Source organism: Megalops cyprinoides, chromosome 3 (genome assembly GCF_013368585.1).
Source record: "Megalops cyprinoides isolate fMegCyp1 chromosome 3, fMegCyp1.pri, whole genome shotgun sequence".
Taxonomy (NCBI): domain Eukaryota; kingdom Metazoa; phylum Chordata; class Actinopteri; order Elopiformes; family Megalopidae; genus Megalops; species Megalops cyprinoides.
This window is the reverse complement of record NC_050585.1, coordinates 23,133,778-23,710,493: the sequence shown is the minus strand read 5'-3', so window position 1 is coordinate 23,710,493 and position 576,716 is coordinate 23,133,778. Positions and strand designations below refer to the sequence as shown.

Here is a 576,716-nt window from a genome sequence, read left to right as displayed (position 1 = left end):
ACAATGAACAGATATTACACATTTATTAGTGCTCTTGTTTGATAATTACTGTATATTTGTATACTTTCTGCACTTTTGATCTACCATTTATTTTTGTATATCCTGGCATCAGTCCTGTCTTGGAAGTGAAAAATTTTAGTTCCTGCCATCTGTCAATAAAAGAATGCCTATAAACCATTAAAAAACAGAACATATTTTTTAAGAGTGCATCTGTCCACCTTTATTTTTGTTGTGTAATGTCAACCAAAGCTTTCCCTTAGGTTATTTTTTTCATAGAACATTCCTAGGTGCCTTCATCCTCACCCACAGCCTTAAAAACACATCAGTCTAACAGCCTTAAAAATGCATCAGTCTAACTTGGAGCCTCAGAAGTACATCAGTACAATTTTCAACCTTCATCAGTCTAATTTACAGCCTCAGATGGGCCTCATTCTAATATACAGCTTCAGAACACGTGTCTAATTCACAGCCTCAAAAGATCATCATTTTAATGTACAGCCTCAAAAATGCATCAGTGTAATTCACAGCCTCAAATGGGCCTCATTTTAAAATAGCCTCTGATGATGAACACTAGGAGTGAATGATGTATCTAAGGTCTGTGTCAATGTATTCTATTCAGGGTAGTCATTGTGCTGTATAAAGGGGTATGTCATGATGCCAGATCCAGGGGTGTGTCTTGGTGGTGTATCTGCTGCATCCATGGTGCATATTTTGACGCTTTATCCAGGGGGTCATGCTCTCTCGAGGTGGAAGAGGTTAGAGATAGGATAGGCTCCAGAGGAAATGATAGAGAACAGCTATAGCACACTGTAACTGTTTATTATTTATACTGGACACTCTATTGCACATTGATTTCCCTGTACTATGAGTGTGTCACAGAAGGGCTGCACTGCACAGATCTCCTAGATGCTGTGTGGTGATTAATGATCCACCAGGGGCCATTGCTGGAGCACTGGAGTGTTTCAAATGCATTTTGTCATAGACCCCTTTCCCTGCAGTCAGGGACAGGGAGAGATTGAGAGCGACAGAGATAGACAGAGGGATGGAGAGAAAGAGGAAGAGAGAGGGAGGAAGAGAATTGGAGAGAGAAGGAAAGAAAGAGTCAGAGAGTAGGAGACAGAGGAGAAACAAGGGAATAGAGGAAGTGAATAAAGAGTCTGGTCATGCTGTAAATCAATACTTCACTCAGTCAAGCTCAGCCTTAGCTCCATGGAAAGAGAGGGTGATAATGATAATGGTTATGTTTACAGTTGGTGGTCCTTGTTTTCAATCTTCATTTTCTTCAGAAGCTAGAATAAAAATTTAACATGACAACAGCACTAAACATGGCTTTAATCCTGCATATTTTTCTTGTATAACATCCAACCAAAAAAAATCCAACATCCAACCTTTCTTCACCACCTTTTCAACTCAGCATCTGGCCCTGCCTAGGTGGTCTCCCACCCAGAATATTGCAACTCTCTTCTCACTGGTCTCCCTAACCCTAATCCTAATTCTAATCCAAGATCTAGCTCTAATCCTAAAACTAACCTGGTGCTAATCAAACTCTAAAACCCACCCAGAACACCATTGCTCAGTTATTCCACAACCTCATAAAATATTCCCACTTTTACCTCTACTCATTTCCGTCGACTGACTACCAGTTATGGTTCACATCCAGTTCAATGGTGGTGCTGATCTGCCAAATGAAAGAAATGACTCCACTGTATCTGCAAGCAATCATCCAAACGCCAACCAGATCAGCCCACTCTGAAAACTTGGGATGTTAGGCACCCCTTCTCTGTGGGTAACATATCCTGTCTGATCTGGCCCCAAGGTGGTGGAATGAGCTTCCCACAGCACTCAGAAGAGTAGAGTCACTTGCATTCTTCCACTGCAAACTGAAGATCGACCAATCTAGGCTTCGATTTGTCTTCCATAGTTAAGAATGTTGTAGCACTTTCTTTTTTTCTGTGTTGTACATTCTGGGTATTATATGGTAGCTACTAATACCTTAACATCACTGCTGCACTTTTACCAGTTACGATAAAACAAATAACACATGTAATAATATATAATGCTCGTTTACAATAAAAAAAAAAATGTTAATAACAGTGTTGAGGTATGAAACATTTATGTGCGGTGTGTTTGTTGCTCATGTATCCTTACAAAATGCACTAATATCCTATGCTTTGTAATTTGTTTTGAATAAGAGCATCTGTCAAATGAATGCATGTAAAATGTAAATGTAAAAAATAAATATAATAAATTGCCTGAGCACATCTCAGCAATACCTCCTCCTATTGGGTAAATGTCAGCGTCATTTCTTTACTGTGTAAATGCCAGCATGACCTCTCTATGTTGTTCATTTGTGGATCCACAAAGTGAAGAGAGTACTTGGCATTTTGTACAGCATGGCTGGAAGAAGAAGTAATGCAGACCTGATGGCAGAATTGATCAGAAATTTCATCATGTGTTAAACATTTATTATCTAGCACACACTATTAGTAACATTTTGAAAGCCAGTGGTCTAACAATTGATGCGCTATAAATCATTTACTGTTATGATATTAATGAAGACTCAAAAGGGGAAAACCCTTTCAATGCTGAACTTTATGAACATTAATTCCAGAATGCCCAAATACTAACATAATACACTTGGGCGAAATATTAATATTTTGCCCCCTAAGACACTAGAACAAAGGGATTTTGTTAATTCAAGTTTTACTCTGCTGAATCTTTATAACCTTAATTTCATCAATAAAAAAACTGATATAATTGATTTTGCTAATGATGCATTTATGTGCCATATTTTGCTAATTATTTTTCATAAATCTATTTATGTGACAGATTCATTGTGGACCATTTTGCAATCAAAGTCAATATTTTTCTACAGTGTGCAGAGATATGATTGTTATTGTCTACATAGAAACAGCAATGGCAGCACCTGCAATGAAAAACAGTATAGGTCTTCCTTGTGAAGGTACCAGTAAACGGGGCACCAACAGTCTAGTGTAGCAGAGCAGCCTGAGGAGCATGGTGAGCAGTCCAGTCCTTCAGGCAGAGGGATAGGTATGGATATCATTCCTTGAGGTTACTGGCCACAGTCGTCCAGGCTACAGCCCCCAGTCCTGCAGGCCATAGGCTGAAGTTCTCCAAGGTAGGTAGCTATAGGGCTCATTTATCCACACTACAGGCCCCATTCTTCAAGGTTACAGGCCCTGGTCCTACTGGCAGAGGGATAGCTGCAGGCCCCATTTTCCCAGGCTACAGGCCCCAGTCCTCCAGGCCAGATGACTCAGTCTTCCACCTAGAGGGATGGCTACAGGCCCCATTCATCCAGGCAACCGACCCCAGTCTTCCAGGCAGACGGAGAGCTATATGCTCTGTTCATCCAGGCCAGAGGCCCAGTTCTCCAGGCAGAAGAATGGGTATTGGTTCCATTCCTGCAGGGATGCAGCCTCCATCTGCCCTCTGACTGACCTGTTGGTTAATTTACTGCTGTAGAATGTCACTAACGTTCACGCAGACACATGAGAGAGAGGGAAAGAGAGGATGGAAAAAGAAATATGGAGGAGAAAGAAACCTGATTAGGAGAGAGGGAGAGAGGAGAAGGAAAGAGAAAGGAGGGAGAGAGAATGAGGGGGGGTGGGGGCAGAATGGCAGATCTAACTTCAATTATTCATCTCAGTTCTACAAATAGGCTGCTTTGCTGACATCTAGAACCAAGGTTTATATCCCCAATTTACAAAAGTGGAGACAAATTTAATCCAAAACTACTGGGGAATCTATGTGAGCTGAAATCTGCAGAAGATTTTCTGCAGCATTCGAGCATGTAGGTCTTCCTGCCAAAATTCTGCCTTCAGTAAGAGTCAGACTGGCTTTCTTCCAAACCACTGGAATTCTTCTCCATGCCCAACACACCTATATCTAGTACTGATCTAAACACTACACATCTGTACTGATCTAAACACTACACACAAGTACTGATCTGCATACTAAACACCTTCAACCAGCACAGTTTTGCCTAAAATCTCCCTAAATGTCAAGTTACTCCCCTCCTCACCTCATTTCATTGGCTTCCTTTTATCACTTGCATCAAGTTCAAAACCTTGGTGCTAGCATACAGGACAGTGAATGGGACAGCCCCCTCATACCTATGATCAGTCTTCAAATCCTATGTGACTGATGTATGGTAGCATATTTGTCTTCCGTTGCCTAGCCAGATTGCAGAAGTTAACTTGTGGTAGGGCTTGAATTGTGTTATGCTCACACTCACTGGTCTGGGAGTGTTGTTAGCCTGGTCTGACACTGCTGCTCATTTAACTTGAATAGACACACTTATTGTTCTATTGTGCTGGATGTCGCTGTGGATAAGAGCATCTGCTAAATGAGTGTAATGTAATGTAATGTTTTGATCTACATGCTACATACCTCCCACAGCTACTGATCTACATAATACACACTTTCAACCAGCATTGATCTACATATTCCACGTCTTCTGCCAGTGCTGATCTATATAATATACACCTCCTGCTCCTACAAGCTTTCAGAACCGCTGTGGAATTATGGACAGGCACCTGCACAGATAGGGCTGATTGTCAGCGTGGAGTTGCTTGTTCCCTTCTCTGATCACCTTTAAATGCCTGGCCTTATGTGTAATATGGAAGACCTACGTGGGTGAATGTTCCTGCATAGGCTAGCACTGCAAAACTTGAAGGTTTAGTTGTAAGCAGCATTCTGATTTTATTGTTGCCTTGTGCTGTTTAGGCTTTACCATTCTGAACATGGGACTAAAACAGCCATTGGCCAGTGTTTCTTTCGATGTGTTATCTTCTCCAAGCACAGTCTGGCATGCTGGCCACATTGGGCATTATGCAACATGGTGTTACTGGAGCAATCTCTACTTCTGGGCCACACTCAAAATAATGTGGAAGTTAAATTTGTGCTTTATGAAGATGAGCTTGAATCTTTATCCTGGTATTCAGTGCATTAAAATAAAAAAAGCACACAATCAAAATACCATTACCAAAAATAAAAATTCCCATTATAATGTGTTCTAAAAAAATCGTAATATCTTTAATATAACCACCCAGCTTAAATCCTGCATTCAGAGTTTAGTGAAGTCACTGCAAGTAGAGGGCCATCAAGAAGCCTTTTTTATCCAAAAAAACATAAGCAAAGACCATTTCTCTTATTGTGCTGACAGATGTATGCATGCATTTATTTCAGGTAAATAAGGCAATGTTTTTTTCTGTGGTGTAGCACAACAGCAACAATATTAACATGAGCCTTCTTAGGGGTGAGTAAATTTAACAATTGAAACTCAAGAGTTATAAAGTGAAAGAGACAGAGAGAGAGAGAGAGAGAGAGAGAGAGAAAGAGACCCCAGTGAAAAGCCAGTGTGCTCCTAATTAATTTAATCTAGCTGTGAGAAAGCACTCACTACATGAAAAAGTAATAGACATGCACACCTAAAACCAGTAAGGTATAATACACACACATGCATGCATACTGTCTCACACACACACAAACCCATTGGCTTCATACACACATGCAACAATGCACACATGCACCTAAAAATCAGCAATATATAATACACACACACACACACACAAACGCAAGGGTAGACAGTGGAGGTAGAGAAAGGATGGGGGCAGGCTCAAACACAATCAGACAGAAAAAGTGTGTGGGGCAGCAGGAGCTTTCCCTGGATTCTGTAATGTCTTTTAACTGGCAGGCAGTGGCTATCGTCCATTCATCTCCCAAAGAAATGCTTTGACAGGGCAGGCAAAGGCCTTATGAATTAATGTCCTTCCCTCCCATTTTCAGAAGGCCCATGCTATGGCAACCCACAGACCTCTATTTCATCTGCCATCTCACTTTTAGGCTGATTTAATTTATTGAGAAGAAAAAAAAAATCAGTAGATTAATGCAGGAAGGCAGGGTGGGTTTTTGTCATTACCAGACCAAGGCTGTGAACAGCTTAAAAGCAGTCTGAATAAAAAGATATTTTAGAGAATGAAGAAAAGGCATGTGATCTTTGCTCCTCTATTATTAAAGCTGAATTAAGCTTTAATGAGCTCAGGCATTTCACCTGGGAGCACAGTGCAAAAATGGCTTCAGAGAGAGGAGGAACAGAAAAAAAGTGAAACAAGAGGCTGCTAATGGGAGGAGTTAAGGTGACATGGCATGCTGTAGGTGGGAGGAGTTAGAGTTAGAGTGACAGGGCATGCTGTAGGTGGGAGGGGTTAGAGTTAGAGTGACAGGGAATGCTGTAGGTGGGAGGGGTTAGGATTTTACATTTACATTTATTCATTTAGCAGACGCTTTTATCCAAAGCGATTTACATAGGTTACAGTTCTTTACAATGTTATCCATTTATACAGCTGGATATTTACTGAGGCAATTGTGGGTTAAGTACCTTGCCCAAGGGTACAGCAGCAGTGTCCCAGCGGGGATCAAACCGGCAACCTTTCGTTTATAAGTCCTGCTCCTTAACTGCCCATTGATGACAGGATGACAGGGAATGCTGTTGGAGTGAGAGAATGAAAGGGAAGGCAGAGGTGGGAGTGGTCAGAGTTACACTGACAGGGAATGCTATAGGTAGGATGGGCTAGAGTTAAATTGTGAGGGAATGTTATTGGTGGGAGAGGTTAATAGGTTAAGACTAGGGTTAGGGTTATGGTTAGTAGACTGAGATAATTTGGCTTAGTGCACTCCAGAGCACAGGGCCATCTCTACCTGTCATGCTTGTCCCATGGCTCAGATTTCCCACCTCTTGGGAGTAATGTATTTGTGTGAACATCCCTCTTACTAATTGGAATTTACAGCTAGACTAGACGTAACAGTTCTCATGCATTCATTTATTCATTTGTTTATTCTCTCAAAACTAAGAAAACAAGTATAACATTGTCTGCACTGTTAACCCTATAAAATTATGCCATCTGCTGTGTCTTCATTTGACATGCTCTGTGTTGTGTATTATATAATTTATTGTCTAGATCAATCTAGAGCTTTGCCCCTTTCACTCCCTTGAACAAAGTGGCAAATTGCGTAAAAATACACAATGCAAAACCAATGAATTTATGAAGTGTCAGCATACAGACATATTATGGTTAATTCATCAAGCTAATGTGCAATTCAAGAATCTAATACCAGTAAAATATAAGCATGGTTATGAGTACAGGCCATTTATCTTGACGGAGGTTGTCATTTTCCTGTGATTTAGACTACATTTATGTTATTATGATGTTTTTAAATTTGGTCTGAGAGGCTCCCAGAATGTCCATTTCCACAGTAAATCCCAACGTTAAACACAATTGATTTAGACTCATTCTCTTCTGTGTCCTCTGGGTCTGGCCACAGAACGAAACATTAAATACCCACATCACTCATCTCATTTATGCCATTTGAAAATTTTAATTCTTCGATTTCTCCCTTGGCCTCCTAGTGTTGATGATATGTATGTGCTGAGACTGAAAGAGGGGTGGCTAAAACCTCTCCAATTAAGGAAAGATGGATATGATGTTCATGGCTGATGCTTCTTGGAATTGGACCATTTGGTAGAAATATAAAACAATGGAAAAAAAAAACCTGTGACAAGCGGCAGTTTAAAGGTAACATTTTTATCCTGCACAGTTTAAAACTCACCAGGTCTTGATTATTAGTAATTATTATCAATACTTTGTATAGTACATTATGCAGATCTATTGTTGTCTGTTAGGATTACACACAGTTATGCCTCTACTTTCCTACCAAAAAAATAGACTTGATGGATATTGACCTGCTCAACCCTGTGTCAAGCATTGACAGACATGTCGCAGACACTAACAAAATATAAAGTATAAAGTCCTTGTCTGAAATATCCATATCTTAAAACAATGGCTCACATTCAGTTAATATTTTTTTCTTGATCTGTTGTCATGAATTATTGCCTTGACTGATTCTGATGGTGATGTTCTAGTGATATATGGTTAATTAATTTGACAACAATGGATGTGGAGATGTGGAAATACAGAGGTTTATGATTTCGGCATCCTCCCTTAGTGGAGAGGTGCCGTATGTTTCGTTAAGAGATGCAGTTTTCTCTGACATTTGGTATTTCCATGTCACACAAGTGATACAACAGGTTACACACCAGAAATGCAGTCATAGCTACCTAGAAGCCTGTTTCCATGGTGATGGTGGATTTCCTCTCATCTGCAGCAGGTCCTCAGACCCAGTACATTAATTCCACATTAGATTGTAAACATACTAGAAATTCAGTGGGAATTCTAAGGAGAATATTCATGTACTTATGGAGGTGGGGCAGAGGAGAAAGAAAGCAGTGTGTCAGGTAAAATACATTTTGCATAATGCCTGTAGAGTTATCGAAGCATGATAATCACACCCTGAATAATATGGGTTCACTTGAATGCTACATATATTGTTCATTTTCCAATGCTCAAATCAAAGTGGCAGGCAGATCAAAGCACAACAAACCAAATGATGTTATGTTAACAATATTTACTGTGCGTTTCTGCATGTGACAGTTTTCACCGGTTTTTCTCTTTTTATGTTTTTCTCCCTTTATCCAACAGCCAACAGTATACAAGACATATCACACCCCGACAACCTCTGAATATAATCCTCCCATACACTTGCACACAGCCAATGGTTATTTTTCATGCTGCAAGTCACACTGCAGCAGAATGGGCGCTCTTTGGAAGAGGTATTCTACAAACGTATTCTACCAACGTCACCGGAGCAACTTACAGGTGGCTGATGAGTTGCAGGGTTCCTCAGAGTGCTCAGACGAGATGGACAAAATCTGACAGAGCTCTGCATCTAAATAGAGAGAAGAGTGTGTGGGCATGTCTGAGGCTCCTTACTTGCGTCTTCCTCCGTTGGACGTAAATAGACAGATGTGCTTCTTACCACAGGGACAAAACAAATACCATGTCTGAAGCATATAGATATACTGAATCCTATATTTGGCAAGAATAAGAAGCATTCCCGCTATTTTCAAGGAGTCTCATGATCACCTCCTCCAGGGTCAAAGAATAATTTTTCACTTTTTTTTCCAAATTGGACCTGTGTTTTAAGTTTTTACATGTACAGTGATTTGTAAAAATCACGGATTAAATTAAAGTGGTTTATTGATTTGATTGATTGGCGTCTGTTTGAAGTTAATTATCCGGGAACATCTGAATAACATACTCAACTCCCATTGATCATTGGCTGATAGCACTGTTAGGATCAAACCCAAGCTCTGCTTGCACTCAAGGCAAGGCCAACAGTTAATTAACTGGTCGGCAATGATTTCACAATTTATTGATTACCGTTCTGTAAAATTCAAAGAAAAAAAAACTGCATAAACATTCTTTTTTGATTTATTTATTTTGATTTAAGTTTTTCTCCCAATTTGGAATACCAAATTAAATCATAGATATTCTGCCTGTGGTTGCAACCCCCACAGACAATCCCAGAGGATGCAGTTAAATATGCGATCTCCTCCCAAGCATGTGATATCACCACTGCTTCTTTACACACCACAGCCCCAAGCCAAGCTTGTGCAGACATGAGTTGGAGGAAGGAAGGTACTTAAAAGTGCAGCTTGATTCAGGCAGGCTGTGGGCTTCTGATTGACCAGCAGGGGTTGCTAGTGAGAAACAGGGCAGACAAACCCCTGGCTGATGCACCCTCCCCTACACTCCTGTTGGAACAAACCCACCTGTTCCACTGCTGTGAGCTCCCAGTGACTGTTGGCTGAGACATGACTGGACTGGGGCACAAGCTGTAGAGCTCAGTTTACACTTGAAACACAGGTTTCTACCATCTGAGCCACTTGGGAGCCCCGATAAAACATTCTAAATAGGAATCATCCATTTAGTCAATAACAATAATAATAATAATAATAATAATAATTCCTCAATAAGTTTCAGGTTTAGGGTTAGGTTTAGGGTTGTGGAACAATTTAAAGCATATTGTCAATGTAGTAAAGTGGCACTAAAGCATTCACACATAATAACATTATTTCGTATTTTTTGTCCACCACTGTGTATTCAAAATGAAGAAGTTGAAAGGAAACAAGGCATGTCTGTCCAATCAAGACAAGACTAAGCAGGGCTGAAAGAGTTCAAAATACAATGAAGCAAACAGTTGTGACTTTGTCAGGACATTCAAGTTAAGAAAGCAAAAAAGAAAATTATCAGACTGCTGTAGAGTAGCATAATTACAGCCTAAAAGTACAGAGCAGCCTAATTTAGTCTAAGTCATTTGTGCATTGTTGCCAACTGCAGTTTGCCTACAAATAGCCATGGGTAATACGTTAAGTGCCTGAATAGGCTACACCTGCATTTTGTGTCTTTATTTAAAATAAGATAGGCTTGCTGTTGGTAAGAAAGCTAGACATTTTGTTTTGTTTTTGTTGTTAAACACATTTGACAGGTTCATTTAATTTTTCTGCAACAAAAGACAGCAAGTTACACATAATTTCCATTTCATGCAGTTATTTTTCATTACATATTATTTTATTTATTATTCAGTTTGCATGCTATTTAATTTAATATTGTGATCAATGTGTCATAAAAATTTTTCAGCCTTAAATCATACAAATTTTTATTTATTATTTATTTATTTTCAAAATGTTAAGAGATTTCACTAGCTCACAGATTTCTGATGTACTCCAACAACTGTGTTGGAGTAAGATGGTAAGTGAGGTAAATTCAGCAAAGTGTCATATTGCCACACACATTTACATTACATTTACATTTATTCATTTGGCGGATGCTTTTATCCAAAGTGACTTACAAGTAAGGCACACACACGCACACAAACACACACTCATGCCTCTCATGCTCTTTTAAGAAAGCATCATTGCGACTATACCAAAGTGGAATGAAGTACTTACATCATGAAGCAGAAACAGGATGTAACAGATGTAACAGGATAAAAAGATCATCACAACACAAGTAGATCAACACAAGTAGAAAACAGAAACTGCAGATCAGTCTTCCTGTCCTCCACTCATTCTGTTAAATGCAACAACATTCCCTGTAGAAATAAACTTAACAATCCCTTCACCGGTAGAATGAACAAATATTGTACAGCTAACTGAACATTCCCTGTACAAGTAAACTTAACAAATCTGCATACAGGTAAACAGTATAATCACTGCACAGGTAAATAGTGCAATCCATGCACAGCTAAAGATGAAAATCATTGCACAGGTTAATAAACCAATCCTTCCAGTTCAACAGAATGATCCCCTCACACTTAAACACTGCAATAAATGCACTTTGAAAAGAACAGGAATCGATCAGTTCTAAAAACATAAACAAAATCTGAATAGAAGCAATGGCCAAATTTATTGCATTTTCTAGAGCAGTGAAGAAGGTGTGACTGTGAAAGATATCAACACATACAAAACATTGCAGTTACCATTGGACAGATAACAGGATGTCCATGTCTGTCTGTTGGACTGATTCAAACTAACAGGCAAAGTGCCTGTGAGGAAAAACCAAACATAAAATGAGCTATTGGCTTTTAAATGAGCGGTTTTGGCTGAACTGCAAATTAGCACAGCCATAGCTATGTATATTTACTTTATTACAGCAATGTAGCTGCGCTTTATAATAGAGCAACTAAACAGATTAAAGTTTATTGATGCAACAAAATCAACTCAATCACCTCACACACATCACACCACTCAAACCTATAACTGGGCTGAGAAAATGTGTCAGAGGGATTTTAAGGGTCCAACAGTAAACCTAAGCATGAGCTCAGTGGAGGGAAGATGACTGTTGAACAAAAATCACAGAGATGCATCCGCTTTCTCTTATGCTGGTTCACACAGGGTAGATATTGCTTTGAACTGCACAAATTCCTGGGTATAAGTTCCTCATAACTGAGGAAGGAAATCATAGCTTACATTTCATGGATAAGAACAAATTAAAACCACACTCAGCCTAGGCCTGGCAGCTGTTGAAGATGTTGTTAGATTCCTCTGCAACGGGTTAGTATTTTTTTTACAGCATTGTGATTCCATATACATTAATTCATGTTGATAAAAGTGACACGACTTCATGTAAAATTTAAATGTAACTGCAGCCTCGATTTAATCATATATTCAGTTTTTCTCTCTCACCCGAAATCTGCCATTTGCCACGTGTGGAAATTGGAGCGCCTGCTGGAATGGAGTTAAGATCAGCCCCAGGCTGCTGTCACACGTCTCCTCAGTCCGATCTGATCCGCTTTGGAGATGTGGTGGAGCCACACCAGCAGGAAAGCCTCTGTTCTCCATTTGTAGTGTGTCTATTTCCACTGAGCTCCACAGAACCAAGCACACAGCAGAGCAGACCCTACAAGGCAAAGCGGGTGGACAGGCAGGGAAGTGTTAATATTGTTTAAATATGCATGTGCTGGAGGTATACATATCATTTATTTTACAACAGTACATGCAGTAATAGCCATAGGGTTGTACTCACTTTTGCTGGTCAGAGACTGTACATACTGAATACATTTTAGTTGAGAAGGTTAGGTTACACAGGGTGAATACGGTATATTCTCTGTCATGTTGTTGGGTGGATATTGGATATTGTAATTTGGTACTGCTGTTTAAGAGGAGATGAGTATCAGACATGTAATGGGCAGTTGGTGAATCGTGCATGAGCTATGTGTGTTGCTGGAAGCTGTCCAAGGTGCTAAATCCTGCTGCACAATCTTTATTGCTGCTTGGGGTGCTGAATGGACAGCTCCCCTTGATGTACAGCTTACCTGCCTGCTCTATACACATAATGCACAGGGTGAGTATGGCACTGCTGTTAAAGCTGGGTCACGTCACACCTGCACATGCTGTCTGTTTGGTTTCTTTCATTTGGTACATGCTGCTAGAGGCAGCCTCCCTTCCAGGGAAGCATTAAAGATGAACCACTGACTGAAGAAGGAGAAAGACCACTTAGCAGTAACTTTGAACTGACTGTAGTTTTGGTGCGGTTTAGACAAGGAGACCAGTAGGCAGCATTCTTTGGGGCTCACAATGATTTCAGTCATATCCAAGTGCTGTTTTTTTTTTTTTTTTTTCGCTGGGACAACAGTAGGCAGCGTTTGTTTGGGGCCTGTTTGGGTCTGTTTGTTTTTGTAAGAGAGGTTTTTCTGAGTTATCTGTTCACTATTGCTTCCCTGAGGCTGGGGGTTGGACTGTCAGCTTTATATATATATATATATATATATATATATATATATATATATATATATATATATATATACTCTGTGTGTGTGTGTGTGTGTGTAGGCATGTGGGTGTATGTCTTTTTTATTTAGACCCTTGACCAGTTCTCACATTTTACTGAATTACAGTACATTACATTGTTACATTGAAATTTCATTTTTCAGAAAGCTCTTTAGTCTTCATTTTCACACATTTCCTTCAGATTCGCAGCCTGACCAATGATCCTTAAGCAGAGTGGGGTTTTTTATCCAGAAAATGTGCCAGTTACTGTAATGGTTCAGAGGTAGAAGCTGATGGTAAGGCAATTGTGTCTTCATTAGGGCAATGTTCTGCATCTGAGTAAATTTGGAACTTCCAAAGCACAGTAGACAGCGTATATCATTTTTTTATATTTCTTTAGAAAAGTGAGTTCAGTGTTTTAAAATAAAATATCACACAGAAAGAAATTACAATGTATCATTTGTAATTCAGTCAAATTTGAAAATAAATGTATATACAGATCATAATACAGAACATAATAACAATCATGATAACAATATAGAAAAATGTATCTTATTCTGAGCTGAGGCTAAATTAACAGTAAGTCTAATAAAATGGCCTCCTCTTAGAATCAAAACATTTGTCTGTGTCTGAGGTTTTTGATTCACACATGAAATCCACAATTGTCTTCAAATCATGAAATTAACCCTGAGGTATGAATTTGGCACATTGTTATGAGCACAGTAATTGTGTTAGTGCTATTTGATTTGAATAGAATGGGAGAGATTCCTTACACATAATCAGATTGAGTTTGGAAAGGTCACTTGAATGATGTGTAACAGTAAACACAATGTCCCGCCTCCTATTACGTAATCCTCCCAGTCCTTCCTATCCATTTCTGCAAAACTACTGTTTACACAGGCTGCATCAGTTCAAAGCGGGTGTTATACGTATGAGCTGATCAATATATCATCTGGACTTGTGATAATAGACATAGATGATCAGATAATTGCATCCATGTGAGTAAAAGATTACTGTATCTATACAGCACCTGCTGTTGACTGATGTCTTACAAGAACCATAGTGACCCTTATTATTTAATGCTATTGGTCTCACTCACACAGTTAGGGCGGGGGTGGGGGCAAATCCCAGCTCACTATGTGAGGCTCAAATCTGATTCGAAATCCACATTTTGAAGTACAGACGCTTTTTCCATTTCCTGCAACAGTTTATATCTGCCACAGAATCCAAAGATGGCTGGATGCTGTTCCATCCAACCTAGGTAAATATGGGAACACACATTTAATTACAAAAAACAACACTAAATGGTTTTTAAATGATTTCAGGGAACACAAGGGACAAAAAAACTGCCTTACACACACACACATAGACACACACACACACGCACATACCACAAAACCATTTGAAACCCTATATAAATGCATATTTTAACTGTGAATGTCCATTTGCGGTATAACGGGAGAAGAGTGTAAAAAGACAGATTTCCTGGCTTGCACAGACTGGCTGGATCACCTTTCATCCTGCTGCTGTGTGCTTCAGCTGCTCCCTCCATTGTCAGATAAACCATTCTCCTGTCTGATGCATGGCTCGGGTTACCATGGCAACACATAAAACCTTGCTGGTGTCTGACTGGCAGGCCGTGTAAGAGGGGTAACTGTGTGAAAGCCTGGCCACACACACAACAGACTCAGACACACACACACCACAGACACAAACACAGACACACACACACACACACACACACACACCGCAGACTCGCACACATACTGCAGACTAACACACGCATGCACACACACAACATGACAACCACACACACACACAGCAGAAATACACATATATACACAACAGCCACGTTATGCCCACAGGCACAGTCAAATCCATTACATTGCATTCATTTATCAGATGCTGTTATCCAGAGCTGCTTCCAGCACAATGAAACTGACATGTGTCAATCCAAGTTATATGAGCAACAGCAACCAGACCTGGTCTGCAAAACTCCCATACCAGCAAGTGCATGCACAGCACCATTTAAGCATCACCGCAAGTTAACTTGTGCTAATCTGAAACTAAGACAACTTAGAAACTATGCAAAATCGTCAAATACATCCAATGCCATGAAATTACATAAAATGTCAATAAATCACGTCCCGAACTCATGCAAGAATTAGGGGTTGCACAAGTAGCAGGTGCTAGGGAGTGAGGGTTGAAATGGAACTGAGATCCAGTCTGAAGAGGTGGGTCTTTAGTTTATTTTGGAAGATGGCCAGTGATTCTGCCATCCTGACCACTGTGGGATGTGTATTCCACAACTGGGTTGCCAGTACAAACAGGCACTGTGGCTAGGAGGAGCAACCCCATCAGGAAGGGACAGTCACATACAGTCTGAAGACTGACTGTAGGTATGACAGGGAGGTCCCATTCACTGTCCTGTATGCCAGCACTAATGTTTTGAACTTGATGCGAGTGGTAACAGGAAGCCGATGAAATTAGGTGAGGAGGGGTAGAACTTCACTATGTTTATGGAGCTTGTAGACAAGCTGTACAGCTGCATTCTGGTTTAACTGCAGGGGTTTGATGGCACAAGCAGGAAGACAAACAAAGAGGGAGTTATAGTAGTCCAGGCATGAGAAGACCAGGGCCTGAACTAGGACAACTTAGAACTATGATAGCATAAAGAAAAGCAACATTAGTTTAACACTGGTTCCTATCCCGTTGTCTTAAATATCTGTTTAATGTCACACATGAGTGTTGCACCTTGTCTTCATGTCAGCAATGTTCGTCTTCAGCTGTGTCTGTTTATGTTTCGTCATTATTTTCCTTCCTTTCTACGCACCCTACCCCATATCACTGCAACAGCCTTTGCACTAGCACAGGAGCACAAAACGGGAGACAGGCAGCCCTCCAATGCACTCACGCACAGCCAACAGCTATTTTTCACACTTCAAGTCACAGAGCACACTACAGGGAGTGGGCACTCAACAGGGTAGAGGAAAAAACCCACTGACTTCAGCTGAGCAAGTTCAAGTCACAGAGCGCCTGAGAGTAGTGAGAGGAAGAAACCCTAACCGGCCTACTCACCTCTTACCCAGGTGGAATGAGGGCACTGTGGAATCCCATTCATAGCTAACAAATGGCACAGCCAGTTTCAAACTCAAGCCATTGGGCTAAGCCTGCACTCAACTGAACTCCTTGCTAAATGAACCCGTTTAAACCCTTGCTTATGTTTTTGGAGGGCACCTTATGAAGCTAAACTACAAAGAGACTAAAATGGAACACGTGCAAGTAAACCAATGTATTATGAGTTAGGTTAAAGTAACAGTCACATGCTTCCACAAAGCAGTGATGCTTTCTGTCAGAAAGCTTGAACAATTCTGAAAAAGATAAGGCCATGTTCAGCTCACGCCTACTCTCCCCAAACCAATCCAAACCAGCAAATTATGTATACCACCTACTAACCTCTCCTGTTGCATCAGCTGTCTGTGAATCCCTCTTCCCCTCTCTCTGCCTTTTGCTCCTCTCCTCCTACCTGTGGGTCTCCATCACTGGCAGTATTCATAGACCCTCACTGTGGATGGATTCAGGGTTCTGCTGTCCTTGCCCTTTTGCCAGGACTGGCCCCTTTGTGCTCAAGAAGGACTGAAGAGGGGTCTTCTCAACGCTGTCCTATGGCCATGTTTTTGTGCTTGCCTCCCTGGAGGATTACACCTCAAGTCAAGCCAAAAGTCCGAGCAGATCTGATTCCCGGTCATGTAATACTGTAACTTTTCACTTATAAGTGCTCTCAAAATTTCAGTTGTCTTGGAATTTCTTTTCCTAGTGAAATATTCATTTATTAGTCAAACAGTAGTCTTGTAAGCATCATTTCGTGAGTGGTTATCCCAGAGAGAGTAATCAACTTAATGCATGCATGTATGCACATTGCAGATACTTCTAGATATGCAAGTTACTTAGCTATCTTGTGTGAATGAGTTAATGACAAATAAAGATGATGTGTTATAACTAATCTAAACTAGACTTTTTAAAAATAAAAAAAAATCACATGAATGGAAGAGGCAACATTGGATGTATTAGTTTGGTGGTGTATGTCATGCTAGTGATACATGCCCCAGATTTCAAGCTTCACTGAACACAAGGGTCAAAACAACATTTCAGATCAACACATCATGCATAAAAAACTGTCTGACTGAAATTACAATAAAAAATTAATGCACTTCTCCTTTGCTGGTACTGTATGTCTGAGACCATGTGCTGTCTATATGCATTTTTCCTGCCTCCTTTGTTGCAGATCAGAGTATTATCTTGTGCAAACATGGTGTAAAGCAGGTATTCCGTCTGGGTCATGTTGGCAGAGCCATTTTGTAAATGTGAAGTAAAGCAGATGACCTCTCTGACCCTGACAAGGAATAACTTTCTACAGCAACTACAATAATCAATATATCAATGAATCATATCAATATTGTCAATTAAATCAATCATAAACCACGCACAGATAAATGTTTTTAGTATCATCTTAAAATTCAGTATTTTAAATTTTATATAATGCATACAACTATTGCATTGTTATATTTTGGTGGGTTTCAAGTAAAAATCAAATCAAACAGAGTCAGGGAAGATCATATAATAAAAATAGCATAGAAATGTGATGAGTTTAAAGCATAAGCCCTACATCCAAAACTAAAACTATGAGGCATTTCAAACAATTAACTTCACAATCAACTCTCACATTGGAGCGTTGGAAATAGTTCATTTTAAATATTGTGTGGGTATATAAACGGAGAGGTAATCATAAATAAATAATGAAATAAAGCCAATTAATATGGCACCAGCCAGGCATGTCCAGCGCCCAGACTCTGCCACGCAGCAGCTCTCAGGCCCTGCACCACAGGGGAGATTAACGTGATCTTCTCTCGTTAAATTAATGGCCCCTTGTGTCAGCTCATTTTCATATAATCCAGCACAGAAGACCTGCTATTCAACAATAAAGCTCATTTCACATTTTAATGCATTTTTCATAAGCACCAGTAATTGCATTCATCATCAGCCTTATTAAATAATTATCAAATTATATTAATTACCAATGTATACCAATGTCTGTTCTACAACAGTGTAAAAAAAATGCTGTTGACAAGTTCATTGCATACAACAGCAGGACTCTCTACCTGCTGGTTGTGTAAAACAGCACTTTCTACCAATGATAATGGAGCCAGTTCAAGCGTAGGAGTGCTGAGCACTTTCTTTTTGTACCTTACTATGCAAGTTTAAGTCTTTGGCATTCACATTTACCTCCAAAAGTGCATATTCATTTAAACAGGAAGCTCAGAAAAAAATCACTTTTCACAACGGAAAAAACCAAGTCTCCTTTCTAAAAGCATGGTAGCTGGTAAATATTCTCAAGTTTCTTTAGAGACATTTGTTCTCATCTCAGCACCAAGGTGCAAGACACTCATAACTTTAATCATGAAAAATAAGTTGATATTTTCAGGTAAACGGTAAAAGTGTCAAAAATAAATACCAAATATTTACGTTTAAAGTGTTAAAAGTACCAGGTTCAATGTGTTCTCTCATATTTGTTACTGGATAGACAATTAGCACAGCCTGAACATCAGACAATGTGGAAGTCTGTACATGTGTAACAACCATATGAATTACAATTTTCATCATGGTTTAAGGTTTGATTTTTTATATGAAATGACAAAGGAATTGGATGAAGCACCTTGACACTGACAGAGAGGAGGTTGTACTTTTCCCTGTCTGTTTCACAGTACTTTTCCCTGTCTAGCTACATGTTGCTGTTTGCAGCATTTATACAGTAATCTTGTTTGGGATCTTCAGCATGTCTTGGCCTATAAAATGTATTCAGTGTCACCTAAGTGGCTAGCTAATGATCAGTTCAATTATAGCAAGAGTTAATATTAAATGCTGCTTCTGCCTTTTAAATATAACATCATTAAATATAATGTATTGTAATGTATTGCATGTACTAACCAGCTATTTACTGCATTTTCATAAAAAATTCACTGGCTGTATTTACAGAAGGGGTGAATTTTTCTAATCATGCGTGAAGCCAAGCACACATAGCATAGCCAGGGAGCTGGCACATCAATAGGAAAATGAAGCAGACCACTTAGTTCATGGTCTGAACCTCTGGACAACAGTCTCAGATCACTACCTAACTAGCCACGGAGGTAGTCAGGAGAACTGACTGAGTGGTCTGGATCACAGACCGCTAAACGTGACCACTGCTCCAGCATTGATGATTGGGAAATGCTGATGGCACTCATGTAAAATGGCTGGAATGATCCAGTGACCAAGACTGAGAGGCACAGTTTAACTCAAATTGTAGTGGAAAGATGTATGCATAAATCTAAAAGCTGGCATAAATCATAAATTACCACTGCATCCAGCTGAAAGCACTGAGCACCCCCTGTCTGTCAACCATATACCATCTAGATGAGGTCTGGGATCATGTAGAACTAATCTGTGGTTCTGTATTGTTTGTTCTTGTAGAGCACCATATGCCAGGAGACATTATCTGAAGTTTATATGTTTAGATATGGATATATGTCTGTCACTGAAATGTAACTAATGAGAACTATGGAAGCCAATCACACTGGTTCTGTCCTGTCTGTTTATGTGGGTCCTACATGGTTCATACCTCAAAGAGAATATGGGAATGTGATGTTTAAGGAAGTAACCATTCAGATTTTCATTAATAAGTGTGTGATAAAATGCAACATACAGTATGTCAAATAGTAATGTCAAAACTGTCTAAGGGTTACTGGGTAAAAACAGGCTTAAATGTCAGGCAAGAATGCACATGTTGTGGTAATAAATGAGAGACATGCGTATTCAGGGCAAACACCACTCCAAAAACACATCTTCCTCATGCACCATTTAAGTTCAATTTGCATAGTGGCAGTAGAACTGCACAATTCTTCTGGGAAGAATTTAAGACGGGGTTTACATGTGCAAATCCACTCAAATGTCACCAGTCTCACCGGTAAAACTCTTAATTGCTGCTTTCAGCAAATGCTGATACCTCTAAAAAACCTGTATGAAAAAATGGTCACAGATTTTTTTTTTTGTAGCTTTTTCAAGATGAGACAGGTCAGCTGCATTAAAATCTTTTAATGCCTTTCACAGAGGGAGTGGAAAATGAATGTGGCATTTTGGGGTTTGGCCTGGATGAAAACGCCTATGAGAATAAATGGATTCATGAGAGCTTAATTTGCAGTATAGGACAGGCTGCATATTGAAATGCATCGCAGCTCACCATCTGATTATGGAAATACAGGGTACCATTTGCCGCCACAGTCAATGAAAAGGAATGGAATCTTTACCTTTGTCTTTAAGTGCTTTCATTTGAACCACTTCAGCTGTTATTGCCCTGTGCAAGAAAACCACCTCTGTGTCTTTCCAGCAGCCCTTTCAATCCACTAGTGTGTTATTGACCTGTCTGTTACTGACAGCAGCAGTAGCAATGGCCTTCATGGTTGACACTAAACCCGTTTCACCACTTCAGGTTGGGGAATGAAACCAATAGACTTGGTTTGTACATATCTGTCTAACACATAATAGATGAATAAACAACTTCTCATGCATGGAAATTGAATTGTTGATTGCTGAATGCAATCTCTCTCCTTGCCTTCCACCAAGCAGTAGAAAGTAGTCCCAGAGGTTAGGAAGATCCTCCCCTTTGCCAGGGTCATTCCTTGAATGAAAAACGGCATATTCAAATGTTCTTATCTTTAGATATTTGAAACCAGGGCCTGTACCTTTTATGTATTCTTCTTTTTTCATTTTAGTAGACTATTTTTCTATTGGCCAATTTGCGTTCCAGCTGTGACAATATTCCCTGATATACAACGGGCACACATCATTGACACTGCATAAAAATACTCACTTGTGTCAGGGTGAAATTTTGTTGTGTCACCATACTGTATATAGGAAATACAAATTGTATGTGGTTTCTGAGGTTCACACGAGCAAAGATGGATATGCCACGATGCCATAACGATCTGCTCTGCCTAGTTTGTTAGGCTGCAGTGATAAACCTACAGATACCGTTCCCGTGTGGCATTACGGTGATTCTTTGATTGGACATTGAGGGATTGGGAACTGGTTATGTGATATCACATGAAACATTTCAGGATTTCAATTTGTTTGTTTCATTGTTCGTGTGCTCTGTTTGAAACTGTATTGTTATCGAGACACTTTTGTCCACACTTGCAGCATGTAAGATATGTATATATATTAATTTTGCTATACTGTATTAGTATAAAATATTGTTATTATTGCAGTGTCTGTGTATGGAAACCTCACATACATGTTAGATAAGGCCTCACTTTTCTCATTTTATTTTTCTTAATCTTAAATTGAAAAAGTAGCATTCTGACAAGGTAATAAGACTGGTTTCCTTTACAAGGCAGATTTTGCTTACAGTGGCAAGTTCTGATGAATCTGCAAAAAGGACATTACGCCAACTCATTCGCTTAGTCACAATGCTGGGATTGGTCAGGAAAGCTCCAGGGTATAATATCACGAAGTAAGAGCAAAGTAAGCAGAGGTTTCTGGGCAAACACAAAACTCCTTAATGTCTTCTGTTGTTTTTTCTTTTTGCTTTTATTACTTTCTAGGATTTTTTTTTTTCCCCATTACTGAACATGAACATAATTTTTAAAAGTTCTTTCATGTACATTTACAGAGATGGTTGCATTTCACTTTTGGCTTTATGTATTTTAATTTTGCAATTGTATAATTTATAAATGAAAGTATAAAGTATTTCACACATCTGTGCAACAATAGATATAAGGGGGTTAGTGAAAATAATAATGTACCCCGGGACTGGGGCAAATGCTCTTCTAAAAGTATCATGGCAGGTGCCCTTATTGGCCAGTATAGGGACATATCTTTGTCACACCATTTGCTCATTAAATGGTAATGCCTGCCCACAGTTTCAACATAGAAGTGGCTGGGCCTCATTCTTTCGATGACAGCATTAGTCATCAATGCCTAGATTTGAAAGCTGCGTTTCTATCACTTGAAAAGAACTAATGGTGTCTCCCAGCTCGTCTGAGTTTTACAAACATAACATATACTTTTTGTATATAGTACAGCTACTGCATATATTTTTGTACGTATAATGATTAATCCATACATTTTCACAAAAATGCATTCAGTTTTGAGAGTGAATAAATGCTGGGAATTCATTCCATTCCCACTTCTCTCAGACAAAATATCACAAGACTGAACACTGTGGATCTCTGGATCACGTGACTGAGCACAATAGTGTCCTACTTCCACTGCATGAGAAATGCAGGTCACATAGTCTGATAATTAACAGTTTTTAGGGGGGAAGTTTAAAAAGAACAGTGGCATTTGTTAGGAGTAAGGAAATAACCCAACCGTTGTAAACAACAGGAATCCCTAAAGCATGCATGCAGTATAACAGAAAAATTCATTAAAAGAGGATTCAACTGGAAATAGGAGTACATATCTATACAAAATGCATCTGATGCGTGTGGAGGAAGTTCAATAGAGCCTGATTACAGCCCAACACTTTTTATTCCTATGCAGTTTCTAAATGTGCCACAAATCAACCAGTAAATCTGTTCATCTATCCAGTGAAAACAGAGACACAACTGGCCACCCTGACAACCTCATCTGAACTACATATATAGCTATCAGCTACTGTACAGCCATGCATTATACAGACTCCTGCAGTCTCCAACCATAGCCTTAGTGTAAAATTAAAAACAATTCTCTCCATCAGTCTAAATGAAAGAGTTTTGCACACTGTGTGCATGTTCTGTAAAAAAGCATCTCTGCAACTCCCTGCATTGTGCAAATGCAGAAAAAGCCAGGAACAAACAGGAAGTAAGACGTTAAGCCCATCATGCAAAAGTCATGCAACCTGCATGCCATCATTTACTTCTGAGAAATGTGCTTAGTGCATAGTGCTTTCACCCTAGTATGAAGCGGCTGTTAAAATCCTGGGGCAGGTCCATGGGTTGCCCTGTGAGGAAACTGAATGGCCTCTATCAGAATGAAATTGTTTGGGGCAGCCTGGGAAATCATACATTGGAACATGTCATGAAGATACCATTGTCTAGATGGAAAACTATTGTATTTTCTAACCCAGCATAAATAGGATGTTGCTGTGGAAAGCAAGTGAGCTGGGGAACATCTCTGATTGAAAATGGATGGCATGGGAGTTCAGTCTAAAACCACAAAGAGATTATTAGTCCACACTTTACCTGCTATCTCAAAATACCTTACTTAAGTGACTTAATACTGACTTAAGTATGGACAGTCAGATAATATTACTTTGCACATTCCGCTATCAGAGAAGGCATCTGAAAGTGATCATTATGGAAATTGTAAAAAATGAGTGAAAAATAAGTTTCTTTGAATCAACTGCACACATAATAATGAACAGCAACAATATGAGTCTGTGGTCTTTGTAATGACATTTCAGACAAGGATCTTACAACCAGAACTGAGCCTCTTTTAAACTATTTTAAACTATTTCATTTATCTTCTATGAGTCATTACATTATATTACATTATTGCCACTTATCCAGAGCAACTTGAACAGTGTATCTAATAATGTGCCATGAAAAGTTGCACAAACAGTATACTAAAAACCACACATGAGCGAATGTTCCTGCCAATTGCTGAGATCAAAAATGCGTGCCTAGATTGACATATAAGCACGACAGAATTTGCACGACATACAGACTATACCATTCCAAATATAATGCTAACACATACCACTCGCATGCAAGTAAGCCTCCACATACCCAATTACATAAAGCTCTGAAATACACTTTACGTTTCTAATTGCACATAAGCTGTATAAACTGCAGGGGTTTGATTGCACATGCAGGGAGGGCAGCAAGGAGGGTGTTGCAGTAATCTAAGAGAGAGAAGCGGGGTTTGAATCAGAAGTTGGGTTGAATGGGAGATGAGGAGGGGGCGAAGCCTTCAGATGTTGTGTGGAAAGAATCTGCAGGTCCTGCTGACAGTTGCTGTGCGGTCTGTGTATGTCAGATCACTATCATGTGTCACTCCAAGGGTCTTGACAGTCTTTGAGGCTAACACTGTGGTGTTTTTCAAGGTGACGGAAGAGTCAACCCCTCTTTTAATGCAGAAAAAGCCAGTTTCAATAAGGAGTCTTCAGGCTGCATGAAAAAGATTATAATTATTGTGTCTCTTCCTTTATCACTTCCTCTTTACTCTGACGTTTCTGTGCTCATCAGCCTAACAACTTCAGCACTGAGATGGAGAGTGTGGGTTTGTTTTATGATCTCTGCTGCACAGCCCTGTCACCCTGTCTGAATTATCTTTCCAATTGAGCGCTGTTTACCAAGCAGTAGAAAACACTCTGTTTGGCTCAGTAGAGCTTGTCTTCATGAAGCTCCCTGGTAGGCAGCGGTGACAGTCTGATCAATTGTATTATAATGTTAACAGATATAATAACTATAGATATTACAGGGTAATAACAGATATAAAAATTGTAGATATTACAGAGTAGTGTATTGGATTAAATTTCATCATGTTGGAAAGACAGCAGCAGAGGAAAACCCCCCCATCCCAGTGTGTGGTGATGAGTAGTGCTGAGTGCTAAGTGGCCAAGCTTTTTATTGATGCTGGAGTGGCAATGGCATTTGTTATGTCGATAGATTGGGAAGATAATCTTGGAGACAGCAGAGAGCACAGATAGTGATCTTTCTCTGGGACACTAATGCACTGAGCATGTGCAAAACCCAGAAGTAAGCTGCCATTCTCCCAGCAATCACCACATGCTTGGCCTTTGCTTTAAACAGGAATTTTAGGTGCAGAACAGATGATACTCTTCTTTTCTTACACTCCATCACTTTTGTTGCTTAATGGATATCCTTATCCAAGGAGACATGCATACCTTTATTATCCATGCTTACAGTGGGCTCTTTACTGGAGCCTTTCAAGTTAGCAAATTTGCCTATTTTTACAACGTCAATGCCCGTCTCTGGATCTGAATCTGCCAAGGTCTGTCCACAGATCTGGAACTGAGCCACCAATATTTAAGGGGATGCCTAAGTTTGGTAGTGTACGACAAAGGAATTGAATCCATGTTTGAAACAATCTTAATGATTTTAAAATTAAATATGTTAGGTTTATTGACAGAAGTGCTGTTCTCTTGTGAATATGATGAACTGATCAAAAACTGCTTGATAATGAACCAGCATGTCAGTGATGCTGTCCTATTGTCTGAAGACAGTGACCCTGGCCATCCTGTTTTAGAGAAAGAAAAGTTGAGAGGTGGATCAAGATCTGGGTTAAGATGGTAGTTCAGGGTCGGGATTATAGGTAGGGTTAAGATGAGGCTTTTTCACAGAAGGTTGAAGACTTATGATGTCTTTTAAACAGAATAATTTACCTGCTTAAGGAAAAAAATGCAGAATAGAGGGGTGTGATGTAGCAAAGCAGACAAATGATAAACACACAGAAAACACAAAATAATAGAAATCCAGTCTGAGTAACTATGGCAACCCTTGCTTAGGTTATGCAGATGAAATCTTGTAAACAGTGCACAGCCTGTCAAAGGATCTCCGCCCTCTGTGCCATGAAACAATACAAACAGGATCTGCTGTTGTGTGGGTAGAATAGACGGCTCATGGCCTGGGGACGTTCCTGCAGAGGCCTGAAGAGTAGTGAGGCATCCCTGTTGTACTGAATCTGTGTACAAAGTACCTTCACATCCGGCATTCAAATTCTAGCCTTCCACTTTCTGATTTATGAATTAAGTGCAAAATAAAAATAATTATTTTTATTTAAAAATGTTTGATTATTTTTTGAAAAATGAGGCCACCAAAACCACAAATATAGAGTAATTACAGTTGCATTCCTGCTCTCATATAAAAGTGAAATGGGGTGATCAGTGGAGAAAAGGGAACCGTGGCACTGTGTTGCTGAAATAGCTATGTCTCCCTTTTTGTTGAATTTAATAGTGAATCTCCACATGGATTTTACCTCTGCAATGAGCCCAAAATTCTTCTCTGGAGAGGTCTAATTCAGTGTCTCAGATACGCTTGTGTTGCTGGGTGTGATGCTCTTTCTGTGTAATGCTGTTTCCCTTTTGGAAATGCATCTTATTTTGGAGTTGCCAATTGGATATGTTAGTAGGCTTGTCTCACCGTGACGACCACTGTACTCACGCAGGAGTACAGGGGTGTAGCGAATGTAATCCTCCAGAACGCTCACATACCAGCCGCAACTATTTTCCAAGTCACCCAATTGACTACAGTGCCCCAAGCACTGACTGCAGGATGGACTTGGCTTTATTGACATCATCCAAGCAAACTACAGGTACCAGCTGAGTCACAGGGTGCCTGAGAGCAGCGAGACAAGTGATCTCTCCCAACACACCCACCCTCATTCCCGCTGGAGTGAAGCCAATTTTTTTCCTCCGCTGTGAGCCCCCAGACACCTTCACCATATGACTCGGCTGTGATCGAACCTGGGTCATAGAGCTCAGCATGAACTCAAATCATTTAACTGCTTGGGAGCTCCCACATTCCACATTATTTGTATCTTTCAAAGACAACAGCATTCCTCTGCTGTATTCAGCACATATGGATCTCCTGCTCCACATTCAGGCTGTCTGTATTATTAGGACCCAGTTTGTCAAGCTATTTTTCAAGACCTCATCAGGCTTTCCTTTATGCTTTTTCTCCCATATAAAACCCCATTTTAGAATGGTCAATCATATACCATAGCAGGCTCATCTCACAACTTTTCCATCCATCCAGGAGCACAGACGCAAATGAATGCAGTCTTTCAATACACTTGCATGTAGCAAATGGCAATTTTTCACACTAGATACAGTACCTAGTGCAATACAGTGGGCACTCCCTGGAGGATAGGAGCTGCTCCACTGATGTCATCTGAGTAACTCTCATACCCCTTTTCCACCAACGCAAACTAGGTGCTAGTTCTGGGCTGGTGCTAGTGCCGGTTTGGAGTTGGTTCAACTTGCGAACCTTCTCTGAACCGGCTTGTTTTTCCAAGGGCTAGAGAGCCACCATAGAGCCACATCATTATGTCACTGTATACATCTGTAAACAGTCTGTATACACACTCTGTATACGTCTCTGCTTTCCCACTAGTGGTAACAAACATTAAAAACAAGAGAACAGTGCTTTGAAAAACAAACTTGTCCACTACACTTTATACAATGTTAGCCTTTTGTGAAGCCAAATGTTAAGTGAGGTTGGTAGGTGAGTCAATGGCAATGTTAGAAAGTAGCATGCTAACGTTAGCTACAGTTACCAAGGTTACGGTAGCTGGCTAGCTAGCTGTTGGTCAGCTAACATTATCCAAGCAAGCATAGCTACTAATTTCTCACATCAATGTTACGAACATCGAACGTAACCAGCTAGCTAGCCATCAATGTTACGTTCACAACATTGATGTGAGAAATCAGTAGCTCACTAAACAGCTAAGAAATACATATCTGGCTGGCAACAAGGTGTAATGTTTGAAAAATAAAACTCTGGTTTTTCTTCTAACTTCTTTTTAGGCAGACTAGACGCTACACTAGCTCTGTTTTTTTTTTTTTTTTTAAATGGTGGTCACAGTTTTAGTTGGTCTTGTTGGTCACGAAAATCCTGCACCCAGCCCCTGACGTAATCAGTTCTTGGTTGTAGACCAGCAAAGTGTTGGTGTCGCTCTCAAACCAGCTTCCCTGGCCGAGGGCCAGTTCTTTGGCTGTTGAAACGCGAAGAACTGGTTCAAGATTAGGCACCGGCTCCAAACCAGCCCTCAAACTGCCTTGAAGGAAAAGAGGCCTCAGATGCCTGACGAATTGCAAGGTGTTAGGCAGTGAACCCAACCACGCCTGCTGACACACCCACTCCTATACCCAGAAGAATGAAGCAAGTTTGTTCCACCCCTCTGGGCTCCCAGTCATTGCCAACTGATGACATAGCTGGATTCTAGCCTGGGTGATAGAACTCAGGTTACACTCAAGGTGTTTGCCTTGAGGACTGATCTGTTCAGGAATCCAAGAATTTTTAAAATATTCTGTGCCTTGGTAATGTATGATTCTTCCTGTTAGTAACCTAATTCATATGAGCACCTTCCAACTCCTCTGACCCTAGTTTTCAGTGGATAAATGTAATGCTTCTTCCCCAGCTTTGAATTAATTTTTAATTATGATTTTATAAATGTTTGCCTAACATCTCTGGTCTGTGAAACACTGTCAAGCTCAAAACCGACAGGTCCTGGATCAGGGTGGAACACCATCTGTATAGACACAGGCTTACATACAGTGACATGGTGCCTGCATGGTGCCTTCCTGGCAAAAGGAAGGATTTCTATTTAGGTGTTTAAGCATGCCAACAAGAAGCATCAATGACCAAATTTTGTAATGTAGCAGAACCATAAATTTAAAGACTTCTTGTCAAAGGAGCAATCATAGATCATTGTTTAATCATTGCACAATAACCTTAATTGGCTTGCATTCATCAGACAGAGGGAGTGAAATCAATTATTCGATCCCTGCACAGTAAAGTTATTAACAAAGCAATGCATACTTGTACAGACAGGGTTGTATCCTATGCAAGATGCTGAGCTGAAGGTGGATGTTGATGATTGTCATACTGGGAAACAGTAATTACTTTATGCTCCACTAATATAAATATGCACATTAACCCTTTGAACTGGCCTGCCCCTTTGTGTATATAAAGGACTTCATTCTGTCATCTCTCAGCCAACCACATGCTCCCCTATGGGCAAATAATATTATGCTCAGTTATCACAAAGCTAATTGCCTCCATTAAAAAAAAAAAAAATCAACCTGCAGATGTCAACCTGCAGATGTGCAGAATCCAGGCCACATTTAATGAATATTTACTAGGACTCAAGGCACAAGACTTACTAAGATATCTGCAGCAGAAACCCCAGAGTTAAAATATAATGCAAAATATTTCTCTAAAGAAGTTTGCAGTGCAGCACAGTGGAGGTCTTCTTTTCTTCAAGATTAAACCACAGCGGTGCTCAGGAAGGGGTCTGCCATTCTCAGATGTCTCCCTCTCCTTGTGGAACGTTGTGCTTAATATGAATCTCTTTATTTTCATCATCCTTGCTTGTCCATTTTAATATTAGCCAATCTGAGACAATTTGCTAAACCGCAGCTGGGAAGAGGAGTAGCGCTCAGTGTTGGCGGGGTAGAACAGAGAGGATATTGGTGATGTAATACCATCAAACTGAAATGGTCTGCCAGCATCGCATTGGCTTTTCAGTGCACTAATGCTCAGGTATCAATTGTCATTTTAGTCCAAATGAGGCCATTATCTGAAAAAAAATTTAGAAATGACATGAAAACCATGTGGGGTGAATAAACAGCAGACGTGCAGAGCATACAGAGGATTGTTTTCCATTTCATTTACAGTTTACAGGGCTGTAGTCACCACAGTCTGCACCCACAGCTCCAATCAGAACCATGGACAGCACCTACAGCTCCAATCAGAACCATGGACAGCATCTACAGCTCCAATCAGAACCATGGACAGCATCTACAGCTCCAATTATAGCCATGGACAGCACCCACAGCTGTAGTCACTTGACCACATTATAACATTTTAGCCAATGAATTAGGGCTGTCTAACTGGGGTAAATCCATTACTACTGATTCCACTGAAACTTGTGTGGGGTGCTAACCTGACTTTATGACAGCTGGACAGATTATCTGTATAATGTAACACACCAGATACACCAGGCAGATTATAAAACTGTCAAACTGAAATTTATAAATGTAATTCAAAAACAAACAAAGCAATGACAAAATAGCATATTTAGACTGTTGTATAACTGGGTACTTCAATCTGAAGCAAGCATTATTTCAATCATTGCAATCACTTCTAAACTTAAGGAGAAAAGAAAGAAAGACCAATGGACAGACATTTGTTGCTCCCTGATTAGTTATTGTAAATGAATGGGCATTTTGTTCTGAGCTAAATGAACAAGCACATTGTTCTGATGAATCACTTCTTTAGAACAAGCAAGTTTGTCTGTAACCCCAAGGGCTGGCAGTGGAAAAGGCATGGACACCAAAGCATGGCTTGGCAGAGAAAGGGATCCCTGGGACCCCTGAAGGCTCACTTCAGCTGCTGCAATGCTGGCCTTTCCTCCTCCCACATTTGCACCCTGAGCTCTTTATCAAAGAGACATAACTGCTCATGCAGATATTTACCTGGAGTGTCTCATTAACTCTACCCTCTGTGTAGACAGACTAAGATAAAAAAAACGTTCTAGTTCCAGTTTTACAGGTACAGTCACGGGTGCAAGACTGCAGTGTCATTAGATTTTTACTACTGTTTTCAATGTTGTAAAAACCAATATGCAATGCCTAAACACTCTTCACCTGCATAATAATCTCCCTTATTTAGATTATATTTGCTTAGTAGACACTCTTACCCAGAACAACCTAGCTTACAACTTTTAGATGTCATCCATTTATGCAGCTGAATATTTACTGATCCCCCATACAAATTAATTAAATACATTGTAATATATTTAAAGAAGTATGTACAATATATTATAGGATGATGACAACATGTAAGTAAAATATATTCCTGAGAAGCATAAATATACTGCAATGGACAAAAATGGCAATAATTTACATGCTTTTAATATATTGACTGTTCTAAAAATATATACTCAGTATGTTATTTTTTCTTTAGGGAAATTTGACACTATACTTTGCCTAAGGCCAAAACAGCAATGACCTACCAGATATTCAAACTGGACACCCTTGGGTTACATGCCATGGTCCTTACCACCACACCACACTGCTGCTCCTTACCACTACACCACATTGCTGCTCCTTACTGCTACACCACATTGCTGCTCCTTACTGCTACACCACATTGCTGCTCCTTACTGCTACACCACACCGCTACTCCTCACCACTATGCCACACTTCTGCCTTTAATTCATAGCAAACATGACTTAATTAATTCAACTGGAATACTGTGTGTGACCAAGGTATTTTGATTGTAATTTATGTCTAAAATTTGTCTTTTTAAATCAGATGTGTTTATTTGGTCTTCCAGGTCATCAGTGACAGTTGTTCTTAGGCAGAAATTATTGGCCAGCAGGTCTCTTAAGCACATTTCCTTCGGAGCTGTTTATTGATTTTCACACATGAACAGATTCTCTACTTTTAGACCCCAATCTTCATGTCTCTGAGAGCATTTGGATATACAAGCATTCACTTTCCTAACAGATTAAACTCCCACTGTCCAAATAATGAATTATTCTGGTTAATATCAAAGTTAGCTCTTTTTCTAAGTTGGAATTTAATCATGAAAAAAGTTACATGATTCAATGCTCGAGAAAGAATTATGCATTCTATATGCTAGGAGCACATCTCTAAGATGAATAATTTGTGGCTGTTGGTTTAGGTGTAGATAAATATTGGCTCTGAATTATCAGCTGCTCACACTGAATCCACCTGATGATTCATAAGTTTCAATTAGAGGCCGTCGGATATTTCACATGACAATCCCCCCCCCCCCCCCCCCGCAGCTTCCACTGGCTGGCTGGAAGCTTCATACTCTAGCATGAGTTGTCATGGAAACCCATAAGCCTGTTACAGCTCATTCCTCTTCAAGCTAAATAATAAAGAGCTTTTTTGTGGTAGACTAATGTGTCAGAGGTTCTAATGGCCAGGTCTTCAATTTTAATGTATTTATCCTGACATGCAAGTGACACAATGCTCTAACAGACTGTGCACTGGTCATCTAGTCCCTGGCCGTACTGACCGCATCACATTACCGATCATACTGACCACGTCACGACGCCAATTATACTGACTGCGTCACTGTAAGGACCATACTGACCACATCATCATACTGACCATGCTGACAGCATCACTGTACTGACCAAATCACTCTACTGATAGTACTGATCCATTTGCCTGTCAATACTAGATGGCCATGATGGAGTTTACAGAAACTCTGCCTCAGTTCCGCTCATTCGTCCAGTGAGCCTAATCTTCTTGCCTGAGACAGATATTCTTGTATTAGCCTAATGCTTTCAACTGAGACTAACCTTCTTGTCTTAGCCTAACCTTTTTTTCTGTGCCTAATCGTCCTGCCTTAGCATAATCTTTTTGTCTGAGCCTAAACTGTTTGTCTTAGCCTAACCTTTTTTGTCTGTGCCTAACCTTCTTGTATGCAATTTTATAAGTTGCTTTGGATAAGAGCATCTGCTAAATAAAGGAATGTAAATACAGTAATTCAATTAATGGTGAGAGTCTTTTGCTATAGGTTACCACCATAATTACAAGTTTACACACTACAAAACAGGAAGTTTCACAGCAGAAATATGAATGACAGCTAGTTATGTTGGCCAGCTAGCTAACTAAACAGCAAGCCCGTCAGCTAAGCAACACATACTATTACAGAGTTGGGGAGTTGAGCCTGAGACTTGGATTTGAGTTTCACTTAAGTCTCCAAAAAAATGACTCTCAGCTTGATTTGGCAGAAGTCGGATTTGGCTGAATTGACTTGAGACTTGCGTTTGCCTTGCAAGGCACAATGTTAATAAAAAGTAAAAAAAAAAAATATTTCAATATTTATGTAATATTCCTTAGCTAGCCTAATTATAATGCTGTCCTTGATTAAGCAACTTGAGAATCTCCATGTCTAGGCTAGTTTCTTGGTCAATTGAGTTAGGGAACTGCGGAGGTCTCGAAAGATGAGATTCAGGAGAATATTTGTGAATGTGAAAATGGAAGAATGCAAGGCAGAAGAAGTCCTACCTTCTTTGTGTACATGGAAGCTACAGCCTTGCATCCAACATTCTGCCTACTGTGGCTGAATCACAATCTCTTGTCACCAGATGAGACCAAAGCAGTATTCAAGGAGAATATACCGAATATGCTGGTTGCAAACACATTCCAAAGCAAAGTTGGTCTTGTGTACTTAAAATCAGTGTAACCCCTACCTAAATATATTCTTTCATTGAGTTGAAATAAATAACATGAATTTGGTTGCATTTTTGTAATATTAACAAGGCATTATCACACTAAAGAATTTCTAAACTGAATAGCCTTCAGAAATGTTGCGATGCAGAGTTGCATTTAGATGTATTTATGCCATTAACTTAGAGTAGTTTTGTAATGGTTATCTGTATGCAAGCCTGTCTTCTCTTGATTTGGCTTAATACACATAATTAGAGTAAACCATTTACATCTGTCAGAATGTCATGCATAGAATGTGCACTATGATGATGGAAAACATATGTTATGGTTTTTTTTTTTACTTCAGATATCCTTATGGCAGAAGTGAAGAGAGGTGAGAGTGAGTCAGACATAACCAATGAGGAGGATGGTGAATTACCACCAACTAAAATAATTTGTTTATTCTCAGGATGTCACAACAAGCAGAACAAAAGTGATGGCAAGGTCACCATCAAGGCAGTGCTTGTGTGCTGCCTCAAGACCTGCTTAGTGATGGAGGGTGTTAATTTCGAAGAAGGCCTGACTTTCTGGAAAAGACAGGGGAAAGTGTTCACAATGTTGTACTTTGTGGCAATTGCAAGGTGGGAATGGGAGATGCCTGACAACATGTGGACTGTGGCACACCAAATAAGGGACTGCTCAAATAAACCTTCTCAGATCATAAACGACAGCCACCTGGCTGAGGAATGTGTCCCCGCTCCTCCACACCAAGGAACTTTATGACAGGGTGGGCCACCAGGGGGTAGGGAGACTCAGAGGGCACAGGATCTTGATGACCCCAAATTCTTTAGGGACCCTTCCTCCTGACCAGTGGTGAAATCCCAATCCTCAGCTATAAACTATTATTTCTGTATATTCTGTTCAGGTCTAGTTATACATGCCTTGTTTGGTCTGAGTTTGTTCCATACAATGCGAGTAGCAAAGGGGTGATAGGTCTATAACGGTAGGGGGTCTCGTAACCATCATTCTGAAAATTGGCTCAGAAAGCTAAAAGGATGAACACTAATGCGGGACAAGAATAAACACCGGCACTAATCAATCACCAGATAAGAACAAAACCTATTGGGGCCCTTTCCATGACCCCATGCTGATCAACTCTGGACTTATGTGTACTTATCATCATTTGCACAATACCATACTGCCTGCTGTAATCTTGGAATTTCTGGCTGATTGGGATCATTTTGATTAATAAAAGCATTAGTCTTAACCTCTGTTTGTGATTTCTCATTTGACCATTTTTAACGATGTACGAAGCAGGATTTGAGGTTTTTCCATAGTTCTTTCCTACCGCTCGAAAACCATTGATACTTACGCTCGGTCAGTCTTAAGTATTGTACTGTTCTGATGGGTCTGCAGTTCCTAGATGGTCTGCCTAATATGTATTCTATGATTTAGAATATATAAAAGGCAGCGAGTTATATTAAATATGCTGGTACGGTATCCTATGTAGTGGACTATGTAGCCTGATCAGCTACAAGCCAAAGCAAACTGAGAATTCCTGGGTTGCTAATTAGAACTGGGAATTGGGGAACTAATACATAGATTAATATAAAATGGACTCAGATTTAGGTATTAGATAGGCATATTTTAACATCATTACTTCCAAAGACGCAATGGACACATTTGCCTTCAACAAGCACCGCTTCCCTCATTGGTTGTGACTGCCTGTCATACACAGTGAAGACTCTGTCAGTCCCAGCCTCCAGTGCACCAGTGGAGAGAGTATTTAGTCACAGTGGCTTAATCGTATGCCAGTACCATACTGGACTGAGTGCAAAGATGTTGAAATCTCATGTTCTTTAAATGCAATAGTTGTCTTTAGAGAAGTATGCTTTGAACTGGAGTAGCATAGCCATTACACATTTTACACATTATTTATTATTTTAAATTTTCATTTATATTATTTATTTTCCTTTAAATTTAAAAAAGCAATGTAACCTGAAAAAGAAAGCAAAAACTCTGTGCTTGACTCCCTCATCGTGCCAATTACCCTACTGACCAAAATGCTTTTGTTTAGTTGCTATAATGTTATTCCTCTCAGGAAATGTGAAGTCACTTTAAAGAGAACATCCAGGTCATCTTTCTCATGTCTTCATGAACTTTATTTTTGATGTCTTGGTCAATGTTTTGAGATGAAGGTACTCCCAATAAATTTCATTTTACACAGTGTATTGAGTAATGCAGCATGCAATTCATTCATAAAAAGTTAAAATACTTCTTATTAAATGTTATCTCATTAAATAAGTTATCTAATTTTCACAATAATGCAATAACTTTCTTTAAATCTAACATGATTACCATGGTGACAAAGGCTTGACACGGACTTGCGCAAAGTGACTTAGGCACATGTATGTACAACTAACGTAGTCTGGATATGAAGTGTAATATTAGTTAACATTAGCTAACTTAATTAGCTAGGTTAGTTACCTTAGACACCTTAGATAAAATAATAAAATAACACTGCTTATCTTTTGCTTCAATTTTTTTTTTAAATAAAAATTTCCTTTCTTCCTCATCTTTCTTCATATTCACCATAAACTCAGGGGATTTGTAATTGGATCTGGAGGAACTGTAATCTGCTGTGCAGCATTTCCTTGGTACACTTCAACTGGAGAAGCCTGTTAACCCTTGAACATTTCTGAATTCTTGAACAAATCTGCCAAATATTTTATTTATGTCAATATTCTGTCATGACAAATGCTCCAATTGGTGAAAGGACTCGCAAAACTGTTACGTTCTTGTGATGTGCACATCATATTTAGGTTTCTATCCTGGTGGACTTTGCAAATTTCTGCTGCTTTAGGTTGTATCAGTGTTGTCCCATGGGCATTGCTTCAATTTTAATGAAAATGCAAAATGCAGATTCTGCATTATTTAGAGTAAGCAGAATATTTAAAACAGACATTGATGATCATTAAAATAATGAGGCTATCAAAGAAGGCACTAAAAATATCCCACTTTCATCAGCCTTCACAGAGGGCACTCAGGAATGTGACTGCTCAGTGATTGGACCTGCCCTGCCTATTGCCAAACAGAGTGATGCTGTCTGACCCATGGGAATAAGGAAGTTAATACCAGCAAATAATACACCCTGACAGAAACCATATCGGCCAATACCACACCCAGAGTGAAAAAGCACCAGCCACTGATTCACCCTGACTGAATCAACACCAGCCTATAACATCCACTGACTGAATCAACACCAGCCATAAGCACAAAATGACTGAAAAGATATGAGCCAATAACACAGGCTGACCAAATCAATAGGTGCCAATATCACATGCAGATCAAACATTGTGTCCTAATAACACATATTGATTGATCAGTGTGTCCTAATTACACACATTGATCAATGAGTATGTCCTATTAACACACATTAATAAATTTAACAATCAGGAAAGTACACTACTGAGACAACAGGTCATGGATTACTAAAAAACCAAATCAAACCCAAACTAATCAACGGTCCCAGCCTAAATATCTTTTAAATGTTTTTACCTGTATAATGAATCCCATAAGCCAAAGTTAACCATTGGCACAACCCAAAAAAAAAGGAAATCCACACAAGCTCTTATCTTGACCTATACACACTGACATGGTACACTCCTTTTATACCTGCCCCAGTACTGTCACTGTGTTGGTCTACTGTATTACAAACTACATGCAATCACCACTGGGAAGGTTGCTGAGGATTCAAACATTCTCTCAAACAGCCTAAGAGTCTGTTTCCTGGCATCAGTACCACTTTGTTTCAATCAGCCTAATCAGAACACAGGTCAAGTTAAAACAGTGGCACAAATGTGAATTTGCCGTCTTTTTGGCCATTGCCAACTCTGAAAACATATTCAGGAGGATACACTAGTAAAAATGTTTCCAAAGATTTGTAACTAAACTAAATATAAATTGCATATTTAAATTGTCATGATTGAATGCAGCATATTTTTGTGTTTAGGGCAGTCCCAGATATTCAGGATAGTTTGTTTTCTTGTTAGTATCTATTCAAAATACAAAAGATAAAAGAAACCAACTATTTTCCAGAGAAAAGTTCCAGCTATCAACACACCAATCCAATGAATAAAATATATTAAAGTATGCAGTGTCAGTCTAAGTATGTAATATCTAAGAATTTTCCAAATAAAACTTTTTCACCAACAAAACTAATCTATAATGTGTAAAAAATAGTCTGGATAAATATGATGAACAGTTGTTCATACCTGTAAACACACATAATCATTGCAACAAAATACACGTTAATTTGTAAAGGTTTCTGAAATCGTTTTCATGTTTTATGTTTAATATATTCACCAAATTATAATTCATGTTGGTGGCAGCAAAGGAAGGAGTTTTTCTGGCAGCACGAAAGCTGATCGCCAGGAGATGGCTAATTCACCTGCTTCCCAACACCCAACTCATTTACTTAGGCATCACACAGCGCAGAGTCGGGCTGCGCACTGTGAAGATAGGCTGTCTGGGGCCAGTCGTTCAGTCCACGTTCTTGGCACCTCATTTCTTTCTGATAGAGGCTTGTGCAACATCTGTCACTGTAATATAAAGCAAAAGTCCTCTTGACCCCATTGGTGGGACAGCATGCCTTTAAATTTAGGAGCAATAGTTTTTTTCCGAAATGGAATATGAACAAGGAACTTCTTTCCTGAGTGCGATCAAAACATGAAACTGATCAGCTAAATAAATCAGCACATTTACTGTATACTTGTATACTGTACTGCTTGTTACAATATGGCTGGTATTCATGTGTCTCTGTGGGTAGCAATATTTAAGTTGCTTGAATGCATCAGGAAATGAAAAAGGGAACATGTCAGACACATATGTAATCAGCAGTAAGAAGGCCATGTATTTTCTGTCATTATTATAAATTAAATGTATAACATATGATATACACTAATACATCACCCAAGCATAGCAGTCTGCATGAATATGTCCTTATGCTGAATAAAGTAATGCTGGAACTGAAAAGCTCCATGCCTCGCCGTATTTTAGCCACCATATTAGAAAGAAAATTGCTATTATATGCAGTTATTGCTGGCTGTTTTTCTAGCTGCCCAGTGAAGTATAAGCTTTGTGATTAAAATAACTTGCTAGTCAGCCGTAACACACAGCTAGCTCTCATAGGGGGAGACTGGGAGGGAGCAGGCAAATAAGTATCTGCAGATAGAGAACATCCACCACTATCTTGAGAGCTACAAAAGACAAGGAGGGACAGAGGCAGTGATGTTGACATGAATCTCTGCCATAGCTATAGTATAAAGCTATCATGTGCAATCATGTGGGCGCACTGAAACCAGCCAATCATAGCAGAGTAATTAATCATTTAGTTTATTCTGAAGTGTGTTTAGGTAACAGGTATGGAGTGAACTCGTATATTAGTATGGGTTATTCAGTTTGTAAGCTGGCAGATCAGCTGACTGAAGCTATTCATTTTATGGTTTAGCTCTTGGGCTTTCAATGCTTTGAAATTTTGCATTCCCTGGGAATTTCATTTTTGATGTACCCAGAATTTTGGGGGTGTTTATATGAATATTTGCTTGCATGTATTTTGAAGCTATTCTTAGCAAATGTAAAGATCTTTCTGTAAACTTTCCCATTCTGGATTTTGGATGTCCCATACAATTACTGAGTGGACTCCAAACCTCACTTCCATAAAGTGAAATAGGCTGTTAAAGAATTTGATCAAAATTGTAATCTCTATGTTTATTTTGTAGAGTCTTCTTTTTATTGCATTCTATGCCATGCAAGCTTTTTTTATTTAATGTATTAACTGCCATGGCAAAGGTACATGATACACTGATTGTCAGAGTAAGGTCTTTCTCTCTGACAGTTCAGTAAACTTCTTGTGGTAAAGAAAGCTTTTTCTTGCTAAAGCACAAATCAGGTTTACAGTAAACATCCTGTTTCTCTTTTCCTCTCGGACTGGGAGCTGGGAAACGATTGAGGAATGCTTTTCTTTCATGTCAAGGTCACAGAGCCTTATTGTACAAACCTGCCTGTCAGATCACCATTACTGTCTGTCAAGAAAAACATGAGATCCTGCATGTTTTTTTTCTGTCTCTCTCTCTGCTGGGGTTTATCTCCTGTGGTCAGACGTGGTTAGAGGCTACTCTGTTAGATCTCAGATAATACGGACGCTCTCTGTGTCCATCCACCAGTACTCAGTTGCTTTTCATGCATTCGGGGGCTCTTTGATTGGAGATTTGTAGACAATTAAAGGCAGAGAAACTGTAATGGAGAGAATTATCTTCCCTGCCCCTAAAGACATTTCAATAATGAAATACGTTGTGTTTTTTACTGTTCATTTGGGCATATTTCATTTCAGCAGTATGCAGAATATCATCCATTGGTTTTGTGTCAGTATCGCTCCCCAATATTGGTTGCAGTTTAACGGGGCAGCTGAGAGGTTTATCGGCAGCACATCCATCGGTATCAGTGTAAATGTAATGAGCGTCATTCATGGTCGCTGGTTTGCCACTCCCGATTAACATCTGTCATTCTACAACTCAATGTCACAACTGTTAGCTATCTCTGTTAGTCTCTGTTAGATTGATGATTTTCTGAAAATTTCATGTCAGCGTGATGTCAGTGTAACATTTCTGTCGTACACTGCGGCTGAGGAATTGTGGATGCAAGATTGTCTGGTGAAGCTTGATAATAACATCTAAATAGGGAGAGAATAAAATCATGGCAGAATTTATATTTTTTAAAAAATAAATAATATTGTCTGAGAAAAACAGAGTTAAGGACCCATGGTACTTTTGCATGTGTCCCAAACATGGGAACAATGTTTATGCCTGAGAAAAGCACATGCTTGAAGAAACATTGCATGCCAGTGCAAAGCTGGAGGCAGCTTCTTAGTTTTCAGCAAATCAAAATCAGATAACATGTGGGTGGGTTCAACAGTGGGGTAGATGGGGTTAGAGACAATGTGGGTGGTTTCAGAGCCACCGTGGGTGGGATCAGAAGCGATGTGTTCCCCTTCTTCCTTACACATCTCTCATAAATGTCCTTGACATTGTACTGCTGTCCCCACAATCTGTCCTCTGACCTTTACAGTCTCAAACCAGGGGTTCAGGTTGACAGTTGTAGCAAGCACCAAACCATAATATTATGCTCAGATTGAGCACCGACTTCATGAAACACTTATAAAACACTTGCAGAACTTACTGGTGTGTAATGTTCTTTAATAATTTTAAGCAAGAGTTTCATTGTATTGCTCTTTATATCATCAATTCGATTGTTGCTGAAAAATGTCCAACTTAATTCTTAACTCAGACAATAGGACAAAGGTTATTATGTTTTATCAGGTCAGTGAGACTTGTAGCAGACTTGTATGCATAGAAATGTCATATGGGCTTGAATACAAGGATGAGATTCTTCCCTAAATATATGTTTTAGAAATGCAAACCCCCACCACCACCCTCAACACTCTCAACATTACCCTCTTACACAATCACTAAACCTAAGCAATGAAAGGTGGAGAATTACTCCAGAGGAGTATGCATTCAGCATTAACAGTGTATAGCTATAGCATAGCAGGAGGCAGGGGATGGAGTGTGTTTTCAGCAGCTGTGATGTACATTTCCAGTGCTATTTGTAGCTATTCACTATTACCACATGACACAAAAATACGGGTTCAGGGTTACAACAGCATTTTTGCATATTCTGGTCTTCACTACCACTCCACACTGCCCCCCAAAGAAGAGATATATTCCATAATATCTATATGTAACCTGTAATTGTGGAAGATTAATTCAGAAGTAGATGGCCAAGATTTTGTTACTGTGTCAGTTTTGAATACTGGAATTCTAAAGGACTGGTAAATCCCCTCTGTATGTGTTGTATGTGCTGGGTCCCAGCTGAAAGGCAGACATTCAGTGATTGGCACGCTAAGTGACCCTTCAAGCATCTGTAGCCTGGTTACTGCACTGCTCTCAGTGTCTGTGTCATCCACCTCCACAGTGAGGCTGTCTCCAGAGGGACCATAGTAAGGATGAGAAGACACTTTGAATTCCTTTGAAATCTGCCCTGGTGCTGACCTCTCAACCCCAGGATTTGGAGATACATAATTATCGTCCTCCCTGAGGAATGGCAAAGGCCAGGCTCTGCTTTTCTAACATTGTTACACATTGGAATACTGCACTGTAATAGACTGTAACACATTTTATAATGAGAACATTGTAACACTATATGTTTGTTAAGCACTGTATGTTTGTTATGCATTGGATCATTGGATTGTTATCACATTGCAATATTGAATTACATTGGAAATTGTAAGTTTGTTTAATATTGTAATGTTGCATAATATGCATTTTATATGTCATTAAAAACCAATAGGGCAGTTACTTTGAAACATAATAATATAAAGATTGGACTAGTTCTATATTTATTTTCTAAATATATTGAGAATAGGAATTAAATTGAGTATATGTTCTGCTTTCTGTTTCATGATTCATAGGTTCATTACCTATTTTCACTAAGAAAAGACAGCCAAGCTAAATGAGACAGTCCTTCACTTTCTTGTTCACTCATATTTTTCAATGTATAAAATATCATTGTAAAAAAATTAGCCTTTGGTTCTCTCTGCTGAGAATGTTGGCTATCACACATTCATTTGGAGAAGGAGAGAGCCCAGCTCTGGAGCTGCCTGCGGTCCCTGGAGCTTTCTGAATATATAAACAACCTTCTCTTTCCCTCCGTCTCACAGCCTGGTTTCCAAGGCAACTGTGTCAGATTAGTTGAGAGGGGAAAATTTTGCTCTCAAGACTGTACTGGACATGTGAATGGCCTACTCTGACTTAAAGCTCCTCTAAAGCTGAGCTTTTGCGCTGTGAATGCTGAGTGAATGAGCTTTTTGTAGATTTTTGGTCATGGGATTTAACCCCGATTGAATCTCATCAATATGGTCAGACTGCCAAAACACATTGCAGCTTTACGTCATGGATGTTCAGTACTCAACCTGTTACCATGACGACCAGGTGGGTGGCAGCGTGTCTGCTTTCTTTGATTAGTGGAAATACCACATATGGGGGTTAAAGGCTGAGGGCACAATTTCAGAATTTGCAGCTGTTGTTTCCAATCTGATTTCGCTGTCATATTTGCCATGGTTGCCAATGGAACCCTGAATGCAACAGGTATAATATAGAGACACAGTAAATCAGTTACAGACAAGATATGACAAGGTATGTTCACCTCAAAGCATCTAAGTTAATGTACCAAATTACCATGGTCCATATGTGACAGAAATGTGCCAATAAAGCTGCTAAAGCCATTAACAGACAAAAGATACATGAATAAAGAGAGAGTGAAAAGAGTGCCCTCTGTTGGGTTTGAGGGGAACTGTGGGGCCACGTCTGCAATCCAGGGATACAGAACTACAGAACGGCACTACTCTCTGTTGCTCTGTTCCTGCCCCTGCTGTATTACTCTCTGTTCCTGCCCCTGCTGTATTACTCTGTTCCTGCCCCTGCTGTATTACTCTCTGTTACTGCCCCTGCTGTATTTCTCTGTTCCTGCCCCTGCTGTATTACTCTCTGTTTCTGCCCCTGCTGTATTACTCTGTTACTGCCCCTGCTGTATTACTCTGTTCCTGCCCCTGCTGTATTACCCTCTGTTCCCGCCCCTGCTGTATTACTCTGTTTCTGCCCCTGCTGTATTACTCTGTTTCTGCCCCTGCTGTATTACTCTGTTCCTGCCCCTGCTGTATTACTCTCTGTTTCTGCCCCTGCTGTGTTACTCTCTGTTCCTGCCCCTGATGTATTACTCTCTGTTTCTGCCCCTGCTGTGTTACTCTCTGTTCCCGCCCCTGCTGTATTACTCTGTTTCTGCCCCTGCTGTATTACTCTCTGTTCCTGCCCCTGCTGTATTACTCTGTTCCTGCCCTGCTGTATTACTCTGTTCCCGCCCCTGCTGTATTACTCTGTTCCTGCCCCTGCTGTATTACTCTGTTCCTGCCCTGCTGTATTACTCTGTTCCCACCCCTGCTGTATTACTCTGTTCCTGCCCCTGCTGTATTACTCTCTGTTACTGCCCCTGCTGTATTACTCTTTGTTCCTGCCCCTGATGTATTACTCTCTGTTACTGCCCCTGCTGTATTACTCTGTTCCCGCCCCTGCTGTATTACTCTGTTCCTGCCCCTGCTGTATTACTCTCTGTTTCTGCCCCTGCTGTATTACTCTCTGTTCCTGCCCCTGCTGTATTACTCTGTTCCTGCCCCTGCTGTATTACTCTCTGTTACTGCCCCTGCTGTATTACTCTGTTCCTGCCCCTGCTGTATTACTCTCTGTTCCTGCCCCTGATGTATTACTCTCTGTTCCTGCCCCTGCTGTATTACTCTGTTCCCGCCCCTGCTGTATTACTCTGTTCCTGCCCCTGCTGTATTACCCTCTGTTCCTGCCCCTGCTGTATTACTCTGTTCCTGCCCCTGCTGTATTACTCTCTGTTGCTGCCCCTGCTGTATTACTCTGTTCCTGCCCCTGCTGTATTTCTCTGTTCCTGCCCCTGCTGTATTACTCTGTTCCTGCCCCTGCTGTATTACTCTCTGTTCCTGCCCCTGCTGTATTACTCTGTTCCTGCCCCTGCTGTATTACTCTGTTCCCGCCCCTGCTGTATTACTCTCTGTTCCTGCCCCTGCTGTATTACTCTCTGTTCCTGCCCCTGCTGTATTACTCTGTTCCCGCCCCTGCTGTATTACTCTGTTCCTGCCCCTGCTGTATTACCCTCTGTTCCTGCCCCTGCTGTATTACTCTCTGTTGCTGCCCCTGCTGTATTACTCTGTTTCTGCCCCTGCTGTATTACTCTGTTCCTGGCCCTGCTGTATTACTCTGTTCCTGCCCCTGCTGTATTACTCTCTGTTCCTGCCCCTGCTGTATTACTCTGTTCCTGCCCCTGCTGTATTACTCTCTGTTCCTGCCCCTGCTGTATTACCCTCTGTTCCTGCCCCTGCTGTATTACTCTGTTCCTGCCCCTGCTGTATTACTCTGTTCCTGCCCCTGCTGTATTACTCTGTTCCTGCCCCTGCTGTATTACTCTCTGTTCCTGCCCCTGCTGTATTACCCTCTGTTCCTGCCCCTGCTGTATTACTCTGTTCCTGCCCCTGCTGTATTACTCTGTTGCTGCCCCTGCTGTATTACTCTCTGTTGCTGCCCCTGCTGTATTACTCTGTTCCTGCCCCTGCTGTATTACTCTGTTCCTGCCCCTGCTGTATTACTCTCTGTTCCTGCCCCTGCTGTATTACTCTGTTCCTGCCCCTGCTGTATTACTCTGTTCCTGGCCCTGCTGTATTACTCTGTTCCCGCCCCTGCTGTATTACTCTGTTCCTGCCCCTGCTGTATTACTCTGTTCCTGGCCCTGCTGTATTACTCTGTTCCCGCCCCTGCTGTATTACTCTGTTACTGCCCCTGCTGTATTACTCTCTGTTACTGCCCCTGCTGTATTACTCTGTTCCTGGCCCTGCTGTATTACTCTGTTCCTGCCCTTGCTATACTATTCTCTCTTACTGCTCCCTGTTGTTACTGTGTTACATCCCTGTAGGGATGAGATGTCTATTGCATAATCCTCTGAATTGCAAATGCAGCAGACAGATGTAGACATAACCTTCTGTAATTCACCAGTGACCAGCTGGTGAAGAGCTGAGTTTTACTCTACTTGTATATTCATCATAGAGATACTGGGTGGGGAGCACGCTGTCAGAGAGGTGCGTTTGGGGAACAGAAGATGGTTGAATTATGATAGACATCCTGTAGTACAATCTACAAATTGAAGGTGAGAATATCCACTATTCTGATGAATTAGTGCTTGCCACATGATGGATTTGGGATTGTGGGTGTGGCTGCAACATCATAAATACATCTGACAGGACTGCTCTAATAGGGGTCGCACTGGGAGCTCCACACACACATATACGCACACACTTGCACTTCCTGGGACATTTCAACAGCAGCCATCACACAAGCAAAGACTATGGTGCCATTGGTGTTGTCACATTGCGAACATGAGCATTCCCATGACACGCGAGGCCTTGTCAATGTTCCAGAGCCTCGCGGACAAAGAGAAAGACTCAGCATGGAGCTCACGTCACTTCAAATGACAGACAAAAGGAAAACCGAATCCAAAAGCCCCGAAACCAAAATCTGCGACTCTGTCTGAGCTCTCAGATGAGAGTCTGTGCGGACTCCTTCCCACCCCTGCAGCGGTGTGCTGTAGACTCAAAGACTCTGCAGCACTGCTCATGAGCCACTTCCTCTCCAGGTAAAATAGGCGTGAGGAGGGGTCATCAGCAGAAAGTGGGGGAGGCACTGGAAGTGCACCATCATGAAAGATTATTCAGCCTCCATTACTGGCAAAGGGTCATTTTTCAAACCAGAAATAATTAGATATTTGCATATTTCTGCCATTTAAAAGAAAGATGCAAAATATAGAATAATGAGGAACATTATTTGCATTGTTGTCATGGCACCCTTCATAAGCTTATATTGCATTACATTCATTTATCAGATGCAGAGAAACCTCCAGTTCAATATAATACATCCAAGTTAAATAAGCAAAAGTGCCGCACCTGGTTAACAACACTCCCGGACCAGCGATTGGATGCATAACACCATTCTAGCATCATTACAAGTTAACTTGTGCTAATCTAGAAAGTCGTTAAGTGCAGGCACTACCTTGTATGTCAATGTCACTAAATCACAATATCTATAGAGCATAATAATATACATAGTAAAGAAGTAGCAAGCAACTAGTACAAGTAGCAGGTGTTGTGGGGGGGGGGGTGACGATTAAAGTGGAACCAAAAGTCTGAAGAGGTGGGTCTCCAGACCCCCATGGGGAGTTCATTTCCACCACTGTGGAAGCAGTACAGACAGGCCTTGTTGCTGAAAGGAGTGACCCCACCAGGCAGGCACAGTCAGTTACCCCAGGACTGCAAAAGTTTAATAATATATAGGTTGTAACAATAGACCTTTGCTGAGTTAGCCTGTTATCTTTCATGTGGGTAGCCCTATTCTTGTGCAATGACTTCCCATATGAATACATAATTAGAGGAAAATTAGGAGCCATTTGTTTTCAGCTGTGAAATCTATAAATTATAATTACAAATGATCGGGATTATAATTATATTATATGTTATAATATATTATAAAATGTAACTTCCCCATATGTTTGTCCACTTCTCCTTTCTATAGACAGTGTGAATCAGACCCCCTGTAGGCAGCACAAGGAAGTCCCTGCCATACATTTTGGTTTTCTCATCTTGTCAGTCTGTACTTAGAGCTACAGAGCCCTCTTGAATAGTGGTCAGTCAGGGTATTACTCCGTAGAAGGTTCCCATTATTATAACTTCATTGAGGAATCGATACCCTCACATTTGAAATGACAATTTAACACTCCATTGATTTGATGTCTAACATTTCAGCTCTCCTATATGAAATTCATTTCATAGAGGAGGGAGTGCTTTATGGGGTGCAGTGAACACAGAAACCATTCAATCGAACGTGTCTCGAAATCTGCTGAGGTAAGTCTGCGCCTTATCCCCGTTTGTACCCTGGGAGCTTTCACTGGGGTGGAAACAATGGTGTGTTTATCAGATTAATCATATCTCTGCCCTGATAATAAGGTGGCGGCACACGTTTTCTGCAGCGGCCTTATCCTACAGGAGGTAGAGCTGGCTTTCTCTTTCACTCACAAAGCCCAGTTAGACTTTCACGGCGAATTCATTACCAATCTGTCTCCCTCTGTGTGCATATCTGAGCTGGAAACGGCTGAGGGAGTTCTCCGGGAAATAATCAAATTCCGAATGATTTTTTACCGAAAAAGATATGACTGCTACTCTTAATGGCTCCTATAATTCATGCTTCAGCTAAATAAACAAATTTACTAAACAGACGAGGGTCAGGGGTGCACTTAATCAAAGTGGTTTCTGAAAAGCTGTTGTGCTTTTTACATTCCATAAATCTCCTCTTACCTGTGAGTTGGCACATTTTAGACACATTTTTCTAATTACGCTTCCATCCACCCCGCTGAGCCTGGAGCATCGCGGACCCCTGGCACCACACAATAAATCATCCAGACTGCAGGTTAGATTAGCCAGTGGAACCAGGAGAGGTGCAACACAGCGGTATCGACACACACCAGCTGCACGTCTCTCTGCTGCTCAGATAATCTCTGTGTCATGCACAGTTTATTCTCCTACCCCAATGAGTTGAGTCCTCAGAGCGCTGATTCTGTGTTTGCTCTTGCATTGTTGCCCACAACGATCAGGCCTAGGTGATAACCCCAATTCTGTGCTGCAGGAGTCCACTGATGATTGGTTGATAAACCCTGTACTGTGCTGTCAAGGTCTGCCTTTGATTGGTCAATCACATGAACAGAACACTCAGCGCTTGGGTTAAGTGACTGGAATGTTCAGTGTGCAGTTCACGCTACACCTGCGAAAAAAGACTGTGAATCTCCCTGCAGCAAACTGAAGAACTGTGAATATGGATACAGTATACTGTGGGCACAGGTATATGTGGATACAGGTAATCAGTGATTGAAGGTATTTATGAAAGAATACACAGTGGATACAGATAATGGTGTTATATGTGAATTGAAGTGAATATGGATACTATCATATTTAGGCACAGGTACATGATGGAAACAGGAACACGTAGATACAGATATCTATACATTGATCCAGTCGCTAAGCTGCCACTAAGCTTTTCCTCCCCTCCCCCTCCAGTCAACAGTTTACCTTTATCACCTTACCTGGAGGGGAGGCTGCACAGGTCAAATTGATGCATGTGTGATGTATTGTGACCAAATCCTAACAATATGGATACAGATGTATACATCCACACACACACACACACACACACACACACACACACACACACACACACACACACATACACACACACGTGCACACACACACACACGCACACACACACACACACAGAGACACACGTGCGCACGCACACACACACACACACACACACACACACAGATGCACACACACACATACACACACGCACACACACACAGTATATACTGTATGTGTGTGTTCGTGTATGTAAGAATACAGGCGCATATATATTGATACAGGTATATCGTGATATGGGACCTAGAAACAAGAGTTATCTGACGAACCTTTACAATCTGGATTATTGAATCAAAGGCTTTACTTCTGGTTAAGAGAAAACACATTTAAAGAAAGTTCTGATTGCACAAGCGCACAAGTGAAGTCAATTCCTTAGACATAAATATGAACGTATAAGCATAACATCTGGAGAGCAAGGGGTTAAAATATTACGGCATGTTGTATTTTGAATGCTATTCGGTATGTTATGTTTTACTTGAGATGCACATTAGATAAACATGGGCCCTTACCCTCCCCTCCCCCACCCCACCAGAAAAAAAAAAAAACCTTTTCATCTAAATGATGCAAGAGACAGAAACATTCACTGGTCCCTGCAATTCAACAGCTGAAGAAGAAAGACTCATTTATATACAGGCACATTTCTCTCTCTCCCTTTCCACCCAAAAATCCGACATGAAGTGGCAGCATAGATTCCACTGTATTTTTTGACGTTGATATTAAATGCATGCAAATACAACACAGCAGAAGATGCTTGGAAGTGGTGCTTCGGTTTCCCTGCAGCACGATCGTGTGCTGCAGACTGACTGTCACATTCATTACCGGTTCATTAAAAAGGTGTCAAACACTTTGCTTCCAGACACTGCCAGATGGCAGCGATATGAATTCAATTTTACCATCACCTGTACAAGGCTGCAAACATGCACCATTGCTTCATAACCCAGATGATGAGGGTAACAGTTATGAAAACAACCATTATCATCATTAAATAATCCCCTTGTGCATTCAGCAGTGCTGACATTAAGTGTCTGCATTAATTTCACATCTAAAGGCTTTGAATATGAGTTTTCTACCACTGCCCAGTCAAGTGTCAGCTATATACTTATCCATACTCCTAACCCCTAGCCCAAAACCTCTAAACCAGAACCCCAGCCCCTAACCCTATACCCTTCAATCTCTCAACGTTAACCAAATCTCTTAACCCTAAACCAGAACCCATAACCCCAACCCCTGAAATCTAAGCAAACCTAAACAAACCCCTTAATCTCTAAAAGACAACTCCTTACCCAGAAGCCTTAGATCTCTAAACTCCAACCAAAACCCTTAACTGCTATACCAAAACCACTAAATTCCTAACCCTGAACCATTACATTTCTAAACCCTTACCAAAACTCTTAACCCCTAAATCATAACCCCTAACCCCAAACGTGAAAGCCATGTTGTTAACACTTATCATTGCATGCCCACACACACTCTCTCTCTCTCTCAAACACACACACACACACACACACAAACACACACTCTCTGTCACACAAACACACACACACACGCTCTGTTACACACTCTCTCTCTCTCTCTCTCTCTCTCTCTCTCTTTCTCTCTCTCTCTCTCCTTCTTTCCTTCTCTCTCTCACAAATGCACACACTCTGATATGCACGCACACACACACACACACACACACACACAAACACACACTCACACGCTCTCTGTCACACAAACACACACACATACACACACACACACACATACACACACACACGCGCACACACACAAACACAAACGCACAAACACACTCACAAAACACACACACACACACACACACACACACACACACTGCTTGTTTTGCAGGCTTGCGTTATCTAGGAGTTCAGTTATCTCGCCTGGCAGGCCTCCCTGTGGGAAAGCACATCTTGACTATGTTGGTTGATTATGACATGAGTCACCATGGAAACCACACAGTATTGAAGAGGGAGAACAATGCTATTGAATAACAATATGAGACCCTTTGAAGCAGGGTCTCACATTATTTTCATTTCAGCATTCCAAAAGAGAAGACTGAAAAACTGTTATCTTACATCTGTACTTTAGATTGGCAGTTTAACAAAAATGACTTTGAGGACAGAACGAAGATAATTAGTTTCCCTTTGTTTACCTCCTACTTTCAATTAAGGAGTTTAAAGAGCCAACAGAAGTAATGGGCATATTTAATAGCATCATTTCTGCAAATAGAATTGTGAGGACATGGCATATCTACAGGGGCAGACGAGACAGAGAGGGGAGATGTAGGAAGTTTAGAATCAGATGGTTATTTTCGTGATGGTGGGCTTCAGATCAGATTCTAGTGACATATGTACATACAAGGGGATGAATAAATAAAAACAAAAAACAACACACAGACACCAACACAAACACACAACAGCAACAGCATCACCAACAACAAGGAGGGTGTACTGGTGAGTGTAACCTGGTTACTGGATGGATTTGTGCATTGAAACTGAACGTAGCAGAACCAGAAATGAATTTACTGGGCATTTAGTTCAGACAAGGATTGGAATTAAAGCTGGTGGTGTAGTTGGTTTGCCTGGCAACAGTAATCTGCTTAGCAGCCCAGGTATACAGAGTATCCTCCCCACACAAGTAATGTTAGCCACCAATGTAAAGGTGTTTATTTATTATCTTTCCTTTTCACTTACACTATTTTGTTTTAATTATTAAATATTATATTAAATATTGTACATATATAGATTTTCACATGAAATAGAGTTTAAACATTGATTATTTTGGCATACACTACATGGACTTTATGTGCAATTGTAGGCCTTTAAGCTGAGAAGATAAAAGTGTCCTTGATACACTTAATATGTGACGTGCTGAAACACCAGCGTTTTCCAGCCACAGTCATTTTGCAAAAACTCAGGCAAAACATTTCACACACAGCTCTAACTTTCAGCACAGTTTTCATGATTAAAGCTAGCTGTGTTTATATGGGAAAAATGACTGTAGATAATATACTATAATTACCAACTATTCATACTTCCTTATTCCCTCCTAAGATTTTATTAACACTTTACCTGTACAGACTCAAATTGACTCATTGTTCATTCTCTGTCAGAAGTTAGCATAAATAAAAGGTAAACTTTGTTGTTGAAGAACAATGTTAACAATTCAAGTAGAGAAGAGGAGAGGAAGAGGAAGAGGAAGAGGAAGAGTTCATCCAAGCTTCAAAACATTTCTAGTGATATCCGTGCAAAGCTGGTTGGTCATTTCATCAACCACAGGTTGAAGATGAGTGATGCTGGGCAGCAGGTGCAGCCCAGTTTGAGCTGTTTCCCTGTGGTCTCTACCATTCGGACGTTTAGAAATGAGGACAGGTAAAGCAAAGGTACTCAGCACTCTGCTCTGCTATCTGCTATGCTCTTATGTGCAGTATCATACAATATGCAATACAGCATGTATATCAATACAGAAAAGTGAACCACTGAAATGGTTCACTTTGTAAATATAGTTTTGATGGATGCAAAACTGGAATTTGATGGCCCATATGTCCACATATGGAGCTGTATATTTGCTGAGTTTAAAGAAGACGCTTTGCTGGCGGCAGCCAGAATCTTGTCACTGTACAACGAGAGACTGCAATAGTGGACGTGGAGTTGGCAAACAGTGGCATCAGGCAGAGAGACATTCAAAACAAATGATAGAGGACAATGCAAATGTTCGTCAATATACATTCTGTTAGAAGTTCTACTATTGATCGTATCCTACAGCAATGGAGTGGAGATTAAAGATTTTGTTGCCTTTTTTGTTTTTGGGTTAAGTCTTGTTCTGTGTCTGAAAAAAAAGAAGAAAAAACATATTTTTAATGCAGTGTTCACTTCACAATTGAGAATGTATTTAGATTATCCGTAACAGATATGAGAAGGTAAAAAACACATATGAATCCCGGTGGTATTGTTTCATATTTATCATAACAGTCTGACATTGGTGTTCAGTGAGAGCTACTCATATGAATATGATGTGTATATCATTTGATGTAAATATTTGATAACATTCGGTAACATACTTTTGAAATGAATGTTTTATTTTGCACAGAATTCGTTGGGAGGTTTTGCATAGTCAACTATTTTGAGCATTGTGTTAAGAGTTTTAAGAACATGAGATATTGTTTCAAGAAAAGTGGGTAAACAATTAAGAAAAAACTCTAAATGATTTTCTGTAATTTGTATACAATTGTCTACTCTGTTGCAAAAAATGTGCATTTTGTGTGTAACCATTGAGAAATGTTTTGCAAAAAGGTTACAGCTGCACTCATTTCAGTTTTGGTGGTTATGGTAATAAGCTAATAACTTTAAACAGAGCTTCCCCAGACTGCAGTTTTTTTCCCACTTTGACTCAGTAATTGAGAAAAACTGTAACATGGGGAAGTTCTATTTAAAGTTAAAGATATTTGTGGAGTATTTATTATTTCCTTCCTACAAATGAGATGTTAAGATGAGGTCCTGACTCTCTCTGGTCATTAAAGATCCCCTGGCACTTATTGCAAACACTGTGGTAGAGGGTTCCCTGGTGTCCTGGCTAAATTGCCAATCAGACTTTTTCAATCTGGTCATCTAATAATCCCCAATTTAACTCACTGAATAATCCTCTCCCCCAGGGCGCCATTGTAAAAGAGATCTGGTTTTCAATCAACCCTATCTGGTAAAATGAAGGTTAGAAATTGCATTCTTTTACAATGAGTCTGATTTAACAAATTAATGTTTTAAATCTGGAGCTCATGCTGGTCTGTCCTCTATCTCTCTCTCTCTTTCTTTCTCTCGATCTCATTCTTGCTCATGTGCTCATGCTCACACACACAACCACATGCATTGAAATTCAAATTAGAGCACTGTCAAAGCTCTCAAGTTCATTACAACTCTAATAAATATGTAATACGACAAAAGTAAAAAAAAAGGCATAATTAATTGCTCATGTCCTATATTGTATGGGGATGCTACAAAGCTATTACATCTTTGTAATGCAGCAATCCCCTTTCTCCCATTCTTTGATTCTTTGTTTCTCACTCTGTCTCTATCTCGCTGTTGCTCAATATCTATTTTGTATACTGATAACAACAATACTGAAACAGATTGCAGAGAAAACCACACTTGTCATTTCCAGATATTTATAAAGTGGTGGGAACTTAAGAAGGTAGAGGAGATTTTTCCCAGATCAGTAATCTTACCGAAGTGTTATCTCTCTTCTGTCCAGATCTTGAATCGCAGGAAAACCCAGGATGTTGATTTCATACTCCAGGCTGATTTGTGTTTCTTTAGATAGGAAGCGGATATTGTTAATGCAAGCCAAATACAGCTCTTGTATGTATTTATGTATTGAATGCACAACTAAGCCTGCTAAAGCGCAGGTAGTTGTGCTCTGGTTTTCTGTTGAAAGGAGCCATCTGTTCATTTTGTGTGCCTTTCACAGCTTCAGATCAATGTCAGACTGATACACTTTACTCTGACACTTCAAAGTGCTTGCTAAAATCAAATTTATTGTTGACAAGTTGTGTCTGCCTGTGACATTATCAAACCTGACATGGAAGATTCAATGCGTGCTGCTGTTTTTTGATTCTCTACTACCCACATCAGTACAGAGGCCATCCTGCATCAGCCTGCCTTTCCTGCCTCCACTCTTAAGAATTGTCCACTTTAAACTCCAGCAGGAGCTTAGAGGATCGGCCCCAGCCCTCAGGCCTCTGGGGCCTTCAGCTTGCAGAGAGTGTACATTTGTGTTTTATCCCCTCTGGCCCTGATGTATTGCAGAGCCACACTGGCAAAGCAAACCTCACTTTGAAGTTAATCTCCTGAAAGCTGTTTTTTTTATCTGAAGATTATCACGTGCAGAACAAGGACTGTTGCAACTGATAACGCAATAATTCATCACAGTGTCACAACGTTTCACCAATAACACAATAAAACCAGATAATGTGATAAATTGGCCAAGAATTTAAATACAATTTGATATAACTTATTACAATTATCAGGGGGTTGTTACATTATCTGATACATATTCTATTAGGTTCTTGTTACCTTATCTGTTGGGTATTACGTTATGATGAGTTATTATATTATTCAGTGGTTATTACATTATCTGGTGGTTATTACATTATAATGATTTATCACATTATTTTGTAGGTATTAAATTATACTCACATTGTTAGCCCCTCTCTGTTATGCAGGTCACACTCCTAGCTTCTCTCTGACTTGCAGGCCACACCCCAGCCTCTCTGTGATATGCAGGCCACACCCCTTGTCTCAGTGCAATGCACTTTAATAGGCCTGAATCTGTGATTGGCAAGATCACAGTATGGCATCATGTGATGGGAATTGCATGGTTGCACCTGCAGACAGTTAGATGAGACAGCCAGGTCTGACAACCTTGCTTTCCCATTTTATTTGTGTTGGGGGGGGGATGCTGGGACTTGCGCAGGGCAACTCTTCATGTTGGTTTGTGCCAGTAGAGGGTTTCACTAGATGAGCTACTGATTAAAAAAGACGCTCGTAGTCATATCTCAACTGAATATAAACCTGTACTGCTAGTGCAGCTAAGTTGCTGCAAATGGAGAAGTATTTCAAATACTCCCATGCTTTCAAAAGTAATCTCCCTGAACTCAGAATGGATTAAGTCTCTATGATAAATACCACCTCAGCCTGTTGCACAGATAAATCTCCACGAACCTGTATCTAAATGCTGCAAAAGTACACACACCACACGCTCGCTATGCATCTGGACATTGATCCATTGAAATCACTCCCTGATTGCATGTCAGTCTCATCATTATTCACCACAATGTTTCCCAGCTCCTTGGACTCACAGTAATGAAGTGCCTCTTTTACAAACAGGATGACTCTATCCTGTCCACATTAACTCCAGGGGAGTACCTAATGATTCAAGCCTTCTTACATAAAGAACTTACACCACAATTGCAGGTCTAAATGATTGATGGGTAATGGATTCAGTTCATTGAATGCTTAAAATAATTTCCTTCCATTTATAATTTCTACTGTACAAGCAATGTGAGAAGTGAATCAATCAATCATGTGCCACTCACAATTGCTGCATACATGTGCTTACGCCCACCTCAGTCACACAAGAGCAGCTTTAGAGAGCAGCTGTTTAACTGTGACTGATGCAGAGCATATGAAGGCACAACGATGGCTGCCACCCACTAGCTGATGGGTTGTTTGTTGTTGACCACACCCAGTCCAGCAGCCCAGACTGATGAGAGGCAAAATAGAGGAATTATTCTGCACACACATCACCCATGGGTAGATCACTAATAGAGACAAGAATACATCTTGTGAGGAATTGTTTCAGTGGGAAAAAAATCTGTTTCCTAAAACACAGGAGTGAGATACATGCTAAACTTCATTAAAGACTACCACTTTAGTCTAATTATCTATGTGTCAGGGCTCCCGCCCCCTAGCTGTTGTGTTTTTGTTTTTCCCTGTCCATGTGCCTTTGTTTTCCTTGTGTTCTAGCCCTGCCCCGCTCTCCGCCCTGTCTCCGCCCACCTGATTGTCTCCACCCGCCTGCCTGCACACCTGCTTCCCATCACCTAATCAGCCCAGCCCTATATCTACCCTGCTTGTCTCTGTGTTGTTTGCCAGATCGTTTCAGTGTTTTCTGCCTGTCTCGTTTCCCGCCTGTTTTCCTGTTTGGATTTTGCTGGTTTTTGCCTTGCCTGTTCCTTGACTACGTTTTTGCCTGCCCTCCTGTCCTGATTGCCTGATCTGCCTGCCTTCAAGGTTTGACCCTGCCTGTTTCTGGTTTTGATCCTTGTTTTTCCCCTTGGACTGTCTACCTGGTATTTTTGACCCTGCCTGTTTTTGGACTGCCGGCTTGTTTGACGATTCTGCTTATAAACGCCTGTAATTGGAGCTCTTGTGGTCCGCGTCTGAGTCCGTGCCTGAGTCCTGACACTATGTTTTGGAGTTCCTAATGACAAAAAATGAGGCTGTCTAAAAATTAAAATTCTACAGTCATATTTTTGTCATTTCATTCTTGTACCAATGCACGAATCAAAAAAGAGAGTAAAATTCAATCAGAGGTGATAGATCGGGACCTCTACAATCTGTGTTTGCTCCTGAGAAGCCCATTGGTTGAGGCACTTGCCTTGAGTGGCCTCCATGGTCCTGAGTGACCTCCATGGCCCAGGTTCAATCCCAGCTGTGTCACAGGCTGATGACGAGTGGGAGCCAGGAGAGGGGTGGGTATGTTGGCAGGAGAGGGACGGGAATAATGGTAGGGGTTGATCGTCTCTCCACTCTTGAACACTATGGCTGCAGGTTACTCGGATGATGTCAGGAGCTGGAGCCGGAGATTCAAAATTTTACAGATGTGTGAAGAAAATATATATAAACATCATCAATATTTGCCTGTGGATATGCTCACATAGTATACTTCAGACAGTCTCACACATTGTGCATACAACCTATATTGTGCATACAACCACCCTTGTCAAACAAAGACCAAATAAGGTAAGAACCATTTCTTTAACATGAACACAAATGGAAATTAATTAAAGCAAAAAGACAAAGACAAATGGTTTAACAACGCGCGGTCAGTATCTGGCCAGAGAACTCATACAGCCTTTCCAGCTGAGAGGCTGAGCAGTAGGCGCTAGCCACAATGCACCCTGATCAATAACACATTCTGATCAATCCATCTGGAGATGGAACTTAAAGTGCCCAACAAGCTGTCTCTAATTCTGTTATTACTGCACGCTTATTTGATAATCAGTGGAGAGTTTTGTATTTCACATCAGCCAAGCGTTACTGTCAGAGATGGATTATAATGTCAATATTATGGATAAGATTCTGTTTAAAAACTTGGCTGGGGAAATAAAGAGGAGAGTCATTTTGAATGCATTGCTAATCTCTGCACTGTCAGTCTTTGCAGAATGTTCCTCTCAACAGAGTGAATGTCACTTGTTAAAAAAATGTACTGACGAGGTAAGTGAGGGAGGACACACACATGGAAATGCCACTCTAGATTGTTTATCATTTTCAGTAAAAAAAGATGAAATAAAAAAGATGAAGTGAAATGGGTCTGTTGGACACTATAACATCATGACTGTACAAGTTGCATTACAATGGTTCCTGATTAAGTGAAAGCTCCTCATGAAGGAACAATGCCTTCGTCTGCACTTTAACCCTCACGCAACAAATGCATTATATACTAATGACTGACTCAAACCCAGGATATAATTATATCCTACTTTCTGCAAATGGTTTTTTGCATGAAAGAATTATGACATTGTAACACAAAAAGCAGCAAATAAATCATTGTAATATGATTCTGAAATATAATACATCCATATTCAGAAATTATGTGTATTGATAAATGTCCATCCACTCATTAAACAATTTAGTAAATGATTTAGTATTATGACAAAAAAATCTGTATATTATCTGCAGTCACCAGTTTCATTATTTGTATCTCAAAATGCTCACCAGTATGAGTGGCAGGGCTGACGAGCAATAAATTTACAAACAAGATCACCAAGTAAGCTTCATCTCTATCTCCCCACTTTTATCCCTGTTAAACTGCAGGATCTTCCTGACACAAAAAGATCAGTTAATGCAATAAATCATAAGAAGCGAAAACAACCGTCAGATATGAATCAATGTTTAACAAGGTCTCCATGACCTTCATGCAAAAGTGTCCACACATTGGCTGTGTACCAGACTATCTTGTACAGACAGCCATTGCAAACAACCAGAAACAGATTCAGGTTGCACAGATTGAAACTGTTGCTCAAGAAACTGTTCAATAATCAGTCAGAGCATGAAGAGAAGAAGTCACAGGGGAAATCTTCATTTGGACAACACTGTAACCACATGGAGTAGAGAGGAGAAGAAGAAGAGGCAGAAGAGGTGCAATCAAGAAGATGGTAAAACCTATCCAATGACATTTTGTACAATGCCGGTGGAGCATTGTATTATGGGAGGAGCATAAGTGGGTGCAGCCCAGTTTTCACTGTTGCCTTTATAATTTGGACATTTAGGAATGAGAATAGGTAAGAGAACATTACACAGTGCTCTGCTGTGCTATTGGGCATATTCTTATGTTCTGTATCATACAATATGCAATAAAGCCTGTAATATAAAAACGTGAACTGCTGAAATGAAGCACTGATAATAACTAATTTACATGTATGTAAAACTGGAAAGTGTAGCCCCATATGTCAAAATATTTGTATTTGTATAAAGAAAACTCTCAACTAATCCCTCACTCTTCACTGTACAGCAAGAGACTCTGTTCTGTTTTTTATTTATTTATTTAAATTTTTATTTTGGGTCAAGTCTTTCCCGTGTCTTAAAATGGTTTGGAAAAAAAATAATGTTTCCACAGTAGTTACGTTCATTTTGGAATTGAAAACGTGAGAGGATCATCCATAATAGGGTGTGATCAGGCTGTAACGTAATCATTGGAGCGTAAAACTGGTGTTCAGTGAGACCTATTCATATGATGATATGTGTGTATTATTTGATGAAAGGGTGTTAACATGGTTTTCAAGCCAATGTTTCATTTTGCATGAAATGTGTGAGTTTTTGCCGCTGTAACAAACTGTTGTGAGCATTGTGATTAGAGTTTTGAGAATTCTGAGAATTTGAGATTCTGAGATGTTGTTTCAAGAAACGTGGGTAAGCAATTGCGAAAAATGGTACAGTTCATGTGCATATATATAGGTGAATATATGATCTCTTCAATGTCTGACATTTTTTATAGTTATGGTGCAGTTTTGTTATGATGTTTCATAAAGGTATTATTAAATGTGTGAATGTAAACATTTTGCAGGAGAATCTGACTGTTTTGCGAAGTGTACGTTCAGTTTTGATGGCTGTGATAATTGTTTTGAGAACATGCACCTTAGTTGGCAGGTGTTTGCCATATCAGTTGAGAAAAGACTGTAATTCCTTGGTGCCCAAGGAATTAAGAGGCAAACCAGAATCACCCCTGTAAGAACTTGTAACATAAATATTTGTACATATGTAGGTAACCAAGGTCTTTTCATTTAAAACCCACAGTTAAGGAATTCTGGAGATTGTCTTTTTGTATCAAACCATGACCTACCACTGTTCACCTTTAAGCAGAGGATGCATAAGATTTCATTGCAAAGGGGTTCTGGGAGTTGAATGTGTCTGTAGTGTTTCATTTTAAATTAGTCTTTCGCCTTCTTTCCAACAACTAGAAATATGCTGATAAAAAAGAAATCCTTTTTCACCCAAAGGAAATAACTTGTTATCCTTTTTCCACTGACGTGACATTTTCATAGGATCAAACACCTTATCATTCCACTCCCGAGAACCATCATCAGAGCCACTGTGATTCAGCCCCTTCTATATTTCCCAGCAGATTCACATCCCAGATATATATCCAGGCTGTTAGATCCTGATGCATCTATGCATGTGTGATTGTGTTCACTGTACATACGACAGAGGTACAAATACAGTAATGGTGTATAATAAGCATGACATTTATTGCAAATAACAACAACAGTATGATAATGAGATAAGATCACCTCCAGGTGTGTACCAGATGAACCTGTGCCCAGTTACCACTTTGCTGCTCATGTAATGTGCTGTGTGCATACGATACATATACAATACATGTGAACTTGCAGGTCAGTTATGGGTCAAAAAGTTGCTTATTTGCTACTCACTGCTTACACTTTAACCATGTAGGGAATGCTAAGGTCAACAGGCAGTTGGTCTTAAATAACAAGGGCTTAGTAAAGGAGAAGGAGTATCTGTTTATTCATTATTATTCATTAAAATGCTCTTTGTAATAACTAATTCAATTACATAATTTTACTGTTAAGAGTAATTAAAAGTAATTCATAAGTTAAGTGCAATTAAAAAGCAAGTTAATTACTATAATATAGGACTCTGAGTCAGGTTCACCTGAAATCACTGCCATTTTCATTAGCACTAAACTAAAGAATGTAACTACAAAATGTTTACTCTTGTGTAAGAATGATTATGTGCTCAGGGGAAATAGACAATTGCAAACTTCCTCGTTAGAGCATGGGATCTAGCCATAGTCCCAGAGAGACCTACCAGAGAGAGAAACAACCTACTGTGCAGAGGAGGTACCACCTGCCACACACAAGAGGTGCTGTCCACCATGCAGAAGAGATTGGGTCTTTGGCCATGTAGGAAAGATCTGGTCTTTGGTCAAGCAGGGGAGATCTGGTGTTTGGACAAGCAGGGGAGATCTGGTGTTTAGTTAAGCAGGAGAGATCTGGTCTTTGACCACACAAGAGAAATCTGGTGTTTGGTCAAGCAGAGGAGAGCTGATCTGGTATGGAAAACACATCAGATATAAATAGCAGAGAATAGGCCCATGGCAGCAGTGGAGGATATGCTGAACTGAAATTATGTAGAAGAAATACATTGGCCAAGCAGTGAGCTTCTGGACTGTAAGGCCTGAACAGGACATGGATCTGATTTAACAAACAGGTTTCCCTAACACTGAGGTACAGTGTAATAGCTCCCGTTTCTGTGTTCCAGTGAAACCAGTGAATTTAATTTTCTTTCACTACCCCTCTTCCTAATATTCAGGAAAACAGAATAAAATGCCAAATTCTTCTCTTCTTTCTCTCTGTCTCTCTCTGTCTCTCTCTCTCTCTCTCTCTCTCTCTCTCTCTCTCTCTCTCAATTCAGTTCAGTTAAACTCAATTTCAATTCAATGTGCTTTATTGGCATGGCAAATGCACACATTCTTATTGCCAAAGTAGTTGAGAGAAATGTAAACAGTGACAATAATACAATAATGAAGAACATCAAACAAATGTAATTTACATTTCTAATTCTGATAATAATAATAGCAAGACAAAATTAAGATATAACTATATAAATGTGTCGGTATGTATGCAAAAAACAAACATACATATAATTATAATAGCAAGAAAAAGGAATGTTTTACATTAAAACGTTTAGTCACTGTTGGTTCACTCACTGTTCCTCAGATTGTAGCAGACAGCGCTGCATTGCGCTGCCAGTATCCAACTCTCCTTTCCTAAGAGGAGGGAACGTTTTGGATTATCTGGTGGAGTATTGAAAGTGCAACATATATTGATTATTTTAACGAAATAATTCTGTGGGATTTTTGTATATTTTTCACATTTTAAAATGAAATACAGCACTGTCTGGCTTGTTTGGAATGACACTGTGGACTTCGTCTTTAGATTTAACTATGTTTTTCTGTGGTGGCACCTTTCTCTATGGCTAGACTGTGCCCACTGAGTCTGTATTTTGTCAAGGTATTTGTCAGTCATAATATGCCGATAATATGCCATTTTACTTGAGCTTAGATGTTGCAAAAAATTGTACTTTTTATCGGTAATAGACAATGGCCTAATTCTGTCCTGAATGCATTGTTTGTAGTTTTCCTTTGCACCTGTAAGATGTTTTTACAGAACTCTCTTTCTCTCTCTCCCTCGCTCTGCCTGTCTCTCCAAGCCCCCCACCGCCCCCCCCCCCTCCTCCCTCCCCCCGTGCCACCCAGATCACAGCCCTCTTGCTTTCATACTTAATCAAAACAAAAACAAAAGCACATTTCTCATTTTGCCCTCTCCAATGATTTCTGAAGCCTGTTCAGGCAGTTTGAATAATTTCCTGCTCAATCCTTCTGTATGCTTTAATCAATATTCAAAAGCACCCCTGACTTGTCAAGGGCTCCAGCATCAGAGTGTCCCTCTTGGCGATTTATTCTCCTGCTCTCCTCTGTGGTAATGGAGCCTCAGATTGTTTCAGACGCATGGAGCTCTCTGGATTTAATTAAAGACGTGCTCCATCATCAGGCCCGTTATTGGGAACTGTTAAATGTGCTTTTCGGAAAACTTATTTAAATCCTGCACATAATATTATGGGCAGTAATGCATTTGCATTTACTTCGAAGTGCAGTTGGGACCTGTCCTCGGTCCATCTTCCTCAATATACAGACAAGAATGTTACCATGCATTAGATTCAAATTTTTAAGTTTACTTTCAAAATGTAAGTGCTGGCATGTTTATGCATGTTTTGATATTCTCTCATTTATGAAATACATGTGAATCAATGATATTTTTCTTATTTGAAGATACTATGTGTTCCCATCATACAGATCATACACAAACACCTAAAGCTGTCGTCCCCCCCCCCCCCCCATCATGAAATTAATGAGTGAAAGGCCACAGTGCCCCCTAGTGGCTGAGGTGGGTGGTGGCATATGCTGAGTTTGGAGTTGTTAATTTATAGTTTCTGTACTATGCATTATCTCCTTTCTCTATCTCCGTTCTCACCCCACCCACATGTGTCTGCCTGTCCAAGGCAGAGTCTATCTGTTCTGCATTGGCCAACAGCAGCTCATGCATGGTAGGGGCTGGGTAGGTCTGGAATCAGCGCAGCATTAAGCTGCTTAAAAGGTTGGATTTACTCCAATTAATATGCAAAATCCAACCCAAACCATGATGCAATTTTATTCATTGGTTTAGTAACCGATGACAAAAAATGTTGTAGTTGCTGACACGATTAATAACCTGAAGCTTTCTTTCAGAAGGAATCATTTCCATTTAACAATTTTAAAACAACACAAAAAGTTTAAAAATGCTAAAAATTGTCAAAATTATGGCATTGGTCCAGACAAGATAAAACTGCATTGCTGTGAATGTACGCGTTCCCTTCAATGTAAACAGTGTCCCCCGTCTTTCCCCTACAAACCCTGTTCAACTATTCCACACATTAAAGACTTCCTAGTAACAGCATGAAACTTGAGCACTGTAGTCCACTTTATTAATCCCCTTTAAAACAAAAAAAATCACAAATGCTCTCAGAATCTACTCATCTACTCTTGGTGGGACTAAAGACATAGGGTGTCTTAAGTCTCTTTTCATAAAATGTACTTGTAGTGGTGTAATGGTAAGGAGCAGTAGTATGGTTCAGTGGTAAGGTGTCAGTTCAGTCCCCCTGCTGTTGTATCCTTGGGCAAGCTACCTACCCTGACCTGCCTCAGTAAACATACAGCTGTTTGAATGGACGACATGTAAGAACAAATGTAAATGATGTAAGCTGCACTGGTAAACTGCACGTCAATGTTAAATGTCTCTGCTCAATTCTACTGACATCTTCTTGAATTAGTCTCCTCAATTCAATAACTTCCAAATAATTTTCTTCACCCCCAATTTTGGTCAGCTAAAGTATTTTGCTCCGAATGTTCTTATTAATACCATATATCCAAATAGGGAACACCAGACAACAGTCTGCAGGACTCCACTCAGATGTGATCCATCTTGTTGTTGCTCTTATAATTTTTTATCCATTCTTTCTGACAATAATGATAATGCTGATAACAATAATAATGATGATGATCTCAGAGAACCCAGAGGAGAGTTTAACTGAGACCAGAGATTAACTCAGAGCAGAGTTTAAGGCGGAGCAGAGATTAACCCAAAAAAGAGATTATCCCAGAGCAGTTTAACTCAGAGCAGAATAGGCTCGGTCACAAGTTTTTCTTGGTGATGGGTGCTTCCCGATTCTGACTGGTTCAGCCTCTCCTGCCTGTATCTGTCCTGCTGGCCTTATTGGGTGGACTGCTCCCAGCTTTCCCTCTCTGTGCAGAGGGTAAGAACCAAGATTTCAATGAGGGGGGTGGGGGTGGGCACAGATGTTCAGAAATGGTTCAGAAAGAAGGCTTTTAAGCTTTTAAAGCAGGGCAGCAGTTTGATGTAGTAATAAAAAAACAGGGTTTTGTAACTCAAATGTCGCTGGCTCAATTCTCCACTGGAGCACCGCTGTTGCACCCCTGGGCAAAGCACTTTACCCACAATGGCCTCAGTAATTATCCAGCTGTATGAATGGATAACATACAGGAATTGTAGCTTACATAAGTCACTCTGGATTAGACCATCTGCTGAGTAAATAAATGCAGGTGTCACTAATGTAAGTGTCAACAGCCTAGCCCCATCACTTTGTCATATGTTACCATTTTGCATCATAATCAAAATAAACTATGTGACTCAAATTGATCGTCTTCATTTGGGAAATGACACCATATGCAAGGACAGTTGAATCTTTTTATTTTCATTTAAGGAAATATCTGTAAAAATAAATAAATAAATACAACATCAAAAAATGAATGAAAAGTCTTTAATGTTCACATAACCGGACAAAACTGTATGATTGTTGTCCAATTTCTCCATGTGTGGCCACTGTGTCAGACAGTGATTGAATGGAACAGACAGTAAAGGTACAATGCCTATTTCTGCCTATCTTTTCCTATATCTTTCAAACTGTGGACATGTCTGTAATTTTCACTCTGGTGAAGCTCTCAGAAAAGCGCTGTGCCTGCAATTCATTTATTGTTATGGAATAGTACCAATGCCATTAAATACAAGGTTTGTTCCACAAGTAGAACACTTTACACAGGGAGCAAAAACAATTTGATACAACCTCTTCCCAAAGTTCTTTTTCTTCCAGAAAAAAATATTTTAAATATTTTAGGATTGTGTAGTATATATATGGTATATAAGAATGTGCTGAAGATTATTTTCTGCATCCTGGGTACTTTACTTTTAGTGACTTCAGTTTTATCCAGAAAATTTATTTTACAGCAACCTGCAGCTCACTGCAGCCAGAGTTAGCTATTAATCATAGTCATAGGTCATCATCCACCATGGAAACAGCTCACTCCCATAATTTCTGTTACCCCAGGGAATTTGTGTAGTGCGTGCTGCTTATTTTAACTTTGCACTGTATGTTCTCGGATATGACTGCCCAGAGCAGTGTGCTCTGCTCCATCTCTCTCTGTTTTAAGATGGTGCAAAAGAGGCATCTTGGGTTTGTGAAAACCTTGGAAGAGACCGTGTGGGTTCCAATCGTCATCAATATGCAATTCTGTGAAATCTGTCAGGATTATTAAAAATGCAAGATATGGATATCACCTCGAGAAGGAAGTAACAAGTTGTATCAAAACATTTGCAATTTGCAACAACTGGTTTGTCTTTTCCTGAAACCTGTTCCTAGTTTATGATAGGATACATCCACCATTAGTGACTTCCCTCCCATGCAGGGCTTTTGATGTTGCCATAGAGATTAAACTCAAAGCCTGAAAATGTTTAATGTTTAAAAAAGGAAAATAAGAAAAAAAAATAAAATTGCTTCTGCATTTTTCTCCTGCTTTCTAGTGTTCACGTTCAACCGCAAAGTCTTTGACATTCATTCTTTGTTATTTTCACTTAATGTGCGACTTCAGTGGGTGACCCTGCCATCTCCCAGCACAACGGCAGGATAATGCTCTCTTAATGACTCCATTACAGCCAGAACTCTGCTCTGTAATTGTAGCCCTTAATATTCTGCTCCTGTCACTAGGTGATAAATAACAGACACTGTGACATTTAGGATTTAATAGTGATTTATGTGGTGTCTTCCACTGTCACTAATATTTGATATTTAAGCCATTGGATTTTACACATCCAATATAACAAACATAGCAAGTGTATTCCACTTGTTGTGACCAGCACAGAATGCTAAAATAAGAGTTTGCTGTATGAACACAAAATGTAAATCCCGTGTAAATTGAAAGTTCATATCTCTAGATGTCCCAAAAACTGCATCAGATATAGTTTCAATACTCAGCAACTCCACAGTATAATGCTGTAGTTTCATCACATTTTTCCACCAAAAGGCATTTAATATGGCCTGTGGGGGGAGGGCAGATGTAACTCATCTACTCCCGCCTAGGAGAGCAGCATGGTGTAGCAGTAAGGGTTTGGAGTTAATTACAGATGAGGGCCTAGTCCCATTAAGCGCTATATGATAACGTTGACGTCTGACCTGAATTGCCTCTGTAAATCTCCTGCTGAATGAATACCAGGTGTAGAGTAATAAACACTACGTTTTCCATAAGGGTATGGGTTATGTCAGTGCTTTCTAACCCTGGCTCTTGGGTTCATTTAACAGCTTGATCAAATCACATAGAATGCTCTGCTGGAAATGCCCACAGAGTCTGCTCCCAGGATCAGGGGTCGAGAACACGGTGCTGTGGCAAGCCAAAAGCAGCACAACCTTGCTGATGAAATTGGTAGACAGTGCCCTCTGGTGGTGGGCATTGGATATGGCCAGGCGTTGTGGAGCAGGAAGGGGTAAACAGCAGTGCCATCCCCAAGCCATCAATTCCTTGCATGTCATAAAGCAGACACACCCTTAATGCAACTGGCAAGGACCCACGTGCTGACAGGAGAAAACACTAAACATTCTGAAGCTCATAGCTTACATAAACTCTCCCCACAGACATGCATTTGAGACATGCATTAGTCTGAATTAAAGAAAAGCCCAGCGTCCAGTCCAGTCCAGCCAACAGCTTTCCAAAGGTGGACGTTCCCATCAAACCAAATCCTTCCAATGCAATCCAGGAATCGAAATGAAAGATTAAGAAATCCACTCATTAGATTGGTCACTAGCAACAGCAAAATATATCATTGGTGTATTGTAAATGCTTCATTTACAATTGAAAGAAAAACATTTTTACATACAAATAGACATGATGTAAAATGACAGGTTGAAAAATACAGTTCTTAAATAAATAGTAATCCATAAAGAGGAGAAGAAATGTCCTCTTATACTATTGGCAGCGTTATAAGCACACTCCAAAGTGTAATTTTATGCAGGATGTTCTTGCATGGCGTTCTTAAGAATACCCTTAGACTGCCTGTAAATACGGGTCCTGACTTCATCAGCACCTGCTTCACTTGGATGTGTGCAGTGCCTTGCAGGCACAGTGCACCTGCAGTGTATGAAAAGAGGGAGGACAGTGATGACAGGTGTGATTTTCCTCTCCACTCTGTCTGACATTCATTTCAGAGCTGCTGCTCCATTATGCCTTTCAGGGTTCATAACCTCACCAAACATTCGTTCCAGAGCTTCTGCTCCACTATGCATTTCAGGGTTCACAACCTCTCCAAACATTTATTTCAGAGCTCCTTGAAGGTGGGAAAATGTCTACAGGTCCAACCAAACTTTGCACAGGTGCCTAAAAGAAAAGATATTCTCCAAAAAATAAATATATGCAGGCATACTAAGGAAAGAAATTCCAGTCCAAAATTCATGTACCACTCTAAACAGGTTTATACACTTGATTTTGCGCTATTTGATGATATTGTCATCATACCTACACTTTGCACATTGATATAGTGTTGTGTGAACTTGTATACTTGGATACCTTGACAGAGCTCCACTTGCCACTTCCCTACACTTGCTTCTCTACTGGTGGTGCACAGGTGAGGTTTACCTCTTCTTCTAGGTAACGTATATGTACACATCACCTGCATGATGCTCTGACGAAGGTCACCTGACCTAATCCTCAGCCAATTAAAAGAGATTTGCAATGACCACAGTGTGCAGATGTGGTGGTTTCATTCCACTAGAGCTCCTTAAAGCTGCAGCCATACTAGGGAAGCACAGCGGCATGGCTGTTAGGGAGGGGTGAGTTTTGCAGGCTCGAGTTCGAGGTAGAACGCTGCAGTTGTACCCTTGAGCAAAGCACTGAATGCAAATCCCTTCTGTCAATATCAAGACGTGTAAATGGATACTATGTCAATTGTAAATATTCCCAATGGGTAAAAGGTAGAGGAGATAGAACTGACAATCTCTCCAACCGCATACGGTAACAAATGTTGCTGTCTGGGCTATGCAGGAGGAATGTCTGGAATGCAAAAAGCTCCTTACTGAATGAGCCTGAGCGCATTTGGTGCAGCTGTTAAAAGGGGACATTCTGAGGCTGAATATGCATGTAGGCAATGTGCACCCACACTACACAGAGACATGCCCACACTGTGTCCATATCACTGATATTAGTCATTGTAGAGATCTGTGACTGCAACAAGGACTGATCTCATTACACTGATGGTGGAAATCACATGTAAGAGAAGTTACCTGTGGAAGGCTCGCTTTCTACAAAAGCAGGAGAGCAGACTGACAAACCACCGTTCCACAGAAATTATGTTTTTAAATATGTATTTCTCAAGACAGACATTATTCTCCTTAATTTCATTCTGTACTTGGCAGCAGCTAGTATGTATATTTTAAGATGGTACTACTAAAAAAAAAAAAAAAAAAAAAAAAAAAAAAAAAAAAAAAACTTTAGGCAAACTTTAACAGCTCTACGGATAAGCCAGTAAGGGCTTTAGTGTAATATATTTAGACTCTTTCCCAGTGATTATGACACTTATTAACCAATGTGGATACTGACCTCACACTCCACAACAGTAGTGACTATGTCCACTGTGCCTGTGGTGCTCTGTGTGTTCAATACTTGGAACAGACATGCATTCCCAACATAGAGATATTTACACAACATAGCCACTGGGTTGCATGCTGTATATACAACCCAGTGGCTATGTTGTGATCTGACGCAGACCGTTCTGAGGAAGAATTATTTCGTATATGCACAGTGTAGAGGTTTAGGAACTGGATGGAAGATGGTTGATTTCTAAATGCACAAGTGAGAATCTGGCATGTGATTGCTTGCTGGTCCTGTCAATCAATAGAAAGGACCGCTGTCGTGACGTAGTATGATGCAAGAAGTGAGAAACTGTAAAAACTTGTTCCAAGATGGCGGTATTAATGACAGTCAGCATAGGCAATGTAGAGCAGTGAGTAACACTCAGGGTGTTTAAAACGAGCATTGTTCGTTCTACTCCGCACCGTTGTACTACATATCAAATACTTTTTAAAACTGTCCTGGCTCGAGGTCGGTGGGTATGTTTACGGGCAGCTTGCTACACTGAACTACAAAAAGGTTAAGCGTTGTTGTGGTAGCTAGACACCTCTCTGTGTAAGGAAGAAATACAACGATTAACCCTTGTTGTGAAAAGTTACTTTGTGTGTAAATTAAAGCGGTCGGTTTGGGAAACAAACGGATAAATGCTCTTACCTCGAAATCATCAAGTAAATCGATGGCTCTTACTTAGAGAGTGAGTCCAATAATATGTTACAATTACCTGAAGTTTATTTTTAGGTAGGTTTTAGTAGCTGTAGCCATACTATACGAGATTGAAACTGTCATTTGCGTTCCACGTGTAGCTTTGTTACTGTTTGTGAAGAAATGAGAATCAGATACATAATTATTCAACACAACTCGTGCCTAATATTTAACCTGGCTTGGCAGCTAACTTTCAACCATGTTTTGTGTTTCTTGTTTTCAGGACAGGTTAGACAGAGCTAGTTAGATAATCAGCCAGCATGTTGTAGAGTCACGCTGCGAGTTGGAATTAAATGAAATTATGTCAGCGCAAAAGATGACTGCTAAGCGATATGAAATACTAAGCTCGTGTAGCGTAATGGTATGAGGAAGTCTTTACAATGCTCCAGTACTGAACACATCTGATTGACCATGGACTGGCAAAGTGGCCTGAAAGAAAATCCCGTGACATCACAGTTTTTGGCTAGTTGTGCTCGTCAGAATTTTATAAGTGTTATTTGTATATGTCTGAATATGTCGAAAGCATGAGATGGTATCACAGTTTGGTTCCCCCAACCTTGTCCTGGTATGCTCAAAGAAGGCACGGATTTTGATTGTGAGTATGCCTTCTCCAGTGCCACAGGTTTATGTAAAATGAGCACGAAAAGACGGATATTGCATATTGGTGTGTTTCAGAAGGAAATGATATAGAACGCCCACGGTGAGAGGCCACATCTTCGAATGACTTTCACATACATTTAACAATCACGTGGTGACTTCACTGATTCTTTAGCCTGTCCGTTTGCGATGGCGGATTTTGTTGTGCCGCGACACAGCGCGGTAATGGAGCGGCTGCGTCGGCGGCTCGAACTCATCAGGCGGCACCACAGCAGCTGCGAGAGCCGCTTCAACAGTACGGCGACGGAGCGGCTGGAAGTCGAGCGGCAGCAAACTCTCGCTTTACACCAGCGCTGCTTGCAAACCAAGGCCAAACGGACAAGCAAGCACAGGCAGCCGCTGCCGGGGTCCGTCCAGGTAGTGCAGAGAGGAGGCGGATCCGTGGGCAGTAACTCCGACCTCCCGGACAGCGGAGCTGGAGAGAGCAGAAACAGCACTCTGATAGCGGTAAGTGCTCCTTTAAACATTGTTCGGTGGTCATTAACTTATTTTACTATGCGGTCATTGTGAAGTAAGGTGGTGTGAAAAACTGAGGAGATTTGCAGGAGATCCCTCAGTGCCATGTCAGCACTTGCAGTTTGTTGCTGTTTTAAACATTGCTCCCATCTTAATTTAGTTTTGTAGTAGCTTTATATGAGATATGAGATTTATATGAGCTTTATATGAGATTAGTGTTCATGCTGTTTGTTGTTGACATATAAATCCGGTGTTGATATTGTCCTTTGTCATCACCAACAGTGATGACAGAGAGACCAGCGCTGAGGCATTCCTGTTCTTTTGCCCCCTGCGGTGTCTTATTGTCTTTGATCAGTGTGTTAAAACAATGTAACATTTCATGCTGTTCTGTGTAATGCACTTTTTATTTGCACATTGGAAGTTGTTCTAGCTAAGAACATCTGCTAAATGACAAAATGGAAATGTAAATCCAAACATTTGTAGGAGAAAATTTCATCCTGTCCCCCCTCTTCTAATTCATCATTAAAATCAATGCCAGTTTAATAAATCACAGCGGGTTCAAAAATCAGGCAGACGGAACACAACACTACACAATAATGACAGAGGCCAAAAACTTTTATCGCAGATCTGCAGGAGACAGTATCATAGATGCACACTCGGCAGCATCAGGGAGAGTATCTGAAAAAACATAAGGCACTAAGCAGACACTCTTACAGATACCTTCTGGGCAGTGTCCGGACAGTGTTTAACTCCCATTTTTCTCCCCAACCACAGGCCTTACTTTGTAACTTATGGCACACATGTAGAATTGTTCTCTTCTCTACTCTCTCTCGGTTCTACTTCGAGATACTGTATCTCACAGCTGCATACCTTCCCACAGTCTCCTGTACACTTCTGACCCTTCTTTTTAGTTTCTGCTCACATGCACACAAAGTATAATAGGATATATATATACATACATACATGCATACATTGTTTGTTTAAGGCTAACAGATTGGATTGTCTGGTTCTCTTATACACTTCCAGACATCCACATGCATAGTAGAGATAGAGTAAATGGCTGATATCAATAACTTGAGTTAATATGTCAATAACTGTGGTTAATATAACATTAATCATGATTAATATGATAATAACTGTGATTAGTGTATAAAAACATTAAAAGGGAGCAAATTACCTCAACACTTTCCCAGAAAACATGTATATGGAGTTGCACACATTGTACAGGTTGTGCTTTGAACAGCTGCTGTAATTATTACAGTTTATCAGTGCCAGGTTATCCCTGTGCTGACTGTAATCACTGTGATCCACAGCTACAGGAGACTGTGAAGAGAAAACTAGAGAGCACAGTATCTCTTCTGAATGGAGACCAGCCCAATGCTGTCAGGAATGGATTCTCTCTCTCCCAGAAGCCATGTGTGGAGGATGACATGGATGCAGAAGTGAAGGGGGGCTCCAGTGCTCTCCAGTCCCCTCTGGATAGCAAGCACATGTGGCCCCGGGGCACACCTGCACCCCATGGGGACTCCTCCCTGGTCCCAGATGAGAATGGCAACAAGGAACACTGGGAAACTGGTCTTAATATGACCCAGGATCTGAAGCAGGAGCCAGTAGAAGATATCCTACCCTGCATGCTGCCCTCTGGTGGCTGTATGATGAACAACAACCTGCTCCCTGACCTCAACTTGAACGAGCAGGAGTGGAAGGAGTTGATGGAGGAGCTGGATGACATGGACATCTTCATTGAGGGGTTTGAGGACCGCAAGGACCCCGAGCTCTCTGCCCACAACCCTCAGGCTCCCCTGCCCACAGACCCCCTCAGCGTCAAGGGGGACATCCATTCAAGCTGGGCCACTGTGGACCAGGATCCCTCACCCAGCTGTGCTCAGGGAAAAGCCACCTCCTGCAGACCCCCTTTGAACATCAGTGCCGGTCCTACTGACCCCCCAAAACATGGCCCTAAGCCCTATCCTCCACCCCACCCCCAGCCCCTGCCCCAGCAGCGCCTCCTCCCTCTGCCCTCCTCCACAGACCCCTGTCCTGCACAGCAGCTGGCTCCGGAAGAACAGCAGAATCCACAGTTGATGCAGCGTCACGAGCAGCCTGTGAAACCCCATGCGCATGCCCTACAGCCTTCATGGCCGCAGACGACCTCCTCCCAAAACACACTGGGTGGGACCTACAGCCCGAATCAGCCCGCTGAACCCTCCTCCTACCTGCAGGACTTCCCCAGTACGAATCAGCCGCCTGCATCTGTCCAGCCAAGCAGCGGCTCTTCAAAAAGGGGTGCCAGCGAGGTCCTCCCCAACAGCGGCCACTCCAGCCTGCCAAGCCATCCCGCGGGGGGCAGTGTGGGCCCTGCACTAGACTACAGGAATACCAAACCCCTGTGCCACTATGAGCAGGCCCCAGCGCCACAGAGACCTCCCCCTGAACAGAGGGAGGCCCTCCTGTACCTGCTCCAACAGCAGTCAAGGAGGCAGGGAGAGAGGCAGCCATTCCCTCCGCACCTGCCCCACCCCCAGGTGAGTTTCCACCCCCCCCCCCCCTACACAGGCATCCAACTCTGCTGTCTGTCCCCCACCCCACATTACAGTCTGATCTGATTGGCTAAGACAGTGTGATTGGAAGAGACTGTCTTATTGGTGAATCAGGCAGGTTATTGGTTGAAATATTGTTTGAAAATTATTGCTTATATCATTGCTTTGTAATGAATTGGGCTAATTTGATATTTCTGAGGATTATTCTAGCTCCAGTATTAACTACAATTTTACATCAGTTTGAAAGTGATATGTGTGATTTGCATATTTTATTTTGCTGAAGTGAACGGTATATTTGTATAGTGTGGCTCTCCAGTGTGGCAGAACAGTGCTGTTATGTAACACCCAATCACTTCAGCAGGAGCAGAGTTCGACCCTGCCCACACCTCCCGTCTCAGGTCAGCCCTCCACTTCCACCACGGCTGGTAACCATACCAACAGGGTCCACCTAAAGCCACCACAGAATCAGGTAATGGAGCGATTCCTCATCAGCCAAAGGCAAAAGCTCCTCATGCAACAGGTAAGCTTTGTGTGGGACTCTACTGTAGATGGAACTGTTTTTATCCATGAGTGTGGGTGATGAAATTGGAGAGTTTATTTTGACTTGTTTCTTGAAGGAGAAGCAGCAGGAGCAGCAGCTGCAGAGACACCTGACTCGCCAACCCCCTCCATACCAGAGCCAACAGACCCCTCAGAACCCTCTTAACCATTTTACAGGTTACCATGTGACCCTTTTATGCTTTTCAACCTTTACACTTATACAACTTTACACCTATCCCTACCTCACTCTTGTCAACCTTAACACTGATCCCTGCTGCACACTGATCATTCTTTTACACTTATTCCCACTGTACAGTAATCACTCCTTTACATGAATCCCTGCTGCATACTAATCACTCCTTTACACAAACTCCTGCTACATGCTCTTCACTATTTTACAATAATCATTGCTACACTGTCATAATGTTGTTAAACTCATCACCGCTGTACACTCATCTCCTCTTGTTCCCTGTCCGTTCTGTAGGTTCCTGCCAGGGCATGGCACCTATGGGCAGGCCTGAAGGTTTGGCCACAGGGGGGCAGCGCATGTTCTCTCAGGCACAAAGCATGATGGAAATGAGGGTGGGGCAGACTGTAGGGCGTGTGCCAAGCCATGCAGATATGGTACTTCAGTCCTGCAACAGCCTGGGCCCGGGCCTTCACACAGTGCGATCTCAGTCCTCACAGCCACACCCAATCAGATCCACCCCCTTGCAGTGTCCCCCGGTCAGCTCTGCCCCTTTGCAAAGGCCCCTTGTTGGCTCGGCTCCCCTGCAGAGGCCCCCTGCTGGCCCTGCCCCCCTGCAGCAGCACTTCAATGGCAGCATGGCGGCTGCCTTTGGACAGAATCAGTTGGTTCCGCCACAGCACCCGTGCCAGCCATGGAAGCAGAGCATGCAGGTGTTGCCTGGAGAAGGAGGCCTTCCAGGACTCAGCAATAATAACCCTGTCTTCCACAAGCAGGCTCACCTGTTTAAAATGCCCAACAGCACCCCCTGCACCCAGCCTGCCATCAACAGCAGCCAGCACCTGGCCACCAAGAGCTCTGCCCATATTATGGTCTCACCCACTCAGCACAGAGCGAGGCCGTTCTCACCTCTCCAACCTCCCCTGTCCCAGCAGCCGTCCCAGAGGCAGCCAGGGGACTTCAGCCATTTCACTCATGGCCAGAGCAAAGAGGTAGACAGCTGTCCCATCCTGCAGTGTAACCAGGGCTATCAGGTAAGCAGGACAGCCAATCGGGACCTTTCGTTTGAATACAGCGGCCAATCCGGGGGCAGGTTACCCAGCTTTCCTGAGGAGAGTGATTTCATGGACTCACTGCTGAAGAGCCAGATGTCACAGGAGTGGATGGACAATCTGGACAAGTTGCTGGCTAACCACCAATGAGTGCCTCAAGATTCAATCACCTCAGACTGCAAGGAAATGTAAGTCAATTGTAACTGAGTGTTAGCAGGCACTGGCTAATGATTGCTGAGTGAGTCACATAACTGGCCTGTCAGCAGTCAGATGAAAGATTTGTTACTGCAAATGAATACAGAGTACATGAATGTAGGACCAAGCCCCATCATTTCATGAGATTCCATGGGATGGGACAATGGTATGGTTCTGTTCACGTATCACTGTCACCTTTGAAGGAGGACTTTCCCACCTTGTGTCCACACCATTCAAACACATGTACAAAGACATACACATACACATATCCACACCATACACATGGCCTGTGACTTGTGCTGAAAAGATATCTCTGCAGAATGGTGATTGGCAGAATCTGCCCAGTCTTTCTGTGGCTGATTGGATTGTTCTTCTGTCCTTCACCTGTGTGACTGTGACTGGCTCATGTTCCTGGTTATTACACTGTGATTTGCTTTTTTTTCCAGGACTACTAGGCTCATCAACTGGCCCTTTCTCCTGGCCTATGTACTGTGACTGGTTCTTTTTCTTGGACTGATAGGCTGTAATTGGCTGCAATATCCTGTGCATATGCATCAGTTTTGCCATTTTCTTCTTCAGAAGGGCAGTGCGGCATCACCTCTTCAGACCCTCGCTGTTCTTGTGAGCCAACAGTGTGTGATTCGCCTGCCTGGGGTGCAGCAGTGGCACTGTGGGCAGAGGGAGGTTTGGGGGGTCTGGCTGCGATTAATGCTCTCTCTCTCTCAATAGGGATCCAATCTAAAGCCTCATATAAACCACATGGATGTGAGGTGCTGCTACCAGCAATGCCTCTGAAACCTGCCTCTGCACATCTTGGCACTGTGCTATGCAAATGCGAGTGTGCATTACACTATTAAAGAAGACTGGCCTTATAGAGGTGAGGAAAGAGGTGAACAAAATGGGGCCTGGGATTAGAATAGTATTCCGTGCACAGATGACTGGCAGCCTTAGTTTTTCCCAGGGCCTGTAGCTCTGCCAGGATTATTGCCTGGAATATTACTGAAGTATTACATTGGTTTAATCTGCACATCCAGATTGCACTTTAAACTGGATTTGATGTGTTCTCCCCCTGCTGGTCATGTGTTGCCTTAGATTAAGAATGTGTACCTGATCTACCACAGGAAACTTTAAGGGCTCCTGAGCTAAAGGTGATTTGCACCCGAGAAAGAGTGTGTTTATTCCCACCAGTTTATGCAGCATTCGGTTCTACCAAATAGCACAGCACAGGTGTCTTTAAAGGATGCACATCTGCTTCCAACAGAGGATAACTGTTTGGAATAACTGCCTGTTTACGAGCACAGTACATTTAATGCAATAATACTGAGATTTATTTACATCTGAATGTGTGCAGTTGTTCACGGTTGGTCGTTGATTCTTTCCTGTGGTTTACTCTTCATTAAGTATGCAGTAAACACCATATGAATGCAAGTTGTTTCACGCTGATATTCTCAGTGAGTGGGTGAGGTTTGTTTTTTTCAGAGATTCTCAGATATTTATGTATAATTTATAATATGATTGTATTCCTGCTGTCCAGGAATGATAAGGATTTGTTTTGTTATGTATATTGTTGCACACTGTAAATATTTTGTACTTTTGATAGAGGCGTCTGAAGGACACTAGTAGTATTTTTTTAAAAATACAGTGCTGTGGAAATAACCTATGTGTGGTGGTGTTTTATAGGTGTGTGTGTGTGTGTGTGTGTGTGTGTGTGTACACATGTGCATGTGTGTATGAGTTTGGGTGCATGCAGGTGCACATTTTGCCGTGTACATGCATTTGTTTATATGGAGGTTTGAGGAAGTGTGTTGGCTAGTTTCATTTTGAGAGTGAGTGAGAAAGAGAACATATTTTGACATTTATCCAGAAAATTGCACTTTAAAGAAGAGAAACCTGGCTCCACTCATCACACTGAACTATACTAAATGGAGCACCCGTCCAATACAAATCTTATATGCAGAATTCTACAGAAATATCTTACAGAAATAATGCAGGGTAGAATTAGGCCAGCTTCCCTTGGCATTTAACATCAAAAAAGAATGCCAAATATTTGGATGTGTTTAAGATAAAGTCCTCCTGAAAGGACTTCTTTCAGTCAATTTGTTTTGGAGCCCATTAGCCTGGTAATGCCTGCTAACATACACCAAGCTGTTAGGAATAGGTCATAGCCTTGGTGTCATCCTTTTTAATAGAAAAATGAATTGCATAAAGCACACCTGTGGCTGTGGAGCCCAGGGAACAGAAGCAGCTTTCCCAAGAGGATATCTGTGTGGCAGCGAGTTTGTCTTTGCTGCCTTGGAGTAGGATGTCTGCCTCAGGCCACTTTCTGAGATTGTGTTTTCCACACATTCATACAACACACAATCAGGTTACACTATAGCTGTTCCTTTACAGCCATTTTCAGTGTTCAAGCTCAGGGGCAGCTAGTCGTAACAAAGCTCTACTCCTAATCAAGAAATCGGAATCACAAAATTATGAAAGAAACCAAAAACCACAGTTTGGAACATTGGGACACTGAGACAAAATTAGAAAGCAACCCTAACCGCTTTCAGAGCCTTAGACAAAGCTACACACTGACAGAGTATTCACCATCTGAGATACAAGGCAGGGACAGATCCTGACAAGAGCCTGGCCATAGGGAAAGGCAGACATAAGAAAACATGGCTCCCAACAGAAGGCTATGTGGTCACTGTGAAAAAGGTGAGGTAGAAACATAAGAAAGACATACTTTCTCCTACACTATAATGAATTGCAAGCAATTAGGACAAAATACCCGCATTTAAAAAAGTAAATAATGAAGAGAGAGGGAGGGAGAAGCACTGCACTTTTGGCAACAGGGTGGGTGTCCAAGTAGCACAAGTACAGGAAGCATCTGTTAAGTCAGTTTAAAAATGTAAATTTTAAATATATGTGTATGTAAAAAATAGTGATAAATAAGATATATAAAATGATACAAAGCAAGCCGTGAAGTATGGCTAAACAAGATTACTTGTTTATTGCACCCTCTGCTGTTCAGGTAATGTAAGTACTGAGAGTTCATTTGGATGTTTTTGGTAGAGATTAGTAGTATAATTAGATTGTAGGTCCATGCAGACCATTGTATTAAGGTAAATCCTTTCAAGTATTTTGTTACACCCCTTTTTTTTACACTGATTGACTGACTCCTGTGTGCAGCACGCCTATGTGACTGACCGACTCCCCTGTGTACAGCATGTCTCAGTGACTGACTGACTCTGCTGTATGCAGCATGTATCTGGCTGACTAACTGTCATGTGTAGCATATTTCAGTTTATATCTGGGCACTATGGATCAGCTAGATTCCTTTTCAAATAATGAAAGATGAGCGAGGAAAACGTCACTAACAATGGAGGTGAGGAGTCACCTGAGGAAAGAGAGATGAGGAGGAGAGCAAGAAGAGGAGAGTTGGCATCCTCTGTCCTGGAGAATCTGAGTGATGTGGTGTGGAGTCCTGTAGCCTTAACACATCGTGCACACATCGCAACATGTCCTTTAGGATAATCACGTCCTTTAAGATGCCATGATGTCACCAGTGTGGTGTCCATTTTATGTCCTCATGAGGCAAAAGTAGTAAGAATTAGCATAACTTTTACAATGCATTCTGGGTAGTAACATACAGGTCTAGCTCAGGCACTCCATCTGAAGATAACACTCTGCATGGTTAAGACCTCTACACTAAATGTTACAGTCACTAAAACAGGCCAGCTGGCCTGCTGTCCTGTATAATAGTAATCAACATTAAAAAATCATCATTGATGGTGCCTTTTCATTTTGGTTGATATTAATGCAAAGTATGTTATGTTGTAAATATCTGTTTTTATTTCAGTTTATTCATTTCTAAAGGTGGTGATGGCTTTGTGTTTAGATGTATTAATATTTAATTATGAGTATAGATCTTTTCACATTATTTTTCTAGTGTATATGGTGAGCTGATTGTGCCTCGGCAGTCCTCAGCCGGCCAGCCAATCTGTCTGTGCACTAAGGGAGCACTTATGCTGTGCTATCTAGAGAGAGACGTTCACTCCAGCTCCACAGACCAGGTGGCAGAGCTTTATTACCTGCTTTTATGGCACCTGTGGGATTGCGCAATGAGTTAAGATTGGTTCTTCCCACAAACAGATAACTTCCTGTCAATGTTGAACAAATTAAAGTAATGCTGTACCCTTTTATGACATTGTTGTTCAACGGCCCTTTTTTATTTCCTTTTAATGTGATTTTATATGCAGCTTTAGAGTGTCAGTACACCTGGTCTTGCTTAATGTTGGTGTACACCTTTCGGAGGGAGAATCGAAGTCATTCATACGTACCAACAGCACAGTAGCAGTAACAGTTGTTCCTCTCTGTTTCTCTCTCACTGCAGGTGAGACATTCGAGACAAACAGTTGCCCCTGGCAGATTTTTGTGAGAGTCTCATTAACTGCTTTTCCCTTCACCCATGCGTATCCACTGCACCACTAAATGCATTCACTCTTTCTCTGAGTGGATACCGGGTGCCATTTAAAGCGCTCCTGATTAATGTGACCAGCATCACAATTTAATGCATACTTTGCAAATAAATGGGCAAAGAGGTGTATTTAATGAGTTAAATATGTAGCAGTGCTGAGGTAACTTTCACCATTTTTTATATAAGCTGACGTATATAAAAAGGAAAAAGGTAGAAAAAAGTAAAAAGTGATGTGTTATTCAATACAAAATATCTATGTGAACACTGAAGACATGCATCTCTCTCAGACAGCGGGGAGCAATGTTTTCAGGGGAGCCATGTCCTAATACAATGACAATTGTAAGTAGAAATGTTTCTTCTATTAGAATATATTAAAAATACATCATGCAATTCATCCTTGTTTGTGGACCGCAACGATCAATGTAGAGAGATGTACATTTGGTCATGTCTTGTAGGTGTATTTCTTTTCATACGTAACCCATAAAAAGTATTAAGTACAGGCGTAAGGCATGTATTGATGAAAATCTTTTTGATTTGTTGATCTTTGTTTGAGGAATTTGACTTTTCCTCTCAGTGTGGCAGCTCCGGTGCAGAAGGCTGGGGTGGCTGCTGTCCCACTGCAGCTCTGCTGTGTCCAGTGATCAGAGTGCCTGTATGCACAGCCACACGCCAGACTTCATATTGTCACACGCACCTTTGATGTCAGTGAGAAGAAAAAAAAATACATCAAAGCCCTCGGACAGATGATCTGCTTTGACATGCACAGCACCATCCATTACGTGAGCATAAGTTATTTGATGGGGTGTGTAAATTAATGTAAGGTGATTAGTTAATGTGATTTATTGTGGCTCTGCAGAAAACACATGCCCCTGTGATCCAGATGCACTTTTCTCTACTTCCTCCCAGTGTCGCCTGGGCTCCCAAACTGCTCCATGCATTGCAAATAGTGTCCAATTTTCAGAGAAAACTGACTGTTTGGTGTCTCTATGTACATATTTCTTGATGTTTTATGTCATAAAATGTATAAAATCATAATACAGTGGGTTGTCAAGAGATAAAGTGTACTTTACATGATTTAGTGCATCATGGAAGTGTGAGACCTCATGTGACACTTTTTTATACACTTTTTTTTTTCCTTTTAACAGACGAGCATCACATCAGCGTCAATCACACAGGCTACAGTTTCCACGGTTACTAAAGCAGCTACTGTCACTGCAGCTGTTGCATTTATTACAGTAGCTACAAACACTACAGCAGGTACAGTATGGTAACTTATCTACAGAGTAATGAATTTTCATCAGAAAGATCAATGCACTAGAATTTCACTTGAAACTGTTATTGGAATGAAAATGGTGCTTCTTTGGCATCCACTGAAAGGCTCTGACTTTCAGCAAAAAAAAAAAAAAATGAATTGTATAATGGGACCCTTAGCAGAGGGTTTATCTGGGTCGGGACTTGATAAACGCCAGGTGCTCTGGAGTTTGCCTTATTCACAGAGCTCCGCTACGCAACCTGCTGGCTGATAGAGTGAGATGGTGGTGATGGTTGTGGAAAAAGGCAATAATAATCTTGGTTTTGCTGGTTTATTGTCCAATATTGTTATGGGTAGTATTATTAGAATGAAATGTATGTATAACATGAAAAAGAAAAAAAAAGCTAAAGGAATATTAATTGTTTAATGGTGTGGGTCTGGTCTATCGAAGTTAAATGCATACTAAGATAGAAGGGATACATAACAGTGGGGGTGGGGGGTACATCTACATAAGCAGGGAGCAGCAGGGAGATGGAGAGTCATTTGCAAAGGAGGCCCATGAGAACATGAACATGTTCATGAGCTCATCCTCAACATGAGCTCATCCTCAACAGCTACAGCTCAACACCATCTTTATTCTTCACCATCATCCAAGCTGAGGTTTGGCCTTTTTTACCACTTTAAGAGCATTCTTATTTACTCAAAATGTCTCAGATTTATTTTTGGTGATCACAGATCTCTTTACTCCAAACTTTCATCTCAAAGCAATAAAGAAATGAACAGTCATGGTTGTTGTTCTTGTGATTTAAGATTTTATGACATTATAACCAGTTTTTATTAATCTTTATTTAATCAGATTGCCTTCTTCAAGAGATACCTAGTTTAAAAAAGCATACAAAGCCAGTAACTTACAGTCCAAGCAAGATAGGCATACAGTATCCTAATCTTATGTATTGTGAAAAAGTCTTCAAATTCATTTGGATTAATGTTAAAGCCAGTCCCCACCATAAATGGAATAGGCGGTGGATGTGGGCATTCAACAATTGTGTTTTTCGTGGACAAAAGGCGTTATGGTGTTATATGGTTTCGTAATGAATTTATGCGTTTCGTAGCACAGAAGGCATTCTGTATACGAAAAAAGGTCTGTTACATTTAAAATAATACATTTTAAACCCTATAGTGGTCGACTGTCCGTCAAGCCCAATGTGGACCGCAGAAATCTCTCTCTCTCTCTCTCTCTCTCTCTCTCTCTCTCTCTCTCTCTCTGTGTGTGTGTGTGTGTGTGTGTGTGTGTGTGTGTGTATGTGTGTGTTTGATTATCACTCTGCACCTGTGTGTATGTACGTACAATATTCCGTCTCTCCAAGAGCCGCCGGATACCAGAGGAGAGCGACACTTCCTGTCACGACCACCCGCTCATTCGCGTTCATGTAAGCCCGGTCACTCTTCTCCTCTCTCCGCGACGGTACACCTCCGTAGCTCGTCGCCGTGTGTCCTCTTAAACAGCGAGTTCCTCGGCTCCCTCCCCCCGTAACAGATCATTGTGCTCACACCTGCATTCTCATCGAAGCGCCTTTGGCAGGTATGGACACTTCTCTGGAGTGCACGACAAGCAGCCACAAAGACAATTTCTGCTCTGCCAGTGCTATACTTACCTTTTACTAATGTACGTTAGAATTTTGAAGAGAACAATGGCGCATTTCAAAATCACAGGCTGCGATTTCCACTGAAGTATACCCTTGTGGATTATATTTAAAAAAAAAAAAAAAAAAAACGTACCAGTTCGGTCTCATTTACATTTCGGACAAAACTGTGCTTCGCTGCAAACGTAAGTAGGATGATTAAAAAGTGTAGTCGGTGCGCACCGGTCTAATCTAATAGAAATGTGTTTAATATTTCTTTATAATTACAATGAAGACTAAAGCAGTTCCCGATGAGCATGGGATGAAACTAGTCAAATTTACAGGTGCCGCGTTTCATAATCTTTGTGTTCTGGTTTCTGGTAATCGACTATTTGTTAATTTGTAAACTTAACGAAAAACGTGGGTCGAAACTTGTTTAAACGTCACATACCATTCACTTGTAAATGCGTAAATGTTATCTGATTTCGGCCAGTATGGAAAAATTAATAAATAAACTGTTTATTTACTAATTCATGTTTAGTAAATAAACTTTCAACTAACGTCACATTCAGATCAGTACTCAGTTAAAATATCTCAATCAATGAAATAATAACAGCTTTTCTCCTGCACCAGTGTCGGAGGAATCTGGACAATTTTTATATTCAGTCCAGTGCAGAAAAATTAGAGATGTTCTACATCCTACATCCACATACTGTTGACATTGTGTGCAATAGGAAGTGAACATGATATGAGGATGGTCAGTTATCCTTCAGTCATTGTAAAGTTGAGTCAGGTCATGGCATCCAGTATCCTTCAGGCTGAGGGTGCTGTAGGAGTACTCCGGGAGACAGCATGGTGCTCAGGAAGAGATCGGGGACATCACTGAGTGTTCAGAGAGTTGATGAGAGAGAAGAGTCATGAACGCATCTGTATTTTATGACTTTCCAGATTGTCATAAGTAATGTAAAAGGAAATATCGCTTTGTCTGCTGGTTTCTTTCAATCTGCTTTCATGGTTATTGTTACTGTAAGCATGTGAGCGCAACAGCAGGGGTACAAGGCAGGGTGCCCCTGTTGCTCAATAAGAAAGACAAAGTTTTTCATCAGACTTCACAGCAGTGTAGCCTTGGTACAGAGACACTGCAGAGAGCGTGCAGAGATTAAAATGTTTTATAGAAAGAGCATAGAGATGAATGTGAGATGTGAAGGTGGGATACAGATATATAGAAACCGTATAAAGGCAGTGCAGAAATGAAACAGAGATGGTGCAAAGATGGTGTAGACAGTGCAGATGGTGTAGAGATGATCTGACATTTGTGTATATGAGATGAATAAAGAGGATACGGGAGTCGGTCATTCATAGAACTGAGGGTTCAGCGGCTTTACATTTTTTAGGATTACAGTGGAAAGATCTGCAGTTCATAAATATCCCTAATTACAAAGTGAATGATGCACCACTCATTTCAATATTCAGAGGGGAGCAGAAATGTGCTCTGTGCAGTTGACTGTGATAAGCACCTTTGCAGGATTCATTCATGTACTCCCCCTCAGTCTTTTTTTTACTGCAGGCTAAGTTGCTGGATCCCTGTCATTTTCCAGTTGTGAAATCTCATGTTGATCATCTCCATAAAGTCTCTTGTTGTCCAATCACAACATGGGCTAACTATAACAGGGTGTTGCTTCTACTGTGGGAAGATTTCAATTTGATAACTCGCTAGATTTAGTCTGAGATGTAGTAAGATACCCTTTACAGTGTCTGCCACATCACATATTTTGATTTCTTTACTATTGATTTTACAGTGTGGAGACACATTCCAGGTGTCAGGGCCTCTAAAGAGAGTAAATGCTGACGAGCAGCAATATCAGCGGCAACCGAGGAGGCCAGCATTGGTTTTTTTGAGAAGTATACTTAGTGTATAAGAAGTACTGAGATGTCTGATTGGCTACTAATTCATAAGTGATTATTCAGATGCCTGTTGTCCTTCTAGCCAACAGAGGGCACTGGAGCCTTACGAGGTGGAAGTGGTGAAGGGACAAGATCTTGTTCTGTATTATGGCCAATGGAAAGCATTGCTCATTGAGGAAGTAGTCATGTCAGTAGTTTGAGAATATCATAGAGTTAATCCACAATGATACCCAAACTAGTTTATACATCTGTGGTTTTCTTTAATTTACTGTTTAATGACAAATTGTCTGATGAAGTTCAATTAGAAGTTCCCATTTTACATTTGCATTTATTCATTTGGCAGACACTTTCATCCAAAGCGACTTACAAGTGTGGTAATACAACACAAGCAGAAAAACCATAAGGAGTCGACAATATTAGAAGCACTGCATGACCAGGTTTCAATGGTTGGCCAGAAAATTTGAATTCAATTTGTCATTACCTGACCTGTGAATATGAATTTAAGATAAATGGAAAGCAGTAACACTTCTGTAGTTGCTATAGTATTTTTTAAAAATGCAATAAATTAGTCTGGCTTCTCACAAATTCAACTGGCTGGTAAATTTTTTCATCTGCCAGCCACCCTGGCTGGTGGACCAAGATGTTAATTTCAGCATTTAAGCAGCTAGGTCCTGCTGGTTCAGTCTTCAGATGCTATAACAGAAACTCAGGAAGACAATAGATGAAAGGGGATTCCATATCCTGTGAAACATGTGAGAGATTGCAGGGGTTCTGCACGGTCTAATCATATTAACAGTCTCTGTTACTGACTCTGATCTTCACCGATAATAATCACACTAACAGCCTCTGGCACTGACTCTGAGTTGTACCGACAAAAATCATGCTAACACTCTCTGGCACTGACTCTGATTTGTACTGACAATAATCACGTTAACAGCCTCTGGCACTGACTCTGATCTTCCTTGATAATAATCACACTAATAGCCGTGGGCACTGACTCTGATCTTCACTGGCAATGATCATGCTAACACCCGCTGGCACTGACTCTATGATTATACCCATGGTTTCTACCATTCCAATCTCCCCTGTTGCTACTCATCTTATTATATCTTCTTTGCTCTTCTTTTGTCTTTCCCTCTCTTACTCTCCAGCTCTCCTTCCCTCTTTCTCTCTCATTGTTTCCTGTCTTTCTCAGGCCAGAAAAGAGTCATTCTCTTCCTCCTTCCTCTTCCTATCTCCTCTCTCTCCCTATCCCTCTCTCCCTTTCTCCCTCCTCTCTCCCTCCTTCTTCCTCCATGTCTCACAGTGAGATGATGCACCGTCGGCACACGACGCTGCGCGAGAAGGGCCGCCGGCAGGCCATCCGCGGCCCGGCGTACATGTTCAACGAGCGAGGCACCAGCCTGACGGCGGAGGAGGAGCGCTTCCTGGACGCCGCCGAGTACGGCAACATCCCCGTGGTGCGCAAGATGCTGGACGAGTCCAAGACCCTCAACTTCAACTGCGTGGACTACATGGGCCAGAATGCACTGCAGCTGGCGGTGGGCAACGAGCACCTGGAGGTGACGGAGCTGCTGCTGAAGAAGGAGAGCCTGGCGCGGGTGGGCGACGCCCTGCTGCTGGCCATCAGCAAGGGCTACGTGCGCATCGTGGAGGCCATCCTGGGCCACGCCGCCTTCGCCGGCGGCCTGCGCCTCGCCCTCAGCCCGCTGGAGCAGGAGCTGCGCGACGACGACTTCTACGCCTACGACGAGGACGGCACGCGCTTCTCGCAGGACGTGACGCCCATCATCCTGGCGGCGCACTGCCAGGAGTACGAGATCGTGCACATCCTGCTGATGAAGGGCGCCCGCATCGAGAGGCCGCACGACTACTTCTGCAAGTGCGGCGAGTGCGCGGAGAAGCAGCGGCGCGACTCCTTCAGCCACTCCCGCTCCCGCATGAACGCCTACAAGGGCCTGGCCAGCCCCGCCTACCTGTCGCTGTCCAGCGAGGACCCCGTGCTCACCGCCCTGGAGCTCAGCAACGAGCTGGCGCGGCTCGCCAACATCGAGACCGAGTTCAAGGTGAGGGTCACCTCTTAGGGGCGCAGTCAATCTGCTTGTCTGTCTGTGTTTTAGATTAATAACGCTGTTTGTGTTTTAATACTTGTGTCAGTCAGCCTCAGAAGGCATACATGAGGGAACAGATTAAGTTCATCAGGTCATTGTACACATGGCTTAGAACAATTTATGTTTAGTACCAGGTGGTTATTTGTCATCTCTCTAGAAATGAATGAAAAAGCCACTTAAGGAGGAGGAGTAAGGAGAGTAAGGAGACAGAGAGTTACGTCATTTCTGTATTCTCATTTTAATCTCCCTCTAATGCAGAATTTGTCCAAAAGGCTTTGTGTAAATTATTTTCAAATCCAGTCATTCCTTTTTTAATCTAAAACAACTAAAAAATCTAAGTCGCTGTCCCCTTCTCTCTGTCTCTCCCTCTCTTTGCAGAATGAGTACAGGAAGCTCTCTATGCAGTGTAAGGACTTTGTAGTGGGGGTGCTGGACCTCTGTAGAGACACAGAGGAGGTGGAGGCCATATTGAATGGAGATGTGGACCAGGCCCCACCCAATGCCCACACCCACTTCTGCCTCAATCAGTCCCTGTCCAGTGACCATGCCCGACCCTGCCTCAGCCGGGTCAAACTTGCCATCAAGTATGAGGTCAAAAAGGTGAGATTAACGTCTCTCTCTGCACCTGCCTATCACTTAACTCTTAGAATAGTACCTTTCCATAAATAAATTATTTATAACCACTTCACTTTCAATCTATCACACAGAACCACTCCTCTTCCTCAGTCTATCACACAGAACCACTCCTCTTCTTCAATCTGTCCATCACACAGAACCACTCCTCTTCCTCAATCTATCACACAGAACCACTCCTCTTCCTCAATCTATTACACAGAACCACTCCTCTTCCTCAATCTGTCCATCACACAGAACCACTCCTCTTCCTCAATCTATCACACAGGACCACTCTTCTTTACCTCCATCTTCATGTCAGTCTAAGACTCTTGTGTGTAATAGTAACGTTGGAAACTTCCAGCACGTTGCAGTGCTGAGCTCTGTAATTTTCCTTGTGTGCACAGCAGTTGTCGGAGTCTGTTGACACACTGATTCTCAGTCCTGCTCCTGGGGGCCCACTGTCCTGTATCTTCTATCTATCTTTGCTCTACCTACCTGACTGAACTCATCAGTGGCACTTTTGATTAGCTGAGCACACCTGATTTAATCAAGAGCATGTTAATCACACTAATCAGGTGTGTTTGGAGCAAGGATGGATAGAAGATATGTAGGGCAGTGGGCCTCCTGTCTGTTAGAATCAGGACCTCTAGTGTCAGACAGGTGCTAATATCACTACATCAGGGTAAGAGCTAGTTGAAAAAGACTTAAGGATGTCATGGCTGTGTGAGCTCAGACACTTTCCCTGGACATGTATTTTTTGCTAAATCCCCCATGTTTAGCTATTTAATTGAAAAATGAATTAATTCACCAAATTATTTACCCAATCAGACAGTTTTGGTATAATTGCAAATAAGATACAGTAAGATACAGTACATTTACTATTCCTAATTTTAACCTCTGTAATGATTCAGTGCGTGATTTTATAATTCATTCGATTCATTATTGAGGATTTGTAGATGACACAGGAGATTGTATGCTTTCATTCCAACCTGCAGCTGAGTGCTTTTAATTAAATTAGCATAACAGCAAGAGCGACATTTAAACAATCACATTAACAACTTTAATGATGCACAATTTAAAATAGGGACACAGGCTTTGTCGACATAAAAGATTTATTGATTTCTAAGTAAACAGGGAGCTTTACTGGAAGCCAGGCCTCTGAGCAGAATGAGTAACACATGTCTGACATGCCTTTATCCTCAAGTCCTTTGCCTGGAATGAAATTATGCCACATGACTACTTAGGGACAGATGTGAAATGAGATGCCCTCCTCAGCATCTGCACAAACGTACAAGGGCAGAGCAGTTTCTACCCATGTGCTGGTTTAAATCAGGGACTAGACAACATAGCTTGTATCTCTGAAGTCATAGAAAACTGTGAATATCCTGAACAAATGTTGCTGTCTAGTGAGTTGACATGGATTAAAGTTGAGCACATAACTGAACCTCTGTACTTGGTTTTGTCTTCCTCTGTACTCCTCTTCCAGTTTTTTCTATGTACATGTGCAGTTTGGATATAGCTGTGTTTAGATTGTAGCCTTTGTACTGTTGCAGTTTGTGGCCCACCCAAACTGCCAGCAGCAGCTGCTGACCCTGTGGTATGAGAATCTGTCTGGACTGCGGCAGCAGTCTGTTGGGGTGAAGTGCTGGACAGTGCTTGGGGTGATGGTGGGACTGCCCTTCTTGGCCATGGCCTACTGGATCATGCCCTGCAGCAAGGTACAGCTTCACTTGTTGGTCTAATCAGTTCACACCTTCCTCCAGCTGACCTTCAAACTACATCTGACATGTATATATACTTGTTACTAGGGCCCTCAGATGTTCATGACCACATGACCCATGGGGAGGTAACACTGTGTTTCATTCAATGTCCTCCCTGGTTCACTGTAGGCACTCAGTTATCAGTAGTGTTAAAACAATCAGCACAGTCACAAGACTGATTATAAACTTCGTGACTAATTGTGACAGTTTAAAAAACAATCATTTGCCTATAGAGAGGGGGAAGAAGAATAACAAACATCAAGCACATCCACAACAATGTGCATAGCTTTGAACAAAAGAGTATCCATGGGATACACTGCATACAGATGGATTTAATTTATTTTGTGCAATTTACAGTTTATTTAAATCATATGCCAAAGACAACAATAGACCAGCATTCACAATCACAAAACATACAAAATTAAAGTCTGTGATGCACAAGGCCAAGGGGGAAATATAATTCAACAGATTCAGGGGAAAAGACTGCCCTGAACAGAGACTGGATGTTGTTTGTCATTTGACAGATGCATTCATAAATGCAGATGTTCTCCATGGTTTTCTTTAACCAACAATTATCTCTTAGTTCCCAATTTTTTAAAACTTTGATTAGAAATGTTTATCCTGTTTGTCATTTTTATAAACAGAAAACCCCAAACGTGATTTATAGAGAAGGATGTCTGTATTGCTCCGCCCCTTAAAAGGTTTCTTATTAGTCCTAAATTCAAGTTAACCTTTTTGTTTATTATGTCACAGCAGCCATTTACAGTCACAGAGCAGCACTCGCTGCTAGGGATGTGTCAAAGCCTCTGTCTGAATCAAAGACCACGTGTCTATAGTTAAAAATCATAACGGTCTGTAACAGTTATAGCCTTTATATGCCATTTATATTTACCTGTGGCCTATACAGATGATGTTTATATATACCTATGGCCTATATATGACATGTATACTTACCTGAACAGCAGCATCAGCAGTCCCTCAGCCTGCACTCTGATGGCTCTGAGGTCAAGTAGAGACCAGTGCAAAATAGTAGGAGAATATGAACTTTGTCACACTGTAATCAGATTTAGAGTCCTCTTCTTAGATTAGCACCTAGATTATGGATAAATGTGGATTTTCAGTGGAGGATGAGAGATTAAATGTAATCATCTGAGTCCTAATTATCTCAGTTCTGTTTTTGTGACCAACATGTCTCATGTGGCATATCTGCAGGTGTTGGAGGGGAGTTTGTGTGTGTGCCTGTGCATATGTGTGTATGTATGCGCGCGTGTGTGTGTGTGTGCGCATGTGCAATTCTGATGAGATGATATGTTTGAGGCATTGTGGTAAGGCAAAGGGTCAGAATCTGTTTCAATTGTATTGATATGTGCTCTAATGTTGTTGAAAATGGTACTTGAAAAAAGTCCTCCTGCAGCTGGTTCTGATGGTTCTGCTTCCTCTTGCAGCTGGGTCAGATCTTGCGCAGCCCTTTCATGAAGTTTGTGGTGCACGCCGTGTCCTTCACCGTCTTCCTGGGGCTCCTGGTGGTGAACGCCTCAGACCGATTCGAGGGGGTCAAGAACCTCCCCAATGAGACCATCACCGATCACCCCCGGCAGGTCTTCCGGGTCAAGACCACCCAGTTCTCCTGGACTGAGATACTGATCATGAAGTGGGTGCTGGGTGAGTGGGATCTGTTAGTCAGATCTGTGATAGAGAGTCTGTGACAATCAGTGTTGGGTGGATTTTAAAGCATGGTCAGAGTATAAGAAGATTTAGGTTTCAGGGATGATCTGGTCAGTGTGTAAGGAGACCTCTGTGTTTCAGGGATGATCTGGTCAGTGTGCAAGGAGATGTCTGTGTTTCAGGGATGATCTGGTCAGAATGTAAGGAGATCTGGGCGGACGGGCCTCGGGAGTACCTGATGCACCTGTGGAATGTTCTGGACTTTGGCATGCTGTCAATCTTTGTAGCATCTTTTACGGCTCGCCTCATGGCCTTCCTGAAGGCATCCAAAGCCCAGCTGTATGTGGACCTGCACGTGTCCAACAACGACCTGTGCAATGCCTCCCTGCCCACCGATGTGGCCTACTTCACCTACGGTCAGTGCAACTGGTACTGCTCACCAAGTAGTGCTGGTCAGTAGCATTAGTAAGTACTTCTGGTCAGAAGTGCTGGTCAGTACTGATGGTCGTTAATGGCAGTTGGTAGTGCTGGTCAGTAATATTGGTCAGTATTGCTGGTCACTACTGCTTATCAGTAACATTGATCAGTAGTTTGTCAGTACTGTTGAACAGTAATGTTACCCAGTAATTTTGGTCAATAGTGTAGGTCATGTTGGTTAGTCCTGCTAGTTTTGCGTAAGACTGGTCAGTAATGTTGGACAACAGTGCTGGTCAGTAGTCCATGCTGCTTTGAGAGAAGAAGGTGTGTGGTAATATTGCAAATTATCATTGCCTCTGAACAGAACAAATTAACAACAGTTCCACTGAGGCAATCTCACTGTAGCTAAATAAACATCTCTCTCCTTGTCCCCCCTCTGTCTCTCTATAGCTGTCTCCTTGTCTCTAAACAAATTTATTTTCAAATATGCTTTACTGGTACGATCTCTCAAAAGTCAGTGTTGCCAAACCATTTAACACACAATAATACAAATAAATTAACCTGCATCGATTAAAAATAAACTCTTCCCTCTCCCATCCTCCCGTTTCTCAGCCAGGAGCAGGTGGATGCCCTCTGACCCTCAGCTCATCTCTGAGGGGCTGTACGCCATCGCCGTGGTGCTCAGTTTCTCCCGAATCGCCTACATTCTACCCGCCAATGAGAGCTTCGGCCCGCTGCAGATCTCTCTGGGACGAACGGTCAAGGACATCTTCAAGTTCATGGTCATCTTCATCATGGTGTTTGTGGCCTTCATGATTGGCATGTTCAACCTGTATTCCTACTACCTGGGAGCCAAATACAACCCTGCCTTCACTACGTGAGTGTCTGGGTGTACACAGCAGAATGTCACTCCGTATCCAATGAAAAGCGAGCACTGTTATGAAAGCAATAAAGCTGTGCCTGAACTATTGAAATGCATGTTATACATGTGGAAAACATGCAGACAGTCTGTCATCTGCAGAAACCCGACTTTGTTAGTCCTGCTGTCCAAAACATACTGCATGCGTAGATATCATCATATTTATCTGAAAAACAGTCAGAATAATAAACATCAGCATTACTACTGAATTCCTCCACAGAGAGGCATATCTACAAATATAACATTAAAATATTCAAATATGTAACTTGTGATTTTTATATATTGCAATATATTTCTGATTTCTGCTAATATATTTTACTTATGTTTTATATTCCCAGGCTGAACAGTGTATTTCTCAATATATTACAATATATTATTTCCAAGTGGGTATAATATTAGGAACACACATTAAATCAACAGGAAAAAAAGATGGCAAGGGTGATTAAATCCAGATATGCAAATTTGCAAAGTCCAGCTCTCTCCATTTGCTCAATGCAATATCTATAAACATTTCACAAACCCTAGGGGAGCATGAAAGTGATAAACTGATGTTCTTACAACAGGCATCTGTAACAGCTCATCCAATCACATGACGCCCGCAGGCAGTGTATATTTTGGCCATTAGACTTAAGAATTCTATTTAATCCCCCACTGACATAATCTTGTCTCCACGGCAATAATCCCATGTTCATTTAAGCATGTGTGTGTATGCATGTATGTGTGTGTGTGTGTATGTGTATGTGTGTGTGTGTGCGTGTGCGTGTGTGCGTGTGTGTGCATATGCATCTGTGTCTGCATGTGTGTGTGCTTTTCTGTGTGTGTGAGTGTGTGTCTGTCTGTGTTTGCTTGTGTGTGTGTGTGTCCATGTGTGTGTGTTTCCCCAGGGTGGAGGAGAGCTTTAAGACTCTGTTCTGGTCAATATTCGGACTGTCTGAGGTCATCTCTGTGGTTCTGAAGTATGACCACAAGTTTATCGAGAATATTGGTTACGTGCTGTATGGCGTCTACAACGTCACCATGGTGGTTGTCCTCCTCAACATGCTGATCGCCATGATCAACCACTCATATCAGGAGATTGAGGTGAGATCTATCATCAATAATCAATATCACCTGCCAAGAGATCAAGGTGAAAACAAACCAGTCAAGTATGAAGTCAACAGTCTAGTATCGAATACTTCAAGGAAATTGAGATGAACTCAATAATCAGTAACTCCACTAATAACAAGCAACAATAACCAATCTGCTTAGGGGATTGAGGTGAGAATACAATACAGAAAATAACCCATGAATCATTCCAGATCAACATTCATAATCAGGAATTGTAATCAGATTGGCCTCAGCCATTGTTGCAAATGTCACAAGCTTTCGCATAGTCATTACTGATTCAGTCCATCTGTGCCTCAGGAATTGTGACATGGCTAGTGTTTCCTATGCATGTTTCATTTTGTCTTGTGATAAACTGCCAACTGCAACCTCGAGACCCATGGTTGAGAAACGGTCCTGCTCTGTGTGTGTGTGTGTGTGTGCGGTCCCCAGGAGGATGCCGATGTGGAGTGGAAGTTTGCCCGTGCCAAGCTGTGGCTGTCCTACTTTGACGAGGGCAGGACCCTGCCTGCCCCATTCAACCTGGTGCCCAGCCCCAAGTCCTTTTACTATTTTGTGCTGAAGACCAGGGCGTGTCTGATCAGACTGTGCAAAGCGGGGAGCAGGAGGGCAGACAGCGAGCTGGAGATGGGAATGCTCAACTCACATCCAAAGGTCAGAGGGCAAAGGGGCGGAGCTCCAGGCGACAGCCTCTGATCCATGTCACACCCACACACAAAACCACAAATCAGCACATACAAGTACACGTCATTGCATACGAACATGTCAACATACATGAACACACAATAGAAGTGAACACAAATCATATATATGCCTCAGCGTATATGCACACACATGCCTATGCACAGCTTTGTTTGACACTGTGATGTAGTTTAGACACTGACAACCTCAGAGCTCCATATTTGTCCCTGGTCTGTCAATGGTAGGCATTACACTGATAAAATGCAGAGAGGAAAGACGACAAAGGTGTTTGAGTCAGCTTGTTGACAATTTTGCTGTCACCAGAACAGATGTCAACACTCAACTTTGTTCTCACTGTTCAAACTTAATAACTAAATGAATTTATGGTTTATTAGAATATGCCAGTAAGTACCAGGGAGTGAAGACTGAGAGAACAGCAGAGTGATCAGTTTCCTCAGGGCTGATGAATATGATAAGTATTGTCAAATACATGTTTCCTGGGTTACTCTAGTCTGAGAAAATCAGTTTTGTATGTTGTATGTAGGGTGGCAGCGTAGCATTGTGGTAAGGAGCAGGGCTCATTACTGAAAGTTTGCTGGTTCAGGTCCTCTCTGGGACACTTTTGCTGTACACTTACAAAAGGTACTTAGCCCAGAATTGCCACAGTAAGTATCCAACTGCGTAAATGGATAATGTAAAAACTGTAGCCTATATAAGTTGCTCTGGATAAGGGCGTAATGTAATGTTAGGCAGTAATGTAATGTAGTGTAGGGGTTTTAGATGTCAACCCAGGAGTGAGTGTGGGTTTTGTTTCCGGGACACAGCTTTTAGATTAATTACATATTTGCAGTTTCAAGCTACTGGGGTTCTGAACACATCTCACCTTGCCACCCCTTATCTGTGTTTGTTTGTGTGCTTTTACACTTTCACTTTATTCAGTTGTTTGTTTTCCTCATATTTCAGCTGAATCATCACAGACGTCGCCCAAGAACACAAGACAAATTTACTCTGAAGAAACCCATAAATAACCCAACCAGATACCAGGTGCAGTCACCTCTATAAATCTTACACCTGCATTGTCACTCAAACCCACACCCTAGAACCCAAACCACCTACATCTTCACACTAGCCCTATACCATCTACGTCACACACTAACCTTATGTATCACCTTGTCACGCCCTAGTGTGGGTGGTGTCCAGGTTAGCCATGGGCAGTGCAGCATAAACCGGTGCGGATGAAAGATGTTCCTGTTCCTGACACAACTGTGGGGTATTTATATACAGTACTCCATCATAACCTATATACATTTGCAATAAAATATGTTTACTGAAAACAAAACAAATATAGGATCACTGGAGGCGCCTCTCTCAGCCTTCTCCCCTCAGGTCACCCCCACGATCCTCATGAAATCGGGTGGTTGATCCCCTTCTATGGCATCTACAGATGCACTAACCCTGTAGTACCTATATCCTCATACCAACCCTATAGTATCTATCTATATTCCACACTAACCCTATATGAACTATATCCTATACTAACAAACAGCACCTTAATCATCCTCTCCCTCTCATCTGTCCCCCCCCCCCCTTCTTCCACCCTCCATCCTTAATGCTGTCCTTTATCTGCTGCAGAAACTAATGAAGCGGCTTATTAAACGTTACGTCCTGAAGGCCCAGTTCGACAGGGAAAATGATGAAATAAATGAAGGTAAAGGTGATCCTGTATGCTTCAAAACAAGCAGATTATATTAAACCATTCCTAAAACATATCTGCGCTAAATGTGTGCCATGTGGAGAAAATTCACTGTCTGGAATTGGACTTGTACCACAGTCTGCATCATGGAAATGCAGTTAGTGTCCCCTGTGACTGATTATAAAACTCAAACAAAGAGGCTCTTGCAACATCCTGTGAAATAACACTAAGCTCATAATGAAAAACAAGCATTATTGTGTTAAGCGCTGTCCCTGGGTGAGTTCTTTATTGACCTATCCAGCTGCCTGCTGGCTTACTGGCCTAAGCTAGTGTGAGATTGATTAGTATTGTGTGTCTGGCTGGCCATGTATTGGAGGTGTGCCTGGAACATGTGTTGGACGTGACTGGTTGTGTTTCTTGCAGGTGAACTGAAGGAGATCAAACAGGACATCTCCAGCCTGCGGTACGAGCTGCTGGAGGAGAAGTCTCAGGCCACGGGCGAGCTGGCTGACCTCATCCAACAGCTCAGCCACAACCTCACAAAGAACACAAAGCAACCCTGAGAGGACTGCACCTCACCAGAGAGAGGGAAACAGAGGAAGGTGAAGAAAAGGACAGATGGAGAGAAGGGAAGGCAGAGCAAGAGGCAAAGGGAAATGGAGAAAGGGGGAGTGATGGAGAGATGGGTGGAGAAAGGTGACAGAGAGCAGGAGTTCATGTGATGTAGTGACAAATTAGATTTGTGCTGCCTTTGTGAGAGGTTGCAGTCACGTTTAAAGGGTTGTGGTGTTAGGCATCTTTTTCAGTTGGTCTCATAAGGCAGCCACAGCTGGAGACTCGAATGGCAGAAATGACATTTCCTCTTATTTATTAAAGGTTTTATTATATACAGAACATTGTATTATATTATACACTATATACACGGCATACAGGGGGAAACAGAGGGGAGAGAACTGTGAAAACCCGTTTTTGCATTCATAAAGAGACAAAAAAATCCAAGTAAATATGATTTGTTTTGCACACTCCATTATGAAGAAATGTCTTATATTTTATGTTTGAATATACAGTCCATTTTCACTGCTGAATTTCTTCTGCTGTTGTGATTAAAACCCAGCAGGGACCTGTCTACCCAGGAGCCTTCCTGACATTAGTCAGACAATCAACACCTTCAATTATCTTACTGTAGCTACTCATACCCTTACCTGACAGTACCTTACCTCACCTGACCGGATTGTGCCTAATCTGTCTGTGTTTCATATAATCTGTATAAATTTAAACTGTATAAATGGATAACATTGTGAAAAATTGTAACCTATGTAAGTCACTGTAGATAGCAGAGTATGCTAAATGACATTAATGTAATGTAGTCTGCCCTGTATGAAAGTACATAAGGACAGACATTAGTGCAGTTCATGTGTTCAGTTTACAGTAGACTCGGTGATACAGCTACAGGGGAGAGGATTTAATGTGAAAGAAAGAAACAAAGAAAAGAAAGCTTTAATTTGTTGTCATGTCATTATATATTTGTGTGTCTAGTTTTTTATAGACTGTTGAAATCACAACTGCATTTCAGGGTTTTTCCAGGGTTAAACACATTCCAGTGTTACCTGCTATGTCTGACATGTCCATAAGATCAATTTCAAAATATTAAAAAGTATTTCCAAAAGCTACTCCAACATGCTTTTTATAAGTCTCTGTGTTTTATACACCTTATTAACCGTGGCCTACATATATACACTATATGGCCAAAATGTATACAAAAAGTATGTGGACACCTGTCCATCACACCTATATGACATCCCGTTCCAAAACCATGGACATTAATATGGAGTTGCCCCCCCCCCCCCTTTGCAGCTATAAGAGCCTCCACTCTTCTGAGAAGGCTTTCCACAAGATTTTGGAGTCTGTCTGTGGGAATTGTGTCCATTCAGCCAAAAGAGCATTTGTGAGGTCGGGCACTGATGTTGGACAAGAAGGCCTGGCTTGCAATCAGCGTTCTAATTCATCCCAAAGGTGTTCAAATGGGGTTGAGGTCAGGGCTCTGTGCAGGCCACTGGAGCTCCTCCACACCAAATTCGTCAAACCATGTCTTCATGGACATTGCTTTGTGCTCAGGGGCTCAGTCATGCTAGAACAGAAAGGGGCCTTCTCCAAACTGTTGCCACAAAGTTGGAAGCGTACAATTGTCTAAAATGTCTTTGTATGCTGTAGCATTAATGCTACCCTTCACTGGAACGAAGGGGCCTAGCCCAAACCCTGAAAAACAGCCCCAGACCATTGTCCTTCCTCCACCAAACTTTACAGTAGGCACTGTGCACTGGTGCATTCTCTTGGCATCCGCCAAACCCAGATTCATCCATCAGACTGCCAGATAGTGAAGCGTGATGAGAATGCATTTCCACTGCTCCAGAGTCCAGTGGCGGCGTGCTTTGCACCACTCCAGCCATCGCTTGGCATTGCGCATAGTGATGTTGGGCTTGTGTGCAGCTGCTCAGCCATGGAAACCCATTTCATGAAGCTCCCAATGCACAGTTCTTGTGCTGATGTTGCAGCCAGAGACAGTTTGGAACTCTGTAGTGAGTGATTCAACAGAGGATAGGCGTTTTTTATGTGCTACGTGCTTCAGCACTCGGTGGCCCCGCTCTGTAAGTTTGCATGGTCTACCACCTCATGGTTGAGCTGTTGTTGCTCGTAGACGCTTCCACTTGACAATAATAGCACTTACAGTTAACCAGGGCAGATCTAGCTGGGCAGAAATTTCACGAACTGACCTGTGGCAAAGATGGCATCCTATGACAGTGCCATGTTTAAAGTCACTGAGCTTTCCAGTACGACCCATTCTACTTCCAAGGTTTGTCTATGGAGATTGCATGGCTATGTGCTTGATTTTATGCACCTGTTAACAATCGGTGTGGCTGAAACACCTGAACTTAATAATTAGGAGGGGTGTCCACATACTTTTGGCCATATAGTGTATGTGTATGTACTTTATATATGTATATAGAGTATTTATTGCATCTTGCAAATTATCTTTTTCAATTTGTGTGAAACAATCCCAAAATTAGTCCATTTACTCTGTTTACTGAGTTTACTGAAAAGCTATACAACATCCTTTATCTGACTCTCTGTAAATGCCTCCTACCTGCTTTGCTTCAGAAAGTTTCTCTCCAAGCTGATGAGCCGCTGACTGAAAACCAACTTACTCACTGCACTCCAAAGATCTGAAGTGATTGCATTTTCACTGCATGAGGTAAGAGGCTCATTGGCTTCCATGTCACGTGCAAGGAGAGGACAAGTGGGACCAGCATGTTCATTTTCTCTTCCACAGCCACTGCCTACAGTGCCACTGAAAATGTTCTTATAAATTTCAATGGGGAACACTAGAGAATTATAGCTAGAACCGCTCTGGAAAAGGATCATGGGTAAGGCATTGGAAAAGGGTCCCATTTCTGAGAAAGGCTCTGATGTCTTTGACAACTGTAGAAGGTAATATAATAACATCAATGGGCAGTTTTAAATCTCAAATTATTAAATTATTGTGGAGGCATTGTGGGAGCAATGGTTCTCAGCTACATGCTGTAATGCATCCATTTGGAAGGTACACTGTAACAGAACTAGCTAACATTTAAGCAACTCACCTGGGTACAACAGAATTTTTTTGTTTTGAACAGTGTCACACTTTGCTTATTATTACAGAGCTACTGTTTTAACCTAGCTTGCTGTTGTAATTGAGGGAAATTGTATTACAATGTTTAATCAATTTAAAGTATGGCTTTTTAGGGCAGTTTAGTGTTTATGGTAAATACTAATTTATTACACATTCAAGCAAACTGACCATCAGAATTGTGCTTTTTCTTTACTCAAAGAAAAAGCATGGAAACAACAAGATTCTTCTCTACCTTTTCCCCAATCAGCATATCTTGACCTCCGATACTTACCCTGCCAAAGGAGTAATGTATTTCTGTATTTGTAGGGAGGAAGGTGGAGTGTTTATACATTCCATGATAAACTATAGTTTTGGTATTTGAATTATCTATCGAATGGCATATGATATGCCTGTGTTCTCTGGGGTTTTCCTGTACTTTACAGTCACTGTCTATAAAGGGGAGGTCAGAGCCAAGACTTGGCTAAACCCCACAAGCCAAGGGATGCCACAGGGGGCAATGTCACACTTAGACCCTATTAAACCATGTTATATGGCACATTTAGACCCTCTACTACAGCATGTTATATAGCATGCCAGTGGCATGGGTTTGAGTTCCTATCAAATATTCCATTGGTAATACTACCACATGATCTCATAAAAACTGTCTGACAGTGTTTTATTATCAATTTGAGAGCTTTGTTTATATTTTACAATTATTCATTGGGCAGACCCTAACCCTAACCCCTGCCCTTAGCTTAAAAATCAAAAAGCTTCATTTATTGTGTGTAAGTATTTTTTAATGAAAGTGTGATAGAAATGAAAACTGACTCACTTCCTTATCATGCAGGAGAAACTGTGGGGAGTCTAAGCATCAGGAGCATCTGGAGAGGGGATATTCAAACTATTAGCAGAATTCTGCAATTATAGCCACTGTTATTTTAGGGGTGATGCCACTAAAAAATCCATCCTGAAGCTGACAAGTACATATTTAGAATTTAAAGGCTGACAGCCATGAAGCAAATAACTAGGATTTGGTTAAATCAAGCTGCATCATCTATTCCGAAATGGATAGACCCAATTAATGACATTAGTGACACACAACTTCCAACTGAATTCACCCCATACAATTCAGATGGGGAAGAAGGGATTTATTTACCAAATGACAGTCAAATTGATACTGCGGTAAAGACACCCCAGACGCATCCATATTCTCTCTGATATGTTCCATGAGCTCAGACCTCAGTTTCTCAAACACAGTTTCTCATCTCATTTGAATCAGAGCATCTGCGCAAGGATAATAATGAAATACAATGGTTTGAGGTGCACCGTATACATAAGATGTATAATAATATAATGCTATATTTCTGTGAAGCACGAGTCTACCTGTTGATACTATACTGTAGATTTACATATATTTCAAATAAATATTATACACTGTGCAGATACAAAAATGAAAAACCTTGGCTTCTTGCAATCATTCTAATTATGAACACTAGATGGCAGTATTGGCCCATTAATGATTCACACAATCCTGACCCGAGAGTGCAGTTTAAAAAATGTGATGGTTTCTACCCTGAGACGGAGAGACAATGCAGAAATAAGTTCTGAGTTACACCTAAGCCAATGGTGCAGACCATTAAAAAGGATATGGACATTCAGACCGGGGACATTTAAATGGGCGCTGAAAAGGAGGTTGATATCACAAGTTTCACGTGTAGGAAGGTCATCACCTATACAGCAGAGGGAGCCCTCGAGATCCACCACTCTTTTCCCTGCTGCTGGTGTAGGGTTACTGGATCCTGAGGGTTACTTCACTGAGCAAAAGAGGACTGGGCATTAAGGGTTGCCACTATGGCTATACTGCTACCAAAGGGATGTGTGGTGTCTACACATGGAGCCGAAATGGACACTGTGTTTCACGATGGAGGTCTGTCAGTGAGGAATACTTCCAGCTATTGGCCTATACAATACCGACACAAAGCCCCTACAAAATCGGGACTTACTGTATATTGTTAACTGCTGTACCATCCTCATCTCATTTAAACATGCTGAATTTGGATAGTCTCTTACAACCCCACATGAAATGTCCAAATTTAGGCCTTTTCACTTCTTTATTTTCATATTTTTCATCTCTTCAGTTTTCCTGTGGGTAGCTAGTATCCCGCTAACTTGCTGTTCGGGGCCAGCTACAGTGTCTGCGTTGAAGTGGTCAGCTAGTTGCAAGGTAACCAGCAAATTGTATTTTCAGACAGTGGGCCTTGTAGCCAAGGTGGGTAACCGACTATCAGGATAACCTCTCATTTTCAGTTTTTCATCATGCTACCCAACTAGTTAACTCTCTGGCTGTATCACTGACTACACAGCTAAGGTAGCTACTCTCTAAACTCTAGGTAACCTTTTGTGCTAGGTAGCTAACTAGCTAGCTAGTTGGGGCAGGTCTTCGGTTTTGTAGAGAGTAATACACCATTTTAAAAGACAAAGTAATCTGTAATTGGCACCCAAAATCCTACTTTGTGGTCTGTGGGAGGTGGGATTTTCATGCTGTACATTAATTTTAAAACTATGGCCTCTTCCGTTGACATGCATCTAGGAGGTGTAGTCCGAGAGATACTCTATGATAATTATCAGTCTTTTAAAAACAATTGGTTCAGATATTTGTTAGGCTTGTTTAGGGGTGAAGTGTGAGATATCCTAATAATGACATTGCTCAGAGTCCCGCTTCAAAATAGGACAGACTGGGTATAACATTGCGATGTGTCTGATAAGTCCTGGAATTAGTATAATTATAGACTTGTTTTATTTTCAACCAGTTGCTAGCTACTCATTTATCAAACTTTATAGGCAGGGGCCAGGAACCTTTTTAGCTGGGAGAGCCATAAATACCAAATATTTTTAGATTTTTTTTCTTTGAGAGCCATGTAATAGGTGATACAATTTGATGTGTCTATTTTTAATGTTAGGCCTACATTTTTACTATTATGCTACATTAGGGTATAATTGGATTGTTATTAAGTATTATTGTTGTCACATTATAGGCTAACCAATAATAAATTGAACACTTCTTACCATTAATGCAACTTCTGGTGCTGCATGGTTTTGCTGATGGCCTTGTAGTCTGGTTCATACTTCGTGGGGTTAAACTTCATGCAGGCGTTGAGGCTTCCATCAGTTCTTCAGATGTGAAAAAGACTGCTCGCATGCATACGTGGAGCCAAACACGGTCAGTACCACAATACTGATGCACTACATTGTGTGGTAAGCTCATTCCAGGTTTTGAGAATCAGTTCGTCTTCAGGCTGAAGTTTTTTCATTTCTGTCCACTTGCGTTCACTCGCCAGACTTTCCAACTCCCCATTCAATGACTTGAACTTACTCACCCACATGTTGGATGCCTTCAGGACAGCAACTTCCACCTCAAAATCTCCAATGGAGACCCGGGGATGCACACTCGTGTGGATGGGTGATGAATTTGAAAAGAGCAGTATGCTCACGAAATTCTCCAAAACGTGATGTGAACAACATCAGGAGATCGGAAATGAAGCCAGCTAGCTGCTGGAGATCAAAATGTTGAGTGGGGTCACTTGCTAAGCATGCATCTCTGAATTCTCGCAGCTTTTCAAAGTGCAGAAGAGGACCGGTTTCAATGTCCCTGATTAAGAGTTGCTTTCAAATGCAAACACTGCCTGCTGAAGGAACAAGACTGTTTTTCTGATGCCTTGCATTTTCACATTGAGCTGGTTTAGATGCCCAGTGATGTCCACGAGACACAGAACTTCACAGCTGAGAACTTCCCCCCTTGACAACCAACGCACATTGCTGTGCAAAAGCAGACCGGGATAATTATTCCCAACTTCGTCTAACAGTGCTTTAAACTGGTGATCATTTAAAGCTTGGGCAACAATAAAGTTGACTACACGAATAACCAGTGACATCACCTCGCCAAGTTGCTCGCCACATGTTTGAGCACAGAGTGCCTCCTGATGCAGGTTGCAATGAAAATTTAGGATGGGTCTCTTCTCATGTTCACGTAGAAGTGTCACAAATCCTTTGTTTTTCCCCCAACATACAGTGAGCACCATTAGTACATACAGAAATAAGTTTATCCATTGGTAAATTCTTTTCTTTGGTGAAATCCATGAAATCGTCCCCTCTTGTTGATCCTTTCATTGGCAAAACAGCAAGACTTTCCTCACGCAATGTGTCACCGGCAGCATACATCGCAATTATATTGAGCTGAGATAAATGGCTACCGTCAGTAGACTCATCCAAGGCGAGAGAAAAGTATGTACCTGTGTTTATGTCCTTTATTTGTGTTTCCTCCACTTGATTTGCCATCGTGATGCTACGATCGTGAATGGTTCTTCCTGACAGTGGCATGTCTTTTGTTCTTTTGATTATCTTGTCTTTATTTGGGAAGTCATCGAACAGCTCTTTAGCCACATCAAGCATGAATGTTTTGGCATACTCGCCATCTGTGAATGGCTTCCCATTCCTCACGATTGCCAAAGCACCAGCAAAGCTAATCGAGTTCCCATCAAGTTGCTTGGCCCATTCACGGAGTTGCTGCTGACCGGCCCGGCCTGTGCTTTCCGCTGGAGCTCTTCACATGCTTTTTTCCTACTCTCCCCAGCTGGATATTTCGATGCAAATGCAGCATGGTGCGTATCAAAGTGCCGCTTTACATGTGACCGTTTCATCCATGCTATTCTATTATTGCTTATTAAAAATACCGCAGTCCCAGCTCTCTCCACTAAGGCAAACTCGTTTGTCCACTCGGCCTAAAACGAACAGTAGTCCTGATCTTTTTTTCTGTTGGACATGTTTTTATGAGCTCTCTAGCTAGTACGTAAGCTAGCTAGCTAGGTTAACTGACAAAAAGGAGGGAGATTTGTCTGCGGTTTTGATATTGTACTAAAAAAATCTCAGTTCAAATTTGTCCACGAGCCATATGCAGTCAACGAAAGAGCCATGGGTTCCCGACCCCTATTTTATAGGTAGCTACTGATACAATTTACAACGCTGCAAACTGACTTAACTCTGTGATTGCTTGCTAGAAAATAAGCCTGACGATAACTCTTGCCTGTGAGCGAACCGATTTCATTTTCAGCCAGCTCCTTAGGAAGCTTGCCGGTTACTCACATCAATCAGTGCAGATTGACTGAAGAGATACCTATACCATGAACCTGATAGTTCACTTGCTAGCCAGCTACGTAGATAGCTAGACGATAATGTGGGCAACGCATTACACTTTTTTGCTGGTGGTATTTCATTTATCCCTTTTTCATCTGCTTGTTAGCTGGACACTGAAGACACTGAATATTGACTGAAGTTGATCTTTCTTGCTACTCAGCAAAAAAGCAAAAAATAATTCACTAAGATTGCTAGCCAGGTAGCTAGCAAAGTAAGGTCAACGGGTTACTCTTCCTTGATAGCCATTTTATTTCATCTCCAGTCAGCGAGCTAAATGAAATAACTAGCTGGCTTGATGTTAACGTAAAATATGCCTTGCATCCCTGTCCCTATATGCAAAGATTTATTTACATACTTTCAAAACACCCTTAGTAGTAAAAAAAAAAAAAAAAAAAAAAAAAACTCTTCTTATTACATTACTCTATCCCATAAACATACAGTGCCAAAATAAATATCAGCACAAAATGGGAAGCTCCTCACACATACATACTATAACTCACCACAAGACTAGACTTGTAGGTTGATTGTAGCACGATTACAAAATGTTGATTTATGTGCACTCTCCCTGTCAAATAAACCCAATAAAGTATGAATAGATTGGGTGTTAAAAATATTGATATCATAATGAAGCCAAGTTAAACACTTCACACAGACTGAGCAAGCACTCAACAAAGCAAACCTGCCTCCTATATTCTTTTGCACAAATTGGCTCTCACATGGTGTCACACACACTCTCACACACATTACATTGCTCTCATTTGGTAGACACATACACTCCTTCCCACACACACACACTCTTTCAACACACATACACTCCTTAACATGTATAAACTCCTTCCCAAACACTCTCTCACACACATACATAGACACATTCTCACACACACATGCATTTCTTCCCACACACACCCCTCTCCACACACACGTTCCCACACACACACACACTCGTTCTCTCACACACTCACATTCACATCTTCCCACACATGCTCTCTCACACATACTGTCTCACACACGCACTCACACACACTTTCTCTCACAGACACACTCCTTGTCATACATACACTCTCTCACACAGACAGATACATTCCTTCCCATCCCCTTGCAGATTCACACATTATAACACATTGTATTTGGTTTACAGACACCCTCTGTTTACTTTACATATCATCCATCACAGTTTGGGTTATTGCCTTTCTTGTGCTGTCAGTGTGCGTTTATGAAAATGTGCCTTTTTATGGGTGTGTGTGCACTGGACTGGTCTTAGGGACTTTGTGGACTGAGAGTATAGCTCTCCTCTCTGTGTCTCCAAGGTGAGCTGTGTTACCATGGTTTCAAAGCTGATGGGCAGGTCTCTGTCAATGTTTGATTGCCTGATGGCTGTTATGATGTGAGCTGTGAATGGTACTGAAGTCATGACTCCATACGCTCTGGGGTAATTAAAATACATTCCTCAGGGGGTGGGGTTTACATACACTAAAGTACATTTCTGTGTTTGCTCCTCTCCCTGCACCTAATTTCACTAAAATGCACCCGCAACAGCTGCTAATTTGAATTGAGCCAATCACCAGTAAGGAGCGCGGAGGCAACATTTTTCACAGGACAAGCCTTTTGCATTTCTGTAAAAAACATGCAGGATGTTTTGAGTGAAAGGTGCTTAATAAAACATTATAAGATTGAGGCCTGATAATTTCAGCTTCAGTGCTTGCAGTCCTGAGTGCTGCCTGGCTTCTGTTCTGTCTATGAGGAAGGCTAACAGCAGGAATGCACCACACCCACATCGACATTAGCTATACCTGAAGGCCAAAAGGACCTGTCTTCACTGACCTGGGATCAGTTCTTTTAAAAAAATGAACCCCAGGGAAAGTGTTTAGTATGTGTAGATATTGAGAGTTAAGGATATGCTAATGCACGCATGCATATGCAGGTTAAGTTTAGGCTGTGCCAGTGGTCTTTTGAGGGCTTAGGAGAGATGAGGGGTCCACCACAGTGCTTTTCTTTGTTGTGCTTCACACAGCAGAGGGTCATGCTGTCATGTTGCCATGGAGATGGAGTGTGGCGTAGCCTTTTATGGGCTTGGCTGCTGTGGGGGAAGCCGATTAGGCCCCACACTCGTGTCTCAAGGGGTTTAAGATGTAAATGGCGTGTGTGCCCCCCCCCCCCCAACCTGCAGTATGACTGAGATTAACCCTTACCTCCCTTACTGTCGTCAGGAGAGAGCCATCACCATCCAGATACAGAGCTCAGTTAAACAAGAGCGTGCTTGTATTCCTCGATTCCCTCAGTTTTGAAATCTTTTGAATTTTTAATTTCTTACTTCTTCATTCATTAAATGTGAATCTACTGTTAACTCTGGCCCTTAAAACTCGACCGCAGTACCCACCCCCTCCCTTCCTTTCAGGAAAGCACTAGGTAGCTGGCTATTGTACAGGGTCTATGTGAAGGTTTCACATGTGACCTCTTTAATGGGGCTAAAGGTATCTATGTGGGCTGAGTTGTTTGGGCTAGGCACCTCTTTTGAGGGACACTGGAGGTCATTGAATAAGCCTCCTATGGAGAAATGTACAGCTGGTCTGCAGCAGAGGATTGTCCATGGAGCCGTAGCTACAAACAGACACACAGCACACCTAGATCCAGAAGTAGGGAGTGAATGTCTGTTCTGTAAACAGGCTGAAACAGTGGTACATCTTTTTGTCTGCTGCAGAAAATTATATGATTCTCTTTGTTTTCTTACTTTGATTTCATCAGTTGGAGCATGATTTCACTAATGAGCTTTCATTTTGGGACCGAAGTATGTCTAATCACAGACAAGGAAAGCTTGTTACAGACAAATAGTGAATTATTTGTCTGTTCAGGCCAAGCTGGTAATTTTGAAGACCTGAAAGAACAGGCTCCTCAGGTCTGGGACTATTCAGCCCCTGCAGATGATGCTGGGTTTGGTTGCTGCTTGCCTATAAATTGAGTTTGCCTACTGTGAGCTTACTGACCATGAGGCTGATATTATCTCTGTATGCAGTTTTGGGGGATTTCTTCTGCAGAGTCATAGATGCCAATGAAATGTTGTTGAATTTGTAACTTTCTCTGTGTAGATGACAACTAATATTTCACTGCTGTATTTTAATGAACCGCTGTGTCTTTTGGATGTGGGTCACCCTTGATGGTTCGATTTAATTTAGTAGTAAGTTTATTGTATGAATTGAATTTTTTTTAACTTGTGGTAATAGTCAAAATTCAGTTTGTTCCCCTCTCTCTCTCTCTCTCTCTCTCTCTCTCTCTCTCTCTCTCCCCCTCTCCCTCTCCCTCTCTCGCGCTACCTCTCTCTTTCTGTCAGTGTTGTTTTGGCATGCCTGCAGGTTACTGCAGTGTAAAGTCTCTGTACTTTCATATTGTCCATTTACAGGTGTGTTGAATTTTTAATTTGTTTTTTTTTATTATTATTATTAAAAATACATGATGGCTGCTGGCAGAAGTTACTCTGCTGATGTGTGGCAGAACCCCCCTGCCCCCAATGCACTCTTTCATTTGTTAGTGCTGACTTTCCATTCTTCCATTTTGCAGGCTGCGTTTCTCCTGCTTGCTCGGCTGTAGCCTTATCCCCTGCTCCTCTTCTTTCTGTTTCCAGCCTGATGCATGGGTAGGAAGGCCACTCTGGTTTTGGTCTGTAAGTAAAAGAAAGGTGGCACAGTTTTAGCAGGGGGCACAACGGGTGAGGCCGTGTGGTAAGAAGGGAAGTGCTGGTTGCAGCTGCACCCTGATCTCAGGACAAAACCCTCAACAGTGAGTACAGTGTCAGTGCAGTTAATTATAATCACGTCTGTTAACGTCATTTTTAGAAATTCTCTTGACTTCTAGGATAAAACAGGATAAAATGGATAAAATCCTGAGATGAGCTGTACAGAGTTGGCTAGTTTTAAGGCCTTAAAACATTCGGTCTCTTTCAAACACTAACAAGGGATTAACTGTGTGTTTTTTACAGTCCTTCCTTTTTTTATTCTGAAGCCAAGCTGTGATGTTAGAATACCCATGAATGGTAGTGTTTTTAGGCACGGGTCAGTCCAGCTACTCAGATGTGTGTGAGCTGGAACAGAATGAAGCTCCAGCCCTCATGATGGAAGCTTGACACACACTCATTTCCTCTCAAAATGAGTTTAGCATTTTTTATACCCAGAGTCTCTATGCAGGGCAGGAGTAACCCATGGAGCCAGATGTGGGTGACCATGGTGACACAGCTCTCTCTGTGTGCTTATAAGCTGTCAGAACAGGACAACCTGCTAACAGAGCAATAAGTTATGAATTTCCTGTATGAATTATAGATGCTGCTACTCTGAGGAGTATGGAGTGCTGTACTTCATGCTTTAATTCCACTCTGCTCTTTCCCTGTCAGAGGTGAGTGGAGGCATAGCTGGAACCTTTAATCATTCAAAACACCAAACATTTGCTGCCTCAGTCCCATATATCTGGATACATAATGACAAGGGGAGAGTTTTTTTTACATTCTGATGTTTGTGCATCTCAGTTTGTGGTAGATTGAGTTTGTCAATAGTCTTACCTAGGACCCAGGCATAGACTGAATTGGATGATAGTCCCACCCAGTGCTTAGCAGTAGATGTTTATGTGTGTGAGAGCCCTCCCTGCCCATGAATCAGACTCGCTGCCTCCTTTTTTCCATGAGCTGTTTTTTAGTCAGGTTGTTTTTTCCTTCCCACTCTTCTTTGCCCCCCCCTCCCCCCAAGTGTCCTGGGGCCTCTTGCGGGTGCTATTATGAACTCAGTATTCACAGCTGTACAGCATCCAGGCACTGTCGTTTTCTCCGAGAGAAAGGTAGCAGCAAGAGAATCTCTATTTTCTGTGCTTCCCGTTCCTGAGACCTGTGAATCTGTGTTTAATTAGCCACACAGCCACCTGCAGCTCAGAGCTCCACACTGCTGGGAATGACAGATTCCCCACTGTGCAGACATACTGTACACAGACATGGTTTGCCCTGACCAGCGTGGTCATCACTGATTTACTGCGATGAATCCCCTCCTGTCTGGATCACCTCCAGTCACAACATATTTTTATTAGTTTATATTAACTATAATACTATATTATGCATATACTGCACTAAAACATGATAACTATCCATAGCCCCACATGCACTGCATTCAGGTGATGTGGTTGTTGTAAAAGAGGGTTGTAAAGAAGCTGGAAAATGCCTCTCACATGAAAAAAAGGAGTACAATTTTGCAGATATAATATAATTTATTTTAAAAATCAACCCAAAATGGAGAAAGCGACCAGAGTCCGGCCACAGCCAAACTGCTCACAAAAATCCTCACTTCTTACCAGCAGTCACACACCTATTGATTGCTAATTAACCAGGTAGGGCTAAATAACCATTTACACAGAACGTGACAAACCTGCTCTCACTGGCTGAAGTAAATCTGTTCATTGATGAGATGGAAAATGGTGAACAGAGGACCCTCAGATACACACAGTCAAACAATTTAACAATACAGCAAACAATTAGAAAAGACAGTTTACGGACAGACTTCAAGTTGACTTGAAAAAACCTGGCATGGTAGTAGCATGAACAATAACAACAGTAAGTTAGCTTTTTCAAGCCAACTTAAATTAAACAGATCAATCCTGAACAGTTTTTTGGGGAACACGTGAAAGCTCTTCTTCATAGGATGGGTGTGATTGTTCCAAAGTAAATGTATATGTTTATGAGGAAAATGAGTTCAAGGGTTAGTGGGGGAGGGAGGCAGAGCTGTGCAGGGTGAGTCTGTATGATCTAAAGTTATCAGCTGGTTCCTTTCAGCAGTGTGTCTTATTGATAAATGCAGGTACAAATGTCCTCTGTGTTTATACACCATTGTGTGCTGTATATCAGTCAGTTTGGGGGGGTTGGAGTTAAAAACTGCTGCCTGAATGGAGGATTACATTAGGGTTACTAGCTGAGTGGATTAGTTTAGAGATAGGGTTCCTGGCTGTGTGGAGGGTTAGGGTTACTGGCCAAGAGGAGGGTTAGTTTAGGGTCAGGGTTTCTGGCTGTGTGAAGGGTTAGGGCTACAGGCTGAGTGGGGAGGGAGAATGTGAGGAGACTGAAGCAGGCAGGAGAGAGTGTCAGACTGCCTGGGCATGAACACATTCCTCAGACCTCAGGAGCTGGACATGGATGAGCAGGAAGTGCTCAGGAGTGGAAAATTTTAGGAGAGAGAGAGGGGAGGCGCCACACTGCTGTATCCCCCTCAGTTTAGTCTGCAGTCTTAACCAGGGAGGCCAAAATGTGAAGAATTTCAAGGCCAAATGACAGATAAGCAGAGCAGAGCTGCAGCTTCTCACAAGAGTGAAACAGATACAGAGAGAGTGTGTGTCTCTGTGTGTGTGTATGTGAAAGACAAGGAGAGAGATACGCAGAGTTATGTGTGTATTTGTGTGTGAGATGGGAGGGAGTCAATGGAAGCGAAAGTTTTTTTTTTTTTTTTTGGTCAACCTGTTTGTCCCTGCAGCAGCAGTGAATACATTTAACAGAGATAGAACCTGTATGACCATTTTGTTTGTGTATACAGTGTGTCTTGACATAATGTGTCTATAGTGTGTCAGTATTTGCAGTGTTTGTAGTGTGTCCATATTTTAAGCACGTTGAAGTGTGTCAGTGTTTGCATTGTGTGTTGTGTGTTAGTATTTGCAATATGTGTAACTGCTATAAAATTAAGTGTTCCATTACTGGGCTTGTACTCAAGGTCACATGAATGACTGGAAAGTAAGTGAAAGGAATCAATTTAGTCTTCTTCTTCTTCACCTACAGGCATCTCCTTCCAGAACAAAAAGGCTAAACACAGAATGTTTCCTCACTGAACAGCATTAAAGATTGATACAGACACATGGAACATTTTGATTTTGCATGCCCTTTGACTTTCAGCCTTAAGTCTAAGCTCTCTACAGGAAATTCCACAGACGTATGAGACATTCTCAGAGTTCCAAAGCTTTGTTTGTTCGTTCTGAGGACTCGGCTCTTGTAACTGAAACCAGATCCTGAGACTGGATTCTGCCTTTCCTTAGTCACTTGCACCCCCTGCTGGCCCTAAAGCACATGACATAGGGAAAGGTTTTCACAGTGTGGAAAGTGAACAGATAATTCATTTCTGCTTAACATTGTGTTCATGTCCAAGTAGGTTATTGTTAAAGGTGGAAGGTGGAATGCAGAACAGGAACTTGAAGTCTTATTTTAAATGATCTGCAGCAGGCAGAAATGTAGACAGATATTACCACAGCGCACCTGAAGTAACCATTCTACATATATACATATCTACATATCTACATACTAAAATAATAACTGGTGAGTTACAGATAGTTTTGGCCTGACTTTTAAATTTTTACTTGGACCTTTGTGTACATCACATAAAATAATTTTAGTTATAACAAAATATGTTGTTTTAACATTAAAATAGACTTCCCATCTCTCTCATAAAAATTATTTAAAATAACTCTGTCTCTTTGTTCTAATTAAGGTGATTTAAAATAAATCACTTTTTTATTTTAATGAAAATTACTTAGAGTGACTCAGTCTCTTTGCTCTAATTAAAAAGATTTAGAGTAGTGCAGTCTCTTTTCTCCAACTGGAATGGTTTAAAGTAGTGTCGTCTCTCTGCTCTAAATGAAATAGTTTAAAGTAGCTCAGTCTCTTTGACTTTATTAAAATGATTTAGAGTAGTTCATCATCTTTGCTCTAATTAAAAAGATTTAGAGTAGCTTAGTCTATTTGCTCTAATAAAAAAAAAAAAAATAGAGTAGCTTAGTCTCTTTCATCTGAGTGCTACTGCATGAGGCGCACTGCAATGAACAGTGGGCTCCTCACTAATGTTACCAAGCATATTAATCATAATCACTTAATCATAATCAAGCCTTATTAGTGGAAAGATTGTGTAGTTGTCTATTTTTTTAACCCTGATCTACACTTTTTACAGTTTCCCTAACTATGAGTAAAATAAAAAAAAAAATCAGTCCTGCAGTTACAGCTTACAGACACCAGATGTGCGCAAGTGAGCAGGTTTGAAACCACGCCCCTAAGCCCTCCCCTCTGCCCAGCTCCTCCCCCGCTTCCCCCCACTCCCCCTCTTCCCGTCCCCACCCTGCCATCTGTTCCAGAGTCCGACATTTCCTGATTCCCAGCTGCTGCTGGCCGGGGTCCATTTTCATCCTGCTTTCTTTCAGCAAACAGGATAAAGGATCTCTTTCAGCTGCCCCCCCCCAACCCCCACCCCCCTACCCCAAGAAACCAGCTACACAGGGGCTAGCAATCACCAGACCAACGTCCTGCCAAAACAGACCCCCCCCCACCCCCCATCCAGGGTTATTGTGTGGACTTTAAAGTTTAAAGGGACAGTGCAGCAGACAGAGAGAAATAGACACATTTTACACACAAAAGGAGCACTATAAACACGCAGTTATTCTCTAAAGGACTGTGTTATTTTAGCCTTAGGCTCACACCCAATTCCTCAGCACATATATGCACACTGTCAAGCTGGAGTTAACCTAAATGAAACATTCACAGGCTTGGAACTGTTTACATTCAACACGAGGCTCTATGAATTGTGCCAGTAACTTTAATGTGTTGTTCACGTGAAGTTTTAACATATTTTGTTTAATCAGATGGTTCCAATTGCAAATGTGTCAACAGTCACGTCTGATATATTTTTCAGAACAATATTTAAATGTTTTCAATGTTACTCAATGTCTGTGATTTTACTTCATTTAAAAATAAAAACAACCTTAAACATTTTTTGTGGGTTCAAGCATAAGTCCAAACAAAGCAGCTGCTGCAGTTTCTCTGGGAGGGCAGAGAAGGGCGCTATTGGGCCATGTTTTCTTTTTAGTGGACAATGGAGTCAGCCATCTGTCAGCCTTTATGTTAAAAATAGGCTGAACTTAAACCACATGAAAGACGTTATGATGAACTTTAAGTAAAAGAAGAAAATAAATATGTTTTTGTAAACTGAGGCTGAACAGTGAGGACTTGCTGTTACAGAAAACCGGTTTTTCACAGACATAAACACACACACACACACCTCCCCTCTGAGACCTGTTTTCAGCAGGCCCTTTTAAGGGCACACGCACACACACACACCTTTACTCTCTCTCTCTCTCTCACACACACACACATACACACACACACACACACACAGTTCCCCTCAGCTCTCAGGCCTGTATTCGGTAAGCCCTTTTGAGGGCACACACACACACACACACACACACACACACACACACACACACACACACACACACACACACACACACACACACACACACACACACACACACACACACACACACACACACACACACACACACACACACACTCACTCACAGAATTCCCCTCAGCTCTTCAATAAGCCCTTTTAAGGAAATAAAGAGACAAAGAAGGGGAGGTAGGAGGTAGAACAGTTACTAACTTACCGAGAATTTGTGTGTGCGTGCTTGCGTGCGTATGTGTGAGTGTGTCTGTGTTTGGGACAGGCCACAGGCAGCTGTGTCATGGTGGCATGGTGAAACCCCCCTCCTCCTGAACACAATGGAGCCACAGCAGGATCAAAAACAGTATGAGAAATTGGAGTGAAGGGGAACACACGACCACTGCAGCTGCAGCCGGGTCCAGTACCCCTCTCTGCTCGAGAGAGAAGGAGAAAAAAGGAGAGAATAAGGGAGAAGAGAGAAAGAGAAGAGGGAGAAGGAGGGAGAGGGAAAGAGAAGAAGAGAGGAAGAGAAAGAGAGGGGAAGAGAAACAGAAGGAGGGAGATAGAGAAGAGTCTGAGAAAGACGGAGAGTAGCAGAGAGGGAGAGAGAGACAGAGACGGACAGGGAGGGAGAGAGAAGGAGACTTTTATGTCTCCTTTAATAATAAAAAAGATCTTCATAAGCTCACATGGGTTCATTAAATATAATATAATGCATAAAGAGAGACAGAAAATTAAAAAAAAAAACTGAGAGATGGAGAGAGGGAGACAGTGAGGATGAAAGAGGAAAAAAACAGTCAGGACAGAGAGGAGGACAGAATGTGCTTTGGGTTTTTGCCATGGAGCTTGGGCTGCTCTAAACTTCAGCTTTTTCACACTTTTACAGCTGTCAATGTTCTGTTAATGTTACCGCAATGTTGTGTGAAGATCCTAAAGCTGCTTTTGGACCATTGGTGTAATGCAGTCTTCCATTCTGAGAGATGTGCAGAGGGTCTGGCTGTGTTAATCCCGCAGATTCTGAGTCACTGGCTCCAGCCCTTGGAGGCAGACATACACTAATCACTCCAAATAACCCAGCCTGTGTACCCACACAATGAAGCTCCTCATCCCACAGAATGAGTTAGCCAAGAAGGGAATAACCTGATAAGTACATGGTGCTTGGACATCTAGTACAGGAGTTTTCTCATCTGTGGGTACATTGTGCACCATGTATGCAATACTGAGTTCTTGTACAATGACTCATGGAAAATCCTCTCTATTCCACAAGTGGTCCATAGGGGGAGCCATTAAGCCACGAATGAGAGCTGCAGCACAGCAAACGGCCATTTTAGTTCTGGAGGAGACCCCATTTTATCACTCTCATTTTTCCTACATATTTATTTATTTATTTGTTTGTTTGTTTTTTTCACTGAGAGGAGAGCGTGACCTCATGTCCACGCCATCACACACAAGCACACGTGTTCACACGCAAACAGAGCCACTGTCACACGCTCACACACACGCACACACACAGTTACACACAAACACAGTGACACAGTTTTGAGGATTAAAGGAACAGGGTCTATAGACTGACACAATAATCTGCTGCTGTGAGGAGATAACCCTCCCCCGCCCCCCGTCCTTATTTGCTGCTGCGCTCTGTGTTTACCGTCTCTAAGGAAATGAAACAGGACATTGTTTTGCAGGGATTCCCTGACTGGTTCTCTGAATTTTAAACTGATTATCCCTCTTATTCTGCCTTAGCCTTATTTAACCTCCTCTCAGTCTTGTTTTCAAATCGTTAAATGATACTTTTTAAAGTGCCTATTAAAAATATTACTAGTAAAATAATACTAGTAAATATTATTTTTTTAGTTTGCATTTAAATAGTTTTAAAATATTTCACACACACACACACACACACTCAGGGATTTATAGTGGGGGTTGATGCAGGATGGATGTGGATGATCACATGATCTCAGCATGATGCCTTAGGGCAAGGAACACTGACCTCAATTCATACTGTCACATGCTTATAGAATAATGTCCCATACTGTCACATGCTTAGAAAGACATATTCAAAAATATTATTACAGAGTGATAAGGCAGTGGTTAAACCTACAATGCATGACACAGTGTTGTGTGCTGCAGTGCAGTTTATACATATGCGATTTGAAAGAATATTTCATTCAGCGGTGTAGAATGTTGGATATAACTGCAGGGTTGCAGGAGGCTTGCTTATCCTTAGGGAGAAGAATAATGAGGAATTGGCCTGGATAAAAACAGCATTTTAGGGAGAGTCAAGACCTCCAGGATCAGGGTTGGGGAGTTATTTACTTTATTTTTTTTAATGACATGAATGAGGAGTGTGGCGATTATAAGACAGGAAAGTTTGAATAAGATTCATCATTTATGTTAGCATTTATGAAAATCTCTTAATTATAGTTAAAATTTGATGAATCTTGGGAATTTCTGCATTGAGGCCCCTCTGTGCTGAAGTCTTTCTGTGTTTTGCCTCTCGCTGTGCTGGTATCACTGCGATGGGGTTTTTGCTGTGCAGAGGTCTCTGTGTTGGGGTCTCTCAGTGCTGAGTTTTTGCTATTGTGGTATCTCTGTGTTGGGGTCTGTCAGTGCTGAGTTTTTGCTGTTGTGGTATCTCTGTGTTGGGGTCTCTCTGTGCTGAGTTTTTGCTGTTGTGGTATCTCTGTGTTGGGGTCTCTCTGTGCTTGGGCTTCCCTATTGCTATGCTGCGGTGTCATTGTAGAAGTGTTCAGTGTGTTCTCATCCACAGCAGCTGAAGTAAAGAAAAGCTTTTCACAGGGTTTAAAGTATTAGCTTGGCTTCTAATCTGCTGGAAAACCCATTAAAGATTTGTAAACCTCTTAGACTTCTTTCGTCGATGATTGCAGCAGAGAAGTCAAAGACCCTAAGTCTAACAGCAGCCTGTTCCAGCACAGCCTCCACAGGTGTGTCACTGCCTGTGGGTGTGCCATAGGACCTTGTTGTGTAAGTTAATGGGCACCAGGAAAACAGCATCCAGGTGGGCATTGGGAAAAGACTGGGTGAACAGGGTCCGGGTGGGCATGGCACTGATTATAATGAACTCTGAAGAGCCCTGCTGGACATGAACAACAGAACTGCCATTGCCTAAGAGGTCAGAGGTCCGGAGAAGACAAGGGTCAGAGGTCAGATGTTGTCAGGATTCAGGAGCTGCCTGGTTTTTCCTGTAATTTAGCAGTTTCCTGTTGTGTATCCTGGTTATTACCGTGCACTTCCTGACAGATTTTCTTTTCAGCTGCTTGTGAGGAAGAGGAGGGGTCTTCCTGTGCTCCAGGGTAGAATATCACAAAGTCCACTTATTCAGCTGTCAGTCTGATACTGATGTCACAGCAATACTTTGGACCAGTAACAGTCTGGTGCTGATGGCACAGCAATACTCTGAAGCAGTGACAGCTTGGTACTGATAGTAAAGAAATACTCTGGAGCAGTATCAATCTGGTACATGATGTGATATGGACACATCTGACCGAGTGACATTATAATATTGCTCTCTACTGGCTTTTGGGACATTGGATACCATTCAGTAAGCACTTTTTGGATATTGTTTTATAGACAGGCTTACAAGCATCTCCAACACCCCACTCCCAACGCACCCCCCTCTGCTCCAGCACCTGTGCCTAACATACCCTCCAAAATCCAAATCCAGCACATCCCCACAGCTGTGATGAGTACACATCCTGACATATTCAATCCACCTTCTGAACATGTTTTCACCCTCCATCTACTGAAGTTCCTCTCACAACCAGTTGAGGGCGCTCTAAGGTCATATTTTGATGGCGGGGTGGGTATCGGATGAAATTTATTGAGCTGGAGTGCAAATGGAATCCTGTAACACAGTTCGAAGGCATGTCGCACCAGCCCTGCTAATGTTCAGAAGAAAAGGAATAACTACTCCACTGTTCAGTTTGCTCTCCATTTACACACCAAACAAAACTGTCCATTTTTATCTTGTATCTTGAATGTATTTGCCTTAACTGGTGATGAATCTGACCCTGATCTGGGGCTGTGGCAGTGTGAGATGCTTGTATCTGTGCCTGTGTCCCCCTGCAGGTTTGAAGCTTTCCACAGCCTAAGCTCCAGGGACAGGCTCCCTAATGTACCTGTGCTTCAGCCACTTCTGTGGGCTGTTTGAAAAAGGCTCGGCCTGTCAGCCATGCAGCATTCACACCGCTAAACCCATGCAAATTCAGAGAGCTGGGAATGGGGGCGGCATTCAGCTGCAGCTCCAGACGCACTTTAAGGGAAGGAAAAAAGTGAGAGAAAAGTTAAAGTAAATTTTAGAACATAAGGTGAAATGACTGCAGGTCTGACCCCTGAGGTCATTTCATTTGCAGTAATCATGGAAGCCTGTCTTTCTGCATTGACTCTAAGATTTCATGTAATGAATAACATAATATTTATATACAATTATAATTGAGGAATGCGATTCAGTACGATAACACAGTTTATGTCTGTATGAGGCATTAAATCAAGTAGCACAAAACGTTCCTTAGCTACTTTTAATGCCAAGATGCACTGACCCACAGAACTGCTGGACACAGATGCACTGACACACAGCACTACTCATTCACAGCACCCCTGACACACTGGCATTCAACACCACCAGCACACAACACCATTGAGTCACAAACGCTCTGACACACAGCACCACCGAATCACAGATGCACTGACACACAGCACCACTGACAATACAACCATATTTTTAGCTGTATTTTTAGATCCAAGACAGATTTTAGGCACTAATCAGTGATTTAAGGATGCAGTATGCTGTAATCTATACACCATCCCAACAGGTAGTGATATGTATATTTAAAGTCAGTTTAAACTGGCAAAACACCCATGGGAGAGTAAGAATGCAGCACAACCATTCACAATACAGGAAAAAATTGCAGTGCAGTTCATTTTAACTTTTTGCTAGTATAATTCCTTTAGCTATTTTACTAGCAAGGTAGCAAGTGATGAAGACATTTAAAATATCTACCTATAAAAATATAAATCTCATCCACATTTCTCAGTAACAGGAACTGATAAAACCACATGACATGGTTTCTTCATAGGTGCTAGCTAGCATCAGTAATGCTAGATTATCCTGATAATTTAAGATTAAAGTGGGTCACTCCTTACCTATCATAGAGCTAGATTAAAGGCTAACACTTGTTAGCTAAAGGTAAGTTTATGTTTGCTTGCTAGCTAGGTTAATTTAATTGAGTTTGCAATGCAGTAATGTTATTATCCTTTTCAGAGAACTTCTGCTTGTGTCCTCTAAGATGCAAGTCATGTTCAACAAGCAAAATAACCAATTGCATCATATTTTAAATACAGATTAGCATACAGTAACATTTGTTGTTGGCTAATTGGGCAGTAAATGTATTTAGCTAGTAAGATAACATTAATGAAGGGTTATGAAACTTAGCTGGCTATTCAAATTTATTTGCCAAGCTGTTTCACATCGTGAAGGCAACCGACTTTGATCTGATTGTTAATGAAATAGGCAACGTCTCATTTCTTTATTTTATTTTTGCAATTGTCACTTTAAATATTCACATTTTGCAGTAAATATGTAACTGAAGCTCTATTTAACAACATACAAGGGTTAAAGTGTACAAACGAGCGAGCAACTCATATGTTCTGCTTGATTTTTCTGCCGTCATTGTTGTAAAAAATTTTTGTTTTATAAAATAGACTGGAACATCAGCCAGAATCAGGGATGGAACAGAAGGAAGTCATTCCTCATGTTCAAAGCTGGGAATATTTAAGTCAAACACATCTAGGGAGATTAACATGTGTCCAGACTGGATGCAAACAATTAATAATTTTCGCTAATTCTTAATTTATAATACAGGTGGAATTGTGATGTATGTTGAATTCCTACGTAATTTTGTTGTGGTTTCATTGTTCTTTAATTATAATGCTTATGTGGTGAAGCTCACTTTCAGTATGTATCTTTTGGACCCAACTTACTTGATCCTAGCCAGGTCCTTAAATGGAAACTGCCCTGCTCTCTGCAACCAAGGTGTTCAGCTCTGCTAGAGCTACCTTCATGTCCCCTCCTCTGTCACATATCTGCTGCTTTTGATGCAGCTGACCATTAGGTCCTCCAGGCAGCCCTGTTCAAACTGGGTATTTCAGGCACTGCTCACAAGTGGTGGTCTTCCTACCTTTAGCACTGTTTTTACAAGGTAACACAGTGTGATTCTGGCTGAAAGCCTCACTGCCTCTCAGTAGGGTTCCATCAGGGATCTTATCTTGGTCCTCTCCTCTTCTCCCTTTACACAGAGTCTCTGGAATGAGTCATCTCCCTCCACATTTTCTCCTAAATTTCTATGCAGATGATACATGATTCTTTCAGTCATTTCTACCCACTGACAATAATATCGCCTCACACATCAAAGCTTGCCTAAATGGTGAATGCAATTGGATGATCAGCAAACATCTCTGGTGCTGGAAACTAACCTGTCCTCCACTATCAATATAGGAGCAGTGACACTGAGCTTCAGATTCATGCTCTGCAGCATCCATAAAACCCATCCAATTCTTACAGCCAAATTGTTGCAACTCTTAGTTCAGGTCATGGTACTCTCCAGTCTAGGCTACTACAATTCTCTACTGGCTTGCCTCCCCGCAAGTGCCATCAGACCCTCCAGCTTAGCGTTTCCCAAACCTGTCCTGGAGGACCCCTTGTCCTGCATGTTTTAGATCTCTCCCTGCTCCAACACAGCTGATTCAAATGATCAGTTTGTTATTAAGCAGCTTCAGGAGTTCATAACAAGTTGATCATTTGAATCAGCTGTGTTATAACACGGAGAGATCTAAAATATGCAGGACAAGGGGTCCTCCAGGACAGGTTTGGGAAACGCTGCTCCAGCTGATTGAGAATTCAGCTGTTGAACAGCTAAGATACTACAACTAAGATACTACCATGTCACACCTCTCCTCATGGAAACATGGACAAGTGTGAAATGTGCAGGATCGCGTTGGCGACAGGGTTAGGAGGACTCAAATGCAGTCACATTGTAGTCAACCTTGAAATCTCGTAAACATTTCCTGATGCCATCCACATCCAGTTCACTGCGGTAAGGTATGTTGTGTTGGCAAGGATGACTTTCAAATTGTGAGTGATGGATGTTCCTTGCAGAAGTAATAAAATACATTCAACATACTGGTCATTGTCATGTGTTTATTAGTTCTTTTAATTTGTTTCTACGCAAGTCGACTGTCCGCAGAAGATAATTCTTAATTAGCTGATGACATTTTCCCACCGTTTTTAAAAATGAGCGCTATTTTGGAAATATCCACCGACTTAATGGATATTCAATGATGTAAGAAAATGTTCGCTCTGTGGCGGTCCGGCGATGGGTGGCAGCATTCATTTGAAGTCAACAGACTCCAAAGTATCCAAAAGCAAAACTGCCAGTAAATATTATCTAGTAGGCATACCTACCCAAGTGTCTCTCTGTTTTAGGCGTGCTTGCTGCAACGTGACAGTCATTTTTCTGTTTTCTAAAATGCATTTAGCAGTGGTTTGTCGCGTTGTTCAGATTATGTAAATAGCGAGCTAAATTTGCTAGCCAGTCATGTAGCTGTTGTTATAACTAAGATGTGTCTGTCTGTTAAAATCATACAAACGGGAGAGGGCTACGGCCAGCAATTGAAGCACGATGCATACAACATTCATTTGGTTGATAGCTAATCATCTCACTCCTGAAATTTCTTAAAAAAGGAAATATTGTTGGCATGCTGAAGGTCGCCATATTTCCTTAATTTCTACAAATTCCGATTTGCCTCTTATTTTATAGTAAGCGGCTAGTTAGCTCTATAATCTGATAAATGCATCAGGGATTTTATATGTACTAATCAAGGTATAATGTACAAGAGTCCAGGTCTCTCACTGGTTTAGGGTTGACGCGCACTCCTGTCTTCTTTAGCCTAGAATAGACAGTTATCGTCAGAAAGTTCAGATGCCACATCCTCGCTGGGGACCACTGAATGTACATGTGTGGCATTACCTCCTAAAGCACTGATTCTCAATCCTGCTCCTGGGGCCCTCCTGCTCCGGATGTTTTCTCTGGATCTTTCCCTGCTCTACCTACCTGACTGAACTCATTAGTGGCACTTTTGATTTGCTGAGCATACCTGATTTAATCAAGCAGCAAGGTTAGATAGAAGATACCCAGCTAACACAGTCACGTTGCCCTTATGTTGCCGCAACGTAATTTAATGACCAAACATACATTGCTACAACGTCAAGTCCGACGTCGCGGCAACGTGGAAAGTGAAAGGTGCCATTTCATAATGGCAACGTAATTTTGTGACGTTGTCTGTCCGTAACCGCGACGTCCTGGTGACTTCCTGGCGACCATATTTCATTCTTGCGACGTCCTGGTGACCTGCAGGACAGGGGGGCTCCAGGAGTCGGACTGAGAAACACTGTCCTAAAGGGTTAAAGAACTAAATAACCGGCAGGAAATTAAAGGACCTAACTGGATGGCTTCTAAAGTGCACAATGGCTTGACTCGCTATGTATAAATAAAAATTAGTACAGTGAGTTTTTAACCTCATTGAAAGACTGACATCTGACCAGCATGAAATGAACTACTTGCTCTGTTTCTTCCATACATCGCCAAGATGGACGTAATAGGCTACACTTTGTGCCTTGGGCAGCAAGTGACCCGCAATGGAGTGCTATTAGCAGAGGTCATGGTAGTAGATTCAGATGATGTAATGCAGAAGGGAATATAAACCAGAAAAGAGGGAGGGGAAAAGGTAAAAAAAAAAAAGGTGAAAGGGTGGGCATTTGTGTGTAAATCCTGTATGTTCAAGTGAGGTAGAGGACTCAGAGGACAATGTTTGTAACGAGTCAGACTTCAGAGTCATTGTGGCTATTATTGTAGGGCACCCCAAAAAGGCCCCATGTTTGTGTGCTGTATAGGTATGGGGTATGCTTTGCTAAAACTGTAACTTAGCAGATGGCATCCCTGCTGTTGGGTCTGTCAGGCCTGCAAACTGTGTTGTGCAATACAGCTGCAACTGTTGTAAATCTGCAAATCTGTTTCATATAAACCCTAACATCCAATAACATTATTTCTCTGGATCTTAAGCCAAATACTTTTCCTCCCTGTGTGTGTGAGAGAGAATGTGTGGAAGGAGAGATTGAGACAGAGAGAGAGAGAGAGAGAGAGAGAGAGAGAGACAGAGTGGGAAAGAGTTACAGAGAGGGGGGACTGGGAGAGAAAAGGACAGAAAGAGAGAGAGATGGAAAGAGAGAGAGGGAAAGAGAGGGAGTGAGAGAGAGAGAAGGAGAGAGTGATGGAGAATGAGGCCAGTTTGGAGTGCGGGTCACACACAGGTTGTGCCAGCTGGCTTCCATCTCCCAGCTCTGCATTGATCCCTCCATCTGTTTCTCATTCTCCCACTGTGCCATTCCTGCCAGCACTTTCTCTCCATCAGACGCACACTCACTCACTCACATGCACACTCGCACACTCACTCACATGCACACACGCACACTCACTCACATGCACACACGCACACAAACTGACACGCACACTCACTCACATGCACACACACGCACACTCACTCACATGCACACACGCACACACACGCACACTCACTCACATGCACACACACGCACACTCACTCACATGCACACACGCACACTCACTCACATGCACACACACGCACACTCACTCACATGCACACACGCACACAAACTGACACGCACACTCACTCGCATGCACACACGCACACTCACTCACATGCACACACGCACACAAACTGACACGCACACTCACTCGCGTGCACACACACGCAGACACACGCACTCACTCACATGCACACAAACTGACACGCACACTCACTCACATGCATACACACACACTCACTCACATGCACACACGCACACAAACTGACACGCACACACACGCACACTCACTCACATGCACACACACACACTCACTCACATGCACACACGCACACAAACTGACACGCACACACACGCAGACACACGCACACTCACTCACATGCACACACACACACTCACTCACATGCACACACACACACTCACTCACATGCACACACGCACACAAACTGACATGCACACACGCACACTCACTCACATGCACACACACACACTCACTCACATGCACACACGCACACAAACTGACACGCACACACGCACACTCACTCACATGCACACACACACACTCACTCACATGCACACACGCACACAAACTGACACGCACACTCACTCACATGCACACACACGCAGACACACGCACTCACTCACATGCACACAAACTGACACGCACACACACGCACACTCACTCACATGCATACACACACACTCACTCACATGCACACACGCACACAAACTGACACGCACACACGCACACTCACTCACATGCACACACACACACTCACTCACATGCACACACGCACACAAACTGACACGCACACACACGAACACTCACTCACATGCACACACGCACACAAACTGACACGCACACACACGCACACTCACTCACATGCACACACACACACACAAACTGACACGCAGACACACACACACTCACTCACATGCACACACGCACACAAACTGACACGCACACACACGCGCACAAACTGACACGCACACACACGCACACTCACTCACATGCACGCACACAAACTGACACGCACACACACGCAGACACACGCACACTCACTCACATGCACACAAACTGACACGCACACACACGCAGACACACGCACACACACGCACACACACGCACACTCACTCACATGCACACACACACACTCACTCACATGCACACACACGCAGACACACACTCACACGCTCGCATGGAAACACGCACACTCACTCGCATGCACACACACACACAAACTGACATGCACACACACGCAGACACACGCTCACATGGAAACACGCACACTCACTCGCATGTACACACTTGCATGCAAGCACACTAAAACGCATGCACACACTCAAACTGACCTGCACACACACCTGCATGCAAACACACTCGCATGCAAACTCACACGCACATACACTCACATGTTCACAAACTCAAATGCACACACACTCACTCACATGCTCACACACTTGCACGGAAATACACTCATGCTCACACATTTACATACTGTCATGCAAACACTGCCACACATTCACATTCACTCACCTGCACTCACTGACATGCAAACATACTGTCACATGCACATACTCTGTATATGTACATGCCTATGATGACAAACAGGTACAAAATGCAGAACTGCAACACAAAGGCAGAGTTGTTCTTAACTGATTTCTGGAGTGTAGCTCCGTTTAGTGGTGTTTGTGTCAGGGGTGATGACCTTCCCCACACCCTCTTCTCCATGCCCTGTTCCCCACGCCCTCTTCTCCACACCCTGTTCCTCACACTCTTTTCACCACACTCTACTCCCCACAACCTGTTCCACACACCCTGTTTCCCACATCCTGTTCTCCACACCCTGTTTCCCACATCCTGTTCCCCACACCCTGTTTCCCTCACCCTGTTCCTTACTTCCCGTTTTCCCTTCCTGTTTACCTTTTTCCCCTTTTGTTCGTGCTACACATGATGAGTACTTGGTAAGTAAAAATATACATATACTTTATGTCACAATACAATGTTACCACAAGCACATGTGGCACACTACCAGATCAGTCAGCACTTCTCCCTTTATCCATCTACAATGTCCCCCGGCTAAAACACACTCCACCGTCTGTCTTAGATCCTCTGGGCCTTGCCTCTTGCCACAGCTAATATCTAAGATACCATATCAAACTGCCAAAGACCACAGCACCTTTTTATTATCTCCCACCCCACTTATTTCCTAAAGAGGCACAGGTGCACCTGCCCCATCCCCAACCTCTCTTGCTGTTCTTATACAGTGCCTGCTGAGATATGAAGGTGTTCAATGGTGCCTAAGTGGGTTTAATGGTGTTCAGCAGTGATTAGCTGTTTTTAATGGTGTTCAGCAGTGATTGGCTGTTTTTAATGGTGTTCAGCGGTACTTAGCTGTGTTTAATGGTGTTCAGCAGTGATTAGCTGTTTTTAATGGTGTTCAGCAGTGCTTAGCTATGCGTAGTGGTGTTTAGCAGCGATTAGCTGAATTTAATGGTGTTCAGCAGTGCTTAGCTATGCGTAGTGGTGTTTAGCAGCGATTAGCTGAATTTAATGGTGTTCAGCAGTGCTTAGCTGTGTTTAATGGAGGTCAGCAATGTTTAGTTGTGTTCAGTTGTGCTTAGCTGTATTTAATGGTGTTCAGCAGTGCTTAGCTGTTTTTAATGGTGCTCAGCAATGCTTAGCTGTGTTTAATGGTGTTCAGCCATGCTTAGCTGTGTTCAGTGGTGCTTAGCTGTATTTAATGGTATTCAATTGTGCCTAGCTCTATTTAATGGAGTTCAGTGGTATTTAGCTGTGTTCAGTGGTTATTAGCTGTATTTAATGGTGTTCAGCAGTGCTAAGCTGTGCTTAATAGTGTTCAGTGGTGCTTAGCTGTGTATAGTGGTGTTCAGTGGTGCTTAGCTGCATTCAGCTATATTCAGTGGTGGTTAGCTGTATTCATTGATTTTCAGAGGTGCTTAGTGGTATTCAGATATGCTTAACTGTGTTTAATGGTGTTCAGCTGTGTTTGGTGGTGTTCAATTGTGTTCAGTGATGTTCAGCAGTGTTCAGCTGTGTGGAGAGGTATTTACCTGTGTGTAGTTGTGTTTCTGTGTTTTGAAAGGTGTTTAGCTGTGTTATGTTGTGTTCAGTTGTGTTTTGCTCTGTTTATGTGTGTTGAGAGGTGGTTTGTGGTGTTCAGATGTGTTCTGTGCTATATCAAGATGTTTGTGTGTTCAAGAGTGCTTTGTGGCATTGAGGTGTACTCAGTGGTGTATGAAGATATTCAGGTGTGTTCATGTGTGTTTTGAAGTTTTCAATTGCTTCTGTATTCAGTCAGTAACACCACAGTTCCCAGAGTTCTGAAGTATAGGCTTTGAGTTGATTGTGTCATAATTTTTCATACATTTTCCATGAACTTTTTAAAATCATAGTATTGTATGAGTTGGCTATTAGGTTTTGACACATACATTTTATAACAGACTGTGTAACATTTTTCAAAGTAGTTGGTAGTTCTTTAATGTTTTCTCCAGTGTATATCCATTCTCCTGTTCTAAAGGGTATGTCTACATGCTCTCCAATGTCTATCTTTTGTCTGGCCAGTCAGCCCATCTGGTGCAGTTTTTATCTCTGGCCATGGGATGTCAGTGTTTCCGGTAATTGAGTCCATTGGATGAGCACTGACAGATGTCCCAAATGGATTACTCTGATTTTACTCTACACAGACAGTGCTCAGGTAGTGGGAGGATTTAAGCTGCAGTGGGAGTTAACCTTTTCAGCTCTATGCTAATCGGCTACAGGGGAACAGTGTAGACATTGGCTCTGCAGAGAGGAAAGGCCCCGTTGGTCCAAGCTGCTTCTTCACTGTCACAGGTCTGAATGCCGTCACGCAGTCCATCCCAGCCAAGCAGCTCTGAGCCAGTAACAATGACAGGATACAGCCTCTATCCGCCATTTTGCCTGTGAAATGTGAGGATGTGCTTATTTCCATCAGCAGGGTATCTGCAGCAGTGGAAGAGGGCCTGAGATGGGTTTAGGGCCACTTCATTGCAGGTTCTGTGCAGCAAAGTTCCTAATCCAAATGGCTTCAGTAGAGTTACTGAGCTGTGCAATGATAATCTGGAATAAATGTTTTCAGTAGACATAGACCTGTGTAATGAAAATTGGAATAATGTGATACTGGGAAATAATCCTTGATAAAGGCCTTTGATGAGTAGGTCGTCTTAATTAAAAGAAACATTTTAGTATAAAAACTACCATTATTTAACGTAAACCTGATATGGTACTAACTCAATATAATTATACTAGCTTCACATTTAAAAATGACTTTCTTTATCCTCTAGTAAATTAAGATGTTAATTTCTCAGGCTGACATGTACATTGGGTCAGTGGGTTTGAAAACCCATGAGCAGCGTTTGAGGAAGTCAGTGCTGTACCCTGAAGGATTGTCAGTGCTGGACACTGAGGAATTTTTACTGTGCTCATTTACATTGGCTTTGCACTCCATACCCTTCTAAAACTACAATGACTTTTTCCTTTTTGCTGGGCTCAGATTTGATGGTTATTTACCTCTTTTTCTCATTTTTGCATTTATATAGTGGGAATCTTGCCGGTTTCCATTGGTTTCCTGTTGCCTTGAGTGCTGCATTATAAAGCCATGTCAATAATGTGTGGTCAGTTTTCAGATCAGGAGGTCAGATCAGTAGGTCACACTCAGAAACCTTAGTGTGACTTCTCAGACATCAGATTGGACTAGATTTTTGACCTGGTTTTTCACTGTCTTTGAAACTGGAGTCATGCATATTTTGTCTCTCTGTTTTAGAGATAACACATGTTGGTGGTTTGTGATGAACTCCTGCCCAAATGCTTGCAGTTACACTATTTGACCAGTGTGCGGTGTGCATGAGCCATATTTAGGTTTTCTTTTGTGACGTGTCACAGATGCATGAGGTGGACCATCTGGTTTGTGTTACAGAGAAGGGATAAACTGTGTCAGTGGGGAAGGGAGGGAGAGTGACATGTGGGGTCTGACCAGAGCTTTTGCTAATTAGAACAAGCAGCCAACAGAGATTCTGCATGCCTAGCTCTGCAAAAGCACCCTTGATGTGTAGAGGAAAACTCCTAACAATGCATGCAGGACAGAATTAGACTGAGACAGAATACAGCTAAATTTCTAATCACATAATAACAGTACACCCCCTTTAAGCACAAGGCCCTGTAATAGCAGACCTGAGTCCAGAGTCCTCTCAGCCAGCTGGTCCTGAGGCTGACAGCACTAACACCTACTAACAGCCTCAGGACAGCTCCATCCCAACACTGACAATTGGAGTCAATCAAATTATACACACAAAACACCAAAGTTACATTACTCATGAGACTGCCTGACACAAACAGCCCTGGCAGTACAGAGATGTTCATCCTGTGCTCACACTGAACTTTGGGAAGCTGGGATACAGTACAGTGCATGCCGCCACAGAGGTGAGTCTGGGAGAGACCGGCTGGGACAGAGAGAGACACAGAAAAGGTTTACAGGATCAAACTAATAGGAATATAATGTAGTACATTTACGTTTACATATGTGTGTGTGTGCATGTGTGACAGTGTTAGTGTGTGTGTTAGTGTGTGTGTATGTATGTGTGTGTGTGTATATGTAAGTGTGTGTGTGTGTGTGTGCACGCACGTGTGGGTGTGTGTGTGTGTGCGCGTGTGCGCGCGCGCGTGTGTGTGTGTGTGCAATATAGTGTCAGGCCACAGGCAGCTGTGTCGTGGTGGCATGGTGAGGCCCCCCTCCTGAACACAACGGAGCCACAGCAGGATCAGGAGCAGCGTAAAAAATTGGAGTGAAGGGGAACACACGACCACTGCAGCTGCAGAGAGCACAGTACCCCTCTCTGCTCAAGAGAGAGGGGGAGAGAGAAAGGGAGAGGAAGAGGAAGAAAAGAGGGAGAAAAGAGGGAGAGAGAGAAAGGGAGAGAGGGGGAGTTATTATTATGTTATTATTCATCAAAACATCACCAAAAGGAAATAAAATACAAAAACCATATACACACACACAAACAAATAAACAAAACCACCAGCCCTCCATGAAGAATAACAAATTAAGTTTCATTGCCCAAATCCTGTCACCACACAAATGCGCCCATCCAATTCAAACGCCAGCCAAACTTTTCTCTTGCCAGGCCTTTAACACACAAGGGGTACGGTTGTTTCTTCTGAAAATGTTTAAACCAGAGATCCTTTAAACCCTTCCACTATAGGAGAAGGACACTGTTCCTGTCAGTAGCTGCTGGATGTGGTTTGATCCTAAGTGTTGGAACCTGTAGCTTGCTGTCCCTCAAAGACAGGGAGGGAGAGTGAGAGACAGGGAGGGGAAGAGAGAGAGACAGGGAGGAAGGGAGAGAGACAGAGAAAAGCGTGAGTGAGAAGAAGAGAGAGTGTGTTTCTAGATGTTGGGTGTGAGTGACACTGACCAGGTGATGCGTACATTGCACAGATTAGTGAATCTGTTCAGCAGTGATTAAGCATAACTCCAGTGTAATGACACTGTTAGGACCTTCAGCATAAACAGGGCAATGCACTGCTCATCCCATCCAACAGGAAGTGCTGCTCTCTGTCTCACTGAGGTAAGTGCCTTCCTAAGATCCCTGCTGATTACTAACATTAGGCCCTTGATTTACTGCATTTGAGCTGCTGTGATCAAACAACACTGCACAGCTCACCTACACCTGGGGCAGTGAGGCTCACTGGAGGCCTCTGAAACACCTGTGCTGTATGTGTGTGTAATGGGACCTCACTACAGATCTCCTCCCTCCAGCAGCAATGAGTCTCCTCTCATGGCCCCTTCCAAGCTGTGCTGACTCATTTCGAACTGTAATGGCTCCTTTCTGGATACGCTGGCACTGTGATCTGCAGAATACAGAATGGGGCTCCTGAGCTGCCTGGGGAGATGCCATTCTTTGGAAATCTTCATAATCTTAACAGACTTAATTAGATGGCTGTAACTCACTGACAGTATCAGGCAGTTTGCATGAACTGCTATACAGCAGTATTCATTTTCACACATTAATGGGCCATGAGGAGCATGGCGATTGAGAGTTTGATCTAGTCAGCAGCCACGGTCTTATCCAAAGCTCTATGCACTGTGGCTGATTCTGCATCCACCTGTTTTTCCTCAGGAAGTGAGTGTGCTGTGGGAGCCTCCATGTCTCTCTGTGGAACAGCACAGGACATGCTGAATGCCTCGGCACTGCCATGCCGCCTAGTACACGCTTTCTACTGTCAGTGTTTTTAACCTCATTTTAAATAAGATATACTTTAAGAATTTATAGCACTTACAGGATGTTCTACTTTCAGTCTCCATTGAGGGGAGTTATTTTTAACCACTGTCTTCAGAGACTCTGACCACTGGGCCATTTACTCTCCTTTCCTCTTCTCTTCCCCTCTCTCTCCTCAAATGCAGTGAACATGCTTAATTAGCGCATACTGAAACTGGTTTAAGAATAGGAAGTAGCCAAAGTGTTAGAAAACATCATGAGCTGCTTATTATGGTGGCATTGTTGAATAATGAACCCTGCAGTGTGCCTGGAGCTCCATGGGTCATGGGAGAGACTGCATCAAAGTCAGGGCACTCATTCCAGACGGCTGTGAGCATTTACTGATTTATTTATGCCCCTGGCTTGGTCCTTGTTCCTGTGATCTAATTGCTGTCGTACTATTAATGTGTCTGCATGCCCTTCATTAAGTGTGGGAGAGGCTGCTGTTCGTATGTAGAGAGATATGTTTATGCAGCAAGCCCATTGTGCCCTGTAGCAGATGCAAGCAGTTTGCTGCATGTGTGGGTGGGAAGATTAGAGCACTGCATGATAAACCACAGCAGCACCTGGGAGACAGCAAGTCAAGCCTGCTGTTACCTTCATGCTTGTCTGGAGAACAGACCAGAATAAATGATCTCTCATCTGTGAGGCAGTTTCCCGCCGTGTTAATGTGGTGGCAGACCTGATGAAATGATCCGCAGATGGTGCAGAGCGTGTGTCCTGAAAGGAATGTGCTCCCCACAGCAGGGCTGATCAGTGAAAGCAGCACATTGCACCCACACCCACAAACCTCTGGCCGTGGTACCAAAACCCTTCAGCCGCTCTCAGAGTGTTACATTACATTACATTCATTTAGCAGACGCTCTTATCCAGAGTGACTTCCAGCTCAATAGAACATTAGTGTATCCATAAGTGTGTTGGTGTGTCATGACTACAGTTACTCTAACCTCATCAAAGAAAATCATTTCGCTTAGCCTGCTGCCCCACCCCCGCTGCTCTCACTCACTCACTCACTCTGTTGCTCACCTACTTCTAGCTGGAAAGGGGTCATGCATCACTATATTCAGGCCCCCCAACAGATGCTTATTCAGTTCTATTCAGGACCAGCCTGCACAGAAACACAGATGCAATAACAGTTAAAAGATGAGCTGAGGTCTGGAGTGTCTGGCCTGTCCAGGGAAATTGCTGCACCTAGTTTCATTCTCCTGGAATGTTGCATTGGGATAAATATCCTGTGAACATATTGGTTTCTACCTCTCCAAAAGATGTCAGGCAATGTGGGTCAGAGGTCAGATCATAGGTTGTCACACAAGATTAGCCTGCCCATAGCCACATACTGAGGGCCTGGCCATGAGAGGTATTGTTTATGCTGCTATCTCCATGACCACCAGCTGTGGGCAGTAGCCTCAGTCTCCCTGTTGCAGCTGTGTGAGAAAGAGAGAGGGTGATGTTACTGGCTGCTGTGCTCCTGGCTCTGACAGATGAGTCATTTCCTCTGCAGGCAGGGGAACAGATCAAAGCCGACTCCCCCAATCAAAGCCTCTCTTTATGGCGGTAATGAATTCATTGACTGTGTGTGAGACAGGGGAGGTGTGGGTGGGTTTAACTGTGTCAGTACCCTGTTTCGTATCCGCCTGTTTTTTTCACTGCAGCACACGTACTCTACAGGCACTGAAGGGGTTAAGGCAGAGAGACTCACCCCCCTCCCCTCATTGAATCTCCCACTGACCTACATAATCAAAGATGGCCGCCATGTGGCTGTATGTATCTGGATGATGCAGGGAGCTCTCCCCTCCGCCAATCTGGGGGAGGGATGGAGAGAGAAAGAGGGAGGGGGAAGACATAGGTAGAGGAAAGATGGAGAGAGAAGGGAGGATGACAGAGAGAGAGCAGGGTAGGCTGCTATGTATTTGTCTTGACCTACTATTTGCTGGTTGTTTTTCCCCCCAGCAGACGCAGTCCCCCCCCTCCCATCCCCCTCCCTCCCCCCCACCCCCGAACAGTGTCACATCCCACACTATCGCATACCCACAGGCTATAAACCACACCATCATTCTGGCTTGTGGGAGCATCAGACTCTCTGACAAAGTAGGCAGATTATGCTCCACTCTCTGCCTGACTGCGCAGAGAGCCATAATCCTGAATGACTGCCATTAAACATGATCATACGAAGCGCTTTGTTTGAGGGCTGTGTGGAAACACCTCTGATATCTCCATAGCCTATTTCTCCGTTATATCTCCAAGCCTGTGTGTCTGATAACATTCCCCACAAATGTTATTAAACTGTGTATAAATGCTACTAAACCTTATAGGTATGTTATCATGAATTATTTGATTACACCACACTGCATAGTAGATTATGCTATGGGAATAAGGATTACATTGTAGTGCACGTGATGGACAAAATGGTGTTTCTGTGTGCAAGATGCCCCAGAACCCCTCTCCTTCTTGTACAGAGAGCTGGGCCTTTACCCAGAACTCCTCTCTGGTCCTGGCTTTTCCAGTGTGTAAGAACAGAACTGCTTCTGTCCCAGTGAGATTTCAGAGGGGACCTGGATTTGGGCTGCTTCAGTCCTCCCTCTGCCATCACGCTCTGCAGGGCCAGAAATGGCTCTGTAAGAATCACATATATAGGCTGTGTGTTATGCTCAGTGCCTAGTTTCAGTGCAGAGGTGTACGTATTATAGACACATGTAGATGATATATGTATTAATATATGGGTATATGCATAATTTTGAAATTCTGCTTTGTGTAAATAGAGACTCCTTAACCTGAATTATTTGATTACAGAAGGCACACAACTGAACATGCCCTACTTAATGTAGTGTGTATGTGTGTGTGTGTGTGTGTGTGTGCGTGTGCGTGTGCGTGTGCGTGTGCGTGTGCGTGTGTGCGTGTGTGCGTGTGTGCGTGTGTGTGTGTATGTGTGTGTGCGTGTATGTGTGTGTGTGTGTGCGTGTGTGTGTGTTTTCTAGTATATTGTCCAGTCCTTAGTGGATCTTGGCAGGGTTCACTTCCTCTGTCTCTGCTCTCATTTCACCATGGAAGTGTACATCTGCTACTAATCAAATGGTGGCATTTTTGAAAGCTAAACAGAAACATTGAAAAACTGCCACATTTTTGGATTTCTGAAGAAATTCAGTATTCTGAACAGCAATGCATCAGATTTTCCCTGCTCTGCATTTCAGATGGCAGACACAGAGGCATGCATGAGCCGGAGATTGGGGCGGACACAGCTACTGCCCTGCGCTTTCTATGGTGTGCGCAAGGTAGGAATAATTTATTCCTCAGTCTCCCTTTATTCTTATTTACCAGTCATAAAACACTGCTCCCTCATGACCTCTCTCCACAAATCACGGGTCACAGGTCATGCATACTGCCACATCAAGCACAGCAATGGTTTACATCAGACTCGCCCCCCTTTCAAAGCTCAATCTGTTTGTTTGGTGCAAGGAACCAAACAGAATAAATCTGTTATTGTAAAGACACACAAAAAGTTTGCTCAATGTAGTCAGCTCTTTGAATTTGCCATTGTTTATTTAATAGTGATAATTAAAATAGTTTGATATGCTTTTAAGCACAGGGGAGTAAAAAAATACAGATATTTTGACCCGTGTACTCATAACTCCACACCAAGAAAGTGAAGGTTGTGCTGTCCTGTGCTAAGAGAGAGAGGGAGGGGGGAGAAAGAGTGAGAGAGGGAGAAGTGGTCCCACACGAAAGTGATTAAGCACCAGTAAGAGGAGACTAGGAGATTAAAGCGTGTTAAAGTCATTTCCTGCTGCGTATCCTCGTTTAACCCGTATGTTGTCTCGGAGTCCCTCCGGGTGGGAGCAGAGGGTCTGGCTCAATTGTTGCAATGTTCCAGTAATGTTGTGAGAACGTTATATATCAGGCTGGCAGACATATGAGTTCACTGAGGTTTTGGATCGCACTGTGTTTCTGATCTCCCCTTACACACTGCGGTTCCGGTTTAACTGTTCTCTCCCCTTGCTTGCTGCTGTCACAGTTTAAGCATTCTCTTCCCTTGCACATTGTGGTTTTGGTTGGAGTGAATGGGTTACAGTCAGGTCTACACCACTCTCTCAGATTTAAACAAAACCACCATGTTGGACATAAAAAGGAAAAGCTGTATTTGTGCGTGTGTGTGTGTGTGTGTGTGTGTGTGTGTGTGTGTGTGTGTGTGTGGTGAGGGTGAGGGTGAGGGTGAGGGAGAGGGGGTTTATGTGATGCTGGTGTCTTCCTCACAGTCGTATGATTTGGGAGTAGAGAGTGGAGTGTACTTCATGCCTGACCTTATGTTCTCTATAATAACTCCATTGTTATGAAATGGTATTGAGAGCAGCTGGTTTCAGGTGTCAGGTGTGTTATTGAAACAGGTCAGGTGGATAATACATTGATGACATGCATCGCAGGGCAGGCAGGCAGCTGACAGTCGACTATGGGGAGGAAATCTAATCTCACCTAAGTAATGGATTTCAGTAGTGAGTAGGGTTGCCTGAAGACTGCAAAACTGTGTGTATCATGTACACACACACAAACAACCCCATTGACCCTGTCTGACTAAATACAAACTTTTGTGCAGTTTAATAATAACAATATAGCTGGTGAGTTTAAAAAAGTCCAATTATCCAGACTCTAATGAAAATAATTATTATGTAGATTAATTGTTTATGTAATTAAACAGTCACATTAAATTACATTGTATGTTGTGTAGTCACTTGTTGTGAATTATAAATCAATTTCATTTTAAAAAGTGCTTGATGACACCTTATCAACAAAATGGCTGCAATACTCCTCATTTGCTCTCAAATCTCAGGCTTTTGCATTATTTTGTTTGTATTCTGAATGCATTTCTGAATGCAGACTTCTGTTTCGGAAAACATATACTGTATTCAACTGGTTAGCTATCTGGTTTGTTTGCTTGCCTGAATGCACCACCAATATCCACAATGATTCTTCCAATCCATTGTAGCTAGCCTCCTAGCAAGCTAGGTTTGCTGTTAGTAAGCTAAATGATAGCTAATGTAACTACCTTGCTGCTATTTTATAGCTATCTCAACTTTGTAGAGATACCTGCTAAGTACCTGTAAACCTTTCTTCTTATAATGCTTAGCTATGCTCCTTATTGACACCATTTAAGCTAACCACATGCCAAGTAAGTTAATGTACGCTCTCCCAAGGGGGATGCACAGTAGCCTCTGCTCTTGGTATGTGTGTGGAGACAGTTGCAGGCACTGTAATTGAAGAACACTACAGGGGAATAGGGGAATCCTTAACCTTTCTACCTTTCCACTTTATTCCCTAAGTATTACTTTGTCTTTTTTTTCTTCAAATACTTTGATTTTATGTTTCAAATATTTGACCTTTTTTTCTTGAAATATTTTGACTTTAGTCTCAAAATTTTATTTACTCTTTTTTTTTGTCAAAATATTTTGACTTAAATCTCTTAAATCTTTGACTTAAGTCTCAAAATATTATTTCATATTTCCTCAAAAAATATTTTGACTTGAATCTCTGCATGCAGACCAAACCCATTTTGGCTTGATATGTTTAGCAAAATAGTGCCAGCTAGCAAAAATCTTAAAAACTCCTCTTGCCCAGTTCAAATTGGCCCAAGGAAGTCAGGTTACCTATTTAAATCTATTGAAAAATGGATTTTCATTAAATTCAATGACATGTTTTTTTTCTGGCTCTGGTTGTACAATAACAACTTCATAAGAATTCAGCCTGGCCTGGAAACTCGGCTCTGCCTACTTGTTCAGAGCTCATCCTGCAGGATCTGATGATGTCCAACAGATCATAACGCAAATTTAGACACCTTGTACATAACTAGTCATGCCTTCTTATTAATAGACCCTGCATCACTTAACTCCCAGTGCCTTGAACTTGCATAGTGAATTGAGACAACTGCTCGAAGTGGGTATGTGAGAAGAATTTAGCAGGAGAGTGGAGTTTAAATCATAGTTTTATTTTTCTTAAATTGGAAGATGACTAAATTGGTGTGTTGTTGAGAGTCTGTTTTTTGCTTTTTGCAGTTAAATTTGTATTATTCTAGCTAACATAACTGCTGACGTCCCTTACTTGTAGCAAGTTAGCTCGTGATTTTGACTAGCAGACTAACAATAGGTCTCAAGTTCTTGCTAGGCATTTTGAATTTTCTGGTATATGGAAAGTAACCCAACTGCCTCCATATTGCTACAGTGCTAGAGAGACTTAAGTTATTGCTCCTACGTTTTTACATGGTAGATGGAAGAAACTACTGACATTTGCTTTGAGGCCCAACTCTTCATTAACCTACATTACGTACAGTAGATGTAATAGGAACCATACAAGAAGGTTTCATTGTTGAGGCTTTGGATGGTTGTGATGCTTTGCCAGTATTTACGTTTGTGAATGCAGTATTTGCTTTATTTGTTTTCATGCCTTTTATGTGGTATTTGTCTTCATTGGCAGCTGGGCATTTACAGCGAGAGGACAGCATTCAGTTCAGCAGAGTCACTCCACAAGAGCATGAAACAGACAGCTACTCCATGTCCAGAGCAGGATATGGGAATCTTCACAGAGCTGAAAAACTCCTTCTGAAGCCAGCCCTCTGCCATTGCAAGTTGTTTGGCAGAAGTGAGTCTGTTTAATATTTCCTGCTATCTTTTGTTCCTTTACTGTCCTTCACAGTAAAATTGTCAGAGGCCAAAAGTTTTCAAGAAACACCTGAAGACACAGCTTTTCTGCACCCACCTGAACCCCTGAAATACTATCACCTAAAGCAATTTTAATATTGTAAGCTTTGTTTCCCATATTTAAAAAATCAATCTATGGTTTCATGCACTTTTATCTCTACCAGCAAGCTCGTACCTTGTCTGGCCAACTATTGAAACTTGGTCATGCTTCTAATATTGTTGACTCCTTATGTAGCTTTTTGCTTGTGTTATACTCTGCCTCACTTGTAAGTCACTTTGGATAAAAGCATCTGCCGAATTAATAAATGTAATGTACACTTCATTGGCATATGTTGAGTCAGCCACTGTCAGAGAGGATTTATAGTTTTCGCTCCTATCCGGCAGGAAATGGACTCCACATCAACAGCTGTACCATACACTCCTTTTGCTCCTGCCATTGTTTTGTATGTGAAGTCAGGAGATGCAACAGAGTGAACATTAAATAATATATGAAATATATTATATTTCGTATTTTATGCAATGTGTGTTGCTCTGGGTAAGAGTGGTTAATAAGCAAATGTAATTTTATGTAAATGTAAAATTGTCTGGCCTGCCACATGGCCCAATGGATATGACTTTATTAAGATAATTACACACATATGTTCATTTAAACTGATTACACGGCCGTGTGCAAAAAAAACAAGCAACACTGTGTGGAATTCTGTGGCCGCAGTAATTAACACAGGGGTCAGCAGAGTCCCTGATTGGCTATGCTGTCACTCATCAGCAACACTGACATCTCCATCGCCCACCGCTAACAAGTGACAGCTACAAAAACAACAACAGCAGCAACTACAGCATTGACTGCAGTCACTACATCAGCTGCAATAACAACAACAACTGCAACTGCAATGGCGGCAGTAGCAATCACATCAGCTGTAAAGAAAGCAGCTACAATAATAACACCACGGTAACAATGCCACCTGTAACATAGTTAGGCACACTGACCTGCCTCTGATCTCCCAGACCCTTTATAAAGCTTGTGACTAGTTAGTGTGGTTCACCTGGAGATTCAGGATACATCTGGATACATCTGACTTCACATTAAACTAAATACAAATTAGGTACACTGTACTCTGTTAGCTTATGAAAGATGTGTGTGCACGTGTCTACATTTTTCTTAATCCTAAAAATATGAGATGGGAAACTTGACTCTAAAGTGATGAAATGATTTACACTATGCAAATTAGTATTATTGTTTAAGCTACAATAATACAAGCTGAAAGAAAGCTACGACAGTAAAACAGTATGAGAACACTTCATTGACAAAATGTTGAGAGAATGTTGTAACAAGGGCAAGGTGACAGCAGTTTTGAGTTAAGATAAAAGATAAAAAAGAATATTTAGAAATTCTCTGGTGGCATTCTTCTCTAATTCTTTTCTTGCACTGCTGGAATTAATGACTTTCTTTTAATTGCTTCCTGTTCATGACAATCCCAAGTAAATTGATGTCTCCATGGCTCCTATGAATTGGGTAATGGAAAGGATTTTCCATTTTGTATTATTTTCAGCAGGATTATTTGTTTGTGTGTGTGTCTGTGTGTCTGTGTGTGTGTGTGTGTGTGTGCGTGTGCGTGTGCGTGTGCGTGTGCGTGTGCGTGTGCGTGTGTGTTTGTGTGTGTGTGCGTGTGTGTGTGACCTGCTCTGCATTCTGCTTCATGTTTTTTTTTTTTCGTTTAGTAATTAGCAAACATGATTTAAGTGTGTTATAAGAAGATTAACCCACTCATAGCTGCCTCCTTTAATACTGATAGTTAAGGCACTGATAAAGTCAGGTTAAAAATAAAGTCTGTTAATACTGACAAATCTGGGATAAGAATGGAGCAGGAACAGGCACTGGTTCATGTTTTTGTGTCTGGCTAAACAGTAGCACAGATGCTCCCCCTCCCCCAAACCCCTCCGCCGGGCAAATAGTTTATTAGGTGATCGAAAAGCGTGACATCTCCACTTTATGTCCGTTGCCATAGTTACCCTGCTCTTTCCTCATGACGAAATTCAGCCCGCCTCCCCTCCTCCCTGTCCTAGCAGATTAACTTATAGAGGCAGCGGATGCTGTCAGACACTGGAGCACAGACACACAGCTTCCTGGAATCTCATTCCAGTGCAGCCTCACAGGTGTGTGTGTGTGTGGAAAATATAGCAGTGTCATACAAAGAATCAGAGTGCTAGATGAAGACAGGAGTGAAAGAGTTTTAGGGAGCAGGGCAGGAGTCAGAGAGTCAGAGAGAGGGATGAAATTTGAAAAGAAATAAAGATGCAGGCAGGTCCATTGTGTGACTGAGCAGGGGGTTGTTTACAGAACAGCCTGCCATGGTGAGGCTGTGGTCATTTGTCAATGGGTAAACTCCACCTGTGCAGTGACAGGCATCACTCACCTGACTAATACTTACCTAGCCTTCACTGCCAAATGAAGTAAGTTTGGCATTTGTAGGGGGAGAAGAGAATAGACCTATAAGAAGACACTGTGCCATTGCTACATATATATTTCAGTGTGAGTTTTGCCTCAATGAGGGGCAATGCTGTTTCTCATATGACAGGTATCCGTCCCCACATACACACACACCCCAACAGCACAGAACAGTGTAGCCCATATCATCCACAACAGCCAAGAAGCAGGCAAGCAGAAGGATGGGTTTCCATGGCAACAGGAAGGGGCAGGGGGAGCGATGCGTTCCACTTCCTTGTCTTCAGATGTGAGATGAACTGCGTCTCAGTATCTTGGCAGAGCCACTGTGCTCCATAAATATTTAAGCAGAGCGGTCAGGCTCTGCTAGCTTCACCTCTCTCAGCTCATACAGCCGGGAGCTGGACCTCCTGTGTGTAAAATACAGTAACCCTCTGAAGGACAGGGTAAAGACAGGGTTTGGTGTCTTAAAACACCAGCTGTAATTAGCAGGCAATAGGATGTTTCGGTGTGTTTTCCCTGATTGTTGGGGTGCCCTGATTGTTGGGGTAGGGGGTCGGCGTGTTCCTCTGGTTCTTGGGATTCTTCTTTGTTGCTTTCCTCTCGCTGCTGTCAGCAGTAAATCTGGCTCTCCCGGCCCTGTGTTTCTATGGCAACGGCAGCTGCAGTGGAAATGGGTTTTGTGTAGAGACTGCTGATTCTCTGTGTGAACTGTGCTGGGTGGGAGGTGGGGGTGGGGGGGGGGGGTGCTTGTCTCTCTCCAGATGGAGTCTTTTATCCCCCAGCAGCAGCTGCTCCTGTGCTCTATTCACCAGCCTGACTTCAGAGCCCCAGAGAATAAACTCCAAACAACGGAGCTGTGTCAACAAGCACACTGAGCTGCAGCAGCGCCGTAGCCTGGTGCTCCACTTAGGAGAGGAGAGGTCGCCCACGTGCGCCTCTGTCTGCGGTGGCCTGATTTACTGTTATGGGTCACAAAGAGACTTAGGTACTAAACAAGCTTCTGTCCATCTTATTTCTTGCATCTGTGTGTGGCTCCACACTCACCATGAAATAACCTTTAATAAGTCTGGAGAAACAGCCAGGAGCCTCAGAATTACTCCATATGCAAATCTGAAAAGTCTGACATTGGCTCAGTTACCAAATGTTTGTCCTTGCTCTTGTATTGTAGATATAATCTAATCTGCTGGTCAGATATGTTAGTAGACACTACTTCATGTATGTAGCCTGTCTATTGTGGTGGCTGTCTCTTCTGATGTAATCAGGCTTGCTTTATGAAGCAGTCAGTGTTTAATGTATCTGCACTGTTATTTTTGGAACATGAGTGAAATTCTTTCACAAAGGCAGTAAGGCATCGGAGTGGGCTGGTTACTGGCTGCAGGAGTAGTACAGGGCCCCAGCTTTCAGTGGCTGCATGTCCCACACGCGACTGCCCTGAGGGGTCAGTCCCCCCCCATCTGCCCACGGTTGTCTAGAGAGCAGATGTACGTAGACCTGCCTGCAGACAGACATGTGTGTCTTTCGGAATGCTGTCTCACTGTGAATAATGACCACACTTTGCATAATAACCATGACCAGGAAGAATGACCACGCTTTGCATAATGACCATGGGCAGGAACAATGACCACTGGCACAACCCTTTGGGGTCTGATGAGGACATCTGTGGAGTTCTGTGTATGTACGGGTGGGTGGAGAGGGACAACTGCTCTCAGTGTCCCAGGACCTCTGCCTGGCAACACCCAGCATTTAGTCTCTGATTGGTCTTGGAGAAAGCTGTGTGATGAAATCTATAGTACTGAGGAAACCAGAGTGTTCGCATTAGGGACATACAGAGCTCTCAGCCTTTGTGATCCTCAGTGAGGTGGCTATTGTAAAACTCTTCTGTTTGACGTGCAGGGAGTATGTGTGCAGCTCTGTCCTGGCCCTGGGGTGTGTGTAAAAGCAGAGATTAACTCCCCAGCAGCAGCCCTCTTCAGGCCATAGTCCTCCTGAACTTAGCCAACCATGGTGTCGCTCTCTGCGGGGAGAGAGTTCAGACTCTCACACATTACAGCACACATCTCTCTTTATTCAACATGATCCAGTAATTTTACATTGGACTTGAGAACCACTGCAGAAGCCTTGGGTCTATTATTGTCCTCCTTTTTTCTGCTTCTTGGTCTTTACCCATTTCTTGGTCTTTAAAACTCCCCCCCCTCCTGTTCTTTCAGATGTCTGGTTAATACAGTCCAAGTTTTAATGGTTTGTGTATGGCTGTCTCCAGCGCACTGCTCTCTCCGAGAGGAATGCGGTACTCTTTATTTAGACCTCATCAGACAAACAAACAAAGCTCTCTGTGTGGCACATCTGCCTTCTTCTCTAAAGCCTAATCCAGATTAGGGAACCAGGAGAGACTCATCAACTGCAAAACAGCAAAACACTTCAAACACCACCCCAACATACAGACATACAGACCCTGCCCCAACACACATAAAAGCGGACAGACAGACAGACACACAGACCCTGCCCCAACGCACAGAAAAGCAGACAGACATACAGATAGACTCTGCCCAACACACATAAAAGCGGACAGACAGACAGACACTGCCCCAACACATGCAGCAATATACAGATAGACACCCTAACAGACAGACAGACCTTTTCATAAATAGAGAATTGGGCAAACACATAATCAGACTGGTTTACAGACACACAGTGATGGACAGATGCACATGCAGTCATATTAGGCAGAAACAGGAGAGACAGACATGAAAAAAGAGACAGACACACAAAAAACCAAAGAGACGCAGATATAAAAACAGACAGACAGCCACATAAAGAGAGAGACAGATAAAAACAGAGGCTAGCAGAAAGGCCAGAGGGATTTCAGGCCTTTTATACCTCTCATAGTGTCAGACTTCCGTACACCTCAGTGCTTGCTACAGCATCATTACCTTGGTAAGAGTGACTGGTGTCGTTATCTCTATCATGCCAACAGTGTGCAGTATTATCAGAACTCGCTGTCCTCCATCTGCAAATTGCTATGGTAGCATTCCATCCTGTGCTCTCCTCTTCTTATGATTATGTTTTTGTTAGAGTGTAAATGGTATGACTGTGTGAGTATAAAATACCTCCAGAACTGTTAACCAAAATGTTTACAAAATGACATCTGGGAATTGAAGCCATTAAAAATTCTTCAATCTTCTTTTTATTTATTGACATTAATCATTGACAACAACCTCTGTCCTTATATTCTGCCAGCCAAACATTCCAGAGGCACATTTGTTGTAAGTTAGTAGTTTCATATTTCATAACTCTAGTTAGTACAGATTGCTGGTATGAGGAAAGCTCCCTGTTTGAGTTGAAATTTCCCCTTGGCTCAGTGTGACGTGGGGAGCGTAGTGTTGGGTAAAACCCCAGAGTAGCTCCTCAAGATCGGATTCAGGGCCTTCTGCTCATCACCTTGGCAACCACTGCAGCACAGCCAGAGAGCGAGGTGACGGCCATTTTGTGTCAGACTTGTAAAAGGTACATTGGAGACCTGAGCCAGGAAATGGAGGCTTTTCCTTTTTGAGGCACAGATTCGCATGCACCATCATTACGATCAGATCTTTTTTTTAAGAAGTTAAAAGCTGAAACTCAGCCTTTTGTATTATTTACACTTAGGAGGCAGTGGGACTGATTATTCAGACACAGCTCTTTGATGTGGGGACGCTGATCAGCACACTTGTGGATAAAGGGTGTATTTCATTCCATCAGAGTCGTGAGAACAAAGAGCAGCTCTCAGCAGAAGCCAGGTCCCAGGCAGGATCCATGGTGTGTGTTATTCCTCTCTGTTCTGACACATCACGCTCAGCTGGCTTCTGCCGGAGAAGCACAAACCACAGCTCTGCCCTCATTAACACCCATCTAAAAATGGGCTCAGCGTCCCATTTCCCAAATCTCTAACGGACACCAGCTCCCATTTTCCTTTCAAACTGCCGCAGTGTTTTTCCTTGCTTTCACAGAAGATAAAAATACACAAAATAGGTCATCTCCAGTTTGGTTTGTTTTTAGCAGCCTGGAGCAGAGAAAATGCAGATTAAAGGAGCATGAGGTGAGTCTGGTTTTAGACCGCAGGTTCTGTGATATGCTGACTGTGATCACAGGTCTGGCACAGCACTCAGAAAACTACCTTAAACCCAAGAGTCCAGTATTTACATTTACATTTACATTTATTTATTTAGCAGACGCTTTTATCCAAAGCGACTTACAAAAGTGCATACAGTAGGTACAGCGACAGTACGGGGACAGGGTGTGTACAGTTCCACAATGAGACAGTTCTCAGCTGAGAGCAAGGTCTGTTTGAGGACGCAGTACTATCAGATTTTTACAATTACAGCCTAAAGGGCAACTAGTACGATATACTTTCGAACGGCAAACTTCAACAACTTCAAACGGCGCAATGAGCGTCAGAGTAAAGGCGGCAACAAGAGACAAAATTTAAAAGCACAATTTAAAGTATTTGATGAAGCAGCGGTGTGGTGTTTATTTGTCTGATGGCCATGATGATGTGAGTCATAAACCACACATTTACTCAGGCGCGCAATTAGAAACCAGCAGAAGGAAAAGGCTACAGTCTTACCATTGAAAATACAAAGCAATAGAAAATATGAAATGTGTTCTGACATATGGCTTCTTCTGACAGCCAGGTAACTGACAGCCAAACAGTGAAACAAAACGGCCATCCTCAGCTTCTCCCAATGAAACCGGACCAGAGGCTTCAGGGCATCAGAAACTTCAAATAAACTAGCTGGAGACTGGATCAGAACTCTGGAGTTGGCCTGTCCTTTGAAACTTGCCATAACAAAGCCAAAACGCAGCACGTGTCCAATGCTGACTGAACAGGGAGGGGGTGTGAGAGCGGTGGAATAGTCCCAGCTTCTCACCAATTCAAATGCTGTTACAGGATACAAAAACAACAGGCAATCCAGATGACCATTTCAGAAACTTTTATTTGAAATGTCAGTGATTAAAAAGAAGAAAAAAAAAACAAACAAATATAAATATTAGCATATAAAATAAGAGATTAACAGAGAGGAGCGCAGTTCTAAGCTTTCTTAATAAGGATATTACAGCAGACACATGTAAATATTTATAGAGGACAGGAAAGGCATTCCACCAGCACAGAAGCACAATATAGCCACAAACACATAAAAGGTACGCAGGGAGAGAAACACGGTTCGTGTTTTAGTGCTGTAGGTTCTGGGTGCAGAGAAAAACTCAAATATGCACAATGATTCACAGCCTTCTAACTACACGGTTGTATCATTTTAAAACTGAGTTATTTTATTTACAACATGTTTCAGTCAGCCAGCTCAGTGCTAGAGGTACTTCAGCACAACAAGGTCTGTTTTTGAAGTTTTCTTTCTTTTTTTTTTTTGAAAAACATGTAAAACATTCTAGTAGTGCCCACACAGGTGGGCTGCAGTTTGGATGTGGTCACTACAGACAGTAGGTGCTGAAAGGGCACTGTATTAACATATGGCCAGAGCAGAAATGGGGAGTGGGTTTGAATATTGGGGTTCAAAGAAACATTCTCCACTGCACACCACAGCTGGCAGATAACAGCACGGTGCTCTCATAACCTGACCTCAGAACTGTGGTGTCAGTCACCATTTCATCCCTTTATGGTCTCAGTGCTCTGTCAGACTGCTCTCAGACACGTGGTTTGACTAATGAGTATTTGGATGTGACAGATCATAGACACACAATGACCCAGCTACCCTATTGGGTGAGAGGACCTAAGCCTCTGCTTTTGGGGGTGGGCTCAAAGCTCAGTACAGACAGAGACTGAGAATCATTATATAGAGATTCAGCATTGACCAAGACTCAGAGACTGAATAGAGACTCATTAGATAGAGATTTTGTCCAGATCGAGACTCAGAAAATCTGAGTCAAGACTCAGCACTGTGCTGTCACTTTTTGACACAGTACAGACACACTTAGTTCAGACAAAAAAGTCAGTATAGACTGCTGTCTCTAAGACTCAGAATATTTTATAAACACAATATAAATGTCAACCCATCTGTAGAATAATTCCCAGAGTGCTGTTAAAATTACTCTAAGTCTGTTACTTACAATTTCATTTGTTTTCCTATCTATCCAACTAAAAGAAGTTTTATCTGCAATTTTTTTCTTAATATCATGTAGCAAATGCATTTTGTATTGTTAAAAGAACCTTAAGACTGCTTGCAAATCAAAAACTATTACTTCATCATTTAATGCATAGTTCAACTTCTGTAGTTTTAAATACTTGGTGAAGGCCAGATCATGCAAAATTACCTGTCTACTTTGTTTCTAAAAGCTACAGTAGAGAGGACCTAATCTGATCTTCCCCTACTCAAAAAATAGAATCACTACACATCTAGTTTTATTTGAAAGAAATGACAAAAATCTTTGACATGACAAAAATATTTAAGTAAAATGATGACTATTCATGTAATACTATTTTACAAGACAAGGCCCAGAGTCTTCGTGTCTATCAAATCCATCCGGATTAAAAGATGAACATTCCCCCACCCACCATCCCCCGAAAAGTTAAAGAACAATACTTCTAACAAAGAAGTCTGAATTATATTCATACAGTCAAATATACGTACACTGGAAGGCTGATAACAGTGAAAGGAAGTAAAAAAAGAGACGGATCTGCAATACTGAATATGCTCACTACACCACCACTCAGTGCTCAGATTAACACAGGCAGAAAAAAACAAAAGCTGGCCTGGCTGTCAGAGGCCTTGGGTCCCACGTCGATGGGGGCACGGAAAGCGCTTACTTCTTGTCCTTCTTGGCGGACTTCTTCTTGCTGGCGGGGGTCTGGGCAGCCTTGGGAGCCTCGGCCTGCGGGGGCGGCTGGGGGAGGGCGGGCTGAGGAGGCTGCTGCTGACCGGCCGTCAGCGTGGCGGTGCTGCCTGGGATGTAGACGTTCTGGCGGTAGTCGGGCACGTGCTGCAGGGTGAACTGGGGGCTGTAGCGGGTGCTCAGTCCCATGGTGCCGGGGCCCAGCGTCGCTGTAGCCTCACTCACCTCTGAGTTAGAGAGATGAGAGAGGGAAAGGGAGGTGGGGAGAGGGAGAGAGAGAGGGAGGAGAGAGGGGGAGGGAGTGAGAGAGGGAGGGGAAAGGGGGGAGAAGTGGGGTATGCGGTCATAATTCAATCCAAACACACTGCTGCAAGAGTGCTACATCAAAATAAACCACTACCCGTGGGTGTGCACATCTGCATACAAGAGACACTAAAGGGACCGTCTGAGTGGTGTGGACTTGTTTCACTGTCACACAGTACACAGGGCAGAATTTGTTTTCTTACAGAATGTGTTGTAGCTGTTGTGTAATCTTTGGCAGGGGGAGGGTAGAAACTGGAAGTGATGATGAGACCATGGAAAGTGTGAGTGTGCGGACTGCTGGTTACATGGTCTGTATCTCTGACTCGCTGTGCCTCACAGCTCTGGCTTATCGTAGCCTGTTGTCTGACTCGCTGTGCCTCACAGCTCTGGCTTATTGTAGCTTGTTGTCTGACTCGCTGTGCCTCACAGCTCTGGCTGCAGCACAGATCCAAAGGGGTGAGTCATGGTGCCGTGGCTGTCTCTGCAATGCACCCCACAACCAGGGTGTGGCACGCTGTGGCAAGCACCGACAGCAGAAAGCACAACGGGGCTTAAACACTGACGACAGAGAGACACAGTGAGTGAGAGTGTGAGTGAGCACTTTGCCTTAGCAAGAGCTCACAGACAGCAGCAGCATTCAGAACTGACACGGCGCTGCAAGGATCAGGGCTCGCAGACAGGAGCAAGTTCTGTCACTGAGTCTAACTGCAGCACAACAAACAGAAGAGCTGACACACTACCACCTAAAGCAGTTTCATATGTCTAAATCTGTGTTTTCCTTATTAAAAATAAAATCTATGGTGTCATTGACTTGTATTTCTACCAGCTAGCTTGTACCTTGTCTGGCCAATTATTGAAACCTGGTTATATTGCACTTCTAATACTGTTGACTCCTCACGTAGCTTTTTGCTGGTGTTGTACTCTGCCTCTCTTGTAAGTCGCTTTGGATGAAAGCATCTGCCAGATGAATAAATGTAAATGTAAATGCAAATGTAGGAGAGGAAAATGCGGTCCTTCACAGATCATTAGCTGAGCCTGAATCTCTGACAAGCTCCCCCCCCCTTCCCTGTCTCAGCTGCGCTATGAAAACCTCTATCTCCCTCTGCTCCATGTGTGAGGCTGCAGAGGAAGACAGGCAGAGGGGGAGATGAGAGGATGAGAGAAGAATGAGAGGAAGACAGAAATGACAGGAAAGGGAAGAATGAGAGGGATTACAGGAAGTGGCTGCGGTAGCTGTGACCGGACTCACCATTAGCTGCTGCCATCAGGGCCTGCAGCTGCTCTGCCTCAGAGGGGGGGTTGGGCCATGGTCCTGTCCCAGCGCCAGCTCCTGCACCTGCCTCCTCAGGGCGGGGCCCAGCTCTGCGGAGATACAGGAGTCAAAAACACACCATAGGAGAAACTGCACCCCTCCCACATGACACACACCTAGAGGGTAAGAATACTCCCCCCACAAATATTCACCTACCAGCATAAGCCCTGCCTCTCCCACATAACACTCTTACCAGGAGAAACCTCACCCCTCACATATAACACACCCCAACCAGGAGCACCCCTGCCCTTCACATAAACAAACATACACCTACAAGGATAAACCGCATCCCCTCCCACATAACACACACCCACAGGATAAAACCTGCCCCTTCCATATAACACACACTTACAAGGAGAAACCATACCCCTCCTTCATAGCACATACCTATCAGGAAAATCCCTGTCCCTCCCACATAAAACACACCCACCATCACAATCCCCTCTCCCTCAGACGGGAGTCAGCGCACACTGACAGAAAGCCTCAGCATGGCGGTGGCCATTTTGTGTGAGCTCAGCACAGAGAGCAAATGGCTGACGACAGACATTAGTGCAGGTACATGACATACGCATGGTTAGACAGGTATCGCTTCCTGCCATAAATCAAGCCTGACAGAGAAAGCTCCCAGCGTTTCTGAAGCATCCCTGCGACGTTTCGCTAACTTTATTACAGTAGAATTTTCCAGGACAAGCGTTTTTCATGGAAAGCAGTGTGGTAAGCGTGCTGCTGCTGCATTTCCTGTGTGGCTGAGCGAGATGACAGGAATGAAAAGGTCACATTATTTCTAATACTACAAGCCTGCATCCTGCATTGTATGGCTAGGGTATCACACATACGTACAGACACAGCGAAAACAGTTGCAGCTTTACACACTACAGCACAGGAGAGAGAGAGATTACACAGCTCAGCGCAGACTAGCACAGCCTAGCACAGTCTAGCACAGCCTAGCACAACCTAGCACAGCCTAGCTAACCCCTGCTACACAGATTCAGTGCAGTGGCAAGGGCTTCTCCACATGGCTGTGTTGTACCTGCTTTTCCCATACGGGGTCCATCTCTCCTGTGTGCTCTGGTACCTGCTCTGGCTGAAACAAAGAGCAGGAGCAGTCAGCTGTCTGTCACCCAGGCCCTGTCCACTCGGGGCAGGATTCTGTGGTCCAGGACCAATGACAGGCATTTACACACAGAAAGCAGCTAGTGTCTGCTCTGTCCCAATCTGTACTCAAACACGCAACCCCTGATTCTGGTGCCCTAATTCCTCCTCGGCACAGCTGGCCAGCAGATTCAGTTGTTATGGTACAAGAATCTGCAGGAAGTGTGAAATTTGACACCAGGCATGTCAAGTCTCTGGGAAAAGTCATATTGTGCCCCACCCCTTGTGTGAGGATTCCACAGTTTCAAAAGACTGCTTGCGCTGTGTCCACCATCAGTAAAGCTCTCTGTCCCATGCCCCCTGTGCTCCTCCCTGACCTCTCTCTCCCTCTTTCTGGAGCTGGGGACACCGGTGCAACCTGTTTCTGTGGAGAGGAACACATGCCTTTGCTGTGCTCCCTACTGACTCTTAGCATCACAGCTCTTAGCATAGCACAATTTAGCATCACAGCACCTTATGTGTATATGTGTATGTGTGTGTGAGAATACGTGTATGTGTGTGCATGTATGTATGCATGCATGCGTGTATCTGTATGTGTGTGAGTGTGTGTGCGTGTATTTGTGTGTATATATGCACATGTGTGTGTCTGTGTGTGTGAATGTGTGTCTGTGTGTCTCTCACTCACCCACTGGTTCCAGGTCTCTGGTTCTGGGGGAAGCGCCAGTCGGCATTGGGGGGTTTTTGCTGAAAGAAAAGAGAAAGATGATGAGTGAAAATGATGAAGTGAGTGTTGAAGCAGCACACTACAGACAGAGGCTGGTGGCCTGTCAGCCTGTCCATCTGTCACATCTGTCAGCTGGTGGCCTGTTAGTGACATCACTTCCTCTCAGGGTACACTGATGTCACTTGCCTAGAGTATTCCATAGCTCAGCATCACTTGGTCAAGCTGGGCTCTGTCTGCCAGCTGCTTGGTTTCGCCTGGGTCAGGAGGGCGTGCACCAGCCCACATTCTGTACTCATCCCAATGCCAGTTCCTCCAAGCAACTTGCCTAGATGTGGTTGGTGGTGCTAGCATGTCTGTATGTGTGTGTTTGTGTGTGTGTGTGTGTGTGTGTGTGCGTGCGCGTGTTGGGGGCAATTTAGGTGCACTAAGGCAAGCTTAACACTGACCTGGCAAAGTCATGGTGAAAAAGAGATTTAAAAACACAAAAACTGGGAAACTGCTAAACAAAATATAAGGAAACACTGTAGGTATTTCTAATTTATATCTTAATGTTGTGCTAGTTTCACTCATTCAAGTCCTGCCAAGCACACTTTCAATCATGCATCCAAAAGTGCTATTCTATTAATATAATGCTCCATTGTAAGACAGGCCCAGAGAGACAGCGCACAGTAATAATGCCACACTAAGATGATGCCAGAGGAGCTCCTCTCTGCTGGCAGACTGAGCGCAGGCAGAGCTGTGACCACCCTGCTCTGCTGCCACAATGAGATTTACAGAGGCGCTCCAGCCACTGCAGGGACTTGTGGCTTTTGTCTCTGGGTAGAACTCCCAAGCAGCCATCCAGAAAGCAGATTAATCCAGTAAACAGCCCCTCAGAGAGACGCAAACACTAACAGACTGTGAATTACTGAAAGCCGTTCTGTCACGTACAGACACAAGAGTCCATCTGCTCAGAGCGCTAAACAGCCACACTCACTGCTAAATCTACCCCTACACCACCACTACTGACCCCTACATCACCTCTACTGCCCCTACACCACCACTACTCCCTTTACACCACCATTAGTACCCCCATACTACCACTGATGCCCCTGCACCACCACTACAACCCCCGTACACCACTGAATCTGTTCCCAACAGAGGCTAAACCTTCTCCTGAAACATGCTGTTCTGAGGCTGCACCTCCTGCAGTTTCCAAAGACACAAATATGCACCTTGCGGACATGTATGTACACATGTATGTACACATGTATGTAGCCATTCACGCACCTGTATGAATGATGTGCTGTGCCCAGCATGTTCCCCGGCTGAAGTCATAGAGGGTAAAATTGTTTCATCCTTGATTAGAAACTACAGTAGTGACCGCAGATGGGCCAGTGTGGGTCACAGTGAGAGATTTCTGGCAGGCTGATCTGAGCTCAGCAGCTGTACATGGGCTAGTGTGGGCCACAGCGAAAGATTACTGGCAGACTGACCTGAGATCAGTAGTGGACACACTAATCTTTCACTGCACTGAGTCACTGTCATTAGGCCCACACAGCACACAGACAGCAAGGTGGCAAATAGCAGCCATCTGTCACTACCACACACCAACCATGTGTCTGTCATACTGCATACACCAACCATCTGTCTCTACCACACACCAACAATGTGTCTGTGTGTACCACACACCAACCATCTGTCACTACCATACACCAACCATCAGTCTCACTACCGCACACCAACCATGTGTCACTACAGCACATACCAATCATCTGTCTGTTACTACCATACACCTACCATCAGTCTCACTACCGCACACCAACCATGTGTCAATACAACACATACTAATCATCTGTCTGTTACTACCATACACCTACCATCAGTCTCGCTACCGCACACCAACCATCAGTCACTACCGCACAACAACCATCAGTCACTACCGCACACCAACCATCTGTTTGTCACTACTGTGCACCAACCATCCGTCACTACTGACCATCTATCTAACTGCACAGGCTAAAGGTTTGCCTGTCATTACCGCATATGCCAACTACCTGTCTGTCATTACCACACACGCCAAGTGCCTGACATGTATACTATACAATCTCAGCATTCCCGGCAATGCCAGACAATATTTTAGTGGAAGGTTTATTCTAAATAAGAGCCTAGTTAGAGCTAGCAATGGTTCAGTGGAACACACATGGCCGTGACAGGATCACAGATCTACAGAATAGCATGATCACAACAGGAATGTACACGCTTTTCAACCCCATCCTCCACACACAAAAAGACAATTTTAACCAGCATTTAAGCTGATGACATCATCAGCCTGATAGTCTCAGAAAGTCACCATTCACCATGCAGCGTGAATGACTCTGCGAAGTTCAGCGCAAAACAGGAAGTCAAGGGTCAACCACTGACCCCTGGATCCTGTTATTAGGTCCCCTTCCTCCCTCCCTCTCTCTATCCTGCGGCTCCCTTCTCATGGAAGCATGTGATCAGTCACTCTTGTGTTTCATTACTATGCTGTTGTTGTAGTTCTGCTCAGGAAGTCTAACACTATGAATTTTTCCCCTACCACGAGTTAAATGAAATACTGAATTACTACGTCTCTCCATGCTGCGCTGTATCTTCATTTGGTACCAGACTTACATTACAGATGTGGATTATTTCATCAAATGCCAGAGAAATATCTAAAAATCAAGCAAGCAAAATACAAATGTAGTTTAGCCACATTTCACATTTTCAATTTAAATGTCACAGATGTCTGCTGTCATGTTCGTATTCCCTCAGAAATCTCTCTTGTACACAAGCCCTCTCTTTCATTTTACTAGCTTTTCATTTTACTACTACACACACCCTCACCCCATTACGTTACATTACATTACATGCATTTAGCAGACGCACTTATCCAGATCGACTTCCAGCACAACAGAGCATAAGTGTATCCATTCAATTTAAAAGAGAAACAGTGTCAGACCAGGCTAACAACACTCCCAGACCACTGAGTGCGCTAACCATTGGTTGTGCTAACACCACGCCCTCACCTCGCTGGCTGTAGTGCTTAAGTTTTTCCTGAACAGGGTCATGCTCAGTGTATTGCTGTTGCCCATGAGGGTGGGGGGGTTGAGGGTCTTGACGAACACAAAGTCACTCCTGCTCGAGAGGGTGGAGTAGCAGGGCCTGTAGCTGTGCTGTCGGGGCTCCAGCGTCCCCCCAACCACCTCCATGTACTTGACGGGGCCGTCGGTGTTGAGCTGCAGGTGGAGGTTCTTCTGCGTGTGCTGGGTGTGTCGGCCGCGTAAGGCGTGCCTGCTGTAGCAGCACAAGCCCCCACAGCCGCCCAGGGGGTCCCTGCGTCTCAGACACCTGACCAGCAGGACGGCAAAGGTCAGGAACGAGACACCCGACACGCAGGCCAGGGCGATGATGAGGTACAGAGTGATGTCGGATAGGCCGCCGCCCCTGGCCAGCGTCTTCCTGCGGTCGGAGGTGCCGTCCGGGTCCCTCTCCTCCACGGTAACGTTGACGGTGATGCTGGTGGAGCGGGGGGGCGTGCCGTTATCCTGCACCACCACCACCAGGCTGTGCACCGCCCCCGCCTCCCCCTCCGCAAACTTGCGCGCCGTCCTTAGCTCGCCCGTGTGGGGGCCGATGCGGAACAGCTGCGCCTCCCGCTGGGGAGCGATGCTGTAAAACAGCCAGGCGTTGTGCCCGCTGTCCGGGTCCACGCACACGATCCTCTGGACGAGCTGTCCCGGGGCGGCGGAGTGGGGAACGCTCAGCTGGAGCACCCCGTCTTCGGGCAGGGCGGGGTACACCAGGGCTGGAGCGTTGTCATTCTCGTCGGTCACGAACACGTGAACCGTCACATCGGAGCTCCGCGGTGGCGATCCGGCGTCCCTCACCTGCACCTGTACGCGGAAGGCGTTCGTGTGCTCGTAGTCCAGGGAGCGCATGCTGTAGATGTCCCCGTTATCTGAGTTTATGTAGACATACGAGGACACAGACGTGCCCTCCACCGAGCTCTCCAGGATGGAGTAAGAGAGGCGTGCGTTCTGGCCCACGTCCGGGTCAGACGCAGACACGGTCACGATGGGCGTTCCGGGGGCGTTGTTCTCCGGTATGTCCACAGAGTAGGACGGCTGGGAAAAGCTGGGAGCGTTGTCATTAACGTCAGAGAGGGAGACAGAGATGCTCTTTTGGGACGTGAGGGGAGGGGACCCCAAGTCTGTGGCTGTAATCAGGATTGTGTACTCGGCAACTGTCTCCCTGTCCAAAGGGCCATGCGTTACCAAGGTAAAGTGTCCCCCAAAAGGGGAATTCAGCTGAAAGGGCAACCCTAGGGGGATCTTTAGCTTCACCTCGCCGTTCTTCCCAGAGTCTGGATCTCTCACGTCGATTAGTGCAATGACAGTGCCTGACTGCATGTCCTCTTTAATAGGATTTGTTAGAGAGCTTATAGTCATCTGTGGAATATTATCATTCACATCAATAATTTCTACTTTAATATTACAGGACCCCTCCATGGCGGGAGCCCCTTTGTCCCTAGCCTGTAAGGTAATTTCATAACTGTCCGCCATTTCATAATCCACCTCACCGTTAACTCGGATTTCCCCGGTCTCAGAATCCACGCTGAAAATCTTAAGCACTTGTTCCGGGGTGTATTTATCGAAGAAGAACAAGACCTCCCCATTCAGACCATAGTCTAGATCAGTGGCATTAAGCTTTGTCACTAAAGTACCACGGGGAGAGTTTTCTAAAAGACTGACCTTTTTCACCGACAGGTCAAACACCGGTGCGTTGTCATTTACATCCAGGACTGTAATAAGTACCAGAGTAGTCCCAGACTTCTCCGGCTGCCCTCCATCCACCGCGGTGAGCAAAAGGTGGAACGCAGCCTGCTTTTCTCTGTCGAGAGCTCTCTCCAACACCAACTCGGGGAACTTAGTGCCGTCGCTCTTAGTTTCCACATTCAAAATAAAACAGTCATTAGGACTCAGCATGTAAGTTCGCAGCGAGTTGACACCCACATCTGGGTCCTGTGCACTCTCCAGCCGAAATCTGGTCCCCGGAGCGGCAGCCTCCGAAATTTCAAGCGACATATTTTTATTAGAAAACTGGGGTGCGTTGTCATTCACATCCACGATATCTATAACAATAAGGTGCATTTCCAAAGGGTTCTCTAGCACGATCTGAAGGCGTATAGAACATGTTAAACTCAATCCGCACATGCGTTCCCTGTCAATGGTTTGTCTAATAATCAAGGCTCCATTCGCGGAGTTCACAGCAAAGTACTGAACATTAGAATCCGAAACGACCCGCAACTTTCGCTCCAAAATCGTCCGAACGTCCAGCGACAAGTCTTTAGCAATGTTTCCAACAACGGTCCCAACTTTTAACTCCTCTGATATGGAATACTTAAGCTCCAAAGAGCTGATAATCCCACACATCAAGGAAAAATGCAACCACAGCGCGAGCAACTTTGGGGCCCGTTTCCTCCCGAATTCCATTGTAGAAAGTCCACAGAAGCATTAAAGAAACTTTTAATCGTCACAATAATAAACCCATAGTTCGATTTAAGGTACTCTATCCGACTGAGCAGAAGAAACGCCGTTGACATGAAAAGACGTGAAAATCTAAACAATCCATACGGCCCAAATACGTTTAAGTAAAAAGAAAAGGAAAACGCAGCCCTGTGTTCTCTCACTTCACGTGAAGTTTTCCCGCAACGGAGTGCTCCCCCCCCCCTACCAAGGGGAGGGGAAATGTCGACGTCACAATGTTCGGAGTCCTATTGGAGTACGGCGCTATAGTTTCCTCTAGTGGGGAACTTCCAGACTAGGAATAGGAAGAATAGGAAATTGCTCTTTTTCAGAAGAGCATTCCCGTTACACACATGCTTCCATAAAACGAATGTAGTGCTAATACTGGAAATGGTGCAGGGCCCCGCAAAAGGTCCCCCTGGCAGCACCAAATCGGTACAGAGGGACAATAAAAACAAAGTTCACATTGGGAGAAGACTCTGCTAGAATGCATTTGTTGTTAAGATGTTAAGAGATAGTACATTCAGGGAACACCAGAGCTACACCATTGTGTTATAACTGCGATGTTCAGAGCAAATCGAGCAGAACAGAAACGGAGCTGTTTTTTCAGATGTAATAACAAAAAACACCACAAGGTGTCGTAGAAATTAAAGGCGTCAGCTTCCGAGCGACCAAAGTGCACGCAACCCCTCTAAGACGTCAAGAAAGATAAATAAAAAAACACATAGCGCCGAAGGTTGTGCTGTTTATTGTTAGGTAAATTTTGAGGGAACAATGCGTTGACATTGCAACGTTGTTTGTACACTAAAGCTGAATTAACCGACGTGGCTTTAGAGCTGCAAAATGTCGATGATGTCATCGTGAACAGGACTGCACCATGAACACAATAACTAAATTGCAATTTAACGTTATTTATGAATGAATCCTAGAATACAGAGACAAAAACAACATTTTGAATAACCCACCCAGGGTTGTTGTTAAAAAACAAAAATTATATATTGATACAGAAAATCCTAAATTTCCAGATGACCGCGAATATCGAGGCGTCATTTCAGGAGTAAATGATCACCAAATCCTCACCTGCTGGCCCTCGAACGTCCACGCGCTGTCAGGTAGAGAAGCATCGATGACATTAATCATTTCCTTAAAGTCAGTGGTGCTGCTGGGCTTAACGAAGGTGAAATCACTGAACTCTGACACCGGAGAGAAGCAGGACCTGAAGGACTGGCTCTGAGACATGTCCCCTCCCAGGACCTCCACATATTTAATGGGCCCGTCCGTGTTCAGCTGGATCTGCAGGTTTCTGTTGGGATTCTCGTATCCGTCAGAGTCTGCCCGTCTCATACAGCAACACGGGCCCCTTCGGCTGTGTCTAACGCACTTCACAGCCAAAATCACAAAAGTCACAAAAGATACCGCAGAAACCGAGGCCAGAGAAATGATCAAATAAAAGGTGATCTTATTGCTTTTCTTTCCGGGCTCCTGCGCTTTCTGTCGAAAGTCTGAGATGGGCTCGTGGATCCCGTCCTCCAACAATATGCCAACTGTGACTGTAGTGGACTGGACCGGCTCTCCATTGTCCTTTATCTCTATAAGCAGCCTCTGAGAGGACTCATCGTGCTCTGAAACAGCGCGCTTAGTCCTCACCTCCCCTGTGTAAAGATTCACACCCAACAGAGACGCGTCTGTAGCCTCCACCACCTTATAGGAAATCAAGGCGTTGTGGCCCGAGTCGGCGTCCACTGCCGTTACTTTGGTGACGAGGTGTCCCGCTTTAGCAGAGCGGGGCATCTTCTGATGAGAGACAGAGCCCATGATAGCAGAGGGGTAAATAACAGCGGGGGCGTTGTCGTTCTGGTCCAGGATAAAAACATGAACAGTGGCGTTACTGCTCAGAGACGGAGAGCCGTGGTCCTTTGCCTCTACCTGGATCTGAAACACCTTCAGTTTCTCATAGTCAAATGAGTGCATGCTGTAGATGCTGCCGTTATCCGAGTTAATGTAAACATAGGAGGACACGGACAGGTCTTGTACTTTGGAGTCTAAGATAGAATAGGAGATCTTAGCATTCTCGCCCAGGTCTGGATCAGAGGCGAACACGGAACACAGTATTGTGCCTGGAGAGTTATTCTCAGTCAAATACACATTATAGGAAGAGTGTTTGAATCTCGGCGGATTATCGTTAACATCGAGAATAGTAACTGGAATAGTTTGTTTGGTAGACAGAGAAGGAGAACCCGAATCAGTTGCTATGATTTCTACATTAAACTCTGGGAAACTCTCCCGGTCTAAAACACTATTTGTAACCAAAGCGTAATGATCGGAAATTGAAGGTTGCAGAATAAATGGAGAATCAGGTGGAACCCGTAACGTCACCCTTCCGTTGTCGCCGGAATCAAGGTCTCGTGCGCGTATTAAAGCTATGACAGTGCCACTAGGGGCATTCTCGCGGACAGGGCTGGGTTGGGAGGTGAGGATGATTTCGGGAGGGTTGTCGTTCATGTCTGCTATGTCTATCTGTACGCTACAGTGCCCCTCCATCTCGGGAGTGCCTTTGTCTTTGGCGGTGATCGCAATTGTGTAAGAAGCAGTATTCTCAAAATCTAACTCCCCTTTCAGAAACACTTCTCCTGTATTCGAATCTATCTCAAACAAGGAATACACCAAATCCTCAGTATGGTCGCCAAAAGAATACAGTATTTCTCCATTTGCACCTTCATCCAAATCCCTTGCTTCAAGCTTGATAACAGGCGTCCCCACAGGGCTGTTTTCATCAATAGTGACCCTGTACTGATTCTTTTCAAATACAGGGTTGTTATCATTGTTATCAAGGACAATAACGGTAATTTGCGAGGTGCCCGACCTGACGGGATTCCCGCCGTCTATCGCAGTCAATAGGAGCTGGTGGACAGCCTGTTTTTCGCGGTCCAAAGACTTTTCCAGTACGAGTTCGGGGAGCTTTCTCCCATCCTGGAGATCCTTAACCTTCAGACTGAAACATGCATCCTTGCTGATTGTGTATGACCGTAGAGAATTGTTGCCTACATCTGGGTCCTGCGCACTCTCCAAAGGAAAACGCATTCCCGGAGCGGTTGATTCGGCGATTTTCAGCGTTCGTTCCTTCGACTGAAATTGTGGATAGTTGTCATTTATATCCCGAATGTCAACCTCAACACGGTGAAGCTGAAGTGGATTCTCAATAACTACTTCAAGGGGTAACAAACAGCTCGCGCTTTGTCCGCACAGAGTCTCTCTGTCGATTCTCTCGCTCACGATCAGCTCTCCCTTTCCCAAATCCACACTGAAATACTGCTTACCCTCGGAGGCGATCCGCAGCTTGCGCTCAGAAATCTCCGAAATTCCCAAACCCAGGTCCTTTGCTGTATTTCCAACAACAGATCCAATGCTCAGTTCTTCTGGAATGATATAGCGAATTTGTGCCTCTATTGTACTCCACATGAGAAAGAATTGGTACCACCGCAACACCTGCCTTCTCCAGTCGCTATTTTCCGTCCGCTTTTCCATTTTAGACCGTATAATATTGTATTTAGCATTAAAATATGTGAAAATATCAGGTAACGTAATAAAATGTCACACAAATAGAAATTGAATTTATCATATCGTTGATACAGCTATATAAGTATTTAATTCCGGATGTGTGTAACTGGATGTCAGTGCAGCTCCGTCTCTCCCCACTCTGTGCACTGTAAGGGTTACGGTACTGTGGCTGGGCGAGGGAGTGGATCTCTTTGTCAAGCTATGCACGCTATTGGTGCACAGCCCCATCTACAGTGTCCAATAGGTAGCCATCTGCTTCTTAAAGACAGAGTCTACTGCAGCTGTTCATGTTTCTGATTTATTCCTGTGAGATAAAAAGATGGTCGACATTTTTTTTCTTTGGAAGAAATACATCGCTGCTGACAGTAAAGACACATCACAATCCTGGCAGAGTTATGAGGGACAAACATCAAGCACAACCTGCTGATCGCGAATTTCGGACTCTGTGACATACTGCACGTTCTCCTTTCCTAGCGCTAAATATTGAGTCTCTTCATTTTACATTTTATATTTATTCACGTGATAACACATATAAAACATTTAGTCTGCATTATTTCATCATTTTCCTGTTGTATTTTGCTATCATCTGAAATTTAGTGATTAAATCATTTTTAATATTAACGAATCAATTAGCTATATAATAAATACTAACAATACGAAGTGCACGTGCCCAGTAATACATCAGATTCGGTCATATTGCACATTGCTGCTGGTTCGAATCATGCTTAGAAAATTGATGACTAAAACACCATTAACACATACAATTCAGGAAATAAAATAAATGAACATTATCGAATGACGTGAAGTTAAAGATTGACTCAATAACTTCAAACGTCGTTTGATATTGTTTGCGACCGCATGTGAAGCAAACAAATGATACAAACGTGCGTTTCACGGGTTTACACAAACACGCTCGCCAAAATAAGATAAATGCAGATTACTAGGCTAAATGCAGATTACGATAATGTCAATAAAATGGCATGAGTCTAATTATGCACAGATGCCCATTCTATTACCAATCCTCACCTGCTGACCTTCGAACGTCCACGCGCTGTCAGGCAGAGAAGCATCGATGACATTAATCATCTCCTTAAAGTCAGTGGTGCTGCTTGGCTTAACGAAGGTGAAATCACTGAACTCTGACACCGGAGAGAAGCAGGACCTGAAGGACTGGCTCTGAGACATGTCCCCTCCCAGGACCTCCACATATTTAATGGGCCCGTCCGTGTTCAGCTGGATCTGCAGGTTTCTGTTGGGATTCTCGTATCCGTCAGAGTCCGCTCGTCTCATACAACAACACGGGCCCCTTCGGCTGTGTCTAACGCATTTCACTGCCAAGATGACAAAAGTCACAAAAGATACAGCGGAAACAGAGGCCAGAGAAATGATCAAATAAAAGGTGATTTTATTGCTTTTCTTTCCGGGCTCCTGCGCTTTCTGTCGAAAGTCTGAGATGGGCTCATGGATCCCGTCCTCCAACAATATGCCAACTGTGACTGTAGTGGACTGGACCGGCTCTCCATTGTCCTTAATCTCTATAAGCAGCCTCTGAGAGGAGTCATCGTGCTCTGAAACTGCGCGCTTAGTCCTCACCTCCCCTGTATAAAGATTCACACCCAACAGAGACGCGTCTGTAGCCTCCACCACCTTATAGGAAATCCAGGCGTTGTGGCCCGAGTCGGCGTCCACTGCCGTTACTTTGGTGACGAGGTGTCCCGCTTTAGCAGAGCGGGGCATCTTCTGATGAGAGACAGAGCCCATGATAGCAGAGGGGTAAATAACAGCGGGGGCGTTGTCGTTCTGGTCCAGGATAAAAACATGAACAGTGGCGTTACTGCTCAGTGACGGAGAGCCGTGGTCCTTTGCCTGCACTGTAATCTGAAACACTTTTATTTTTTCATAATCAAATGAATTTAGACTGTATATCGTGCCATTTTCGGAATTAATATAAAAATAAGACGACGTGGGAACACCTTGCAAGGAAGAGTCCACAATAGAGTAGGATATCAGTGAGTTTTTGTCCTGGTCAGCGTCAGATGCAGACACAGAACAAAGCGAGGCGCCAGCGGCGTTGTTTTCTTTGATATACACGTTAAACGAAGGCTGTGAGAAGAGCGGGGGGTTGTCGTTAACATCCAGCACTTTAACAGTGACAAGCTTCTTGGTTTGGAGGGAAGGGGAACCGAAGTCAGAGGCTACTATTTCTACTTCATACTCCGGATTAACCTCACGGTCTAACCTAGAGTCCGTTACCAAAGAGTAATGATTCTCGAAAGACGGCTTCAGTTTAAACGGGGTTTCCGGGGATACATGCAGATCAACCTTGCCGTTGTCGCCGGAGTCAGGATCTTTTACATTGATCAAAGCTACGACAGTTCCAACAGATGCGTTTTCCTGGACCGGACTGGACAGTGATGTGAGAATGATTTCGGGCGGGTTGTCGTTCTCGTCCACAATATCTATCTGCACAGAGGAATGCCCTTCCAGCTCCGGGAGGCCTTGGTCTTTGGCGAGGACATTAAACGTGTACGATTTACTCTCCTCGTAGTCTAGTTTTCCAATCACACTTACTTCTCCTGTGTCTGGACAGATGCTAAAGGTGGTCTGTACCGTGTCTGACGTATGCGGTCCGAAATAATATTGTAACACCCCATTTGGACCGTCGTCTAAGTCAGTAGCTTTGAGTCTTAGTATAACCGCCCCAGGCTCTGCCTTTTCGCTAACAGATGTTTTGTAAATAGTCTGATCAAAAATTGGCGCATTGTCATTGACATCTTGAACGGCAACATTAATCACAACAGTCCCTGATTTTACCGGATTTCCTCCATCTAATGCTGTCAACACAAGCTGGTGAACCGACTGCTTTTCTCTATCTAGTGCTTTATCTATAATCAACTCGGGCACCTTTCCAGCATTGTCAAGATTTTTAACATTTAAACGGAAAAATTCACTGGTGCTTAGAGTGTATGAACGTAAACTGTTTGTGCCAACATCGGGGTCCTGTGCACTTTCAAGAGGGAATCGCGCTCCGGGAATAACAGATTCAGGTATTTTTAATATACTCTTGATCGTGATGAAATTTGGGGCATTGTCATTTATGTCCTGTATTTCAATTTCAATACGATGCAGTTGCAAGGGATTTTCAATGACGACCTGCAAGGGTAACACACAGCTCGCGCTTTGTCCGCACAGAGTCTCTCTGTCGATTCTCTCGCTCACGATCAGCTCTCCCTTTCCCAAATCCACACTGAAATACTGCTTACCCTCGGAGGCGATCCGCAGCTTGCGCTCAGAAATCTCCGAAATTCCAAAACCCAGGTCCTTCGCTATATTTCCAACAACAGAGCCCTGCTGTAGTTCCTCTGGAATGGTGTAGCGAATTTGCCCCTGTATTGTATTCCACAGGAAAAAGAAATGGACCAGCCATAGCGCATGCCATTCCGCCACCAGATGCCTCGACCCGTTACTCATTTCCACGATGTGATGCAAATCATATCCCTCTGTGTTATTTTGTTTAATAAAACGTGACAAATTAACCTATTACTGTGACATGCGCTAACAAAAAAGGTGCATATTTTATCTGCGTATTATTGGCGCGTTGTATCCGTGAGCGCAAGTGTAGCTCGGGCTCTCCCCGCTCTGAGCATTTTAAGGGTTACGGTGCTGTGGCTGGGGGAGGGAGTAGATCTCTTTGTACAGTTCTGCTTGCGATTGGTGTACAGCCCCGCCCTGGCTCATCCAATAGAATCCAACGCGCATCTTAAAGTCACAGCACACTCCAACTGAACACGTCTGTGTTTCAGTGCGGATAACAGAGCTAGAGAGATCTACCCGAAAAGCAAATCACAGAGGTGTGTTACTAATCTGAACTATAAAGCATTCTAATGAAAAATAAGAATTTCTGACACTAATGCACAATCAAATGGAATATTAACTCGACCAGAAAGGCGAGAATAAAATCTAAAATGATGATGATGATGATGATATTATTATTATTATTATTATTATTATTATTATTATTATTATTATTATTATTATTATTATTATTGTTGTTGTTGTTGTTGTTGTTGTTGTTGTTTTCCGAGCTCAAACATTTTTTTCACGATTAAACAACGCTGGCACACAAAATGCAAATGCTTTCATTAGGGGCCAGGCAATTGACAAAGCTTTTAGATATCTGTTTTTTTCGGGTAGTAGCATGAAAAACAATTATCGAAGTGAAAATTTCCACAAGTGACAAACTGAACGTGAAAGAAACGAAGTACACTGAAGCGCCTTTCCATCAGTCTCAGCCGTTTGTTCTGACGCATGTATCGCTGTCCAAACCGTTGGTGCTGAAATGTGGCCACTAACTCATTCAGAGTTCCGCTCAGCATTGGAAGTGAGCGTGCAGGCGGTGGGAACACGTGCCAGGGGGCCAAAGTCGCGCACGCAAAAATATTTCCATTTGATACAATTCTTCATCTCTTTACGTACTCAACTCATTATAGATACCGTATAGAAATAGATTATTACTTCAGCTTTAATTATCTAAACGGATAGTCAAGTTTAATCAAGTTTCCCCATATACATTTCAGACAATAAAAAGGAAAATCATTGCCAGTGTCTGATGTACATTTAAGTACATCCGTTTGCAGGAAACATATTATGCGATGTACTGAAATTTCACAACAGACAACAAAGAAAACTGAGAAAGATTTAGCGTTTTATAGTTGACCTGAAACATATTTTCAGTGTATACGCTATTAAAGAAGCACTTTCTCTCGGTGCCTTGCGGTAGGTTAGTATTTATATATTACCTAGTAGGTCAAATCTGACATGTATACATATTATAATATATATCACACGTGAAAAATTATACAGATGAATATACTAAGGAGACTTCCATCAAAGGCCTTTGCTCCCTCTAAAACTCGAGTGACAAAGAGAATCTATTGATAAGCACGCCACACAAACTGTCTCCAAAGGCAAATCTGAGAAATCCCGAATATAAAACTGGTACGTCTTGCACAAAAGTATCAAACCGTCATATTAAAAGAAATTATTCACTATTCACCACATGCTCACCTGTTGCCCCTCAAACGTCCACGCGCTGTCAGGCAGAGAGGCGTCGAGGACATTAATCATCTCTTTAAAGTCAGTGGTGCTGCTTGGCTTAACGAAGGTGAAATCACTGAACTCTGACACCGGAGAGAAGCAGGACCTGAAGGACTGGCTCTGAGACATGTCCCCTCCCAGGACCTCCACATATTTAATGGGCCCGTCCGTGTTCAGCTGGATCTGCAGGTTTCTGTTGGGATTCTCGTATCCGTCAGAGTCCGCCCGTCTCATACAGCAACACGGACCCCTTCGACTGTGTCTAAGGCACTTCACTGCCAAAATCACAAAAGTCACAAAAGATACAGCGGAAACCGAGGCCAGAGAGATGATCAAATAAAAGGTGATTTTATTGCTTTTCTTTCCGGGCTCTTCTGCTTTCTGTCGAAAGTCTGAGATGGGCTCGTGGATCCCGTCCTCCAAAAATATGCCAACTGTGACTGTAGTGGACTGGACCGGCTCTCCATTGTCCTTTATCTCTATAAGCAGCCTCTGAGAGGACTCATCGTGCTCTGAAACAGCGCGCTTAGTCCTCACTTCCCCTGTATAAAGATTCACACCCAACAGAGACGCGTCTGTAGCCTCCACCACCTTATAGGAAATCCAGGCGTTGTGGCCCGAGTCGGCGTCCACTGCCGTTACTTTGGTGACGAGATGTCCCGCTTTAGCAGAGCGGGGCATCTTCTGATGAGAGACAGAGCCCATGATAGCAGAGGGGTAAATAACAGCGGGGGCGTTGTCGTTCTGGTCCAGGATAAAAACATGAACTGTGGCGTTACTGCTCAGAGACGGAGAGCCATGGTCCTTTGCCTCTACCTGGATCTGAAACACCTTCAGTTTCTCATAGTCAAATGAGTGCATGCTGTAGATGCTGCCGTTATCCGAGTTAATGTAAACATAGGAGGACACGGACACGTCTTGTACTTTGGAGTCTAAAATAGAATAGGAGATCTTAGCATTCTCGCCCAGGTCTGGATCAGAGGCAAACACTGAAGTCAGTATTGCTCCCGGAGCGCCGTTTTCTTTAACATACATTGTGTAGGAAGGCTGAGAGAAGCGGGGAGGGTTGTCATTAACATCTAGAAGGCTTACTGTAATTATTTTCTTCGATGCCAGAGGCGGGGATCCGGAATCAGATGCCGTAATTTCAATGCTGTATTCTGCGTTTGTTTCTCGATCTAGAATCGCGTCAGTGACTAAAGCATAATGAGTAGAAAAGGAGGGTTTTAATTTGAACGGGACACCTGGAGATACCTTCAAAGTGACTCTCCCGTTGTCGCCTGAATCTAAATCCTTGGAACTAATCAAAGCCACGACAGTTCCGATGGGTGCATCTTCTCTAACGGGACTCGGTGACGATTTCAGAATAATCTCCGGCATATTATCGTTAATATCTAAAATTTCCACTTCGATACTAGTATGACCTTCCATGGCCGGGGTACCTTTGTCTGTAGCGCGAATATTCATCTTAAATGAAGTGCTTGCTTCATAATCTATAGGACCAATCACCGTAATCTCACCGGTTTGTGAGTCTACACTGAACAGATTCTGCACTGCCTCTGGTGTGTGTGACCGAAAAGAATACAATACCTCCCCATTGAGTCCCTCGTCCATGTCTACGGCTTTTACGGTCACAAGCACGGTACCAGTCGGGGTGTTTTCTGCCAACTTGATGTCATATGAAGCCTTTTCAAATACCGGAGCGTTATCGTTATTGTCTAAAACACGAACGTTAATCTCCGTTGTCCCCGATCGAGCCGGATTCCCCCCATCTACAGCGGTCAGAACGATATTGTGCACCGGCTGTTTCTCTCTGTCCAGCGCTTTGTCTAAAACCAGCTCCGGGACTTTTGTTCCATCTTTGTTTGTTTTAATGTCCAGCACAAAATGTTCGTTTTTACTTAGTGTGTAGGAGCGTAATGAATTTGAGGCAACATCAGGATCGTAAGCTAACTCCAAAGGAAATCTTGCACCTGGTAGAGTAGACTCGGGAACATTTAAAATAATTACATTTCTCTGGAAATTTGGAGCATTGTCATTTATGTCCTGTATTTCAACGTCAACACGATACAACTCTAACGGGTTTTCTATGATTGCTTCCAGCGGTAACACACAGCTCGCGCTTTGTCCGCATAGAGTCTCTCTGTCGATTCTCTCGCTCACGATCAGCTCTCCCTTTCCCAAATCCACACTAAAATACTGCTTACCCTCGGAGGCGATCCGCAGCTTGCGATCAGAAATCTCTGAAATTCCCAAACCCAGGTCCTTCGCTATGTTTCCAACAACAGATTCAATGCTCAGTTCCTCTGGAATAGTGTAGCGAATCTGCGCCAGTATTGTATTCCACGTGAAGATGTGAAACAACCAAACCGCCCGCCAGCCCAAAATCTTTGTCCTTGTTACAGTTCTCATTTCTAAAGAATGCTTATTGAAAAGAAAACAAACCGTACTGCTTCCAGAGGCATAGCAGGAATATTAAATGAAATAATAGCATATGTCTCATCAGATATTTCATATCCATCCAGCAATGCGGATGTGAGCGCAGCACTGTCTCTCTCCGCTCTGAGCATTGTAAGGGTTGCTGCGCTGTGGCTGGGGGAGGGAGTAGATCTCTTTGTACAGTTCTGCCCGCTATTGGTGCGCAGCCCTCCACTAGATTCACCAATAAAAAGTCAGCTACACTTTAAAGAAGCAGTACAGCCTATCCTCCGATTCAGAAAAATGCGTGCGCCCTACGCTCAGAAGAAACGATATACACTATTGTTCTTAGATTGGTCCTTCAATTAGCCGTCGTAAACGTTTTTATTCTTAATATGATTTCAAAATACTTTGAGAACACAAGACATATCTACATTCACTCATAGCAACCCTCTTATTCTTTAAAACTGTAGATTGTCTATGCCATTCAGCCAAAAGAAACCTCTGTAAAACAGTTTCCTAATTCGGAAAGCAATAAAAATAGATCATTGTTAAAAATTAAGTGAACACTTCACTTGCCTCATACCAAGCGCCATGAATTAAGATGAATTTAACGTTAATTAGTTCCAATAGGCTACTGCATTTCTGACAAAAACGTAGAAAACGAAGGAAAACAAAAATACCAATTACAATCACGCATGCTATTTAAAAAGGGAAGGTTGATCATTTTTGTATTACACGGTATTGTCAGCAGCATAGAAAGTAGAGCGGCCCCCAGAGAAAGGACGCGGCTTCCGGTCAGAGATACAGTTGTGGCAGGCTTTGTTAGCTTGACCTTGTTACCTCCACCGTAATCGCGACAAGGGCAGGAATATTTGGAAGACACGCAACTCCACTACCTTACTTAAGTGGGTGTTCAGACAAAAAAACATGTCGAGAAATCCATAAAGTGGCGGTGTACCTCAATGTTGAATAAAGAAATAGTTGGAATTAGAGATAACGGCCCACATTGCGTTTCTGTCAAGGTTCATTTTTCAACATGCGGGGACAAAGCATAATGCAACATCACAAAAAAGAAAACAAACAATTTCCTAGAATTCTACGCATTTTTGCGTCACTCCGTGAACAAACGTACAGCAACGCTTATGACCACTCTTTAAGAGCTTGGACAAAAAAGGCAGACCGTTACTCAGCATGCTACGCTTTCCTTGAGCAAAACTGGGCAAAGGTGTGGTACGAAATAATACAGGGCCTGGAAGGAAAAATAACCAATTCACGAATTTCATTCATATTAAAGCCAAAATGACATCTGGTGAAAAATATTAGTATGTGACCTATCCTTGGATTTACGAATCGAGCGGAAATGGGCATTTTGAATTTTTAGATAAACAATAATTAGAAAAGTGAAGATTAAATGCCCTGCCATTTCGTTATTTTGGTTAAAACAATGTCCCCGTACGAAAACAATGGTAAACAATACAAATAAACCTGAAGTAGCTCCTGTCGAAACGGAAATGATAAGCTCTTAATCAAATCCTCACCTGCTGGCCCTCAAACGTCCACGCGCTGTCAGGCAGAGAAGCATCGATGACATTAATCATTTCCTTAAAGTCAGTGGTGCTGCTTGGCTTAACGAAGGTGAAATCACTGAACTCTGACACCGGAGAGAAGCAGGACCTGAAGGACTGGCTCTGAGACATGTCCCCTCCCAGGACCTCCACATATTTAATGGGACCGTCCGTGTTCAGCTGGATCTGCAGGTTTCTGTTGGGATTCTCGTATCCGTCAGAGTCCGCCCGTCTCATACAGCAACACGGGCCCCTTCGGCTGTGTCTAACGCACTTCACTGCCAAAATAACAAAAGTCACAAAAGACACCGCGGAAACCGAGGCCAGAGAGATGATCAAATAAAAGGTGATTTTATTGCTTTTCTTTCCGGGCTCCTGCGCTTTCTGTCGAAAGTCTGAGATGGGCTCGTGGATTCCGTCCTCCAACAATATGCCAACTGTGACTGTAGTGGACTGGACCGGCTCCCCATTGTCCTTTATCTCTATAAGTAGCCTCTGAGAGGAGTCATCGTGCTCTGAAACTGCGCGCTTAGTCCTCACCTCCCCTGTATAAAGATTCACACCCAACAGAGACGCGTCTGTAGCCTCCACCACCTTATAGGAAATCCAGGCGTTGTGGCCCGAGTCGGCGTCCACTGCCGTTACTTTGGTGACGAGGTGTCCCGCTTTAGCAGAGCGGGGCATCTTCTGATGAGAGACAGAGCCCATGATAGCAGAGGGGTAAATAACAGCGGGGGCGTTGTCGTTCTGATCCAGGATAAAAACATGAACTGTGGCGTTACTGCTCAGAGACGGAGAGCCGTGGTCCTTTGCCTCTACCTGGATCTGAAACACCTTCAGTTTCTCATAGTCAAATGAGTGCATGCTGTAGATGCTGCCGTTATCCGAGTTAATGTAAACATAGGAGGACACGGACATGTCTTGTACTTTGGAGTCTAAAATAGAATAGGAGATCTTAGCATTCTCGCCCAGGTCTGGATCAGAAGCGGACACAGAAGTCAGTATTGCTCCCGGAGCGACGTTTTCTTTAACATACATTGTGTAGGAAGACTGAGAGAAGCGGGGAGGGTTGTCATTAACATCTAGAAGGCTTACTGTGATTATTTTCTTCGATGCCAGAGGCGGGGATCCGGAATCAGATGCCGTAATTTCAATGCTATATTCTGCGTTTGTTTCTCGATCTAGAATCGCGTCAGTGACTAAAGCATAATGAGTAGAAAATGAGGGTTTTAATTTGAACGGGACACCTGGAGATACCTTCAAAGTGACTCTCCCGTTGTCGCCTGCATCTAAATCCTTGGAACTAATCAAAGCCACGACAGTTCCGATGGGTGCATCTTCTCTAACGGGACTCGGTGACGATTTCAGAATGATCTCCGGTATATTGTCGTTCACGTCTAAAATCTCTACTTCGATACTACAAAGACCTTCCATTGCTGGGGTGCCTTTGTCTGTAGCTGTGATATCAAATTTAAATGATGGTCTTGTTTCATAATCTATAGGACCAATCACCGTAATCTCACCGGTTTGTGAATCTACACTGAACAGATTCTGCACTGTCTCTGGGGTGTGGGACCCAAAAGAATATAATACCTCCCCATTGAGTCCCTCATCTAGGTCTACGGCTTTTACGGTCACAAGCACGGTACCAGTCGGGGTGTTTTCTGCCAACTTGATGTCATATGAAGCCTTTTCAAATACCGGAGAGTTATCGTTAATGTCTAAAACACGAACGTTAATCTCCGTTGTCCCCGATCGAGCCGGATTCCCCCCATCTACAGCGGTCAGAACGATATTGTGCACCGGCTGTTTCTCTCTGTCCAGCGCTTTGTCTAAAACCAGCTCCGGGACTTTTGTTCCATCTTTGTTTGTTTTAATGTCCAGCACAAAATGTTCGTTTTTACTTAGTGTGTAGGAGCGTAATGAATTTGAGGCAACATCAGGATCCTGTGCTAATTCCAAACGAAATCTTGCACCTGGTAGAGTAGTTTCGGGAATATTTAGAATATTCACATTTTTCTGGAAATTTGGAGCATTGTCATTTATGTCCTGTATTTCAACGTCAACACGATACAACTCTAACGGGTTTTCTATGATTGCTTCCAGCGGTAACACACAGCTCGCGCTTTGTCCGCACAGAGTCTCTCTGTCGATTCTCTCGCTCACGATCAGCTCTCCCTTTCCCAAATCCACACTGAAATACTGCTTACCCTCGGAGGCGATCCGCAGCTTGCGATCAGAAATCTCTGAAATTCCCAAACCCAGGTCCTTCGCTATATTTCCAACAACAGATTCAATGCTCAGTTCCTCTGGAATAGTGTAGCGAATCTGCGCCAGTATTGTATTCCACGTGAAGATGTGAAACAACCAAACCGCCCGCCAGCCCAAAATCTTTGTCCTTGTTACAGTTCTCATTTCTAAAGAATGCTTATTGAAAAGAAAACAAACCGTACTGCTTTCAGGGGCATAGCAGGAATATTAAATGAAATAATAGCATATGTCTCATCAAATATTTCATATCCATCCAGCAATGCGGATGTGAGCGCAGCACTGTCTCTCTCCGCTCTGAGCATTGTAAGGGTTGCTGTGCTGTGGCTGGGGGAGGGAGTAGATCTCTTTGTACAGTTCTGCCCGCTATTGGTGCGCAGCCCTCCACTAGATTCACCAATAAAAAGTCAATCACACTTTAAAGGCGCAGTACAGCCTATCCTCCGATTCAGAAAAATGTATGCGCCCTACGCTCAGAATTAAAAATGTACATCATTGTTCTGACATTAGTGCTTCAATTAGTTGTGGTATCCATTAGTATTTTAGTACGATTTCAAAATGCTTTGAAAACAGAAGGCAAATCTTCATTCAGTCATAGCAGCCCTCCTTTTCTTAATAAAAAACTCCAGCTTGTCAAAGCCATTCACCCAAAAAGAAGCCTCGCAAAACAGTCCTCGAGTTCAGCGAGTAAGAAAACAGAGTATTCATAAATCTGAAGTGAACACTTCACAGCGAGAAAAAAACATTGTTGTTTTTTTTATGAAAACGGACCGAACACCAAATTTATCATAACAAGCCTCTTAAACAACACTGAATTTGGATCTGATTGGTTCCAATGTTGCATATATGACAAAAAAGATAACGCAAAAAACAAAAACAAAAATACTAAAACGACAATGCATTTCGTTAAAAAAGGGAATGTTGATCATTTTTGCATTGCACGGTATTTTCAGCAACACACAAAAGGAGAGTGACACCCAGGGAAGGTACGCGGCTTCCGGTCAGAGCAGCGGCACGCTATAATTTCCCTCAGCAAGATTAGGACACAGGTTCCGTGCGAAACAACAAAGAGCTTGAAATAAAAACAATAAATAAGTAAATAAATAAACAAATAAATGAATAACCTAGTCGTATACTTCATTCTTATTAAAGCCAAACGGAAATCTGTCATAAAATATTATTTCTATGTGACCTATCCTTGCATTTATTAATTGAGTGCAAATGGGAGTTTTGATTTTTGGTAGTTAGTAAGTAGTTAGAACAAATGACGATCAAATGCCCGACCTATCCGGTATATTAGTTCAGAAAATATACACATATCATGGCAATGGTACAAATTGTACATAAACATGTAGTTCCTCCTGTCAAAATGGAAATGATCAAATTTTCAACAATCCTCACCTGCTGGCCTTCGAACGTCCACGCGCTGTCAGGCAGAGAGGCATCGATGACATTAATCATCTCCTTAAAGTCAGTGGTGCTGCTTGGCTTAACGAAGGTGAAATCACTGAACTCTGACACCGGAGAGAAGCAGGATCTGAAGGACTGGCTCTGAGACATGTCCCCTCCCAGGACCTCCACATATTTAATGGGACCGTCCGTGTTCAGCTGGATCTGCAGGTTTCTGTTGGGATTCTCGTATCCGTCAGAGTCCGCCCGTCTCATACAGCAACACGGACCCCTTCGGCTGTGTCTAACGCACTTCACTGCCAAAATAACAAAAGTCACAAAAGACACCGCGGAAACCGAGGCCAGAGAGATGATCAAATAAAAGGTGATTTTATTGCTTTTCTTTCCGGGCTCCTGCGCTTTCTGTCGAAAGTCTGAGATGGGCTCGTGGATCCCGTCCTCCAACAATATGCCAACTGTGACTGTAGTGGACTGGACCGGCTCCCCATTGTCCTTTATCTCTATAAGCAGCCTCTGAGAGGAGTCATCGTGCTCTGAAACTGCGCGCTTAGTCCTCACCTCCCCTGTATAAAGATTCACACCCAACAGAGACGCGTCTGTAGCCTCCACCACCTTATAGGAAATCCAGGCGTTGTGGCCCGAGTCGGCGTCCACTGCCGTTACTTTGGTGACGAGGTGTCCCGCTTTAGCAGAGCGGGGCATCTTCTGATGAGAGACAGAGCCCATGATAGCAGAGGGGTAAATAACAGCGGGGGCGTTGTCGTTCTGGTCCAGGATAAAAACATGAACTGTGGCGTTACTGCTCAGAGACGGAGAGCCATGGTCCTTTGCCTCTACCTGGATCTGAAACACCTTCAGTTTCTCATAGTCAAATGAGTGCATGCTGTAGATGCTGCCGTTATCCGAGTTAATGTAAACATAAGAGGACACGGACACGTCTTGTACTTTGGAGTCTAAAATAGAATAGGAGATCTTAGCATTCTCGCCCAGGTCTGGATCAGAAGCAGACACAGAAGTCAGTATTGCTCCCGGAGCGCCGTTTTCTTTAACATACATTGTGTAGGAAGACTGTGAGAAGCGGGGAGGGTTGTCATTAACATCTAGAAGGCTTACTGTAATTATTTTCTTCGATGCCAGGGGTGGGGATCCGGAATCAGATGCCGTAATTTCAATGCTGTATTCTGCGTTTGTTTCTCGATCTAGAATCGCGTCAGTGACTAAAGCATAATGAGTAGAAAAGGAGGGTTTTAATTTGAACGGGACACCTGGAGATACGTTCAAAGTGACTCTCCCGTTGTCGCCTGCATCTAAATCCTTGGAACTAATCAAAGCTACGACAGTTCCGATGGGTGCATCTTCTCTAACGGGACTCGGCGACGATTTCAGAATGATCTCCGGTATATTGTCGTTCACGTCTAAAATTTCCACTTCTACACCAGTATGACCTTCCAAGGCAGGGGTGCCTTTGTCTGTAGCGCGAATATTCATCTTAAATGAAGTGCTTGCTTCATAATCTATAGGACCAACCACAGCAATCTCACCGGTTTGTGAGTCTACACTGAACAGATTCTGCACTGTCTCTGGTGTGTGAGACCCAAATGAATAGAATACCTCCCCATTGAGTCCCTCATCTAGGTCTACGGCTTTTATGGTCACAAGCACGGTACCAGTCGGAGTGTTTTCTGCTAACTTGATGTCATATGAAGCCTTTTCAAATACCGGAGCGTTATCGTTATTGTCTAAAACACGAACGTTAATCTCCGTTGTCCCCGATCGAGCCGGATTCCCCCCATCTACAGCGGTCAGAACGATATTGTGCACCGGCTGTTTCTCTCTGTCCAGCGCTTTGTCTAACACCAGCTCCGGGACTTTTGTTCCATCTTTGTTTGTTTTAATGTCCAGCACAAAATGTTCGTTTTTACTTAGTGTGTAGGATCGTAATGAATTTGAGGCAACATCAGGATCTTGTGCTAATTCCAAAGGAAATCTTGCACCTGGTAAAGCAGACTCGGGGATATTTAAAATATTTACATTTTTTTGGAAATTTGGAGCATTGTCATTTATGTCTTGTATTTCAACGTCAACACGATACAACTCTAACGGGTTTTCTATGATTGCTTCCAGCGGTAACACACAGCTCGCGCTTTGTCCGCACAGAGTCTCTCTGTCGATTCTCTCGCTCACGATCAGCTCTCCCTTTCCCAAATCCACACTGAAATACTGCTTACCCTCGGAGGCGATCCGCAGCTTGCGATCAGAAATCTCTGAAATTCCCAAACCCAGGTCCTTCGCTATGTTTCCAACAACAGATTCAATGCTCAGTTCCTCTGGAATAGTGTAGCGAATCTGCGCCAGTATTGTATTCCACGTGAAGATGTGAAACAACCAAACCGCCCGCCAGCCCAAAATCTTTGTCCTTGTTACAGTTCTCATTTCTAAAAAATGCTTATTGAAAAGTAAACAAACCGTACTGCTTTCAGGGGCATAGCAGGAATATTAAATGAAATAATAGCATATGTCTCATCAGATATTTCATATCCATCCAGCAATGCGGATGTGAGCGCAGCACTGTCTCTCTCCGCTCTGAGCATTGTAAGGGTTGCTGTGCTGTGGCTGGGGGAGGGAGTAGATCTCTTTGTACAGTTCTGCCCGCTATTGGTGCGCAGCCCTCCACTAGATTCACCAATAAAAAGTCAGCTACACTTTAAAGAAGCAGTACAGCCTATCCTCCGATTCAGAAAAATGCGTGCGCCCTACGCTCAGAAGAAACGATATACACTATTGTTCTTAGATTGGTCCTTCAATTAGCCGTCGTAAACGTTTTTATTCTTAATATGATTTCAAAATACTTTGAGAACACAAGACATATCTACATTCACTCATAGCAACCCTCTTATTCTTTAAAACTGTAGATTGTCTATGCCATTCAGCCAAAAGAAACCTCTGTAAAACAGTTTCCTAATTCGGAAAGCAATAAAAATAAATCATTGCTAAAAATTAAGTGAACACTTCACAGCGACAGCGGCCCCCAGAGAAAGGACGCGGCTTCCGGTCAGAGCTGCGGTTGTGACAGACTTTGTTAGCTTGACCTTGATACCTCCACTGTAATCGCAACAAGGTGAGGAATATTTGGAAAACACGTAACTCCACTACCTTACTTAAGTGGATGTTCAAACAAAAAAAAGAGAAAACATTGCGAGACATCCAGAAAGTGGCGATGTACCTCAGTATTGAATAAAGAAATAGTTGGAATTAGAGATAACGGCCCACATTGTGGTTCAGTCAAGGTTCATTTTTAACATGCGGGAATAAAAGACAAAGCAACATCACAAAAAAGAAAACAAACAATTTCCCAGCATTCTGTGCAGTTTTGCGTCACTTCGTGAACAAACGTACAGCAACGCTTATAACCACTCTTTAAGAGCTTGGACAAAAAAGGCAGACCGTTACTCAGCACGCTACGCTTTCCTTGAGCAAAACTGGGCAAAGGTGTGGTACGAAATAATACAGGGCCTGGAAGGAAAAAAATAACCAATTCACAAATTTAATTCATATTAAAGCCAAAATGACATCTGGTGGAAAATAATATTATTATTTGACCTATCCTTGGATTTACGAACCGAGCGGAAATGGGCATTTTGAATTTTTAGATCAACAATAATTAGAAAAGTGACGATTAAATGCCCTGCCATTTCGATATTTTAGTTAAAACAATGTCCCCGTACGAAAACAATGGTAAACAATACAAATAAACTTGAAGTAGGATCTGTCGAAACGGAAATGATAAGCTCTTAATCAAATCCTCACCTGCTGGCCCTCAAACGTCCACGCGCTGTCAGGCAGAGAAGCATCGATGACATTAATCATTTCCTTAAAGTCAGTGGTGCTGCTGGGCTTAACGAAGGTGAAATCACTGAACTCTGACACCGGAGAGAAGCAGGATCTGAAGGACTGGCTCTGAGACATGTCCCCTCCCAGGACCTCCACATATTTAATGGGCCCGTCCGTGTTCAGCTGGATCTGCAGGTTTCTGTTGGGATTCTCGTATCCGTCAGAGTCTGCCCGTCTCATACAGCAACACGGGCCCCTTCGGCTGTGTCTAACGCACTTCACTGCTAAAATCACAAAAGTCACAAAAGATACAGCGGAAACAGAGGCCAGAGAGATGATCAAATAAAAGGTGATTTTATTGCTTTTCTTTCCGGGCTCCTGCGCTTTCTGTCGAAAGTCTGAGATGGGCTCGTGGATCCCGTCCTCCAACAATATGCCAACTGTGACTGTAGTGGACTGGACCGGCTCCCCATTGTCCTTTATCTCTATAAGTAGCCTCTGAGAGGAGTCATCGTGCTCTGAAACTGCGCGCTTAGTCCTCACCTCCCCTGTATAAAGATTCACACCCAACAGAGACGCGTCTGTAGCCTCCACCACCTTATAGGAAATCCAGGCGTTGTGGCCCGAGTCGGCGTCCACTGCCGTTACTTTGGTGACGAGGTGTCCCGCTTTAGCAGAGCGGGGCATCTTCTGATGAGAGACAGAGCCCATGATAGCAGAGGGGTAAATAACAGCGGGGGCGTTGTCGTTCTGATCCAGGATAAAAACATGAACTGTGGCGTTACTGCTCAGAGACGGAGAGCCATGGTCCTTTGCCTCTACCTGGATCTGAAACACCTTCAGTTTCTCATAGTCAAATGAGTGCATGCTGTAGATGCTGCCGTTATCCGAGTTAATGTAAACATAGGAGGACACGGACATGTCTTGTACTTTGGAGTCTAAAATAGAATAGGAGATCTTAGCATTCTCGCCCAGGTCTGGATCAGAAGCGGACACAGAAGTCAGTATTGCTCCCGGAGCGCCGTTTTCTTTAACATACATTGTGTAGGAAGGCTGAGAGAAGCGGGGAGGGTTGTCATTCACATCTAGAAGGCTTACTGTAATTATTTTCTTCGATGCCAGAGGCGGGGATCCGGAATCAGATGCCGTAATTTCAATGCTATATTCTGCGTTTGTTTCTCGATCTAGAATCGCGTCAGTGATTAAAGCATAATGAGTAGAAAAGGAGGGTTTTAATTTGAACGGGACACCTGGAGATACGTTCAAAGTGACTCTCCCGTTGTCGCCTGCATCTAAATCCCTGGAACTAATCAAAGCTACGACAGTTCCGATGGGTGCATCTTCTCTAATGGGACTCGGCGACGATTTCAGAATGATCTCCGGCATATTATCGTTAATATCTAAAATTTCCACTTCTATACTAGTATGACCTTCCATTGCTGGGGTGCCTTTGTCTGTAGCGCGAATATTCATCTTAAATGAAGTGCTTGCTTCATAATCTATAGGACCAATCACCGTAATCTCACCGGTTTGTGAGTCTACACTGAACAGATTCTGCACTGTCTCTGGTGTATGGGACCCAAATGAATAGAATACCTCCCCATTGAGTCCCTCATCTAGGTCTACGGCTTTTAGGGTCACAAGCACGGTACCAGTCGGGGTGTTTTCTGCCAACTTGATGTCATATGAAGCCTTTTCAAATACCGGAGCGTTATCGTTAATGTCTAAAACACGAACGTTAATCTCCGTTGTCCCCGATCGAGCCGGATTCCCCCCATCTACAGCGGTCAGAACGATATTGTGCACCGGCTGTTTCTCTCTGTCCAGCGCTTTGTCTAACACCAGCTCCGGGACTTTTGTTCTATCTTTGTTTGTTTTAATGTCCAGCACAAAATGTTCGTTTTTACTTAGTGTGTAGGATCGTAATGAATTTGAGGCAACATCAGGATCTTGTGCTAATTCCAAAGGAAATCTTGCACCTGGTAGAGTAGTTTCGGGAATATTTAGAATATTCACATTTTTCTGGAAATTTGGAGCATTGTCATTTATGTCCTGTATTTCAACGTCAACACGATACAACTCTAACGGGTTTTCTATGATTGCTTCCAGCGGTAACACACAGCTCGCGCTTTGTCCGCACAGAGTCTCTCTGTCGATTCTCTCGCTCACGATCAGCTCTCCCTTTCCCAAATCCACACTGAAATACTGCTTACCCTCGGAGGCGATCCGCAGCTTGCGCTCAGAAATCTCTGAAATTCCCAAACCCAGGTCCTTCGCTATATTTCCAACAACAGATTCAATGCTCAGTTCCTCTGGAATAGTGTAGCGAATCTGCGCCAGTATTGTATTCCACGTGAAGATGTGAAACAACCAAACCGCCCGCCAGCCCAAAATCTTTGTCCTTGTTACAGTTCTCATTTTAAAAGAATGTTTATTGAAAAGAAAACAAACCGTACCGCTTTCAGGGGCATAGCAGGAATATTAAATGAAATAATAGCATATGTCTCATCAGATATTTCATATCCATCCAGCAATGCGGATGTGAGCGCAGCACTGTCTCTCTCCGCTCTGAGCATTGTAAGGGTTGCTGTGCTGTGGCTGGGGGAGGGAGTAGATCTCTTTGTACAGTTCTGCCCGCTATTGGTGCGCAGCCCTCCACTAGATTCACCAATAAAAAGTCAGCCACACTTTAAAGAAGCAGTACAACCTACCCTATAATTGAGATAGTGTGTGTGCTCTTCGGTCAGACCACCAAACATTTATAATTTCTCATAGTTTGCCCTAACAAACAAGGGAGGAATACAGTATAATCAGTAACGGTTAAACATGACCCAAATATTTTTTCTAAGTATAACACACATACGATGTCCAATTTTATACACCTGTCAGCCAATACGAGCCTTTAAGAAAACTTGTCCTTGAATTCTAAAAAAATGAAACTGTGAAAGCTTTACATATGAAACCTAAGTATTGCTTAAAATTAAATACAACGCAAATGCGAACCACATAGGCTACCACAAATTGTTGGTCACCGTGAAGAATGAGTTAACACTGCGTGCGTAATCCATCCAAAATCAGTTGTATAAAATTGAATTTACTGCTGATGGGCTTAACTATTGCATTTATGACGCAAATCGCATAAATATTAAACAGGGAGAATAAAAACCTGAGTGGGTGACATATTGCATGGAGAAGCTCGTGAAATTATTTTTCAGCAGCCCACGAAAGAGCAACAAAGAGAGATGTAACGCGGCTTCAGGTTAGAGCAGCAGCATGAGTGAATTTAGGTAACGTGATGAATTTAGTACAAACATCTACAGCATTACGTAGAAAACGCCAAAAAAATGTCCCTGTATACTTCCCGACATTAGGTTTTTCTGTTACAAAAATCAAACTAACAAGTAAACAGGAAAGTTTGAGAACAAACTTTAAATTGGCTCAAAAATGCCTGTCATGGAAGCTGGTATCAGGGTTGCCAACTTTGGTCAGATGGCTGGAGCGAGATTTTCAATTTGTGACTGTCTCACGCAAGGCTGGATTATGGACCGGGCCCGTGGGGCCAGTGCCCCAGGGCCTCGGACTGCCAAGGGGCCTCCAAGCCTCAGGCCGCGTGCGGTGTGTGGGCCAAGACTTCCGAAGGAGGTTGAACTCCAGGGCACTCAGTGCGCAAAGCGCAAGCTGACCACTAGGCCCCTGGGTGCTTATAGCGCCACTAGGGCCCCCCAGACCCCCCAGCGCTTACAATATGAGGGCCCCCAGACCCCTCAGCGCTTACAATATGAGGGCCCCCAGACCCCTCAGCGCTTACAATATGAGGGCCCCCAGACCCCTCAGCGCTTACAATATGAGGGCCCCCAGACCCATTGGTGTTTAAAACATGAGCTGACCACTACTGCCACCCCCTTGGTGCTTACAACGTGAGGGCCCCCAGACCCCTTGGTGTTTAAATAGTGAGCTGACCACTAGGGCCCCTAGGCCCCTGGGGCTTAAAGTGTGATCTGACTACTAGGGCCCCTAGGCCCCTGGAGCTTGAAGCGTGATCTGACCACTAGGGCCCCTGGGGCCCTCGGCACCTACAGTGTGAGGTTCCCTGGACCCCTCAACACTTAAAGCATGAGCTGACCTCTAGGGACCCTGGGTCCGCCGTGCTTACAATGTGAGGACCCTCAGTGCTTAAAGCGTGAGCTGACCACTAGGTCACACCAATATAGGAAAGCGGGAGGGGGGGGCTCCAAAAGACATGATCCTGCCCTGGACTCTCAAAGTGACAAATATACACTTTTCCTGGACAGGTCCACAAATTAGTTAATTTCGAAACAGTCAGCTTGTTCGGTAGCTATCTAGTATACTAAGTAGTTAGACAACTCGCGGACTACCAACGACATTACCTTGTTAGCCCATCAGATAATTCTTTTTTCGGATAATTATTGCACTGGCAAACCCGCTAGCTAGTGAAATAATTCTATCTAGGCAGCTTACTAAGTTTGCAATGCACTAGCCAGGTATCAAATTCTATTTTCAGCTAGTTATCATGCTTGCTAGTACAGTCCTACTTTTAATAAAAGATTTGTGAACAGACTTGACGTGATGTTTCGTAAGTGAGTGCAACAGTGCGCACTTGAGGCTTAAATCGTAAGAGTCACGCCTGTGTCTGTATCTGTGATGGATGTAGCAGGCACCCTTTCTGCAAGAGACGGTCTATATCTGCTGCAGCTGGAGCAGTCTGACGGCATCAGCTGCACTTGTTGTTCAGGTTCTGCACATTCTATCCATGGTAGTTGAAGGGAAATTTTTCCATATGAAATTACAAATATCTTAAAAATACTTTACGTATTGACACGAAAGCACAAGCAACGCAAACCCATATTAGCTGGAGGTATTGATCACCGTCGAGGAGTTCATACAGAAAATCGAAAGAAGAAGAAGAAGAAGAAGAAATTGCTAACTTAATATCAATCTCTGCCCCAGTCCGGTTTCAATTAATCTCCTGCACATATAAGCACATGGCTGGACAGAGACACTGTAAAATGCAAATGAAATGCCCGGGTTTTCCATAATCGCTATTCCGAAAATGAGCAATACAACAATCAATTACAAAAATAAAGGTGAGTGGAATAGGAAGCACAAGACAATAAAAGCCCTCAGAATCATCTTTTAAGCAAATGCTCACCTGCTGGCCCTCAAACGTCCACGCGCTGTCAGGTAGAGAAGCATCGATGACATTAATCATCTCCTTAAAGTCAGTGGTGCTGCTGGGCTTAACGAAGGTGAAATCGCTGAACTCTGACATCGGAGAGAAGCAGGATCTGAAGGACTGGCTCTGAGACATGTCCCCTCCCAGGACCTCCACATATTTAATGGGACCGTCCGTGTTCAGCTGGATCTGCAGGTTTCTATTGGGATTCTCGTATCCGTCAGAGTCCGCCCGTCTCATACAACAACACGGGCCCCTTCGGCTGTGTCTAACGCACTTCACTGCCAAAATCACAAAAGTCACAAAAGATACAGCGGAAACAGAGGCCAGAGAAATGATCAAATAAAAGGTGATTTTATTGCTTTTCTTTCCGGGCTCCTGTGCTTTCTGTCGAAAGTCTGAGATGGGCTCGTGGATCCCGTCCTCCAACAATATGCCAACTGTGACTGTAGTGGACTGGACCGGCTCTCCATTGTCCTTTATCTCTATAAGCAGCCTCTGAGAGGACTCATCGTGCTCTGAAACTGCGCGCTTAGTCCTCACTTCCCCTGTATAAAGATTCACACCCAACAGAGACGCGTCTGTAGCCTCCACCACCTTATAGGAAATCCAGGCGTTGTGGCCCGAGTCGGCGTCCACTGCCGTTACTTTGGTGACGAGATGTCCCGCTTTAGCAGAGCGGGGCATCTTCTGATGAGAGACAGAGCCCATGATAGCAGAGGGGTAAATAACAGCGGGGGCGTTGTCGTTCTGGTCCAGGATAAAAACATGAACTGTGGCATTACTGCTTAGAGACGGAGAGCCATGGTCCTTTGCCTGTACCTGGATCTGAAACACCTTCAGTTTCTCATAGTCAAATGAGTGCATGCTGTAGATGCTGCCGTTATCCGAGTTAATGTAAACATAGGAGGACACGGACATGTCTTGTACTTTAGAGTCTAAAATAGAATAGGAGATCTTAGCATTCTCGCCCAGGTCTGGATCAGAGGCGAACACTGAACACAGTTTTGTCCCTGGGGCACTATTTTCTTTTAGATACACTGTGTATGAAGGCTGGGAGAAACGTGGAGGGTTGTCATTAACATCTAGAATACTGACTGTCATTATTTTCCTACTAGATAACGACGGTGAACCCGCATCAGTTGCACGTATTTCAATGTTATACTCCGAGTGAATCTCACGGTCTAGAGGTGCAGTCGTTACCAGTGCGTAATGCTTAGACAGCGACGGGTTTAACTTAAACGGAGAGCCTGGTGTTATATCTAAATTTACCTCTCCATTTTCACCAGAGTCAGAGTCTTTCGCGCTAATCAATGCGATCACGGTTCCCACAATAGAATCTTCGCGTACTGGACTCGACAGTGAGGTCATTATAATTTCAGGGACATTGTCATTTACATCAATAATCTCCACCTTAACACTACAATGCCCCTCCATCTCTGGGTTGCCTTTGTCTTTTGCTAAAATGGTAAACTTGTACAAGCTCATTTGCTCGTAGTCCAGCTGCCCTTTTACGGTGATATCTCCGGTCTCCGTGTTTACATCAAATAACTCCACTATGGTTTCGGGCGTTTGGTCACCAAAGAAATACTGTATTTCTCCATTTAGACCTTCATCTAAATCTGTGGCTTTTACGTTTAATATCTCAGTTCCAGGCGGTGCGTTCTCGTTCAGGGCGGCTTCATAGAAAGCCCTTTCAAACTGCGGGGCATTGTCATTATTGTCGAGCACCAAAATAGTGATTTCAGCGGTACCCGACAGCTCAGGATTACCGCCGTCTACTGCTGTCAGCACCAGTTTATGAACCGACTGCTTTTCTCGATCCAGTGATTTCTCAAGAACTAGCTCGGGAATCGTCGTACCATCGATCTGATTTTTAACATGTAGTACGAAGTTGTCATTCTTACTCAGTTTGTAAGATTTTACTGAATTTGCAGCTACGTCTGGATCCTGAGCGATTTCCAACGGAAACCGCGCGCCTGGCGCTATTGACTCGGCTACCTTCAAAACTCGTGTATTTGTGAGAAAGCCAGGGGCATTGTCATTTATATCCTGTACTTCAACTTCCACACGGTAAAGCTGCAGAGGATTTTCAATGATAACTTCCAAAGGTAAAACACAAGGTACCTTTGGTCCGCACAATTCCTCTCTATCAATTCTTTCGCTCACAACTAATTCTCCCACCCCCGGATCCACACTGAAATACTGCTTACCCTCGAAAGTAGTCCGCAGTTTGCGATCCACAAATTCTGCTACGTTTAAATTCAGGTCTTTAGCCAAATTCCCAACAACCGATCCCCGTTTTAGCTCCTCTGGAATGGTGTACCGAATCTCTCCGCCTGCTGTATTTGTCAAGGTAAATAAATGGGGCAGCCACAGCGAAAGCCATGTGAACATTCCACTCTTCATTGTTCTTGGCTCCATATTAGCCTCTTCACCACAATCTATAATTACACCTCAACACCAATACATTTATACTTAAAGCAAATAGATTCTCCAGTGCAGCTGTTTTTTTCACACATTCCCACGATCTGCAGAATCCTATGTATCTTCTCTTTTGATTGCGCGTGTAACGTTGTCTCTCCACTTCACGCATTGAACGGGTTACTGCGGTTTTCTCGGTGCGGACGGAGTGGATCACTTTGTGCAGGAAGGCTTGTTATTGGTGCCCAGCCTACACAGGAATGCCCAATTGCACGCCAGACACGTTTAAAGGCGCAGCTGCGTAGTGCTTCAGATACTTGGACATTAGACTGATTTGTATATTCTGTCTGAAATCGACTTCTACGAATTCACAATGAGAACAGAGTGTCCACGTTTTATTAAAACATCACGTTTTATTACATCTTTTATTATTTTACTAATATCTTTTAAAAACTCAGAGAACGGAATGTAAGCCGTGAGATACTTAAGCAATGAATGCTGAGATTAATGTGATAAAATGGTTTTGTATGTAGCTGTAACTGTCCATTTGAACAAAAGTACAGAAGAAATGATTAAAAAGAATATCAGTAGGTAAAAACAAAAATTATTAAGACTAAGAAGAAACAAATCTGTGTTATATAATACAATATTATATTATATTATAATATATATATTATATTATTATTATTATTTTTGTCAACAACAACAATAATAATAATAAAATATTATTATTATTGTTTTTGTTTGTTTTTTTCTTGCTTGATTGTAAGTTCAGTCATTTTCCTGTCGTTCCTGCGTCACTCCAGAGTCTCTCGTGCCGTCGTGTGGCGGTGAGAGGGAAGCGCAGGCTGTTCCTGCTGGCTCAGTGCCGCGCGAGAGTCTATAAATGGCCATGCGAATAGGACATTCACTACGCACAAACACTAACACCCACATTCTGAGACAAACGCACATCAAATGACGATTAACGAATTGCGTGCATTATAAGAGTGAATGAACCTGACCAATGAAAATCCATAAAATATTCAGCAAACTGAAGTATAAATTCATCACTGCAGAAAATAACTCGGTAATGGAAACGCTTCAGTTTTGCCTCAGAGATAAACAGCCCCCTTTTCACTGTGACCTACAAAACAATTCCCATGCGCTCATGTGATTGACTGGTTTTTTTCCCCAGCAACCAATCAGATCGGGCGTTTTACAATGTTGTTGACTGGCCATGTTCAATATTTTTACGAGGACATAACAACAACGTCAGCGACAGTGCTGCAGTAGGCTGTTTAAACGAAAGAATCGCACACGGTATCGCTAGCAGTAGGCAATTACAGAAAACAATAGAGGTGATTAATGCACCGATGCGCGGTCGGATTATCCCGTAAAGCAGAGCGTGAGCGGGAAGAGATGGCAGCGCCTGTGCGCTCTGACAGCAGAGAGCGCCTTTCAGCACCGGCCTGGTGAACAGCGCCACGCGCTGCGCACAAACAGCTTCTGAGCGAGGAGCTCCCCGCAGCGCGGAGAAACGACACACCCTCCTTGCATCCGCCCGGCGAAACTGTACGCGCTGCGCACAGACATGGAGGCTATTTTTACAAGCCTGATATTGATGGATTATGCTTACGAAAGCCATTTATTAATAACTGTGGATGGATGTAGCCCTGATAAAAACTTTAACACTAAAGATCGTTGCACACCATTCTCAGACGTCATGCCCCTCCCTTGTCTGTAAGTCAGTCTGATATTTGACAACCATTGACCTTAATTTCAGATAATATGAGGCCAACACAGACGCGGCTATGGTCTGTTGAACAGATTCAGGTTACTGCCATGGACGGATGGCATTAAAGTGACTTCATGAGTACAACCTTTAACCGTAACCGTGTCTGTGCTGAAACTGCAAACCCTTTTCTTAATCAACAGTAAAATTATTAACAATGAGGAGAGTGTGCTCACGTAAACAAAAAACAACCAGGGGGCAATGTGATGCTGAAAGAATTAAAGCCACTGCTACTAACAATAACCACTCTGATCATGTATTTTTTTCATGCCATGTTATTAAAAATACGTATAAATAAAAATAAATTACAATGTAACTTATGATTCAACATACTGTAACATTCACACTGTGTATATGAAAGCTTTAGTCAAATGTATGAGAACACTGAACATGAAAATGCAGTCAATAATATTATGAAATTAGTGAGATCACAAGCATATGTACCCCTGTGTCTGTTCTGTACCCCTAAATGCTGCAGGATAGCCTGATCAGGCTTTGCTCTGTACCCCTGAGGCAGGATAATGTGCTCAGGCTTGGAGGCAGTAATGGATGATATCCTTATTTGCCTGCCTGCTGCCTCCCTCACAGATCAGTTTAAGTTGTTTGTTAACAGAGGGGTTTGGGAAGCCTTCCCACAGACTTTGTTGTGAGAGAGAAGATACTGTAAGCATGGAAGAATAGAGGTTTTCTTACCTTGTTTGAAGGACCCAGGAGAAACAGCAGCGGCAGCAGTATCATGAAAGGAAAAAACAGAGACTTGTTAGAGACAGGAGGCACAGTCACCAACAGCCACATCACAACCTCACCTGTCCCCACAATTTTCTGTTTTACTTACCTGTCACCACAACCACATCATATGACACTCTCCTGTGTTATGTTCTATGATAGTTTTGAGTTATTCTGCTTGAGTATTTGCTGTCTTTATGTGTGGTGTGTTTTTGATTATTAATTACATACGTTTTTATATCATGCACAGGGAGGTGATAAAACTCACCAGGTCAGCTGTGATTATGAACATATTGTGAATTAGTAAATTAGAAAGACATTAATGTCTGGATGATATTAAACCAAGGGCACAGAGTCTTCATCATACTCTTATTACTATGATCATCGTCGTCTTCATCATCATCATCATCATCATCATCACGTTATAATCACACACAGCAGTGAATGGGGGTAAATACTGTGTTTTGTGCATGGTGCTTATTTCTGCATATCCTCATATCTCATGAAAGGCCTGTATTATACACCATTCCTACCAACAGCAGGCTGATGCTGTGATGAATGTGAGCTACACCCTCATAGACACAGCACACGTCTCACAGACACAGACAGACTGGATCTCAGAGACACAGACTGATTGAATCTCACAGACACAAAGTGTGTCTCAGAGACAAGCATATAAGACCCCTCCTGCTCCACACCCTGAGGCTGCAGCTCTGCCCTGCAGCCTCAGCCAACAGTGGGGGTGACTGCCTTCACTCTTCATATATCTGTGACTCTCAGCTCTGTATCCGCCTGTGCACCCCTGCTGCTCATAGCAATGGTACAGCCTGCAGCATGACTCAGCCTGTTGTCATGGCAACACTTCCCATCTCTGGGGCTGGGGGTTTGCTTTGAGAAAGCACAGTCAAGCTGTGTGGAAGAAACCTGAGCTTGCAGGGAGAGCAGGAAAAGGAAGAAAATGAAGGCGAAGGAAAATAAGGGAGAGTGAGAAACAGAGAGAATGGAGTGTGTAGTGGGGAAGGGAGAAGTCTAGACAGAAATAAAATGGTCTGCATTAATCACGGTCATAATTTTTTATCAAGTGGCATCCTCTAAACATAATCAGCTTCATGATGATTCATGTTTATGCAGACACCCCAAATATCCTCATTGGTAGAAGGAAACAGGTGTTAACTGCATTCATAGGAGAGCTGGAGCTGACATCACAGCAGGGGAAAGCAAAGACTGAAAAACAAGCTGCTATCTGCTGCTGGGGGAGGGGAGGACATAGCAACAATAAGACATCATATGCAACAATAAAACATCATCATCTATACATATAGTGTGGAATCTCCAAAATATGCAGGTACCAAATCTTTCACAGACACAGGTACTGTATGTAATCTCTGAAACACACAGATGCATAAACTCTGAAATATACTGGTGAGCAGACTCTTACAGACATAGGTGTGTAATCTGTGACAGGTACTGATGCAAGTGAATGGCACCATGTTACTGTTACGCTGCATTTGCTGGTTCTGTTTCACTTGTCTTGGCCCTCTCTGTGATTATAAGCAGGAGCAGTTGTGGGCAAGCATATTTAAGAGCTGAGGAAGCAAACAACAGCATTGCTCAACTCAGCTCCAGTTCAGTCTATGTGTGGGTGGCAGTGGTACCTCTAAAAACCCTCTGTAACATTCTGGTACCTTTCAGTACAGCTAGCAATTATTTTTGGGTCCTCATCTTAGTTTTTCTTGTTTTAGTTTGCAGTTAGGTAGGTGTAGGGGATTGGGGGGCTGCCTTCTTATTGTGGGGAGGCCTGAGTGCCCTCTTATTTATTCATTTATTTTTTGCTGTTCAGCCAAGTTGTTCTTGCTGTAAATAAAACTCACTTGTAAAATAAAGCAACCTTGGAGGTGCTAACCTCAACACTGGATCCTCTGTTCATATTGGGTTTTTGTCAGTCTGTCTGATTCGTTGGTTACTATGTTACATTATGTTACGTTAACCATCGGATTATTATATTTTAGAGGGCCTTTGGCTGTAACACACACCTACAGATATACTTATCTCTTGGCAAGGGCTGTGTGTCAGATTTGTTACTAAGATTTTTTCCCTAAAGTAGTGCTTGGCTCCACATGAGGAGGAGCAAGAGCTGACAGATCATCAGAAGTATCATTCAGCAAGAGAGAACAGTGATACTCAAAGTGTAGGAATTCAGCTGCTTTGACTGGCAGTCTCCTGACTCCAGCAGGGCTGACCGTGTTCAGCAGACACCACTTTGTGACCCCTGTGGAGTACAAGGCTGGGTTTGCACTGGTGAAACTGATGAATGAGAAAGCAGAAGAACAGGTCCAGCAGGGAAATGAACTCAGGCCTGTCTCCAGCCGGAAGGAGCAGAGCATTATCACAGACACACAGTTGGCTTTACTCCCAGTAAGCTCATATCAATCTACACAGAGCTGGTACACACAGTAAAGTTTACTCTGAGTAAGCTATGATTAACCTACACAGAGCTGGCAGACACACTGTAGGCTTTACTCTGAGTAAGCTATGATCAAACTACACAGAACTGGTACACACAGTAAGATTTTCTCTAAGTAAGTTATGATTAAACTACACTGAGTTGGTACACACATTGTAGGCTCTACTCTGTGAAGCCTATACCTTTCAACATGATGGCAAACAGGCCGCACAATGCTGTTTTGAATTTTAACAACAGCTCCATCTATAATGTTACATCAAGACCAGATTTCTCATCAAAGACAAAATGGATTTTACCATGGGATATATTGAGAACACAGTGAACCAAGTAAGTGAATTATGATGCTGCAAAACCTTACTGATGCATGAAATATATAACCGTACATAACCAGAAAACTACGTATTAATACTGTGTTAAAGGTTTGTGTAAAAATGTGTTTGGAGGATCGTCTCAGTGAAATCAAACCCAAACCACCAGCAGAAACACTGGTGTACTGTGAATCAGTAAGTAAGGTAATTGACCTGTGATTTTGTGTGTATGTCTGTGTGTGTGCATTTGTGCAAGTGCATTTGTGCATGTGTGTGTGTTAAAATGAATGAGTGCATCAGAGTGTAATGGGGCCAGAGAGAAGGGCATTATGGGTAAGTAAAGGGGAATACTGGTCACATCAGAGATTCCAATCACATCTACATGTTTGTTTCTACATCTCCGCACTGCAGGTATGAGCACAGCTGCTGCAATCAGAGAGTGTGAATGCTGCTGTCACATAACCCACATCACGTGACAGCCTGGAACTTTCCAAAGCCAGGGAAGAGAGGGAGCCGCAGCCTCCATTTCAGGGAGAGCAGGAGCCAGATCAGAGCTGCTACACACTGAATGTGTTGGCTGTACCCTTGAGCCCTGTAGCAAATGACTTCAAGAAGAAGACAATGCAACAGAACATATACAACTATCAACCTAAATCAAACTATCCACAATATGTTTTGTCCTTCATTTGGGAAAAAAAAAAACCTAAAATGCATGTTTAAATTTTCTGTTACTTCTGCTGCACATACCACGGGGTTTACTGGATGAGATAATGACTGAACTCCACAGCCATGGTACAAGAAAACATTCCTAACACATCCCCACATACATATGTACTCATCCCCTGACACCCCCCCCCCCAAAAAAAAACACACACACACACACACACACACACACATCAGGGCCTCAGTCACTGCAGCACAGGAGTGGTTATCATACAAAATCACGAAACATCTTACAGAGTGTCACCATCTCTGAGGAATAAATTAATAAATGGATAAAGTAATAAAACACTTGCTTATTTTACAGTACTGGCAAATTCTACTCAGAAGGATTCATGTTAATTGATTGTTCATTTTAAAAACAGGTATACAATTGTCCTTGCAGTCACACTGATGGAAGGAATCATACTTGTTTTGAAGAGATGTGAGAAAGGGGATGTCAGGCTCCAGACTGGAGAGAATGAATCCCATATCAGGACCTGCCTGTGTAAACATGGTACAAACTCCCCTTTTTCCAAGTGAGAACATAGCTATAGCATGTTGGCTGGTGAGCCAATATACGCTGGCCAAGTAGCAGATGTTACAGCTAGCAGCGAACTAACTCACTGAGAGCTGGTGACAGAATTTAAGTTTACCAGCCAGATAGCAGTTTCAGTATGGTACTCTACTATATGGTAGAAATCATCCATAGCTGTAGCTATCCAAGGACACTCTGTTTTCCATAAGTGTTGGGGTTGTGATAGGTTGTTCCTTGCATGATGATAGCAGGACCTATCATTCCTATTTATTTTAGGTGGTATGTATTTAATTGATGTGGAAGTCACAAGTCACAGCTCCACCAGTAAAGTGCTCATGCGCTTGCATACACTCATGCACCAAACACCAATGAAAAGGATGCTCTGAGCAGGCACCCTTAAATAAAATACACAATTTTAAAATATACAATTCTAGAATTTTCCATGGACTCCTTGGTCACCTATCTGTTATAAAGCTCATGGTTCTGTCTGTCTACACTATCTATTTTTACCTTCTTCAAGATGGAGATAAGCTCTGACAAATGCTCTTTACAGTCAAATAGGTAAGACACTGGTTTCTATTATTAGTTACAGGTGTCAGAGGGTGATAGAAAAAGAGTTTGTACTGCAGTGACAAGACTGATGTGGGCTTGTTTGGGTGCTGGTGTGTTTTCTTTTGTCTCAGGTCTGGTAGGGGTGGGTGATAAATATTTAATTCTGTTTTGGGGTTTGTGTAATTGTATTGACCCCAAAGTCCTGCAGGAACAGAGGTATGGGACACATAGATAAAGCAGCGGATGCTAATAGGGCATAGCAGCGACTCTCTCAGTTCAACACTGGGAAATTGATCATTTTTGGGTTCTTGTCCCAGGGTTGGACAAGCGATAAGGAGTGGGAGCGAGAAAGGTCCTGCACAGATCTTCACACAACCGCAGGTCTGTGATGGATATCTGATGCAGGTCAGTCCACTCTGCCGTGGAGTCTGACAGTTTGAGGTGCCCTGCTTCCATATGCTATAAGGTCTGAGTGCTGTTCAGGGACTTACTTTGCCATATGGTTAGCATGTTGCGTTTGGGATTGACTGCACACACCTTCTCTAGCAAGTTATATATTGTTTTTTGAGGTGTTTGTTCTGGAGGATGTTTCCAGAGTACTCAGAATTAAGCTCTCTTAGCTGATACTTTGGTCTGCATCATTTTCAAGAATAACTATAAATTACTAATAACTATAAATTAGCCTCACACTACTTACTCAACCCACACTGCCCATATTCTGTGTCTTTCTAGTCATTGAATACGTGATGAATGATTGTATTAACTAATTTCTTTTACTCCATGATGTATCAGTAACTATTTTGAATTAGATTGGAGACTCATCATGATTGGAGATTGTGGAGATGCTGATAGTTGTCTTGTAATAACTTATTTAAGAATGATTAATGACACCTGTACCTGCACATATTTAAACTTTAAGTGCTGTTACCATTTTAATGTGAACCTGATGAAGTGCAAGGTGAAAGTGTTGTTTTCAGTTCTATTAGTCTCTTTTCAAATAAAATGAAGATACAATAAGGTCTGTCCTCTTTTCTGTATAAGGTGTGCAATAGTGGGCCTTCAATTCAGTTGGCTTTTTAAATTTGGGATTCATCACTTGCTGCTATCAGCACCTGATACACATTGTGAACAAGGTTTTTTTTCTTTTCTCCTGCTGTTCTAAAGAGCTTTGGGCTTTAAAGGTTATGAAAATGCAGACACACTCACACCACCGGCTCAACCTTGACCTCTGACCGCAAACAGTGCAGACAATCTAACCAGGACTTTCACCAGCGGCCTCTGAAGGAGCAATCCAGTGCTAGGCTTGTAACCAACAGGTTGAGGGGTTGAATCCCAGGTGTAACTCTGCTTCTGTACCCTTGGGTAAGGTGCTTAACCTGTATTTCCTCACTAGAGTAACTGGCTGAGCAAATGGAAACGATTAAAACTGTATGATACACGTGTATTTTGCTCAGTCACAAAGCTCAAATCTCAAAGCACCTCTGCAGAATACTAACATAGGTACCTGGAGGTCCAGATGTAGTCACACTGAATGACACCTGAGTGAAAGCTTCACAGGGTTCAGCACCTTCATGGGCATCTGTGCTGAGGACCCTTTCAGAAGCATTATAAGCATTACCATCCACACACAGCACATAGCACAGACACCCTGCAGAGCACAAAAGAGCTTTGGCATTTGCACTGCATTTGGCACTGTACGGCACCCCGACCGCCCTACCCAGGGACAGATGTGGATTTTCATTTACTGTGAGACATCTGGCAGACACTCTCATCCAGAGCTGAAGCATAAAACTGCATCTAACAAGCCCACATGAAAAACAGCACAGCCAGTAATGGACAGACCACTTCCAAATGTATTCTGGTGCCCGGGGCTCAACACTCTCACCATGCCACACCCCTCACCTTACATCATTATCAGCGACCTGTATTTCCATTAATTTAATACTCAAATATTCAATGGCATCTACATTCAAAATGTGAATTAGTAAAGCGTGCTTTCTCTAAGCACCCTGTCTGAAACTTCAGTTCATGTATGTAAATAATGTCTCACTGCAAATCATCATGCATTCACACTTCCAATAAGGACAATGTAATGATTTCCACCGATTGTCTAACAGCATGTAGGGTTCATTATATTTTCTTAATTATTAAGCGTTAGAACATCGGTACATGTACTTAAGTAGTGATGGTGTGCTGAAATAATAAAACACGTGGACCACGGTGTAGTGGTGGCCCTAGACTGAACCCACAGTCTTCAGATCAGTGTTCTGTGCTCTGACCTATATAAGAATGCGTTAACTCTACAAACCAAACCACTGCTGCCCCTGTTTAAAACACTATTGGCCCTGTTTAAAACACTACTGCCCCTGTTAAAGACACCACTGCCCCTGATAAAAACACTACTGCCCCTGTTTAATAATGGCCAGTAGAAATTCCTGAGGCAATATAGAGTAAGCACTGGATATAATGGTTTACTAATGTAATGGAATCATTTACACAGGACAGTCACTACTAGAATTCACTCTTCGATTTCTAGCGCAGAATCTGACAGACTTATTTAGAAATGACTGTGAGAGAGAAGGTCAATCACATCTCCTCACCTCTCTGTCTCCCTCCTCCTCTCACTCTGTCTATCTCCCCTCCTATATCTATAACTCCCTCTGCTCTGGATAGGTCAGACAGCTGTTCTTTGCTTCTAATGCTATTCCTTCCTGTATGGAGGAAGCAGCATTAGACACTGAATGAGCATAAGGCACTGCTGTAAAAGAGAGCATGGTCTTCACATCACAAGGCAGCAAGCTGGGCATGGCTCAGAGAGATCAGCTGACTGCTGCAGCCCAGGAGAATGACAGTAGCTGCTGAGAGAGGAATGTGGGTCAGAGATAGAGCAACTCTGTGGACTTTCAGCTTTCAGTGCACAGCTATCAGTGCACCTCATCCACAACGCAGCTATCAGTGCACCTCATCCACAACGCAGCTATCAGTGCACCTCATCCACAACACAGCTATCAGTGCACCTCATCCACAAGGCCACAACGCAGCTATCAGTGCACCTCATCCACAACACAGCTATCAGTGCACCTCATCCACAAGGCCACAACGCAGCTATCAGTGCACCTCATCCACAACGCAGCTATCAGTGCACCTCATCCACAAGGCCACAATGCAGCTATCAGTGCACCTCATCCACAAGGCCACAATGCAGCTATCAGTGCACCTCATACACAATGCAGCTATCAGTGCTCCAGCTCCACTGGACAGTTAGTAGGCACAAACTAACAGCATACAAGGGTGCTGCGACAAAGTGGTTACGGAGATTACAGGTTCAAACCCCTCTTGTTACAATTGTACTTCTCTGTGGTCCACAACAAAACTGTAACTAAGTGGATGATGTGCAGCCATCCTTATGGATAGCATGCAAATACAAGCCCTCAACGTCGCTCTGCATGATGACATAAGCTAAGAAAATCAGTAGTGCAACATAATATAGGTTTACATTAATGACTGTAATCTTCACTTTCACACACACACACACACACACACACACACATTCAGCTGCAATTTGGATATGAATGTGAGGATGAATTTCTGCAGTCTCATCCATGAGAGGTTAGAGTCAGTCACTGAATCAGTGAGTCTCACCTGTGAGGGCTAGACACTGAATCATTGAGTTTTTCCTATGAAAGACTCATTGAGTCTCTTCACCATATTACTGCACAGACTCATTGGACAGTTACACTGTCATCATACAGAGGCTTCGACAATGAATAAGTTTTGATACACAGAGATATGGATAACCATGAAAAGGATAAGAACCTTCTCTTTCAAACTTAATTACTCCACTTGTACGTATATAACAAAAAGAAGCAAATTCAGTGGATAAAAGCTTACTTGACTTAACGTGTTGTAAGTAAGCTGCAAAACCTCACCTCGGAACACTCATCTGTCACTTCCGTCTCTTTTGTTTCCATCCGCAGCGTCCCCGCGCCACTCACATCCACATTCAGCGCGCTCTGACTGAAAGGTCTCATGAATTTGATGTCACTCTTTCTCGAGTCAGTAGTCCTGCACACCTCGTAATTATACACGTGCTGCAGAGTTCCGGCGCCATCAACGTCAGCGTAAAGCGGTGGATAGTACGGAATAACAGGGAGGTTCCCATTGGATTTGTAGTATAATCTTGTCTGTCTCCATCGATATACTTTTACTGAAATAATCGCAATCATGGAGATAATAAACAAAAAGGAGACCACTGCCAAGGCCAAGACCAAATAAAAGGTCAGGTTAACATTGTAATCCTTGTCCTGTGTATAGTCGGTGAATTCAGAGAGCACTTCCGGGAAGCTGTCTGCTACCGCCACGTTAACATTGACTGTAGCTGAACGAGAGGGCTGCCCGTTGTCCTCTACTACAACAGTAAGTCTTTGTTTCACTGCATCTTTATCAGTGACTTGGCGTAAAGTTCTTATTTCTCCATTCTGTAAACCCACTTCAAACAGCGCCCTGTCTGTCGCTTTCAGCAGTTTATATGAGAGCCAGGCATTCTGTCCCGAGTCCACATCAACAGCGACCACTTTAGTGACAAGATAGCCAACATCTGCTGAACGAGGCACCATTTCAGCCACTTGAGAGACACCAGTCTGCACTGGGTAGAGAATCTGGGGGGCGTTGTCGTTCTGGTCCTGGATATGAATATTTACGGTTACGTTGGTGCTTAACGGCGGGGAGCCACCGTCTTGAGCTTTAACGTGGATTTTTAAAAATTTTATTTGCTCATAGTCAAAGGTCTTAGCTGCGTAAAGTACCCCGCTGTCTGAATTTATTGATATGTAAGAAGTCAGCGGAGCACCGTTTAAACTCCCATCCTCAATAAAATAAGATATACGAGCATTAGGTCCCCAGTCAGCGTCCTCTGCTTTAACAGAAAAGAAAGAGGCGGAGAGGGCGTTGTTTTCCATGATGTATGCATTGTATATTTCTTGTTGAAATTTAGGAGCATGGTCGTTTACATCTGAAATTCTTAAAGTTAAAATCTGTTTACTAGATAGCGGCGGAATACCTTGGTCAACTGCAGTAATTGTAATGTTATATTCCGATGTCTGTTCTCTGTCCAAGACCGCATCTGTCAGTAGACTGTAGTAATTCGGTAAGGTTGCTTCTATGTTGAAAGGGAGGTTTTGATCAACTGAACAAGTGATTTTGCCATTATCCCCCGAATCAAGATCCTGGACATTTATCATAGCTATTACAGTCCCGGGGATCGAGTCCTCGCGCAATACGCTAGAAAATGACATCAGCGTCATTTTGGGAGCATTATCATTAACATCGACTACCTCAATGATTATCTCACTGGAGTCGCTCAAACCACCTTCATCTTTTGCTTGTACCTTTATCTGAAAAAGCTTAAACCTTTCATAGTCTATATCCCCAACAACTCTTATTTCACCAGTGGTGGGGTCCATAGCAAAAAGCTCTTTAATACTAGCAGCAGCATGCTCAAAATTGTACTGAATGGAGCCATTTGATTCTTCGTCGGCGTCTGTTGCACTCACTGTTGCCACTAGAGTCCCTTTAAGAGCATTTTCTACCACTGAGGCTTTGTAAACCGACTGACTGAACAACGGCGAATTGTCGTTGGCGTCGAGGACCACGATTTGAATTTTTACTGTGCCGGACCGTTTCGGATTTCCGCCATCGACAGCAGTCAATGTTAAATACTGGTGGTCTTGTTTTTCTCTGTCTAACGGAACCTGTAGGACCATTTCCACGTTTTTGCTTCCATCAAAACGGTTCTGTATCTTTAAGCTAAAATGATCAGCGGGGTGAAGTGAGTATTTCTGGAGTGTATTTGTCCCCACGTCTGGGTCCACCGCGCTCTCGAGGGAGAAGCGCGTCCCTGGCAAAGCTGATTCTCTTATTTCCAGACTGATTTCACTACTCGGAAAAACGGGACTGTTGTCGTTAATATCTAATATTTCTACGGTAATACGATAGAGCTCCATGGGGTTTTCAAGAATCACCTCAAAACTGAAGCTGCAGATAGACGCCTCTCCGCAGAGCTTCTCTCTGTCTATTCTCTCCTTTACAATCAGCTGCGCTTTCTCCCTGTCCAGCTCAATGTACTCACTGCTGTCAGCGCTGAATATCCGGGCTCTCCCTGTGGCCAGTCGCTCAGGACTTAATCCCAGATCTTTCGCTATATTCCCCACAAAGGAGCCCATCGACATTTCCTCCGGGATGGAGTATCGAACCTGCCCAGCTGCTGAATGAGTCCAAAATACAACGACAAGATAGAGGCACAAAGACCACCGCAATACGCAGTTTCTCGTTCTCATTGCGAATTCACGTCAACAGTCGCACCACATTGAAATTAAAATCTCAAATATTTAACAAAACAATATAGATATAAGGAAATTGCAACTTCTGTGTGGGTTATACACAATATTAGGTTATCTAAAAAGCTAAATTAATAATAAAAAATGCTTCAAATTCAATCTGCAGGGACAGTTAGGTCTGTGTGAGCTGCTGCTCCCGAGCCCAGCAATGTAATGGGAGGACCGCGAAGGCGTATTTCTGTACCCAACATGTCCTCTTAGCCCCTGTGATCAACAGCGGCCCCTACAGGTTAAACATAGATTTACCACACTGGACCTTTCGTGTTCTGCTGCATATAAGTAGTAAATTATGGTTATGTCTTTTCCTCCAAAACACGTATCTATAGATATAAACACGCTGTAGATTGTAGGTACAACAGCCCCAAGACCTGCACAAACTACATGGAAAAAATCAGCATGGATGAAAAAATACGCAAACTTATTCACGAATAGATGAATATGAAAATACGAAACAACACATGGCAAATTATGAGGTACTCTGTTGCATGTCAAGGACTCTATGAGTTTAACAATTTTCGAGAGGAAGAGGCCTCTCACCTCAGCACACGGAGATACAGATGATCATGAAAAGAACAAGAACCTTCTCTTTCAAACTTAATCAATAGTTCCAGTGGTAAATGAATAACAAACTGAAGCATATTCCGTGGGCTGCAGTGTAGCATAGTGGTTAAGAAGCAGCACTCGTAACTGGTTAAATTCCTGCTGGGGCATTGCTCTTGTAGCCTCTGGAAAGGTACTTAACCCACAATTGCCTCAGAAAACATCCAGCTGTATAAATGGATAACAAAAAAACTGTAACCGATGTAGGCTAAGTCACTCTGGATAAGAGCATCTGCTAAATGCCAATAATGTAGTGTCATGGATAATCGTTGACTTGACTTAACGTGTTGTAAGTACCTCACCTCACCTCGGAACACTCATCTGTCACTTCCGTCTCTTTTGTTTCCATCCGCAGCGTCCCCGCGCCACTCACATCCACATTCAGCGCGCTCTGACTGAAAGGTCTCATGAATTTGATGTCACTCTTTCTCGAGTCAGTAGTCCTGCACACCTCGTAATTATACACGTGCTGCAGAGTTCCGGCGCCATCAACGTCAGCGTAAAGCGGTGGATAGTACGGAATAACAGGGAGGTTCCCATTGGATTTGTAGTATAATCTTGTCTGTCTCCATCGATATACTTTTACTGAAATAATCGCAATTATGGAGATAATAAACAAAAATGAGACCACAGCCAAGGCCAAGACCAAATAAAAAGTCAGGTTGTCATTGTAATCCTTGTCCTGTGTATAGTCGGTGAATTCAGAGAGCACTTCCGGGAAACTGTCCGCCACCGCCACGTTAACATTGACTGTAGCTGAACGAGAGGGCTGCCCGTTGTCCTCCACTACAACAGTAAGTCTTTGTTTCACAGCATCTTTATCAGTGACTTGGCGTAAAGTTCTTATTTCTCCATTCTGTAAGCCCACTTCAAACAGCGCCCTGTCTGTCGCTTTCAGCAGTTTATATGAGAGCCAGGCATTCTGCCCCGAGTCCACATCAACAGCGACCACTTTAGTGACAAGATAGCCAACATCTGCTGAACGAGGCACCATTTCAGCCACTTGGGAGACACCAATCTGTATTGGGTAGAGAATCTGAGGGGCGTTGTCATTTTGGTCTTTAATGAATATAGTTACAGTCGCATTGCTGCTTAGAGGCGGTGAGCCTCCATCCTGAGCTTTGACCTTAATTTTGAATTCTTTAATTTGTTCAAAATCAAAGGAGCGCACAGCATAAATTGTCCCGCTTTCTGAATTCACTGAAATATATGATGATGTTGAAAGTCCATTAATTTGTTCATCCTCAAGAAAATAAGAGATCTGAGCGTTGTTTCCGAAATCTTTGTCCTTAGCTTTCACAGAATATACTGACATCCCCGGTGCGTTATTCTCCATGACATATGCAGTGTACGAGCCCTTTTCAAACAGCGGCGCATTGTCATTTACATCGGAGATTTTAAGAGTCAGAGTTTTGTTAGTTAAATATGGAGGTGATCCTTCATCTGTGGCTGTTATGGTTATATTATATTCATAGGCCTTTTCACGATCCAATATCTGATCTGTGACCAAACTGTAGAAATTGGGAGATGTAGTCTTCAGTCGAAAAGGTAATTCGTTGTTAATGGAGCACCGTACTTTCCCGTTTTTTCCAGAGTCTGAATCTTTGACATTTAACATGGCAATGATCGTCTCTGTCGCAGAGTCCTCGGGTATCGGGCTTGAAAACGACATGACTGTTATGACAGGAGCATTGTCATTCACGTCCAATACATCAATTAACACTTTACTGGAGTCAGTTAAACCGCCCTGGTCTGTAGCTTTCACATTTATCTCAAACTGCTTAGATTTTTCAAAATCTAACTTTCCTTTTACAGTGATTTCACCACTGCTGGGGTCTATATCAAACGTTTCTGAAACGCTATCTGTGATTTGCGAAAACGAATAGGTCACCTCTGCATTTGTTCCTTTGTCTGCGTCCGTTGCACTGACTTTCAAAATAGCTGTACCCTTCACTGAATTTTCCGTTAAAGAAGCTTTGTAGAGGGTAGAGCTAAAAACTGGCGCATTGTCATTCGCATCTAAAACCTCCACATGTATATGCATTGTACCAGACTTCTGAGGGCTTCCACCGTCAAATGCAGCTAAGATTAATTTATGTTCATGCTGCTTTTCTCTGTCCAGTGCAGTTTGAAGCATCATCTCCACATACTTAGTTCCGTCAGGACGTGACTGCAGCTTCAGTATAAAATGGTCTGAGGGATTTAGCGTGTATCTCTGGAGTGAATTCTCTCCCACATCGGGGTCTTTGGCACTTTCTAGAGAGAATCGAGCTCCGGACACAGCGGATTCGCTAATCTGCAATTCTATTTTTTTATCGGCAAAAAACGGGGCGTTGTCATTGATGTCTAATATCTCTACAACAATACTATGGAGTTCCATAGGATTCTCGAGAATGATCTGGAAATGTAAAGAGCACGGAGACACCTGAGCACACAGCTCCTCTCTATCAATTCTTTCTTTCACCACGAGCGTGCCTTTATCAGAATTCAGGCCGACATACTCACGACTGTCCTCTGTAAAAATGCGAGCTCTGCCCGATTTCAGTCTTTTCACATCCAGACCTAGGTCCTGTACGATATTTCCCACAAAGGATCCCGTCGCCATCTCCTCGGGAATAGAATAGCGGACCTGCCCGCGTGCCACCTCTGCGGCGCATACACACAGGAGAAGATGCAACTGCCATTTCCACATCCGCCCGACGCTTACAGGAGCGCAGAGAACAGAAATGCAGAGCATCATTTCCGTACACGCGTGAAAATACAAATATTCCCCCAACTCCGTAAAAGCGCTTTGCAAATAAACACAAAAAAGACACTGGAGACCCCTGCTTTTCACAGAGCCAGTTGCCGCGGCGATGTTTGCGCTTATCCAGTCTAAGCAGGAATGGAGGCGAGTGTCTCCTTTTCTCGCCGTAATAAAAAAGCTACTTTGGGGAGGGCCAGAATAGCTGCATGATATTGCTACATTGATCAACAGCGGCACTCAGAGCACCGAGGAGACATTACACTGAGTTTCTCACAGACGAGGGAATGGTTTACTGTGCAAAATCTGACACCTCATCCTGGCCAAAGTTTTCAATGTATTTCACTTATGGATTTCTCACGTTCGCTTATTCATAGACACTTTCCCCATTATTTTTTTTCTGTATTATCTGTCACCCTTTATTCGTTACATAATCAACTTAAACAGTTTCTAAATGCGTCGATCACAGTAACCACCGCAGAGGGGCACTTGGGCAGTAAACCAACAATCCTAAGGTACAGAAGTGTATGAAAGGCACTATACAACTAACAGTGCAGCTCCAAAAATGAAGCACAATTTTAAAACACATGTAAACAATATTCATTTCTATATAAAATGGACATAAGAATATCGGAAATTTCGAATGTAAAATAGTGATGAATTAAACAAAACACTATTATGACAACAAATAAGTGATTTTAAAGACGTTGTTTAAACACAACGAGGATAGGAGAACATATTAATAATACTGCAACTCTGACAAAATTAATATGCAGTTGCATGAATGTATGTAAGTGAAAACATGTTGAAGCTTAGAAGCTCGCCTGAACTCCCGAATTCTCACTGACCTCGTTATCCGCCGGCACGTGCTGTAGAGTTTGCGTACCACTGGCGTCCAGACTGAGGATGCTCTGACTGCAAGGTCTGACGTATTTCATATCAATTTTCCGCGAGTCAGTTGTCATGCACACCTCGTAATTATACCTGTGCTGTAAAGTTCCAGTACCTCCAATGTCTGCGTAATGGGGTGGGTAATACGGAATAACTGGGAGATTGGACTGATAGAAGATCCGAGATTGTCTCCATCTGTAAACCTTTACTGATATTATAACTACTAAACATGAAATGAAGAGGAAAGAAACTGCAGCCAAGGCCAAGACTAAATAAAAAGTCAGGTTGTCATTGTAATCCTTGTCCTGCGTAAAGTCAGTGAATTCAGAGAGCACTTCCGGAAAGCTGTCCGCCACTGCCACGTTAACATTGACTGTAGCTGAACGAGAGGGCTGCCCGTTGTCCTCCACTACAACAGTAAGTCTTTGCTTCACGGCATCTTTATCAGTGACTTGGCGTAAAGTTCTTATTTCTCCATTCTGTAAGCCCACTTCAAACAGCGCCCTGTCTGTCGCTTTCAGCAGTTTATATGAGAGCCAGGCATTCTGTCCCGAGTCCACATCAACAGCGACCACTTTAGTGACAAGATAGCCAACATCTGCTGAACGAGGCACCATTTCAGCAACTTGGGAGACACCAGTTTGTACTGGGTAGAGAATCTGAGGTGCGTTGTCGTTCTGGTCTTGAATATGAATTTTAATCGTCACATCACTACTAAGTGGTGGAGAGCCTCCATCTTGCGCTTTTACGCGAAACTGGAAATCCTTAATTTGCTCGTAGTCAAAAGAGCGCACTGCATGGATGACTCCACTGTCAGAGTTAACAGACACATACGAGGAGACAGACACCCCATTAATTGTGTCTTCTTCCAGTATGTAAGAAACACGAGCATTCTGATTCCAATCAGCGTCTCTGGCTTTTACGGAAAATATTGAGAGGCCTGGGCTGTTGTTTTCTTTAATGTAGGCTTCATATGAGCTCTTCTCAAAGATCGGCGCGTTGTCATTCACATCTGATATGTGTACAGCGAGAGAGACGCTGCTGGAGAGAGAGGGCACTCCCTCATCAGAGCAGGTCACAGTGATGTTAAACTCAGAGTTTGTCTCCCGATCCAGAACACTCTCAGTGACCAAACTGAAAAAATCATTTGATGTTGATTTGATTGTGAATGGAATATTTTCATTCATAGTGCATTGCACCTGGCCATTATTAGAAGAATCAGGGTCTTGAACTCCGATCATGGCTATTACTGTATTACTTGGGGAGTCTTCCGGTATCGTCCTTGATTTAGAAATAATATTAATTATGGGGCTGTTGTCATTGACATCAGTTACATCAACAATGATTTTACTGGAATCCGAAAGCCCCCCGTGATCTTTTGCCTTAATATCAATTTGGTAATGTTTAACTCGTTCATAATCCAGTTCACTGACTAATTTCACTCCACCATTCTCTGCATCTATTTCAAACAGTTCAGATACATCATCTATGGTGTTCGCGAAAGAATAGGTTACGTGCCCATAAGACCCGTTATCCGCATCGGTTGCGCTCACAGTTACCAACAGAGTACCCGCGCGCGCATTCTCGGGTATAGTGGTTTTATAAACTGCTTGGCTAAAAACAGGAGCGTTGTCATTGGCGTCCAGCACAGTAATAAGTATCTGCACCGTGCCTGACAGCTGCGGGTCTCCGCCATCCACGGCTGTTAACAGTAAAGAAAGCTTTTCCTGCTGCTCTCGATCCAACGGTTTCTGTAATACCATTTCGACATTTTTATTTCCGTCGGGTTGATTATGCAATTTGATATTAAAATTATTAGTTGGTTTAAGTGAATAGCTCTGGAGGTCATTAGCACCTACATCTGGATCTTTTGCTTTTTCCAGGACGAATCTCGTACCAGGCAAAGCAGACTCGCTTATTTCAAACTGCATTTCGCTCTTTTTAAAGCTGGGCGCGTTATCATTAATGTCCACAATTTCCACTGTAACACGGTATAATTCCATAGGGTTTTCCAGAATGATCTGGAAATGCAAAGCGCAGGGGCTCGTCTTTCCACACAGAGCTTCGCGGTCGATTCTCTGTTTAATAAGCAGGACTCCCCTGTCTTTATTCAGCTCAATGTATTCTGCGCTGTCTCCAGTATAAATCCGAGCGTTGCGCGATTTCAGTGTTTTTACATCCAACCCCAGATCTTGCACTATATTGCCAACTAACGACCCTTTAGCCATTTCTTCTGGTATGGAGTAGCTAACCTGCCCACACACTGAACGGAGAGAAAGAACGGTGATAAACAGCAGTACTTGCCACATCATTGTTCTGCCACACATTCTCCCTGCGATTCGACACCGCGAAGGTAATAATTCCGAAGCAAAAACTGCCAAATCCAGATTGTTTTGTAATCCTGGTTTAAAGCGCAATATGCGTAAAATCGAGATTCTAGTTGATATCAATCATCATCATCTCCACTGTTGGCGGCTGCACCCCGCACTGTGCCGCTGCGCGAGGCTCTTTTTGTCTCTTATTCAGTGAGATGCAGGGGGAGGTCCTGCTGTAAATCTGGTCACAAGAGCAGCCCCGCGCTGATCTACAGCGGCACTCTGAGCCCGAATAATGAACTGCAAATATTCACCCTGAAAGGCATATTTAAACAGTACACATCACATAAATCACAAGGACTGATCCACAAAAATTCGAAATCCATATGCTAAAACCTATTCGGTTTAATTGCTTGGAATAACACTGTTTGGCATCAAGCTATCATCAATAAATCTGATTTTTAACAAAAGGAAAGGAAATATAACTAGAAAACATACCGATAATTAATAGTGGTGATCAAAGGGAGTGCCCAAATACAACTATCAAAATTAGTGACGATACTAACACAGGTAACAAACAAGTCTCGCAGATCGAAAGACGCAAATGTAAAGACAGCGTGAATATACAAACGACAGTTTTCTTCGAGCAGGTGACCTGAATACTGTAAAGTAAGATAATTCCATCGAAACGGTAAAGCTGCGGAGAATGAAGAAGACTGAATGATTAAAAATGGAAATTTTGTTCTTCTAGGCCTACATTCTGTGCCAAATATATGGAAAGAAAACTGATGTTTCAAGCTGAATGCACGAAAATATGAAAATACAATGTTCTTCTTGTAAGTTCAGACACTGGTATGCTGAATAATCTAATTACAGGAAAAGATGATAATAACCAAGATAATGATACCAAGTTCAATAATAAGAACAATATGAATAATGCAATTATTATTATTATCATTATTAGTATTGCATGTCGGTTCCATTTAGCCCCTGATACTTGTCGTACTTGTATTAGTTGCTGCTTATCTCTTTTTCACCATTAGTTGTGGACAGTTAAAATGTGGTGCATGCAGTTCAAACAATATTTACTCTCAGAAGCTCACCTGAACACCTATTTCTTCATTGGTCTCATTCTCCTTAACGTGCTGTAGAGTTTGTGTTTCACTGGCGTCCAGACTGAGGATGCTCTGACTGCAAGGTCTGACGTATTTCATATCACTTTTCCGTGAGTCAGTGGTCATGCACACCTCGTAATTGTACATGTGCTGTAGAGTTCCTGTACCTCCTGCGTCTGCGTAACAGGGTGGATAATACGGGATCACTGGGAGATTGGACTGATAGAAGATGCGAGATTGCCGCCATCTGTATACTTTTACTGATATTATAACTACTAAACATGAAATGAACAAGAACGAAACTGCAGCCAAGGCCAAGACTAAATAAAAAGTCAGGTTATCATTGTAATCCTTGTCCTGCGTAAAGTCATTGAATTCAGAGAGCACTTCCGGAAAGCTGTCCGCCACCGCCACGTTAACATTGACTGTAGCTGAACGAGAGGGCTGCCCGTTGTCTTCTACTACAACAGTAAGTCTTTGTTTCACTGCATCTTTATCAGTGACTTGACGTAAAGTTCTTATTTCTCCATTCTGTAAACCCACTTCAAACAGCGCCCTGTCTGTCGCTTTCAGCAGTTTATATGAGAGCCAGGCATTCTGTCCCGAGTCCACATCAACAGCGACCACTTTAGTGACAAGATAGCCAACATCTGCTGAACGAGGCACCATTTCAGCAACTTGAGAGACACCAGTCTGCACTGGGTAGAGAATCTGAGGTGCGTTATCGTTCTGGTCTTGAATATGAATTTTAATCGTCACATCACTACTGAGTGGTGGAGAGCCTCCATCCTGCGCTTTTACGCGAAACTGGAAATTCTTAATTTGCTCGTAGTCAAAAGAGCGCACTGCATGGATGACTCCACTGTCAGAGTTAACAGATACATATGAGGAGACAGACACCCCATTAATCGTGCCTTCTTCCAGAATGTAAGAAACACGAGCATTCTGATTCCAATCAACGTCTCTGGCTTTTACGGAAAATATTGAGAGGCCCGGGCTGTTGTTTTCTTTAATGTAAGATTCATATGAACTCTTCTCAAAGATCGGCGCGTTGTCATTCACATCTGATATGTGTACAGCGAGAGTGACGCTGCTGGAGAGAGAGGGCACTCCCTCATCAGAGCAGGTCACAGTGATGTTAAACTCAGAGTTTGTTTCCCGGTCCAGAACACTCTCAGTGACCAAGCTGAAAAAATCATTTGATGTTGATTTGATTGTGAATGGCATATTTTCATTCATAGTGCATTGCACATGACCATTATGGAAAGAATCCAGGTCTTCCACTCCGATCATAGCTATCACCGTATTGGAAGGAGAGTCTTCCGGTATCGTACTTGATTTTGAAATAATATTAATGATAGGGCTGTTGTCATTGACATCAGTTACATCAACAATGATTTTACTGGAATCCGAAAGGCCCCCATGATCTTTTGCCTTTATTTCAATTTGGTAATGTTTCACTTTTTCATAGTCTATTTCACCGACTAATTTTACCTCACCGTTCTCTTCGTCTATCTCAAACAGGTCAGATACATCATCTATACTGTTCGTGATGGAATAGATTACGTGTCCATGAGACCCATGATCTGCGTCAGATGCGCTGACAGTTAGCAGCACAGTACCCACGCGCGCATTCTCAGGTATGGTGATTTTATAAACCGCCTGGCCAAAAACAGGACTGTTGTCATTGGCGTCCAGCACGGTAATAAGTATCCGCACTGTGCCTGACAGTTGCGGGTCTCCGCCATCCATGGCTGTTAATAGTAAAGCCAGCTCGTCCTTAACCTCTCGATCCAACGTTTTTTGTAAAACCATTTCTACGTTTTTATTTCCATCTGGTTGATTATGCAATTTGATATTAAAATGATCAGTTGGTTTAAGCGAATAAGTCTGGAGGTCATTAACACCAACGTCTGGATCTAATGCTCTCTCCAACATGAATCTCGCACCAGGCAAAGCAGACTCGCTTATTTCAAACAGCATTTCGTTATTTTTAAAACTGGGCGCATTATCGTTAATGTCCACAATTTCCACTGTAACACGGTATAATTCCATAGGGTTTTCCAGAATGATCTGGAAATGCAAAGCGCAGGGGCTCGTCTTTCCACACAGAGCTTCGCGGTCGATTCTCTCTTTAATAAGCAAGACTCCCCTGTCTTTATTCAGCTCAATGTATTCAGCGCTGTCTCTAGTGTAAATACGAGCGTTGCGCGATTTCAGCATTTTTACATCCAACCCCAGATCTTGCACTATATTGCCAACTAACGACCCTTTAGCCATTTCCTCCGGTATGGAGTAGCTAACCTGCCCACGCACTGACCGGAGAGAAAGAACGGAGATAAACAGCAGTACTTGCCACATCATTGTTCTGCCCCACATACTCCCTGCGATTCAACACCGCGAAGGTAATGATTCCGAAGCAATAGGTGCCAGATCCTGATTGTTTTGTTGTTCTGGTTCAAGGCGAAATATGCGTTAAACGAGATTATTTAGTAAATCAGTGATCATCAGCTCCTCTGTTGGCGGCTGCGCCCCGCACTGTGCCGCTGCGCGAGGCTCTTTTTGTCTCTTATTCAGTGAGATGCAGGGGGAGGTCCTGCTGTAAATCTGGTCACAAGAGCAGCCCCGCGCTGATCTACAGCGGCGCTCTGAGTCCGAATACTGAACTGCAAAAATTCACTCTGAAGGGAATATTTAAACAGTACATATCGCATTAATCACAAAACCTTATTCACAGAATTTCGACGTCCCTGTGCTAAAACGTTTTCATTTGCTTGCCATAACTCTGCTTAGCAAAACACGCAATAAATACATTCGATTTTTAACAAATGAAAAAAAAAGCGGAAACATATCAGTATTGGTTGTCAAAGGCAGTACCCAACCACAACTGTCAAAATCAATGACACATCTGACAAACAAGTCGTGCAGACAGAAATGACACAACAACGAAGAGAAAGTGCACGAACAAAATACAGACATCTTACAGCAAGCGGCCTGTATGCTGCAAAGCAAAGTAATCCCAATGAAACGGACATACAGCGGACTATTTATATTGCTTTTGTTTGTGTTGTACTCTGCCACACTCGTAAGTCGCTTTGGATAAAAGAGTCTGCCAAATCAATAAATATGAATGTAAATGTAAAATGAAAAACTCTGAATGGTTAAAACTGGAAATTTTGTTCTTTTACCTCCTGTGTCAAATATATTGAAACAATACTGATGCTTCAAGCCGAGTAGACGACAATATGATAAATACAATGTTCTGCTTTTGAGATCAAACACTGGTCGCTGAATAATCACATTACGGTAAGCGATAACATTAACCTAGTTAATAATACCAATTATTATTATTATTATTATTATTATTATTATTATTATTATTATTATAGCGTCTCGGTTCCCAATGGCCCCTGCTACTTGCACTACTTGTATTAGTCGGTGACTATCTCTTTGTATTACTATCATACATAATGATATTATGTGAGTTAGTTACATTATTTGATGTATTTTATTGTATGTGTTTGAAGATTTCCCACAGTTTTTAGTTTGTCGTACTTTCAGATTAGCACTTGTGATGGTGCTTAAGTGGTGTTGTGCATGCACTTGTTGGTCTGGGGGTGTCGTCAACCATATCTGGCACTGTTGTTCGTACAACCTGGGTGGAAACATGTCTGTTCTCTTGTGCTGGAAGTCGCACTGGCTAAAAGCGTCTGGTCCATGCATGAAATGTAATACTAACAATAATCCTTCTTTCGTCTGTGAAAAGTAACTTGATTTTGATAATCACGCAAAGGAAGGAAAAGCAATGAATCATGATAATTAAGAGTATTGCCTTGATTACATTTCGAGTAGGAAATGTTATGGTTAGCATGGCACAGAAAGCATAGCATGAAAAGGTAATAACAACGTTAATGTGATCATTTATCTGAGAAAATCCACAGGCAGCTGACGCACAACAGTATTATGATGGAAGAAAATCTGATGTCAACGTCAACAATCATACCACTCTTGCTGCTAAAAATCGGGACTCTGCGATTCTCAGCAATGCTCCCCTAACTGTCAATAGCATCATTCTCCCTCTACTTTGTTTTTCATATGTTTACTGTCAAAAATTAGTGTGTAAAGTTCCAACAATATTTCCTTCCAGAAGCTCACCTGAACACCCGTGTCTTCATCGGCCTCGTTCTCCTTAACGTGCTGTAGAGTTTGTGTTGCACTGGCGTCCAGACTGAGGATGCTCTGACTGCAAGGTCTTACGTATTTCATATCACTTTTCCGTGAGTCAGTTGTCATGCACACCTCGTAATTGTACATGTGCTGTAGAGTTCCTGTACCTCCTGCGTCTGCGTAACAGGGTGGATAATACGGGATCACTGGGAGATTGGACTGATAGAAGATCCGAGATTGTCTCCATCTGTAAACTTTTACTGATATTATAACTACTAAACATGAAATGAAGAGGAAGGAAACTGCAGCCAAGGCCAAGACTAAATAAAATGTCAGGTTGTCATTGTAATCCTTGTCCTGCGTAAAGTCGCTGAATTCAGAGAGCACTTCCGGAAAGCTGTCCGCCACCGCCACGTTAACATTGACTGTAGCTGAACGAGAGGGCTGCCCGTTGTCTTCCACTACAACAGTAAGTCTTTGTTTCACAGCATCTTTATCAGTGACCTGGCGTAGAGTTCTTATTTCTCCATTCTGTAAGTCCACTTCAAACAGCGCCCTGTCTGTCGCTTTCAGCAGTTTATATGAGAGCCAGGCATTCTGTCCCGAGTCCACATCAACAGCGACCACTTTAGTGACAAGATAGCCAACATCTGCTGAACGAGGCACCATTTCAGCCACTTGAGAGACACCAGTTTGTACTGGGTAGAGAATCTGAGGCGCGTTGTCGTTCTGGTCTTGAATATGAATTTTAATCGTCACATCACTACTGAGTGGTGGAGAGCCTCCATCTTGCGCTTTTATGCGAAACTGGAAATCCTTAATTTGCTCGTAGTCAAAAGAGCGCACTGCATGGATGACTCCACTGTCAGAGTTAACAGATACAAATGAGGAGACAGACACCCCATTAATCGTGTCTTCCTCCAGTATGTAAGAAACACGAGCATTCTGGTTCCAGTCAGCGTCTTTGGCTTTTACGGAAAATATTGAGAGGCCTGGGCTGTTGTTTTCTTTAATGTAAGATTCATATGAGCTCTTCTCAAAGATCGGCGCGTTGTCATTCACATCTGATATGTGTACAGCGAGAGAGACGCTGCTGGAGAGAGAGGGCACTCCCTCATCAGAGCAGGTCACAGTGATGTTAAACTCAGAGTTTGTCTCCCGATCCAGAACACTCTCAGTGACCAAGCTGAAAAAACCATTTGATGTTGATTTGATTGTGAATGGAATATTTTCAGTCATAGTGCATTGCACGTGTCCATTATTATAAGAATCAGGATCTTGAACTCCGATCATAGCTATCACCGTATTGGAAGGGGAGTCTTCCGGTATCGTCCTTGATTTTGAAATAATATTAATTATGGGGCTGTTGTCATTGACATCAGTTACGTCAACGATTATTTTGCTGGAATCCGAAAGGCCTCCATGATCCTTCGCCTTAATTTGAATTTGGTAATGTTTAACTTGTTCATAATCCACTTCACTGACTAATTTCACCTCACCGTTCTCTTCGTCTATTTCAAACAGCTCAGATACGCCATTTATGCCATTCATGATAGAATAAGTCACGTGGCCGTTCGAACCGTGATCTGCGTCTGTAGCACTCACAGTGAGCAGCACAGTACCCGCGCGCGCATTCTCGGGTATAGTGGTTTTATAAACCGCCTGACTAAAAACAGGAGTGTTATCATTGGCGTCCAGCACAGTGATAATTATCTGCACAGTGCCTGACAGCTGCGGGTATCCGCCATCCACGGCAGTTAACAGTAAAGACAACTTGTCCTGCACCTCTCGATCCAGCGGTTTTTGTAAAACCATTTCTACGTTTTTATTTCCATCTGGTTGATTATGCAATTTGATATTAAAATGATCAGTTGGTTTAAGCGAATAATTCTGGAGGTCATTAATGCCAACGTCTGGATCTAATGCACTCTCCAACATGAATCTCGCACCAGGCAAGGCATACTCGCTTATTTCAAACTGCATTTCGCTCTTTTTAAAGCTGGGCGCGTTATCATTAATGTCCACAATTTCCACTGTAACACGGTATAATTCCATAGGGTTTTCCAGAATGATCTGGAAATGCAAAGCGCAGGGGCTCGTCTTTCCACACAGAGCTTCGCGGTCGATTCTCTGTTTAATAAGCAGGACTCCCCTGTCTTTATTCAGCTCAATGTATTCACCGCTGTCTCCAGTATAAATCCGAGCGTTGCGCGATTTCAGCATTTTTACATCCAACCCCAAATCTTGCACTATATTGCCGACTAATGACCCTTTAGCCATTTCCTCCGGTATGGAGTAGCTAACCTGCCCACACACTGAACGGAGAGAAAGAACGGTGATAAACAGCAGTACTTGCCACATCATTGTTCTCCCCCACATACTCCCTGTGATCCGACACCACCCAAATAATGATTCCGAAGCAAAAAACCTGCCAAATCCAGATTGTTTCGTAATCCTGGTTTAAAGTGCAATATGCGTCAAATCAAGATTCTGTTTGAGATGAATGATCATCAGATGCACTGCTGGCGGCTGCGCCCCGCACTGTGCCGCTGCGCGAGGCTCTTTTTGTCTCTTATTCAGTGAGATGCAGGGGGAGGTCCTGCTGTAAATCTGGTCACAAGAGCAGCCCCGCGCTGATCTACAGCGGCGCTCTGAGTCCGAATACTGAACTGCAAACATTCACTCTGAATGGCATAATTTAAAAGTACACATCACAAAAATCACAAAGACTAGCCAATAAAACTTCTCCTTTCCTGCGCTAAAACTTTTTTTTTTAATTTCCTGGCATAACTCTGCTTAACATGAAACCGAAACAAATAAACAAGATTTTTATCAAATGAAAAGAAAAGAAAAAAAAAAAAACAGGGACAGATATATGAACAATCAATGGTGGTGATCAAAGGCAGTACCCAACCACATCTGTCAAAGTCGATGACATCACTGACACAGCTGATAAACAAGGCGTGCAGACAGATATGACACAACAATAAAGAAAATGGGTACGCACAAAATGCAGATTAATTAACACTGGCTTCCTGAATACTGAAAAGCAAAATAATTCGCTCAAAATGGTTTTACGGTGGAAAATGAAGGACCCTGGATGATAAAAACAAGTGCGATACTTTTTTCTAATACCGTCAGTGCCTAATATATTGTAACAACATGGATGCGTCAAGATGAATAAACAAGAATATGATAAATACAATGTTCTGCTTATGAGTTCAGTCGGTGCTTTGCTAAATAATCTCACTCTAATAAAAGGCAACAATAATCCAATTAATAATACCAATTTTAGTAATAATACTACAAAGAATCAAACTACTATCGTTTCACTTTTGCTACTGAAAGACATGACTCTACGATTCTCACGTAAGACTCCAAATTCTCATCAGCATCAAGCTCCCTCTGCTCTGCATTTTGATATGTTCACTGTCAAAAATAAGTCTGGAATATTACTAACTTTCAAAAATCAAAATAATAATAATGCTTAATATATATAGTTCAAACAACAATTTCCTCTCTGAAGCTCACCTGAACACCTGACTCTTCATCGGCCTCGTTCTCCTTAGCGTGCTGTAGAGTTTGTGTTGCACTGGCGTCCAGACTGAGGATGCTCTGACTGCAAGGTCTGACGTATTTCATATCACTCTTCCGCGAGTCAGTTGTCATGCACACCTCGTAATTGTACATGTGCTGTAGAGTTCCTGTACCTCCTGCGTCTGCGTAACAGGGTGGATAATACGGGATCACTGGGAGATTGGACTGATAGAAGATCCGAGATTGCCTCCATCTGTAAACTTTTACTGATATTATAACTACTAAACATGAAATGAAGAGGAAGGAAACTGCAGCCAAGGCCAAGACTAAATAAAAAGTCAGGTTGTCATTGTAATCCTTGTCGTGCGTAAAGTCGGTGAATTCCGAGAGCACTTCCGGAAAGCTGTCCGCCACCGCCACGTTAACATTGACTGTAGCTGAACGAGAGGGCTGCCCGTTGTCTTCCACTACAACAGTAAGTCTTTGTTTCACTGCATCTTTATCAGTGACTTGGCGTAAAGTTCTTATTTCTCCATTCTGTAAGCCCACTTCAAACAGCGCCCTGTCTGTCGCTTTCAGCAGTTTATACGAGAGCCAGGAATTCTGTCCCGAGTCCACATCAACAGCGACCACTTTAGTGACAAGATAGCCAACATCTGCTGAACGAGGCACCATTTCAGCCACCATAGAGACACCAGTCTGTACTGGGTAGAGGATCTGAGGTGCGTTGTCGTTCTGGTCTTGAATATGAATTTTAATCGTCACATCACTACTGAGTGGTGGAGAGCCTCCATCCTGCGCTTTTACGCGAAACCGGAAATCCTTAATTTGCTCGTAGTCAAAAGAGCGCACTGCATGGATGACTCCACTGTCAGAGTTAACAGACACATACGAGGAGACAGACACCCCATTAATCGTGTCTTCCTCCAGTATGTAAGAAACCCGGGCATTCTGGTTCCAATCAGCATCTTTGGCTTTTACGGAAAATATTGAGAGGCCCGGGCTGTTGTTTTCTTTAATGTAAGATTCATACGAGCTCTTCTCAAAGATCGGCGCGTTGTCATTCACATCTGATATGTGTACAGCGAGAGTGACGCTGCTGGACAGAGAGGGCACTCCCTCATCAGAGCAGGTCACAGTGATGTTAAACTCAGAGTTTGTCTCCCGGTCCAGAACACTCTCAGTGACCAAGCTGAAAAAATTACCTGAAGTTGATTTGATTGTAAATGGGATGTTGTCGTTGATAATGCAACTGACGCGCCCATCACTTCCTGAGTCTGGGTCTTGTATGCTCATCATCGCAATAACCATGCCAGGCTTTGAGTCCTCAGAAATTGAATTTGACATTGATAGAACTCCAATCACGGGCTTGTTATCATTCATATCAACAATATCGATGACTAATTTGCAGGAATCGGAAAGCCCTCCTTGATCTTTGGCCTGTATATCGATTTGATGTCGGCTGGCCTTTTCATGATCAATCTCTCCGGTTAGTTTAACCTCGCCACTGTGTTGATCTATTTCAAAGAGGTCTTTCACAGCTCCAACCTTGTTTGAAATGTAATATGCCACCTTTCCATTGAAGCCTTCGTCCGCATCCGTCGCGCTAACTGTCGTTAATATTGTACCTTTTGCCGCGTTTTCTGTTATAGTCGCTTTATAAACTTTTTGAGTAAAAACAGGACTGTTGTCATTGGCGTCCAGCACAGTAATAATAATCTGCACCGTACCTGACAGCTGCGGGTCTCCGCCATCCACAGCAGACAACAACAAAGACAGCTTCTCCTGCTGCTCTCGATCCAGTGGTTTTTGCAAAACCATTTCTACATTTTTACTTCCATCCGGCTGATTTTGCACTTTAATATTAAAATGATCAGTTGGTTTAAGCCAATAGCCCTGGAGGTCGTTAACACCAACGTCTGGATCTAATGCTCTCTCTAACATGAACGTCGCACCAGGCAAAGCCGATTCGCTTATTTCAAACCGCATTTCGCTCTCTTTAAAATTGGGTGCGTTATCGTTAATGTCCACAATTTCAACAGTAACTTGATACAATTCCATAGGGTTTTCCAGAATGATCTGGAAATGCAAAGCGCAGGGGCTCGTCTTTCCACACAGAGCTTCGCGGTCTATTCTCTCTTTAATAAGCAAGACTCCCCTGTCTTTATTCAGCTCAATGTATTCTGCGCTGTCTCCAGTATAAATCCGAGCGTTGCGCGATTTCAGTGCTTTTACATCCAACCCCAGATCTTGCACTATATTGCCGACTAACGACCCTTTAGCCATTTCCTCCGGTATGGAGTAGCTAACCTGCCCACACACTGAACGGAGAGAAAGAACGGAGATAAACAGCAGTACTTGCCACACCATTGTTCTGCCCCACATTCTCCCTGCGATTCGACACCACCCAGATAATGATTCCGAAGCCAAATTTGCTAAATCTAGATTGTTTCGTAATCCTGGTTTAAAGTGCAATATGCGTCAAATCAAGATTCTGTTTGAGATGAATGATCATCAGATGCACTGCTGGCGGCTGCGCCCCGCACTGTGCCGCTGCGCGAGGCTCTTTTTGTCTCTTATTCAGTGAGATGCAGGGGGAGGTCCTGCTGTAAATCTGGTCACAAGAGCAGCCCCGCGCTGATCTACAGCGGCACTCTGAGTCCGAATACTGAACTGCAAACGTCAACTCTGAAAGAAATAATTAAGTAGTACACACCGCATAAATCACAAAGACTAACCCATAAAATTTCGATGTCCCTGCGCTAACACTTCTATTATTTTCTTGGCACAATTCTGCTTAGCATAAAGCCGCAATAAATACGTCCGATTTTTAACAAATGAACAAAAACAAGAGGAAATGCATGAACTATTAATGGTGGTGATCAAAGGTAGTAACCAAACACATCTGTCAAAATCAATGACATCACTGATACAGCTTAAAAACAAGACATGCAGACAGATATGACACAACAATAAAGACAAAGTGTACGCACAAAATGCAAATTAATTAACGCTGGCGACCTGAATACTGCAAAGCAAAATATTTCTATCAAAACGGTCATATAGTGGAAAATAAAGGACCCTGAATGATGAAAAATGCCATTTTTTCCGCCAATACCTTCTAGGCCCAACATATTGAAACAAAATGGATTCTTCAAGCTGAATAAACCAGAATATGGTAAATACCATGTTCTGCTTGTGGATTCAGTCAATAGTTAACTAAATAATCTCATTCCAATAAAAGATTTAAGACAAAACAACAAAGCAACAACAATATAATAGTAATAATAACAACATTAATAATGTATTATTATTATTATTATTATTATTATTATTATTATTATATTGAATGTCAGTTCTCCCTAACGCATGGTACTTGTACTACTTGTATTAGCTGCTGCTTATCTCTTTGTATTATTGCCATGAGTTGTGGATATTATGTGATTTAGTGGAATTATGTGATGTATTTCATTGTATTTTTGACGACTCCGCATAGTTTCTCAGTTTAATAATAATAACAATGATTTTTTGCTATGAAAAGTAAGTTGATATTGTTTTCACGCAAGAGGGGGGGGGGCGTGGTGGTGGTGGTAATGAATCATGTTAATTAACAGTGTTGTGTTGATTGCATTTCGAGTAGGAAATCGTATGGTCAGCAAGGCACAGAAAGCATAACATGAACAGATGATAACTACATTCATGTAATCAATTAAATTAACAAAGAAAATACGCAGACAGGTGACACACAACATTATTATGATTCTGATGTCGAAGTGGTGAATCATTCCACTCTTGCTGCTAAACGTCATGACTCTGCGATTCTCTCCTAGGTCTCTTAATTGTAATCAGCATCATTCTCCTTCTTCTCTGCATTTTGACATGTTTACTTTCAAACATTAGTCCAGGAACAGGACTACGCTTCAAAAACAGGACACAGTAATGCTGACTGTATGGATTTCAAATAATATTTCTTCTCAGAAGCTCACCTGAACACCTATTTCTTCATTGGTCTCGTTCTCCTTAACGTGCTGTAGAGTTTGTGTTGCACTGGCGTCCAGACTGAGGATGCTCTGACTGCAAGGTCTGACGTATTTCATATCACTCTTCCGCGAGTCAGTTGTCATGCACACCTCGTAATTGTACATGTGCTGTAGAGTTCCTGTACCTCCTGCGTCTGCGTAACAGGGTGGATAATACGGGATAACTGGGAGATTGGACTGATAGAAGATCCGAGATTGTCTCCATCTGTAAACTTTTACTGATATTATAACTACTAAACACGAAATGAAGAGGAAGGAAACTGCAGCCAAGGCCAAGACTAAATAAAATGTCAGGTTATCATTGTAATCCTTGTCCTGCGTAAAGTCGCTGAATTCAGAGAGCACTTCCGGAAAGCTGTCCGCCACCGCCACGTTAACATTGACTGTAGCTGAACGAGAGGGCTGCCCGTTGTCCTCCACTACAACAGTAAGTCTTTGCTTCACGGCATCTTTATCAGTGACTTGGCGTAAAGTTCTTATTTCTCCATTCTGTAAGCCCACTTCAAACAGCGCCCTGTCTGTCGCTTTCAGCAGTTTATACGAGAGCCAGGCATTCTGTCCCGAGTCCACATCAACAGCGACCACTTTAGTGACAAGATAGCCAACATCTGCTGAACGAGGCACCATTTCAGCAACTTGAGAGACACCAGTTTGTACTGGGTAGAGAATCTGAGGGGCGTTGTCGTTCTGGTCTTGAATATGAATTTTAATCGTCACATCACTACTAAGTGGTGGAGAGCCTCCATCCTGCGCTTTTACGCGAAACTGGAAATTCTTAATTTGCTCGTAGTCAAAAGAGCGCACTGCATGGATGACTCCACTGTCAGAGTTAACAGATACATATGAGGAGACAGACACCCCATTAATCGTGCCTTCTTCCAGAATGTAAGAAATACGAGCATTCTGATTCCAATCAGCGTCTCTGGCTTTTACGGAAAATATTGAGAGGCCCGGGCTGTTGTTTTCTTTAATGTAGGCTTCATATGAGCTCTTCTCAAAGATCGGCGCGTTGTCATTCACATCTGATATGTGTACAGCGAGAGTGACGCTGCTGGAGAGAGAGGGCACTCCCTCATCAGAGCAGGTCACAGTGATGTTAAACTCAGAGTTTGTCTCCCGATCCAGAACACTCTCAGTGACCAAGCTGAAAAAATCATTTGATGTTGATTTGATTGTGAATGGAATATTTTCAGTCATAGTGCATTGCACGTGTCCATTATTATAAGAATCTGGGTCTTGAACTCCGATCATGGCTATTACCGTATTACTTGGGGAGTCTTCCGGTATCGTCCTTGATTTAGAAATAATATTAATTATGGGGCTGTTGTCATTGACATCAGTTACATCAACAATGATTTTGCTGGAATCCGAAAGGCCTCCATGATCCTTCGCCTTAATTTGAATTTGGTAATGTTTAACTTGTTCATAATCCACTTCACTGACTAATTTCACCTCACCGTTCTCTTCGTCTATTTCAAACAGCTCAGATACGCCATTTATGCCATTCATGATAGAATAAGTCACGTGGCCGTTCGAACCGTGATCTGCGTCTGTAGCACTCACAGTGAGCAGCACAGTACCCGCGCGCGCATTCTCGGGTATAGTGGTTTTATAAACCGCCTGACTAAAAACAGGAGTGTTATCATTGGCGTCCAGCACAGTGATAATTATCTGCACAGTGCCTGACAGCTGCGGGTCTCCGCCATCCACGGCAGTTAACAGTAAAGACAACTTGTCCTGCACCTCTCGATCCAGCGGTTTTTGTAAAACCATTTCTACGTTTTTATTTCCATCTGGTTGATTATGCAATTTGATATTAAAATGATCAGTTGGTTTAAGCGAATAATTCTGGAGGTCATTAATGCCAACGTCTGGATCTAATGCGCTCTCCAACATGAATCTCGCACCAGGCAAGGCATTCTCGCTTATTTCAAACTGCATTTCGCTCTTTTTAAAGCTGGGCGCGTTATCATTAATGTCCACAATTTCCACTGTAACACGGTATAATTCCATAGGGTTTTCCAGAATGATCTGGAAATGCAAAGCGCAGGGGCTCGTCTTTCCACACAGAGCTTCGCGGTCGATTCTCTCTTTAATAATCAGGACTCCCCTGTCTTTATTCAACTCAATGTATTCGGCGCTGTCTCTAGTGTAAATACGAGCGTTGCGCGCTTTCAGTCTTTTTACATCCAACCCCAAATCTTGCACTACATTCCCGACTAACGACCCTTTAGCCATTTCCTCCGGTATGGAGTAGCTAACCTGTCCACACACTGAACGGAGAGAAAGAGCGGAGATAAACAGCAGTACTTGCCATGTCATTGTTCTGCCCCACATTCTCCCTGCGATTCGACACCACCCAAATAATAATTCCGAAGAGAAATGTGCAAAATCCAGATTGTTTTGTAATCCTAGTTTAAACCGCAATATGCGTCAAATCAAGATTCTGTTTGAGATGAATGATCATCAGATGCACTGCTGGCGGCTGCGCCCCGCACTGTGCCGCTGCGCGAGGCTCTTTTTGTCTCTTATTCAGTGAGATGCAGGGGGAGGTCCTGCTGTAAATCTGGTCACAAGAGCAGCCCCGCGCTGATCTACAGCGGCGCTCTGAGTCCGAATACTGAACTGCAAACGTCAAGTCTGGAAGTAATATTAAATCTTCAAGCATCAGATGCAACCACAAACACCAAATCACAAAATACAGTGGTAACCAATCAGACATCATATTTGTTGCTGGCTGTACTGGACTTTAGCGCATAGAAAGTTCAAGAACTGCATTGCATACATAACATAAAATATATTGCGAAAAGACAACAGGCCAAAAATACTAACCGTTAATTTTAACAGCTGAGAAAAAGTACGGCCAGGGAATATCTTTTAACAGTGTGAATCCATAACTGAGCAACGGCAAAAAATAATTTATAATCAATGACATCACTGACACAACTGAGAAGGTGCACGGACAGATGCGTGTCGATAATGGAGACAAACATGTCCAATGTAGTGACGTTTTAAAAGAGGTAGAGAGAATACTGCGAAGCACATTACATCAGAATGACAATGCATTAAATGAACGACATGTCAGAATTAAAGGTAGGAATTCTTTATACATTGTACAAGTTTAATGAGTAAAGACCAATATCTAATTCCGAACAAATTCACGTGTGAATAGTTAAATGTTTTCGGTTTAATTAAAAAAAATACAGATCTGAATGATCATATTTCCATTAAAATACATTATTCAAAGCAATTGCTCTGAACACGCCGCTTCTAATGTAAGTAATAAAAACGCATTAAACAAAAATGGAAGAAAGTAACAAATTCCAGTTCCATCTATCGTTCCTGGAGAGGATGAAGTGCAAAATTTAGTGTGAATGGATGCTATTTCAAATCCTTTCATCAATTAATTTGACACAATTCCCAGATTTGTGTTTATGAGACCAACGCTGATGTCACCTATGCTGCTATTTCTAATTTACTGGTTAAAAAAGAAATACTACTAAACACAAAAAAACAACATAGTAAAGATGAGTGTGCACAGTTCTAGCAATATTTCTTCTCAAAAGCTCACCTGAACACCTGAATCTTCATTGGCCTCTCTCTCTTTCGGCACACGCTGTAGACTTTGTGTTCCACTGGCGTTGAGAGTAAGGATGCTTTGACTACAGGGCGTGGCGTATTTCATATCACTCTTCCGTGAGTCAGTTGTCATGCACACCTCGTAATTATACCTATGCTGTAAAGTTCCAGTACCTCCAATGTCTGCGTAATGGGGTGGATAATACGGAATAACTGGGAGATTGGACTGATAGAAGATCCGAGATTGTCTCCATCTGTAAACTTTTACTGATATTATAACTACTAAACATGAAATGAAGAGGAAGGAAACTGCAGCCAAGGCCAAGACTAAATAAAATGTCAGGTTATCATTGTAATCCTTGTCCTGCGTAAATTCAGTGAATTCAGAGAGCACTTCCGGAAAGCTGTCCGCCACCGCCACGTTAACATTGACTGTAGCTGAACGAGAGGGCTGCCCGTTGTCTTCCACTACAACAGTAAGTCTTTGTTTCACTGCATCTTTATCAGTGACTTGTCGTAAAGTTTTTATTTCTCCATTCTGTAATCCCACTTCAAACAGCGCCCTGTCTGTCGCTTTCAGCAGTTTATATGAGAGCCAGGCATTCTGCCCCGAGTCCACATCAACAGCGACCACTTTAGTGACAAGATAGCCAACATCCGCTGATCGAGGCACCATTTCAGCCACCACAGAGACACCTGTTTGTACTGGGTAGAGAATCTGAGGGGCATTATCGTTCTGGTCTTGAATATGAATTCTAATCGTCACATCACTATTGAGTGGTGGAGAGCCTCCATCTTGCGCTTTTACGCGAAACTGGAAATTCTTAATTTGCTCGTAGTCAAAAGAGCGCACTGCATGGATGACTCCACTGTCAGAGTTAACAGACACATATGAGGAGACAGACACCCCATTAATCGTGTCTTCCTCCAGTATGTAAGAAACACGGGCATTCTGGTTCCAGTCAGCGTCTCTGGCTTTTACTGATAAAATAGAAAGGTCGGGTTTGTTATTTTCAACAAGAAATGCTTCATATGCCCCCTGCTCAAAGATCGGGCTGTTGTCGTTGACGTCAGACACTTTCAAAGTCAATGTCAAGTTACTGGAAAGAGGGGGCGCACCCTCATCAGTAGCAGTAATAGTGATGTTATATTCAAGAGTTGTTTCACGATCTAATGCAGTCTCTGTCTGCAAACTGTAGAAATTACTTGACGACGATGTTATTTTAAATGGTATATTTTCACTGATGTAACAGTGGACTTGTCCGTTATTCCCCGCGTCAGAATCCATCACCTTAATGACAGCTATGATTGTTCCTGGTGATGCATCTTCCGGTACAGAATTCGAAGATGACATCACAGCTATCGACGGTACGTTATCATTAACATCAATGATCTCAATCAGTATTTTAGCAGTGTCTGAAAGCCCTCCTCCATCTCTAGCTCTGATAGTCAGTTCATAATCTTTACATCTTTCATAATCGACTTGTCCAATTAGCTTAACGTCACCGGATGATTCGCTTATTACAAACATTTCGTGTAAGCCATCGTTATTTTGTTGAATTGAATATATTACTTTTGCGTTCACCCCTTTATCAGCGTCGGATGCACTCACAGTAGCAATCGTAGTACCTTTCTGTGCGTTTTCAGAGATGGAAGATTTGTATACTTGCTGTGCGAAAACAGGGGGGTTGTCATTAATATCAAGTACGGTTATTCGTATCTCAGCGGTGCCAGACATCTGCGGATCCCCACCGTCTACAGCGGTTAAACGTAAAGACATTTCCTCTGATTTCTCCCGATCAAGCGGAGTTTGAAGCACCATTGCTACATTTTTCCTTCCGTCGGGTTGCGAGTCCACTTTCAGAGCGAAATGATCTGTGGGTTTCAGCGTGTAGCTCTGCAGCGTATTAGCACCGACATCAGAATCCAGAGCTCTCTGAAGCACAAACGTCGCCCCCGGAAGAGCGGACTCGCTGATTTCTAAAATCACTTCATCCTTCGGGAACACAGGGGGGTTATCATTTATGTCTAGAATTTCTACAGTTACTCGATGAAATTCTATTGGATTATCAAGAACAATCTCGAATTGTATGGAACAAGGCGACGTCTGTCCGCAGAGCGATTCTCTGTCTATTCGTTCTTTCACGACCAGTATTCCTTTTTCTCGAATCAGATCCACATACTCACTACTGTCCCCATCAAAAATCCGAGCTCTCCCGCTGATCAGCCGCTTAGAATCCAGCCCCAAATCCTGGGCGATATTTCCAATGAACGAGCCCTTTGTCATTTCCTCCGGTACAGAGTATCTAACATGGCCGAATACTACTCCAATACAGCACACACACGCAACGTAGAGCCGCATCTTTCCGTTCATTGTCTCGTTTGTATTCTTCTTCACTACAGGAGAGCAAAATGACAATATTCAATCGAAATTAAAAAAAAAAAAACATTCCCGATCGTCAAATAAAAGCTCTACAGACCGTTAATACGTCAGATGTTGGACAAACATTTCCTAAAATTGCAGCAGCTGCCTATCAGCGGTCCGCTGTATTGTATAATCTAGACTCTGCGCACAAGGCGAGCTGCTGAGTCTCTAATACAGCACAGTAATATGGGAGGGCCACAAGCATCCGATATAACTCGCCTTCACCCAACGATCAACAGCGGCACCGTGAGTCACAGTTAAGAAATGAAAAAAAAAAACCTTTACCTTTAATTCTACGCAGTAGTGATGACGCAAAAATGCAAATGTGTGTTTATTTGCGGAAATATATGCAGAAATGTATTAATTAAAATTACCCCTTTTTGTTTTCAGATCCACGTTGTTGTAATTTTCAATATTTACGCATTGTTTTATATTACAAAATAAGAAAATGTAAATACTGAATTCTATTTTGATAGTCTCCGCATCACAAAGAAGCTAAGTGAACATCAATAATTTCATAACTTTTTGCAGTTCTTCAAGGACAGAAGATCATAAATATTAAAGTATTAAAGACATGACCACCAAAAATATTATTCTGTGCGCGCTTACCTCTTCTGGCGAATCGGATCTTTCGATCACATTCTTCACCTTCTGGGTATGCGGCATTGTCTCTGTACTGCTGACGTTAACGCTACCAAGACTTTGACTGAGGGGTTGCAGGTGTTTTATATCACTCTTCCGTGAGTCAGTTGTCATGCATACCTCGTAATTGTACATATGCTGTAGAGTTCCTGTACCTCCTGCGTCTGCGTAACAGGGTGGATAATACGGGATCACTGGGAGATTGGACTGATAGAAGATCCGAGATTGCCTCCATCTGTAAACCTTTACTGATATTATAACTACTAAACATGAAATGAAGAGGAAGGAAACTGCAGCCAAGGCCAAGACTAAATAAAAAGTCAGGTTGTCATTGTAATCCTTGTCGTGCGTAAATTCAGTGAATTCAGAGAGCACTTCCGGAAAGCTGTCCGCCACCGCCACGTTAACATTGACTGTAGCTGAACGAGAGGGCTGCCCGTTGTCTTCCACTACAACAGTAAGTCTTTGTTTCACTGCATCTTTATCAGTGACCTGGCGTAAAGTTCTTATTTCTCCATTCTGTAAGCCCACTTCAAACAGCGCCCTGTCTGTCGCTTTCAGCAGTTTATATGAGAGCCAGGCATTCTGTCCCGAGTCCACATCAACAGCGACCACTTTAGTGACAAGATAGCCAACATCTGCTGAACGAGGCACCATTTCAGCCACCATAGAGACACCAGTCTGTACTGGGTAGAGAATCTGAGGTGCGTTGTCGTTCTGATCTTGAATAAGAATTTTAACCGTAGCATTACTGCTTAATGGAGGGGATCCACCATCTTGAGCTCTGATGTTTATTGTAAATTCTCGAATCTGCTCATAATCAAATGATCGCTCGGCATAAATAATTCCACTTTCAGAATTAACCGAAACCATAGTGGATGCTCGGGCACCGTTTACCTCCAAGTCCTCGAGGAGATAGGACACACGTGCGTTCTGGCAACAGTCGGCGTCCGTTGCTCTGACAACGAATATAGACACGCCGGGGGAGTTGTTTTCAATTATGTTCGCAGTATATAGCCTCTTTTCAAAAACTGGTGGGTTATCGTTAACGTCGGACACTCTCAAACGTATAGTCTTGTTACTGGATTTCGGGGGTGAGCCTTCGTCTGTGGCAGTTATAGTAATGTTGTACTCAGTGACTGTTTCTCGGTTTAGCTTTTCTTCTGTCAATATGGTATAGTAATTCCTTAAGGAGGATTTAATTACGAACGGACTGTTTGGGTTTATAGCACAGTTCACCTGTCCATTATCTCCAGAATCTAGATCTTTAATGTTTATAACTGCGATGGTAGTGCCAGGTAAAGCGTCTTCCGACACAGGGTTTGTGAATGATGTTAGCGATATGACGGGGATATTGTCATTCATGTCAACAACATCAATAATTACAGCACAAGAATCTGTAAAACCGGCCTGGTCCTTTGCTTCGATATTTATCTCATATTTCCTAGATTTTTCAAAATCTATACTTCCTAAGACAAATATCTCGCCTGATTTTTCGTCTATTTCAAACAATCCAGCATCGCTTTCTGCAATGTGTCTAAATGCATAAGCGACCTCTCCGTTAATGCCGCTATCTGCGTCTGTTGCACTTACTTTTGTCACAAGGGTTCCCTTTGGAGAATTTTCAGGGACAACAGCTCTGTACAGCTTCTTGGTAAAAACAGGGGCATTATCATTAACATCTAAAATTTTAATATTTATTTTCATTGCCCCTGACCTCTGCGGGGTCCCTCCATCCACCGCGGTCAATGTGAGAGACAACTGATCCTGTTTCTCCCTGTCCACAGGAGTCTGCAACATCATTTCTATATAGCGATTTCCATCAGGACGGCTTTCGTGTTTCAGAACGAAGTTATCCGTGGGGCTGAGAGTGTAAGTCTGTATGGTATTTACGCCAATATCAGGATCGAATGCGCTGTCCAGTAAAAAGCGCGCGCCCGGGAGGGCTGCCTCGCTCATTTCTATATTCATTTCATCTGTCGGAAACGTTGGAGCATGATCGTTCAAATCTAAAATCTCTACTACAATCTCAAACAACTGAATCGGGTTTTCGAGTATAACCTCAAAGCTGAAACTACATGGAGATGTCTGTTTGCACAGAAGCTCGCGGTCTATGGCCTCATTCACCACCAATGTTCCTTTGTCTGTGTTCAGCTGCACGTACCGACTGCTGTCTCCAGCGATGATGCGTGCTCGACCGCTCTTTAGCCTTTTAATATCGAGTCCTAAATCTTCTGCGATGTTACCAATAACAGAGCCTTTCGCCATCTCCTCTGGGATGGAATATCGTACTTGTCCGTGCACGACATAAACAAGGAGAAGCACAATAAGCGAGAATCCTACTCGCCCCTCAAAATCGCATTGTAAATTTCCAAAGGCCATTTCGCTCGCTTCAAGTAGTGGATAAAATATGATTCCACATCCAGACGAAAGGGAAATAATAAAAACAAGAAGTCCAAATAATCCCCTTCTACAACGAGACCTTTCCTCTATAAACAAACGAACAGACGAAAGCAGCTCTCCCCCCAACGGCGAATGTGCTGTAATCCTCCAGTACCTCACACACTGTTCCTCTGTATTCCGCTGTCTGTGAAATTGTAGCAATAGGGGAGGTGCCGCTGAATTTAACCCTGCAGAATATCCCCTTCTTAACCTACAGCGCAACTTACAGGCCATTGATGGAAGCACAGTTGTTTCATGACAAGATTGCAAACTGCAAGTCATAAAGGTGTACCACGGTAAATCTGCATAGCTCAGAAACTGCACAGAATTCAGGCGCGAACACTGGGGATATAGCACACAAAAATAAACACACGCCATTTAGATATGTAAATAGAGCCCATGTGTATGAACATAGAGTATTTTAACTATTTTAACAAATACAGTACATCAGTACTATCCGACACGTGTGCTATTTCTGTGATTTTACACGTAATTTCAGTGCATCGTAACTGAACACTGAGAGATATGAAGAAGACCGGATGACGGTGTAACAGCTCTCTCTGTGTTGGAGAGCGAATCTCGCTGTCAGCGTCAGAGGTGCTGAAACCAGGGCTGAGCGCGAGACTCTTTTTAAGCACAACTAAAAAGTGCTTATCCAAGCAGATTATCATACTAAAGAAAATCTGCATGGATAAGAACAATCCAATCCGCACCACGTGTAAAGTAAAATTATAAACAATACAAAGTAAATGAAGAATTCAAACGATTGACCATTACATCACCCTTATTAAACACAGGATAACCCGAAAAAAAGACAAGAAAATAACTATTATTTACATCCTCACCTCAACAGGGGAGTCCGGCTCCTTCTGCACGCGCAACATGGTCTCCGTAGAGCTGGGGTCCACCATGAGAACACTCTGACTACAGGGTCTGGCGTATTTGGTATCACTATTCCGTGAGTCAGTTGTCATGCACACCTCGTAATTATACCTATGCTGTAGAGTTCCTGTACCTCCAACGTCTGCGTAATGAGGTGGGTAATACGGGATAACTGGGAGATTGGACTGATAGAAGATCCGAGATTGTCTCCATCTGTAAACTTTTACTGATATTATAACTACTAAACATGAAATAAAGAGGAAGGAAACTGCAGCCAAGGCCAAGACTAAATAAAAAGTCAGGTTATCATTGTAATCCTTGTCGTGCGTAAAGTCATTAAATTCCGAGAGCACTTCCGGAAAGCTGTCCGCCACCGCCACGTTAACATTGACTGTAGCTGAACGAGAGGGCTGCCCGTTGTCTTCCACTACAACAGTAAGTCTTTGTTTCACTGCATCTTTATCAGTGACTTGTCGTAAAGTTCTTATTTCTCCATTCTGTAAGCCCACTTCAAACAGCGCCCTGTCTGTCGCTTTCAGCAGTTTATATGAGAGCCAGGCATTCTGCCCCGAGTCCACATCAACAGCGACCACTTTAGTGACAAGATAGCCAACATCTGCTGATCGAGGCACCATTTCAGCTACTAGAGAGACACCAGTTTGTACTGGGTAGAGAATCTGAGGTGCGTTGTCGTTCTGGTCTTGGATAAAGATTTTAACCGTCACATTACTACTCAGTGGTGGAGATCCTCCATCTTGAGCTATTACACGAAACTGGAAATCCTTAATTTGCTCGTAATCAAAAGAACGCACTGCATGGATGACTCCACTGTCAGAGTTAACAGACACATACGAGGAGACAGATATGCCATTGACCATCCCTTCTTCCAGTATGTAAGAAACACGAGAATTCTGGTTCCAGTCAGCGTCTCTGGCTTTCAGTGTTAAAATAGCATGGCCAGGTTTGTTATTTTCTAAAATGGATGACACATAACCTTTCTTTTCAAAGGTGGGGCTGTTGTCGTTGACGTCAGATACTTTCAAATTCAAAGTCAAGTTACTGGAAAGAGGGGGTAAACCTTCATCAGTAGCAGTAATAGTGATGTTATATTCAGGAGTTGTTTCACGATCTAATGCAGTCTCCGTCTGCAAACTGTAGAAATTACTTGACGACGATGTTATTTTAAATGGTATATTTTCACTGATGTAACAGTGGACTTGTCCGTTATTCCCCGTGTCAGAATCCATCACCTTAATGACAGCTATGATTGTTCCTGGTGATGCATCTTCCGGTACAGAATTCGAAGATGACATCACAGCTATCGACGGTACGTTATCATTAACATCAATGATCTCAATCAGTATTTTAGCAGTGTCTGAAAGCCCTCCTCCGTCTTTGGCTTGAACATTGAGTTGATACTGTTTTTTTTCCTCGTAGTCGAGATGTCCTGTTAATTTTACTTGCCCAGTGCCTTCATCAATATTAAACATTTCCTCTAAACCATCCTTATTGTGGGGAATCGAATATGTCACATATGCATTTGATCCTTTATCTGCGTCAGAAGCACTAACGGTAATAATTAATGTACCTGCTGGTGCTCGTTCTAATAAGGAAGCTTTGTAGACGTCATGTGTAAAAACTGGAGGGTTGTCATTATTATCAAGTACAGTTATGCGTATCATAGCAGTCCCAGACATCTGCGGATTCCCGCCGTCTGCAGCGGTTAAAAGTAAAGACATTTCATCTGATTTTTCCCGATCGAGTGGCGTCTGAAGCACCATTGCTACATATTTACTTCCGTCTGGTTGCGAGTCCACTTTCAGAGCGAAATGATCTGTGGGCTTCAGCGTGTAGCTCTGCAGCGTATTAATACCTACATCAGGATCCACAGCGCTCTCGAGCACAAACCTCGCCCCTGGGAGAGCGGACTCACTGATTTCTAACGTTAGTTCATGATTAGGAAAGACAGGGGGGTTATCGTTAATATCTAGAATTTCTACAGTTACTCGATGAAATTCTATTGGATTATCAAGAACAATCTCGAATTGTATGGAACAAGGCGACGTCTGTCCGCAGAGCGATTCTCTGTCTATTCGTTCTTTCACGACCAGTATTCCTTTTTCTCGAATCAGATCCACATACTCACTACTGTCCCCATCAAAAATCCGAGCTCTCCCGCTGATCAGCCGCTTAGAATCCAGCCCCAAATCCTGGGCGATATTTCCAATGAACGAGCCCTTTGTCATTTCCTCCGGTACAGAGTATCTAACATGGCCGAATACTACTCCAATACAGCACACACACGCAACGTAGAGCCGCATCTTTCCGTTCATTGTCTCGTTTGTATTCTTCTTCACTACAGGAGAGCAAAATGACAATATTCAATCGAAATTAAAAGCAAAAACATTCTCGATCGTCAAATAAAAGCTCTACAGACTGTTAATACGTCTGATGTTGGACAAACATTTCCTAAAATTGCAGCAGCTGCCTATCAGCGGTCCGTCGTGTTTAATCTAGACTCTGCGCAGAAGGCGAGCTGCTGAGTCTCTAATACAGCACAGTAATATGGGAGGGCCACAAGCATCCGATATAACTCGCCTTCACCCAACGATCAACAGCGGCACCGTGAGTCACAGTTAAGAAATGAAAAAAAAAACCTTTACCTTTAATTTTACGCAGTAGTGATGACGCAAAAAATTCAAATGTGTGTTTATTTGCGGAAATATATGCAGAAATGTATTAATTAAAATTACCCCTTTTTGTTTTCAGATCCACGTTGTTGTAATTTTCAATATTTACGCATTGTTTTATATTACAAAATAAGAAAATGTAAATACTGAATTCTATTTAGACAGTCTCCGCATCACAACGAAGCTAAGTGAACATCAATAATTTCATAACTTTTTGCAGTTCTTCAAGGACAGAAGATCATAAATATTAAAGTATTAAAGACATGACCACCAAAAATATTATTCTGTGCGCGCTTACCTCTTCTGGCGAATCGGATCTTTCGATCACATTCTTCACCTTCTGGGTATGCGGCATTGTCTCTGTACTGCTGACGTTAACGCTACCAAGACTTTGACTGAGGGGTTGCAGATGTTTTATATCACTCTTCCGTGAGTCAGTTGTCATGCACACCTCGTAATTGTACATATGCTGCAGAGTTCCTGTACCTCCTACGTCTGCGTAACAGGGTGGATAATACGGGATCACTGGGAGATTGGACTGATAGAAGATCCGAGATTGTCTCCATCTGTAAACCTTTACTGATATTATAACTACTAAACATGAAATGAAGAGGAAGGAAACTGCAGCCAAGGCCAAGACTAAATAAAAAGTCAGGTTGTCATTGTAATCCTTGTCGTGCGTAAATTCAGTGAATTCAGAGAGCACTTCCGGAAAGCTGTCCGCCACCGCCACGTTAACATTGACTGTAGCTGAACGAGAGGGCTGCCCGTTGTCTTCCACTACAACAGTAAGTCTTTGTTTCACTGTATCTTTATCAGTGACTTGGCGTAAAGTTCTTATTTCTCCATTCTGTAAGCCCACTTCAAACAGCGCCCTGTCTGTCGCTTTCAGCAGTTTATATGAGAGCCAGGCATTCTGTCCCGAGTCCACATCAACAGCGACCACTTTAGTGACAAGATAGCCAACATCTGCTGAACGAGGCACCATTTCAGCCACCATAGAGACACCAGTCTGTACTGGGTAGAGAATCTGAGGTGCGTTGTCGTTCTGATCTTGAATAAGAATTTTAACCGTAGCATTACTGCTTAATGGAGGGGATCCACCATCTTGAGCTCTGATGTTTATTGTAAATTCTCGAATCTGCTCATAATCAAATGATCGCTCGGCATAAATAATTCCACTTTCAGAATTAACCGAAACCATAGTGGATGCTCGGGCACCGTTTACCTCCAAGTCCTCGAGGAGATAGGACACACGTGCGTTCTGGCAACAGTCGGCGTCCGTTGCTCTGACAACGAATATAGACACGCCCGGGGAGTTGTTTTCAATTATGTTCGCAGTATATAGCCTCTTTTCAAAAACTGGTGGGTTATCGTTAACGTCGGACACTCTCAAACGTATAGTCTTGTTACTGGATTTCGGGGGTGAGCCTTCGTCTGTGGCAGTTATAGTAATGTTGTACTCAGTGACTGTTTCTCGGTTTAGCTTTTCTTCTGTCAATATGGTATAGTAATTCCTTAAGGAGGATTTAATTACGAACGGACTGTTTGGGTTTATAGCACAGTTCACCTGTCCATTATCTCCAGAATCTAGATCTTTAATGTTTATAACTGCGATGGTAGTGCCAGGTAAAGCGTCTTCCGACACAGGGTTTGTGAATGATGTTAGCGATATGACGGGGATATTGTCATTCATGTCAACAACATCAATAATTACAGCACAAGAATCTGTTAAACCGCCCTGATCCTTTGCTTCGATATTTATCTCATATTTCCTAGATTTTTCAAAATCTATAGCTCCTAAGACAAGTATCTCGCCTGATTTTTCGTCTATTTCAAACAATCCAGCATCGCTTTCTGCAATGTGTCTAAATGCATAAGCGACCTCTCCGTTAATGCCGCTATCTGCGTCTGTTGCACTTACTTTTATCACAAGGGTTCCCTTTGGAGAATTTTCAGGGACAACAGCTCTGTACAGCTTCTTGGTAAAAACAGGGGCATTATCATTAGCATCTAAAATTTTAATATTTATTTTCATTGCCCCTGACCTCTGCGGGGTCCCTCCATCCACCGCGGTCAATGTGAGAGACAACTGATCCTGTTTCTCCCTGTCCACAGGAGTCTGCAACATCATTTCTATATAGCGATTTCCATCAGGACGGCTTTCGTGTTTCAGAACGAAGTTATCCGTGGGGCTGAGAGTGTAAGTCTGTATGGTATTTACGCCAATATCAGGATCGAATGCGCTGTCCAGTAAAAAGCGCGCGCCCGGGAGGGCTGCCTCGCTTATTTCTATATTCATTTCATCTGTCGGAAACGTTGGAGCATGATCGTTCAAATCTAAAATCTCTACTACAATCTCAAACAACTGAATCGGGTTTTCGAGTATAACCTCAAAGCTGAAACTACATGGAGATGTCTGTTTGCACAGAAGCTCGCGGTCTATGGCCTCATTCACCACCAATGTTCCTTTGTCTGTGTTCAGCTGCACGTACCGACTGCTGTCTCCAGCGATGATGCGTGCTCGACCGCTCTTTAGCCTTTTAATATCGAGTCCTAAATCTTCTGCGATGTTACCAATAACAGAGCCTTTCGCCATCTCCTCTGGGATGGAATATCGTACTTGTCCGTGCACGACATAAACAAGGAGAAGCACAATAAGCGAGAATCCTACTCGCCCCTCAAAATCGCATTGTAAATTTCCAAAGGCCATTTCGCTCGCTTCAAGTAGTGGATAAAATATGATTCCACATCCAGACGAAAGGGAAATAATAAAAACAAGAAGTCCAAATAATCCCCTTCTACAACGAGACCTTTCCTCTATAAACAAACGAACAGACGAAAGCAGCTCTCCCCCCAACGGCGAATGTGCTGTAATCCTCCAGTACCTCACACACTGTTCCTCTGTATTCCGCTGTCTGTGAAATTGTAGCAATAGGGGAGGTGCCGCTGAATTTAACCCTGCAGAATATCCCCTTCTTAACCTACAGCGCAACTTACAGGCCATTGCTGGAAGCACAGTTGTTTCATGACAAATTGCAGGAACATAACGGTGTCCCCCCGTAGCTCTGCATAGCTCAGAAACTGCAAAGAATTCAAGCGCAAACACTCGTAAAATAGCACACATAATTTCGATACATAAATAGAGCCTTTGTGTATTAAAAATACAGCATTTTAATTTTTTTACAAATACAATGTATCAGTATTATCCGACACGTAAGTATATAACAATCGTGTGCTATTTCTATAACTTTACGCGTAATTTCAGTGCATCGTAACTGAACACTGAGAGATATGAAGAAGACCGGATGACGGTGCAACAGCTCTCTCTGTTGGAGAGAGAATGTCGCTGTCAGCGTCAGAGGTGCTGAAACCAGGGCCAAGCAGAGCTGAGCGCGGCGCTCTTTTTAAGCACAACCAGAAAGCGCTTATCCGAGCAGATTATCATACTAACCAAAATCTGCATGAATACGAACATCACATCCGCACCACGTGTAAAGTAAAATTATAAGCATTACAAAGTAAATGAAGAGGAATACGAACGATTGATTATTATGTCACTCTTATCAAACACAGGGTAATCCGACACAAAGACGAGAAAATACATATTCTTTACATCCTCACCTCGTCAGGGGAGTTCGGCTCCTTCGAGCGCAACGTGGTCTCCGTAGAGCTGGGGTCCACCATGAGAACACTCTGACTACAGGGTCTGACGTATTTGGTATCACTATTCCGTGAGTCAGTTGTCATGCACACCTCGTAATTATACCTATGCTGTAGAGTTCCTGTACCTCCAACGTCTGCGTAATGGGGTGGGTAATACGGAATAACTGGGAGATTTGACTGATAGAAGATCCGAGATTGTCTCCATCTGTAAACTTTTACTGATATTATAACTACTAAACATGAAATGAAGAGGAAAGAAACTGCAGCCAAGGCCAAGACTAAATAAAAAGTCAGGTTATCATTGTAATCCTTGTCGTGCGTAAAGTCGCTGAATTCAGAGAGCACTTCCGGAAAGCTGTCCGCCACCGCCACGTTAACATTGACTGTAGCTGAACGAGAGGGCTGCCCGTTGTCCTCCACTACAACAGTAAGTCTTTGTTTCACTGCATCTTTATCAGTGACCTGGCGTAAAGTTCTTATTTCTCCATTCTGTAAGCCCACTTCAAACAGCGCCCTGTCTGTCGCTTTCAGCAGTTTATATGAGAGCCAGGCATTCTGCCCCGAGTCCACATCAACAGCGACCACTTTAGTGACAAGATAGCCAACATCTGCTGAACGAGGCACCATTTCAGCCACTTGAGAGACACCGGTCTGTACTGGGTAGAGAATCTGAGGGGCGTTGTCATTCTCGTCTTCTATCAATATTCTAACTGTCACATTACTACTCAGTGGTGGAGATCCTCCATCTTGCGCTATTACGCGAAACTGGAAATCCTTAATTTGCTCGTAATCAAAAGAACGCACTGCATGGATGACTCCACTGTCAGAGTTAACAGACACATACGAGGAGACAGATAACCCATTAATCGTCCCTTCCTCTAGAACGTAAGAAACACGAGCATTCTGGTTCCAATCAGCATCTCCGGCTTTCAGTGTTAAAATAGCATGGCCAGGTTTGTTATTTTCTAAAATGGATGACACATAACCCTTCTTTTCAAAAATGGGGCTGTTGTCGTTGACGTCAGATACTTTCAAATTCAAAGTCAAGTTACTGGAAAGAGAGGGTAAACCTTCATCAGTAGCAGTAATAGTGATGTTATATTCAAGAGTTGTTTCACGATCTAATGCAGTCTCCGTCTGCAAACTGTAGAAATTACTTGACGACGATGTTATTTTAAATGGTATATTTTCACTGATGTAACAGTGGACTTGTCCGTTATTCCCCGCGTCAGAATCCATCACCTTAATGACAGCTATGATTGTTCCTGGTGATGCATCTTCCGGTACAGAATTCGAAGATGACATCACAGCTATCGACGGTACGTTATCATTAACATCAATGATCTCAATCAGTATTTTAGCAGTGTCTGAAAGCCCTCCTCCGTCTTTGGCTTGAACATTGAGTTGATGCTGTTTTTTTTCCTCGTAGTCGAGGTGTCCTGTTAATTTTACTTGCCCAGTAACTTCATCAATATGAAACATTTCCTCTAAACCATCCTTACTGTGGGGAATTGAATATGTTACATATGCATTTGATCCTTTATCTGCGTCAGAAGCACTAACTGTAGTAATCAAAGTACCTGCTGGTGCTCGTTCTAATAAGGAAGCTTTGTAGACGTCATGTGTAAAAACTGGAGGGTTATCGTTAATATCAAGTACAGTTATGCGTATCATAGCAGTCCCAGACATCTGCGGATCCCCACCGTCTACAGCGGTTAAAAGTAAAGACATTTCATCTGATTTTTCCCGATCGAGTGGAGTTTGAAGCACCATTGCTACATATTTACTTCCGTCAGGTTGCGAGTCCACTTTCAGAGCGAAATGATCTGTGGGTTTCAGCGTGTAGCTCTGCAGCGTATTAATACCTACATCAGGATCCACAGCGCTCTCGAGCACAAACCTCGCCCCTGGGAGAGCGGATTCACTGATTTCTAACGTTAGCTCATCGTTAGGAAAGACGGGGGGATTATCGTTAATATCTAGAATTTCTACAGTTACTCGATGAAATTCTATTGGATTATCAAGAACAATCTCGAATTGTATGGAACAAGGCGACGTCTGTCCGCAGAGCGATTCTCTGTCTATTCGTTCTTTCACGACCAGTATTCCTTTTTCTCGAATCAGATCCACATACTCACTACTGTCCCCGTCAAAAATCCGAGCTCTCCCGCTGATCAGCCGCTTAGAATCCAGCCCCAAATCCTGGGCGATATTTCCAATGAACGAGCCCTTTGTCATTTCCTCCGGTACAGAGTATCTAACATGGCCGAATACTACTCCAATACAGCACACACACGCAACGTAGAGCCGCATCTTTCCGTTCATTGTCTCGTTTGTATCCTTCTTCACTACAGGAGAGCAAAATGACAATATTCAATCGAAATTAAAAAAAAAAAAAAAAAAACATTCCCGATCGTCAAATAAAAGCTCTACAGACCGTTAATACGTCAGATGTTGGACAAACATTTCCTAAAATTGCAGCAGCTGCCTATCAGCGGTCCGCTGTATTGTATAATCTAGACTCTGCGCACAAGGCGAGCTGCTGAGTCTCTAATACAGCACAGTAATATGGGAGGGCCACACGGATCCGATATAACTCGCCTTCACCCAACGATCAACAGCGGCACCGTGAGTCACAGTTAAGAAATGCAAAAATCCTCACAAAATTAAATACTGCCAAGATAGCATGCTATGCATTATTGTTTGTATATGCAAACGCCTATATGTATATATAATTACAAATAATCCTGTACTTTTTAAAGAACTTTCTAATGCATTGTTGTTTTATTACATAGTAAAACACCTCGACGTGATAAAGTATGAAAAAGTACGTTGATTTATGTGTAATTGGGAGACGCACTTATCCACATTGACAAAGAAATCAAAGCGGAAAAATATCATGACAAGTTGAAGTTTTCCAAACACAGATGATCAGTAACATTAAACACGTTAAATAGTTTTTAAATAGTTTACATTGACTGCCAGAATCCCCATCCTGTGAGTTCTTACCTCTTGTGGTGAATCTGTTCTTTCCATCAGATTCCTCTCCTTCTGTTCTCGTGGCACGGTCTCTCGGCCACTAACATCAACGCTCAGTAGACTTTGGCTGACTGGTTGGACGTATTTGGTATCACTCTTCCGCGAGTCAGTTGTCATGCAAACCTCGTAATTATACCTATGCTGTAGAGTTCCTGTACCTCCAATGTCTGCGTAATGAGGTGGATAATACGGGATAACTGGGAGATTGGACTGATAGAAGATCCGAGATTGTCTCCATCTGTAAACTTTTACTGATATTATAACTACTAAACATGAAATGAAGAGGAAGGAAACTGCAGCCAAGGCCAAGACTAAATAAAAAGTCAGGTTATCATTGTAATCCTTGTCGTGCGTAAAGTCAGTGAATTCAGAGAGAACTTCCGGAAAGCTGTCCGCCACCGCCACGTTAACATTGACTGTAGCTGAACGAGAGGGCTGCCCGTTGTCCTCTACTACAACAGTAAGTCTTTGCTTCACGGCATCTTTATCAGTGACTTGGCGTAAAGTTCTTACTTCTCCATTCTGTAAGCCCACTTCAAACAGCGCCCTGTCTGTCGCTTTCAGCAGTTTATATGAGAGCCAGGCATTCTGTCCTGAGTCCACATCAACAGCGACCACTTTAGTAACAAGATAGCCAACATCTGCTGAACGCGGCACCATTTCAGCAACTTGAGAGACACCGATCTGTACTGGGTAGAGAATCTGAGGCGCGTTGTCATTCTGATCTTTAATGAAAATGGTTAGAGTCGCATTGCTGCTCAGAGGTGGAGACCCTCCATCCTGAGCTTTTACATGAACTCTGAACTCTTTTAATTGCTCATAATCGAAAGAACGTGCGGCATAAACAACTCCGGTATCCGAGTTAATGGAGATGTATGAGGACACAGAAGTCCCGCCAATACTCGTTTCTTCCAGAATATATGATATTCGAGCATTCTGATTCCAGTCAGAGTCCTTAGCTCTCACTGTAAATATAGATATTCCTGGGGAATTATTTTCTATGACGTATGTCGCATACGCGCTTTTATCAAATACCGGAGCGTTGTCATTCACATCAGACACCTTAAGGCTCAAATTTTTTGTACTGCTGAGGGGAGGCGAACCAGAGTCGGTTGCAGTTATAAATATATTATATTCTGAAATATCTTCCCGATCAAGGATAGCATCAGTCACTAATGTGTAGTAGTTGGTAAGGGAAGATTTTATCTTGAAAGGCAGATTTCCATTTACACTGCAGGAGACGTGGCCATTTTGATCGGAATCCAAGTCTTTGACATTGATCACCGCGATTGTAGTGCCGACTGGAGCGTCTTCGGATGCAGGGTTTGAAAAAGACATTACATTTATAACAGGCGCGTTGTCATTGACATCGATTATTTCAACCAAAACTTTGCTGGAATCAGCTAGACCACCCTGATCCTTGGCCTCTACTCCAATTTCATATCTCTTTGATTTTTCGTGATCTATGTCACCCGCAACTGAAATAACCCCTGTGTTTTCATCCAGTTTGAATATTTCAGCAACGTTGCCTTTAAGATTAGAAAAGGAATATGTTAGCAGTCCGTTTGGCCCGGCATCTGCGTCGCTCGCATTTACTGTCGTGATATATGTGCCCTTCGATGCGTTTTCCAACACAGTCGCCCTGTACACTGACTGGTTAAACACAGGCGCATTGTCATTAGCATCTAGAACAGTAACATCTATATTCACTGTACCAGATTTCTGCGGGTTGCCACCATCCACAGCAATTAATTTCAGAGAAAGGCGGGGCTGCTCCTCTCTGTCTAAGGATTTCTGCAGGACCATTTCTGCATATTTAACTCCATCTGGGCGTGCGTGCTGCTTCAGAACAAAATTATCATTTGGTGTTAAAACATAATTCTGAAGACCGTTTACTCCAACATCAGGGTCATCCGCGCTCCCCAACACAAAACGTACATCAGGTAAAGCCGATTCACTGATTTCAAATTTAATTTCGTTTTTTAGAAAAGTAGGAGCGTTGTCGTTTACATCTAAAATCTCCACAGTAACACGATGCAGTTCAATTGGATTTTCAAGAATGATTTCGAAAGTAAAGCTACACGGAGATACGTCACCACAGAGCTGCTCCCGGTCTATCCTCTCGCTGACGACCAAAATCCCTTTGTCTGTGTTCAGCTCTGCGTACTGAATGCTGTCTCCGGTCACGATACGGGCCCGACCGGCCCGCAGTCTTTTCACATCTAAACCCAGATCCTGCGCAATGTTCCCCACAAAGGAACCTTTCTTCATTTCCTCTGGGATAGAGTAGCGAATCTGACCAGTAACGGCGTGGCCAAAGTATGTAATAATAATGAGCAGTACTTGCCATTGCAGTCGCGAAAACAAGCGCCGTCTTTCAACATTTTCTCGATAATCCCCACTCCTTTCCATCATCAGAAAGCGTGGTTCCAAAAAATATCCTGGGTTCTAACGGTTAGTGAGTAAATACTTTATTGTATTCCGGAACATTCACCTAGCCCGCTGCCTCCACCACGTATCTGTATTCCACCTCTCGGAATATTGCGGCCCCCCCTCCGCTAAAAGAGCGTAGTCATGGGGGGAGGGACCTCTGCTGATTGCGTGCATAAGTACGAGCGCGCATTGCACTGACCAACAGCGGCACTCACAGTCCAAAACAAGAAGAACAAGAATACCGTTTAAAAAGCACAAATGCCCAAACGAACACACATACACAGACACACATACACAGACACACACACACACACACACACACACACACACACACACAGACAGCCTCTTAAATCTGCAATTGCATGCAATTTCTAAATCTTTAGCAAGTAAGATACATGAATAGAAATCCATAAAGTGCGTCTGAAACGAACGCATTCCTCGATTCCAGAGCGAAAACAATTCACGGAACACTGTCGGCGAATAGTAATTAAAATAAATAGTGAGTGTAGTAACATTTATTTTTAATCACGCAAACCCTTTGTACTCTTGAGAAAAGCAAAATGACAAGTAAGTGTGTTGCGCAATTCTCTCGCAGAGAAGACAAACATTTCTATAAAATTAAAAGCAAAGAGTTTTACTTATGAGTGGTAAGGCATGAGCAAAACATGAGTAACTCACCTGCAATGGCGAGTCTGGTTCGTCCACAATGTTTTTCTCTTTCTGGGCGCACAGCATGGTCTCCGTGGAGCTGGGTTCCATCATTAGAACGCCCTGACTACAAGGTCTTACGTATTTACAGTCACTTTTCCTCGAGTCAGTTGTCATGCACACCTCGTAATTATACCTGTGCTGCAGAGTTCCAGTACCTCCTGCGTCTGCGTAACAGGGTGGATAATACGGAATAACTGGGAGATTTGATTGATAGAAGATCCGAGATTGTCTCCATCTGTAAACTTTTACTGATATTATAACTACTAAACATGAAATGAAGAGGAAGGAAACTGCAGCCAAGGCCAAGACTAAATAAAAAGTCAGGTTATCATTGTAATCCTTGTCCTGCGTAAAGTCAGTAAATTCCGAGAGCACTTCCGGAAAGCTGTCCGCCACCGCCACGTTAACATTGACTGTAGCTGAACGAGAGGGCTGCCCGTTGTCCTCTACTACAACAGTAAGTCTTTGTTTCACTGCATCTTTATCAGTGACTTGGCGTAAAGTTCTTATTTCTCCATTCTGTAAGCCCACTTCAAACAGCGCCCTGTCTGTCGCTTTCAGCAGTTTATATGACAGCCAGGCATTCTGTCCCGAGTCCACATCAACAGCGACCACTTTAGTGACAAGATAGCCAACATCTGCTGAACGCGGCACCATTTCAGCTACTTGAGAGACACCGGTCTGTACTGGGTAGAGAATCTGAGGCGCGTTGTCATTCTGATCTTTAATGAAAATGGTTAGAGTCGCATTGCTGCTCAGAGGTGGAGAGCCTCCATCCTGAGCTTTTACACGAACTCTGAACTCTTTTAATTGCTCATAATCGAAAGAACGTGCGGCATAAACAACTCCGGTATCCGAGTTAATGGAGATGTATGAGGACACAGAAGTCCCGCCAATACTCGTTTCTTCCAGAATATATGATATTCGAGCATTCTGATTCCAGTCAGAGTCCTTAGCTCTCACTGTAAATATAGATATTCCTGGGGAATTATTTTCTATGACGTATGTCGCATACGCGCTTTTATCAAATACCGGAGCGTTGTCATTCACATCAGACACCTTAAGGCTCAATTTTTTTGTACTGCTGAGGGGAGGCGAACCAGAGTCGGTTGCCGTTAGGGATATATTGTACTCCGACACCATCTCCCGATCTAAAACACCATCAGTAACCACAGTGTAGTAGTTCGTTAAAGACGATGCGATTTTAAATGGTAATGTTTTGTCGTTTATGGAGCAAACCACTGCGCCATTCTGTCCCGAATCCAAGTCTTTCACGTTGATTATTGCTATAGTGGTCCCTAGTGGTGAATTCTCTGCTACAGGATTAGAAAAAGACATAATATTTATCACTGGCTCGTTGTCGTTTACATCCACTACTTCAACAACAACATTACTGGAATCTGCAAGCCCCCCCTGATCTTTTGCTTGAACACTAATTTCGTATTTCTGTGCTTTTTCATAATCTATCGGGCCGATTACAGAAAGGACACCAGTGAATGTATCTAAATGAAATACGTTTCCAAGGTTGCCTTTGAGTTTGGAAAAGGAGTAACTTACCTGACCATTTGATCCAGTATCTGCATCACTGGCGTTAACTACAGTTACCACCGTACCGTTACGAGAATTCTCATACACACGGGCTGTGTAAATAGACTGGTTAAACACAGGCGCATTGTCATTGACGTCTAGAACAGTAACATCTATGTTCACTGTACCAGATTTCTGCGGGTTGCCTCCATCAACAGCGATTAACTTCAGAGAAAGGCGGGGCTGCTCCTCTCTGTCTAAGGGTTTTTGAAGGACCATTTCTGCATATTTGACTCCATCTGGACGCGCGTGCTGCTTCAGAATAAAATTTTCATTCGGTGTTAAAACATAATTCTGAAGAGAGTTAACGCCCACATCAGGATCATCCGCGCTCCCTAAGAAAAAGCGCGCTCCCAGTGCAGCCGATTCGCTAATTTCTAATTTAATGTCCTTGTTTTCAAACACGGGGGAGTTATCGTTCACATCCAGTATTTCTACAGTAACACGGTGCAATTCCATTGGATTCTCAAGAATGATTTCGAAAGTAAAGCTACACGGAGATACGTCACCACAGAGCTGCTCCCGGTCTATCCTCTCCCTGACGACCAAAATCCCTTTGTCTGTGTTCAGCTCTGCGTACTGAATGCTGTCTCCGGTCACGATACGGGCCCGACCGGCCCGCAGTCTTTTCACATCTAAACCCAGATCCTGCGCAATGTTCCCCACAAAGGAACCTTTCTTCATTTCCTCTGGGATAGAGTAGCGAATCTGACCAGTAACTACCATAACGTCACAGACCGCATAAAACAACAGCAGCAACTGCCACCTTATCGCTCTCCCTCTCGACCTCGCTATGCCCATTCTCTCCTTAAAGGAATAATCCAAGACGAATCCCTTTCTACTTCCGATGTTTGGAGAGCAGCAAAACGACCTTTTAATTCAGCAGAATGTGCATCGGCTGGGCCATTCGGTTATCCAGGACCAAAGTGAATCTCTCTAGCGCTGTGCAGCTGAGCCCATCTCAGGGGGAGGGCCTGCTGGTGCATTGTGCCAGCAAAACGGATTTTTTAGACCAACAGCGGCACTCAGAGTTCAGATACAGAACATTTAAAACATGCATGATATTTTTTGTATTTCTGATTACATTTAAAGTAAAACTCAACAACAATCCCACCCAACATAATATGTACATGATAAGCCAACATGGACAAAACTATTGAAAGTCCACAGATATTATATTACAAAACCACATTACATTATTAAAATGGTTGCTATTATTAAACTATAAACCGTTATTCATTTAAAGTACCTCTCATTCTTGCATAGAAGACTTACAGAGAGGCCGTGTTGAGAAATAAATGTGTCCAACCCGTGGAATGAAATAATAACAAAATTCCAACATGTTCAACGCTGAGCCCAGGGTAAGCAGTACAAAATACACTCTAAAGTCCATATGAACTGTTACCGTGCCCCTGTAAACCATTTAAATACGTGAATCCGACGTGTACTGAAGGTAATATGCAACGCTTACGCTCAAAGTTCCACACTAGGTGAAAATGCATACTTCGAAAATTTCATTGATTCAATCATATTCTCAAACAACTCAACGTCCAGTTCTCGTGCATGGTAATCATACTTACCAAAGTTGTTGTTGTTGAATCAGCACGTTCTTTTATGTCCTTTTCCGCCATTGTCTCTGTACCACTCACGTCAACGCTCAGAAGACTTTGACTGATGGGTCGCAGATATTTTATATCACTTTTCCGCGAGTCAGTTGTCATGCACACTTCGTAATTATACCTGTGCTGTAAAGTTCCTGTACCTCCTGCGTCTGCGTAACAGGGTGGATAATACGGGATAACTGGAAGATTGGACTGATAGAAGATCCGAGATTGTCTCCATCTGTAAACTTTTACTGATATTATAACTACTAAACATGAAATGAAGAGGAAGGAAACTGCAGCCAAGGCCAAGACTAAATAAAAAGTCAGGTTGTCATTGTAATCCTTGTCCTGCGTAAAGTCAGTGAATTCAGAGAGCACTTCCGGAAAGCTGTCCGCCACCGCCACGTTAACATTGACTGTAGCTGAACGAGAGGGCTGCCCGTTGTCCTCTACTACAACAGTAAGTCTTTGTTTCACTGCATCTTTATCAGTGACCTGGCGTAGAGTTCTTATTTCTCCATTCTGTAAGCCCACTTCAAACAGCGCCCTGTCTGTCGCTTTCAGCAGTTTATATGAGAGCCAGGCATTCTGTCCCGAGTCCACATCAACAGCGACCACTTTAGTGACAAGATAGCCAACATCTGCTGAACGAGGCACCATTTCAGCCACCATAGAAACACCAGTTTGTACTGGGTAGAGAATCTGAGGTGCGTTGTCATTCTGATCTTTAATGAATATGTTCAATGTCACATTACTGCTTAGTGGAGGAGAGGCTCCGTCTTGTGCTTTGATATTAATCCTGAGGATTTTTATTTGTTCATAATCAAACGACCGCACGGCGTGTATGACACCGGTCTCTGAGTTAACGGAAATAAACGCAGACACAGGCGTTCCGCTTACTTCTGTGTCTTCCAGAATGTAGGTGATTCGAGCGTTCTGATTCCAGTCAGCGTCCTGTGCGCTCACGGTGTATATTGACGCGCCTGGATGGTTATTCTCGACAATGTAAGCGTTGTAGACGCTTTGAGGAAACACCGGTGCATTGTCATTCACATCAGAAACTTTTAGATTCAGCGTTGTAGTACTTGAGAGAGGAGGTGACCCTGAATCTGTCGCAATAACAGTGATGTTGTATTCAGATACTCTCTCGCGGTCTAGAGTAGCGTCTGTTACTAAGTTATAATAATTCCTCAATGATGATTTTATTTTAAAGGGAATGTCCCCTTCGATCGCGCATGTAACATGGCCATTTTCCCCAGAATCTAAGTCTTTGGCGTTGAGTATAGCTATGGTTGAATCAGGGGGAGCGTCTTCAGGCACGGGGCTTTTGAATGACATCACGTTTATAACCGGTACATTGTCATTGACATCGATTATTTCTACTATAACTTTACTCGAGTCCCCAAGACCGCCTTGGTCTTTTGCTTCAATTCCAATTTCATATTTCTTTGCCTTTTCAAAATCTAATTTTCCACTTACAGTTATTTTACCTGTCTTTTCATCTAAATCGAAAGTTTCCGCAACGTTGCCTTTAAGGTTAGCGAGTAAATACGTTATTATACCATTCGATCCGCTATCTGCGTCGCTCGCGTTTACTGTCGTGATATATGTGCCCTTCGATGCGTTTTCCAACACAGTAGCCCTGTACACTGACTGGTTAAACACAGGCGCATTGTCATTGACATCTAGAACAGTAACATCTATATTCACTGTACCAGATTTCTGCGGGTTGCCTCCATCAACAGCGATTAATTTCAGAGAAAGGCGGGGCTGATCCTCTCTGTCTAAGGGTTTTTGCAGGACCATTTCTGCATATTTAACTCCATCTGGACGCGCGTGCTGCTTCAGAATAAAATTATCATTCGGTGTTAAAACATAATTCTGAAGAGAGTTAACGCCCACATCAGGGTCATCCGCGCTCCCTAAGAGAAAGCGCGCTCCCACTGTAGCCGATTCGCTAATTTCTAATTTAATTTCATTTTTTTGAAAGGTCGGCGCATGGTCGTTAACATCTAAAATTTCTACAGTTATGTGATGCAGCTCCATTGGATTCTCAAGAATAATTTCGAAAGTAAAGCTACACGGAGATACGTCACCACAGAGCTGCTCCCGGTCTATCCTCTCCCTGACGACCAAAATCCCTTTGTCTGTGTTCAGCTCTGCGTACTGAATGCTGTCTCCGGTCACGATACGGGCCCGACCCGACCGTAATCTTTTCAGTTCAAATCCCAGGTCTTGAGCGACGTTACCAATTAGCGACCCTTCTTTCATTTCCTCTGGAATTGAATAACGTATCTGTCCTCCAACAAAGTGCCCAAGGGAAACTGCCATGCAAAACAGTACTTGCCATTTCAATCGCCAACACGCCAGTTCTGTCCGCGCATCCAGGCGAACGGATCCTTTATTTTCTAGTTTCATCTTTGACTTTCTCCCTTCAAAACAACTAATAATATCACGTTAAAAATTAAAGAGAAGAAAGTGTGTTTAACTGTAAAATCCAGATCGAAATGGAGAGTCGCAATACGGATCTGTTATCGAAATGATGGAGCGTTAGACCTTTCTTTCTCTCCTATGCTCTGTCTGCCTCGCATTCCCTCTCTCCCCCTCACTCCCCGCCCCTCTCTCTCTCTCTCTCGAACGTTAATAGTATGATAAAATAGGAGGTCCTCAAGGCAAATTCACTCCACTGATCAACAGCGACCCTTACAGTCAAATCTTGGAAGCACTGATAAAATAACACAGGAAAGTGTTCAAGTTTTAATGTGTGCAGGAATATTCAATGTCAGACTACAAATAATGCAGAATTATTTCGGAAACTACAATCTGCAAAATTACAATTAGGAACGCATGTGAAACGATCAATATTAAACCGTGTAACAGTTTCTGAGACTGGCGTAACTCATGTGACATGAAATTGCATAAATGCACTGTTGATTTTGACGAGTTTCTTTTTTTTAAAAAATATAGGTTCTGCGTAATCTTGGAAGGCAGATGCAATAGAGCAGCAAGTGCTAAACTGCACAACCAGTAACCTGCGCTGTCCAGCGTACTGAAATATTGCACTGTTCGAAGAGAATCCGAGGCAAGAGCAGGGAGGAATCTTTCAGTCAGAAAAGTAATACAAAGTGTCAACGTAGCAATGGTGATAAGTCAAATGTAATCAATGACAGATGAATTGTGCAACAAACCATACAACAGACCTAAATTTACGATGCCACACAAAAGCACTGCAAAACGTTTATCCAAGAAATCCACGTTAAATCCAGAAAACTAGGGAACCGTTTCGGTGTTGAGAAACGCAAATAAAATAAGTTTTGTATCATTAGGAATTCGGTTTCAGTGGTCTATAAAGGATAGGATTATAAAGGATATTAGGATGTTCACACGAAAGTTCTCATGTCGATCCATTCACGGTGACATGTCTCGTAGACGTTGCTATTTTAAATAGATAGTTCCCAAACAATGTATTTCACCAAAATCAGCTGCCACTGTTGCCTTGTTGGCTTGCTCTCAGGGGGTCTCAGGCTTGGGAACAATGTAAAGCTGCTTTGTGACAACTTGTGTTGTAAAAAGCGCTATACAAATAAAAATGAATTGAATTGAATTGAATAAATAAATACACCCTCACCTGGTCGGGGGTGTCTGGCTCATCCAGAATGTTCTTCTCTTTCTGCACGCGCAGCATACTCTCCGTGGAGCTTGGGTCCACCGTGAGATTGTCCTGACTGCAAGGTCTGACATATTTACAGTCACTCTTCCGCGAGTCAGTTGTCATGCACACCTCGTAATTGTACATGTGCTGTAGAGTTCCTGTACCTCCTGCGTCTGCGTAACAGGGTGGATAATACGGGATCACTGGGAGATTGGACTGATAGAAGATCCGAGACTGTCTCCATCTGTAAACTTTTACTGATATTATAACTACTAAACATGAAATGAAGAGGAAGGAAACTGCTGCCAAGGCCAAGACTAAATAAAAAGTCAGGTTGTCATTGTAATCCTTGTCCTGCGTGAAGTCAGTGAATTCAGAGAGCACTTCCGGAAAGCTGTCGGCCACCGCCACGTTAACATTGACTGTAGCTGAACGAGAGGGCTGCCCGTTGTCTTCCACTACAACAGTAAGTCTTTGTTTCACTGCATCTTTATCAGTGACTTGGCGTAAAGTTCTTATTTCTCCATTCTGTAAGCCCACTTCAAACAGCGCCCTGTCTGTCGCTTTCAGCAGTTTATATGAGAGCCAGGCATTCTGTCCCGAGTCCACATCAACAGCGACCACTTTAGTGACAAGATAGCCAACATCTGCTGAACGAGGCACCATTTCAGCCACCAGAGAGACACCAGTCTGTACTGGGTAGAGAATCTGAGGTGCGTTGTCGTTCTGATCCTGGATAAAGATTTTCACAGCCACACTCGCACTGAGGGGCGGTGACCCGCCATCTCGAGCTGTTACATTAAAATCAAAGGTCTTCATCTGCTCATAATCAAATGACCGCACTGCGTGAACCACTCCGTTGTCAACACCGATAGAAATGAAGGAGGACACGAGAATTCCATTGACTTCCTTGTCCTCCAGAAAGTAGGAGACGCGGGCGTTTTGTCCCCAGTCCTCATCAATCGCTCTCACAGTAGTAACGGAAACTCCGGGCAAATTATTTTCCATTAAAAATATGTTATAATTTACGCGATCAAATACAGGCGGGTTATCATTTACATCAGAGACTTTAACCCTCACCGTTTTGTTGCTGGAGAGAGGCGGTGTTCCTTCGTCTGAAACCGTGATGGTAATATTGTACTCCGCAGTAGTTTCTCGATCGAGAATGCCGTCTGTGACTAAAGCATAGTAATCGGTTAAAGATGATTCTATTCTAAAAGGGATATCTCGATTAATAAAACACTGCACTAAGCCGTTTTTTCCAGAGTCTGCATCCTCCGCATTTATGACGGCTACTGTGGTTCCCGGTGGCGAATCCTCTGGGATCGAATTTGAAAACGACATAAATTGTGCCGTGGGGATATTGTCATTTTCATCATAAATTTGAATCACAACTTTACACGTATCAGTCAGTCCACCATAGTCTTTTGCTTGCACGGTTAGTTGATAATTTTTCCATACTTCGAAATCTAGTTCACCAGCCAGCTTAATCTCACCAGTTTTTGCATCAATCTCAAACATTTCCTTAGCTTCTGTCGTCACGTGCGCAAAAGAGAAAGATATGTCTCCATAAGACCCCTCATCTTCGTCAGCTGCGCTTACGGTAATTATCACAGTCCCCTTTGGAGAATTTTCTTTGACCTCAGCTTTGTAAACGGACTGACTACAGACAGGTGCATTATCGTTTGCATCCAGCACTGTAATGCGGATGCGAACAGACCCGGATTTTTGAGGATCGCCACCATCGGTCGCAGTAAGCATCAAGGAGAGATCCTTCTGTTTCTCCCTGTCTAGCGGTCTTTGCAGAATCATGTCAACGTATTTACTGCCGTCTGGTTGGTTGTGAATTTCTAACTTGAAATTATCACTCGGTTTAAGCGAATAGCTTTGGATGCTGTTAGCACCCACGTCAGGATCTACTGCGCTTTCGAGTGAGAAGTGAGTTCCAACCACAGCGGATTCGCTTATTTCTAAAGATATGTCATCTCTTGGAAACATCGGAGCATGATCATTGATGTCGCGAACCTCGACTGTAACACGATATAACTGGATAGGATTTTCGACGATGATCTCCAAACTGAAGCTACACGGAGTAGTCTGTTTACACAGCTCTTCTCTGTCAATTCTCTCTTTAACTACCAGTATCCCTTTGTCTCTGTTGAGGTCTACATACTGACGGCCTCCTTTTGTGACAATACGAGCTCTACCGGAAACAAGCCTTTTAATTTCCAAGCCTAAATCCTTCGCAATGTTACCAACAAAGGATCCTTCGACCATCTCCTCCGGGATAGAATATCGTGCTTGCCCGTAAACCATCGCTGCACCGTGAAGACAAATAAAAAGGAACAGCACTTGCCATCTGCGACCGCATTCTGTCTTCCCCAGGTTGCGTGCACGAGCTATAACCCCCAAATCAAGCATACTGTTCTTCGTGTATGAATCCCGCAAAGGTTACATCAATATAAAAAAACGACTCTATTTCACGGGAAAAAATATCCCTGAAAATGTAACCGATCTTTCCTCTGTTCAGTCCGGCTGCGTCTGTGTTTCTCAGCACCAGTGACAGAGAGGGGAGGTACCAGCGCATCACGCGCTGTGGATAATATGTCTTATTGATCAACAGCGGCGCTCAGAGTTGGAATAAAGGTAATACACTGTCTACTTACAGCGTTTACTACAGTCCTCACTTTGAGGATATGAAATGATGGTGGAATTATACTACCGTATTTACTACGTGATCTTGGTTAATTAAATATGTTAAGCCACAATACAATGTCATTCACGATAATTTTAATATAAGGATGAATAAGTGTTACTTATTTAATGTTGCAATACTATTTGAAATCACTCTCTTGAAGAGCAGATGGGCAGTTCGAGAACAATGAAAGTCATTTTCCACGAAAATGTGGAGAAATGTCAACAATAGCAAGCTGAATATCTTAAAGCCATCAAATAGAAATATTTGACATGCATTTAATAAATAGAGGTCAAATCTACGTGTATTAAGAGTTAGAAAAGAAAATGCAGTCTCACGTAAATACACACACACGCTTAAATAGATACAAGGCACACTAAAGTAGTTTCAGTTATTGTCCAGCTACCTTTGATTTTCATTCCAGGACAGTGTCTGAGATCTAAAGAGATGATTTACTTTGAGCTGAAAAATCTCGACATTTTGTCAGCGACTGCTAAATATAGGAATAACCTTGAAAACACTACAGCCTGGGTTGACGCTGGGTCTCTAGTCACGTCATCGAAGTCACAATGGCTCCCCATACGAAAAAGAAATATTTAGTAATATACAGAGAAATATGTTGTTCAATCCAAGTATACATCGAATATATATCTCCAGTGTATTCTTGGATTGACTGAAATACTTCTCTGTATATTACCAAATATTTTCTTTTCGCACGGGGAGCCATGGTAACTTCACTGACATGTGCCTTGGTGTTAAAGATTAGGAACAATGTCACTCACCAGGGTTGCATTTTCTTCGTTCAAAATCTTCTCTTTCTGCACATTCCTCATTGTCTCAGTACCACTCACGTCAACGCTCAGGAGACTTTGACTGATTGGACGCAGGTGTTTTATATCACTCTTCCGCGAGTCAGTTGTCATGCACACCTCGTAATTGTACATATGCTGCAGAGTTCCTGTACCTCCTGCGTCTGCGTAACAGGGTGGGTAATACGGGATAACTGGGAGATTGGACTGATAGAAGATCCGAGATTGTCTCCATCTGTAAACTTTTACTGATATTATAACTACTAAACATGAAATGAAGAGGAAGGAAACTGCAGCCAAGGCCAAGACTAAATAAAATGTCAGGTTATCATTGTAATCCTTGTCTTGTGTAAAGTCGCTGAATTCAGAGAGCACTTCCGGAAAGCTGTCCGCCACCGCCACGTTAACATTGACTGTAGCTGAACGAGAGGGCTGCCCGTTGTCCTCCACTACAACAGTAAGTCTTTGCTTCACGGCATCTTTATCAGTGACTTGGCGTAAAGTTCTTATTTCTCCATTCTGTAAGCCCACTTCAAACAGCGCCCTGTCTGTCGCTTTCAGCAGTTTATATGAGAGCCAGGCATTCTGCCCCGAGTCCACATCAACAGCGACCACTTTAGTGACAAGATAGCCAACATCTGCTGAACGAGACACCATTTCAGCCACCATAGAGACACCAGTCTGTACTGGGTAGAGAATCTGAGGCGCGTTATCGTTCTGGTCTTGAATATAAATCTTAACCGTCACATCACTACTGAGTGGTGGAGAGCCTCCATCTTGCGCTATTACGCGAAACTGGAAATTCTTAATCTGCTCGTAGTCAAAAGAGCGCACTGCATGGATGACTCCACTGTCAGAGTTAACAGATACATACGAGGAGACAGACACCCCATTAACAGTCTCTTCTTCCAGTATGTAAGAAACACGAGCATTCTGATTCCAGTCAGCGTCTTTGGCATGTATCAGAGCAATGGATGCACCTGGGGAGTTATTCTCTGTAACCTGTGAAGTATACAGACTTTGCGCAAAAACTGGTGCATTATCGTTAACGTCAGTGACCTTCACCAGCAGAGTTTTTTTACTGCTCAGTGAGGGGACGCCTTGGTCGGCAGCTGAGACAGTGATGTTGTACTCAGAAACCGATTCACGGTCTAAGACACTGTCTGTTATCAAAGTGTAATAGTTTGTTAATGAAGATTTAATGCTAAACGGGAGTGTATGATCAACAGCACAAGTGATCTGACTATTTTTCCCCGAATCCAAGTCTTTGACGTTGAAGATAGCGACAGTTGTCCCTGGTAACGCGTCTTCGGGAATTGTGTTAGAAAAAGATGCCAACGTTATGACGGGAGCGTTGTCATTCACATCTGTCACTTCAATTATGACTTTGCAAGAGTTTGACAAACCGCCTCCATCTTGGGCGATTACATTAATTTGAAAATGTTTAGATTTCTCATAATCGATTTCGCTGGATACTTTTATTTCGCCATTGTCTTGATTCAGAGAAAACATCTTAGCGTTGGGTCTCGTGATATCGTCAATATAATATGTCACGTGTCCGTTTATCCCCTCGTCTACATCTGTTGCGCTCACGGTTATTACCAATGTGCCTTTAGGTGAATTCTCGGCCACAGTAGCCTTGTATACGGCTTGACTAAAAACTGGAGCATTGTCATTAGCATCCCGTACACTAACGTATATGTTTACAGTACCTGTCCGCTGAGGGTTTCCTCCGTCAGCCGCAGTCAGAGTTAAAAACAACTCGCCCTGTGTCTCCCTATCGAGAGGACTCTGCAGAACCATCTCCGCGTATTTACTACCGTCGGCAAGTGTTTGCTCTTTCAGATTAAAGTGAGTGGTGGGTTTCAAGCTGTAGTGCTGAAGGGTATTTATACCAACGTCTGCATCTACTGCGCTTCCAAGAATGAAATGAGCTCCAAGTACTGCCGACTCGCTTATATTCAGATTTATTTCTTTTGTCGGGAAAACGGGAGCATTGTCGTTAATATCCAAAATTTCCACAGTAACGCTGAATAACTCCATAGGGTTTTCCAGGACCATTTCGAAACTGAAGCTGCAGGGAGACGTATGCGCACACAGCTCCTCTCTGTCTATGCGTTTTTTCACAAGCAGAGTCCCTTTGTCCGTGTTCAGCTCCACACAGTCGCTACCGTCCCCAGTAACAATGCGGGCGCGACCCGATTTAAGCCTCTTCACATTCAGCCCCAAATCTTTTGCGACATCCCCTATCAAAGACCCTTGCACCATTTCCTCCGGGATCGAGTATCGGACCTGAGAATGAACTGCGTTTGGAAAAATCACGCACAGGGCGAACAACGGTATTTTCCAAAGCGTCGCCTGCTTTTTCTTCAACACATTCATCACGGTGAGAATAAAATAAAACGCTGTCTTAAATGTTAAATAAAACGTTAGATTTATGAACCTCTGTTGTAATTCCCAAATAGAAAGAAAGAAGAGTAATCCGGCGCAAATTCCACTTCTACGTGTCCGGTTTAATATTAATCCGCCTCGACAACTGCAGTTCTGCCCGTCTCTCCCACTCCCACAATACATAATGCGGTGGGAGGTGCTCTGAGTATGGGATACACACCAAACGTCTCTTATTGACCAACAGCGGCGCTCAGAGTCCACAGCGGGGACAGGCACTCATTACAAACACGACCTGCACTACAGCAAAAAATCAGTTCATTATTATTATTATTATAATTAGTGTATTACAGATGTTCTCACACTCCATGCATAGCAATTTTAAAATAGCAAATATAATTATTATTAATTAAATTATTATTATTGGTAATAATAATAATAGTTTATTATTTGCTATTTAAAAATTGCTGTGCATACAGTGTGAGAACATCTGTAATACCCTAATTTGATTCAAAAAGCATTCTCTTTATAATGATTTAACAAATTTGTTGAGGGCCTATATGCATTTTAAGAGATGAGTATTGCATTCATTTTCCGTGCTGTAATACCATGCAGATAGAAACGCTGGGGAGGCATGCTGCGCGGCTTAGCCAATGCATGGCGCGCTCTCGCCGTTTCAGAACCACTGGTGTGGACAGCGACACATGCACACTCAGAACCCAGACTCAGCGAAAGGAAAGCCACAGGGATCTATGCTCTAAAAAACCGCAGCATAATGACACAAGAAAAATAACACCAGCATTATATGAATCGAAGGGATACTTATTTTATGCTTGCACTTGTTATCACGACCTGTAAAAATAATAAAATTTCACTCCGCGCTGAACTAATTGCTTAATAAATATTTTAAAGGATACCCATGGATTATTTGCTGCATGAAAAAATGGTATACATTTGTGCACAGCTGCGTATTTATTCAATGTCAGACATTAAGAAAACACGGGAAAGTAGCAGCAAATAAGCGGGAGTTAAGTCAAAATTGTGACATAAGCCCCTACACTGAGAGTCATTCAAACGTGTGGCTTAATGGTGTCTTAATGGTGGTGGAAGTGTGGCACAGTAGGATATAGGTTTGTGACAAAAAGTTACATTGCTGTCGTACCCTTTAGCAATGCACAGCACTTCACTTGAATTCAGTGAATAGTCACTAGCATACAATGACACAATTACGATCACCCTGAAAGGGGCATCTGTGAAGCAAATAGTAAAACATCATCCTACCACCTCACAACAAAAATAAAAGACTTACCAAAGTTGTCGCTGTTGAATCAACACATGCTTGTTTCTCCTGCTTTTCCATCGTTTCTGTACCACTCACGTCAACGCTCAGGAGACTTTGACTGATGGGTCGCAGATATTTATTATCACTTTTCCGTGAGTCAGTTGTCATGCACACCTCGTAATTGTACATGTGCTGTAAAGTTCCTGTACCTCCTGCGTCTGCGTAACAGGGTGGATAATACGGGATCACTGGGAGATTGGACTGATAGAAGATACGAGATTGTCTCCATCTGTAAACTTTTACTGATATTATAACTACTAAACATGAAATGAAGAGGAAGGAAACTGCAGCCAAGGCCAAGACTAAATAAAAAGTCAGGTCATCATTGTAATCCTTGTCGTGCGTAAATTCAGTGAATTCAGAGAGCACTTCCGGAAAGCTGTCCGCCACCGCCACGTTAACATTGACTGTAGCTGAACGAGAGGGCTGCCCGTTGTCCTCTACTACAACAGTAAGTCTTTGTTTCACTGCATCTTTATCAGTGACTTGGCGTAGAGTTCTTATTTCTCCATTCTGTAAGCCCACTTCAAACAGCGCCCTGTCTGTCGCTTTCAGCAGTTTATATGAGAGCCAGGCATTCTGCCCCGAGTCCACATCAACAGCGACCACTTTAGTGACAAGATAGCCAACATCTGCTGAACGAGGCACCATTTCAGCAACTTGAGAGACACCGGTCTGTACTGGGTAGAGAATCTGAGGGGCGTTGTCGTTCTGATCTTGGATACGAATCTTAACCGTCACATTACTAGTCAGTGGTGGAGATCCTCCATCTTGCGCTTTAATGTACATTTTAAACTCTTTGATTTGCTCATAATCAATTGAACGCACTGATTGAATAATTCCGTTATCAGAGTTAACAGAAAAGTATTCAGAAACAGGTGTTCCGTTAATGTCGCTGTCTATGAGGTAATAGGAGATACGTGCATTTTGTCCCCAGTCAGGATCCGTTGCACGGACCGAAAGCACTGACAGACCAGTGGGATTATTCTCCGTTACCCACGAGCTATAGGAATTTTGTTGAAAGGCTGGTGCGTTGTCATTAATATCAGAAATTTCTAGGAGGACCGTTTTCTCGGTAGACAAAGAAGGTATCCCCATGTCAACAGCAACGATGGTAATGTTATATTTCGAAACTTTTTCTCGGTCTAAAACACCATCCGTGACCAACGTGTAATAGTTCCTCAGAGACGTCTTTATCTTAAAGGGCAGGCTTTCGTCAATAGATAAATGCACTTGCCCGTTCTTCCCCGAATCTAAATCCTGAACACTTATCAGACCTAACACTGTTCCTGGCATAGAGTCTTCCGAGATCTTACCGGAGAATGACGTGATGGTTATCACAGGGCTGTTATCGTTCAGGTCCAGGATTTCAATAATTAGTTTACACGAGCCCGTCAGACCCCACGTGTCTCGTGCCTGTATATTAATTTCGTAATGTTTTACTAACTCGTGGTCTGTTTTACCAATGACTCTGACTTCTCCAGTTTTTGAGTTTAACTGAAATTTTTGTCGAATGCTCTCATCGGCATGGGTGAAAACGTAAGTGATATTACCGTTAAAACCGATGTCAATATCAACTGCTTTAACTGTAGAAACAAGTGTGCCTTCCACAGCATTTTCAAACAATGAAGCTTTGTATAATTCCTCGGTGAAAACCGGTGCATTGTCATTCGCATCTAGTACCGTGACGAATATCTTCACTGTTCCTGACATCTGCGGATTGCCACCATCGACCGCAGTCAATGTTAGAGACAGATCGCCCTCTTTTTCTCTATCTAGCGGCGTCTGTAGAACCATTTCGGCGTATTTACTGCCATCTGGACGGCTATGCTGCTTCAGAACAAAATTGCTTGTGGGCTTCAGCGCATAGCTTTGCAGACCGTTTAAACCTACGTCTGGGTCTACGGCGGTGTCTAGCAAAAAACGCGCCCCGACCAAAGCAGATTCGCTAATATCCAGCCGTATTTCTTTCTCTGAAAATGCGGGTGCATTGTCATTTATGTCCTGGACTTCGATAGTGACCACGTACAGCTCAAGCGGGTCTTCCAACACCATCTCGAGACTGAAACTGCAGGGAGACTGCTGGGCACACAGCTCCTCTCTGTCTATCCTTTCCTTCACCACCAACTGCCCTTTGTCCTTGTTAAGATCCACGTACTGCTTTTTGCCGTCGAAGACGAGGCGCGCACGACCGGAAAACAGTCTTTTAACCTCTAAACCCAAATCCTTTGCGACGTCCCCAACAAACAAGCCCTTTTTCATTTCCTCTGGTATCGAATATCTGATCTGGCCACAAATTGCATTAATTAGAAATAGGAGCAAAATGGAGAATCGTACTTGCCACCCAAGCGACGGGCATTTCATTTGAGAAGCGGTTTTCACCCCCAATCTTCTTTGGTTCCACATGTTACAAGGCAGTGTTTGTTTGGTAATTAAAGATCAAATCCACGCTCCCGATTCCTCCTCTTAAGATGGAGCAGAGCGTTGTTTTGGTGTTTGATTTGTTATTTTGGCCCCGATCACTCGATGCGCTTGGTTCGCTTCTGCTCTCTCCAGTGAAGAGCTGTCTGCGGAGACGCAGTTAAATATCAGCGCAAAATATAATCTCCATGGACACCAGCGACACTCTGAGGGAGTCCGCTGAATAGCAACGTCAAAGCTGAGGCAATACGCCCAATACGTTTGCTTCGCAGATACTCAGAGCAATCTGCATATCTTACAGGTTTGCATACCCATTCATACATACAGCTGGATAATCTGAGTAAAGTGCCTTGACCAAAGATACAATAACAGTGAACCATCTAGTAATCAATCCAGCAACCTTTGTGGTACAATTCCTCCTCCTTACCACTACACCACACTGCTGCCCCTTACCAATACACCACACTGCTGCCCCTTACCACTACACCACACTGCTGCCTCTTACCAATACACCACACTGCTGCCTCTTACCAATACACCACACTGCTGCCCCTTACCACTACACCACACTGCTGCCTCTTACCAATACACCACACTGCTGCCCCTTACCAATACACCACACTGCTGCCCCTTAACAATACACCACACTGCTGCCCCTTACCACAGCACCACACTGCTGCCCCTTACCACTAAACCACACTGCCGCCCTGTTCCTTACCAGAACACTGCTGCTCATTTATCACTACACACCTTGCTACCCTGAGCCCATGTGAACTGGAGAAAGTGAGGGCTTCTGTACCCCATGCTTCTACTACAATGACAATAATGCCAGTGGCATCTAATAGTGATAATGATAATGATGATGATGATGATGATGATGCGAGTTATGATGACAGTGTACCAGTAGCACTGGTTTTACCAATGATTACAATAGATATTTATTTGTATTTATACAATACACATTTATTTTATAAGAATAATGTCAGAATAACAAACCTTAAAACTAAATGTTACTCCATGTTATGATCTGGACTGTAAATGGTTTGAAAGACTTTCCCTTAAAGCTGGAGCTTGTTCAAAGCTGCTTTGTTTCTCCTCTGTCTGATCTATACATTGGTGAGGCTTTCACACTTGCATTCCACCTTTATCTAGATTAAGGACAGCTATGCAGCTCAGTGGTTAGAGCGCTGGACTCTTCTGTATTTCAAGTAGAAGGGATCAACCTATGCAAAATTAAAGAAATAAAGTGAAAAAAGAAATAAAACAAAAAAAGTCTCCCTTTGCAACCCCCCTCTCTCAAAGCTGTGTTCTCTTTGTAACTTGCGACACAAAATTACTGGATTCTTCCAATAGCTCAACCCCATCCACTATTTGCACAAAAGAAAGAAGGAAACAGTACTCATCCTCACTAAATTCAGTTCACAGAAACTACAGCAGCTCATACGCCACCCAAGTCAGTGGTAGCAGGGAGAGGAGGAGTGATCCTAGGCCAGATAAGACCCTCAGCTCCACCCACTCACCTGTACAGCCTATCAGCACGTTGTCCCTCAGCTCCACCCTCTCACCACCACAGCCTATCGGCATACTGCTCTTTAGCCCCACCCTGTCATTTCCACAGGATATCTGCACCACTGCATTAAATCCTCAGTGCCACCTCCAGAGCTACATGCCTGGCTAGATACAACTGTACTTCACACACACACACACATTCACAAATGCACATAAGCAGTCACATACACACACAGCTGCACACAGACATGTATTCACAGCTTGCCTGTGTATAACTTAACTTAACCTGATAGAATGGATGAAATGCATGTTGATGTGGATATGAGTATCTGCTAAGCAATTTGATATAACATGGAGTCATCTTAATGTTTTCTCTGTATAAAGATCCATCTGCCACTGTAGTAAAAGCATCATTAATCTTGCTGATTGTACTGATATGCATGGAAGTCTTGCTGATATTTGCTTTGCTTTGCCAGAGGGGCAACCTGCCTGCACCCAGCTCCAAATATGGAAATCACTTTATGACTTTAATGTTGAAAAGTGAACAGATGGCCAGCATTCCTTAATCACAGATTTAAATATATAAGTATATTCACATCCAGCATCATAGTACTTAAGCCCTTATCCCAGACACATTTTGCACTTTATCCATCTGGGAATTTACTGCTAAAACACAGGTGACCCACCAGGGAACTGAATCTCCATCCATCTGGTTGCAAGTCCAGCTTCAAAACCTCAAGAGCTGCTTTATGTCGTCTCAGGGAATTTTCTGGAACAGTGTAGAAATGCCACCATTAAGCTTGTCTTCCTTCAAAGTTCCTCTGAGCTGTCAGAGATCTCGTAGTAATCTCATCTTGTGTTCCTTCACAGCTAATGTCTGACCCGCTCACCAATCACCAGTCAAAATCACAGAGTGACCTACTAACCAGTCACAATGACAGATACTGACCCATTCACCAATCAAAACTGGCAGTAATTTATGCAGGAAAGGCTCCTGGCAAAGGCAGAGTATGCTGTATAGGGCCCCACAGCCATCACAGGGTCTCCTGAAACTTTTTGTTAATCAATAAATGTCTATTTTTTTACTGTATTTACTTTTCACAGTATGAAAATCCTACTACAGCAAAGGAAAAAAGGAGCTGTCCTAAGGTGCCACAGGGCTGTTACCCCTATCCTGACAACCTATGACAACTGACCTGGGATCAACCCTTTCTCAGAGAGAGAGAGGGGGAGAAAGAGAAAAGGAGATGATGAGCCATGGCACCTACACTGTATCCATGCAGCACTGAAAAAAGGAAATGGCAAATTTGTTCATTTGTTTCACGTATTTCACACACTTCCATGTTTTCCCGAAGGCTACATATCAAAATGTGTAGCCACTGGAAGCAGCAACTCAACATCCCCCCATACAACATCTTGCATAGGTTCCTGCACTCATCAAATTGACCAGCACAATCAAAGCTTTGATTCTAGTGCTTTACAGTATCACAAACAGGAGGTAGCAGAGGTTTCTAAGAACTGGACTCATGATTACAGAGTTGCAGGTTCAAATCCATGCATAGTCTCTGAGTGCGCAGAGAAGTTTGCAAACAGCTGTTTCAGCTGACCTGTGTTTCTGTAGTGCACATTTGTACTCTGTTTAGGTCAGCAGTATGCACCGGATTGGTTTAACTTGATGCCCTTAACTACAACCACAATTTTTACAATCTCACTCCTTACAGCTGCATTTTGCAACCACTTTGCAAGGAATGAATATACATCTTACTGTTTATTACTAGTTATTGCTTATTAGTTTTTTACTGTTGTTTTTTCTTATTAATAGTAATGTTGCAAAGCAGCTTTCCTTGGCTTGAAACAAAATTATTAAAAATGGCTGTAAAGAGAAATAGCTACCCGAACGTCATTGAGGCTTGTGTAAGTGTAAGAAAAAAACAAACAAACCCAAACCAAGCTGGCCAGGGTGAACCCAGCCACTCTGATCTCCTCTCAGGCCAGCTCTGTTCAGTCTCCAACAGCCACCAGAGCAGCAGCATGTTGTCACATTCAGTTACGTTTATATTTATTAAAAACGATGGCACAGAGGCTACAGTCCAACTCCTGGCATCAGGGAACTGACATATGACTCCAAAATGCAGATGCTCGAGTCATAGTGAAAAATAAACAATGTAATACAAAACAGCTCAACACTATTTTTTTATAGGCCCAAACAAATACTATCTACCAGAGTGCTGGCAAAAACAAGCAGTATTAACAAAATGACCAATCTCTGTGGCCCCCACAAACTCTACTACTCACTGGTCTCACCACCAAAAGAGGCATTTGTATACACCTGCTCCTACACCAACACATTAGCCACTAATGTCTCTCTCAGTTCCAAAGCTGCCTCCACTGTTTCTCCTCCTCTGCTGGTCAGCAGTGCGCCTGAAAGGGAGGCTGCCTCTAGCTGCATGATGACATCAGCAGCATATGCCAACTCAATGTCAGGCTGTCAGGAATGGGTCACAAACACACACACACACACACACACACACACACACACACACATACACACACACACACATACACACACACACACACATACACACACACACACACACACACATACACACACATACACACACACACACACACACACACACATACACACACACACACACACACACATACACACACACACACACACACACACACACATACACACACACACACACACACACACACACACACACATACACACACACATACACACACACACACATACACACACACACACACACACACACGCACACACACACACACACATACTCTCTCTCTCTCTCTCTCTCTCTCATGTTTTCTTTCTTTGAAGTAATTCAGGTGGAGCGTCATGCTGAAGAATATAACCTTTCTTTTATACCCTAAAGCTTAGAATTTACTACACATGCAGGATGCTAACTGCTCTAAAGAGCACTGACTGAGCTCTAGTCTAAGAGGGTGAGCCCTTAAAGAGCACTGACTGAGCTCTAAGCTAAGAGAGTGAGGCCTTAAACTGACTCTGAGGTGAATCCATTTGAGAACACTTTTTTGTGGGATGGAGAAGTGTGGTGACTTAATAAATCCACTGGTTACACTGTAATGTCTCATGTGGTTGTTTTTTTTTTAATCATTTTATTATAATAAAACAACATGTAAATAATGTCTGAAGACTCATCTCCATTATGAGCCCATAAGGTGAAGAGCAGCCAAGTAACAGAGGTGCCAGGTTTGTAATTGCTGTGTTATTGGTGGGCTCGTTAAGCACATGAATCAGACAATAATAGGTTTAAACCTAATCTGTTTCAGGACCCAGAGCCTTTTGGGAAAGACCATATACCCCTGTTAGCTGTGCTGAACAAAGACTGATGAAACCTATGAAGATGAACTTTGGTTCATCTATGAACCAGTAAAGCCCCATGAGTGTTTGGTAGTCTATGTGTTAAATGTGGATGAATGGTATCATCTGAAATCCCAGGAAGTTGCTGGCTCCCTTGTGCACACCGTGTCACCCTGTACATACACTTGTACATGGCTAAAGTCATCAGCAGCTGCAGGCCCTAATCCTATCCCACTGATATCGCCATGTACACAACCAACCACACCAACAGTTATACTGTTATACGTTCCGACCTGTCTGTATTATGGTAACACTATATTGCACAGACCAGCTCTATTCACAACTTTGGCCGTTTGCTGCTCAGGTTTAAACAAACTGTACATTCAGGGAGTGGAGACAGTTATATCTGCAAGTAGAGAGTGTAACTCCAAAGCTCTGAGACATATCTCCCTTTCCCAGAGAGACGCAGCACACACTTACCCGTTACCTCCCTTTCAGGTCCAGATGTTTGTGTCATAATTAGTGGTGATGAGAGTGACCTGCAGTGCAAACACATGCCTCCAGTGTCTAATTAGTCACACTACAACAGTGTGACTGTGAGCATGACCTGTTTTTATACACACAAGACACACACACACATACACACATACAGTGAATCATACATGCAGGACATAGAGAAACATAAGTCGTTCCTTACCTTGTGTTGATTTACATTGGAGAGATAAGGAGAACATGGAAAGAGAAGAGAAAAAAAGTTCATCATGAAATTTAAGTAATTTAATTCATAAGAGAAAACAGATCCTAAATTAACCAAAATCATTGGGAGCATCTGTTTTTTTAAGTATCCCTTTCTCAAACAGATGTTCTTTTAAAATTGAAATTCATTTGAATGGTAATGGAAATGTTTTCCTATCCCTGTGTCTGATAATCTAATTACTTCATGTATGATTTCTCCCTTACAATTTTCTAAAGGTGACCAATCGCATCATAAATGTGCTCCCCTCCCCAATCAGATGGTTCCCCCTCTGCCTCGGGCTACTCTGCTCGGTTCCGGTGAATAACACTGCAGCACTGGCTGGAAACAGCTCAGAATGTAGGACCTGGCACCTCACCGTAACATCCTCGCCACCATAACATCCTTCTCACCTTCACGTCTGCACCCCTTACCTCACTCTGTACCCCAGTAATACACCCCTTACCTCACTCTCTACCCCAGTAATACACCCCTTACCCCACTCTCTACCTCAGTAATACACCCCTTACCTCACTCTGTACCCCAGTAATACACCGCTTACCCCACTCTCTACCTCAGTAATACACCCCTTACCCCACTCTCTACCCCAGTAACACACCCCTTACCCCACTCTCTACCCCAATAATACACCCCTTACCCCACTCTCTACCCCAGTAACACACCCCTTACCTCACTCTCTACCCCAGTAATACACTCCGTACCCCACTCTCTACCCCAGTAACACACCCCTTAACCCACTCTCTACCCCAATAATACACTCCTTACCCCACGGTCTACCCCAGTAACACACCCCTTACCCCACTCTCTACCCCAATAATGCACCCCTAACCCCACCGTCTACCCCAATAATACACTCCTTACCCCACTCTCTACCCCAGTAACACACCCCTTACCCCACTCTCTACCCCAATAATGCACCCCTTACCCCACTCTCTACCCCAGTAACACACCCCTTACCCCACTCTCTACCCAAGTAATACACTCCGTACCCTACTCTCTACCCCAGTAATACACCCCTTACCCCACGGTCTACCCCACTAATACACCCCTTACCCCACTCTCTTCCCCAATAATACACTCCTTAACCCACTCTCTACCCCAGTAATACACCACTTACCCTACTCTCTACCCCAGTAATACACCCCTTACCCCACTCTCTACTCCAGTAATACACCGCTTACCCCACTCTCTACCCCAGTAACACACCCCTTACCCCACTCTCTACCCCAATAATGCACCCCTTACCCCACTCTCTACCCCAGTAACACACCCCTTACCTCACTCTCTACCCCAGTAACACACCCCTTACCTCACTCTCTACCCCAGTAATACACCCCTTACCCCACTCTGCCTCACTAATGTGCCTGTGAATGTGTCTGTCTGTGGAAATATGTCATTTGCCATCCATCATATGCATCAGCACAAAAACACAAATAGCCAAATCTGCACACATCCACATTCACGCGTACACTCATATACACACACTCACACACACATGCGCCCTCACAGGTACATGCATGCTCACATACACACGCACATCCATATGCACACACACACACACACACACTTAGAATGACAGGCATACAGAAAGACCTACAAGTGACAAAAAGTCTTCTGAAGTTATCATTTCAAAACAGCAGGTAGTATAAATGAAGTTAAACAACGTCAGATAATATTGTGCCGTTGCGATCTTCCTTGAAAGTCCAAATCATATTGAAAATGTTATTGTACTGAGGAATGACAAGCTTTTCTTATTATTGCTACCAAGTGTATTTAAAAGCTCACCGTCTTGACCTCGTTTCTTCCAGTCACGTGCAGAAGTGTTTCATATTGTCCCTGGGCCTTGCCTCGCTTCGTTAACGTGTCTCTGTCTATACCGCGCACGTACTTGAACTCACTTTTACACGACCCAGTAGTCAGATAAGAGTTGAATCGATAATCTCTTTGCAGAGTTCCAGCTATACTGGCGTCGCTGTGATCAGGGGGGAAATACGCGCTGGAGAAGACCGGCGGACCGGAGTCTGAGGTGCGGAAAAGGAGACCGCGATATCTCCTCCTACAGAGCGTGACATACGTAACAGCACTGATAAGGATGATGAATAGAGATGACACGGCAGCCAGAGCAATTATTAAATACAGCGTAAAGTTATTGCTTGCCTTTCCATGGTCTGAGAAGTCAGCAAGCTCTGCTAAAACGGGGAGGCTGTCGCTAATAACTATATTTACTGTAACTGTGGCAGACTGCGCCTCGGGTCCGTTGTCCTTGACAATAATTACCAGAGATTGTTTCGGATCGTCTTGCTCGAAAATCGGTCTCACACTCCTGATCTCGCCGGTATGGAGTCCGATCGCGAACAAATTAGGCTCTGAGGGTTTCAAAATACGAAAAGAGAGCCAGGCATTGTGACCAGAGTCTGCATCCACGGCAACTACTTTTGTTACCAGGTAGCCCTCCGGCGCGGCCTTTGGCATCATGTCGGCTACTACCGACCCCAAAGTCTGCCCTGGATACAGAATCACGGGGGGGTTGTCATTCTGATCGCGGATGAAAACCTTCACAGTGCAGTTGCTGGAGAGGGGAGGAGAGCCCCCATCCGTGGCCGTAACGTGGATTTGGAAGTAGCCTGACAGCTCGTAATCGAAGGGCCGTGAGGTGAAAATACCTCCGGTCTCAGAGTTAATGGAGACTAAAGCCGCAGCTGCTTGACTCGCGTCTTCCGCTAATGAGTACACAATCCTCGCGTTGCGCTCCGTGTCTCGGTCTTCTGCTCTGACAGTAATAACAGATGTGCCTGGGGGCTGGTTCTCCAAGACGTGGGCGATGTAGACACTTTGCGCAAAAACAGGAAAGTTGTCATTCACATCAGATATCGTTATGTTTAGTGTTTTTCTGCTGGACAGAGGCGGGGCGCCTGAGTCAGTTGCTGTTATAGTTACGTTGAAACTCGGATGTGTTTCTCTGTCTAATTGTCCGTCGGTCACCAGCATGTAGTAATTCTTAACTTGGGAAACGAGTTTGAAGGGAACGTTTTCTGAAATGAAGCACTTCAGCTGCCCGCTATCTCCAGAGTCTTCGTCATACATATTCAGTAAAGCGACCATAGTCCCCGGGGCAGCGTCCTCAGGCACTGAGGAAGAAGAGGATTTGAGCGTAATGACAGGCGCGTTGTCATTTATATCTGTCACTTCAATAATCAGCTTGCAGTGCGAAGACTGGCCTCCGCCATCGATGGCCTGAACATCAATTTCATGCAAATTTGCCTCTTCGTAATTCACTGCCCCCACAACTCTTACATCGCCACTCTTTGAGTCTATGTCGAATACGCCTTTACTCTTGTCTGGTACGTCGATAAAACTGTACGTTACCTCTCCATATGCGCCATCGTCCAGGTCTTGAGCATTTAAAGTAGCAACTAAAGTATTCGCTCCGGAGTTTTCCAACACAGTGGCTTTGTAAATATTTTTGTTAAACACAGGGCTATTGTCGTTTGCATCCAGAACAATAATATGAATTGTTGCAGTGCTAGATCTGGCAGGCTTTCCTCCATCGATGCCGCTGATAATTAAGAAAAGTTCTGCTTGTGTTTCTCGATCCAACGGCTTCTTCAGAACTATTTCAGGATATATATTCGCACTTGATCGTGTGTTGATATCCATTGTGAAATAATCATTATCATTGAGTACATATGTCTGAAGCGAATTAGTACCTATATCTGGGTCATGCGCGTTGGTGATGGGGAAGTGCCGTCCCGGGCTAGTGGATTCGGCTATTTTAAATTCAATTTCTTTGTTGGGAAACACCGGGCTGTTGTCGTTGATGTCCTGAATGTCCAAAACGATGCTGTACACTTTCAGCGGATTCTCCAGGAGCACCTGGAACTGTAAAGCACACGCGGAGACCTGCGCGCAAAGCTCCTCTCTGTCTATCCTCTCACCCACCAAGAGAAAGCCGGTCTCCAAGCTCAGGTCACAGTACTGCCGCTTCCCTTCAGACACCACGCGGGCTCCACGAGCGGACAGCTCGGTCACATCCAGCGCCAGGTCCTTTGCCACATTTCCGATGACAGACCCGCGCTGCATCTCTTCTGGGACAGAGTAGCGGACCTCCGCAAGCACCGCGCTGAAGAGATGAATAAGTACGGCGCAGCACATCGCCCGCTTGGATTTTACGCATCGTTTTCCATGAGAGCAGACTTTCCTCCGAAGCAATTGTTTGCCTTTACTAACTAACGGATACATTTTATTTGTGTAGTTAAAAACGTACACATTCGGGTAAAACACTGAAGTGAACGTTGTAATGGTTTCTAGAAACTGTTTCTAAGGAAAATGGAATGCGCTTTGCTCCGGAGCCCGTGTGCATCCGCTTCAAAACACGCATGCTGGAAGAAGGGGGAGGTACTCGTGTAATGATCCCAGAGCCGAACTTTCCCCGATGGACAACAGCGTCACCCAGAGTGCAGCAGTATATCGTACATTTCCTCAATTAATTTAAATTTAAATAAAAATAAATATGATTCGGTTAATATCTTTCTTGGAAATATGATGCAGTCATAAAGCATATGATGCAGTTATTTCCAGCTTTGAGTCCAAAGGGTTGTGTTGTTTGGTAGATTCAAGAATATTCACTATATACAATATGTATACTGTAGAATATTCAAGAACATTGCTGTTATTCGGCCTTGTCCATGCTCACATTGATTGAATGAATGTGTTTTATTTTACTACTACTACTACTACTATACTACTACTACTACTACTAATAATAATAATAATAATAATAATAATAATAATAATTATTATTATTATTATTATTATTATTACAGCCAATGTTTCTGGTTAACTTTTTCTTGCAATATTACGGTTCTATATTTACATATATTTTGGTCCGGCTGTTATCACTAAATCAAACCCACATTGTTCGAATATGAAAAATAGGAAACAATTATGAATATTAGCTCTTAAACCAGTGAAGTCTATATCTTGGATACAACATTTAAGACAGACCAAACATAAATAACATGTGCAGAGACAACTACACACAGATCATAACAAGTAAGGCACCTCATTTCTGTAAAATACAATCCATATTTGTGTCGATATAGATACAGGCATACAAATAATGTGCATACAAGTAGGTGTCCAGTTGCCGGCATACCACATGTACCGACAGACGAGAGCAGTCACCCTAGTCTAGCCGGCCTCGAACCCAGGTCTACAGGGTTCCAAACTGCAGCTTTGACTGCAATGCCAAAGAGCCAGGCTCTGTGGTGTTGCAGTCAAGCTGCAGGTTTGGCACCCTGTAGACCCGGGTTTGAGGCCGGGTGGGGTGATTGCTCTCACCTGTCGGTACATGTGGCATGCAGGCAACTGGACACCTACCTGTATGCACATTATTTGTTCAAGGCCGGTTGCTCTCGCCCTTCGCTACACATGGTGTCAGAGTGAGATGGCATGCCACGAGGCCATCGGAGGCGTGCTCAGAGTGTGAGCCATATGAGGGACCCCCAGGTTAGGTTGACCCCAGTGTGAGGGACCCCAGAGATGGGTGAAGCACCAGTGAGTGTGGCACCCTGGGATGGGAGAAGTACGGTGGGAGAATGCGCAAGGGACACCTTGGTGCGTGAAGTGCATGGGCGCGCTTCCCGAAGGGGAGGGCAGTGTGACAGAGTGCTGTCACTACGGTTGAGCATGCCTGGCTCTTTGGCGGTGAGGTCAAGCTGCAGGTTTGGCACCCTGTACACCTGCGTTCAAGGCCTGGTGGGGTGACTGCTCTTGCCCTTTGCTACACCACACTACAGTGCAAAGCTGCAAAGTCCATGACCATGACAGTACTGAGGCGTCCAACAGCCAGAGGCCACAACGGTATCATGAAAACCACCTTACGTATGAATGAGAGATGAGCCTATATATAGCTCGCTGCCAACCATCTCATGAGCTGCCAACAGACTGCCAGTTCATTTCTGCATTTATTTATTTCTTCTGAAAAACCCTGAAACAGCACTTAACGACAACTTTGGTTGTGGACTTTGCTATATTACTTACATTTCATATATATATGACCAAACACCAACCAGTACGTTGAAACTTTTGGAAATGTGATCCACAGTAGTTTTAATAAGAGCTGCTAAATGACATATGCATCAATAACAGAGGGTAAGCAAAGAACCATGAGGTCTGCAGCTGTGCTTTAAAAACACAAATTTATCAAGGACATTTCACATATCAATACCTGTGACTTTCACACATTTCAGCATAATCAAAAATACTGTATCAAAAGAGGGGCTTTGTTCAAATCACCTGCAGTTTATCGAACTCCTCCTTCTCTGAGGCGAGATCCTTTTCACTTGGGTCACATGCTGTTCTATTCAAGGTGGCATTGACAGGCAGCGTGACATCATTATAGGATCTCGCAAACCTGAAGTCGCTGGTGCGTGAGCCCGTTGTTAAGTACGTGTCATAATTGTAAGAACTGCGGAGAGTTCCTGCTCCTTCCACCTCTGCGTAGTTGGGAGGGAAATATGCGCTGGGAATGGCGACTGCGCTGTCAAACAACAGTCTGGGCTTTCTTCTACGGCAAAACGTCAGGGCCACAATAAGAATTATAAACGTGATGAAGAAGGTTGAAACAGAGACCAAGGCAATGATCAAATAGGAAGTTAATTTGGAATTGTTCTCTTCAAAAGACATATCTTTCAGTTCTGGTACTTCTGCCAAGTTGTCTGAAATCAGTAAATACACTGTGCAGGTTGCAGACAGAGAGGGCTGTCCGTTATCTTTCACTGAGATAACAAGGTTCTGCTTCATTGTGTCAGATTCAGAAATGTCCCGCTGTGTCCTGATCTCTCCGCTGTGGAGACCAATAGTGAAAAGCCCCGGATCAGTCGATTTCACGATCTGATAGGACAGCCACGCATTCTGACCAGAGTCTGCATCCACAGCGATCACCTTGGAAACCAGGGAGCCCGCATGAGCAGCTTTGGGAACCATTTCAGTCATGAAGGAGTTCCCTGATGGAGCAGGGTATAATATCTGTGGAGAATTATCATTCTCATCTGTTATGAAGACACTCACAGTCACGTTGCTGCTGAGTGGAGGAGAACCGTTGTCTCTGGCAACAACGTGGACTTTGAAACTTCTGAACTGCTCATAATCAAATGATCTGACAGCGTGGATCACCCCCGTGTCTCCGTTAATGGATAAAAACGAGGACACCGGGACTCCGCTGACCTCACTGGGCAACAGAGAATAGAAAACTGTGCCGTTCTGTCTCCAGTCCGGGTCTCTCGCCTTTACAGTAATAACAGAGGATCCGGGTTTGTTATTTTCAGCCACGGAGGCTCTGTACGACTGCTCATCAAATACAGGCGGGTTGTCATTAACGTCTGATACTGATAACTGCACAGTCTTTGAGGAGGATAAGGGTGGAGAACCCTCGTCAGTAGCAGTGATTGTAATGTTATAATCCGGCATTACTTCACGATCTAGTTCTGCTGTGGTTACCAGTGAGTAATAATTTTTGATAGAGGGGATTAACTTGAAAGGAACATTTTGTTGAATGGAGCAGCGGACCTGACGATTCGCCCCGGAGTCTTTATCCTGAACATTAATGATGCCCACCTCTGTGCCAGGTAACGCACTCTCAGTGATGGGGTTGTTCAGAGATTTTAGAAATATCACAGGACCGTTGTCATTCACATCAGTGATTTCTATTATTACTTTAGTCTGAGACGCGAGTCCAGCTCCATCTTTACCTTCAATGCGCAGCTCATACGTGGACTCTTCTTCGAAGTCGATCGGTCCAGTTACAATTACTTCTCCTGTTTTTTGATCAATCTTGAATATTTTTTCAGCTTTTTCGGCAACACGACTAAATGCATACGTCACTTCTCCATTAGCTCCCTCGTCTGCATCAGTGGCGCTGACTGTAACCACTACAGCACCTACAGGAGAATTTTCAGGCACACTGACTTTATAGATGGCCTGGCTAAACACGGGGATATTATCGTTAGCATCCAGCACAGTGACGTGTATCACTACGGTACCAGATCTCTGCGGAATCCCCCCGTCAGTCGCAGTAAGTAATAATGTAACTTGTCGATGTTCTTCACGATCCAGCTCTTTTTCTAAGACTAACTCACCGTATTTCCCTCCGTCTGTGTTCGTATGAACAGCTAAAACAAAATGATCATTCTTTTCTAGTGTGTAGCTCTGAACAGCGTTCTGTCCTATATCTGCATCGTGGGCCTCATCCAAAGGGAAACGAGCTCCTTTGCCTGTTAATTCTTGGATTTCAATCCTGATCTCATCGTTTTTGAACATTGGAGAATTATCATTAACGTCTTGAATTTGCAGAGAAATGCGATGCAACTCCAAAGGGTTCTCCAACACCAGATCGTATTTCAGCACACACAGAATCTTCTCGCCACAAAGCTCTTCCCTGTCTATCCTGTCTGCGACAACCAAATCGCCACTATTCAGATTCATTTCACAATATCGTTTATTTTTACCTTCGAAATCTAGGCGGGCCTTGCGAGAGGAAAACTGTTTCGCATCGAGTCCAAGATCTGTAGCTATATTCCCAATAACAGATCCGCGTTTCATCTCCTCCGGAATCGAATAGCTCACATCTCCCAGGCTTGTCGGCAAGGCGAGGATAAAGAACAGCAAAGACAACATCGAGGCAAATGTGGGAAGTCCTCCGGATCGCATTCTCAAGACAACACACCGATTTTATTCTATAATCTATCCACTGAACGAACAAATAAATCCAGTCAGATTTCCCTTTTTTCAGAGTAGGCTATAAGGATAATCTAAGATCCGAATTTGAAGATACGCTCCGTCTGATATTCGTTGTTGTAAAAGCAGAGGCGAGTCGCCAGTGTCTGAATATTACACTAGTGGGTGGAGAGGCGCTCTAACGTCCCCTCGCTGGTCAACAGCGACACTCTGAGTTGTTTTTGAAAAATTACATGCTGTACTTATTGTGTGTTTTACTATTTTAAACACACCTGGGAGATACGAAGTCAAATCTGGCTCAGATGATCACTGCGTTTCAATACTGTATTAAAGGCAACGACTAATACAAAGACTTGATTTTGCGCCTTACAAGAACGATAAAGCTTTATTGTTGTAATCAGGCATGTATACATAACAAATAATTGGAACTTCAAAAGAGTATACAAAATTAGAAACACATCTTATCAATTGTAATTCTATAACTAAAGTCAAACTTAAAACAAAAAGTTTGTGTACAGAAATATTACTGCAGGTAAATGCAAGGGAATTAATAAAGTAAGGAGAGAGCACTTAGACAAATAAAACTGGTTGAGGGAGTACTGCTCCCTTAAATGCTGTTGGTGTATTGGGGAAATATGACACCAGCAAAAAACCAGTTAGTTTCACGTTTACTCATGTAAACAATGCGTTATTAAAATAAGTAATGATATGCATCTCTAATCACATAAGAGACTTCCATAAGCGTGGTTATACAGTTATTTTCTCATTGCGCAACCATCAATTGTGTCCGGTGTCGGTGCATTTAAGCCGTCATAGTCCTGCAATAGCTACCGGCTTAAATGGACGGTTAATTGATTGCATATGATCATATGAACTCGTTAACACGAGCAGATAGCGGTAGATGAGTGGTAGAGACGAAGGTAAGAGGAAGAGATGTTTATCGCTGGGAACAATAAAAGAAGCCTGGATTTCAGCAACCCGTATATCCCTGCAAATAATAATTATAAAAAATAAAAAATACTAACGACAAAACGGCACAATCATTTGCACAGTCATCATGACAGAGAGAGAGAGAGAGAGAGAGAGAGAGAGAGAGAGAGAGAGAGAGAGAGAGAGAGAGAGAGAGAAAGAGAGAAAGAGAGAGAGAGAGAATGTTTATAATTCATAATACCCACATCCTTCTGAGCTTCACCTAAAAAATATAAGCTAAAGAAAGCAAACTAGCCGTCTTTCAAATAAAATCAAAAATTCAAAATTCTAGGCAATGGATCGTGGCTGGATAAATGAGAAGAAAAAGCAATAAAATCAGCGGTAAAACGTTAACCCTACCATCCAAGCTGATTTCAAAACGTCTGATATCCAACCTGATAAAATAGACCTTTCAGCACCATGCCTAAGAACAGCGACACAGAGAAACGTTTCCATTCCAGAAAAATCAGCGCGACAAAGTATCCATGTCGTAAAAACATAAACAGGCAATATGCAAGAGAACACCTCCACTTCTCGAATCATCAAAATCAACATGACAACTACATCGATTTTACGGCAAAATCTGCCACACCCCAGACTACATGTAATACTAAAAGTGCTTATGATCTGATAAATTCTAAATTGACTATCACCGATTTCAAAGACTCAAGACAAGAAAAATGTACACATTTAAAAATGATTCAACAATTCATATACAAAATAATAATTCTTACAGAACACAAGATTACGAAATAAAATTTCTGATCAAATTAAAAATAGCTAATTTTGTATATTAAAAAATTGCAAAAAAAAAAAAATTGTAACATACTGAATGCAGAAATGCAGAAGAAAAAAAAGTTAAACATTTCGTTTCTAGAAAAGTTGGCAAAATATGAAACTATTTACCAGAGTTGAAATTATTGATCCACTCTTATTTCCGACATCTTGTTCACTGGATTCAGTTGGACTCATCTTCAGGGTCTGATCGGCAGGCAGTGTGCCGTCATTATAAGATCTAGCGAACCTGAAGTCGCTGGTGCGGGAGCCCGTTGTTAAGTACGTGTCATAATTGTAAGAACTGCGGAGAGTTCCTGCTCCTTCCACCTCTGCGTAGTTGGGAGGGAAATATGCGCTGGGAATGGCGACTGCGCTGTCAAACAACAGTCTGGGCTTTTTTCTACGACAAAACGTCACGGCCACAGTCAGAATTATGAACGTGAGGAAGAAGGTGGAAACGGAAACCAAGGCGATGATCAAATATGAAGTTAATTTGGAATTATTCTCTTCAAACGACATATCTTTCAACTCTGGTACTTCTGCCAAGTTGTCTGAAATCAGTAAATACACTGTGCAAGTTGCAGAGAGTGATGGCTGTCCGTTATCTTTCACTGAGATAACAAGGTTCTGCTTCATTGTGTCAGATTCAGAAATGTCCCGCTGTGTTCGGATCTCTCCGCTGTGGAGACCAATAGTGAAAAGTCCCGGATCAGTCGATTTCACGATCTGATAGGACAGCCACGCATTCTGCCCAGAGTCCGCATCCACAGCGATCACCTTGGAAACCAGGGAGTCCGCGTGAGCAGCTTTGGGAACCATTTCAGTCATGAAGGAGTTCCCTGATGGAGCAGGGTATAATATCTGTGGAGAGTTATCATTCTCATCTGTTATGGAGACACTCACAGTCACGTTGCTGCTGAGTGGAGGAGAACCGTTGTCTCTGGCAACAACGTGGACTTTGAAACTTCTGAACTGCTCATAATCAAATGATCTCACAGCATGGATCACCCCCGTGTCTCCGTTAATGGATAAAAACGAAGATACCGGAACTCCGCTGACCTCACTGGGCAACAGAGAATAGAAAACTGTGCCGTTCTGTCTCCAGTCCGGGTCTCTCGCCTTTACAGTAATAACAGAGGATCCGGGTTTGTTATTTTCAGCCACGGAGGCTCTGTACGACTGCTCTTCAAATACAGGCGGGTTGTCATTAACGTCTGATACTGATAACTGCACAGTCTTTGAGGAGGACAAGGGTGGAGAGCCCTCGTCAGTAGCAGTGATTGTAATGTTATATTCTGACACTAATTCACGGTCGAGTTCTGCTGTGGTTACCAGTGAGTAATAATTTTTGATAGAGGGGGTCAAGGTAAACGGGACATCCTGCTGAACAAAGCAACGCACTTTACGATTTGCCCCGGAGTCTTTATCCTGAACATTAATGATGCCCACTTCTGTGCCAGGTAACGCGCTCTCAGGGATGGGGTTATTTAGAGATTTCAGCAATATCACAGGTGTGTTATCATTAACATCAGTGATTTCTATTATTACTTTGGTCTCAGAAGCGAGTCCAGCTCCATCTTTACCTTCAATGCGCAGTTCATAAGTGGACTTTGCTTCAAAATCAATTGTTCCGGTTATTCTAATATCTCCTGTTGTCTTATCGAGTGTAAATAATTCCCTAGCATCGTTTGAAATGCGACTGAACTCGTACGTCACATCTCCATTCGCTCCCTCGTCTACGTCAGTGGCGCTGACTGTAACCACTACAGCACCTACAGGAGAATTTTCAGGCACACTCACTTTATAGACGTCTTGGCTAAACACGGGGATATTATCGTTAGCATCCAGCACAGTGACGTGTATAACTACAGTACCAGATCTCTGCGGAATCCCCCCGTCAGTCGCAGTAAGTAATAATGTAACTTGTCGATGTTCTTCACGATCCAGTTCTTTTTCTAAGACCAACTCACCATATTTCCCTCCGTCTGTGTTCGTATGAACAGCCAAAACAAAATGATCATTCTTCTGCAGCGTGTAGCTTTGCACAGCGTTCTTTCCAATATCCGCATCGTGGGCCTCATTCACTCGAAATCGAGCCCCTTTGACGGCAGATTCTTGGATTTCTAGTTCTATTCGATCCTTTGGAAATCGTGGTGAGTTGTCGTTTATGTCTTGGATTTGGACAACAACGCGGTGAAGCTCCAGGGGATTTTCGAGTATTAACTCGTATTCCAGTGTACACAAAGACTGTTGGCCACAAAGCTCTTCCCTGTCAATTCTTTCAGCAACAATCAAATCGCCAGTATTGATATTTATGTCGCAAAAACTGCCACTCCCGTCAATTTCCAAACGAGCCTTGCGGACCGACAATGTTCTGAATTCTAATCCAAGATCTTTGGCTATATTTCCAATCACAGATCCGCTTCTACTCTCCTCTTGAACAGAATAATTCAGATCTCCGTAGGCTAAGCGCAGAAGACAGCAAACAAAGCAAAATATCGCTCTGGTCAGAATAATTCCGTCGCGCTGCATTTTCAGACGACCGTTCAGTTTACACATGCATTCCACTTCAAATGCACAATTTCCACAAGCCACCGTATCCTAATATCCGACCAACAGAGAGATGAAGCAGCACATCGATGCCTTTTCTTTCATATTACATCAGTGGGAGGAGAAGAGGACCAGACAGCCCGAGTTAGTGACTAGCGACACCCAGAGTTCTTAGCTGAAACTGCAATTTAATTATAAATACACGTACCAACCAAATACATGGTTTGCTGTGCACGTTGAACTCATAAGACATCTTTCCAAATAATATCAATTTCGCTCTCTACAGATCGCCTGTCTAATTGATGTCGTAACTGTTTAAGACACGTCTACAATCGATTCACAGACGCCATTCACGCATGTATTTTACATCAACGTTGCACAGAAGAATGACAGACTGTGGTTAATTAATTAATTAATTGTCTAAAACGTCACACGTTTAAATACAATTACCATTTGTCGGTTAGCAGGCGCTGTCATCCAGAGCGGCGTAAAGGTCAGTAGGCTACTTATACCAATACATTTGCATGGTTGACATCAGGTAGATGTTTCTATTCAAAGCAATTCCGTAAGTCAGACACAAAAAGCATCCAGCAAAACTACACAAACCGTTACACGATCAGGGAAGCTACCATCTACAACCGAGTAAGAGTCAATGTCAAACACACAAGTGTCAGGCACACCAGTGATTTTGCCTACAATCACAATTTAGTTGTTTATACTGAAACGTATAGCTGTTGTATTTCCATAAGTAAAATATTATGTGGAAATCGTCAGAACTTTCATGGTGATAGTACTGGGGCACAGACACATAAGACACAAAGACTTTCCTGTTCTGCTCCTTTTATCTCGCGCCTGCTGATGACGTCATCGCATAGATAGAGCCACATTCCCGTTCCGTTAAACCCCAAAAGGTGTACTTTTGACAGGCGGGGTGCTGTGTCAAACAACCCACCACTAAGGCTCTGGTTGCTGTCAGAGCCAAACAGATGAGCCAGTTGAGTTCAATTTTGTTCAGTTTTGAGTTGTTGAGTTCAATTTTGCTATCTTGGTTTGTGAGGCCAGCTTCATAACATGTTCTGGTATTTTTTTCTTTGTCTTCCACTCACACAGAGCACTCAGGCAGGTTAGGCTATTTCCCTTTCACCCCTACAGGACTGGTTTGTTTTGAGCTGGGGAACTAGCTTAAAAACAAACAAACAAAAAAACTAGATATGTAGTCATTGTAGTTTCTAAAAATTATTAGTATAAAATTAAAATCTTAATGTAATGATCCAATGATGCATTTCAATCTGTGAAACCACAGTAAGTTCTAGAGGAATAAATATTGTGAGTTGCATTTCTATTGAAACCCAAGATCAGTTTCGATTTGCTCAGTGTTGCAAATTACTGCTGAAAGTCATAAAAGAATTAATAACAACTACTAAAGCAGCCCTGATTGCTCCTAAGGCATACTGCAATCAGATATATCTTTCTATAAATGTGTAAACTGCAATAGAAGAAACAACAAAAAGTAGAAAAATATAAATCATTAAAAAAAAAACACGGAAACAATTTCTGAATGAACTTACATTCTTGCAGGCAGACACTCGTGCGTGCACACACACTCAATCACACACACACACACGCACACACCCACACACACACAAACACAAGCAGTGAGGTGTGGGAATTTGACCAGCTCTTTTTATGCAAGGGAAGCATGCTATCTGTGCATAGAACCTTTAGCTGCCTCTGTATAACCAAACACACATTGCTGGAGCAGATGAGCTGCTCCCTGCTATGATAGCATTCCCAGACATGCAGAGTGTGAGACATATCTGAGACTGCGGACAGTTGGATGCCCCATCATCAGTTTGCTGTTGTACATGGGTGAAGGCATGAATTATATAAATGATCATGTGTTCTTCCAGCTAAGATTGCTTAAAAGTTAGGGCATTTAACCAGACAGAAAGGCTCAGCAGGGAAGAAAATGTTACCGAAAAAGATCCTGACATGAAAAGCATATTAGTGTCTCACGTGTCTATCTGCATAATGAAAACAAATCCACTGGGTTTCATTAACTTGATTTCCTTAAATACTTGGATGAAAATTGAGATTATTGCGGTTACATTTTGAAAAGACGTCTCTTCTTTTTTTTAACATTCCATAGACATTTGATGGGACTCATAATACTACATCCTGCACATTCGCATCTTGACGGTATCAACTGTGGCTGTTCCTTCATGCAAGGAACAGCAATCTGATGCTTTTAAATGCAATCTTACGGAATGTATTCTGTGGTAAAATTGAAATATTGCTTTCAGAAACCTGCTGCATTCAGAGGTTGTGTTTGAGGGTGTGATGCTATGTGTAACTGCATAGACACACTGCTCTTTTTAGCGCATGGATAGGTTGATAGGTTAATCTGTTCAAAGTTTTAAATAGCATGATGCCATTCAACAGTAGTAAATTTTTGAGAGCTGTAGTCATAGCGAGCAGCAGTGAGCCATCCACATTTGAATCATAGCTCTACCATCATATACACCACAGAGCAATTATTGATTGCATGTCAAATGAATGAATTACTCATCATAGGATGACTGAGGAATTCCAACTTACAATGTAGCATCACATAGAAGGCTTTTCCTGGACAATCTGTAATCACACTCGACATCATTTAAACATACTTTTATACATTACTGCAAGTTCTCACCTTGACAAGTGAAACACACAAACTTTGCTACAATGGAACATATGTACAAATCAAAGATGCACTCCAGAATCAACACATAACTCTTCCACACAGAATAAAGAACACACAAACACACATACATGCTTATTCCTCAAAATGTAAGTACACACTCTTCAAATAAGACTGAACTTCAAACATTCATGATCTGTCCTCACACACATTTTTATACCACCTTGCACCTACTATGGTACTTAAGAGAATAAAAAATATAATGTAATGGCCATAACAATGGGACTGAGACCATTGATTTAATATTGTGTTTGTTCTTAGTATATCCTTTGTGTATACAATTTAAGTGTCTGTTATATGACTAAATGCAAAACGTAGATGTTCTTCTGAAAATAAAAATTATGGCTGGGTTGACTAAGAGAAAATAATGACACTAATGAGCACTGTATTAGCAGGAGGTGAGAGGGCCTACCTCAATGACATCATCTTTTTCCTCATTTATTAAATCACTGGCACTGGAGTCATTAGGGCTCTTTTTCAGGGTCTGATTAGCTGGCAGCGTGGCGTCATTATAAGATCTAACGAACTTGAAGTCGCTGGTGCGCGAGCCCGTTGTTAAGTACATGTCATAATTGTAAGAACTGCGGAGAGTTCCTGCTCCTTCCACCTCTGCGTAGTTGGGAGGGAAATATGCGCTGGGAATGGCGACTGCGCTGTCAAACAACAGTCTGGGCTTTCTTCTACGGGAAAACGTCACGGCCACAGTCAGAATTATGAACGTCAGGAAGAAAGTGGAAACGGAAACCAAGGCGATGATCAAATATGAAGTTAATTTGGAATTATTCTCTTCAAAAGACATATCTTTCAGTTCTGGTACTTCTGCCAAGTTGTCTGAAAGCAGTAAATACACTGTGCAGGTTGCAGACAGAGAGGGCTGTCCGTTATCTTTCACTGAGATAACAAGGTTCTGCTTCATTGTATCAGATTCAGAAATGTCCTGCTGTGTCCTGATCTCTCCACTGTGGAGACCAATAGTGAAAAGTCCCGGATCAGTCGATTTTACGATCTGATAGGACAGCCATGCGTTCTGTCCAGAGTCCGCATCCACAGCGATCACCTTGGAAACCAGAGAGCCCGCGTGAGCAGCTTTGGGAACCATTTCAGTCATGAAGGAGTTCCCTGCTGGAGCAGGGTATAATATCTGTGGAGAGTTATCATTCTCATCTGTTATGAAGACACTCACAGTCACGTTGCTGCTGAGTGGAGGAGAACCGTTGTCTCTGGCAACAACGTGGACTTTGAAACTTCTGAACTGCTCATAATCAAATGATCTGACAGCATGGATCACCCCCGTGTCTCCATTAATGGATAAAAACGAGGACACCGGGACTCCGCTGACCTCACTGGGCAACAGAGAATAGAAAACCGTGCCGTTCTGTCTCCAGTCCGGGTCTCTCGCCTTTACAGTAATAACAGAGGATCCGGGTTTGTTATTTTCTGTCACGGAGGCTCTGTACGACTGCTCTTCAAATACAGGCGGGTTGTCATTAACGTCTGATACTGATAACTGCACAGTCTTTGAGGAGGATAAGGGCGGAGAGCCCTCGTCAGTAGCAGTGATTGTAATGTTATATTCTGATACTAGTTCACGGTCGAGTTCTGCTGTGGTTACCAGTGAATAATAATTTTTGATAGAGGGGATTAACTTGAAAGGAACATTTTGTTGAATAGAGCAGCGGACCTGACGATTCGCCCCAGAGTCTTTATCCTGAACATTGATGATTCCCACTTCTGTTCCAGGTAAGACACTCTCAGGGATGGGGCTATTCAGAGATTTCAGCAATATCACAGGCGCGTTATCATTAACATCAGTGATTTCTATTATTACTTTACTCTGAGAAGCCAGTCCAGCTCCATCTTTCCCGTCAATGCGCAGCTCATATGTGGATTCTTCTTCGAAGTCGATCGGTCCAGTTACAATTACTTCTCCTGTTTTGTGACCAATCTTGAATATTTTTTTAGCTCTTTCGGCCACACGACTAAATGCATACGTCACTTCTCCATTAGCTCCCTCATCTGCATCAGTGGCGCTGACTGTAACCACTACAGCACCTAAAGGAGAATTTTCAGGCACACTGACTTTATAGACGGCCTGGCTGAACACGGGGATATTATCGTTAGCATCCAGCACAGTGACGTGTATAACTACAGTACCAGATCTCTGTGGAGTCCCACCGTCAGTCGCAGTAAGTAATAATGTAACCTCCTGCTGCTCCTCACGATCCAGCTCTTTATCTAAGACTAACTCACCGTATTTCCCTCCGTCTGTGTTCGTATGAACAGCTAAAACAAAATGATCATTCTTTTCTAGTGTGTAGGTCTGAACCGCGTTCTGTCCTATATCTGCATCATGGGCCTCATCTAAAGGGAAACGAGCTCCTTTGTCTGTTAATTCATGGATTTCAATCTTGATATCATCGTTTTGAAATATTGGAGAATTATCATTAACGTCTTGAATTTGTAAAGAAACACGATGCAACTCCAAAGGGTTCTCCAGCACCAGATCGTATTTCAGCACACACAGAATCTTCTCGCCACAAAGCTCTTCCCTGTCTATCCTGTCTGCGACAACCAAATCGCCACTATTCAGATTCATTTCACAATATCGTTTATTTTTACCTTCGAAATCTAGGCGGGCCTTGCGAGAGGAAAACTGTTTCGCATCGAGTCCAAGATCTGTAGCTATATTCCCAATAACAGATCCGCGTTTCATCTCCTCCGGAATCGAATAGCTCACATCTCCCAGGCTTGTCGGCAAGGCGAGGATAAAGAACAGCAAAGACAACATCGAGGCAGATATGGGAAGTCCTCCGTATCGCATCCTCAAGACGACGCACCGATTTTATTCTATAATCTATCCACTGAACGAGCAAATAAATCCAGTCAGATTTCCCTTTTTTTCAGAGTAGGCTATAAGGATAATCTAAGATCCGAATTTGAAGATACGCTCCGTCTGATATTCGTTGTTGTAAAAGCAGAGGCGAGTCGCCAGTGTCTGAATATTACACTAGTGGGTGGAGAGGCGCTCTAACGTCCCTCGCTGGTCAACAGCGACACTCTGAGTTGTTTTTGAAAAATTACATGCTGTACTTATTGTGTGTTTTACTATTTTAAACACACCTGGGAGATACGAAGTCAAATCTGGCTCAGATGATCACTGCGTTTCAATACTGTATTAAAGGCAACGACTAATACAAAGACTTGATTTTGCGCCTTACAAGAACGATAAAGCTTTATCGTTGTAATCAGGCATGTATACATAACAAATAATTGGAACTTCAAAAGAGTATACAAAATTAGAAACACATCTTATCAATTGTAATTCTATAACTAAAGTCAAACTTAAAACAAAAAGTTTGTGTACAGAAATATTACTGCAGGTAAATGCAAGGGAATTAATAAAGTAAGGAGAGAGCACCTAGACAAATAAACGTGGTTGAAGACGTACTGCTCCCTTAAATGCTGTTGGTGTATTGGGGAAATATAACACCAGCAAAAACCAGTTAGTTTCACGTTTACTCATGTAAACAATGCGTTATTAAAATAAGTAATGATATGCATCTCTAATCACTTAAGAGACCTCCACAGGCGTGGTTATACAGTTATTTTCTTATTGTTCAACTAACAATTGTTTCCAGTGTGGGTGCATTTGAACCGTTATAATCATGCAATAGCTACCGGCTTAAATGGATGGTTAATTGATTGCATAAGTTCATATAAACTCGTTAGCATGAGCAGATAGCGGTAGATGAGCGGTAGAGACGGAGAGAAGAGCAAGAGATGTTTATCGCTGGGAACAATAAAAGAAGCCTGGATTACAGCAACCAGTATATCCCTGCAAAATATAATAATAATAAAAAATACTAACGACAAAACGTACGGCACAATCATTTGCACAGTCATCATGACAGAGAGAGAGAGAGAGAGAGAGAATGTTTATAATTCATAATACCCACATCCTTCTGAGCTTCACCTAAAAAATATAAGCTAAAGAAAGCAAACTAGCCGTCTTTCAAATAAAATCAAAAATTCAAAATTCTAGGCAATGGATCGTGACTGGATAAATGAGAAGAAAAAGCAATAAAATCAGCGGTAAAACGTTAACCCTACCATCCAAGCTGATTTCAAAACGTCTGATATCCAACCTGATAAAATAGACTTTTCAGCACCATGACAGAGAACAGCGACACAGAGAAACGTTTCCATTCCAGAAAAATCAGCGCGACAAACTATCCATGTCGTAAAAACATAAACACGCAATATGCAAGAGAACACCTCCACTTCTCGAATCATCAAAATCAACACGACAACTACATCGATTTTACGGCAAAATCTTCCACACCCCAGACTACATGTAATACCAAAAGTGCTTTTGATCTGATAAATTCTAAATTGACTATCACCGATTTCAAAGACTCAAGAAAAAGAAAAATTTACACATTTAAAAATTATTCAACAATTCATACACAAAATAATGATTCCTACAGAACACAAGATTACGAAATAAAATTTCTGATCAAATTAAAAATAGCTAATTTTGTATATTAAAAAATTGCAAAAAAAAATGTAACATACTGAATGCAGAAATGCAGAAGAAAAAAAAGTCAAACATTTCGTTTCTGGAAAAATTGGCAAAATATGAAACTATTTACCAGAGTTGAATTTATTGATCCACTCTTATTTCCGACATCTTGATCACTGGATTCAGTTGGACTCATCTTCGGGGTCTGATCGGCAGGCAGTGTGCCGTCATTATAAGATCGTGCAAACCTGAAGTCGCTGGTACGCGAGCCAGTTGTTAAGTACGTGTCATAATTGTAAGAACTGCGGAGAGTTCCTGCTCCTTCCACCTCTGCGTAGTTGGGAGGGAAATATGCGCTGGGAATGGCGACTGCGCTGTCAAACAACAGTCTGGGCTTTTTTCTACGGCAAAACGTCACGGCCACAGTCAGAATTATGAACGTGAGGAAGAAGGTGGAAACGGAAACCAAGGCGATGATCAAATATGAAGTTAATTTGGAATTATTCTCTTCAAAAGACATATCTTTCAGTTCTGGTACTTCTGCCAAGTTGTCTGAAAGCAGTAAATACACTGTGCAGGTAGCAGACAGAGGGGGCTGTCCGTTATCTTTCACTGAGATAACAAGGTTCTGCTTCATTGTATCTGATTCAGAAATGTCCCGCTGTGTTCGGATCTCTCCGCTGTGGAGACCAATCGTGAAAAGTCCCGGATCAGTCGATTTCACGATCTGATAGGACAGCCACGCATTCTGCCCAGAGTCCGCATCCACAGCGATTACTTTGGAAACCAGGGAGCCCGCGTGAGCAGCTTTGGGAACCATTTCAGTCATGAAGGAGTTCCCTGCTGGAGCAGGGTATAATATCTGTGGAGAGTTATCATTCTCATCTGTTATGGAGACGCTCACAGTCACGTTGCTGCTGAGTGGAGGAGAACCGTTGTCTCGGGCAACAACGTGGACTTTGAAGCTTCTGAACTGCTCATAATCAACTGATCTGACAGCATGGATCACCCCCGTGTCTCCGTTAATGGATAAAAAAGAAGACACCGGAACTCCGCTGACCTCACTGGGCAACAAAGAATAGAAAACCGTGCCGTTCTGTCTCCAGTCCAGGTCTATCGCCTTTACAGTAATAACAGAGGATCCGGGTTTGTTATTTTCAGCCACGGAGGCTCTGTACGACTGCTCATCAAACACAGGCGGGTTGTCGTTAACATCTGATACTGATAACTGCACAGTCTTTGAGGAGGATAAGGGTGGAGAACCCTCGTCAGTAGCAGTGATTGTAATGTTATATTCTGATACTAGTTCACGGTCGAGTTCTGCTGTGGTTACCAGTGAGTAATAATTTTTGATAGAGGGGATTAACTTGAAAGGAACATTTTGTTGAATGGAGCAGCGGACCTGACGATTCACCCCGGAGTCTTTATCCTGAACATTAATGATGCCCACCTCTGTGCCAGGTAACGCACTCTCAGGGATGGGGTTATTGAGAGTTTGCAGAAATATCACAGGCGCGTTATCATTAACATCAGTGATTTCTATTATTACTTTAGTCTGAGAAGCCAGTCCAGCTCCATCTTTCCCGTCAATGCGCAGCTCATACGTGGACTCTTCTTCGAAGTCGATCGGTCCAGTTACAATTACTTCTCCTGTTTTGTGATCAGTCTTGAATATTTTTTTAGCTTTTTCGGCCACGCGACTAAATGCATACGTCACTTCTCCATTCGCTCCCTCGTCTGCATCAGTGGCGCTGACTGTAACCACTACAGCACCTAAAGGAGAATTTTCAGGCAGACTCACTTTATAGACGTCTTGGCTAAACACGGGGATATTATCGTTAGCATCCAGCACAGTGACGTGTATGACTACAGTACCAGATCTCTGTGGAGTCCCACCGTCAATCGCAGTAAGTAATAATGTAACCTCCTGCTGCTCCTCACGATCCAGCTCTTTTTCTAAGATCAATTCGCCATATTTCCCTCCGTCTGTGTTCGTCTGAACAGCTAAAACAAAATGATCATTATTTTCTAGTGTGTAACTCTGAACAGCGTTCTGTCCTATATCTGCATCATGGGCCTCATCTAAAGGGAAACGAGCTCCTTTGTCTGTTAATTCTTGGATTTCAATCTTGATCTCATCGTTTTGAAATATTGGAGAATTATCATTAACGTCTTGAATTTGCAGAGAAACACGATGCAACTCCAAAGGGTTCTCCAGCACCAGATCGTATTTCAGGACACACAGAATCTTCTCGCCACAAAGCTCTTCCCTGTCTATCCTGTCTGCGACAACCAAATCGCCACTATTCAGATTCATTTCACAATATCTTTTATTTTTACCTTCGAAATGAAGGCGGGCCTTGCGGGAGGAGAATAGTTTCGCATCGAGTCCAAGGTCCGTAGCTATATTCCCAATAACAGATCCGCGTTTCATCTCCTCCGGAATCGAATAGCTCACATCTCCCAGGCTTGTCGGCAAGGCGAGGATAAAGAACAGCAAAGACAACATCGAGGCAAATATGGGAAGTCCTCCGGATCGCATCCTCAAGAAAACACACCGATTTTAATGTATAATCTATCCACTGAACGAACAAATAAATCCAGTCAGATTTCCCTTTTTTCAGAGTAGGCTATAAGGATAATCTAAGATCCGAATTTGAAGATACGCTCCGTCTGATATTCGTTGTTGTAAAAGCAGAGGCGAGTCGCCAGTGTCTGAATATTACACTAGTGGGTGGAGAGGCGCTCTAACGTCCCCTCGCTGGTCAACAGCGACACTCTGAGTTGTTTTTGAAAAATTACATGCTGTACTTATTGTGTGTTTTACTATTTTACACACACCTGGGAGATACGAAGTCAAATCAGCTTAGATGTTCACTGCTTTTCAATACTGTATTCAAAGCAACGACTAATACAAAGACTTGATTTTGTGCCTTACCAAAACGATAACGCTTGAATCCAATGATACCCTTTCACAAACCTTCAGGCGATGATAAACCATGAAAAATAAATATAAGATTCATGGTTGAATAAACATTTCACATGGTTGCCATAAATGCATTTTAAAACTGATGTAATGCAACGACATCAGCACATCTGTCAATGCAAGGAATAAACAGGCTATGTTTTTTCTGTAATTGTTTCTTTAGGTCTAGCTATTGTCTCATGCAATAGCGTATCCCTTTGAATCCAATGGGGGGGGGGGGGGGGGGGGGGCTATAATCAGGCATGTATACATAACAAACAATTGGAACTTCAAAAGAGTTTACAGAAATAAAATTAGAAACACACAACTTATCAATTGTAATTTTATAACTAAAGTCAAACTTAAAACAAAAAGTTTGTGTACAGAAATATTACTGCAGGTAAATGCAAGGGAATTAATAAAGTAAGGAGAGAGCACTTAGACAAATAAAACTGGTTGAGGGAGTACTGCTCCCTTAAATGCTGTTGGTGTATTGGGGAAATCGGACACCAGCAAAAACCAGTTAGTTTCACGTTTACTCATGTAAACAATGTGTTATTAAAATAAGTAATGGTATGCATCTCTAATCACTTAATAGACCTCCACAGGCGTGGTTATACAGTTATTTTCTCATTGCGCAACCATCAATTGTGTCCGGTGTGGGTGCATTTGAACCGTCATAGTCCTGCAATAGCTACCGGCTTAAATGGACGGTTAATTGATTGCATAATTTCATATAAACTCGTTAACATGAGCAGATAGCGGTAGATGAGCGGTAGAGACGGAGAGAAGAGGAAGAGATGTTTATCGCTGGGAACAATAAAAGAAGCCTGGATTACAGCAACCAGTATATCCCTGCAAAATATAATAATAATAAAAAATACTAACGACAAAACGTATGGCACAATCATTTGCACAGTCATCATGACAAAGAGAGAGAAAGAGAGAGTGTTTATAATTCATAATACCCACGTCCTTCTGAGCTTCACCTTAACAATATAAGCTAAAGAAAGCAAACTGGTAGTCTTTAAAATAAAATCAAAAATTCAAAATTCTAGGCAACGGATCGGGACTGGATAAATGAGAAGATAAAGCAATAAAATCAGCGGTAAAACGTTAACCCTACCATCCAAGCTGATTTCAAAACGTCTGATATCCAACCTGATAAAATAGACTTTTCAGCACCATGACAGAGAACAGCGACACAGAGAAACGTTTCCATTCCAGAAAAATCAGCGCGACAAAGTATCCATGTCGTAAAAACATAAACAGGCAATATGCAAGAGAACACCTCCACTTCTCAAATCATCAAAATCAACACGACAACTACATCCATTTTACGGTAAAATCTGCCACACCCCAGACTACATGTCATACTAAAAGTGCTTATGATCTGATAAATTCTAAATTGACTATCACCGATTTCAAAGACTCAAGAACAAGAAAAATTTACACACTTGAAAATGATTCAACAATTCATATACAAAATAATGATTCCGACAGAACACAAGATTACGAAATAAAATTTCTGATCAAATTAAAAATAGCTAATTTTGTATATTAAAAAATTGCAGAAAAAAATGTAACAAACTGAATGCAGAAATGCAGAAGAAAAAAAGTCAAACATTTCGTTTCTGGAAAAGTTGGCAAAATATGAAAGTATTTACCAGAGTTGAATTTATTGATCCACTCTTATTTCCGACATCTTGTTCACTGGATTCAGTTGGACTCATCTTCAGGGTCTGATCGGCAGGCAGTGTGACGTCATTATAAGATCGTGCAAACCTGAAGTCGCTGGTACGCGAGCCAGTTGTTAAGTACGTGTCATAATTGTAAGAACTGCGGAGAGTTCCTGCTCCTTCCACCTCTGCGTAGTTGGGAGGGAAATATGCGCTGGGAATGGCGACTGCGCTGTCAAACAACAGTCTGGGCTTTTTTCTACGACAAAACGTCACGGCCACAGTCAGAATTATGAACGTGAGGAAGAAGGTGGAAACGGAAACCAAGGCGATGATCAAATATGAAGTTAATTTGGAATTATTCTCTTCAAACGACATATCTTTCAACTCTGGTACTTCTGCCAAGTTATCTGAAATCAGTAAATATACTGTGCAGGTAGCAGAGAGAGGGGGCTGTCCGTTATCTTTCACTGAGATAACAAGGTTCTGCTTCATTGTATCTGATTCAGAAATGTCCCGCTGTGTTCTGATCTCTCCACTGTGGATACCAATAGTGAAAAGTCCCGGATCAGTCGATTTCACGATCTGATAGGACAGCCACGCATTCTGTCCAGAGTCCACATCCACAGCGATCACCTTGGAAACCAGAGAGCCCGCGTGAGCAGCTTTGGGAACCATTTCAGTCATGAAGGAGTTCCCTGCTGGAGCAGGGTATAATATCTGTGGAGAGTTATCATTCTCATCTGTTATGAAGACACTCACAGTCACGTTGCTGCTGAGTGGAGGAGAACCGTTGTCTCTGGCAACAACGTGGACTTTGAAGCTTCTGAACTGCTCATAATCAAATGATCTGACAGCGTGAATCACCCCCGTGTCTCCGTTAATTGATAAAAACGAAGACACCGGAACTCCGCTGACCTCACTGGGCAACAGAGAATAGAAAACTGTGCCGTTCTGTCTCCAGTCCGGGTCTCTCGCCTTTACAGTAATAACAGAGGATCCGGGTTTGTTATTTTCAGCCACGGAGGCTCTGTACGACTGCTCTTCAAATACAGGCGGGTTGTCATTAACGTCTGATACTGATAACTGCACAGTCTTTGAGGAGGATAAGGGCGGAGAGCCCTCGTCAGTAGCAGTGATTGTAATGTTATATTCTGATACTAGTTCACGGTCGAGTTCGGCTGTGGTTACCAGTGAGTAATAATTTTTGATAGAGGGGGTTAAGGTAAACGGGACATCCTGCTGAACAAAGCAACGCACTTTACGATTTGCCCCGGAGTCTTTATCCTGAACATTAATGATGCCCACTTCTGTTCCAGGTAAGACACTTTCAGGAATGGGGTTATCTAGAGATTTCAGGAATATCACAGGTGCATTATCATTTACATCAGTGATTTCTATTATTACTTTAGCCTCAGAAGCGAGTCCAGCTCCATCTTTCCCGTCGATTCGCAGCTCATGAGTTGACTCTGCTTCAAAATCAATTGGTCCGCTTATTCTAATATCCCCTGTTGTCTTGTCGAGCATAAATAATTTCCTAGCATCGTCGGAAATGCGACTGAACTCGTACGTCACATCTCCATTAGCTCCCTCATCTGCATCAGTGGCGCTGACTGTAACCACTACAGCACCTACAGGAGAATTTTCAGGCACACTGACTTTATAGACGTCCTGGCTAAACGCGGGGATATTATCGTTAGCATCCAGCACAGTGACGTGTATTACTACAGTACCAGATCTCTGCGGAATCCCTCCGTCAGTCGCAGTAAGTAATAATGTAACCTCCTGCTGCTCTTCACGATCCAGTTCTTTCTCTAAGACTAACTCACCGTATTTTCCTCCGTCTGTGTTCGTATGAACAGCCAAAACAAAATGATCATTCTTCTGCAGCGTGTAGCTTTGCACAGCGTTCTTTCCAATATCCGCATCGTGGGCCTCATTCACTCGAAATCGAGCCCCTTTGACGGCAGATTCTCGGATTTCTAGTTCTATTCGATCCTTTGGAAATCGTGGTGAGTTGTCGTTTATGTCTTGGATTTGCACAACAACGCGGTGAAGTTCTAGAGGATTTTCGAGTATTAACTCGTATTCCAATGTACACAAAGGCTTTTGACCACAACGCTGTTCCCTGTCAATCCTTTCAGCAACAATCAAATCGCCAGTATTGATATTTATATCGCAAAAACCTCTGGCACTCCCGTCAATTTCCAAACGAGCCTTGCGGACCGACAGTGTTCTGAATTCTAATCCAAGATCTTTGGCTATATTTCCAATCACAGATCCGCTTCTACTCTCCTCTTGAACAGAATAATTCAGGTCTCCGTAGGCTAAGCGCAGAAGACAGCAAACAAAGCAAAATATCGCTCTGGTCAGAATAATTCCGTCGCGCTGCATTTTCAGACGACCGTTCAGTTTACACATGTATTCCACTTCAAATGCACAATTTCCACAAGCCACCGTATCCTAATATCCGACCAACAGAGAGATGAAGCAGCACATCGATGCCTTTTCTTTCATATTACATCAGTGGGAGGAGAGGAGGACCGAACGTGCCAAGTTAGTGACTAGCGACACCATGAGTGCTTAACTGAAACTGCAGTTTAATCATAAATATGTACCAACAAAAACAGACATATTTTGCGCACACTGGACTTGCAAAACATTTTTGTAAATAATATCAATTTCGCTCTCTACAGAGAGTATGATGAATTGGCACTGTCACAATTTGAGACACGTCCACAATCGCTTCAGAAAGACCTTTTACGGATTTGTTTTACGTCAATTGTGCACAATTTTATTTGTTAATTAATTGCCAAGAACGTCACATATTTACATATACATATATTTACATATATTTACATTTTGTCGGTTAGCTAACGCTCTTTTCCAAAGCGGCGCCCAAGCCGAGTACTTGTAACAACATATTTACACTGAGAACTCAGGCAGAGGCTTTTATGCTTTTTAGATTCCGTAAGTCAGAGAGAAAAGTCTCAACAGCACAAAGACAAACCACAAAAACGTTCCATAATCAAGGAAGCCACCATGCGCATCCGAAAAAGAGCCGATTTCAAACACACAAATGTGAAGCGCACCGGTGATTTTGCCTAAAATTGCAATTCGTTTGTTTATTATGAAACCAATAGCTGTTGTTTTTCCATAACTGAAAGATTATGTTGAAGCCGTCAAAACTTTCACAGTCATAGTACTGGTGCACAAACAATCGCACGTACACAATTTCCTGCTTTGTTTCTTTCATTTCACATGCACTGATGACGCCATCGCCAAGCTATAACCAGACTCCCGTTACAGTAAGCAGAAAAAGGTGCACCTCTGACAGGCAGGGTGAATGTCAAACAACCTAACACTGAGGCTCTGCTTGCTGTGGGAGCATAAAATATGAGCTGTCCTAAGAACGGATCGGGAAAGTTGCTGAGTTCAGCTTTGCTTTCTTGGATTGAGGCCAGCTTCATAACATGATTAGGGTTTTTTTTCTTTGTCTTCTAGTCACACAGAGCACTCAGGTAGGCTAGGCCATTTATGTTTCCGCCCTATATCTGAAGGTAACCAAAGTGAAAGCACAGTCACCGTTTTAGAGGAATAAATAGTGTGTTGCCTTTTCACTGAAACCCAATATCTGTTTTGAGATGTTTGGTGTTGTAAATTAATGCTGAAAATCATAACTGAATTAATAACCACAACTAACACCGCCCTAATGGCTCCTAAGGCATGATGAAATCAGATAAGACTTTGTACAAATGTATAAGTTGCAATATAATGACAACAGAAAGTAGAAGAAGATACAGTCACATAAACACCACGGAAACAATTTCTGAATGAACTTACATTATGACATGCACACACACACACACACACACACAAACACACACAGTGAGGTGTATGAATGTGTCCTGTATATTTTTTTTTCAAGAGATGCTTTCTATCTGTGTATAGTGCCTTTAGCTGTGTCTGTGTAGCCCAAAGCACATTGCTGGAGCAGAAGAGTTATCCCCTTTCAGAATAGCACTCCCGGACAAGCAGCATCTGAGACATGTCTGAAAATGTGTTCATTTTGATGCCCTGTCATCAGTTTGCTGAGGGACATATGTGACATCATATATTACATGAACAATCATATGTTCTTCCTGCTAAGACTGTTTAACAGTAAGATGGCCGTAACCAGACAGACAGTCTCGGTGTTTAAGCACATGTTACCAAAAGAGATCCTTACATGAAAAGAATATTAATATTTCATATGTCTATGCCCACAATGAAAGCAAATCCATTGCGTTTCATTAATTTGATTTGCTTACATATATGGGTGAATATTGAGATTAATGAGTTTAAAATTTGAAAAGGCATCTCTTCTTTTTTAACATTCCATAGACATTTGATAGGACTCATATTACATCCTCTATATTTCACATCATAATGGCATCGCCCGTGGCTGTTCTTTCCTGCCTTAGCTGAAATGATTGTGCCAATGAAAAATCTCTGCCTGCTATTTTCAGTGAAAAGCTCTTACTGTACCTTATTCACAGGGAACAGTTTACCAATAATCTTTACAATTTATAAATTTGGTTATGTTTTTGCAGATTGAATACAGACCATTATCAGCGGTTTTCAGCAGAAAGTGATACAAATGCCATCAGAAGACTCAAATGAATGTCCATCATTGCATATTGCATATACTAGGATTACTATGACCATTGGCCCAATTCTCTGAAATACAATCATAAACAATGCATTCTGTGGCCAGATTGAAATAATGCTTTCTGAAACCTGCTGTAGTTAGAGGCTGTGCTTGAGGGTGTCATGGTGTGTGTAACTCTGCATAAACACACTTTTCAGTGTATGGATGAATTGATAGAGTGACAGCAGCATGTGAGATCAAAGTCTGAATGATGTACAGATTAGTGAATGTGTTCAGAATTTTTAACAGCATGACACCATTCAACACAGGCAAATACTTAAGAACTGAAGTTATACTGAGCAGTTGTGATCCATCCACTTTTGAAACATGCCTCCACTATGATCTTCACCACAAGGAAATTGTTGACCACATGTCAAGTAAATGAATTATTCACCATAGGATGACTGAAGAGTGTAAACATACAATGTAGTTTCAAAAAGATGACTTTTCCAGGACAATCTGTAGTCACGCTCAATATAATTGAAACACACATACTTTTATACATTACTGCAAGTTCTCACCTTCACGATTATAATTGATGTATAAGTCACTCTGGATAAGACCATCTGCTGAATTCCAATAATGTAATAATTTTGGTGGCAGCAGTGTAACATAGTGAGAAAGGGGCAGGACTTGTAAACGAAAAGCTGCCGGTTCAATTCCCCACAGGGGCACAGCTGCTGTACCCTTGGGCAAGATACTTAACCCACAATTAGCTCAGTAATATCCAGCTGTATAAATGGAAAACATTGTAAAAAAGAAAAAAAAAACCTGTAATTGATGTAAGCCACTCTGGATAACAGCGTCAGATAAATGCCAATGATGTAAGTGTAATGTACAAGAGAAACACACATACTTTGCTACAATGGAGCACACATACGAATCAAAGGTTCATTCAAGAATCATTCCATCACATTACATGCATTCAGCAGACGCTGTTATCCAGATCGACTTCCAGCACAAAAGAACAGAAGTTTATCCAATCAAGTTAAATGATCAATAGTACCAGCCCAGGCTAACAACACTCCCAGCCAGGCCAGTGAGTGTGAGCATAACACCATTCAAGCCCTACCACAAGTTAACTTGTGCAATCTGACTAGGCACCTGAAGCCAAGTATGCCATGATACATCAGTCACTAGAACACAGAATCCAAAGTGTATCACAATACTAAACATAAAATAAACATCAAATTCTAGAGGTAGCAGGTTTTAGGGGGCAGGGATTGAGGTGGAACTGAGATGCAGTCTGAAGAGGTGGGTCTTCAGTCTGAGTCAGAGGGTAGTCAGTGATTCCACTCTGCTAACATCCAATGGGACAGTGGAATCACTGGCCATCCTCCAGAATCAAAACATAACTCTTCCATAAACACTGAAGAACACTCAGACATGCATACATGAGGATTCCTCACAATATACAATGATATTCAAATAAAGCTGAACTTTAACCATTCAAAACATATCCTCGCACACATTTTTGTGTCATCTCGCCTCCTCTTTCATCAATGATGGCACATAACAGAATACAACATGTCATGTAATGACTGTAAAGATTGAGCTGATGCCCTTGATTTAGTACAGTGTCTGCTCTTAGCCTAACCTTTGTTCATGCACTTTTGTAAGCAGTTCTGCAAAAGAGTGTCTGCTATATGGTTGTACGTAAAATGGAGATATTCTTCTGAAAACACAAACGATGGCTGGGGTGATTGAGAGAAAATACTGACACTATCGATCACAGTATTAGCAGTAAGCCTACCTCAATGACACCATCCTTTTCCTCGTTTATTAAATCAATGGCATTGGAGTCATTGGGGCTCCTCTTCAGGGTCTGATCAGCAGGCAGTGTGACGTCATTGTAAGAGCTGACAAACTTGAAGTCACTGGTGCGCGAGCCCGTTGTTAAGTACGTGTCATAATTGTAAGAACTGCGGAGAGTTCCTGCTCCTTCCACCTCTGCGTAGTTGGGAGGGAAATATGCGCTGGGAATGGCGACTGCGCTGTCAAACAACAGTCTGGGCTTTTTTCTATGACAAAACCTCACAGCTACGAGGACAATAATGAACATGAGAAAGAAAGTAGAAACGGAAACTAAGGCAATGATCAAATAAGAAGTTAATTTGGAATTGTTCTCCTGATAAGAAGAATCTTTCAACTCTGGAACTTCTGCCAAGTTGTCTGAAATCAGTAAATATACTGCACATGTTGCAGACAGAGAGGGCTGCCCGTTATCTTTCACTGAGATAACAAGGTTCTGCTTCATTGTGTCAGATTCAGAAATGTCCCGCTGTGTTCTGATCTCTCCGCTGTGGATACCAATAGTGAAAAGTCCCGGATCAGTCGATTTCACGATCTGATAGGACAGCCACGCATTCTGCCCAGAGTCCGCATCCACAGCGATCACCTTGGAAACCAGAGATCCAGCGTGAGCAGATTTAGGGACCATTTCAGTCATGAATGAATTCCCTGCTGGAGCAGGGTATAATATCTGTGGAGAGTTATCATTCTCATCTGTTATGAAGACACTCACAGTCACGTTACTGCTGAGTGGAGGAGAGCCGTTGTCTCTGGCAACAACGTGGACTTTGAAACTTCTGAACTGCTCATAATCAAATGATCTGACAGCGTGGATCACCCCCGTTTCTCCGTTAATGGATAAAAACGAGGACACCGGGACTCCGCTGACCTCACTGGGCAACAGAGAATAGAAAACTGTGCCGTTCTGTCTCCAGTCCGGGTCTCTCGCCTTTACAGTAATAACAGAGGATCCGGGCTTGTTATTTTCAGCCACGGAGGCTCTGTACGACTGCTCTTCAAATACAGGCGGGTTGTCATTAACGTCTGATACTGATAACTGCACAGTCTTTGAGGAGGATAAGGGCGGAGAGCCCTCGTCAGTAGCAGTGATGGTAATGTTATATTCTGATACTAGTTCACGGTCGAGTTCTGCTGTGGTTACCAGTGAGTAATAATTTTTGATAGAGGGGGTCAAGCTAAACGGGACATCTTGCTGAACAAAGCAACGCACTTTACGATTTGCCCCGGAGTCTTTATCCTGAACATTAATGATGCCCACTTCTGTTCCAGGTAACGCGCTCTCAGGGATGGGGTTATTTAGAGATTTCAGGAATATCACAGGTGCGTTATCATTCACGTCAGTGATTTCTATTATTACTTTAGCCTCAGAAGCGAGTCCAGCTCCATCTTTACCTTCAATGCGCAGCTCATATGTGGACTTTGCTTCAAAATCAATTATTCCGGTTATTCTAATCTCTCCTGTCGTCTTGTCTAGGGCAAATAATTCCCTAGCATCGTCGGAAATGCGACTGAACTCGTACGTCACATCTCCATTAGCTCCTTCGTCTACGTCAGTGGCGCTGACTGTAACCACTACAGCACCTACAGGAGAATTTTCAGGCACACTGACTTTATAGACGTCTTGGCTAAAAACGGGGATATTATCGTTAGCATCCAGCACAGTGACGTGGATAATTATAGTACCAGATCTCTGCGGAATCCCACCGTCAATCGCAGTAAGTAATAATGTAACCTCCTGCTGCTCTTCACGATCCAGCTCTTTCTCTAAGACTAACTCACCGTATTTTCCTCCGTCTGTGTTCGTATGAACAGCCAAAACAAAATGATCATTCTTTTGCAGCGTGTAGCTTTGCACAGCGTTCTTTCCTATATCCGCATCGTGGGCCTCATTCACTCGAAATCGAGCCCCTTTGTCAGCAGATTCTCGGATTTCTAGTTCTATTCGATCCTTTGGAAATCGTGGTGAGTTGTCGTTTATGTCTTGGATTTGCACCACAACGCGGTGAAGTTCTAGAGGATTTTCGAGTATTAACTCGTATTCCAGTGAACACAAAGACTGTTGGCCACAAAGCTGTTCCCTGTCAATCCTTTCAGCAACGATCAAATCGCCAGTATTGATATTGATGTCGCAAAAACTGCCACTCCCATCAATTTCCAAACGAGCCTTGCGAACCGACAGTGTTCTGAATTCCAATCCAAGATCTTTGGCTATATTTCCAATCACAGATCCGCTTCTACTCTCCTCTTGAACAGAATAACTCAGGTCTCCGTAGGCTAAGCGCAGAAGACAGCAAACAAAGCAAAATATCGCTCTGGTCAGAATAATTCTGTCGCGCTCCATTTTCAGACGACCGTTCAATTTACACATGTATTCCACTTCAAAATGCAGTTCACACTAGAAGGCACCGTAGCCTAGGATCCGACCAACAGAGAGATGGAGCAGCACATCGATGTCTGTTCTTTAATATTACATCAGTGGGAGGAGAGGAGGACCGAACGTGCCGAGTTAGTGACTAGCGACACCGTGAGTTTTTAACTGAAACTGCAATTTAATCATAAACATGTACCAACCAAAATGCATATATTTTGCGCATACTGGGCTCGTAAAATATCATTATAAATAATATCAATTTCGCTCTTGCAGAGTGTCCGATGAATTGACATTGTAACAGTTTAAGACACGTCTACGATCACTTCAGAGAGACCAGTTACGAATTTGTTTTACGTCAACTGTGCTCAGACGAATGGCAGATCGTCGTTATTTAATGAATACACATTTACATTTTGTCGGTTAGCAGGCGCTCTTATCCAGAGCGGCGTACAAGTTGAGTGTCAAGCGCACCGGTGATTTTGCCTAAAATCACAATTCAGTTGTTTAGTCTGAAACCAATAGCTGTTGTTTTTCCTTAACTGAAAAAGTATGTGGAAATCGTCAGAACCTTTACAGTGAGTCAAAGGTCACTTTAGTCTGGGAAACAAACACATGAGACTCACACATTTCCCTGTTTTGTATCTTTCATTTCACATGCACTGATGACGTCATCGACAAGGTAGAGGAAGACTCCCCTTCTCGTAAACACAAAAAGGTGCACCTCTGACAGGCAGGGTGAATGTCAAACAACTTAACACTGAGGCTCTGCTTGCTGTGGGAGCATAAAATATGAGCTGTCCTAAGAACGGATCGGGAAAGTTGTTGAGTTCAGCTTTACTTTCTTGGATTGAGGCCAGCTTCATAACATGATTAGGGTTTTTCTTTGTCTTCCACTCACACAGAGCACTCAGGTAGGTTAGGTCATTTCCGTTTCCGCCCTACAGGATTGGTTTGTTTTGTTCTGGGGAACTAGCTCCTAAGAGTAGCTAGATCTGTAGTTATTATAGTTTCTAAAAAAATATTAATATAACATTAAGATCTTCATCAAATGGTCAAACAATGCATTCATTTTGAATATATCTGAAGGAAATGATAGTGAAAGCACTGTCACAATTTGGGAGGAATGAATACTGTGCCTTGCCATTCCATTAAAACCCAACATCGGTTTTGAATTGCTCAGTGTTGCAAAATAATGCTGAAAATCATAACAGAATAAATAACCACAACTAAAGCAACCCCAATGACTACTAAGGAATGATGTAATCAGACATGATATAAATCTGTAAACTGCAATGCATGAGACAACAGAAAGTAGAATAATACACATTCAAATAATGGCCATGGAATCAATTTATGAATGAACTTGCATTCTAACACGCACACACACAAGGACACATATGCACACGCGCACACACACATACACAAAAACACAAACAGTGAGGTGTGGGGATGAGTCCCCTTTCTTTTTAAGTAAGGATAGCATTCTGTCTGTACATAAAGCATTTAGCTGCCTCTGTGTAACTGAAAGCAAATTGCTGAAGCAGATGAATAATTCCTTGCCATGATGACGGTCCCAAACGAGCAGCATCTGAGATGTATCTGAAACTGAGGTCATTTTAATGCCCCGTCATCAGCTTGCTGAGGGACACGTCTTAAGTCACAAGTTACATAAACAATCATGTGTTCTTCCAGCGAAGATTGTTTAACAGTAAGGGCATTTAAACAGACGGAAAGTCTCACTGGGTTGGCACATGTTGCCAAAGGAGATCCTGACATGAAAAGATTATTAGCAATTCATGTGTCTATCTGTGTAATGAAGGCAGGTCCACTTGGTTACATTAACTTCATCTGCTTAAACACTTGGATGAAAAGTCACATTATTGAGTTTGAAATTTGAAAATGATGTCACTTCTTTTTCAACATTCCATCGACATTTGATAGAACTCATTACATCATGCAGATTTAACAGCATAATGGCATCACCCATGGCTATTCTTTCATGATTTAGCTGAAACAATTGTGCTGACGAATAATCTATGCCTGCCACTTTCAGGATGTCAGGCTATGTGTAACTGCATAGTCACTGATCTATTCAGTGTATGGATGAACTGAAAAGGCGACCACAGTGAATGACATCAAAGTCTGAATGATATAAACATCTGTGAATCTGTTCAAATTTTTAATCATACTAAGCCCATTCAACACCAGTAAATGCTTGAGAGCTGACGTTATGCTGAGCAGCAGTATCCATCCACATTTGATACATAGCTCCACTATGAACAAAGAAATTGTTGACCACATGTCGAATAAATGAATTATTAATCATAGGACTACTGAGGAATGTAAAGATACAGTGTAGTTTCATATAGATGACTATTCCTGGACAATCTGTCATCACGCTAAACATCATTTAAACACAGATACTTTCACTCAAGAATCAACACATAACTCTTCCATACACACTAAACAGCACTCAAACATACATACATGCTTATTGCTCACAATATAAGTTCTCAAATTTCAAATAAGACTGAACCTTAAACATTCGTGCGATATCCTCACACAAGTTTTTATATCGTCTCATGTCCTCTTGCACCTGCTATGGCACATAACAGAATATGATATATCATGTCATGACAATAACAATTGGACTGAGACCCTTGATTTGACTTGACCATTGTCTGTCCTTGACCTAGTCTTTGTGCTTTCGTGTGTAAGCAGCTCTGCTAAATGGCTAAATGGCTAAACATAAAAGATAAATGTTCTGCTAAAAAGACAAGAGATAGCTGGGATGATTCAAAGAAAATGATCACTGAATTAGCAATAGGTGAGAATGCCTACCTCAATGACACCATCCTTTTCCTCGTTTATTAAATCAATGGCATTGGAGTCATTGGGGCTCCTCTTCAGGGTCTGATCAGCAGGCAGTGTGACGTCATTGTAAGAGCTGACAAACTTGAAGTCACTGGTGCGCGAGCCCGTTGTTAAGTACGTGTCATAATTGTAAGAACTGCGGAGAGTTCCTGCTCCTTCCACCTCTGCGTAGTTGGGAGGGAAATATGCGCTGGGAATGGCGACTGCGCTGTCAAACAACAGTCTGGGCTTTTTTCTATGACAAAACCTCACAGCTACGAGGACAATAATGAACATGAGAAAGAAAGTAGAAACGGAAACTAAGGCAATGATCAAATAAGAAGTTAATTTGGAATTGTTCTCCTGATAAGAAGAATCTTTCAACTCTGGAACTTCTGCCAAGTTGTCTGAAATCAGTAAATATACTGCACATGTTGCAGACAGAGAGGGCTGTCCGTTATCTTTCACTGAGATAACAAGGTTCTGCTTCATTGTGTCAGATTCAGAAATGTCCCGCTGTGTTCTGATCTCTCCGCTGTGGATACCAATAGTGAAAAGTCCCGGATCAGTCGATTTCACGATCTGATAGGACAGCCACGCATTCTGTCCAGAGTCCGCATCCACAGCGATCACCTTGGAAACCAGCGAGCCCGCATGAGCAGATTTGGGTACCATCTCAGTCATGAAGGAGTTCCCTGCTGGAGCAGGGTATAATATCTGTGGAGAGTTATCATTCTCATCTGTTATGGAGACGCTCACAGTCACGTTGCTGCTGAGTGGAGGAGAACCGTTGTCTCTGGCAACAACGTGGACTTTGAAACTTCTGAACTGCTCATAATCAAATGATCTGACAGCGTGAATCACCCCCGTGTCTCCGTTAATGGATAAAAACGAGGATACCGGAACTCCGCTGACCTCACTGGGCAACAGAGAATAGAAAACTGTGCCGTTCTGTCTCCAGTCCGGGTCTCTCGCCTTTACAGTAATAACAGAGGATCCGGGTTTGTTATTTTCAGCCACGGAGGCTCTGTACGACTGCTCATCAAATACAGGCGGGTTGTCATTAACGTCTGATACTGATAAATGCACAGTCTTTGAGGAGGATAAGGGCAGAGAGCCCTCGTCAGTAGCAGTGATTGTAATGTTATATTCTGATTCTAGTTCACGGTCGAGTTCTGCTGTGGTTACCAGTGAGTAATAATTTTTGAGAGAGGGGATTAACCTGAAGGGAACGTTTTGCTGAATGGAGCAGTGAACCTTTCCATTCGCCCCGGAGTCTTTATCCTGAACATTAATGATGCCCACCTCTGTGCCAGGTAAGGCGCTCTCAGGGATGGGATTGTTCAAGGATTTTAGAAATATCACAGGTGCGTTATCATTCACATCAGTGATTTCTGTAATGACTTTTGCATAAGAGACCAATCCTGAGCCGTCTTTTGCCTGTATTCTCATTTCATAAAATGATTGTTTCTCAAAATCAATCGAGTCTATAACCCTGATTCCACCTGTTTTATGATCAATAGAAAACAATGCCTTAACATCATCTGATACTCGGCCAAATTCGTACGTCAATTCGCCATTAGCTCCCTCGTCTGCATCAGTGGCGCTGACTGTAACCACTACAGCACCTAAGGGAGAATTTTCAGGCACACTGACTTTATAGACGTCCTGGCTAAACACGGGGATATTATCGTTAGCATCCAGCACAGTGACGTGTATAACTACAGTACCAGATCTCTGCGGAATCCCTCCATCAGTCGCAGTAAGTAATAATGTAACCTCCTGCTGCTCCTCGCGATCCAGCTCTTTGTCTAGGACCAATTCGCCATATTTCCCTCCGTCTGTGCTCGTATGAACCGCCAAAACAAAATGATTGTTCCTTTCTAGCGTGTAGCTCTGAACCGCGTTCTGTCCAATATCCGCATCGTGGGCCTCATCTAAAGGGAATCGAGCTCCTTTAACAGCTGATTCTCTTATTTCCAGCTTAATAACCTCAGTTGGAAATCGAGGCGAATTGTCGTTTATATCCTGAATTTGCAACTCAATGCGATGCAACTCCAATGGATTCTCCAGCACGAGCTCATATTTGAGGATGCAAGACAGCCTCAGACCACAAAGCCTTTCTCGGTCTATCTTCTTTGCGATAACCACATCACCAGTGTTTAGATTAATATCGCAATAATGATTCTCGTTACCTTCAATATCGATACGGGCCTTGCGAGCTGACAGTCTTTTCACATCAAGTCCTAGGTCCTTCGCTATATTCCCAATGACAGACCCGACTTTCATCTCCTCCGGTATAGAATAGCTCACATCTCCCAGGCTGGTAGGCAAAACGAGAATAAAGAACAGCAAACAGAGTATCGATGTACACACTGGTAGTACTCTAGATCCCATTTTCAAGAAGAAATACTCCGTTATGCCATATGTAATCCAGTCACCGGATGGGTAAAACAATAATCACAGACTTCCCTTTGGTTCTCCTTAAAAACGGAAAAAACCCACTAAAAATTAAGCGCACAATCCCTCTGTTTTCCTGAAATGCGGCAGCAAATCCCCCGTCTCTGTATAATACATTCGTGGGTGGAGAGGCACATTTGAAGTCCCTTCGCAGGTGAACAGCGACACGATGAGTTCAGTTTTTGACATTGTAACATGTCGTAATTTCACTGATGTACTCGGCATTATCACAGTAAATGTCTGAAAATAATCGTGTACGATGTCTGTGAAATATAAATGAATTGAGTGACACCTAGGCTAAATCCGACACAGATAACCACGGCTCGTCAGTTATTGTTTCAAACGGAGCCGTATTTAACTATATGGCAAGTGCCGTTATACAGACTACCCAGTAGAAAAATAAACATTCAGTTATTGGAGAGAAAACAACAAAAGACAAACCTACTTTTGCTCTTTGAAGATTCGATATGGATCGTTTGTCGAAAATATGAATGTAACTAGGCCTACTAAAGACGTTTTAAACGCAATGAAACACAATGAAAAGTGAGTACGGAAATAAAATTGTTTGTATGAGTACTTGCTACCTCTAAATGACAAAATTGTACGTACCACAAAAACGGCTAAATTTAGCTGAATTTCCTTTCCTTCCACGAAAAGCAGGAATATCCGAAATACTTCCTAAGCGCTATTTTGTTTTTCAGAACTGTACCTTACACCATTTGCACTTGTAATTTTAAAGATGGTGTTTTTACCTTGTTAACACTGTTAGCAAGACAAGCGAATGACCGATGCCTTACCTAGAATGGCATTCTCGTTTATAATTATTATATGAGGTCTTGTGCGATATAAATAAACAGTGATTAAACAGAAGATAGTAACGCAGAACAGTCCCAGCTGCGCTGAATGGACGAATGGACAGTCCTCATCAAATGAGTAAGAAAGACGTGAACGAGACCATGTTTAATCGAGCGCAATATTTGTATGTCCGAAACCCAAACATTAACAAGATAACGTGCAGCACAATAGTTCCCCTCGACCTCACGTGCCTCTCGTTTCTGTGCGTGCCTGCCTCTGTGTAATTAACGGTGTATTTTGCATCTCACAATTATTATATTTGGCCCAGATGGCGGATGTTCTCCAAATATATGACTTTGTATCTTGTATGTATCGTCACTTGTTATGTTTACGTTTTGTGGAAAGATGATTGTAACTATCTCTGATGATAAATACCGAGTACTTTACATAAAAAAGATTCATATTTAATGTTTTTAAATATTTGTATGATGGCTGGGTTATCTGGTAACCGATTTACCTTAATTATTCCTCCCCGCTGATTGAAAATAGCAATTAACCTAAATGTACAATACATGCATTTTGTCAGGGGTTGGCACTATTTGAATTTCAGTTATAATAATTTACCTATAATTCCGATTGTAACATTACAAAATATGACTGACTAAATGAAATCTGGATCCTGGAAACACATGACCATGAACCAGGAAATGTTACATAAATGTCCATAGCCTCAGTAAATCAGCCTGCTTTTCACAAATTATAGTTCTATGAGTTCGACAGAGACTAGATTAATGCGCACTGAAAAGCAGAATGAGCGGCATTACCTGTTAATGAGACCAGCTAATGAGTGTTACTATGCCTGATATCCAAGCTTATAATACAGGCAATTTCAGTACCATCACTGTGAACAGCGACACAGACAGAAGTTTGATTTACGGATAAATTACAGTAACCAACACAATCAAATGTTTAAAATTAATACCTATATCCCGGATCCACACGCAACAGCGAAATCAAAAAAAAAAGAAAATTGCTTAAAATTTAACTATACACCTTCAGTCCTAAAGGCCAAAAGTATTGACCGAAACATTTAAAAGGGCACCACATGTTCAGCTGACGATTCTGGTTTCTAAGTGAAAGACCAATTAAAGAATGTGATGCACAATTTAAAGACATCACACACTTAAAACAGGTGTGAAATAATTCTGGTGGAACAAAACACGGAGTACACATTTTCACCATATTGACATGAAACCTCAAAGACTTTAAAAACTGGAAATGATAACAACATGAAAAGTGTTACCAGAGTTGCTCCTTTTGATCCTGTTTCATTTCTTCCATCTTGCTCACTGGATTCATTTGGGCTCCTCTTCAGAGTCTGATCAGCAGGCAGGGTGACGTCATTGTAAGATCTAGCGAATTTGAAGTCGCTGGTGCGGGAGCCCGTTGTTAAGTACGTGTCATAATTGTAAGAACTGCGAAGAGTTCCTGCTCCTTCCACCTCTGCGTAGTTGGGGGGGAAATATGCGCTGGGAATGGCGACTGCGCTGTCAAACAACAGTCTGGGCTTTCTTCTACGGCAAAACCTCACAGCTATGAGGACAATAATGAACGCGAGAAAGAAGGTAGAAACGGAAACTAAGGCAATGATCAAGTAGGATGTTAATTTGGAATTGTTCTCTTCATAAGACTTCTCTTTGAAATCTGGAACTTCTGCCAAGTTATCTGAAATCAGTAAATAGACTGCACATGTTGCAGACAGAGAGGGCTGTCCGTTATCTTTGACTGAGATAACAAGGTTCTGCTTCATTGTATCAGATTCAGAAATGTCCCGCTGTGTCCTGATCTCTCCGCTGTGGAGACCAATAGTGAAAAGTCCCGGATCAGTCGATTTTACGATCTGATAGGACAGCCACGCGTTCTGACCATTATCTGCATCCACAGCGATCACCTTGGAAACCAGAGAGCCCGCGTGAGCAGCTTTGGGAACCATTTCAGTCATGAAGGAGTTCCCTGCTGGAGCAGGGTATAATATCTGTGGAGAGTTATCATTCTCATCTGTTATGAAGACACTCACAGTCACGTTGCTGCTGAGTGGAGGAGAACCGTTGTCTCTGGCTACAACGTGGACTTTGAAACTTCTGAACTGCTCATAATCAAATGATCTCACAGCGTGGATCACCCCCGTGTCTCCGTTAATGGATAAAAACGAGGATACCGGGACTCCGCTGACCTCACGGGGCAACAGAGAATAGAAAACTGTGCCGTTCTGTCTCCAGTCCGGGTCTCTCGCCTTTACAGTAATAACAGAGGATCCGGGCTTGTTATTTTCAGCCACGGAGGCTCTGTACGACTGCTCATCAAATACAGGCGGGTTGTCATTAACATCTGATACTGATAACTGCACAGTCTTTGAGGAGGATAAGGCTGGAGAACCCTCGTCACTAGCACTGATTGTAATGTTATATTCTGATACTAGTTCACGGTCGAGTTCTGCTGTGGTTACCAGTGAATAATAATTTTTGATAGAGGGGATCAACTTGAAAGGAACATTTTGTTGAATGGAGCAGCGAATCTGTCGATTCGCCCCAGAGTCTTTATCCTGAACATTAATGATGCCCACTTCTGTGCCAGGTAACGCGCTCTCAGGGATGTGGTCATTCAGAGATTTCAGAAATATAACAGGGGCGTTGTCGTTAACATCTGTAATTTCTATTATTACTTTTGAATTCGAAGCTGCCCCTGAGCCGTCTTTTGCTTGTATTCGCATTTCATGATATGATCCATCTTCATAATCAATTGGCCCAATTAATTTAATCTTTCCAGTTTCCCTCTCAATAGAAAATAGTTTTGTCGCTTTATCAGATATGCGACTGAACTCGTACGTCACTTCACCATTAGCTCCTTCGTCTGCGTCAGTGGCGCTGACTGTAACCACTACAGCACCTAAAGGAGAATTTTCAGGCAGACTCACTTTATAGAAGTCCCGGCTAAACACGGGGATATTATCGTTAGCATCCAGCACAGTGACGTGTATAACTACAGTACCAGATCTCTGCGGAGTCCCTCCGTCAGTCGCAGTAAGTAATAATGTAACCTCCTGCTCCTCTTCACGATCCAGCTCTTTATCTAAGACTAACTCACCGTATTTCCCTCCGTCTGTGTTCGTATGAACAGCTAAACCAAAATGATTATTCCTTTCTAGCGTGTAGCTCTGAACCGCGTTCTGTCCAATATCCGCATCGTGGGCCTCATCTAAGAGGAAACGAGCTCCTTTAAGCGTGGATTCCCTTATTTCAAGCTTAATAATCTCGTTTGGAAATCGCGGTGCATTGTCATTGATATCCTGTATCTTCAAATCAATGCGATGTAATTCCAATGGATTCTCTAACACGAGCTCGTATTTTACAGCACACATTATTATTGTACCGCAAAGCTCTTCTCGGTCTATCCTCTCTTTTAAAACCAAATCACCGTTATTCAAATTAATATCGCAATAATGGTTATCGCTACCTTCAGCATCAATACGGGCCTTGCGTGCTGACAGTCTTTTAACATCGAGTCCAAGGTCCTTCGCTATATTCCCAATAACAGTCCCGCGTTTCATCTCCTCCGGAATAGAATAGCTCACATCTCCCAGGCTTGTCGGCAAGGCGAGGATAAAGAACAGCAAAGAGAACATCGAGGCAGATACAAAGAGTCGTCTGAGTCCCATTCTCAAGATGAAACACCAGGCAATTAAAACCACAATCAAATTAATGAGTAACTACAACATTTAACGGATGATTCACTTTGCCCCTTTCTCTAATCATACAAAAAACAACCAAATAGCGAGACTATCCGCGTGATGTTTTCCCCTGATATGCACAGGCGAATCGCAGGTCTCTGAATATTATACTAGTGGGTGGAGATGTGCATCTAACGTCCCCTCGCTGGTGAACAGCGACACTCTGAGTTCCTCTTAGACAACTGCATTATGTGTCAAATATTTTCGTTCGGTATCAGGGGCGATTTTTTTCTCAAATTGTAAATATCGACAGTTTCAATTCCAATTTATTTCAGCGCCACAATGGGTAATTTAATTCGGATTAGCACCCTTCGTTCCACATTATATGAAAACTTTCATTTTTGAAATAAATTGTATGATGCATTTTACAAGCAAGACTGCATAAAATATAAACTACTCGCCAGCAGAAAACAAAACAGCTCTAGAATGAAGAAATATCTGATTCTATCTTTCAGTCATAAATGAGAGTTATTTTGGGAATGATTCAGTTCAATGAGGCAGTGAATATATGAATGAAATTGTATTATTGCGTAGGCTAAATCATGCCCTTGAGACTCCACAAGCCATACAGATAATAACGACAAAAGAAAATTAAATGGGCTCCCCATCGTGGTGTAAAATATATGAATATTTGGAATCTGTTTTAAACACTGTATTTTTACAGCTGTAGTGTGAGCGGATTTGTGGCCAGACATTTGGTGCTCTGTTACTGATGCGCTGTAGAGGAACACCTATAATAGCTGTTCACGGAGGTGAGTGCGTTGTGCGAGGAAAACCTTCACTCTCTGTATGGTTTCTGCAAAAGGCCATTGAAGAAGGCCATTTGAATACATTTCAGGATTACTGTTCTTTACTGTACATTCATATAACGAATGTAAATTCTCTCTGCTTAACGAAAATGAATACGAGCCTGCATTTATTTTAAAACCCCGTCCGCAGTATCATCCATTCTACAGCCGGATGATACTTACTGAACACAAAGTGTTACGGAACTTAACAGGGGAGTATACAAATAAGGATTATTAAACCACAATAAAAAACTGCCTATCCGGATATAAATAATCAACTCCATGATAAATTCAGATAGCAACGGAACGCAAGCAATATCCATTTCGCACTCTCAAAAGTAAAAACTGTGATAATATTGTTACAAATCCAGACATGCCTGTGAACGTTTTTTACTGAAGACGTCATTCACGGATTTGTTTTACGTCATCTGTGCACAAAATTACACTTCGTAATTAATAAATCACTCTGCCGATGAGCTATTTCCCGCCGTCACGGCACACCTGACAGGAAGCGTGTGAGATAAACCTGAGACTGCGACCGGTTGAATGTTCCGTCATCAATTTGCTGTGATACACGTGTGAAGGCAAGGGTTATATAAATCATGCGACCCTCTAGCTAAGATTGCTTGAAAGGGCAATACAGCGATTTTTTCCTCATCTTAAATCACTGATTGGTATCATCATTTTTAAATGAAAAAGCTTATTTTCATATTTTAGATTTTTTTTCCAGGGCTTCTCTCTTCTAGAAATGAACAGGCTATTTTCTGTTAGAGTCCCACATTTGTTTATTGATATTCATAACATAATGCTTTATTGGGTGGCAATACTTATGACTCCCTTCCCCCTCCAGCTCTCAAAACTTGAGCAGACTTGCGTTTCTGTCTATTTCAACAAGCTGACTCGCTTGAAAGCTGGCTCAAGACAACATTGTGCAAGTTTATTGGGGACACACACACATAGGCCTAGTTGGTCAGGGTCAGGGTAATCTTTGATAGTGGTTGCAAATATGCGGTAATACACAGTCCAGACTGATAGCTTGTTTGAGGAGACTGCTGTTGTGCTATGACTCTGCTCGTAATCCCTCAATTAACTGCAGGTGCGCAGGCACCATGAAGAGAACTACACCTTAGTAAAGGTAGCTCACACATCAAAGAAATAAGGAAAACTACCTCACAGAGGCTGCAAAATCTATGTTTCCTTTATTTAAGCATTGCTTATGTTAAACTGCAAACAAAAGTTTCAGTCACAAAATAATTATCAGTGTCAGGACAAGTGATATTTTATACACGAATACCTTGCAAGTCTGTGTGTAAGAAACAAATTCAAGACCAGGAGAGCCGCAGTGTCTGAATCTTATTTTTCATTGTTCATTGTCCATTTATTGTTCCGCTAAAGAACGTGACTTACGTGAGGCAAACAGCTTACTTAGCTAAACAATGCTAGCTAGGTGGTCCCCAAACTCCTGTCTGAGATTGGATTTCATGTACTATTTGTTGCTATTGACGTTAGTTTCTCTGTTGTATTGAACAGTGCTGGCCTTTCCTCTCTCCTTTACTTTTAGAAGGCTGAATGGGACCCTGAATGTCAATTCTTATGACTACTAGCCTCGCTATTAATGAATCATCAGCTCACAGAAACACTTAAACTGAAAAGAAATGTTTACCGAACTGTGAGTAGGGTAGCTACCCAAATTAAATAGAAACAGTGTTGCTAAGGAACACTAATTACCGGCTACCATAATGCTAGCCATAAATTCTAAACACATGGTGTAGATTTCATCATCTTTAGGAAGGCTGTGCAAGCATTTGCTTGCTGCCTGACAGCCAGCTACAACACATTTTGCATGGCCTGCTCATTGTTTTCTAAGCTTACTTGCTTGCAGCATAACAAGCCAAAATGAAGATCTCAGGAATTTTACTTGCGCAGTGGCCAGAACTGCAGAAGGGTAGGGACATGCAAATTTTATATTAAACCTGTGGCTCTAGAAGATGAAGTTGCACTGGGATGTTTTGTGTTATACTATGTACATTTATGACAATACAAGAGATGTCTGTGTCCACCACACCCATGACATTGTCTTGCTTGTGCTAAAGTACTTGTTTAATGGTGGGATGATTGCTGCACCAACATATTTCTTCTTACAAGGCAGTCAAACAATACCATTTTCAGAAACATTGTTTGTGTTCGGTCTTGAATTCTTAAGTCAGCATAGTACCTCTCACTGACAGATGCATATAGCTGAAGATGAGCACTTGTGTGCACACAAGATTATGCAATCATTGCAATGGTTCATATGCATGACTGCACTCCCTTACATTTGATTTCAAATGGGACAACATAGTTACCAGCCTGTGCTAAGACCAATCAAGGGCAGCACATATGAGATTTTTATTGGAAGACTCTACATAGCAGACAGTGTGAGGTCTTGTCATGTGTACTGCATATTACATTTTAACAGCTCAACTGAATACTTGTTCTTGGATTTTGATAAAAGCTGCAGTTCATACCACCAATACTTCTTTGGATCAAGACTGCATACATTGACAGAATTACAGGGTTATGTGTCCGAACATTGAGCTGTGGTGTACACATGACATCTATCTGCATTCGGGCTGTATCATTGTAGGACACTGCTCTGGGCTACATGAGACTACAAGTAGGGATATACTGTACATACATCAGCACATCCAAGGACCAATGAGTGCCCTGCTTAAAGGGATGTCATCATACTAGAAGATGAAGTTGCAGTGTGTTATGCTGCGCGCATTTATAACAACACTATGATATTATGGCTCTGAAATATGTCATGAATATTGTTAATTCAGAGAGTTGGTGAGGCAGTTTTAACCAAATGGTGTAATTCTTCCAAAAATTCATCTGTTGCCATGGCTGGCACTTAATTGACATGTTCCAATTTTAATAATACTGCAGCAAAATTATTCTTAATTATTCTTGGCAAGTCTGTTTTTAGAATCAATTATTTGGTGAATGCTGACTGTCTCAACTAAAGGAGAGGTCTGATCTTCCTCAAAATAGTTATCTGATAACTCTTCTGACCATCCAACAGTGTTAATTACATCAGGATGGAAATCTTTTAGTGAATGTGGATTGTATTCCACATTATTTACCAGGCATGTTGACCATTTATCAGGTAGGTTGGGTTTTTGCAGGTTGACTGTTTATAGATGATGAATGGTGCCATTCAACACCAGCAAATACATAGGAGCTGAAGTCATAGTGAGCAATGAACCATCCACATTTGAAACATGCCTCCACTACCATCTACACCACAGAGCAATTGTTAACCACATGTTAAAAAATGAACTATGTATCATGGGATGACTGAGGAATGTAAACCTACAGTGTGGTTTTAAACAGATGACTGTTCATGGACAATTTGTAATCACATTCAACATCATTTAAATGCACATTTTATGCATTATTGAACGTTCTTACTCGTATAGGTGAAACACATGTACTTTGCCAAACCAAGCTTATAAACAAATCAAAGATTCACTCAGGAATAAACACGTGGCTCTTCTCATCCACACAATAAAACACACTCGATCACACATACATGCTTATAAACCACAATTTAAGTACACGATAGGACTGAACTTTAAACATTCATTCTGTATCCTCACAAACATTTTATATCATCTCAGAACTTTTTACACCTACCATGTAGCTTAACAAAATGTGACATATCATGTAATGACAATAGAAATTGGGCTGAGACCCTTACTTTAGTACTGTGTCTGCTCTCAGCCTAACCTTCGCGTATGCTCTTTCGTAAATCGTTCAGGATAAAAGCGTGAAATAAATGGCTAAATGTAAAATATTTTGCTAAAACCGCGATGGATGGCTGAGATGATTGAAAGAAAATAATAACACTAATAATCACTCCATCAGCTGTAGGTGAGAAATCCTACCTCAATGACATCATCGTTCTCCTCAGTTATAACGTTACTGGCAAGAACGTCATTGGGATTCCTCTTCAGGGTCTGACCAGCAGGCAGTGTTACGTCATTGTAAGAGCTGACAAACTTGAAGTCACTGGTGCGCGAGCCCGTTGTTAAGTACGTGTCATAATTGTAAGAACTGCGGAGAATTCCTGCTCCTTCCACCTCTGCGTAGTTGGGAGGGAAATATGCGCTGGGAATGGCGACTGCGCTGTCAAACAACAGTCTGGGCTTTCTTCTACGGCACAATCTCATGGCCACGATGAGAATAATAAACGCGAGAAAGAAGGTGGAAACGGACACCAAGGCAATGATCAAATACGAAGTTAAATTGGAATTACTCTCTCCAAAGGACATATCTTTCAATTGTGGAACTTCTGCCAAGTTGTCGGAAAGCAGTAAATAGACTGCACAGGTTGCAGACAGAGAGGGCTGTCCGTTATCTTTCACTGAGATAACAAGGTTCTGCTTCATAGTATCAGATTCAGAAATGTCCCGCTGTGTCCTGATCTCTCCATTGTGGATACCAATAGTGAAAAGTCCCGGATCAGTCGATTTCACGATCTGATAGGACAGCCACGCATTCTGCCCAGAGTCCGCATCCACAGCGATCACTTTGGAAACCAGAGAGCCCGCGTGAGCAGCTTTGGGAACCATTTCAGTCATGAAGGAGTTCCCTGATGGAGCAGGGTATAATATCTGTGGAGAGTTATCATTCTCATCTGTTATGGAGACACTCACAGTCACGTTGCTGCTGAGTGGAGGAGAGCCGTTGTCTCGGGCAACAACGCAGACTTTGAAACTTCTGAACTGCTCATAATCAAATGATCTCACAGCATGGATCACCCCCGTGTCTCCGTTAATGGATAAAAACGAGGATACCGGAACTCCGCTGACCTCACTGGGCAACAGAGAATAGAAAACTGTGCCGTTCTGTCTCCAGTCCGGGTCTCTCGCCTTTACAGTAATAACAGAGGATCCGGGTTTGTTATTTTCTGCCACGGAGGCTCTGTACGACTGCTCTTCAAATACAGGCGGGTTGTCATTAACGTCTGATACTGATAACTGCACAGTCTTTGAGGAGGATAAGGGTGGAGAACCCTCGTCAGTAGCAGTGATTGTAATGTTATATTCTGATACTAGTTCACGGTCGAGTTCGGCTGTGGTTACCAGTGAGTAATAATTTTTGATAGAGGGGATTAAATTGAAAGGAACATTTTGCTGAATGGAGCAGCGGACCTGACGATTCGCCCCGGAGTCTTTATCCTGAACATTAATGATGCCCACCTCTGTGCCAGGTAACGCACTCTCAGTGATGGGGTTGTTGAGAGATTTTAGAAATATCACAGGTGCGTTATCATTAACATCAGTGATTTCTGTAATGACTTTTGCATAAGATACCAACCCTGAGCCGTCTTTCGCCTCTATTCGCATTTCATAAAATGATTGTTTCTCAAAATCAATCGAGTCTATAACCCTGATTCCACCTGTTTTATGATCAATAGAAAACAATGCCTTAACATCATCTGATACTCGGCCAAATTCATACGTCACTTCGCCATTAGCTCCCTCGTCTGCATCAGTGGCGCTGACTGTAACCACTACAGCACCTAAAGGAGAATTTTCAGGCACACTGACTTTATAGACGTCTTGGCTAAAAACGGGGATATTATCGTTAGCATCCAGCACAGTGACGTGTATGACTACAGTACCAGATCTCTGCGGAATCCCTCCGTCAGTCGCAGTAAGTAATAATGTAACATCCTGCTGCTCCTCACGATCCAGCTCTTTGTCTAGGACCAATTCGCCGTATTTCCCTCCGTCTGTGTTTGCATGAACAGCCAAAACAAAATGATTATTCCTTTCTAGCGTGTAGCTCTGAACCGCGTTCTGTCCAATATCCGCATCGTGGGCCTCATTTAAAGGGAATCGAGCTCCTTTAACAGCTGATTCTCTTATTTCCAGCTTAATAACCTCAGTTGGAAATCGAGGCGAATTGTCGTTTATATCCTGAATTTGCAACTCAATGCGATGCAACTCCAATGGATTCTCCAGCACGATTTCGTATTTGAGGATACAAGACAGCCTCAGTCCACACAGCCTTTCTCGGTCTATCCTCTCTGCGACAACCAAATCACCACTGCTCACGTTAATATCACAATAATGACTGCCTCCGCTTTCAGTGTCGATACGAGCCTTTCGATTTGACAGTCTTTTCACATCCAGTCCGAGGTCCTTCGCTATATTCCCAATGACGGACCCGACTTTCATCTCCTCCGGAATAGAATAGCTCACATCTCCCAGGCTAGTCGGCAGAGCGAGGATAAAGAACAGCAAACAGACCATGGTGTCAGATACAACGAGTCCTCTGGTTCCCCTTTCCATGAGGAAATACTCACTTATTTCAGAAAAGCTCCAATCAGCAGTAATCACCACAGATTTCCATCTGCTCCTTTTTAACGAGAACTAAACGGTGAAAAGGGAAGCGCACAACACCACGTACTCTTACTTTTAAAATGAAGCAACGAATCGCCCGTCCCTAAATAATACACTCATGGGTAGAGAGCCACATCGAACGTTCCCTTGCTGGTCAACAGCGACACTCTGAGTTCAGAGTTTTACATTGCAAGACCTATTTTTACTTTTGTTCAAGCAGAATTCTGTGTTGTCACAGTAAATGTCTAATTATAACTGTGTTCAATCTCTTTGAGATTTAAATGAATTCAGTAGCATCGAGACCGAATCTGACTCAGATGAGCAGAGTTGGCCCTGTTGTCGGGCAAACCACCAACACAAATCAGATTTTTTTGAGTTTTGATCTCAATCGTGTGTCAGGAAGCTTTAATACAACAAATAAGACGTCTATAAAATGAATTAATCACTATGCAGATAAAGTCGGTTTGTTCAATAAATTCCCCTCAGACGGCAAAAACTTCCGTTTCACAAGAGAAAATTTTGACCGAATTTCCCATTGTTTTCGGAAAGGCGTGATTATTGGAAATACGTCATAGGCTGCGTGCTTTTACAGTTGTGACTACGTCACCTTATTCTGCACTTGTGTATTTTGAAGGAATCGGGGGTGCTTTGCCATTTTAATCAATGATAGCAGGAAATGAGCATGACCGTTGATTTAGCTAGATAGCATTCTTGTTAATGAATATTATATGAGCTAAAACACGTAGTACAAAAAGAGTGACTGCCCAGACGACAGCAAAGCAGGTTGGTGGTGAAGAACCACGGTGAACTGGGACTGTTTTCCTCATTAAATGAATAGGAAAGACGTGAAGGAGACCATGTTTACTCTAGCGCAATATGTGCACCCGCGTAACCCAAACAGTAACAAGATAACGTGAAGCCGAATACTTCCTCTCGACGTTGCATAGGCCTATCCCTCTTTTCTGTGTCTGCCTGTGTCTGCTTGCATAATTAACGGTGTGTTTTATATCTCGAAATGATTATGGCTTTGACCAGACGGCGGATGCGCAAGCATATGACTGTACAAGTGTATCTTGACTTGTTTATGTTTACGTCTTGCGCTGAGATGACTGCAACGACCTCCGATTTACATAAAGACTACTAAAGACTCATGTTTAATGTTTTTTACAAGATTTTCACGATGTTTAGTTTGTCTGGCAACTGATTATCGTCAGTTATTCCCCGATACTTATCGAAAGCACCAATAAACATAAATGTAAGATACATGTATTTTATCAGGGATTGGCAACAGTCGAATTTCAGTTAAGATAATTCACCTCTCATTCCGAGCGCTAAATTACACAAACAAATCTGGCTGACTAAATGAAAACCTAAATCTTGGAAACAAATCATTATGAAAGAGGAAATGTTGCCTAAATGTTCATAGCATCAGAAAATCAATTTGCATTTCATAAATTTTAGCCCAATGCGTTCAACAGAGACTAGATTAGTGCACACTGAAAAGCAGTACTCCCAGCATGTTAATACGACCAGCTAAGGAGTTTTAAAACGCCTGAAATCCAACCTTATACCGAAGTCAGTTTCAGCACCATAACTGTGAACAGCGACACAGAGCGAGGTTTGATTTACGGATGAATAAGAGCATCAAGTGTGATCAAGTTTTTAAAACAAATAAGTACATTTGCAGAATGCAGACGCAGAACCAAAATAAAAAAGAGAAGTACTTCAACCTTGCAAAGGCCAAAATTCGCACTAAAAAGTATTCAATGAAACATTTTAAAGGGCGCATCGTTCGTTATCGAAATTAGGATTCGTGGCTGACGAATCTATTTTCAAAGGGGAAAAGTCAGTTAAAAATATGATGAACAATTTAAAAACAGGAATGAAATAATTGAGGTGGAAAACAAGAAATATCTGACACTTTCACCATATTGACATCAAAGATTATAAAAAATAAGAAGTAGAGATAAAAACAAATATATAACAACATAAAAAGTTACCAGTGTTAATCCTATTGATGCTGCCTCATTTGCACGATCTTGTTCACTGGATTCATTCGGGCTCATCTTCAGGGTCTGATCAGCAGGCAGTGTTCCATCATTGTAAGATGTGACGAACTTGAAATCGCTGGTGCGGGAGCCCGTTGTTAAATACGTGTCATAATTGTAAGAACTGCGGAGAGTTCCTGCTCCTTCCACCTCTGCGTAGTTGGGAGGGAAATATGCGCTGGGAATGGCGACTGCGCTGTCAAACAACAGTCTGGGCTTTCTTCTACGGCAAAATCTCATGGCCACGATGAGAATAATAAACGCGAGAAAGAAGGTGGAAACGGAAACTAAGGCGATGATCAAGTAGGATGTTAATTTGGAATTGTTCTCTTCATAAGACTTCTCTTTGAAATCTGGAACTTCTGCCAAGTTGTCTGAAATCAGTAAATATACTGCACATGTTGCAGACAGAGAGGGCTGTCCGTTATCTTTGACTGAGATAACAAGGTTCTGCTTCATTGTGTCAGATTCAGAAATGTCCCGCTGTGTCCTGATCTCTCCGCTGTGGAGACCAATAGTGAAAAGTCCCGGATCAGTCGATTTCACGATCTGATAGGACAGCCACGCATTCTGCCCAGAGTCCGCATCCACAGCGATCACCTTGGAAACCAGAGAGCCCGCGTGAGCAGCTTTGGGGACCATTTCAGTCATGAAGGAGTTCCCTGCTGGAGCAGGGTATAATATCTGTGGAGAGTTGTCATTCTCATCTGTTATGGAGACGCTCACAGTCACGTTGCTGCTGAGTGGAGGAGAGCCGTTGTCTCTGGCAACAACGTGGACTTTGAAACTTCTGAACTGTTCATAATCAAATGATCTGACAGCATGGATCACCCCCGTGTCTCCGTTAATGGATAAAAACGAAGATACCGGAACTCCGCTGACCTCACTGGGCAACAGAGAATAGAAAACTGTGCCGTTCTGTCTCCAGTCCGGGTCTCTCGCCTTTACAGTAATAACAGAGGATCCGGGTTTGTTATTTTCTGCCACGGAGGCTCTGTACGACTGCTCATCAAATACAGGCGGGTTGTCATTAACGTCTGATACTGATAACTGCACAGTCTTTGAGGAGGATAAGGGCGGAGAACCCTCGTCAGTAGCAGTGATTGTAATGTTATATTCTGATACTAGTTCACGGTCGAGGTCTGCTGTCGATACTAGTGAGTAATAATTTTTGATAGAGGGGATTAATTTGAAAGGAACATTTTGTTGAATGGAGCAGCGGACCTGTCGATTTTGCCCGGAGTCTTTATCCTGAACGTTAATGATTCCCACCTCTGTGCCAGGTAACGCACTCTCAGGGATGGGGTTATTTAGAGATTTCAGGAATATCACAGGTGCATTATCATTTACATCACTGATTTCTATTATGACTTTTGTATTAGAGACCAATCCGGCACCATCTTTTCCTTGGATTCGAATTTCATAATAGGACTCTTCTTCAAAGTCAATTGGTCCAATTACTTTAATCTTTCCAGTTTCCCTCTCAACATCAAACAATTTTGTCGCTTTCTCAGACATGCGACTGATCTCATACGTCACTTCGCCATTCGCTCCAGCGTCTGCATCAGTGGCGCTGACTGTAACCACTACAGCACCTAAAGGAGAATTTTCAGGCACACTGACTTTATAGACGTCCTGGCTAAACACGGGGATATTATCGTTAGCATCCAGCACAGTGACGTGTATTACTACAGTACCAGATCTCTGCGGAGTCCCTCCGTCAGTTGCGGTAAGTAATAATGTAACCTCCTGCTGATCTTCACGATCCAGCTCTTTATCTAAGACTAACTCACCGTATTTCCCTCCGTCTGCGTTGGCACGAACAACCAAAACAAAATGATCATTCTTTTGTAGTGTGTAGCTCTGAACTGCGTTATGTCCTATATCGGCATCATGGGCCTCATCTAAAGGGAAACGGGACCCTTTGACCGCAGATTCCGTTATTTCTAGTCTAATAAATTCGTTTGGAAATCGAGGCGAATTGTCGTTGATATCTTCAATATTTACCACAACGCGGTGTAGCTCTAGAGGATTCTCAAGCACGAGCTCGTATTTCAAAGAACAGGAAACTCGCGGTCCACAAAGCTCTTCCCTGTCTATCCTTTCTACTATAACTAAATCACCACTATTCAAATTGATATCGCAGTACCGGCCGCTGCCCCCTTCGAAATCTATGCGGGCCTTCCGTAATGACAGTCTTTTAACATCGAGTCCGAGGTCCTTCGCTATATTCCCAATAACAGTCCCGCGTTTCATCTCCTCCGGAATAGAATAGCTCACGTCTCCCATGATGGTCGGCAAGGAGAGGATAAAGAACAGCAAACAGGGCATCGAGGCAGATACAGAGAATCCCCAGGATAACATTTTCAAAATGAAACGGTGCGTCAGTCACTGGAGGATTAAAATACACTAAAAGTAAAATAAAAATCGAATATTTTCATATCCAGTAAATCAGGGCAATCACCCAGTAGGCTACTGAATTATATGTATTGTCCGTGTGGTCTGTGATTCTTTCTTAAACGCAGCAACGAATCACTCGCCTCTGAACATTGCTCTAGTGGGCGGAGAGGCTCGTTTTACATCCCCTTGCTGGTGAACAGCGACACTCTGAGTTTTTCTTTAAAAACTGCACACTGTATCCTGAATTTAAAGTGGGCATTGAAATAGCACATTCATTTTCTAGGCAGTGAAAGCGTGAATTTTATTTGCAAATTATGTCAATGATTATGGGGAAATATCACTCACTTCAGACGCACTGGTCAGTCACTGTTTTAGAAATTCCCATATTTAAATAAACAATTGGTTGCGTTGCATAAAACATTTTATGTTTAAAGTGTTGTAAAACAAGAAAAAATGTCGAAAATAACTTAGGTGTTATCCGTTCAAAAACAGTAACACTTGATGGTGGAGTGCCCGTGTAATAAAATTAATGAGGAAATACCGCCTCTCATTGTACGTATCGTGGCAATAGGAAAAAAACTGCTTTTTTTCCATTGTCATATAAAATACACGAATATTTGATTGCGTCTATATATATTGTCTTTTCACAACTGTGATACAAGTGTACTTGAAAACACACACGTGGTGCTGTCTTCATGTGTCGTAGAGACATGCCAAGTTCGCTGTTTTTTCAGTTGATTGTGCGAACAAAATTGCAATTGGCGAGATGGATTCTGCGTAAACTCATGAACAACGCAGTTTAGAGTTGTTTATGAAATTGACAAAGGTTATAGACTTTGTGTCTGTTTTACTAAGTTCTCTGTGTTCACCGCCATTGAAAACTTTTTTTTTAACTTAAAATTATTTCCTCAGTTTTCTGCGGCGTTACATTTTCTGATTTAACAATACTCCTACAGGGCCTGGTGATACTTTAAAAAACCGTGAATTACGATAAAGAAATACAGGAGTGCAGGATACAATCACTATCATGTAATGAGGGCGCATATGCTCATGTTAATACTTTAAATGATTCTGATAGCAACAGAAATGGATTGGGTGCTCATGAAAGACGTAAACCGGATTGCAGGAAAAAAAAACAACTCTTTGATGTTTCACATAAATACAGTATAATCTGATGCAGGCCAACTTCCTCTAAGTCGTTAATGGCCTCGATGAACATGCTGGTGCCGATATTCTGTTCTCTCTATTTCACTCAAACAACTCTAAAGACGCTTTAGAATAAGAAATATGAATATTTTAAATATTATCATACCTCTCCATGATGACAACAGTGTCCTGAAATACTTCCATCTTTCAATTGTATAATGACATCAGTAATAGATAGGATAAAAATTCTAATTCATATTCTATCCATTGTTATAATATTTGAAAGACTACAGCAACAATAAGTATGTACTAATTAATATGTACTAAATAAATGTACTAACACTGTATTAGAGTCATGCCATCTTTAAAGCTACCTACTGCAACTTTCAAAACACACCCAATATTCAAACTACTAAGACAATTTCAGAAACCATATCTGCGAACAGCCACACAGGAAATGTGGCTTTTCAAACTAGTCCAAGAGAATCAATATAGTTTGCATCAAACATGATAAATGCTGGCTCCATAGAAACATTCATAAAATCAAACCAAGACAAATATTAAGATTAACATCAAAGCAGCTTTCTGTTGGAAACAACAATTCAAATACTACAGTGTGGTGTAGCGTGAGGAGCAGTGCAGTAGTGTGGTGTTGTGGTAAGGAGCAGCAGTGTTGGTGGAGTGGTAAGGAGCAGCAGTGTGGTGTAGTGGTAAGGAGCAGTAGTGTGATGTAGTGGTAAGGAGCAGCAGTGTTGGTGGAGTGGTAAGGAGCAGTAGTGTGGTGTATTGGTAAGGAGCAGTAGTGGGGTGTAGTGGTAAGGAGCAGTAGTGTGATGGAGTGGTAAGGAGCAGCAGTGTGGTGTAGTGGTAAGGAGCAGCAGTGTGGTGGAGTGGTAAGGAGCAGCAGTGTGGTATAGTGGTAAGGAACAGCAGTGTGGTTGGGTGGTAAGGAGCAGCAGTGTGGTGTAGTGGTAAGGAGCAGTAGCGTGGTGTAGTGGTAAGGAGCAGGGTGGCAGTGTAATGTAGTGGGAAGGAGTACCAGTGTGGTGTTTTGGTAATCACTATATAGTCATAAAGCCATAGGTTTCAGGGTCACATCAACATTTTAACCATGTCTGTACTGTAATGTTTAAGGTATTTGACTATACACAACAGGCAACTTTTCCTGTTTTTTAGTGTCCATTGGGAAAAGGAAATTGCCCTAATACATATTCAGCTGTATCATTTCAGTTTTTGAAATAATCTCCAGAGAGACATTAAATGATTAGGTCTTAGTTCATTTTCTGACTTTAAATGCATAATTCATGACACTGTAAAATATATCTGCTCCTGCGCTTAATCTTCACTATCCTTGCTATATTCCACCAATCCTGTGTGTATGTCAATTGTCTGTAACCATCTGTGGCTGCATTTTTATCAGGTCTCCCTTGAAAAAGAGATTTCAATCTCAAAGGAGTTTTCCTGGTTAACTGCAGGATGAATACACGTAAATGAGTAAATGTCTAGGTGGGTTGATCTGGATAATAGAATCTTCTAGGCAAATGTAAGGGAAAAATCCAATTCTTTCACTTCTCAATACTCGCTAAACAAATAGTGTTAAATTGCAGCAGATTGAAAATGCTGTAAAATGTGAAAACCATCTCAGATTCACAAGCCTTTAAGAACTGGACGTGTGCAGTTACAGGAAAACGGTTTAAAAGCAGCAGTCTCCCTCGTCAAAATTAAGCCAACACTTTGACAGAAGGAAAGAATCCACATTAAAAGCTAATTACCAGAATCGAGGCGTTTGATCCATTCTCATTTCCGCCAACATTTTCACTGGACTCGTTTGGGCTCCTCTTCAGGGTCTGATCAGCAGGCAGTGTGACGTCATTGTAAGATCTAGCGAACTTGAAGTCGCTGGTGCGGGAGCCCGTTGTTAAGTACGTGTCATAATTGTAAGAACTGCGGAGAGTTCCTGCTCCTTCCACCTCTGCGTAGTTGGGAGGGAAATATGCGCTGGGAATGGCGACTGCGCTGTCAAACAACAGTCTGGGCTTTTTTCTACGACAAAACGTCACGGCCACAGTCAGAATTATGAACGTGAGGAAGAAGGTTGAAACGGAGACCAAGGCAATGATCAAATAGGAAGTTAACTTGGAATTATTCTCCTGATAAGAAGAATCTTTCAACTCTGGAATTTCTGCCAAGTTGTTTGAAATCAGTAAATATACTGCACATGTTGCAGACAGAGAGGGCTGCCCGTTATCTTTCACTGAGATAACAAGGTTCTGCTTCATTGTATCAGATTCAGAAATGTCCCGCTGTGTCCTGATCTCTCCGCTGTGGAGACCAATAGTGAAAAGTCCCGGATCAGTCGATTTCACGATCTGATAGGACAGCCACGCATTCTGACCAGAGTCCGCATCCACAGCGATCACCTTGGAAACCAGAGAGCCCGCGTGAGCAGCTTTGGGAACCATTTCAGTCATGAAGGAGTTCCCTGCTGGAGCAGGGTATAATATCTGTGGAGAGTTATCATTCTCATCTGTTATGAAGACACTCACAGTCACGTTACTGCTGAGTGGAGGAGAGCCGTTGTCTCGGGCAACAACGTGGACTTTGAAACTTCTGAACTGCTCATAATCAAATGATCTCACAGCATGGATCACCCCCGTGTCTCCGTTAATGGATAAAAACGAGGACACCGGAACTCCGCTGACCTCACTGGGCAACAGAGAATAGAAAACTGTGCCGTTCTGTCTCCAGTCCGGGTCTCTCGCCTTTACAGTAATAACAGAGGATCCGGGTTTGTTATTTTCAGCCACGGAGGCTCTGTACGACTGCTCATCAAATACAGGCGGGTTGTCATTAACGTCTGATACTGATAACTGCACAGTCTTTGAGGAGGATAAGGGCGGAGAACCCTCGTCAGTAGCTGTGATGGTAATGTTATATTCTGAAACAGTTTCACGGTCCATTTCACGATCAGTGACTAAAGAGTAGTAGTTTTTGACAGTGGACATCAGTTTAAATGGCGCATTTGACTGGATTTTGCTCCTTATCTTACTATTGTGTCCTGAATCCTTGTCTTGTATATTTATGATTGCAACCTCGGTGCCGATGGGTGAATTCTCGGGTAGAGGTGACGTTAAGGACTTGATTACTATCACAGGCGAATTATCATTGACATCGGTCACTTCAACAACGACTTTACAATATCCTGCTTGGCCCGCCCCGTCTTTAGCTTTAACACGGATCTCAAAGGAGGGAGTGTCCTCAAAGTCTAACGGTCCCTTCACTTTAATTTCTCCATTTTTCTCATCAATGGAAAAAACATTTCGCGCTTTCGCTGAAATTTGGTTAAACTCATATATAATTTCCCCATTCGCACCCTCATCAGCATCGCTAGCACTAACTTGAACTAATAAAGAATCTAAGGGCGCATTTTCAGGCACACTAACTTTGTAAATAGCCTGGCCGAACACGGGAATATTATCGTTAGCATCGAGCACAGTGACGTGTATAACTACAGTACCAGATCTCCGTGGAGTCCCTCCGTCATATGCTGTCAAAATCAGAGAGAGTTCCTCTTGCTTTTCGCGATCCAGCTCATTTTCCAATACAATTTCGGCATATTTACCTCGATTTGCATTACTCTCCATGACCAAAATAAAATGCTCGTTCGCAGCAAGACTGTAACCCTGAACTGAATTAATTCCCATGTCTGGGTCATGGGCTTGATCTACGGTGAATCGAGCCTCTTTGTCTGCTGATTCTGTGATCTCCAGTTTGATTACGTCATTCGGAAACGTTGGTGAATTATCATTTATATCCTGTATCTCCAGTGCGATGTGATGTAATTCCACAGGGTTCTCAAGAAATATTTCAAAATTCAAAGCGCACGAGGGCCTCTGCGCGCACAGCTCCTCCCGGTCCATCCTCTCATTTACAATCAAATCTCCAGTCCGCGGGTTAATATCACAGTACCGTTTACCTTCTTCAGAGTCGATCCTCGGTCTCCGAAATGACAGCGTTTTCAAATCGAATCCCAAATCCTGTGTGATTCTTCCTATGACAGCTCCGACTTTCATTTCCTCTGGAACAGAATAGCGAACATCTCCGAAACACACTGTGACGGTCATAAGAAGGAGGACAAAGCTGGTCCGCGGTACCTGACCCAACACGACGCTTCCTTTGTACTCAGCATCCATTTTAAGTCGAAATGGTGCAGAATCTCAGTCAAAACGTATGATGGATTTCCAAAAGAAATACTATCAAATCTCACTACCAGTTATATCAAAACAACAGAAATATCCTCACCATCACCGGGTCTCACACTTAAGTAAAATGTACAGACCAAAGCAGGCAGTTCGGCTGCAGTCTGTAGGCGGGTCGCTGGAGGAATTTCCTTTCTTGGTGAATAGCGACACACCGCGTCTCTTTAAGAAACTGAACACCAGTAAATAGAATATTCTCGTTTTTGAGTTTGAGTTAAGTTACGTTCCTTCTATGATTACCCCGTTTTATGAAAGGAACCAATGTGTTTGGAGTAAGAAATATCATTTGAAACATTAAAGAAAGAAGTGCTTTAAAACTGCAAAAACGGCTCACCATAATTAAAAAGTCATTGTTAGAATCTGAATGTAAAAGCTCATGCAAATTAACCATAGATGTTTCCTGACTGCAACATGCTGCGCACATGGCGGCCGTTTCAGCACCATCACGTGGACAGCAGCCTCGCTTGCTCAGTTTTACTTGTGAAAAGACAAGGAGGCCGTTTCCTCAAATATCGCACATCCACTAAGCAGGCGATCCGTAAAGCCAATATAATTTGAACATAGCGTATTTCATCGTAAAATACTAATAAGAAGCGTGAAGAGTGATTAAGAACTTGCTCCATTAATATCAAAATATCAAGGAAAACGGATGGGATTGGAGTCGTCAGCACAATTACTGTGCACCACACTGTCCAACCAGAAATGCTAAATGCTTTTTGACAACCCATTCCGCTAAACTCAGATCAATGGACTTAACACGCAGTGTAAAGTTTCATTCAGAATCCCCTCGTCATGAACCCGCAATAAGCATGGCGTCTCAGAAGTGATATCAGCAGTGACTACAAGATCGGGAGCAGAAGCACATTAGATCGCAGCAAAAGGTACAGTTAAAACATATGCTTAAGACAAGGGACACGCTCGTAAAGATGGACTTTTGCATTTAGAGGAAAGGGAATTGAGAAGGCAACCACCAGGCCAACGTAACTGCACACAGACTCAAAGATAGGTAGGAGACGTGTGTTCATTCGCACCTCGTCATTAAATTCTTACATGGAGTATTTATGAAAACTAAAAGTAGAAAAAGTTTTAAAAAACAGCTAAAATATGCAATAATCAGAATTGCAGGATGAAAAAACTGTTTCAAATTTCCATGCATTTTGAAAGCAGAAATCTCGCACCTAATAAACTCACACACTGACAACAGGAATGAATGCAAAGCAAAAGCACTGTACCAGAATCGAGGCCTTTGATCCATTCTCATTTCCGCCATCTTGTTCAGTGGACTCAGTTGGGCTCCTCTTCAGTGTCTGATCAGCAGGCAGGGTGACGTCATTGTAAGAACTAGCGAATTTAAAGTCGCTGGTGCGGGAGCCCGTTGTTAAGTACGTGTCATAATTGTAAGAACTGCGGAGAGTTCCTGCTCCTTCCACCTCTGCGTAGTTGGGAGGGAAATATGCGCTGGGAATGGCGACTGCGCTGTCAAACAACAGTCTGGGCTTTCTTCTACGGCAAAACGTCACGGCCACAGTCAGAATTATAAATGTGAGGAAAAAAGTGGAAACGGAAACCAAGGCGATGATCAAATACGAAGTTAACTTGGAATTGTTCTCTTCATGAGACATGTCTTTCAAATCTGGAACTTCTGCCAAGTTATCCGAAATCAGTAAATAGACTGCACATGTTGCAGACAGAGAGGGCTGTCCGTTATCTTTCACTGAGATAACAAGGTTCTGCTTCATTGTGTCAGACTCAGAAATGTCCCGCTGTGTCCTGATCTCTCCACTGTGGAGACCAATAGTGAAAAGTCCCGGATCAGTCGATTTCACGATCTGATAGGACAGCCACGCATTCTGTCCAGAGTCCGCATCCACAGCGATCACCTTGGAAACCAGAGAGCCCGCGTGAGCAGCTTTGGGAACCATTTCAGTCATGAAGGAGTTCCCTGCTGGAGCAGGGTATAATATCTGTGGAGAGTTATCATTCTCATCTGTTATGGAGACGCTCATAGTCACGTTGCTGCTGAGTGGAGGAGAACCGTTGTCTCTGGCGACAACGTGGACTTTGAAACTTCTGAACTGCTCATAATCAAATGATCTGACAGCATGGATCACCCCCGTGTCTCCGTTAATGGATAAAAACGAGGACACCGGAACTCCGCTGACCTCACTGGGCAATAGAGAATAGAAAACTGTGCCGTTCTGTCTCCAGTCCGGGTCTCTCGCCTTTACAGTAATAACGGAGGATCCGGGTTTGTTATTTTCAGCCACGGAGGCTCTGTACGACTGCTCTTCAAATACAGGCGGGTTGTCATTAACGTCTGATACTGATAACTGCACAGTCTTTGAGGAGGATAAGGGTGGAGAACCCTCGTCAGTAGCAGTGATGGTGATGTTATATTCTGATACTAGTTCACGGTCCATTTCACGATCAGTGACTAAAGAGTAGTAGTTTTTGACAGTGGACATCAGTTTAAATGGCGCATTTGACTGGATTTTGCTCCTTATCTTACTATTGTGTCCTGAATCCTTGTCTTGTATATTTATGATTGCAACCTCGGTGCCGATGGGTGAATTCTCGGGTAGAGGTGTCTTTAAGGACTTGATTACTATCACAGGCGAATTATCATTGACATCGGTCACTTCAACAACGACTTTACAATATCCTGCTTGGCCCGCCCCGTCTTTAGCTTTAACACGGATCTCAAAGGAGGGAGTGTCCTCAAAGTCTAACGGTCCCTTCACTTTAATTTCTCCATTTTTCTCATCAATGGAAAAAACATTTCGCGCTTTCGCTGAAATTTGGTTAAATTCATATATAATTTCCCCATTCGCCCCCTCATCAGCATCGCTAGCACTAACTTGAACTAATAAAGAATTTAAGGGCGCATTTTCAGGCACATTAACTTTGTACACAGTCTGGCCGAACACGGGAATATTATCGTTAGCATCGAGCACAGTGACGTGTATAACTACAGTACCAGATCTCCGTGGAGTCCCTCCGTCATATGCTGTCAAAATCAGAGAGAGTTCCTCTTGCTTTTCGCGATCCAGCTCATTTTCCAATACAATTTCGGCATATTTACCTCGATTTGCATTACTCTCCATGACCAAAATAAAATGCTCGTTCGCAGCAAGACTGTAACCCTGAACTGAATTAATTCCCATGTCTGGGTCATGAGCTTGATCTACGGTGAATCGAGCTCCTTTGTCTGCTGATTCTCTGATCTCCAGTTTAATTAAGTCATTCGGAAATGTCGGTGAATTATCATTTATATCCTGTATCTCCAGTGCGATGTGATGTAATTCCACAGGGTTCTCAAGAAATATTTCAAAATTCAAAGCGCACGAGGGCCTCTGCGCGCACAGCTCCTCCCGGTCCATCCTCTCATTTACAATCAAGTCTCCAGTCCGCGGGTTAATATCACAGTACCGTTTACCTTCTTCAGAGTCGATCCTCGGTCTCCGAAATGACAGCGTTTTCACATCGAATCCTAAATCCTGTGTGATTCTTCCTATGACAGCTCCGACTTTCATTTCCTCTGGAACAGAATAGCGAACATCTCCGAAACACACTGTGACGGTCATAAGAAGGAGGACAAAGCTGGTCCGCGGTACCTGACCCAACACGACGCTTCCTTTGTACTCAGCATCCATTTTAAGTCGAAATGGTGCAGAATCTCAGTCAAAACGTATGATGGATTTCCAAAAGAAATACTATCAAATCTCACTACCAGTTATATCAAAACAACAGAAATATCCTCACCATCACCGGGTCTCACACTTAAGTAAAATGTACAGACCAAAGCAGGCAGTTCGGCTGCAGTCTGTAGGCGGGTCGCTGGAGGAATTTCCTTTCTTGGTGAATAGCGACACACCGCGTCTCTTTAAGAAACTGAACACCAGTAAATAGAATATCCTCGTTTTTCGAACAAGTTTGAGTTAAGTTACCTTCATTCTATGTTTACCCATTTTATGAAAAGAACCAATGTATTTGGAGTAAGAAATATCTTTTGAAACATTAAAGAAAGAAGTGCATTAAAACTACAAAAACGGCTCATCATAATTATAAAGTCAGTTAGAATCTGAATGTAAAAGCTCATGCAAATTAACCATAGATGTGTCCTGACTGCAACATGCTGCGCACATGGCGGCCGTTTCAGCACCATCACGTGGACAGCAGTTTCGCCTGCTCAGTTTTACTTGTGAAAAGACAAGGAGGCATTTTCCTACAATATCTCACATTCACTAATAACGTATGTCCTTATAAAGTAATAATAAGAAGCGTGAAGAGTGATTAAGAACTTGCTCCATTAATATCAAAATATCAAGGAAAACGGATGGGATTGGAGTCGTCAACACAATTACTGTGCACCACACAGAAATTCTGAATGCTTTTGGACAGCCTATTCCGCTAAACTGAGATTACTGGACTAAATAAGCAGTGTAAACGTTCATTCAGAATTCCCTCATCACGAACCCGCATTATCTACTCACAATGGATGACGTTTCATTTATCTGAAAAAAATAAACGCTGAAATCGACACCACTGCCTTTACATGCCGCACTAGGTGTTCAGAATACCAACAGGATAATGCTATTTGTTGAACAATTTCACTGGAAGTAGAAAAGTGGCTCCCTGCGGAATAAGCATGGCATCTCAGAAGTGATATTAGCAAAAGCACATTAGATTGACTGCAGCAAAGCGTACAGCTCAAACACATGCTTACGACAAAGGGATACACTTACAAAGATGGACCTCAGCATTTAGAGTTAGAGGAATTCAGAGGGCAAACGCCAGGCCAAAGTAACTGCACACAGACTCAAAGATAGGTAGGAGACGTGTGTTCATTCGCACCTCGTCATTAAATTCTTACATATAGTATTCACGAAAACTAAAAGTAGAAAAAGTAAACATTTTCAGCTAAAATATGCAATAATCAGAATTGCAGGATGGGAGAACTGTTTCAAATTTCCATGGGTTTCGAAAGCAGCAATCTTGTACCTAATAAACTCACACACTTTGACAACAGGAAATTAATGCAAAGCAAAATCACTGTACCAGAATCGAGACGTTTGATCCATTCTCATTTCCGCCATCTTGTTCAGTGGACTCATTTGGGCTCCTCTTCAGGGTCTGATCAGCAGGCAGGGTGACGTCATTGTAAGATCTAGCGAATTTGAAGTCACTGGTACGAGAGCCCGTTGTTAAGTACGTGTCATAATTGTAAGAACTGCGGAGAGTTCCTGCTCCTTCCACCTCTGCGTAGTTGGGGGGGAAATATGCGCTGGGAATGGCGACTGCGCTGTCAAACAACAGTCTGGGCTTTCTTCTACGGCAAAACGTCACGGCCACAGTCAGAATTATAAATGTGAGGAAAAAAGTGGAAACGGAAACCAAGGCAATGATCAAGTAGGATGTTAATTTGGAATTGTTCTCTTCATAAGACATGTCTTTCAAATCTGGAATTTCTGCCAAGTTATCTGAAATCAGTAAATATACTGCACATGTTGCAGACAGAGAGGGCTGTCCGTTATCTTTGACTGAGATAACAAGGTTCTGCTTCATTGTATCAGATTCAGAAATGTCTCGTTGTGTCCTGATCTCTCCGCTGAGGAGACCAATAGTGAAAAGTCCCGGATCGGTTGATTTCACGATTTGATAGGACAGCCATGCGTTCTGTCCAGAGTCCGCATCCACAGCGATCACCTTGGAGACCAGAGAGCCCGCGTGAGCAGCTTTGGGAACCATTTCAGTCATGAAGGAGTTCCCTGCTGGAGCAGGGTATAATATCTGTGGAGAATTATCATTCTCATCTGTTATGGAGACACTCACAGTCACGTTGCTGCTGAGTGGAGGAGAACCGTTGTCTCTGGCAACAACGCGGACTTTGAAACTTCTGAACTGCTCATAATCAAATGATCTGACAGCATGGATCACCCCCGTGTCTCCGTTAATGGATAAAAACGAAGATACCGGAACTCCGCTGACCTCACTGGGCAACAGAGAATAGAAAACTGTGCCGTTCTGTCTCCAGTCCGGGTCTCTCGCCTTTACAGTAATAACGGAGGATCCCGGTTTGTTATTTTCAGCCACTGAGGCTCTGTACGACTGCTCATCAAATACAGGCGGGTTGTCATTAACGTCTGATACTGATAATTTGATCATTTTAGAAGAGAAAAGCGGAGGTGTCCCTTCGTCCACTGCAGTGAGTGTAACATTATATTCAGACTCTGTTTCACGGTCCAGTTCACTCGTCGTTAACAATGAAAAATGGTTTTTAATGGACGGGACTAATCTGAAAGGTGCGGTTTGCTCAATTGAACACTTCACTTTTCCATTTGTGTCAAAGTCTTTGTCCTGTATGTAAATGACTGCGATCTCGAAGCCTACCGGAACATTTTCCGGAACGGGTGTGTTAATGGACTTAATATATATAACAGGGGCGTTGTCGTTCACATCTGTGATCACAACAATAACTTTACAATGTGCAGCCTGACCCGCCCCATCTTTTGCTTTCACACGGATCTCAAAGGAGGAAGTGTCCTCAAAGTCTAACGGTCCTTTCACTTTGATCTCCCCTGTGTTCTGATTGATAGCAAATATGTTTTTAGCTTTGGCAGAAATATGGCTAAATTCATAGGTAACCTCACCATTCGCTCCCTCATCGGCGTCACTTGCAAAAACTTTAACAACGAGAGTACCTACTGGAGTATTTTCCGGGAGACTGACTTCATATAATGATTGCATGAAGACGGGGACATTATCGTTAGCATCTAGAACACGCACGTGTATAACAACAGTACCAGATCTCCTTGGAGAGCCTCCATCATATGCTGTCAAAATCAAAGAGACTGCATCCTGTTTCTCGCGATCCAAGTCATTTTCTAGAACAATCTCGGCATATTTACCTCGATCTGCACTGCTCTGCACAGCCAAAACAAAATTCTCGTTTGCAGCGAGACTGTAGCCCTGAACAGTGTTTTCTCCTGTGTCCGGATCGTGGGCCTCATCGAGGGTGTATCGTGCTCCTTTAACAGCAGATTCTCTGATCTCCAGTTTAATGTTATCATTCGGAAATTCTGGAGAGTTGTCGTTTATGTCCTGGATCTCGAGAGTTATTCTGTGCAACTCTAAGGGATTTTCGAGAAAGAAGTCAAAATATAAATCACAGGAGAGCTTCTGCGCGCACAGTTCTTCCCGGTCCATCCTCTCATTCACAGTCAAATCTCCAGTCTGCAGGTCAATATTACAGTATCGTTTACTGCCTTCGAATTCGATTCTGGGTCTCCTGTTTGGCAGAGTGTGAACGTCGACTCCTAAATCCTGTGTGATTCTTCCTATGACGGCTCCGCGTTTCATTTCCTCGGGAATGGAATAACGAACATCTCCAAAACACAAACCGACGGTCATAAAAAGGAAGACAAAGCTGCCCCGCAGTACCTGACGCAGCACGGCGCTTCCTTTGTATTCACTTTCCATTTTCAGACGAACTGAAGCAATATCTTCACCGTTTCCTTATGTCCCAGGGACGATATCGCTATGCAAATTGCGTTTAATGTCAGGTTTGGGATTTTTCAGAGAACGAAATGAAATTGACTCGACTCCCTCGAGCAGATAAAATAAGATGCTACAATCTGAGAGGTGGGTAGCAGAGTCGGTGGGCGGGCTCTTCAGATTTAATTTGTTGATGAATAGCGACACACCGCGTTCTGTTATAAAGATGACAGTGAGGCAATCGTGTTTCACAGAAGTGCGACAAATAATTCGACTAAATCATCCTTCAAAGTTATCTTTTAAAAGTTCAAATATTCCAGTTATTCTAACTGATATACTGATATTGATAATGGCAGTGTTACTGCAAGCAAAACAACATGGGTCGATAAGAACAGCACATACTGTATTATCAAGAACAGTAATATCCTTAAAATCGGTATAGACCGTATAGTCTCTTCAATTATGACTTACAAATGTTTTCCGATGGCATCAGACTATACTGAAATCGGCTGTTCAGCACCACAGAAGTGTAGAGCAGCTTTGCTTTGCCCGTTCTGTCACACAAAGCGGAGGGCCCTTTCAGCCTTATTATTGAAGTGTACAATACACTGTTACTGCGAGAGAGAGACTGACTAATGTCGACATGAGGAGCCACCACGCATTAACACGAGAAAAAAGATCACCGCATAAACTAAGCCATGCATTCTGCGAACAGGACAATAGAGAGAAATGCCAAGGCTACCATTAAATATGAGGAATCCGGCAGATTTTTTATTTATTCACCTCATCTGAAGTACAACAAAATCGACCGATTGGTTTGGAATAAGACTCATTTGCATAACCGTGTGGTATCGCCTTGCTTAATAAATGGCTTAACTTTTGGCAGTTATACAATATGCATGTAATGATTATCGCGATGCTATGCTGCTCTGTAGAAACATGTTGTATATTGTACTATAGTATGAAGACTGACATTGTACCCGTAACCGCTTGCTCTGACGTAACTCAAGCTGTACAAATATGTAACCGTAAGGAAGAATTTAAGAATTTTTGTTCAGTGCTGGAAACAGCATTCTGGGGCTGGTTATGACGTAGTATTAATATGTAATAATGGAGTAATGATATTAATGAAATCGGGATGCTAGAAGTATATGAAGACAGTCTGATTCTCAGTTATCAGTGAATGTTCAGTAAATTATCAAGTATTTCACCCCATCACAGAAATACAAAGAACAGTAGAAGAGTTTCGTGTTGAAAAGAAAAACAATCATTGAAATTAACTTGTGGTACAGTAAAATACTGTCTACACGTAGTATCTTCGAAGGATAACCCGTCGAATATGTGTTTCTACTCCCGGGGGAAAAGGCAAGACATATGTCATCGATAGCGCACTCAAAGCCACCAGAGCTATCCATTTCTCCCTATAAGAATATTAAATTGTTCGTACTTCGTTTGCTGATATGTTACACACTTTGGTCAAAAAATTACTAGTTGAAAGGTATAATACACAGATGATCCTGTTTACCAGCTTTAAAGAGAGTTATATATGCACACACCTCGAATAAAAAGCCTCTCTATTACATCTACATTATTTTTCGTCATTTGGTAGATGCTCTTATCCAGAGCAATTTACAAGAATGCAATCAGTAGGGTTAGGAAATTAACTGCACAGTAAAACATTAGCGCTATCCTTAAAATGTAGTATCATTGTGGGAAACCTTACCACAATGGAAGTAAGGGCTGTCAAAGGACATACAACCTTGAACTCGTACCATGCATGTAACATTCAGATTAGAGCAGCTAACCTTAAACGCCACACGTTTGTATTGTCAAAAAACGTTTACAAACGGCTTAATTCCACTGCAAAAGCTTGACGTGCCAACAGGCTTTCACCTTTTATGTTTAAATCACAAGAAATTTTACAGTTACTGTAATATTAATATATTATATATTAATGTTAACATCGTCAAAGAATGGAGAGCCCTGGTAGGTTCTGAATATGTGGGGTTTTAGTCTGTGACATAAGTGAACAGCGATCCTGCAGTTCTGAAGTAGTGGGAGAGCTCATTCCACCAGTTGGAGGCAAGTATAGAGAAGGGATGTGGACATGATAAAGAGACCCTCTCATGGGGGACAGCTAGGTGTCCAGGATTGCAGGTTGCAGAGTGAAATGATCTGGTGGAAGTGTAGGTTTTCATGAGAGATTGCAAGTAAGGAAGGAAGTTTGTTACAATTCATCAGTTATGACTAGCATTTAGATTTTGTCTGAGCCGTAACAGAAAGCCAGTATAGACAGATAAGTAGCATATTGGTAAAGAGAGGGACTTTTAATCAAAAAGGTTGTTGGTTAAATTCCCCATCCGTTCACTGCTGCTGTACACTTAGGCAAGTTACTTAACCCAGAATTTCCTCAGTAAATGTCCAGCTGTTTAGATGTAAAAACGTACAAGAGAATGTGCTAAAGAACAAAACTGTAATAACTAAATGTGGACAGGTGTGACACGAAATATCTGGCATATTGTACAACAGACAAGCAGGTGCATGGATGAGATAATGCAAATCCTTTCTAAACAAAGACATTTGTAAATATATACAAACATAACAACTCATTTGGAATTAGAAGTGCTTACCGAATCGCAAGCTCCCTCAAGATGTGTTAAAATCTGTTCACAATCTTCAACTTTGTCCATCGTCAGAGTGTGATCAGCAGGCAGTGTGACGTCATTGTAAGATCTAGCGAACTTGAAGTCGCTGGTGCGGGAGCCCGTTGTTAAGTACGTGTCATAATTGTAAGAACTGCGGAGAGTTCCTGCTCCTTCCACCTCTGCGTAGTTGGGAGGGAAATATGCGCTGGGAATGGCGACTGCGCTGTCAAACAACAGTCTGGGCTTTTTTCTACGACAAAACGTCACGGCCACAGTCAGAATTATGAACGTGAGGTAGAAGGTGGAAACGGAAACCAAGGCGATGATCAAATAGGAAGTTAATTTGGAATTGTTCTCTTCATGAGACATGTCTTTCAAATCTGGAATTTCTGCCAAGTTATCTGAAATCAGTAAATACACTGTGCAGGTTGCAGAGAGAGAGGGCTGTCCGTTATCTTTCACTGAGATAACAAGATTCTGCTTCATTGTGTCAGACTCAGAAATGTCCCGCTGTGTCCTGATCTCTCCACTGTGGAGACCAATAGTGAAAAGTCCCGGATCAGTCGATTTCACGATCTGATAGGACAGCCACGCATTTTGTCCAGAGTCCGCATCCACAGCGATCACCTTGGAAACCAGGGAGTCCGCATGAGCAGCTTTGGGAACCATTTCAGTCATGAAGGAGTTTCCTGCTGGAGCAGGGTATAATATCTGTGGAGAGTTATCATTCTCATCTGTTATGAAGACACTCACAGTCACGTTGCTGCTGAGTGGAGGAGAACCGTTGTCTCGGGCAACAACGTGGACTTTGAAGCTTCTGAACTGCTCATAATCAAATGATCTCACAGCATGAATAACCCCCGTATCTCCACTAATGGATAAAAACGAAGACACCGGAACTCCGCTGACCTCACTGGGCAACAGAGAATAGAAAACTGTGCCGTTCTGTCTCCAGTCCGGGTCCCTCGCCTTTACAGTAATAACAGAGGATCCGGGTTTGTTATTTTCTGCCACTGAGGCTCTGTACGACTGCTCTTCAAATACAGGCGGGTTGTCATTAACGTCTGATACTGATAACTGCACAGTCTTTGAGGAGGATAAGGGTGGAGAACCCTCGTCAGTAGCAGTGATTGTAATGTTATATTCTGATACTAGTTCACGGTCCATTTCACGATCAGTGACTAAAGAGTAGTAATTTTTGACAGTGGACATCAGTTTAAATGGCGCATTTGACTGGATTTTGCTCCTTATCTTACTATTGTGTCCTGAATCCTTGTCTTGTATATTTATGATTGCAACCTCGGTGCCGATGGGTGAATTCTCGGGTAGAGGTGACGTTAAGGACTTGATTACTATGACAGGTGGGTTATCATTGACATCGGTCACTTCAACAACGACTTTACAATATCCTGCTTGGCCCGCCCCGTCTTTCGCTTTAATATGGATCTCAAAGGAGGAAGTGTCCTCAAAGTCTAACGGTCCCTTCACTTTAATTTCTCCATTTTTCTCATCAATGGAAAAAACATTTCGCGCTTTCGCTGAAATTTGGTTAAATTCATATATAATTTCCCCATTCGCCCCCTCATCAGCATCGCTAGCACTAACTTGAACTAATAAAGAATCTAAGGGCGCATTTTCAGGCACACTAACTTTGTAAATAGCCTGGCTGAACACGGGAATATTATCGTTAGCATCGAGCACAGTGACGTGTATAACTACAGTACCAGATCTCCGTGGAGTCCCTCCGTCATATGCTGTCAAAATCAGAGAGAGTTCCTCTTGCTTTTCGCGATCCAGCTCATTTTCCAATACAATTTCGGCATATTTACCTCGATCTGCATTACTCTCCATGACCAAAATAAAATGCTCGTTCGCAGCAAGACTGTAACCCTGAACTGAATTAATTCCCATGTCTGGGTCATGAGCTTGATCTACGGTGAATCGAGCTCCTTTGACTGCAGATTCTGTGATCTCCAGTTTGATTACGTCATTCGGAAACGTTGGTGAATTATCGTTTATATCCTGTATCTCCAGGGCGATGTGATGTAATTCCACAGGGTTCTCAAGAAATATTTCAAAATTCAAAGCGCACGAGGGCCTCTGCGCGCACAGCTCCTCCCGGTCCATCCTCTCATTTACAATCAAGTCTCCAGTCCGCGGGTTAATATCACAGTACCGTTTACCTTCTTCAGAGTCGATCCTCGGTCTCCGAAATGACAGCGTTTTCAAATCGAATCCCAAATCCTGTGTGATTCTTCCTATGACAGCTCCGACTTTCATTTCCTCTGGAACAGAATAGCGAACATCTCCGAAACACACTGTGACGGTCATAAGAAGGAGGACAAAGCTGGTCCGCGGTACCTGACCCAACACGACGCTTCCTTTGTACTCAGCATCCATTGTAAGTCGAAATGGTGCAGAATCTCAGTCAAAACGTATGATGGATTTCCAAAAGAAATACTATCAAATCTCACTACCAGTTATATCAAAACAACAGAAATATCCTCACCATCACCGGGTCTCACACTGAAGTAAAATGTACAGACCAATGCAGGCAGTGCGGCTGCGGTCTGTAGGCGGGTCGCTGGAGGAATTTCCTTTCTTGGTGAATAGCGACACACCGCGACTCTTTAGGAAATTAAACACCAGTAAGCCGAATATTCAGGTTTTTCGGCAAACATCTTGACTAAAGACCCCTGCTAAGTTACGTTCCTTTCGTGTTTTCCCATTTGTATATAGGACCAATGTGTAGTGGTAAGACATATCGTGCCAAACATCAAGGAACGCAGTGTATTAAAACTTAATACCACTTACCATAAAGAAAACGTAGTTGTTAAAAACTGAATGTAAAAGAACATGCAAATTAGCTTTTTTTTCCGGCCGCAACGACGTATGCTCATGGCGGCCGTTTCAGCACCACCACATGGACAGCAGCTTTGCCTGCTCAGTTTTATTTGCGAAAGGACAAGGAGGCATTTTCCTAAAATACAGCAAATTCTGTACTCAATCGACCAATACAGCGGATATAGTTTCCACATTGGACAATTCAGCGTTTAGACAAGGAGGATCATGCCCACAATACTGTATATCATCAAAAAATAATAGTCACCGTAAAGAGTGATTCAGAACTTCTTATATTAATACCAGAATATCAAGGAAAACGGGTGGGATTGGAGTTGTCAACACAATTACTGTGCATCAAACTATACAAAACGGAAATAAATACTTTTTGACAACCTATTCCGCTAAATGTATTAAATAAGCAGTACAAAGGTTCAGTCAGAATTCCAGGAACCCCTATTGTATATTCGCAGTGCACGACGTTTCAGCTATCTGAAAAATAAACGTTGAAATTGACACCACTGCCTTTAAATGCCGCACTAGATATTCAGAATACCGATCGGATAATGCTGTTTGTTAAATTATTACCCTGGGAGTAGAAAAGTGACTCCCTGCGGAATAACCATGGCGTCTCAGAAGTTGTATCACTAAAAGCACATTAGATTGACTGCAGCAAAGCGTACAGCTCAAACACATGCTTAAGACAAAGGGATACACTTACAAAGATGGACCTCTGCATTTAGAGTTAGAGGAATTCAGAGGGCAACTGCCAGGCCAAAATAACTGCTCAAAAATTTAAAAATACAGTCAGGTCCATAAGTATTTGGACAGTGACACAATTTTCATGATTTTGTTTCTGTACACCATGACAATGGATTTGAAATGAAGCAGTGAAGATGTGATTGAAGTGCAGACATTCAGCTTTAATTCAAGGGGTTTAACAAAAATATCATAAACCATTAAGAATTGCAGTGATTTTATACACAGTCCTCCCATTTTCAGGGGCTCAAAAGTAATTGGACAACTGACTGTGAAGCTGTTTCATGGCCAGGTGTGGGCTTTTCTCTCATTATTTCATTAACATTTAAGCAGTTAAGAGGTCTGGAGTTGATTCCAAATGGAGAATTTGCACTCAGAAGTTGTTGCTATGAACTCTCACTATGATGTTCAAAGGGCTGTCAATGCAAGTAAAGCAGGCCATCATTAGGCTAAAAAAAACAAAACAAACCCATCAGAGAGATAGTAGAAACATTAGGAGTGGCTAAATCAACAATTTGATACATTTTTAAATAAGAAGGAACACACTGGTGAGCTCAGAAACTCCAAAAGGCCTGGACGACCATGATAGATAAATGTGGTGGATGATGGCGAAATTCTTTCCTTGGTGAAGGAAAACCCTTTCACAACATCTAGCCAAGTCAAGAACACTCCCCAGGAGGTAGGTGTATCATTGTCAAAGTCTACAATCAAGAGAAGACTTCATGAAGGTAAATAAAGAGGGTTTACCACAAGGTGCAAACCACTGGTTAGCCTCAAGAATAGGAAGGCCTAATTAGACTTTGCCACAAAACATATAAAAGCTTGCTTAGTTCTGGAAGAATATTCTTTGGACAGATGAAACTAAGATCAACGTATACCAGAATGATGGGAAGAGAAGAGTATGGAGAAGGGAAGGAACAGCTCATGATCCAAAGCATATACCACATCATCTGTGCAACATGGTGGAGGCAGTGTTATGGCATGGACAAGTATGGCTGCCAATGGAACTGGATCACTAGTGTTTATTGATGATATGACTGCTGACAGAAGCAGCAGGAAGAATTCTGAAGTGTATGAGGCTATACTATCTAGTCAGACTCAGCCAAATGCTGCAAAACTGATAGGACGGCACTTCACAGTACAGATGGACAATGAGCCAAAACATACTGTGAAAGCAACCAAAGAGCTTTTCAAGGCAAAGAAGTGGAATATTCTTCAATGGCCGAGCCTGTCACCTGACATCAACACAAGTGAATAGGCATTTCACTTGCTGAAGACAAAACTGAAGGCAGAAAGACCAACAAACAAGCAGCAATTTAAGACAGCTGCTGTAAAGGCCTGGCAAAGCATCACTAGGGAGGAAACCCAGAATTTGGTGATGTCCATAGGTTCCAGACTTCACGCAGTCATTCAGTGCAAAGGATTTTCAACCAAGTATTAAGAATGATCATTTTATTTATGATTATGTTACTTTGTCCAATTACTTTTGAGCCCCTGAGAATGGAGAGACTATGTATAAAAATTATTGTAATTCTTAACGGTTTATATGATATTTTTGGTAAAACCCTTGAATTAAAGCTGAATGTCTGCACTTCAATCACGTCTTGATTGCTTCATTTCAAATCCATTATGGTGGCATACAGAGCAAAAATCATGAAAATTGTGTCACTGTGCAATACTTATGGACCTAAGACGCGTGTCTATTCGCAATTCGTTATTAAATTGTTATATGGAGCATTTATGAAAATTGAAAGAAGAAAACGCAAATATTTAAGCTAATATATACGATAATCAGAATAGCAAGATGAGAGAACTGTTTCAACTGTGAAACTAACCCGGCATAGGACATATTGACAATTAAAAGTGATTACCGAATGTGCCCTCGAGAGCTGTTCAACAACTTTGCAATTTTTTTAAAAACAGCAGTCTCCCCGGCCAAATGAACTCACACACTTTGAAAATAGGAATGCAAAATAAAAGCAACTTACCAGAACTGAGACGTTTGACCCATTCTCATTTCCGCCGTTCTTTTCGCTGGACTCATTTGGGCTCCTATTCAGTGTCTGATCAGCAGGCAGTGTGACGTCATTGTAAGATCTAGCGAACTTGAAGTCGCTGGTGCGGGAGCCCGTTGTTAAGTACGTGTCATAATTGTAAGAACTGCGGAGAGTTCCTGCTCCTTCCACCTCTGCGTAGTTGGGAGGGAAATATGCGCTGGGAATGGCGACTGCGCTGTCAAACAACAGTCTGGGCTTTCTTCTACGGCAAAAAGTCACGGCCACAGTCAGAATTATGAACGTGAGGAAGAAGGTGGAAACGGAAACCAAGGCAATGATCAAGTAGGATGTTAATTTGGAATTGTTCTCTTCATGAGACATGTCTTTAAACTCTGGAACTTCTGCCAAGTTATCTGAAATCAGTAAATATACTGCACATGTTGCAGACAGAGAGGGCTGTCCGTTATCTTTCACTGAGATAACAAGGTTCTGCTTCATTGTGTCAGATTCAGAAATGTCCCGCTGTGTCCTGATCTCTCCACTGTGGATACCAATAGTGAAAAGTCCCGGATCAGTCGATTTCACGATCTGATAGGACAGCCACGCATTCTGTCCAGAGTCCGCATCCACAGCGATCACCTTGGAAACCAGAGAGCCCGCGTGCGCCGCTTTGGGGACCATCTCAGTCATGAAGGAGTTCCCTGGTGGAGCAGGATATAATATCTGTGGAGAGTTATCATTCTCATCTGTTATGGAGACGCTCACAGTCACGTTGCTGCTGAGTGGAGGAGAACCGTTGTCTCGGGCAACAACGTGGACTTTGAAGCTTCTGAACTGCTCATAATCAAATGATCTCACAGCATGAATAACCCCCGTGTCTCCGTTAATGGATAAAAACGAAGATACCGGAACTCCGCTGACCTCACTGGGCAACAGAGAATAGAAAACCGTGCCGTTCTGTCTCCAGTCCGGGTCTCTCGCCTTTACAGTAATAACGGAGGATCCGGGTTTGTTATTTTCTGCCACGGAGGCTCTGTACGACTGCTCTTCAAATACAGGCGGGTTGTCATTAACGTCTGATACTGATAACTGCACAGTCTTTGAGGAGGATAAGGGCGGAGAACCCTCGTCAGTAGCAGTGATGGTGATGTTATATTCTGAAACAGTTTCACGGTCCATTTCACGATCAGTGACTAAAGAGTAGTAATTTTTGACAGTGGACATTAGTTTAAACGGCGCATTTGACTGGATTTTGCTCCTTATCTTACTATTGTGGCCTGAATCCTTGTCTTGTATATTTATGATTGCAACCTCGGTGCCGATGGGTGAATTCTCGGGTAGAGGTGTCTTTAAGGACTTGATTACTATCACAGGCGAATTATCATTGACATCGTCCACTTCAACAACGACTTTACAATATCCTGCTTGGCCCGCCCCGTCTTTAGCTTTAATATGGATCTCAAAGGAGGGAGTGTCCTCAAAGTCTAACAGTCCCTTCACTTTAATTTCTCCATTTTTCTCATCAATGGAAAAAACATTTCGCGCTTTCGCTGAAATTTGGTTAAATTCAAATATAATTTCCCCATTCGCCCCCTCATCAGCATCGCTAGCGCTAACTTGAACTAATATAGAATCTAAGGGCGCATTTTCAGGCACACTAACTTTGTACACAGCCTGGCTGAACACGGGAATATTATCGTTAGCATCCAGCACAGTGACGTGTATCACTACAGTACCAGATCTCCGTGGAGTCCCTCCGTCATATGCTGTCAAAATCAATGAGAGTTCCTTTTGCTTTTCGCGATCCAGCTTATTTTCTAATACAATTTCTGCAAATTTACCTCGATTTGCATCACTCTCCATGACCAAAATAAAATGCTCGTTCGCAGCAAGACTGTAACCCTGAACTGAATTAATTCCCGTGTCTGGGTCATGAGCTTGATCTACGGTGAATCGAGCTCCCTTTTCAGTGGATTCTGTGATCTCCAGTTTGATTACGTCGTTTGGAAATTTCGGAGAATTATCGTTTATATCCTGTATCTCCAGTACGATGTGATGTAATTCCACAGGGTTCTCAAGAAATATTTCAAAATTCAAAGCGCACGAGGGCCTCTGCGCGCACAGCTCCTCCCGGTCCATCCTCTCATTTACAATCAAGTCTCCAGTCCGCGGGTTAATATCACAGTACCGTTTACCTTCTTCAGAGTCGATCCTCGGTCTCCGAAATGACAGCGTTTTCACATCGAATCCTAAATCCTGTGTGATTCTTCCTATGACAGCTCCGACTTTCATTTCCTCTGGAACAGAATAGCGAACATCTCCGAAACACACTGTGACGGTCATAAGAAGGAGGACAAAGCTGGTCCGCGGTACCTGACCCAACACGACGCTTCCTTTGTACTCAGCACCCATTGTAAGTCGAAATGGAGCAAAATCCCAGTCAAAACGTATGATGGATTTCCAAAAGAAATACAATCAAATCTCACTACCAGCTATATCAAAGTAACAGAAATTTAATCAGCGTCGCCGGGTCTCACACTGAAGTAAAATGTACAGACCAAAGCAGGCAGTTCGGCTGCAGTCTGTAGGCGGGTCGCTGGAGGAATTTCCTTTCTTGGTGAATAGCGACACACCGCGTCTCTTTAGGAAATTAAACACCCCCTGTAGATGGAATATTCCGGTATTTCGGAAAATAGTTTGACCAAAGGCCCGTGTTAAGTTACGTCCCTTCCATGCCTACCCATTTTTTGAAAGGACAGATACATATGAGGTAAGAAATATCATGTCAACCATCAAGGAAAGCAATGCATTAACACTGCAAAAAGTCTTACCGTAGAGAAAACGTCACTGCTGAACTCTGAATGTGAAATCATACGCAAGTTAACCATACACGTTTTCTGACCGCGATGTGCTATGCTCATGGCAGTCATTTCAGCACCACCACACGGACAGCACCTTCGCCTGCTCGGTTTTTATTTGCGAAAGGAGGTGGAGGCCCTTTCATAAAATATCGCACGTTCAGTAATCAGGCGAGCAATAAAGAGAATATAATTTGAACATCAGACAATTTAGCGTTAGACACGGGGAATCATGCGCACAACACTGTCATCGTACAATAACAGTAACCGCGAAGCGTAACTAAGAACTTCTTCCATTAATACCAACATATCAAATAAAACGGACGGGACTGGAGTCGTCAACACAATTAATTTGCACCACACCATGCAACCAGAAATGACAAATGCCTTTTGACAACCTATTCCGTTAAACTCGGATAAATGTATTAAATAAACGGTGGAAATATTAAGAATCCCATCGTCACGAATCCCTATTGTCTATTCACAATGGATGCCGTTTCAGCTATTTTACAAAATAATCATTTAACTTGATAGCATTGCATTTAAAAGCCGCAATAGGTAATCTAAATACCAATCATAAAATACTAAATGTTAAACACTTATACTGGAAGCAGAAATGTGGCTCCCTATGGAATAACCATGGCATCTGAGAAGTGATATTATCCGTGGATACAAGGACGGATGCATTTAGAGATAACAGAATTGAGAAGGCAAACACCAGGGCAACATACCTGCGCAAGAACTCAAAGGTTGACGAGAGGCGTCTGTTTTTTCGTGCCTCATCGAGAAAGCATAACGACAAGTATTTATAAAAACGTTTTAAAATAGAAATATTTTCAACTGAAACTTACAATAACGACAGGAGCATGATGAGAGATCCAATAAAAATGTGAGACTCCAGCACCACAGCACACATTTGGAATTATAAGTGCTTACCGAATCACCGGCTCCCTCGAGATGTGTTAAACTCTGATTAACATCTTCGTTTGTGTCCTTTTTCAGGGTCTGAGCAGCAGGCAATGTGACGTCATTGTAAGATCTAGCGAACTTGAAGTCGCTGGTGCGGGAGCCCGTTGTTAAGTACGTGTCATAATTGTAAGAACTGCGGAGAGTTCCTGCTCCTTCCACCTCTGCGTAGTTGGGAGGGAAATATGCGCTGGGAATGGCGACTGCGCTGTCAAACAACAGTCTGGGCTTTTTTCTACGGCAAAACCACATGGCTACAGTCAGAATTATGAACGTCAGGAAGAAAGTGGAAACGGACACCAAGGCAATGATCAAATAGGAAGTTAACTTGGAATTGTTCTCTTCAAAAGACATATCTTTCAACTCTGGAACTTCTGCCAAGTTATCCGAAATCAGTAAATACACTGCACATGTTGCAGAGAGAGGAGGCTGTCCGTTATCTTTCACTGAGATAATAAGGTTCTGTTTCATAGTATCAGATTCAGAAATGTCCCGCTGTGTCCTGATCTCTCCACTGTGGAGACCAATAGTGAAAAGTCCCGGATCAGTCGATTTCACGATCTGATAGGACAGCCACGCATTCTGTCCAGAGTCCGCATCCACAGCGATCACCTTGGAAACCAGAGAGCCCGCATGAGCAGCTTTGGGGACCATTTCAGTCATGAAGGAGTTCCCTGCTGGAGCAGGGTATAATATCTGTGGAGAGTTATCATTCTCATCTGTTATGAAGACACTCACAGTCACGTTGCTGCTGAGTGGAGGAGAACCGTTGTCTCGGGCAACAACGTGGACTTTGAAGCTCCTGAACTGCTCATAATCAAATGATCTGACAGCGTGGATCACTCCCGTTTCACTGTTAATGGATAAAAACGAGGACACCGGAACTCCGCTGACCTCACTGGGCAACAGAGAATAGAAAACTGTGCCGTTCTGTCTCCAGTCCGGGTCTCTCGCCTTTACAGTAATAACAGAGGATCCGGGTTTGTTATTTTCAGCCACTGAGGCTTTGTACGACTGCTCATCAAATACAGGCGGGTTGTCGTTGATATCTGCAATTTTGAGATTTAAGACAGTGTTTGAAGACAGTGGCGGTGACCCCCCATCTGTCGCGGTGATGGTGACATTGTATTCATTAACTTCTTCGCGATCAAGACCTACTGTGGTTAGTAAAGTGAAGTAGTTCTTGATGGATGATTGTAATTTAAAGGGAAGATTTTCAGAAATGGAACAGAATACCTTGCTGTTATCCCCGTAATCCTGGTCTTTCACATTGATTATCGCTATTTCTGTACCTGGAGCTGCGTTTTCTGAAATTGGATTCGATACAGATTTCACAATTATTAAGGGGGCGTTGTCGTTTATATCTGTAATTTCCACGAGAACTTTGCAGCGCCCGGTTTGACCCCCGCCATCCTCCGCTTGAATTTCCACTTCATAACTAGCGTCCTCCTCATAGTCCAGTTTCCCGGCGACCGTCATTTCGCCGCTTCTATGGTCAATGTGAAATAAATGCTCTGTGTTTTCAGAAGCATGATTAAAATAGTAGGTTATCTCACCATTCGAACCTGCGTCTTTATCTGTCGCACTAACTCTTACAACAAACGTTCCTGGCGGGGCATTTTCTAGCACGCTAACCTCGTATGTCGCTTGTAAAAACACAGGCGCGTTGTCATTGACGTCTATCACTACAACTTGTATATTTACAGTGCCAGACCTGGTCGGATTGCCTCCGTCGACAGCCGTCAGTAGCAAAGAATGTTCTTCCTCCTTTTCTCGGTCAAGAACATTTTTTAGAACAATTTCCACATACCTTTCTTTGTTAATTTGCACATCCAAAACAAAGTGTTCATTCTGCCCCAGTATATAATTTTGAACGGAGTTTATTCCAACATCCAGATCACGAGCTGAGGCTAATTGAAAGCGAGTCCCTTTCGGTGCAGCCTCGCTTATTTCCAGTTTTATCAGATCTTTGGGAAAAATGGGAGCGTTGTCATTAACATCCAGTATCTCCAGTACAATATTATGCAGCTCCAGAGGACTCTCGAGAATAAACTCAAAATGCAGGAGACAGGGTAAGGTCTGTCCGCATAGCTTCTCTCTGTCGATTCTCTCAAGAACAATGAACTCTCCGGAGTTCAGGTCTATCCCACAATATCGCCTCCCTCCCTGGTAATCCACGCGGGCTTTGCGAGCTGCCAGTAGTTTGAAATCCAGATTGAGGTCCTTTGTCAGACTCCCGATGACATATTTAGTCTTTGTTTCCTCTGGAACAGAGTAGCGAAGATCCCCAACAGAGGCCTGTGCAACAGCGAGCAAGAAAAGCGCGCACCGCAGCTGTGGCTGCGCGCTTCCGCGAGCCTTTGCCGCCGCCATCGCCACTGGATAATAATAAAATGTACTTTCGGCGGTATTATTACTATTATTAATACTGCGACCGGGATAACTGTTACTCCGCTGGAGTATTCTGTGTGAAACACACGCAGCGTTGTGTTATGTCGTCAGCGTGCAGTGGTGATACGACTATGCGCAGTTCTATCTGCTGTTTGTCGTAATGAGATGGGAGGGATGCAGTCACCCCCAGCTCAGAGCTGGTGAATAGCGACACCCAGAGACTTAGCGGAAAGACTACTGCATATGTAGAAAAAGCTTATGGATACATACTGCAAATGTAGCGTATAAAAGTGCAGGAATACCCGTAATATGACATATAAAATGTTTTCATGTTCACAGTGACATTCAAGCTGTATCCTGAAAAAAACTCGATAAGCCACAGAATGTCATATGACCAGAATTATTCTATAACCGTTAAACAATTCGTCTGATATCCACAATGTTGCATGTATCAATACATTTAAGCAGCGTATCAAATGTCTTCCTTACACCAGCCGTATTACAATATGACTATAATCGTGGAGAAGGATGTCTATTAATTAAATAACGGAGGCAAGAGGCAAGAGGCAGGAATTTGCCTCAAAAGGCAAAGAAAAGAATGTTCATATCAATAGGATAGCTGGTTGCTTTACATTACATTCACATTTTGCAAGTTGGCAGACATTGTTATCCAGAGCGACTTAGAAAGCAAGGCACAAATGTGCATCTAACAACGTCACACATACAGTGGTTGCCTACACAGAGAACACTGCAGACCATATCTGAACATTTGTCAATCTATTACATTGTGCTAAATTCACAATGTCAGGATGAATCTGGCATAAAGATTCACGTAGAAAACGCACAGACTCCTGGGCACATGGAGGCGCACTCAGAGAGGCCGGTAAGATGGGCGCAAGGAAGCCTGTGACCGCTGAGGAAAGAGAGCTGCGACTGAGAGCGGTCCTACACTCTGCTCTCTGCGGTCTTGCGCTAGGCAGCGGCACTCAGAGCATCATGCGAGAACTGCACGGGAGAGAAAAAGCCTGACTTCACGTTTGCGGCACGGGATTCCCGGCGGTGGCGCTCGTCTTTCGACATGAACACATTTTGAAGGAAAAGAACATGGCAAAAGGAACATCACGTCTCACTCTCACGCCATATCAACACTTTTCGTTCTTATTCCGTGTTTTCATTTGTATTTAGTTGCACCATTACTTTACATAGCAACCTACACTTACGGGAGTATATTAGGACGGTGTATTACCATTCCTAAAGGTCATATTTCTTAAAAAAAATAATGTCCTACTTCATTCTTGTAAATAAAAATAAAGCAAACTGGTGAGAAGATTTAAAATCATAAAAACAACAAAACTAACAACAGAACCAAACCACAACGATGCATTCCGACTACAGAAGCGAAGTTTTGACCATACGGGTCTTCATTCAGCACACGTACATGAACAAATAAAAACAGCCATAAATTCTCTTATCAATGATATCTTTAGCCAGTGTCGAGTCTAACCTGGGAGTCCATGTAGACAGAGTCATAAGCCACTTATAATTTTAAATAACACGTCTCGCCATTTCTTGCAAAAGCAAGTCGCTTATTGTGACGTCAGCATGGAGCTGAAGCCACTGAAGGCTCGGCTAACCTTGGCATCTCAATTAAAATCGTACTGATACATTTTGATATAATAATAAATTCAAACATGGCCTTGCAATAAACTCGGATTCAAATATTTTTAAACAGGTTTTATTATTCATAAATAATTAAATCCACTTGTGTGGGCGACAAAAACAAACACACGCAATCCACAACATTGTTTCTAAGTCCTACAGGCTTTTTAATAAATAAATGTGTTTAGAAGATAATACAAATAAAAAATGGCTTTGGTGAAAGGGACTTCTGCTTGTTAGATTACGAAAAAGATTTAACTTAATGGGGTTAATTAGCCTGTGTCCACTTTAATGTTAACGGAAGTCTTAAATAAATACAACGTTGCAGAGTGCACTGAAAACGTTAATAAGCCTATGATATTGTATTATTGCATAACATTCATTATACCACTACATCTGCTAAATCATTGTAACATATGAATGTAATGTAATGAAATGAATGTAATGCATTTAGTACATTACATTAAATACATTTATAATTATTATTATTATTATTATTATTATTATTATTATTAGTAGTAGTAGTAGTAGTAGTTGTAGTAGTAGTAGTAGTAGTAGTAGTAGTAGTAGTGGTGGTGGTGGGAAAACTATTATTATAATAATTAATAACAACAACAACAACAACAACAACAATAATAAAAAGAAGAAGAAGAATTTTTTAAACACTTAGTTTTCTGTGGCTTTTCTGCAATACATATATAAGATGATCAGACACACATGTTGCACATGCTACATAGAGGAATGTTATTACTGATATCGAAATTATTATCATTGCTCTGCCCAAAAGCAGCCCAAGGCCCTTGTTAATGATAGTGTACATAAGTGCACAATAACTGTGAGCAGTGTCACTGTGGAGATAGAGTGGGATACAGAAACATGGAAAAGAAAGTTACCTGTTTGACCTGTGAGCAAATACATCCTATCCAAGATGCATCATAGTGTTTCCAAGCATAAGGAACTGAATGAGGCAGGGGCTCGAAATCAAAGAGGGAGAAGCTCAAACAAGTAAAACAGGAGAAGAAAACAGACTCCAGGCTGCAGAGTGATACCACACTATCATGTTTTAAGAAACACTTACATGCTGAGTCCATCCTCCAGGGGGCGCAAATGGGATTTTAGAAATAAGCTGGCCTGCCTGATGGCTGCTTAGGCATAGTGCAGGTCCAGGGAAAATCTCCCAAAAATAATAATAATAAATCATGTAGAGATTCAACCTAGAAGAGCTTCTCTCTGTTGATTGACTCCTAAAGTAAAACATCTGTGGTAACAGGTACCCTGAAACATATGCCCTCTCCGCCTGTCTACCTCAGAAAATCTCCATCCTGACTCCTTCCCCACATTATTGGTCTTGAAAGGAGAGTTCCATCAACAATGGGGCCTGTCAAAATACATACAGCTGAAACTTATTTAAATTAAATGCAATTTGACACTCATCTCACAGTGCATTAAAACAAGGCTACATCAATCAGTGCCTTCCAATAATCCCCTCTGTTCAGATGGATGCACTTTACAACTCCATGGGCTGGGTCTGATGTCAGCATAGTACACTGATTCTGCTCTGATAAATTTAACTCTCCAGTTTAAGATGGTGTTGATCATAGTGCAGTACTCTAATCCTACACTGTAATAGATTTAACACTTCATTCTAAAATGGTGCCAATCCCAGTATAGTGCTCTGATATAAGTGATTGAACATTCCAGTCTGAGATGGTGGTACAGAGGTACCAACCTATAGCCTGTCCTCTCCACTAGGCCTCTAGTAGATAGTCAGGGGACTTAAAACTGAGAAATAGCATATATTCAATGCAAGATCAGTTCAATATCAGCACACACTTTTGATAAACCCTTCTGATTATAAGTGGGCATTGTTCTGAAGTGAAGCCATGGGAAATGTAGGGCAGGATACTTAATACTATATTGACACAGACAGCAAACTGAACTGCAAAGAGGACAAATAAGTATGAGGACTAATAAGTTTGAATTCAATACTGTGTAGAAGGGTAAAACCACAGTTCTTGTTTGTAAAGCTTTGGTGTCTTGCTGTGCTACCTCTACATTAGCATCTCTGATTCAATAGAGGTGACATAGTAACATTTTTGATGTAAAATGATAGCATTCCTGTTAATATAAACATAATGGTTAAACATTTGTGGTGCATCCCTGTTCTGATGTTATGGGCAAAGTTAAGTTCATCATTTAGTTTTAATCAGGTTTTTCATGCGTCTGGCTGCAGAGGCAAGGCTGTATGCAAGATATTACCACCTGCCTACATGTAATGCAGAGACATGTTGCCTTCACGTCTAATTAGGAAAAAAGATAATGTTATAACTGAATCTTAAAAGGTTTATTGCAAACTGTGATGGACGCTCAGAGCAAAAGTGAAGAGTGCAACAGTCGCACCACAGCACGGTGAGACGCTGAGTCTGTCAGTCGTAATGAAGAAAAACCGAACATGACGTTTATGTGACGTTACTGAAAAGAGCAGGGCTTGTGTTCCAAAGGAGACTCAAAAACCGAATTGAACCAATTCGTATTTTATATTCTTATTTTACTTTAAATATACCAGCGCTTCAGAAAAAGAAATTGCACAGAGGCAACTCTCTCAGACACCTCAGCTTTACTCTCGCAGATAATTAATGTCGTATTAATGAAGGTGTTTGATTTCCACAAAGCTTGACCTGTCACCCGTGTCTTCGTTTTCGCTCATGGCATCTGGGACGCTAGATTCCACGAGCCAAACAACACTCACCTTTTTTACTCGTTGTCTGCGTTTCTGTCCCCATTCCTGATTCAATGGGGCACTATTGCACGCCATCAGGAAGAAAACTGCTATGGTATTGTGCATTATGGGAATTGAAGTCTCCGAAAACGGAGACGCCGAGGAGGCTGGTGAGAAAGGGAGGAGACGGGAAATACGGGAAATGAAAATAATAATAATAATAATAATATAACACGACACAATACGTTTTCTTTATGGTGGTGGCAAATCTCATTTCATTTTTTCGATGATTGGAGATTATGCGTAACATTCAGATTTTATTGATTTAACACGAAAGCGTGCATTTCAAACTGCTGGACAGAAAATGGCACGTAGTTTCTTTCCAAAGCCTCAGTCTGCACTACGTCTAGTAAATATTACAATGCGGATACCTTAATGTATCTATTGAACTTCATATTCTTGTCTATGCGTTTTCTCGCCTTTTGTTAAATTTATAAAATGCAAATGTTTTGTACTTTTTTTCTCGTTTGAAATTAAATTGATGAAACGGGCCATCTAAAACACATGCACACATGTAAGCACGCAGTGTTCACACAGGATATGACTTGTGTTGAAAATGTATTTCCTATAGCCCACCGCTTTTCAGGGAGATCATTTCCTCTAAATGTCACGCTTTCAGGTGTGTCATTTGGCACTTTTGGACCAGCAAAGCTAAACTGATTCAGAGCCCAAAGCAAAGCAGTAGGGACCTGATTCAGCCATAGCACAGAAAGGATTACTAGTGAATGCAAGGTACCACTGCCTAGAGTTAGGAGTGCTGCATTCACTGATCTGCTGAATCCACTGAAAGACTATATTCATTTAACAAAGAAACATGCAGGTCTCTGAACCTCAGGGTATGGCCTTTCCACTTCCAAAACTTTGCCAGAGTGACCCTATTATTAGTGATTATTAGTGGTAATTCCAGTTTATCTGTTTGTATATTTAAAAAGCAGTTCAGACCACATGGAAGTACGGTGAGAAACTACCTTTTTAAAAGCTTTGTGTTTAGTTCGGTTGATCAGTGAGACTGAATTGATAAAATGTTTTGTTTTTTTTCTGTATACAGCTGAGGCCAAGGTTTGATCAATGAAAAGTATTGACACAGTCTTACTGAGAAGATACTACACCTCCAGTTTCTGGCATCTGTAATACAGTGCCCTGGAAGATGTAATAACTGCTGATCTGTATGAGAAACACATCAGATGGTCGGATATTTTCCCCTTCTTTGAGGCTTTGTGAATGCATCACTTTTAAACGCATCCCCCTGCATCAGAAATAGTCCCGTTCTATATTCTGTGTTGTGGGTGTGTTCAAGGCTGTTTCTGATGGTGCTGCCCTGATTGCTGATCTGGGTTTTCTAGACTGGACTCCAGCATATCAAAAGACCTCGTTGCACTCCGGGATGGAGGGGGACTGCACCAAACACCTGCAAATGGCCCTGCTGACATTCTGAACCTCTCCAATATTGTCTCACCGCTATGTATATATTTTTTTCTGTTTACATTTGTTCATTGAAGTAGCGACCATGTTTTCGGCTTGATGTTTAAGCCACTGGCCAGAGATCACAGGCCTGACCCCACGTTTCACATACTATCCCAATCCACCCTGAGCCCACGCATCACACTCCACCCCATCCCATCCAAGGCCAACCATCTGGACCAATTTAGGCCTGAGTTTCCTGAGGGACATGGGGAGAGAGAGGAGCCAAGAGGCTTTTCCTCTTAGTGTAATGAAACTGGTGTCCAGCTCTGCCTCTGGGCAGCAGTGAATTACTGGGCTAATCAACTCCTGCATATTCCAGTATCTTAATGACGGTGCCCTTCAAATCTTCGGTGCACTGCCCTGCTCTGCCTCTATTTCTCTCCCTCCTTGCTCTGTCTCTCTCTCCCTGATGTTGATATCCCACTTGTTTGCTCATCATTTAATTTTCCCTCATTTCTTGCCCGGCTCATTTCCTGACAGACAAGCTGATTACAGTTTGATTGATTGCAGCTATTATTTCCCCCTCCCTCTCTCGCTCTCCTTCTGCCGCTCTCTTCACCTCTTTCTGTGTCTCTCGCTCCCTCTCACTTGTTCTCTCTGTGGGTCTCATGCCCAGCGAACGCCCTGGAGCCATGGGGTCAGCTGAGGGTCAGCCAGCTGAACCTTTTGGGTTGAAGTCTCGACCTGCAAAGTTAGTGGGACTCCGACATGGGCCATGCCACCCTCTCACTGTGCGGGACTGTGCTGATATACAGTGTGTTGCTGTGAAGGACTGTGCTGTTACACAGTGTACTTCTGTACAGGATACAGTGTGTAACTGTGAATCACCATTCTGTTGCAGAATACAGCAATGAACAATCTGAAGTGGACCAAATGAATTGACTATGAATCTGGCCCCTGTAATCAGCAATTGCAGTGATCAGTTTTAGGAAATTGTACCATAGGTGACCTTGGGGTGACTTTACTGCACAAGGGGCACTGCAAGGCCACATGCACACGTACCTGCCTCCAGTCAAGCACACCTTCAGATTCATTTCATATATATCTGCATGTGTCGAGTCACCCATGTGTGCACCTGATGGTACATGCCTGCTATTGACTTTTCATCACAGCTCTGCAGAACAATGAACACTAAAGCCTGGCACATGGACACTGGGGCCCTTCAGCTGGGTCCTCATCAATGCAAGAGCAGAAGGCTTAAGCAGAAATCACATCTTTGCTTCTTCCTCCAGCCATGGGGAGGAATCTGTATCACCCAGATGCAGTTTGAGGCTGAAAGTAACTAACAAGTTGTGTGAGTCTAGCATAAAGCAGGTAGTAGAGAGGTTTCGTGGTGACATCGCTCCCTGAGGTTAGCTAGCCTTGCTGCCTGTGGAGCTGGTAGGAAAGTTGCCTTTAGCACAACTTGTAATGCCATTGATGAGTACAGTTTAATTGTACAAATAGGATGCGGGTTTGGATCTCTCTTGTGGAGGTCCAGACCTCTTCTATGTTAATTACACTTTGAGTTACAATGGCAAACAGTTTACAGTACAAATAATAAAAAACAAATGAATAAATGTTTTTTCTGCAAATATTGCTAAAGACATTCAAACATATTTGCTTATCTGCTCAACTGAAATGAATTGATTATATACTAATGAGTTATTTGATAAATAAATTAATTCTAAAAAAAGAGTAAGATTTGGCATTGAAGGAGCAATGCACTCAGACTTGCAGCCAGAGTGATAGAGTAGCTTATGGAAATAACGGAATTGCCTTATTTGTAAGTGTTGGGGTGAAAATGACATGAAATGTGTCTACTTAGAATACATGACCTCAAGTACATCACAAACTATGTGTCCTATGGCTTTACAATGTAGCAGTGCAGAGAAAAGAGGAGCCACAATAAAGTCAGAATCACACCTTCCCTACTAGTGGACATTATCAGAAACAATCAGAATGAATAAATGTGTTTACCAAATTTGGGGGGAAATGCTAAATTAAACCCCTCTTTCTTAAATGAACCCATGGTTGACGCTTTGCCCTTAAATTTCTGCTTGTTCACTGGACTACTATTTCAGAAGGAAAACTGTTCTGAAGTATATTTGCATATCTAGTTTGGAAGATATGGTTTAAGCTGAAAGTAAATGCTTAATTTTCCTGTATAAATTATCCTGAAACACATAGAATGTTACAGACACAAGGTGATGAAAGGACCGTTGCTGGGAGATGCTTAACACACCCATAGCTTCACACTCTCCATTTCAGCACTGTTGCCATGGAAACTACCTCCAGGACTCAGGGATGGAGAGAGGGCTATGAGAGACAGTGCATGTTTTACCTGAAGCCTTGAAACTTCTCCAGCTCACCCACGGAATCCAGGTGAAACAAAGAAGAGTTAACAGCAGAGTCTCCAGCTGCAGGCAGACTGCTGGCACCACAGCACTGGAGGTACAGTTGGTCAGAAGCTACTGATTTAGGATTGTGCAGGCCAGCAGAAGCATCCTTTATTCAGTGAATAAAGTGAATCTCAGTATCACTTGACATTAGGTGATGCTGTTGGGTATATGGGCCAATCGGTAAGCGGAGAGAGAGTGCAAAAGAAAGGTCCTGAAGATTCATTGGACAGAGCGGAAATTCCTCTAACTGAGCTGAACAGCATAGGCTGGGAGTCTGGTATTCACCCTGCTGAAAGCTGCCGCCTATGGCTTTTCCTGAATCTCAGCTATGACTACTGACAGGGAGGCCAAATGACTAACCTTACCAGTCAGAGCAATCTACAGCAAATGGCCTCTCCTGTCTCTCACCTGCTTTCTGTAGCCAAGAGCATTAAAAATGTGATTTGAATTTGTAAAAATAAAGTCACAAATAAATGAGATGTCTGTGTATTGGTGTGTTTGTGTGTATGCACACGTGCACGTGTGTGTGTGTGTGTGTGTGTGTGTTATATACACCACTAGTCTGACAGCCCTTCACATATTTAAGAAAGAAAACTTTATTGGTGATTTATAAACAGCACGTTACCAGTATCCATAAAATAAAATGAAATAAAAAATCACTAATTCACCGGTACACAGATGAGCAGGTGTACAAAAGTTAATAGGATAGACCTGCACTGTCAGAGTCAACAGTTTAGAGCCATTTATATTGAACTGCAGAACATTACGACACAAGCAGAGAATACACACACCTTTTTTTGCCATTTTTCCTTCTTTGAAATTTTTTTTGGTTCATTTTTTTTTTTCTTTTTTTCTCAAAGGGGTTTTGGGAAAGAGGTCTTCTTATAAGCGCATACATGATTCGGTTTCACATTACAGTGTTATTTAGATCATCATTTCAAAGCCTAACAAAAACGAAAGGTTCTTATTAATTCTCAAAAGTCATAAAGAGTCATAAAATAAAAAGTAAAATTGCATTTGAGAGCATCACACTACAGCATTACATTTATGTAGAAGGTCAGTCAAAGTTTACGTTGACAAGAGGAAAGCAGAACGATTCCTCGGGATGTGGACTATGTTGATCAGCAGAGAGTGTATGTTTCTCAGTGCGTGGTTAATGGAAGAAAAAATCATGAACATAACTATCTATATATACATAATCTCTATATATTGTATCTGTATCTTCTGATTATAACATGCAAACAGTCACTTTGTGATCTGACAGCACAGAACCACAGCGCTGGAGAATGTGGTGGGGGCAGGTGCACAACCAATAGCGGTGATGACATCACTCCTCTGCTTTTTCTGATTGGTCAGTTAGGGGAGAAGTGGGACAGATTATAGCGGACAGAGCTGGGTGTGTGTAAAATAAGTAAACCCCCGAACACTGAATCCCAAAGTCCACGTCTGTTGTTGTTCTCCAACTATGAAAGACTTTACAGTTAACTAATACACACACAATTCTTTTCTTCAGCATATAACCAAATAATCAAAGCATCACAAATAGCTTGTAAGGTTCTCCTTCAGATCAAGGGGAATTATGAGTCCATTTTCTCTGTTTGCACACATAAAAGGGAATAATCACAGAGTACAGCATAAAGCATCTCTCTCTCTCTCCTTTCTGTCTCTCTCTCGCCCTATCCCTCCCTATATCTCTTTCCTCCATCTCTATCACTCCCTCTTTCCTCTTACCAAATCATTCAGTAAGCCCTTTACAGTATCGTACATAAGTGTATTAACTAACTGTCTTTCCTTTATACTGCCTGGCCTGGGTTAAGATGATCTGTTTTGGCTTTACGCTGCCTACGTTGAGTTGAAACAGGTTCCTTGTACAGTCCTGCTCAGTGTTCTTCGGGTGTTCAATATAGGTTGTGAGCAGAACACCCTGGGACTCAGTCTCTGTGAGGAGCAGAAGAAAAAGAGCTCTATGTTCAGATGAAGCTGAGGCCAGGCTGGGCTTTCTTCCCCCTCAAACGGGAAAGCAGCCGAGCCGATCGCAATACAAAGAGACCAGGAAACGCACGGCTGTAGCGCAGCCTCATGGGAGCCCATCACACGGCACAAACACCAGAAGCCAACGAGCTGGCAAAGGAGGACGACCATCGAACATGGAGAAAGAAAGCGAGGGAATCAGGCATGAGTTGAGCGACCATCAAAAATGGAGAAAGAGAGCGAGGGTATCAGGCATGAGCTGAAACAAAGAGGAGGGCAACATTGTTCCAGGCGTTTTCCACCTACTCCCATCACCATCCTGCACTGGAACTCAGTCTGACACACTGCTAAGCTGTCTTCACCTGTGTGTGTATGTGTGAGTGTCTGTGTGTGTGTATGTGTGTGTGTGAGAGAGAGGGAGAGAGAGAGAGAGAGAGAGAGAGAAAGAGAGAGAGAATGAAAGATGTGTGTGTGAGTGCATATGCATATATGTAAGAGAAAGAGTGTGTGATTGTATGTGACCGTGTTCAGCTGTGTATGTGTGCGTGTGTGAGGACACTGTTGTCCATACATCGACCCTCCCAGCCCCTCAAAGCTGTCAGGCAGAGGACAGAGGACAGAAGTGGCTGCCTAAAAATGCTGGCTCATCTCAACTGCCATATCTGGCAGAGTTACATTTCTTTTTTTTTTCTTTGCTTTTTCTGAAACAAAATGTGAATTTGCAAAAGCCAGTTCCCCAGGTTGTCTGAGCTGGGTGGTGATGATTGCGAGTGAGAGAGCAGAAGAGAGGGAGGGAGTAAGACAGAGATGCCAACACTGCTCACATCTGTGGGAGAGCCTCCCTCTTCCTGAGTGCTACGAACGGGGGCACGGTTAGGGGAGTGGCACCAGTGACATCAAAATCACATCCAGCATCCAGCCTGACGGCTTGTTTTGGACTGGGCATGGCCAGGACATAGACACTGGGCCAATTAGAGTCTTGCATGTGATCCTGGCTGGGAGCCAGGCTGCATGAGTGTGTCTCTCTGTGGCACACTCATGGCCTTGGGTTTCTGTTTTGCTTTTGGAGCCAGAACTCCTCTTGACAAATGAGGGAAACTAGCAGTGGGTCAATTTCAGTGACCAACTCCATTCTCTGATGCCAGCATTAAAGTGCTATCAACAGCCTCTCCTTACGGAAGAGGTGAGAGGAAAATAACACTTTAAACTGGGTGGCTCAGGACAGTGGAGGCATGCAAGGAGGACCTCATTTCGTGGAATAACGTGATTTTCATTGATTTTGTTCAACTGACGCGCTGGTGGCACAGGACAGCAGAGAGGCTCTCCTGGGGTTGGTTTGGGCTTTATACTGTCGTTGGTAGCTCTGTGTTAAAGGCTCTTCCCTCCCTACTCCTCTCCGTCCTCCTTCCCTTTCTCCTTCTTGTCCTTCCCCTTCTTCTTCTTCTTCTTCTTCTTGGCCTCCTCCTTCTTCCCGAAGGTGATGAAGTCGCTCTTGTCGTCTCCGCCCTGGTCCTGGCGGATGGAGATGATGGCGGGAGACCCCGGGATGATGAAGGCCTCTGGCACCTCGCCCGGTTTCAGGTGCTGCGGGGGGCCGTAGCGGAAGTGCCAGCTGTTGCTGTTAATGCCGGCGCCCACCGGGGGGGACACCTCCCCGCCCTCCGCGTCTGCAGGAGAGAGAGGCCAGGGTGGGGGAAAGAGGGAGGAAGGGGGAGAGAGAGACGGCATGTCAAAGCAAAGCAAAGGTAAGAATACATTGCCATGTGGGCCAGCTAGAGCAAGTACAGTAATGAATGCTCACACAAACAACACACACACACACACACGCACACACACACACGCACACACACACACACACGCACACACACACACGCACACACACACACGCACGCACGCACGCACGCACGCACGCACGCACGCACGCACGCACGCACGCACGCACACACACACACACGCACACACATACACACACCAGCACATCTCTTCTCTTTCAATTTTCTTCACAACTGTCCCAAAATCAGCCATAACATGCAATATTACCAACAGCAACACCCTCAACTCTAAATCCCTCAACTCTAAATAAACATCACTTACGCCCTCAAGAATAAGGCTAAGTAAAATTTCCTCATAGATTCATAAACTGAAAATGTAGCTGAGACTCGGTACAGCATCCCTCCGTTTCAGGGACTCAGGCAGAAGGCAGATAAGGCGGTTGTGTGTCTCCCCTCATTCCCCTGCTTTTAATGGTATTACTAGCGGCCTTTCCCTCTCTGATACTCAGGCTCTGATGCGCTGCACAACAGCACTGATAAGCTGCGAATCAAATGAAGGAGGGAGGCAGCAGAGTCACATTAGACGCTCACGGGCAGAGCAGAGGACTGTGGGTAAACCAGAGGGGTCAGACATGAAAGGGCGACTGTCTCAAAGGCAGGGGAAGCACAGGCATTAGCAACTGCAGATGACTGGCTCTCAGCATGCTGCTGTAATCTAATATCACAGAAAAAAACACAGGTTTCCAGGCATCGCACCACAAACAGTGGCTACATGGGGATCACACACAGCAAGATGCCCCCCAGCAGGCTCAGAGGGGGGGGGGGCGGCCAGTTGAGCCTGTAGTACAGAGGTGGATTCCCATGTACCTGCTGCCTGCAGCACACCTTTCCCTGGCCAAAGTACTCCACTCACAACTGTAAATGCTGGGTATGTGTTGGAAGTAATTAAATGACACATTTCCTCAAATTACAGTGTAAAGTCCAACTCAAATATAAAAAGCACAAAACAATGAGGTTTTAATTTTCGTAATTGTAGTACAGTAGGTATTTTTGCAGATCAACACAAAAAAGGAGAAAGAGAAACAGGAGTATATAAAGTACTGGGAAACAGGAAAAGAAATCATTCAGGGTCCTGTCTCCCTTCTTTGTCAGGCCAGATTACCATCAACATCACAAGCGATGTTTTCCCTGGCAGTGAGGGAAATATCGTCTAGAATGACGCAGCCACCCCTTGCATGTCTCTGCTGGTGTATCCCCACATGCCTCCTCCATTGCTTGGAGTCACGGGGGATTTGATCACACCTTTCACTGCCATGCCGAGAAAAAAACTCCTCTGTTGGGCTGGGGAAAGGGGACTCTGGACAGAGGTCTAGAAAAGAAGAGCGAATGTTTCAATCTAAGCAGCTGCAGACCAGAGCAGCTCAGTGGTAACTTGTATTGCGCCAAAGACAATCTACATGGGCTGTTCTGCCCCATCTTTCCCCATCTAATCAGGTGGAAATTAGTCCATTACGGAGAGAACCAAGAAACATGAGAAGATGCAAAGAGCTGTAGGGACCTGGTGTGGCAGGGCAATGGAGGACCCTTCCAGTAGCTGCATATAGTATTTTCTGTATTATATTACTTACCCCACACTGGCCAGGGACACGATAGAACATTGGCCTATGATTTCCCTCCCATGTTTCCTTCACTTAGTCAAAATGAATGCAGCCTCATCAATAAAAAAATGTATTCCTGAGGAATAGGGATGGCATCCAGGTCAAATATTAATTTTATTTTTGCTAAAGCTCTGATTATTCATTGAATAATTAAAATATCTAGTGTCAGGACCAAGTCTGTCCAATTGATAACATAAGTGTAGCATTTTGATTAACAGTGTTTTCCATGTGAATACAAGAGATTTTGTGAAAATAAGCAAAATGTGTTTGTAGGTTTGAAAAAAATTTCAAAAGTTCTTTTTGCACACGAACTTAAAATCTTGCTCATCGAGTTCATAGCACAAGTTATAGTGTGTAAACAATTGAGAAAAAACTGTAATGGGTCTTGCATTTATTTTATTTAATTGCATTTATGTGCCTCTTACCAGGAGTATTTTTTTCATTAGTTGTTGGTGACTATTAAATTCAGTTAATATGTGATAAAATACACATTTCATACAGCATATGAACATACTATATCAATTTCGGCATGAGTATATGTAAAGTTAATACACTGAACAAATGTCAGACCATCCACTTTGGAAGAGTTTTTTATGCTGAATATAAAATCTAAAAACACAGACATTCATACATTCACATACACAGGTGCCTGGACTAAGCCACGTCACTGTAGCTATCTTAATGTCTGTGTCCCTCTTTGTAGCACAACACATTCCCAGACTGCAGATGATAGGTAAAGGTGATGCAGGGATGTGATTGGCTAGCTCTGAAGCTGAGGAGAGGGGGTTTAATACAAGGGTGCATAAGATCTCAGAATAAATACATCACTTCTTTGACACTTTGGCACTCAAGTTTGTAGTGTATGCTAAATGTTGCCTTAATCTGCTGTATTAAAATTGTAAGCCCTTAGCATTAAATACTGCAGGGTGCTATTCTGGGGGGGGGGGTGGGGAGGCGGTGTCCATTATTCAGCAGCCACCACGCTCTGTCTAAGACTGTTTGTGTCATTGGAGGCATCTGCATTTTTATTATTTGATATAAAGACTCCTTCCCCCTCCCAGCTGGAGACATGCTCTTAAAGCCACCTGAAATGTGAGTCACAGCCTCTGATTGGTTGATATTCACTCAATGCCAGCTGTGAGACTGAGAGACAGCATCTGATTGGCTGATATGCACTCACTGTCTGCTGTGAGAATGTGAGAGTGAGATACTGTCTGATTGGTTGATACGCACTTGGCAATTGGTAGAGATGGGGCTGAACAGGTCATACCAGTGTTCCTCCAACTCATAAAACACCAGGGCAGCGAGACACAGAACACAGGCCAGGTTAGGGTCATTATGTGACACACACAATGACCCTAACCAGCCCAACAGGTAAGGGCGAGGGACCCTGCATGAATGTAGCAGTCACATACTGGGGTCAACCTTTCCATGCAGCAAAATTCTACTACAGCAGTAGGACTTAACACCGCACAACACAGTCTCACTCACCACAGCACAGTCTCACCCAACACAGCATAGCACAGTCTCACCCAACACAACACTGTCTCACACAGAACATTTTTACCTAGCACAGCTGTCTGAAACAGCTTAGCACATCACAGCCTCTGTAAACATTTTAGTTTCCTGCAGCCCTGACCTACTTTCCCTGTTTTATCCTGCTGTAGCCCTGAAAGGAGAATCTGTTTATTACTTCATCTATTCATTCATTTTAAAGGAGCTCAAGAACCTATTTTAATATGTGGTCCTGACCAGCAGGAAAGGAGGCCAGCCTGTGTTTCTGTGTCAGTTCACAGGGCTGCAGTGACATGGCTAAGTCCAGGTACTGTGGATTTATCCGGCTGCCACCAGCTGTGAGCAGAGTTATTCCCACATCCTCCCTCTGCTGGGAAGCACACCCACCCCGCTCTAACCCCAATCTTTCTCTCTCTCTCTCTCTCTCTCTCTCTCTCTCTCTCTGTCTCTGTCTCTCTCTCTCTCTGTCTCCATCTCCCTACCTCTCTCTTTCACCCACATTTATACTGGACACACACGGACACACACACACACACACACACACACACACACACACACACTGCAGGAGCACTTGTTCGGATTGTGGATTCAATTGTCCTGAAAAGGTCAGGTTAGTCAGGAGCAGGGTGGGGACATCCACCCCAATGAGGGCACAGCATTATAAATCTGCTTTATAAATCTCCAGACGTCAGTGGGAGAGTGGGCTATTCTGAGCTCATCTGTTTATGGGAGACGGCTTACTTTGCAAACCATTTAAATGATGATTATGATGATGCAGTGAACTATGCTGTTCTGCTGGAGCCTTGCATGCAGCAAACTGTCAAGAGGGCAGATGAAGATGCACTAAAACTGGAGACAGTTATGACAGCAAACATTTGCTTAATTTATGCATCTCTGAACTGAGATCCTGCCCCTGGTTTCATAACAGATGAAAGCATTATGTGGATTCTGTTATATGCCCTTAAATGCCATCAGAAACAAACTGATCAAAACCACACATGTTCGAAAGCTTCTGTTGTTCCACATTCTGATTTAGTGACAAAATAAAAGGCTCCATCTTCTTAAGATATTTTACAGTTTCTGTTTATAGACAAACTTATTCCATCTGAGGTCAAAACTGGCTGCTCCATGCTGCCGGTGTTATTTTTATCCCCCCTTTGAGGAGCAGAAACACAGGGAGTGAGAGATGGGTAAAAAGGGAGGAAGACAGAGAGAATGAGAAACAGAGAGTGAGTGGGAGGGGGAAGAAAGGCAGGGGAATGGAGACAAGAGGAGGTAAAGGGCAGTCTACACCAACAGCGTCGTCTGTAGGGCTTCATTCAGTCTGGGGTTGTTTCTCTCTCTCTCTCTCTCTCTCTCTCTCTCTCTCTCTCTCTCTCGCTCTCTCTCTCGCTCTCTCTCTCTCTCACTCTGTCTTCCTCTCTCACCTCACCCTCCTCTCTCTCCCTCTCCTGTCAGGGTGTTAACAAAGAAAGGCGCCCAGTGCAGATAGACATTCAGAGCTTTTACTTGATTGGCTGATCCCTGTTGCAGAGCACGGGCGACTGTCTCTGCCTGCCCTTTCACTGAGAGTTTGCGTTAAGCAGAGCGCCGCGGCTGTTGACAGGGTTTTAACATTATTCTAGAGTGCGGTGATGGTGATTCCGGCTGGAGGTGGAGCTGGAGCTGGAGCCGGAGCCGGAGCTGGAGGTGGAGCTCTGAATTATGCATGTTCTCCTGATGGATCTTCAGCCTGACACTGCTCTGGTTATGCAACCCAGGGGAGGAGGAAGGGGCCACATTACCCAGATCCTCAGATCCGCGCTCATCCAGGAGAAACTGCAGGGAGGGAGCTGCCTCACCAGCACAGTTTATGGAAAAGGGCCTTCGTCTCTATCATTATTAGTATCACAGCTATTATTATTCATAATGCCCCAGTCGTGAGTCACCCACTGACTCCCTGTTGCCTTACTGACTGCCACTGCGGCGTTGCCTCCGCTCCTGCAGCACTGTGGCTCTGTCTGACTCACCGCCCACTGCAGTCTGTGTGTCTCCCTCTCTGGTTTTCACACCTTGCATCTCGTGAAAAACCCGTTTATTTAAGTGTCCGTCTTTGTCCAGGGATGTGTCACGCGTGACGCCCGTGGCTGATGTCGGGGCCGGGCCCGGCGGCGGGAACACGCCGCTCACAGGCTCCGTGCCTCGGCCCGCCGCTCAGCGCTGCTGTCAGAAGTGTGAGAAATTGGTGCAACTCCACGGCCTGCAGTGGGGCTGCTATTTATAGCCGCGCGAGCAGGGCACGGAGCGGGGACATGGCAGCGTGACAGTGCGTGTCACTGTCCCGGGCCGGCAGCAGCACGGGCCACTTGCTGCTCCAGAATGTTCCAAGACGTTTACACGCACGGTGACACAGTGGCGTGGTTGCACGGTGCAAACGCTGACGACCTGACTGGCCACCTACAACATGGCTTTACCCTTGAACCTTACATAACAGCCTCTGTAAGCACTGACTGCTTATTGGCTCTGAGCTTTCTGCCCATGTTCTGTGAGATGGATCTTTACACTGTGAGACAGATTTCCTGCGATGTGGATCTCTAGGACACACCTCGTGAGAGATGTTCTCCTGTAGGAGAGTGGGTCACCCCTTTGGATGTGCTGCCGATACCTGCCCCCGTGTCACATCACCTGCTGATGTTCGCCACCTGAACCAAGCATCTAACACCTGGCACCCTAAAAGACGGAATGTGACACCTGACACCTGAGAGCCGACAGCCCAATCCGTGTCCTTCACTGAGCAGCACACGCCCACATGTAGGTCACCCCCCCCTTCCCCCTCCACATTCTGTTCAGGGTATGAATAGTTGCCGTGGAAACCGCCTCCTCCACTGCTCCTCACCCAGAGCCAGGCGATGCTGCTGATGGAGACTAATGCTGCTGCAAACAGCGTTCCCCTGGAAACAAGTCAAACAGCGTTCCCCTAGCAACAGCACAGCCACAGGGACCTGCCAAGTCCCTCTCTCTCTTTCTCTCCCCCTCATTCTCCCCCTCACTCCCTCTCTGTTCTCCCTTTCTCACTCCCTCTCATTTTTGCTGCATGTCTTTCCTGCCACTCCCTTCTTTCTCTCTGTCTGTCTTACACTATCTGTCGACTCTCTGTCTCCCTCCATTCAGATCAACTCTTTATTGCATTTAAATATCATTTATACAAACCGCCACAAACAATATTCACTGAAAATACACAACAAATTAACCAAGCAGTATTAATGGTATGTATAAGTCTGACAAAAATTACATTTCTATTTCCCACGTGGAATTCTGTTTGATTCTGGAAGACAAAGGATCTCTCTCTATATACCTCTAAACCTGTATTCCCTCCAAGACACTAACACACACACACACACAAAATGGACATGGGGCAGGAATGTTGAAAGAGGGGCCGGTGTGTGGAGGTAGCCCAGCCAGCAGTGTCGACTGGTTTGGGTTAGGGAATTAGCGTGCTCCAGTGCCAGCTGGCTGAGGGCAGGCAGAGTTTAGCTCTATGGTTCTTAGTGCTGTAAATTGTATCTTTGGGGCTTGACATCCATCTAGAATTTCAGCATTTTTTGTCTCTTCAGGTTATGATCAAATCTGCCTTGCCTGCACTGTTTAGCATTTTTTTGGTACACATATCTCTGTGTTTTCAACAGGGGCAGGTCCTTCCAGGGAGGGGCAGGTCCTTCCAGGGAGGTCCTGCCTTATGGGTGTGGCCTCCACAAAGTCCACCCGAAATGCCCAAAGTAATCAAGAGGAAGGCAGCTCTGGCACAGATAGAGGGAAAGGTGACCCCTACAGAGAAAGACCATCCATTAAGAGTATGTTTCATGCTTGAAATAATGTGCCAGCTAATAAAGGCTCAACCTGCTCCTTGCATATTTTACCACTTGCAAGGGTGAAAGAAAGCCCAGGAAGGACGAGTCTGCACAGCTCCCGACTGCACATATGCACAGCTCGCACTCTCACTTGATTTAGCACCAGAATGTGGGTCACAATCCTTTACGCAGACAATAATCGCTGTTACCACCGAACGCTAAACCACCTTTTGCATTAGAGCAAAAGCCCCATGTCATCTGGAAAGCCAGCGATGGCTGCTTCTCACCGACACCGCAGAGACCAATCAGAGCTGCACAGGAGCATATGCAAACAGCCACAGTCATTAATATAACCTCCCTGTGTAAAGAGACTGTATGGCATTAATGTCACCTCCCTCTGTGAAGGGACTGTATGACATTAATATTGCCACCCTCCATGTATATTCATTTATACCCATTTTAAAATCCCAGCCTTCTGCCTGCCTGTAACCTTGTAATTTCCTTTATTTGCTGCCTATTCCTTAGCTTCTAATGGTGATTCTAAATGTATTACTTCAACGCAAGATTGAATTATATCTCAGGAAATAATACATATTTCAATATGCTATTTGTTTTTGTTCTCTTAATCTTTATCCACCCATTTTCCTCTATCTTGTGTCTTTGTGGCTCCCTGATTTTTTTTTTCAGTAGATTTGCTTCTGTGTGATTTTTGAGTAATGAACCATGACAAATTCCTGAAAAGGCAATAAAGTTACATTCATTTTCAAATTTCAAATTAAAGATGATTCTGTAAATGCTTTTGGTTTTTGAATATGGGCCGCTAAGTTTCCCCTGCAGTGCAGTGGGGGTCAGTAAATGAGAAAAATTGTGTCTTATAATGGCTCAAGTGCCTGGATTTCCGTTGCCTTCTGTTGCATTCTGGGAATCCTGTATGCTGTCCTCAGCTCATCTGTAGGACTGCATTAGATTGTACAGCTTAGTGGGCTGTGTGTGGAATTATTAGGTCTATTGTTTTTGGGATGCACAGTAATTTGGCTGTGAGGTGAGTTTTAGCTAAATATTCAGAGTACAGATGCAGGCTTTGCAAGAGCTCCATTTTTAAGAATGTGATGCTTAGGGCAATTTCAGGAGCAGTTGCCATGCTTTGAGGGCAGTTTTGTCCAAAGATGTTCATTTATTAATAAAGTAAAACTGGGAGTCTGTTCAGGCATTTACACCTCTACAGATAAGGGCATTCTCCTGGGCCTGGAAATGGTGGATCTCCCTCTCTCTCTCTACCCCTGTCGCTCCCTCTGTACCCCCCCCCCCCCCCTCTCTCCCTCTCTCTCTCTCTGTTCCCCACAGCCTCCAGCCAGCTCAGACTCTCCAGAGCTGCAGTGCGTGACTGACTGGTGCACTGTTTCAGAGTCAGAGATCCACAGATTACTTGTCTGATCCATTTCATTTGGTATTTTAATTTCAACATGACTGTATTCCACCCTTCCCTCCAGTTAATGGTCTGAGAATGCCCCCCCCCCCCCCACCCCCAGCCCCGCCCCCCCTGAGCAGCATTGGTAATATCACTCCAATCCGTCACTCGGGCTCCTCTAATGGAACAGAAAATCAATCTATGCTCTGCTCTTATCACTCTGGACAAATGAGGGGTCTGAGTCGAGGGATGGCTAAGGTGGCAAAGTCGTTGATTATACCACAAACTCTGACCTCTGAACCGGACGTTTCAAATGGTCTGCCCAAGACGGAATAGCAGTGAACACCCCTCACACCAGTCTCCATGAACTGTCTTATTGCGGCAGCAATTTGGTCATTTAAGATCTGAGCCCATTTTCCACGCTGCATTTATACTAACCTCCACAGAGCGCTAAACACGAGACCCATCTAACTAAGGCACTGACCCAATTAATTAAAGCATGCTACAGATATGGACAAGGAGCCAATCAGAGGAAGCAGGAGACAGGCTATACTATGCAGGCTTCAACCTTGGAGACGGTCTCCACGGTGATGCTTGGATGCTGGGTTCTGTCATTATGGGTTTAATGCCAGCGGCGTGGCCCGGGTTGTATGGAAGAGTGAGACTGTAAAGTGTGGAGTGAATGACTTGGCCCCCTTGCAGCCTGGCTGAGGGGACACAGAGGCCGCTGCCCCAGCGGGACCAAGCAGGAGATAGCATCAGCGCGACAGTTCAGGCTCAGCCCCCGCAATCTAATTTAGGCCACAATCTGGTCTGATGAGCGTCTGGGGGTCTGAGCGTGGGCAGCAGCATTTTCTCCGCCAATATAACATAACATGCCAACTAAGTGGCCGTTATGTGCAAAGGTAACCCAGGAGCAAAAGGCTGTAGGTGTGACGTCCTGGTGGAGCAGAGCTGCTGTGTCCTCGAGCAAAACGCTTGGTTTAGTAAACATCCAGCTCTCTCAGTGACGTAAGCTGCCCTGCATCAGAATGTTTTGCCGGTAAATAAAGACTGTGCTGCCAGTTTCCCGGTTGGGCTATCTGAAGTCTGTGCTGTCTTTATGGGATATTTCCAATTCTGGGTTTCTGAAGTGTGTGCTATCTTCATGCATATTTCCCATTCTGGGTGTCTGAAGTGTGTGCAGTCTTTAGGGGTATCTTGTTGTCTATAGGCAGCCAATTGCCTGTATTCTCTTCCTTCTCATGCTTTTCTATCCTTTCAAACCTCAGCGTCATCCCTCCACATCTCCATGATCACATCTTCAGGTGCCCCACCTGTCACTCATGCTCCACCCCCATGTCCATCCCCAACATGTGTAGGCTGATTAAACTCCTTCGTCATCATTACCATCATCATCTTCAACTTCACACTCTTGTCCCTCCCTCTCACAAAGACAGAAAGAAACGCAGTGCACAGTGGAGTACGTTGCTTTCAAAAGGAGACGCTAACATGCAAGACTGCACAGAGAATGAACATTGATGTCCAAAGCATTAGAGCGCCTGCCTCTCACAGCTGAGTGTTGATTTCCATGCTGTGGACTGTTACAAGGACACCTCCATTGGTTCAAAGAAACCCACGGAAAGCCTTTAGTTCAATGTAACGTTCTTAAATCAGATTTGCAGCGGAATGCTCTGGGTGCATATTTAGAATAAAACACTTCTACTTATTACCTTCCCTTCTGTTTCAAATACTTAGACTCCTATCAGCAGTAAACTGATGACACACTTGTTAAACGACACTTGTGATGAAAGATTTTTTTTTTTCAGATACAGCCAGAGGTGCGCCTCTGATCTCCTCCCAGCCAGCCAAAACTCATTGGCTCTCTCTAAGGGATTCTGCCGCATGAGCCAATGAGAGCACAGCTCAAGCTGTGCAGAGCTACCCTGATCAGCCAGTGAGCAGGGGGAGACAGCCTGTCAGACCCCTCCCTCCCCAGGTCTTACCTGCGGCCGCGCTGGACACCGTGGGCCAGTTCTGCACCAGGACCCCCTGAGCGCCCTGCATCACTGACGACTCCTCCATATGCACCGAGCTGCAAGACACAACGTGCATCACACACGTTACACGTCTCGCACGCGGCTTACACAAGCATCATGTTACACACGTTACATACATGTTAGATAAGCATCACATGTGCTTTCACATGTCACACATGTTACAAATATTATGTTCAAACCATACACACGTGTTACAACTGTTACACATGCCTCATACATGTGTGACATAAATCTGTAACACACAGACACATGTGCGTGTTATACATGTCATACAGATATTGTAAAGCGTACTGATGAAATGATGTGGAGCATGAGTGGGAGTGGGTGTGGTGCTGAGGCTCCAGGCCTGTCTCCTTCCTCAGCGCTGAAGCTGCTCTGAGCTGCAGCCTCTTCCTTGAAGGACTGCAGTGTTTTTTATGTGTCCTACTTTCTGTTTGCTGGGGCGCATTAGCACAGCTGGGCGGCCTGCTTTTCAGGCTGGGCTCTTTAGTCACTGTGTTTCTGCAGGGCTGTGAATGTGGGCCTGGTGACGGATCCTGTGTGCCATATGCATGGTTTTATCCCCCCCCCGTCCCCCGTCCCCCCGTCCCCCCGTCCCCAGTCTCCCAATCTCCCAAACACTGCCTCCCTCCCCCCTACCACCCCCCCCCTTTCTCCTCACTGCCCAAGCAGAGCAGGTGTCTTCATGTTGAAACTGGACAGAGCAGAGAGAGAAACTGTTGGTGAGTGTGTGTGTGTGTGTGTGTGTGTGCGTGTGTGTGTGCTTGTTTTAACAGCAGGGTAGCTTCAGTCAAACAGTGTGGAAGTATATATCTGTTGTAGATGGTAGGGGGCCAAGGCTATTAGAGGCATTTAAACATGGGTTTTTCTCTGTGATTACACAGTCCCACATTCTCCTCCTTAATGAACAACCAGTGACAAGCAAGTGCAAGCAAGAACAATCTGTGCGAGCAAGTCCCCAGGACCCACAGCTATGCATAGCACCCACAGCTGTGCATCGTGACCAACTGAGGTGGGGGGGCCACAGAAATGAGATGTACAGTAAACCTGGTGCTGATGAACTGAGTACTGGCACACAGAAAAGATGCATTCTGTCATGCCTGCACCTTCTGCCCAAAACCCGCTGTGTTGGAAAATGGACAGCAGAACAGATTAAGAATCTGTGCTCTTATTCTGGCAGAAGCCTGACCTCATCTGTGCTCTTATTCTGGCACGACACCTGACCCAATCTCTGCTCTTATTTTGACAGGAGCCTGACCCAATCTGCGCTCTTATTTTGACAAGAACCTGACCTGATCTGTGCTCTTATTCTGGCAGACGCCTGACCTTGAGTTGGGGGAGAGAGAGAGCGGGGATGTGGCGAGTTTGTCTTTGATTCCCGCAGGCTGGCGAGACGAGTGCAGAGATCAGCGCGGTACATGACAGCCACGCCCTGGGGTCCGTCCCCAGAGGCAGTGCATCCGTCTGTCGGGGGGGCGGGGGGAGGGAGGTTTGCACCCCCCTCTCAGCTGCCCTTCAAGGTTAACACTCCGCCATTCCATCAGACAGTGTCCTGAAGCTTGACCTCATTTTAAAAGCAGCTCTGTACCAAACAACCCACTAAACTCACATGGGCCAGTCTGGGAAACAGAGCTGTTTATAATGTGTGGCTGTTATCTAAGCCTGAAGAGTGGTGAAAAAGAAAGGCTGTACTGAAGAGTCAGCACACCAGAATCATGGGTGAGATATGGGGGTTAGGTATAGGTTTGAGTATGGCACTGGGGTCTGGGCTTGGGTACAGGGCTGGATATAACAAAGCATCACTCCAGGAACAATCTAGTATTTACATATTAACTCTAGAGGAGTTTATGAAATGTGACAGTAAAAAATGCATTATATGGATTGCCATCTATAGGGTAGGCCACCCTCAAACACATGGTCTCAAACAGCAGGTCTTACAGAGGGAAGAGGTCATTAAGTCAATGAATCCTGCTACACTAAGCTGTGTGTGTGTGTGTGTGTGCGTATGCAAATGTGTGCATGGGGACATGGGCATGTGTGTGTGCATGTCTGTCTGTGTGTCATAACAGACTGATGGAGAGAGAAAGCAAGAGAGCCAAAGAAAAAGAGAGAGGGAGAGAAAGAAAGGGAAAGAGGGGGTGTGGGATTTCAGCTATCTGCTTTTAGTCACCTCTGTGTCCTCCAAGGTGGATTGAGGCCTTTAATGAGACTCCCCTCTCTCCCCCTCCCCCCTCTCTCCCTCCTTCTCACTGTCCCCCTGCTTCTCTCCCTCTCCATCTCACCGTTGTTTCCACTCTTCCTTTCACACTCTTTCCATCGCTACATCTGTTTGTCCCTCTGTTTTTTCCTTGGCTCTCACGTTCATCTAAAAGCATAAAATCCGGTTCAGAATCGAGGCTCCCCTGCTGTTTGTGTGTGTCTGCTCCTCTCTGGCTTTTCCTCCGTGTTGCAGTCCTGTTTCACTCTGACAGGGTGAGTGTAAGAGGGGCAGGTTTATGTGTACAATCGATTCCTGGGACTTCACTGTCTGTGCGTGGATGAAGAGGCTTTAATTACCTGCTCTAGGCTTTAAATCTGTCTCTTTGAAGGCTGAGCAAGAGCCCACAAAGCTGTGATCAACACACACACACACACACACAACAAAAAGACAAACCATCATTAAAACAGACATGTGTGCACACACGTTCACTTACACACACACACGCACACATGCACGCTTGCACGCACACGTGCATGAGCACGCACGCACACACATACGCACACCAGTCCTTTCTCATCCACAGAGACTGAGACGTTCAGCACAGCAGTGGAGACTGGGGCCTCTGCAATGCAGCACGGGGTGTGTCTGCTGTTTCACGCTGCACTCTGCCTTTGGAGAAAGAGCGAGAGACACTGTGTCTGTGTGTGTGACGGGGGATGGGTGAGGGCCGTGGACGGGGGTGGACGTGTTTTACTGTATAAACAAGTCCTCTGTACTGTAGCGACAAGTCGTCTGTTTTCCCTCTGCTGTGATCAGGTCGAGAGGGAAGTGTCGTCGATCCCTAAATGAGCACAGGTGCAGAGGTGTGAATACATCAGAGTGCGGTGTATGCCTCAGTCCTCTCATAGAGACCCCCAGAGACCGGAGAGAGCCTGATGCATTATAAATGATGACCTGTACCGGAGCAACATGATACTCAATCAGTCCCACGGCCAATGAGGTTCCGGCAAAGCCACAGCAAACCCGCTCCCACATTGCAGAGTATCCACACAGGATGCGTGTCTCATGTCTCAGCTCAGGGCCCAGTATTCAGCCTCCATTTTCTGCATAAAATGGGGGTGGGGTTGGGGTGCAGTATCCACGCACCACGTTCATTGTTTCAACGCTTAGGTGGAGGAGATTGATCAAGCTGTGAGTAATCACGCTCACTATTGGCTGAGCCGTGAGTGCCACTGCGTGGGATTGGCTGCGCTCTGAGTATCCAGGCACAACATTGACTGAGCTGTGAGCGTGCATGCTTAACATTGCTCCAGCTCTGAGTGTTCAGGGACTGTTTTTCCTCCATATCTTTGATTCACATGCATCAGTGGACTTAACTGCTCAACCTCTAAAACCCTATCGTGGAGTAGCTACACTGAGTCTGTGTGTCTGTGAAGGGTGTGTAAGTGGAGTAGCTACACTACTTCTTTATGTCCATGGAAGCTGCTTTAATAGTCTAGTCTGTTCATCTGCACTAACACTTTAGCAGTATAAATATGAGTGCAGTAATAGTCTAGATGTTTGAATACAATTGTGGTAATGCTCCAGCTATTTATCTGCAATAATACTTTAGCTGCTTATCTACAGTAATACTCCAGCTGCTTATCTACAGTAACACCAGCCTCTTCACCTGCAGTAATACTTTAGCTCTTTATCTGTGGTAATACTTGAGCTGTTGATCTGCAGTAATACTCCAGCTCATTGTCTGCAGTAATACTCTAGCTGCTTATCTACAGCAACACTCTAGATGTTTTTCTGCAGTAATACTTAACCTCTTTATCTGCAGTAATGCTCTGGCTGCTTATCTGCAGTAATACTCTGGCTGTTTGTCTGCAGTAATACTCTGGCTGTTTGTCTGCAGTAATACTCTGGCTGTTTGTCTGCAGTAATGCTCTGGCTGCTTATCTGCAGTAATACTCTGGCTGTTTGTCTGCAGTAATACTCTGGCTGCTTATCTGCAGTAATACTCTGGCTGCTTATCTGCAGTAATACTCTGGCTGCTTATCTGCAGTAATACTCTAGCTGTTTGTCTGCAGTAACACTTCAGCTGCTTACTTGCAGTAATACTCTAGCTGCAGTACTATTCTAGGTGTGTGAGTGAGTACAGGGTGACTGAATTCCTGAAAAATGAAAGCGCGGTGGATGAGCATGGCTGCAAAGCTACGTACAGTGACATCATCCAGGAAGAGGAGCTCTCACTGACTGTGAAACAGCTGCAGGACGGAGAATGTGAAAGTGCTTACCTCTGCATTCCTGCACGCAGAGACGCCGAGTACCGCCAATCTGCATTAGGGGCCTTGGGCTGAAAAAGAGGGAGGAAGAGAGACAGAGGGAGGGAGACATTAGCTTAATCTTTATTCAGTAAGGCCGATTAATTGTTATTAATGGATCCCACTGCACATCCCAGCAATGGGATGGAGGACAGGTGTGGGGTAGTGTGGCCCCTGGAGGACAGGTGGGGCGTATCCATGGCTGTGCCGCATGTGTCAAACCCCATTCGGCTCCTGTGGAGCTTGGCGTGTGACACCACAGCGACATATACGTTGACTAAGAGCACACAGACACTGCCACTGTCCAGCAGAATTACCGAAACATCATTCAACATGAGGTATTCTAGAAAAAAAATCCATGTCACCATGGCAACACAGAATCCTACACTAATCCTTTACATGAATTGCAGCATATTTTTGCACCGATTCATTTTCCATACTGATTCTGACATGATCTTAATATTGTATACAAAACATATGAACACAGACCATTAAGACCGCCTTGACTTGTCATTGAGTCATTGTCCAAAGGTATTACATATTATTTAATTTTTTTATTCTAGAACATTCTTTGAAATGGCTACATACTTGTGGAACTCAATAGGTGTAGAAGACTATGCAAACACACCTTACACAGAGAGAAAACCCTCAATGCTGGAAGTAATTACACATGTGCTTACTTAGCACATATCCACTGTTCCTCTTCTGAAATCCAAAACCCGCTATCTCTTAGAATCTGCTGTGACACTCAGAGTCTTCACCTGAATGACCTACACTATGCACTGAATGAATGAAGCTCTGAGGACTGGTACACCATGTTAATGAATATCTCAAAGAACATAGCCAGTTTGCACCATGGTCAGACAGAGTTGCTGTGAACATAAAATAAATACATTTTCTCTGCATATCTGCAAAGAACATACACACACACACATACGCACACAAACAAATAAAGAACATTCCCAGCCTACATACAAACTGCATGCTGGAGCTTTTGACACCATTTACAGATTCTACACACAGTATCTAGCAACTCAGTACAGTACAGTACCAAAGAGTCTGAACTCCAGCAGCTCTGTGGGGTGTAGACATATATGAACATAAAACTGCATCTTGCCCCAGAGAGTCATGAGAGAGTCCTAGCCCACATGGGACTGTGGTGTTCTTGCAACACAGGTTTCCCATCTATCTGTTCATCACACAGGGCTAATGGCAGCTATCACTCATGTTAAAAATCCAATTGCCTGAACACATAGCTACTGGCATGTCAGTGGACATGATATAATGTAGCCTAACGAAATAAGAGAGGAATCTTTGAGTGCCAGGAGGCCCTCATCTCACTGTGACTGTCTCACAGGTATGGCACGCTGTGAGCTGGGGAGAGTGGCTGTGTGACTGAAGCACACTCTGCGTCAGAGGAGATTACAGGGGTTCAGCGGAGGAGCAGCCTGCACTGTCTGTGGCTTCTCTCGGGCTCCGAGGCTGCTCCGCCCACTGCGGGCTGACTGTGTACAGGGACACCTCTTATAGGGCAGCTGTGCAGGAAGCTGACCAATTGCATCACATTCCAGGCCATCAGAGAGGAAAATTGCTCCTCTTCTACAACAAAGTCAAAATAAGTCTACAGCAATTAGACTTGGCTAACAGTCACGAGCAGCACATTTAATGAGGACATTTAGGAGATAAAAAGAATGCAGCAAGGTGCTGGTAGAAGACACCCTTTTCTGTCCACAACAGCCTGAACAGAGCGGAGTGTCTGTATGGCATTTACTATGGGAATGCTCCACAGCCATGACTGTGGACCAATCAAATGCTGCCTGATATCAATGATGACCAGTCATACATTGTCTGTATAAATGCCTGCTAATAAATTTCTATCTGTCACTGTCAATAAATTTCTGTCAATGGGGACCGATGATATGTTGCCTTGTAACACTAGGAGCAAATTGCTTGTGGATGGTTGACACTGTGGATTGTATACTGTCCTCTAACAGTGGGGAGCAATCACACACTAATGCTGGGTGGAGGAGGGGAGGTGGGTATAAGTGTGGCATAAAATGTCTGGTGAGCTACAGTGTTCTTCCCTAGAGCAGAAACAACTCGGGCTCTACTGAAACCATCAAGAGCAGAGACACACAAATTTGAGAACAGATTAGTGATGCATAGAAGCTAAAGTAAACCCTCAGATCAGCTATACTAAGCACTCAGATCAGCGATACCAAACATTCAGAGCAGCTAAAGTCATAAATGCTCAGAGGTGATTTCACACACAAGTACACATATACACACACAAACACATACGTATACATATACACAAAAACACACACATATACACATGCATAAACAGCTATGAACACACACACACACACACACACACACACCATTTATACATGTACTGTTAATTTCACTTTTCCGTTCCTTAATGATTTCACAGTCATTTCTGTTTTCGAGACACCACAATGCCACTTCGAGTTAAAAAAAAAAAGAGAAAAGCAAAGAAAAGCAGTGTTGCATTGTTGGAATGTAGCGCACTGTAATAAACTCATCTAAAATCCCCACACAAAGGAGACGTGCTTGGCGCTAAGCTCTCCTGGAAGCACTCAGTCATTTAGGCAGAACACTCCAAACACCAGTGAGACCTAAACAAGTGCCAGGCAGTCAATCAGAAAACTCTCCCACAATGCACCTGCACAACGGAATGACAGAATCAGATGAGACTTCTAATGCACACAGAGGAGTGTGGAAGAGGACTATCATTCACACTGACTGGATTCTTTCAGACAAAGGAAGACAAATTTGCTGCTACGATGTTCAGCTAACAGCACAAATGGCTGTTAAACAAACTCCACCCATAAACAACCAAATCCTGGGAAAGAGCTGAGCAGCAGATCGCCTCTTTCCCTTGTTTATTCTTTATTTCTTTGAAAAGAAGCAGGTGATGAAGGATGATGAGAAACATTGTCACGAGTAAAAAACGATGAGAGGTGGCAGTGACCACAGCAGGGACGCAGGGACACACCTGCAGCGCCGCGTCCGGCATGCTGAGCCTGCGGACGAACATCTGGCCGCTCTGCCCTGTGAAGAAGCGCTCCGAGCCCATGGTGCCGCCTGGGGGGCAGCCCGTGTTGTAGAACATGAAGGTGTCGCTGCCCGACGTGGCGGTCAGACAGGTCTTATAGCAGTACGTCTTGGTCAGGGAGCCGTTGCCCCGCACCTCAATGTAGTGGGGCTCCACCTTCAGGTCACGTCGAAGCACCACATTGTTATTGGGCTGCTGCCCGCTGGCCCCACCCCCTCCGCTGCCCCCGCCGCTGCCCTGCGGGGGGGCCTTCTGGGACACGCAGCAGGGGCAGCAGGACCCGGGCTGGGTGCAGTAGGCGTGGCAGCGCACGATGGCCAGCACCACCACGGTCAGCAGGAACACGAACGTGGTCGCGCTGAGCGCCACGATCAGGTAGAGCGTGACGTTGGAGAAGATCAGCGTGCTGTGAGGCTTGATGATCTTCTTGGGGTCGGGGGTCAGCTTGGGCGGCACCTCCATCACGGCCACGTTGATGGTGGCGGTGGAGGAGAGCGCGGGCAGCCCGTTGTCCCGCACCAGCACCGTCAGGCTGAAGAAGGTGGAGTTGTCCTCCACGATCTTGCGGGTGGTGCGGATCTCGCCTGTGTGCTCGTGGACCTTGAACAGGTCCGGGTCGGTGGCCTGCTCCAGGATGTAGAGCAGCCAAGCGTTCTGGCCCGCATCCGCGTCGTACGCCAACACCTTCGTCACCAGGTGCCCCGCCTCGGCGTTCTTCAGCACCGTCTCGGTGGAGCGGGTGCCATTGGCGGGCGGGTGCATGATCTCGGGGGCGTGGTCGTTCTGGTCCATCACGTAGAGGTAGACCGTGGCCACGCGGCTGAGGGGCGGGATGCCGCCGTCCTGAGCTTTGACCTGGAAGTGAAACTCGCGCAGCGTCTCATAGTCGAAGGAGCGCAGGGCGTAGGCCTCACCCGTGTCGCCTCTGACAGACACGTAGGAGGTGACGGGGATGCCATGGTTGTTGTCGTTGAGCACGGTGTAGGTTATGCGGGCGTTCTCGTTGATGTCCGCGTCCTGGGCTCTGACGGTGCAGAGCGACGCGCCGGGAGCGTTGTTCTCCGTCACGTAGACGGTGTAGGACGTCTGCTCGAACCGCGGGGGGTTGTCGTTGACATCCGCCACGTCCACCTGGATGGTCTTTTTGGAGGAGAGGGGCGGGGTGCCTGAGTCAGTGGCGCTGAGCGTGATGTTGTAGGCCGGCGTTGTCTCCCGATCCAGGAAGGCGGATGTCACTAAGGTGTAGTAGTTCCTGAAAGGTTTCACCTTAAAGGGCAGACCGGGCGGGATCTCCAGGCTCACCTGCTTGTTGGGGCCGGAATCTCGGTCCGTCACGCTGATCAGGGCCACCACCGTGTCGGCTCGGGCGTCCTCACGCACCGGGCTGGACAGCGAGGACAGCACTATCTCGGGGACGTTGTCGTTCACGTCCACCACCTCCACCACCACTTTGCAGTGCACGGCCACTGCAGAAGCACCTTTGTCCATGGCCTGGACGTACATCTCATAGGAGCTGGTCTCCTCATAGTCCACTGGACCCCTGACCCTGATCTCTCCTGAGTTTGGGTCCAGACTGAACACCTGCCTCACCCTCTCCGGAGTGTAGCTGCTGAAGGAGTAGATCACCTCTCCATTGGTGCCCTCGTCCAGATCTGTTGCATTTAGCTTTATCACCAGAGTGTCCTTTGGCGAATTTTCTAACAATTTTACTTTGTACACCGAGCTGTCAAAAACGGGGACGTTGTCATTGGAATCCAAGACACGAACGTTTATTTTAGCAGTGCCCGTGCGCGCAGGAGTGCCACCGTCAATGGCTGTCAGAATTAGCTGATGGGAAGGCGTTTGCTCGCGGTCCAGAGATTTTTTAAGCACGAGTTCGATCAGCTTGCTGTTCAGCGATGGTTTATTGGAGTCCAGGGCAAAGTGTTCGTTTGGACTGAGTCGGTACAGCCGGACCGAATTTGATCCCAGGTCCTGATCCTGCGCGCTTTCTACGGGAAAGCGAGACCCCGGTAAAGCCGATTCTGAAATTTCCAATTGATATTCCTCTCTGGGGAACTGCGGCGCATTGTCATTCGCATCCAGTACCTCCACCTCCACGCTGAAGACCTCCAGCGGGTTATCAACCACAACCTCCAGATTCAGAAAGCAGGTGGCACTTAAATCGCACAGCGTCTCTCTGTCTACCCTTTCATTCACAATCAATTTTCCGTTTTGGGGGTTGACATCGAAATATCGCTTAGCGCTGTTAGAGGTTACCCTTATCTTTCGGGCGGAAAGCTTTCGGATATCCAGCCCCAAATCCTGCACGATGTCTCCAACGACAGCTCCGTTTTCCAGTTCCTCGGTAACAGAATACCGAATTTGTGCAGATGCAAGGCCACCGAATAATAAAAAGACCAGAAAAGAAATAGGCACATTCTTCTTTATGCTGATACATCTCCCTGCCCGAGCCATCGCAAGCTCACAGAATCCGCAGACGGATTAAAACAGCTTTCCGCCTTTTTAGCTTGCAGTATCTTGCCTCCCGCCACCACATTAAAATACAGTTTTGTACGTTACCCCGCTATGTGCACGATGACCAAAACATCCATTCCGTTTTCTTTTTTAACTGGCACTTCGTCCATACATCCATTTTTCCTTTGTCTGTTCTGCTTTTTTTCTGCGCGCGGCTGACGGGTGTGTTTCCCTGCCGCTGGTGCCGCGTATCGCTCGCTCTCTCGCTCTCTCGCTCTCTCTCAGCCTCCCTCTCTCTCTCTCTCTCTCTCTATCTCTCGCCCTACTACTCTGCTGCTGCGTGCAATGGTGTCTGTGCTGTGCTGCGGGGGAGGGGCAGCCTGTTCACAGACGACTCTCTGTATTTCAGCAGCTCAGAAACAAAACAGCGACTTAATGGAGAGCATCGCCCTAGAATCGAAGCTGTATCAGAAAAGAAGCTGTATTGTTATTTTTAAGTCGATATATATATATATATATATATATATATATATATATATATATATATACTACGAATATATACGACAGGCAATATTTGAAAGACGGTATAACCTTGCTTCCCTTTCTAAATGGTGTGACAGATTTAGCAGAGCTCATTATCACTTTCCTTTCAGCTGCGGCGCGCCCTGGAAATTAGCTCAACACCCCCCCCCCCCCCCCCCCAAAAAAAAAAAAAAACCCCACCCTCCTTTTTTCTTCTATCGAAATGTGCAATTACACCATGCTCTGGATCAAAATCATTCAGGACAATTCGAAAACACGCATGTTAATGGAGAAACAGCTTTGCATTCGTCTCGCGATTGCACGCAGGGAACATCGCGTCTTCCCTTTGTTTAAATCTGAATCGCTGGCTGGCGTTTTCTTCCCTACAGCCGCTTCCTTGGGCGCATTAATACTTCCACATTGGAAAGGGCAGGGCTTCGCACCCCCGCGCTGTTTATCAAATGTGGAGTGCTGACAGATACAGCCCTCTCGGTTGTCAAGGAGAGATCGTTGGCTGCCAGGTCTCTCCACTCCTGCGCTTGAGGAGTGACAGCACGAATAATCATCTGTAAAGATTGCCGCATTATTCGAGCGGGGAGTCTGCTCGCGCTGATTTCCGCCAGCACAAGATGGTATTCGCCCTCATCATCAACTTCACCACGGATGCAAACCTACCCGGGATACACTACACGTTCGAACCGAGTCAGTGTGGAGGAGACGTTCGTTCGCTCTGAGGGGGACCAGCAGAATAAGGTCGTGAATATGTACGTGTCACTCCGACACTGCTGAAACACTGGGGTTGAGAAGCCAGACCTGACTGCGACCTTTATAAACGTTATATATACATGTAGCCCAGTGGCAGAGGGGAATGAGAAATTTCTGGAAATCTGCTGTGGGGGTAAGGACACTAAGAAATTCCAGCTTTGAGTTTCTGCACATGGGCAGTCCTAACCCTAGGGAGCAGAAGCAACAGGCGGGCAGAGGAATAGTGTTCAAACCGGAAAGTTCAGGATAAAGATTTTCTCCTTTTTGTGTTCCATATGTCATCTTTCGTGTCCAGATAATGGGGGATATGGCTGCATAATGAGGGGCAGTTTGATATTTTTGGGTGTTAGTGCACTATGGCGAAGCAAATGTTAGGAGGTTTCAAGATACAGATTGGTTGTGGCTCGTTTTGCTGCTAGTAGCTAGGCCTGTATCCTAATATCTGTAGAGAATTGGCCTCCTAAAAGAAAAGCACTTCAAACACGGAGAAACCGTTGTTTACTCATTTTTATTTGGTATTCGAATGTAGAGACAAATTGCTTTCGTGTATGACTAAATGGCGCGCTAATTTACCTTGAAGTAGCAGCACGGGAAACGAGAGTGACCGTACAGCACTTAAAGAGTGAACTTGAATTGTTTGCGTGGTAAGTTTAATTTGGGAACTTTGTTAACTAGTATGTGTATTTCAGACTGTAATGATAAGTGAAAAGGTACAGTGTGATGTTCAGTTTTGTCATGATAGCACTGTATTGCATTTCCTTATGAATATGCCAACAGTTACGGGCTAAAGTGTGGCTCGCGTTGTGTTTTTTCCTATTAGAGCGGTGGTTTTTTTTGGTATTTTACTTTATGTATTACAAACTTTGTATTACGCTCAATGATAGAATTTGAAGAACCCTTACATGGAGAGCTAACGGTTATTTGTTACCTGTACATGTATGCGCATGTAGCGTGAGACCATTTGATTTTTTCTTTCTTTTTTTGCAATTCTTGAAAGAGAAAGAAATGCAACGCCCTCTGTACTTTATTTTATTTTATTATTTATTTATTTATTTATGTATTTATTTATTTATTTATTTTTGTAAAGAAGGAATTCTTCCATTCTAACTAATGGAATAAAGAACCCCAAAAGATTTTTGTGTCCTATGCTGGTCCCAATTCTCCAGGCTACACACACACACACATATATCATATTTTTTTTGCAAAATGTCTAATTCATTTCTGCAGATATGGACGTATGGCGTTAGGCGCGGGGTCACACTGGGTTCATTGCTGATGTAGAACACATCGACAAAAATAAAGATCCATTCATCTATCCAGTCATATCTACATCTGACAATGTAAATCGACTTGCGATAAAATTAATGTAAAGAGGTTACCATACTGGGATCGTTTAAAATGTCTTTTAGATTGTGTATATTATTCAGTTTTTAATGAACTCGTTTTAATTTTATAGAACACTTCAACATAAACAAATATGCCGTGCATTTAAATGAAGTGAGTTTTCCCTGCATTTCTGTGAGAAAAATGTACTCAAACGAGTATTCCGTCAATATAAACTTTGTATGTAATTGAATGCAATTTAATTTCATCAGCGTTTGCATGTTAAAAAGTATCAACGGTATCATTTGTTAGGCAAAAAAGAGTTTAGTTTTTCTACAACCAGACTACTGAACATGTCTGTTCATCTCACGACCACCACCCCGTGTGAATTTACAGAACGCAGCTGGGTTGAAACAAAGATTGAGCAATCATTATTGTTTCCGTATTATAGCGCAATATTTTCAGACTGAACACACTGTCGGGGTCACAATGCTTTGCTACCCAGGAGCTAGGTATGACGTCATTGTCTGTTCGTGCTTTTAATGTTATTAAATATTCATGAGAACCCTTCATTTTGCTCAGCCGTCACTCTTCCAATCTCATAATAATCTAACCGCTATGCATATGACACTGCACTTAGTCATTGTATTCACTGCGTATAAATGTTCACAAACTGAACGCCTTATATGAGATCCCAACCATAACTGTTTCACAGAGGAAAAAAGTGTCAAAAACAGAGGCAAAAAACAAGCAAAAATCTGGACGATACTTTTTGTGGTGCAACTTTGTGTGTGTGTGTGTGTGTGTGTGTGTGTGTGTGTATGTGTGTGTGTGTGTGTGTGGGTGGGGTGGGGTGGGGTGGGGTGGGGTGGGGTGGGGGGTTGGTCACTGGCCTGTAGTGTAGATAGAATTAATTTGAATCGCGCCGCCGTGGATTCTCGCAGTACATCAAAATAATTAGAACACAGTGAAGCTATTTTACTGCAATTAACAACTCATTTCCTCTGTATTAAAATTAACTGGCACAATGTCACGACTAGACCTTTACTGGTCTTTGCCACACTGGAGGAATGTTTTATGTGATTTCCAATACACCGGCAGCCTGTAACGAACAAGGACTTGTGCCTCCTCCCGTAAAAAAATGCGATGGCGGCAAAGCGATGGCAAGACATCAATCAATGGGATCGACTAACTTCATCATACGCATGGGCGGGGTCAGACTGTCCAGATTACGTCACATCAAGAGCTGCCACATAACTCACGATCCTGTGGAGGACGTACCCTGCCAAAATTAAATTCACCCAATAAATAAAATGTACACATGCATAAACGTTTTGAAATGTTGACACTCATAATTAAATTATGAAATTAATTAGTCTATAACAAATTTAAAAATGAAATAATCATTTAAAACCTAAGGTCGTTGCTATTATGAAAAATAGATTTCAGAATGTGTGTATGCATGTATGTATGTATGTATTTAGCTACGTAATTTTACTTTAGAGCAGAACTCTGCCAAGTCAACTCTACTCCAGAAAATCTGGGATAATAGCACAGGTTCTTCAGAAGGTGGCTATGAGAACATTCTTGTTTCAATGGCATCCGCTATATCATCCATGACATTTACATTTTATTAATTTGGCAGACGCTTTTATCCAAAGCGATTTACAAGTGAAGTACAGTACAACACAAGCAAAACTAACATCAGATTAGACGGAACATGCCATCTGAAGAAATATTATCTTTGTATTATCTTACCATACAACTGCTTTCCTGGCCATAGACATCTGGTTTGGTAACTAATCTTTGCTATGGCTAATTTATATGTAGTCCTATATTCATGCATATTTATATATATTCAACATCAACATATAATTGTTCCCTTTCGACAGTTCACGGCGCTTTTATGAATTAGTTTATTTGCTTAATTGTCTCAAGTTTCTCCTCCAATCGATTAAATAAAACATTTCGGGTGCAATGTTCTCACAGTGTCCTCTTCTTTTGATAATAAAAGTCTATGTCACCTTAAATTTATGGCAGCACTGTCTTAGAAACGTTACCACGAAGAAAAAAAATATTTACGACAACGTCACTGACGTGGCTGCCTCTCCGGACGCTGCAAACAGTTTGTTCCCAGGCGATTGTTCACATTTCATTATTTGCAGGCCGGCCCCTTTCCCACAGCGCCTTAAACATAATCATCATTATCACGATGAATGAACTGCATTTACATCAATACATGTTAACTACTCGCAAAACGCACCTGCTCTACATTTGATATTTGACATCGTTTGCTTTGATGTACGTTTTAATTATATTTTAGCGAAAGAAAACCAGGGGGAAATTCCTCCAAAGGTTATGAGGGAATTATTAAACTTTTGGAGGAATCAGTCAGGATTTCCCGTTTTCCTAATCGTGTCTCAGTGGGAGAGAAAAAAAAACGTCTTTTTTCAAACGGCGAGTCCGCGTGGCTGCATCTCCAGATTTTTGTCTGTAGGCACGAGATACAGCGCAGCCCTGACATTTAGTGCGCGCTCCCCGTGGGACTTCATGTGTTTACGGCAAGTTTAGATAAAAAGACTGCAGTAATCTCATCAATTACACACACCAACAGATTTTAAACACCTGGCACTTCCAGAGCACTCAGCGTGCATTTAGCTCAAGTCTGTAATATGTCTGTTTTCACGGCGCATTTTTGAAAACAGGAAGGCGTGTCTTCTTACTTCTGGTCAAAACCCGTCCCATCTATTCCTGGAATTAATGTATGAACAGTTTCTCCTGCGGTTTGAAATGAAGATCTCATTTTTTTCTGTAAGTGGGAGTTCTTGACCCAATGAAGAGCTCACAGCTGCACAGTACACCAGGGGGGACACGTGAACAAGAGAAAATCAAATGTGAATGATTGTTGAACTTATACAGTCTGACAGAAAGACAGATGGACAGAAAAACAGAGCTAGAGACCTGTTTTGAGTAGGAGTGTGAAGTCCAGCTCTAAGCAGAAACAAGAATCTCTTCTCGGGCAACAGAGCAGGTAAACAAACAGAATTACACTTTGAGCATCTCACACCTTTAACAATCAGAGGACCTGTCCCTGCTGAAGACCCTCCATAAACAGCACGCTGGACACGAGGGAAGTGAACACAGTGCCCCCTAGTCACCATGTAGAGAAAATGTTCAGCGCAAGGCCTGTGTGACCTGTTTAGACTTGTGAATCACAGGAGCCAGGACACACCCAGCTATGGCTGACCTCTGACCTCTCAGACACAGATGCACACAGCAGTGTCTAATCAGTGGAATACCCAACGCAGAAAATGTGATTTCCTCTCTCAATCACACACAGCAGTTCTCTCTCTCGACCACAGGCAGAGTGGTTGCCTCTCTCAACCACGGGCAGAGTGGTTCTCTATTCTCTCCCTGTGTGCCGCTGGGCAGGTGTGTATCTGTCCTGATTCAAGCTGACATTTCCTCCACCTTCCTGCAGGCTTTCACCTGCTCTCCTCTGAAATGGCTGACACAGGGAGAGGTGCCTGATCTCCAATGCTGAGAAACAGCTGGAAGAAACACATTATTCACTCATACACTGAAGACTGCTATCAGCCAATATGCAGAGGAAATGTGCTATATACTTACTACTTCTATTTTTCTGTGTTTATATAAAGTCAGTAACCTGTGAAGGAGACAACTTCACTGCCTGAACTCTCAGTGTCCGAGACTCTCTGAGATGACCTCACTGTCCGAGACTCTCTGAGATGACCTCATTGTTCGAGACTCTGGGATGTGTCTCTCACACACGCACTCACACTAATACCAACTCACACATGCATGCATGTGCATGCACACTCAAACACATTCACAAACACACCACTGCAAGAACATACGCATATCCATACACATACTGTATGTACTTCGTTGAGACTGAGTAAGTTATGTAACTTGTTAAGCGTTCACATATATTAGGATATGCTGTACAGCCTCATACTGACTTTATTCCTAGAAAAGGAAGATAAATGCATTGATTCCTGTTTCTAAATCAATGACTAACCAGGAATGCTGTCACTGTTGATGACTTGTTTTTTAAAAAAGAGAATAAAGTAACAATGAAATATTTATAAATGTGGATACCCATATTTTGTAGCCATATAAATCTAAATGTTGTATCCTGTACATTCACTTTTATGTTAAAAGGTTTCACAAATCTGTGTCAGAAGTGTTCTGATTAACCTTAGCTAGTCTAGTTAACTTGGCATTTGACAAGCACATCCTTTACTGTGCATGTTCATTAATGATTGTGTTCTTTAACAAGCGTGTCCATTGACAAGCATGTTCTTTAACAAGCGTGTTTTCAGAGATTAGTCTGGGGTATGAGTGGGGTAGAAAGCAAGAATGCGCCTTTTGCACCACAGACACACTCCAACATAAGAAGGATATAAAAATAAAATAAAAATATTTAATTACAAGAAAGACAGTAATCCCCAGACTGAGGGACAATGTTACTGTGAGAGGGACAACGACGTGGCCTCCCCTGCCCCTCCCTCTTCATGTTGAATGTCTGCACCTTCAGTGTTTTAATGTGGTCTTTGAACTTTGAGTTTTGGTCATATGAATAAAATTGTAATTTATGCCAATTAGGGAATTTTCACATACGTTTAAGACCTGAGAATGAGAGAGAGAGATAAGAGAGAGTGATGGAGAGAGAGAGCAAGAAAGGGGAGGGAGGGAGGGGAGCGACAGGCAGAACGGTAGAGGAAGACCTCTATTGGCTCAGACAGAGAATGCAGCTACCAATGCAATTTTGACAAATTCCCTCCCTCTAACGCTAGCATGCTACAGGGGGCGGCAGAGAGCAGTCTCTCGCCAAGCCTCTTCTCCGTGTTTCGCCTGACTGCGGATTCTCCGGCAGAGCCCAGTGCTGCAGCCCCTGAGGATTCACAGGCATGCTTTCTCAGCCCACAGAAAGCAGGCAGAGAAAAAAGCCAGCAGCAGATCTGTGTCAGTGTTCCATCTGGAGATGACATGCAGGGGTGGCGTGAGCAAAGCCAGGAGGAGGAATACTCTCTAACAGCATGAGGACGGTGTAAGAGCAGTTTAAAGGCACCGTGAGAGCAGTGTGAGAGTCGTGTAAGACCAGTGTGAGGACAGTGACCACAGTGTGAGCTTTGCTCTGGAAGTCATGGACAGAAAACATTAAAATGTTAAGTTAATTTAATGTCCTTAATGTGCTATGTCAGATTAGCCCGGTAGTTTGTAAGGTAGTAAGTTAATAAAACAGATAACATAGGAATAAAACAAAGCACCACTGAGAATCGCAACACATACATTTGATGGAATTTTGTTTCAGTTTTATACAAAATCTGAGGGAGCCACGAGCTAACCCAGCATTCTAGCAGTTTTGCCAGTTGCAGAAACTGATGAACATGAGGCTAGAATTGCACGGCATTTATGAATTAACTGAAGCAAACTGCTTGCACATTCAATGTGTCAGAGGAAATGAAATGCAATGAAAGGATGATGGGTGGTATAAACTGAACAGCTCCCCCCCAAAGGTCGGAAGTGAGAAAAAAAATGGTTAAAGAGGTGAACATGTGGCCAGCAGGTTACAGATTACACTTCCCTCAGATGAAGAGAGCGTCAGCTACACTAAAGAGGGAAAGACTGAATCTACTGTGCAGTAATGGTAAAATAACACCCAGCATCCACTGGGCAGCAGTGTGGTGTAGTAGTAAGAAGCAGCTGTGTGTTGGAGCGGAAAGGAGATGGGCTCATACCCAAAAAGGCCGATGGTTTGATTCCCCAAAGGGACACTGCTGTTTTACCCTTGGGTATGGTACTTAACCCAGAATTGCCTCAGTAAATATCTAGCCAACGATAACATATATTGTTGAATTGTAGGCTGTGAAAGTTGCTCTAGATAAAACTGTCTGATAAGCAAGTAAATATATAACTATATACTCCCTCCTAATAAACCCTGAAGTGTCTTAATAAACAATTATGCCCTTGATAAGCCCTGATACATACCAATAAAGCACTGAGCCAGTATACCCTATTGATAAATCCTGACGTGTACCACTAAAGCAACTTGTGCCCAAACCAGTCACTATGTTGCCTCCCAGCAGCTGGTCACTGACTTTAGGCCTGTGCCTTGTGGTTTCACCGAGCCCATTACCAGCATGTTGCCACAGAAAAATAAATAGTTACTGTTGCCATGGTCATTGAGCTTCCCTATACATAGCAACATACTTCTATCGTATCAGCAACTGCAAAGTTGTTTCTTTCGATAAGCTGAAACCAATGTGAGCTTGCTTTGCATGAGGTCGTAGCCCTCCTCCATCAGACCTCTATCCCTCCTAACCCTGATAAAATCTTGTGGTAAAACTTGATTAAATCTTAACAAGGATTAACCAAATTAATTAGTCAAAACTAGTAGTGACAAAAGCGTATGGTGGTACAAGCCTGACGGCTGCTAATAGCAAGAGTAGTATATTTGCATATTATGACGGCAATGTCTCTTACAAGTTTTGCTATATTACAAGTATGACACAGAGAATTCAGTTTCTGTGAGGCAATATACATACCCCTATTGAATATGCTTTTTGTAAGTTGTTCTGGTTAAGAGCCAAAGTCTGCCAGATGAATAAATGTAAATGGTATTGTATGATCATTGGTTTCCATTTGTGTACAGTAACACAACCAATGAAAGAAACTACCAAAAATATATGATTTTACACATGAATTTCACAAATTGTGATAGGTGAACATGACCGTCTGCATCCACCATCTGGCAGAGAGACTGACCTCAGAGCCATGCCCTCATAGGCTCAATGAGCGCGTACACACACACACACACACACACACACACACACACACACACACACACACACGCACGCACGCACACACAGACAGGAAGCACACTTAGCGCATGAAGAACACTGACCCCTGGCTGCAGCACATTGAAAGCATGCAGAACAGTGGCCCCTGGCTGCTGTGAGTCTGTATGACAGGGGATAAACCATGCAGATTCCTGCAGGTCACTGTGCTTCACTGAGTGCCTCTAGAGAGACACGGCACTGGCCATGTTTAAACTCATGCAAAAACATACTGTGTAACTATACGTCCAGAGGCAGAGTGGCAAATATGGATGAGAATGTGAATCTTACACATATATGTTCACCCTTAACTTCAAAGAGTGTTGTGTGTGTGTGTGTGTGTGTGTGTGTGTGTGTGTGTGTGTGAGGGTGAGTGAGTGAGTGTGAGCGTGAGTGTATGAACATTAGGCGGAGCTTGAAGTCATGTTCTTTGCTCATGAATCTGCACAGTATATCATTAATATCTTTATGTATGAATCTGTGACTATTATAAAACAAGCATGTTCTATTAATAAAGCCACATAACAATTGCTTAATCCTCTTGGGGCTTTTTGCAAGTAGGTCAGCTACAGGTAAAATCAAAAAGAGAAACTCACTAAAATACTCTCTCTCCTCTCTCTCTGAAGTGCACTGCTGAGATTATGACAGCAACAGCACAGGCCATCTGTGACATTTAGAGAAAAAAAACTGAATTCAAATACTTAGAGGATGAAACAGTCCAAATGTCATAAACTGTACCAGACATATTTTAATTCCTATGAATCTGATGTGGCCTTTAGATGAAGACAGAAAATGTTTTTAAAAGAATAATTACAGGAGTTCAGCAGAGATGATAAGGTGGAGCTCACACAGGCTGTGACCCCAACTCAGGCAAGAGCAGAATGAATCTGAATACTGACTCATAGTGTCATGAATCTGAATACTGATCCACAGAATGGCATGGATTTGAATAGAGTAGCAGGATTTTGGACAGTCAGCAAGTCTGCAAGGTCGAAGACAATAGAATTTTTACACTCCACACTGGAGGACTGGGAGAGGCAGAATCTGCATCGTCACCCTCACTCCTCCAGCATATACTCACACACTCAGAGTAACATGTAACCCCTCAGTCTTCCAACTCATCTTGTGATACATACCCCCCTCTGACACCAACATGTGCTGCCTCTTTTTAGGATAATACATGTTTAATATTACTCTGTGTGTATCATATTCAGTATGTTTACGAGTACTCGTTTATGTGACATTTGTTTGATATTATTCATAAAAATAACATTTGTCAATGTTCCATGATAAATCAATCAATCATTTTAACTTGATATAGCATTATCAACAAAATATCAGTCAGAGAGCAATCCACAGATTAAGCCCCATACAAAAAATTGAATATAGTAAAATATATATTTTTTTAACACTGTTAGAGCAAACCTACTTTCTACACTGAGGTAGGCATTAGTTCATTAATAAATAACGCTTCATTCTTACAAGCTGTTTTTAAATAGACTTAGTATCAGAATAATTCTGTTTAAACAGAGGTAGTATTGGAATGATTCTGCACTGATTGCTATATGCGGTAGATTTTTATATGCAGTGTATTAATAGGGAGGCAGAGAAAGCTTACAGTGCAGAACAGGGTACCTCTGCTGATCAGGGCTTGAGTTTCTTTGATTTCAATTGATTGCTTCTTTTTTCTACATTTGGTAATAAAAACTGTGACCTTAACCCAGGAGAAACACATCCTAATTAGAAAGCTTATTGTATCATGGAGTGGTTTTAATTTCAGGCAGCTGATGTACCTGCAGAATGGGTCTATCAGAACCTGAATATGTCTCCAGATCCCTGCCTCTGTACCCCATTCATAGTAGTTTATCTATTTGGGGCTGACAGGAATCACATGGTCTCTTTGTCCAATCACAGCCCTCCGTCACAGAGGTCCCAGGAGGCCCTGCTTCTGCAGAGCATGCAGGCTCGCTCCCGGCCTGTGCCATACGCAGGGGCTCCAGGCTGCTTCTGCTCGGCTTAGACAAAAACACGCTGTGTACCCTCCAGACAGCAGGCCGCTAACACGCACACTTACAAAGAGAAAGAAGCTTTGACTCGAAAAGACTTGAAGTGCTAATGATTAGAATTATTAATAAATCACAGGATGAAACAGTGACAATAGAGTCCTGATATTATTCTACACGCCCTCAGGGATGCAATGTGATTGGATGAGCTGCCTGTTGTTGCACCACACGCCCCGAGGGGGGGGGGGGGGGGGGCTGACAGTTCCAGCATCACATCCCGCTCAGGCTGCTGGAGTGAGGGAGAGAACAGGCTCCTGCACGGCAGTGAAAGAGACTGAGAGAAGCACAGATACACAGGCTGCAGGAGACTCTCTGATCCCTTTACAGTGCAGCATCCCCACCCAAAGCATGGGAACTCACACCTGTGACTGACGGATGTCACAGTTCTAACAGTCACGCTAATTGCAGGGCCTCAAAGGTCAAACGAGACAGACAGATGGTGAAACTCCAGGCACGAAGATGGAGTTTGGCGATGTACTGGAGATTTTAGAGTGCATATGGGTCTCCAAGCCTTGCACACACCTCCCCTAGATCAGGACACGGGCTCTGCAGGTTTCCATACACCCTGCAGACCAGGTGCCCAAAAACATGAGAGGGAATGAGGGACTGTGACACTGAATAAAGGTCAGAGGTCACAGACGCTCTTCTGGGGGGGAGGGGCTACATACATCCTTCTCATGAACATGACACAGAAATGCCTTCATCAGGGTCTGGACTCATCTCCAGAGCTGTGATTGCCTGTATACAGAGCTGCAGGAAGAGCACTGCATAGTTCTACGTGCTGTGCCAACCACCTCCTTCCTCTCAAACCACACTCCTACTCTAGAAATTAAGCACTGTGTAGCACACACCCCTCCCATCAAACCACACCCCGCCTCTCCAGGAATGTATTAGGCACTGTTTAAGCCACAACCCTTCTCTTCAGGAATGAATTAAACACTGCCTAAGACACACCCCTCCTCCCTAGGAATGGATTAGTCACTGTCTAAAATACTTTCATCTGTGGGTGTATGAGAGGTTCTACAGGCTCCCTTCCTGAAAGTGCTCTGTTATATACAGAGTCTATACCACTGAATATATACAGAGCTTTCTGTTATATACAGAGTCTATACCACTGACTATATACAGAGCTTTCTGTTATATGCAGAGTCTATTTCATTGCCGCTTCCACAAGAATCTGGGTAGGGTTGATGTAAATCCAATTTTGCATCAAAATTTTAAATACCATTGACAAACAAATTAGAAAAGAAACATTCTTAAAAGGACCGATAAATTGTGATAACAAGATAGCTGGCACAATGAAAAAATAATCTGCACCTTTAATGAATTCTGATCCTACCTCTCAATTTCATTTGCCATTTCATGTTTTAAAATGACCAAGGAGTTAGAAATGTAAATTCAGTGTGAAATGTGAAAATTAAACTTTGTAGCATAATTTAAACAAGGCAGAGAGAGGCCATAATTTAAATCTCTGTCACCCCTTCTATCTTTCTATTTCTGTCTGTTGCTCATTCTCTCATTTCTCTCAGTTTCTCCCTCAGTGCAGTGGGATACATTTTCTGCTCCTCCTTGCAGGCCTGTAGACTGCTAATCCACATATCTCAGTGAAGCAGTGCTGTGCTGGATGGAGGGAAATCCAGCCATGCCCTTAATAAAGAGTCCCTTGCTCCCTTCTCAGTCCCAGACTTATGCTGAAATAAGTATGTGGGTAATTTTTTTTCTGAATTTTATTACTCCTGTCCATTCTCGAGTGGAGCTGTGAGCTTCTGTTGAGTTCACCAAGGTTGTGTGGTGATATTGTGTTTTTACTACTGATATCAGGCCCCATCAGATTATAAAGGTTTCAAAATAAGAGACACAGTAAACAGACAGAGAGACAGACTGTGATGTCACAGAGGTGACACATCACAAAGCTTACAGAATGGGAGCCTGTGGAGAATCACACACAGGAAACAGGCAGGGAGAGAGAGCGTGTGATCTCACAGAGGTAATGCATCATGGCTCAGGGAAAAGGGCTCAGTGAGTCTAATTTCACATTCCTCCATGAGAGACTGACTCATATAGCTCCGCACTGCAATGCTCGAGAGTGTCCTGCAGTTACCAGCGTAGTGAGTCACTTCTTAACCTGGCCTCAGTGACAGGGGTTAACAGCTCAGACCGACTGTGCATTTTGACACTGTATGACATACTACAGAGTGCATTGTTATAATGCTGAAGAATGTCTGAGGAAAAAAAAGAACTAATAGTTACTAATAGTCACTTCTGCAAGATTAGCCTGAAACTCAATGCTTGCTTTTTTTTTTTTTTTTTGCAAAATGCACATTTAATGGCAAGGTTTGTCTGCAACAGGAGCATACACAGCCTAAAGATGTTAAACACCACCTTTTAGAACCAAATTAACTATGCTGTTTAAATTATTGCATGGAAAAAAATGCAGGACATCCAAAGCCAAGGATGATTATGCAGTCTAATATATTCTAATTGGAATAATTACATAACATCACTTTAAAGCAGAAGGATATTAACAGGCATTAGAAAGAAGGCGGAGGTCACGCTGTGACGGCTCACATATCCATGTTCAGACTAACGAGGCAGGGCAGCGACACACCGATGCATTTCAGGGTTGTAATATGATAATTAATAAGGATTTACCAACACACAAACAACATCTTTCAAAATCCATAAATATAAGTTTTACACAAAATTTCATTGAGTTGAAAATTTCATTGAAAGCTGTTTTATGACACTCGGCTTCTGGTGCCTGTTTTACGGTATACAAGTAACCTTTCCGCTTATGCCACCATTTGTGTCAAACACACTCACGAGGGCAACAGCCATCCCAGCTTTAGCATTTTTCATGACAGGGTTAAAGAAAGACGTGATTTTAATATCAGGAGGCGTGAGGTTAATGTCTATCACGTCCACTAGTACTTTACAATGGGAGGCCATGTGCCCCAGGTCCTAATCTTGGACACATATTTCAGAGGCACGGATTTTCTCATAATCCAGGTCTTTTGCCATCTTGACCTCTCCTGAGACAGTACTGATGTTGAATTCACCTAAAACTTTCCTCTGCCCATGGTTAATAATAAAGCCATAAGTTATTTTACCATTTGATCCTTCATCCGTGTCTGTTACATTCAGCTTAATAACTGCACTTCGCCGTGACACACTCTCTGGCACACTGCCCTTATAAACTGGACTGTTAAACACTGGCGCGTGGTAATTTGCGTCCAAAACCATGATAGAAACCACGACAGACCCAGATCTCGCTGTTTTGCCACCAATCAAATCGGTGAGCACTATCTGAACAAATAGTCGCTCTTCAGGGTCTACAGCTGGCTCTGCTGGTCGTCATCCACCTGCAAATCAACACTAAAATATTCATTGGGGCTCAGCACGGATGAGCTCACAGTGTCGCACCCCACGTCTGGATCGTGGACAGACTCAATCAAGAAATTTAGCCCCTGCGTTCGTGGACACTGAGATATTGAAAATAAGCAATTCGATGGGAAACGCTTCAGGATTGTCGCTAATATCCACCTCTGTCGACTCACACTGATTATCAGGCCGCTATCCGAATTCAGCACAGAATATTTGTTTTGATATTCAGATGTTATTTTATAGCCACTTTTTTTGCAAATCCTGAGCAGATAGCAACAAATCTTTCGCAAGATTCTGGACAACGATGTCTGATTTTACTTCCTGTGATAAAGTACAGATTATTTGCGCCGCTGCTCGACCCTGCATCTAAACCAGACAGAATAATAGACCACGTACCCCATTCGCTACGTGTGCTGTGACACTGTCACCTCCCCGTCATGTTTGCTGTAACAGAATCCATGTTTAAATCTAGATATAAACGTGAGGAGTTTTTCCTTAGCCTAAAATTCGACAAATCTCCTTGTCTGTTAGTCTTTCTTCGACAAAGGAGGAGACTAGAGGCGCAGAGGGGTTGTGTGTGAGGATGGAGAGGGGGTGCAATGAAATGTTTACCTTCTGCTATAGAGGTGGTTTACTGCAAAACACCCCCGGGCCTGGAGGAGACGTGTTCAGTGAAAGAGATCAGTAATGCAAACGGACTGTTGAATAATCAACATAAAATAGGTCTATAACAGCATTTCCTTCATCATGCATTCACGCAAATGGTTATTTCGTTGTTCATATCATTATATTAATATGTTTTTAAGACCATGTCTCTCTTTTTTGTCAAAAATATCGGTCTCAACTATGAAAGTAAAAATTACCCTATTCGGTCTGTGAATCTCGTAATAAATGGACTAGCATTAATCACAATCAATTGACCACACAAATAACCGAATATAAACTTCCACCTGGAAACTGTAAAATGAAACGGGAATATGAACTATACCACCCACTGTTAGAGCTCCTACTTCTACTGTCACCTCTACTGCTACTATTACTACAACTACTACTACTGCTGCTAATGCTACTGCTACGACTAATACAGCAAATCAGTTATTGCTTTTACTCTTACACACCTGGCCCTCTCATCCCCACTGAATCATGCACTAAAATGCAGCAGGTATTGAATTCACCGGTCCTTAAGAAAATCATGATTTTTTTTTTCTGAGCAATCTGATTTACGAATGTGCTATAAAAATACTGGAAGACAAAGTTTAACATATTGATTACACGTACATTTAAATTATATACTTTAGAGGCTATATAGGTAAAATCTGTATTAATTGCACATCGTGTTAAAATGTAGTGTGTCTGAAATAAATAATTGATTTAAATACGCATACAGCTATGCGACTAGTGTGGGGCTCTGGTCGGCTGTTGCTGTCCGGCGTTGTGGTGCTGAATTCTTCCACACTGTCACTGACGTCATCGAGCATGGCCTCGAACAGCCGGCTACTGCCTTTGTTCACTCCAATCGCGCTGGCCCTGGCTATCAACATGAACGTTTCGAATTAACGCTAAAAGCAGGATTTAAATCTCCAGTCTCAATAAAATGGATGCTGTATCTGGTTCCTGCCATTTTGAGTCGTAAAACAGTTCTAAGAAAGTAAGATTTAAAGAAAATTTTCTGATCAAAATAAATTTCATTCATGCAATGGACAGAAGGGCGAGCACATTAGGCCATCTTTTAACTAAGTCTGGGCCCAACAACTTAATTAAAAACAACCAGTTAATGAACTATATTCAGTCTCAGCATACTATCCGGGTGTGAGAATTTTATTGAGGAACTTTTATTTTTACACGGCGCATTGGATCTTGGTATATTTTAATGTTCCTGGTTTTGCAGTCTTTTAGTGAGGATGTCGAGGGGGTGATGGGAAAAGAGAAAACATGTGGGAGTGGTAAGAAGGGAGACGGGTGTGTTTTCATTCTATCGACCCTTTTTCATCATTTTTACAAACTCATATGACGTCGACAATATCCTTGGTAATACACCTGAGTTCGCTTTACCCCTCTGAATTATGCAGTGACGAAGTTTCATTGCGATCCTGTTCGTGCTGCTCCACATTTCTTAATACCAAGTGCATAGCCACGGCCTCACACTAGCTTCTAATGACGACTGTCAGAATCAATGAAATGTTAAGTACAGATAATTTTTTCTATTAAATTACGCCATAGGCCTATTAGGCCTATAAGAATTGAAGTGGATTAACATTTTACCCAATACAATGCCTTACCTTCTCGCTGTTGGGAAGCGTTTGATTCCGTTTAAAAGTGTCCCCTCCATTAATACTGATAAGCTCTGCATCTGCAGGCGGAAACGGCGCGGGGAAAACCACAACGTCACTCTTCAGTGTGTCTGAGCTAAAACACACGTCATACTGCTGCGTAGATTTAGAGTAAGACCAGCTCCCGTCGGGGTGTGTGGTGATCACTGGGGCGCTGTATCTACTCAAACCACCGTCCGTCCTGTGGCATTTTACAGCTATTAAACTAATTAGACTCAGTAAAAATATAACTGACACGGAGATAATGGCGATCAGCAAATACAGATTCAAATCGGAGAAACTCTCCTCCTTTGCCGGCAACTGTCTGAACGATGTCTGTATTTCACCTGCGCTTTCAACAACCACAACATCAATAGATACAGTCGCTGACAGGGAAGGTTCTCCGTGATCAGAAATCAAAATGACCAACGGGTGAGTCTTCAAGTCATTGTCACTCATCCGCCTCTTGGTTCTTATTTCCCCGGTGCTGGTTCCGATTCGGAAGAGACTGGATCCTTTGGGTTCGGCGATGTGATAAGAAAGCAGCGCATTGTAGCCAGAGTCTGCGTCTACAGCCCTGATCTTGGCCACAAAGTAGCCCGCTTCAGCAGAATAGGGAATGTTCTCAGTATTAACGGAGCCCTGATCAGAATAGGGCGGCAGAACCATAGGACTGTTGTCATTCTCATCCAAGATAAAAACGTTCACAGTCACGTTGCTGCTGAGTGGAGGGACACCAGAGTCTGTGGCCTGAACTTGAAACTGAAACGTTTTTATTTCTTCGTAGTTAAAAGACTGCAGGCTGTAAATTTCTCCACTGACAGAGTTCACATTCACAGCTGTAGAAGCAGGAGACCCCTTCAAAGAGTTCTCGCATAATGAATATGTTATTCTGGCATTCTCATTAACATCAGGATCAACGGCAGACAATGTACATATTACACCTCCGACAGGACCATTTTCTTTCACATACACCTTAATCTCAGGCTCCGGAAAGAGCGGCGCGTTGTCGTTCACATCAGAAACGTGTACAGTAATAACGCTGGTGCTGGAGAGAGGCGGAGTCCCTTCATCTGTAGCTACTATGGTCACATTGTACTGAGAAGCGCTCTCTCTGTCTAGCGGCCCGTCGAGAACAACAGAGTAGTAATTGCGATATGTCGTTTGAAGTTTAAATGGAAAATTCCCATTCAATTTACAGTTAACTTTTCCATTGTTACCCCCATCCTTGTCAGAAACTGTAATAAGAGCTATCGCCGAGCCGACTTTAGCGTCTTCTTTAACAGTACTCGTCAGTGACGTCACGCCAATTTCTGGTGCGTTATCATTCTCATCTACAACTTCGACAAGCAGTTTACAGTGACTGACCATTGGCGAGTGACCTTTGTCCTGGGCCTCAACTCTAATCTCATAGAAAGCCGTTTCTTCGAAATCAATGTCTCCTTTGACTGTAATATCACCAGTATGGGGGTCAATAGAAAACGTATCCAAATTCCTTTCCTGTCCATGTTTGTTGAACAAATATAAAATCTCGCCGTTCAAGCCCTCATCGACATCAGTCGCATTCAGCGATATAATCTTAGTCCCACGCGCTGCATTTTCAAAAACACGAACTTTGTATAGCGGGCTGTTAAACACAGGGCTGTTATCATTAATGTCCAGCACATTCACCGTTATCTGTAAAGTCCCGGATCTGGGAGGTTTTCCTCCGTCAAATGCAGTCAGTAGGAGCTGAATCACAGACTGTTTCTCTCGGTCTAAAGCTTTCTGCAGCACCAACTCAGCAGACACACTCTGCTCTCCACCGCTCTGTACATCCAGGGAGAAGTGCTCATTCGGACTCAGCTTGTAGCTCTTTACTGAGTTACTGCCTACGTCGGGATCAACTGCGTTCATCAATGAAAACCTGGCCCCAGGCAAGGTAGATTCTGATACATTTAAAAACTGTGACTTCACTGGGAAAGTCGGCGAATTGTCATTTACATCTAAAACATTTATTTCCACCCGATGCAAACTCAAAGGATGGTTAAGAATCGCTTCTAGATGTAGCGAGCACGAGCGAACGTTGAAGCAAAGGTCCTCGCGGTCGATTCTTTCATTGACATACAGCATGCCAGTTTTTAAATTTACCTCGAAAAAATTCTTCTTGGAACCAGAAACGAGCTGAAAACCACGCGACTCAATTTCCTGAACATTGGTATTCAAGTCCTTGGCTAAATTTCCAACAATGGTTCCTTGGTTTACCTCCTCAGACACGGAGTAGACAATCTGTCCGGGGGCTTGTCCACAGAAGCTCGCGACAAAAATCAAGAGGTAATTAATCCGCATACAACTCCATTGGTTTGAAACGGCCATTATTTATCAGGCCTTTGTAGAAACATCAAGGCGCACCAGACGGGTCCAAAAGAGAAGTGAAATCACATCAGAATAAACATTATTTTTAAATGGGAGTAAAATCGGTGAAACGCCTCTGCTCTCCCAAGCACAACGTCTGCGACTCGCTTTCAGCAGAGGGCTGTGAGCTGGCTGCGCGGTTATTCACGGAAGAGGCGGAGCCTGCTACATTCGGGCTATTCTTTTGCAGTCCTGGTCAACAGCGACATCGCGTGGGTTACAACGTGAAAATAATCACTGGGTTTCACTGAACGTTAACAAAATTAGGTTTAGGACATTCTGTGCGTATTTCAAAAAAAAAAACAAAACATCATAATAATAACCATGGCAATATTTTGCTTTGCAGACAACCACATCGAGTCTGACTCACATAGCTTATAAGTTGGGTATAGGCCTGTTATTCACGTATATAAACGGATACTTTCAGGTTGCGCTCCCTCGTGATTTCTATAATAGCGTTAATACAAGCATGACGGAAACCCGCAAGCTTCTGCTTAAGAGTATCGCCCCCTAACCAGACCGCTATTACGTTAAGCTGCAGGAGTAGCGGAAACAGCAGTAGTTGTGGCAGTGAGCAGTAGTGCCAGCAGCAGCAGCAGTTGTATTGCAGTGGTAGTAGTAATAGTTAGCAGTAGTTGTATCAGCAATACCAGTAACATTAGGAAGAGTAGACGACAAAGTGGGAGAAGCAGAAGTCTAGTTGTAAGTATCATTAAGTACCGTGACTGGAAAAACAGTAAGTACATTAGGTAATGACACCCAGTGTAGTACCAAGCGCACAACAACTTTACCAGGTGGAATGACTTAATATGTTAAATAACACACCAAAGACGAGAATTCAGTACTGGAAACACTTCTAAATATAGGCCTACTTGTCGCTTCAGCCACGTCAGTGAATCTCATCAACAGGCAGATGACCAAAGTCACAACTAAGAATAGCACAGCAAATACAGGACTCGAAAATAAGTAAAATATAGGTAAACAGGAGAATAAATAAATAAATAAATAAAATAACAGACAATCTGCGAAACTGTGTTTTCTAACTGTTCAGAAAATCTCGATCCATGATATCTCAATTCCAGTATATAGGCCTGTATGTGCTTGTGGCGCTGTTCGGGTAGAACAGTGCTGAATCGTTCTCATCTAGACAAAAAGATCACAAAGGCCCCCTCCCCCAACACACACACACACACACATACATGCACATGCACACACAATAAAATGCATGGAACTCTGAATAACGCCTCTTCTGTACAATTAAAAAATGCCAGACAAAAACGTTGGAAAAATATCCCGTTCAAAAACAAAAAGGTGGTTTGATGTACAATTAGTTTTGAGATTGGATATACATTATCGGTCAGATATTAAAATCTTCTTACCTTCGCACTGTTAGGGAGCGTTTGGTTCCGTTTAAAAGTGTCCGCTCCATTAATACTGATCAGCTCCGCATCTGCAGGCGGAAACGGCGCGGGGAAAACCACAACGTCACTCTTCAGTGTGTCTGAGCTAAAACACACGTCATACTGCTGCGTAGATTTAGAGTAAGACCAGCTCCCGTCAGGGTGTGTGGTGATCACTGGGGCGCTATATCTACTCAAACCGCCGTCCGTCCTGTGGCATTTTACAGCTATTAAACTAATTAGACTCAGTAAGAATATAACTGACACGGAGACAATGGCGATTAGCAAATACAGATTCAAATCGGAGAAACTCTCTTCCTTCATCGGCAACTGTCTGAATGATGTCTGTATTTCATCTGTACTTTCAACAACCACAACATCAATAGATACAGTCGCTGACAGAGAAGGTTCTCCGTGATCAGAAATCAAAATGACCAACGGATGCGCCTTCAAGTCATTGTCACTCATCCGCCTCTTGGTCCTTATTTCCCCGGTGCTGGTTCCGATTCGGAAGAGACTGGTTCCTTTGGGTTCGGCGATGTGATAAGAAAGCAGCGCATTGTAGCCAGAGTCTGCGTCTACAGCCCTGATCTTGGCCACAAAGTAGCCCGCTTCAGCAGAATAGGGAATGTTCTCAGTATTAACGGAGCCCTGATCAGAATAGGGCGGCAGAACCATAGGACTGTTGTCATTCTCATCCAGGATAAAAACGTTCACAGTCACGTTGCTGCTGAGTGGAGGGACACCAGAGTCTGTGGCCTGAACTTGAAACTGGAAGGTTTTTACTTCCTCGTAGTTAAAAGACTGCAGGCTGTAAATTTCTCCACTGACAGAGTTCACATTCACAGCCGTAGAAGCAGGAGACCCCTTCAGAGAGTTCTCACATAATGAATATGTTATTCTGGCATTCTCATTAAAATCAGGATCAACGGCAGACAATGTGCATATCACACCTCCGACTGGACCATTTTCTTTCACATACACCTTAATCTCAGGCTCCGGAAAGAGCGGCGCGTTGTCATTCACATCAGAAACGTGTACAGTAATAACGCTGGTGCTGGAGAGAGGCGGAGTCCCTTCATCTGTAGCTGTGATGGTCACATTGTACTGAGAAGCGCTCTCTCTGTCTAGCGGCCCGTCCACCACTAAAGAGTAGTAGTTCTGATAAGAGGACTGGAGTTTAAATGGAATAGAATCGGAAATCGTGCAGTGTATTTTTCCATTCTTACCGACATCTTTATCGAAAACCGTAATTAACGCGACTGCGGTGCCGGTCCTAGCGTCTTCCCTCAGTGTGCTTAGCGGAGATGTTATAGTTATTTCTGGAGCGTTATCATTCACGTCCACAACTTCCACTAAAACTTTACAATGCGTAACTCTGGGGTTGTGGCCTTTGTCCTTCGCTTGCACGTGGATCTCAAACGCACTGTTTTCTTCGTAATCAACTTCTCCGTTAACAGCGATTTCCCCGGAGCGAGGGTCAATTGTGAATACTCCACGGTTTACTTCGTTTTCTTGATAAAACAGGGAGTAAATAATTTCACTGTTTACACCCTCGTCCATATCGGTAGCATTAACTGTAATTATTGATGTTCCATGTGGCACATTTTCCCACACCCGAGCTTTATACAGCGGTTTGCTGAATTGTGGAGCGTTGTCATTAACATCAATTACATTAACAGTGATCTGCAAAGTGCCCGATCTGGGAGGTTTTCCTCCGTCAATAGCAGTCAGTAGAAGCTCAATCACAGGCTGTTTCTCTCGGTCTAAAGCTTTCTGCAGCACCAACTCAGGAGACACACTCTGATCTCCACCGCTCTGTACATCCAGGGAGAAGTGCTCATTCGGACTCAGCTTGTAGCTGTTTACTGAATTACTGCCCACATCGGGGTCAGATGCCCTCGGTAATGGGAACCTGTCCCCTACAAACGCCGATTCTGATATATTTAAGTGTCTTAATTTCAAATGGAACGTCGGAGAATTGTCATTAATATCCAATACATTTATCTCAACTCGATATAAATTCAGAGGATTTCTCAATATGGCCTCTAAATTCAAAGAGCACCGCGCCGCAGCCTGGCAGAGCTCCTCCCTGTCGATCCTTTCATTAACAAAAAGAACACCGGTCTTTAAATTTACCTCGAAATATTTACTTCTGGGTCCGGACACAAGCTGAAACATACGAGATTCCAAGTCCTGCACATTGATGTTGAGATCTTTGGCGATATTTCCCACAAAAGTCGCCTTCTTTACCTCCTCAGATATGGAATACGCGATTTGTCCTGACACCAGCTCCAAAACGCTGAGCAGAAACACACAGAGATTCCTCGTAAACGCAGGCTGGTTCGACATTATATCCAATCCATTAAAATCCAAGTGTAATAGTAGGAATAGCTTCTCCTTCACACTAAATCGTCATCTCGACCACAGCTTCCGCTTAAAAACGACAAAAGCCTCCTCTCTGAGATGTGCTCTCTTTAACAAGGAGGAGCCTAGCAGAAAATTCCACTGCTCGTGCTTCGTTAGTCGATACTGACACCGTGTGGATATTGTGGCAAAGAACATATCAGGCAGCCTTTGAAATGTCGTTAGAGATTACAGTCTTTAACATTGCTCAGTAAAAAAATTGAACAATCCAGAAACCTATGGTGAAAATGTGAGTAGTCCTCTGCTTAAACAAACCCTATAAGATGATTAAAGCTGTTTCAATATAAATGCGTTTCGAGCGCTGCAATCAAAATACCAAGTCAAAAATGCTGCACAGAAACTTCTAGCGAAGAACGACCATCGACTGTAACGCTTCGCTGGCTAATCACTTCTTGTGAGGGTAGCTTGGGTTGGTGTATTCGCTGCCAGCGTAGGATGCAGACGCAAAACCGAGTCCACAGCATTTGCGGTACACCAAAATTATTCAAATAAAACGACCATTATATGAAAGGTCGCACCGCGCACACAGTTTTACATGACCAAGATCTAAAATGAAATTGATGACGCTAAACTTAACTAGCGTCACTGAGCGCTGATAGGGTAGAACGAATGAAAAATCAGTCAAACTTTACTACCAAAAACGCCTCAAAGGTACGGTGTCTGGAATAATTGACTGTTAAACGATGTAACCTAAAAACTTTGAGAAACCCTTCAAGAGACACTTATGCAGCATTAGGAAAGTAATGGGGGAAAGGGCGGGCGTTTATAAATAACGGTTTTAAACGCTAATTTCCCATGCGCATCTGCCAGGGTACAGACAATAAAATAAAATTACTGGGAAAAAATGAGTGAGTGACCATATAATATAAACAATGCGAAACAAATATGGTCATGATTTACATTAAGTCTGCCTACATACGTAAGAACATTGGTGATGCATATCATATATGCATAAAACATGAATGGTCATTTAACAGCAAAGAACAAAAGAAAAACTTTCAGTGACATATTTCTTAGTTGAGAATCAAATATAAGTACTCGTATTTGCTGTTGGACAAGGTAGGTGAGACCTGACTGGACATAAGTAAACGTAAACGAAAATAAATATTAGTTCTGTTCACATAATATGATTCTTTGATCAATGATTCATAATAACATGAAACAAAATGCTACAAACAATGTATCTTTATTTTGTCATTACTGATACTAAACTGTTGTTGTGGGAGACGTTAAAGGAAAAAAAACGACTCAATGAAAAGCAATTGCTAATGTATACATGATATGTATGAGTAGCCTGAGTAAGTAATGGTCAGACGCTAAATACACCCAGGGTAATAAACTGACAATAAATTATTGCGCATTCATGGGTGTGTCATTTAATGTGCATCGGAATAATAAAGCTCGAAATCAAACATGTTATAAAGCTTTGAGAAGGCTAAGAGGCTGTTATGGCATGGTTATAAGGGGGTCATATGAATGTTTCAGGACTACTACATGTAGACACATTTAAGGTATGTCGGTGTCCCAAAAAGAAACATCCGCCTTACCTTTGAACTGTTAGGGAGCGTTTGGTTCCGTTTAAAAGTGTCCACTCCATTAATACTGATCAGTTCCGCATCTGCAGGAGGAAACGGCGCGGGGAAAACCACAACGTCACTCTTCAGTGTGTCTGAGCTAAAACACACGTCATACTGCTGCGTAGATTTAGAGTAAGACCAGCTCCCGTCAGGGTGTGTGGTGATCACTGGGGCGCTGTATCTACTCAAACCACCGTCCGTCCTGTGGCATTTTACAGCTATTAAACTAATTAGACTCAGTAAAAATATAACTGACACAGAGATGATGGCGATCAGCAAATACAGATTCAATTCGGAGAAACTCTCCTCCTTTGCCGGCAACTGTCTGAATGATGTCTGTATGTCATCTGTACTTTCAACAACCACAACATCAATGGATACAGTCGCTGACAGGGAAGGTTCTCCGTGATCAGAAATCAAAATGACCAACGGGTGAGTCTTCAAGTCATTGTCACTCATCCGCCTCTTGGTCCTTATTTCCCCGGTGCTGGTTCCGATTCGGAAAAGACTGGTTCCCTTGGGTTCAGAGATGTGATAAGAAAGTAGCGCATTGTAGCCAGAGTCTGTGTCTACAGCCCTGATTTTGGCCACAAAGTAGCCCGCTTCAGCAGAATAGGGAATATTCTCAGTATCAACGGAGCCCTGATCAGAATAGGGCGGGAGAACCATAGGACTGTTGTCATTCTCATCCAGGATAAAAACGTTCACAGTCACGTTGCTGCTGAGGGGAGGGACACCAGAGTCTGTGGCCTGAACTTGAAACTGGAATGTTTTTATTTCCTCGTAGTTAAAAGACTGCAGGCTGGATATCTCTCCACTGACAGAGTTCACATTCACAGCCGTAGAAGCAGGAGACCCCTTCAGAGAGTTCTCACATAATGAATATGTTATTCTGGCATTCTCGTTAACATCAGGATCAACGGCAGACAATGTACATAACACACCTCCGACTGGACCATTTTCTTTAACATAAACGTTAATATCAGGCTCCGGAAAGCGCGGCGCGTTGTCGTTCACATCAGAAACGTGTACAGTAATAACGCTGGTGCTGGAGAGAGGCGGAGTCCCTTCATCTGTAGCTATGATGGTCATATTGTACTGAGAAGCGCTCTCTCTGTCCAGCGGCCCGCCAACTACTAAAGAGTAGTAGTTGTTATAGGAGGATTGGAGTTTAAAAGGCAAAGCGCCGGGGATCTGGCACTTCACTATTCCGTTTTTACCTCCATCTTTATCTGACACCGTAATTAGAGCAACAGCTGTTCCGGTTTTGACATCTTCTCTGACTGTGCTCTTCAGTGAAGTCACTGATATTTCGGGGGCATTGTCATTCACGTCAAGTACTTCAATTAAAACTTTACAAGCGCTACTCCGAGGTGGGTGGCCTTTGTCTTGTGCCTGGACTCTAATTTCAAACGCAGCATTTTCCTCGTAGTCAATATTCCCCTTCACTGTAATCTCACCACTGTCTGGTTCAATTGCAAACATTTGGTTAACATCTACATTTCCATGATTTACCAGGGAATAAATAATCTGACTATTAATTCCCTCATCTGTATCTGTTGCATTTAGTTTCAAAATTGACGTTCCATGAGGGATATTCTCATAAATTTGGACTTTATACAGCGGCTTGCTGAATGCCGGAGAGTTATCGTTAAAATCCATTACATTAACAATTATCTGCAAACTCCCGGATCTAGGAGGTTTTCCTACGTCAAATGCAGTCAGTAGGAGTTGAATCACAGGCTGTTTCTCTCGGTCTAAAGCTTTCTGCAGCACTAACTCAGCAGACACACTCTGCTCTCCACCGCTCTGTACATCCAGGGAGAAGTGCTCATTCGGACTCAGCTTGTAGCTCTTCACTGAATTACTGCCCACATCAGGATCAACGGCTACGGGCAAAGAGAATCTGTCTCCTGGAAGAGCGGCTTCAGTTATATTCAATAAAAGCGTTCTCACCGGGAACAAAGGAGCATTGTCATTTATGTCTAAAATATTTATTTCGATGCGATAGAGATTTAGAGGATTGTGAGCAACAGCTTCTAAACGTAAAGAGCACTTCACAACAGTAACACACAGCTCCTCTCGGTCGATTCTCTCATTCACAAACAATATGCCGGTCTTTAAATTTACCTCGAAATACTTCTTGCTGGAATCGGACACAATCTGGAACATACGAGATTCAAGGTCCTGAGTATTAAGATTTAGATCCTTCGATATGTTTCCCACAACGGTCCCCCTTGCCATCTCCTCCGACACAGAATACACGATCTGACCGGAAGATAAATCCAACAGACAAAGAAACAGCAGAATGTAAATCCACACACATCTCGAGCGGGCCGAGGTTTCCATTGCGATGCAGGAAGCAGCCGAGGCCTCCCCCGTTTCTTATAACAGTAGTTTATAATAATCAGACATTTGTAACCCTGCAGATAAGATTAACACGCAGACTGCATCACGAGAACCGCCATCGCTGCTATTCTCACGCCGTGCGTCTTATCCCGACAATACCTTCCTCTCGCTTCTGCTGTTCTAAAGGCGGAGCCCCGGAAGGCAATACGAATATTTTCAAATTCATGGTCAACAGCGACATCAAGTGCCTCTGATTGGAGATAAGATTGGGATGGGGGAACATGTCTGCACCATGAGAAATACATCTAATTTTGGAGTGCAGCAATACATATAGCCTAATTACACTCAAAAGACAACAGTGTATATGTCGATATGCTATGTCCCTTCAGAAAAGCATTACTTTGATATAATACAAAACAGTAAAGACCATCAATGATACGCGCTGATATGACGTCTGGAGAAATGCTGTTCGTTTTTGGTTAGTCAGAGTAGTAGCATTTATAAAATCAGGTAGGAAAAAATATGATCGTAGAAATTGAAATGATTTGGAAAACAGGATGAATGACTTAATTAGAGAACTGTCTACAAAGGAAATTAAGCGTATACTTTGGGAAACAACAGAAAGTTAAAATGTTCACGTCAAGGCCAACATTCGGCATATTATGCTACATATATGACAAATTAATAGAAATTTAAAAATCGATGTACACAAAGTCATCTCAAGGGAAATATAACATTATATAGAGCAAAGAAATGTCACAGGAGTCCCTATATGTGACAAAATGACATTCAAAATATAGATAAATGTTTCCGTTTTAGATTAAAGAAGCATATTAATTTAATTAGATTTTCTCGTTGAACGTTTAGAATAGCCCATAACAAGACATTTTCAAATATAGGGCAAATTGGACTGAGGGATATGTCGCAAATGAAACTGGAGTTGATACGAAACAATTTTCAAAGGCGACAAAGGACAGCTTACCTTCTGGCTGCTGGGGAGCGTTTGATTCCGTTTAAAAGTGTCTGCTCCATTGATACTAATAAGCTCCGCATCTGCAGGCGGGAACGGCGCGGGGAAAACCACAACGTCACTCTTCAGTGTGTCTGAGCTAAAACACACGTCATACTGCTGCGTAGATTTAGAGTAAGACCAGCTCCCGTCAGGGTGTGTGGTGATCACTGGGGCGCTATATCTACTCAAACCGCCGTCCGTCCTGTGGCATTTTACAGCTATTAAACTAATGAGACTCAACAAAAATATAAGTGACACGGAGATAATGGCGATCAGCAAATACAGATTCAAATCAGAGAAACTCTCCTCCTTTATCGGTAGCCGTTTCAACGATGTTTGTATTTCTTCTGTACTTTCAACAACCACAACATCAATAGATACGGTTGCTGACAGGGAAGGTTCTCCGTGATCAGATATCAAAATGACCAACGGATGAGTCTTCAAGTCATTGTCACTCATCCGCCTCTTTGTTCTTACTTCCCCGGTGCTGGTTCCGATTCGGAAGAGACTGGTTCCTTTGGGTTCGGCGATGTGATAAGAAAGCAGCGCATTGTAGCCAGAGTCTGCGTCTACAGCCCTGATCTTGGCCACAAAGTAGCCCGCTTCAGCAGAATAGGGAATGTTCTCAGTATTAACGGAGCCCTGATCAGAATAGGGCGGCAGAACCATAGGACTGTTGTCATTCTCATCCAAGATAAAAACGTTCACAGTCACGTTGCTGCTGAGTGGAGGGACACCAGAGTCTGTGGCCTGAACTTGAAACTGGAAGGTTTTTACTTCCTCGCAGTTAAAAGACTGCAGGCTGTAAATTTGTCCACTCACTGAGTTTACACTGACTTTAGCTGAAGCTGACACAGGGTTTGACGAGATTTCCAGTAGAGAGTAAGATACTCGGGCATTGTCGTTTTCATCAGAATCAAACGCAGACAATGTACATATTACACCTCCAACAGGACTATTTTCTTTCACATACACGTTAATCTCAGGCTCCGGAAAGCGCGGCGCGTTGTCATTCACATCAGAAACGTGGACAGTAATAATGCTGGTGCTGGAGAGAGGCGGAGTCCCTTCATCTGTAGCTGTGATGGTCACATTGTACTGAGAAGCGCTCTCTCTGTCCAGCGGACCGTCAACCACTAAAGAGTAGTAGTTGTTAAAGGAGGACTGGAGTTTAAAAGGTAACGCGCCGGGGATCTGGCACTTCACTATTCCGTTATTACCTCCATCTTTATCTGACACCGTAATTAACGCAACAGCTGTTCCGGTTTTGACATCTTCTCTGACTGTCCTCATCAGTGACGTCACCGATATTATAGGCATATTGTCATTCACGTCAAGTACTTCAATTAAAACTTTACAAGCAGTACGCCTGGGTGGAAGGCCTTTGTCTTGTGCCTGGACTCTAATTTCAAACGCAGCATTTTCTTCATAGTCAACAATCCCCTTCGCTGTAACCTCCCCACTATCGGGTTCAATTGCAAACATTTGCATTGCATTGACATTTCCGTGATTTACCAGAGAATAAATAATTTGGCTATTAACGCCCTCGTCTGCGTCCGTTGCATTTAGTTTCATAATTAACGTTCCAGGGGATACATTCTCATAAATTTGGACTTTATAAAGCGGCTTGCTGAATGCCGGTGTGTTATCGTTCACATCTTTCACATTAACAGTTATTTGTAGAGTCCCGGATCTGGGAGGTTTTCCTCCGTCAACAGCAGTCAGTAGGAGTTGAATCACAGGCTGTTTCTCTCGGTCTAAAGCTTTCTGCAGCACTAACTCAGCAGATACACTCTGCTCTCCACCGCTCTGTACATCCAGGGAGAAGTGCTCATTCGGACTCAGCTTGTAGCTCTTTACTGAGTTACTGCCTACATCAGGATCAACGGCTACAGGCAAAGAGAATTTGTCTCCGGGAAGAGCGTTTTCAAATACATCCAATGAAAGCGTGGATACCGGGAACAAAGGGGCATTGTCATTTATGTCTAAAATATTTATTTCAATGCGATAGAGATTTAGAGGATTGTGAGCAACAGCTTCTAAACGTAAAGAGCACTTCACAACAGTAACACACAGCTCCTCTCGGTCGATTCTCTCATTCACAAACAATATGCCGGTCTTTAAATTTACCTCGAAATACTTCTTGCTGGAATCGGACACAATCTGGAACATACGAGATTCAAGGTCCTGAGTATTAAGATTTAGATCCTTCGATATGTTTCCCACAACGGTCCCCCTTGCCATCTCCTCCGACACAGAATACACGATCTGACCGGAAGATAAATCCAACAGACAAAGAAACAGCAGAATGTAAATCCACACACATCTCGAGCGGGCCGAGGTTTCCATTGCGATGCAGGAAGCAGCCGAGGCCTCCCCCGTTTCTTATAACAGTAGTTTATAATAATCAGACATTTGTAACCCTGCAGATAAGATTAACACGCAGACTGCATCACGAGAACCGCCATCGCTGCTATTCTCACGCCGTGCGTCTTATCCCGACAATACCTTCCTCTCGCTTCTGCTGTTCTAAAGGCGGAGCCCCGGAAGGCAATACGAATATTTTCAAATTCATGGTCAACAGCGACATCAAGTGCCTCTGATTGGAGATACCATTGGGATGGGGGAACATGTTTTTACCATGAGAACTACATCTAATTTTGGAGTGCAGCAATACATATAGCCTAATTACACTCAAAAGACAACAAACAATGTATATGTCAATGTACTATGCCCCTTCAGAAAAGCATTGCTTTTGAAATAATACAAAACAGTAAAGACCATCAATGATACGCGCTGATATGACGTCTGGAGAAATGCTGTTCGTTTTTGGTTAGTCAGAGTAGTAGCATTTATAAAATCAGGTTGGAATAAAGATGATCTTAGAACTTGTAATAATTTGGAAAACAGGATGGATGACTAAAATTAGAGAACTGTCTACAAAGGAAATTAAGCGTATACTTTGGGAAACAGGACGGACGACTTCTTTAGGGAACTGTCTAAAAAGTAAATTAAGGTTAGACTTGTGGAAACAATAGAAAGCTAAAATGTTCATGCCAAGACCGACATTCGGCATGTTATTCTACATAGGCCTATATGATAAATTGAAATTAAAACATCGATCGATACAAAGTCATTTTGAAGGGAAATACAAGACTACATAGAGTAAAAATGTCACAGCAGTCCCTATATGTGACAGAAAAGAATTTCAAAATATCGCTAAATGTTACAATAAACGAGTAGCCTATAATTGTTACACAGACACAATTATTAACTTATTTAAACTGTTAACTGTGTCATTGAACGTTTAGAATATAACAGACATTTTCAAATTTAGGGCAAATTGGATTGAGGGATACGTCGTAAATCAAACTGAAGTTAATACGAAATCAACTTATTCTCGACAACAAATTTCAAAGGCGACAAAAGACAACTTACCTTCTCGCTGTTAGGGAGCGTTTGATTCCGTTTAAAAGTATCCGCTCCATTAATACTGATCAGTTCCGCATCTGCAGACGGGAACGGCGCGGGGAAAACCACAACGTCACTCTTCAGTGTGTCTGAGCTAAAACACACGTCATACTGCTGCGTAGATTTAGAGTAAGACCAGCTCCCGTCGGGGTGTGTGGTGATCACTGGGGCGCTATATCTACTCAAACCACCGTCCGTCCTGTGGCATTTTACAGCTATTAAACTAATGAGACTCAGTAAAAATATAACTGACACGGAAATAATGGCGATCAGCAAATACAGATTCAAATCGGAGAAACTCTCCTCCTTTATCGGTAGCCGTTTCAACGATGTTTGTATTTCATCTGTACTTTCAACAACCATAACATCAATAGATATAGTCGCTGACAGGGAAGGTTCTCCGTGATCAGATATCAAAATGATCAACGGGTGAGTCTTCAAGTCATTGTCACTCATCCGCCTCTTGGTCCTTATTTCCCCGGTGCTGGTTCCGATTCGGAAGAGACTGGTTCCTTTAGGTTCGGCGATGTGATAAGAAAGCAGCGCATTGTAGCCAGAGTCTGCGTCTACAGCCCTGATCTTGGCCACAAAGTAGCCCGCTTCAGCAGAATAGGGAATGTTCTCAGTATTAACGGAGCCCTGATCAGAATAGGGCGGGAGAACCATAGGACTGTTGTCATTCTCATCCAGAATAAAAAGGTTCACAGTCACGTTGCTGCTGAGTGGAGGGACACCAGAGTCTGTGGCCTGAACTTGAAAATGGAGCGATTTTACTTCCTCGTAGTTAAAAGACTGCAGGCTGTAAATTTCGCCACTGACAGAGTTTATGTTGATCATCGCAGTCAAAGGCAGCCCATTCGTGTTACTTTCTAGCAATGAATAAGTCACATGAGCATTTTCATTTTTGTCAGGATCAAACGCAGACACGCTTTGTATTTTACCTGCAACGGGACTATTTTCTTTCACATAAACGTTCATTTCAGGCTCCGGAAAGCGCGGCGCGTTGTCGTTCACATCAGAAACGTGTACAGTAATAACGCTGGTGCTGGAGAGAGGCGGAGTCCCTTCATCTGTAGCTATGATGGTCACACTGTACTGAGAAACACTCTCTCTGTCCAGCGGCCCGTCCACCACTAAAGAGTAATAGTTGTTATAGGAGGACTGGAGCTTAAAAGGCAAAGCGCCGGGGATCTGACACTTCACTATTCCGTTTTTACCTCCATCTTTATCTGACACCGTAATTAAAGCAACAGCTGTTCCGGGTTTGACGTCTTCTCTGACTGTGCTCATCAGTGACGTAACCGATACTCCGGGGGCATTGTCATTCACATCAAGGACCTCAATTAAAACTTTACAATCGGTACTTCGAGGTGGGAGTGCTTTGTCTTGCGCCTGCGCTCTAATTTCAAACGCAGAATTTTCTTCGTAGTCAATATTCCCCTTCACTGTAATCTCACCACTGTCGGGATCAATTGCAAACATTTCCATCATATTCACATTACCGTGCTTCACAATGGCATAAATAATCTGGCTATTAATGCCCTCATCTATATCCGATGCATTTAGCTGTATAACTGAAGTCCCGTAAGGGACATTCTCAGGTATTTTAACTTTATACAACGGTTTGCTGAATTGAGGAGCATTATCATTAACATCAATTACATTAACAATGATTTGTAACGTCCCAGATTTAGGAGGTTTTCCTCCGTCAACAGCAGTCAGTAGGAGCTGAATCACAGGCTGTTTCTCTCGGTCTAAAGCTTTCTGCAGCACCAACTCAGCAGACACACTCTGCTCTCCACCGCTCTGTACATCCAGGGAGAAGTGCTCATTCGGACTCAGCTTGTAGCTCTTTACTGAATTACTGCCCACATCGGGATCATCGGCCAAAAGCACAGAAAATCTGTCTCCTGGAGAAGCATACTCGGTAATATTCAATATATGCGATTTTACAGGAAAGGAAGGCGCATTGTCGTTTATGTCTAATACATTGATTTCGATACGATTGAGATTCAATGGATTATAAGCAATAGCCTCTAAATATAATGAGCACTTCACAGCACCAAAGCACAGCTCCTCCCGATCGAGTCTGTCATTAACAAACAACATGCCCGTCCTTAAATTTACCTCAAAGTACTTCTTTCTGGAAGCCGACGCAATCTGAAACTCACGAGATTGCAGTTCCTGAATATTCAGACTGAGATCCTTCGTTATATTTCCCACGACAGTCCCCTTATTCACCTCCTCAGACACGGAATACACGATCTGAGCGGAAGATGAATTCCACAAACAAAGAACCATCAGAAAGAGAATCCATAGAGATTTGTTGCTGATAGAACGGTCCATTGCGATTCAGGAATTAATCGAAGCTCCCGGGGTTGGTTATGACGGTAATTACAGAGTACTGAGACATCTGATACCGTATAAATACGATCAAGGCGCCGAATGCATCTACCGAACCGCTGCCATTCGCACGCCGTGCATCCTATGCCGACAAAGCCTTCCTCTCGCTACTGCTGGCAGAAGGCGGAGCCCCGAAATGCAAGATAAACATTTTCAAATCTGTGGTCAACAGCGACATCAAGTGCCTCCGACTGTTGACAGCAGTGGGGTTACTGAATATGTCTTTGCCGAGGGACATAGTTCTCATTCTTGATGTGTAATAAAAATACTACTGCTTTCAACAACCGACAACAATACACATATCAATGTGCTAAGTCCTTTCAGGAAACCATCCTGAATGACAGAGATAACTTGTGGAATAAAACTGTAAATGTGTAGTTAAATACAAGAAAAGTAATTATTAACATCAGGTCACGAGACAACTTTCTGAAAACGCGTTGTTAAAGGGATTGCAGCCATCACTAAGTAAATCTTTACCGAGGGAAGTCCGAAGTAGACTTCTTTAATATACTAAAATTATAAGTGAATATTAATTTCCAAAGAACCTCGAACTTTAGATCAAACCAGCTAATACAATTATAGAAACAATGTTTCAAGTTATTCTAAACCTAAACAGCTCTTAGTTTCCCGCAACGACCAACACATAACATCTTATTGGGCAGATATGACCAACAACTTACCTTCTCACTGCTGGGGAGCGTTTGGTTCCGTTTAAAAGTGTCCGCTCCATTAATACTGATCAGCTCCGCATCTACAGGCGGAAACGGCGCGGGGAAAACCACAACGTCACTCTTCAGTGTGTCTGAGCTAAAACACACGTCATACTGCTGCGTAGATTTAGAGTAAGACCAGCTCCCGTCGGGGTGAGTGGTGATCACTGGGGCGCTGTATCTACTCAAACCGCCGTCTGTCCTGTGGCATTTTACAGCTATTAAACTAATTAGACTCAACAAAAATATAACTGACACGGAGATAATGGCGATCAGTAAATATAGATTCAAATCAGAGAAACTCTCCTCCTTTATCGGTAGCCGTTTCAACGATGTTTGTATTTCATCTGTACCTTCAACAACCACAACATCAATAGATACGGTCGCTGACAGGTAAGGTTCTCCGTGGTCAGATATCAAAATGATCAACGGGTGAGTCTTCAAGTCATTGTCACTCATCCGCCTCTTGGTCCTTATTTCCCCGGTGCTGGTTCCGATTCGGAAGAGACTGGTTCCCTTGGGTTCGGCGATGTGATAAGAAAGCAGCGCATTGTAACCAGAGTCTGCATCTACAGCCCTGATTTTTGCCACAAAGTAGCCCGCTTCAGCAGAATAGGGAATGTTCTCAGTATTAACGGAGCCCTGATCAGAATAGGGCGGGAGAACCACAGGACTGTTGTCATTCTCATCCAAGATAAAAACGTTCACAGTCACGTTGCTGCTGAGTGGAGGGACACCAGAGTCTGTGGCCTGAACTTGAAACTGGAAGGTTTTTACTTCCTCGTAGTTAAAAGACTGCAGGCTGTAAATTTGTCCACTCACTGAGTTTACACTGACTTTAGCTGAAGCTGACACAGGGTTTGACGAGATTTCCAGTAAAGAGTAAGTTACTCGGGCATTTTCGTTTTCATCAGAATCAAACGCAGATACTATACATATCACACCTCCAACAGGACTATTTTCTTTCACATACACGTTAATCTCAGGCTCCAGAAAGCGCGGCGCGTTGTCGTTCACATCAGAAACGTGTACAGTAATAACGCTGGTGCTGGAGAGAGGCGGAGTCCCTTCATCTGTAGCTATGATGGTCACATTGTACTGAGAAGTCGTTTCTCTGTCCAGTGGCCCTTCCACCACTAAAGAGTAATAATTCTTATATGAGGACTGGAGTCTAAAAGGTAAAGCCCCAGAGATGTGACACTTTACGTTTCCGTTATTACCTCCATCTTTATCTGACACCGTAATTAAAGCAACAGCTGTTCCGGGTTTGACGTCTTCTCTGACTGTGCTCTTCAGTGACGTCACAGATATTTCGGGGGCATTGTCATTCACATCAAGGACCTCAATTAAAACTTTACAAGCGCTACTCCGAGGTGGGAGGCCTTTGTCCTGCGCCTGGACTCTAATGTCAAACGCGGCATTTTCTTCATAGTCAATATTCCCCTTCACTGTAATCTCACCACTGTCGGGATCAATTGCAAACATTTCCATCATATTCACATTACCGTGCTTAGCAAGAGAATAAATAATCTGGCCATTAATACCCTCATCTATGTCCGATGCATTTAGCTGTATAACTGAAGCCCCGTAAGGGACATTCTCAGGTATTTTAACTTTATACAGTGGTTTGCTGAATTGTGGAGCATTATCATTAACATCCATTACATTAACAATGATTTGTAATGTCCCAGATTTAGGAGGTTTTCCTCCGTCAACAGCAGTCAGTAGGAGCTGAATCACAGGCTGTTTCTCTCGGTCTAAAGCTTTCTGCAGCACTAACTCAGCAGATACACTCTGCTCTCCACCGCTCTGTACATCCAGGGAGAAGTGCTCATTCGGACTCAGCTTGTAGCTCTTCACTGAGTTACTGCCTACATCGGGATCATCGGCCAAAAGCACAGAAAATCTGTCGCCTGGGGAAGCATACTCGGTAATATTCAATATATGCGATTTTACAGGAAAGGAAGGCGCATTGTCGTTTATATCCAAAATATTGATTTCGATACGATTGAGATTCAATGGATTATGAGCAATAGCCTCTAAATATAAAGAGCACTTCATAGCACCGAGACACAGATCCTCACGGTCGATTCTGTCATTAACAAACAACATGCCCGTCCTTAAATTTACCTCAAAGTACTTCTTGCTGGAAGCCGACGCAATCTGAAACTCACGAGATTGCAGTTCCTGAATATTCAGACTGAGATCCTTCGTTATATTTCCCACGACAGTCCCCTTATTCACCTCCTCAGACACGGAATACACGATCTGAGCGGAAGATGAATTCCACAAACAAAGAACCATCAGAAAGAGAATCCATAGAGATTTGTTGCTGATAGAACGGTCCATTGCGATTCAGGAATTAATCGAAGCTCCCGGGGTTGGTTATGACGGTAATTACAGAGTACTGAGACATCTGATACCGTATAAATACGATCAAGGCGCCGAATGCATCTACCGAACCGCTGCCATTCGCACGCCGTGCATCCTATGCAGACAAAGCCTTCCTCTCGCTACTGCTGGCAGAAGGCGGAGCCCCGAAATGCAAGATAAACATTTTCAAATCTGTGGTCAACAGCGACATCAAGTGCCTCCGACTGTTGACAGCAGTGGGGTTACTGAATATGTCTTTGCCGAGGGACATAGTTCTCATTCTTGATGTGTAATAAAAATACTACTGCTTTCAACAACCGACAACAATACACATATCAATGTGCTAAGTCCTTTCAGGAAACCATCCTGAATGACAGAGATAACTTGTGGAATAAAACTGTAAATGTGTAGTTAAATACAAGAAAAGTAATTATTAACATCAGGTCACGAGACAACTTTCTGAAAACGCGTTGTTAAAGGGATTGCAGCCATCACTAAGTAAATCTTTACCAAGGGAAGTCCGAAGTAGACTTCTTTAATATACTAAAATTATAAGTGAATATAAACTTCTAAAGAACCTCGAACTTTAGATCAAACCAGCTAATACAATTATAGAAACAATTTTTCAAGTTATTCTAAACCTAAACAGCTCTTAGTTTCCCGCAACAACCAACACATAACATCTTATTGGGCAGATATGACCAACGAATTGAATAAACAAATCCATTAATACACAGCCATCTTAACAGTAAAAAAATAACAATAGTTATAAAGCGATATTACAGAACTATCAATTGTGACAGCATCTGGAGATTCAAAATTCAGCAAAATGTTCTTGTTATACTGAACGAGCACACTTAGTTACCCCCAAGCTCCTTCTTGCACCCCATATGATGTTTAGAAGAATGTTGGGTTTGATGTAACGACTATTACTATCAGTTATTACACTATTTGATTTGTGTCTCTGCTCTTAGCCTAACCTTCTCGTATGCAGCTTTGTAAGTCGCTCTAGAAAAGACAGACTCTGAAATTACTATGTGCAAGCGTATTCGAAATACACAGTTATTTGGCTACCTCACTTAAGATGTTTCTTGTCGCTTTTGACCGTTTAGATCATCCTAGCATTTGTCACATACACTGACATTTTAAATGCGGGACATGCAGCCGACACTATACGTTCTTTAAAAGCAACATTTATTTGACTACGTTTGTGAAAACTGAATCAATACATCTTACCTTCTCACTGCTGGGGAGCGTTTGGTTCCGTTTAAATGTGTCCGCTCCATTAATACTGATCAGCTCCGCATCTGCAGGCGGAAACGGCGCGGGGAAAACCACAACGTCACTCTTCAGTGTGTCTGAGCTAAAACACACGTCATACTGCTGCGTAGATTTAGAGTAAGACCAGCTCCCGTCAGGGTGTGTGGTGATCACTGGGGCGCTGTATCTACTCAAACCGCCGTCCGTCCTGTGGCATTTTACAGCTATTAAACTAATTAGGCTCAATAAAAATATAACTGACACAGAGATGATGGCGATCAGTAAATATAGATTCAAATCGGAGAAACTCTCCTCCTTTGCCGGCAGTTGTCTACGCGACGTCTGTATTTCATCTGTACCTTCAACAACCACAACATCAATAGATACAGTCGCTGACAGGTAAGGTTCTCCGTGATCAGATATCAAAATGATCAACGGATGCGTCTTCAAGTCATTGTCACTCATCCGCCTCTTGGTCCTTATTTCCCCGGTGCTGGTTCCGATTCGGAAGAGACTGGTTCCTTTGGGTTCGGCGATATGATAAGAAAGCAGCGCATTGTAACCAGAGTCTGCGTCTACAGCCCTGATTTTTGCCACAAAGTAGCCCGCTTCAGCAGAATAGGGAATGTTCTCAGTATTAACGGAGCCCTGATCAGAATAGGGCGGCAGAACCATAGGACTGTTGTCATTCTCATCCAGGATAAAAACGTTCACAGTCACGTTGCTGCTGAGGGGAGGGACACCAGAGTCTGTGGCCTGAACTTGAAACTGGAAGGTTTTTACTTCCTCGTAGTTAAAAGACTGCAGGCTGTAAATTTGTCCACTCACTGAGTTTACATTGACTTTAGCTGAAACTGACACAGGGTTTGACGACATTTTCAGTAGAGAGTAAGATACTCGGGCATTTTCGTTTTCATCAGAATCAAACGCAGACACTGTGCACATCACACCTCCAACAGGACTATTCTCTTTTACATACACGTTAATCTCAGGCTCCGGAAAGCGCGGCGCGTTGTCGTTCACATCAGAAACGTGTACAGTAATAACGCTGGTGCTGGAGAGAGGCGGAGTCCCTTCATCTGTAGCTATGATGGTCACACTGTACTGAGAAGCGCTCTCTCTGTCCAGCGGCCCGTCCACCACTAAAGAATAATAATTCTTATAGGAGGACTGGAGTTTAAAAGGAAACGATCCAAAAAGAGTAGTTTTTAAAAGTCCATTTTTTGCATCATCTTTATCAGAAACTGTTATCAAAGCGACTACTGTTCCAGTTTGAGCATCTTCTTTAATTGGGCTCATGAGTGAAGTGACATGTATTTCTGCAGTGTTGTCATTTTCATCCACAACTTCAACTAACACTTTACAGTGAGTGACTCGAGGGGTTGGACCTTTGTCTGTCGCCTGCGCACGAAGTTCAAACGCTCTGTTTGCTTCATAATCCAGATTTCCCTTTAAAGTAATTTCCCCTGACTGCGGGTTGATAGCAAACACGTCAAGGACCTTCGCATTTCCCTGCGCAATTAGAGAATATATCACCTCACCATTTATGCCTTCATCTAGGTCTGTGGCGTTAAGAGTTATTATTGTTGTGCCAGTGGGAACATTTTCAGAAACACGGACTTTATACAGCGGTTTGCTGAATGCTGGAGTGTTATCGTTCACATCTTTCACATTAACAATTATTTGCAAAGTCCCGGATCTGGGAGGTTTTCCTCCGTCAACAGCAGTCAGTAGGAGCTCAATCACAGGCTGTTTCTCTCGGTCTAAAGCTTTCTGCAGCACCAACTCAGCAGACACACTCTGCTCTCCACCGCTCTGTACATCCAGGGAGAAGTGCTCATTCGGACTCAGCTTGTAGCTCTTCACTGAGTTACTGCCTACATCGGGATCGTTTGCACTTGGCACCGGAAATCTCTCTCCTGGAAATGCATACTCTGTAATATTAAACACGCTCAGGTGTTCAGGAAAATGCGGTGCATTGTCATTTATGTCTAAAATGTTCACTTCAATACGATGGAGCTGCACAGGCTGATGTAATATAGCCTCTAAATTAAGAGAACATTTTACAGAATTCGGACACAGCGTCTCTCTGTCGATTCGGTCATTAACAGATAGAATACCAGTGTTCAAATTTACCTCAAAATATTTCTTGTTTGCTCCTGTCGAAATCTGCATCCTCCGCGACTCTAGTTGCTGAACATTCAGATTCAGATCCTTGGCGATATTCCCGACGAACGTACCCTTGTCCACCTCCTCCGAAACTGAATACACAATCTGCCCGGAAGAGCTGCCCGAAAAAAAACAAAGCAGCACAATGCATCGGACCCAAACGCGCCCGCTCCCTCCGCACGGATCCATCGCTGTATGATTCCGCGTGTCAGAGTTACCGGTCGTATTCCAACATGTACCGAGACTAATGTGCTTACATTCAGATAAAACTACGGCATTTAAATTCGGAGCCCTTTGTACGACGAAATGATCTGGGCCACAGCATCCTATTTCTCGTATCTCCGACAAAGCCCTCTATGGGATGTCGCCGCTTCCCTTTTTTCCAGATGTAGGAGGAGCTCTGAAAATTGTTGTTCTAACATTCACAGTCGTGGTCAACAGCGACATCATGCGTCATACATTGGAGAAATGGATTCTGCCTCAATAACAATTACTCCTCTCAAGACACAGTGGAGTTATTGCTTTTGTGCAAGTATCTCGCAAGGATGTACATAACAAGGCTTCGTTTTCAATGACAGTCACAAATATATACCAATACGTGTCAATATAATCGACTGAACTGGAAAATAATTGTTTTGGTTCCACATGAAGGGTCACTAGAAATAGCAAGCTGACATTCAGCAAAAAATAACTTCAAAAGGGATTGAATTTAACAAGTGAATTTAACAACTGACACAAAACCCTGATTTTCTTCTTTTCAAATGAAATAAGCTCAGTAATTACTGTTGTCGGGGTGTCCCTTTTGATTAAAAAGCTATGATAAACCGTGCGTAATTACGCATTGAAAACTAACACTTAAACCATTAACACTAAGTAAAATAAATAACGAATGTGCGTTGCTTTTTATTCTCGATCTCTTGTGGCATCTAGGCAAGTCACAGAGTGAATGAAAGATACATTTATTTTATATTTTAAGTACACATCTTACCTTTTCACCGTTAGGTAGCGTTTGGGTCCGTTTAAAAGTATCCGCTCCATTAATACTGATCAGCTCCGCATCTGCAGACGGAAACGGCGCCGGGAAAACCACAACGTCACTCTTCAGTGTGTCTGAACTAAAACACACGTCATACTGCTGCGTAGATTTAGAGTAAGACCAGCTCCCGTCAGGGTGTGTGGTGATCACTGGGGCGCTATATCTACTCAAACCACCGTCCGTCCTGTGGCATTTTACAGCTATTAAACTAATTAGACTCAGTAAAAATATAACTGACACGGAAATAATGGCGATCAGCAAATACAGATTCAAATCGGAGAAACTCTCCTCCTTTATCGGTAATTGTCTACGCGACGTCTGTATTTCATCTGTACTTTCAATCACCACAACATCAATAGATACAGTCGCTGACAGGGAAGGTTCTCCGTGGTCAGAAATCAAAATAACCAACGGATGCGTCTTCAAATCATTATCACTCATCCGCCTCTTGGTCCTTATTTCCCCGGTGCTGGTTCCGATTCGGAAGAGACTGGTTCCTTTGGGTTCGGCGATGTGATAAGAAAGCAGCGCATTATAGCCAGAGTCTGCGTCTACAGCCCTGATCTTGGCCACAAAGTAGCCCGCTTCAGCAGAATAGGGAATGTTCTCAGTATTAACGGAGCCATGATCAGAATAGGGCGGCAGAACCATAGGACTGTTGTCATTCTCATCCAGGATAAAAACGTTCACAATCACGTTGCTGCTGAGTGGAGGGACACCAGAGTCTGTGGCCTGAACTTGAAACTGAAATGTTTTTACTTCCTCGTAGTTAAAAGACTGCAGGCTGGATATCTCTCCACTGATGGAGTTCACGTTAACTACAGTAGAAATGGATACAGAGTTTGCAGGGTTTCCCAGTACAGAGTAAGATACTCGGGCATTTTCGTTTTCATCAGAATCAATCGCAGACACTGTACATATTACACCTCCGATTGGATTGTTTTCTTTTACATACACGTTCATCTCAGGCTCCGGAAAGCGCGGCGCGTTGTCGTTCACATCAGAAACGCGTACAGTAATAACGCTGGTGCTGGAGAGAGGCGGAGTCCCTTCATCTGTAGCAATGATGGTCACATTGTACTGAGCAACGCTCTCTCTGTCTAGCAGTCCGTCCACCACTAAAGAGTAATAGTTCTTATAGGACGACTGAAGTTTAAAAGGCAAAGCGCCGGGGATCTGGCACTTCACTATTCCGTTATTACCTCCATCTTTATCTGACACCGTAATTAACGCAACAGCTGTTCCGGTTTTGACATCTTCTCTGACTGTGCTCTTCAGTGACGTCACCGATATTTCGGGGGCATTGTCATTCACGTCAAGGACTTCAATTAAAACTTTACAATGTGTACTCTTTGGGGAGTGGCCTTTATCTTTTGCTTGAACCCGTAATTCAAAGACAGGGCTGTCTTCATAGTCAAGTTTACCCGTCACTTTTATCTCACCACTGTCGGGATTGATAGCAAAAATGCCTGCTCCTTTCATATTTCCGAGCCCGACAAAAGAATAGACAATTTCACTGTTTAAACCCTCATCAAAATCCGTAGCGTTCAGAGTAATCAGGGTACTTCCATGTGGAACATTTTCAGAAACTTTAACTTTGTAAAGAGATTTACTGAAGACAGGATTATTGTCATTTATATCTAAAACGTTTACGGTGATTTGCAATGATCCGGATCTGGCGGGTTTTCCTCCGTCAACAGCAGTCAGTAGGAGCTGAATCACAGACTGTTTCTCTCGGTCTAAAGCTTTCTGCAGCACTAACTCAGCAGACACACTCTGCTCTCCACCGCTCTGTACATCCAGGGAGAAGTGCTCATTCGGACTCAGCTTGTAGCTCTTTACTGAGTTACCACCAACATCAGGATCATCGGCTACAGGCAGAGGGAATTTATCGTCCGGAAGGGCATTTTCGGTAATATTCAATACAAACGTTTTCACGGGAAATGAGGGCGCATTGTCATTGATATCTATTACATTAATTTCGACACGAAACAGATTGAGAGGATTATGAACAACAGCTTCAAAATATAAAGCGCATTTCATAGCACCGAGACACAGCTCCTCTCGGTCGATTATCTCATTTACAAACAATATGCCGGTCTTTAAATTTACCTCGAAATATTTCTTGCTGGATGCGGACACAATCTGAAACATACGAGATTCCAGTTCTCGAATACTCAGATTTAGATCCCTCGTTATATTTCCCACAACGGTCCCCTTGTCCACCTCCTCCGACACGGAATACACGATCTGACCGGAAGATGAATCCCACAAACAAAGAAACAGCAGATAGAGAATCCACAGAGATTTTTTGCGGATGGAAGGGTCCATTGCGATTCAAGAATTAGCCGAGGCTTCTCAGACTGGTGGTGACGATAGACATATAAGAATTAGACATTTGTTATCCTGAAAATAAAATCAATGCAATGACTCCTTTTAGAGAAACGTCAACTCTGCCTTTCTGACGCGTTGCGTATTATTCGGACAAAGCCATCCCCTGTCTGTTACGACCGCGGTGAGGGCGGAGTCCCCGATACAGACATCAACATTTTCAAATCCTTGGTCAACAGCGACATCGTGTGTTTTGTGACTAAAGACAACGAGGGCGCTTGGGGATATGCACTTGCCATGGAGCGTTTCGGTCTCATTTCGACAAAGTAACACACACACACACACACACGCAAAATGCGTTACATTCAAAAATAATGTACTTGCGATATTTCAACTCAGCATTACACTCTAGAATTCCCACTAATTAATGCAAATGTTAAATCCTCTCACTTTTAATTAAAATATACAGTTTCAGAGAATTTGTATAAAGAATAATTATAATCATAATTCTAAACCCCGTCCATTGTTACTTTACACCACTATATCATAAGACATACGTTGTCTGTTTGTAGCATACGATACTACTTTGTATGCGCTGTGTAATCACATGACTAGCTTCACCAGTGTATACATAAATATAGTCATTGAAATAATCGCTTTTTGCGCAGCGCTAAGGAAAGATACAGAGCACTCTCTTTTCAAAGGCCAGGTCTTTGAATCCTGCTTTTCTTAATCTCAAACACTGATGTATATGGGAATCATTTAGGAGATGTGCACACATAATATGCATATTGAAAGGACAGAGGCCTCTAAAAGAAACCACAAATTTGCTGACGGTGACATCTGACCCTGGGTTGAACAGTGTCCAGCATTATGCATTGCACAGAATGTGGAATGAAGAACTAAAATGCTGACTTCATGTCATGGACATGTGCTACATTACATTAACACTTTGTTGCTTCACAAACTCTTGAGCTGAATGACTTACACAAATGACAATTCTTAGATTTATACAGCTACATATTTACTGAGTCCATTGTGCATTAGGTAGCTGGCCCAGGGGAACAACAGCAGTGTGCCAGTGGGGAATTACATTTACATTTACATTTATTCATTTGGCAGACGCTTTTTATCCAAAGCGACTTACATAGGTTACAGTTCTTTACAATGTTATCCATTTATACAGCTGGATATTTACTGAGGCAACTGTGGGTTAAGTACCTTGCCCAAGGGTACAGCAGCAGTGTCCCAGCGGGGATTGAACCGGCAACCTTTCGGTTACGAGTCCTGCTCCTTAACCACTATGCTACACTGCTGCCCTACACTTAAACCAGAAACCTTTGGATTATGAGCACTGCTCCTTACCACTATTCAATGTGTGCGTGCACAAGTGTGTGCTTGTGAAAATTTCTGATTTCTCAGTGAAATAAAAAACTGTGTTTCAAGCCAAGAGTATGTATGTATGTCTGTATGTGGTTATGGGAGGTTGGGGGCTGGGAAGTGAGGGGAGGGGTAGGGTGTGTCTGTCAGGGGGTGTGGGGGTGTGTGTGTCTGGGGGGGGGGGGGGGGGGGGGGGGGGGCGAAGGTGTAGAAGGTTGGGAAGGGGCGAACAGCAGAAATATGATAAAAAGATTTCTGTTTACTGTTGAAGATGAATACAATGCATTGATATGCTTTGGGTCAAACTGTGAATATGGTCACATTTGAAACGACATGAAAAAAAGTCTAAATTACTTTTTTTCAGATTGCTTCCCTTACTTAGAAGGTTAGATTGAAGATAGAAGTTTCACATTGGGAAAAAAGCGTTTCATTGATGTTGAGCTCTGAATTGTGTCAGTTTGTCCTGTAAAATAACAGTAGGATTAAACTAAAGGGGAAAGATAGCTGTGGAAATAATACAACTTCTAAAAATAAATTGGTTAAAAATAACTGCATATAAGCCATGGATCACGGTCTAATACACTTGCAGCGATTATACAGTATAGTCGTAAGGTAGAGAGATCATAACTCAAAGGTTGGCTATTAGATTCCCAGGTGAGACAATGCTGTTATACCCTTGGTAAAGGTACCTACGTATAAATACATATGTAACTGTAAGCTACCTCAATTACACTGACTAAGAGTGTCTGCTAATCAGAATGTGTAGTAAACATAATAACTCGAAATTATGAAATACCCACAAATGACAGCACCAGAGTTTAATACAATTGGAGTCCTTACAAGCAACGATGACAGAAGCATGAGAAATGTCGAGGATTTATGAACTTTTACCAATGATCATATGTCAATCATGCGACCAAAAACATTTTAACGGAGTACGATAGCCCTGACGTAAAAACTATACAAAACACACCATCTACGATGCTTCTCAAAGGCGCATGAAACAAGGTATCTCTTACCTTCTCGCTGTTAGGGAGCGTTTGGTTCCGTTTAAAAGTGTCCGCTCCATTAATACTGATCAGCTCCGCATCTGCAGGCGGAAACGGCGCGGGGAAAACCACAACGTCACTCTTCAGTGTGTCTGAGCTAAAACACACGTCATACTGCTGCGTAGATTTAGAGTAAGACCAGCTCCCGTCAGGGTGTGTGGTGATCACTGGGGCGCTGTATCTACTCAAACCGCCGTCCGTCCTGTGGCATTTTACAGCTATTAAACTAATGAGACTCAGTAAAAATATAACTGACACGGAGACAATGGCGATCAGCAAATACAGATTCAAATCGGAGAAACTTTGCTCCTTTGCCGGCAACTGTCTGGATGATGTCTGTATTTCACCTGTGCTTTCAACAACCACAACATCAATAGACACAGTCGCTGACAGGGAAGGTTCTCCGTGATCAGATATCAAAATGATCAACGGATGCGTCTTCAAGTCATTGTCACTCATCCGCCTCTTGGTCCTTATTTCCCCGGTGCTGGTTCCGATTCGGAAAAGACTGGTTCCCTTGGGTTCGGCGATGTGATAAGAAAGCAGCGCATTGTAGCCAGAGTCTGCATCAACAGCCCTGATCTTGGCCACAAAGTAGCCTGCTTCAGCAGAATAGGGAATGTTCTCAGTATTAACGGAGCCCTGATCAGAATAGGGCGGCAGAACCATAGGACTGTTGTCATTCTCATCCAAGATAAAAGCGTTCACAGTCACGTTGCTGCTGAGTGGAGGGACACCAGAGTCTGTGGCCTGAACTTGAAACTGGAAGGTTTTTACTTCGTCGTAGTTAAAAGACTGTAGGCTGTAAATTTGTCCACTCACTGAGTTTACATTGACTTTAGCTGAAACTGATACAGGGTTTGACGAGATTTCCAGTAAAGAGTAAGATACTCGGGCATTTTCGTTTTCATCAGAATCAAACGCAGACACTGTACATATCACACTTCCAACAGGACTATTTTCTTTCACATACACGTTAATCTCAGGCTCCGGAAAGCGCGGCGCGTTGTCATTCACATCAGAAACGTGTACAGTAATAACGCTGGTGCTGGAGAGAGGCGGAGAACCTTCATCTGTAGCTATGATGGTCACATTGTACTGAGAAGCGCTCTCTCTGTCCAGCGGCCCGTCCACCACTAAAGAGTAATAGTTCTTATAGGAGGACTGGAGTTTAAACGGCAAGGTGCCATGCAAGCGACAATGAACATTTCCGTTTTTACCCCCGTCTTTATCTGACACTGCAAATAGGGCGACAGTTGTGCCTGTCTTTGAATCTTCCTTTATGGTGTCTGAGAGGGACGAAATGGCGATGGTGGGCCAGTTGTCGTTAATGTCTAAAACTTCCACCAGCACTTTGCAGTGAGTTGCGAGAGGGATCTGGCCTCTATCCCGGGCTTGCGCACGAATCTCATAGGCACTTGTTTTTTCAAAATCTAATTCACCTTTGAGAGTTATTTCCCCAGACGTTACATTTATGTTGAAAATACTCAGTATGCCTTTATCTCCATGCGTAATTAAGGAATATTCTATTTCGCCGTTCAAGCCTTCGTCCATATCTGTTGCATTGACAACAATCAGTGATGTTCCTCGAGCTGCATTTTCAGGCACCCTCACTTTATACAAAGCGCTACTAAAAACAGGAGTATTGTCGTTAATGTCCATCACATGCACTACTATCTGTAAAGTCCCGGATCTGGGAGGTTTTCCTCCGTCAACAGCAGTCAGTAGGAGCTCAATCACAGGCTGTTTCTCTCGGTCTAAAGCTTTCTGCAGCACCAACTCAGCAGACACACTCTGCTCTCCACCGCTCTGTACATCCAGGGAGAAGTGCTCATTCGGACTCAGCTTGTAGCTCTTTACCGAGTTACTGCCTACATCAGGATCATTTGCACTTGGTAAAGGAAATCTTACACCAGGGACAACAGATTCAGCGATACTTAAATCGTGTGAATGGACGGGGAAGACTGGAGTATTATCATTTATATCCAGTATTTGTATGTCAACACGAAAGAGATTCAGAGGGCTATTAATAAGAGCTTCTAAGTTCACGGAGCACACAGACGCGTCGGGACACAGCTCCTCTCTGTCTATTCTCTCATTCACAAAAAGAATTCCTGTTTTTAAATTTACCTCAAAATATTTTTTCTTGGATCCGGAGACGATCTGAAACGCTCGCGACTCCAGTTCATGCACGTTGAGATTTAAATCCTTTGCAATATTTCCAACGAAGGTGCCCTGCTTTACGTCCTCTGACACGGAGTAGGATATCTGTCCACACACCAAATCCCAGCAGCACAGGAAGACAAACGGAATACGCAGCCACGCAGAATCCGCTCTGTCTGACCATATCATTTTTGCGTCAAATAAAAACGACTGCAGTCACGTTATCCTCACAAGGCTGGGGAGCTTTACCCCAAAAGACGCATTACTCTCTAACCGAGGGAACAGTGCACTGTAAAAATGAAGGAATCCGTAATATGTTCTGCACATTCAAGCGAACTGTCGTTATGACAAAGGAACCACGGATCTTCCAGGCAGCTGGAAACAAGGAGGAGCCTGGGGAAGCAATGTCATCTTCCTCATATAGATGGTCTACAGCGACACCGTGCGACCAAATTGAAAAATAATATCTTTGTGCTTTTTAAACAAGCAGATGAAGATACCTCTCTATTGAGATCCACCTCGTGAGCAGAGCAGATAGGTATCGTGAATGCGCCTTCAAGAAAACGTCAAAGAAAGTGCCATGAGAAAGTAAGACTCAGTTAGGGCACTGTCTTGTCTCGAAAATCTCACGCATTTCCTCATTTTGTGGGAGTGATGATAATTCAAACAAAACGGTAAATCTGTTTACGTTATTGAGAATCATGCAGCAGCAGTGAAATGACTGCGAATCCCAGCACTGTACAGGAGCTAGTTTTTAAAAACTGCCACGTTTGCAATATAAAACGTTAAACCACGACATCTGCTCACACGTGGTTTCTGGACGTTGATTAAAAGGGTTGTAGGTGCAATGTAATATGAAAAGGTAGTCTCGGAGTCCTGGACTATAATGTATGCATGCCATATGACGCACGATTGCATGACTGTAAAACCAAAAAAGGTAGGACGAAAAAACTGTCAATATCTTGTTATTCTATCATAAAATCCATAAAGAAATGCTATGGTATTATTTTCATATTTAGTATGGTGAAAATGCATTTAAGAATGTCGGAACGCCCAATTACGCACGCCCAGTGAAAATTCGTATTCGACTAAAATAATATTTGGAAATAAATATTCACTCTTACCTTCGCACTGTTAGGGAGCGTTTGATTCCGTTTAAAAGTGTCTGCTCCACTAATGCTGATCAATTCCGCATCTGCAGGCGGGAACGGCGCCGGGAAAACCACAACGTCACTCTTCAGTGTGTCTGAGCTAAAACACACGTCATACTGCTGCGTAGATTTAGAGTAAGACCAGCTCCCGTCAGGGTGTGTGGTGATCACGGGAGTTCTGTATTTGTTGAAACCGCCGTCAGTTCTGTGGCATTTTACAGCTATTAAACTAAATAGACTCAGTAAAAATATAACTGACACCGACACAATGGCGATCAGCAAATACAGATTCAAATCGGAGAAACTCTCCTCCTTTGCCGGCAACTGTCTGAACGATGTCTGTATTTCACCTGCGCTTTCAACAACCACAACATCAATTGATACAGTCGCTGACAGAGAAGGTTCTCCGTGGTCAGAAATCAAAATGATCAATGGATGCGTCTTCAAGTCATTGTCACTCATCCGCCTCTTGGTCCTTATTTCCCCGGTGCTGGTTCCGATTCGGAAGAGACTGGTTCCTTTGGGTTCGGCGATGTGATAAGAAAGCAGCGCATTGTAACCAGAGTCTGCGTCTACAGCTCTGATCTTGGCCACAAAGTAGCCCGCTTCAGCAGAATAGGGAATGTTCTCAGTATTAACGGAGCCCTGATCAGAATAGGGCGGCAGAACCATAGGACTGTTGTCATTCTCATCCAAGATAAAAACGTTCACAGTCACGTTGCTGCTCAGTGGAGGGACACCAGAGTCTGTGGCCTGAACTTGAAACTGGAGCGATTTTACTTCCTCGTAGTTAAAAGACTGCAGGCTGTATATTTCTCCACTCAGTGAGTTTACATTGACTTTAGCTGAAACTGACACAGGCTTTTCCAGTAAAGAGTAAGATACTCGGGCATTGTCGTTTTCATCAGAATCAAACGCAGACACTGTACATATTACACCCCCGACTGGACTATTTTCTTTCACATACACGTTAATCTCAGGCTCCGGAAAGCGCGGCGCGTTGTCGTTCACATCAGAAACGTGCACAGTAATAACGCTGGCGCTGGAGAGAGGCGGAGTCCCTTCATCTGTAGCTATGATGGTCACATTGTACTGTGAAGTGCTCTCTCTGTCCAGCGGCCCGTCCACTACTAAAGAGTAATAGTTCTTATAGGATGACTGAAGTTTAAAAGGTAAAGCCCCAGAGATGTGACACTTTACGATTCCGTTCTTACCTCCATCTTTGTCTGAGACTGTAATGAGAGCAACAGCTATTCCGGTTTTGACGTCTTCCCTGACTGTGCTCATCAGTGACGTCACCGATATTTCGGGGGCATTGTCATTCACATCAAGGACTTCAATTAAAACTTTACAATGTGTACTCTTTGGGGGCTGGCCTTTATCTTTTGCTTGAACCCGTAATTCAAAGGCAGGGCTGTCTTCATAGTCAAGTTTACCCGTCACTTTTATCTCACCACTGTCGGGATTGATAGCAAAAATGCCTGCTCCTTTCATATTTCCGAGCCCGACAAAAGAATAGACAATTTCACTGTTTAATCCCTCATCAAAATCCGTAGCGTTGAGAGCAATCAGGGTACTCCCATGTGGAACATTTTCAGGAACTGTAACTTTGTAAAGTGATTTGCTGAAGATAGGATTATTGTCATTTACATCTAAAATATTTGCAATGATCTGCAATGTCCCAGACCGGGGGGGTTTTCCTCCGTCAACAGCAGTCAGTAAAATCTGAACTGCAGGCTGTTTCTCTCGGTCTAAAGCTTTCTGCAGCACCAACTCAGCAGATACACTCTGCTCTCCACCGCTCTGTACATCCAGGGAGAAGTGCTCATTCGGACTCAGCTTGTAGCTCTTCACTGAGTTACTGCCCACATCTGGATCATCGGCTACAGGCAGAGGGAATTTATCATCTGGAAGGGCATTTTCGGTAATATTCAGTACAAACGTTTTCACGGGGAATGAAGGCGCATTGTCATTGATATCTATTATATTAATTTCGATACGATACAGATTGAGAGGATTATGAGCAACAGCTTCTAAATACAAAGAGCATTTCATAGCACCGACACACAGCTCCTCTCGGTCGATTCTCTCATTTACAAACAATATGCCGGTCTTTAAATTTACCTCGAAATATTTCTTGCTGGATGCGGACACAATCTGAAACATACGAGACTCCAGTTCTCGAATATTCAGATTCAGATCCCTCGTTATATTTCCCACAACTGTCCCCTTGTCCACCTCCTCCGATACGGAATACACGATCTGACTGGAAGATGAATCCCACAAACAAAGAAACAGCAGATAGAGAATCCACAGAGATTTTTTGCGGATGGAAGGGTCCATTGCGATTCAAGAATTAGCCGAGGCTTCTCAGACTGGTGGTGACGATAGACATATAAGAATTAGACATTTGTTATCCTGAAAATAAAATCAATGCAATGACTCCTTTTAGAGAAACGTCAACTCTGCCTTTCTGACGCGTTGCGTATTATTCGGACAAAGCCACCCCCTCTCTGTTACGACCGCGGTGAGGGCGGAGTCCCCGATACAGACATCAACATTTTCAAATCCTTGGTCAACAGCGACATCGTGTGTTTTGTGACTAAAGACAACGGGTGCGCTTGGGGATATGCACTTGCCATGGAGCGTTTCGGTCTCATTTCGACAAAGTAACACACACACACACACACACACACACAAACACACACACACAAAAATGCGTTACATTCAAAAATAATGTACTTGCGATATTTCAACTCAGCATTACACTCTAGAATTCCCACTAATTAATGCAAATGTTAAATCCTCTCACTTTTAATTAAAATATACAGTTTCAGAGAATTTGTATAAAGAATAATTATAATCATAATTCTAAACCCCGTCCATTGTTACTTTACACCACTATATCATAAGACATACGTTGTCTGTTTGTAGCATACGATACTACTTTGTATGCGCTGTGTAATCACATGACTAGCTTCACCAGTGTATACATAAATATAGTCATTGAAATAATCGCTTTTTGCGCAGCGCTAAGGAAAGATACAGAGCACTCTCTTTTCAAAGACTACTGGCCAGGTCTTTGAATCCTGCTTTTCTTAATCTCAAACACTGATGTATATGGGAATCATTTAAGAGATGTGCACACATAATATGCATATTGAAAGGACAGAGGCCTCTAAAAGAAACCACAAATTTGCTGACGGTGACATCTGACCCTGGGTTGAACAGTGTCCACCATTATGCATTGCACAGAATGTGGAATGAAGAACTAAAATGCTGACTTCATGTCATGGACATGTGCTACATTACATTAACACTTTGTTGCTTCACAAACTCTTAAGATGAATGACTTACACAGATTACAATTCTTAGATTTATACAGCTAGATATTTACTGAGTCCATTGTGCATTAGGTAGCTGGCCCAGGGGAACAACAGCAGTGTCCCAGTGGGGAATTAAACCAGAAACCTTTGGATTATGAGCACTGCTCCTTACCACTATTCAATGTGTGCGTGCACAAGTGTGTGCTTGTGAAAATTTCTGATTTCTCAGTGAAATAAAAAACTGTGTTTCAAGCCAAGAGTATGTATGTATGTCTGTATGTGGTTATGGGAGATTGGGGGCTGGGAAGTGAGGGGAGGGGTGGGGTGTGTCTGTCAGGGGGGGTGTGTGTGTGGGGGGGGCAAGGTGTAGAAGGTTGGGAAGGGGCGAACAGCAAAAATATGATAAAAAGATTTCTGTTTACTGTCAGAAGATGAATACAATGCATTGATATGCTTTGGGTCAAACTGTGAATATGGTCACATTTGAAACGACATGAAAAAAAGTCTAAATTACTTTTTTTCAGATTGCTTCCCTTACTTAGAAGATTAGATTGAAGATAGAAGTTTCACATTGGGAAAAAAGTGTTTCATTGATGTTGAGCTCTGAATTGTGTCAGTTTGTCCTGTAAAATAACAGTAGGATTAAACTAAAAGGGAAAGATAGCTGTGGAAATAATACAACTTCTAAAAATAAATTGGTTAAAAATAACTGCATATAAGCCATGGATCACGGTCTAATACACTTGCAGCGATTATACAGTATAGTCGTAAGGAAGAGAGATCATAACTCAAAGGTTGACTACTAGATTCCCAGGTGAGACAATGCTGTTATACCCTTGGTAAAGGTACCTACGTATAAATACATATGCACCTGTAAGCTACCTCCATTACACTGACTAAGAGTGTCTGCTAATCAGAATGTGTAGTAAACATAATAACTAGAAATTATGAAATACCCACAAATGACAGCACCAGGGTTTAATACAATTGGAGTCCTTACAAGCAACGATGACAGAAGCATGACAAAATGTCGAGTTTTGGATTTATAAACTTTTACCAATGATCATATGTCAATCATGCGACCAAAAACATTTTAATTTTGGGAGTACGATAGCCCTGACTTAAAAACTATACAAAACACACCATCTACGATGTTTCTCAAAGGCGCATGAAACAAGGTATGTCTTACCTTCTCACTGTTAGGGAGCGTTTGGTTCCGTTTAAATGTGTCCGCTCCATTAATACTGATGAGCTCCGCATCTGCAGGCGGAAACGGCGCGGGGAAAACCACAACGTCACTCTTCAGTGTGTCTGAGCTAAAACACACGTCATACTGCTGCGTAGATTTAGAGTAAGACCAGCTCCCGTCAGGGTGTGTGGTGATCACTGGGGCGCTATATCTACTCAAACCGCCGTCCGTCCTGTGGCATTTTACAGCTATTAAACTAATTAGACTCAGTAAAAATATAACTGACACGGAGATAATGGCGATTAGCAAATACAGATTCAAATCGGAGAAACCCTCCTCCTTTGCCGGCAACTGTCTGAACGATGTCTGTATTTCACCTGTACTTTCAACAACCACAGCATCAATAGATACAGTCGCTGATAAGGAAGGTTCTCCGTGATCAGAAATCAAAATGATCAACGGGTGAGTCTTCAAGTCATTGTCACTCATCCGCCTCTTAGTCCTTATTTCCCCGGTGCTGGTTCCGATTCGGAAGAGACTGGTTCCTTTGGGTTCAGCGATGTGATAAGAAAGCAGCGCATTGTAGCCAGAGTCTGCATCTACAGCCCTGATCTTGGCCACAAAGTAGCCCGCTTCAGCAGAATATGGAATGTTCTCAGTATTAACGGAGCCCTGATCAGAATAGGGCGGGAGAACCATAGGACTGTTGTCATTCTCATCCAGGATAAAAACGTTCACAGTCACACTGCTGCTGAGTGGAGGGACACCAGAGTCTGTGGCCTGAACTTGAAACTGGAATGCCTTTGCTTCCTCGTAGTTAAAAGATTTCAAGCTATATATTTCTCCACTAACGGAGTTCACATTAATTAAAGCATGTGTGTGTGGGGCTTTTGAAACATTTTCTAGCAGTGAATAAGATATTCGAGCATTTTCATTCATGTCGGGATCTAACGCTGACACAGTGCCGATTACAGCTCCTATCTGGTTGTTTTCTTTTACATACACGTTCATCTCAGGCTCTGGAAAGCGCGGCGCGTTGTCGTTCACATCAGAAACGTGTACAGTAATAACGCTGGTGCTGGAGAGAGGCGGAGTCCCTTCATCTGTAGCAATGATGGTCACATTGTACTGAGAAACGCTCTCTCTGTCTAGCGGCCCGTCCACCACTAATGAGTAATAGTTCTTATAGGAGGACTGGAGTTTAAACGGCAAGGTGCCATGCAAGCGACAATGAACATTTCCGTTTTTACCCCCGTCTTTATCTGACACTGCAAATAGGGCGACAGTTGTGCCTGTCTTTGAATCTTCCTTTATGGTGTCTGAGAGGGACGAAATGGTGATGGTGGGCCAGTTGTCGTTAATGTCTAAAACTTCCACCAGCACTTTGCAGTGAGTTGCGAGAGGGCTGTGGCCTCTGTCCCGGGCTTGCGCACGGATCTCATAGGCATTTGTTTTCTCAAAATCTAATCCACCTTCGAGAGTTATTTCCCCAGAAGTCATGTTTATATTGAAAATATCCAGTATGCCTTTATCTCCATGCGTAATTAAGGAATATTCTATTTCGCCGTTCACGCCTTCGTCCATATCTGTTGCATTGACAATAATCAGTGATGTTCCTCGAGCTGCATTTTCAGGCACCCTCACTTTATACAAAGCGCTACTAAAAACAGGAGTATTGTCGTTAATGTCCATCACATGCGCTACTATCTGTAAAGTCCCGGATCTGGGAGGTTTTCCTCCGTCAACAGCAGTCAGTAGGAGTTCAATCACAGGCTGTTTCTCTCGGTCTAAAGCTTTCTGCAGCACCAACTCAGCAGACACACTCTGCTCTCCACCGCTCTGTACATCCAGGGAGAAGTGCTCATTCGGACTCAGCTTGTAGCTCTTTACTGAATTAATGCCCACATCGGGATCATTTGCCCTTGGTAAAGGAAATCTTACACCAGGGACAACAGATTCGGCGATACTTACATCGTGTGATTGAACGGGGAAGACTGGAGTATTATCATTTATATCCAGTATTTGTATGTCAACACGAAAGAGATTTAGTGGGCTATTAATAAGAGCTTCTAAGTTCACGGAGCACACAGACGCATCGGGACACAGCTCCTCTCTGTCTATTTTCTCATTCACAAAAAGAATTCCTGTTTTTAAATTTACCTCAAAATATTTTTTCTTAGATCCGGAGACGATCTGAAACGCTCGCGACTCCAGTTCATGCACGTTGAGATTTAAATCCTTTGCAATATTTCCAACGAAGGTGCCCTGCTTTACCTCCTCTGACACGGAGTAGGATATCTGTCCACACACCAAATCCCAGCAGCACAGGAAGACAAACGGAATACGCAGCCACGCAGAATCCGCTCTGTCTGACCATATCATTTTTGCGTCAAATAAAAACGACTGCAGTCACGTTATCCTCACAAGGCTGGGGAGCTTTACCCCAAAAGACGCATTACTCTCTAACCGAGGGAACAGTGCGCTGTAAAAATGAAGGAATCCGTAATATGTTCTGCACATTCAAGCGAACTGTCGTTATGACAAAGGAACCACGGATCTTCCAGGCAGCTGGAAACAAGGAGGAGCCTGGGGAAGCAATGTCATCTTCCTCATATAGATGGTCTACAGCGACACCGTGCGACCAAATTGAAAAATAATATCTTTGTGCTTTTTAAACAAGCAGATGAAGATACCTCTCTATTGAGATCCACCTCGTGAGCAGAGCAGATAGGTATCGTGAATGCGCCTTCAAAAAAAACGTCAAAGAAAGTGTCATGAGAAAGTAAGACTCAGTTAGGGCACTGTCTTGTCTCGAAAATCTCACGCATTTCCTCATCTTATAGGAGTGATGATAATTCAAATATAACGGTAAATCTGTTTACGGAATTGAGAATCATGCAGCAGCAGGGAAATGACTGCGAATCCCAGCACTGTACAGGAGCTAGTTTTTAAAAACTGCCACGTTTGCAATATAAAACGTTAAACCACGACATCTGCGCACACGTGGTTTCTGGACGTTGATTAAAAGGGTTGTAGGTGCAATGTAATATGAAAAGGTAGTCTCGGAGTCCTGGACTATAATGTATGCATGCCATATGACGCACGATTGCATGACTGTAAAACCAAAAAAGGTAGGACGAAAAAACTGTCAACATATTGTTATTCTATCATAAAATCCATAAAGAAATGCTGTGGTATTATTTTCATATTTATGTAGCCAAGTGGAGAAATACCACTTTAAAAAAAAAAAGAGAGAGAAAGAAAACGGCGTGGCCCCTTTTAGGGATTATTGTAAGGTGACGTCAGCCAGAAACCCGAGCTCAGAAGCCATGTTACGCTGCGTCTTAGTACAGGTCCTGGGGAAGAGGGCAGACAACTTGTCTGGGTAAATGTACATTTAAGTTGTCTGTGTGTAATTAATATTGTTCAGAAAATGTTGTTGGATATGTCGCATTTAATAAGGATGCCAAAGATACAACACTAGATACCGATAAGCTATGGTGGGCTAGCCGCCAATCCATGTGGGTTTACATTGTCCTTTTCTTTTTAAAACTGTGAATACAACGTTTAGTTTGGTCAACCTAAGAAGCATAAATTCATTCTTATTGTGCTTATTTAGGTGGAAGACGCGTTTCCCCGTCTCTGTGTGCTAGTAGCCTTACGGCGAATGTAAGTACGGTTCAAAAGGGTAAAATGGGAACACGTGCATGGTTGCCATGTTTTCCATGTAAGTGGTTGTTAACGGCTCCTCTCTGTGTACGTTACAGAGGCCAGTACCGTGTTTTATTTCACTGTTTTATTTCATGGTTGATTTATTCTTCTTGCTAGTCTAATGTGAAACCAAGCAGGGTTAGTTGTTGAGGAGATTTGTTTATCCAAGACTACGTTTATTTTACCAAGTGCCATTTGTGAAAAATAGCTTACGAAGCTAAAGTTCTAGAAACCTACTTGAGGGGTGACGTCACCGCGCTGTGAGGAAAAGCGCGCGAGACGAGTTGATTAGTTTCTTTTAAATTTGAGTGAATGGTGTCCTGCATACACTAGCTTGGGTGCTAGGAGTGAAAATACTTTTTATTTTTTTTCTAATTGAACAAAGCACTTGATGTAAGCTCCTTCTCAGGTAGTAGCTGTTCCTTTTATTTTTTATTTTTAAAACAAATCTCTGAACCTCTCTAAATTGGCCGCTGTCCCTAAAAATAGGGCAGTTTCAGAATAAAGAACCCTAAAGACATTTATTGTGTCCTGTGATTGAATGAACCAGGTTACATTTAGTATGGTGAAAATGCATTTAAGAGTGTCGGAACGCCCAATTACGCACGCGCAGTGAAAATTCGTATTCGACTAAAATAATATTTGGAAATAAATATTCACTCTTACCTTCGCACTGTTAGGGAGCGTTTGATTCCGTTTAAAAGTGTCTGCTCCACTAATGCTGATCAATTCCGCATCTGCAGGCGGGAACGGCGCGGGGAAAACCACAACGTCACTCTTCAGTGTGTCTGAGCTAAAACACACGTCATACTGCTGCGTAGATTTAGAGTAAGACCAGCTCCCGTCAGGGTGTGTGGTGATCACGGGAGTTCTGTATTTGTTGAAACCGCCGTCAGTTCTGTGGCATTTTACAGCTATTAAACTAAATAGACTCAGTAAAAATATAACTGACACCGACACAATGGCGACCAGCAAATACAGATTCAATTCGGAGAAACTCTCCTCCTTTGCCGGCAACTGTCTGAACGATGTCTGTATTTCACCTGCGCTTTCAACAACCACAACATCAATAGATACAGTCGCTGACAGGGAAGGTTCTCCGTGATCAGAAATCAAAATGACCAACGGATGAGTCTTCAAGTCATTGTCACTCATCCGCCTCTTGGTTCTTATTTCCCCGGTGCTGGTTCCGATTCGGAAGAGACTGGTTCCTTTGGGTTCAGCGATGTGATAAGAAAGCAGCGCATTGTAGCCAGAGTCTGCATCAACAGCCCTGATCTTGGCCACAAAGTAGCCTGCTTCAGCAGAATAGGGAATATTCTCAGTATTAACGGAGCCCTGATCAGAATAGGGCGGGAGAACCATAGGACTGTTGTCATTCTCATCCAAGATAAAAACGTTCACAGTCACGTTGCTGCTGAGGGGAGGGACACCAGAGTCTGTGGCCTGAACTTGAAACTGGAGCGATTTTACTTCCTCGTAGTTAAAAGACTGCAGGCTGGATATCTCTCCAGTGATGGAGTTCGTGTTAACTACAGTAGGAATGGATACAGAGTTCGTAGGGCGTCCCAGTAGAGAGTAAGATACACGAGCATTTTCGTTTTCATCAGAATCAATCGCAGACACTGTACATATCACACCTCCGACTGGACTATTTTCTTTCACATAAACGTTAATCTCAGGCTCCGGAAAGCGCGGCGCGTTGTCGTTCACATCAGAAACGTGTACAGTAATAACGCTGGTGCTGGAGAGAGGCGGAGTCCCTTCATCTGTAGCTATGATGGTCACATTGTATTGAGAAACACTTTCTCTGTCCAGCGGACCGTCCACCACCAAAGAGTAGTAGTTCTTATAGGAGGACTGGAGCTTAAAAGGCAAAGCGCCGGGGATCTGACACTTCACTATTCCGTTTTTACCTCCATCTTTATCTGACACCGTAATTAACGCAACAGCTGTTCCGGTTTTGACATCTTCTCTGACTGTGCTCATCAGTGACGTCACCAATATTTCGGGGGCATTGTCATTCACATCCAGGACTTCAATCAAAACTTTACAATCGGTACTCCGAGGTGGGAGGCCTTTGTCCTGCGCCTGGACTCTAATTTCAAACGCTGCATTTTCTTCATAATCAATATTTCCCTTCACTGTAATTTCACCACTGTCGGGATCAATTGCAAACAAGCCCATCATATTAACATTACCGTGCTTCACAATAGAGTAAATAATCTGGCCATTAAAACCTTCATCTATATCCGATGCATTTAGCTGTATAACTGAAGTCCCGTAAGGGACATTCTCAGACATTCGGACTTTATACAACTGTTTGCTAAATGCTGGGGTGTTATCGTTCACGTCCATTACATTAACAATGATCTGTAAAGTCCCGGATCTGGGATGTTTTCCTCCGTCAACAGCAGTCAGTAGGAGCTGAATCACAGGCTGTTTCTCTCGGTCTAAAGCTTTCTGCAGCACTAACTCAGCAGATACGCTCTGCTCTCCACCGTTTTGTACATCCAGGGAGAAGTGCTCATTCGGACTCAGCTTGTAGCTCTTTATTGAGTTGCTGGCTGCATCGGGGTCAACGGCCAAAAGAACAGAGAATCTGTCTCCCGGAAGAGCGTTTTCAGTAATGTTTAAAATATATGATTTAATAGGAAACGAAGGGGCATTGTCATTGATATCTAATACATTAATTTCGACACGATACAGATTGAGAGGATTATGAGCAACAGCTTCAAAATATAAAGAGCACTTCACAACAGTACTACATAGCTCCTCTCGGTCGATTCTCTCATTTACAAACAATATGCCGGTCTTTAAATTTACCTCGAAATATTTCTTGCTGGATGCAGATACAATCTGAAACATACGAGACTGCAGTTCCCGAATGTTCAGATTTAGATCCTTCGTTATATTTCCCACAACGGTCCCCTTGTCCACCTCCTCCGACACGGAATACACGATCTGACCGGAAGATGAATCCCACAAACAAAGAAACAGCAGAAAGAGAATCCATAGCGATCTCGAGCGAATAAAAAGGTCCATTGCGATTCAATGATGAGCCAATTAGGCTTTCAGGCGTTGCTGTAACCGTAATAATAAAATAGTGAGATATCTGATACTCTGCGAATAAGACTAACGCGCAGGATCCATCAAAAGAGCCATCATTTCTGCAATTCTAACACCGTGTGTCTAGTTCCGACAAAGGCGTACCTTCAGAGATACTGTGACACCGAGGGCGGAGTCCCGAAAAACAGCGTGAGCCTACATTTTTCAAATTCGTGGTCAACGGCGACATCAAGCGTTTCTAAGTAGAGATAGCACTGCCATGTGTGGGTATGTTTTTTGCCGCGAAACATATACTTCTCCTACCCTCAGTGATGCCAGAAATCTACCACATTAAGCAACGGACAGTTAAACATATTTCAGTGTACCAGCTTCTTCAAAAAAATTATAAAAAAAATATTAAACACTTATCAATCTGAACGACACGAGCTGAGATTCCTACGGTGTAAAACTTTATAGGCCTATTCATTCTTAAAGACAAGAACAACATGAATTACTGCACTTCTGTTCATCAATGATAATCTCTGAAATAATACTGATATGAGCATCAGGTTGGTAGGCTTTATTGAAAAACGTTATGCCAAGAATATCCTGTTTATATTTTTAATGTGCAAAATGTAGCTAGAAATGAATTTTCAATTGATCTTGAACTGATAAAATTTCAAAATGCAAATGCATTTTCCAACCGTTACAGGCAAGGATCCCAGATGCGCACGAGAAACAGGCAAGTATTACATCCCTTTTATATGAGACATTCTCAGTAACCTTTACGATTAAATGCACATTTAAAATATACCAAACACTGGATTGGTGGATAAATCGTAAACAACGTCGGATATTATTTTCAAGTAACACTTATTTTACCAAGTTTCTCAAAAATGAAATACACTTTACCTTCTCGCTGTTAGGAAGCGTTTGGGTCCTTTTAAAAGTGTCCGCTCCATTAATACTGATCAGCTCCGCATCTGCAGGCGGGAACGGCGCCGGGAAAACCACAACGTCACTCTTCAGTGTGTCTGAGCTAAAACACACGTCATACTGCTGCGTAGATTTAGAGTAAGACCAGCTCCCGTCAGGGTGTGTGGTGATCACTGGGGCGCTGTATCTACTCAAACCAACGTCCGTCCTGTGGCATTTTACAGCTATTAAACTAATTAGACTCAGTAAGAATATAAGTGACACGGAGACAATGGCGATTAGCAAATACAGATTCAAATCAGAGAAACTCTCTTCCTTCATCGGCAACTGTCTGAATGATGTCTGTATGTCATCTGTACCTTCAACAACCACAACATCAATAGATGCAGTCGCTGACAGGGAAGGTTCTCCGTGATCAGAAATCAAAATGATCAATGGATGCGTCTTCAAGTCATTGTCACTCATCCGCCTCTTGGTCCTTATTTCCCCGGTGCTGGTTCCGATTCGGAAGAGACTGGTTCCTTTGGGTTCGGCGATGTGATAAGAAAGCAGCGCATTGTAGCCAGAGTCTGCGTCTACAGCCCTGATCTTGGCCACAAAGTAGCCCGCTTCAGCAGAATAGGGAATGTTCTCAGTGTTAACGGAGCCCTGATCAGAATAGGGCGGCAGAACCATAGGACTGTTGTCATTCTCATCCAGAATAAAAACGTTCACAGTCACGTTGCTGTTTAGTGGAGGGACACCAGAGTCTGTGGCCTGAACTTGAAACTGGAAGGTTTTTATTTCCTCGTAGTTATAAGACTGCAGGCCGTAAATTTCACCACTGACAGAGTTTATGTTGATCATCGCAGTCAAAGGCAACCCGTTCGTATTACTTTCTAACAAAGAATAAGTCACGTGAGCATTTTCGTTTATGTCATTATCTAACGCAGAGAGTCGACATATCACACCTCCGATTGGGCTGTTCTCTTTCAAATACAAGTTAATCTCAGGCTCCGGAAAGCGCGGCGCGTTGTCGTTCACATCAGAAACGTGTACAGTAATAACGCTGGTGCTGGAGAGAGGCGGAGTCCCTTCATCTGTAGCTATGATGGTCACATTGTACTGTGAAACGCTCTCTCTGTCCAGCGGTCCGTCCACCACTAAAGAGTAGTAGTTGTTATAGGACGACTGGAGTTTAAAAGGCAAAGTCCCAGAGATGTGACACTTCACGATTCCGTTCTTACCACCATCTTTATCTGACACTGTAATTAGAGCAACAACCGTTCCTGTTTTGGCGTCTTCTCTGACTGTGCTCATCAGCGACGTTACTGATATTTCTGGGGCATTGTCATTCACGTCAAGGACCTCAATTAACACTTTACAATGTGCGGCCCGTGGGGGAGAACCCCCGTCCTTCGCCTGCGCATGTAGTTCAAAGGCACTAGTCTCTTCGTAGTCAAGACTCCCAATCACTGTGATTTCCCCTGTGTCAGAATTCATACTGAACACGTCTAATGTTTTATCATTGCTGTGTCTAATTAAAGAATACTGTATTTCTCCGTACACACCTGAATCCAAATCTGTTGCGTTAAGTTGTATTACGTGCGTACCGTATGGAATATTCTCATATACTCGACTTTTATACAGTGGTTTGCTGAATGTTGGAGCATTATCATTAACGTCCACTACATTCACCGTTATTTGTAAAGTCCCGGATCTGGGAGGTTTCCCTCCGTCAACAGCAGTCAGTAGGAGCTGAATCACAGGCTGTTTCTCTCGGTCTAAAGCTTTCTGCAGCACTAACTCAGCAGACACACTCTGCTCGCCACCGCTCTGTACATCCAGGGAGAAGTGCTCATTCGGACTCAGCTTGTAGCTCTTCACTGAGTTACTGCCTACATCGGGATCAGAAGCCCTGGGTAACGGATATCTGTCACCAGGAAAGGCATATTCGGTGATATTTAAAGTATGATCTGTCACTGGAAATGATGGTGCATTGTCATTTATATCTAATATATTTACATCCACGCGATGTATAATTAAAGGATTGTGAGCAATAGCCTCCAGATTTAGAACACACTTCGGACTAGTAACACACAGCTCCTCTCTGTCGATTCTCTCATTCACAATCATAGCACCAGTTTTTAAATTTACCTCAAAATATTTTTTGTTGCGCCCCGACACGATCTGAAACGCACGAGATTCCAGTTCCTGAACGTTGAGATTGAAATCCTTCGCTATGTTTCCCACAACGCTTCCCTTGTCTACCTCCTCCGAGACGGAATAGATTATCTGTGCAGAAGACCAACCCCACAGACAAAGAATCACCGCGAGCTGCATCCAGATATCTAACCTGTGTTTCTTCAGGCCAAAAGCTGTACAGATCCAATCCATCGTATCCAGCGCTGTACATTCCAAAGTAATTCAGTAATATTGTAACATCTGGGCATTGATTGAGACGGGCGGTCCCGTGTGACAAAGAGCCCCTGTGCGTCTGTTTGTGACAAAGCTCTCCCGGCTTTGCATGCGCTTCTCTCCGTTAGAGGAGGGGCTTTGGACCGCACAGTTCTATCTTCCCTTTCATGGTCAACAGCGACATCTCGTGTTCTCCATTTGTCATTTTCTCCAGGAAAAAAGGCCTGTCTTGTTTACTAACCTGAAAAAAATCCTCACCAAATGTGTAAATCAGATTCATTGAAACCATATTTCTGATGTACTGCGGCACTACAATTTAAATATGTGTAATTTTAAAAGCGTAAAACGACAAACGTCTCTATAACTTACACAATCGCTGTAGAATATCATTCACAATGTCTGCTCTTTGACAAAGACTGTCCTTGTTGAATTACACTCATCTGTAAAATAACGGTAGCACTAGTTCTCTCAGCCCTGCAAGAGGCACTGACACATATTTGGATGTGGTCGTTTTGTGTCTGGAGTGTTATGTTGTTCCTGCAACTTCATGATATGCAGTTCAAACTCCTACTTTGGAAGTGGCTCCAGTTATGAGCATCTGATAAGTGAGTACATGTAAAAGTAAAATGAAAACCAAAGAAAACACAGACCCAAAAGATGTAATAAATGTTAAAAACGACACAAGCAGCGATTCAATGAGAATAAAAGCCAGATATTTTTTAAGGCATGAAACTCATAGACTCATCTACAGTGGATTTAGGAAATCTACACACCCTTTTCAAATTTTCTTGTTTTTTATTGCCTTGAGATCTGGAACGAAAGCTAATTAATTCAGATTTTCCCACTTTTATTTAGACATGGTGACCCACAACAGTAAAGTAAATAAAAAGGGCAACACATTTTTGAATTATAATTTAAAATAGAAAAGCCAAAACACCTTGATTGCTAAGTCTGCACACCCTTGGTAAAGGTGGTTGTAACCGTACTCAAATCTAACCTTCCACCATCCAAATCATGCCCAAAGCTATGTGTCTTCATCTGTGACCAACTGAAGTGATTCCAGTCAGTTCAGGATAAAACTGGCTGTTCCTGTCGGTTTTTTTTCTCTTGTTTCTTAGTGCATGCCAGGGGTAAGGAGACAACTATGGGCAACAAGGAGCTACCAAAACATCTGCGGGATCAAATTGTTGAAAGGTACAGATCAGGAGAGGGTTATGAAATGATATCAAAGGCCTTAAATATATCATGGAACACAGCAAAACCCATAATCAAGAAACTGATTAAATATGGTAAAACCAGGACCTAGTGTAGATCAAGCTGTCCCTCCAAGATGGATGACCATGCAAGGAGGAAACTCATTAGGGAGGGCACCATGAGGCCACCAGCACTATTAAAAGACCTGCGGGACTTCATGGCAAGGACTGGCCACCATATGCACACAGCAACAATTTCATGTGTTTTCCACAATTCTGAGATGTGGAGTAGGGTGGCAAGACAGAAACCACTTCTCAAAAAGAAGAGCATCCAGTCTCATCTGAATTATGCATGAAGACACAAGATTTCTTATTGCCATATGGAAAAGCTCTTGTTGTCTGAAAAGGTTAAAGCAGAAATTTCTGGCATTAATTCCAAATAATATGTTTGGCACAAAGCCAACAGAGCCCATCAGCCTAACAACACCGTCCTTATTATCAAGCATGGTGGTGGCAGCATCATGCTGTGGGGCTGTTTCCCCTCAGCAGGGACAGGAGCTCTGGTGAGGATAGAGGGGAAAACGAATAGCGCAAAGTACCAAAAGATTTTAGAGACAAACCTGCTACCCTCTGGAGAAAAGATGGGGAGAATTTCACCTTTCAGCATGACAATGACCCAAAGCATACAGCAAAATACACAGTGGAATGGCTGAAATAAAGAGATATTAATGTCCTGGAATGGCTCAGTCAGAGCCCTGACCTCAACCACACTGAAAATCTTTTTTTTTTTGCCTTTAATTAGCTTCAAACGGCCTAGAAGGTTTCAAATTATCCAAATAATGGATCGAGGCTAATTTGTGAGTTTACGGTCTCCCAAAAGGAAGTGTATGTGTTGCAAATTCAGCACATTGTCATTTTAAGAGTATTTTTAATTACCATTTTGTCACCGCAGGCTAAATACCTCTTCTGAGTTCATATGTACTACCATAATCTAAGTAAAATAGCCTGGAATTTGTCCATTTGTTTATGTAAACACCTAGTTGAGATGTTGTCTATGTGATGAGGTCGCCATTGCGTGCTAGTTTAAGAGAAACTACACGTCAGCATGTGATTGATATCGTCCATCAAAGAAAATTGCGATACGTAGGAAAATTAAAAATTGTTAACTTATAAATATTTCACACTAAATGCAAATTTTTCAAACTACAGTTGAAACGTGACAAGAAAGTCAACCTCTGTTTTCACATTTAGCCTAAAGAACGTTACATTAACTGAATTTCCATGTGAAATGGAGGTCAGTCTCTGTGAAATAAGTAGTCTATAGTAGTACATTCTTATTTTTTATTATTATTATTTTTACAACGGCAACGAACTATGACTTGAAGGTACTGACCATAATTTTACAGGTTTTCTTTGTGAATTTCATTCACAAAACTATTCCGTCAATGTACGACATTTGACTGGCAACTCTACTGTAAGTCTTCTTACTGATTTTTACAGTGTAGCCAATCTTACCTTCTCGCCGTTGGGAAGCGTTTGGGTCCGTTTAAAAGTGTCCGCTCCATTAATACTGATCAGCTCCGCATCTGCAGGCGGAAACGGCGCCGGGAAAACCACAACGTCACTCTTCAGTGTGTCTGAGCTAAAACACACGTCATACTGCTGCGTAGATTTAGAGTAAGACCAGCTCCCGTCAGGGTGTGTGGTGATCACTGGGGCGCTATATCTACTCAAACCGCCGTCCGTCCTGTGGCATTTTACAGCTATTAAACTAATGAGACTCAACAAAAATATAACTGACACGGAGACAATGGCGATCAGCAAATACAGATTCAAATCTGAGAAACTCTCCTCCTTTGCCGGCAACTGTCTGAACGATGTCTGTATTTCTTCTGTACTTTCAACAACCACAACATCAATAGATACAGTCGCTGACAGGGAAGGTTCTCCGTGATCAGAAATCAAAATGACCAACGGGTGAGTCTTCAAGTCATTGTCACTCATCCGCCTCTTAGTCCTTATTTCCCCGGTGCTGGTTCCGATTCGGAAGAGACTGGTTCCCTTGGGTTCGGCGATGTGATAAGAAAGCAGCGCATTGTAGCCAGAATCTGCGTCTACAGCCCTGATCTTGGCCACAAAGTAGCCCGCTTCAGCAGAATAGGCAATATTTTCAGTATTAACGGAGCCCTGATCAGAATAGGGCGGGAGAACCATAGGACTGTTGTCATTCTCATCCAGGATAAAAACGTTCACAGTCACGTTGCTGCTGAGTGGAGGGACACCAGAGTCTGTGGCCTGAACTTGAAACTGAAACGTTTTTATTTCCTCGTAGTTAAAAGACTGCAGGCTGTAAATTTCTCCACTGACAGAGTTCACATTCACAGCTGTAGAAGTAGGAAACCCCTTCAAAGAGTTCTCACATAATGAATATGTTATTCTGGCATTCTCGTTAACATCAGGATCAACGGCAGACAATGTACATATCACACCTCCGACTGGACTATTTTCTTTCACATACACGTTAATCTCAGGCTCCGGAAAGCGCGGCGCGTTGTCATTCACATCAGAAACGTGTACACTAATAACGCTGGTGCTGGAGAGAGGCGGAGTCCCTTCATCTGTAGCTATGATGGTCACATTGTACTGAGAAGCGCTCTCTCTGTCCAGCGGCCCATCCACCACTAAAGAGTAGTAGTTTTTTAATGAAGGCTGGAGTTTAAAAGGCAAGGATTCTGATATTCTGCAATTTATTTCACCATTTTTCCCTGCATCGTTATCTAACACGTTAATTAGAGCAACAACTGTACCTACATTAGCGTCTTCTTTGACTGTGTTCAGTAGGGATGTTATCGCTATGGCAGGTGTATTATCATTAACGTCTATTATTTCAACTAAAACTTTGCATTGTGTGGCCAAAGGGGACTGGCCCCTGTCCTGCGCCTGAGCGCGTATTTCATATGCATGCGCCTCCTCATAGTCTAGACTTCCTTTCACCGATATTTCCCCTGAGCTGGAATCAATCGCAAAAACATCCCACACATCATCGGTTTGGTGGTTGTTTAAGGAGTAAACAATTTCACCATTTAGACCGAAGTCTAGATCAGTTGCATTTAGAGTTAATAGAACTGTGCCCTTTGGGGTGTTCTCCAAAACCTTTACTTTGTAAAGCGGTTTGGAGAACAGTGGCGTGTTGTCATTGATATCCAGAACATTAACAGTAATTTGTAAAGTCCCGGATCTGGGGGGTTTCCCTCCGTCAACAGCAGTCAGTAGGAGTTGAATCACAGGCTGTTTCTCTCGGTCTAAAGCTTTCTGCAGCACTAACTCAGCAGATACACTCTGCTCTCCACCGCTCTGTACATCCAGGGAGAAGTGTTCATTCGGACTCAGCTTGTAGCTCTTCACTGAGTTACTGCCCACATCGGGATCATACGCGCTTGGCAACTGAATTTTCATGCCGAGAAAGGCAGACTCAGAAATGTTCAACGTGAGGCTTTTCTCACGAAACGAGGGTGGATTATCATTAATGTCTAAAATATCAACTTGAATACGATAGAGATTCAAAGGCTTATGTATAATAGCCTCCATATTCACTTTGCATATCAGATTATTGGGACAAAGCTCTTCTCTGTCAATCAGTTCATTTACATACAGATTACCCGTTCTTAAATTTACCTCAAAATATTTTTTCTTGGATCCGGATACGATCTGAAATGTTCGCGACTCCAGTTCATGCACGTTGAGATTTAAATCCTTTGCAATATTTCCAACGAAGGTGCCCTGCTTTACCTCCTCTGACACGGAGTAGGATATCTGTCCACACACCAAATCCCAGCAGCACAGGAAGACAAACGGAATACGCAGCCACGCAGAATCCAGTCCGCCTGATCGTTTCATTGTTGCGTCATTTAACGAATCATTTAATACAGTAATACCCCAACTCGTATCCAAGATCCTGGCAGAACATGCAATGAAATCCAAGCAGGTAGAGTTATAAAGCTATAATACCAAAGGCTGGTCCACCATCATCGGCGCAGCGTAAGTATTCTCCTGCTTTCTGCGACAAAGACTCTCTCTCAGCATTCGATGTGCTTTGAGAGACGAGGAGGGGCCCTCTCACATCCAGGACTAATTTTTCATGGTCAACAGCGACACCATGTGGCTCTTTATAACCAAGGCAATGTTGTCATGTGATTCTCCTGCTACACATTCCTTGGAAGTCTAACCCTCATTCTTGCGTATTGATAAGGAATTCTAAAATATTATTTAAACTTCAAAACTGTATTACCTACATAAGCCTGCTTCAAAATATGCAACAGTAAAAACGAACCATATTTTAATGTTTGTAATCATTTTTAAAGATGTATTCCATGTTGTTGAACTGAAATTTAACAGAAGAAAGCTGAAGAAACGTCGACAATATGGAAATACTGCTGCGTTTTTTGAGCTGCCATTTTTGTTCATCTGAAAATGCAGTATTATGGAAATTGAAATGCATTAAATTTATTTATGTATACTAGTGTAACATATACAGTGCATGACAGGAACCCGAAATTCAGTTCTGAGATGAATGGGAAAAAGCTTTAAAAACTGCAGTGTATGTTTCAGAAAGAAGAGACGAAATCATCAGTATCCCAAATTGTTCACAATAAATTCCATAACCAGTCACCAGAAAGCCAAAAAAGCCAATAAAATGTTTTTATTACCCATTACTGTTTGAACATTTTATATGCTGTGAGAAACATTAGGACTACATTGGCACCCATATTTATCTAAACAGCAATGCAGTGAAGCTTTCTGATCCTGCTTCTGAGAATAATCTAAAACACCGGGCAGGGCAAAGGCCCCAGGGTCCCAGAAAGAAGTTCAGCCTCTTTGATCCTTCTTCTAGACCTGGAAGTGCAATTGCTCCGTATCCAGGGCTCCCCTACTCATAACACTAAGTGTCAAAAGTATACTGCTATCTTACTGCATGGTGCCATAAATCAGTGTGGATATAATATTTGGAAGTTCAAAAGATAAGACTAAAATAGCACTTTTTAGCATGACTAAAAGGAAAAACATGCCACTCAATATATTTAACTAAGATGGAGGCAGGAACCATAACACTGATCAGCAATATTGAAGGAGGAAGTTATAGTCCTCACTTATTAGGTCAGAGACAGGAAAAAAAAGCATATATGGGGAAATAAGGCATCTCCTCCCTAGCATGACAAATGAGTCCTTATAAACACAGGTGTCCTGTTTGTTAGTGTCCCGCATGGCTCTAACAGCAAATCCACTTCTCTTATTGTTCAATCACAGCTGGAAACTTATCCTTGGCCAGGGAGTACAGGAGGGGTAGAAAGGAATTCAGTGCTAATTACCATCACTAGGAGCTGCAACAGTCTGGCGGAGGGAGTGTAGTATATGTGGCTAGAAGTCCATCTAGTTGGTAGCTCCAAGGTCATGGATAGGCCTCTTAAGCTGCGCCTCTTGGACTGTCCATGACAGTTTTAGGAGGACTCTCGTCAGAATGTGGCGGAACAACCATAGGACTGTTGTCATTCTCATCCAGGATAAAAACGTTCACAGTCACGTTGCTGCTGAGTGGAGGGACACCAGAGTCTGTGGCCTTAACTTGAAACTGAAACTTTTTCACTTTCTCGTAGTTGAAAGACTGCAGGCTGTAAATTTCACCACTGACAGAGTTTACGTTGATCATCGCAGTCAAAGGCAGCCCTTTCGTGTTACCTTCTAACAAAGAATAAGTCACATGAACATTTTCATTAATATCAGGATCAAATGCAGACACTGTACATAACACACCTCCGATTGGGCTGTTCTCTTTCAAATACACGTTCATCTCAGGCTCCGGAAAGCGCGGCGCGTTGTCGTTCACATCAGAAATGTGTACAGTAATAACGCTGATGCTGGAGAGAGGCGGAGTCCCTTCATCTGTAGCTATGATGGTCACATTGTACTGAGAAACACTCTCTCTGTCCAGCGGCCCGTCAACTACTAAAGCATAATCGTGCTTATAGGTGGACTGAAGTTTAAAAGGCAAATTGCCAGGGATATGACATTTCACTATTCTGTTTTCACCTCCATCTTTATCTGACACTGCAATCAGAGCAATAGCTGTTCCGGTTCTGACGTCTTCACTGACTGTGTTCACCTGTAACATCACCGATATTTCGGGGGCATTGTCATTCACGTCAAGGACTTCAATTAAAACTTTACAAGTGCTACTCCGAGGTGGGAAGCTTTTGTCCTGCGCCTGGACTCTAATTTCAAACGCAGCATTTTCTTCATAGTCAATATTCCCCTTCACTGTAATCTCACCACTGTCGGGATCAATTGCAAACAAGTCCATTACATCCACACTTCCATGTTTCACAAAGGAATAAATTAGTTCACTGTTGTTACCCTCGTTTATATCCGATACATTTAGCTTTAAAACTGAAGTCCCATAAGCGACATTCTCAGATATTTGGACTTTATACAGCCGTTTGCAGAATGCGGTAATGTTGTCGTTAAAATCCAATACATTAACAATTTGTAACGTCCCAGATTTAGGAGGTTTTCCTCCGTCAACAGCAGTCAGTAGGAGCTCAATCACAGGCTGTTTCTCTCGGTCTAAAGCTTTCTGCAGCACTAACTCAGCAGATACACTCTGCTCTCCACCGCTCTGTACATCCAGGGAGAAGTGCTCATTCGGACTCAGCTTGTAGCTCTTCACTGAGTTACTGCCTACATCGGGATCGTTTGCTGCTGGTAACGGAAATCTGTTCCCTGGAATTCTATACAATGTAATATTAAGGTCGTTCAGGTGTTCAGGAAAACGCTGTCTAAAATGTTCACTTCAATAGGATGGAGCTGCATTGGTTGATGTAATATAGCCTCTAAATTAAGAGAACATTTTACAGAATTTGGACACAGTGTCTCTCTGTCGATTCGGTCGTTAACAAATAAAGTGCCAGTCCTTAAATTTACCTCAAAATATTTCTTGTTTGCTCCTGCTGTCGAAATCTGCATCTTCCGCGACTCTAGTTGCTGAACATTCAGATTCAGATCCTTGGCGATATTCCCGACAAACGTACCCTTGTCCACCTCCTCCGAAACTGAATACACAATTTGTTGAGAAGAGAATCCCGATAAAGAGAGCAACGCGAGATACAAGATCAAAACACGTCCGCCTCTTGCGCACAGATCCATGGTTGAAATCACCAGGTTTGTCTTTCAACTTCAACTCAAAGTATTCCTCCTGAGTAATTCTTCTCTATTCCCACTGTTATATCGATTGTAATGAAAAGCTGAGGCGGCCCGAACGGTCATCTATCATATTACATCAGCGGTAAAAAAAAAAAAAAACCTTTATTATTCCAAATAAGGAGGTGCCCTCTGAAAACAGCATACAAAACTGAATTTCGTGGTCATCTACGACACCGTGTGTTGTAAAAAGTTAAGACAGAGGATGTCGTATTCTTGGTTTCAGTGGAAGTTTCAACCTGAGAGTTCATAAAATGAGTAAAGGTATTGTTTTACTTTATTTAAAAAAAAAACTAAAATCTTACAATATCAGACAGTAAGACAGCAATGCAACTGAGCCTATGGCAACTTTCACGCTACACATGCAAACGAATATAATGTATTTCATCACAGCGTCACGGACACTGGGAACATTTCTACAGGTACCTTTTTAATAAATTAAAATAATATGATAGAAGGTGTGTACACGAATGAAACATTCAAAGGCACCACAATGTATCAGCTCTGTTCCTAATCACCATTGTGGCGTAGTGGGAACGAGTAAGGCTTATATCCTAAAAGCAGCTGGTTTGATTTCCAGTTAGGGCACAGTTGCTGTACTTTTGGGCAAGGTACCTAAACCTCAACTGCCTCAGTAAATAAATCCAACTGTAAAACAGGGGTTTTGGGCAAAACCGCTGTAAGTCGCTCTGGATAAGAGCATATGCTAAACGACAATAATTTCATGAAATAATGTAACATCTTCATTGCGCCAGGGAAAGGTGGGTAGGCCTGTTAAATATGATGTAAATTTAAATACAAAATAAATTCAACTAAATTCAAACAAAGTAAATGATAGCGTCTGTTCATCTGTTAGCTAATTAGCTCATTACAAAATCGTCAAAGCGTCAAATCGTCAAAACAAATCGTTAAAATATTTAGAGCTTAGGCATATATCACAAGGCCGTTTGATAAATCGGCTTCCAGCAAACAATTTTAAAAACAAAGTAGGATGAAAAGTACAAAATGATATCTAAAAGCACTGCAAGGGCAAGGGAAAGCAGGGCTCTCCCCATCTTCTGCTCCCACTGTGAAGTTTCTCGAGATCAACATCCGTGTCCAAGATTAAATAAATAGCTCTGGAAAGACGACTGCAGCTTGAAGGGACTCGCACACCCGAGGCAATTCTGGGTTAACCACCTTTCCTAAGAGTACAGCAGCAGTGCCTACAACCGGCAGCCTTTCGGCTACAAGTCCTGCTCCTTAACCACTACGCTAACACTTCCGCCCTACACATTCACATCAACGAGCTCCACTAACGGTTTACAGTGTCCTGTGATGGGCATCTGGACCCTGTCTGCCGCCTGCACGCAGGTCTCAAACGCAGCATTTCCCTCAATATCGACATTTCCCATCACCCCAACCTGACTGGTGTAAGCATCAATGCTGATAATATCAGTGGCATTCTGTGGATTATGATGACAGACAGTGTACATAACCTGTCCATTTAAACCTTCATCTAAGTTAGTTGCTTGTAGTTGTGTTATAATTGCATTTGATGGCACACTTTGAAGCACAGTGATTTTAAACACTGATGTGTTCAAAACAGGAGAGTTGTTTCTGGCAACGTAATACGTTAACAACTAATAGTAGACCACCAGACCTCAGGGGAGTACCTCCATTGGCATTGGTGAGATCTTTATGAAGAACTAGCTCCGCGGACAAACTCGTATCGCTATTCGTCTGCATCTCCAGGGCAAAATATTTATTAGGAGTCAGTCTGTATGTTTTGAGCAAACTGGTTCCAACAGCTGTGTCATAGGCTCTCTCTAAGGGGAAGCGAGACCCAGCAGAGACAGTGAACTCCGTAATATTGAGCTGGGTGGAACTGACCAGAAACAGCGGCAAATCATCACTGATATCCAACAGTTACCTGCACCCTGTACAACTGCAGGGCATTGTTCTCAATGGCCTCTACATTCACGGAGCAGGAGGCTGTGCCCGGGCACAGCTCCTCTCTGTCAGTCTACTCCTTCACAAACAGAGGCCCCATGTCCAGACCAACTCTGAAATACTGTTTCTTTGACCCAGAAACAATCCAAAATCTTGAGAGATCAGCTCCCTAGCCTAGCCTAGGTTGATTTCTTTGGTTATATTTCCAACAAAGGTGCCTGTTTTCACCTTTTCCAGTACACTGTATGAAATTTGCCCAGAACCCAGCTTTGTGAGTGTGGACTCAATATAAGCATAAAGAAAGCTTGGCATGTTTTTTAAGAGGAGTTTTATTCCTCAGAAAACTTTCAACTGACCTGAGCGTTCATTCAACAAGGCTCTTACCATTGTAAATCCTTCAGTGATCATGAACAAAAGATCAGCCAATCCTACAATCCTTCAGAATAATGCAGATGATATTGCTCAGACAGATTTATTTAAATTGGCTTATCAAGTTCATTGGTTTTATCAATGTATATTTTCCTTTGTGATGCGATATTGATTGAAAAATTAAACTCCATCTTAAGTAATGCCTCCTGTTTGTGACGTTGTTAGAATCCCTCTCTTTGGTAACATGAAGGGACAGAGGAAAATAACAATTCGTGGCGTCGGTTTAGAAGGGGAATTTCGGTGCCTTGTCTTTTTTTTATTTTATGAAGCAATGGCGACACCTATTGGGCAACTAAAAAACTAAAACTAATCTCGGATACAAATGTCAAAACATTGTACCTGTAACATGTCGGTAAATTGATCAGCAATGCACACATCAGGGGGTGGCAATGTCTGACAGCTCTGAAGACGCAAAGGCTTTTATAATCAATCCGTTCTCTGGAATGTGCAAATTATGTGATTCTTGCAACCCAGTCCCATAATATTCATAATGCATATACAAAATGCTTATAAGACAACAAAAATAAAAACTGTCAGGATGAAGTTCTATAAACTTGTACAATTCTAGAACTGTGCTCAACCACCCAGTCTTAGAGCACTGCAATTTATAAACTGTCAGATGTAAAACAATGAGGAAGATGAGGGCATTGGAGAACAAGGGGACTGTTAAATGATTTTTAAACAGGGTAATCTCCTTGAGAGGAGCAGAATCCCTGCAGACGCTCAGGGAGCAGCATGATGACAGTCCCTGACTTGAACCCAGACCACTGCAGACCACTGGCCTCTTTGCTCCTGGTGGTAACTATAATTATAATAACAACATCCAGGCTCATTACATGAGGAGCCACTGCACTGGTGCCCAAGGGGCCATTTCAATCAAAGCACAAACAGGCCCTAATTTCCCATAACAAATTTAATTCTGTATCACTTCCTATGATTACTACCACATTTGTTTCTTAATCGATGCCTGAGAGATGGAGAAAATGTTGGCTAAAGTATGACAAAAGGAAGACTCGCAAAATGTATTCACATTCATTTTTCATTGATATTCATTTATTTTTATTGATATAATTTTCCCCTGAGACAAAGACATGTAGATACTGCATGCACTGGATAAGAAGTCTGCTCAGCACATAAACATCCAACTAACTTACTGAACATCAAAGCAAATCCGCTTTGAGCTTTGATTGCAGCACAGACAGCATTCTCAGCGTCTCCATGGAGATGGCAGTCAGGAGCTCATGGATGTTACAGGACATGTAATCCAGGGATTAGATTCAGGTAGCAGACACTTTGCTAACAAAGCACCATGTTACTGTCATTTTTAATAATAACAATAACAACCACAACCACAATCATCTACATTAGCAATATGTTTCTGAAATCACTCAAACACAATGTGTGCCTTTCTGTAACATGATGCAATGCAGAGTCATGCTGGCTAAGCAATATTAGGATCCTCTTACCAACTACAAACAACTGCTGCAAGACAAGAAGAGAACATACGAGTGCACAGCATACACGCACACACACACACACACACACACACACACACACACACACACACATGTTTATGCTGCTAAGATCAGGTTAATGCTGCTAAGTTTCTGTTGCAGTGGTTACCATGACAATGCATTGCTGGCAATAATGATAATGGCTATAAAGAAGCCCCACACATATATGGACCCCGCCCATAATTCCTGGTGATTTTGGCCCTGACAGGTTCTTTAGAAACACCCCCCCCCCACCACCACCACCACCACCAAACACCAACTACTATTGAACCCCCGTGAGCATGCGTATGTGTGTTTTAGTATGTCTGTGTGTATGCTGCATGACTGTCTCCATAGAAACTAATGGATACTCTGAAAGGTGTCTGATGGGGCTAAGAAGGAATTGTGTTGTTTTTAGCTGCTGTTACACTATCATGCAGATCTCTGCTCTGCTGCGAACAGCTGCTGTCATCACCATGGTTACCACTCAGCCCTGCAGGGAGGTGGGGCTTTTTCACATTTTCTGTATTATCCACACTCAGCCCTGTAGCCATGTTTGCTCATTCACACACACAGCCCTTTTTACCCCGCAGTGCAGTAGTGTGCACTCTCTCTCTTTCTCACACACACACACACACACACACATTCAGTGAATAATATTTAAGGGTAGAAATGATTGACTAATTTCAGTACAGACAGTCAGTGTCAGAACCCTGATTTTATAAAGCTTTATATTCATCATCTACAAAATAATCCAAATCAAGGATATATAGCCAGCTTTCACACCAGATATCATTGAGTGAGAATTGCTCATGTCAGTGTTTAGTATTTAATTTGCTTTTAAAGGAAAAGAGCATTAGGTGGTCTTGCTGGGGGATCAGACTCACTTGACTTCCAAAATAATATGGTGCAATTTTTTTATCTTGCAAGAAAAGGCTACACCAAAAAAACATTTCCTGGCACACTGATTCTGCCAGCAGTGCACTTTTCACTGTGTCTCTGAGAACTGAGGAAACCGGGCTGCAGACAGCACCGGAACAGGAGGTGTGCCTCGCAGCTGAGGATACGTAGTAATATTAATAATAATATTAATAATAATATTAATAATAATCCATCCTCATTTCATTACATTCCGCCATCTGATTCATGACATTATTTTTGTTTATTCAACATGTTTATCAAATCTCTCCTTTTAAATATTTGATTTTAAAAGCCAGTAAGTCTGACAGTGTTTCTTTAAACACTGCTGAGTCTCTCATACCAAATATATACACAACCAACCAGCACTGGCTGAAAGCTCACCATGCTCTGCAATTTCCTTAATACACAAAAGAGGTAGAGTGTGTGTGTGTGTGTGTGTGTGTGTGTGTGTGTGTGTGTGTGTGTGTGTGTGTGTGAAAGAGAGAGAGAGAGAAATATCCCCAAATACTGCCCTCCCTTACCAAACAGTGTCTTGAGTAAAGGTCACATCCGCTTCCAAACATTTGCGCCACTGACCACATTTACATCCTACACTCCCTAGTTAGTCAACATATCCACCACCCATATTTGCATGCCTTATTGATTTTTTTTTATAGATTGATTTTGAGCATCTGGTAAGAGGGCTTATACTATAAAATTTTTCAAAGTGGTGCAGAAGGTAAAGTGTATGACCTAATCAAATCAATATATGTCAACAATACATGTGACGTAAAAACTGGCAATAAACAACCTCAATCTCTTCACTCAAGGGCATGTCATAAAACAGGGGTGCATTTTAATCAGGGTCTACTCAATGTTTACATCAATGAGCTCTCACTATTACTGGAACAATGTGCAGCCCCTGGCCTAATCCTGTACAACAAGGAAGTCAAACTTCTGCTCTGTGCAGATGACGTAGTGCTGCCGTCACCCCCTGAGCAAGGGCTACAGCATCTGAACCTGCTGGAGCAATACTGTGAGTACTGGGCACAAAAATCCAAAATAATGATCTATTTAAAAAGCCCAGATCCAAGAAAGGATGACACATCTTCACTCTAGGAAACGCGACGCTCGCACCTGCATTGTCTTATGACTACCTGGGACTGAAAATCAGTGCTTCAGGAACCTTTGATTTGGCAGAGAATACACTGAAAGAAAAAGCCTGCAGAGATTTCTATGCAATACGAAAAAAAAAAAAAATCACCAGTTAGAACCTGGTCTAAATTATTTGATAATGCCATTCTGCCCATTGCTTTGTATGGGAATTAAGCGTGGGATCCACTCAGTAAGCAAGACTAAATGTGACAAGCATCCAACAGGAGTCCTGCTCACAGAATTCTGTAGAAATGTACTTAACCACAAAAAAGCCAGAAGGACATGCATGCAGGGCAGAATTAGGCAGATTCCCCCTGACTATAAAGAGCAAAAAGAGCATATAAATTCTGGATGCATCATAAATCAAGTCCTCAAGACACACTGCTGAACCCTAAACTGAATCCTAAAATGAGCCCCCTGTGTCAGTAACACTGAGATTTACTGACCATGTAAGACCTTAACATTCATCAGTCTCAAACACTTGGTCTGAGTTAGCTGTTTGAAAAGCTCGTCACTGCCAGAGATACAAAACAAGAGACAGATCCTTACCAAAGACCGGCTCAGTTACCTCACACTAGCCATTCAAAAAGGCAAGCAGAGGAAAAAAAATCCTGGCTAGCATGATTGCTTTTTGGTTTGTTTTTTTTCCCCGCTCTATCTCGCTGATTACTGATCTATTTATACATATTATACGCCTCATTATAAGAAGGATTGCTTTAGCAATATTTTTATCATTGAAACAGCCATGCCAATAAAGCATTTGAATTGATGAATCTGAAAAATGAATCTGAATTTGAGAGGGAGAACAGGGAGAAACAGTAGAAGAGAGAGGTGAGCTGGAGTAAGAGTGAGGCGTTTCTTCTCCGACAATATGCTGCAAGTATTCTTGGGGGGGTTGGAGCGGGGTAGGTCTGTGATTTAATGTTTTGGGCATTTATCAGGGAACAGATGAGTGTTATATATTACAGTTTAGCATATATACGGTGTTGCTAGACAAACAGTGGAGGGGATATCAGATGGACTGTGATCCCATCCTTTATTCCAGCCATAATTGTATCTGATCCTGTATCTCAGTAATAGTAATGTCTGAACCTGCACTACAGTAACAGTAATATCAGATGCTGTACTGCAGTTATATTAATACATTGTGCTTTATCCTGGTTATATTAATATTTGTCCCTGTATTAAAGGAATATTAATATCTGATTCTCCGGACTATTCATTTCACACCCACGCTTGATATACGCTTGTTCATCAGCACAGAGTATCTCATGGCAACCAGTGCATGTTTCCCAGAATGCAACGCTCTGGTCTGGCTGCTCTGTACTGCCACAGGCCTGTGAACAGAGCATCTTTCCAGTGCTTTCCTTTAAAGGGCCCATCGCTGGTGCTGATTGGACAGCAGCTGGGCTTGGAAGGTCCTATCACTGGTGCTGATTGGACAGCAGCCAGGCTTGAGCAGTCCTGTTGCTGGTGCTGATTGGACAGCAGCCGGGCTTGGTAAGCTTACGTCTCTCCCTCTGTGTTTTGTGTGGTGCATTTCTGAGTGTGCGCATTCTGTCTTTCCCGGAGAAGCCTCCGCCCCCCCAAGCCTGCTGCAGGCCCTGTTCTGTGGGAGCGAGCAAAACCAGGTCATCTACAGAGAGAAGGAATTTAAATCCATTGTCATGTAAAGTGAGTCTTTCTGAAGCACGCTGAGCTAATGTGGCATCAAACAGACTGCGAGGAGGATGTCAGATGAATTTCCACCAAGGTGCAGGAGGTCAGCAAATCAGGTTTGGCAATAAGCAGAGCTCAGGATGATCAGGCTGATGAGAGGGAGGGGTGTCTCTCGCTGTAAAAGGACGCCACACCCCTGAGGGGAGGGTGGCAGTCACTCCGCAAGGAGGGGGGGGGGGGGTTAAAATGAAGACAGGTGTCTCACGCCCCCTGGGTGACTGACCTGTCACACCGTATCAGTCTCTGTGATGCAGTGGGGCATAGCTGCAGAAACCGCTCCCATTTCACGTGTCCACACATCACCGAGTCTGACTGATGCTGCAGAGAATTTGCAGTCTGTGCAGCGCTCATCATACATGGACCAAACAGAACGGTGACTGTAGCTGACTGCACCTGACCACTACTCCACACTGCTGCCCTAACGTACAAAGTCCAGAACGTAAGTGTGTATGACATTACATGCAGACATAACTTCCTCAATGCAGCATGAGAAGGTGCTAGTAAATCATAAACCAAATTAGAGGCACCAGCCAGCAGGAGTCCACAAACACATGTCACACAGTCTCCTCCCAGCCCCATAGAGACATAGTCAGACCCACACTGGTATCAGAGCGGTGCAGAATGCAGTCTGTGGAAAGGATCCTATAGAGGACACACCATTGCAGGGTCCTGGCCTTTTAAGCAGCAATGAGAGTGGGGGCAGATTGTTTTCCAAATGCAACTGCACTGTCAAATGCAACTTCACTGTCAAATGTCATTGCATTGTCAAATTCACCTGCACTGAACTGTCAAAAGTTCTCTTAGGTCTAAGTAGCCAATAGGAGAGTGAAACACAGAAAAACATAGGGAGGGGTGAGAAAGAGACTTAACATTGTTTGGATTGTTGGCTTGGTAACACTAGTTTTGTTTGTCCAACACCATTAAACTGAGCTGAGAGAGAGAGCGAAGTAGAGATCACATCACTGGTTTTTTTTTGTCTTTTATGTATGTATTCTTATGTATACTGAAGAAGTAAGAATGACTGTTTTGCTTTGGCAATCTAAATGTATGTCTGACATGAATAATGTATAAAAATAGCTACCAAAAGTAAAGGAAAGCAAAGACATATAATAAAAAAAAACAAAATGACAGAAATGGACACAACAGAAAGAATAACAAGTATACCAAACAAAGAACAAATATTAATGTAACAGAAAAGACGCTTAAAAATACAGCCCTAATACATCAAACCATCTCTTACTGAACAGTAGGCAAAGTCAGTTACCAGGCTGGATGAAAGGAAACATTTGGTTATGACTGCAGGCTCAGTCAATCCCCTCCCTGCAATTCTGTGTTTCCACGACAACAATGTTACCGTCTTGGCTTGCCTGAACAAAACATTCAGTAAGACCATTTTTCTTTTCCTTGACACCACAAACTACGGCCAATAAACATCACCTTATATCTCCCCCAAAAACTGACAGCACTCCTTGATATCTCAAAACATACCAAGTACCCACATAGTGTTGCCACCACAAACCAACCCCCCCCCCCCCCACACCCATCCCCAAAATGCTGTCTGGAGCAAAATAGGTCCATAAGGCTCTGCTGTCTGGCCTTGATCTGATGGGGGATCCCTTCCCCTATACAGTACCTGATGTAGAAAACATTTCCATTCAGACAACTGAGCACACACCTTCTACACTAATCATTGCCACTTTTCCATTACATTACATTACATTACATTACTTCATTTAGCAGACGCTCTTATCCAAAGAGACTTCGAAATAAGTGCATCACTATGCTAAGAGTAGTTATCGCAAAGTATTACAAGAGGTCAGTAAGATACGAAGTTAAGTGCTAAGCTAGTGTGGAGTGCTTTTTTTATTAATGAAAATAGCAATCGATGGGATAGATAGACATAGACAGGGAGGTAGGTAGGCTAGAGATACAGCTTGAAAAGATGACTTTTAAATTCTTTCTTGAAGGCGTCCAGGGGGTCTGTTGTCTGAATCTCGGCAGGAAGCTCATTCCACCAGTGTGGAGCCAGTACTGAGAAACTTTTCCCTGAAGTCATCAGCGCCCAGGAACCCAAAATCCATCCACCCCTGCTAGACATTACCTGAGAGTTGTGGTGGTAAAGTCTCACTACCTCTATCAGGCTAACTTTGGCTGAAGAGGCCTTCTCATAAGCCTGCAGCACTCAACACTCAACACTGTGACATAATCAGGGTGCCCCAATAACTGTAGTGACATCATCAGTGTGGGCCAACAGAGCAGCATTCAAATTTTAGCTCTTCTTTATTGCCCCTAGCCAAAAACAAACAATTCATATAATGGAATTATTACTGTTTTTCCCAATTGCTAACACACTACAACCGGTTCCCTCAACAAGAAAACTTATAGCCTTGCCTCATTTCTCAAAAGATACACACTTTTCTCACAACTGTAAACACTATTCACATGTTTTCACAAGTTTCTATGTGTAAAACACTTTCTGCAAAACTCTATGCAAAAGTGGCCAAATGAATCATTCACTGCACTATATGTTCATTCAGCAAACACACGCAACCAATACAATACATTCAAGTCATTATCATCCAAACTCAAAGAGCACACCTTTTCCCAAGTGTAAACACAAAGCCACTAAATTAGTGACACACCAATCAGAATCACAGGATCCCTATAAATGGGGCCATTTGTTTGCATGTGATCTTTGAACTTGATGGGATGCCTCAACCCCATGAGTATATCTTTGTTGATGAGGCAGGGTTTAACCTCACAACAAGACGTAGAAGCGGACAGAAAACATCATTGGTCACCGTGCCCTTGTGAAGGTTCCTGGCCAGAGAGGAGGCAATGTGACTCTATGTGCTGCAATCAGTAATCAAGACTGTCCTCCACCGCCATGCCACTCATTTTGGTAAGAGTATTTTGAATTAATCCCTCTAGTGTCTAAGAGGCAGTCATGTAGTATGTGCTTTTGATTGCTTATGTGTATTGTCTGAGGGCAAAGTTTGATTTCAACCAGAAAGTTAGCTGGTTGTACAGATGAGAATGACGTTTTGAGAATGTGTGTGTAGTTTTGAGAAAATGGTGAATGGTTTCAGAAAATGTGTCTTAGCAATCGGGAAAAACTGTAATAAGTTAAAACAAACCATCAAGGGTGACCCTCATCCAAGGGACACAGCAGTCCATTAAAACGCAGCAGTGAAATGTTAGCTGTCATCTACACAGAGAAGGTTACAAATTCAACTACATTTTATTGGCATCTATGCCTCTGCAGAAGAAATCCCCCAAACTGCATACAGAGATAATATCAGCCTCATGGTCAGTAAGCTCATGGTAGGCAAACTCAATTTACAAGTAAGCAGTTACCAAACCAAACATCATCCGCAAGGGTTCAACAGTTCCAGACCCAAGAAGCTTGTTCTTTCAGGTCTTCCAAATTGCCAGCTTGGCCTGACCAGAATAAATAATCCACCAAACAAACTGCCATTCTATTTGAGTAGACATACTTGGGTCAAAAAATGAACAGTTCATTAGTGAAATCATGCTCCATCACATGAAAACAAAGTAAGAAAACACAGCAAGCCATGTAATCTTCTGCAGTGGACAAAAACATGTCTGACTGTCTCAACCAAGTCACATTACAAGAATCTCCCACGAGACTAGGGAGAATGAAAGAGAAAGGGGGGAGAGAAGAGGAGGGGTGGCAGGGAGACAGAGAGAGAGAGAGAGATGGAGAGAGGGAGAGGGATGAAAGAGTGGGGGAGACAGTGGGGAGAGGGGGGAGAGAGAGAGACACAAGGAGAAGAGAGGGAGACAGAGAGGGGGAGCGGGGGAGAGAGAGAGAGAGAGAGAGGCAGGAACAGGAGAACAGAGGAGTCTGTGTAATCCTGTGTCTGACTGCTGAACACTGGGGTGTTTCTGAGTGAGGACACAGTGAGCAGCTTTACTTAAACATAGCCCCTCACAGCTGCCTCTTCACAATACACACACTTTAATCCTGGAGACTTTGACTAGAGTAAAAGGAGAGCTTTTGCTAAGTGAAATCTGCTGTGGGCCTCCTGTAGCCTTCCTTCAGCTCAGTTCTCAGAGTGCTTTACAGTGCTGTTCTAATAGGTTCACAGTTGTTTTGCTAATTGATTTGAATGGTTCTTTGGACACATATATAGTAAAAGCATGTTCAGGCACTCTGGAACACTCCGTTCACTAAGTCTGTTAATTTAATATTAGTAGTCCTGTAATGTTAATGCATTTAAAGCAGGAATTTGCTGGCTAATCGCTGTTGTGTTGCTATCCCTGTCCTACCAGAGAACAGCCCTAAGCCAGCAGCAGCTCTTCAGAACCATGGACAGCAACTGACAGAAACAGGGCCACATTAACCCTCTATCCCTCTCTGTGCAGCCAGAGTATCCCTCTTTCTCTCTATCCCTCTCTGTGTAGCCAGAGTATCCCTCTTTCTCTCTACCCCTCTCTGTGTAGCCAGAGTATCCCTCTTTTTCTCTATCCCTCTCTGTGTAGCCAGAGTATCCCTCTTTCACTCCCTATCCCTCTCTGTGTAGCCAGAGTATCCCTCTTTATCTCTCCCCCTCTCTGTGTATCCAGAGTATCCCTCTTTCTCACCATCCCTCTCTGTACAGGGTACATTTCTTTCTCTAAATCCCTCTCTGTCTTTCTGGCTTCTACATGCCTATCTGTCTTTCTCTCTCCCCTCTCTGTCCTGCTTACTTCTCTTTCAGTGACTCAGCCTCGCTTCATTAGCATGGCAGGAGTTACTCAGTGCTGTCACAGCATTCAGGACAGGAATAAAAGATTAACCCGCCTTTCATCCTACAGAGTAAGACTGCAGGAGTGGAAAAGAACACAAAACAAAGACTCAAACGGACAGCCTGCCTTTGCTGCCTAAATTTCACTGATCTCCCTATGCATGCCACTGTTGTACAAACCACACACGCTCACATCCTCACTAGCATGCACACTGGTGCTCACACAGAGAGCTACAGACGGAGCTGTGAAAAGGTCAGCTGGCTCAGATTCATTCTGAGGCTTGGGGTGACTCCAATACCTTCCTTTCTAAAAGTATTATGCTGGCTACACCCCCTAATGATGATTCTAACCACGCCCCCTCATGTGCAGTAACAAAGGGATGATGATTCTGACCACGCCCCTTCTTGTGCAGTAGCACAGGGATGATGATTCTGACCACGCCCCCTCATGTGCAGTAACAAAGGGATGATGATTCTGACCACACCCCCTCATGTGCAGTAACAAAGGGATGATGATTCTGACCACGCCCCCTCATGTGCAGCAATTCAAGGATGATTATTCTGACCATAACCCCTCACATGCAGTGACTCAGGGATGATGATGATGGACTACATTTATATAGTGCCTTTCAAGGGTTTCAAAGTGCTGCACAGTGAAGGGGGAACTCACCTCATCCCCCACCACTAGGTGAGGCATGGCAGCCATTTTGCACCAGAACACTCACCACACAGCCAAGGCGTAAATGAAGGGAGTAATTAACCCTTTCGCACGTAACTTATTTTCTGCTATGTAGCACTTGTGTTAAATTACATGGTTTGTTATGTTTTCATTAGACTTTATAAGCTTCTCATAGTTTTTACCGCTGCATTTGCAATATTTTTAACACTAAATCTGTTTCCTCAAAGCTAACATTAGCTACAACTTTTCTAATCTAGTGTTCTAATCACTCCAGTTTTTCCATACATGCTAAATGGCTAATCACACCAGTGTGACTGTACGTGCAAAAGGGTTAATAAACCTGATTGGGAGTTTGGTCAGGACACTGCAATGTCACACTACCCCCATGCCAAAAGACAAACCAGATTCAGGCAAACCAGCACATTTCACCAGACAATATGAGTTATCCATCCCAAAGTGTACATTCTGAATCCATCACTGGAGATAGGTCACAGCCCCAAGCTCAGACTGAGACCCAGATTCAGACCAGCCTCACAGCAGTCTGTGCACCACATCTGCTTGTTTTCCTAACTTAAACTTATATAGAGCTTTTCCAGGAACTTAAAACATCTGCTGTATGTAACGGAGGAATAAAAATAACCTTACCTTAACATAATAGCAACATTTGTTCAATGTTATCATAAAAGGTTAAAGACAGATGGTGCAGCAGTTTGATTCTACAAACTCATAATCAGTGCAGGATGCACCTGCTAGGCCAGCTGTGGCATGTACTGGCCATAATGCCGTTTGCTGGCATCATGCCAGACTGCACTAAGGCCCGATGGAGAGGTGATACAGGTGTGCCGTCAGAGACACACACAGGATGCAAGCATGTCTGGTACAGCAGGCTGAAGGGCCTCAAAATAAAAGGACCAAGATCGCTGATCAAAGCCTGTGCCCCCCAACACACACACACACACACACACACACACACATACACATGCACCCAGCTCATCCACACCTATCACATCCAATCACAAAAGACAGAATGATCACCATGGGAGCTTCGCACACGGTGGAATTTTCGCTTGTTTTCACCCTGCAGGAGAGAACCAGCCTGCCGGTGAGGTATGTAAGCTGGGGAGATGATTTTCAGTCCTGACCCCCCAGGGGAACAAACACCATCCCCCACAATTCTACAAGCCACAGGCCTGTCCTCTGTGCTGTCCTGAATGTACTCATAAGGAATTGCTTACATGACACCATGCAATTCCATATCTCCTGGAGGGTAGGGAGCTGTTATTGATCAGGGGAAAGACCAAACTCCTATTGGATTATTAAACAGCACCACTGTAGTCCACTTATTTCCATGACAGCCATGCTCCAGGGCCCGACCTCTGACCTCTGTATGCGTGCTTGTGTGTACATGTGTGCTGTATGTGTGCATGTGTGTATGTGTGCGTGTGTTTATGTTTGTTTCCAGAGGCTGAATCCATATAACCATTGATTTCTTAGCTGGTTTAACAGGTCACTGGTACAGTGCCATGTGTTCACTTTGTCCTAATTGCCTCATGCACATGGACCCATCAGTCTTGGCCCATCAGCACAGATCTGTCCCTTCATCAGTGACCTCCTGACCCTGCACTGCTATGACAGGCTGAATCACATGACTGTCATAGACAGGGAACATGGGTCGACAATCACACCAAAATGGTAGGGGACGAGAGAGGGTGCTGTCTTCAGCTGTGACATCTGTTGCATAGACTCATACCACAGGTACAGGTTTGAGAACAGATAAGAAACGTCACAGAAGACCTGAGAGTTCGCAGCTCTTATGGTTACATAAATCACATTGAGGAATTCGGCGTAGGTGGGCGGGTTTGTGTGTGAGTGGGTGCACTTTGTACGTTTTTATTTTAAACTAGCCTGAGAAATTACCAGGACTGTCCTCTCAGAAAATATAACGTTCAGTTGCTGAAAACAAAACTGACCCAAGCACAGGATATTGTCATGAGAATGGCCAGTGGTCAGCAGTCACTGACTTAGTTGTAAATATTAAGCATACGCATTGAAATAAACTACACATATCTGTGCATTACAAGAACGGACAGATTCACAAACCCAGCTGTATCTGAGTGTCTCAGTGATCAATTTGGCCCACTATTGACATACCAGTTGGCACTACTGGTACCCCATGATGATGATGATGATGATGATGATGATGCACATGCTTCCATGCACACAAACATGGCTTCCCTGTCACTGGCCGGCATCCACATTTCAAAGGTCACCAGCGAGAGGCTCTGTGCTGATTGGATGAGCTAAAAGGCAGGCCCAGAATGTAAAGTAAGCTGTACTTCCAGCCTTAAATGTTCTATATCATTCTTTTGGTCAGCAGATATCCTTCCCTCTCCTGTATAGATGTGACACACACCATTTGTGCAGCAGTCACAGGGGTAGGAATTCAACCACACAACTTCGAGGCTCTAACTGCAACAGCACATGGAATTTAATGCTGGATTCTTCAACTGTTCAGAGAGTCCAGGAGCAAATCATCTGCTTTGACAGTGATGTAGACTGACTGAGTGCTATGCAGGAGGCTCTCTGTATGATTTATTTAAATACATGATTCAGGGGACTGTTTTAAATGCATGATTCAAAGGAATTTATTCAGTTTCTCAAAGGAGCCCAAAGTGCAGCAGAGCTCCCCTGCGGCCTAGCAGCCTGCCTGAGTGCTGTTAGTGTCCACCGCAGTGCTGATCCCAGATCAGTCTGTTCTCTTTATGTAGGGCACAAAGACAGGCCTGCAAAACCAGGCGTCTGTGATATTGATGAGCTAACTCTGCTACGTGAGCCGTCCTGAGGTCAGGCCCGGGCTGACCCACAAACTCTTCACACCGTGCACCAATCAGCAGCCACTGTCCTGTGTGTGGTTGGTCAGCTGATTTGAACAGCGGTTGTGTGGATATGTGTTCCGCATGGCTCCCCCTCCTGGAGAGCTCTGAAATGGCGGCTGGATCTCAGAGGATGCTGTGGATTGTTCTGCAGCCTCCACACTCACTCCGCACTGACCCACTTACTGCGCTAGCAGGGCCTGTGTGTCCTTGTGGGCACTGTGGGAAGGGATTTAATGTGCCCCACCCATTACATACTGAGTCTCTGAGGAGAGAACAGACTGAGACATTTGTCCACCCTCCCAAAGCGTCCTGCTATTAATAATATACATGCAATAAAAATTTGAATAACCTATTCTATTAATAACCTACCTACACTCTGTGCTTTTGATGTATGCATATACAGCATTGATAGAAATGAGCAGGGTTTTTATCATGCATAAGCATGGGTATTTTTAGCAACACCAAATATTAAATTCAGACAAACACTTCGTCTGAGAGGACAGTGCACAGTGGAGACTAGTTCACCAGCTCCTCCAGGATGGACACACTGCACACGCTCAGAAATGCACCACACATACAACATAGAGATAGATATGTGGGCCTTTCAAGCCCAGCTGCTGTCCAATCAGCACCAGCGATGGGCCCTTTAAAGGAAAGCACTGGAAAGATGCTCTGCTCACATGCTTTTGACAGTACAGTACAGACACCAGAGCATTGCATTCTGGGAAACATGCACTGGTTGCCATGAGATACTCTGTGCTGATGATCAAGCGCACATATCAAATGTGGGCGTAAAATGAATACTCCACAGGATCAGATATTAATATGCCTGGAATACAGGCACAGATATTAATATAACCAGGATAAAGCACTGGGTATTAATATAACCACAGTACAGCATCTGATATTACTGTTACTGTAGTGCAGGTTCAGAGATTACTATTGCTGAGATAAAGGATCAGATATTATTATAGCTGGAATACAGGGACATATATTAATATCACAAGAACATAAGATCAGATATTGAAATAACTACAATACAGGATTGCCACAATTCATTCTGAAAATAGGTAGCAAAAAAACAACAACAGCAACACACCCTTGACGGCCCCACCACAAAAGCAGAAACCACAACACCAAAGGAGCAGAAAACCAAAACAAGCAAACAAGCAAAATCTAAAAGAAAGATCATTTACACCTACTGCACATAAATCTCCTCCCACATACTCATAAAACCAGCCAAACTGCCCACCGAACTATAGCACAAATGCTCAGTCCCCAGGTGGCCAGTAAGCAACCTTTCATCATTTTGCCAGGATCCACTGCCTCCCACCCAAGAATACAGTTTTTCCAGGTTTTCCAGATGGACAGCTTTGTCACACCAGACAAAAAATTAAACAAATGACAAAAGCTCTCTTCTGAATTCTATACACAGATCCTACAATGAACTATTTAAATGAAAAGACTTCACTCAAAGACTCAAACCTCTTTTTAAAAGAGAGAAGAGCTACATCAATCTGGGACAATGAACAGAAAAAGTGTTCGAGTGTTTTGACTTGTGAACACAAGTGCAACCCCCTCACTATTGGGTCTAGGTGTGCCAGATGTCTTTGTGTAGCTATAGTTCTGTGTCTGCATTTCAGTTAGATGCTTGTACAGGGACTTCCGGTGACCTTTAGAGGAGAGGACCAGCCCAATAGCCTCAATCCACCTTGAAGCCCAGCCTGATGACAGTGAATCATCCTTGACACAGACAGTGCACACTGCTTTCTTCCTCAATGCCTCCAAGACTCTCTAGCTCTGGGGTTCTGAAGGACAGCATTAGGGAGGGGAAAAAGAGCAATATAGAGAGGGAGAGAGGTAGAGGGACAGAAAGAGAGAAGGAGTACTAGAGAAAGGGAAGTGATGGACAGGGAGAGAAAGGGAGACAGACAGCATGGGAGAGAAAGAGTGATGGAGGGAGAGAGAGAGAGAGAGAGCGAGAGGAAGGGGGAGAGAGAGAGGGAGAGGTAACACAGTATCTGTTCCACTGACACCCCTCTGGTCAGGAGGTTCTGTCCATCCGGTGCAGTAGCACAGAGGCAAGCTACTGAGTTTTCAGTTCATCATTGTGCACAATCACGCCAATGACCAATACACAAAGGTGGACACCCCAGCTTCAGAAAGTAAAAGTCCTACCATGTATTTGTTCTAGCCATTCACTAAACAAGGTGATTTCACTAATTAGCTCCTCTACCTGGCTGAAGAGTTGTGCTAATTAAATTCAGCTGGGGTAGTGCATGGGTGGAACAAATACGTGTCAGGAGTTTTACTTTCTGAAGCCAGGGTGTCCACTTCTGCCAATACACTATTCACGACAATATTGCAAAGAAAATTCAACAAAACTGACATACCAAACAGACTTTGTTCAAAATGCTTGTTTAACCCAGTCAATTGTACTGTAAGGAAGTGAGATTTGAGGTCCATTCAAGCACACTCAACTAAACTCAGACTAGCACCAAACAGAAAATCTACCTACAGAAATCTGTACAAATATCCCTGAAAGGAGCCTTCTCAGTCAACTGGTTTTAGAGCTCGCTAACCTAGTAATGCCTGCTAATCAGAATCAACCAGGTTATGAAACAAGCCAAAAACCTCTGTTTGTAACATTAGGACACTGAGACAAAATTGCAAGGCAAACTTAACTGCTATCAGACCCTTAGACAAAATTCTTCACTGTCAGAGTATCTATTCACCATCAGAGATACAAAGCAGAGACAGACTCTGATTAAGTACAGACTCAGTGACCACAGCCTGGCCATGGAGAAAGGCAGACATAAGAAAACATGGCTCCCAAAAGAAGAAAGGCTATGTGGTCACAGGTTAGCTGGAAGGAGATGCACTTTTTTCAACATTGTAATAAATTACAAATGCTTAGAGAAAAAAAAACCTTTTTAATTTTTTGAATTATCCCTTTCTGTTGAATAATTCTCAGACAACCAGTGACTTCAGTCGGGATAAAGTTTTATTGCACATCATGGAGAGAAGTGCAGAGCGCTGCAGCTCTCTAACTAAAGCACAGGCAAGGTCAAATATATATTTTGTCCTAGAGTTAAAAAAATAAAAAGACTGTGAGTAAAGTAATCGTGACAGGATACATATGGTGGGAACATTCTCACAAAAGATGACAAACTAGATGTCCAATCTCACAAGATAACAGTGCCCCATAAATAAGCTAGAAATATGGCGCGCACAGTGTCATCCTTGATGGCAAAGCTGAGTAACTGTTAAGGGGAATCAGCAGAAGCCACATTAGTCACATATGCCTAAAACAACAGAAGGCTAGCCTATATCAGATTAAACATAATGAATGGGTCTACAGGAATTTCTTCCACACTCTCTCTTGAATTATTGCCCATCTGTATGGCCATGCTAACAAAGCCTGTCTGAATCTGAATTTGAATTGAGTGATAGAAGAGAGAGCTGGAGAGATTTAATGGAGGTGTAAAATCCCCTGACAGGGGGAGAGCGTCGCTGCCATCAGCTGACGGGGTGGTCCTGAATCCATTATTCAGCACTGACAGGCAGCAGAGGAGAGAGGGAGGAGAGGGGAGAGGGAGAGGAGAGAGGGAAAGGGAGAGGGTGAGAGAGGAGGAGGGAGAGAGCGTGCAGCTGAAAGGCAGCACCGTAAACAAAGGAATCGAAGCATAAGCACAATAGTGAGTCACAGCCTCTCTAATGAGTCACAGACAGAGCCTCTACAATGAGGCACAGACAGAGCCTGTGTAATGAGTCACAGAGCACTGAGAGTGAGTCTGGAGAGCCGTGCCTCTGCAGGATCCAGGTGGCGCTTTGATGAAAACTCATCAGATGTGAAAAACAGCCGGTCTTACGCTGTTACCATGGTGATCAGCTCCCGTTATGATAGCAACGCGTGACAGTGAGCACCTCCCACACGGTCCCCCCCCCCAACCTCCCCATCCCCAGCCCAGCCCCCACCCCCCTCCCTCCCCCTCACCCAACCCTGAGCCCCGAACAGCAGAGAGACCAGGGCAGGTGCAGCTCACCCGCAGGAAGCTCTCGCAATGTGAACCTGGCTGAACCGTGAGCAGCAAAGATAAGCCACGGCACAGCCAGCCTTCCAGCGAGGGCCCCGTTTTTTGGGTGGCTGTGATCCTGCCTGAGGAGGATGTGCTGACCGAAGCAGGATGCTGTGCTGGCCTCCCCAGAGGCTCGGGCTGATTGTAACTGCAGACCTGCTCTGCAGTCTCCCTCCCACGCTGCCAGCCTCCTCATCTTCCAGGCCATGCAAGGCCGAACATCGCTACACGTGCTGCAAATCACATCACTGCTCCACACTCAACGGGCGTGACTTCTGTTGGTTTAACTAAATGTCTGCAGCATGAATCTTCCCCTGCCTGCTTTCTTTATTTACTCGCATCTCCACATTAAAAATCTCTGGGTCAAAATTGGCTCCCCCGAGACAGACTCTTCAAACGAGCGTAATTCCTAATGAATTGCCAGCATTAATTAGATGGAGTGAAAGAACGCATTCTATAAATAAACCATTAATCCCTGATGGCCAGCTGAATGAACAGCTGAAGCGTTCATATGAGCTCACAGACACTGCCTTTGTGTGTGTGAGAGAGAGAGTATGAGTGTATATGTGTGTATGTGTATGCGTACGTGTGTGTGCATGTGTGTGAGAGAGTATGTGTGTATGTACGTATCTGTGCGTGCGTTTGTGTGTGGGTGTGTGCATGTGTGTAAATTCTCAGCTGTACAGGAAGAGGTACTGAGAGCAGGAAAGCCCACATGGGGGCGTTGTAGGCCTCAGCCGTTTATGCACCCAGAGACCTATCACACCAGGCGTTCTCTGAGTGACAACATCAGAGACTGAGAGTGGTAAAGAGGGCAGTGATGTGATGTTGTCCAGCCTGCTGGACCTGCATGACTGTCAGATCACAGTCCATCACATCTCTCACCTCCCTGTAAGCAACAATGGGCCTTGCTGAAGGACTGGCCTCAGCTGGCCCTCCCCGAGGCTGATTCATATATGACAAACCCAGAAGACACATACAAAGAAATATTACATACAGGCAGCAACTGAGTCTTTCAGCTGCATGTCCTGCTTCAACACAGCGCACCACAGCACAGCCTGAGATACATACTTTCACACAGAGAGTCAATAAGGCTTTGACCACAGAGACTGCAGAATAGGGTCAGAGACCATTTCCTCACAGCCCGAGAGGAACATGGTGGCACTCTGTGTAACAGCAGGAATAAACCATATAAAACTGGTAAATGCATTCACAGAACATTCACTAAGTGAATTCACAACACAAAAATGTAAAACATCAGCACAGTGGAACTATAAAGGGGTCCAAAACGCAGATCCACAAGTTTGAGAATATGACCCACGCTGTGCTAACACGTGTTAGAGAAAAGCAGAGAGACATGCTAAAACATACTGAAGAAAAGCACAAACAAGCTAATATATACTAAAGAACACCACCCTATTACAGGCCTGCCCAACTGCATCACTGGCCTGGCCCACTGTTGATATTTTGCTCTGATAGATACAGGTAAATGACAGGTTTTCCTGTGCTCAATCCTGTCAGACAGTTCACTGAGACACCCCGCATTCATGTGTGTGTTCACAGGGTGAAAAATGTCCAATAATACAAAGCAGTTCATTACTTTTGCACTATAGCAGCAAGACACTGCCACAAAGCAAGCACTGCAGTCAGTGAATAACTTAGACATGACAGTTACACAAGGTAGCTAGTTAGATATTGCAAGGGTTTGGAAAGTGAGCGGGTGCCACATAATTTATAGATTACATGAACCTTGCAACACCCCATTCTCAATATTAATCAGCAAGTAAAATAGTGGCATTGTGTCCTCATTTATGCAGTTAGCAAGTTAGCCAGCTAGGTACTAACTACATAATTAAATGATGCAGTAATGTTAGACAGTGGTAGCTTGCAAGTGAAGTGCCCAAGTCAACTAACATTAGACAATGCAGTAACTACCTAATTGTCTAAAGCAGCGTTTCCCAAACCTCTCCTGGAGGACCCCTTGTCCTGTATGTTTTAGATCTCTCCCTGCTCCAACACAGCTGATTCAAATGATTAACTCATTATGAACTCCTGAAGCTGCTTAATAACAAACAGATCATTTAAATCAGCTGTGTTGGAGCAGGGACAAGGGGTCCTCCAGGAGAGGTCTAAAGTCGCTGGTCTAAAGTGTCATTTTTAATACAGGGTAACCAAAGTTAGTTAGGCCCTTGTATTGATCTGCAACTGTTTTATCAGTAGTAAGAAGCTGGAATCCAAAGAAGTTAGGAGCTGTGAGACCCAGACCATCAGCCCCCCTGAATGCGCAGGACTCAGTGTAATGACTGAACCCATTTTCGACCATGCAGGAACTAGAAGTAGTGGCACTTTAAGTGGCACTACTCTGTGACTGACTAATGTTTAATTTAAACTGGGAGGCAGCAAAAAAGAAGGGAAAGAACATTTGCTGCCTCTTTGTATCACTTCAGACCCTGAGTCCAACCCTGAATACTCAGCAAACCTGCTTTTGTTTTCCCTAATGGGTTTTTAGTAGGCCAGGCTCTAATGACAAAGTAACTGGCTCATTTCTACAGAGGGGTCTTCAGTCAAGCTTACATCATGCCAGAGTTACCTATTTCCACATCTTTTTCAGTCTACTGCCTTTGAAATACACTGTACTAGCAGTGACGCCATTGTTTATTTAATTAACTGGCTAGTCTAGCTATGCACAGAGACAGATGTACATAAATGACATCTAGCTAACAAGAGATCATTTGGTAAACCACACAGTCTAAACTTTAAGCACTACAAACTAGACCACAGTGAGGAAGCTATGCAGCAAGCCATTAACACATTAGTGTTTAAAAACATCCTCAAAATATGTTTATGTTACACCATTTTGGTCTTAATTGTGCTAACGGACATTTGAAATTTTTTTATCCTCCTTTCCTCTTCCCTCATTAGGGCATCATTGATCCAACAACTGCTACTACAGGTAGCTACTGTACTGTCCCTGATTAGTAGTTAGCTAGCACCTTTAGCACTTGTTAAAAAATTGAGATGGTGATGTCACAATCATGCTGCACATGGCGCTGGATTATGTTTCAGTTGGCATGGCTTTGCTTATGTTCTCTTATTAGTTAGTATTAGTTTTGTGTTAATTTTACATACCTCATAGATTACAGTTATCAACAACAAACTGTTTACAAAATATTTTACCACTGGAAGTACCCTGTAATTGGACCCATAAACATGCCACTCTGCCCAGAGAGCTGGAGCTGGGCCTGGCAGTGCAGCTGGGGCCTCTAACAGGAGAGGCAGAATGAAGGAGGGGGTTTTCCAGGCCTTACTGTTTTTTGTTTAAAAATTGTTTTTTTTTTTTTTTTAACTCATTCATTTCCATAAATTGTTCAATATATCAAATATTTACATTAAGAATACTATGTTTTTCATTTTTCAATAACTCTCACCATAGATTTTATTTATCTTGTATTAGGCTTTTATTTCTAAATTGTTTTACTCATTTGCTTATTGATATATTGCTGTGTTCTGTGTTGTGTATGGTTACCTGCAAAAGCATAGCCTATTTCAAGAAGTGGGATAACAGTGATCAAATTATCTGAATAGGACATAAAAATACACTCGCCTAAACAAAAACACACACACAGACACACTCAGAATGACTGTATGGGGGACTGGATAACAGGAACCTTGCTGCCACAATGGAAAGCAAAGCAAAGGCCCTGTTCAGACACTGGGCTTCTAAACCTCTGTTTCCGAGCAAGGAACTGATCTGAGCGGGTGCAGAACAGACAGGCCTGCACTACGAGTGAGAGTAGCAGAACAGGTAAAGGCATCTAAACATTACAGCGTGACAGAGACCGCCTGCTCATCACGTTATCACAACAGCAACAATAATATTAACCCTGCTTATGCAATCCCACACATGCAGAAATGTTCTTCAGTAAGGTCCTAATGTGAAAGAGATGAACCCTTCTGATGTGGACAGACACCTCCCAGTGCTGCAGTCTGCTCAGATTAAACATATCTCTCTCTCTCTCTCTCCAGCCCCTGCTCTTCATGCCTCCTCCTGCAACTCGAGCACAGAGACACTGTCGCCGCTTCAGTGGGAGGCTGTGGGTAACCTAGTTTCCGTTATGGTGCAGAGTATAACTATGATACATCACACAAGCAGATGGAAATAACCAACAATATTACACACAGATATTAGCATTTAAACACAGAGGAGCGTGCTGACACAAGACGAGGGAAAAGGAGCAGCAGGTAATCATCTCCAGCAGCGCATAGCCACGGGCACAGCCAGAAAGGGAGCGGGGGCACATTGGAAGGACTGTTCTGGACTCAGAAATATGAATAATGCACAGCGTGTTGAGTGCAACACAGAAGTAGATCCTCCACCCCCCCGCTCCCCCTCCCCCACTCTCACGCGCCACACTGCGTCATCGGCCTGCCTCTGGCAGCCTCCGCTCGGCACAGCCAGCCAAGCCCTGTTTTTTTTTTTTTTTCTCACACGGCGAGCTCCTTCCAGCTGAGCATCTTCACCAGATGCAGCGCCTGTCCTTCGCAGCGCGGCGCTCGGCCCGGCCCCCTCTCAGCAGAGCGGGAGCGTGTCCTCTCACCCTAACGCGGCGTATCTGCCCCCTCACCCTACATCTCCCGATTGGACGGATCTGGCTGAAACGTGCCGCTAAAAATAAACGCAGAGCCGCTCACAGCACTGAGCACTGCCAGCAAGCAGGAGCCCAATAGAATATTTATGGATTATATGTATTGCTTATTTTCTTAGAAGAAACAAGGATGTTTTATGTCTTCATTCGCAAATAATTCAGGGACAATGTGAAAATTACGTGAGAAATAAACAAGCAGAAAAACAGAAAACTGTTTCAAGATGAAATACTGAAAAGGTTATTTATATATACACATCAACATGACATTTAGGCCCAATTTGCTATTATGTATTGCTGCAGCAGATGCTGAATCTGTTAGTGAAGCCATAGACAGGACATTTGCAGGGTTTTATGGGCGAACTGCTTAAAAGAGGTGGGAAAACTGTCAGAAATCTGTCAGAAACTGTCGAGGGGTTGGGGGAGCTGCAGGATTTTCACAAGGGGGACTGGAGTCTGGAGTTTTGTTGAGAAGAGAGATTCAGGGGGAGAGGTGTTTCTCAGTACACGTCTCTGCTCCAGACAGGTGCCACAGAGCATAATCAATGCACTGTGTCCTGCAGTGCGGTAGGATGGCGATAATGACAGAGTGCCCAGTCCCTTACAGTAGATATCCATTTCCAGTTCACCACACCACACTTTACACACAATTAAAGCAAATGTTTGTATGTGATGGTGCTTCTGGGGCAGGTAATGCTATCAATAGCTGAATCCAGACAATGAGCAGTCTGCCAAGGCTATGAGCCAGTGTCCAATCAGAGCAGCCCAGCTAGCTTTGGGCCCAGAAAAGAAATACTCTCACAGAAGTCTGATTATGAGATTCATCTCTTTATCAATAATGTATTGCTGGCTCAATGACCAATGATTCTACTGGAGAAATGAATACTCATGTACTTATTGGCTATTTGTTTAAAGCTACATTCTCAAGACTACAGCCCTAGTTATAGTGTATTTTGGTTATTGTAGTTCAATGTTGCAGTTTATTCCCAGGATGTGTCCACAGCACTCATATAAGGTTTTTTCTTATGTTCATACACTTTGCATTGTTAATAACTGTCTTACCTCTCCTGAGATTCTCCTTCTGTGATCTGGAACGACCAGAGTATTCCCATTACTGCCGGGGACAATAGCAGAACCGATACTCATTCTGGGTCCAACTAACATGTACCGTTTGTCTCCGGATCTGTACTGGATGCTGTGACACAGTGTCCCGTTCCCGCTCGTGTCTGCGTAATTGGAGTCCCGGCAATATTTGGACGAATAGTCTGGAGGTTTGGAGCACTGCATCACTATCAAACCGATAATACTCAGGAGAAAGAGCGCTGAAACTGACCCCAGTGTGATTATCAGATAAAAAGTTACATTGTTCTCCTCCTCGGTTTTTACTGTGTTTTTAATATCAGAAGCTGCAAACGCCTCTTTGGGCTCCACGGCAGTAATAATCACAGTTGCTGTTGCTGACAGTGAAACGTTCCCATTGTCTTTTACCAGTATGACCAGTTTATGCTCAGCCTCGTCTGTTTCCGTGAATAAGCGAAGCGTCCTGATCTCTCCTGTATATCGCTCCAAACCAAACAGACTGGGGTCTGGAACGTGCTGCAGTGAGAATGAGAGCCAGGCGTTGTATCCTATATCAGCGTCATAGGCCCTCACTTTAGTCACCGAATGGCCTGCGTTCACATTGCGGGGAATCTCCTCCACGCCTTCAGCGGAACCGTTAGCGCTGATCGGAGATAAGATCACTGGAGCGTTATCGTTCTGATCCAGAATGTAAACATTCACTGTGATATTGGTGCTTAGTGATGGTGTTCCTGAATCTTTGGCAACCACTTGGAACTGAAAGGTTTTCAGAGTTTCAAAGTCAAAGCTTTTAAGTGCGTAAATATTCCCATTTTCAGGATTGATATTTAGATATGATGCCATGTTGTTGTCAGCGCTGCCATCTTTCCTAATATTATATGAAACCAGTGAGTTTTCGTTCTGGTCCCGATCAGAGGCACTCACAGTGAACACAGAGGCACCAGGGACATTGTTCTCCAACAGGTAGAATGTGTAGGGGTTCTGAGAGAACTCTGGGCTGTTGTCATTCACATCCGACACCCCTACGGTTATAGTTTTAAATGAAGACAGAGGCGGCTGACCGCCATCACTGGCAGTTACGGTAATTTCATACTGAGGAATTGTTTCTCTGTCCAAAGGTGACTTGGTCACCAAAGAGAACAGATTACCCTGTAAAGATGCTACCAGTTTGAAAGGAATGTCCTCGGGCAATGTGCAGAAAACATCCCCATTGCGACCAGAGTCAACATCATTTACACTAATGAGCGCTATGACTGTTCCCGGACGCGAATCCTCGGGAACAGTGTTGGAAAATGACGTCACTTCGATCTCGGGTGCATTGTCGTTTACGTCGACAACTTTTACGATGACGCTACTATCTACAGTCCATGGAGTCGATCCTTTATCCGATGCCTGTATATCTATCTCGTAAGTGTTCTTTTCTTCGAAGTCTACAACACCTTTTACGATTATCTCCCCCGTAATTTCGTCCAAATAAAAAATGTCGAGGATTTTGTTGTCAATATTATTAACAAATGAATATGCAATGTCTCCGTTAGGCCCCTCGTCCATGTCTGTTGCGTTTACCTGTACTACCGTGGTGCCCAGTGCAGCATTTTCATGTAAAGTTACTGAGTAAATATCTTTAGTAAAAACAGGCATGTTATCATTAACATCAAGTACATCTACAACTATACGAACTGTTCCAGAGCGTGGAGGCTTCCCGCCATCGCTAGCAGTGAGTATTATGTTATGTCTATTGGTAGCCTCTCTATCCAGCGGTTTCTGTAATATTAACATTGGGACTTTACTGTCCTCGCCGCGGTCTTTGACCTCCAGGCGGAAATGATCATTTGGACTTAGTTTATATACTTGCACAGAATTAACGCCAGCATCTGGGTCGCGCGCAGCTTGGAGCTGAAAGCGCGCTCCTGGTAGCGCAGACTCCGCGATTTCTAAACGTTTCTCCAGCTCAGGAAAGTAAGGAGAGTGATCGTTCACATCCACCACTTCAACTGCAACATAATGGACCTCCAGTGGGCTCTCCAACACCGTTTTCAGATTCACTACACACGCGCCGCTCCTTTCGCACATCTCCTCTCTGTCGACCTTCCGGTTAACATATAAAACACCGTCGTTCTGATTTACCCGGAAAAGGGGCTCCCTCGACCCAGAGACGATACGAAAACCTCTTTCCTTTAGCGTACTGAGATCGATCCCTAGGTCCTTGGCGATATTCCCCACCACCGCTCCCGCCTGCACCTCCTCTGGTATGGAGTACCTGATCTGCGCGGAAGCCCCTCTCCAAAATAACAGCATCGCCACGCCGTAAACGAAACCCCACGGACGCTGCTGCCTCGTCCCGCCGCCTCGTTTCTCCATTCCAGAATATATCCACAAAGCGTCGCAGGATTCCCGTTAACCAGGTATCATATCCACTCTTCTAGAAATACGAAGATCAAAAAGCACCACAATAGATAAGATGAATCGCAGTTTATAGGTAGCCCCTTGCACCGCAGCCGTCGACTCTATCAGCCAGCAAATAATGGGCCAATGAGGGGCTGGACTTCACACTGAGATTTAAGGAGCGTTTTTCCGGTTTAATACTGACACCGTGCGTTTCGACTTAACGTTGTCTTATTTCAAACTATTGCATAGTTAATTCGCCCAATTGTATTTCATTTCAAAGCATATTTCAGAAATGTAGGATTGACATACTTTGGTGTTTGTTTTCATCACTAGCAAATGCCTTTAAGATAAGACTGCTTTCTGTTAACGACAATAATGTTCAAATCGACTGCCAGGTCAGATACACCTGTGATAATACAGCTAATTGCTTAAGTGTTCCGTATTGCCAGTCATCAACAATGTTTTGGATGAAAATTCTCCAGAGGTGCACATCCTCAGATGAGATTTGCTTTGATGAGCAGTAAGATTCACGACAGGAAAACAAACGCTGATCTGCATGCAACCACAAATGTTAAAGAGATCCTGGTGAGTAACGTTGTCGACGCGATCCATATTAATTCATATTAATCATTCGCATTGTACTCTGCTTCAGCATGAACAACGCTGGATTAAAAGCAGTTCCGCACCTTTTAAGTATGAAAGTTAGTCTATAGGATAACCATTCTGAATCAAATTCAGACTCAAAGCAGTTTTGTAATTATTTACAGGTTGCATTTACTATTGTCATGCTTTGTCATAAACAAACTGTTTCGGTGAACGGACGGCATTTACGTGAGCAAGGAGGCAACATACTGTCAACAGAAACCTTAGCGAAGTGTCAATCAAATATATTTATATGTCCGCCTGTTTCATAAATATTAGCTGGCGATTTTCAGATGGAAAGAAGTCCTGGGTCCATGAGTCCATGAACGCCAGAGAATCACCGTCGCGCCCCCAGTGGTGCGTCCCAGCACCACCGAACAGGACAGCAGCCACCCGGCGAAGTTAGGAGCGGCCGTGGGCCAGAAGAAACAGCAAACATTAATCAATGCTAAATTATCGTAGGACATCGTTGCAAACAAGGCATTTAGTTAACTAGTTTATTACATAGACAACAATCCTTGCAGTGGGTCCATCCACACATGCCCCCTTGTGAGTCTGGAGGTGTATCCTTCTTTGAAGGGGGCAGACAAGAAAAGTAGTAATATTTGCACCAATCAGAGAAGCCAATACAGCACTAACGTTCTTCTAAATCATACATACTGTATGCGCACCCTGTCTACATATTCCACGAGCCTGTAGAATGCCAACGCATGGACATTTTATCAAAAGCTGGAGAGATCAGTGCGTCTTTCTCCCAAGTCTGGAAAATGTCTCAGACATGAATTCTATTAATTCAGCGTGTGAAACCAGAACATTTTCTAAAGAAATAAAATATAAGAAAACAAAACTACAGACGCTAACTTGTAACCCATTTTGGAGGTGACATTTAAACGACGTTTGGGGGGATATCTTAAAACTGGCAAAACGTACATTGGCAAAATGTACATTTTGAACATATCGTTAAGAGACAAAAATAGCATAAAAACACACAATGGTAGGGCTACATGTCCTGCATGCGTATTTTGAGTCTACTGTATTACAGCTCGTTGTTAATGTAAATACATTGGATATTCAGATTTATTTCACGCGTTGCTTTTCTTGTTGTTAGAAAGTGAAAATAAATGAACAAATATTGGCGGTAGTTGGGATGTCTCAAACCGCTTACCTCTCCTGAGATTCTCCTCCTGTGATCTGGAACGACCAGAGTATTCCCATTACTGCCGGGGACAATAGCAGAACCGATACTCATTCTGGGTCCAACTAACATGTATCGTTTGTCTCCGGATCTGTACTGGATGCTGTGACACAGTGTCCCGTTCCCGCTCGTGTCTGCGTAATTGGAGTCCCGGCAATATTTGGACGAATAGTCTGGAGGTTTGGAGCACTGCATCACTATCAAACCGATAATACTCAGGAGAAAGAGCGCTGAAACTGACCCCAGTGTGATTATCAGATAAAAAGTTACATTGTTCTCTCCCTCGGTTTTTACTGTGTTTTTAACGTCAGAAGCAGCGAACGCCTCCTTGGGCTCCACTGCGGTGATAATCACAGTTGCTGTTGCTGACAATGAAACGTTCCCATTGTCTTTTACCAGGATGACCAGTTTATGCTCAGCCTCGTCTGTTTCCGTGAATGATCGAAGCGTCCTGATCTCTCCTGTATATCGCTCCAAACCAAAGAGACTGGGGTCGGGAACGTGCTGCAGCGAGAATGAGAGCCAGGCGTTGTATCCTATATCAGCGTCATAGGCCCTCACTTTAGTCACCGAATGGCCTGCGTTCATATTGCGGGGAATCTCCTCCACGCCTTCAGCGGAACCGTTAGCGCTCATCGGAGACAAGATCACTGGAGCGTTATCGTTCTGATCCAGAATATAAACACTCACTGTGACGTTGGTGCTTAGAGACGGTTGTCCAGAGTCCTTAGCAACCACTTGGAAACGAAAGGTCTTCAGAGTTTCAAAGTCAAAGCTTTTCAGTGCGTAAATAACACCACTATCAGGGTTAATATTCAAATAAGATAAGGAACTGTCGGTTCCTTCACCTTTCCAGATATGATAGGAAAGAATCGCGTTTTCATTTTCGTCACTATCAGATGCGCTCACGGAAAACACAGATGACCCTGGAGTATTATTTTCTGTTAAATAGAACGTATAGGGGTTTTGTGAAAAGACTGGGCAGTTGTCGTTCACATCTGAAACTCCTACTGTGATCGTTTTAAAAGACGACAGGGGAGGGTCTCCTTTGTCAGTAGCAATTATTTTTATATTGTAATTTATGACTGATTCTCGGTCCAGTCGTCCCTTGGTTACTAAGGAGTATGTGTTTTTCCGGAATGATGGTTTTAATTCGAAAGGTAGGCTTTCAGGTAGAGAGCACGTGACCTGACCGTTGTCACCGGCATCTTTATCAGATACACTGATAAGAGCAACGGCTGTTCCTGGACTTGCGTCCTCCGAAATCTGGCCAGACAGCGACGTCACATCTATCTCAGGTGCGTTGTCATTTACATCTTTAATATTTATTATGACACTGCAGTCACCAGTCAGTGATACTTGGCCCTTATCAATAGCTTGTACATCGATCTCATAAACGCCTTTCTCCTCGAAGTCAATTAACCCTTTCACTTTGATGTCGCCTGTGTTTTCATCTAATTCGAACAAATCGAAGGCTTTGTTTCTCACACTGGTGTCAAAGGCATACACGATTTCCCTGTTCGCTCCGTCGTCCAGATCTGATGCGTGGACTCTGATAACAGAAGTACCCAATGGTACATTCTCGTCTAGCGCTACCGTATAGACCAGCTGGTCGAAAACTGGCGCGTTGTCATTGATATCAATCACAGTTACAGTAATATTAACGGAGCCCGACCTCTCCGGCTTCCCTCCATCAAAGGCTGTCAGTACTAAGCCTAGCTTGGGATCGTGTTCTCTGTCCAGTGGCTTTTTCAAAATCAGGAAAGGGATTTTGTCTTCTCCACGATTTTTAACCTCCAAATCAAAGTGGTCATTTTGACTCAGTTTGTAAAAGCGCAGCGTGTTGATTCCTACGTCTGGGTCACGCGCAGAGTCCAAAGCAAAGCGCGCTCCAGGCAGTGTGGACTCTGCTATTTCTAATTTTTTATCCTTTTCCGTAAAATCTGGAGAGTGGTCATTTATGTCTACAATTTCTACTTCCACATAGTGTATCTCCAGCGGATTTTCCACTACCGTTTTCAGGCTAATCAGACAAACACTGCTTCTCTCGCACAGTTCCTCCCTATCGATATTTTTGTCAACAAACAGCACACCATTGTCTTGATTTACCTGCAAAAGGTGCTCCTTAGACCCTGCCACGATGCGAAACCTTCGCTCGATCAGTTTACTTACATCGAGACCCAAATCCTTGGCAACGTTTCCCACAAAGGTTCCCTGTTTTGATTCCTCCAGAACTGAGTACCGTATCTGTGCGTTAGTGCCTTTACAAAAGCACAATAGAACAGCGCAAAATAAAACCACTCCGCTGTGTCCCGAGCATTTGCCTCTGCCTCCCATGATGACAATCCCTTTGGTCTGCGTGCTCAGTCAAGATTATTCCGTGATCATCCGCTGTGTAAAATAAGCAGTCCCGAATTTTCTCTGTAAAACATTGCCTTTGATCGCCCTGCAGCCCAGAGGTGAGCGGCGGTGAAGGTTCTCCCAATATTACACAGCACGGGCTACGCTCACGTACCCGTCAGTCTGTGCGAGCCCCGAAAGAGGCGGGCTTTTGTGTGTGTAGACATTCCCACGTCCGAATCACTGTGAAGCAGCGACACCATGCCGTATCTTTACTAACTGCATTGTCTTCTTTAATAATTCAATGTAAATAAGAAAAAACCTACTTTATATCTGCTATTTCATGAGCTACATTATAACCAACTGCTCCTGCAATTGAGTTGGGGATTGTAGAATTTATTTCTATTACCAAGATTATCATGTAAACGTCATCTCTTAAATTCATTCGAATGACAAAATGTAAACCATGACGCAAATTCAACTCTATGAGTAAATGAAGATCATAAAGCCAGCGCCCTGCATAATGATACAGACACGTTGAACATATGGTACATCTTAACTTATTCAGGCAAACCATCATTATGAGAATAAGACAAAAGAAAGCGATTGACTTCTGTAGTAAGCATTTTACGAGTAAATACTCAGAAACAAAACTCAACGGTTTCAATTAAAAACAATTTAGATAAAGCCATTCAAAATCACAAACACCATATTTGCAATTAACATAGTGCACAATGAAAACAAGGTTATTTCAAACACACTCACCTCTAACGTGGATTTCCGTCGGTTATCTGAGAGGACCAGTGTATTCGCATTACTTCCGGGGACAATAGCAGAACCGATACTCATTCTGGGTCCAACTAACATGTACCGTTTGTCTCCGGATCTGTACTGGATGCTGTGACACAGTGTCCCGTTTCCGCTCGTGTCTGCGTAATTGGAGTCCCGGCAATATTTGGACGAATAGTCTGGAGCTTTGGAGCACTGCATCACTATCAAACCGATAATACTCAGGAGAAAGAGCGCCGAAACTGACCCCAGTGTGATTATCAGATAAAAAGTTACGTTGTTCTCTTCCTCGGTTTTTACTGTGTTTTTAATGTCAGAAGCAGCAAACGCCTCTTTGGGTTCAACGGCAGTAATAATCACAGTTGCTGTTGCTGACAATGAAACGTTCCCATTGTCTTTTACCAGGATGACCAGTTTATGCTCAGCCTCGTCTGTTTCCGTGAACGAGCGAAGCGTCCTGATCTCTCCTGTATATCGCTCCAAACCAAAGAGACTGGAGTCGGGAATGTGCTGCAGTGAGAACGAGAGCCAGGCGTTGTATCCTATATCAGCGTCATAGGCCCTCACTTTAGTCACCGAATGGCCTGCGTTCACATTGCGGGGAATCTCCTCCACGCCTTCAGCGGAACCGTTAGCGCTGATTGGAGACAAGATCACTGGAGCGTTATCGTTCTGATCCAGAATGAAGACATTCACTGTGACGTTGCTGCTTAGTGACGGTGTTCCTGAGTCTTTAGCAACCACTTGGAACTGAAACGTTTTTAGAGTTTCAAAGTCAAAGCTTTTCAGTGCGTAGACAATACCACTATCGGGATTGATATTCAGAAAAGGAGACAAACTATTGGATACCCCTTCGCCTCTGTAAATATAATACGAAACTCGTGCATTTTCATCCGAATCTTTGTCAAATGCACTAACGGAGAGTATCGAAGATCCGATTACATTATTTTCCACGAGATACAGTTCATATGGATTTTGCGAGAACACCGGACTGTTATCATTTACGTCTAATATCTGCACGCTAACCGTTTTAAACGTGGACAAAGGAGGCTGACCACTGTCAGTCGCTTTTATTGTGATGTCATAGCGAGAAACAAGTTCCCTGTCTAAATGGCCCTTGGTAACCAGAGAGTATAAATTAGCCTGAAATGACGGTTTCAACTCAAAATTCACATTTTCGGACAGACTATTGACAACTTGACCATTAATTCCAGAATCCTTATCTGTAACACTTATGAGAGAGATGACAGTTCCCGGTTTTGAGTCCTCTGAAATCACGTTAGACAGCGAAGTCACCTCTATCTCAGGGTTATTATCGTTTAAATCTTTTATGTTTATGATAACACTGCAGTCCACGGTCATGGGAGGTTGTCCTTTATCTGAGGCTTGGACGTCCAGCTGGTAGACCTGAGTATCCTCAAAATCTACTTCGCCTTTAACTACAATTTCTCCAGTAACGCGATCCAAATGAAACACGTCATAGGCCTTTCGATTTAAGTTCCTGCCGAAACTATATTCTACATCTCCGTTTGTACCCTCGTCCTGATCGGTCGCATTTACTTTTATAACAACAGTGCCGATTTTGACATTTTCCAGCAATGTCGCTGAGTAGACGTCTTGATCAAAGACAGGACGATTATCATTGATGTCCAGAACTGTAACTGTAACGTTTAGGGTGCCAGATCTCGGCGGATTTCCCCCGTCTATTGCTGTCAGTAATAATCTGTGTTCAGCTCTATGCTCTCTGTCCAGCGCTTTTTGTAAAACTAAATAGGGGATTTTCTTATCTTGCCCTCTGTCTCTTATCTCGAGCTCAAAATGTTCATTCTGACTCAGTTTATAGAAGCGCACAGAATTAGCCCCGCTATCTGGATCACGCGCCGCCTGCAGTTGGAACCGCGCGCCTGGCAATGTGGACTCCGCGATTTCCAGCGGCAGGTCTGTCTCTGGGAACCTGGGAGAATGGTCATTCACATCCGCAATCTCCACGCCGACATGATGCACCACGAGTGGATTTTCAACAACGATTTTGAGATTTATCAAACAAGCCGTATTTCCATCACATATTTCCTCTCTGTCGATTCTCTTATCAACATACAAGATGCCATTGTCCGGATTTACCTCAAAAAGCGGCTCCTTTGACCCCGAAACAATCCGAAACCGCCGCTCTCGTAACGTACTTACGTCTAGTCCCAAATCTTTTGCAATATTTCCCACAGTAGATCCTTCATCCACCTCTTCCAGAACAGAATATTGTATCTGCGCAGAGGCCCGCTCTCCGGAGTGCAACACAAAAGAGCATCCCAGAACAACCCACCAAAGCTCCAGACTACGTCTTCTTCCACAGCGTTTCATTGCGTTTTCCATAAATCGGCCTGTTCGCAAACGAAACCACTGTAACCTTCAAGTTCAGCGAATATGCAGAGTGTTAAATACTGGATTTACCATCTTTCGTAAACCAACAGATACAAATGCAGCCTGGAACGTATAACATGCCTCGCTCCGAATCCTGAGGTACGCGCATTTCTCTTGGTTCATGTGGATGAAAAGAGACTCACGAGGAGAGGGCAGGGCTAAACCTCAGCCCCGTTTCTTAGTTTACACTGACACCGTGCGTTTCATAGCTTTACATCTAAAAACCTTTCCATTCTTATTTATTTCGTACAACCTTTCAGGCGTTTTTAGGGAGGTATAATTCTCCTGCTTCCATTCAATATGACTGTTGCTGGGTTACTGGTCTCAAGCTTTTATGCTTTGGACAACAATCTGGTATAGAGTGGTATAGCGGTATGGAATTTGATATTACACCATTGGCCAAGATAATTAACCTGATTACCTAAAAGTATTGGACAACATATAAAATTGTACGCCATGTAAATGGCTTTGCATAAGAATATCTGCTAAGTAAATGTAATACATATGTGTATTCTTCTAGGCTAACATGAAAAAGGATACATGAACACAGTACAATAAGTGGAGCTACCTAAAGCATAAAGCCTGCGTCTGCATGGTATAATAGTGGAATTAAGCTTTCATAATACATTTTGCATGGCACACGAGACTTCATCTCATGTCACAATATGCATGGTGTTGAAATTAAAATCACATACAACCCTGTCAATGGTGTCATGCCCACTTATTTCTTCTCTTTAACTCAAAGGGCCATGACAGGTTTTGGATATTGAACTCAACTATATGAGTTTTCAAAAATTAAACTTACAGTAATTCATTGTGTTGACCGAGAATTGAAACAATGGTATTTTTCAAGTTGACTTTACTCACGTTTTCAAGGCAGCAGGTGAACTTAGGTTTCTAAGGTTTAAGCAGCATGAAATGTTTACAGTGTACATAATACATGTTATCACATGAAATTAAGTGTATCATGCACAATGAATTATGAATGCTTAATGCAGTGCTCAGGTAAGCTTTATGAATGCTTTATGGAGTTGCTCTTAATGTACAATTTGACAGGATCAATCATTAGCATTGCAACTCCTGAAGAAGAGTTATATTTAATAGTTACGGGACAGAAAATAGAACGGCATTTGTTAGGAAAGCAGAGAGGGGGACCAGCAGGTGATAGTTCGGCCCAGGGTATGCTATTTCACTGACAACTGTAACAGAGAGGAATATAGCTGAATCAAGACATACAGAGTTTCAAATTATCACTACTACCTATCAATTTCACAGGGTGCAGATGTTTGATTAAACACCCTTCCCTATTCATACAAAATTTCAAGAGGTCATGGTCATTTTCTCAAACTTGTTCTCAAACTCAGACAAAGTCTAAGACATGGTAAAAGATAGTATGTCCAACTTCACCGTAATACATGGCAAATGCATATTCAATATTATTTCTAACTACTGCAAACAGCAAGCTTTGACAAAAATGTTCATGATAACACATACCTTACATGAAAGTGTAGTGGACACAAAGTCAGAATGTAGTCTCTATCCTCCACAATTTAAAACCGCTTACCTCTCCTGAGATTCTCCTCCTGTGATCTGGAACAACCAGAGTATTCCCATTACTGCCGGGGACAATAGCAGAACCGATACTCATTCTGGGTCCAACTAACATGTACCGTTTGTCTCCGGATCTGTACTGGATGCTGTGACACAGTGTCCCGTTCCCGCTCGTGTCTGCGTAATTGGAGTCCCGGCAATATTTGGACGAATAGTCTGGAGGTTTGGAGCACTGCATCACTATCAAACCGATAATACTCAGGAGAAAGAGCGCTGAAACTGACCCCAGTGTGATGATCAGATAAAAAGTTACGTTGTTCTCCTCCTCGGTTTTTACTGTGTTTTTGATGTCAGAAGCAGCAAACGCCTCTTTGGGCTCCACTGCGGTGATAATCACAGTTGCTGTTGCTGACAATGAAACGTTCCCATTGTCTTTTACCAGTATAACCAGTTTATGCTCAGCCTCGTCTGTTTCCGTGAATGAGCGAAGCGTCCTGATCTCTCCTGTATATCGCTCCAAACCAAAGAGACTGGAGTCGGGAACGTGTTGAAGTGAGAACGAGAGCCAGGCGTTGTATCCTATATCAGCGTCATAGGCCCTCACTTTAGTCACCGAATGGCCTGCGTTCACATTGCGGGGAATCTCCTCCACGCCTTCAGCGGAACCGTTAGCGCTGATCGGAGACAAGATCACTGGAGCGTTATCGTTCTGATCCAGAATATAAACACTCACTGTGACGTTGGTGCTTAGTGACGGTGTCCCAGAGTCTTTAGCTACTACTTGGAAGTGAAAGGTTTTCAGAGTTTCAAAGTCAAAGCTTTTAAGTGCGTAAATATTCCCATTTTCGGAATTAATGTTTAAGAAAGAAGTTATTCGTTTATCTGAAACGTCTTTCTCCAGTGCGTACGAAACTAAAGCGTTATCATTCTCATCCAAATCAGTGGCGCTTACAGAGAATATAGACGCTCCCGGAACGTTGTTCTCATTTAAATATAGAACGTAAGGGTTTTCAGAAAACATTGGACTGTTATCATTTACATCTGAAATTTTTACGGTTATTTCTGTGGAGGATGAGAGGGGCGGTGTGCCCAGATCACTGGCCATAATTGTCATGCTATGCACAGGAGTGGACTCTCTGTCCAAATGACCTTTGCTGACAATAGAGTAAAAGTTTTTCCTAAACGAGGGTTTTAACTCAAAAGGCACGGCTTCCCTTATTTGGCAGACAATTTGAGCATTGTTTCCAGAGTCGCGGTCACTAACGCTTATCAGGGCTATGGCGGTCCCGACAGGGGAGTCCTCGGATATCATGTCGGATAAAGACGTGACGTCAATCTCTGGAGTGTTGTCGTTCACATCTTCTATGTTCACTATGACACTACAGTGAACCATCATGGGCACTTGGCCTTTGTCTGTGGCTTGAACATCAATCTCATACACCTTATTTTCCTCGAAATCTATTTTCCCCTTTACGCGTATCTCTCCGCTTACTGCATCCAGTTCAAACAATTCCCGTATTTTGCTGCTGAACGTGTTGCCGAAAGAATACTCAATTTCCCCGTTGGGCCCGGAGTCAGGGTCAGAGGCACCCACCTTTATCACGAATGTGCCTTCGGGCGCGTTTTCAAGTAACGTGACCTTATATGTGTGTTGGTCAAAGACAGGGGCATTATCGTTAATATCTAATACAGAAATAGAAATATTCAGCGTGCCTGATCTAACAGGATTCCCTCCGTCAAAAGCTGATACGATCATGCGGTGTTCTGCTTTGTTTTCTCTGTCTAAGGGCCTACGTAATATCAGCACTGGAACTTTCCTGTCCTCGCTATAATCCTGTACTTCCAACTCAAAATATTCGTTCTGACTCAGACTGTATGAACGTAAGGAATTGGTACCTACGTCAGGATCATGTGCGCTTTCCAAAGGGAATCGTGTTCCAGTTATTGTGGATTCCGCTATTTCCAATCGCCTCTCTTTTTCAGAAAACCTTGGCGAATGATCATTAACATCAATTATCCCAACCTCCACGTGCTGTATCTCCAAAGGATGCTCCATCACAGTCTTAAAGCTCACAAAGCACTCAGCGCTTCGACCGCAAAGCGTCTCCCTGTCGACGTTTTCCTTTACGAGCAATTCGCCATTCTTTTCATTCACCTTAAAGAGCTGTTCCTTCGATCCAGACACGATGCGTAAGCCTCTTTCCCTTAACTTTCCGATGTCATATCCCAAATCTTTCGCTATATTCCCAACAACAGACCCTGGTTGTAATTCCTCGTGAATCGAATACCTGATTTGCGCGGTCACTCCTTTCCAAAAGCAAAGCAAAATGAACGGCAGAAATCCTCTTTTAATGCCCCGCGATTTCCCCCGGCCGCTGAAATTCATTGTGAATAAACAAAGAAACCAGCACAGTTCAGACATTATACAACCTAATTAGCGTCGCGCAACATCTTTTATCTACTGATACATCATAACGCGTCTGTACGTTTCCACATCACTTAGACAGCAATTTCAAGATGGAAATATCTCGTAGGTCCCTTTGCTTTCTGCTCACGCTGGGTTCGCGCTTCTCTCCGCACCGAATGGCGGATCGAAGGGGAGGGGGCACAAATCAGCAGAAGGGTTTGAAAACAGTGACACCCTGCGTCAATACTACTGATGCAACAAGAAAGACACATTAGTTATTTTACGAAAGAGACGTAAAGTATAATGCCATTTTTTGGTATTTGAGGTAATGCACAGGGTCAAAGGTACCCTCAAATCAACATTCAATCAATTACATCACAAAACACAGTTCCTGTTGTTACCGAAAATGGGAGAGTCGGGAAAATGAAAATAAATATATAAAACCGATGCAGACTGTGAAGCAAAGATATCTTTTCAGGCATTGTTAGGACTTTGAAATCCAAACAAGGTAAACAATACACATTATGAGGAGAATATTAAGCCTAAGTATTTCTCAAACTCTTTACTAGAACTCAAAATTCACTGAACATATGCTTGTATTTGCAATAAACAGAGCTAACACATTGAAAAGAGGCCAGACATCAACATTTAACTGAGCGTTTGATCAAATTCACAGAGAATCTCCTGCTCCATTCAGTCAAAGGGCAGCCCCAACGGTGCAAGCAGGAAAGCATCCCCTGACATTTTTAAGGTGCAAAAGTTCCTCCATTTAAAGCTACTGCAGTTACAAAAGTCAGTCATTATTGTAGGTTATGGAGGACTCTACGGGAGTTGGATATATGTAATACTGGATCCTGGGCAAGCAGAATGTTATAGATCAGTTTCAAGGTGAATAAAATGTGAACCGCAATACATATGAATCTCGTCAGTAAAAACACAAAAAACCCTAAAGGCCATAAAGACTGACGTTATGAAAACATTTGAAGACAAAAAACGAAACCATACCTCTCCTGAGATTCTCCTTCTGTGATCTGGAACGACCAGAGTATTCCCATTACTGCCGGGGACAATAGCAGAACCGATACTCATTCTGGGTCCAACTAACATGTACCGTTTGTCTCCGGATCTGTACTGGATGCTGTGACACAGTGTCCCGTTCCGCTCGTGTCTGCGTAATTTGGAGTCCCGGCAATATTTGGACGAATGGTCTGGAGGTTTGGAGCACTGCATCACTATCAAACCGATAATACTCAGGAGAAAGAGCGCTGAAACTGACCCCAGTGTGATGATCAGATAAAAAGTTACGTTGTTCTCTTCCTCGGTTTTTACTGTGTTTTTAATATCAGAAGCAGCAAACGCCTCTTTGGGCTCCACGGCGGTGATAATCACAGTTGCTGTTGCTGACAGTGAAATGTTCCCATTGTCTTTTACCAGGATGACAAGTTTATGCTCAGCCTCGTCTGTTTCCGTGAATGAGCGAAGCGTCCTGATCTCTCCTGTATATCGCTCCAAACCAAACAGACTGGGGTCGGGAACGTGCTGCAGTGAGAACGAGAGCCAGGCGTTGTATCCTATATCAGCGTCATAGGCCCTCACTTTAGTCACCGAATGGCCTGCGTTCACATTGCGGGGAATCTCCTCCACGCCTTCAGCGGAACCGTTAGCGCTGATTGGAGACAAGATCACTGGAGCGTTATCGTTCTGATCCAGAATGAAGACATTCACTGTGACGTTGCTGCTTAGTGACAGTCTTCCTGAGTCTTTAGCTACCACTTGGAATTGAAAGGTTTTTAGAGTTTCAAAGTTAAAGCTTTTCAGCGCGTAAATATTCCCATTTTCAGGATTGATATTTAAGAAAGATGTCACACTCCGGCCCGAGCCTGCGCTCACGTGCCCAAATGAATAGGAAACCAGCGCGTTTTCTCCTTCATCTGCATCAGAGGCGCTGACTGTCAATATGGACGTGCCAGGCGCGTTATTTTCCAGTAAGTACAAGGTATATGGATCTTGAGAGAACACGGGACTGTTATCATTAACATCTGAAATCTCTACTCTGATTGTTTTCACACTAGATAATGAGGGGGTTCCGAGATCTTTCGCTGTGATGGTTATGTCATACTGAGGAACTGCCTCTCTGTCTAAGGGGCTCTTAGTCACTAACGAATAGAAGTTCCCTTCAGAGGAAGGCTTCAGATCAAACGGCAGGTCTTCCGGTAACATACAAACTACCTGTCCATTAACACCTGAGTCTAGGTCAGTCACGCCCATCAGCGCTACCACTGTGCCAAGAGGAGAGTCCTCTGGAATTCGGCTGGACAGAGATGTGACATCAATCTCTGGCTTGTTGTCGTTCACATCCTCCACTTTGACTAAAACATTACACTGAGTTGTCAGTGGTAAAGCCCCTTTATCAGAAACGTAAACGTCTATCTCATGAATCTCTGTCTCTTCAAAATCAATCACTCCTTTTACTGTAATCTCTCCGGTTTCACTGTCCAGGTCAAACATGTCAGAGGCCTTACTCCTGGATTTACTACGAAATGAGTATTCTACTTCACCATTGACTCCCTCATCCAAATCTACGGCATTAACACGCAATAAAAAAGTGCCCACGGGAACGTTCTCCTTTACACTCACTGTGTATTTTTGCTGACCACACATGGGCGCATTATCATTCGCATCCAAAACAATTACCGAAATGTTTAGAGCACCAGATCTCGGCGGGGTGCCGCCATCTATGGCAGTCAGAAGCACGGTAAAATTAGACGTTGCTTCTCTATCCAATGATTTCTGCATTATTAAAAATGGAATTTTACTGTCTCTTCTTAAATCGTCGACCTCCAACCGAAAATATTCGTTCTGGCTCAGTTTATAAACACGTACTGCATTCAAACCTGTGTCCGGATCATGAGCTCCCTCGAGCTGAAAACGAGCCCCTGTCATCGTGAATTCCGGTATTTCCAAGCGATATGCTGGATCAGGAAATCTGGGAGAGTGGTCGTTTACATCTAATATTTCCACTGTAATGTGATGCATTTCTAACGGGTTTTCTATTACAGCTTTCAGATTAACAAGACACGGAGTGCTTTTACCGCACAGCTCCTCTCTGTCTATTCTCTGATTCACAAACAAAGCGCCGTCTCTCTGATTTACCTGAAAAAGATCTTGCTTTGTTCCCGACACAATGCGGAGATTCCGATCAGCCAGTGTTCCTCTGTCAAACCCCATATCTTTAGCTATATTCCCAACTATCGTCCCGACTTTTAACTCCTCCTGAATGGAATAACGGATCTGAGCAGAGGTCCTGTTCCAAAGCAATATCAGAATCACAAAATGGAGAAATACACAACGGTACTTCCACATTATTTGCTGACATTCGATCCCCATAATTAAGACGTTCCGACTTATTTCAGCGTAGAGATATGAAATAAATTCACACTCAAAGGTCTCAGTCTGTCCTCAGAAAACACAACACGGTGAGATATTACCCTTTGGTCATCATATTCTCTCCTTCCTGCGTGTATGCACGCGCTGTCTCTCTGATCGTCCTCATGAGATTCCCTCTGCGTTTATTATTGAAGCTCTCAAAGGTAGCATGCTTTTCACGACGAATGCTAGTGCAGTAATAGCTTTGCCAACACTGCCACCGTGTGCTTTGGAGAATTTTTTTTCAAGCTAACTAGTTTACAAATATGTGGAGAGAATAAAACGGATCATATTGCTTGACCTATCGCTTTTGCGAAAACAACAGTGAAAGCGCAACCAGATAACATTAACCTTTCTGAACATGCCTCAAAACCAAAACAAAATCTAGTGGAATCGAAATCAAGAGATCTCTCTGTTCTTTTACTGTTGGCCAACGGGCTTATCCAAAATCGCTTCAATAAATATATTTGGATGAATAAATTTGGATATTAGGAAATTGTGCCACGAAGCACAGAAATAGGGTGTTTATTTTTTTTTAACTATCATTGACCAATCATCACAGAGTATGTATTACAAGATAATGATACGCAATGAATGCAAAACCGAAAACAAACAAAAATGAATGAAATAGAAATCAGATAATACACAACTTAAAATAAAATGAATCATTCAATACCAGCAGGCGGTCGAATCAACAGGAGATAGCATACGTACGTGGTGTGGAAACAATTCCAATCAAATACCCCATGGGGTAATAACAAATACAGGAACGTAATGAAAATGAAAGGAACTGTTTGGTTTCACTACTGTAAAAACGTATTTCTATGCCTCTACATTTGTACGTTTAAACATGTAAAATCACACTAAAATCCTTACCTCTGCTGAGATTCTCCTCCTGTGATCTGGAACGACTAGAGTATTCCCAGTACTGCCAGGGACAATAGCAGAACCGATACTCATTCTGGGTCCAACTAACATGTACCGTTTGTCTCCGGATCTGTACTGGATGCTGTGACACAGTGTCCCGTTCCCGCTCGTGTCTGCGTAATTGGAGTCCCGGCAATATTTGGACGAATAGTCTGGAGCTTTGGAGCACTGCATCGCTATCAAACCGATAATACTCAGGAGAAAGAGCGCTGAAACTGACCCCAGTGTGATTATCAGATAAAAAGTTACATCGTTCTCTTCCTCGGTTTTTACGGTGTTTTTAATATCAGAAGCAGCGAACGCCTCTTTGGGCTCCATAGCGGTGATAATCACAGTTGCTGTTGCTGACAGGGAAACATTACCATTGTCTTTTACCAGTATAACCAGTTTATGCTCAGCCTCGTCTGTTTCCGTGAATGATCGTAGCGTCCTGATCTCTCCTGTATATCGCTCCAAACCAAACAGACTGGGGTCGGGAACGTGTTGAAGTGAGAACGAGAGCCAGGCGTTGTATCCTATATCAGCATCATAGGCCCTCACTTTAGTCACCGAATGGCCTGCGTTCACATTGCGGGGAATCTCCTCCACGCCTTCAGCGGAACCGTTAGCGCTGATCGGAGACAAGATCACTGGAGCGTTATCGTTCTGATCCAGAATGAAGACATTCACTGTGACGTTGCTGCTTAGTGAAGGTGTTCCTGAGTCTTTAGCAACCACTTGGAATTGAAAGGTTTTCTGACTTTCAAAATCAAAGCTTTTGAGTGCGTAAATATTCCCATTTTCAGGATTGATATTTAAGAAGGATGTCACACTGTGACCCGGGCCTGCGCTCACATGCCCAAATGAATAGGAAACCAGCGCGTTTTCTCCTTCATCTGCATCAGAGGCGCTAACTGTCAATATGGACGCACCGGGCGCGTTATTTTCCAGTAAGTACAAGGTGTATGGGTCTTGACTGAACACCGGGCTGTTATCATTAATATCTGAAATCTCCACTCTGATTGTTTTCACACTAGATAATGAGGGGGTTCCGAGATCTTTCGCTGTGATGGTTACGTCATACTGAGGAACTGCCTCTCTGTCTAAGGGGCTCTTAGTCACTAATGAATAGAAGTTCCCTTCAGAGGAAGGCTTCAGATCAAACGGCAGGTCTTCCGGTAACATACAAACTACCTGTCCATTAACACCTGAGTCTAGGTCAGTCACACTCATCAGCGCTACCACTGTGCCAAGAGGTGAGGCCTCCGGAATCTGGCTGGACAGAAACGTGAGATCAATCTCTGGTTTGTTGTCGTTCACGTCCTCCACTTTGACTAAAACATTACACTGAGTTGTCAATGGTAAAGCCCCTTTATCTGAAACGTAAACTTCTATCTTATGAGTCTTTTCCTCTTCAAAATCAATCGCTCCCTTTACTTTAATCTCTCCGGTTTCACTGCCCAGGTCAAACGTGTCAGAGGCCTTACTCCTGGATTTACTTCGAAGTGAGTATTCTACTTCACCATTGACTCCCTCATCTAAATCTACGGCATCAACGCGCAATAAAAAAGTGCCCACTGCAACGTTCTCCTTTACACTCACTGTGTATTTTTGCTGACCACACATGGGTGCATTGTCATTGGCATCCAAAAACTATTGCCGTAATGTTTTAAAGCACCAGATTTCGGCGGGCTACCGCCATCTACTGCAGTTAGGAGCATGCTTAATTGTGGTGTGACCTCTCTATCCAAAGGTTTAAGCAAAATTAAAAATGGGATTTTACTTTCTCCATTTGATTCTTCAACCTCCAACCGAAAATATTCGTTCTGGCTCAGTTTATAAAGACGCAAATCGTTCAATCCTGTGTCAGCGTCATGAGCTCCTTCCAGCTGAAAACGAGCCCCATTCATTGTGGATTCTGGTATTTCCAAGCGATATGCTGGATCAGGAAAGCTGGGAGAGTGGTCATTTACATCTACTATCTCCACTGTAATGTGATGCATTTCGAAAGGATTTTCGATTACAGCTTTGAGATTCACAAGACACGGAGTGCTTTTACCGCACAGCTCCTCTCTGTCTATTCTCTGATTCACAAACAAAGCGCCGTCTCTCTGATTTACCTGAAACAGATCTTGCTTTGTTCCCGACACAATGCGGAGATTCCGAGCAGCCAGTGTCCCTCTGTCGAAACTCATATCTTTAGCTATATTCCCAACTATCGTCCCGACTTTTAACTCCTCCTGAATGGAATAACGGATCTGAGCAGAGGTCCTGTTCCAAAGCAATATCAGAATCACAAAATGGAGAAACGTACAACGGTACTCCCACCTTATTTGGCGACATTCGACATCCATCACGAAGATGTCTGAGCTATTCCAGCGCAGAGATATTAAATGTATTTACAGATCCCAGAATTGGTTAGAAAACACAATGCAATTACTCATTACCCTTCGGTCATCATATTCCTTTCCCTCCTGCTTGAATGCACGCTCTTTCTCTTTCCGACTGTCCCCACGAGATTCTTTCTGCGTTTAATACTGAAACTAAAAAGGGCAGCGCTCTATTCATGACGCATGCGCTTGCAGCAATTACCTTGACAACACCGCCACCGTGTGATTTGGAGAGATTTTTGTTTCTTCAAGCTAACATTTCCACCTTTACTAAAATGTGGAGAGAATGAGACGGATCACGCTGCTCTGATGTATCGCTTTTGCGAAAACAACAGTGAAAAGGACAACCGGGTAGCACTAGCCTGAAAGAACATGCTGTTAAAAGGAACACACAGGGCACTGTTCTTTTACTGCTGGGAAACGGGCTCACAAACCGCTTCACTAAAATATATATGCATGAAACAAAGATGCGCAAAATGTGCCATTACGCATATCAATACTGTATGTTGTATCTTAATTCCATTACTCATTAATCACTGAGTATGTATTAGAAAAGAATATGAAGCAATGCATGTGAAACTTAAACAAGAATACATGAAATAGCTATCAGATAATACACATGTTAAAGTACCGTAAGTCATTCGATACCGATAGCCCTACACGCACGCATCATCAGGTGGTAGCATAAGGACGAGATGGGAAAAAAATTAATTCCACTACCCTACGACAGAAGAGTTAATGTAGCAACGTACTAAATTGAAAGCAGCTGTTTATTTTTTAATATATTTTTTTATAAAATCGCTGTAAACATGACTCTGTGTCTTTACATTTTCGCTTTTACATTAGTAAAACTACACATAAATCCTTACCTCTCCTGAGATTCTCCTTCTGTGATCTGGAACGACTAGAGTATTCCCATTACTGCCGGGGACAATAGCAGAACCGATACTCATTCTGGGTCCAACTAACATGTACCGTTTGTCTCCGGATCTGTACTGGATGCTGTGACACAGTGTCCCGTTCCCGCTCGTGTCTGCGTAATTGGAGTCCCGGCAATATTTGGACGAATAGTCTGGAGCTTTGGAGCACTGCATCACTATCAAACCGATAATACTCAGGAGAAAGAGCGCTGAAACTGACGCCAGTGTGATTATCAGATAAAAAGTTACGTTGTTCTCTTCTTCGGGTTTTACTGTGTTTTTTATGTCAGAAGCTGCAAATGCCTCCTTGGGCTCCACGGCGATGATAGTCACAGTTGCTGTTGCTGACAGGGAAACGTTGCCATTGTCTTTTACCAGTGTGACCAGTTTATGCTCAGCCTCGTCTGTTTCCGTGAATGAACGAAGCATCCTGATCTCTCCTGTATATCGCTCCAAACCAAACAGACTGGGGTCCGGAACGTGCTGCAGCGAGAATGAGAGCCAGGCGTTGTATCCTATATCAGCGTCATAGGCCCTCACTTTCGTCACCGAATGGCCTGCGTTCACATTGCGGGGAATCTCCTCCACGCCTTCAGCGGAACCGTTAGCGCTCATCGGAGACAAGATCACTGGAGCGTTATCGTTCTGATCCAGAATGTAAACATTCACTGTAACGTTGCTGCTTAGTGACGGTCTTCCTGAGTCTTTAGCTACCACTTGGAATTGAAAGGTTTTCTGACTTTCAAAATCAAAGCTTTTCAGCGCGTAAATATTCCCATTTTCAGGATTGATATTTAAGAAGGATGCAACACTGTGACCCGAGCCTGCGCTCACGTGCCCAAATGAATAGGAAACCAGCGCGTTTTCTCCTTCATCTGCATCAGAGGCGCTGACCGTGAATATGGACGCGCCAGGAGCGTTATTTTCCAGCAAGTATAAGGTGTACGGGTCTTGACTGAACATCGGACTGTTATCATTAATGTCTGAAATCTCCACTCTGATTGTTTTCACATTAGATAATGAGGGGGTTCCGAGATCTTTCGCTGTGATGGTAATTTCATACAGAGAAACTGCCTCTCTGTCTAAGGGGCTCTTAGTCACTAACGAATAAAAGTTCCCCTGAGAGGAAGGTTTCAGATCAAACGGCAGGCCTTCAGATAAAGTACAAACTACCTGTCCGTTTACACCTGAGTCCAAGTCGGTCACGCCCATCAGCGCTACCACAGTACCAGGAGGAGAGTCCTCTGGAATTCGGCTGGACAGAGACGTGACATCAATCTCTGGCTTGTTGTCGTTCACGTCTTCCACTTTCACAAATACGTTACAGTGCGTCATCAGAGGAAGCGGACCTTTGTCAGAAACTTGAATATTAAGCTCATATAAATCGTTGTCTTCAAAATCAACCACTCCTTTCACTTTGATCTCCCCTGTTTCACTGTTTAGTTCAAACAAATCAGGGGCCTTGCTCTTAAATTGACTACGAAAGGAGTATTCCAGTTCACCATTGACTCCTTCATCCAAATCAATGGCGTCAACACGCAATACAAATGTGCCCTCTGGAACGTTTTCCTTTATACTCACTGTATATTTTTGCTGACCACACACGGGCGCATTGTCATTTGCATCCAAAACAATGACCGTAATGTTTAGTGAACCAGATTTCGGTGGGCTGCCACCGTCTATGGCAGTTAGAAGTATGCTGAATTTGGGAGCAACTTCTCTATCCAAAGATTTTTGCAATATTAAAAACGGAATTTTACCGTCTCTGCTTAAATCTTCAACATCCAAACGAAAATATTCGTTCTGGCTCAGTTTATAAACACGTACTGCATTCAAACCTGTGTCCGGATCATGAGCTCCCTCCAGCTGAAAACGAGCCCCGGTCATCGTTAATTCCGGTATTTCCAAGCGATATGCTTGATCGCGAAAACTGGGAGAGTGGTCGTTTACATCTAATATCTCTACTGTAACGTGATGCATTTCTAAAGGGTTTTCTATTACAGCTTTCAGATTAACAAAACACGGAGTGCTTTTACCGCACAGCTCCTCTCTGTCTATTCTCTGATTCACAAACAAAGCGCCGTCTCTCTGATTTACCTGAAAAAGATCCTGCTTTGTTCCCGACACAATGCGGAGATTCCGATCAGCCAGTGTTCCTCTGTCAAACCCCATATCTTTAGCTATATTCCCAACTATCGTCCCGACTTTTAACTCCTCCAGAATGGAATAACGGATCTGAGCAGAGGTCCTGTTCCAAAGCAACATTAGAATCGCAAAATGGAGACATGAACAACGGTACTTTGTCCTCATTTGTCGAATTTCGGCCCCCATGATGAACATGTCGCTCCTGTTCGAATACAGAGATATTAAATAAATTCACAACAAAAGCCCACCAGTCTGTCATCAGAAGAAAATAACAATTACTCTTTCACCATCATACTTCTCGTCCTCCTGCGTGAATTCACATGCTCTCCCTGTCCGTCCTCACGCGAATCTGTCTACGTTTATTTTAGCAGCAGGCTGTTCATGACGCCTGCGCGACTAGGAATTACTTTGTCAACACCGCCCCCGTGTGCATTGAAAAAGAGTCTCATTTTTTCAGACTAACGTTGTCTAGTTCATGAATTAATATTCTGAGGCAAATACACTGACCACACGTATTTAGTAAGCCGCATTTGTACAAGCGACAGTGACGTAGGTGACGGTATGACACTAATCAGCGTGAATATCTATTTACCATGAAAAACAAGAATGATGTACAATCTTCCATTCTAACAGGTAGTAAAGCGTAATGGTAAAAGAACTTGACTTGTGAGAATGAGCTGGCAGGTTCAGATTCCATACAAAACAAAATGACTTCACCGCTACAAACGGAGTTTGACATGCATCACATAAGTAAATATATCTGTACGAATAATGGATAAACAAAACGTGCCACTAAACACATACAGTAAATATGACTTTTAGATTTCTAATACCAAACAGTTATCGATGTATTTTCCCATACAAAACAAAATCAAACTAATTCCCTAACAAAAAACACAAACGAGCGATCACATACATTGCATCATAAACTGCGTGACTTGATGCTAGTAGGTGTTCCAATCCACAGATGATGCGACAGCGACGTGGCTGGAAAAGCATTAAGTGCAGCTCATGACCTTAGAATTACGACAAAATGTACTGAAAATACTAAAGTATGGAAACGTTTTACTGGTGTAATAAATTTATTTTTATACCTCTACGTTTTCACTTTTACGCTCGCAAAATCACATATAAATCCTTACCTCTCCTGAGATTCTCCTTCTGTGTTCTGGGACGACTAGAGTATTCCCATTACTGCCGGGGACAATAGCAGAACCGATACTCATTCTGGGTCCAACTAACATGTACCGTTTGTCTCCGGATCTGTACTGGATGCTGTGACACAGTGTCCCGTTCCCGCTCGTGTCTGCGTAATTGGAGTCCCGGCAATATTTGGACGAATGGTCTGGAGGTTTGGAGCACTGCATCACTATCAAACCGATAATACTCAGGAGAAAGAGCGCTGAAACTGACCCCAGTGTGATTATCAGATAAAAAGTTACGTTGTTCTCTTCCTCGGTTTTTACCGTGTTTTTAATATCAGAAGCTGCAAACGCCTCCTTGGGCTCCACGGCGGTGATAATCACAGTTGCTGTTGCTGACAGTGAAACGTTCCCATTGTCTTTTACCAGTATAACCAGTTTATGCTCAGCCTCGTCTGTTTCCGTGAACGATCGAAGCGTCCTGATCTCTCCTGTATATCGCTCCAAACCAAAGAGACTGGGGTCTGGAACGTGCTGCAGTGAGAACGAGAGCCAGGCGTTGTATCCTATATCAGCGTCATAGGCCCTCACTTTAGTCACCGAATGGCCTGCGTTCACATTGCGGGGAATCTCCTCCACGCCTTCAGCGGAACCGTTAGCGCTGATCGGTGACAAGATCACTGGAGCGTTATCGTTCTGATCCAGAATGAAGACATTCACTGTAACGTTGCTGCTTAGTGAAGGTGTTCCTGAGTCTTTAGCTATCACTTGAAATTTGAATGTTTTTATGGCTTCGAAGTCAAAGCTTTTTAGAGCATAAACGTTTCCATTTTCTGAGTTAATGTTTAGAAATGGTGTAATTTTTGTGTCTGCAAAGTCCCTCCCCAACATGTACGAAACCAGAGCGTTATCGTTTCTGTCGGAGTCGTAAGCAGTCACAGACAATATGGAAGCGCCCGGGGCGTTATTCTCGGCAAGGTACACTATGTATGGATCCTGCGAGAATACCGGACTGTTATCATTCATATCAGACACCTCTACGATAACGGATTCAGAAGACGACAGTGCAGGGGTGCCTAAATCTCTGGCTGTGATTTCTATAATGTAACTAGACACCTTTTCCCTGTCTAAATGCCCATTAGTTACTAAAGAGTAAAAGTTTGTCTGGGAAGTGGGTTTTAGTTCAAACGGTACGTTTTCCGTGATTGAGCAGATGATCTGTCCATTCACGCCCGAATCCAAGTCAGTGACTCCAACTAACGCCACAACAGTGCCAACATCTATGTCCTCAGGAATGAGGCCCAACAGGGAAGTGATTTCTATATCTGGCTTATTGTCGTTAACATCCTCCACTCGAACGAAGACGTTGCAGTGGGCCGCCAGTGGCACGTGACCCTTGTCCGTAGCCTGTACACTTATTTCATATGACTGCTTTTCTTCAAAATCAATCCGTCCCGCTACTTTGATTTCCCCCGTCTCCCTCTCCAACTCAAATAACTCTGATACTTTGCCTCTGGACGACTCTCCGAAGGAGTACTCCACTGCTCCGTTATCACCAGAATCTAAATCGGTGGCATTCACTTTTATCACAAATGTTCCAACGGGGACATTTTCGGGCAGGCTAACCGAATACTTCTGTTGATCAAACACAGGGGCATTATCATTTATGTCAAGCACAATGACACTAATATTGAGTACATCGGTTCTGTGTGGGCTGCCGCCGTCCAAAGCTGTCAGCACCAGGTCGTGCACGGGTGTACGCTCTCTGTCCAGCGGTTTCAACAGAACGAGAATGGGGATCTTATTGTTTTCACTAAGATCCTCTATCTTCAATTCAAAGTGCTCATTTTGGCTCAGTCTGTAAAAACGCACGGCATTTAAACCCACGTCAGGATCGTAAGCCCCGGGTAACTGAAACCGCGTCCCAGCAAGGGTAGATTCTGGTATTTCTAAAAGCTTCTGTTTATCTGTAAAATTAGGCGAATGGTCGTTTACATCAACAATCTCTATAATAACGTGGTGTATTTCAAGTGGATCTTCGATAACAGCCTTCAGATTGATATAACAATGAGAGAGTTTATCGCATAGCTCTTCTCTGTCAATCCGTTCGTTCACATACAAAGAACCATCTTTTTCTTTTACCTGGAAAAGGTCTTTTTTCCCTGTAGAGACGGTTCTGAACCGTCGCGTCGCCAGTGTTCTGGGTGGAATTCCCAGATCCTTCGCAATATTTCCGACAAATGTTCCCAGGTTTACCTCCTCTTGAACAGAATACCGAATTTCACTCGAGCAGCTTTTCAACACAAACAAAAGGGCCGCGAGATGAAGAAAAGCTCGCGGCGACACTTCCCCTTTGCCTCCCATCGCCACGGACCACCGCCAGTATCAGAGCCAACAGCAAACAATCCAGAGAAAGCGGACCTTCATGCGGAGAATATCATACCAGCGATCACTAAAGTAGCCGCATACATCCCTCCCCTGAAAGCAACGCTCGCACGGCTTTGTGGAATGATGCGTGCATCCCTCTACGGTTCTTCTGTTGTTATCATGGCGGCGCCCAACCTCGGAAAAAAAACTCGGCTCTAGCCCTTGATAATACTGACACCACGCGACCCATATTTGCTGCTACACCTATGATGTGACTATTGCCGTGGACCCCGTACGCCCCTGACAAGTAACTCCAACAATGGGAAAACGGTATGGATGATTTGGGTAGGGGTGATGATGAATTTTCAGCTAACTCTTGTAAAGAACAGAACAGTAGCAGTAAAATTCCCAATAACAAAACAAACACACACACACACACACACTCACTCAGGCAAGACAGGAAAGATTCCAACTGCCTTGTATTAATAAACATGACTCTTTGCATTACATGCTGTGCGTGAAAGTAATATAATGTAATTTGTGAGAAGTAGTAAAAGAATGATTTAATCCTTTATGCAGAGCAATACTTGCTTTTCTCTGAGTATAGTTAAGGAAAACAGTTCCAAAAAGTGCTGTCAAAACTGAAATATAAATTTAAAAAGAAAGAAACTTTGAAAACATAAAATATATCCGTGAAAATCAATTAAATTTCCAGTCAAACCTTACCTCTCCTGAGATTCTCCTCCTGTGATCTGGAACGACTAGAGTATTCCCATTACTGCCGGGGACAATAGCAGAACCGATACTCATTCTGGGTCCAACTAACATGTACCGTTTGTCTCCGGATCTGTACTGGATGCTGTGACACAGTGTCCCGTTCCCGCTCGTGTCTGCGTAATTGGAGTCCCGGCAATATTTGGACGAATAGTCTGGAGGTTTGGAGCACTGCATCACTATCAAACCGATAATACTCAGGAGAAAGAGCGCTGAAACTGACCCCAGTGTGATTATCAGATAAAAGGTTACATTGGTCTCTTCCTCAGTTTTGACTGTGTTTTTAATATCAGAAGCTGCAAACGCCTCTTTGGGCTCCACGGCAGTGATAATCACAGTTGCTGTTGCTGACAGTGAAACGTTCCCATTGTCTTTTACCAGTATAACCAGTTTATGCTCAGCCTCGTCTGTTTCCGTGAATGAGCGAAGCGTCCTGATCTCTCCTGTATATCGCTCCAAACCAAAGAGACTGGGGTCGGGAACTTGCTGCAGTGAGAACGAGAGCCAGGCGTTGTATCCTATATCAGCGTCATAGGCCCTCACTTTAGTCACCGAATGGCCTGCGTTCACATTGCGGGGAATCTCCTCCACGCCTTCAGCGGAACCGTTAGCGCTCATCGGAGACAAGATCACTGGAGCGTTATCGTTCTGATCCAGAATGAAGACATTCACTGTGACGTTGCTGCTTAGCGACGGTGTTCCTGAATCTTTACCAACGACGTGGAATTGAAAGGTTTTAAGTGTTTCAAAGTCAAAGGTTTTCAATGCGTAAATATTCCCATTTTCAGGATTGATATTTAAGAAGGATGTCACACTGTGACCCGGGCCTGCGCTCACGTGCCCAAATGAATATGAAACAAGCGCGTTTTCTCCTTCATCTGCATCAGAGGCGCTAACTGTCAATATGGACGCGCCAGGCGAGTTATTTTCCAGTAAGTACAAGGTATATGGATCTTGCGTGAACACCGGACTGTTATCGTTGATATCCGAAACTTTCACCCTAATCGTTTTCACACTCGATAATGAGGGGGTTCCGAGATCTTTCGCTGTGATGGTTATGTCATACTGAGGCACTGCCTCTCTGTCTAAGGGGCTCTTAGTCACTAACGAGTAGAAGTTCCCTTCAGAGGAAGGTTTCAAATCAAACGGCAGGTCTTCGGGTAAAGTACAAACAACCTGTCCGTTTACACCTGAGTCCAAGTCGGTCACGCCCATCAGCGCTACCACAGTACCAGGAGGAGAGTCCTCTAGAATTTGGCTGGACAGAGACGTGACATCAATCTCTGGCTTGTTGTCGTTCACGTCCTCTACTTTGACTAAAACATTACACTGAGTTGTCAGTGGCAGAGACCCTTTATCTGAAACGTAAACGTCTATCTTATGAGTCTTTTCCTCTTCAAAATCAATCGCTCCCTTTACTGTAATCTCTCCGGTTTCACTGTCCAGTTCAAACATGTCAGAGGCCTTACTCCTGGATTTACTTCGAAGTGAGTATTCTACTTCACCATTGACTCCCTCATCTAAATCTACGGCATCAACACGCAATAAAAAAGTGCCCACTGGAACGTTCTCCTTTACACTCACTGTGTATTTTTGCTGACCACACATGGGTGCATTGTCATTGGCATCCAAAACTATTGCCGTAATGTTTAAAGCACCAGATTTCGGCGGGCTACCGCCATCTATTGCAGTTAGGAGCATGTTTAACTGTGGTATGACCTCTCTATCCAAAGGTTTAAGCAAAATTAAAAATGGGATTTTACTGTCTCCATTTGATTCTTCAACCTCCAAACGAAAATATTCGTTCTGGCTCAGTTTATACACACGCAAATCGTTCAATCCTGTGTCAGCGTCATGAGCTCCCTCCAGCTGAAAACGAGCCCCGGTCACCGTTAATTCCGGTATTTCCAAGCGATATGCTGGATCAGGAAAGCTGGGAGAGTGGTCATTTACATCTACTATCTCCACTGTAATGTGATGCATTTCCAGAGGATTTTCGATTACAGCTTTGAGATTCAAAAGACATGGAGTGCTTTTACCGCACAACTCCTCCCTGTCTATTCTCTGATTCACAAACAAAGCGCCGTCTCGCTGATTTACCTGAAAAAGATCCTGCTTTGTTCCCGACACAATGCGAAGATTCCGAGCAGCCAGTGTCCCTCTGTCGAAACTGATATCTTTAGCTATATTTCCAACTATCGTCCCCTCTTTTAACTCCTCCTGGATGGAATAACGGATCTGAGCAGAGGTCCTGCTCCAAACCAACATTAGAATCACGACACTGAGAAAGGTACAACGGTACTCCCACCTTATTTGGCGACGTTCGATATCCATCGCGAAGATGTCCGAGTTATTCCGGCGCATAAATTTTATAATATTTCACAGTAAAAGATCCCAGTCTGTCCTCAGAAAACACGATGAAGTCACACATTACCCTTCGGTCATCATATTCCTTTCCCTCCTGCGTGAATGCACGCTTTCTCTTTCTCTGCCCGTCATCACCAGATTTTTTCTGCCTTTATTATTGAAGCTCAAATAGGCAGCGCTCTATTCATGACGCATGCGCGTGCAGTAATTACCGTGACAACACTGCCACCGTGTGCTTTGCAGAATTTTTCTAAAGCTAACATTTCCACCTTTGCTAATATGTGGAGAGAATGAGACGGACCCCGTTGCTTTGGTATATTCACTTTTGCGAAAACAACACTGAAGAGGACAACCGGGTAACACCAGGCTGAACATGTCATCAAAACGAACACACAGGGCACTGTTGTTTTACTGATGGGAAACGGGCTCGTCCGCTGCCTCACTATATACACCGGTATGAAACAAAGATGCGCAAAATGTGCAACTACGCACATAAATACTGTATTTTATATCTTACTTCCACTACTCAATAATCACTGAGTGTGTAGTACAAAAGAATAAGAATTCAATACATGTCTAACTTAAAACAAACACATGAAATAGCTATCAGAAATTACACATATTAAAATACAATAAGTTATTCAATGTCAGTAGGCGCATGCACCATCAGGTGATGACACACGGTACACGGTGGGAAAAAAGGGAAAAAATGGATTCAACTACTTTACAATATACACGTTAATACATAAAGTTACTAAAAATGAAAGCAGATTTTTTCTCAATTTTTCTCATATAAGTAATGTAAACTTGGCTCTGCCTCTTTACATTTAGACGTTTACATTCGTAAAATCACACATAACTCCTTACCTCTCCTGAGATTCTCCTCCTGTGATCTGGAACGACTAGAGTATTCCCATTACTGCCGGGGACAATAGCAGAACCGATACTCATTCTGGGTCCAACTAACATGTACCGTTTGTCTCCGGATCTGTACTGGATGCTGTGACACAGTGTCCCGTTCCCGCTCGTGTCTGCGTAATTGGAGTCCCGGCAATATTTGGACGAATAGTCTGGAGGTTTGGAGCACTGCATCACTATCAAACCGATAATACTCAGGAGAAAGAGCGCTGAAACTGACCCCAGTGTGATCATCAGATAAAAAGTTAAGTTGTTCTCTTCTTCGGTTTTTACTGTGCTTTTAATATCAGAAGCTGCAAATGCTTCTTTGGGCTCCACGGCGGTGATGATCACAGTTGCTGTTGCTGACAGTGAAACGTTCCCATTGTCTTTTACCAGGATGACCAGTTTATGCTCAGCCTCGTCTGTTTCCATGAATGATCGTAGCGTCCTGATCTCTCCTGTATAGCGCTCTAAGCCAAAGAGACTGGGGTCGGGAACGTGCTGCAGTGAGAACGAGAGCCAGGCGTTGTATCCTATATCAGCGTCATAGGCCCTCACTTTCGTCACCGAATGGCCTGCGTTCACATTGCGGGGAATCTCCTCCACGCCTTCAGCGGAACCGTTAGCGCTCATCGGAGACAAGATCACTGGAGCGTTATCGTTCTGATCCAGAATGAAGACATTCACTGTGACGTTGCTGCTTAGGGACGGTCTTCCTGAGTCTTTAGCTACCACTTGGAATTGAAAGGTTTTAAGTGTTTCAAAGTCAAAGGTTTTCAATGCGTAAATATTCCCATTTTCAGGATTGATATTTAAGAAGGATGTCACACTCTGACCCGAGCCTGCGCTCACGTGCCCAAATGAATAGGAAACCAGCGCGTTTTCTCCTTCATCTGCATCAGAGGCGCTAACTGTCAATATGGACGCGCCAGGAGCGTTATTTTCCAGTAAGTACAAGGTGTACGGGTCTTGAGTGAATACCGGACTGTTATCGTTAATATCTGAAATCTCCACCCTGATTGTTTTCACACTCGATAATGAGGGGGTTCCGAGATCCTTCGCTGTGATGGTTATATCATACTGAGGAATTGACTCTCTGTCTAAGGGGCTCTTAGTCACTAACGAATAAAAGTTCCCCTCAGAAGAAGGTTTCAGATCAAACGGCAGGTCTCCAGGTAATGTGCAAACTACCTGTCCGTTCACACCGGTGTCCAAGTCGGTCACGCCCATCAGCGCTACGACTGTACCAAGAGGCGCGTCTTCCGGAATCCGACTAGACAGAGAGGTGACGTCAATCTCTGGCTTGTTGTCGTTCATGTCCTTTACTTTTACAAACACGTTACAGTGCGTGGACAGCGGAACCTGCCCTTTATCGGAGGCTTGAATCTTTAATTCATACATCTGTTCCTTTTCAAAATCTATTTTTCCTACAACTTTCATTTCTCCAGTTACTTTGTCCAAACCAAATACCTCGGAGGGCGTATTCCTAAATTTACTACGTAAGGAATATTCAACCTCACCGTTTAGTCCCTCATCACTATCAGCAGCTTTAACTCGTAATAAAAACGTACCCACTGCCATATTTTCTTGCACGAGGACTGTATATTTTTGTTGTTCACACACTGGTGCATTGTCATTAATATCCAGAACAATCACAGAAATATTCAGTGTTCCAGATTTCTGCGGGCTGCCGCCGTCCAGTGCGGTCAGTAGCAAATTATATTGCGGAGTAAGTTCTCTATCCAAAGGCTTTCGCAATATTAAAAACGGTGTTTTGCTGTCCTGGGTGAGATCCTCTACCTCCAACTCAAATTTATCGTTTTGGCTCAGTTTGTAAAATCGTAAAGTATGTAATCCTATGTCTGGGTCGTTTGCCCCTTCTAGCTGAAAACGAGCCCCTGTCATGGCAGACTCTGATACTTCCAAACGATACTCCGGATCCGGAAAACTGGGAGAGTGGTCATTTACATCTAATATCTCCACTGTAACGTGATGCATTTCTAGAGGGTTTTCTATTACAGCTTTCAGATTAACAATACACGGAGTGCTTTTACCGCACAGCTCCTCTCTGTCTATTCTCTGATTCACAAACAAAGCGCCATCTCTCTGATTTACCTGAAAAAGGTCCTGTTTTGTTCCCGAAACAATGCGGAGATTCCGATCAGCCAGTGTCCTTCTGTCAAAGCTCATATCTTTAGCTATATTCCCAACTATCGTGCCAATTTTTAACTCCTCTTGAATGGAATAACGGATCTGAGCAGAGGTCCTGTTCCAAAGCAATATCAGAATCGCAAAATGAAGAAACGTACCATGGCAATCCCACCTCATTTGGCGATATTTGATAACCATGATGAAGATGTTTCAATTATTCCAGCGTAAAACGTCGATAGAATCCACGGAAAATATAATCATTGCCTCAGAAACAAGCATTTGTGAAAGACCATTTTCGCCTTCAGTTCATGAATTTGTTCCCTCTGTTACGATATGCGAGATCTGCCCCCCTGTTCTCACGCGGTTCCCTTCAACCAAATGAACCAACTGTGAACATGGTGGTAGATATGATTTCTGTGGTTCTCGTAATTTCGTTGTGGACACTGCCACCCTGCGCCTCGGAGCAATATGTGCATTTGTGTTCCTTACAGCGAAAATGGTGTTTTCTTAAGTAAACAAAGGGACACTGGTCTTGCTCAAGTGATGCATGAAATTTTAGATTGTATAGATTTTTCTCTGTGGATGGGCTGGGTTCTAATGGACCGGGATTCCAATGATAAATTTTTTCATATAAAATTGAACTTACAGACGTTAAAAATTTTAAGTATAAGATGTAGTGCGAAATGAGCATGACGGAGTTTCAGAGGGTTCATGAAACACATATGTATGCCTTGAAATTGTGCCTTCACTGTCTCTATGTTATTAACAACAAACATTGAATAATCAGGCAGATACATACCTTAAAATGTCCACGGACCCCTTTTTAATCGTGCGAAAATAATACGAAACAATATTCCCCGCTGTGTCGCTCGGTTCACAGTTTAATTAACAACAACGTTCAAATATTGCCTGTCTGTGATCATATAAAAAGTACTCATTATATTGAAAATACATGTGGAAACCGACGAGACATAAACTGAAACAGGTTCCAAATACATCTTTGTAATTATTTTATCTAACCAATCACACAATATCAGATCCATGAGATCTAATATAACGAAGGCAAGTCTGAAAACACACATTCACATTTACCAAATAGAGTGACGTTTCAAAAAGAAATAGCTAGTGAGATGGACTCCACGTTCTTAACCCACAGAAACTCAAACAGGATTCATAACATATGTCATATCAGAAAGATGGGAAATGAATACACACGTGTGAGAGAAGTGATGCAAGATTCCGCGGTGGAGGGCGCAAAGGGTAAGAACGGAACCCGGGTAAAACTTAATTATTCCAATTTCACTCAGATAGAATTTGAATATACATGTACATAATACCCATTAAGTCTATGATGTAATCAATATGGGCGTCTCCACACTAAGGGCCGGTGGGCCACTGGTAATCAAACAAAACTCCTTACCTCTCCTGAAGTTCTCCTCCTGTGATCTGACACGACTAGAGTATTCCCATTACTGCCGGGGACAATAGCAGAACCGATACTCATTCTGGGTCCAACTAACATGTACCGTTTGTCTCCGGATCTGTACTGGATGCTGTGACACAGTGTCCCGTTCCCGCTCGTGTCTGCGTAATTGGAGTCCCGGCAATATTTGGACGAATAGTCTGGAGCTTTGGAGCACTGCATCACTATCAAACCGATAATACTCAGGAGAAAGAGCGCTGAAACTGACCCCAGTGTGATTATCAGATAAAAAGTTACGTTGTTCTCTTCCTCGGTTTGTATTGTGTTTTTAATATCAGAAGCAGCAAACGCCTCTTTGGGCTCCACGGCGGTGATAATCACAGTTGCTGTTGCTGACAGTGAAACGTTCCCATTGTCTTTTACCAGGATGACCAGTTTATGCTCAGCCTCGTCTGTTTCCGTGAATGAACGAAGCGTCCTGATCTCTCCTGTATATCGCTCCAAACCAAAGAGAGTGGGGTCTGGAACGTGCTGCAGCGAGAATGAGAGCCAGGCGTTGTATCCTATATCAGCGTCATAGGCCCTCACTTTAGTCACCGAATGGCCTGCGTTCACATTGCGGGGAATCTCCTCCACGCCTTCAGCAGAACCGTTAGCGCTCATCGGAGACAAGATCACTGGAGCGTTATCGTTCTGATCCAGAATATAAACATTCACTGTGACGTTGCTGCTTAGTGACGGTCTTCCTGAGTCTTTAGCAACCACTTGGAATTGAAAGGTTTTCACAGTTTCAAAGTCAAAGGTTTTCAGCGCGTAAATATTCCCATTTTCAGGATTGATATTTAAGAAGGATGTCACACTGTGACCCGAGCCTGCACTCACGTGCCCAAATGAATAGGAAACCAGCGCGTTTTCTCCTTCATCTGCATCAGAGGCGCTGACTGTCAATATGGACGCACCAGGTGCATTATTTTCAGGTAAGTACAAGGTGTATGGATCTTGAGAGAATACCGGGCTGTTATCGTTAATATCTGAAATCTCCACTCTGATTGTTTTCACACTAGATAATGAGGGGGTTCCGAGATCTTTCGCTGTGATGGTTATATCATATCGAAGGACTGCCTCTCTGTCTAAGGGGCTCTTAGACACTAACGAATAAAAGTTCCCCTGAGAAGCAGGTTTCAGACTAAACGGCAGGTCTTCAGATAAAGTACAAACTACCTGTCCGTTTACACTGGAGTCCAAGTCAGTCACACCTATCAGCGCAACCACAGTACCAGGAGGTGCGTCCTCAGAAATCTGGCTGGACAGAGATGTGACATCAATCTCTGGTTTGTTGTCGTTCACATCCTCCACTTTGACTAAAACATTACATTGAGTTGTCAGTGGTAAAGCACCTTTATCTGAAACGTTAACCTCTATCTTATGAGTCCTTTTCTCTTCAAAATCAATGGCTCCTTTAACTTTAATCTCTCCTGTTTCACTGTTCAGTTCAAACATCTCAGACGCCTTGCTTCTGGGATTGCTTAGAAATGAGTATTCTACTTCACCATTGACTCCCTCATCCAAATCTACGGCATCAACACGCAATAAATACGTGCCAACTGGAACGTTTTCCTTTACACTCACTGTATATATTTGCTGACCACACACGGGTGCATTGTCATTTGCATCCAAAACAATCACAGAAATATTCAGTGTTCCAGATTTCTGCGGACTGCCACCGTCTATTGCAGTTAGGATCATGCTGAACTGGGGAGTAACCTCTCTATCCAATTGTTTTAGCAAAATTAAAAAAGGAATTTTACTGTCTCCGTTCAATTCTTCAACATCCACTCGAAAATATTCGTTCTGGCTCAGTTTGTACAGACGCAAATCGTTCAAACCTGTGTCAGGGTCATGAGCTCCCTCCAGCTGAAAACGAGCCCCCGTCAACGTCGATTCCGGTACTTGTAAACGATATGTTGGATCAGAAAAACTGGGAGAGTGGTCATTTACATCTAATATCTCCACTGTAACATGATGCATTTCTAAAGGATTTTCTATGACAGCTTTCAAATTCAACAGACACGGAGTGCTTTTATCGCACAGCTCCTCTCTGTCTATTCTCTGATTCACAAACAAAGCGCCATCTCTCTGATTTACCTGAAACAGATCTTGCTTTGTTCCCGACACAATGCGGAGATTCCGATCAGCCAATGTTCCTCTGTCAAACCCCATATCTTTAGCTAAATTTCCAACTATCGTGCCAATTTTTAACTCCTCTTGAATGGAATAACGGATCTGAGCAGTGGTCCTGTTCCAAAGCAATATCAGAATCGCAAAATGGAGAAACGTACCATGGTAATCCCACCTCATTTGCCGACATTGCGTACCCATCACGAAGATGTCTGTTCGAGCAATTCCAATGCCAGAAACATGAAATAAATTCACAGTAAAAGATCACAGTCTGTCCTCAGTAAACGCAATGCAGTCATTTATTAGCCTTCGGTTATCATACTGCTCTTCCTCCTGCGTGAATTCACGTGCTTTCTCAGTCCGTCCTCACGCGATTCTTTATACGTTTATGATACAGGCTTACAAAGACATATCGCTATTCACGGCACCTGCGCTGGCAAGTAATTACTTTTACAACACCGCCCCCTTGTGCTTCGGATAAAGCGTTTCAATTTTTGAAGTTAACTTTCCCTTAAATTTAAAATAAAATAGTGAGATAACAAGAAGGATTACATTGCTTTTATAACTCCGTTTTTAAAAAAAGAAAAAAAAAACAACAACAGTGAAAAGTTAACAACATACCACTAACCCGCATGAATTTTTCATGACAAAGAATAAGGAAAAGGATGTAGAATCTTCAGCTCTGGCAGGCTGTGTATTCTTTTGACTAGACCGTGACTTGACCCATGACGTAACATGATTTTATTCCAAATAGGGTATTGATTCATTATTTGCCGTTTGGAAAGTAAATTAGTCTGAGTTGCTTCAATGAATAGCTGCAGGAACGAAGTATACAAAAACTCTACAGTATATTGTTTATTAATAGTTCATACTCAATACTCATTCTTGTGCGTTGCCACAAAAAAACGATGAAATATATCGTTGCCAAAAAAGAAAACTGAACGACCATGCAATCACATACAATTGCTTTTAACATATAGAATGTAATTTAAAACCAATAGGTCTATGAATCACCACACATTTTCATTAAAGCGTAATTGGAAAATATCACTCCAGAGAACCTGATGACGTAAAAGCTTTCTTACAACTATCCCTCAACAGCTATAAAGATATTATTTTTAATGCTACTCTCAACAATCTATTGCTGTGCTTATTGAGCCGCAATTTCACTTTGAAAATCAAACACAACTCCTTACCTCTCCTGAGATTCTCCTCCTGTGATCTGGAACGACCAGAGTATTCCCATTACTGCCGGGGACAATAGCAGAACCGATACTCATTCTGGGTCCAACTAACATGTACCGTTTGTCTCCGGATCTGTACTGGATGCTGTGACACAGTGTCCCGTTCCCGCTCGTGTCCGCGTAATTGGAGTCCCGGCAATATTTGGACGAATAGTCTGGAGGTTTGGAGCACTGCATCACTATCAAACCGATAATACTCAAGAGAAAGAGCGCCGAAACTGACCCCAGTGTGATTATCAGATAAAAAGTTACATTGTTCTCCTCCTCGGTTTTTACCGTGTTTTTTATGTCAGAAGCTGCAAATGCCTCTTTGGGCTCCACGGCGGTGATAATCACAGTTGCTGTAGCTGACAGTGAAACGTTCCCATTGTCTTTCACCAATATGACCAGTTTATGCTCAGCCTCGTCTGATTCCGTGAATGAACGAAGCGTCCTGATTTCTCCTGTATATCGCTCCAAACCAAAGAGACTGGGGTCTGGAACGTGCTGCAGTGAGAACGAGAGCCAGGCGTTGTATCCTATATCAGCGTCATAGGCCCTCACTTTAGTCACCGAATGGCCTGCGTTCACATTGCGGGGAATCTCCTCCACGCCTTCAGCGGAACCGTTAGCGCTGATCGGTGACAAGATCACTGGAGCGTTATCGTTCTGATCCAGAATGAAGACATTCACTGTAACGTTGCTGCTTAGTGACAGTCTTCCTGAGTCTTTAGCTACCACTTGGAATTGAAAGGTTTTCACAGTTTCAAAGTCAAAGGTTTTCAGCGCGTAAATATTCCCATTTTCAGGATTGATATTTAAGAAGGATGCAACACTGTGACCCGAGCCTGCGCTCATGTGCCCAAATGAATATGAAACCAGCGCGTTTTCTCCTTCATCTGCATCAGAGGCGCTGACTGTCAATATGGATGCGCCAGGCGCGTTATTTTCCAGTAAGTACAAGGTATATGGATCTTGAGAGAATACCGGGTTGTTATCGTTAATATCTGAAATCTCCACTCTGATTGTTTTCACACTAGATAATGAGGGGATTCCGAGATCTTTCGCTGTGATGGTTATGTCATACTGAGGCACAGCCTCTCTGTCTAAGGGGCTCTTAGTCACTAAGGAATAAAAGTTCTCCTCAGGGGAATGTTTCAGATCAAACGGTACGTCTTCAGGTAATGTACAAACTACCTGTCCGTTTACACCTGAGTCTAAGTCGGTCACACCTATCAGCGCTACCACTGTGCCAAGAGGCGAGTCCTCCGAGATCTGACTCGAAAAAGAGGTGACATCAATTTCTGGCTTGTTGTCGTTCACGTCCTCCACTTTGACTAAAACATTACACTGAGTTGTCAGTGGCAAAGCCCCTTTATCAGAAACGTAAATGTCTATCTTATGAGACTTTTCCTCTTCAAAATCAATCGCTCCCTTTACTTTAATCTCTCCTGTTTCACTGTCCAATTCAAACATTTCTGAGGCCTTACTCCTGGCTTTACTACGAAATGAGTATTCTATTTCACCATTTATTCCCTCATCCAAATCTACGGCATCAACACGCATTACAAACGTACCAACTGGAACATTTTCCTTCATACTCACTGTATATATTTGCTTACCACACACGGGCGCATTGTCATTCGCATCCAAAATAATCACAGAGATATTCAGTGTACCAGATTTCTGCGGACTGCCACCGTCTATGGCGGTTAGGAGCAAGCTTAACTGTGCAGTAACCTCTCTATCCAACGGTTTTAGCAAATTTAAAAATGGAATTTTACTGTCTCCATTTAATTCTTTAACATCCAATCGAAAATAGTCGTTTTGGCTCAGTTTATAGTGACGCAAATCGTTCAATCCTGTGTCAGGATCATGAGCCCCCTCCATCTGGAAACGAGCCCCTGTCATCGTGAATTCCGGTATTTCCAAACGATATGCTGGATCTGGAAAGCTGGGAGCGTGGTCATTAACATCTACTATTTCCACTGTAATGCGATGCATTTCTAGAGGATTCTCTATTACAGCTTTCAGATTAACAAGACACGGAGTGCTTTTGCCACATAGCTCCTCTCTGTCTATTCTCTGATTCACAAACAAAGCGCCGTCTCTCTGATTTACCTGAAAAAGATCCTGCTTTGTTCCCGACACAATGCGGAGATTCCGATCAGCCAGTGTTCCTCTGTCAAACCCCATATCTTTAGCTAAATTCCCAACTATCGTCCCGACTTTTAATTCCTCCTGAATGGAATAACGGATCTGAGCAGAGGTCCTGTTCCAAAGCAACATCAGAATCGCAAAATGGAGACATGAACAACTGTACTCCCACCGAATTTGACGACATTGCGTACCCATCACGAGGAAGTCAGACTTATTCCAGCGCAGAAATATGAAATAAATTCACAGTAAAAGATCCCTGTTTGTTCTCAGTAAACGCAATGCAGGAATTTATTACCCTTTGGTTATCATACTGCTATTCTTCCTGTGTGAATTCTCGCACCCTCTCTCGCTGTCCTCACTCGATTCTCTCTACGTTTATGACATCAGTTTACAAAGGCATATCGCTGTTCATGGCTCCTGCGCTTGGATAAATTACTATGACAACACCGCCCCCGTGTGACTTGGAGTAAGTGTTTAATTGTTTTCACGTTAACGTTTCCTTATTTAAAACACAATATGCTGAAATATTAAAAAGAATCATGCTACTTTGGCAACTCCATTTTGTGAAAACAGCCGCGACAATGCCAGCCACACAACACTAACCTTAATGAATTTTTCATAACAAAGACAACCGATAAGCATGCAGAATATTTCTTTCTGACAGGTGGTTTACTCGTATGGTAGGACACCGTGGCTTGTACCTACAAGGAAACAGGAATATAGGCTACTCCAAACAGGGCTTTACTTTGATTTACTGTTTTTAATGGTTGGGAAAACGGCTAATTTGATCATCAACATTGATCCCTAACAAAAATTTAAAAATACGACATATCAATCACACAGTCTTACCTTTAACTTGCCATACGGAATTTAATGCCAGTACGTCCATGAACCAAAGACATATGCATATGCAAGAGTGGCTGGAACATGTGATTCAAACGTAGATAATAACTTAAAGGTAAGTTTGAAATGTCCTTCAACAATTTCCACATTATCTTTTTCTTTCACTACTGCTAGAAATGTTTATAATGCTTCTAGATTCGCTATTATATTCTTTAAATCACACATGAATCCTTACCTCTCCTGAGATTCTCCTCCTGTGATCTGGAACGACTAGAGTATTCCCATTACTGCCGGGGACAATAGCAGAACCGATACTCATTCTGGGTCCAACTAACATGTACCGTTTGTCTCCGGATCTGTACTGGATGCTGTGACACAGTGTCCCGTTTCCGCTCGTGTCCGCGTAATTGGAGTCCCGGCAATATTTGGACGAATAGTCTGGAGCTTTGGAGCACTGCATCACTATCAAACCGATAATACTCAGGAGAAAGAGCGCTGAAACTGACCCCAGTGTGATTATCAGATAAAAAGTTAAGTTGTTCTCTTCTTCGGTTTTTACTGTGCTTTTAATATCAGAAGCAGCAAATGCCTCTTTGGGCTCCACGGCGGTGATAATCACAGTTGCTGTTGCTGACAGTGAAACGTTCCCATTGTCTTTTACCAGTATAACCAGTTTATGCTCAGCCTCGTCTGTTTCCGTGAACGAGCGAAGCGTCCTGATCTCTCCTGTATATCGCTCCAAACCAAAGAGACTGGGGTCGGGAACGTGCTGCAGCGAGAATGAGAGCCAGGCGTTGTATCCTATATCAGCGTCATAGGCCCTCACTTTAGTCACCGAATGGCCTGCGTTCACATTGCGGGGAATCTCCTCCACGCCTTCAGCGGAACCGTTAGCGCTCATCGGTGACAAGATCACTGGAGCGTTATCGTTCTGATCCAGAATATAAACATTCACTGTAACGTTGCTGCTTAGTGACGGTCTTCCTGAGTCTTTAGCTACCACTTGGAATTGAAAGGTTTTAAGAGTTTCAAAGTCAAAGCTTTTCAGCGCGTAAATATTCCCATTTTCAGGATTGATATTTAAGAAGGATGTCACACTGTAACTCGGGCCTGCGCTCACGTGCCCAAATGAATAGGAAACCAGCGCGTTTTCTCCTTCATCTGCTTCAGAGGCGCTAACTGTCAATATGGACGCGCCAGGCGCGTTATTTTCCAGTAAGTACAAGGTATATGGATCTTGAGAGAACACCGGGCTGTTATCATTAATATCTGAAATCTCCACTCTGATTGTTTTCACACTAGATAATGCGGGGGTTCCGAGATCTTTCGCTGTGATGGTAATATCATACTGAGGAACTGCCTCTCTGTCTAAGGAGCTCTTAGTCACTAACGAATAAAAGTTCCCCTCAGAGGAGGGTTTCAGATCAAACGGCAGGTCTTCAGGTAACGTACAAACTACCTGTCCGTTAACACCTGAGTCCAAGTCAGTCACACCCATCAGCGCTACCACAGTACCGGGAGGGACGTCCTCTGGAACCCGACTGGACAAAGAGGTGACATCGATCTCTGGTTTGTTGTCATTCACGTCCTCGACTTTCACAAACACGTTGCAGTGCGTAGAGAGCGGAACCTGCCCTTCATCGGAAGCTTGTACATTAATTTCATAAATTTGCTTCTCCTCAAAATCTATCTCACCCTTTACTTTAATTTCTCCTGTTTTCCGATCCAAATCAAAAAGGTCAGAGGCCTTACTCCAGAGCTGTTTACCGAATGTGTACACAATTTCTCCGTTTAAACCTTCATCACGATCCGTAGCATTCACCGCAATTAAAACAGTGCCGACTGGAATATTTTCCTTTACATTAACTGTGTACTTTTGCTTATTAAAGACGGGTGCATTGTCATTGATGTCTAAAACAATGACTGTGACATTAAGTTCACCTGATCGCTGTGGTTTTCCACCATCAGCAGCAGTGACAAAAAAATCATGCACCGAATGACGCTCTCTGTCCAGCGATTTATGAAGCACCAAAACTGGTACTTTCATATCGTCACTTAAATCTTCAGTTTCTAACTGGAAATATTCATTTTGACTCAATTTATAAAAACGCAGGGCATTTATGCCAACATCGGGGTCCTGTGCACCCTCCAACTGGAAGCGCGCGCCTGGCATGGCGGATTCGGATATTTCAAGACGGCTCTCTGCTTTCGGGAAGCTGGGAGAGTGGTCATTTACATCCACTATCTCTACTGTAACGTGATGCATTTCTAGAGGGTTTTCTATTACAGCTTTCAGATTAACAAGACACGAAGTGCTTTTACCGCACAGCTCCTCTCTGTCTATTCTCTGATTCACAAACAAAGCGCCGTCTCGCTGATTTACCTGAAAAAGATCCTGTTTTGTTCCCGAAACAATGCGGAGATTCCGATCAGCCAGTGTTCCTCTGTCGAACCCCATATCTTTAGCTATATTCCCAACTATCGTGCCGACTTTTAACTCCTCTTGAATGGAATAACGGATCTGAGCAGAGGTCCTGTTCCAAAGCAATATCAGAATCACAAAATGGAGAAATATACAACGGTACTCCCTCCTCATTTGGCGACATTGGATACCCATCACGAAGATGTCTGTCCGAGTTATTCCAACGCCAGAATAACAACTAATTTCACAGTAAAAGATCCCTGTCTGTCCTCAGTGAACGCAATGCGGACACATATCACCCTTTGGTTATCATACTGCTCTTTCTCCAGTGTGAATTCACATGCTCTCCCTGCCTGTCCTCCAGCGATTCTCTCTACGTTTATTATACGAGCTTACAAAGGCAGCCCGTTTTTCTTGGCGCTTGCGCTTGCAGTAATTACTTTGACAACACCGCCCCCGTGTGCTCCGGAAAAGGGCTGGAATTATATACAGGTGATATCGTCTCTTTCAAGCAGTTACCATACAAAAGTAATCTGTAATTATATTTCTGACAGTGATCACACTGTTCTGGAATGGCGCATATGTAAAATGATAATGTAAGAAATAGTTGGAATGATAAGAAACTTGCCCAACTATATCTTGTAAGACAGGAACAGAAAGTATTTACAGAAAGGCTGATACACCTCGTATTGCCGCCTGCTGCAACCCTACTACATACTTTACAAGCCGTGTTAGCGTGGCGCTGGAAGCTCGACTCCTCCGTTGGATTTGCTGTTGAACTGATTTGTGACTGGTGAATATTCAGTAATAAATGGATGGGCTCCAAAATATGAGTTGTAAGAATATCCCACAGTTAAGGCGCTCCCTCAACAACTAAATATCCTACAATTTCTCTTGTCTTAGTGAGTTTTTGAACCTTACTGTTGCTAACAAAGAGTTCTACCCCCTTCCATAATCAACATTTAGAAGTGGACATATGGAAACACGTAAATAAACTTGTCTTCAGCACCCAACACGATTGATAAACTCTGTAATTTAGGAAAGTAGGAGAATAACTCATATATGAGTGGGAAGCATTAGAAAATTCCGTAGGGGGTGGGGTAAGGAGATAACACAGATAAAAGTTGATTAAATTAATTTTGTCCTGAAGAAAACTTGAAATTAATATACATGTCCATAAACACTATAATGAAATCAAACACAGATCCTTACCTCTCCTGAAGTTCTCCTCCTGTGATCTGGAACGACTAGAGTATTCCCATTACTGCCGGGGACAATAGCAGAACCGATACTCATTCTGGGTCCAACTAACATGTACCGTTTGTCTCCGGATCTGTACTGGATGCTGTGACACAGTGTCCCGTTTCCGCTCGTGTCTGCGTAATTGGAGTCCCGGCAATATTTGGACGAATAGTCTGGAGCTTTGGAGCATTGCATCACTATCAAACCGATAATACTCAGGAGAAAGAGCGCTGAAACTGACCCCAGTGTGATTATCAGATAAAAAGTTACATCGTTCTTTTCCTCGGTTTTTACTGCGTTTTTAACATCAGAAGCTGCAAATGCTTCTTTGGGTTCCACGGCGTTGATGATCACAGTTGCTGTTGCAGAAAGTGAAATATTCCCATTGTCTTTTACCAGGATGACCAGTTTATGCTCAGCCTCGTCTGTTTCCATGAATGATCGTAGCGTCCTGATCTCTCCTGTATATCGCTCCAAACCAAAGAGACTGGGGTCGGGAATGTGCTGCAGTGAGAACGAGAGCCAGGCGTTGTATCCTATATCAGCATCATAGGCCCTCACTTTAGTCACCGAATGGCCTGCGTTCACATTGCGGGGAATCTCCTCCACGCCTTCAGCGGAACCGTTAGCGCTGATTGGAGACAAGATCACTGGAGCGTTATCGTTCTGATCCAGAATGAAGACATTCACTGTAACGTTGCTACTTAGCGACGGTGTTCCTGAATCTTTACCAACGACGTGGAATTGAAAGGTTTTAAGTGTTTCAAAGTCAAAGGTTTTCAATGCGTAAATATTCCCATTTTCAGGATTGATATTTAAGAAGGATGTCACACTGTGACCCGGGCCTGCGCTCACGTGCCCAAATGAATATGAAACAAGCGCGTTTTCTCCTTCATCTGCATCAGAGGCGCTAACTGTCAATATGGACGCGCCAGGCGAGTTATTTTCCAGTAAGTACAAGGTATATGGATCTTGCGTGAACACCGGACTGTTATCGTTGATATCCGAAACTTTCACCCTAATCGTTTTCACACTCGATAATGAGGGGGTTCCGAGATCTTTCGCTGTGATGGTTATGTCATACTGAGGAACTGCCTCTCTGTCTAAGGTGCTCTTAGTCACTAACGAGTAGAAGTTCCCTTCAGAGGAAGGTTTCAAATCAAACGGCAGGTCTTCGGGTAACGTACAAACTACCTGTCCGTTAACACCTGAGTCCAAGTCAGTCACACCCATCAGCGCTACGACGGTACCAGGAGGAGAGTCCTCTGGAATCCAGTTTGACAGAGAGGTGACATCGATCTCTGGTTTGTTGTCATTCGCGTCCTCGACTTTCACAAACACATTGCAGTGCGTGGACAAGGGGACTGGCCCTTCATCGGAAGCCTGGATATTAATTTCATAGACTTGCTTCTCCTCAAAATCAATCTCGCCCTTTACTTTAATTTCTCCTGTTTTCCGATTTAAATCAAACAGCTCAGATGCTTTACTCCTCACCTGTTTTCCAAATGTGTACACAATTTCTCCGTTTAAACCTTCATCACGATCCGTAGCATTCATTGCAATTAAAACAGTGCCAACTGGAACATTTTCCTTTACATTAACTGTGTACTTTTTCTGATTAAACACGGGTGCATTGTCATTGACATCTAATACAATGACTGTGACATTAAGTTCACCTGATCTCTGTGGTTTTCCACCATCTACTGCAGTGACGACAAAATCATGCACCGAATGACGCTCTCTGTCGAGCTGTTTATGAAGCACCAAAACTGGTACTTTCATGTCGTCACTTAAATCTTCAATTTCTAACTGGAAATATTCATTTTGACTCAATTTATAAAAACGCAACGCATTTACGCCAACATCTGGATCATGTGCTCCCTCCAACTGGAAGCGCGCGCCTGGCATAGCAGACTCGGAAATTTCAAGATGATTTTCTTGACTCGCGAAACTAGGAGAGTGGTCATTTACATCTAATATGTCCACTGTAATGTGATGCATTTCTAAAGGGTTTGCAATTACAGCTTTGAGATTTACCAGACACGGAGTGCTTTCACCGCACAGCTCCTCTCTGTCTATTCTCTGATTCACAAACAAAGCGCCATCTCTCTGATTTACCTGAAACAGATCTTGCTTTGTTCCCGACACAATGCGGAGATTCCGATCAGCCAGTGTTCCTCTGTCAAACCCCATATCTTTAGCTAAATTCCCAACTATCGTCCCGACTTTCAACTCCTCCAGGATGGAGTAACGGATCTGAGCAGAGGTCCTGTTCCAAAGCAACATCAGAATCGCAAAATGGAGACATGAACAACTGTATTCCCACCTCATTTGCCGATATTCGATCCTCATAATGAAGACGTCCCGAGTTATTCCAGCGCAGAAATATGAAATAAATTCACAGCCAAAGATCCCAGTCTGTCCACAGAAAACGCAGTGTCGTGAAATATTACCCTTTGGTTATCATACTGCTCCTCCTCCTGCGTGAATTCACGCGCTCTCTCTACATGTCCTCAAGCGATTCGATCTACGTTTATTATAGGAGCTCACGAAGGCAACCCGCTATTCATGGCGCCTGCGCTTACAGTAATTACTTTGACAACATCGCCCCCGTGTGCATCGGAAATGCGCTGGAAATTTTAAGAGATGGAACATTCCTTGACTGCAAATACTGCAGAAAAAAATATTTTCACCTGTGTATAATTACACAAGGCTCTTGCATGCCCTACATGTTAAATGATATTGTGCCATATATTTGGAACGCTATCAATTTTCCCACTTCCATCTTGGAAGACTGGTACAGAAATTATTAACTTTTGCTTATACATCTCGTGTTGCTGCCTGCTGACGTCCTACTGTATGCTTTACCAGCTGTGCTACTGTGGGGCTGAAAGCTTGACTCCCCTGATAGGAAAATACTGCTGAACTGATCTGTGATCGGTGAATAATCACTTATAAATGGATGGGCTCTAAATATGAACTGCAAGAATATCCCACGGTTAAGGCGCCCCCTCAACAACTAAATATTGTATCTTACAAAATGTGGTGACCATTCTTGTTGCTAACAAATAGCCAAACATCAATTCATGATCATAATGCAGAGACGTTTAAATGGAAACACAAAACAACAGAGCTTTGATTTCTGACATATCAGACGCAATTTAAGACAGGTGGGAAACGGTTTAATGTGCCACGTTCAAACGAAGTCATGAGAAATTATGTGGAGCTAAATAACAAAAATGGAAATAACAAAATAACTGAACTGAACTCACAAAAACTAAACATGTTTGCTCATCTACTATGAATAACTTACACAAACCATACACAAATCCTTACCTCTCCTGAGATTCTCCTCCTGTGATCTGGAACGACTAGAGTATTCCCAATAGCAGAACCGATACTCATTCTGGGTCCAACTAACATGTACCGTTTGTCTCCGGATCTGTACTGGATGCTGTGACACAGTGTCCCGTTCCCGCTCGTGTCTGCGTAATTGGAGTCCCGGCAATATTTGGACGAATAGTCTGGAGGTTTGGAGCACTGCATCACTATCAAACCGATAATACTCAGGAGAAAGAGCGCTGAAACTGACCCCAGTGTGATTATCAGATAAAAAGTTACATTGTTCTCCTCCTCGGTTTTTACTGTGTTTTTAATATCAGAAGCTGCAAATGCTTCTTTGGGCTCCACGGCGGTGATGATCACAGTTGCTGTTGCAGAAAGTGAAATATTCCCATTGTCTTTCACCAGTATGACCAGTTTATGCTCAGCCTCGTCTGTTTCCGTGAACGAGCGAAGCGTCCTGATGTCTCCTGTATATCGCTCCAAACCGAAGAGACTGGGGTCGGGAACGTGCTGCAGTGAGAACGAGAGCCAGGCGTTGTATCCTATATCAGCGTCATAGGCCCTCACTTTCGTCACCGAATGGCCTGCGTTCACATTGCGGGGAATCTCCTCCACGCCTTCAGCAGAACCGTTAGCGCTCATCGGAGACAAGATCACTGGAGCGTTATCGTTCTGATCCAGAATGAAGACATTCACTGTAACGTTGCTGCTTAGTGACGGTCTTCCTGAGTCGTTAGCTACCACTTGGAACTGAAAGGTTTTCAGAGTTTCAAAGTCAAAGGTTTTCAGCGCGTAAATATTCCCATTTTCAGGATTGATATTTAAGAAGGATATCACACTCTGACCCGAGCTTGCGCTCACGTGCCCAAATGAATAGGAAACCAGCGCGTTTTCTCCTTCATCTGCATCAGAGGCGCTGACTGTCAATATGGACGCGCCAGGCGCGTTATTTTCCAGTAAGTACAAGGTGTACGGGTCTTGAGAGAACACCGGGCTGTTATCGTTAATATCTGAAATCTCCACTCTGATTGTTTTCACACTAGATAACGAGGGGGTTCCGAGATCTTTCGCTGTGATGGTTATATCATACTGAGGAACTGCCTCTCTGTTTAAGGGGCTCTTAGTCACTAAAGAATAGAAGTTACCTTCAGAGGAAGGTTTCAGATCAAACGGTAGGTCCTCAGGTAACGTACAAACTACCTGTCCGTTTACACCCGAGTCCAAGTCGGTCACGCCCATCAGCGCTACCACTGTGCCAAGAGGCGAGCCCTCCGAAATTCGACTAGACAGAGAGGTGACATCAATCTCTGGCTTGTTGTCGTTCACGTCCTCGACTTTCACAAAGACGTTGCAGTGCGTGGACAAGGGGACTGACCCTTTATCTGAAGCTTGTACATTAATTTCATAAATTTGCTCTTCTTCAAAATCGATTTGTCCTTTCACTTTAATCACTCCACTCTTTGTATCTAAATCAAATAGCTGTGACGCGTGGCTGCTGAATTTAGTTCCAAAAGCATATGTTACCTCTCCATTGACCCCATCATCCAAGTCTACAGCTGTAACTTTAGCTACGAAAGTGCCAATTGGAACACCTTCTTTTAGGATGACTGTGTACTTCTGATTATTACAAACAGGCGCGTTATCATTTATATCCAAAACAACAACCGTGATGTTCAGAGTGTCAGATCTGTGTGGGTTTCCTCCGTCCAGAGCGATCAGCTGCAGAATATGTGACTGAGCTATTTCCCTGTCAAGGGATTTTTGCAAAACCAAGAATGGAATCTTCGTATTCTCGTTTAGTTCCTCTATCTCCAGTCGGAAATGTTCGTTTTGACTTAGCTTATAAAAACGTAAAGCATTTAAACCTACGTCTGTGTCCCGTGCACCTTCCAGTTGGAAGCGAGCGCCTGGCATGGCGGACTCTGAGATTTCAAGGCGACTCTCTGTAATCGGGAAACTAGGAGAGTGGTCATTAACATCTAATATCTCTACTGTAATGTGATGCATTTCTAAAGGGTTTTCTATTACAGCTTTCAGACTCACAAGGCACGGAGTGCTTTTACCGCACAGCTCCTCTCTGTCTATTCTCTGATTCACAAACAAAGCGCCATCTCTCTGATTTACCTGAAACAGATCTTGTTTTGTTCCCGACACAATGCGGAGATTCCGAACAGCCAGTGTTCCTCTGTCGAACCCCATATCTTTAGCAATATTCCCAACTGTCGTGCCGACTTTTAACTCCTCTTGAATGGAATAACGGATCTGAGCAGAGGTCCTGTTCCAAAGCAACATCAGAGTCACGAAATGGAGAAAGGTCCAACGATTCTGCCATCCGGGTTTATAACCGAGGCCCATTTTCAACATATCAGATTTGTCAAATTCTGTTTCAGGTCATTCAAAAATAAATCCGTATGTCAGCAGCCCACAGAATAACAGTTGTAGAGGTATGGAACATTTTCTGGGATATTCCGGTAAGCAGCGTGTCGGAACAGCCTTACAATTCTCACTGCTGTTATCTGCTTTGCGCTTTGTGAGGGGAGGCTCGTCCACTGCTGAGCCTGTTTTCAGTTCTCATTCGAACACGTTTCCTTGGATTACACTGCCCCCGTCCGTCTTGGCATCTAGTCATTGTGTGGAACAGCGTCTCAATACATGCAATCTTTTAAAATGTAACCTTAGTATAACATTTAAGCGATTGTAGTAAAGTTGTTTCCCTTTACTTACCCTTGACTTTTTCCGATCTAGAGTGTGGACTTCCAACAGCAAGGACTAAATTCCTATAACAAACATTAACAAACATTTGCAATGTTTGGCTATAGTTTTGTTTATCACGCCGTCCTTTTTTAACAAACAGGGTTTATTATTATTATTATTATTATTATTATTATTATTATCATCATTATCATTATTATTATTGTTGTTTTATTTGGAATTCAGCACGAGGCATGTCATAAATAATTTTCATAACATAATTATCTTCACCTGTGTTGGAATATGTCATGTATTTGTACTTACAATTAATTCAAAGGGTGTAACTTCTTCCTTTTCACTGGTGAACACTGACACCCTGTGGCCAATGGGGGAAATAATTTCATCCCTCAAAAGCGCGTGTCATTGCTCTTACTCTTTCATTCGTTTTTCATCTCATACCTTGCAGCACCAACTACCGGAGCTGCGCTCACATTAGTGAGGTATACAGAACCTGGACGCTCAAAGCACGCAGAGCTCTTGGCTGGAGTTCGCATGGGGTACAACAGCAGGACAAATGTCTCACCTGACAGGAAGGAACATGACGCCAGTGCGCGATAGAAGAGGTCTCTGAAGTCACTCATCGTGAGCATGCAAGGGGATTTAATTTAAACGCGGTTCAAAGGCCGTGGTGATAGCACCAAATTCCGACTCAAAACACACAAACTCTGCACATGTGTGTGGTTTAAGACACGCATATACTATACACATGTGTGTGGTTTTAGATATGCGTATGCTCTCTTTGTGGTTTTAGAACCTGCGAATGAACACTAATCTGATGTGGAATTTGATTAATAAAACTGCAGATCCTTTTTTTAAATGTGTGCATAGCTCGAGGAAAATAAGAGTACAATATACATTATACTGCATGTGTTAATGTAGTTCGATGATGCAGTATTTTGCCTGAATATGAGGGAGGAATATCTTTATATATGCCACGCCTACTAGAAAAACTGGAGAAGCCCGGATGCAGTCAAATCCTGCGGCTTGTCTCTTTGTTGAATCGCAGACTGCGTCATTTCAGTGTGATGTATGCTGCGCTCTCGCTGCCTGCAGTTCGTCGTCTCCTTGACAACGGAGCTGGGGAGAGATGCAGGTCGCTGTCTGTGGTGCTGAACAGCGACCTTTCATTGAGCAAAACGTGAGGGAGAAAGAGAAAGGGGAGGGTGCGGGGTAGAGAGGGAGAGCGGGAGTGTCGGCCAAGAAAATGGTGCTATTTTAAGTGACTGTGGGTAGTAGAGGGTATTTGTTTTTTTTTATATTTTTGACTGATATTTCTAATAGCATTGTGACATTCACTAATTGCGAGGACACATTTTACAATGACCGCTGCTGTAAGTCACTGCACGTGAGTGTAACATTACAATCCATATGATTTATGAACACGTTTAAATGTTATCACAGCATTTATAAATTCTTGTATTGTTAGCTTGTCTTCAAACCCAGAACCCATGTGTATTTTCTTTGTCTTTATGTATAAATGTGCATGTGATTCAGAGATGTTCACATGTCTCTGCTGGTGCTATGTAAGAACACAGCTTGAAAGCGCTGTGTGCCTTCACTGTCTGTACCAGCCTGGTATTAAACACAGCACACATCTGCCCGTGAAAGCCAACTCTGATATACATAGAGAGGGGGAGAGAGAGAGATAATGTGCCATAGCGTCTTAATTAAATAATGCGGAGGGAATGGGAATGCTGTGTGTGCTCCCTGTCTCTTCTAAAGCAACACTCTATAATAACAAATGCCAGGCTTTGTCTGGGGCTCCATATGGTATTATCCCCCCCCCCCCCAACCCCCGTCACACCCCCCAGTGTTCAGCACGGTGGCTGGGTTGTCATGGCAACAGTTACCAGTGGTAACGGGTGGCTCCTGAGTACGGCGTCTGATGCAGCGCACTGACTCTGTGCTTCTTTTCTAATTGAGCAGAATGCTCTGGTAGTCATTTTATTAGCCTGAAAAGCATTCATTTAGACTTGAAAAGGATTCTGAGACAAAATATCCGGTGAACTCTGCTCATATGATATTCCTGCATATCCTGGTACAGACAGATGGGAACCCAGCACCATCCCATAAAAAGTGACCACATATTAGAAAATCAAACTCAGGGACAGAGTGCTGAGTGTAAGATCCTGAAAAGATCAGTATGATTTGAAGACCATATTGCAGCAATGGTGCTCCCTTTCACTCTGACCACAATACTGGGAAGCACTGGATCCATTTTTCAGTTGACCTCCTCCTCCACTGCGTGTATCTGCGCAGATGGCAGTGTGATGCATGTCTCTGCGCAGACGGCAGTGTGATGCATGTCTCTGCGTAGACGGCAGTGTGATGCATGTCTCTGCGCAGATGGCAGTGTGATGCATGTCTCTGCGCAGACAGCAGTGTGATGTCTGCATCTGTGCAGACGGCTGTGTGAGAGGTGTGGATGTGCATGACAAGGAGAGACAGTTAGTGAGAAGCTACTGTTTAACCCTTTATTTATGCTTTAGTATGTACAAGCAGAGCATTAGCCAATAACAACAGCAACAAGGAGAAATATGTTTTCCTTTTTTTTTTTAAAACAAATCATTAGAAAGACCCCCCCCCCCCCCCCCCCACTACCACCTCACCACTCTGCACTCAGTGCCTGACAGGGCCACACTGCGTTACCGTGGGAATGCCTTCACTTCTTTTCTATATAAAAAAGTGTATAAAAACACAAAGTATAAATCAGATACACAAATAGGGTAAACACAGAATTAGACAGGAATCAGAAAGCTTCAAACTGCTCATTCAGTCCAGCAATAACAGTCTTCTGAGTCTCTCCCTCTTCTCTTTGCCTCGACTGTCTCTGCCCTGCTCCATCTCCCAACGCAAGTGGCATTCCGGCGAGCTCAGTCTGTCTGGACTAAACATCCGTAATACGCACTAATGAGAAGCATACGACGAAAGAGCACCGCATGTTGGTAATGCGTCTTTCCCACATACGTAACACACTAAATGTGCTTCTCCAGACTGGCCCTAGAGACGTGTTACGGGCATGGTACACTGGACACGTGTGTCTGCGTGCTTAAATCAACCAAAATGTTGCTCAGAGAGATGACACCATCAAAGAGATCCAGAGATGAGCAGAGATACAGAGAAATGAAGAGAAGCAGAGAGGTGGAGAAAGGCGGAGCGAGAGATAGAGACACAGAGAGGGACAGAGAGAAAGAGATGCAGGGAGAGAGGCAGAGGCGCAGATAAACATAGACACAGAGAAATAGAGAGAGACGGGGGAAATTCACAGAGATGCAGAGACAGAGAGAGAGATTCAGAGAGAGAGAGATGTAGGGAGAAAAAGAGACAAAGAGATGCAGAGATGGAGAGGAATGCAGAGAGAGGCAGTGAGAGATTGCTGCTTCGCTGTGCATGACCACTGCTTTGCTGTTTAACGCCTACGGCAGGACAGCTGAAAAGTTGCCCCACTTACGAATTTCAGAAGACAGCTGTGAGATGAGCTCTGGCTGTTTCAATGACTGCGATTTAACCTATTCCCGGATTCAGACCAGATCATTTCAATCATCACAAAATAAAGCCAATTTACCTGGTGAATGCTATTCAATTCTGTGTTGGAATATACATTTTGCTCAGCGACTATATAACATAGAGTTAATACATACATTTTTTAATAATACATTTTTTTAATGCAGAGTTTGTAAAACATCTGAATCATGTATACTTGTGCTCCCTTATAATATCTGCTTGAAAACAAGTTAAAAATATTCTAATGAAAGGGTAGACTATCCATGCCTGGCACAGAGAACAGAATCTTCCAGTGGAACCCAGCATGAGCTGTTTCTTTGCAGCCTGATTCAGCCCCATTAAGGCCCCCATTAGGGCAAGAATGCCATACCATTAGGGCCAGACCCAACAGTTTACAACACCCAGGGGTCAAAGGTCACAACCTTCCTCAGAGAACCTCAGACCCACAGCGGGAAGATATCGAAGAGATCAAAATCTCACAGCATAAGGTGTCACACTAAGAGGTTCCTATTATAATCCTGGGTGAGCAGACTGTTGGTGGAGTCAGGTTCATGGAAAATAAAGAGTTTTAAGGCCTCTTAGATACCACTAACACCTCCCCCCCTTACCTCAGCTCACACTATAGCCCCTCCAATGTTATCTCAGATAATGCTATAGCCCTTCCCTCCGGATTACAGTGAACGTACAGTAGCCTGCAGAGTGTTTCTGAGCATTGCAAGTATGTTGCAGAAGTTTCAGATTTTCTAATTGGAAAGGGACACAGAGCCATGGTAGTGCAATTACTACATCCCCTGTAACTGCATAGCTTTCTCTGAGGAAGAGGACCTGGGGATCAGCTGCACCTCTCTCTTTCAATCTCTCTCTCTCTCTCTGTCAGTTTCTCTCTCTAAAATCCACTTTCAATCCGTTATCTTTATTTCTAAATGCTCCTTTGTCGTTCACTGCATTTTTCTTTTCCTCAGGGTGCACAATTTTATTCAGGGACCACTTGCTTTGGAACAGTGACTCCCTAACATCCCCCAACTCTACAAACACTGAAAGACCTATCATTTGGTTACACACAGTTGTAGGACACCTGACCATAAATGTTATGCAGTAATACAGAATACTTTACAGTTTATAAAAATGCATGATCACATACTGTACCACTAACATGTTACTAATATTATACACAAAGCACTTGATAAGTTACACACAAAGCAGCATTAAGAATGATATAGTTAAAAGCTTTTTTCAATTATACATCTTAAAAAATAAACCAGGTAAACATTAAAACTTGGCCAGTGCCTATTTCATTGCACAATGGCAGTCATTACATAACCACACGCCAAATGAAAACACATCAAATACCAGTCATTTTTATATAACATTTTAAAACAGTCTTAATATTTTAAAAGATTACAATGTGATTGTGAGACTACGTAGCTGGTGGACATTTTGATTTTGATTCCATACATTTCTCTTGATCAATTATGTTTTTTCATATAATTACATTATAAAGCATTTTTTGCTTGCTTGTTTGTTCTCACAGTGCAAACATTAAAAGCCTTGTTGGGTCTGAAATTGGAAAATCATCAACATGAGGTATCGTATTTAGTAATAGAGTCTTGACTTGTCAGGCACGAACCTGCCTCGGCCTCTAATTCATATAAACCTGAATACTCCTAAGAGGCATTTTCACATTAAAATGGCTTTCTGGCTTTAAAATTAAAAAGCAAAGGATGAAAGCACTCACATTGCTAAATATAACTCCAGATGTCCAATAATCCATATTAAATGTGTGCCGAGTTCATTAATATTTTAACAGTGAGATGTTCACCCCTCGTTCTCTGCTGCTTTCCTGGCTGGCCTGCTGCTGCTCAAGCACAATGAATCTCACAGGCATCGGCCTTTAACAGAGCCAGTTTCCAATCACATCACACTTCGATTAGACTGTTGTCACATTATTTTTAGAGGGAGTGTTTGTGTGTCTGATTTTCATTTGAGGACGCATCTGAAATTACTTTTCTTTTGACTGAACAACACTCATTCCTGCTTTCACTGACAATGATGGACGACCTACTAATCAAGACTACAAAGGCATTTCCTCTTTTCTTCTATCCATTGTAGTTTTAGTTTAAAACATCCAGGCTTTTTAGGAGAGATACAGAAGGTCCTTTCTGGTCACGCAGAAAGGCATTTTCTCTCCTCCAAAAGTTCCAAAAGTCCTTTTTTTAAAAGTATCTCTAATATAAAATCCATTTAGTTGCTGTAGACATGCAGATTCATGCTTGAAAAATAGAAGATGTAGATGAGCTGAATGCTGAAGTGTTCAGCAGGGCTGAATGCAGGTGTTGCGGGGTGGGTGATTCCAGGGCCACGGCACAGCAGGAGCAGTCCATATTAGAGGTGTCTTTTGGGGATGCGGGATCTGAGGGGATGTGGCTGGCAAGGGTGGAAGCGGGGGGTGTGGCGGTGAAGGTCTCTGTGTTCGATGACGTCTTCCTGATCACACTTCCAGAGAGAGACTGGTGACCTCATGGTACATCACTGCTGGATTCCTGCCAAGAAAGAGAAAAGCTTTCAGCCTCCAGCAGAGGGGAGCTGGGCACATTCCACTCTGACAGATCGCTGTGGCACAATCAATACAGCTGTGAACAACACAGAGCCTGATTGGTCACTGCAACTGTCCATCATGTATTGGTGACCAAGTGGCCCCATTTTCAGAAGGAGCCTGTCAATCAGCATCATGCCTCTAGATTATATGGGAGGGCTGCCAGGTCATTTGTTGCTAGGTCATCTATAGTCATATTGTTCAGATTCCTCAATTTCCTCTTACCCCTTGGAAACAGGTAATTAGGTCATATCACAGTGCTGGAAGTGACAAACAAGGCAATAAAGTTTCAGCTGTTTGAACAAAAAGTAAATAAATAAATAAACAATTAACCAAGGCTCTTGACAGAATAGACATACACACAGCAAACATGCACAGAACAGCGGCGATCGGGGCTACAGTGCAGGGGTCCCATTCTCTCTGTGTGCAGCGGTTCCATTGTCTCTGTGTGGAGGTGCTCCAGGGACAGAAGGTGGCAGAACGGGTAGGCCAGCACTGTAGAGTTTAAACTCCTTCCTCCCACTATCAATATAAAAAGGTGTGTAGGAGAGTGTTTGTGGAGATGCGTGTACAGGCAGGTAGAGCGTGATGGGGATGCAGGCACAGGGAGGAGATTACAGAGCAGGGTGGCAGTGAGGCCGTACCTTAATCCTCTCCCCAAAGTGGGCTACCATTTAATCCTGAGCCTCTGCCAAACAAACCACACATTATCATTATTACTGCCAGCCCCTTAGAGGAAGCTCACAGCTGATCCCAGATCAGTCAAGGGGTTGGTGGGGGGGGGGGGGGGGGGGGATCTCCACTGCTCTTTTTTTTGCTGTTGGAAAGATGCTGTCAGGTGAATTTAATGTGAAGGGCAGAGAGGGAGGTGACACCAGAAGGAGATTTAACCTCTTCCCTCGAAAGCCTCTCAGAAAGGCCTCTCAGACGGGAGTCCACTTTCTGTTCTCTGGAGAGAAAATGGGAAATTTTATCTCCTTTACAGACAGGAAACCCGAACCTGTGCTCAGCTGACTGACAACACAGCAGGAAACAGCTGGGCTGCATTCCGAAGGTATTCTGTGGGCTGAACGTGGCTCAGCAGAGGCTAAACTAGAGCCCTCATTAAAACACAACAGAGGAAACTGCACCAACAAATACAGCAAGAGAAAAAAAACAAAATACTTATTTGTGCTACATCATTCACGGCGCTCTGACTCCACAGAGTGGGCATACCTCCAGCAGGGATGGGGGTCCTTTCACTTTGAGTACTTCAAACAGAAAAAGAAAGAAGCATTTTATTAAGGGCATCTGAGAACATAGGCATGCACAGAGGATATCTATCCTCAATGCCTTCTCGCATTTCCTGGTCAGATCTTTTACATCACACAGTAATCAACACATCTCTCTCCCTCTCCCTCTCTCTCTCTCTCTCTCTCTCTCACTCACACACACACACACACACACACACACACACACACACACACACACACACACTCATACTAAACATCGCAAAGACTGATAGGAGTAGTGTGAACTGGGATCAGTTAGAACCAAAATGAGCTCATTAAAAATCATGTTTGAGGGCAGCGTGCCCTTATATTTAAAAACAGTGCATCCTCAAAAGTTAAGACATAAAACACATTAGTTTGATTAAGTGCCTTTGAAATTATGTATCAAACTATCCAACACATATAACACTGTATAGATTTCCGTAGGGACATTTCTACTGATAGAGATCTATTATTATTATGACTATTAGAAACACACCCTCATTTAAAAGCCAATGACTGTCAAAAAGTAATTTAAAAAATTTATAAGAGAAAACGAATATTTGCCTCGTAGAGAAAAAGACAACTACATACACTGGTAAGTAAAAATAAATTATAAATCCTAATATTTCTCAATATGAAAAAACAAAGACATTTCACCAGGAGCAACACATGGCATAGTCTAATTAAAATTGATTTATGTTTCATGAGAAGACATTCATATCTGTCCAATGAGGAAAAACATTCCATTTCAGAAATTGTTGCTCGAGCACATGTGAAAGCAGCACATCCATTTTCATTACGTCATCCTGTCAGGAAGATAAAAATGCAAAACACAAACATTTAAATCATTTTAAACACTGAAAGACTGTTACATGCTAGTGGTCAATGGTGAGATGACAAAATTGACAAGCTTTTCTTTCTTGGGCTAAAAACTGAAACACAATTGTCATGCATTCTAAATAATACACAGTTCTCTACTTAATATAAAGCAGTTTATGAAATGTTAGGTGCAAAATTCATGTATATACCTTTTATTACCAGCATTGTTGAGCGCTCTAGTCAGAATATTTAGGTTGCTGTGATTTACCACAGAATTGTATTTTTACTGCCTGTGAGGCCTAAATATTATATGATATTATGTTAAAATGATAAATGTTATGTATAAATGTTAAAATGATATGTTAAAATGTTAATTCCATATTGCTCCTCTCACATATGCTAAGCTTATGCTTATGAACTAAATTAATATCTAAACATACACATCATTCACATTACGCAGAAACAGCCAGCAATCAGAGAATTCCTCTAAGGTGGGAGTATATTTCAGCTCCCACCTACTCCACAATGACACATGCACATGTTCCCCATGATTGGGAGGCCAGACTGCAAGCCATTTCAACAAGTCCTGTTTTCTCTGGCTACCTTATGTAATTTGAGTATTTGAGGCAACCAAAACTTTCCAGTTTTTTTTTCCTTTTTTGCCTTTTCAAACAGTGTCATCCTGTAAGAGCTGCTCAGTGTAAAAAACTAAGATCAGCCTGAGTATGGAGAGAAAGACAGTACAGAGAGAAAAAGAGCCACTCTATCATTCTTTATGCCTAAGAGATACTCCTCCTGCACAAAACAATAGACTACTACAAAACTCATCACACACAAATGCACACACAGGTGTGCGTGCACACACGCACACACACACACACACAGGTGTACACACACGTACACACACACACACACACACACACACACACACACACACAGAGGTGTACACACACACCAGTCATAAACACCCCCCCCCCCCCCCATCCCCACAACACATACACACAACACATAAGACAAAAACAATTACATATGCGGACCAGGTCAAACAATAAATGCATCTGTAAAGTTCATAAACATACAGAAAGAGAGGCTTTCTGACCAAGAGACACCATTCATTCTAACCCGCACACAGATGACCCACTTCAAAAATATTTTGCAGAGAAGAGACCCTTTACAAACATCCCTATGCGTTACTTTAAATGAAGTGGTATTATTTGTATAAACTCATTGGTTCAGTCGGCTTACATACATATGTGATACATTTTATCAAAAGATTGCTTGATTTAAATGCAATCTCACGCCAAGAGGATTAGATACAATTGCAAGTATTCTAAAAAAAAAAAAAAACTGTAGCACACTGGAAAGCGGAATGAGAATTATGAAACGGGACATTCTAAAATAGGTCACACGGCGAATCGGCATGCTGCGCACTGCGGAATGTCAGAGAAACAGACGGAGCCTGCAACAAAGCCGGCGTTCCAAATTTAAGCATTACCTTCTTATTGTGCTAAAAAAAAAAAACAATACAAAAACAACGCCGTGTTTCCGAAATATATATGAAAGTGTGTTCCCGCTAACTCAGACCCACTGTGGGCTCAAGTGCCCACGTGTCTTTATTTTAAGACTGTGGAGTGAACTGGCAGGTGGTGCATTTGAAAAGTGGGTCGCGGGCAACAGCTCCAGAGCTGCTGATTAAACAGCGTGCTTCTGGAGCCGCCAGCGCGGGGTGTTAATGGGACGCACTGCTGCCAGGTGTCACAGCATCCCGCGGAAACGGGAGGGAAAGTGAGGGATTGCATGTACGGAGCGTGGGTCGGACCCGCCCTCAAGGATCACGCCCCGTGTGCCAAAAACTGTGATTAAACTGTTTTCACAATGTCGCCGTGCCTCACTGACGCAAACTATTCGTCTGGTTTTTCAACGCATACAGGTGATGCTGGAGAAGCTGAACAGAGGATGCTAATGCATGTCGTACCCATGCACAGCGGCAGTACATCTCTACCCGTCACTGTTATCAGAGCATTGTATGTAGGGCACTGTGCAGTATTTTAAGAGTGTAGGGATGTACAGTACTGTACAGTACTATGCAGTAGTGAGGGGTGTAGGGCACTGCAGTATTTTAAGAGTATAGGGGTGTACAGTACTATGCAACAGTAAGGGGTGTAGGGCACTGTGCAGTAGTGAAAAGGTACATTACAGTCATTTAGTAGATGTTCTTATTCAGAGTGAATTACATAGGTTATCATCTTTAACGATGTTCATTTAGGCAGCTGGATATTTACTGAGGCAATTCTGGGTTAAGCACCTTGCCCAAGGGTGCAGAAGCAGAGCCTCAGCAGGGAATCGAACCAGTAACCTTTCAGTTGTGAACCCTGCTCCTTACCACTATACTACATCCTGCACTGCGCAGTACTGTAAGGGTGAAGGGGTATAGGGGCCAAAGTATGGTAGCCTTCAGGGGTCAAGGTAGACCAAAGTACAACATGCCTGAGATGGATCAAAGCAACCGTGGTAGCCTGGAAAGGTCAAAGCAGATAAACAGGAAAAGGGCAACATGATATGACATGAGACATGATGCAGTATATTAGAAATGTGGTGTTTCAAACAGACAGTAGCCTAGGGCAGGCTTATGCACCAGCTCCGAATATGAAGATTATTTTTATGTCAATCTGTGGCACTAAAATTACATGCAAATACAAACAGTGTTCATGGCATATGATCCTCTCGACCCCATCAAGTCTATGGCTGCAGGTGTCATTTTATTTTGCATGGAGTTCTGGTGACAAGTTCTGTCCTCTTCAAACGACACCTTGGTCCCACTATCGTGCGTGAACTCTCCCCACCCTTTGTGCAGTCTTAGTGCACAATGTGTTGTAGTTGCACTGTAATGTATGAAGGTTTTCTGATAGGTATGCCGGAGTCTTAGTATATTGCACCTTGCATTGCATATATATACGTAATGCTGAACTTGTGAGACTGTAGCTGGTATGCGAATTTGCATACTTAAGGTAATTTAAAACCAATCTTAGTCACAAAAAACAAAACTACCACAAAACTCATATTATTCATGAATTACTGTAAAAAAAAATGGATCTCTGTACAGTTCCTACACTGTTCCATACATGATGGTCGGTTATGCAACGCCATTCAGGGGGACTATGACTGTATTTGCCTTGGCCAGACTTTATTTCACTTTATTTCACATACTAATGAATAAGACGGAATTTATTTTAAAATGTTTTACTGTGTTACACTTTACACAAGTTTTTATTTACACTACAGTGTTATGATGTGCTGCGCTATTACTGTATGTAGGGGAAATACAAAAAAATAAATGGAAGGACACTTGTTACCATTTCCTCCAGCTGAATACCCATCTTTTGTTGTTCAAATAAATACTTTTCAGAGCCACCTGATATAAAGCCGCAGAAAGAGGAAATGCAGCCCGCCACAGTGGCGAATCATTGATTTCATACTTACCTACAGAGTTGATGCTCTAGCTTTGCTTGTCTCTGTCAGGCCCGTGCTCCTGGGTGTATTAGAAACGATGTAACCGGCACCCTTCGGTACTGGTTGTCTGATCACTAGCTTTCCCTTCTGCGTCTCCACCAAGAACAAGCTGTACCAGCAAGCATCGCTGGACACCAGCGTGGAATCCGCTATGGTAGCGTTCCTCTGGCTAATCACGCTGTTCCTACAGGGAGAGGCCGCTTTGGTGGGTTTCGGTTTCTGACACTTCAGCACGATGATCACCAATATCGTCATCAGTAACAGAAACGAAACCGATCCCAAACCAATGACCAAATACAAGTTTAAATCTGAAGATGTGTCATATTCCAAAGGAATTTCCGTTGTTTCGGAAAACGCTTTAATGACGTGCTCCACCGTTGATATCTTGATGGTAACTGTAGCAGAAAGAGCTGGGTCGCCGTTGTCTTTGGCAACAACGACCAGCCGCTGATGGCGTGGATCTCTGTAACTGAACATTCTCGTCGTCCGGATTTCCCCGTTATATTGGTCCAGACTGAATAAAGTAGCGTCAGTGATCTGGAGAAACTGGTACGTGATCCGAGAGTTCTGCACAGAGTCCGAGTCAATGGCGATCACCTTGGCGACCAAATATCCTTTCTCAGTGGATCTCGGGATCACTTCCTCAACTACAGAGCCGTGCGCGCGCCATGGAGACACTATGACAGGAGTGTTGTCGTTCTGATCCAGAATAATGATGTGGACAGTGACATTACTGCTGAGAGGAGGGACACCAGAGTCTCGAGCTTCAATATGGAACAGGAACTCCTTCTCTCTCTCGTAATCAAATGTCCTTAGTGCGTAAAGATCACCGTTTTCAGGGTTTATGGAAAATAACATTGACATCGACGTGTTGACTATGTCTTTTTCGAGAATAAAATAAACCAGATACTGGTTTTCATGTAAATCTGGATCAAAGGCTGTGATGGAACTCAGCAGGGATCCTGGCGCATTGTTCTCCATCACCGGGATGGTGTAGAAGGACTTGGGGAAAAGTGGCGCGTTGTCGTTGACGTCCAATACATGCAAGGAGACCGTTTCATTATCAGACAAAGGGGGCGTGCCCCTGTCTGTAACTATGAAAGTGATGTCATACTCCGAAACCTTTTCACGGTCTAAAGGTTCTGAAACCAGAAGTTCGAAATAGTTCTCTGAAGACTTGGTAAGAACGAAAGGTAACAATTCGCTTATTGAAAGGTCCGCCTTACCATTATCTCCAGAGTCTCTGTCGCTAATGCTGATCAAGGCTATTACAGTCCCCACAGAAACCGCCTCAGTAATCATAGCCATCAAAAATTTCATGGTGATTTCAGGATAGTTGTCATTCACATCACTAACATAGACTATTACTTTACACTCTCCCGACAGAGGGACAGATCCTTTGTCTTTTGCCTGAATGTGCATTTCAAACATTTTTGTTTCTTCAAAATCAATGACATCTTTCACTCTTATTTCTCCTGTATTAGAATTCAGAGAAAACATGTCCTGTGTCTTCTCGGATTTGTACAGAGTAAACGAATATTCAATCTCTCTGTTTGAACCCTCGTCTAAATCTGTAGCGTTCAGCTTCAGCACAACTGTTCCTATCGGGGAGTTTTCTGTTATATTAACAGTGTAAACCTGGCGGTTAAACTGAGGGGCGTTGTCATTGGTATCCAGCACGCGCACAATGATGCTGGCGGTGCCGGATCGCGCGGGGACTCCGCCATCTACAGCGGTGAGTATTAGATTATGCACAGCCTGCTCCTCTCGGTCCAAAGCCTTTTTCAAAATCAAATCAGCAAACTTTGACCCGTCCCTTCCGGTCTGAATCTCAATTAGAAAGTGTTCACTTTCACTCAAATGATACATTTTGATCGAGTTCTTACCAACATCAGGGTCCACGGCATTAGTCAAAGAGAATCTTTCACCCACAGAAGCAGATTCGGAAATATCTAAATATATTGTCTCCCTTCTAAAACGAGGCGCATTATCATTAATGTCCACGATTTCTAATTCAATATAAAATATTTGTATGGGGCTTTCAATTATTAAGTCCATTTTTAGGAAACAAGGCATAGGTGTCTTGGTAGGACACAGTAGCTCCCTATCTATTGTCTCGACGATGTACAATTCTCCCGTGTTTTTATTCACCTCCAGGTATTTTATGCTGTGAATAATATCAAGTTTTACCTCTCGTTCCGCCAGGCTGCGAACATCGAGTCCTAAATCCGTAGCTAAATTTGTTACAACGGATCCTTCCTTCATTTCCTCGGGGATAGAGTAGCGAGTCACACATAAAGCAATGTTGCACAGCTCACAAAACACAAAGGCAATCCAGACGTACCGTGTCCAGAGCTTCACAAGGACCGTGAACGCCATTGTAGTGAAAAACAATATATCACAAGGAGCAAGAGCAACTGACGGAATGAATCTCTCAAAGCAGAAGGAGCAAAAAGTTGGTTATGAGTGAATAATGGGCAAAAAATCTGAGTGTTATATTATAATTCCAGTCAGCAGGTTCATAGAGATAGATATGCCCAGAGGAAACCGCAGCGCCCGTCTCTTAGCCGAACTGTCATGGCCTCCCTTTAATTGTATATCTCCCACATATGTTAGGCAACAGCGACACACTGTATAAAACCAAATTGGGGCACACTAAAAAAACAAAACTATCAACCAGGTCATATGCATTTTCCCACTGAGGACACAAAGAGAAAATAAGCAATTGAACTTAAAAAGTCCCACATTGTGTATGTAAATTATGTGGAGTTTGGAGGGAGCTAATGGTCAGTTCATGGATGTAGACTTGCTGGGTTCGGATCGTGTGAATCGCTGTAGGGTGTCCGGTTAGAACGTGATGTCCGTTTCCTTATGAGGGGCTGCCAAACACCACAACGTGATCTTCTCTCAAGCGTTCTTTATTGAGTGATTGTGGGTGTGTGGTTCTGCAATAACAACAAAATGCAGCATTGGTCTTGATGCATAAATAAATCACATCAAGGGGTTTATGTACTGAATTATAATATTCTAAATGAAACAACAGACTCTTATTTTGCCTAAATTAGATTAAACTAGTAAAGCAGGTAATATAATTAATCTCTTTATGCTAACAAACGATAAACATTTCGATTATGCATAGAGAATTGAATTACTAGGCGTATCTACCGTTGTGCACACAGCAGCCGCTTTTCCCAATGATGTCACCGCCAACATTCAGTGCGCATGCGCGCCTTACCATAAAGTAGTAGGGCTGTTGCGTCTCACTCTGACTAGCAGCTAACTGGCTAGTTATCTTACGATGGCGGTATCATGGCAGCAACTTGTAACAAACCGAAAATTCCGTAAAGTTTCTATTACAATTACTACAAACATACCCCAAACTACCGGTAATTCGTCTCCGGTAAATATAAACGCAATTGGAATGTTATCGCCTGAACATTCTACGCGGCTAGAACTCTACAGCGATCACAAAACAAATGTCGCAACATAGCTGGTTAGTACAAATGCGAGATAACTAATGATAGAAATATATATACAACCATACTCACTGGTAGATGAATGCACAAACAACACTCAAAGACAACTCCCCATATTAACTAAATAACTAGACGTCAGTTTCTTAACTGACTACAGCTGCTGATGGCGTACATCTTCTTCCATCTGCTGCTGGCGAAGTTCTGTTGGGGAGGACGAATAATTTGCCCTGATTGGCGGAAAGTTAAGGTTCGTGGTCACGATTTGCTGGTGGGCTGTCCAATGCAGCTGGATGAAGGGGGTAGTTTGGCAGCACTCAAGTGTTACATACGAGCGTTTTTCACAGTGTACACGTTAAAAAGAGTATGTTCTTCCTCATAAACTGCAGCTGGAGCAATACTCCTATAAATCGGATCCCAGTTTGTTCAGAGCTGATATTACTAGGCTTCTCATTTTGACAAGCGCAACATTTATGGCTCGATCTCAGCTGAAAACAATGTTACAATAAAAACAAACCAACGGCGTACTGTTGAAAACCATGGTGCAGAAATTTTGACGCTTTTATCGCTGCATAAGCAGAGTACATTGAACTTATCAAGGTTGAGGACCTTGAGTTTACATTTACGACAACTGAAATTAAATTAAGACTCGGTTGCTGTTGATGAGATCACTTATTTAACGCAATTGCCAATGTACCAGAATTGTATTCGAACCAGCTGTAGCATATTGCGCCAATTTGGTAACACTGAGGAAGCTTGTGTAACACTAATACGTTGGAACTAACTTTAAAATGTAGTGATACAAACTAGTCAGGCTGGAACAGTAATTAATTTAAAATTCTTTATCCTAGTAATGGATTACCTGCAGAGTGGACGCTGTTGATTCGCTGGTCTCTGTCAAGCCCGTGCTCCTGGGTATACTAGAAACGATGTAACCGCCCCCCTTCGGTATTGGCTGTCTGATCACCAGCTTTCCTTTCCGCGTCTCCGCCAAAAACAAGCTGTACCAGTAGGCATCGCTGGACACCAGCGTGGAATCCGCTATGGTAGAGTTCCTCTGGCTAATCACGCTGTTCCTACAGGGAGGGGCCGCTTTGGTGGGCTTCGGTTTCTGGCACTTCAGCACGATGATCACCAATATCGTCATCAGTAACAGAAACGAAACCGAGCCCAAGCCAATCACCAAATACAGATTTAAATCTGAAAATATATCATATTCCAAAGGAATTTCCGTTGTTTCAGAAAACGCTTTAATGACGTGTTCCACCGTTGATATCTTGATGGTAACTGTAGCAGAAAGAGCTGGGTCTCCGTTGTCTTTGGCAACAACGACCAGCCGCTGATGGCGTGGATCTCTGTAACTGAACATTCTCGTCGTCCGGATTTCCCCGTTATATTGGTCCAGACTGAATAAAGTAGCGTCAGTGATCTGTAGAAACTGGTACGTGACTCGAGAGTTCTGCACAGAGTCTGAGTCAATGGCGATCACCTTGGCGACCAAATATCCTTTCTCAGTGGATCTCGGGATCACTTCCTCAACTACAGAGCCGTGTGCGCGCCATGGAGACACTATGACCGGAGTGTTGTCGTTCTGATCCAGAATAATGATGTGGACAGTGACATTACTGCTGAGTGGAGGGACACCAGAGTCTTGAGCCTCAATGTGGAACAGGAACTCCTTCTCCCTCTCGTAGTCAAACGTTTGCAGAGCAAAAAGGTCGCCATTCTCTGGATTTACGGAAAATAACATTGACATTGATGTATTATGTATTTCCTTTTCCTTAATAAAATAGACAAGATATCGGTTCTCATTGAGGTCTGGATCAAAGGCAGTGACCGAACTAATCATTGCTCCTGGCGCATTGTTCTCCATCAGTGGAATTGTAAGGACCGACCGAGGAAAAAGAGGCGCGTTGTCATTGACATCCAGCAGCTCCAATGTGATTGTTTTATTGTCAGATAGAGGCGGGGAGCCCCTGTCTCTAACAGTAAAAGTAATCTCATACTCTGGGACCTGCTCGCGATCCAAAGTTTCTGAGACAACTAGAGCGTAATAGCCCTCCGAGGTCTTCTGAAGTGAAAAGGGCAACGGTTGATTCACAGTAAAATCGACCTTCCCATTCTCCCCGGAATCTCGATCGCTTACACTGATCAGAGCAATTACTGTATTTACAGTGACATTCTCTTTGATTGGGTTCTTAAATGATTTTATACTTATTGTGGGGTAATTGTCATTCATATCCATGACGAAAACAACTAATTTAGTTTGTGCTGACAGCTGAACGGGTCCATTGTCCTTCGCCTCCAGGTGAATTTCGTACATTTTAGTTTCCTCGTAATCGATTCCTCCTTTCACTTTTATCTCACCCGTGGTGGGACTCAAATCAAATGTCTCTTGCGTTTTCTCAGACGTGTAAATACTGAAGGAATACACTATCTCGGCATTCGGACCCTCGTCCACATCTGTGGCCTGTAATTTCACCACTAGTGATCCAATCGGGGAATTTTCTGTTACATTCACGCTGTATGTTTCCTGGTCAAACTGAGGGGCGTTGTCATTGGTATCCAGCACGCGCACAATGATGCCGGCGGTGCCGGATCGCGCGGGGACTCCGCCATCTACAGCGGTGAGTATTAGATTATGCACAGCCTGCTCCTCTCGGTCCAAAGCTCTTTTTAAAATCAAATCAGCAAACTTTGACCCGTCCCTTCCGGTCTGAATCTCAATTAGAAAGTGTTCGCTTTCACTCAAATGATATGTCTTCACCGAATTTGATCCGACGTCTGGGTCTACAGCATTGGTTAGGGAGAATCTCTCTCCCGGAGAGGCTGATTCTGATATGTCCAGTTGGATTTTATCCCTTCGAAAGTGCGGCGCGTTGTCGTTTATGTCTGTAATTTCCAATTCGATATTAAATATTCGTAGTGGTTTTTCAATTATGACATCCATTTTCAGAAAACAAGAGTACGTTTTTCTTGTGCATAACACTTCTCTGTCTATCTTCTCCACGATATACAATTCACCCGTGTTTCTGTTGACCTCGAGATATTTTTTACCGTCAATGATATCAAGTCGTATTTCGCGTTTGCCCAGTGTGCTAACATCGAGCCCTAAATCTACTGCTAGATTAGCGACAACGGAGCCTTCCTCCATTTCCTCAGGAATGGAATAGTGAGTGACTGAAAACGCCGCCTTCCACAAAGACAGAAAGACAAAGAGAAAGGAAACATACCCCTCCACGAATGGCGACACTAGACGCGATGACATTTCAACATCCGTAAGGAAAATGTGTGTCATCCTTATTAAGTCCACAATGACTGCAAAAAATGTACGATTAAACGCACACAGCCTCACTGTTTATAATAGAACGCACAACAGAAAGGAAAGGCTTCAACAGAGCGTACATACGAGCTGCTTTCTCAGTATGGCCAACAGTCATGACTGCAACTGAACTGCGGGCGCGTTGGATTTGTCAGTGAACAGCGACGCTATGCGTGTGGAAGTGATGTGTTCGCACCAGGATGAAAAATGAACGTGTGTGACGTATTTCAAGAGTTTCACGGTGAGGATGCTCGCAACTTTGCAAAGAATTGTAAATGGTCTGGAATATAACAAGCTGTTATACAGAGTTATGTAGCAAAAAGGTCCTTGGTTAAAAACCCAAGGGAACGTGACTTTGTAAGTAGATAACACCTTTCTGAAAGTATGTTCAAGTTATAATTCCGTTAAAAATAGTTATTATAGCTTTGTTTCCAAATGGATTGGATGTAGCGTTCATATGAAAAACACATATTTTGAAGAATGTGGTTGACACTTTATCGTTTTACTTCTGTCTGTTGAACTACCCGGAATTTAAGTTTACGAAAGAAACAACCCGGTAACTGAGAAAGATAAATATTAATCAAAATATGTAAAAAGCAATTATCCTTACCTGAAGTGTAGAGGCCGTTGATTCGCTGGTCTCTGTCAGGCCTGTGCTCCTGGGTATACTAGAAACGATGTAACCGCCCCCCTTCGGTATTGGTTGTCTGATGACTAGCTTTCCTTTCCGTGTCTCCGCCAAGAACAAACTGTACCAGTAGGCATCGCTGGACACCAGCGTGGAATCCGCTATGGTAGAGTTCCTCTGGCTAATCACGCTGTTCCTACAGGGAGGGGCCGCTTTGGTGGGCTTCGGTTTCTGACACTTCAGCACGATGATCACCAATATCGTCATCAGTAACAGAAACGACACCGAACCTAAACCGATCACCAGATACAGATTTAAATCTGAAAATATGTCATATTCCAATGGAATTTCCGTTGTTTCAGAAAATGCTCTAATGACGTGCTCCACCGTTGATATCTTGATGGTAACTGTAGCAGAAAGAGCTGGGTCTCCGTTGTCCTTGGCAACAACGACCAGTCGCTGATGGCGTGGATCTCTGTAACTGAACATTCTCGTCGTCCGGATTTCCCCGTTATATTGGTCCAGACTGAATAAAGTAGCGTCAGTGATCTGTAGAAACTGGTACGTTACTCGAGAGTTCTGCACAGAGTCTGAGTCAATGGCGATCACCTTGGCGACCAAATATCCTTTCTCAGTGGATCTCGGGATCACTTCCTCAACTACAGAGCCGTGTGCGCGCCATGGAGACACTATGACGGGAGTGTTGTCGTTCTGATCCAGAATAATGATGTGGACAGTGACATTACTGCTGAGAGGAGGGACACCAGAGTCTCGAGCTTCAATATGGAACAGGAACTCCTTCTCTCTCTCGTAATCAAAAGTCCTTAGTGCGTAAAGATCACCGTTTTCAGGGTTAATGGAAAATAACATTGACATCGATGTGTTGGCTATTTCCTTTTCGATAATGAAATAAACCAGATACTGGTTTTCATGTAAATCTGGATCAAAGGCTGTGATGGAACTCAGCAGGGATCCTGGCGCATTGTTCTCCATCACCGGGATGGTGTAGAAGGACTTGGGGAAAAGTGGCGCGTTGTCGTTGACGTCCAATAAATGCAAAGTGATCGTTTCATTATCAGACAAAGGGGGCGTGCCCCTGTCTGTAACTATGAAAGTGATGTCATACTCCGAAACTTTTTCACGGTCTAAAGGTTCTGAAACCAGAAGTTCGAAATAGTTCTCTGAAGACTTGTTCAGAACGAAAGGTAGCTGTTCGTTTATTGAAAGCTCGACCTTACCGTTATCTCCAGAGTCTCTGTCGCTAATGCTGATCAAGGCTATTACAGTCCCCATGGCAACACCCTCTTTAATCGTTCTCGTGAAAGATTTAATGGACATTTCAGGATAGTTGTCGTTCACATCGCTAACATATACCATTACTTTACACTCTCCCGAAAGAGGGACAGATCCTTTGTCTTTTGCCTGAATGTGCATTTCAAACATTTTTGTTTCTTCAAAATCAATGGCATCGTTCACTCTTATTTCTCCTGTATTAGAATTCAGAGAAAACATTTCCTGTGTCTTCTCGGATGTGTACATTGTAAACGAATATTCAGTCTCTCCGTTTGAACCCTCGTCTAAATCTGTAGCGTTCAATTTCAACACAACTGTTCCTATCGGGGAGTTTTCTGTTATATTAACAGTGTAAACCTGGCGGTCAAACTGAGGGGCGTTGTCATTGGTATCCAGCACGCGCACAATGATGCTGGCGGTGCCGGATCGCGCGGGGACTCCGCCATCTACAGCGGTGAGTATGAGATTATGCACAGCCTGCTCCTCTCGGTCCAAAGCCTTTTTCAAAATCAAGCCTGCGTATTTAGTTCCGTCGCTTCCCGTCTGAATCTCGAGGTCGAAATTTTCGTTTTCGCTCAAATGATACGTTTTTATTGAGTTCTTACCGAGATCAGGGTCCACGGCATTAGTCAAAGAGAATCTTTCGCCCGCGGAAGCAGATTCGGAAATATCCAAATATATCGTCTCCCTTCTAAAACGAGGCGCATTATCATTAATATCCATTATTTCTAATTCGATATTAAATATTCGTATGGGGCTTTCCATTATTAAGTCCATTTTTATAAAACAAGACATCGATGTCTTGGTAGGACACAGTAGCTCCCTGTCTATTGTTTCGACGATGTACAATTCTCCCGTGTTTTTATTCACCTCCAGGTATTTTTTGCTGTGAATAACATCAAGTTTTACCTCTCGTTCCGCCAGGCTGCGGACGTCGAGTCCCAAATCCGTAGCTAAATTTGCTACAACGGATCCTTCCTTCATTTCCTCGGGAATAGAGTAGCGAGTCACAGATAAAGCAATGTTGCATAGCGCACAAAATACAAAGGCAATCCAGACATACCGTGTCCAGAGCTGCACAAGGACCGTGAACGCCATTGCAGTGAAAAAGAATATATCCCACGGAGCAAGAGCAACTGACAGAATGAATCCCCCAAACTAGGAGGAATGGAAAAGTAGTTGCGCGTGAATACTGGATGAAATATCCGAGCGTTGAATTATTATTCCAGTCAGCAGGTTCATGGAGATAGATATGCTCAGAGGCAACCGCAGCGCCCCTCTCTTAGCCGAACTGTCATGGCCTCTTTCGAATTATGTGTCTACCGCGTACCTATAGGCAACAGCGACACGTTGTGTATAAAAACAAATTAGGACGCACTAATCCTAAAAAATACCAAACTATCAACCAGGTTGTATGCACCTTCGCATTGAGCATATAAACAGAAAGTAATCAACCTAACTGACAAAGTCCCGAATTGTGTACATGTTAAAAGAGCATGTTCTTCTTCATAAACTGCGGCTAGAGCAATAAAATTCTGCTTTAAATTAGCAGCCAGCTCCCGAACTGATCTTACGAGTGTCCTGCTTCTGACATACGCAACATTTTTGGTTGATCTCAGCTGGAAACAATGTCACAGTAAAAACAAACCAAAAGCACAATGCTGAAGACGTACAGCACACATTTTTGAAGCCGTTACAGCTGCATAAACCAAGGGCATTAAATTTACCAGAGGTGAGGACCTCTAGTTTAAATTTAAGACAACTGAAATTAAATGAAGACTCGGCTTTTGTTGAAGAGATATATTATACGACGCAATTATTTTATGTTCTGCTTCTAATACAGACTCATTCCCACCAGCTTTGTATTCAAACACAACTGCAGTATATTGCTTCAGTTTCGTAATACTGACGACGATTGGATAACACTAATACATTGGAACTGAGTTGAAAATGCAGTGTTAGAAACTAATCAGGTTGGAACTATGTTTAATTTAAAAATGCTTTATCGTAGTAGTTTATTACCTGCAGAGTGGACGCGGTTGATTCGCTGGTCTCTGTCAGGCCCGTGCTCCTGGGTATACTAGAAACGATGTAACCGCCACCCTTCGGTATTGGCTGTCTGATCACCAGCTTTCCTTTCCGCGTCTCCGCCAAAAACAAGCTGTACCAGTAGGCATCGCTGGACACCAGCGTGGAATCCGCTATGGTAGAGTTCCTCTGGCTAATCATGCTGTTCCTACAGGGAGGGGTCGCTTTGGTGGGCTTCGGTTTCTGGCACTTCAGCACGATGATCACCAATATCGTCATCAGTAACAGAAACGACACCGAACCCAAGCCGATCACTAAATACAGATTTAAGTCTGAAAATATATCATATTCCAAAGGAATTTCCGTTGTTTCAGAAAACGCTTTAATGACGTGTTCCACCGTTGATATCTTGATGGTAACTGTAGCAGAAAGAGCTGGGTCTCCGTTGTCCTTGGCAACAACGACCAGCCGCTGATGGCGTGGATCTCTGTAACTGAACATTCTCGTCGTCCGGATTTCCCCGTTATATTGGTCCAGACTGAATAAAGTAGCGTCAGTGATCTGGAGAAACTGGTACGTGATCCGAGAGTTCTGCACAGAGTCCGAGTCAATGGCGATCACCTTGGTGACCAAATATCCTTTCTCAGTGGATCTCGGGATCACTTCCTCAACTACAGAGCCGTGCGCGCGCCATGGAGACACTATGACAGGAGTGTTGTCGTTCTGATCCAGAATAATGATGTGGACAGTCACATTACTGCTGAGTGGAGGGACACCAGAGTCTCGAGCTTCAATATGGAACAGGAACTCCTTCTCTCTCTCGTAATCAAATGTCCTTAGTGCGTAAAGATCACCGTTTTCAGGGTTTATGGAAAATAACATTGACATCGATGTGTTGACTATGTCTTTTTCGAGAATAAAATAAACCAGATACTGGTTTTCATGTAAATCTGGATCAAAGGCTGTGATGGAACTCAGCAGGGATCCTGGTGCATTGTTCTCCATCACCGGGATGGTGTAGAAGGACTTGGGGAAAAGTGGCGCGTTGTCGTTGACGTCCAATACGTGCAAAGAGACCGTTTCATTATCAGACAAAGGGGGCGTGCCCCTGTCTGTAACTATGAAAGTGATGTCATACTCCGAAACCTTTTCACGGTCTAAAGGTTCTGAAACCAGAAGTTCGAAATAGTTCTCTGAAGACTTGTTCAGAACGAAAGGTAACAGGTGGTTTATTGAAAGGTCCACCTTACCGTTATCTCCAGAGTCTCTGTCGCTAATGCTGATCAAGGCTATTACAGTCCCCATGGCAACACCCTCAGTAATGGTAGTCGTCAAAGATTTTATGGTGATTTCAGGATAGTTGTCGTTCACATCACTAACATATACCATTACTTTACACTCTCCCGAAAGAGGAACAGATCCTTTGTCTTTTGCCTGTATGTGCATTTCAAACATTTTTGTTTCTTCAAAATCAATGACATCTTTCACTCTTATTTCTCCTGTATTTGAATTTAAAGAAAACACTTCCTGTGTCTTCTCGGACGTGTACAGTGTGAATGAATACTCGATTTCTGCGTTTGAGCCTTCATCTAAATCTGTAGCATTCAGCTTCAGCACAACTGTTCCTATCGGGGAGTTTTCCGTTATATTAACAAAGTAAATTTGACGGTCAAACTGAGGGGCGTTGTCATTCATATCCAGCACGCGCACAATGATGCTAGCGGTGCCGGATCGCGCGGGGACTCCGCCATCTACAGCGGTGAGTATTAGATTATGCACAGCCTGCTCCTCTCGGTCCAAAGCTTTTTTCAAAACTAAATCGGCATATTTAGAACCTTCACTTCCCGTTTGAATCTCAATGGTGAAATGTTCACTCTCACTCAGATAGTACGTTTTAACTGAATTACTACCTACGTCTGGGTCCACCGCATTATTCAGAGAAAACCTTTCCGCAGGCACAGCCGACTCTACTATGTCTAGCTGAACGCGATCTCTTCGAAAGTGTGGCGCATTGTCGTTAATATCTGTAATTTCCAGTTCAATATTAAATATACGTAAAGGACTTTCAATTATTACATCTAGTTTAAGGAAGCAAGACGATGTCTTTATGGGACAAAAATATTCCCTATCTATCTTTTCTAACACATACAACTCTCCAGTTTCTTTGTTCACTTCCAAGTATTTCTTAGCATGAATGGTGTCTAGTTTTACCTCTCGGTGCGCCAGACCTCTGACATCAAATCCCAGGTCTATAGCCAAGTTCGCTACCACCGAGCCTTCCGCCATTTCTTCGGGGATAGAGTAGCGAGTCACGGACAAAGCGATGCTCCACAGCTCACAAAATACAAAGACGGCCAAGCTCAATCCCCTCCAGAACTGCACAATGGACGCCATTATAGTGGCATAGAACGTATTCCAAAGGGTTTCATCAATTAATCGAATGCATCCGTGAAAATGGGATCTGTGTAGTATCCGCAAGTGCTAATTCAACGAAATATTCGAGCGTTCTATTACTGTGACAGTAGCAAGTCTCTTGGAGAAAGATGTGCTTCAGCGGAAATTGCAGCTAGTCTATCTCACAGCCGAACTGTCATGGCCTCCTCGAACTGCACGTTTACGCTGTTCACTAGGCAACAGCGACACGGTGCGTAAAAATGAAACAAATTGCGACACAGATCGAAAAGAATTCAAAGACTTTAAAAAAAGACCTTGTCAACACATTTCCATTGAAACCGTACAAACTTAAAATTATCACCTTTACTTTAAAATCCTGAATTGTGTAGACTGCGTGTGAAAAAGAGCATGTTCTTCCTCATGAACTGCGACGGGTGCGAAAATTTCCTATGATTCAGCAGTCATATTTTCCATAATTTATTTAATCAGTTATCTATGTTTTAGACAGGCAAAATGTACAGTTGATGTTATCTAGAAATTAACTCACAATGAAAAGCAATTCAAAAAGTAGCATTGCCGAAAATTATTAGCTGCGTGGTTCATCGAAGTGGGCAAGGTATTTTCCCGCTCTAAGCCCATTTTGATCTGCTTAACAGGCATTAAAAATAATTATATAAACTAAAGAAAATGTGTAACTTTAAACTTTATTAAGTCCAGTTGGAAATACCTATATTGTAAATTTCTCCATAACAATTCCAGATGCGTAATTTAATTGTTTCATTTTACACATCTATAAGGAGACAGATTAATTCCAAATATGAGATTAATGTGTATGCTTATAGAAAAGTTGTATATCTGTCGGAAAATAAATTTTATGCTTTGATGTTGATAATATTGATGAACACTAATTTGCTCCATATTTTTAACGTTGAAAATAATGTGAAATTAACGAAGCAGGATGAAACCGTATTTAAATCATAAATGAAGGCTTTCTCTTTATGATTCATTACCTGTAGCGTAGAAGCTGTGGAATCGCTGGTCTCTGTCAGGCCCGTGCTCCTGGGTATACTAGAAACGATGTAACCGCCACCCTTCGGTATTGGCTGTCTGATCACCAGCTTTCCTTTCCGCGTCTCCGCCAAAAACAAGCTGTACCAGTAAGCATCGCTGGACACCAGCGTGGAATCCGCTATGGTAGAGTTCCTCTGGCTAATCATGCTGTTCCTACAGGGAGGGGTCGCTTTGGTGGGTTTCGGTTTCTGGCACTTCAGCACGATGATCACCAATATCGTCATCAGTAACAGAAACGACACCGAGCCCAAGCCAATCACCAAATACAGATTTAAATCTGAAAATATATCATATTCCAAAGGAATTTCCGTTGTTTCAGAAAACGCTTTAATGACGTGTTCCACCGTTGATATCTTGATGGTAACTGTAGCAGAAAGAGCTGGGTCTCCGTTGTCCTTGGCAACAACGACCAGCCGCTGATGGCGTGGATCTCTGTAACTGAACATTCTCGTCGTCCGGATTTCCCCGTTATATTGGTCCAGACTGAATAAAGTAGCGTCAGTGATCTGGAGAAACTGGTACGTGATCCGAGAGTTCTGCACAGAGTCCGAGTCAATGGCGATCACCTTGGCGACCAAATATCCTTTCTCAGTGGATCTCGGGATCACTTCCTCAACTACAGAGCCGTGTGCGCGCCATGGAGACACTATGACAGGAGTGTTGTCGTTCTGATCCAGAATAATGATGTGGACAGTGACATTACTGCTGAGTGGAGGGACACCAGAGTCTCGAGCTTCAATATGGAACAGGAACTCCTTCTCTCTCTCGTAATCAAATGTCCTTAGTGCGTAAAGATCACCGTTTTCAGGGTTTATGGAAAATAACATTGACATCGACGTGTTGACTATGTCTTTTTCGAGAATAAAATAAACCAGATACTGGTTTTCATGTAAATCTGGATCAAAGGCTGTGATGGAACTCAGCAGGGATCCTGGCGCATTGTTCTCCATCACCGGGATGGTGTAGAAGGACTTGGGGAAAAGCGGCGCGTTGTCGTTGACGTCCAATAAATGCAAAGTGATCGTTTCATTATCAGACAAAGGGGGCGTGCCCCTGTCTGTAACTATGAAAGTGATGTCATACTCCGAAACCTTTTCACGATCTAAGGGTTCTGAAACCAGAAGTTCGAAATAGTTCTCTGAAGACTTGTTCAGAACGAAAGGTAGCTGTTCGTTTATTGAAAGGTCCACCTTACCGTTATCTCCAGAGTCTCTGTCGCTAATGCTGATCAAGGCTATTACAGTCCCCATGGCAACACCCTCGTTAATCGTTCTCGTGAAAGATTTAATGGACATTTCAGGATAGTTGTCGTTCACATCGCTAACATATACCATTACTTTACACTCTCCCGAAAGAGGGACAGATCCTTTGTCTTTTGCCTGAATGTGCATTTCAAACATTTTTGTTTCTTCAAAATCAATGACATCTTTCACTCTTATTTCTCCTGTATTAGAATTCAGAGAAAACATTTCCTGTGTCTTCTCGGATGTGTACAGAGTAAACGAATATTCAATCTCTCCGTTTGAACCCTCGTCTAAATCTGTAGCGTTCAGCTTCAGCACAACTGTTCCTATCGGGGAGTTTTCTGTTATATTAACATAATAAACCTCCCGATCAAACTGAGGGGCGTTGTCATTGGTATCCAGCACGCGCACAATGATGCTAGCGGTGCCGGATCGCGCGGGGACTCCGCCATCTACAGCGGTGAGTATGAGATTATGCACAGCCTGCTCCTCTCGGTCCAAAGCCTTTTTCAAAATCAAGCCTGCATATTTCGTCCCATCGCTCCCAGTCTGAATCTCGAGGTCGAAATTTTCGTTTTCGCTCAAATGATACGTTTTTATTGAGTTCTTACCGACATCAGGGTCCACGGCATTAGTCAAAGAGAATCTTTCACCCGCGGAAGCAGATTCGGAAATATCCAAATATATCGTCTCTCTTCTAAAACGAGGCGCATTATCATTAATATCCATTATTTCTAATTCGATGTTAAATATTCTTATGGGGCTTTCAATTATTAAGTCCATTTTCAGAAAACAAGACATAGATGTCTTGTAAGGACACAGATATTCCCTGTCTATTTTTTCTGCGATGTACAATTCTCCCGTGTTTTTATTCACCTCCAGGTATTTTTTGCTGTGAATAACATCAAGTTTTACCTCTCGTACCGCCAGGCTGCGAACGTCGAGTCCCAAATCCGTAGCTAAATTTGTTACAACGGATCCTTCCTTCATTTCCTCGGGGATAGAGTAGCGAGTCACACATAAAGCAATGTTGCATAGCGCACAAAATACAAAGGCAATCCAGACATACCGTGTCCAGAGCTGCACAAGGACCGTGAACGCCATTGCAGTGAAAAAGAATGGATCCCAAGTAGCAAAAGCAACTGACGGAATGAATCTCCCAAAGCAGGAGGAGCGCAAAGGTAGTTGCGAGTGAATAATGGACGAAATATCCGAGTGTTGTATTATTATTCCAGTCAGTAGGTTCATAGAGATAGATATGCTCAGAGGCAACCGTAGCGCGTCTCTCATAGCAGAACTGTCATGGCCTCCCTCGAATTCTAGAGGCTATCTCCCACATATGTTAGGCAACAGCGACACGTTGTGTATAAAAACAAATTGGGGCACACTAATCTAAAAAAATAACAAACTATGAACCAGGTCGTATGTATTTTCCCCATTGTGGATACAAATAGATAATAATTAACCAAACTTAAAAAATCCCGAATTGTGTGCATGTTAAAACAGCATGTTCTTCCTCACAAACTGCGGCTACAGCAAAAATATACTGCTATGAATCAGATGCCAGTTTGTCCAGAGCTGATATTACGAGGTTTCTACTTTTGACATGCGCAACATTTATGGTTTATCTCAGCTTGAAACAATGTTACAATGAAAACAAACCAACGGCGTAAGGTTGAAAACCAAGGTGAAGACATTTTGATGCTTTTACCGCTGCATGAGCCAAGTACATTGAACTTAGGGTTGAAGACCTTGAGTTTACATTTACGACAACTGAAATTAAATTAAGACTCGGTTTTTGTTGATGAGATAAATTATTTAACACATTTATGTTCTGTTTCTACTATTACACAGAGTCATTGCCAATGTACCAGAATTGTATTCGAACCAGCTGTAGTATAATGCGTCAATTTGGTAACACTGGGGACGCTTGTGTAACATTAATACATTGAAACTAAGTTTAAAATGCAGTGGTACAAGCTAGTCAGGCTGGAATAGTGTTTAATTTAAAATGCTTTATCGTAGTAGTTGATTACCTGCAGAGTGGACGCTGTTGATTCGCTGGTCTCTGTCAAACCCGTGCTCCTGGGTATACTAGAAACGATGTAACCGCCCCCCTTCGGTATTGGCTGTCTGATCACCAGCTTTCCTTTCCGCGTCTCCGCCAAAAACAAGCTGTACCAGTAGGCATCGCTGGACACCAGCGTGGAATCCGCTATGGTAGAGTTCCTCTGGCTAATCACGCTGTTCCTACAGGGAGGGGTCGCTTTGGTGGGCTTCGGTTTCTGACACTTCAGCACGATGATCACCAATATCGTCATCAGTAACAGAAACGAAACCGAGCCCAAGCCGATCACCAAATACAGATTTAAATCTGAAAATATGTCATATTCCAAAGGAATTTCCGTTGTTTCGGAAAACGCTTTAATGACGTGCTCCACCGTTGATATCTTGATGGTAACTGTAGCAGAAAGAGCTGGGTCTCCGTTGTCCTTGGCAACAACGACCAGTCGCTGATGGCGCGGATCTCTGTAACTGAACATTCTCGTCGTCCGGATTTCCCCGTTATATTGGTCCAGACTGAATAAAGTAGCGTCAGTGATCTGTAGAAACTGGTACGTTACTCGAGAGTTCTGCACAGAGTCTGAGTCAATGGCGATCACCTTGGCGACCAAATATCCTTTCTCAGTGGATCTCGGGATCACTTCCTCAACTACAGAGCCGTGTGCGCGCCATGGAGACACTATGACGGGAGTGTTGTCGTTCTGATCCAGAATAATGATGTGGACAGTGACATTACTGCTGAGAGGAGGGACACCAGAGTCTCGAGCTTCAATGTGGAACAGGAACTCCTTCTCTCTCTCGTAATCAAAAGTCCTTAGTGCGTAAAGATCACCGTTTTCAGGGTTTATGGAAAATAACATTGACATCGATGTGTTGGCTATTTCCTTTTCGATAATGAAATAAACCAGATACTGGTTTTCATGTAAATCTGGATCAAAGGCTGTGATGGAACTCAGCAGGGATCCTGGCGCATTGTTCTCCATCACCGGGATGGTGTAGAAGGACTTGGGGAAAAGTGGCGCGTTGTCGTTGACGTCCAATAAATGCAAAGTGATCGTTTCATTATCAGACAAAGGGGGCGTGCCCCTGTCTGTCACTATGATAGTGATTTCATACTCCGAAACCTTTTCACGATCTAAGAGTTCCGAAACTACCAGCGAGTAATAGCCCTCTGATGTCGTTTTTAGAGAGAAGGGCAGTGGTCCTGATAGCTGTATATCGACTTTGCCATTATCTCCGGAATCTTTGTCACTCACACTAATAAATGCTATTACTGTGTCAACAGTGACATTCTCTTTAATGCTACTCTGAAATGATTTAATGGAGATTTCAGGGTGGTTGTCGTTCATATCGGCTATGAAAATCATTAATTTACATTGCCCAGTCATTAATCCTTTGTCTTTAGCTAATATATCCATTTCAAATGACTGAAATTCTTCAAAATTAACGAGTTCCTTGATTCTTATTTCGCCGTTGTTTGGATGTAAACTGAACATTTCCTGTGTCTTCTCCGATGTGTATAGACTGAAAGAATATGTAATCTCTGAATTTGAACCTTCGTCTAAATCAGTCGCATTTAATTTAATAACCAGAGCTCCTATGGGGGTATTTTCTGTTATATTCACAATATACGCCTCCTGGTCAAACTGAGGGGCGTTGTCATTTATGTCCAGCACGCGCACAATGATGCCGGCGGTGCCGGATCGCGCGGGGACTCCGCCATCTACAGCGGTGAGTATTAGATTATGAACAGCCTGCTCCTCTCGGTCCAAAGCTCTTTTTAAAATCAAATCAGCAAATTTCGATCCATCTCTTCCTGTTTGGATTTCAATATCGAAACTGTCACTTTCACTGAGATAATATGTTTTAATCGAGTTTGTACCGACATCGGGATCCACGGCATTGTTAAGAGAGAATCTTTCTCCTGGAGAAGCAGATTCGGAAATATCCAAGTATATTGTGTCCCTTCGAAAATGAGGCGCATTGTCGTTAATATCGATGACTTCCAATTCAATGTTGAATATTCGAATGGGGTTCTCGATAATGACATCCATTTTAATGAAACAAGTTATACGCACAGCACACAAATGTTCTCTATCTATCCTCTCCATGACGTACAGCTCTCCCGTCTCTTTGTTAATCTCCAGGTATTTCTTACTGGCGATAATATCCAGGCGCATCTTGCGTTTAGCCAAAGTGTTGACTTCGAGTCCCAAATCTGTAGCCAGATTAGCCACAACAGAACCCTCTTCCATCTCCTCAGGAATAGAGTAATGCGTGACCGAAAAAGCTGCGTTCAGTATTGCAGAGAACACAAGGACATGCGAGACGTACCTTCTTGGCAGCACAATCAAAGGCGCCTCCATTGTTTCATCGGCGACTTTAATCCAACAGGCAACACAAAGAAAATATAATTCAACTGCTGCAGACTGTAACTATGTTATTGATATTTCACTCAACAATAGAAGTAAGACTCTACAAACCCTGTGCCATTGCTCGACTGAAGGGCTGGAACTGACGGAGCTCTTTCCGCTACATGATGTGCAGCGGTTTACTTCCCCTGACTGTCATGGCTGCTGCTCGAACGCAAACTGGTGCGACTTATTAGCGAACAGCGACACTGTGCGTAATTTACAATGAACACAGTCTTAACGATGAGGTCAAGATGAATCTCCACTGCACACCAAAACAACAAGATTTTAAAACGGTTCAGGGAAATATTTCCTTATGTGATAAAATTTTAAATACGTACCTATTTTAACACACGATTGTTATTAATCTCAGTGACCAACTCAATGTTCATAAATACACAAACCTGCTGGACCTGACCTGTGTGTTGATGTCTGTACAGTACTGATATATGACACAAAATCATATGCATCAGAAAACACACGTAAAATTATTAAAAATAAGGAACAAATACATTTCATCATGCATCGATTTGATTTGCTGAAACATTGAAGTGTGGAAAAAAATACCTGAATAACTTCATCTCTGAAAGCACTTGAATAAATACCATTTTCCAATACAAAACGATCATCTGCCAAAAAGTTTATATTTACACCGCAGGACTGAAAAAATATTAACTGGTGACTTTACCTGTGAAATCACGGAACATAATTAATTTGAAATAGTCCCATTTTAAACGAGTGATTATAGAAAACCAGAAGAGGAACATGCTCTTCTTTCGAGACATACATACTAATGCGTACTTCTGTGCGTTGCTGAATGTTTAAACCAGTTTGACAGAGTGATTGTGACAGGGTTTTTTCCTGATTAATCGGACAGCTTCATAAAATGAAAGCGAATTAGATCAATAACCATGGACATTCCTACCTGGAGCGTTGAAGCTGTGGATTCGCTGGTCTCTGTCAGGCCCGTGCTCCTGGGTATACTAGAAACGATGTAACCGCCACCCTTCGGTATTGGCTGTCTGATCACCAGCTTTCCTTTCCGCGTCTCAGCCAGGAACAAACTGTACCAATAGGCATCGCTGGACACCAGCGTGGAATCCGCTATGGTGGAGTTCCTCTGGCTAATCACGCTGTTCCTACAGGGAGGGGTCGCTTTGGTGGGCTTCGGTTTCTGACACTTCAGCACGATGATCACCAATATCGTCATCAGTAACAGAAACGACACCGAACCCAAACCGATCACCAAATACAGGTTTAAATCTGAAAATATATCATATTCCAATGGAATTTCCGTTGTTTCAGAAAACGGTTTAATGACGTGCTCCACCGTTGATATCTTGATGGTAACTGTAGCAGAAAGAGCTGGGTCGCCATTGTCCTTGGCAACAACGACCAGCCGCTGATGGCGCGGATCTCTGTAACTGAACATTCTCGTCGTCCGGATTTCCCCGTTATATTGGTCCAGACTGAATAAAGTAGCGTCAGTGATCTGTAGAAACTGGTACGTTACCCGAGAGTTCTGCACAGAGTCTGAGTCAATGGCGATCACCTTGGCGACCAAATATCCTTTCTCAGTGGATCTCGGGATCACTTCCTCAACTACAGAGCCGTGTGCGCGCCATGGAGACACTATGACAGGAGTGTTGTCGTTCTGATCCAGAATAATGATGTGGACAGTGACATTACTGCTGAGTGGAGGGACACCAGAGTCTCGAGCTTCAATGTGGAAAAGAAACTCCTTCTCTCTTTCGTAATCAAAAGTCCTTAGTGCGTAAAGATCACCGTTCTCAGGGTTAATTGAAAATAGCATCGACATCGAAGTGTTTACAATTTCTTTTTCTAAAATGAAATAAACCAGATACTGGTTTTCATGTATATCTGCATCAGTGGCAGTGACGGACGTTAACAGTGACCCTGGCGCATTGTTCTCCATAACCGGTATTGTATAGAACGACATTGGGAAAAGCGGAGCATTGTCGTTGACATCAAGTAGCTCTAAGGTAAGTGTTTTATTGTCAGACAAAGGAGGCGTGCCTCTGTCTGTTACTATGAAAGTGATCTCATACTCTCGAACTCTCTCACGATCAAGAGGTTCAGAAACCACTAGTGCAAAATGATTTTCTGTGGACTTGCGGAGGTCGAAGGGCAATGGCTCGTTGATTGAAAGGTCGACCTCTCCATTTTCCCCCGAGTCTCTGTCGTTCGTACTAAGGAGGGCAATTACTGTATCAACAGTAACATTTTCCTTTATGGTGCTTTTGAAAGATTTTATGCTTAACTCGGGATAGTTGTCATTCATATCAGTAATGAAGATCAGTATTTTACACTCCCCCGTCAGCGACCCTTTATCCTTCGCTATCACGTGCATCTCGAAAGATTTCACTGTTTCAAAATCAATAACGTCCTTTACCCTTATTTCTCCAGTATTTGAATTTAAACTAAATACTTCCTTCGCCTTCTCAGAGGTGTAAAGTGAAAACGAATACGTTGTTTCTGCATTTGAACCTGCGTCTAGATCTGTAGCATTCAGTTTCATCACAAGAGATCCTATCGGCGAATTTTCTGTTATGTTTGCAGTATAAACCTCCCGGTCAAACTGAGGGGCGTTGTCATTGGTATCCAGCACGCGCACAATGATGCTAGCGGTGCCGGATCGCGCGGGGACTCCGCCATCTACAGCGGTGAGTATTAGATTATGCACAGCCTGCTCCTCTCGGTCCAGAGCCTTTTTCAAAACCAATCCCGCATATTTAGTTCCATCGCTTCCCGTCTGAATCTCGAGACTGAAATGTTCGCTTTCACTGAGGTGGTATGTTTTAATGGAGTTCGCACCGACATCAGGGTCCACGGCATTGGTTAAAGAGAATCTTTCTCCGGGTGAAACAGACTCTAAAATATCAAGCTCTATTTTCTCCCTGCGGAAACGTGGCGCATTGTCGTTAATGTCTTTGATTTCCAATTCAATATTGAATATCCTTAAAGGGTTTTCGATTATTACGTCCATTTTTAGAAAACAAGACACAGATGTCTTGGTAGGACACAAATATTCCCTGTCTATCTTTTCTGCGATGTACAATTCTCCCGTGTTTTTATTCACCTCCAGGTATTTCTTGCTGTGAATAATATCAAGTTTTACCTCTCTTTCCGCCAGGCTGCGAACGTTGAGTCCCAAATCCGTAGCTAAATTTGCAACCACTGATCCGAGCTCCATTTCCTCGGGGACAGAGTAGCGAGTCACGGACAAAGCAATACTCCACAGACGAGAAAGTACAAAGAAAACCAACAGCAACCGTTTCCTTTTCAGCTCAATGAACTGTAATGCCATTGTAGTAGAATCAAATTAATTGCAAATAGGGAGAAAGTGTTCTCTCCGGATGTTCTTCCAGAAAAATATCGTGCGTTTATACACAAGAGCGGTTTTAAGATCGAATTTATACAATCGGGAAACGCGTTACGAGTGAAGGTGCTTCACCCGGAGCGCATCTCTCGCTCTGCTGCACTGTCATGGCTTCCCCACGATGCCAAACAGTCGCGATGTGTTGGGGAACAGCGACACTGCGCGCATGAAATTAAATGGGCCAAACTACTCGGAATGAATAGCAAAACGTACAAAAACCCTTATCCTCATTTTATCACTTAAACAATCAATTTCACATATGGCCATCGTCAGACACGGAAATATAACGCGATTTCCTAAAGAAAATTTAAAAGATCAAGAAAAAACCCCAATGACTGACGCTTAAAGAGTTCAATTCGTGAACGATGAACCTAATTCTTGTTCACTCAGAATATCTCGCTGTATGCACGTTAAAACCTGCAATGCAGATGGAATTATTTTAAACACACACCTGGTCAAACTTCACCTGTTTAAATCGCAAGATTGGCCAATCGCCCAGTCTGAATGAGCTCTTAGAGAAGCCTAGGCTGTGAAAACACACAAATATCACAAAGACTAGGTGCCGAGGAAAGGCCGAAGCATTGATGAAAAATTCTATCAACCCTTTGTTGTTACATAATTGTGAATGTGAATATACGCTTTCGTCCTCAGGACATCACTTCGAATGTTTGTAAATACGGTGCTTTACAAATTACATGACATGTGTTGTTAATACAGCGTTCAGGCAGGGGGAGGGGCGCGTGAGGAATACAAAACCTATGCACTGTGACTTGGCAGGTACACGACGACTGCTGTTCTTGGTTTGAGGTTCTGAACTGCCCGGCAAAAAAAAACACAGAGAGTATTTGAGTGTTGAATTAGGGGCAAAGAGTGAATGCTGGCATACAACCCAACGTTACAATACACTGGCATTTAGTAGACGCCCTTATCCAGAGCGACTTACATAGGTTACAAATTTTACATGTTATCCATTTATACAGCTGGATATTAACTGAGACAATTCTGGGTTGAATACCTTGCCCAAGAGTACAGAAATGGTTCCCCAGCGGGGAAACCAACCGGCAACCTGTCGGTTACGAGTCTTGCTCTGTAGCACTATGCTACACTGCTGCCCTATGTGAAGGTTACGCATGTTAAATAAACTGCGAGTGTGAACAAAGTATCAAAAACTGCATTTTCATTTTAGAATAAATAGTAATAGCAATGTAAATAATATACTCTATCAGTTAAAGAAAAATGCATGCGTATGCTTACCTGCAAAGTGGACGCGGTTGATTCGCTGGTCTCTGTCAGGCCCGTGCTCCTGGGTATACTAGAAACGATGTAACCGCCCCCCTTCGGTATTGGCTGTCTGATCACCAGCTTTCCTTTCCGCGTCTCCGCCAAAAACAAACTGTACCAGTAGGCATCGCTGGACACCAGCGTGGAATCCGCTATGGTAGAGTTCCTCTGGCTAATCACGCTGTTCCTACAGGGAGGGGTCGCTTTGGTGGGCTTCGGTTTCTGGCACTTCAGCACGATGATCACCAATATCGTCATCAGTAACAGAAACGAAACCGAGCCCAAGCCAATCACCAAATACAGATTTAAATCTGAAAATATATCATATTCCAATGGAATTTCCGTTGTTTCAGAAAACGCTTTAATGACGTGTTCCACCGTTGATATCTTGATGGTAACTGTAGCAGAAAGAGCTGGGTCGCCATTGTCCTTGGCAACAACGACCAGTCGCTGATGGCGTGGATCTCTGTAACTGAACATCCTCGTCGTCCGGATTTCCCCGTTATATTGGTCCAGACTGAATAAAGTAGCGTCAGTGATCTGTAGAAACTGGTACGTTACTCGAGAGTTCTGCACAGAGTCTGAGTCAATGGCGATCACCTTGGCGACCAAATATCCTTTCTCAGTGGATCTCGGGATCACTTCCTCAACTACAGAGCCGTGTGCGCGCCATGGAGACACTATGACGGGAGTGTTGTCGTTCTGATCCAGAATAATGATGTGGACAGTGACATTACTGCTGAGAGGAGGGACACCAGAATCTCGAGCTTCAATGTGGAAAAGAAACTCCTTCTCTCTCTCGTAATCAAAAGTCCTTAGTGCGTAAAGATCACCGTTTTCAGGGTTAATGGAAAATAACATTGACATCGATGTGTTGGCTATTTCCTTTTCGATAATGAAATAAACCAGATATTGATTTTCATGTATATCTGCATCAGTGGCAGTGACGGACGTTAACAGTGACCCTGGCGCATTGTTCTCCATGACTGGTATTGTATAGAAAGACATTGGGAAAAGCGGAGCGTTGTCGTTGACATCAAGTAGCTCTAAGGTAAGCGTTTTATTGTCAGACAAAGGAGGTGTGCCTCTGTCTGTTACTATGAAAGTGATCTCATACTCTCGAACTCTCTCACGATCAAGAGGTTCAGAAACCACTAGTGCAAAATGATTTTCTGCGGACTTGCGGAGGTCGAAGGGCAATGGCTCGTTGATTGAAAGGTCGACCTCTCCATTTTCCCCCGAGTCTCTGTCGTTCGTACTAAGGAGGGCAATTACTGTATCAACAGTAACATTTTCCTTTATGGTGCTTTTGAAAGATTTTATGCTTAACTCGGGATAGTTGTCATTCATATCAGTAATGAAGATCAGTATTTTACACTCCCCCGTCAGCGACCCTTTATCCTTCGCTATCACGTGCATCTCGAAAGATTTCACTGTTTCAAAATCAATAACGTCCTTTACCCTTATTTCTCCAGTATTTGAATTTAAACTAAATACTTCCTTCGCCTTCTCAGAGGTGTAAAGTGAAAACGAATACGTTATTTCTGCATTTGAACCTGCGTCTTCATCTGTAGCATTCAGTTTCATCAGAAGAGATCCTATCGGCGAATTTTCTGTTATGTTTGCAGTATAAACCTCCCGGTCAAACTGAGGGGCGTTGTCATTGGTATCCAGCACGCGCACAATGATGCTAGCGGTGCCGGATCGCGCGGGGACTCCGCCATCTACAGCGGTGAGTATTAGATTATGCACAGCCTGCTCCTCTCGGTCCAAAGCCTTTTTCAAAATCAAGCCTGCATATTTAGTTCCGTCGCTTCCCGTCTGAATCTCTAGGCTGAAATATTCGCTTTCACTGAGGTGGTATGTTTTAATGGAGTTCGTACCGACATCAGGGTCCACGGCATTGGTTAAGGAGAATCTTTCTCCGGGTGAAACAGACTCTAAAATATCAAGCGCTATTTTCTCCCTACGGAAGCGAGGAGCATTGTCGTTAATGTCTGTGATTTCCAATTCAATATTGAATATACGTAAAGGGTTTTCGATTATTACATCCATTTTTAGAAAACAAGACGACTTAGTTAAGCATACATATTCCCTGTCTATCTTTTCTGCGATGTACAATTCTCCCGTGTTTTTATTCACCTCCAGGTATTTTTTGCTGTGAATAATATCAAGTTTTACCTCTCTCTCCGCCAGGCTGCGAACGTTGAGTCCCAAATCCGTAGCTAAATTTGCAACCACTGATCCGAGCTCCATTTCCTCGGGGACAGAGTAGCGAGTCACGGACAAAGCAATACTCCACAGACGAGAAAGTACAAAGAAAACCAACAGCAACCGTTTCCTTTTCAGCACAATGAACTGTAATGCCATTGCAGCAGAATCAAATTAATAGCAAATAGGAAAAACGGTACTCTTGTCGGGTGTTCTCATTGAACAAGGTCCCGTGTTTACAGACGAGTGGGTTCCAGATTACAATGTAGAAAGATAGTGTTTCCTTAATCGCACAACGCTTACAGTTTGAGAGGTGCTTCACCCGGAGCGCATCTCTCGCTCTGCTGCTCTGTCATGGCTTCCCTACGATGCCAGACAGATTCGTTGCGTTAGGGAACAGCGACACTGTGCGCATGAAACCGAACTACTCGGGATTGATCCTAATCCGTATATTAAAGGTAATCCTGATTTTGTCACTCATACCATCGATTTCAAGTATGGGCAATTATCAAGGTAATCGTGTGACACGGAAATAACCTGCCATTTCTCAAAGAAAATGAAAATTAAAAGAAAAGTAAACAAATATAGTTTCATGACATGCCATTATTGGCGCGTAAAAACAATTATTTCTGGCCAATTAACTTATTTTTCTTCAATCGGAATCTCCCGTTGTATTTACACTAAAACCTTGCTGTAACACACAGGACTCCGAATTGTTCTTAAACACAATCCTGATCGATCCTTATCTGTGAGCAATTCGCAAGCGGAGCCAGTTGCCCTGTTTGAAATAACTCTGATCTGAATCTATTGTAGACTTGTAAGATCTATGAAATGGCAAAGATATTGAAACGACTAGGCACAGAGGAAAGGCTGAGGAATTACTGTTTGTTTTTAAGTTACTGTGATTGTGAATACACATTTCACTCCTCCGAACATAACTTTATATGTTAGTTGTTCATTTTACAAATAATTATTTCGTTAAATGCATGGTGTACTTGTACTTTGGAAGTCACTGTGGATGAGAACGTCTGCTGCATGACAAAATATAAAAGTAATGTATCGAAGAAGATATGTATTTGAAATGCATTACAGTGTCCAAGGAGGGGAGAGGGCGCTTTAGGAATATTAAACCCGTGGGTTTGGCAGGTAGATGATGAGTGCAGTTCTAGGTTTGATATTCTAAACAGCCCTGGCCAAATAAAAACACTCCGAGCAATCAGCGCGTGTGACTTCATCATGAGGGGAAAGGCATGAACGATGAAATCCAACTGATTTTATGTGAAATAGTAGTAAATTCATTGTGCCATTTTCAACAAAAGGTCAAACATGTTACAAACGATCAAAAAGCACAGTTTCATCTCGTTAAGAGTACTGTAATTCATACAGACTGTAAATAATAATGATAATAAAAAAACACTTTTTACCTGCAGAGTGGACGCGGTTGATTCACTGGTCTCTGTCAGGCCCGTGCTCCGGGGTATACTAGAAACGATGTAACCGCCCCCCTTCGGTATTGGTTGTCTGATCACCAGCTTTCCTTTTCGTGTCTCCGCCAAAAACAAGCTGTACCAGTAGGCATCGCTGGACACCAGCGTGGAATCCGCTATGGTGGAGTTCCTCTGGCTAATCACGCTGTTCCTACAGGGAGGGGTCGCTTTGGTGGGCTTCGGTTTCTGACACTTCAGCACGATGATCACCAATATCGTCATCAGTAACAGAAACGACACCGAGCCCAAACCGATCACTAAATACAAATTTAAATCTGAAAATATGTCATATTCCAATGGAATTTCCGTTGTTTCAGAAAACGCTTTAATGACGTGTTCCACCGTTGATATCTTAATGGTAACTGTAGCAGAAAGAGCTGGGTCGCCATTGTCCTTGGCAACAACGACCAGCCGCTGATGGCGCGGATCTCTGTAACTGAACATTCTCGTCGTCCGGATTTCCCCGTTATATTGGTCCAGACTGAATAAAGTAGCGTCAGTGATCTGTAGAAACTGGTACGTGACTCGAGAGTTCTGCACAGAGTCTGAGTCAATGGCGATCACCTTGGCGACCAAATATCCTTTCTCAGTGGATCTCGGGATCACTTCCTCGACTACAGAGCCGTGTGCGCGCCACGGAGACACTATGACAGGAGTGTTGTCGTTCTGATCCAGAATAATGATGTGGACAGTGACATTACTGCTGAGAGGAGGGACACCAGAGTCTCGAGCTTCAATGTGGAACAGGAACTCCTTCTCTCTCTCGTAATCAAAAGTCCTTAGTGCATAAAGATCACCGTTCTCAGGGTTGATGGAAAATAACATTGACATCGACGTGTTGACTATGTCTTTTTCGATAATGAAATAAACCAGATACTGGTTTTCATGTAAATCTGGATCAAAGGCTGTGATGGAACTCAGCAGGGATCCTGGCGCATTGTTCTCCATCACCGGGATGGTGTAGAAGGACTTGGGGAAAAGCGGCGCGTTGTCGTTGACGTCCAATAAATGCAAAGTGATCGTTTCATTATCAGACAAAGGGGGCGTGCCCCTGTCTGTAACTAGGAAAATGATGTCATACTCCGAAACCTTTTCACGGTCTAAAGGTTCTGAAACCAGAAGTTCGAAATAGTTCTCTGAAGACTTGTTCAGAACGAAAGGTAGCTGTTTGTTTATTGAAAGCTCGACCTTACCGTTATCTCCAGAGTCTCTGTCGCTAATGCTAATCAAGGCAATGACAGTCCCCACGGAAACCGCCTCGGTAATTGTACTTGTCAAAGATTTAATGGTGATTTCAGGATAGTTGTCGTTCACATCGCTAACATACACCATTACTTTGCACTCTCCCGACAGAGGGACAGATCCTTTGTCTTTTGCCTGAATGTGCATTTCAAACATTTTTGTTTCTTCAAAATCAATGACATCTTTCACTCTTATTTCTCCTGTATTAAAATTCAGAGAAAACATCTCCTGTGTCTTCTCGGATGTGTACAGAGTAAACGAGTATTCAATCTCTCCATTTGAACCCTCGTCTAAATCAGTAGCGTTTAGTTTCAATACCACTGTTCCTGTCGGAGAGTTTTCCGTTATATTAACATAATAAACCTCCCGATCAAACTGAGGGGCGTTGTCATTGGTATCCAGCACGCGCACAATGATGCTAGCGGTGCCGGATCGCGCGGGGACTCCGCCATCTACAGCGGTGAGTATTAGATTATGCACAGCCTGCTCCTCTCGGTCCAGAGCTTTTTTCAAAACCAGCTCTACATATTTAGACCCCGCGCTTCCCTTCTGAATCTCGATAGTGAAATGTTCGCTTTCACTCAGATAATATGTTTTAATGGAGTTCGTCCGCACATCAGGGTCCACTGCATTAGTCAAAGAGAATCTTTCTCCGGGTGATGCCGACTCCGAAATATCCAATTCCATTCTATCCCTCCGAAAATGTGGAGCATTGTCATTGATATCTGTGATTTCTAATTCAATGTGAAAGATGCGTAAAGGGCTTTCAAGTATCACATCAAGTTTAAGCAAACATGGAACATAAAACTCCAGTGTTTTCATCGTACACAAATATTCCCTGTCTATCTTCTCTAAGACATACAGCTCCCCAGTCCTTTTGTTAATCTCTAGGTATTTCTTAGCATGAATGATATCTAGCTTTACCTCACGTTGGGCCAGGCCGCTGACATCAAATCCCAGATCTGTAGCTAAATTCGCTACTACTGAGCCTTCCGCCATTTCCTCGGGGATAGAGTAGCGAGTCACGGACAAAGCGATGCTCCACAGCTCACAAAATACAAAGACAACCAAGATGAACCCTCTCCAGAGCTGCACAGTGAAATGGCACGCCATTGAGACTGCAAACATGTATTTCTAAGCAGTAAAATAAATCCTAATAATCCCTCGTTCCAGAACGTTTTATATCCACAAGAAAGTGCACGGGCAGGGCCGAAGAAAAAGAATATTTATGAAAGGAAGCGAGCTGTCCGCATGGAGACTGTAGCACACCCCACACAGTGGCGAACTGTCATGGCCTCCTCTGAGTTATAGTACAGTGTGATTTATAAGGGAACAGCGACACTGTGTGTACAAAGGCGCAAGACGTGTTTTGGGTTTGAGGATCGAGGGCTCAAAGTTTGGCCATGTCTTATATTTGGACAGGTTTTCTCATATGGACCTAGAAACTCTAGACACCCATTTCAAATTTCTCGTTCTTGGTGTCTTAAAGGCTGAAATCAAGACATAGACATCCAGACTTTTTAACCAACAACATCTAAATGAAAAAGTGAACAGCTCTTTTCAGGTCAGTCCAAAGATTTTCAATTTTCTGACTGGGCCACTCCAGGACATTGGTCTGCCTTTTTTTCAGCCATTCCACTGTGGATTTGGCTGCATATAGGGTTTTTATGCACTATTCATTTCCCCTCCATCCTCACCAGAGCTCCTATCCCTGCTGAAGAGAAGCAGCAACCCACAGTATGATGCTGAATATCTACTGAGAACCTGGAAACCTGCTGAGAAAACCTACAGGAGCAGCAGATTTTATCCTGAACTAATCAGAATTACTTCAGCTGGACACAGGTGAAGTTGATTGTCTTAGGGCATGATTTGGATGGTGAATGGTTAGACCTGAGCACAATTACAACTCCCATTATAAAGGGTCTGTAATGTTATGCAACCAAGGGATTTTAGTTTTTCTATTTTAAGTTAATATTCAGAAACATGTCATATTGTGTCTTTGATGTTGTGGGTTATCATGTGTAAATAAAAGTAGAAAAAAATCTGATTTAATAGCTTTTCATTTATATGTATATATTTATCTATATATCTAGTGGATCTAGAAAGTCTACACACTCTTTCAAAATGTCTTGTTTTTATTACCTTGTGGCATATATATATAAAGCATAGATCATTTTCAGCATTGATGAAGGTCTGAATGAGACTAAAAAATTTACTTTTTGTTTTTGCACTTTTGTTGTCAATATATGAGCATTAATAAATATATTCTTCTATGGGTCGGACTGATATACTTTTTCAGTGTGCAGTTAGCATTTTTTTTTTGTTATCTGTTGTTGGTTCTACACCCAGTACAACTTAGTCCACTGTGTTGACTGAGAGTAACAACATTTGTAATTAACTCAATACACCCTGGTATGGGCAGAATTATCAAGATGCACAGTGGTCCCATTTTTGCAATCAATCACATCAATCACTTGCAACCTCTCTGCTCACTCCATTTATTTTTCTTCAACAGACTGCCTTCTGTTGGATGCTGTCAAAATCCTATATTCACATCAGCCACTTACTTTACTCTGGATCCAAGCAAGTAAACTCATCCTCTGAGTAGCACAAAGACACTGCTCTACCCTGGACCTTGCTCTGCGCTACACTGGACCCTCCACACTAGACCCTGTTCCTGCTGTCCTCTGATTCATCTTTAAATAACTCATAACTCTTGTTGCAGATTAATGTCTGTCCATCTTAGCCCAGCCCTGTCATCTACCAAATAGGCAAAGTGGATTTGCTCTTACAGTTTATCTTTGCTGGCTGTTAGAGGGCTGATATATATTTTTAAATGATTTTTCTTTTAGTTTTTTTTTTGTCCTTTTCGTAACTTCGTAACTGTACTTTGCAGTATATAATGGTACAAATTGTATGGTATCTTACAGTATGCTGTAACCCAAATTGTAACTATGGTATCTTATAGTAGGCTATGTATTGGTACAAATTTGTAAGTATCTTACAGTATGTTATAGCACAAATCGTAAGCACAAATCGTAACTAAAATATCAATCTTACAGTATATTGGTACAAATTGTAAGTATGGTATCTTATGCAATGATGCAAATTGCAAGTGTAGTGTCTTGCAGTATGTAATAGTCAGTGTTGGGGAGTAACTAGTTACATGTAATGATGTTACATAACTAAATTACGAAATAAATGTAGTTGTAATATGTTACAGTTACTGAGAAAAAATATGTAATTAAATTACAGTTACTAATCAAAATGTTGGTGATTACAAAAGGGGTTATATCCGAATATATTCTTTTCGGTAAAAAGCGTATATGTAGAATTTAGCATTCATTCTGTTGTTTTGCATCTTGCTTTGCGTCGCCGTGCAGGGATACCTCCTTTTGGCATATTTCCAGACAACGCGGGTCAGCAAAGCCGTTGGGACAAATGAGTGTAACACCATCAAGAGTAGGATGGCTTACAAGGAGCTTTCTCTACGTCTAGACAGGCTCCATTCATTTGGCAGTATGCGCTCAAATTTAGAGCATTGTCTTTGATTGGTTCTCTTAGTTGATTTTCCACCGTCTCTCGTCTGCCAATCAAATCAATGCGCATTGCTCTAAGCAACCTGAGTCTGCCATGCCTGCGACCAGCCAACCGCCAAGGCGGGTGGCCATGTCGTCGGACAAGAACGCCTTTCAGTGCTGGAAATTCAGCAGTATTTCCTCCTGAAATCAGAAAAGAGCTCTAACATTACTATACAGTGTAAAGCTTGTTTAGCAGTGGTAAAAATGCTGTCAACATCGAAATGCTCGATGTCAAACCTGAGGCAACATGTACAGGTAGCCTACGTTAATGTAACCGTAATCAGTCACATAAAATAAAGTACCTCTCGCCCAACCATGTTATTTATGTGTGTTCAAGACGTAATTTAGCTCTATATTTTGCTTGGTACCCGTCCAGTAGGTTACACATTTATGTTTAATCTCCATTCATGACAAATCAATTGCTAGCTAGCTAACAGATGCCTTTTGAACAGCTGAACTTCCATTTAAGAATTCTTTGACAGAAAATCTTTGCTAACGTTAGTCCTCCTTGATTACTGATGTAGGTAGCCTATGTGAGACCTAATAATGTTCTTTTTGTTGAAATAAATATTTTAGAAGCTATGTAAAGATTTTTGTTTATTTTAAATCTGTATATGACCTCAGAATTTTCTGCAAATAAAAAAGAGGTATTGAAAAAGGGTCATTCAGAAACCAGTGTCAAAAAATTGTGAACAGCAGGCTAACCAGCCCTATTGATAATTCTATCACCACTCAGCATGGAGTTGACCTCAATGTAGACTTGGTTTGAGGTTATGGTTACATTTTTCCCTTACTGCAGTCAGAGATTGTTGTTTGTGATGTACATACTTGTGATTTGTTTTGCTGGTAGTGCTTTAAAAAATCAAAACATTCCAATCTTAATTCAAGTTATTGAAGAACTTTTAATAAATGTTTGACAGTAATCAGTGTTGAGTACTGTTGTGAAGTTTACACTGCCTGGTTTAAATTTATGTTTTTAGGACTTTTCAGCTTTATTGCCCAGTTTAAAACATTTGTTATAAAATTAATCAAAAAGTAATTAAATGTAGTAAGTTACATTACTTTGATGAAGTAATTAAAATACTTACATAACTTATTACGTTTTTAACAGGGTAACTAGTAATCTGTAACCTATTACATTTCAAAAGTAACCTTCCCAACACTGGTAATAGTACAGGGCTCCCCTGTTTTTTATTTTCCTCTTCACAAATCAAACATGGTTTGATCATGGGTCATTGCTGCCTACTTTCTCCTGCCAAAGCATCAAGTGACTATGTCACCAGTTCACCAGTCAATTCAACTGATAGATGAAGGACTCAGTATTTTGAAACATGCACTGCATCCACCAGGACCAGCTGTACTCTAACCTAGTGTGCTTCCCAGGATCCTCCAGGAAGGCCTCACTTTTCGCTCCTATGACGAAGCCCAGCAGTGCTGCATTATAGAATCTTAAACCTGTCAGCAGATTGTAGAAAATTATGGTATGTAACACCTACAAGTTCTTTTCAATGAAAAGATTTAATAACAGATTTGTGTCAACAATGGAAAGAAATTGTGAATATTGCAAGGCAACTAATAACTAAAAAAGCAAAATGTAAGTGCTTTACATGCTGTATCTGTGTGTAAAGTATCCGAGTAATGTATATGAAATGTCTCGAAACTGTTAACAAAGCACATTCAGGTATCTGAATCTTCACTTTAGCACTGTCTCTTTATAAGAATACATTTCAGTGGTAATGAACAAACTTCCTACTTGCAAGTAGGTTTAACCGGGGGGGAGGGGGGTGTTGATATGGAACCATAAATTCCGGAACTTACAGGGGTAACTTCTATTTGATATTTAATATTCAGAAAGGAGAAACAAAGGATTGAGTATGTCCACATAATCTAATAATAAACAACAAGGACTGCTATTAAAGACAAATTTACAGGTGTAATATTTCAGAAATGACTTTAATACAGTGAGATATCAGACAGTACACTGGCTTCAGTGCAGGTAGACCAATAGCATGCCACAGATGAAAACTCCCGCATTGAAGCACAGTTTGCATGGGTGTCAGCGTTCATGCACAGCACTCTCAGTCTGCTAAGGCAGTGGCATTGGGAGCATGGCGTTGGGCACAGCCCCTCTGTCTACTTGATGAAAACTCCCATGTCTCCAGGGTTAGACAGTCAGGCTGGACTGCCCTGCCTCCCGTCTCAGAGGGCTGGTTACACTGAACTCAGATGTGTGGATTAATACAAGCTTGTTCTGTTCTGATTGTGACAATAATCATCACCATGTGAATAATGACCACAGAAATGTGCACTCACAGTGTACTACAGGACTCCACAGATACTGTTGTAAACACACACTGACAGCACACTAGCGGGCAAGTTATTGACAGCTCTATGCGGCGCCTACAGTCGCAGTGTCAGGGCAGGGAGACCCTCCACCAAAAAAAGGAGAAGAATATGGACACGTTTGGACCCAGGCCTGGATGATTCTCATAAATGTACATATTTTCAGACATCCTCAGTCGGGACTCTCCGTGTGACAGTGAAAGGAGACGCTGCTCGGCGATACATGTTGTGAGGACAGCCCTCTGCGTCACCATTACTTCACTTGGCAAAAAGCTCGTTGTTGATCACAGCGTTGTCCCTGGGCTCGTAGCTGGACGCGAAGCGCCTCTTCTTCCCGAAGGTTGAGAAGGAGTCCCTGGTGTCCTGCCGGTCCCGGAGCGTGCGCCAGGCGGCGCCGCAGCCGCTGGGGCTGCCGGGAATGTAGACGTTGTGCTGGTAGTCAGGCGGCGGGTCGATGCAGCGCTGCGGAGGTGGGGCGTATCTGGGGGTCCACGAGCAGTTTGGAACGCCAGATGCAGGGGGTGACATCTTGTAATCTGTTTTCCAATAAAATGACAAAAGTATGAGTTGGAAATTCCATCTGTCTCAGTTAGAAAAGCCAACTTTGTCTACGTTCTACATTAAAGCTGGAAAATGCCCATTGTTAAGTATGTTCATGGCTGTTTATCTGCAGAGGAGCATTGCTCTGAGCTGAATCAACAATAAACTTCATTGAAATGCACCTACAGTCATTCTGTAAGGCAATAAACCCCAGGGAAAGTGTTTGCTTGGTTATTCATATAATTTGTGCACCTATGTGCACCTCACACCATGATACCATCCAGTTTAACCTTGGTGTGAAAATTTCCAGCATTACTCTTCCTCAGTAAAACTTCCAACAAGCTTCATCTTCTACCTTAAATAACAGTTGTAATGTAAATGATGCCATTTTCCCAGGGCAGCCCAGTGACCTTTCAAGACCCTGATATACAAGATCTACTGGGAGGACTCTTCTGAAGGAGGAGGGAGACAGACAGGCAGAGAAAGAAAGACAGAGACAGAGAGAAAAAGACAGCGACAAATAGACAGAAACAGACAGAGAGGGGCATAGAAGAGAGAGAGAGAGTGTTGTATACCGGAAGTGCAGTATGTCACTTCCTGCCACTGACTGAAAGAATATTTCCAGTCCTATATAAGAAATATTACAAAAAAAGGTATTTTTCCACTTTAGGAACATAACTAGAGTTAGAGCCCCTTCTTCACAGTCTCATGCTGAAAATAAATATGTGCATTTTTTTCAAGCAGGACGGATTATGGAAATGCACTTTTTTTCTGGACTTCCACAGGAAAGCACTGAAAGATTACAGTTCAAAATGCTACTGTAAGACTACTTAACAATAACAGGAAGAGGGTTCATATTAGTCCAGTACTAGTACGTCTGTGCTGGCTGCCTGTTTCTTTCAGAGTTGATTTTGAAATTCTTACACTTGTTTTTTAAAGCCTTTAATGGCTTTACCCCTAACTACATTGCTGACCCTCTAAAACATGTCAGCCCAGACAGGCCCTCAGATCATCAGAGGCTAAACCTCTCTCTTTCCAAAAGTTAATCTAAAAGTTAATCACAGAGAAATGGTGAAACAGCATGTTGCTTTTATACTCCCCGACAGTGGAATAGCCTGCCTCTGCAGACTAGACAGGCACAGACAGCAGCCCATTTTAAAAGTCATTTGAAAACACATCTCTCAAAGGTAGCTTTCAGTGGACATGGGCTGTTGAGGGGGAGAGGGCTGAATCTCACTCACCGCGGATGTGGCTCCCCCAGGTCCAGTACTGGCTGCCCGCGGGAGAGGCGGCGCTGTCTCTGTCTGGTGCCTTTCGCGGGCCTGGGCGTGGCAGGGTCCCCTCCTCGTGGATGGAGCTGTAGCTGTTGGAGAGAGGCAGAGTCAGTGCCTTTGTGACAGAATAAAATGGCTTCAAGCCGAAGGGCCGTCTCTGCTCAGCTGCTCACCTCCTGATCGTGCAGGTCTGCTGGTTCTTCAGCAAAGCCCGGTCAGTGTTCGGCAGCTTCAACTAGTAGGCAGAGGAGAGCACAAACAGTTAGAAAAACCATGCTGAATATTGACTCCAACACTGTACCTGATTTTGAAAAGGACAGATAATAAACGGTATTCAGACAGGGCTTTTAAACATAGAGAAGTTTTATAAATAACATAGTAGGAGGGGTTGAGCAGGTGTTTGAGTGGATCAGGATTGACTTTCATGGCAAGGACAATGACATTTTCAGCCACAATCTTTAAAATCACATCAGACTCAATAACTATGCTAGGCCATGTGTATGTAGTGCAAATATAACAGAGAACTACAAAAGGAATCTAAACATGAGTGAAAAGGAAGGAAACTGGTTTAATGACACCATGCAAGCAGGCCCGGCACCAGGAGAAAATGCAGAGGCGATGCAATTGCAATCCACGGGGGTGCACAAAAAGTCATAAGCACTATGTAGACATCGGGATATAAGGAGACAACTGGAGGTGCGCTGAGGTCCGTCTGGGGGTGTGATGCACCCCCATAGCACCGGCCCTGCATGCAAGTGACACAGCAATCCATGGAGGTTGCTTCCAGTGAATACATCTATTTTCAGAGGGTTAACATAAAGGTGTAATAGCTACTTTTACAAGTAGGATTGTCTGTTACCTACTTTTATATTTACAAAGGTATCGCGTGCGAGTCCGATTAACACAGAAACAACAGCGACGTGTCTCTGCTGTCCATGAGCACATGGATTGTGTGTGAGCAGACTGCCGCCCTGTGGTGCACAGGATGATTGCTGATTGTCTCAGCGTTGACGTCGCGTGGACTGTCTGTTCTTGGCTGGTGCAACTGGGGACCAGAAACGACCCAGATGCATTTTTTTCCAGGAATGAGTCCCATAATATAGATTCCACGCTTTATTAATTGCAGTACTTCTATTAATTACAGCAGTTATCACGGGGAACGCTATGTAAGCGTATTACAGAATTAGCATGGAAATGCATTACAGAAGACACGTAAAAGTAATCAAAACACCCGGGATGAAACAAGACGTGATACTAATCTTCAAAGGAATCCGCTCAGAAACAGGATATTAAAATAATTTGAAATTGGACGCGGGTGTCACTCCGCTCGTCTCGCGGCAGCTTCCTTTATTGGGGCTATACTGTGCGCTTGTTTATTCCCGCCTTGCTGCCGAGCGCATCTCGTGTTGCTGTTGACAGCATGTGTTCGGGCTTTATCACCGTCACACACGCGCTGTAATTAAGGAGGAGGATTAAAACTCACGGAGCGGCCGCGTTGTTGCCTTCAGTGATTTCCTTTGAATACCTTCAAACTTGCTATTTTAAGATTAATTAGAACAGAGACTCTTGTTGCACACTGATTTAATTCTAAATATTAATTGAAACCAACAGTTTAAATATTGCCATAAAGGTATGCTGCTAAATGTCACTTTAAAGTTATTTATTGCAACTTTAACCTAAACATATTATTCATTCCTGAATACGTCGTATGGACACTTCTATTGAATTAAATTATTTATAGCCTGGAGGACGTGATGACCTGCTGGTCCTATAATTTTTAGTTCGTATTTACCTCAAACATAAATTAGGAATAAACATAAATGAACCGTAATAATAACATTGTCTCTTTATTCAGCATTGTGTAATTATATTTAATACCATGTAGCTGGTGTTTCTGACGAGGTCAACAAACAGCAAGTCACATTGAGGGACGGCATTTGATCTTAAAGACAGTGAAAATGTATAATGGTAAGCTGCTCTATCTTTGAGGCTCCATAACTGACTCAAGCACACTGTATAATATACACACACTAATATTCCATCTTCTGATAGCCGAGTGCTTGCGACAGAAAAGGGCGTCATCTGCGGGACGATGGCTCCATCTAGTGGACTTAAACTACAACTGTCAAATAAGAAGGTCTCTTGTGAGGCATGATTGCCAAGGCGCACTGCTAAAGCAGAGTTCTGGTCCACGTCTTGCTCTCATAAGACCAACACTTCACGATCAAAACGGCTATGGGTATGATGTCTTGTAGTGAATTGTAATTTGCACGCTTTTAGATAGTGTTTTAGCTACCGCAGGCACACAGACATTTCATCTTACACTTAAATGCACACGCGCCCGCGCGCGCACACACATACACACGTCCATATTAATAGCATCAACTTCGAATATGAATTTCTGGATATGGGAAAAGATTACATCGTGAAAGTAAATGGGCAACTACACGCTGTTTCGTCCGGACTCTGTATGAACTTGCCTTTATCGAGTCCCTGAGTTTACCTGAACACTCTGCACGTATTCCCTTTAAATATTTACCAATAAATATGTGTTTGAATACACACACAATTAAACACTGACGATTAACAAGCCTATACCAAAAGGAAAATACACATGCTTTATACAAACATTTTGTTCAATTTAAGATGCTATGAAATGTGTATGTCATAGGATTGCATGTCATAGGATTTGATAACCGCGAAAAACGATAGCGCTTATTGTAGATATGAAATAGACAAGTGTAATACAGGAAAACAACTGCCTGAAAGAGCCAGAATGAACAAAGTGCGTCTCTGAAGACTGACATCAATATGACCACCCGGTTTATCCATTCACAACTGCATCCTCAAGGAATCAGACAGCATTTAAAACTGTTAAAATGCTGCACTGTAACACTTTACAGCCCAGGGGACTGGTCTGCGTGTTTGCCCTCGCTTTTACCTCACACGGAGTCGTTGCTCCGTTGTTCACTGCCTGGCCCCGGTTTTG

At 42.9% G+C, this 576,716-nt stretch overlaps 32 protein-coding genes, 1 long non-coding RNA gene and 10 pseudogenes across 78 annotated transcripts in view; 3 read left to right on the top strand and 40 right to left on the bottom strand.

Moving 5' to 3' along the window:
• Positions 1 to 69,402: 69,402 nt before the first annotated feature.
• Positions 69,403 to 76,256, top strand: LOC118773969 (mastermind-like protein 1). Of its 5 annotated transcripts, none has more exons than XM_036523023.1 (6): positions 69,403 to 69,658; positions 69,739 to 70,167; positions 71,490 to 72,701; positions 73,075 to 73,236; positions 73,334 to 73,433; positions 73,741 to 76,256. In XM_036523023.1, the coding sequence occupies exons 2-6, from the start codon at positions 69,850 to 69,852 to the stop codon at positions 74,643 to 74,645; spliced, it is 2,697 nt and encodes an 898-aa protein (XP_036378916.1). In that variant the 5' UTR covers positions 69,403 to 69,658; positions 69,739 to 69,849; the 3' UTR covers positions 74,646 to 76,256. The 5 variants fall into 5 exon arrangements, with proteins under 5 accessions (XP_036378916.1, XP_036378915.1, XP_036378918.1 ...); XM_036523022.1 differs by having other exon boundaries at positions 69,403 to 70,167; positions 73,741 to 74,683; positions 75,420 to 76,256; XM_036523025.1 differs by having other exon boundaries at positions 69,403 to 70,167; positions 73,078 to 73,236.
• A 3,478-nt stretch (positions 76,257 to 79,734) lies between these two features.
• LOC118774341 (short transient receptor potential channel 7-like) lies at positions 79,735 to 95,822 on the top strand. The gene is made up of 14 exons (XM_036523654.1): positions 79,735 to 79,928; positions 80,295 to 80,406; positions 81,785 to 81,983; positions 85,235 to 85,994; positions 86,418 to 86,639; positions 88,208 to 88,372; positions 89,860 to 90,076; positions 90,262 to 90,495; positions 91,109 to 91,373; positions 92,300 to 92,495; positions 92,952 to 93,173; positions 94,164 to 94,244; positions 94,833 to 94,908; positions 95,317 to 95,822. The coding sequence occupies exons 4-14, from the start codon at positions 85,239 to 85,241 to the stop codon at positions 95,454 to 95,456; spliced, it is 2,574 nt and encodes an 857-aa protein (XP_036379547.1). The 5' UTR covers positions 79,735 to 79,928; positions 80,295 to 80,406; positions 81,785 to 81,983; positions 85,235 to 85,238; the 3' UTR covers positions 95,457 to 95,822.
• Positions 95,823 to 144,008: 48,186 nt separating this feature from the next.
• LOC118774311 (protocadherin gamma-C5-like) lies at positions 144,009 to 339,086 on the bottom strand. Of its 21 annotated transcripts, none has more exons than XM_036523580.1 (5): positions 325,878 to 328,376; positions 149,254 to 149,312; positions 148,507 to 148,560; positions 147,414 to 147,526; positions 144,009 to 146,088 (listed from the first exon to the last, which is right to left on the bottom strand). In XM_036523580.1, exons 1-5 carry the CDS (start codon positions 328,296 to 328,298, stop codon positions 145,832 to 145,834), a joined length of 2,904 nt encoding a protein of 967 aa, XP_036379473.1. In that variant the 5' UTR covers positions 328,299 to 328,376; the 3' UTR covers positions 144,009 to 145,831. The 21 variants fall into 21 exon arrangements, with proteins under 21 accessions (XP_036379473.1, XP_036379472.1, XP_036379477.1 ...); XM_036523579.1 differs by lacking the exon at positions 325,878 to 328,376 and adding an exon at positions 336,547 to 339,086 and having other exon boundaries at positions 144,010 to 146,088; XM_036523584.1 differs by lacking the exon at positions 325,878 to 328,376 and adding an exon at positions 330,944 to 333,479 and having other exon boundaries at positions 144,010 to 146,088.
• Positions 155,886 to 158,345, bottom strand: LOC118774024 (protocadherin gamma-C5-like). The gene has a single exon (XM_036523109.1). It carries the CDS (start codon positions 158,343 to 158,345, stop codon positions 155,886 to 155,888), a length of 2,460 nt encoding a protein of 819 aa, XP_036379002.1.
• Positions 159,369 to 161,849, bottom strand: LOC118774023 (protocadherin gamma-C5-like). Its single transcript, XM_036523108.1, has one exon. It carries the CDS (start codon positions 161,847 to 161,849, stop codon positions 159,369 to 159,371), a length of 2,481 nt encoding a protein of 826 aa, XP_036379001.1.
• Positions 174,741 to 177,722, bottom strand: LOC118774312 (protocadherin gamma-C5). Its single transcript, XM_036523595.1, has one exon. The coding sequence runs from the start codon at positions 177,386 to 177,388 to the stop codon at positions 174,935 to 174,937; it is 2,454 nt and encodes an 817-aa protein (XP_036379488.1). The 5' UTR covers positions 177,389 to 177,722; the 3' UTR covers positions 174,741 to 174,934.
• On the bottom strand, positions 193,681 to 196,064 carry LOC118774321 (protocadherin gamma-A11-like). The gene is given in 2 exon segments (XM_036523598.1): positions 193,681 to 193,821; positions 193,824 to 196,064. Coding segments are annotated over 2 exon segments (2,217 nt in total). The 5' UTR covers positions 195,985 to 196,064; the 3' UTR covers positions 193,681 to 193,765.
• LOC118774022 (protocadherin gamma-A11-like) lies at positions 196,943 to 199,425 on the bottom strand. Its single transcript, XM_036523107.1, has one exon. It carries the CDS (start codon positions 199,382 to 199,384, stop codon positions 196,943 to 196,945), a length of 2,442 nt encoding a protein of 813 aa, XP_036379000.1. The 5' UTR covers positions 199,385 to 199,425.
• On the bottom strand, positions 200,289 to 202,879 carry LOC118774318 (annotated as a pseudogene).
• On the bottom strand, positions 203,734 to 206,378 carry LOC118774316 (annotated as a pseudogene).
• On the bottom strand, positions 207,777 to 210,254 carry LOC118774021 (protocadherin beta-16-like). Its single transcript, XM_036523106.1, has one exon. The coding sequence runs from the start codon at positions 210,252 to 210,254 to the stop codon at positions 207,777 to 207,779; it is 2,478 nt and encodes an 825-aa protein (XP_036378999.1).
• Positions 211,444 to 213,873, bottom strand: LOC118774317 (annotated as a pseudogene).
• Positions 215,387 to 217,828, bottom strand: LOC118774020 (protocadherin beta-16-like). The gene has a single exon (XM_036523105.1). It carries the CDS (start codon positions 217,787 to 217,789, stop codon positions 215,387 to 215,389), a length of 2,403 nt encoding a protein of 800 aa, XP_036378998.1. The 5' UTR covers positions 217,790 to 217,828.
• On the bottom strand, positions 219,116 to 221,495 carry LOC118774319 (annotated as a pseudogene).
• On the bottom strand, positions 225,450 to 227,920 carry LOC118774320 (annotated as a pseudogene).
• Positions 227,931 to 230,989, bottom strand: LOC118774019 (protocadherin beta-4-like). Its single transcript, XM_036523104.1, has 3 exons — positions 230,482 to 230,989; positions 228,411 to 229,194; positions 227,931 to 227,969 (listed from the first exon to the last, which is right to left on the bottom strand). Exons 1-3 carry the CDS (start codon positions 230,823 to 230,825, stop codon positions 227,931 to 227,933), a joined length of 1,167 nt encoding a protein of 388 aa, XP_036378997.1. The 5' UTR covers positions 230,826 to 230,989.
• On the bottom strand, positions 231,725 to 234,106 carry LOC118774018 (protocadherin beta-4-like). Its single transcript, XM_036523102.1, has 2 exons — positions 233,779 to 234,106; positions 231,725 to 232,491 (listed from the first exon to the last, which is right to left on the bottom strand). The coding sequence occupies exons 1-2, from the start codon at positions 234,101 to 234,103 to the stop codon at positions 231,725 to 231,727; spliced, it is 1,092 nt and encodes a 363-aa protein (XP_036378995.1). The 5' UTR covers positions 234,104 to 234,106.
• Positions 234,875 to 237,333, bottom strand: LOC118774315 (annotated as a pseudogene).
• Positions 237,376 to 240,274, bottom strand: LOC118774014 (protocadherin gamma-A8-like). The gene is made up of 3 exons (XM_036523095.1): positions 239,995 to 240,274; positions 237,929 to 238,704; positions 237,376 to 237,444 (listed from the first exon to the last, which is right to left on the bottom strand). The coding sequence occupies exons 1-3, from the start codon at positions 240,272 to 240,274 to the stop codon at positions 237,376 to 237,378; spliced, it is 1,125 nt and encodes a 374-aa protein (XP_036378988.1).
• Positions 241,258 to 243,625, bottom strand: LOC118774314 (annotated as a pseudogene).
• Positions 244,837 to 247,338, bottom strand: LOC118774313 (annotated as a pseudogene).
• Positions 248,358 to 250,690, bottom strand: LOC118774013 (annotated as a pseudogene).
• LOC118774012 (protocadherin beta-16-like) lies at positions 280,451 to 283,351 on the bottom strand. Its single transcript, XM_036523094.1, has one exon. The coding sequence runs from the start codon at positions 282,908 to 282,910 to the stop codon at positions 280,451 to 280,453; it is 2,460 nt and encodes an 819-aa protein (XP_036378987.1). The 5' UTR covers positions 282,911 to 283,351.
• On the bottom strand, positions 294,456 to 302,076 carry LOC118774011 (protocadherin beta-16-like). The gene is made up of 3 exons (XM_036523092.1): positions 301,945 to 302,076; positions 296,727 to 297,371; positions 294,456 to 294,482 (listed from the first exon to the last, which is right to left on the bottom strand). Exons 1-3 carry the CDS (start codon positions 301,993 to 301,995, stop codon positions 294,456 to 294,458), a joined length of 723 nt encoding a protein of 240 aa, XP_036378985.1. The 5' UTR covers positions 301,996 to 302,076.
• Positions 339,087 to 340,185: 1,099 nt separating the features above from the next.
• LOC118774927 (protocadherin beta-15-like) lies at positions 340,186 to 342,880 on the bottom strand. Its single transcript, XM_036524545.1, has one exon. The coding sequence runs from the start codon at positions 342,750 to 342,752 to the stop codon at positions 340,233 to 340,235; it is 2,520 nt and encodes an 839-aa protein (XP_036380438.1). The 5' UTR covers positions 342,753 to 342,880; the 3' UTR covers positions 340,186 to 340,232.
• A 10,641-nt stretch (positions 342,881 to 353,521) lies between these two features.
• On the bottom strand, positions 353,522 to 504,261 carry LOC118774924 (protocadherin alpha-C2-like). 16 transcript variants are annotated; one of them, XM_036524529.1, is made up of 4 exons: positions 501,709 to 504,261; positions 369,726 to 369,784; positions 365,190 to 365,278; positions 353,522 to 354,691 (listed from the first exon to the last, which is right to left on the bottom strand). In XM_036524529.1, the coding sequence occupies exons 1-4, from the start codon at positions 504,118 to 504,120 to the stop codon at positions 354,411 to 354,413; spliced, it is 2,841 nt and encodes a 946-aa protein (XP_036380422.1). In that variant the 5' UTR covers positions 504,121 to 504,261; the 3' UTR covers positions 353,522 to 354,410. The 16 variants fall into 16 exon arrangements, with proteins under 16 accessions (XP_036380422.1, XP_036380425.1, XP_036380437.1 ...); XM_036524532.1 differs by lacking the exon at positions 501,709 to 504,261 and adding an exon at positions 481,290 to 483,746; XM_036524544.1 differs by lacking the exon at positions 501,709 to 504,261 and adding an exon at positions 478,155 to 480,654.
• On the bottom strand, positions 420,906 to 424,294 carry LOC118774010 (protocadherin alpha-8-like). The gene is made up of 2 exons (XM_036523091.1): positions 421,783 to 424,294; positions 420,906 to 420,922 (listed from the first exon to the last, which is right to left on the bottom strand). Exons 1-2 carry the CDS (start codon positions 424,208 to 424,210, stop codon positions 420,906 to 420,908), a joined length of 2,445 nt encoding a protein of 814 aa, XP_036378984.1. The 5' UTR covers positions 424,211 to 424,294.
• Positions 434,029 to 436,526, bottom strand: LOC118774007 (protocadherin alpha-3-like). Its single transcript, XM_036523088.1, has one exon. The coding sequence runs from the start codon at positions 436,441 to 436,443 to the stop codon at positions 434,029 to 434,031; it is 2,415 nt and encodes an 804-aa protein (XP_036378981.1). The 5' UTR covers positions 436,444 to 436,526.
• Positions 446,222 to 448,169, bottom strand: LOC118774006 (annotated as a pseudogene).
• LOC118774005 (protocadherin alpha-3-like) lies at positions 484,913 to 487,841 on the bottom strand. Its single transcript, XM_036523087.1, has 2 exons — positions 485,293 to 487,841; positions 484,913 to 484,927 (listed from the first exon to the last, which is right to left on the bottom strand). The coding sequence occupies exons 1-2, from the start codon at positions 487,699 to 487,701 to the stop codon at positions 484,913 to 484,915; spliced, it is 2,424 nt and encodes an 807-aa protein (XP_036378980.1). The 5' UTR covers positions 487,702 to 487,841.
• Positions 488,497 to 491,049, bottom strand: LOC118774004 (protocadherin gamma-C3-like). Its single transcript, XM_036523086.1, has 2 exons — positions 488,692 to 491,049; positions 488,497 to 488,508 (listed from the first exon to the last, which is right to left on the bottom strand). Exons 1-2 carry the CDS (start codon positions 491,047 to 491,049, stop codon positions 488,497 to 488,499), a joined length of 2,370 nt encoding a protein of 789 aa, XP_036378979.1.
• On the bottom strand, positions 491,971 to 494,415 carry LOC118774928 (protocadherin alpha-7-like). Its single transcript, XM_036524546.1, is given in 2 exon segments — positions 491,971 to 493,686; positions 493,689 to 494,415. Coding segments are annotated over 2 exon segments (2,400 nt in total). The 5' UTR covers positions 494,373 to 494,415.
• Positions 495,260 to 497,825, bottom strand: LOC118774003 (protocadherin alpha-10-like). Its single transcript, XM_036523085.1, has one exon. The coding sequence runs from the start codon at positions 497,666 to 497,668 to the stop codon at positions 495,260 to 495,262; it is 2,409 nt and encodes an 802-aa protein (XP_036378978.1). The 5' UTR covers positions 497,669 to 497,825.
• LOC118774961 (protocadherin alpha-8-like) lies at positions 498,598 to 501,133 on the bottom strand. Its single transcript, XM_036524600.1, has one exon. It carries the CDS (start codon positions 500,977 to 500,979, stop codon positions 498,598 to 498,600), a length of 2,382 nt encoding a protein of 793 aa, XP_036380493.1. The 5' UTR covers positions 500,980 to 501,133.
• Positions 504,262 to 504,972: 711 nt separating the features above from the next.
• On the bottom strand, positions 504,973 to 507,351 carry LOC118774431 (protocadherin alpha-8-like). Its single transcript, XM_036523778.1, has one exon. It carries the CDS (start codon positions 507,349 to 507,351, stop codon positions 504,973 to 504,975), a length of 2,379 nt encoding a protein of 792 aa, XP_036379671.1.
• A 1,213-nt stretch (positions 507,352 to 508,564) lies between these two features.
• On the bottom strand, positions 508,565 to 510,955 carry LOC118774430 (protocadherin alpha-7-like). Its single transcript, XM_036523777.1, has one exon. It carries the CDS (start codon positions 510,953 to 510,955, stop codon positions 508,577 to 508,579), a length of 2,379 nt encoding a protein of 792 aa, XP_036379670.1. The 3' UTR covers positions 508,565 to 508,576.
• A 998-nt stretch (positions 510,956 to 511,953) lies between these two features.
• Positions 511,954 to 514,521, bottom strand: LOC118774429 (protocadherin alpha-3-like). Its single transcript, XM_036523776.1, has one exon. The coding sequence runs from the start codon at positions 514,351 to 514,353 to the stop codon at positions 511,954 to 511,956; it is 2,400 nt and encodes a 799-aa protein (XP_036379669.1). The 5' UTR covers positions 514,354 to 514,521.
• A 697-nt stretch (positions 514,522 to 515,218) lies between these two features.
• Positions 515,219 to 517,725, bottom strand: LOC118774428 (protocadherin alpha-8-like). Its single transcript, XM_036523775.1, has one exon. It carries the CDS (start codon positions 517,616 to 517,618, stop codon positions 515,219 to 515,221), a length of 2,400 nt encoding a protein of 799 aa, XP_036379668.1. The 5' UTR covers positions 517,619 to 517,725.
• Positions 517,726 to 521,974: 4,249 nt separating this feature from the next.
• LOC118774427 (protocadherin alpha-3-like) lies at positions 521,975 to 527,895 on the bottom strand (the record flags this gene model as incomplete). The annotated part of the gene is made up of 2 exons (XM_036523774.1): positions 521,975 to 524,285; positions 527,879 to 527,895. Coding segments are annotated over 2 exons (2,328 nt in total), but the record flags the coding sequence as incomplete, so codon positions are not given.
• A 172-nt stretch (positions 527,896 to 528,067) lies between these two features.
• Positions 528,068 to 553,255, bottom strand: LOC118774253 (protocadherin alpha-C2-like). Of its 5 annotated transcripts, XM_036523459.1 has the most exons (4): positions 539,989 to 540,739; positions 536,411 to 539,385; positions 532,074 to 532,108; positions 528,068 to 530,805 (listed from the first exon to the last, which is right to left on the bottom strand). In XM_036523459.1, exon 2 carries the CDS (start codon positions 538,817 to 538,819, stop codon positions 536,411 to 536,413), a length of 2,409 nt encoding a protein of 802 aa, XP_036379352.1. In that variant the 5' UTR covers positions 538,820 to 539,385; positions 539,989 to 540,739; the 3' UTR covers positions 528,068 to 530,805; positions 532,074 to 532,108. The 5 variants fall into 5 exon arrangements, with proteins under 5 accessions (XP_036379352.1, XP_036379348.1, XP_036379351.1 ...); XM_036523455.1 differs by lacking the exons at positions 536,411 to 539,385; positions 539,989 to 540,739 and adding an exon at positions 550,589 to 553,255; XM_036523458.1 differs by lacking the exons at positions 536,411 to 539,385; positions 539,989 to 540,739 and adding an exon at positions 547,179 to 549,704.
• Positions 553,256 to 553,899: 644 nt separating this feature from the next.
• Positions 553,900 to 556,509, bottom strand: LOC118774426 (protocadherin alpha-C2-like). Its single transcript, XM_036523773.1, has one exon. The coding sequence runs from the start codon at positions 556,321 to 556,323 to the stop codon at positions 553,900 to 553,902; it is 2,424 nt and encodes an 807-aa protein (XP_036379666.1). The 5' UTR covers positions 556,324 to 556,509.
• A 9,864-nt stretch (positions 556,510 to 566,373) lies between these two features.
• LOC118774254 lies at positions 566,374 to 568,734 on the top strand. Its single transcript, XR_005004817.1, has 3 exons — positions 566,374 to 566,449; positions 567,690 to 567,831; positions 568,505 to 568,734. It is a non-coding gene; the product is annotated as an uncharacterized LOC118774254 (long non-coding RNA).
• A 2,897-nt stretch (positions 568,735 to 571,631) lies between these two features.
• LOC118774597 (protocadherin-10-like) overlaps positions 571,632 to 576,716 on the bottom strand; it is a 7,638-nt gene continuing 2,553 nt past the window's right edge. For 2 of the 3 annotated variants that reach the window (XM_036523959.1, XM_036523961.1), the window contains 4 exons: positions 576,669 to 576,716; positions 573,901 to 573,962; positions 573,695 to 573,816; positions 571,632 to 572,449 (listed from right to left, as the gene is read on the bottom strand). The exon at positions 576,669 to 576,716 is cut by the window's right edge. In XM_036523959.1, the coding sequence (XP_036379852.1) occupies positions 572,172 to 572,449; positions 573,695 to 573,816; positions 573,901 to 573,962; positions 576,669 to 576,716 (510 nt within the window). In that variant the 3' untranslated portion in view covers positions 571,632 to 572,171. Of the gene's footprint in view, positions 572,450 to 572,769; positions 572,775 to 573,690; positions 573,817 to 573,900; positions 573,963 to 576,668 lie in introns of all 3 variants that reach the window. The other variant, XM_036523960.1, reaches the window with a different exon arrangement.

What these genes read in the sequence shown, in the direction of transcription:
- LOC118774003 (XM_036523085.1), bottom strand. Translation starts at nt 497,668, where the DNA reads ATGTTCATCATGGGGGCCGAAATTCGACAAATGAGGACAAAGTACCGT.
- LOC118774426 (XM_036523773.1), bottom strand. Translation starts at nt 556,323, where the DNA reads ATGGAGGCGCCTTTGATTGTGCTGCCAAGAAGGTACGTCTCGCATGTC.
- LOC118773969 (XM_036523023.1), top strand. Translation starts at nt 69,850, where the DNA reads ATGGCGGATTTTGTTGTGCCGCGACACAGCGCGGTAATGGAGCGGCTG. An exon ending in AAAAGCTCCTCATGCAACAG is followed by an intron (nt 73,237 to 73,333) that starts GTAAGCTTTGTG and finishes TGTTTCTTGAAG; the next exon opens with GAGAAGCAGCAGGAGCAGCA. An exon ending in CCCTCTTAACCATTTTACAG is followed by an intron (nt 73,434 to 73,740) that starts GTTACCATGTGA and finishes TCCGTTCTGTAG; the next exon opens with GTTCCTGCCAGGGCATGGCA.
- LOC118774341 (XM_036523654.1), top strand. Translation starts at nt 85,239, where the DNA reads ATGATGCACCGTCGGCACACGACGCTGCGCGAGAAGGGCCGCCGGCAG. An exon ending in ACATCGAGACCGAGTTCAAG is followed by an intron (nt 85,995 to 86,417) that starts GTGAGGGTCACC and finishes CTCTCTTTGCAG; the next exon opens with AATGAGTACAGGAAGCTCTC. An exon ending in TCAAGTATGAGGTCAAAAAG is followed by an intron (nt 86,640 to 88,207) that starts GTGAGATTAACG and finishes GTACTGTTGCAG; the next exon opens with TTTGTGGCCCACCCAAACTG.
- LOC118774014 (XM_036523095.1), bottom strand. Translation starts at nt 240,274, where the DNA reads ATGGTAGTTACTGGTCAGATTCGCTACTCTATCCCAGAGGAAATGAAG. An exon ending in GAATCCAATGGAATTGCACC is followed by an intron (nt 238,705 to 239,994) that starts GTGTTACTGTAG and finishes GCAGCAATGCGA; the next exon opens with CTCTAACCATTTTCATTAAA. An exon ending in AACCAGACTCGCCATTGCAG is followed by an intron (nt 237,445 to 237,928) that starts GTGAGTTACTCA and finishes GCTGTTGGTCAG; the next exon opens with TGCAATGCGCGCTCGTACTT.
- LOC118774021 (XM_036523106.1), bottom strand. Translation starts at nt 210,254, where the DNA reads ATGTGGGGGAGAACAATGATGTGGCAAGTACTGCTGTTTATCACCGTT.
- LOC118774927 (XM_036524545.1), bottom strand. Translation starts at nt 342,752, where the DNA reads ATGGCGGCGGCAAAGGCTCGCGGAAGCGCGCAGCCACAGCTGCGGTGC.
- LOC118774020 (XM_036523105.1), bottom strand. Translation starts at nt 217,789, where the DNA reads ATGTGGGGCAGAACAATGACATGGCAAGTACTGCTGTTTATCTCCGCT.
- LOC118774961 (XM_036524600.1), bottom strand. Translation starts at nt 500,979, where the DNA reads ATGGGAGGCAAAGGGGAAGTGTCGCCGCGAGCTTTTCTTCATCTCGCG.
- LOC118774018 (XM_036523102.1), bottom strand. Translation starts at nt 234,103, where the DNA reads ATGAACGGAAAGATGCGGCTCTACGTTGCGTGTGTGTGCTGTATTGGA. An exon ending in TAATCCAATAGAATTTCATC is followed by an intron (nt 232,492 to 233,778) that starts GAGTAACTGTAG and finishes GTAGTAATGTGA; the next exon opens with CAGTTAGAATATTGATAGAA.
- LOC118774012 (XM_036523094.1), bottom strand. Translation starts at nt 282,910, where the DNA reads ATGCGATCCGGAGGACTTCCCATATTTGCCTCGATGTTGTCTTTGCTG.
- LOC118774428 (XM_036523775.1), bottom strand. Translation starts at nt 517,618, where the DNA reads ATGGGTATCCAATGTCGCCAAATGAGGAGGGAGTACCGTTGTATATTT.
- LOC118774024 (XM_036523109.1), bottom strand. Translation starts at nt 158,345, where the DNA reads ATGGAAAAGCGGACGGAAAATAGCGACTGGAGAAGGCAGGTGTTGCGG.
- LOC118774430 (XM_036523777.1), bottom strand. Translation starts at nt 510,955, where the DNA reads ATGAGGTGGGATTACCATGGTACGTTTCTCCATTTTGCGATTCTGATA.
- LOC118774253 (XM_036523455.1), bottom strand. Translation starts at nt 553,183, where the DNA reads ATGAGAGACGCGCTACGGTTGCCTCTGAGCATATCTATCTCTATGAAC.
- LOC118774924 (XM_036524528.1), bottom strand. Translation starts at nt 375,288, where the DNA reads ATGGCTCGGGCAGGGAGATGTATCAGCATAAAGAAGAATGTGCCTATT. An exon ending in CTGCGTGCAGGAATGCAGAG is followed by an intron (nt 365,279 to 369,725) that starts GTAAGCACTTTC and finishes TGTGTCTTGCAG; the next exon opens with CTCGGTGCATATGGAGGAGT. An exon ending in GGTGTCCAGCGCGGCCGCAG is followed by an intron (nt 354,692 to 365,189) that starts GTAAGACCTGGG and finishes TCTCTCCTGCAG; the next exon opens with ACGCGGAGGGCGGGGAGGTG.
- LOC118774007 (XM_036523088.1), bottom strand. Translation starts at nt 436,443, where the DNA reads ATGGACCTTTTTATTCGCTCGAGATCGCTATGGATTCTCTTTCTGCTG.
- LOC118774023 (XM_036523108.1), bottom strand. Translation starts at nt 161,849, where the DNA reads ATGAGTAACGGGTCGAGGCATCTGGTGGCGGAATGGCATGCGCTATGG.
- LOC118774311 (XM_036523572.1), bottom strand. Translation starts at nt 154,787, where the DNA reads ATGGAATTCGGGAGGAAACGGGCCCCAAAGTTGCTCGCGCTGTGGTTG. An exon ending in CAGAGACCTGGAACCAGTGG is followed by an intron (nt 148,561 to 149,253) that starts GTGAGTGAGAGA and finishes TCTTTGTTTCAG; the next exon opens with CCAGAGCAGGTACCAGAGCA. An exon ending in ACCCCGTATGGGAAAAGCAG is followed by an intron (nt 147,527 to 148,506) that starts GTACAACACAGC and finishes GTATCTCCGCAG; the next exon opens with AGCTGGGCCCCGCCCTGAGG.
- LOC118774022 (XM_036523107.1), bottom strand. Translation starts at nt 199,384, where the DNA reads ATGATGCTCTGCATTTCTGTTCTCTGCGCTCCTGTAAGCGTCGGGCGG.
- LOC118774004 (XM_036523086.1), bottom strand. Translation starts at nt 491,049, where the DNA reads ATGTGGAAGTACCGTTGTGTATTTCTCCATTTTGTGATTCTGATATTG.
- LOC118774429 (XM_036523776.1), bottom strand. Translation starts at nt 514,353, where the DNA reads ATGGGTACGCAATGTCGTCAAATTCGGTGGGAGTACAGTTGTTCATGT.
- LOC118774431 (XM_036523778.1), bottom strand. Translation starts at nt 507,351, where the DNA reads ATGAGGTGGGATTGCCATGGTACGTTTCTTCATTTTGCGATTCTGATA.
- LOC118774010 (XM_036523091.1), bottom strand. Translation starts at nt 424,210, where the DNA reads ATGATATGGTCAGACAGAGCGGATTCTGCGTGGCTGCGTATTCCGTTT.
- LOC118774019 (XM_036523104.1), bottom strand. Translation starts at nt 230,825, where the DNA reads ATGGCCTTTGGAAATTTACAATGCGATTTTGAGGGGCGAGTAGGATTC. An exon ending in ATACTCGAAAACCCGATTCA is followed by an intron (nt 229,195 to 230,481) that starts GTTGTTTGAGAT and finishes TCCATTAAGCAG; the next exon opens with TAATGCTACGGTTAAAATTC. An exon ending in GATCCGATTCGCCAGAAGAG is followed by an intron (nt 227,970 to 228,410) that starts GTAAGCGCGCAC and finishes GTGCTGTATTAG; the next exon opens with AGACTCAGCAGCTCGCCTTC.
- LOC118774312 (XM_036523595.1), bottom strand. Translation starts at nt 177,388, where the DNA reads ATGAGAACTGTAACAAGGACAAAGATTTTGGGCTGGCGGGCGGTTTGG.
- LOC118774011 (XM_036523092.1), bottom strand. Translation starts at nt 301,995, where the DNA reads ATGACTGAAATGGTTCCCAAAGCTGCTCACGCGGGCTCTCTGGTTTCC. An exon ending in CGGGCTCTCTGGTTTCCAAG is followed by an intron (nt 297,372 to 301,944) that starts GTGATCGCTGTG and finishes CTGGTTTCCAAG; the next exon opens with GTGATCGCTGTGGATGCGGA. An exon ending in AAAAGGATGGTGTCATTGAG is followed by an intron (nt 294,483 to 296,726) that starts GTAGGCATTCTC and finishes TTTGTTTCCCAG; the next exon opens with ACTAAAGTGACCTTTGACTC.
- LOC118774005 (XM_036523087.1), bottom strand. Translation starts at nt 487,701, where the DNA reads ATGTCTGAACTGTGCTGGTTTCTTTGTTTATTCACAATGAATTTCAGC.